The 438,709-nt window shown below is 43.3% G+C and overlaps 1 protein-coding gene across 3 annotated transcripts; it reads left to right on the forward strand.

The window, feature by feature from the left end:
• The first annotated feature begins 41,415 nt into the window (after window positions 1–41,415).
• MAP1B (microtubule associated protein 1B) lies at window positions 41,416–403,205 on the forward strand. 3 transcript variants are annotated; one of them, XM_029574634.1, is made up of 7 exons: window positions 41,416–41,530; window positions 155,172–155,273; window positions 283,904–283,986; window positions 318,553–318,693; window positions 332,094–338,004; window positions 399,068–399,306; window positions 400,508–403,205. In XM_029574634.1, exons 4-7 carry the CDS (start codon window positions 318,562–318,564, stop codon window positions 400,661–400,663), a joined length of 6,438 nt encoding a protein of 2,145 aa, XP_029430494.1. In that variant the 5' UTR covers window positions 41,416–41,530; window positions 155,172–155,273; window positions 283,904–283,986; window positions 318,553–318,561; the 3' UTR covers window positions 400,664–403,205. The 3 variants fall into 3 exon arrangements, with proteins under 3 accessions (XP_029430494.1, XP_029430475.1, XP_029430484.1); XM_029574615.1 differs by lacking the exon at window positions 41,416–41,530 and adding an exon at window positions 52,105–52,366; XM_029574624.1 differs by lacking the exon at window positions 41,416–41,530 and adding an exon at window positions 53,572–53,615.
• Window positions 403,206–438,709: the final 35,504 nt, after the last annotated feature.

The raw sequence follows: 438,709 nt of genomic DNA on the forward strand, positions 1-438,709 counted from the left end.
GGTCGGCCCCGGGACCGCCGCTCACCTCCGCACTGAGCCCGGGCCGGTGCGGAGGTGCGCTCAAGTGAACCTTTACCCCACAAAGGAGCTTTTATGGCTGGCTGAATGGTTGATGAAGGTTAAAGAGACAAGAGGTGACTAGGAAAAATTGTGAGAGATGTGCTTTGCAGTTAAGCGCTAAGGTTTGAGGATTAAGAGATGATATGATGGTTGCAAATGATGGTCATTCAAGGGTGGGACTGTTTCAGGATTTAAGAGTAGATGGATTAGAGGTTAAGGATGTAGTATTGATGTCACAATTTTGTATGTATCTTGTTAGCTGATTAGGGTCTTTTGGACATAAACGGCATATAAGTAAAAATAACATAACATAAATTAATTGATCCTGAGGTATGTGATCAGAAATGGAATACCTTTTCATCTGTCTCTAATCAAGATATAGTGAAGCTATTGGGTAGTTTAGAGGTAAAAGATGTAGTTGTTACGATTGGATCAATTACTTAATTCACAGGCATGGGATCAGTCCTGGATTATTTTTCATCTGTCTCTAATCAAGATATAGTAGTTATTGGCTAAATTAAACCCTTCTTGATTTTTGCTGAATCCAGTTCCAGGCTATCTAATTAAGGCAGCTGGAGAACAATTGCTGACAATTATTGGTGTGCGCACCTCCGTTCGGGCCGTACAGGCCTCCGACGCGGCTCTCCTGCCACGAAGGAGCAGCCGGCGTTCACCCGCGGCTGGCCCCGCCCCCTAGCCGCGCTCGCGCGCTAGGCCCCGAGATTTAAAGGGGCCAGCGCGGGAGAGTTCCCTGGCTCCGCTGAATGACGTCAGACGCGCAGGGGCTATTTAGCCCTGCAGCCAGAGCCGTTCCCTGCCTTGCAACGAGGTTCCTCAGGGCTTCCTGACTTCAAGTTGCTGCGTTCCTGCTTCTGACTGCTTCCTGCTGACCCGGTTTGCTTCCTGACTCCTCTTCTGCCTTATCCTCTGGTTCCGACTCTGTCATCTGCTTCCTGGCTTGACCTGTTTCCGTCCACGACTCCGCGCTTGCCTCTTCCCTGGTTGTGGTTGCCTTCGGTCTCCTGGTTCTGACTTGGCCTGCTTCACGACTCCGCCTTGCCTCTCCCTTGGATTACGACTCGCCTGGACCACGGGACTCTGCCTCGGATCTCCGCTGTTCTTCAGTTCCTGCTTGGCTGGCCCCGAAGACTCTCCTAAGTCCCAGCGGCCGGGCCCCTATGGGCGCCTCCTGGGGGGGCTCCGGCTTCCAGGGCGAATCTCCAAAAGTCCCAGTGGCCGGACTCCTACAAGCCCCTCTCGGGGGAGTACCAGCTTCCAGGGCGAAGATCTCCGAACTACCGGGCCAACGCCGTCATCTCTCCATTCCTCTTCCGAGCCCTTGGTCGCATAGGGCTCCTCCGTGGTTCCTTATCCCACCGTCCACGAGTCCGTTTAGCCGCCTTCCGGTCGGGACACCTGCTGCGACCTGTCACAGCGTTCCATCTTTGGTCCTGACCGGCCCAAGGGTCCACAAAGCTAACAATATGCTCTGCTCCAATAAACATTATATATATTTCCAGAAATGCCCTTTAATAAATCCTGTGGCATGGCAATCATAAATACTATTCTTCCATTTAGTCTTGATTAAACAGCAAATGCAGTAACAGGGCTATGGATATTCTGAGGTCATGCTTAGAAATAATCCACCCAGCCAGCCTGTTTAGAATTTGCATGCCGGTGAACACGAGGTCCTCTCTGCCCTACAGATATCATGGACATTTTGTCAACAACAGCGGGGGAGGTTTCATTCACAAACAAAACAACGTTGGTGTGGTTTAGAGCTTGGAAAATATAACTATGAAGCAGAAATACAATCCTCATCTTTTCCCATCACTGAACTCAATTTATCACTCTGTATTTTTATTTTTTCAGCTTTAATTGGGCAATAGTAATAATATCAATAAATATTCTGCCTTCTACTGTTACCCTTTTGGAACCTATCTTGTGAGCAGGGTATCAGAAATGCATAATACTGGTGAAGTATTAGGATGATTATTAACTCAGTCTCCCTATGTTATAAATTGTGTTGGCTTTACTATAATTTCACTTCACATATAGGCTTATTGCATGTTATTTTCCACTGTAAATCACCACAAATCTTCGGGAACGTCAGACCCATGATTATAATATGTTGGCAAATGATACACGGGATGCTTTCCTCACCTTATATGAGAGCGCTAAAAGTACTTATGAGTATATCTACATTAAGAATAGGCTTTCTTTGCCTTCCTTCTGAAATTGTTTTTGATTGTTTGCCTGTTGATTTTGTTCATATTTTTCTTGTTTTTAACTATAGTATACTAATTTGTATAACACAGGGAAATAAAAAGACAAGCACACAATAAACCCTTCCTTATAAGTTACCATAACATAACCAAGTACAGAGCCTTATCATGTTTCATCTCTAACCATGCAGTATTAGAGCTCCTAGCTGAATCAGGATTTACATAAAGAGCTTGGCAGTGCAGGAAGTAATTACTCTCCTGTATTGATTGAAGGAAGCCAGAACGAGGTTGCTCAGCAGGCTGATAATATACAGCAGAAGAGAGAATTTATTTTCTCATGTGCCACAGAAGAGAAAAACCGAACAGTAACCAATGATGGAGATCGAAAATGCTTTGACTTCTCAGAATCAGATATAGAAGGTAACATTCAAAAAATTCCACGCGGCCCCATATATGCACATATATGGCTACACAGAAATCTACCACAGTATTTTATAACTTGCGTGTATCAGTTTATAAAATACTGTGGTAGATACATGTATGTCTACCCCCTAACATATGTATGTTTCCTTATGTACGAATATCTGCAATGCATTGAAAGTGTATATTTTAAAAACAGACAGTATATTTTGCATACAAAAAAACATTGTCTTCCTCATGTAAAGTCCTGTTAACACATAGAAGTCAACCTCTTTACCAGCATGACACATCTGCCGGATGATGTTCACGTGCATGACACACAATGCACTACATTCTGCAGCTGAATTTTAAAAATTGTAAATTTTTTACTGTTAAAAATGACACATGAGAGAAAATATTTCATTTCAATAACTGCTTGTAATAAAACATTATTAAATTTTAATTTTTCATAAAAGTAATCTTCGTTAGTGAGAAATCTGGAACTGACGTGCTGCATGCAGTTTTTTGATACAGGGTTGAACAGTAGACAAACTTTATCGTGCATCTCATTGTCAAACTCAAGTACTTCTGATTTCTTCTGGAGTTTATTGTGAGCAAAGCTAGGTTGTTTCCCCTTTTAACTTGCCATACCCAAAAAAAAAAAAAAATTATATATATATATATATATCCAAATTCTGGTATCCCCTCAGTAACAACACTTCAAAATCCTCCCCCACCAGACACTTTGTGAAATAATATGAAAACCTGCAAAAAAAGACATTCAGAAGCTATCCAGCAAACCTGCCATACCATTAGACACTAACATCCAGGACTCAAAAGGCAACAACCCTACCTATGAAAATCAACACTGCAAATATAGAACACAATACATTTCCTGTTGGAAAAACAAAATAAGCCAGACTGCTATAACTCCCTGCAGAGAAGCAACATGGTAGTTAGAAGAATCCCCAGCCTCTGTCACACACCAGAGCACAGACAAATCCTTACCTATTACAGAATAAAGGACCATAAACTAAAGACAGAAATATGGCATGCAGACTCTCTGGGGCAACTTTCGAACTGTGTGGGTAGATTTTACCTGCAGGCTTTTCTCCAATTTCCAAATATTTCCTTTTGGAAAATGAGTTGGAAAAACTGCTTGCACAGACTTGCACCTGCTGTTTGTTTGGGTACTTTTTCAGACTGAAAAAACCCCACAGGTACTCCCTGTTCTGCACGCTCCTCGAGCAGCAGGCAATACTGTATGGGGTAGATTTTAAAAGAAGCGCGATCAGCGTACTTTTGCTTGCGCATCAGACTCAAGCAAAAGTACGCTGGATTTTAGTAGATACGCGCGGAGCCGCGCGTATCCACTAAAATCCTGGATCGGCGCGCGCAAGGCTATCGATTTTGTATAGCCTGCGCGCGCCGAGCCGCGCTGCCTCCCCCCGTTCCCTCCAAGGCCGCTCCGAATCGGAGCGGCCTTGGAGGGAACTTTCCTTTGCCCTCCCCCTCACCTTCCCCTCCCTTCCCCTACCTAACCCACCCGCCCGGCCCTGTCTACACCCCCCCCTTACCTTTGTCGGGGGATTTACGCCTCCCGGAGGGAGACGTAAATCCCCGCGCGCCAGCGGGCCTGCTGCGCGCCGGGCCGCGACCTGGGGGCGGGTACGGAGGGCGTGGCCACGCCCCCGGGCCGTGGCCACGCCCCGTACCCGCCCCCAAAACGCTGCCGACACGCCCCCGGAACGCCGCGACGACCGGGCCCGCCCCCCGAGACGCCCCCGACACGCCCCCCTCCGAGAACCCCGGGACTTACGCGAGTCCCGGGGCTCTGCGCGCGCCGGGAGGCCTATGTAAAATAGGCTTCCCGGCGCGCAGGGCCCTGCTCGCCCAAATCCGCCCGGTTTTGGGCGGATTTAGGCGAGCAGGGCTCTGAAAATCTACCCCTATGGCTGTAACAGAAAGCATAAGCTTGCTGTGCAAAATTTTTGGTGACACATCTCCCACCTGTTGGTGACTGTGTCCTAACCAACTAATTGAGAACCGCTGTTATAAAACATGCATGAATAATCGAAATCAACAGTTTGCCAAAACCTTCCACCAGTTCAGCCAGTCTTTCTCCAGGTCATTGAGACCCTCCTAATTATTTACTCTGACCCCCCCCCCCCTCCGGCCCCCAGTTCACCCAGACCTCCCACTCAATCAATGGGAAACAACAGATGAGTCTGATATCAATTGCGTTGGATAACCAGCAGGTGTAAAATTATGTGAATAAGTTGCCAAATGTACATGCACAAGCCTCTTGTAAAATAGCAACTTGCACGAATAGCTCTCACCCCTGCCCTGCACCACGCCTTGACTGCCTCCTTTTTTGTGCATAAATATACACATGAGACCGAAAATACGCGTGTACTTTGGGCTAGATGCATACATTTGCTGGGAAACTATTATTTGGCTTTCTAGCTTTAATGCAGATGCACCTGTCCTGGAAATTTGGCTGCTGTAAGTTGAGAATGGCACCCGATAAGATATCGAGGTGCCCGGAGTAATGTGGGTGCCAAGCACGATTCGCGCTGGCACCCTCAAAAGGGGGAGGATTGGCCACCAGGCGTGAAAGGGGGCCTTCGTGCCCAGCGTGGCAGCCCATTGGCTGATCTCGTCAGGAGAGGTTTGAATCCCAAACCTCGGGGTGAGCCGGGAATCTATTGGTTGCCCAGGGCCTGGGACGTCAGTCGGGGAGGAGCTAGGCTGGGGGTTAGCGTCAGAACAATGGCCAGCAACACTTGCCTGCCGTTGCTCTGAATAGCTGCTCCCCTCCCACCCATCCTCATATTCCTTTGTATGTTTGTATGTTGATTGTTTGGTTATTTTGGGGCAGTGTTGTTGCAACTGAGGGCAGGTTGCCCGAGCCGATCGAGATTTAGCGTGGTGCTGAATGTTGTGATGACCCGACAGGTGTGAGGTCTGAATTATGGGTGGGACAATTGGGTGCAGTTGTCCTGCGTGAGGCTCCTTGCTGGTTGGTGGCAGGGGCTCAGTTTCACAACTCCTTGCTGAGTGGTGGCGGGGTTGTGGGTGCGACTATTGCAAATGTTATCGACATGAGGTTGGCTGGCCTAGATCTGTGCATCTTGCTGGTGGGTGGTAGGTGCATAGTGTGGCCTATGTAACTTACTTGAGCTTGGGCACCTGATTGTTGGGCAATAAAGCTGCAGCCTGTTTGATCCCCAATTACTGTCTGTGTTTTCATTGCTATCGATTGTGAGAAGGTGGGTGCTGGGAGAAGAGTTGGTCCTGGCTACTCATATTAAAATGGTTCAGGAGGGGAGATCACATGATGCAGTGAAGGGAGCAGATGTATCTCTCCCGTCCTGCATCTAGCCCCATCTGCTACTGCCAAGCCATCGAGACATTTCTCCTACCTCCTGTTTTGCTAGTGAATACCCGCAGGTCTGCCGGAGAGGTGAGATGACATCCCGCATGCAAAAAACAGGGATAAAGATAGAGACAAGGCCCGGCCTACTGACCAGCATGCCGACAAAGATGAGCGGGCCCCTGTACCTATGCAGATGGTGGTGCTTGCTGATATCAAAGCAGCGATTCAGGAGACCATTCGGCCCGAGCTCCTTCTCATATACATCTAAGCTGACGGAGCTCTCGGCCTCCATAACGACCTTTGAAACCAGGTTTACAGATATGGAACAACACGTCTCGGACTTACAAGATGGCCACCATGCCATGTTACAAGACATTGCTAATCGCAAAACTTCCCTGGCTAAACAGTCGGAATGGCTCAAAAATCTGGAAAACAGATCTCGCCGCTCAAACCTTCGATTCATGGGGCTGCCCGAATCTATAGGGGAGAGGGAGCTGGCGAGCTTTCGGGAGCCGTGGCTAACTTGTACGCTTGGGCTGGTGCAGACCCTCGGCCCACTACGCATTGAGCGCGCTCATTGTCTCGGCCAAAAAACACTCCCAAGTAGTAATCGCTAAGATTCTTAACTATGCACTTAAGGCGGGCATACTAGCAGTGCTCCATTCTGGCAAAGCGTTGACTTATGAAAACCAGAAGGTTCTGGTTTCCAGGATTTCTCCATGAGCACGGCACAACAGCGTCGAGTCATGGCGCCATTTTGCGCAAAATTGCACTTTTTGGGAGAGAAGGCTGTACTGATCTATCTGGCAGTGATCTCTATGAACCCCTTTGGGATGGGTTTGACTTTGGTAACTGAAGAGTACTGTGGGGAAGGGAGTGGGGGTTGGGGGGTAGGGGTGGGGAAAGGGGTGGTTTTGGGGCAAGTCTCCTATGGTCTATTTCTGGGACACGGTGGTGTTGGGTATTTTTTCTGATATGGAACCTCATCAATCTTCGCTGTAAATCTGGAGTGGAGGCTTTGGGTGGGAGGGCCTTCACACAGCGATTCCTAGTACTCAGTATTTGGTATGAGCAAACTCCTAGGGTTACTACTTGATATCTAATCAAGGATTGCGACTGTTTTCTTGGAATGTGTGTGGTATTAATTCCCTCATCAAAAGAACTAAGATTTTGTCGGTTTTAAAGAAACAGTCTGCCGACTTAGCCTTTTTTACAAGAAACCCATCTTAATGACTTGGAGCATCAGAAACTGAGTCGGACATAGGTGGGGGCAGTTTATTTCACTTCTGCAACCACTCGGTCAGCAGTGGAGTGCGCTTATGCACCATTTTGGTGCATAAGCGCACTCCACTCCAGATTCACAAAGAAATTAAAAACCCTCTAGGGAGGTATGTCTTTCTAGTTGCTGAACTATATCAGAGTCCAGTTATTCTTTGCAACATATATGCTCCCAATAACCCATGTTTAGATTTCTTTCAAAGTTTATATGGTCAGCTTGCCTCTTACATGGATCGCAATATAATTATTGGAGGGGACATTAACTGTATCAGGGACCCTCACTTGCACAGGACGAGTGTTCACAATAGAGATGGTACTGCGGGGAGGGGTATCCATTTTCTGGAGAAATTGCTGCACTTGGTGGACGCTAAGGATTTCACTCACATCTCGTGGGCCCACTCATCTCAATCCAGAATAGATTATATTTTGGTCAGCACTCACATTTTTTCCAAGATTTGTGATGCCGGCATTGAGGATGTGATTGTTTCAGATCATGCTCCTGTTTAGATTGAGATGAACTGGACCACTGGGTCTCCGCAGTGCCGTGCCTGGCGCTATTCCTACTACTTGGCGAAGGATCCACACTTTCAGGATTATTTACTCGCTAAGTGGAACGATTATTTGCAATAGAACAGGGAACATTTAACTGACCCAGTTTTGTTTTGGTATACTGCAAAGGCAGTGCTTAGGGGGGAGATTATATCTTACACAGCGCACCATCGGAAAGTACGTGACAAGCAATTATTGTCCTTGACTACGCAATTAAGGCGTGCCAGGTGCGCTTTTCAGCAGGCTCATACCAACACTAATAGAGACCATTTATTTACCCTCCAAAACACCATTAATACATTGTTACATCAACGGGCTAAGAAAAGTCTGTTTTACTACCAATTTAAACTTTTTCAGTATGGCAATAAATCCGGCAGAATGATGGTGAACTTGAGTCAGTCCAATAGAGTGCCCCGGAAGATATCGGCCTTGTCTGTAGTTGGGAATAAAGTAGCGCATGATACCCCCACTATACTATCTATTCTTCGGGCCTTTTATGCTGGATTGTATTCGACGGAGACTACACACTCGCAGGGTCATGAACGCTTCTGTGCCAGTTTAAAGCTCCCTTAATTAACTCGTGATCAGCAGGCGTGATTAAACGGTCCGGTTACAGAAGAGGAAGTTCGCTTGACGATACAATAGGCTAAATGCTATAAGGCCCCTTGGCCCTGATGGTTATACCGCTGAGTTTTACAAATCCTTGGTTGATGTGGTCTCTGCTCCGTTAACTGGCACCTTTAATTCTCTAATAGAAGCTGGGTCTTTTCTGGTTCATGCGAACTTGGCTCATATTACTTTGATCCCAAATCCTGGGAAGGATCCATTGCTCCCGGAGTCCTATAGGCCGATTTCTCTACTAAATGTAGATCACAAGTTCCTGGCTAAAATTATGGTGGATCAGCTGGTGATCTTGATGCCCTCGCTCATCTAACCAAGCCAGGTGGGCTTCGTGAGAAAGCGCTATGCCCTTATGAATATTAGGAAGGTCCTGGCGGCAATGGCTCTTTGTCAGCAGGTGGGTGAACCCTATCTGTTAGTTTTGACGCTGAAAAAGCGTTCAACCAGGTGGAGTGGGATTATCTATTCTATATTTTACAAGCTATAGGAATAACTGGGGTCTTTTATGATGCGGTTGTTATATCAAGACCCTTTGGCTATTATTGTTGCCAATAACTCCCACTCAGACCTGTTTTCAGTGTGTCACGGTACTAGACAAGGATGACCCTTATCCCTGTTGGTTTTTTTGCAGCTAGAACCCCTTCTCTTAGCAGTACAAGATGCGCGTATGATCAAAGGAGACCGGTTCAGCACAGAAAACTTCAAATATGCCGCCTTCGTGGATGACATTTTAGTTTTCTTGACTAACCCCCGGCACTCCCTACAATCTCTCTTACAACTTTTTTAAGAATTTGGAAGTTTTTCGGGGCTTAAATTGAATAAAGGGAAATCGGAGGCCTTGGCCTTCCCGGAATCTTTATGGGACGCTTGGGGTGAGACATTCCCGTTGTCTTGGATGGAGTCCAAGATTAAATATCTGGGTATATATATATCCCCTCCCAACTAAAGAGGCTCTACAACGTGAATGTGTCCCCCTTGTTGACTGCCTCAGTGACTCGCCCTGGGGGCCTGGAGGTCTCTCCCCCTGTCACTGATGGGCCGAGTTAATTTACATAAGATGATTCTCCTCCCCAAATGGCTATACCTGTTTCAGAATTTTCCCTTAGTGCTAAAACGTCGAGAATTGAAGCTCCTGGAAGGGGTGTTGCAGGCCTTTCTCTGGCAAGGTAGTAAGTCAAGAATTCTGTTTCAACATCATCAGTCATGGTGGGGACAGGGCAGGCTAAACGTCCCAGATTTGAGATTATATAATTTAGCTGGCAATTTACGAATAGTCCGAGATTGGCTTATGGGAGAATCGTCTTATGTTAATATTCAGGCGGAGAAAACGTTAATGGGGACGTTGGATCCACGTTTTGCTTTGCAAGTGGAGGGGGTGAAACTTTTGCTGTCCCCTCTCTTAACCTCTTTCCTGTTTCCAATCCGGAGGGCTTGGCAACTCATCACAAAATTACTTTCGTTACCCCGGCAATGTGCGTACATTTTTCCTATTAGGGGCAATTTAGATTTCCTCCCGGGCTCTCATACTGCCGGATTTCGCACTTGGACATCCAAGGGCATAATTTATTTAGGTCATGTTTTGGATGGAGAGGGACATTTGCTATCCTTTCCCTCTTTGACTGCGGAGTATAACTTGCCTCCAACTCACATATTCTCGTATTTGCAATTGCAGCATTACATAGCCTCGTTGCCCGGTCCCTTTCTGCAACCTTAAAATTTTCTGACTTTAGAAGAGTTCTTTGCATTAGAGAAAGAGCGGAGTCCCATCTGGCTCATTATTATAAAAAACTAACCAGCCATACTAATGACAGTGTTTTCTCTTTGTTGGCAAACCGCTGGAATAAAGAGGCGGCGGAGCTGATAACTATGGAACAAATTAAAATGGGATTTCGTATCATATCAGGGATATCCACCAACATGTATTTTCAGGAAATGCAATTTAAATTTTTATGGCATGCTTATATTCCCCCTAGTATAGCAGTCTACTATGAAATAGTGTTGTCTGGAATGTGTGGGAAGTGTGGAAAGGAGGTAGGGACTCTGCTACACATGTTTTGGGGTTGCCCATCGGTAAGGTGTTATTGGAAGCATATTCTACACTACTTATCCCGCTTACTAGATATTCCTTTACCACTCACCCCACAGGTGGTGCTGTTTGGAATTATCCCCACCTTCATGATCCGTGGGAAAGGACCGCTGTTGTTGCTGCGCAAGGATTTATGCATGGGGGGAAAAGGTAATACTTCTGCAATGGAGGACCCCTGATCCTCCCACATTCTGTGTGTGGTGGAACCACTTGCATCGATTGCTTCAGATGGATAAAGAGCTGGGCCACTCCTCTCCTCAACAGCGTCAGCGATTTTTGCAAATATGGGAATCGTACCAAAACTGTGAAGGATTTGAAAGGGGCGTGGGATAAACACTGTGGATCCATAAAGTCTAGAGGATGTGAATGAAGAGAAGAGGCATGGGGGTGACTTGCAGGAATGACGGCTACTACCTGGAGATTAATATCCTTATTCAATAAACATACACACGGTTAATGCGACTCCAACATTGCTCTATGCTTCAATGGCAAGAGGAAATGTGGGAAAAAAGGATTTGCATCCACAAAAAAGCAGGGGAGTAGCTTGCTTGTTACGGCAGTTACTACCCCAAGCCAAATAAGCCTGATACGTCACTTTCAATGCATATCCAACATAGCTCTCTGCTTCAACGGCAGGGGGAATGAAGAAAAGAGGATTTATATTTAGACAACAACCAACAAGGACTGAATTACATAGTTTGGGTAAACAAATAAGCATGAGTGTAGCTTGCTTGTTACGGTGATTACTACCCCGAATCAAGTCTGATACTTTACTTGGAATACATATCCAGCACAGCTCACTGCTTCAATGGCAGGGGGAATAAAGAAAAGAGGATTTATATTCAGACAACCAAAAGGAATGAATTGCACAGGCTGGGTAAACAAACGTGGGAGTAGCTTGCTTATTACGGCAGTTGCTACCCCTAACCAATTAGCTAGATACTTCACTTAGATGCAGCTCCAGCACTGCTATATACATCGATGCCGGGGGTGGAAGGGAAATAGAACCAAAAAGTTACTTATAAGGGACAAGAGTAACAGATAAGTATGAAAAAAATAAGTGTGAAAGCTTACTGGGCAGTCTGGATGGACCATTTGGTCTTCTTCTGCAGTCATTTCTATGTTTCTATATGTTTCTATGTATATTGCAGACTTACCACGCAGACCTAGGAGTTTAATACTGAAAAATTAGAGATTTTGCGGGAAGAGGTTGATGAACTGCTCACCACAATATTCGTCCGGATTGGATTGGAGCACATGGGAGACTGGGGCCTAATGGGGAGGGGGGAGGGGGGGTTATTGGGGTGGGGATGGAAATGTGAGTGCCTTCTTGGCCACTTTGTGGTACCTCCTTATTTTGATGTTTGTTCAAATACTTGTTAGATATTTGTGATACTATTGTTTGTATCCTTCTTTCTCAAACTCAATAAAAACCGTTTTGAAGTAAAATGGTTCGGGAGGTAACGTGTACAGAGACAGACAGAGAACACTAAGCAAGAAAGAGTTTTGTTCAAATAGGTTGCCACTATGTAGGGATAAAAATCCTTTAGGTTCTGCCTGAGCAATAAACAAACAAACAAACAAACAAACAAATAAATAAATAAATAAATAAATACATGTACTATATTATAAGCATGCCTGCAATAGATATGAGCCAAACACTGATGGTTAATTTTGTTCAAACTCTGCCAGCAAAGCCAACTTATGCATTCATGGGAAACCACCATGCATGACAAACATCAGCTTTAGTCTAGTGTTAAGCCGGATGACTGGATGGCTGAGAGCTTGTACACGATTCATTTGCTGGTCCAGTAGCCTTTATTAAAGTGAAAGGCTGATTTAGAAGAAATGGCCCTAATTTATTGGTGACTGAACCCACACTGAATCAGTGCCAGAAATGAGAGACAAAATTACTTCACTGCTTAATCCAAGCCAGCATTTTATAGAGCTCTTTCGAACGCATACATTTAGTCAATCATTTTAAAAAGCACAATGCACACAAAGAATTAGCAAACATGCCTTTGAATAATTCATGCAGCTCAGCAAACATTGATCAAAGTGTGCAGGATACAGATGTCCATTATTTTTAGACATAGAAAACTGAGATATGCTAGGGGGTCTGGCTCTCAATAAAAGTTAAAGGCTTGAAAACTCACAAATCATCTGCTAATTTCATAGTTATGATACACAGAAATCAAGGTCCATAAACAAAAAAACATAAGATGATACTTTTTAAATTGGATTAACTGAAAACATTTCTTGACTAGCCTTTAGAGGCTACACTCCCTTCATCAGGTTGAAACAAATAAAAATTTTTTATTGTATTTGATTTCTATGCACAGAAGTGGACTAATACAGGAAGCACCCTGCTTTATAGTTTTAATAGAAAGTAGTTAATGCTATTGATGACTTCAGTAAGTAACCATTAGACAGATTCTTAACTTTACATTGCCAGGAGGTTTGCAAAGAAGTCTAGATTTTATAAATCACTCCTGGGAGATTACAGTGCCTTATGTAGGGGTTTTATTTTGTATGCACATCCATAATACTGTGAGGACAATTTTCAATAACCCACATTGTCTGCAAAGCACATGGTCTGTTTTAGCCAACGTACAATGCACCAGTTCTCAAAGGGAAACAACCAGCATTGTTTCCCTTTGAAACTGAGCAGGTGGAAAATACGTGCATCTGCGGACTTTGCACCTGTGATTTGTGCAGGTGGCTGAGCAGGAACAAACCAGGACGCATACTTTTGCGAATCCCATCCCCAGCCTAAAGACGCCTGTTTGAACACTTTCTTTCACTAAGGTTTCTAGTGCATGTGCTATGGAAGCTGCATGTATTTTCAGCCGCATTTAGGAAGGGCAATTTTCACATTTACCTGGTTAAATGCCTTTGAAAGTTGTCCTCTGTGAAATGCAAGATAATTAGCATGCTCATTTCTCTTACAAAACCTCTGATGGGTTAAAGAATGGGGCAGTTAGTCTTCAGAGATCCACACACTGAAGTGACACTGCTTTGAAAAACTGTATAAAAAAAAAAAAATGCATATCAGTTTACGGTAATGATGATAAATCTACTCTGGGAAGCTGGGATAAAAGTCTAAAACAATATCCCCCAGCTGGGCATTGTTGCTAAAATGCCAATTCACTAAAGCTGAAAAATCTCTCACAATATATGAGAAACTGATTCTACCTCAAACCTGCTGTATTTTTTGCAGTATTAAACTAAAATTAAGTATGCAAATTTAAGACACGAAAAAGTGAGTGGCATTATGGCAACTTAATGGATTTCTCATATGTAAAGAAACTCATATCCAAAGAAGATATTTTAAGTCATGCAAGTTCTTGGACATACCTCAGGAAAACAAGTACTGAAAGTTTGTCAGTGCTCTGAGGAGGGAGAGAAAACATCAAAAGAGTTTAGGTTATGTGACAAGGGTCCTAAATCAGGTCCTGGTCATTAGAAATCTGTTTCCTGGACACATGTTCACTGAAGTCACTTAACCTCTACATGCGGGTTATAGTGATGAGTCATAGTTGCCAAGGTTTACTAAGCGGATTCGGGATATTCCTTTTAGGGAGTGTTATGAGGGACAACCACTAGGGGGAGTCTCTTTGGGTCAATATAAAGTGGTGTTCAGAATGAGAAAGCATGTTTTACCTCTTCTTTTGCTCTTTGCCTTGTTCTTTTGGTTGAGGAGTGAGGATCTCTTAACAGGTCTTAGGAGGGCATCTGGTCTACCCAGTTCAGCAAAGCCAAGCCATGGGATGCCAGTGAACCATTACTGGGCTCTTGGGTAGAAGCAACCCAGGAGGGATGTGGACCACCACCAGCCTTGTGAAAAACTTATAGGACTATGACTGAGAAGAATTATGTGAATAGACATGAGTACTGGATCTTTTCTGAAATGAGAAAGAATGGGTGGTATTTTTATGCTATGTTATTCAAGGAAGACTGATTTGTTGTTGTTGCTGTTGCTGCTATTAATGCTGTTTGAAACCCGTGCAACCTGAAAATCTGGTGATTTTTAGGAGTTTTCTCTGCCTGCCAGAAACCCCCAATTCTGGAAACAATATCAGTTTTGGTGAAGATAGCTGTTGAGTGAGGTCATCCTTTATTCCAAGGTATGGGTTTGCAAGAGGCCTCTGTCATCATTGGAAGAAACTGGGGTGCAGGAGGAAGCACAGGTGGAAAAGAAGTGTTTCTGGATCTTTCCCTGTCCAGCATCAAAGGAACAGCCCTTACACTATACCATCTGCTTGACCGGTTAGGGTTTTTGAACCACAGAGAGATTAGTGCTAAGCTCTCAAAAAGCAGCAGACACCACTCTCATTTTATGTGCCCCAACAGGGGATTAGTGCAAATCAATAGAGTTTTGACTAGCTCTTGTATTTTGTATTCTTTCTCTTTATTTTCTGTGCCCATTTCTCCCACTGCCTGCACAGGCTGATGGTGCCACCTGCTACTCTCTTTGTCCTGCCCAGGCCTTCTCCCATTGGCCTGCGCATACTGATGGCATAGTCTCCTATTCCTGTTGGCTGGCACGATCCGATGATGCCACTTCCTGCTTCCTTTGGCACACACAGGCTATGGACGCTACCTCTTCCTGCTATGTGGCCATGACTTCCCTGCGGTTGCCAGTGGCATTGAAAGAGTTGCATTTTCAACTTCAGGGATCTGCATGCATCTTACGAGATGCCAGTTGGCCATTCCAGAATACAACAAACAAAGAAGATGATATTCAGTACCACTTAGCCGGATATGTTCAGACCTCTCTGGCTAAGTGGTACTGTTTCAGTATTCGGCTGCATTCAGCAGCTGCCGATTAGCTGGATTACTATTTATATGGCTAAATGTTAGCTGGCTAAATAGGGAGCTACAGACTCCGTGAAGTTGGTCTCCAGCAGTCATCAAATTCCCTGAGGAAAGGCATTCATGTCTGAAACATGTCGGGACTATCAGCAAGAAGATGGACACACCAACCATAACCGGGGAAGTCTGTTTATATACCCTTTATTGACATCTTTTAGAGTCTCATCTAGTTAATATTTGCAGAACACGCACTTAAAAATATTATATTGCCATGGAAGAATCTTCAGGTTTTCTTTGGGATAACACAAATTTCAACAAAAACTTTTTAAAAAAATTGTTAAAAGAACTCGAGGAGGAGGAGGAAGGTTAATGATTATAAGACCACCTCAACAGTGGTGCGGGGCACCTACACCATGTATGAAACCTTTCTCCGACTCCATTCATTATTTTGGTAAATTAATCCACACACACATTTTTTGATTAAATTCATTCCATTTATTGTGTAGGTATTTACTTTATTAAAACAATACATAAAATACAACATACCATTTAAAAGTTTATTCACTGACAGCGACAGAGCACAGCTCTTGATTGTTTTTGTCTAGTTTAACAGTTCGCTGTACTGTTTGGTGTATTTTTGATATTCTTTTAAATAGGGAGTGGGGCAGGGGTGTTCCAGGAAGGATCTAATTGTCTAGCTAACTTATCTGGATAAGTGTCAATATTTAGCCAGATAAACTTATCAGGATAACTTAACTATAAGATATCTGGGTATATTCAGCAGCAAGGCTGTGTTGCTGAATGTCCTGGCCAAGTTAGCCGGATATGTTTATTTGGCCGACTTGTTCAGCAGCATAATCTTAAAGATTATTCCAGCATAGAAATATCAGAATAGTCTTCTGGAAAAAAAATTCATCATTTTGCTTTTCAGACATTTCTTTTTTCAAGAAAAATTCTAGCAATCATCATAGTCAAGGAAAACCTATTTATCCTCATCAACAATTATGCTCATTTTAGCTAGAAATAGGATAGAAATCTCAAACCCTAAAGAAGTGCTTTTTCTTCTTAACTAATGACGTAAATTCCTTGCCAGATTCAATATAAAAAGAAATGAATAATGTAGGCTTTGCTGCATCCTGGGCTGGTACATGTAACGTTAGCCATTGTTAGCTATGCTCCAAATGGAGTTAGGCATTTTGCATACTTGACATTGTGGTTTTGTTGAAAGAGCCAGTGCCATCTTTGTTAACTCAGTGAAAGTTGTAAAGAAACTATTTTCTTATGTGGAGATAGATGTTCTAGTCTCTGATCTGAAGAGCAGAAGTGAACAAGACTTTAGAGCAGTACCCTATTCTTACCTTGCCTCCATGGCTGAAAATGTACTCCAGCTAAACAATGAAATCTAGCCACCTAGTTTTGTTGAAGAGAGGCTGGTGACTGGCAGGACCTTTAAACCTGAAACGCAAGTGCTCGTATTCTGTGACAGCCAGTCTCCGCAGCTCCTGTTGTCCCTCTCTGCAGACCTTTCTTGTAGGGATGCGCAATCGTTTTTTGATGATTAGGAAATTCATACGATATTTCCTAAATCGTCATGGATCGGGAAACTGATAAAACGATTGCACTTTCCCCAAATTTTCGTAAAAAAATCATTTTTCGGCTTAGTGCGCACTAACGGGAGTTAGCATACACTAACAAAAAAAGTTAGTTTTTGTTAGTTTTTGTTAGTACACGCTAACAGGAGTTAGCATGCACTAAGCCGAAAAACGATTTTTCTCGAGAAAAACAAATGCTGATCCGCGGGAATACGAGATTTTCTCGCAGCCACATGAACCCAAAAGCAGAAACGATTGGGCACCCGATGCACATCTCTACTTTCTTGTTCCACAAACTTCCCTCCCCTCTCCTGCGGACTTTACCTTCTTGAAGCAGGGGCTGATCCAAGGCCTGCTCGAGGCAGTAGCAATGGCAGTAGCGACACATCATCCAAAGCAATACAGTGCACTGCTTAAGCTGTAGTTGGACACATGCTTTCGACACACATCCACAACCCCTTATGCAATAAGGAGATTAGCATGTCCAAAACGTGCGTCCAACACCCCCGTGAAGCTAATAACACTCATCACAAATAAATGCATGTTGATGAGGCTATTAGCTATTACCTCCTGATGCAAAAAAAAAAAAAAAGTGCCCCAAATGCACAGATTTTTACCCTCAGAAATTAACGCCTGCTCGGAGCAGGCATTAAGTTCTGAGGAGCCCCTAAAGTTGACAGTAAAGCAGAAAATACTGCTTTTCTAGAGTTCCTCCAACTTAATATCATGGCGATATTAAGTTGGAGGAACTTAAATAAGGAGTTAAGTAAAACAAAAAAATTTAAAAAAAGTGTGCCAGAGGTCAGCTTAGGAATTTGAGCATCCGTTTTCCTAACCCGCTGACAGCCACCTCTCCTGGGCGCCTGCTGCTGAGGCGCTAGGGGCACACAATTTCCCCTAGTGCCTCCTTTTTACCGTGGCAACTTATTTGCATGTTGCATCGGCCACCCTGGGGAGGCTGATCAGCACGTGTTAGGAGAGCAAGCGCTCAATCGTGAATGCCTGTTTTCTGCATGCCATTATTACATCAGCCTGACTGTGAAGGCACATGGGCTAAGGACTGAGCCAACGCATGCTTCGCTCCAAGAGTTGGCAACTTCATATGTCCACCACACGTTTGATCATACAGGGGACTCTGCTTTCACTTGTTCATATGTATGGCAGGGCCCAGGAAACCTTGAAATTACATCCACCTCCGACACTGGAACATTTGCTGCTTTAAGGTCTATGGTAGGAAAGTGGGTTATCAAATATTAATACATAATAATAATGAAATTAACTATATGCACAGCCCTCAACTTTTTGTGGCAGATTTTTCAAGATTCTGTGGCAAGAGTTAGGAAAATTCTAGGGCAGATTTTTAAAAAATCTGCAGCAATTATGTGTGAAATTTACATAATTTTGCAAGAAATTTAATTTATTTATTTATTTAAAAAAAGATTTATAACCCCACATCCTCCCAAAATTTGGAGCAGGGAACAACCAGCACACAAATCAAAAAAGCTCAAACAAGAACAGCATTTGGATAAAAACACTATGGGCTAGATTTTAAAAGCCCCGTGCGCCTATTTTGCATAGGCCGCCGGCGCGTGCAAAGCCCCGGGACGCGTGTAAGTCCCGGGGCTTCGCAAAAGTGGCGGGAGGGGCGTGTCCGGGGGCAGGTCCGGGGGCGTGGTGATGGTGCGGGGGCGGGCCGGGAGGGCGGACCTGAGTCCCCCGGCACTGCGGCCTGTGCCGGGGGATGCCGAGGCGGCGTGCGCAAGTTACGCCTGCTTCAAGCAGGCTTAATTTGCACAACAAAGGTAGGGGGGGATTTAGGTAGTGCTGGGGGATGGGTTAGATAGGGGAAGGGAGGGGAAGGTGGGGGGACGCAGAAGGAAAGTTCCCTCCGAGGGAACGGAGGCAGGCTGCGCGGCTCGGCATGTGCAGGCTGCCGATTTTGCGCAGCCTTGCAGGCGCCGACCCTGGATTTTACAAGATACACTTTATAAAATCTGGCGTACTTTTGTTCGCGCTGGTTGCGTGAACAGAAGTACACATGCGCGTACTTATTTAAGATGTACCTCAATATATGCAGCAATTCACAAAAAGTGAACATGCGTTACTGGTGAGGTATGAAAAATAATCAGAGAGAGACAGAAATGACAACAATTTTATTTATTTTTATTTATTTATGAACTTTTAATATACCGACATTTGTAGGACACATCATACTGGTTTACAATCAACTCATGTAGAAAGGAAAGAGAAATTACAAATAACAGGGAGGGGGGAAGGGGAGCAGAGAAGGAAGAGGAGAGAGGGGGTAGGGTGAAAGCAAGCACGTGAGGAGCGTGAAGAACATAGGTAGTAGAGATCGAGAGAAAGGAAAAATAAATAGGAATTATAATACTGGAAATAACATAATTATAACATTCCAATAATTACAAGGTCAACATATCATAACATACGTATCATATCATAACCTATCCAATAGTTAGTTACTAATTACTTAGTCGATAATTACATAGGTGATAATTACATAATCAAAATCTCCGTAGGCTACATCAAAGTTGGTGGATAACGGGGCAGGAGGCGGTTGTGAGGGGGTAGAAGGGGGGTTTAGGTTTGATTGGCAGCAGGGTAGACCTTTAAGAAGAGCCAAGTTTTGATGCCTTTTTTGAAGTTGGGTAAAGAGGGTTCAAGGCGGAGATATATGGGGAGTGAGTTCCATAGGGTGGGGCCAGTGATGGTAAATGCTCTTTCTCTGGTGAGAGAGAGATGAGCAGTTTTGAGGGGTGGTGTGTGGAGGGTGCCAGCGAGGGTGGCTCTGGACGGACGATTGGAGTTACAGAAGCGCGGCATTTCCTTGAGCCACGCAGGGTTGTTTTTTTAAAGCACATTATGAAGAACGGTGAGGGTTTTGTATTTTACACGGAAGGAGATGGGAAGCCAGTGCAGATTTTTTAGGACTGGGGAGATGTGTTCTCTTTTCGGGTGTCGGCGATGATTCTTGCCATGGAGTACTGCAGGATTTGTAATGGTTTAATTGTAGAGTAAGGGAGGCCTAGAAGAAGGGAGTTGCAGTAATCTAATTTTGATAGAATGGTAGACTGCAAAACTAGGTGGAAGTCTTGGGCGTGGAGGAGGGGCTTCAGTTTTTTTGAAGATGTGGAGATTATAGAAACCCCCTTTTAGTAGTGATTTGATATGGGGTTTGAAATTAAGGTGTTGATCTAGTACAACACCTAAGTCTCTTACAGATGGCAAGAGGGGGTGGGGAGGTGACGTTGGATGCGACCTGCGATGTGTGTTCAGGATTGTTGGATATGAGGAGGATTTCTGTTTTGGTTGCATTAAGAGCAAGCTGGAGGTTGGCTAGCAGTATGTTGATAGAGGCTAGGCAGGATTCCCAGAAATTCAGAGTTTCCTTGAGGGTTTTTTGAATGGGGATGAGGATCTGAACATCATCCGCATACAGGAAGATGTTAAGACCTAGGTTGGAAAGCAGATAGCATAAAGGGCGAAGATAGATGTTAAAAAGGGTGGAGGATAGGGAGGATCCTTGGGGAACACCTTGCACGAGGGGATGTGCGGGGATTCTGAGTTGTCAATTTTGACTAGGTATTCTCTGTGGGTGAGGTAGGAGGTGAACTATGAGAGCACTGAGTCAGAGATGCCTTTCTCAGATAGCCGGGATAGAAGGATTTGGTGGTTGACTGTGTCGAATGCAGCAGAGATATCTAGGATGGCGAGTAAGTATGAGTTTCCTTGGTCCATGCCTATATGAATGGTGTTAGTGATTGCTAGAAGGAGGTTTTCAGTATTACGACCTTTACAGAAGCCAAATTGAGATGGGTGCAGAATGTCGTAGTCTTCAAGATAGTCAGAGAGTTGTGTATTGACTACCTTTTCAAGGATTTTGGATACAAAAGGCTGGTTGGATATGGGCTGGTAGTTGGAGGGGTCGTTAGTGTCTAAGGTGGGTTTTTTAAGGAGGGGCTTGATGATAGCAAGTTTAAGGGGGTCTGGGACTTTGCCAAATGTAAGTGAGCAGTTGATTAAATCAACTAGGAGTTTGATTATGGAAGTGGGAATGGAGAGGAGGTTTTAGAGGGTATGGTGTCAGCTGTGTGGGATGAAAGTTTCATCTTTTTTAGTATAGTTTCAATCTCAAGGGTAGACATGTTGTCAAAGGATTGAAAAGTGATTCCATTGGCTTTAGTAGGTAGGGGAGAGGTGGGGGAGGCCTTGGTGGGGAGTCGAAGGAGAATATTGTCAATTTTATTCTTGAAATGTTTAGCAAGTTCTACGCATTTCTCATTGGAGTTTTCTTCTTGGTAGTTGGGGAGTGGGGGCGTAGTGAGCTCAGAAACATAAGAGAAAAGAACATTTGAGTTGAATTGGTAGTTGTGGATTTTGGCTGCGTAGAAATCCTTTTTGGCTTGGATGGTGGCTTGTCGGTAATTGTGCAATGTGTGTTTGTATATTGATTTGTGTGTGGGGGAAGGTTGTTTGCGCCAGGTGCACTCTTTTAATCTGAGGTCCTGCTCGATCATTTTGAGTTCATTAGTGTAGCATGGTTTTTTGTCTGTAGTCGATATTGGTATTTTTTTGTGTATTATGGGGCAGATTTCGTCGGCTGTCTTGGTGTTGATGTTGTTCCAAGATTGCAACGCTGTATCTGGACTGGTGAGGTCCAGGTTCTTATCTGCTTTGTCAAAGGCAAGGGTAAGATCCTCTGATGAACAATGTTTACGGAAGGCAATGGTCTTACTGGAGGCATTGGTTTTATTCTGTAGATGTGAGCTTGTGGGTGAGGTGTTGGTAGAGAGGTGTGCATTAATAATGAAATGGTCGGACCAAGGGATAGGGGTGGCAGTGTTGGTGCTGGGTGATGTGATGTGAGCGCTGACGAAGAGGAGGTCGAGGGTGTGCCTGGCTTTATGTGTGGGAGAGGTGATGAGCTGTCTGAAACCTAAAGCCTAGAGGGTGATCAAGAGGGTTTCACAGGCTGGTGTGATAGGGCTGATGTCCACATAGAGGTTGAAACCTCCGAGAATGACTGCAGGGGTGTCAGGTTTAATGTTTTTTGTTTTGTATTCTATGATGGGGGATGGGTCATGTTCGAGTAGACCTGGGGGGGGGGGGGGGGGCGCATAGATGAAGCAGATCTGCAGGGCCTTGGATTTAAACAGCCCAATTTCTAATTTGGGTGGTGGATGTGAGGGATGGAGTTTGAGGTTGAGGTGTTTTTTAGCCGCTAGGAGTAGACCTCCCCTCTTTTCTTGTTTCATGGGATAGAGAAGATATCGTAGGTCTGTAAGGGGAGCTGATTGATGAAGACATGATCTGTATCTTTTAACCATGATTCAGTAATGGCACATATGTCAGGGTTGTCATCTGTGAGTAGATCGTAGATGATGGGAGCTTTTTTGAGGATGACTAAATATATGACTAGAGAGGCTAGGCCTAGAAATTGGGTGAAAGGCGTAATCATGATGGGCACTAGAGATCTGCGGGAGGTAGAGGGGTGCGTGCTAGTAGTGTTGATTTTGGGTCGGGAGGTGCGTGGCAGGATAGGGATGGTCAGATGGCACATTTCAGGAGAGGAAACCCTATCCGTATGTGGGGGGGGGGGGGGGGGGAGTAAGGAGTGAAGCGGGGAGGCTTGCCACAGGGCATGGGAAAGATCAGATTAAGGGGGTGTGGAGACCGAGGGGCAAGGAATTATGGGTATACATGTAGGGGGTTGGACCTGGTAAGCAGCAGTCTAAAGGGTAATGGGCAGAGACTGAGGGGGAGGAATGGCTGGGAGGAGGGCAGGGTGTCAGGGAGGGGGGAGTGTAGGCTTGGATGGGATTGTGGCATGGGGAGGAAAAGGAAGTGTTTTGGGGTAGAGGCACCCTACAAGCCAGGAAGAAGACTGGGGGAGCTATCAGAGCTAGTTAAGGGGAGAAATGGATCTGACTCTTTGGTAGTGAGGTCTGAGGGGGGAGAGGAGGTTCGAGGGGGGGGAGGGCCAGGGTGCGGCGATGGGGCGCAAAGGAGGCAAAGAGGTGTAATGCAGTAATGGGCAATTACAAACCCTTATATTTTCTGCTTTAGAACAAGGAACAAGAAAAACAGGAACAAGAAAAACATTCATCAATATCAAGTTCTTCAAACAACAAGGGCGAAAGAGGAGTTCAGCATAGATACCAGGCATGTAAGTCTAGTCTGCTAAGTCAAAGGCATTTTTTAAGTGAAATGTCTCGAGAGTTTTGCTCAAGTCATAGTACATACCTATGCAGGCAATGAGGTCCAAAACAATGGACCAGCGACTGAAAAGGCCCAGTCACTTGTTTCAATGATGCGCACAAGTTGCACGGAAACCACCTCCAGCAAACCCCTGCTGGAGGATCTTAAGCATTTGAAGGGAGTTTAAATACATTAAATAGAGCCAGTCCAGGGTGTACTAACATTATTCAGCAGTTTGTGTATATGCATAACAAATTTAACTTTCACCTGCCATTGAACAGGAAGCTAGTGTAATGAGCAAAGTACAGGTGTAATGTGATCGCTTACTCTGGCCTCTGCCAGTATGCAGGCAGTTGTATTTTGGACAATTTGAAGGGCTGTCAAGGAGTTTGCAGGAAGGCCAGGGTAAAGTAAATTACAATAGTCTAAAGCAGGAAATATAAGGGTTTGTAAGATAGTATGGAAGACATCTGTATTTAACAGTGGCTTTAATCGATGACGAATTCGTAATTTTGCAAATGCTGAGGTCGGGGCGGATTGCAGGAAAATATCAGCTCAGGGGATATTTTTCAAAACCAGCCCATAGGATATCTGTAACACATTCCTGCACTTTCTGTGCAGCACATGCTTCACCAGCTTCCAAAACCACACCTTCGACCCTTTAGAGGTACATCATGTGACCTGGAGCCTAGCAGATCTAAGACGAAAAATCTCCAACAAATTTCATATTTTTCCTAAACAACTAACTACAGAACATCCTAGACCAGGGGTGAGCAAACTGAACTGCAATTCCCCTTCCATCCATGCAATATTTGGCCCCCCTACAAGTTTGGGCCCCCTAAAAGTTTGGTTACATCTCTCATATATATCCTGGTCTGCTATTAAAGTTGCTTACCAACCAATGAAATGTTGAACCAGTTGCCAATGAGACAGCCACACTGCCAACCAGTGGCTCAAACACACACACAAAGACATTTGCTGTTGTGCTGCTGCTCATGTGCTCACTCAGCAAGTGCCACCCTGCCCCAGCACTGCCTCATTGTTATGTAAAAATTCTTGCTTGTTGCCAGCCTTTCCTCAGCCTGCAACAGCCCCCTCTCTTTCCCCTTCTTACCTCTTCTCAGCAGAGACTCACTGATTCCATAGCCAGCTGCTCCTCTCAAAGCCCAGCCACCTCTGGCAGAATATTCATTAACTCTGCACAGGCACTTCTTTTGGGCTCGCCCCTCTCTTTCTATGATAGTAGTTTGCCTCCACTTCTCAGGGCCCCACCCCAGCACATTCATAGACTGTGTGCCGCACAGAATGCTGCTTTATGGTTCAGTAGGCTCTGCTCTGCCAACCTATTCCAGGGAAGGGGGAATCAGAAGTGATCTAAGCTGCCAACTTCCTCTAGGGCTTAATAAAAAGAAAAGAAAATTAAACCCTGGCCAAGAAATAGGCTGGGAAGAGCCTGGCTCAAAGTAGTACAGCTCCAGATGAAATCTTGCTTTCCCACATGGAGCCAGTGCAGCATGGAGCCAGTGCAGCCAGAGTTAGACTAGTGCAAGGGTATTGGGCAACCTAGGCAAACCTTAACAGTCTTGTATACACACACCCCCAGCCCCAATCTCTCCACATACAGTTAAAAGTTATGCATTTATATTAAGGTTTTACATGAACATGGACAACATATATATTATATTTACATGCACTGCTGTGGCACCAGCCAGAAAACCCTGCAAAAAAGTAAACAAGACAATTGGAACTCATATATTTGGCCTATTGTAATACGTGTTGGGTGTAGGTTTGGCCCTCAGAAAGTCACAAGTTAACTAAATTACAAAATAGTAAACGTCCCATACCAAAACATCACTAACTGCCAGCACTCAAACAGTAACAACCCTACCTATGAAAAGGCAACACTGCAAAAACCCCAAACCCCAATACACCTCCTATTAGGAAAATAGAACAAGCCAGGCTTCTAAAGATCCGTACAGAGAAACTACATGCTAGCAAAATACCTCACCTCAATCACACATGCAGACTCATCAAATGCAGACTAAAGGGACCATAAAGAATAAAAAGAAATATGCAGATAAAAACTAAACTGGAAAATGCAACAAGTTGGATTCTGTATGCAGTGTAACAATACAAAAACAAACATTACTACTGTACATAAAATATCGAACATTAAAAGCTAAGAATATTAAAAGTACATAAAATATCGAACATTAAAAGCTAAAGAACATTAAAAGCTAAGAACATTAAAAGCTAAAGGGCGGATTTTAAAAGGCCCGCGCGCGCCGGCGCACCTATTTTGCATAGGCCGCCAGCGCGCGTAAAGCCCCAGGACGCGCATAAGTCCCGGGGCTTTCGAAAAGGGGAGGGAGGGGGCATGTCCGGGGGTGTTCCCGAAAGGACGCGGCGTTTCGGGGGCGTGCCGCGGCGTTTCGGGGGCGGGCCCGGGGGCGTGGCACCGGCCCGGGGGCGTGGTCGAGGCCTCCGGACCAGCTCCCGGGACCAGAGGACGGAGCGGGGCTGCCGGCCGACGCGCACAAAGTTACGCCTGCTGAAAGCCTGCTGAAAGCGACAAAGCCGACAAAGGTAGGGGGGGTTAGATAGGGACGGGGGGGTGGGTTAGGTAGGGGAAGGGAGGGGAAGGTGGGGGGAGGGTGAAGAAAAGTTCCCTCCGAGGCCGCTCCGAAATCGGAGCGGCCTCGGAGGGAACAGGCAGGCCGCGCTGGGCTCGGTGCACGCAGGTTGCACAAATGTGCACCCCCTTGCGCGCGCCGACCCCGGATTTTATAAGATACGCGCGGCTACACGTGTATCTTATAAAATCCAGCATACTTTTGTTTGCGCCTGGTGCGCAAACAAAAGTACGCGCTCGCGTATTGTTTGAAGATCTACCTCTAAGAACATTAAAAGCTAAGATATTATTTATTTCTGAGTTAGCCATGTCTCTGGCTCTTCCTCCTCCCAATTCATGTGCCCCTGTTTTATTGTAACTTTTGTTCACTTGTTCTCTCTTCGCCTATTGTTCATGTTGATGTTAATGTTTTTTGCACCATTGTTTCTTGTAAACTGATATGATATGATTGGTATCATGAATGTCGGTATAAAAAAGCCCTAAATAAATAAATAAATAAATAAATAAGAAATATAAAACTTAATAGTAAAACCAAATCAATAAATACTAATAAAAAGAACAAATATTTCAAAACAAATTTTAAAATTTTTTTTCCAAACACCAGTAAAATATTTCAAAAGAATAGATACATCAAATAACACCCTATAATTTTTTTTTATCAGAAAAAAAAAATACCCTGCTTTCCATAACTGGGAACTTTTGATTTCCATTCATCCTGAGATTGTCATGCATTAGCAAGGGAAGAATGGTGCAAACACACCAGGCACAAGCTGCCACTCACACACACACACACACAAGCAAGTTGCCTCTCTCACATGGAGCCTCTTATTCTTTGGTCCAGTAAGCCTGGCTTCTGGCAGTGGCCTGCCTGCGTCACTTCACTCTTCGGCTGCTGCCAGTCTGTCCTCCGGTGATGGCCCCAGAATCTCTTTACTTCCCATCTGATTCCATCCTCTCTAGGATTTATTAAGTGTGGGTTCAACAGAGCCCTGGTTAAACCTACTACATAATGCAGAGACCTTATTAGAAAAGAAAGTGGCAAAGTCCTCACACTAAATGGTGGTTAAAATGGTTTTTGACTTATCCATTGCAGATGAAGGATGACAAGAAAAGTGATTTACTGTCCAAAATATCTTACATATATTATTGCCTGAAGAGTGAATCTTAAGGGAATAATATGCATTCTTCACTTTATTTACTATGAACAGATAAGAGTTTAGTGCAGCTTGTTAGGCCTCAAATGAGTGGTGGTTTATTTATTTATTTTTATTTATTTAATTCTTTTTTATACCGACATTCATGACAGGTCATATCACATCAACAGTTAGAAAATTACATTGAACAAGGAGGTAATAACTTGGATGGAACAAGGGTAAAGGCCCTCGTGGAAGCACCTTGGGCTGAACAATCTCAGAAGGAAGGTCCCATGTGAAAACGAGGGAAAAGAGAAACAAGAGTCATAAAACCAAAATTAACTTATATCATAAGAATCAAATGCTGTGGTATCCAGAGTAGGGGTAATGGGGAAGCCAGGTAGGAAGAGGAGGGTGGGGGAGGGTGGGGGAGGGGTACCCAGGAGGAGGAACGATAAATGGGTGGGAAAGTTGAAAGGGTAGTATGAGCTAGCAGCACTGTGAGTTAGTGATAAAGAGTCATCATCTTTTAGGGAAACGCTTGTATAAAAAGCCAAGTCTTAAGTTTTTTCTTGAAGGTCAGCGGGCATTGTTCTTGGTGTAGATCTGGGGGTAAAGCATTCCATTGAGCGGGGCCAGCTATGGAGAAAGCACATTTCCTGATGGATAAGTGGAGGGAGGACTTGGTGGGAGGAACGTGAAGGGTGTCTTTGCACGCTGCTCTGACCGGTCTGGAGGAGGTGTGGAGGCGAAGAGGGAAGACTAGCTTAAGAGGACTTGTACATTGTTGACCTTCCGTGCTTTCACTGTTATTGTATTTCTTATTTCAAGAAACACCAATAAAACATAGTTTCAAAAAAAAAAAAAAAAAGAGAAGACTGCTTGTGGATGGTCTTGTGTATGATGGTAAGGGCTTTGTGAAGGATTCTGAAGTTGATGGGAAGCCAGTGTAGATTCTTTAGAATGGGTGTGACATGGTCTCCTCGGTTGGTATTGGTAAGTATCCTTGCGGCGGCATTCTGGAGCATCTGTAGAGGTCTGGTGGACGTGGCTGGGAGGCCTAGTAGGGGGGAGTTGCAATAGTCGATTTTGGAGAATAGAGTAGCTTGGAGAACTGTGCGGAAGTCATGTAGGTGGAGAAGTGGTCTAAGCTTTTTGAGAACTTGTAGTTTGTAAAAGCATTCTTTAGTTGTATTGTTGACGAACTCCAGCAGTGTTCCAGCCTATGCAAAGACAGCATGTTATAAGAAAATAAGAATTGCCATACTGGGTCAGACCAAGGGTCCATCAAGCCCAGTATTCTGTTTCCAACAGTGGCCAAGCCAGGTCACAAGTCCCTGGCAGGATCCCAAGGGGTAGAGAGATTCCAAGCTACTTATCCCAAGAATAAGCAGTGGATTTCTGCAACTCTACCTTAATATTGGTTAATGGACTTTTCCTCCAGGAACTTGTCCAAACTTTTTTTAAACACAGTTATACTAATAGCTTTCACCACATCCTCTGGCAATGAATACCAGTGCCTAATTATGTGTTGAGTAAAAATATATTTTCTCTTATTAGTTTTAAATGTATTACCTAGTAACTTCATTGTGTGTCCCCTGGTCTTTCTACTTTTCGAAAGAATAAACAACATATTAACATTTACTCGTTCTTTTCCACTCATTATAATATAGACCTCTATCATATCTCCCCTCAGCTGTCTCTTCTCCAAGCTGAAAAGTCCTAAGCTCTTTAGCCTTTCTTCATAGAGGATTGTTCCATCCTCTTTATGATCTTTGTCACTCTTCAATGTACCTTTTCTTATTTTGCTGTCTTTCTTGAGATACAGTGACCAGAACTGCACTCATAACTCAAGATGAGGTCTCGCTATGGAGCAATACAGAGGCATTTTGATATTCTCTGTTTTATTCTCCATTCCTTTCCTAATAATCTCTAGCATGTTATTTGCTTTCTTGGCTGCTGCTGCTCACTGAGCAGAAGATTTCAATGTATTTTCAACAATGATACCTAGATCCTTTTCCTGAGTGGTGATTCCTAATGTGGAACCTAGCATTATGTAGCTATAATTTGGGTTACTCTTCCCTAAGTGCATCTCTTTGCAATTGTCCACGTGAAATTTCATTTGCCATTTGTATGCTCAGTCTCCCATTTTTGCAATGTCCTCTTGCAATTTCTCACAATCCTCTTGTGATTTAACAACTTTGAATAATTTTGTGTCATCTGCAAATTTTTTAAAATTATTTATTTATAATTGTAACATTACTTTCAAAGAATATACTTTGTACAGAAATACATAGAATATAATTATGAAGAAAATCAAGTAAAGAAAAAAAAAAGGAAATAATCATTTAAATGTTGTCCAAAATAAAAAAAACAAGGGGGGCTGAAATAGAGGAGATAAAAAAAAGTCAACACTCTCGTATAAAAGAAGATTGTTCAATATTGTAGACCTTTTGTTCCAAAGAAGAAAATTTCTCCAAGGATTGAGACTGAGAGACACCCTAGGCAGCAATATAAGAATCTATACGAGAAGAGACAAAATCTGCCTTGGAAGAGCACACAGCACAGGCCTGACCGTTAGACACTATTAAGTCCCATAAGGCATCCATGGTGACTACCACCAGTTTAGAAGGGGCCACAAATACTGTAGAAACAACAGGAACCTGTCCAGACTCACCGACAGGAATGACAGCCTCCAGTACAGTTGTAAATGGCTGATTACAACTTTCTCGAGGAGAGAAGCTTTCTTCAGTGGCAGCTTGAAGGATCCCGGAATCTCCCTTCGAAGCAATCAACGATACGGTGTTCTTAACCGACTCCACAGCAACATCCGGGTCCCTAGCATGCGGAGCCGGCGGCAGACGAACGTCAAGAGGGCTGAGGGAAAACTCATCCCCAGCCGGGACAGACTCTCCTCCATCACTAGAGCACCGGAGTCTTTGCCCCCTTCAACACATGCAGCGGCTGCGAAGTCGGAAATCAAGCACTGTCTAGACGGCAAAGAGGACTCCGAAGGGTGAGTCCGAAATTTGCCTTTTCACTTAGGAGGTGTGATACAACAATGAAAAAGTGGAGAGGAAATGTCAAGCTGCACGATCGTGGCAGGTAACGCCGCCATCTTAAGCCCCAATCGTGTCATCTGCAAATTTGATCACTTCACTTGGAAGTAAAATTTAAGACCCGCATGTGTGCGCACAAGTGCGTGTGCGCATTTGCTGGCACATATACATGGATGCACAGATTTTATAACATATGTGCATATATGCGCATATATACAAGTGTGTTTTAAAATTGGCTATCTGCGCGTATATGCGCGCACAATTTTATATTGAGGCACACATGTGCGCGCGAACACTGTCTCGAGCATGAAAGTGGTGGGAATTATACTCAGATATACGCAGTGACGCAATAGGCCTTTTTACCAGTTCACGCCCAGTTCGCCTCAGTAAAGGAGAGTTCTTCCTAAACCCCCTAGCTAACTTGCCTCCCTTTCACCCTATTACCCTCATCCTTAAAACCCTGCTAACTAGCGTATTTTTCTTTTTGTTACATGACTTCACGCCATCCAAAGCAGAAGTAAAGTTATATGGCAGGGCACCCCGGTGCATACTTGTGTGCGTAAATACAGGGTGGCCCATGGAAAAGTAGCCCGCCTCCAATACCAGTGCATTGGAGGCAGGCTACTTTTCCATGGGCCACCCTGTACTTACGTGCTGGATTCATGCTACAGACCCGGCCCACCTCTGTCCAGCCTATTGTCCATCCAGACCACACTACACCTCTTTTGGAGAGAAAATGTTGTATGCGTGTACAGAGAGATACACGTATTCCCACGCTGACTTTGAAATCCGTGCAGTGCGCACCAGGCCAAGTCATGCATGTATCTCCCGGCTTTGGTGCATCTAGGGCTTTTAAAATCAACCAGTTGTTATTCCCATTATCCAAGTTGTTCATAAATATATTAAAAGGCAGTGGTCCCAGAACAGATCCCTGGGGCACTCCACTATTCACCTTTTTTCATTGGGAAAATTTTCCATTCAGCCCTACTCTCTGTTTCTTTCATTTAACCAATTGGCAATCCACAATAAGGCACTGCCCCCTATCTTATGACTTTTTAATTTCCTAAGAAGTCTCTCATGAAGAATTTTGTCAAATGCTTTCAGGAAATCCAGATACACTATATCAATTGGCTCACCTTTATCCACATGTTTATTTACGCCCTCAAAAAAGCGTAGCAAATTTGTGAGACAAGACTTCCCTTAGCTAAATTCATGTTGGCTTTGTCCTATTAAACTATGCTTATCTATAAGTTCCCAAAGAGCTACAGGCTCAAAGAGCTTTAGGGAGCATTAGGCCTTTTTAATCATTGGTCACTGAGAGTTTTTAACAAGTGCTCCCAACGGAAGCTAAACAGTGTTAGAAGATACTTCAACTAATGAAGTTATCATAAAGAAACACCATCACAACTTTTTTGTTTTTTCATTGCAATTAGAATAATCATACAGCAGTGTGAGCAAAATCAAAATTTCAAAAGACTGATCTGCTTATCATGTTAAATGTTGTATTTTCAAAGAATCATCTTGTCCATAATCTTGTCCAATGCCAACTACAACCCCGACACAGGACCGTGTTTCAAGCTCCTCCAGCTCCAGTCATTTCCGGTCCAAAATGCCATCAGTTTCTAAGAATGTCAGCACTGGTCGATGCTTTCATATAAAGGACTAAAGATTTCATAACTAAGTCCCTTGAAGAAGAGCTGGAGGAGCTTGAAACATGGTCCCGTATCGGGGTTGTAGTTGGCATTGGACAAGATAATGAACAAGATAATCAGATCAGTCTTTTGAAATTTTGATTTTGCTCACACTGCTATATGAATATTTTAATTGCAATGAAAAAACAAAAATGCTGTGATGGTTATTAAGAATTTAATTGCACTATTCACTGCACTATTGATCTATGATTATATATAAGGCTGAGCCATGAGTGGTTCACACAAGTCAATGATGCCCAGTAGGATGGACAATTAAAAAACTGTTTTTCTGCATCTGCTCCTATATATGTAATCTATCAGAGGTGAGGAGAAATGTTAGTATTTTTGACTTTTAAACCACACCCATGCCTGAGCTAAACTCTTCACCTTTGCAGTTGCTACTTTCAGTTTTTTCCTAACCATTTTTTTCATTTTATCATAGTCACCTTTTTGAAAGTTAAATGCTGTGCTTTAGGCCTTAGGTAAACCAAGGCCCTTTTTTTCAGATGGCTCAGCAAAACTGGACTTAGGGAAGCCATCTTGTCTGCTCCAGACTGGAGAGTCGAATGCAATGTGCCCATGCCTGTGATTATGTCATCATTAGTAAAAGCAGCGAGAAGGGGCATCAGGTTGTCTCTTAAGTTGGTCAGTCTCAGTATGTTCATGCTTAAACAAATAGTGTGATCAAAATCCTCTGCTTTATGATTAGTTGGTAGCATAACATTAAGGGATAATCACAACAGCTGAAGAGTTGTCAGGAAACAAAATGGGGTTAGAAAGATAATGTGTGATCATGTGTGGGAGCACCAATGATTTCCTCCCAACCCATAGCAAACATTGCATCCAAGAAAATCTCACAGGGGGTTGACATTAGATGGAAATTGACATGCAAATTAAAGTCACCTAATATGATGGTTGAGCTTAAATCAAAATTTACATCAGTTAACAGTTCAATTACGGTAACAAGGGAGAAGAATTGTAACTAAGCAAACCAGGTGGACAATAAGCAAGGCAAATATTAAATGATTAGGGGAAAGTAGTAACATCCCATACAGAGCAGGGATGTCAGACACTATAGGTGATAACTGTAGGTGCCATTTTAAGGCAACCAATAGACCGCCAACCTTTTCAATACTATGAGGCTGAGAGATTATAGAGTATTCCAGTGGACAAATTTGAGTAAGTAATACAGAGTCATTATCCGATAGCCATGTTTTGGTGATGCAAAGACAGTCTGGAGATCTATCGAGTTATAGATCATAGATGGCAGAAAGCTCTTTTGAGACAGATTAATCATTCACCAGAAGAACAGTTAAGGTGGATAAAATGATGGCTTAGGATTCTGGCTGTATAGATACTGAAATTAGATTAGTAAGTACTCGAGCTGATTTATGATTAGACAGGTTTCCATACTTTCCATGGCCAAGGATTACAGAAATCTCAGATGTGATCTCATGTTCGATTTTGCCTTCTGTTGTGCAAGTTCAAATAAGGATTAAAAATGCCAAAAGAGGCCAAAAAGGAGAGCATGGAAGAGTATACAAAGGCATGCATGAATGAGCGCAGGAAGGAGCTCCTTTGCCATGCTCTTTCATGCACACACCCTTGGGTGCATGTGCCTCTGGCATCCTCCTGGGCCCTTTACCGTCACTCCTAGTGGTGTCACCAAGGGCCGAAAGGATGGCAGACCAGCTCCCGGGGGCGTGGCTTGAAAGTTCGGGAAGGGGCTGAAATGGTAAGTGCAGTGATAAAGACAACAGCAGTCCTCCTCATAGTTGTACTGGCTGATGGTTCAGGAACTCTTTCACTGGCGTCCTCCTGGGTCCTTTACCGTCACCTCAAGTGACATCGTCATATCTCGCAATATGGGAAAAAAAATCAAATTTTTTTTCAATTGAATATTTTTCACATTATTTTAAAACAACCTTTAAACTATATACAAATACAACATTTACCATGTACAAAAATCAGCTGCCAAGTAAAGACATACAGAGTTCAATATAAAAAGCCTTTGTGCAAGCAGCTTTTAAAATTATATGCACAAAAGCTGAGTTTTGAAATTTCATGTCTGTCGACTGCATTAACAACTTTTTGAGGGCACAAAATTGTCCGGGCAAAAAGGAGCATCAATGGAGGCATTCTGGGGGCAGGGTTAAAGTTTAGCTGGGGCGTGCACATATTGAGCACTCTCAGAGGTACGCACACAGTTAGCATTGCCATCTTTACCTGGATAAAGCTCAGTGTGTAACTTTATCCGAGTATATTCAGCAGGAAACTTGTGCACATACATCCCACTAAATATTCATGAAAAGTCATGCACATAACTTTCCCTGCATAAATTTGCCACTTTTCTAAATATTGATATCATAAGATACAAACTTTTAGCTGTGAAATGTCCCTTTGGTTTTGGATTGATATGTAGTGCAACGATCCTTACTGAGGATATGAGCTTATGTATGCTGAAGCTGTTCTCAGTGTTAGCAGAGTTTGTCATGCTATTAATTGAAATGAACACCAGCTGGGCCAGCTGTGAGACAGGAGCAGCTGCAGTCTTTCAAAATACATCCAAGTCTTTGCTCACTGGTGTTCAGTTGGCCACATATGCAGGTATGAGAACCTCTGTATAAAGACAAAACTCCTCTGAAGGAGCATCAATCCATTCAGGAATTACATCAAAATCAGCTTTCTCTTGACTTAAAAAAGAGATCTTTGAGGGATCAAAAAAATGACTGCTTGCTCTTTCCATATTAACCTCACCCCAACTGCACCTGTTCCTTTCAGGAAGGGAGAGGGAAACAGGAGAGAAGGGATTGGATTAGGGAGCAGAGTTGCTTACCTCTTGTCTGTTCCAGCCTCAGCCTCACTCCTCCCCTGCAAACTGCATGAGAGAGGAGGAGCTGCAGAACATATTGGGTACATTTTTAAACCCCTGCGCACGTATATCCTGGGGTTTACGCGCCTGGTCGGGCCTTATGTGCACCGGGCAAATGTTCAAACGGGCCCGGCCAGGCGCGTAAACCCTGGTACGCGACTAAGTACCGGGCCCAGAGAAAGGGGCAGTTCGGGGGGCGGGAAGGGGCAGGGCTGGGGGCGGCCAGTACAGCAGCCATTTGCCGCTGTGCCGGGGAAGCGCGCGCCGGCAGTTGGCCAGGCGCACAAGTTGCTTCTGCTCCAACGGAGCAGTAAGCAACATAACAAAAAAAGGGAAAGGTAAGTTAAAAGGGTTTAGGTGGTGGGGAGGTGAGGAGAGGAGAGGAGAGGGAAAGAGGGAGGGAGTATGGGCAGGGGGTTGGGGAAGTTCCCTCCCAGTCCAGGGAACTGGGAGAGGCCCAATCTTGTCGCCATGTGTCGCATGTGCGCATAGCCCCTGAATTTTATAACATGCACACGCCGGCGCTCATGTTATAAAATCGGCGCGTCCATGTGTGCACACCGGGAAGCACACACAAATGGACGCGCATGCGCACCTTTTATAGTCTACCCCTAAGGATATAAGATTTGCCATAATAGATCAGACCAAAGGTTCATTAAGCCCAGTATCCTGTTTCCAACAGTGGCCAATCCAGGTCTCAAGTACCTGTCAGGATCCCAAAAGGTTGATATATTCCATGCAGCTTATCCCAGTGATAAGTAGTGGATATCCCCAAGTCTACTTTAATAACTGTTTATGGACTTTTCTTCCAGGAACTTGTCCAAATGTTTTTAAAACCCAGATATACTAACAGCTTTTACCACATCCTCCGGCAATGAATTCCAGAGTTTAATTATGTGTTGAGTAAAAAAATATTTTCTCCTATTTGTCTTAAATGTATTTCCTAGTAACTTCATTGCATGTCCCTAGTCTTTGTATTTTTTGAAAGAATAAACAACTGATTTGCATTTACCTGTTCCACTCTACTCATTATTTTATAGACCTCTGACATATCTCTCCTCAGCCATCTCTTCTCTAAGTTGAAGAGCCCTAATCTCATCAGCCTTTCCTCATAGGGAGAATAATTCCATTGCCTTTATCTGCTTAATTCTCCATTCCTTTCCTAATAATACCTAGCATTCTATTTGTGTTCTAGGCTGCTGATTCACACTGAGCAGAGGATTTCAACATATTATTCACAATGACACCTAGATCCTTTTCCTGAGTGGTGACTCCCAATATGGAACCTTGCATTGTGTAGCTTTAATTTGAGTTGCTCTTCTCTATGTGCATCACTCTGAACTTGTACATATTAAATGTCATTTGACATTTGGATGCCCAGTTTCCTAGTCATGCAAGGTCCTCTTGCAATTTCTCACAATCCTCTTGTCATTTTACAACTTTGAATAATTTTGTATCAGCAAATTTGATCACCTCACTCGTTGTTCCCATCTCTAGGTCATTTATAAATATGTTAAAAAGCAGCGGGCCTAGTGCAGATCCCTGAACACTCTACTATTCACCTTTGATCAATGAGAAAATTGAACAGTAAAGTGCACCAGGGATGCACTCAGACGACTGCTTTTAAACATATTTATAAATGACCTAGCTAAGGGAACGAATGAAGGAGACTGGGCATCCAAATGGCAGATGAGTATTAAAGTGGAGCATGAAGCTGAGAGATTATCTTCAAGGGGCTGAAACAGATGGCTGTTGAATCAGCCCTGTAGGCAGTGTAGCTTCTTCAGGTAACAATTAATAAGAGAAGGCTTCAAATTTGTTGATTATGCAGCAGCTTGTAAATTCTGGGGCAATAGGCTAGTCATGCAGTTCCTCCCAGGGCTACAGAATCTTGCAAACCTGGGGTACTGACTATATGACACTATTCTCACCTACATATTTTCAGTTCTTTATACTGTACATCATAAGACATGGAGGTAATCCGAGCATATACAAAGGAGTGGACCCATCTGGTTTAAGGAGCATGACTACTTTCAATGACTCTTCCTGCCTCTTTTATAAAGCCTGCTAGGTGAGAAGGAGCACAGGATGCCTTTCTGTGGTGCCACTGCAGTACAAACAATTGTGGTCCCTTTACATAGCTCTACTGTGCCTCCTTTCTTTTACCTGCAGAAAATTACCCATTTGAAAATGCTCCAGACTATCAGTAAGGAAAAGTGCGTGAGCTGGCAACAGTATGCATACTTTTCCCATAGGGGAGATGGGTGGCACTGGGATCGGGGGTCACACCTGCTTTTCCCTGTACGCTTTGCACCTGCAAGCAGGGCCGGTGCAACCCACTGTGCAAGCCGTGACTTACCCTAGCTCACAAAGAGAAGTGGGAGTTGCTGTAACCACTGAGATGAATGTCTACTTTAAGTTATTATCTGATGAGCCATGGATATAGCTAGCTGCTCCGCTCTCTCCCCTCTCATTTTTCAGGGGGAGGAGGGGGAGTAGAGGGGGCAGCACCGCTTTTGGCACTCAGACAGGTGGCCCTAGTTCTTAAAACTGACCCTGCCCACAGGGTTGTAAGCTGCTGGTCGCTGCTGAAAATTGCCCTCTAAAAGCAGAAAATAACAAACTTAGAAGCTGATGCAATAAAGTGCACTCAGCCCAGCGCACGGGTCGACCTGAGGTCGGGAGCACGTTTTGGACACGCTAGATTAGCACCCGATGCAATAAGATTAGTGTGTCCAAAATGCACGCCCAAACAAATGCGTAGCCAATAGCACTCATCACATGTAAATTCCATGTATGAGGCTATTAACTATTACCCCCCCCCCGATGCAGAAAACTGCAAGGTGCCCAATGCATACTTTACCATTGTAAATTTAACTCCGGCCCCGGAGATGGCATAAAGTTAATTCGCAAGTCAAAGTGTCATGAAAAATTAAAAACTACGGTCTTCTGGATGTCTTCCTACTTAGTATCAATGTGACACTTGAATTAACTGCTTGCGGTGTTGAAAAATAAAATGTATATCGGTTTGATTAAAAAAAATATATATTCTTTTGGGCCACACAAGTTAGATGCCTAGAAGCAAGGAGCGCTTAGCTATCAGCATGTTCAGCAACCTCAGCTAAATAAGACAGACATTGGCCTGAAGAGGCGGGATAGAAACAGACACTGGGATTGAGCGCCTGTTGCAATTGTGGATACTTGATGCATTTGAGTGCTAGGGATGCACAATTCATCCCTTTCTTTTGGCACAGCCCCTCATTTAAATACTGCATCGGGCACCCAGGGGATGTGGCTGCGTGCGTGTTAGGAAAATAAGCACTCAACACGAGCGTCCATTTTCAGCATGCGTCTTATTGCATCGGCCCCCTTAAGCTGATACGGAAAGAGTTCCTTCGAGTATATGCACTGCGAAATGGATGTTGTTATTTTGGTGCAAGGCAAATTATGGCAGCAATCTCTGTGACTTGGGTTTTCAAATCTGCTGAGGATGTAAAAGTGACACGGTTTATTTTTTTGTGTGCGAGCGCTATACATTACATTACCTTGGATGTGTTTCGGGACCCGCTGTACGACTGCAGGGTGCCTAACTGTTTTCAGAGATTTCTCTTCCTGGAGAGAGAAATCCAGTGTTCTCCTTTCGCTACTTCTTCTCTGCAAACCTCTTTCTTCTGCAGTCTTCTTCTGGTCCTACTCTTATGCTGCTCATGAGTCTAAATAGAAAACAGAAAGGCCTGGGTTGCAGGCACGGGGGTTTACTGCACTGTTTTAATCAAAGGGCAGAGGTGGCAGGTTCTCAGGGCACTGGTTAGGACTTCAGGCAGCTGAAGCAGTGGGAGTCATTCTATAGAAACCCACAGGGCATTCAGGCCTCAGGAAGGCTGCTCAGCACTGTCTGATGCATCGTCCAGCTGATGGGAAAACTCACTCTCCTGTTTGAATGATGCCAAGGTCATTCTTAGCTTTAAGCTATGATGCCAGTCTAATCCTTCCTCTTTTAGAACACCACAGACACGAATAAGCATCCCAAGAAATGTTCAAACTGCTCGTAATCCTGCATCACTTTCAGTGCAGTAGGGACATTTTAACTAAAGTAGAGCAACACTATACTAGAAGGCTAACATCTGTTTAAAAAAAATCAACTTAAATAATACATTTCTGCTTAAAGAACTGGTTTTCTCCTTTGGTTTTTTTTTTCAATTTTATTTCAAGTACTGTTGCTGCTGTGCAGGTGCCATGACGTAGGACTGATATTGTGATGTTAGTCTAGTCTATAGTCTTAGGGTTACCAGAAACTTAGATACAGGGGCAGTTCCAGAGGGGGACAGGAGGGCGAGATCCACCCCAGACAAGGAGTTCCCCCTCCCAGTGGCACCTCCCCACCAATTCTGACTGGACTATTTTAATTGGTTGGAGAGAAAAGGCAGTTGGGCTTACCCACCCTGAAATTCACTGAGCCCCTCTCTATTTATTTATTTATGTGACCCCCCTCCCCGGTGTGCAGGTCCAGTACGGGAAAGACCATATACTCTTTGGGGCAGGGACCCTGGCTAGCTCTTCCTCCTTTACTTCCCAAGGTGTGGATTCCTTTGACTGGGGGAAGAAAGGAGTCCTCTCAGGTCCCGATGGGACAGGGGTGATTGCTTTACACATTCCTGTACCTTTCCCCTGGGGAGGATGTCTGATCTTTTATATGGGTGCAGCGAGTGCAAAATAAATACGCTGGAGTCGCTTTGGTAGTGTCTAAAATAAAAGTCCTTACCGTTAATAGTGACGATGAATGCCACAAAACTCAAACTGCAGCACCACAGAAATCTCTCTTCAGTTCTTTTAGTCTCTTCCCTCTATCTGTGCAGGACTCACTGCTATATCAGGCCAGGGAAAAAGCCACTCTCTTCGTTTAAAGCAAAGTGGAGATGGGCAGGGTCTTTAGGATGATCAAAACCCCTTCCAAGCTGATAAAAATAGCAAAGTCTATGGCACAGAGAGTTAATGCTCTCTTTCTCTCTCCAGGGTGGTAGACACTGGATGGGGGTCCCCAGTGATGTTGCTTCCTTTACTCACGGTTAGCAGATCTTCAGGATCTCCTTGATCTCCCCCCAGTCTTTTTAGTACTCTCTCTGGATCCTTGATGGAAGGGACACCTCTTTGAAACGATCAGTTCTCTTGCTTCTAGCAGGAAGGAAGGGGCAGCCAAACTTGCTCCTGCATCTTCTAAATCAAAAATTCTTTCCCCCATTCAACTGAATTTAACACCGGAGTTGTTGCTTGCAGTGCGTCACTGTCACCTCATTGAGGATAGGGAGGGCAGGTCCCTTCCCTATCCCTGGGTGTCCCCAATCCCTGGGCCCAAGAAAGGCCCAGGTGTCTCACAAGGCTCCTACATCAAAAATATCCCAACCCACTAGTGAGTAGACTGGTAGGAAAGCCCTCCCGAGCCTGGTCAGGACCCACAGGCTGGGCTAGCCTGCTTCTACTGACTGGGCCTGCAAACCAACAAAAACTAAACTTCTCTACACCTCTGCACTCTTTGAAAAACTAAAGGGTCTGCCACTTGAGCTCACTCAGGAGAGCTCCTAAATGGACTCTTAGGGGGACGGCCATTCCAGACTCCTCAAAGGGAGGAGTTGTATTTGAATGGAACCTCCCTCTATGCTAACCTATTCTCTCCCTCTAACAGGCCGATACAGAGCGCACTGTTAGCCCACGTTTGGACGCGCGTTTTCGACGTGCTAGCTTTACCCCTTATTCAGTAAGGGGTAATAGCGTGTCGAAAACGCAGGTCCAACCCCCCCCGAAACTAATAGTGCCCGCAACATGCAAATGCATGTTAATGGCCCTATTAGTTATTCCCGCGCGATCCAGAAAACAAAATGTGCACCGAAGCCGCACATTTTACTTTAAAAAATCAACGCCTGCCCAAAGGCTGGTGTTAATTTCTGCTGGCGCCGGGGAAGTGTACAGAAAAGCAGAAAAAACTGCTTTTCTGTACACCCTCCGACTTAAGATCATGGCGATATTAAGTTGGAGGCCCAAAAATAAAAAAAAATAATTTTAAATCAGCCCACGACCCGCGGGTCGGAAGACGGACGCTCAATTATGCCGGCGCCCATTTTCCGAACCCGTGGCTGTCAGCGGGTTTGAGAACCGATGCCGGCAAAATTGGGCATCCGCTGTCAAAATTGCTGACAGCTCCTGTCAAAAAAGAGGCGCTAGGACGCTAGTGTCCCTAGTGCCTCTTTTTACCGTGGGCCCTCATTAGCATATTCTTCCCCCCTGAATCGCGCACACAGGAGAGCGGGTGCTCTCCCGCGTTTTTACTGTATCGGCCCGTAAGTAAACAAGGGCTCACCCAAGTCTTACTGGTGACGGGACTGTTGCCAGTTCTATCCCCCACCCCAGCAAAAACTTCTGGAGCTGTGGCTACATGAGTGGAAGATAATTGCAGGGGTTGAAACTTGCTTTTCATCTGTACATTTAGGCTCCACCTACCAAACCAGAGTTTTCGAAACCAAAGAGACTTACTTGCCTATTAATTGGTCTAGATTTGGACGTCTCTGGTTTATCAGGCCCCTCTACGCAGGTTCCACATGTCTGGAAAAACTTATGAATAGGATCACTACAGCACTTCAGCAGCATTTGCTAAGATTTTTCTTCCAGACCTTTTAAAAAATATCTTCTGATGCATTCTCATGTCAAGAAAAACAACGGTAACTGTCCTCTTGAGTTGCCTAGTGGTCGGAGCAGCATGCTAACCTCGGCTGCTTTTCCTTTGAGTGCTGCGTCATCCATGCTGGGAGGAGAGAAGGAGAGGGAGCAGCACAGAGGGAGACAATGTTTTCTCAGTTGCTGGACGTACCCGACGGCTGAGGAATGGCCTGAGGCAGAACATTACAGCTGACAGCAGAGCTGCTCTGCAGGTTAGTCTGGGTGACTCTGTCCTGAAAGCTGTCCCGATGCCTGGGGAGAGACTCCCCTTGCACTGCTTGGCCTTCTGGTTGGGAACTCGGTTAGGGAAGATGTTTCCTTGGGAGTCATCTGAGAAAGAGCTACAAGGTCTGTGAACACTTTGGTAGAATCTGTGTCTCAATGATGCACCTTTGCTAAAGATTGCAGTTTACAAGTTTACAGACCATGAGAAGAGAATTGGTGACATGGACAATGAAGTGACTAGAACTGGTAAATGAGTTTCTGCGCTGCAAGGGGCCAGTTTGGTTCATATCAGGGACAGCTTGGGGAATACAGCTAAAGCCAAGAATTTGCATATCTTGAACTTCCCTAAGACGAGGCTGTTATCCCTTCTAGAGTTATTTAAGAAATATTTGAGGGAAGTACTTCAAATATCAAGTGAGGACTCAATTAGAATATGTAAAATATTATATGAAATGTAATGAAACTATGGAGGAAGGGGTGATGGATACTATTCTTACATCAGATAGCCTGGATGTGCCAGCCTTTCTGGAGTCTTCAGAGGAAGGCATTCCTTCTAGGGTGACCCTATTTGTCCCCTTTTGCTCTGAGATAGACAAAAACTTGGTTCTGCTTTTATATTTTAAATTTTTGTTGTTTTTGTGGCCAGCGAGTGATAATATTGATTCCCAATGTAGCATGTGTTACATAACTCAGGAGGAAGATGTTTCTTGCCCAAGTGTTTGCATTGAGTGGACCTATTTTTTTTTTAAGTTCCCATGCTAATTAATTTTCAAGGGAATTAGTTCAATTTTTGGATTCTTCTCAATTGAAAAGTTCCTTGCAGGAAAAGGTTGCATAATTGTTTTGTTTCTCCTGTCAGCTGAGTGTATGGCTAGGGTAAAGGGTATTTTTAAAGTAATGCACGGCCAATTTAGGTAAATTATACCTTTTTCATATTTATTGTGTTTTCCTCTGTGCCTTGCCCTCTCCTAATTATGTGGACTTGATACACTCCAGTAATACATTCCCTTAAAGAGTTTTCTTTGATGGTTTTCTTTTTCTAGTTTTGTGTTTTCTTAAGGTTTACTTTGAAAATCTTAAATAATGATTAAAGGAAATTTTTTAACAAAATAAACTAAAATCAGTGAGCCCATAGACATCAAAAACTTGGCATTGCTGAAACAGTGATGCTTTGCTACAGAGAGCCTATGCTTTGGGATTGTGCTTAATGTGTTTGTAGACTGGAGCCCTCAGGGACTATGGTACTGAATAATTTCTGTTATTGCTTTTGAGTGCTCTATAACTGTGGCCTTGTATGACATTTGTGATTATTTGATTTGGTTCTGAAAGGAAAGATACACCTTGGAAGCCTAAAGACTGTGTGTCGCCTGATCTTTTTTGCAGAGCAGAGTGATTCCGTACTAATAGGACCTTGTATTTGCTCCCGATGTGCTAGAACCTGGAAGTCCACCCCAAGCCACCTGAGAATACATGGATGCAATGCAGTCAACCCCCACCTTTTCAGCATTCTGGTGAATGAGTAGCATGGACTGCGGCTCCCTTCAGAATCCAGCACAAATGCATCTACTCAATCAGCAGTTAGTTATCACTATCAATGTTCCCTCTCAGGATTGGGTTGCTGCGTGCAAAAATATTTGCTCCTGACCAAAGATTTTTGCTTTCTTTATCCTGCGAGCACTACTTTCTTTGATGCAAAAAGCCTATCAATTTTATGCTCACAGCAACCCAGTTTCCAGAGGGAACATTGGTAGCAGCATGCACACAAACGTTTTCACACACACACACACACACACACACATTAATACATTTGCATATTCACTCTCATACTCTTTCACATGCATTCATGCTCATTCTCACAAACACACACATACACACACACACACACACACACTCATTCCTCTCACTCACTTCCCAGATTCTCACACACATTCAGACTCACTCAATCTGCACCTTTTCCACACACATGCTTATCTCAGTAACTGCAAACCCTTCACTGCCAAATACTTTGAGAAATAACACAAATCCCTGCAAAAAAAAAAGACTCCTAGAACCTTGCCATACCGTATCAGCACTATCTGAGGACTCAAACAGTAGCTGCCTTATCTGTGACAGGCAGATATGCAAATATTATACCATGCCCTAGAATACACCACCTACTGGAGTTAACAGAACAAGCCAGACTGCTACAAAGCCCTACAGAAAAACTACATGCCAGCAGAAATACTGCACCTCAGTTACACATGCAGAACACAGACAGTACCTTACTTAATACAGAGTAAGGGGCTACAAATTAGAAACAGAAACATGCAGACAAAAATAAAATAGAAAGCCTGAGAAACCAGACTGTGAACAGTGGACTATTGAAGAAAGAATAAAATACAAATATGTAATGCACATTCCCAAAGATAAAATATGACAATCACTAAAAATTCAAACTTTTTTTTTTTACCTCTGTTGTCTGATCTTATTTTTCTAATCAGTTGGTTCCAGGGTTTTTTTTGCCCCCACCTTCCCTTTTTTGGGCTTTTCCCAATTCCTTTTACAGGATCTCTTTTTATCCTTTTCTTTTTCTTCTCTCTCCACCTATCTTCTTTCCTTCCTCCCTCAAACATACATTCAGACTTTCATTCTCACATGCTGTCTTTCTCTCTCACACATACACACACACACAAGTTCTCACTCTTTCATGCTCTCTCACAACACAGGCTCCTAATCTCACATGCTCTCACACACCCAGGCTCTCTCTCACACATCCAGGATCTTGTATGTGCTCTCTCTCTCTCTCTCTTACAAGCTCTCTCACACTCATCCACTGGCTCTCTCTCACATGCTGTCTCACTCACCCACACACAGGCTCTCACTCTCACATGCTGTCTCATACACACACAGACTCTCACTCTCATGTGCTCTCTCACAGAAACACACATGCTGTCTCACACACACACACACACATGGCTCTTTCACATGCTGTCTCTTTCTCATACATACACACTGGTTTTCTCTCACATGTTGTCACACTCACATACACACAGCTCTCACTCTCACATGCTGTCTCTCTCGCACACATACACACTCTCTCTCTCTCTCTACAATTCTTTCCCCTTTAGGCCTCCTCTTCTTGGGCTGCTGCAAGATGGGATATACGGTGGCCCTGTCACAAATACTGCTCCTTTTCTGCACGTGGGCCGACATTCTTCCTCCTTTCTGCCCATGGCTCCGGCAAATATTTTCTTCCAGGGCCGCATAGGCAGGAACAAGGAGGAGCACCCAGAGATTTTGGGCCTCTTCTTTTCTTCAGACCATGGTGGGATGGGCTTCACCAAGGCCCTGCCGGTCTTCCTGCACGGGGGGGGGGGGAAGCTGTTTGCGGCTGCAAGAAAAGTTGTGCGTAGCCACGCACGTGCGCAGTTTAGCGAGAACAGTGATCACTATTGCCTGAAATCTTGACTACTACAGCCTCACTGAACCACAGATAGCCTCAACTTTAAGTCATATCTGCCATCAGGCCAATCCTGGGTTCCTTTACAAACATAAAAATGACGGTATTAAAAAAAAAAAAAAAAAAGCTGAACACCTAAATTTAGGCACTGAACTCAGGCCTTAAGTTTTCAACTGAAAATTCACCTGCATTTAACATCCTAAAACTTAGGGCCTAAATTTAGGCCTGCTACTCATTTGCCTAGACTTAGGCTCTTAGGTTAGAGGCTAGTGCTGAAAATTTGTGCTAAACCCCATAACGTTTTCCCTGCCCTAACTCTGCCCCCATAGCCACCCACTTTTTAGGCTCCTAGTGAAACTAAGACTCTAAATTTAAGAACCAAGCACTAGTAAATCTTCAAAAAGGGTCAATTTAGGATCCTAATTACAAAGGCTAGGAGCCTAAACTGTTTGAAAATCAGCTTCAAGGGTTTTTATGACCTGCACAAGGGCAACTTTAGTGTCCAAAAAAAAGGGAAAATGTCTTCCAGGTTGGCTGCCAATTTAAAAACAGACAAGGAAGGAAATGAAAGTTATGCATGGTTTTTTCTAACACTTTTCAACTTTGACTCTTGAAAATTACCCCACCCTAATTGGATCAAGGTCATTTCAATAAAGAAGGTGCCAGGTCAATGCTCCCCCCACAAATTTGGGTCCAGTTGGTGAATTTTTGTAGAAGTTATTGTGCCCCCAGACAGATCGCTGGATTGAATCTCTGTATAGTGCTTTCAGTCCTGGTTGGAAAAAAAGCTGAAGGCAGCTGGGTTTGAAATCTCAGCTACTAGGTTCTTGTGCCCAGCTGCAACTGAACACTTCCTGTTGCTAGCACAAGATGGACCCACCCAGCTTTAAGGAGAGATTTTGAGGGACAACACTTCTGAGGGGTAAAATTAATGTCCAGCTTGTAAGGTTCTCAAATCTGCCTGGAGGCTAGGACCACCCTTGTACAGAGCATGAAAATGATCTTTTATAGCAAACCTCTCCAACTTAGCCCAATTGGATTTTCCCCTGAACATTTTTTTGTGCGTGTGTCTCAACAATGGAAGTTGTGCAGACTTTTCCATCATTGTGTTTAAAACTGCATTTCATGCTGCACTATATTTCCATTTGTTACAATTTTAAAAAGGTTATCAAATATAAAACGTCATTTTGCCCAATCTCGTTAAGTGCCCTAGGCAAACGTTCAGACTTGTGCTGCCTCCCTTTCCCCCCCCCCCCCTTCCAGCCAAACACACATATACAATTAACTTTTGAAAATGAATATTGTGCAAAAAAAAAAAAAAAGTCTTCTCTGATCTAAAAAGGTACAAAATTAAATCTCTCACATATCTCCAAAATTCCTGATCCCACAGACTGCGGTCTAGGATTTTTCCAGGGAAAACGAACTGAAAAGAAACATTCTCCTCCCTCTGACTTTAAACCAAAACATCTACAACTCCTCTGTGGGTCTTTGTCTTATATCGAAACAGAAAACTAGTGCAACAGCCTCACATAGGAGTGCATAGCCTTTCCTCAAGGCCACACCTCCGTAGGGATCACAGTGAGACAATGCACCTATTTACCAACTCTCACTCTCAACTCCTCCCCAGCTCTCCCATTCCCACCCAACACTCACTGCTTCCCACCTTCCATCTCTAATCCCCATCTCACACCCTATTCATACACCCTATCCTATTGCTGAGTCCCTGCTGTTCACTTACCAAAAATACCTTACTTCCTGATCTGCCAGGCTCCCACCCAGTTTCCAAGACCCGATCCCCAAGCTTCTGCTCTCCCTCCCAATCCCTGAGTTTCTACTGTCCCGTCCCCACTCCGTCCGCCAGTCCCCGGTCTCCCCTCCAGTCTCCCTGTCCCTGCTCTTCTTGATCCAATCCCTAAATCCTCATGCTTAACCTCCCCTGACCTAATAGCTGAGTCTTCCCTTCCCCCCTCCCCTCGCCTGATCCAATCCCGGTGTCGCTTTCCACTTCCCGCCACCTAGCCTCAAACCTAGGAGGTGCTGCCTCCTGCCCCTCTCTTTTCAACAACCTCTCTCTCCCCACTCCTCAGCCCAGCAGAAGAGCTGTGCTTACCTGGCTTCTAACCTGCTGCTCCTTCTGCCATCGGTACGTTTCCTCTCCTTCCCCCATGGTTCAGATGAGTGTGGAAGGGTGAGAAGAGGCACTGGAGGCAGACAGAACAGTTCATAAGTGCAAATCATTGTTCTGCTGGACAAGAGGAGAGGGGGTTGCTGCTCATTTCTTGGCCCCAGAGGCAGGAAGCAGCACTCATTGCTGGGACTAGCTTTCTCTGCATCTGGGGCAGATATTCAGAATTAAGCCTTCATCTTCACCTTAGCAGCCATGGCTCTGAAACAGCTCTCCCTCTGCTGGTGGCAATGGCGGCTCCAGCACAGCACACCTCTCTCTCCCTGGCTCCCTGCACCTTGTCCAGCAGCACCCAGGGACCCTCTCTCTGGTTCCCCCTTCCACCGCCCAGTACCACTCAGCCCCCTGTCTCTAGTCCCTTCCCACTGCCCAGCAGCTCCCAACCCCATCTCTCTGGTTCCCCCTCTCTCTGTCCAAGAGCACCCAGCCTCTACTCCCTGGATCCCCCACCCTCTACCCAGTATCACCCAGTTCCCCCTCCCTCTGCCCAGAGGCACCTAGCTACCCCTATCTCGGTTCTCACCCCTTTTCCAATAGCACCCGTTCTCCTCTCCCTCCTTTCCACATCCCTCTGCCCAGCAGCACCCAGCCCCCTCTCTCTGGTTCCCCCTCCCTCTGCCTAAGAGTACCCAGCCCCCTCTCTCTGTCTGGCAGCACCCACTCCCTTCTCAGCCCCTCCCCCCCTCTGCTTAGCAACTCCCAGTCCCTTGTCTCTGGTCTCTCCTCCCCAGTGAGACAGCATCCAGCGCCCTTTCTGGTCTCTCCGCTCCCTGCCCAGCAACATCCAGCCCTTCCTTTCTTACCTCTCTCCATCTCACCCACCTTCCCCTGCTCTATCCCAGGCCCTTGTACATCTTGTTTGAGAACCCAGAGCCGTCAGACTGAAGATCTTCCAGCTGTAGCACCAGAAGATGGAGCTATGACAACCAGCAGCTCTTTATTTCTTTGGTCCATGTAGGAACAAGAGAAGAGAGGGTCAGAAGTGTTAGAGGTTTGGGTTTTTTTTGCTTTTGCTATGCATGGGATCTAGTGGGAGGGAAGGAGAGAGAAGAGGGACACAATGGTAATGGCTGTTTTTTTTTTTTTTAAGCCATGCACAGGAAGAAAGGTAGGATGGGAGGCAGCTGCTGACTATGGGTCAGTGTTGCCCCCAAAATGTTGGTGCTCTGGACAATTGCGCAGTTGCCTAATGGTTAAACTGGCGCTGCGTATACTTTTCCTTCTTCCTGTATGGGTACTAAATCCTTTTCTGTACAACCAACTGGAGCTCTCCTGCTCCAAGTGTAGGATTCACTGCATTCAAGGAGCCAAGTTAAGTCAGTCCAGTTCAGTTCAGTGGGGAATAGAGAAAATGGAACCATGAGATCCTGAAGGAGGGGGAGAGAACAAGGAAATAATGGCAGAAGAAGCAAGAAGAGAAGTCATTAGTTAATGGGAGGGGAAACAAGCACTGAAGTGATGGGGAGGAGTGAGCAGGAAAGCTTAGAGGGGAGTATGGGGTTGTCTGGTGGGGAGCAGGAGCTATAAGGTTGGGGTGTGGCATGGGGGGAAAAGTGGAAGCCATAAGGGCAGGAGAGCAGGGAAATCATAAGGGGGGAGGTCCGCACAGGCAAACCATGGGGAGGGGATGAGAGAGCAGAGAAGCTTTTGGGGAGGAGGATGTAGGAGTGTGCATGGGAGAAGCAAAATCTATGAGGTTAGGGCACAGCATGTGCGGAGAATGGGGCCAGGGGCATGGCATGAGAGTAGGAGACATAAGATCCAGTCCTTTTGGGAAACAATGAAGTCTGAGGGGAGAGGACTTTATTTGTTGGACAACAGCCTTACTAATTTTGGTGGCTGTCGGAATTAATACAAAACATGATCATAAATGATGGAAGGTGTTTAGGAGTTGCATTAAGAATCATCATTCTTGTAAGAATCAAAACTGAAGATGAGAAACATAGAAACACAGAAATGATGGCAGAAGAAGACCAAACGGCCCATCCAGTCTGCCCAGCAAGCTACGCACTTTATCCATTTTTTCCCCTTTTTTTTTCTCTCCCACCTGTTACTATTGGCTTCCAGTACCCTCCAGCCCTAATTCCCCTCCACCCCACCACCAATTTAGAGAGCAGCGCCGTATCTGAGAAGGCTTGAAATGGCCTCCTAGAAAAAGTGGTATGGATTTTGGCCATGTTTGGGATGGCTGTGTGGAGGTAAAAGATTGAGAGGGTAAAGAGGGTAAAGATTGAGAGGTAAAGATTGAGAGGTCATGTAAAAGACAAGATGAGAGAGGCAGCGTTTGGTGTTGGTTTGTGGTAGGGATGTGAATCGTTTTAGGACGATTAAAATTATCGTCCGATAATTTTAATATCGTCTTAAACCGTTATGGAACACAATACAATAGAGATTCTAACGATTTATCGTTATAAATCGTTAGAATCGTGAGCCGGCACACTAAAACCCCCTAAAACCCACCCCCGACCCTTTAAATTAAATCCCCCACCCTCCCGAACCCCCCCAAATGACTTAAATAACCTGCGGGTCCAGCGGCGGTCCGGAACGGCAGCGGTCCGGAACGGGCTCCTGCTCCTGAATCTTGTTGTCTTCAGCCGGCGCCATTTTCCAAAATGGCGCCGAAAAATGGCGGCGGCCATAGACGAACACGATTGGACAGCAGGAGGTCCTTCCGGACCCCCGCTGGACTTTTGGCAAGTCTCGTGGGGGTCAGGAGGCCCCCCACAAGCTGGCCAAAAGTTCCTGGAGGTCCAGCGGGGGTCAGGGAGCGATTTCCCGCCGCGAATCGTTTTCGTACGGAAAATGGCGCCGGCAGGAGATCGACTGCAGGAGGTTGTTCAGCGAGGCGCCGGAACCCTCGCTGAATGACCTCCTGCAGTCGATCTCCTGCCGGCGCCATTTTCCGTACGAAAACGATTCGCGGCGGGAAATCGCTCCCTGACCCCCGCTGGACCTCCAGGAACTTTTGGCCAGCTTGTGGGGGGCCTCCTGACCCCCACGAGACTTGCCAAAAGTCCAGCGGGGGTCCGGAAGGACCTCCTGCCGTCCAATCGTGTTCGTCTATGGCCGCCGCCATTTTTCGGCGCCATTTTGGAAAATGGCGCCGGCTGAAGACAACAAGATTCAGGAGCAGGAGCCCGTTCCGGACCGCTGCCGTTCCGGACCGCCGCTGGACCCGCAGGTTATTTAAGTCATTTGGGGGGGGGTTCGGGAGGGTGGGGGATTTAATTTAAAGGGTCGGGGGTGGGTTTTAGGGGGTTTTAATGTGCCGGTTTTGCGATTTTTAGATTTTTCAGATTTCACGATTTTTCACGATATTTTACCCCCCCAAACGGCAACAATATGATTCCCTCCCCCTCCCAGCCGAAATCGATCGTTAAGACGATCGAGGACACGATTCACATCCCTAGTTTGTGGAGAAACCTGAACTGGAAGGGCCAATTAAATTTGATCTTTTTCTCTGTTTTACTATGCTACAATGTTACTGTGTACAAAGCCAGCCCCCACCTGGATTTATTTTATTTACTCTCCAGCCTTTATCCCATCACTTTTAGAAAGGTTCTGGTACCCTTGTCTGCCCTTCTTCCTCCACACTGGCCAAGCCCAGTCTGTCCCTCCACTACTCTGCCTCACCCCCATTCAATGTGTCCTGCTATTCCTCCATCTCTTTCCTTCTGCTCCCATATGACTTTATCCCCTCTTTCTTCTCCTCAACCTTGGTCTGTCTCATACGATCTTCCCTTTCTTTGTCCTGTAACCTCGAAAGCCTGCTTCCTTCCATTCTGCCAGGGCATGGGGGGGCTGGGAATCAGGGGGAGGGGGGCTGGGATTCGGGGTTGCCAACTCATGAAAATACTTTTTTTTTTACTCACAGTCTGCCAGACTCTTAATGACAACCTAACTTTTTAAGGGGTACTCGGTTTACCATTGCCATTTTGTGCACAGCTGAACTTCCTATGCCAAGATTTGTACCTCTATACAGGCAGACATAGTTCCCAACAACTGAGTAGTGTAGCCTCACAGAGTCTAAGTCCACAGCATCAGAGACAGGCCCCATTGCTCATAACGTGTTTTACTGACATGAGATTAGTTTTATGGACATGTCTTTTCTTTAGTTGGGTTTTTTTTCAGTAGCTACCCTGGTGGCATTCAGAACTCACATTACCAATGTGGGTTGGGTTGAAGGAGAGAAGTGGCTATGAAAATTGGTGGCAGGAGGGGAGGGGCTGGAAGAGGAGCATAGAGATTGAGGAGAAGGGTGGGGAGGGAGATGAGTAGAAAATAAACAGCAGTACCAAGAGAAGCAGCAGCAGCAGGTTAGGGTAGGTCAGGGGGATTGGCAGCAGCACAGGGCAGGATGGTAGAGGGAGAATCGGTGGCACTGGGTGTGGTGGAACAGGAGGAGAAGCAGCAGCGGGGGAAAGAAACGAAAGGAGTGGCAGCCTCAGCAAAATGACTTGGTGCTTGGTTCCAGCCTTCGCTCACTTGCACTCCCTAAGCTGCTGTTGTGCCTGGACTTTGCTATCAGGAACTTCTCTCTACCTGCTAAAAGGTTGCATCTACTTTTCAGACATAAATTGTACATTAGAAGACCTGTTTGAAAACTGGACTATTGAATGCCCCTTTTAAAGCTGCACATTTTCTGGGATAGTCCTCTGAAATCAAGAATTATCCAGGAAAAAAAAAAAGTGGAACAGCTAGTCACTTTAAGTACAGTGCTAAGAATAAAGTGGTCACCATTCCCTTTGACTCTGTATTGTTTGAACAACTCGTTTCTTTTGCTTCCGGTGGTTATGATTTGTTGCATATGACATCAGCTGTGGATGCTGGTAAACTAGACGAGCTGTGTGATGCGTTTCTCCTCCCTAGGTCCCAGCCCTGCATCTCAGTATAAAAGATCTGCAGCCGCCCCTCCCGCTCTCACTCCCTGCCTGCTCTTGGCTGCCTGGCAGATTGGGGAGGGAGGGACGATCCTGCACAGCTGAAGGACACGCAGCAGCTTTAGGATGGCTACCGTGCTGGAACCGGCACCGTTACCGGTGCCGGCCTCGGAGGCAGCTTGTAGCATACCCAACCCATCTTCTACCTCCCCCAGCCTTTCTCACCGCTTCCTTGACAGTAAATTTTACCTGCTGGTGGTGATTGGGGAAATTGTGACTGAAGACCATTTGAGGTGTGCTATTGCAAACATAGAACGAGGTAAGCAAGGACAAAGAATGAGTGGCATATAATCTGCACTGATTGCAAGTTTAGCTTCCTGATGCTGGATTTCTGATGCTGAAGACACTCGATGCCACCAAAACCACAGGTTGGATAGCTTTTTTTTCTGCCCTTCCCTCAATAAACAGGACTTAAAAAATCAAATTGCAGGTGCTAAATATAATCTTCAGGGGGTCTTTTTTTTTATTTCAACAAAAAGCATCCAAATTGGTTACGCTTATTTTCTTTTAATCGCTGAACAATGTCTTTGCTGCAATAAAGAGTATCCTAAAGCTGATGCAACCACTCCCTTTTTCTCCAGGAAAAAAAAAAAAAAATCTGGTCGGCTGCAGACCTACAGTTGGCAGGAGCGCAGAACGCAGTCCAGCCCTTTTGGAGTTGAGCCCATTCAGACAAACCCACAACAAAATATTACTCTTTAAATGCCTGTTCAAATCCAGTGACCACGGCTATTCAAGCTTTTTTTTTTTTAATGCAGCGTGATACCAAATGTTACAAATGTCAGGAAAGGTTTGGATGGAGATAATTATGATCTGTGCTTCGGTCGGATGTGATGTTTCGTATTGTGAAATAAAATCTAATTAGGTGGCGTATATAGAATTTTTGCTTTCATTGCGATTTTATTTTGAACCATCCGTTTTATGCTTAGAGATTGCAAGTATTTAAGTGGGCACGGTAGAATGATTGCTATCTGATCAGTGCTTTAGGACCCAGCAGCAGGAGCAGATGTAGCATTCACTTTATCACACACAAGGAAAAAAAGATGACTAGTGGGGCTGTGCAGTTCTGCTGCTGTCATTATCTGCACCCACACAGTTGGAGACAACAATGGCACGGGGCTGCAGCCTTAGATCTGCTACTTCTGCCTGCGGCTGCTCGTTTGCTGGGATATTGTGCAGCGTGGCTGGTGGTTGCTGTGTTTTCTAGAGATCGGTCTTGCTGTTTTTTGTTTTGCACCATCGCCCCCTTCTTTGATTTGCCCCCTTCTCCTGCTCCTCGAGACTCCGTTTAGGATGCTTGTCTGCCCGGAGATACCGGCATGTGGGCGTGGTGCAGTCCGCACTGCGGTCCCTACGGCAACTCGCAGCAGACAAAGGGCGTTTCCGCAGGCGCGTGTGCATTTCTCCCCCGCCCCACGGTGTATTTAACAAAGGCATCTCGGGAGTTGTAGTTCTACAGCGCAGCCGCTCAGTAGTGCTTATTTGGTTGACCTTCTGGGAATGAGAAGGTGTGTTGGATTTTCTTTGTTCAGAGAGATGTCGGAGAAAGCAAGCATTTATTGTACAAACTGCGCACTATTATAAATGCAGTCAGAGGTGGTATGCTCTGAAGTGGACTCTATGTATTCTTTACTTTTCATGCATTTAGATTATTTAGCAAAAACAAGTAGACATGTTTTTTCAGAATAGTAACATGCAGGAAAATAACATGCGTCTGTTGCTTTTCAAATATTTATGATTTGTATTAGTTTCCCTAGCAAAAATAACATAGTAATAAACGTTCAGATTACATACATACAGGTATGGCTAAAGTGACGAGCTGTCCTACCCTTTAACCACCCCGAATAGTTCTGTTTTGTAGAATTTTGACCTCTTGCACTTTCTGTAGCATTTGTAATGTTTGCTTTTCTTCCTCTTTATGTTAAATCATTTTGTATATTACTTTGGTTACATATGTTAAACTGTCATGCCAATAAGGTAAGCTGAATCTGCAGAGAATTGTCCTGGAACATTTGAGGCTTCCAAATGGATGCCCAGGAGTCTCATTTCTCACCTAGGTGCTGCAATTTACATGATTGAAAAGCAAAGCCTGTCTTGTTAGCGGAGAAAGCAAAGATTCCTGGTGCCTGCTTGCTAAGGGCGGGTCCTGGCACAGCAGTAGCCCAGGGATTAGAGCTGAGCGAGGGCTGCAACCAAGTCACCCTGCTGCTGCTCCTCTTGCCACTCCCCTCCTGCTGCTTCTGCATTCTCCCCTATCTTCCACCACATCTTCCTCCCTCCACCCCGTGTTGCATCTTCTCCTTAGGCCTCCCCATCCCACCCCTGTGTTTTATGGCAGTTCTCTCAAAGTGGGAAAGAAGGAACTGAGAAAGAGAAGGGGGGTAATAGGAGTTAAAGAGGATGATGGAAGGAATCTGCTTTTACAGCTAAGTGGAGAAAAAAGCTGTGAAAGAGGGGTTGCGATTGGCCAGATAGAAGGGGGAAGTCAAACTAGGTGGCATGGTGTGCCATATTGGACAGGGGGAGAGGAAGAAAGATGGAGGGACAGACTAGACTTAGTGAAAGAGTCAGGAAAAGGCACAAAAGAAGGAAGGAGAGGACAGATGGAGGGGAAAAAAATCCCCCAAGAAAGAGGCATATGTGTCTAAGAGCGCTATAGAAACGATTAGTAAGTATAAGCTGAGAGAGTAGATAAATCAAACCAGAGGTACAAAATTACTAGGAAACATTTTAATTTTGGTAAGATTGATTGCTGTTTTTCCTGTACTAATTAATTCCGCTTAGCTGATGTTTTTGGGCGCTAGAGCCAAGTAAGACTCCTCAGCTCGCCAATCAAATATGCTGTCTTCCCTACCTCTAGTGAGGACACAGCAAGGGTGCAGCTCACAGCACTGCAACTGTTCTTCCTTCCTCTTCCTCTGCACTTCTTATACAAATGCACCAGAGAGGATAAGCAACCACCGAGACTGTGCTAGGCAGAGGGGATAGACACTTGGTGGGAAGGGGGTGGGGGGATTGGCAAAAGGGAGTACAGAGATTTGGGGGCTAGACAGGATAGTGGGGCACGTCAGGAGTAGAGGCTTGTGGGAGGGAAGGACAGGAAATAGTGCAGAGAGTGGTGGGACATGGGAGCCCCAGGCAAGGAGCAAAGAGTTGCGTTAGGAGGGCAGGCAGGTGTGATCGGGAGAGGTGGTGAGGTTTTAGTGACAGCAGGGATGGGCTCTTGCCGTTTGGATGGGATGAGTAGCAGTGAAAGGATGTGTTGGGGGGGGGGGGGTGGTGAGGATGCATGGTGAAGGGGGGTTACAGAGACAGTGCTGGATGGGGTGGACTGTGAGGGTGGCCGCTGCCCTGGAGGCTCTTGCTGCTGCTGCTGCTGCTGCTGCTGATTCTGTTTTCAGGCCACCACTTCCTTAACATATATTTTCCCCTTTTTGTTCCCTCCCCCATTTCTTTTTTTCTTATTTTTTCGTGTTGGAGGTTTGGGGTTTTAATCTTGGAAGTTTTCTGTGGGGTTTTTTTCTTTTGGTCTTTTTTTTTTCCCCCCATTAGTGTGTGTTTGTATTGTTTGTGCTTGTAACCATGCTTTGCTCCTGCCCCAAGCTTTTTTTTCCCCCCTCATTAATCCCCTTGGTTACCATCGGCCTCCTGTATCTGACTTAACTGCTGTCTGAAGCTCTGTAAGCCAGCATGGTTCCTTCTCATTTTATTTATACCTCACCAGAGCAAGATATGTTCTTTCCAAGGGTAGACAACATAATTGTTTCAGATACGCGCTCTGGCATCGCCCTTTGACTCCATGCCTGCTGTCGTGGAGGGACCCGCTTGCATGCTGGGCACCCTCTCTCTCCCTTTGGCAGCTTTGCTGCTACTCTTGAGGCCTCTGGGGCTAAGATCCATTTAAAACTGGCATCAGGAGTCAACCGTCACCCCCTCTTCTGTTTCATGGGGGAACCCTCTTAATAATCAAGACAGACCCCCCCCCCCCCCATATCTCCTAAAACAGAAGGACAGGAAGGAGTCAAAAGGGAAAGCTAGAAGGGCAGGAAAGAGATTTGGAGGGATCACAGAAGTATAAACCAACTGGGGGTCCAGGTCACTTATGTTGTCCCATTGCCCCCAACACCACTTCCATGATCTGACTGAGGAATCCCCCCCCCCCTGCTTTTGAGTTGGCCAATGAGGTAGAAAAGGAAGCAGTTAGAGTCTGGGAGGACCCTGGATAGCAGCAGCCCAAAGTAAGGGAAGAATGTGTTGAGTGGAAAGTCCACAAAGGAGAAGCCCTCCAGTGGGAGAGACCACATAGAAGGTGGAGGGATCCCTCTGTGCGTTGCAGGTCAACAGAGGGAAATTCAGAGATAAAACTCTCAGGAGGGAAAATGGATTCTCCTTGGTCTGTAGGGGCTCTGGTGGGACCCCTGCCAGTGGGAGGTCCTGGGGGTGAAAATGCAAATGGGAATTCACTTGCACCATGTGGATCCTGGGAGAGAACCTGACAAAGGGGAATCCTAGCAGGAGGGAAGACCTGACCACGGTGAGAACCCCCATAGTAAAGGAGAGGAGGGGAAGCCATTCAAATCATGTGAATAGAAAGCTGTCATCATGTTGGTCCCAGAAATACTCTTTGTGATGCATCTGAATTATGTGGCTGAGACCGGCCCATCCTTCTAACCCTGCTCATCAGCATTGTCCAGGCTATGGTCAGTGGTATGCAATTCTGGAATGTGGTGTTGGGTAGAAGACAAGTGGTGAAAAGACAACTAAAACAAACTGAGATTGATAACAGTCACTATGATGGGACCCTGAAGCCTCTTCTGGGCCCAGGAGTAGTGGTACCACTACAAACAAATTATCCTATGTGGTGGTGGCTGCTGTGGTGATCAAGGATACACAGCCTAAGCCAGCCCCAAATCAGACAGGATACTGACCTCAGTGGACCCTGAGAGCTAAGTAAGAAGCATGGTATGAGCTGCCCCATGCTTTTGAGGCATATTCAAGATTTTCTCCACTCTGGTGCTTCAAGGGTTTCAGAGCAGCCAGCAATATGGCTGGCAAGGCCATATTGTTTCTAGTTTCACTGGCTGCCGATCATCAGGCTTTAGTAGAAGGGATTGTGGTGAGAGCCATCTTCTACCCAGTGGAGCCCCTTGTCAAGCCAGAGGTGAGGATGGCCCTCTCCACTAGCCCTGCTTCCCAGACACCCAGACAAGGAGTTGAGGCCAAATTTGAATGTCTTAGGGGAGGTAAGATCAGTGATAGCAGTGTTCCCAATGAGGCACCTCAACAGAGAGCTGGGTGTATGGAATCATTTCACTAGCAAATGGCTATTAGTTTGCAGTTGTGCCAACATTAGGTTGAGGACTGCAGGTCAGGAATGGGGCAAGATGTTATCATTGCCAGAGAGGTGGGACACATCTGAAATGAATGCCCCTAGGAGAAAGGGTGCAAGGTGATACTCAGATCTCCCCTTTGGTTATCAAAACACTGCCCCAGACTCTTCAAAAGACCCGCTGCCCAGCCTTGGTGCCTGCTGGGCAAAGCCTGGTCAGTATGGCCTACGAGTCAACTGTGACCGGGAGAAGGACAGCCACTCCTGGAACCAAAAAGGTGGATCAAACCTTCCTCCCCCAGTGGAAGATGTCCACATTGTTCCCATAACATTCAGGCCTGATGACAAACGCCCAAAGTGCCCTCATCAACATCAAGCCTTCCACTGGGGCGACATATAAACCATGCCCACGCATGAATAGGATGAGTCAGTAATATAACCCCTTCCCAAAAAAGCTTGTGGGACTTCATCCCCAATCCTGGTTGTGAGTAAGGGCAAAAAGGCACCAACCCTATTAGGAGATATCCAGGAGATAGCCACCCCTCTCGAACCCTTGTGATCTCAAGGTCAGTTTGGGATGGTGCTCATGTAATCAGAGTAAGAGGATAGATTCTAGAAAGACAGGTGGTCAAGAAACGTAAGCATTTGCCTTGGGAAAGGCAGCCTGTTCCCACCTTGTCCTCTGAAGCACCATCAGTTTGCCTGGCCATCTCCTGAGAATAGCTTAGGTAAGTGGTCACATTGCTGCTTCCAGTGGGGGAGTCATCTAGTGGGGAAGACATAGGGCCTGTCTTCAGACCTCCTGGAGACTTATCTGGTCCTCTACTGTCTCAAGAAGGACCCCCACCAAACACCAGGTTATGGGGGTGCTCCCCTCACCCTCCCACCTCTGGCCAATCTGATGGTCAGCCCACACCAGTGGAAGCCATGAAAGAAGAAGAAACTCCCACAGTGCCATGTGAATGTGGTAAGAGTGATGGGGATCTGGGCATTCCCTTGGGGCTTATCCCTGGGGAACTAGGGAATAAGCTCCAAGGGCGGCTTAGAGGGCACAGGGCAAAGAGAGAATAGATGTGGCACTGCTCATGCGAGTTGTGGTCCGGGGAAGGTAGGATGAAAATCTTGCAGTAGCCCTAGCAGCTCTAGTCAAAATGCTGGAATCTGAGGGGTAGGTAAGGACTGAGATTCCCATGGAGGAAAGCAAGAAGAAGTCCAATCCAGAGGATGAGATATTACCTTGGGAACTAGATAGCCTACTTGGTGTTAGGGTGAAACTGGTAGAATTGCAGGAAGGAACTGAAAGACTAGAACTACAAAACTGAAGTGACAGACTGGAATCAATGTTTTGACACACAAGTCAGGAAAGTCAAGGTATATCTACTCCGATAACAAGAGGGAGAGTCAGTCTTTGTTTTGCTGTGAACAACTTCCTGTTCCTCAGCAAACCTAACATTTGGAGATGTGGTCTTAGGGGTTACTTAAAGCAAACTTTTTCTTTGCTGCTTCCTCTGGCTTCAGGTTCTCAGCTGGTCTGACAATTAGGACTCCTCTTCTGAACCTAGGACTGACCCCAGTTCAAATCCCCACTGATGCTTCACCTATTCCTTGACGTAGGAGGAGCTCATGGCAATAATTTGGGAGTTCTGGGTATAGTAATAGCTTTTGGCTTGCTCCATGTTGCACTGTCATCCTTTTTGTTCCTGTGCAGAATTCTTCCTGTCCATAGCATCACCTCAGGTATTATCCTTGGCAGCTAAGTAGGTGCATATACTATATGTAACATCACCTCTGTTCCCTGTTAGACTGGTATCAAGTCCCAAACCATTCCCAGCAGGCTAGCAGTACCAATAGTTACTCTGCTGTGTCTAGGATATATTTATTTGTTATATGCTGGTCTGACTGAGATCCAGCATTCTTCCATAGATAAGATGCAAGTACACTGACAAATAATGTGCTCACTAATTGCTCCATGTAATACAAGTGTCCTTTCCTGCTCTTCTTACCATCAGAGATTTTTCCTCTTCCTCAATTTCTACATTTCCTTCTCTGAGTCTATCCTGTCTAGTCTGCTAAGATGGCGACTTCATAGCCTCATTAGCTGTTAAGCTGCTTAGCTTTCACCAAGCTACCTAAGAACCTAGGTACAGCATATTCCTCCATCTTGTGTCTCAGTAAAATCTGCTACAAAATGGTGACTAGCATATCAACTATGTTTATTGGAACATATATGAACAAATATCCTGTGCTTAGAGCATTCTCAGGGATTAAGACAAATGTCAGCGTACACAGAGACATTGCGATGCCATCGAACAAGTAAGATACTTTGAAGAAGGTTTTTGGCCTATCGACATAATTTAGCCTGGATTCTGTCTCTGCATTATTTTTGCATTTTTCACTAATAATTCCAGCTAGCCCTTTCAGACTTGCATGGATTCCTACATTCCCAAATTTTTCTTATCTTCTGATCTTATCATGTTATCTTCAAAGACCTTCCTGGATTCTTTGTTATGTGTGACACTGCACCTGCCTTCCTCAGTGATGAAAGTTCACGTCATCATGTGGTAATGTTCTGGACACTCAGACTGAAGGTAGTCTACATCTGGTGAGGCACTACCACCCTATATTGTGTAACCATGAAAGATGGGTTCTCAGGAGTCCATGCATTATCTTCTTTTGATTGTCTTTCTGATGACTATTTGAAGCAGCCCAACATGAAGCAGCAAAGAGCTATTACTACACTAGGTAGACGGGTACTACTTTTGAGGTGGATTCTTTCTCACTGTTAGTGGTGGGACATGGGAAAGATCTATTGCAAATGATTCTGCCAGAACTATACCAGGGGCATTAATAGGGAGCGGAACCGAGAGGTGGAGCAACTAAAGGTACAGGTGCTTCATCTCAAGGCCCACCTCTCTGATGTTGGGTATCAGGAAACTCTGACAAGCAAATAAGTGGAGAAGAAACAGCCCCTCTGGAATATTAAGGAGTGACAAGGCCAGGAGGTGGTTATGATGATGATGGTGCAGATCTGTTTCCTGTAGCTCACAAGCTTGCTTTATGGCCTTAGTGCTTTATAGCTGTAAAACAACATGGAGCAGACCAGTGCCATTTTTAAAGAAGACTCAGTAGGGCAAGAGTGACAGGGTATTGCTCCCTCCCCTTTCATTGGTATTTATAGAAAGAGCAAGGAGATGGGTGACATGTTGGGGGGGGGGGGGGTGTCTGTTTTTTTGTTTTGTTTTTAATTTGCAAATGTATGTTTGCTGAATTGAAAAACCTGAAAATTGTAGTGTTTTTCAGACTAGTTAAGGATTTGTTTAATTTGAAACAAACTGAACTGAAAATTGCTAGTTTTGGTTTGGATTGCAAATAAATTTCAAACACACACATCCCTAGTCATTGACAGCACTCCTGGTTTTTGATCAAGGGATGTCAAGGTTGCCACCTATCTGGTTAACTGTACCTGTTGGCCATTGAGCCAAATTTATACTTACTATGTAGGCAGCAGTCTGATCGCATGCTGCAGGAACCCCACTTGCGGGTTACCTATCAACCTATGCCTATGATGTACTCCTTATAGTCCAGGACCTGCTTGATCTGGCGAGTGTGTAGGCCTGCTAACAAATCTATTCAGATCTAGAGAGGGTGTGGACCTGCCAGTAGGTCTGCTCTTCCACATCCTCTATTAAGATTGTGGGCCAAATGCTCTGGGATTTTGGTAGGGCTGCAGTGGGTGGATGTGCTCCTGAGTGGGTTTGTTAACTATATGTGGAGGAAGACCATGACTTATTTGGGTGTCCACCTATCTGTTACAGAGACCATGGTCTCTTGTCAACTGGGGATAGTTGGAGGAGAACATGGAGGCTAATCTGAGGTCATGGAAGGGTATGCAGAGCTTGATATCCTTTTGGGAAGGGTCTTGGTGGTGAATCAACTGATGTCTGTCTAGCATGCTATGGCACTGGCTGACTGCCCTGAGCCTTGACATCAGAGTTCATTGCCTGGATCTAAGGGAAGTTGCTGGATTTCTGGGCCAGACATAGGTATTGGGTCTCTGCTGGTGTGCTGAGCCTCCAGTTGGGAGAAGGTGTACAAGGACATGTTTCTGAAAAGTCAGGTACACATTTTCCACCCACAGACTCTGCAGAGATTCCTATATGCAGAACCCCTCTGAAATGGTGCATGCTGAAGGCTTTCTTTCTTCTGCTAGGTGTGTGACCTGTGCTACGACAGACATTGTTTGTGATCCATTGGAGAGAGCATATGTGCAGCCACTCAAAACTGCTGGTCTCCTACCAGGACATTTTATAGCTTGGGGCATAGTTTCTTTGTCCAGGGATCTCTAGTTACTCCTGATCTGGGTGTAGAGATGGCAGAGTCCCCTGCTGTGAACAGCTGGCTCATCCTTGCCAGAACTACCAGAGTTGGTGATCTCTTGAACGGTAGTGGAGGACAGTGGCACTAGCAGGATGGGCATGGGAAACTCTACTGTCCCTGGCATATGAGAGATCAAGGGTAAATTTTTGCCTCATCATCCCTATTAGGAGGATCCCGCACCTCTGCTCCTGCACATTTGCTGTAAGCCACACCTCCACACACTTAGCCTCCCCAGTCCAGCAGCCTGGGGGACCCTGACCTGTTTCTGTGTAATGCTGAAGAGGGTCCTTTATTCCCTGCTGGTTCACACTGTGCGCTTTTTGGCCCTCATCTCTTCCCTGGTCAAACCATGAAGGGAGGTGATGAGGAAGATCCCCAGTAGAAATCTTGTTCTGAGTTGGTCCCCAGGTCCACAAGGGATACGTTTTGGAGAGTTCTGCATTGAGCTGTGACCATTCGGAAATACTTTGCCAGTTTCACAGAAACCTCTGCACCATGTCTGTTGTGCAGGAGGGATGGAGACGGCCCTCAGTTTCAAGCAGTATCTCCACTTTACCCCTTTTTACTGCCACCTAAAGACACTGCTCCTGAAGTCTTGTTTATATATTCCCCTTTAACCTATTGGGTTTTTGGGGGGGTTTTTTTGGCATGCCAAGTAGAGATCCCCAGAATTTCGCCAGCAGAACCGCCTAATGTCCTTCCTCCTGACCATGACCAAGGCTGCCATTATGTGGATCAGGAGGGACAAGATGGAAGGCGGCAACCTGCTGGAGTGCGCTTGTGTATTCAGGCAGAACATGCTCATGCAGTGTCCACCGACTCTGTGAAGGAGTTCTTGATCTGGTTGTCACTGAACAACCTGCTCAGCCTGGCACCTATCCCTCCTGAGCTGTTATAGTTTTCTCCTAGTAGGCCTTTTTTGTTTGGGCAGTGGGCTGACGCTTCGGGTCTGCACGGAAACAGTGAGGCATCCCCTCCGTAGTACCTTGAGCCTTGCTGTGGCATCTTGGGCAAGTTAGAGCAACCCCCAGTTCTCCTTTGCCCCATTTGTTTTGTTTGGCCTATCCCTGCCTAAAACGTGCGCATCATTCTTATCCTTTCCCTTATAATAGAATGCATGAAAAGTGTGTGAGATAGTTGCCAGCAGACAAGTCCCCCAAACCTAGATGCTTCTAGTCTGAGTGAGTAGCAGTCACCAAGTAGTTTTATTTATTAAAATTTTATTTTTTTTTGGGGGGGGGGAACCGACCAATTTATTTTTGTGTAGCTACACCATGGGATGCAGGGTGCACAATAGATTTTCTGCAGCAAACGACTGCCCCTAGCAGCCCACACTCATCCCACTTTAAAATAGGGCTAGGTGATGCATTTCTACTAGCCCCAGCATCTTAATATGAAAGAGTGAAAGCCACTCTTCCCGATGTCGCTGCCTGCCTGCTCTTGGCTGCCAGACAGCTGAAGGACACGCAGCAGGTGCTAAATATAATCTTCAGGGGGTATTTTCTTATTTCAACAAAAAGCATCCAAATTGGTTACGCTTATTTTCTTTTAATCAGCTGAACAATGTCTTTTCTGCAATAAAGAGAATCCTAAAGCTGATGAAACCACTCCCTTTTTCTCTAGCAAACAAAAAAAAAAATTTGGTCGGCTGCAGTTGGCAGGAGCGCAGAACGCAGTTGAGCCCATTCAGACAAACCCACAACAAAATATTCCTCTTTAAATGCCTGCATGAATTCAGTGACCACTTCTGTTCAAGCTTTTCTTTATGCAGTGTGAAAACAAATGTCAGGAAAAGGCTGCTTTTGGTTTGGATGGGAGGTAATTATGTTCTGTGCTTTGGTGGGATGTGCTGATCCATAGTTTAGAATAAACTCTACTAACTTTCGTGGTGTACAAGGACCTTAAGTGTGTAGAATTTGCATTATTGTGGTTTTGTTTCCAGCCATCCGCTTTATGCCTAGATGCTGCAAGTATTTAAGTGGGCATAGTTGAATGATGCTACCTGATCAGTAAGGATTTGCGTCTGTTTAAAACAAAACTGGAAATATTAACTATTTCCCATTAAATTTCGCTTCTTTTTTTAAAATAAAATGAAAGAAAATCAAACAATTAGCGTGCACAGCATTTTTAAAATACTGCTGCTCACACACAAAAAAAAAAAACCCCTCCAGGGGTGTTGTCTCCGATATCCTGCCCCTCCCCCCATGCCGTCTTACATTTTTCTTCATAGGCGATCCCCTTCCATTCCTGTGCTGCCGGAGCTCCGCTTCGAAGATGCATAGGCTGGCCCAGGCCAGTGCCATTTTGTATAGAAGAAATTAACAATGGCACCAGCTTCGGGCTGCCAGCACCACGTCTTAGCATACCTCGGGTGGGGCACTGGCTGGGGATGGGCACTGCTCTGAGAAGAAAAATATATGGTAGGAGGATTCTAGGGCGTGGGAAGATTGGAGGGGAGGCCCCGGATGGTTTCTTTTTATTTATTTATTCCCCCCCCCCCCCCCCCCCCCAGGGCTTAACATTGGTTTTCCTTTAATTTTTTCCTTTGTTTTAAAATACTTTTAAATAAATGAAACTAACATACAAACGAAAAAATGTCTCTGCACACCTTTAGTGATCAGCGCTTTATGACCCAGTATAATCAATATTAAAAGGAGCAGAGGCCTGCTCGAATATGCTGATGAGAATAACTGCCTAGATCCATTCCTCCCTCCCTGCCCCAGTAATTTTTATAATTAAGCAGGGCGATTGCCTGAGCTGCCTAATTTTGGGGGGGTGCAGTGCCAGATGTTTCGCTATGCATGATGAGTACACGGCTCTGCTCTGACTCTCTCTTGCACGGTGCCCCCAGTCTCGGACAGCAGAGAACAGCCCTCCCAGGCAATATACAGGGCACACAAGGGGAGGGGTGGGTCTGGCATAGACAGAGCACAGTGCAGAACAAGAGCCACTCTGCTCCCTAATCTAGCCTCTACCCTCCACTTTCCTCCTTCTGCTCTGCCCATCTCACCCCCTGTTTGTAGACAAACAGGGGGTGAGATGGGCAGAGCCAGGTGTGACCTGTGCAAAGGGGCGGGACCAGGGTCACATGTGAACCCTCTCTCACACGCACATACCCAAACACACTCTTCACATGAGCACTGGTAGACAAAGGGTGGATGGGGGTTGGAGATGCAGGATCACTGGGGTAAGGAGGAGAAGGTGGATGGAGAGAATAGGGGTCTCTTTCTCTGATCCTCGGCGTGCCAGAGTTAAAGCCCCTAACTCTAATCCCCTATCCCCGGTGATGCTCGAGCCTCTCCTCCTCTCTTTCCTCGGTCAATAAAGTACAGGTCTCCTCTTCAAGCCAGAATCAGCTGGCTGACCTCTGCTTTAGGGGGCAGAAGCAGACTGGTGTCCACTGTCCTCAGTCTCCTTGGACAGGGGTGTGGAGCAGTGGCGTAGCCAGAAATGAATTTTTGGCTGGGCCCAAGGTTAACATGGGTGGGCACTAAAAGTCTGAGCCATGGAATTCAAATTCTTATTGATAAATACTTTCACACACACACACCTGACAATAGATTTCTAAATAATCTGCTACAGCTGTTATACTTTTAATATTTTAAACTCAATTACTTCAAGCACCTACCAATGCTAAACCTAATATATAGTTATGAAAGCATTTCAATTATACTTAAAGAGATCTCAAGTGGCAGTATCCCATAACTTACAAAGAACCATATACTAGTCTACTATAAAGACAGATATCTCATCATGCATCACAGTATTCTGTGAGATGTTTTAAAACCCTCTGGAATGTTGTACCAAAATATTTCTACTTGAAAAAAGCTCAGAAAGGCAATGTACTTTTAAGATGGAACTAGGTTCAAACTAATTACAAATTCAATGATGAAGGAACCCTCTTTCCTATTTTCTTATCAAACGCAGTAATTCATGACCATCATAATAGGCATCATTGTGTGGTAAAGTATACCTTTGTCACTCTGCCTTATGCTTAATCATAGGTCAGTCCATATTTTTAAGTGTTTTTGTTGCTTAATTCACCCCAGTGATATACTCCAAATTTCTAGCAATAATCTTGTGTTACATCAATTCAAGGTTACTTTTGTTGAAAATTATGAACCAAACTTATCTGGATAATACGATGTTATTACTTCTTCTTAACCACCATCGACTTTGAGCTTGATGCCACGCCAAGATACGCCATGCTGTGGAATATATTACGCCCTTGAAGAAGGACTCGATGCTAGTCCGAAACATTGTGCAATGTCGGGCATAGAACAGCAATATAGTGAATTCTCATATTGCTGACAATTTGAGGGCATCAAGCTCAAAGTCGATGGTGGTTAAGAAGAAGTAATAACATTGTATTATCCAGATAAGTTTGGTTCATCATTTTCAACAAAAGTAACCTTGAATTGATGTAACACAAGATTATTGCTAGAAATTTGGAGTATATCACTGGGGTGAATTAAGCAACAAAAACACTTAAAAATATGGACTGACCTATGATTAAGCATAAGGCAGAGTGACAAAGGTATACTTTACCACACAATGATGCCTATTATGATGGTCATGAATTACTGCGTTTGATAAGTTTAAGAAAATAGGAAAGAGGGTTCCTTCATCATTGAATTTGTACCAAAATATTTACCATAATTGAGCAAATGCCTTATTAATCTGTATCAATAAAACAGATAAATATCTTTGAAGATTTCTTTTCCTATGGCTCAACTATTTAGTTTTAGTCTTCCTCTGATGCTGACATTTGCTGAATCGAGTCCAGGGGCTCCTGACATTCATCCCCATTTCTTTACAAAGGAAGAACAGAAAAAAGACTGTTCTGGATAAAGAGATGTCTTGAAGGTGGTCACACCCTTTGGCTGACAGCTGGGATGTATCCTTAGCAGTATGGAAAGGATAACTGGGTAGACAAGAGAAAAAGGCTATGCAGCCCTGTCATTTACTAAGCTATCATCATGTAAACATACACTCTGCATCCACAAATAAGATTGATACAATTGCCTACATGCTGGTAAAATACCTCACCTCGGGCACACACACAGAACCGACCTTCACCAAAGTACAGAAAGACCACACATTATAAATATGGAGATAGAAACTGGAATGGAAAACCAAAAAAAGCCACTCTGCATGCAGTGCAAACCTGGAGAAATGGAAAGAGAAATATAGCACCTAACAGTCCCAGGATCTGCAATAATGCACACAAACTAAGCCGCACAAAGTTACACCTGCATTATGGAACATATAACAACCCTATCTATGAAAAGGCAACACTACAAATATTAAATCAGGTCCTAAACACTAATACACCTCCTATTAGGAAAACAGAACAAGCCAAGCTGCTATAGAGCCCCACACAGAAATAACTGTAAAACTATATTAATAAATGTTTCAAAACAGCTGATGAACAGAATAACATCCAACAAAACTCATAAAAATTATTAAACATTGTCCAAATATCAATAAAATATTTCAAAACAGCAGACACATCACATAATACTCAATAATTAAAATGGCAGTCAATCAAGAAAAATAAACTTAAAATGCAACTTTTACTTACCATCTCCAGCAACTCTCCTACTCCTTTCCCTTGAAAGCACATACCAGGAGCAGCAGCTCTGTCTCTCACACACACCCCCCAGTCACCTCCCTGCCCAGTCTCTGTCTCACTCACACCCCCCAGTCACCCTTCCTGCCCAGTCTCTGTCTCACTCACACCCCCCAGTCACCCTCCCTGCCCAGTCTCTGTCTCACTCACACCCCCCAGTCACCCTCCCTGCCCAGTCTCTGTCTCACTCACACCCCCCAGTCACCCTCCCTGCCCAGTCTCTGTCTCACTCACACCCCAGTCACCCTCCCTGCCCAGTCTCTGTCTCACACACACCCCAGTCACCCTCCCTGCCCAGTCTCTGTCTCTCACACACACCCCAGTCACCCTCCCTGCCCAGTCTCTGTCTCACACACACACTCCAGTCACCCTCCCTGCCCAGTCTCTGTCTCTCACACACACTCCAGTCACCCTCCCTGCCCAGTCTCTGTCTCTCACACACACTCCAGTCACCCTCCCTGCCCAGTCTCTGTCTCTCACACACACTCCAGTCACCCTCCCTGCCCAGTCTCTGTCTCTCACACACACTCCAGTCACCCTCCCTGCCCAGGCTCTGTCTCTCACACACACTCCAGTCACCCTCCCTGCCCAGGCTCTGTCTCTCACACACACTCCAGTCACCCTCCCTGCCCAGGCTCTGTCTCACACACATCCCAGTCACCCTCCCTGCCCAGGCTCTGTCTCTCACACACATCCCAGTCACCCTCCCTGCCCAGGCTCTGTCTCTCACACACATCCCAGTCACCCTCCCTGCCCAGGCTCTGTCTCTCACACACACCCCAGTCACCCTCCCTGCCCAGGCTCTGTCTCTCACACACACCCCAGTCACCCTCCCTGCCCAGGCTCTGTCTCTCACACACACCCCAGTCACCCTCCCTGCCCAGGCTCTGTCTCTCACACACACCCCAGTCACCCTCCCTGCCCAGGCTCTGTCTCTCACACACACCCCAGTCACCCTCCCTGCCCAGGCTCTGTCTCTCACACACACCCCAGTCACCTCCCTGCCCAGGCTCTGTCTCTCACACACACTCCAGTCACCTCCCTGCCCAGGCTCTGTCTCTCACACACCCCAGTCACCTCCCTGCCCAGGCTCTGTCTCACACACACCCCAGTCACCTCCCTGCCCTGCATTTCCAGCCTGTGGCTTGAACACTGCCACTCCTCCCACCCTGATGACCCCCTTCTTCCTGCCCCACCAGCCAATCAGAGGCTTCCTCCTTCCACTGGCAGGAAGAAGGCTTCCGATTGGCTCGCGGGGGCAGGTAGAAGGGAGGAGGTTTCCCATTGGCCCACGGGGGCAGGAAGAAGGGAGGAGGTTTCCCATTGGCCCACGGGGACAGGAAGAAGATAGGCGGTTTCCCATTGGCCCGTGGGGGCAGGAAGAAGGTAAAGGGAAGTATTACTGGGGCTGTGGGACACCGGGAGCCGCAACACACCAGCTGATTTTATTTTTTTTTCTGCCTTGGATGCCTGCTGATGCTGCCTGCTTTTATTGGCTGCAGTGTCTTGCAAAGAAATTTGGGTGGGCCTGAATGGAAAGTGGGTGGGCCACTGCCCACCCAGGCCCACCCGTAGCTACGCCACTGGTGTGGAGACTGGAAATAAAAAACATGGCCTGCTCTTTGTCTGCTTGGGTGTGGAAGGAAGGGAGCAACACTACATGCTTTCCTCACTCACTTTCTTCTCTCTTCCTTCCTCCCATCACATCCAATCCTATCTCCTCCTCTCCCTCACTCTTCTCTGATTATGTCACTCACAGACTGCCTCCACTTCATTCATCTCACTCTTCTGATCCCCCCATACTCACACATCACAGCATCTTTGATCCTCTGACTCTTTCCCCTTATCCCCTACACAACATGCAGCCTCTCCAATCCCTTCACTCTCTTTTTTTTTTTTTTTTTTCCCTCCCATGTCCATCACTTCACTCACTCCCCCCCCCCCATCCCATCCCATCACTTCATTCACTCTCTTGGCTCTTTCACCCTCACCAGTGTGGACATCAGCAGCAGAGGTGGTAGAGCCTGGGTTGATGATGTGATAAGTAGGAAGCCAACACATCCAGGAGTGGCAGAAGTAGTGACAGGTATTCACCTCCCAGTCTTTTTCTTTTTTTCTTTTTCTTTTTTTTTACCTTGGTTGTCTCAGTCTCCTAAATTGTGCTGGAAAATTGCCCAAAAATCAAAGCCATGTGGCTGCCCTTCTCTCAAGATAAGTCCCTCCAACACTCTTCTCTCTGCTTCTTCCAAGGACTGGGAAGCCATAATCCATGCAAATACTGGGCTCTGTTCTATTTCCTCAGGGGAACCAGAACTGATATACACTGCCAGCTCTGCTCTGCTTTCTCGGGTCCCAGATAAAAGTTGGTAGAACACCGTTCTTGGTGGTTCTGCAAGAAATTAAGCCCTCTGTAATGGACACAAAATAGGGTTGAGTTAGCACAGGTTTGAAAGCTGCGAGCAGCAATTCCATTCATCAAGGCCAGGGTTGAAGCCTTGGCATTTCTGCTCACAAGTTTCAAACTTGTGCTAATTCAAACTCTCTGAGTCTGTTCTTTGCTCTGCGGTGTCTGATCAGTATCACCTCTTCCCCTTCTGTTCCCTGCAATACAGGAGGAGAAGTGGGAATAAGAGAGGAAGGGCTGGATAAGGGAGCAGAGCGGCTGTTCTCATCTCAGTGCTCCAGACTCATCCCCTCGTCTTCTCTTCCCTGCAGGCTGCCTGGAGGGGAGGGGTTGGAGAACACCCCCACTGCTCTGCCTCTTATGCCGGAACTGCATTCCATCCTGCTCCCCCCACAAATTAAGCTCTGTCCCTGTCTCTCCTGTTTCCCCCTCCCTCCTGTCCTACAGGAAACAGTAGGGCAGGAGGCTGAGATTGGAGTTTTCCAAAGTTCAGTTTTTGTCTGTATATTTCTATTTATAATTTATGGTCACTTGTTTTGTATTTGAGGGTTTTCTATGTTCTGTTAATGTGTAGTTTCTCTGTACTCTAGCTTGTTCTGTTTTCCCAACAGGAAGTGTATTACTAATAATTTGGAATTTTTAGCCTGCTTTTACAAATGCTTTAGGTGGCTTACAGCCGTTTTATAATTCATGTATGAGAAGTCTCTGCCTCAAGTGAGTACCTGAGGAAGAAGAGAAAGTGACTTACTAAAGGACAATGGATGTCAATGGGGACAGTGTTTTCTCTTGTTCTCAGCCCAATGCTCTAATCACTAGGCCACTCCTTGTCTCTGTTGGGAAGAACAATAATGCTGTTCTAGGGCACTGGATGGCCGGTGCCATCTTTAAAGTGGTGCGGGCCATCCAGTGCTCCTACCATGTGACAGGGGCCGGCCAATGGCACGGATACCCTGTCACATGGTAAGGGCCATCGGCGCCATTTTGATTAGTGGCAGCCGACTGCCCGGGAGCGGGAGATCGCTCCCGGGACCCCCACTGGACCACCAGGTACCTGTAAAATGTTTTTGGGAGGGTGGGGGAAGCTAAGGGATTAGTTTTAAAGGGTTGGGGTGGGTTTAGGGGTTATTTTTGTGTGCCGTTTTTCCCGCCCTCCCCCAAAACAAGAGAACCCCCCACGAACAATATCGTGGGGTTTTCCTATCGTTTTGGGGGAGCCCCCAATTTCTGACTATTTTGAAAATATTGACGATATTTTCAATCGTCCAAAGCCCGATTCACATCTCTATTATGTAATATTTGTCTTGCTGCCTTTTCATAGGTAGGATTCTTGCTGTTTGAGTTCTGGGAGTTAGGTTTGACATAAGTTCTGAGTAAATTTCTTGCGAAGGCTTTGTTACTTCAAAACATGCCTTATAATGTAGGAGGTTCGTATTCTTTTGTCACCTCAGTAACAGTGATACAAACAATTTTGTATGGTGAGCAGTAAGAAGACCAATCCAAAAAAAGAACCTGTACGTTTCCACATTAATCTGATATTACACACAAAAAGGAAAACATTGCTCAAAAGAAAAGAGTATTACCGCTATTTCTCTCAATAGTTCATAATAGAAAATTGTGTCAAAAAATGTTGTATAATTGTGTTATAGCTGAAGCCACATCAGCAAGCCAGGCGAAGTCCTTCGTGCTCAACAAGGGCTTCCGGTCTATTCAATCATTTGCTTTTTCATGTTGTACTTATGACAACGTTTTAAAAAATGATTTCCAATAAGATTACACTTGCTATATAGACTGTTATTATGTTACTCAAAATAGGCCCGACAACGGCCAGTGTTTTGCATCTATGAATGCTTCTTCAGGAGTCGCAGTGCAAAGCAGATATTGAAAGGAGAAACATTGGATTATTCATCTCCCCTGAAGAAGAAACTTGGACGTTTCGAAACAAGGCCTTGTAGGGAGGACATTGAATAAGCAGGATGCAGCACTAAGTTAAGTATTTGATGGGTAATAGAAGAAAAAAAAGTGAGCGAAGCAGTTGCTGCTGGATTAAAATAAAACTTGAAATTACGGGAGATTTTTAGATTTTTTTTTTGAATAAAGTAAAGTGGATGGTAGGTGGATTGTCGATTACAATACATAAGGTAGACTAACATTAACTCCAATGGGTTTGGAGTTAGTAGATTAAGGTCATGAAATAAGACATTCACCTCCATCTTTAATAATTTTTTAATGGTAACACACACTGTGGTGAGGGAAACAGAATTAAATACAAAAAAAGAAAAAAATCGGGATCTTCGTACAAAGGAATATTGATAAGAAAATACGGGGTTGAGTGAATGGTAGGGTATATCCTGTGGCAGAGGCATTGCATGTACCTAGTGGGGAGGCAGTTCTAGCACAAGCAAAATCAGGAAATGCAACGAGTAAGCATATAAGGAAGATCAAGCTGATCTCTGAGCAGTCAGGAATCGGCTACAGGAGGCAGCAGCAGCGTGGAAAAGGCTGAGAAATCCATCTTTTTTTTTTTTTTTTGGGAGAATGAAGATTTGGTGATTACTAAAGGATTCTGAAAAAATAGATCAAGAAGGAGCAATCGGAGATGGGGTGCGATGGAGATCTTCATAGAGTGCCTTTAAAGGATCTTTTCAGAAAACTATTTCCCTCCAGACTTTGCTATTGGGAAAGCCCATGCCCATCACGCTCCTAGTATTTGCACAAGGAAATGGATCATATACTGTCTTGGTTAAAGTCTAGAACTCGAAATGTACTCAGGCAAGGAAGTCTAAAGAACTAAGTTTAAAGGATCATGAGGTTATGATATTTTCTGGGTGTGGTCCTGAGAGGCAACAATACAGGGAAGCATTCTCATAATATTCAGTGGGCCGTGCTATACCCTGCAAAATCAAGGATTTCCTGGAAAAAGAGAATTTTTTTTTCTCAGCTGTTAGAGGCCCAGATGGCTCTGAAGCTTTTTTTCCAGAGGATCCGCCATTCTCTATTGAGATGTAAGAAAAGGATTTCAATTATAGCAGAAATCCAAGAAGCAGGTTGAATATATTGCAAAAGCAATTGCCTTCTATAGAAAACGGTAATTGATTATCAAAATATGAAAAACTTCAGGTATCTAATTTAAAAAACACGCCATGAGAAATATATAAAGTTAAGAGATGGTATCATATGTGTAGTCAATGCACTGAGTTTGCAGTGCTTTATGTTATATTTATGTACCAAAAGTATCTGTTGCCCTTTATTAAATATTAGCTAAATGCCATAGGAATATTTTTCAAACACATCCCATTTTAAATAAGGAAAAGTATTCAAAGATAACAAACAGGACAATTTAAGTTATTTTTATCTTGATGGTCTGTGTTTTATACTGTAACTTGCAGAGAATGACTTGTGTTGAACTAAGCAGAATAAAAACTATTTTAAATAAATGAAAGACAATTACTGATGTAAGAGTTCTGATACATTCTGGAAGTATATTGCATAGCACTGGACCCGCCACCGAAAACACTCATTCCCAGGCTTCATCTAGATGGATTGCACAGAAAGAACTTCCAGAAGACCAACTTTAGATGACTGAAGTGAGCAAGACGGCATATGGAAGCCCGCGATGACATTAATCCAGGGAAACTTGTGTACCAGTAATAGAACATTATTTTTGATATGCCACCTGATTGGTAGCCAGATTTTAATATCCGCGCAAGCATATGCGGGCGGGTAGGCTCTTCTACGTGCAGGGGGTGGATTCTTGAAATTGCACGTGGCGTCGCGATTTGCCTTTTTCTCAGTTCTCTCCCAGTCCGCTCCAATAAAGGAGTTGACTGGGAGGGAACTTCCCTACACCCCTACCTGGCCTTCCTACCTTTTCCCCTCTAGCATTTCTAAATCTTTTAGTTTTTTACGTACGTGCTCTAAGGAGCAGACGTAAGTTCCGTGTGCAGGCTGGCTGTCGGCGCACACTTCCCCACGGGACAGGGCCTAATGGCCGCTGTCCTGGCCAGCCTCCTCCCCGCCCCTTTTCCCTCGGTCAGCACGGCTGTGCATACTGGGGGATACGTGCGTGGCCGGGCCATTTTAAAAATGCGCTCTGTGTATGCACGGCCCGGCCACGCATGTATCCCCCCTCCCCCCCCCCCCCCCCCCCCCCCCCGTTTTAGCATGCACAGCATTTTGAAAATCTGCTTGATTATGTTTTTCACAATAAGTATATAAACATCTTTAAAAGATACCAGTGAAACAACTGTAAATGGGGGAAAATGTAAGTGAAAAAACATATGCTCATATATAGGGCAACAAATCTATATATATATTTTTTTTTTTAAATCAAAACGTGTTGTTGAGCTATCCCAAGTAACAAAAACAACTTTTTTTTTTTTAAGGAACTTTTATCTATGAAGGGAAAATTAATCTTTATAAGGCATCTATTGCTACTCTGAATTATGGTGCCATGTTTCACCTGAAATGGCTTCATCAAGAAAGATGTGTACCATGATTTCAGCTGGGCTGGGTTTAAAAAGATTCTCTCCTATATCTTATATTCTCTTTGCAAGGGCTTCATCCGCTTCAAACTATTCAAAAGCAATACCAAATATTTAAACACAGTCTCAGCTATGTAAAGTGACTGAAGTGTTCCTTAAAAATCCATTCAGGAAGGCTTATTAGCATAAACTGAAAGAGAAGGCAGCTAAGAGAGTCTGGAACTTTAGCACTCTCTTGAATCTGGTGCTGTCGGTCTTTTTCAACCATTAACAGAAGGTACGCAGACTGTGCAGAAGTCTCTTAGTTCTATTTTGGTTTTTTTTTCCTATCCCCCCCTGCATAAGAGTTAATGCCTGGGCACAATTTACACTCCGCAAACAGGGACTCTAAGCCTGCATATGCATCCAAGTTGGCAAAATTTGACAAGGAAGGGGCAGGAGACAACGCTTCATGATATAAAACAGAGGACAGAATTGCAAGCGGTGGTGTAAAGAACCTCAAGACCTAGATCTGCCGGTAACCAAAGAAGGTGTAGCAGCTCTTGTGGCTGATAAGAGCAAATAATATGGCCGAGCTGCAGTCGGATGTTGAGAGCCTCAAGGATAAAGTAACTCAAAATGAAATGAATGCTAGGGAGTGGAGAGATGCTTCAATCAGCTTCTTTAAATGAAGTAAGCTGAGAGAGGCAAGACGAGCAGTGCAGAGTGAATAGAAGGATACTGGGGATACCTGAAAATGAGAGCAATGAGGATATTAAAAGGTGAATTTTCAGAAGTTGCACACGTGTGAATAGCGCATACTCACGCATATGCTATTTTATAAACCTCAAACATGCATGCATAAGTAAGGGCTCATGAGTAAATTTTTTTTTTTTTTTTAACACATAAAAAGGGGCAAGCCAGAGGCCTTCTGGGACAGGGCCAACATTTATGTGTGTAAGTTGCTATTTTATAAGCAATTTACATATATAAATTTAGCAGCTTACCCGTGCATATTTACACTTGCTCTATATCTGGAGTCGGTGATAGTAATACTAACTGGGTGAGGAGGGAGTCTGGGTGTAATGGGGGAAGTTGAGGCTCAAAAACCAGGAGGGTCTGGACAACCTGCAGATGGATTGGGCACACAGGTAGAATAATTGGTAAAACTGGTAATTTCATTGCCATGTGCATGTTAGAAAATCTCCTGACTTACAAGTGTAAATCCCGACTTACGGGGCATAAATGTGTGTAAATTATGCTGGTTAAATCTCCATGCTTATATTTTTAAAGTTAGACGTAAAAATGTGTGGGTATAACATTTTCTCGCCACGTATCCGGATAAATTCCAATTTATCCGGCTAAGAAGTGGCTTTGGTTCTACTTAGCTGGATAAGTCTTGAAAGCAGCTCTTATCAGACTATCCTACTTAGCCTGAGTACTGCTTTTAATTATTATTATTATTTATAACATTTATATTCTGCTGCATCCACTACGATTGTTCGGGCTGGGTTACAGGCTTGCACATACAAATAAAAGACATGATGACATAAACTGATAACTGATAAAATCACTTAAAAGCTTCCTGGAACAGAAATGTTTTTAGGGATTTCTTAAAAATGTTTTTACATCAGTATCAGTTCTTAATTTAACTGAGAGGTTATTCCATGTATAAGGAGCTGAGAATGACAATGCCCTGTTGCATGTCTGATATAAACAGTAGTCCCTGACTTTGCTGTACCTTCTGATCTCAAGGGTCTGTTATCGCCGCAGCTTTGTTAGAAACATGCATTTATGTTCTAACTGAAGAAACGTATACACTATAACCATTTTGAATTGTGCACGAATTATGGTTGGCAGACAATTGGTGATCTGATCTGATTTTCTGCTATCGGGGATCATCTTAGCTGTCACATGCAGGACTTTATCTAGTAGTCTTACAAGTAGACAATTGCAGTAATCTAAGTGGCTCAAAACAAGTCTGTGCAACAGTTCTAAATAAACCTTAAGGTAACAAAGCTCTCCAGGTTTTACCATTTTATCTGGATAAACACTGCTACTTAGAACATATCTGGGTAAGTACAATACATATTTGCACATTTGTTTTTAATTATTTTTATTTAATCAATTTTATATACCGATGTATGGTGGTTAGCCTTCACAACCGTTTACATGTTCAATAAAATCATTTACATAAACACAAGTATAAATGATAATTAACCATATAAACAAAGTTAAAAGCTATCGTTACCCATATTAAATATAAAGTCAAAATAACGAAATTCTTAAAACTAAACTCAAACAATATAGTAAAAATCAAAATTCAAACAAGTAACAAACATAAGAAGAAAAAGTTACTGGCTATTGTCTGTTCCATATGCTTGATTAAAAAGCCATGTTTTCAATGACTTTTTAAACACTTTCAGGTTTTTCTGGAGTCTTAACTCAACAGGTAAGCTGTTCCATAGTTTTGGCCCAGCTAATGAGACAGCTCTTTCTCTGACTGCTGTAAGTATAGCAGATGCCACCGAGGGAATGGAAAGTAAGCCTTTATTGGCTGAGCACAGGTTGCGTTGAGTATGTATACGCAAGACTGCGTTCAGCCAATCAACATGATCAGCATAAATAGATTTATGGATTAGACACAAGGGTTTATATTTAATTTTGAACTCGACTGGTAACCAGTGAAGGACAATCAAAACAGGAGTTATGTGATTTGTTTTTTTTGTTTGCTCCGGTAAGAATTCTGGCAGCAGAATTCTACAGTATCTGAAGCGGTCTAATGAATGTACGGGGGAGACCAAGAAATAAGGAATTACAGTAGTCTGTTAGTAAATAATAGTGCCTGAAGAACTGTTCTGAATTCAAATTGATTCAAGAGTGGTTTTAGGCATCTGAGTAAAAGCAATTTGTAATACCCTTCTTGAATTTTGGCGGAAATATGTTTAAGACTAAGGGTCTCATTTTAAGTATCGCAGGCCTGCGATACTTTAGAAGATGAGGGGCGGGGGGCCGAAACGAGGGGAGGGCCTGTGCTAGCCAGCAGCGATCGCACCATTGTGGTGCGATCGCTACCGGTTTCGCACCCAATAGTGCCACCATAGGAGGTGTAGCTATTGGGAGCGAAAGCTGCTGTGAAAAGGCACTTACCTTTTCGCTGTCCGCGGCATCGGTGCAGAGTCTGCCCCGGTGACGCCCCGACTCTTCCGGGGCCGACTCCACCCCCATCCTGGTATCGCACGCGATAAGGGACCTTTCACGTGCGAAAGGTCCCTTATCGCGTTCGAGCGGCGTGGAAAATGAGGCCCTGAGTTCTGGATCTAGCTAGAAACCTAGATTGTGCACTTTGGAGCCTTGTGTAATTGTAGAGTTATTTATTTATTTATTTAGAACTTTTCTATACCGACTTTCCAGTAACAGAATTACTGATCAATTCGGTTTACAATTTGAACAATAACAACAGTGACAAGTAAATGTCTTACAAGGAACAGGAAGAAAATAACTTGGAAATAAATATGTGGGTTGATTACATAAAAAGTACTATATACAAATAGTACTATATACAAATACAAGCCGTTAAGCCCGTTAAAACGGGCTACATCCCTCTGTCTCTCACCTCCCCCTCATTCTCTCTCCCCTCCACCCCCTACCTCCCTCCCTCTCACCCACTCAGTCCCTCCCTCCCTCTCACTCTCCCTCAGTCCCACTCCCTCCACCCCCTACCTCCCTCCCTCTCACCCACTCCTCCCACTCAGTCCCTCCCTCCCACTCAGTCTCACTCCCTCCCTCCCCCCTCTCTCCCTCCCTCTCACTCTCCCTCAGTCCCACTCCCTCCCTCCTACTCTCCCTCAGTCCCACTCCCTCCCTCCTTCTCTCAGTCCCACTCACTCTCCCTCAGTCCCACTCCTTCCGTCCCACTCCCTCTCTCTCCTCCCCTCTCACTCAGTCCCTCACTCTCTCTCCTCCCTCGCTGCCACCGCCGTTAAGCCGTTAAAAAGGGCTACATCCCTCTGTCTCTCACCTCCCCCTCATTCTCTCTCCCCTCCACCCCCTACCTCCCACCCACTCCTCCCTCTCCTCTCACTCAGTCCCTCCCTCCCACAGTCTCACTCCCTCCCCCCCTCTCTCCCTCCCACTCCCTCTCTATCTCCCTCCCCCCTCACTCAGTCCCCCCCTCTCCCTCCGTCCCACTCACTCCCTCCCACTCACTCAGTCCCACTCCCTCTCTCCCTCTCACTCAGTCCCACTCCCTCTCTCTCCTCCCCTCTCACTCAGTCCCTCCCTCTCTGTCAGTCCCTCCTTCTCTCTCTCCTCCCTCGCCGCCACCGCCACCCACCGCTGGACGCCGCCGCCACCCAACGCCGCCGCCGCTGCCACTGGACGCCGCCACCCAACGCCGCTGCCGCTGCCACTGGACGCCGCCATTGTTTTTTCTTTTTTTCTGACGCTGGCTCAGAGCGACGTGCTCGCCCGCACATGCGCGGTAGAGCTGGTCTCTACTGCGCATTTGCGGGCCGTCGGTCACAGGCCATTTATAAGGTAGATATACAAAGCCTAAAGGTGGGTAGAGGCACTAAACAATGGCGTTGGACTGTCAAGAGGGTGGGTATTGGGATTTGGACTGCCAAGGAGTTGGAGTTGGTTAGACAAATTCTTTTGGTATTCCTTGTGGTATTTTGGGGGTATTCTTTGGGGTTTCAAAGAAGTTCCAGAGCTGAACTTGAGTTGTCTAAGGTAATAACTTTGACTTGATCAGTGGGCAGCTGCTTGCGTTCCAACAACATACCACTAATATATGCACACATTTTTCTGTGTAACTAATAGAATAACAAACTATGTATGCAGAGGACATTCTCAGCGTACATAAATCATATACTCAGAAAGATAAGGACTTTTTTAAATTATAAAAGTCTAACTTATTTCTTGATAAGTAGTTGACTTTTGTACTTGGTTAATTTTGTGTTTGTATATAGTTTAAATTATTCTTTAAAATATTGAATTTGTTGCATAGTCAAATGTGAATCTGTATGCAAATTTGACACATAATGAAAAATCTCCTGCAGGAAACTGGGGGCTTTAGCTGTTGGATTTTCATAGTCACTGTCTCCATATGGCTTGAATACTTCCTACTCCCACAGTTTCCTTGGATGTGCCATCTGCCATTGTTACAGATCTGTCCTGTACTGCAATGTAATTACTAAGTAATTCATACTGTCCAGTTAAATGACTTGAGGCATCAGAATCTAATGCAAATGACTTAGTTGTCAATTGTCTCTTGATCTACATGGCTTGTTTTACATTTGATGCATATTTCTGCTTTAGGTATCCAATAGTGGTGTTGTCATTAGATGACTCTTTGGCTATTTTTGCTCTCCAACTATTCTTTCTTTGATCCCTTTTATTGTTGAAAAATATTTATTCCTTTTTGTATTATGAGGATTTGTATTTCTCTTGGGTGCAAAATAGCAATCACTTGCAAAATGTCCAAATTATTGCAGTGATGGCATTTTATTTTCTGTCATTTTCTCTATAGTTTGTTCACTACATATACTATTTGCTGATTCAGTGTCCAGAAAATCTTTTTTTTGGCATTGTTTTTCTTATAGAGGGTGCATAAAAGACTTTACCTAAAGTCAGCTCAGACATATTTCACACATCAAAATTTCTGGTTACTTCACTGTATGTTCAAGGAAGTCCTTGAATTGCTAGTGATGTATCTTCTGCCTTTTCAACTGGATCATCTAGGGTTTAAAGGCATTCAACTAATTCCACATGCTGCATATATGTAGTTGCAGATTCTTTTTTCTACCACTTGACAATATTTATCTCACACTTAAGATTCAATTTTTTTTCAAGGATACATCCTCTCTTTGACTGTTCCAAATATTGCTAGATGCCTTTTGTCATAATCTGGTTAATGAAATGCACTAAAAAATTCGCGGAACCTTGTACTGGATTACTCAAAGGATAAAGCGTAAAAAGAAATTAGATTCAACATTTTCCATCTTTATTCATGAGTGGTTGAAGGAAAGTTTCGGTCCCCGATTTGGACTGTTTCGCCACATGGGCTGCTTCGGGAGGGACAGAAGCCCAAGAAATCAACTAGTAACACACCAAAGAAGGGTGAGGAATATAATAAGGATCAAAAAACAAACAGGAACACCAAACTTTCCTTCAACCACTCACGAATAAAGATGGAAATGCTGAATCTAATTTCTTTTTACGCTTTATCCTTTGAGTAATCCAGTACAAGGTTCCGCAAACGTTTTAGTGCTATACCAGTTGTTGTGGTTTATACCAATTGTGTATACCACTTCCCATTGGCTATAATCTGGTTAATAGCATAACTTGTTTTGAGAAGTACTTAATGTGTGGACAATTATATTCATGACATCCTGATTAATTTTTTTATAGGCATTTTTTGCTTCCTGTGCAGTTGTTGTATCAAGTGGATCAGATTCTATGACTGTCCAAAGTCTCTTCGTTTTTAGAAGACTCCTCATCTTAAATCTCCAAGCTATATAATTACTGGAATTCAGCATTTCAAAATGATTTGTAGCATTTTCAGACATTTTAAATTACTTTCTCATTCAGTTTATCCACAGAAAGTCTTTTCTAACAGGCTACTATTTAACAACTTATTTTTGCAATTTTCTTACCCGGCTTTTCTTGCTGATTTTTTTGTTTGTTTTCTTTGGGAGTTTATTGCACTCTGGCCTGACTGTGGGATATTTATTTATTTTTATTTTATTTGAACATTCTTATATTCTGCAGTTTCCCATGCAAAATTTAATGTGGATCACAAAATTATTGTGTTTTTTTTAATGTTAACACACAATTGACACATCAATAAATACATAAAAATCTTTTTATTCTGGCTTTTTCTGTATTGTTTCCATTGCCTGGGCCCATAACCTGCTTTTTTTTTTTTGTTAGATTTGTGGTACAACAGAGTTTGCTTAGATTAGAAGACAGTCTCTTAAGAATAACAAGCCAGGGAGGTTTCCTCTTTACAAGAGTAATAAAACAGCATTGTTTTATTAACCCACATAAAACAGAGCTGTAAGCAGCTAGCAACTCAGCTCATACAGAACAAGAAACAAATAAGTACACATACAGGCACCACTATGAAAGCCCTAGTAGCTCAAAACAGTTCATTCATTACTAGTTAATACAGTCCAGCGCAGCCACAAAAAATGCATGTCCAACAAAATTAAACACACTTTTTGACACGTAGGAGGTCTGTGCTATGATTAGGCAACTTAAACCATATATGTACCCAGGCCCAGTGATCTCCATTAAGAATTTTACAAATTTAAAAAGACCAAATAGGAGACCCACTATGTAGCATGTTCAAGGAAGTAGTGAGTATATTAATTCCCAAGATCCTCAAAAAAGAGATTTGTCCCCAGTAGACATGCTTCTAGTAATGTATGGAGGTTGTGTTTATTCCATCTTGGCTCATTTCCAAATAAAAAGAGGATAGAACTTCATTTCAGAACAATGCTCCTATATCTCTTCTACAAGTAATATTACAAGGAGAAAGCCAAATTATGGAAAAGCTCTCTGTGAGCTAAGTTATACAAATATAAATCTCCTAGTTATCTTTGCTGATCAACAGAATGTCATGGGCACATTTAAACACTTTTAAGTTTAATTTTGGATTAGTGGGTTCTTTTTTTAGATAGCATCAACACTGTGTACTTGAATCCAATGACTTCATTATTTCCAATGGCATTATATTGCACACACTTTCCCTACAGCAGAGGGGGACCAGACATGTCCTCCCTCCTTTGCTGATTGTATTTATTCTTAGCATGGAATCGGGGACAGATTTAGGATTTTGCCACCCCTATATACTTTTGGTGCTTTCACCCCACCTCATGTAAGGGTCTGTTATTAGGGATGTGAATCATTTTTTGACTATTTAAAACAATCATCAGATATATTTTAAATCGTCAAAAATCGTTAGAGCCGTGTATGACATAGTGAGGGCAAAAGTAGCACCGGCGCCATTTTGAATATTGGCAATATTCAAAATGGCGCCAGCGCTACCTTTGCCCTCACTATGTATACAAGGTGCATGAGGATTTGCAGTTGAGTTTATGAATTGCTTGAAGACTATTTTCCTACTTTTGGTGTCTGCTATTGTTGGAAGGATTATTGTGTCTTTTTTTTTTTTTTTTTTTTTTTATCTGTACTACTGGACTTGGATTTGTTTCTAATAAACAATTCTTATATTTTGGGACATAACACTTGGTGTGAACTAGTTTTATGGTGATCCCCTGGGACTCGCAGGGGTGCATTTTGCTGTCCATAGCATGAATTTGCATCCTCAGAATACTGTACTAAGTAACTAACAGCTCAGCGGTCTCTGAAAGCAAACCTCCTTGCAAAGGGTAGAGTTTATACTTATGTGAGGAGCTAGTAAATACTTGATAGGGGACCTTTGCTTTTAAAATGGGGTGAGGTATTCTTGTTGAAAGTCTGGAGTTATCTTCTCAGACTTAGATTCAACAGATCTAGACAGCAGCACAAACTAAAGTGACATAGTGTTGGAAACGAAGAAGTGCTCCTTCGACGAAGGTGGTTATGTTAAGATTGGGTAAAGTGTGTAGGATGAGCAACTTAGCTCTTAAGCATCATAAGTGAAGAAGTTTGAGTTGATATGGGGTTTCTACCTATTATGGAGAGAACACTGGGGGATATTTCCTAAAGCTGAAGACTTATTCGATTATAAAGTATCCTATTCTTAATTGGTTCGGGTGTTGGCTCAAGTGAATACACTGTCAACAGTGCTCATTTACAAATGTAGTGATGCAGTTTCTAGGTCCTATGAGAGTATTTTTGTACTCCAATATCTGTGATTGAGTTGTTATAAGGAGTCAGAATGGGAGGGTGAAGGAGGGTATGGTTGGAAGAGCATATGTTGATGTCTTTATGGAATTTGTGTTAAATTTTTTTCTTATTCAAGTATTCAGTTATGTATCTTATATAAGAAATGCCATACTGGGTCAGATCAAGCCCAGTAACCTGTTTCCAACAGTGACCAATCCAAGTCACATGTACTTGGCAAGTACCCAAATATTAGATCACAAGCTACTATTGCTTATTAATTACCATCATAGCAGTTTATGGATTTAACCTCTAGGAACTTAACCAAACCTTTTTAAACCCAGTAACACTAACTGCTGAAACCCCTGGCAATGAATTCCAGAGTTTAACTACGCGCTGAGTGAAAGAATTTTCTTTGATTTGTTTTAAATGAGCTACTTGCTAACTCCATGGAGTGCCCTCTGGTCCTTCTATTATCTGAGAGAGTAAATGAACAAGTTAATGTAAATCAGTTAAGTCCTTTCATGATTTTGTAGACTTCTATCATAACCTCCCTTAATCTTCTCTTCTCCAAACTGAACAGCCCTAACTTCTTTAGCCTTTCCTCATAGGGCAGCCGTTCAATGCCCCATGTCATTTTGGTCACCCTTCTCTGCACTTTCTCCAGTGCAGTTATAACCTTTATGAGATGCGGTGACCAGAATTGCACATAGTAGTATTCAAGGTGCGGTCTCACCATGGAGCGATACAGAGGCATTATGATATCTTCCGTTTTATTTTCCATTCCCTTCCTAATAATTCCTAACGTTCTGTTTGCTTTTTTGATCCAATAATAGTGTGTTGGTTTCAGAAGGTATAATGTATGCCATTTCCTAATGTTTTCATGCTTTTGAAGATACAAAAGAAATTGTTGATAGAAAAATAAAATGGGGTGAGAATTACAACAAATATTTTGGGGGTGAAAATCCCATAGGATTTATTATGGTTTACACCTAAGGAGGTAAATTTCAATAGTGTACATAACTCAGGTCGCATAAGTATGTGCACCTAAAGTTATGCCTGTATATTATAAATTGTGCAATTTATAAAATACTGCTTATCACTGCCTCGAAAGTACACGCATATGTTTCAGTACACTCATTTTTTTTAATGCAGGGTCCCATATAGATGTTTAAATTATTTTTTATAAACATATGCATATATTTTAGATGTTAAATAATTGTAATATGTGCACATATTAACCCTCGGTTTATGCAAGAAGACAGGTATTTTATAAAATTGTCTGTCTGATGTATGCATGTCCATATTTCACTTGTGAAAATAGTTGTGCGCATACTTCTAAGGATCAGTTCGCTGAGACCTTCACCATTTGTCCCAGATCTTCAACAGTTCACCCACACCCTCCATCACTTGCTCCTGACCCCTCCATACTCAAAAACAGCAGATGAAAGAAGTCAGATTTTTTGATTTCTACAACTGGACTAGCAGGTGTAAACTCCTGCATCCATGTTTGACATATATGCATACTCCATTTACAAAATACATAAATGTGCACATACTTCCAAACCCCTCCCTGAAATTCCAGAGAAAAATTTTGCCCATATTCCTGCTCTTCTGAAAATTTGCTTATCGCGCTTATCCCCTAATTGTCAGGCCACTGATAGAAAAATATCTTTCAAGCTGACAGAATCTTTCCCTATCTCTAACCAGAAGAATTTGTTTGGTCATACTGTGTCTTCTCCCCATATGGATCTATTTATCTGCATTAGGGTAGATTTTCAAAGCAGCGCATGGCTGTCCATGTGTGCGTAGTTCCTGGCGTGTGCACACGGATGCGCCAGTTTTATAACATGCACGCGCCCATGTGTGCATGTTATAAAATTGGATGGCCACGCGCACATGTGTGCCAGATTTTAAAATCCACATGCGCGGGCGGCTCATGCAGGGTAGGGGGGGGGGGGGGGCGAATTTTTGTAAAATATGTGCAGCGACGCAATCGGGCGGGCCTTCCCCAGTTCCCTCCCAGTCCACTCCAATTAAGGAGCGGACTGAGAGGGAACTTCCCTACCTACACTTCCTCCTTCTTCCCCTCTCCTCCCCACCTCCTAAACCTAACCTACCTTTCCCTAAATTTTTTATTTTACGCACGTGGCCGGGCCGATTATAAAATGCGCTGTGCACGCAGGGCCCAGCCATGCACGTAAACCCCAGTTTTTACGCATGTAGGCCTTTCAAAATTTGTCCTATTATGTGCAGTTATGGTTACCGTATCTCAAAGATATAGCAGAATTAGAAAAGGTACAGAGAAGGGTGACCAAAATGATAACGGGGATGGAATGAGTCTCCTATGAGAAAAGGCTAAAGAGGTTAGGATTCTTCAGCTTAGAGAAGAATCAGCTGAGGGGAGATATGGTAAGTATCTATAAAATCATATGAGTAGAGTGGAACAAGAAAACACAAATTGATTTACTTTTTTCAAAAGGTACAAAGACTAGAGGACATGCAATGAAGTTACTAAGTAGTACATTTAAAGCAAACAGGAGAAAATATTTTTTTTTACTCAATGTATAATTAAGCTCTAGAACTCATTGTCAGAGGATGTGGTGAAAGCAATTAGTGTCGCTGGGTTTAAAAAAGATTTGTACAAGTTCCTGGAAGAAAGGTCCATAATAGAAAAATATACAATGTGCCACAAAACATATTTTTCAAAAAATATGAAAATATTTTATTAAATACATAAAGAATAGCAAGAGTTCAAAATATAAACAATATACATGTACAAACATACATATTTAAAAACACATACCCAACTGCAGGCCACAGTTTCACCAGAGCACAAACTGGCACCTTCAGGGTATACAAACAACGCCATTTACAGTTAACATGTACACATACAGTCGCTAACAGATATATAATGATATTGGTTCATTCTAAATGATGTCAGATTATGAAATTGATATCACATGGTTATTGCATTTAAATTCTCTCGGGAGCGGTAAACACATGCATGGCGTTTTCTGGCCGTAGGTTAGTGCCAGGTTTTCCGCACTATTACTCTTTTTGGGATTGGTATTTTTGGTTTATTTGTCTTTTTAAATTTGTTTTTTACTACGTTTTTGTTGGTTGCTCTCTTGCATGTTTGGGATATCTGCAATTGTGAACTCGTGTTTAAGTGTCTTATGGTGAGCAAATTCAGACCCTTGGAGTCTAATATATATTAAATCGCTATAAGTGTGGTGATTTTTTCTGTCTTTTTCTTTTTATAGAGTTGCATTTATCTTCACAAACTGTGTGACCATTTGGTTGCTTTTTTAAAGAAATATTTGGTCCATCCATATATTTGTATAGCCATCCTCCATAAGTTATGAGCCACCACTATTTGAGCTTTATATATAAGCTTTATGTAGCCTGTGCTGGTCCAGGAGGTGAACCCTTGGCCTAGTGCAGGATTGGTAGGCTCCCTGGTCGGACCCAGAGAGCGCCTGAATCAGGAGGCGGAGCACAAGAGGAGACAGAGACTAGCTGGAGCTTCGCCACTAGCAACCCGGGGTCTCCACGGGTTGAGCCCTTGGTTACCTGGGCCCCCTGGTCTTACGTGGGCCTCACAGAATCTCCTAGATAGAAAGTTCAGAGGTTTGCCCACCACGATCAAGGGTGCATGGTCGATATTCAGGCCAGATGGCCGGGATGCCTGAGAAGGCCAAAAGAGTCTCTGAATGTATGGCAAGGATTAAGGCCAGATTCAAGGAAGCGTTGTCAGCCAATGCAAGGGTCAGAGCTAGTAATTAGTCCGTGGATAGTCAGCCAAAGCAGAGGTCAGGTTCCAGGAGACAGTCAGACGTGGTCGAGTTCAGGCAGAGGTCAGTTCCAGGCAGTGTGCAGATGTGGTCGGTTATCAGGCAAAGGTCATTTCCAGGCAGCGTGCAGATGTGGTCGTAGAAACAGGCAGAAGGTCAGGGGCAGGCAGCAATCAAAGAAGTCGAGGTCAATACTGAGAAGATAGTCCGAGAGGTATTACTTGAGGAGACAGGAGGACGCTGGAATACAAACTGGAACGCATAGGCAAACTAGAAATCACGATGTGATCGACCCGATTACCAAGGCAAGGAAGTGAGGGTAGGAGCTTCCTGTTATACTGTGATCAATCAGGGTGCGCTGCGGAGCGGGGATCCACCCCTGGCCCTTTAAGAGGCCGGGCGGTCCGCGTGTGCGCCTAGGGGCAGGGCTGTCACCAAGGAGGACGCCGAGCCCCGCCGTGAGGCCTGGCTGGAGGACGAAGGCCCGGCAACCGCCGCCGTGGGATGCCGAGGCCTAGCTGTGCTTGCGACTGCTGCAGGGGAGGACGACCCGGGACCCTTGAAGGAGCTGGAGAGGTGAGCAGGCCCGGGTACAGGCCGATTGCGGACGGGACACACAACAGCCTGTACTGCATGTGTACATGTGTTAACTGTGTTTTTATTATGTTTTTGTGTCCCCTGAAAAAGCCAGCTTGTGCTCTGGTGAAACTGTGACCTGCAGTTGGGAATGTTTTTTTTAAATATGTATGTTTGTACATGTACACTATTTATATTTTTTAAATCTTGCTATTCTCTATATATTTAATAACATATATTCTTATTTTTGAAAAATGTGTTTTGTAGCACATTGAATATTTTACTATTGTTGTTCAGTGCCTTGTCTTTGTATCTTCTGGTTATTTATACCAGAAAGGTCCATAAACCATTAGGATAAGCAGCATGGAATCTTTCAACCTTTTGGGATCCTGCCAGGAACTTGTAACCTGGATTGGCTACTGCTGGAAACAGGATACTGGGCTTGATGGACTCTTGGTCTGACCTGTTGTGGCTCAAGTTGCAGAGAAAAGTTGTGTGTGTTTTTTTTTTTTTTTTAATAAATGCTATAAAATAATATAAATGTTAGACATTAAATAATAAGGTACCTTTATAGAAAGGCAGATTGCTATGCAAGGCTTCAAAACTCCCTCTCAAATGATTTTACTGATATGCAACTGTAAATTCTATATAATGCTTGGTTATTTTCAACCTCTTAAGCTAGGATACATAATTGTCAAAATTTCTATGATTGGTTTTCTGTTATAATCAAATGGTCTGAATGGACATATGGTAATTTGCTCTCAGCTTCCATGCAAATTTTTCTCGCTTTATATGTAGATTAGGTTATCTGTAGCTTACAGTTTAGATGGAATGTAAACTGGGCTTGTTTCTGTTCAAAAATGTTCTAATCTTGTAGTTCAGTATCATTTATCTAACAGAGAATTTTTGTCTAGGAAAACAAATGCTAGATTATAATGTTAATACTTACAAAACTGCTTATAATCAAAAACTGAGAACTAAAATAATGACTTCATGTGTGATAAGTCAAAAAGTGTTTAACTGTTTCTTCATAGCTTTCCTATCTGTAATTAGGGGCTTGAAAGCCCTACAACAGACTCAGTATGGCAAATCTTTTATGTTCTTACGTTTCTGAAAATACTACCACTAGTAATTTTATAAAAGGATAACCTTCGGATCAATAGATCCTTTTCCCATTTTATTTGGAGGGGAAAGGAGCCTAGGCCGACACCCAGGAAGCTAATTCTGTCAATCTAGGGTGGAGGATTGGCTTTGCCAGATATTAAGAAGTATAATAATATAGTGTGCCTTCTCAGGTTGATGGACACCAACTGCAATTCTGTATGAGATATAAAGAGACAGCTAGCCTTGCAACTACTACATGTGTGACACCATGAGTGGTCTTTGGCTTGCTGGAGGACAGACTCACTTTTGGACTCTAGCTATTCATATGTAGTTTTTATTAATTACAATCAAATTAACAAAAACAAACCTGCTTACCTCAGCAGTGCCGGAAACAGAAATGTGGCAGTTCATACCTAAGTTGGTTCAGCAATGCACTTGCTTTCTTCTGTTCTCTTCTGGGGCCTCCCCTTTCCCTCTGGGCCCTGGTCTCCTCGGGGGGGGGGGGGGGATGCCCAGGATTGCTTTGTGGCTGTTTTGGACTTTTAAGGAGGGTCTAACGTACACTCCTTTTACATACCCTCCCCCTCAACTTGACATTGTGAGGTTGAGCATGTGCCTCTCCATGGGTTAACTCCCAGGAAAGTAATTCACCATTCCTATTTCTCGTTCCCACCCTGAACTGGGACTGACCAATTCTTTTTCTCATAGAAGGTAGGGTCAGTTTGTGGTCCCCTAGGCCGGAGTGTACCCTCTCCTCCAACACACGTATGTACTTCCAGCCCAACTCAAGGGAACTACTTTCGAGTGGGGCCTAAATTTCCCCATGATTAATGTCTGCTCTTGGACTTTTAAGGATTGTATAATGTACACTCCTTTACAACATGCTAAGGCAGTAAAGCAAAGTCTTTTGCTTAGATCAGTACGATGGGCATGGAAGTTGCTGACAGGTTCATTCATCAAAGTGTGTTATGGTGTTAACGCCCACGATAACGCCATGGTTCACTTGATAGTTATCACAGCGCATGGCGTGAATGCAAATTTATTCAAAGGGGCAAGATTGGGGAAGGGTTTGGATGGGATTAATGAAAATGAGGGGCATAATGCACACTAATGTACGCTTTTAATGCCAGAAATAACTACATCTTTTTTCCTGGCATTAAGCTGTGTGATATGCCCAAAATGGCTGTAACGTGATTTGCGATAAATATTGCAAATTCCGTTTCAGGTATTTTTGGGCAGAGGGAGAGGGAAGAGAGAGAGCACCTCTGGGGTGGCACACATAGTAGTCAACTGTTTACACTGCTATAGGAGGGCCAGCTAGTATCTCGAGGTGAGGTTTAGGTGGTGGTGTAGGGTTTTGGGGCTAGTTTTACATGCAGAATGAGACGTATGAACAGCACAGCACATCTCTGAAGATTTGATGTCATTTTGGAGGGAGGAAAGTCACACACAGATGAGATTTCTATAATGTTTTATCTCGCCCTAGCTTGATGGACTCTTTACCAGTGTTACTAGCCAGCTAGGGCGAGAGACTATGGAAGTAATCTCATCTTGGTCTGACTTTCCTCACTCCAAATGACATCAAATCTTCACTTAGGTGTACTGTGCTGTTAGTACATCTCACTCTGCATGTAAAACTGGCCCCAAAACCTCACCTCCAGTTTCTAGCTAGCCCTCCTATAGTGATATAAATAGTTGACTACGATGAAGGCCTTATAAAGAGGTTCTCTCTCTCTCTCTCTCAAAAGTAAGGAAATGCTTGTGTGGGCACTTCACGAGTAGCAAAGTACAAGAATTGCAGCGTGTGAAAACTTTAACACACGTTGCGATAAGCTACCTATGTGAAGTGTGCGGTGCGGTAATTCTAAAATTATTATAGCCATGCCCTCTTTTCTTATCACGGGCATTATCCATGCGAAAATTATAGCATTTTGATGAATCTAGGAATAGGGAAGCTGTTTTCTTATCTATTGGAAGTAACTCAGATTTTATACCTGGTTTGTGGTTTCTAGTTTGAGGTTTTCAGAAAATGGGATCATCAAATGGGTAATTTAATGATGGAGGATAGGCAAACTATTATAAGCTTTCAGCAACTGAAAAACAAAGATTTCTTTGCCTTTCTGCAGCTAAGGTATTTGCAAGATTTTCTACAAAAGTCTTACAGTGCCTTTGCCATTTCTCAGTTTGATCATCACCTTGCCACATCAGCAAATGACAATGTAAAATATCTAATATAATTTAAACGTAATATATAAAAAGAATTACTGGAAAAAACGCCTGTTGATCACATTGAGAATTTCCAGTTGAAATGGCAGTGTGATGGGAGGTTAGGTTTACAAATGGACACTACTGATTGGAGTCACACAAATTTAGAAATTAGTAGAATGTCTCTTTGAAGGAAAGATTATTAAAAATCCTTCACAAAATTTACAGAACCCTAGTTTGGGCACATAAAGCAAATCTAACATGGTCAAGTAATTGTGGTAACTGTGGTGAGGACAGAGGTACACAAAACCCATTATTTCTGATCCTGCAGCAAACTAAGGGGGTCATTTATCAAAATGCGTTAAAGGCTTATCTCATACGAAAAGCCCTGTTAACGCATGTGATCGCACCATATCGTATGGTACGATGCAAATTCAGAAAATAGGAGGAGTTAGGGGTGGAGAGTGGGATGGGTTAGCCTGTCTGCAAAGAGCTATCACACAGCTGTAATGCTGATTTTAACTACATCTCTTTGGATTGTGTGATAAGGTTTCATTGCCATTTGTGATGTCTCCTGTAAGTCCTATTTCAGGTGGAGAGAGAGAGAGAGACTGGCCATGATAATATGGCCTATAGGTAGGTATTTGTATCCCTATGGTAGGCCCACCTAGTAACTCGAGGTGGGGATTAGGTAAGAATGTAGGGGGTTAGGGGCCACTTTGACATTCTACGTGACACCTACGAACAGAACGGTGGTCTCTTGTGAAGATTTGCTGGCCTTCGGAGTGAGGAAACTCACTCCAAGATGAGCTTTGGGCAATGTTCTCTCAACCTAGCTTTGGGCAATGTTCTCTCAACCTAGCCAGCAAATCTTCACAAGAGACCACCGTTCTGTTCATAGGTGTCACGTAGAATGTCAAAGTGGCCCCTAATCCCCACCTCTAGTTACTAGGTGGGCCTACCATAGGGATACAAATACCTACCTATGGGCCATGACATTATGGCCAGTCTCTCTCTCTCTCTCTCTCTCTCTCTCTCTCTCACTGACTATTAACAATAGTCCCCTGGTGGTTGAATGAAGGAAATACAACAGGTCTGGCACTTATCGCAGAATCTGAAAATGGTATTGCAATTAAATGCTATATTAGCATAAAACATGCCCCTTTTGCTATCGCATGCGGTACTTACCGCATTTTGATAAATCCACCCCTAACTGCCTTCTGGGATAGAGTTATGGCACACTTAAGGATGATGGATCAAAAGATTATAAAATGTTTTGAACTATATATATTAGATATGTTTAAGTATTATACAGGGAAATATGTGAGACTATTCACTATTTATTTTTTATTTATTTAAAGCTTTTTATATACTGGCATTCGTAGGACACATCATGTCGGTTTACAGTTAACTGTGAAAGGAAATTACAATGAACGATGATAGCAGGATAGATAGATAACAAATGAAAGTACATTTTTATAGAAGGTCAACGAGCAAAATAAAATTTGAACTAAATGGATTTTTAGGTTATCCATATTAAAATTAAATAAACATATGAACTTATAATCAATATTAGGTAGATATATGAACTTATGTACAAATGATAGCAGGGGGTAAAAGGGGGCTGGGAGGGGGCGGGGAAGGAGAGCTGAGGGGAGGGGGTGCGGGGATGGATGTGGGGCAAGGAGGGCTGGGGTGATTCAGAGGAAAACGTTGCCAGGGGGGGAAGGGGCAAGGTAGGAGGGGAGGTAGTGGGGCGATGGGGCGGGGAAGGGAGCTGAAGTGGTTCGGAAGAGGTCACTGATTAGGATTGAGAGGAGTTGGGGTAGGCCTGTTTAAAAAGCCAAGTTTTTTGATTCCCTTTTTGAATTGGCTCAGGGATGGTTCTAAACGGAGTTCGGCGGGAAGGGAGTTCCAGAGGGTGGGGCCAGCAATGGAGAAGGCTCTTTCTCTGGTGGTCGTGAGGTGAGCAATTTTGAGTGAGGGGGTGTGAAGGGTGCCTGAAAGGGAGCTTCTGGTGGGGCGGTTGGCTTGACGGAGGTGTGGCATATCTTCGAGCCAGGGAGAGTTTTTGTGTAACGTGTTATGAAGGATGGTGAGTGTTTTGTATTGGGAACGGAAGGTAATGGGGAGCCAGTGGAGATCTTGTAATATGGGAGTGATATGATCAGTTTTTCTAGTGTTTGTTAGGATTCTAGCCATAGTATTTTGTAGGATTTGAAGGGGTTTGATAGTGGAGGCCTATGAGGAGGGAGTTGCAGTAGTCGAGTTTTGATAGTATGGTGGTCTTCATAACAGTGCGGAAGTCATGGGTGTGGAGGAGAGGCTTCAGTTTTTTGAGGATTTGGAGTTTGTAGAAACCCCCTTTTAGATTAATTGCTAGGAAAACGTATAGTGCTACAATAGATAGAAACCCTACCTCCTGAACTGACATTATGGAGGATTCCGATGCACAATTTAATGAACATGAAGTTGCTGTTGGCCAAGCAAAAGGATGAGAAAGCTGTAAAGATTTTTCATCAAATCTGGGTCTTCATTACCACAGTGAATGGACATGTGCCTTAACAATGTGAGTTGGCCTGAGAGAGACTGACCTATGGAACAAATTTTTTCTTAAATGATGAATAAGGGTCTCTCTTAGGTTAATATATTATGCTATGAATTCTAAATGGTTATTTGACAACCATAAGGAAGCTATCTTAGTCAGTAGGGTAGGAATGGAGGAAGTGGGGTAGGTAACACTGAAAATGTTTGAAATCTGTTGGTCAGGTATTGCTCCTTGTTTTTGGCTCTAGTTATGAAATGTAAAGCAAGGGACCTGTTACTGTTATTTGAACTGTAATACACTTGTTATGACTTAATAATTTATTTTAAAAAATATCAAGAGCAGTAGGCTGCTTCAGATGATGCACAAAAAAAGATGACCAGTGGGACTGTACAGTTCTGCTTTTGGCATTATCCACACCCACACAGTAGGAGACAACAATGGCAAAGGGCTACAACCTTAGAGCTGCTGCCGCCTCTGAGCATTGCTCCCTGCAACTGTTGATTTGTGAGCATCTCGTAGCATATGGCTGGTGGGGGCTGGGTTTTCTATAGATTGGTCTTACTGTTTTTTTGCACTATTTCTCATTCTCAGACTCATCAAGACTCCACTGCGGATGCTTGTCTGTCTGCAGATGCCAGCATGTGGGCATGGTGCAGTCTGCACTGCAGTCCTACGGTAACTCGCAGTAAAGATAGGGTGTTCCCACAGCTGCGTGTGCTATTTACCCACTGCCCCTGACACTTCCTCCACAGTGCACTGAGCAAAGGCACCTTGGGAGTTGTAGTTCTACAGTGCAGCCAACCAATATTGTGTTAGTTAATTGATCTTCTGGGAATGATAAGGTGTGTTGGATTTTCTTTGTTTAGCAGTTGAAGGAGAAAGTAAGATTTCATTGTACAAACTGTGCACAGCTCTGTAATGCAGTCAGTTGTGGTATGATCTGAAACAGATAATGTGTATATTTTACTTTTCAAATATTTAGGTGGTTTAACAAAAATGTGCATATGAGGTTTTTCTGAATAATGAAATCAGGAAAATTACAGTTTTAAATATTAATTATTTGTATTAGCCTGGCATAAAACAGTAATAAAAATTCAGTAGAGATGTGAATCATGTGCCCGATCGTCTTAACGATCAGGTTCGGATGGTGGGAGGGAAAAATTGGATCGTTAGAGATTGTGAATTGGAATCGTTCCAATTCCAATTCACATTGTTAAATTTTTAGTGAGGCCTGAGCAGATAAACAAAACCCCACCGCCCCCCCCCCCCAAAAAAATGTTAAATTACCTGGTGGTCCAGTGGGGGGGGTCCCCAGCGCGATCTCCCGCTCTCGGGCCATCAGCGCCATTTTGGCTACCACTGATAAAAAGGTGCCGATGGCCTGAAAAAAACCCCCCACCCCGACCCTTTTCAAATTACCCCTTTGCTTCTCCCACCCTCCCGACCCCCCCCCCCCCCCAAAAAAAAAACCTTTTAGATGTACCTGGTGGTCTAGCGGGGGGTCCAGGAGCCATCCCTTCAATCGTGCCGGTGCTGGAGGTTTCAAAATGGTGCCGATCGCCTTTGCCCTTACCTTGCCACAGGGAGCGACCTATGCTAACAAATTTAACTTAGCTAATGTTTGCCAGTAACACATAAATGATGGCAGGAAAGACCCATGTGGTCCATCCAGTCTGCTCAGCAAGTTTTTTTTTTTATTTTATATGATATTTTATTCCATGTTAGTAATTGCAGGTTACCCCAATTAATATAGGTTACCTCTTTCCTTCATCTCTGTCCTTTAGCCACTAGTGATCCCGTGTATTTAGCCCATGTCACTCTCCAATCTTCAGAAAAAGATGATTTCAGAAATAGTAATACAGTCATATCACTGAGATCTCAGAATCTGGAATGCTTGTTCATTTTTGTGAATATATTGGGGCAGATTTTAAAATGTACGCCCGACTTTATAACATGCGCGCGCAGCCGCACGCATGTTATAAAATCAGGGGTTGGCGAGTGCAAGGGGATGCACCTTGCGCGCGCCGAGACCTCGGGGAGACCAGCTGGCTTTCCCCATTCCCTTGGAGGCCGCTCCAAAATGGGAGCGGCCTCGGAGGGAACTTTCCTTCCACCCCCCCCCCCCCAGTACCTTTATCTCAGAAGTTACGCCTGCCAGCAATCCCACAGCACAGCAGCCGTGTAGAGGCCTCTGGCCCCGCCCCTGGACCGCCCCTTTATGCAAGTCCTGGGACTTACGCGCACCGCCGGGCCTTTTGAAAATAGGCCCGGCGTGTGTAACCCTTTGAAAATCTGCCCCATTATGTTTTTATTTTGTATGTTATTCTGTTTGAGTCCTTTATATAAATGTAACCAGAATCAGAGAGGACACTTCCTCCTGTTCTGACTGGGAGGAAAAAAAAGGCAAGATTAAATATCTCAGAAAAGAAGCAAGGGAATTCAGCTGATAATTGTCCTGTGTATTAGAAAAGTGCCAGTAACATCACTCATGGGGGAAGAGCAGAAAAATCATACAACAGAAGAAAGATGTGTATGCGATGTATGTGTTATATTCCTTAGGGGATCCTTTAACTGTAAAATCACAGCAGAGATCTAATTCTGCAGACAATACACGTACAGACTATAGCAAAACCTTCAGACAGAAGGAAGAAATGCAGGCACAGGAGAGATCTTACATGTTCTGAATGTGATCAAGGTTTCAGTAGGAAGAGAGAATTAATAAACACCAGAAAATCAACAGAGGGAAGAGACTGTGTTCAGCTATGGGTAAAGCTTTCTTAAAGCAAATCTCACAAACGATTAGGAAAGCCAAACTGATAAGGCACCATTGTCATGTTCTGATTGTGACCAAAAATTTCAGTTGGAATGTAAATTTCACAAGAAACCAAAAATTCCACCCAGCAGCAAGATCAGTTTCAAGTAGGGAATGTAACAAAAGCTTATGTCACAAAAATATTTATTTATTTAAAATTTTTATATACTGACATTCATCAAAGATATCACATCGGTTCACAGTGAAACGCAAACAGACGCCTGGGGTGGCGCTTTACATCAAACAAATATAACATATTGACAAGAGAACAAGTGAGTAATAGGGGGGGGGGAGATAAAGGGAGTATAGCATTAGTAATACTGATCAAAAAAAAAAATACTGATCAAAATAACAGATCATTCTCTTGTACTAAATTTGGCAAGTGCTTCAACAGGAAGACAGATATCTCCCATGCTATTCTACTCCTCATGCTACACCTCGGGACTTTCTGCCACTCAGCCGTGCTGCCGTTCCTAGACTTTACACTTTGGAGGGATCTTGCTGCCATACTCCAGACTCTTTACCTTGGGGTGTTCTTGTCACTGTGGGTGGCCATCTTTTACCTCCCACAGTGTCCTGGAGTCTATATGCTGCTCCCATTGCCACTTTGTCCCTCTGTCAATGCCTGGGTTTTTTTCTGCCATTTTTTGTTGCCTTGTTCCCCCTTGGCTAGAGCCAAGAAAAACTCTTCAGATTGCCAAACAATATTCTGTCTTCCCTACCTCTAGTGGGGACCTAATGAGAGTGCAGCTCACACAGTACTGCAAATGTTCTTCCTTTACACTTCTTATATAAATAGCAAGTGTATCAGAGGAAACACAACCACTTGTACTATGAAACATATAGGGAAGATATACTTGGTGGGGGCAGGGGGATTGGCAACATGGAGTACAGAGTCTTGGGAGTAGGCTGGGCAGGGTAGTGGAATGAGTCAGTGACTTTTGGGGAAGTAAAGGGACTCAGGATGGAGAGGATGTATGTGACTAGGATAGGCAATAGTACAGAGTAATGGGACATGGGGGTATCAGGCAAGGAGTGCAAAGAGATCCTAAGGATAGGGAGCAAAGATTTGTGATAGGACAGTAAGAAGGGGTGGTAGATAGTGCTAGGAGAGGTAGTGAGGTTTCAGTAGTAGCAGGGATGGTCTCTTGCTGTCTTGGGATGGGCAGCAGTGAAATGTGGTGTCTAGGGTCTATGTGAGATAAGGGGGAGTGAGTGAGTGAAGACAAATTGAGGTGTGAATGATAGGAATAGTGGCAGGGCAGGGTGGGGAGAGTGGAGAGGACTGAGAGGATGGTATGTGGGGGACTGTGTATAGGTTTGATAGTTTGTGGATTTTGCATTGAGCTGAAAGGCAGGGAAGGGCTGTCCATGTGAGAGTGACATGTAGGGTAGAGCTGTCCATGTGGGAGTGACAGATAGGGTGGGTTTTGTGTTGGACTGAGAGGTCAGATATCGTTCTATAATGAGACAAAGTAAGTCAGCCACCGGAGTGTTTTGGGAGGCATATTTTGCCACCTGAAAAGGCCACCTCACTCTCCTAGGCACCAATATGCCCATGAGGTTCACAACTCCCACAGGCCAGAAAAAGCCTCATGGCAGAGCAAGAAAATGACGGGTTCATAAGGATAAATAAAGAGAGAAAAGTCCTCACGGGCTGCCAGCGGAGTTCAACGTGCCGGCCGCAAAGAATGGAAGAACCCAGTGGGCCAGCGATGGCCAAAGATTGGAGAAGGCCAGGTTGGCCACTGGCAGAGCCAAATCCACCAGCAGTGAAAAAGGAACGAACACCAGCGGGCCACCAGTGTAGCCCAACCTGCAAGCAGCTGGCATATGTGGAAACTCTCTGGCTTTAACTTGTAGACTCCAGAATTCCAAAGGAATTTCTGGGTATCTGGGTCAAAACTCTGCATTTGAGTGCTGCTGCTGCTCCAAGTTCCTGCATGGCCCCAGATGAGGAAGTTGGTTGGACCTTCATGAACGGAAAGAAGGTGAAGCTTCAGGCCCATGCCAGAAGGAGCAATGGAAGTGTTGGGTGCGCAAAGGATCAGAGCAACACATTGGTAGGCCCTCACCTGAAGAAGGAGCAGGGGGCATGTCAAGGCACACTGAACTGGAAGTGGCCTCGTGGCAGGAAGACAGAGCAATCCTGTAGGCCATGTGAGAGAGGTGTGTGTTTGTGTGTGTGTGTGTGTTTGGACATATTTGTATGAGGGAGTAGGTGTGTGAATGGGCATGTGTATGTGGAAGTGTTAAGGAGTGAGTTAAGTGGGTTCGTATGTGTGGAAGAGAAGTATGTGTGGGCATGTGCATGAGAGCATGTATATGAGAGAGTGTGTGTGTGTGTGCCCTATCCTCCCCAGTCCCTTTGCCTCCCCCCTCCAATCCACAACAATCTCAGGGTGACTACAAATCAAATGTTTTTAGGTATGCCAGCAGGCTGCCAGCAGAATCCAACCTGCCACTGGCAAAAAATGGAAGTGGCCCAGTGGCTACCTGCAGCAGAAGACAATAAGGCCGCCAGCTGCTCACTGAGCTTATCGAGCCCACAGACAAAAGGTAAAATGTGAGTGAGGTAGAGAGAGAATGTGTGTGTGTGTGTGTATGGTTTTTGTGAGAGAGCATATGTGTATGTGGGTGAGAGCATGTGTGTATGAGAAAGCATTATATGAGAGCATCTGTGTGTAAGAGCATACAGATGTGTGTGTGTGTGTGTGTGTGAAAGTGTAAATAAGTGAAAAAATACTTGCATTCTGTATGCCTGGTTGAAAGAAATCCCAGAAACATTGCAGTAGTTAGGAACAGGGAAAGGCAGGCTGAGAAAGCCAGCCTGTGTCTTTATGTATCCATCCCTGGCTACCTTCTATGGTTCTGAAAGGACAGCAAAAAACCAGGCTTCAGCCATGTCAGAAGTCAGAACAGAAAGTATTCAGCTCCTGCTATTACAGAGGAAGCACGACTCACAGAAAAACAAATAACCACAAAAAGAATGCACTGAGGAAGTTGCATTTGTACCTTTTTGAATCGGTCGGGTCTGCAGGGAAGGGAAAAAGGAAGTGACATATGCACAGATCTCCAGTAATGTAAATCACTCTTAGAAAACCATTACAAATGTATTGAAATCAGTGTCAGCTTAGATGTGAGAAAGCATTGAGCAATCCCTTCATATAATTTTTATTTCAAAATAAAGCTTTAAAAAAGTTTTAGAAGATAAAGTTGGATGGCATTTCACAGGAAGCAGTTGGAGACAATACAAATCTATGGGAGGTCAAGGAGCTGCACCATTCAGCTGGAACCCAAGGTTCCACATGTCAATAGTTCCCCTGTGACAGGCTAAATTTGCATGGATGCTGATGTTAGCTGCAAGAAAGCCTCATGCTTAGTTTTTTGTGTTTTTTTGTAAAAAGGCTGTGGAAGAATCATGGAGCTGTGAGTTCACGGTTTTTCATAAAAGTTTTTACTACTGTGTTTAACAAAAGTTCTAACTGGATGATATTAATCATCAGCCTTCTTCCATCTTAAGGAGGTTGTAAAGGAGTCCAGTAAGAATTTTTTAAGGATATATTAGCACTATGTGAGGAACTATTTTCTATTTTGTGGCCTCATCCAGGGCAGTAATCCTCCTTGTGGGAAAAAAAAAAAGCCACGTGCAGAAAGACTGGTCTTGTGCAGAGCCAAGGGCTTACAGCTGGAGCTCTGCCTTGGAATCAGGGAAAACGCAGAAAACCCTGTTTGTTTGAGAGTGAAATAGTGGGAACAGAGAGAGAAAATCTATCATTGTTAAAGTCCGAGTAAGTCAAAGAGTGGAGGAGATTGTGAAAATAAGAAAATCCACTGTCAAAGTAAGGAAGAAATACAGAAAAAGTTTAAAAAAAAATTAAATGAACAGGAATGCAGAATTTACCTGTTCTATTGAGGAGTGATTTACCAGTTAAAATGTTACTGGGAAAACTGTAAAGTCAAGATTCCAAGCAGAAGGGGAGAATGAAGTGCATGATTGTGGCATAGCTGAGAATCCAGTTAGTCCCAGACTGAAACTTTTCTGCCAGAGGGGACAAAGAGGAAAAAGCTGGACTCAACCAGTGAAGTGACTTTACCCCATTTTGCCTTCTATATACTGACATGTAATTCCACTGAAGAAAAATCAATGTTTTGAGCCAGTGTTACTGTTTGGTGAACAGTCAAAAGACATTAAGCAAGACAATTAAACTGATTTTTTTTGACTAATCCAGGCAAAAAAGCCAGACTTCTAAAGGAGATTCCAAATTCAGACAAAGTCCTCTCTGCAGAAGGAAGGAGTAGGATATTTTGGAAGACTTACTGGAAAAATAATTAAAATAGTTTCTGTTCCCACAGGAAGAGAGGACCAGAGTTTGCTTATCCTTTTATTTTATTAGCTAGAATTTCAGTATGGGCCGGATTTTAAAAGCCCTGCGAGCGGCAGGATTTACATGTGCAGGGCACTCGTGCGCCGGTGCGCGCATAGCCCCGGGACGCGCATAAGTCCCGGGGCTTTGTACAAGGGGTGGGAGGGGGCATGTCAGGGGGCAGTTCGGGGCGGGTCCAGGGGCATGGCCGAGGCCTCTGGACCAGCCCCTGGATTGGGTGATGGCGCGCCAGCAGCCTGCTGGCGCGCACAGATTTACACCTGCCTCGGGTAGGCGTAAATCTGCCGACAAAGGTAGGGGGGGGGGGTTTAGATAGGGCCAGGGGGGTGGGTAAGGGAGGGGAAGGTGAGGGGAGGCGGAAGGAAAGTTCCCTCTGAGGCTGCTCTGATTTCAGAGTGGCCTCTGAGAGAACAGGCAGCACGCGCCGGGCTCGGCGCTCGCAGGTTGCACAAATGTGCACCCCGTTGCGTGCGCCGACCCTGGATTTTATAAGATATGCGCAGCTACGCGCGTATCTTATAAAATCCAGTGTACTTTTGTTCGCGCGTGGTGTGCGAACAAAAGTACACACGCGCACTGTTTTTGAGAATGTACCCCTATATGTAGGTTCCTGTTGCGCGCACACACATTGTTAGATTGCCAGAAGATATATGGTGAGAGGCAGATAGTGTTTTCTTTTTGATTTTCTTAAAGTCAGACCAATAGCTTGTTCCTGCGGTTCCTGGAAGATGACCAGAGTCACAAAACCAGGAGTGCTTTGCTCTCAATCAGTGCCACAAGCACCTATTTGGAGCATCAGAAACAACGCACTCTGTATCCTACAGCTAAGTTTGCACTCTCATAACATAAGAAATTGCCATGCTGGGTCAGACCAAGGGTCCATCAAGCTAGCATCCTGTTTCCAACAGAGGCCAAACCAGCCACAAGAACCTGGCAATCACCCAAATACCAAGAAGATCCCATGCTACTGATGCAATTTAATAGCAGTGGCTATTTCTTAAGTAAGCTTGATTAATAGCCAATAATGGACTTCTCCTCCAATAATTTATCCAAATCTTTTTTGAACCCAGCTACACTAACTGCACTAACCACATCCTCTGGTAACAAATTCCAGAGCTTAATTGTGTGTTGAGTGAAAAAGAACTTTCTCCGATAAGTCTTAAATGTGCTACTTGCTAACTTCATGGAATGCCCCCTAGATCTTCTATTATCCAAAAGTGTAAATAACCGATTCACATCTACTCCTTAAAGACCTCTATCATATCCCGCCTCAGCCTTCTCTTCTCCAAGCTGAACAGCCCTAAAATCTTCAGCCTTTCCTCATAGGGGAGCTATTCCATCCCCTTTATCATTTTGGTTGCCCTTCTCTGTACCTTCTCCATCACAACTATATCTTTTTTGAGATGCGGCGACCAGAATTGTACACAGTATTCAAGGTGCGGGTCTCACCATGGAGCGATTCAGAGGAATTATGACATTTTCCGTTTTATTAACCATTCCCTTCCTAATAATTCCTAACATTCTGTTTGCTTTTTTGATTGTTGTAGCACACAGAGCCAACAATTTTAAAGTATTATCCACTATGATGCCTAGATCTTTTTCCTGGGTAATAGCTCCTAATATGGAACCTAACATCGTGTAACTATAGCAAGGGTTATTTTTCCCTATATGCAACATCTTGCACTTGTCCACATTAAATTTCATCTGCCATTTGAATGCCCAATCTTCCAGTCTTGCAAGATCCTCCTGTAATGTATCACATTCCGCTTGTGATTTAACTACTCTGAATAATTTTGTATCGTCCGCAAATTTGATAACCTCACTCGTCGTATTCCTTTCCAGATCATTTATATATATATCTTGAAAAGCACCGGTCCAAGTACAGATCCCTGAGGCACTCCACTGTTTACCCTTTTCCACTGAGAAAATTGACCATTTAATCCTACTCTCGGTCTCTGTTTCCTGTCTTTTAACCAGTTTGTAATCCACAAAAGGGCATCGCCTCCTATCCCATGACTTTTTTAGTTTTCTTAGAAGCCTCTCATGAGGGACTTTGTCAAACGCCTTCTGAAAACCCAAATTCACTATATCTACCAGTTCACCTTTATCCACATGTGTATTAACCCCTTCAAAAAATGAAGCAGATTTGTTAGGCAAGACTTCCCTTGGGTAAATCCATGTTGACTGTGTTCCATTAAACCATGTCTTTCTATATGCTTTACGATTTTGATCTTTAGAATAGTGTACACTATGTTTCCCGGCACTGAAGTCAGGCTCACTGGTCTATAGTTACCCGGATTGCCCCTGGAGTGTCTGGCCAGACACTAGTGGCATTCACTCATAAACAAAAGAAATACATAACAGATTTACAGGAAGAAAATTATACTTACATAAGAAAAAATGTTCAAAGATACTGCAAGCTAGAGAGTAGTCCAAAGCATCAAGTTCAGAGAATGCAATAGTGTTAAGTAATACAGTATAAAGAACAAGAGTGGACAATACTGTGACTTGCCTGAATAACTGTTTTGAATGCATCTTGCTTTTTTTTTTGAGAGAAACTTAGAAGGAAATGCTAATTACCATAGTGACTTAGTTGGTAAATATTGTTCTGATAACTGTTCTGATATCTCAATTGCAAAAGATTTAAAGTGAATTGCATTTACTGCTGGTACACAATAGCTGTTGGACCTGGTTTTAACATCATTGCCACCTGGTTAAATTTTTTTTTTTTTTTTATTTGCATTTTATAATTGTTACCACAATAAAGCTTTTCTTAATTTTAAACTATTCTTTACAAATAATATTTTTCTTACTCCCTGCTTCTCCTCCCAACGTCTGGGAGCTCCATTGGCTGGATGGGATTTCTCATTTCTTTTAAATTACCCAGTCAGGAACCCCTTTAGTTGCAACTCGACTCCAGTACCATCAGCCTACCCCACCGTCACTTGGAAATATGAACCACAGCAGGGGAAGAGAGTCTCCAGTTCCACCATTTGCAGCTAGGGGGCACTACAAAAGCATCTGTGAGTGAAAGCATGAGAGCATCTGTGTGTGTGTGTGAAAGAGCATATGTGAGAGCATCTGTATATGTAAGAGAGAGAGAATGAATATCTGTATATAAGAGGAGGAAAATCCCCCTCCTTGCCATCCCTCCCCGCACTAATCCAAGGCAATTTCAGGATGACTGGAAATCAAAAGTTCCCAGTTATGGGAAGTGGGGATTTTTAAAATCTTTCTTGGTTTTAATTATTGGGTGTTATTTGCTGTATTTTCAATTTTTAAATATTTTATTGATGTTTGGGAAATTTTGTATAATTTTTGTATGAGTTTTTAATAGCTGTTCTATACATCAGCTGTTTTTTGAAATATTTATTCTTTTTATTAGTACATTTTTACTATTATTATGTTTTATATTCTTTGATTTTTATTATTTTGACAAATAGAATTTCTCTATTTTTCCATTTTTGCACTGCATAGTATTTACCTTGTTGCAATTTCCAGTTCATTTTTTGTTTACATGTTTCTGTTTAAACCTTTTTGGTCTCTTTGTTCTGTATTTGGTAAGGATCTGCCTGTGTTCTGCATGTATGACCGAGATAAGGTATTCTGCTGGCATGTAGTTTCTATGTAGGAATCTATAGTAACCTGGCTTGTTCTGTTTTCCTAATAGGAGGTGTATTGCTATTTAGAGCCTGTTGTGATATTTGCATTGTTGCTTTTTCATATTTAGGGTTTTTACTGTTTGAGAGCTGGCAGTTAGTTCTCTTTTTAGTTACTATATTGTAATTGTAATTCAGTTTACTCTGGGCTTCCTGTGGGCAAAGCCCACATCTGCGTTAAAATAGGCCTAATACCATATGCACTACAAGTGTATTTATTACAGGTTTGTGATATTTTTATCTCAGACTATACTTTCAATGTCCTTTATCTTGTAAAATTTATTTTAAATGAATTTTTTAAATTGTGTGTGGGGAGGGGGATGCGAGCACAAGGCTGCACACTTCACCTATGGTGCCGAATGCCCTTGCAGTGGCTAGGTTGGAGGTTGCCACACAAAGAGCTCCCCCATTCATCCATCTCCCTCTTCGTCAGGGGAGAATGCTGGGGAAAAGGTGGGAGGCAGGTTATAGAGTTCCTGGGAGTGTGGCAGGGTTGCCAGCTTCCTAGAAATATTATCACTTGACACTCTGTCACTCCTCTGGGGACTCTGATCCCTGCTTTCCCCCTTCCACACAATTTGAAATAACTAAAGGGTGCCGTGCCTTGGGGCGGGGGGGTGTGGAGGGGAAGAAGGGGGCGCTATCTCATCCCTTGCCTCAGGCAGCAGATTGCCTTGAGCCTCCCCTGTGAGAGGTAGAAGAGCTATGTATTGGCATGGCAGAGGAGTAAAGGATATCCTTTTTCTCATTCGAATGATCACCTTTTATAAAGCTCTAAAATTTCTAAATGTGCTTAACATTTTGGCTTAACAGAATTTTTATCTTATGTATCTATTGCTAATAGCTTTTGTACACTTCTCATTTTCAGACCATTTAATGAGCATCTGTGAATGCTTGTCTGTCATGTCTTAGCAATACTGCACCTCCTTTTATAATAATTATCTGCTTTGTTGTCTATATAGACCTATTTCATTTAAAAAAAATGTTAGCTGCTATAGTTCTATCACCTTCCTTACTGAGAGAGTTTCACAATTTACTGATGTTTTGCTTTTATATGTTCCAGAATTCAAACCGTGCTGCACCATTTTGTTGCCTAATTTAATTGATGGAGTCGTAGACTGATTTATTTGAATTTTTAATGAGCATATGAATAATTAAGAACATAAGTACCGTGCTGGGTCAGACCAAAGGTCTATTGAGCCCAGCATCCTATCTCTCTGAACATGGGCAATCCCAGTCATTAGGAAGTGTGAGGCAGATCCATTCCTTGTTGCTCACTCCCAGGGATAAGCGATTGGCTTTTCCCCAAGTCCACCTGGCTGGTATTTGTTTAGGGACTTTTCTTCCAGAAGCATGTCCAGCCCTCTTTGAAACCCAGCTATGCAAGATGCCTCCACCATATCCTCCATACAATGGGATCTTTCCTCTGCCCTCAAGACAACTGATACTATCAGTTTCCTGAAGGCAATTCCTTTTAGATTCTTGACCTTCTTGGTAGGTTCCATTATTTATTTATATACAGTAGTACTCCATCACAATGTACAATGGACTTACAGTTTTAGCTCATTGAGGAGCCCTTCTGGGTTTTTTTTTTTTTTTTTTGAGGGGTTGGTTTTTTGTGCTCCCTAAATCTACAGCAGGTGATGCTTGTTAGTGACTGCATGAATTTACACATCAAGTGATCACTGACATTTTTAATTTTCTAGAAAACAGCAAGGTCCATGTTTCTACATTTGGAAGTATATTTCTAGTTTTGGAAGTCAAAATAAGATCCCACGTTTTAAAGAAAATAGCTTTTGGAATCCATTATCTTCTTCCTCTCTTATTCTTGGTGGTTTTATATCACTTTTGCCAATAAAGACCTTTCCAAAAGGTTAATGGAAGCCTGAGTAACTGCTGAAATTGTATGAAGTAATGGCTCTGGCTATGGGTTTTGATGCATTATTTAGGAAAATGCACTGTAACCAAACTTCCTGGTTTGCAATTGCCATCATCTCTCTTTAAATAAAAGTTTTGTGGTTGGGGATTCTTTGGCAGCCTTTCTTGTCTATCTTTTCGTTGCTCTGTAGGGCACTGCTGTGGCATTTGTGGGGACCAGTGCAATGTAAATAAATTCTGAGTAAAAATGTGATTTTCTGCAGATAGTCAAGCCCCTTCATCCCCAAATGAATGTACAGTACAGTCGTATTTCTTTAATTATACCATAATTAACTCCTTATGGGCAGAAAACTGGATCATTCAGAACATTAATTTGACTGTTTCTTGACTTCATTGATTTTTCTTTTGGTATGTGTCTTATGTTTCCTTTCTTTATTTTTGTCATTTCTCATACTTTACATGTTTTGGTAATAAAAGTGGATAACCTTTTTTTTAAAGTTCATTTTGTCCTTTAAGCCTGCTCTTCAGTCAATCATGCTTTCTTATGTATCCATGTGAGGCCAACTTGGTATTCTGATGGGGTCAGCATAGCAGTACTCTGAGCCTTTTAGCTTCAAAATAATTGATGTGCCTGAGAGCTTTCAAAACCCTTAAATGCTAATATGTCCTCAGAAATAAATTGAAAGTTAGAACAACAAAAAGGCATTTTAAAGGTTTGCTTAGTTTTAACTGCTGCTGAGTTTATACAATAAAAAAAAATAAATTCTAGTACTGCTGCTTTCAAGATATTTAAAAGAATTTGTTTTGTGTTAAAATACCCTTAGGAACCGGGTTTCCCTTGAACAAACAATGATAGGATCCATACTGATGGAGGCCCTCATCTGGCAACCCAGGGAATCATGGAAGACAGCGAGGGAGCTTCCCCCGTCATTACACACCACACTTCGTTTATGGACACAGTGGAAACATTTAATAGTAGGCTCAAGAAAATACTTCCACCACGGCCTTTTTATTCCATAATGCCAAGTGTCCCCCCCCCCCGGATGGGATTCTTCCTTCTTTAGGGATTGGAAATCTAGAGGTCTGCTCACACTGGGACAGCTTTGGGGCCCGGATGGGTTAAAATCTTTTGACCAATTTCTAGAATTCTACCAGTTGATGCCATCGGCAATTTATGCCTATCAGCAAATATGCCACTTTATCAGGAAGGAAGGCATTGGGGGAGAGCTTGGACAGGGGAAGTCGCAGTTTGAGGAGTGGTATGACTTAGCAGATTGGATCAAGGGGGACCTTTCCAAAATATACAACACCTTACAGAAGGACTTGCACCAAAGGCCCAAATACATCCACGCATGGGAAAAAGACCTAGGCAAGACATTTTCTGATGAGGAGTGGGAACAAATATTTCAATGTACCAAACGGAGCTCCATTTCTGCTCTGCTCTCGGAAAATGGATACAAAATACTAGAGATGTGAATCGGAACCAGAATCGGTTCGGATTTCAGTTCCGATTCACATCTCTACAAAATATTATTTAGATGGCATTTTACACCACACAGATTCTATAAGGCTCATCTTATCCTCAATGATTTGTGTTGGAAAGGATGTGGTTACCCAGGAACTTTTTTTCATATGTGGTGGGAATGCCCCAAGGTGGAGAGTTTCTGGTCTGAAGTGTCTGATATTGCATAGCAAATTCTAGGGCGACCTATTCCACAAGCTTTATTAAATGTCCCAATTGATGCTCCTCAGGGTGAGAACTTGTTGATTAATCAAGTATGCCTGGGGGCACGGTGCCTATTGGCAGCGGTATGGAAACAAACACAGTTACCCACAATATCCAATTTGTTGGATATTGTGGGTAACTGTGGGTAACTGGCTATGGGCCAGATCTTAAAAAATACGTGCAGGCATAGATTTGTTCGTGCAACTCGGCGCGAACAAATCTACGCCCGATTTTATAACATGCGCGTGCAGCTGCGCGCATGTTATAAAATCCGGGGTCGGCGCGCACAAGGGGGTGCACACTTGTGCACCTTGCGCGCGCCGAGCCCAAGGGGAGCCCCGATGGCTTTCCCCGTTCTCTGCAAGGCCACTCCGAAATCAGAGCGGCCTTGGAGGGAACGTTTGTAATATAAAGAAACATGTAGGGGAAGAGCAGTGGTCTTTCGTTTTTATCAAATAATGTAGCAGTAATGAAGAGGCCCATCAGACAGCTTTCATGGCATGCAGGCAGAGAGAAGGCAAAGAGGGCAAAGAGGGTTTGTCCTCCCGAGCCTCTTCCTTTTATTGTACATTCATACAAAGGCAGATGATGTGTCATTACATGATTGGCTACTTTCCCATAGCAACAGAAGAGTCATTACACCATTGGCTTTGGCTCAGGGGGTGTGCACGGATCATATCATTGGCTGCTGAAATCTATACCTCCTGACTTTGTCCTGCCTCTGACTAGGGAAAACCCAGCCCTTCTTTCAGGCTAACAGGATTAATTATAGGCCAGAGAAATACATGAAGTCAGGTATCCTTTCCTAGGCAGAGACTTAAGCACAAGTGATGCTTTTATTCAGGCAAATGTCAGGGAGAAGGGAAGTTAGTGTTTAAACCCTGAAATGGCTTGCTGGCAAGCGCATATTTCCCACAAATAAAATAACTCACTGTTCTAATAGCATAAAAAGAAAGCCAACTCAATATTTACACAAATCACAATCATGAATAATTGTGATGAAACACTTATAGCAGCTGAAGAGAGAGACTCCATAAGAATTTCATTATGACTTGATCAGTATTAGAAGCAATTATTACAAGAACAAAACTGAAAAAGTGGATCACAAATATCTAAACGACTCAATGTCAGGGAGTCTGGATTGTATAGTATTTAAAATGCAAATACACTTTTGTTCTAATATGGAAAGACACAGTTCACAATTGCCACCTCCTTGAGTCACATTAGGTAGCAATCCAAAACGAACCGTATACGGTCCTTTAAAATATAATGATTTTACCAACAGTGATTTTCTCGCAGGGCTTCTAATCTTTTAGTCTGCAATGCCTCTGGTGTTTATAATGTATTCCTAAATTGTCTGTTTTTCTCATGTAGAGAAGACATGGTCATAATATGGGCCGGATTTTAAAAGGGTTATGCACTTGCTAAGCACCTAACCCTTAAAAAAAAAATAAACCCCTGCGCGCGCCAAGCCTATTTTGCATAGGCTCAGCGGCGCACGCAAGCCCCGGGACGCATGTAAGTCCCGGGGCTTTGTTAGGGGGGCATGTCGGGGGGGGGGGGGGCGGCGCGACATTTGGGGCATTCCGGGGGCGTGGTGCCGGCCCGGGGATGTTCCGGGGGGCATGACCGAGGCCTTCGGACCAGCCCCCGGGTCGGGTGATGGCGTGGCAGCAGGCCATCGGCACGCGCGAGTTACGCCTGCTTAAAGCAGGCGTAACTTGTGCGATAAAGGTGGGGGAGGGGGTTAGGCCCCGGGGCTGGGTTAGGTAGGGGAAGGTGCGGGGGGGGGGGGGGGGGCGGAAGGAAAGTTCAATTTCGGAGCGGCTTTGGAGGGGATGGGCAGCGCGCGCAGAGCTTGGCACGCGCAAGTTGCACAAATGTGCACTGCCTTGCGCGCACTGACCACGGATTTTATGATACGTGCGGCTATGCGCATATCTTATAAAATCCAGTGTACTTTAGTTCACGCCAAGCACGCGGTGTTTTTTAAAATGTACCCCTATATGTATGAATACAGTTAATCAAGTGACGTAAATGATTTTTTTCCAGTGGTGGAATGTTGAAAGTGCTTTAAAGCTAGAGTTTGTGCACAAATAGAGCAGAAAATGATTTAAGAGCAGGTGATAATGCCATGTCCTTAATGTTTCCTCCTGTAGAATACACCATATAAGGGTAATTAACACACATCTGTACCTACCTACAATATATGCCAATATTTAAAAACAAGGTTTTTCACAAAATGTAAAATGCAAGCTGGCCATTCCGCAGATGTTTGTGTGAGGAGCTAGTAAATCATTCAGATTAGAATATAGAGCCCTTTTATAGGCTTTCCAAATACAATAGGATGGATAATCTTTGGCACTGAATCTGTTTGCTGCTCTTAAGACTTTTTTCCTCTAGTCACTGTTATCAGAACATAAGGTGGAAAAATTGACTCAGGGCAGATTTTATTTAAAGACAGTGGCATGACAGCTTTCAAAGTGCAGGTTATTATGTGAAATAGTCTTGCTAAAAATAGGAGTTGAAAATCCTTCCTTCAGTTGTTTTCTTAATAAGGATATCAAAAAATGATGTCTGGGCTACTAGACTGCAGGGAAAAATTAGGTTTTTTTTTATCACAGGAATTTAATGACTGTAAAAACAACTGCAATTCACATTTGGATGCCTGCCTCATCAGATAATATCTCCATAAATCAAATTTATGTGCAAAAAGAAATGTAAAGAGTCATCTCTGTTCAAAGTCACAGATGTGTTCTTTGAAGCAGGACTATAACTTCTTGTAATATACATTATTAGACAATTGTCTATTAATCTCAGCAATATCATTTAAGCATGATATGTCTATTTGCTATTTTTATGTTTTACTACAAAATCACTGCCTTAATCACTATCTCTAGCTAGTGAATTCAAAGCATACTCAGCCATTCAGCTCTTTTTTCACCAACTTGTTCTCAGTTCTGATTGCTGAATCTAAAATTGAGATGGCGCCGGCCATCCATTGCTCCTACCATGTGACAGGGGCCGACCAATGGCACTGGTAGCCCCTGTCACATGGTAAGGGCAAAGGGCCACCAGCGCCATTTTGTTTACTGGCAGCCGATGGCCCGAGAGCGGGAGATCGCTCCCGGGACCACCAGGGACTTTAGGAAAGTTTTGGGGGGTCAGGAGGGTTGAGGGTGTAATTAACTAAATTTGAAGGGTTGGAATGAGGTGTTTTGTTGTTTTTTTTGGCGAAAAAATTGCCAAGGAAAAAAAAACGACCCGTTGGAAAACAAAGTTTTCCACAGGTCACCTGACCCATAGCCCGACTTGTCAGAAAAGAACGATGCACATCCCTAATCAAATATAAAATCATGTGCATATGTTATAAAATTTCTGCATCCATGTGCATGCACCGGCAAACATGCGTACATGTGCGCGCATGCGCAGGTCTTAAAATTTACTTCTAGGATTTTTCCCATAGACACAAAATGGGAAAAACTCTTCAGTGTCAGCCCCAAAGTGACTTGCTCCTGTGTCATCCACAGAGCCAGCAGTAGAGAGAGTTTGAATTGCTATTCTGAGATTCTTCAAACAGAACAATGCTTTGCTATAAGAATACACCTTTCTTTTTTTTTATAAATTTTTTATTGAAAATTAGAAATAACAATGGTGCAAACCAACAGCAACAAGAAGTTATTATATAAAATATATATCAATCCAAAGAAGACAGAGAAAAATTATTAACAGCTTTGAGTCCAGATTTACATACATATCAAAATGCAAGATCTCCCTCTTTGTACAGGTGAGTTACTAAGTGAATTTACAACAGTAATATGAACGTGATATAGTGATCTATAATCCTGCTGTTTTCTGGGCTGTCCTCAGTGACATATGCCAAAGCATAGGTTAAGATTATGAGAGCATGGTCATCAAACAGTCCACTTTGGTTTAAGGTTCCCATATCCTAGGAACATTTGGGTAGAATTCCCACAGTTGGTAGGTAATGTATTCCGTTGTGTATACTTGTCAGAGCAATCATAATCATTCAAGCATAGTAGGAGAGGAATCTTTCATCCAATGGCACAGCACATTATGCCTAGCAGCCACTAATAAATGATTAGTAATACTGATACCCTCTTTCTTAACTGAACAATGCCGCCCCCCCCCCCCCCCCCCCGATGGTAGGATCTAATAAATCAACAAGGGGATCCAAAGGTAATTCAATACCTGTAAGGTATTTAGGGCATGTCCACCAAATGTGGAAGAAAGTTCCATTCCCACCAGCAGTTATTGTGGCTGATAAGAGTCATTTTCGTCAGCCTATCTGGAGTGTAGTACAATGGAACAGAATTTTATACCTGGACTCCTGAGTGGTGACACAAATAGAATAATTGCACTTAAGTGCCAGGGAAAATATTTTTGTCAACTTATCTGTAACTTCTCGATTTGCAGATTTCCCTCATTTCAAGTTTATCATCTTAAGCATATCCTCTTCTTTAGATAGCAGTAAATATATTTTAGAGCTAAGACCTTTGCTTTGGTAAGGCATAAGTGTTGGTTGCTGAAAGCCCATAAATTTCCTGCCACAAGAGTTCTTTATTAATGACTTTGTTAAAAAAAAAAAAAAAAAAAAAAAAAAAATCTCTAAGTTGTAGGTATTGGAAAACTGGGTTATAATCAATGTTTGCCAAATAGTTGTTGAATAGTTAGGCTTTCCCCTTCTGATCCACCCTAATAAATGCCAGTTTCTCCCATTTACAGAAGTTCCAATTTATTAAACTGGTTCAAAACATCAGGATTATCCCATAAAGGGGAAACTGGCAAAAGAAATGATGAGATCTGATTCTTGACTAGCATCCGACTCCAACTGTCTAAAATAGAGCTAATAAAGCAGTGGTGTCTCAAGGTGTTTGCAGTCCCCTTAGAGGTTGCCCAACCCTACTCTTGAACCCCATTCCCTCTCCAGTTTTACACACTGATTACCTTTTGGGCATGTCTGCCAAATGATACTTTTTAGGTGTATTATTTGCTGATAGAAGTGGAAGTCTGGAAGATAAGCCTCCTGAATCCTTAGGGGTTGACATCACCTTTCGGAGAATTCTCAGTTTCTTCTCCCTCCATATAAATTGATATATAATGAAATTTAGTGCAGAGAAAAAAAGTACTAGGAATTTTAATAGATAGCATTTCTAATAGAAACAGTACTCTTGGCAAAAAAATTATTTTAACCATGAAATGGAATAAGGAGACAACATTGTTAGATCCTGTTTAAGTTTTTCAAGTTCAACAAATATAGGCTATCAAAGTTCTGAAAATCTGGACTTCTAAATACCTAATAACTTTCCGTGACCACCTAAATGGATACTTCTGAAGCAATGCCATTTTAGTCTCTCTTCTTACTTTGAATGCCAATATTTCCATCTTAGAAACATTAATTTTATATTCTGAGAAATCCCCCCCCCCCAACTCTCAATAGTATCCATTATGGCCTACATGGAGGAGACTGGATTCTGTACAGACAGTATAATATTGTCTGCAAATAAAGCAATTTTGTGTTCATTGCCAATTTTAGTACGAACCCCTTTAATGTCCTCTTTTTATCATAATTTTAGCCACCAAAAGTTTTAAGAGCTAACTCAAAGAGAATCGGAGAGAGTGGGCACCCTTTTCAGTTACCTCTTTTTAAGCGGAAGGGCTTAGAGTCATGCGCATTAATTTGTATTTGTGCCTCTGAGTAGAAACAGATACATTTAATCCAATTCACAAAATGTTTTCTGACCCCAAGTTTGGTTAATATGTGAAATAAATAACCCCATTTCACCCAGTCAAAGGCTTTCTCTGTGTCCATTGCCAAAAGGACCATTTCCGGCAATTTTAAGAAGATTGATAGTCCTTCTTACATTGGCTGCTCCCTGCCAGTTAGTTATAAATCCTGTTTGATCTTGGTGCATTAAGATGGGTAAGATACCCTTTAGTCAATTTGCCAAAAGACTTTTGCTAAAATATCATTTTTAAGCAGTGAAAAGGGCCAGTAAGAAGCACATAAGTTTAGGTCCTCCTTTGGGAATACTACAATATTGACGAGTCTCAAAGAGTTAGGTAATGGTGTCCCCAGCAATACTTCATTGAATACATCTACAAATCTAGGAGACAAAATGGATGCGCAATTTATAGAAGGACATGCTGAGAATGATCCTCATTAGGACTTTTCCCAAAACTCAATTACTTAATTACTCATGTCACCTCCTGACCAATAATTTTTGCCTCTAGCCTTTCCCTATCTCCCTTGTTCAATGACGCCTTCTGAAAATACATCAGTTATCTCTGAGGTATGTAATTTCTTATAAGAAGCAATAAAGGCATCACATATTTCATGTCTATTCTTTAACATTTGGATCTTCCTTGCCAGAGCTGGAATCTTTTTATAAAAGTAGGCTGAGCGATCTGTTTGCTCCCCCATATGGATCTCAGTGAGATCTACCCTCTTTCAGTTACTTTACATCTTTTTGCAGATTAGAAATGGTCCCTGAGATTTCTGTACACATGAATTAGAGCTGCTAAGCCCCCTTAGTAACTAGACCATCCAAAGTGAGGTCATGCTCTTGGTATTGAAGAGAATCTGGTTTCGCTGGAACTCCAGGCTTTAACTGGTTCTTGCTTTTTGGCTGATTTTTGAATTTAGATAGAGCTGCAGCATAGATGGGCTTTGAATCCATAATGCTCAGCAATATTTACTAAGTCCATCTAATAACAGCGACAAACTCTGATAGGATCCCACAGGTGTAATGAATGTGAACCGTCAAGATGGATTCGTCCATGCAATGGTATATAAAACTGTTTAAATAAAATAAGTACAGTTAAAATAATCTCAAAGATCTTGTCATTCATTAAACCCTGCTGAGGATTAGCCAGATCATCAATACCCAAAAACACAGATTGGAGAGCAATATGGACCCAGAACATATGGATGAGTAGTAAAATGTGCCAAAGCTATTTATCTGCTCAGCTATTTATATTACTGTCTCAAGTCTTCATATAGTCAGCTCTCTCTATCAAGCATGTCAGCTCTTATTATGTGTACAAAGCTATATAAATCAGGCCCTGATACTCTGTACTTAGAGAATCACAGTCCTTAACTACTGAAATTATTAATTTGATGCCACCATATTTCGGGCCTACCTCTATCATTGCTGGCACATACTGTATGTATCATGGGATATAGAGGCTACCTAGCCACTCGATACTGTGCCACCAGGAACAGATTCACCCATCCCCAGTACCATTGGGCCCTCCAGAAGTCTTAACCAGGATGTAAACTAATAAGTGCCTGCACATCTAAATCAATGCTCCCTGAGTATGCTGGCGGTCTTTCCAGTGAGCTCCTGATAGACTCCCCTCCCTGTGTTAAGCCTGTGTCAGTGCTGCCTTGATCTCTGGTCTATCTTGCCCCATATTGTCTAATGTCCAGGTATAGAGATGGCATTTCACCCTCCTGAATAATATGACCAGCACTTTCATCCCATGCAGCAGTGTTTAGGACTGGTATGATTTTGCACTTACCCCATTCATCATATTATATTGGTTTTGACCCTGCAGCATGATAAAGTAGGCCTGTGTATGAATTGCGCTTCATAGATAAAGTCTTTAACAGCTGGCGGGAAGTAGCCCTGTAATTCTTTCACTACAATAGTGTTCCATTAATACTCAAAGCACTAGTTTGTCATTTTTATTAATTAAAAGCCTTAACTAGCCCACACATTTATATTTCTACATGAGGAAGGGGACAGCAGAGGGATTTCAGGACCATTTTCCAGCAGGCATGCTAATGCCTCTAGAATTTACCTTTCAAAGGAAAGACATACTGCTTCATTTGTAACCCTGCAGTGCTTCCCTAGTGTGAAAAGAACAGAGCGTGAAGTTAGTCTAACTAATCCAGAACTGAATACTGTATTAACCAAGCCGCAGTGAAGTCAATAGTAGCATTATAAACAGCTGCAACTGAGGCTTTTCAAATTAAAGTTATTTCACCATATTATTTTTTAAAATCATTTGTTACCTGCCATAATTTGTTTAGCATTCGCTTGTGGATGAATGTGACATCGGCTACCCACGCCAGACATCAGCTGTAGCAGTATCAGGATCACTAACATGGTAAAGACGTGCACGAAAAATGCTCTGCCTCCCCACCCCATGTACTTGTAATGAAACCAAGCAGTTTCTGTATTCTTGCCACTGCAGACTGAGACCTGCTTGCTGTGCAACAACTTTCTTTCCTTATCTTACCATAACTCCCCATTAGATTTTATTGCCCCATTAGATTTTATTGCCTTCAGAATAGAGCACATTCTATAGTTTAGCAATCCCAGCAGAAGAATCTGAGTTTTTTAGGAAAGCCTGGAAATTTTTGCCTGCTCCTTTGGGCTTCTAGCTCAGTTGGAATGGATGGAAAGACTGGATGGATCATACAAACTTTTTCTACCATCATGTTTCTGTGTTACTGGACTACAACTTGATAAGCCTTCATTTGCAACTACCTGGGACTTTCCCCATTTTATAATCCACCTCCCATCTAGCCTAGTCATTGCAGCAACTCTCCTGGGCCAGGGGGATCATAGACTGTGGCTCCTCCCAGAACCTAGAATCTTGTTATTAGTTTAGTTTATTTTCCTTAATATATTGCTTTTCTCAAAAATCAAAGTGGTTAACAATATAAAACCAAATGAAAAATACAACAAAACAAATCCAATAATAATTAATCATAAAAAACCCCCATAAAATTCCAAACTAAAAATAAACAACCAGAACAGAATCATAAAATATCAGACTGACAGCAAAAGATTAAACCAAACAATCATACATTTAGTTGATAGTAGATAGTTAAACCAAATGATCATGACTCCACTGTAGGAACAGAAAATAAATCATTTAAAAGAAGGCCCACTCTGCATGTTAAAGTGGCCCCTAACCCCTAAACCTCACCTCTAGTTAATAGGTGGGCCTCCTATAGTAGCATAAATAGCTAACTACTACAAGGGCTTAGTTTGTAGTAGAGTCTCTCTCTCTCTCTCTCTCTCTCTCTCTCTCTCTCTCTCTCTCTCTCTCTCTCTCCCAGGCTTAACGCTAATGAAAAAGTGTTTTTTTTTTACGTTAAAACTGTGAGATATCGTGCGTTATGGCTTCGCGAAGCCAGCCCACTTTTACAAAATTCTCGCCCCTGACTCTGCCCCAATCCCTCCCCTTTTAAAAATTAGCATCACACCATGCATTATGGTGCTTTTGGCATGCGAAAAAAGCTTTAATGCATGCAAGAACACCATAACGCAAGTTGATAAATGACCCTGTTAGATTGTGAGCCCTCTGAGGGGCAGGGAAATACCTACAGTACCTGAATGTAATCTCATCTGCTTTGAAGTAGCTGCAGGCAGAATATAAATCTAAAATAAAATAAAAGCCTGCTTAAAAAATCATGTTTTAATAGCATTCCATAATTTAAGATAGTTTCAGCCAGAAGATTCAGAGAGAGAGAGAACATTCCATAATAAAGATAAGATAAAGTAGAAAGCCTCATAATTTCCAAATAAATTTCAGCCAGAGAGAGAATATTCAAGAGAGACTGGGGAGCTGTGCCCTATGAAAAGATTTGTTAGGCATAAAATTTTGATAGAAGAGATTTCTTTTCCCCGGGACAGTGAACACTGCTTTCACAGGATCCCCAGCTGCTGCAGGACAGAATCAAATCTAGGTCCTCCACCCGACATTGCGTAAAGGCAGAAAATGTTTAAATGGTTTCACTAGTCATTAGCTGATTGGAATCCCATACTGGATTATGAGAGGGCTGGGAGGAGAAGCTTGCATAGAAAGAATATATTGTATTTACAGCTTGCAAATTGTTTATGCTAGATTCTGTAGAGAAACAAATGTCAGTTGGGATGTGGAGTTCAGCTGCTGGAGTCTGCCTGGCATCCTGCTTGTTGAAAAGAATTTATGGATTTAACCATCCCATATGTGCAGGTAATGTCTAGATGCATCTATCATCCTCCTTCCATTAAGACGATTCTGCTTTGTATTTTGAGTTACTTAATGGGTTGTGTAGATTGTTTTTCCAACAGAGGTGCAGTAAGGTAAATGTAGATAAGACAAACGACTTATTTCTAGACATCAGACATAATTCAAGTTATCCTCAGTCGGAGGGCAATATTCATTGCTGTCTTTTGATCATTATGTTGAATCAATATCCAAGTGCTAAAGGAAGCAACAATTTAATACCTCTGAAACATGGAACTTTTTGACCATCAACTGCTCAAATGTTATTCAGAATCGTGGCTGTAATGTGCCTTCAGATGACTGTAATGTGGGCTTTGCTAAATTGACAGCCAGATGTTGTTATAATGCTGCAGTTTGAAATTTGGCCCTTAGGCTTGCAGTATTTTTGTAAATCATTTTTTTCCATCTGTTAAGTGATCAAAAAGATATCCTTTGAGAATCAGAATACAATTTTATCTTCTCCTTCTAAAAGGTGGAAGAGGAACTAGACAACCTGCAGGAACTAACTGAGACTTTGAATGCATTAGGACACTCTCAACCTATTTTTATTTTGTGGCACTTTTGAATTTGTGACACAGCCAAACCAAATTTTGCACAATCCTCAGTCCCCCTTCTTCCCCCTAGCATGCAGGGCTGGCTTTAATGACAATGGCGCCCTGGGTGTCGGGGTTCCCCAGAGTGCTGCAGCTGGCAGCATTCTCCATAGCAAGAGATGGGGGAGGGAGAGAGGTGGTCCGCTGAGAGTGCAGTGGTTAGCAGCACACTTTTTAAAGCTGTACAGTGTATGCCATAGCAAGTGAAGTCGTTCACCCGCTCTCCCCTGACTGCTATGGCTGGTAGTACAGCAGCAGCCCTGAAGCAATGATGAGTTGTGCGATCACACAGGTCATGTACTCCTAAGGAAAGCCCCACCTGCAGGAGTATAGCAGCATGTTCTACCTGTGAGCACCTCATTCTGAAATCTGAACATGTGGGTCCAGTGATCTTGGGAGATTACAGAGCCCTACACATTCACATATCAGACTGAAGCTGACAGAGGAGGCATGCATAGGTAAGAAGTGATTCTATCCGTCTGATCATAGGAAGGAAAGAAGGTAGATAAGATTACCAGGTTTCTAGTAGGTGAATTTGGGACAGTTGTTCCTAGTCCTCTGTGTTCCAGCTCTGGCCCTCTCAGCCCTCCGTCTCCCCCTTACTGAGTTACTCATGTATCCTGCTGTCTTCCCTCTACAGCCACTAGGGATGTGCAGAGATTTAAAAAAAATTCATTTTCATTTTTTGGTTCATTTTTGGGAGGTTTTTTTCCCCACAAATTTCGGTTCGTGAATTGCTCGATTTGTTTCATTCATGTGAAAAAAAATCAAATCAAGCAATTAGAAAAAAACCCCAAAATGGCCAAAAACCGAAAATGAGCCCTCCCTTCCATCCTCCTGGAAAAATACCTGGGTCAGGATGCCCCTCGGCCCCCACTTATGCATGCTGTCTGGTGAGGGTCTGCCAACTTGGACTAGGCTAAACCCTCTGACTTGCATGGGTCGAGGACACGGTAGATCTCCATGGCCGAGGCCTATGCAAGGCCGTGGCCCAACACAGGAACCTCGGCTGGAGCCCAGACCCAGGCCCGATGCTGCGGCTTGGCCCAGAGGCTGGGTCCTGACACTGGAACCTCAGCTGGACCTAGGCCCAATACCATGACCCGACCCAGAGGCCTGGTCCTAAACTGGTCCTTTGGCCTGAACCCAGGCCCAAGGCCGTGACCCGATCCAGAGGTCGGGTCCCTTCACTGGGGCCTCAGCCTGGACCCAGGCTCGACGCCACAACCCCCGACCCAGAGGCTGGGTCCTGTTGCCTGGGCCCAGGCCATGGCCTAGGTCCCAGCATTGGGACCCAGCCTCCAGGTTGGGTTGTGGCGTCGAGCCTGGGTCCAGGCTGAGGCCCCAGTGAAGGGACCCGACCTCTGGATCGGGTCACGGCATTGGGCCTGGGTTCAGGTCAAAGGACCAGTATTAGGACCATGGTCCTTGCTTTGGACCTCAACCTTTGCCTGAGTTCGATGCTGGTGCCTTGCCTAGGCCTGAAGCTAGGGCCTTTAGGGCATACGCCATGGCCCCTGCTTTGGGCCTCAGCCTACACTGGAGGTGAAGTCCCGGCTACAGGCCTAGACCTAGGCCCGATGCATTTGTTTAAAATGAAACTAACAAACAAGGTTCATTTCATTCCGAGGCCCCCCAATGAAACTATCCTTATTTGTCGCATTTTGTACTTTCGATTTAAACGAATGTACATCCCTAACAGCCACAACATGTTAACCATTTCATTTTACTCACCCTCTTTCATGTTCTTCCATCCCCTCTGGTCTGACTCCCTCACTCCAATTATCTCTTCTCATGCTCTGCAGTCCCTTTCTCTGATTTACCTTTACTCTCAGTCATCCTCTATCTCATTCTTCTTCCCCTTCACCACCTCTGGCTCTCTCATTTACATACACCCATGCCCTCCATCAGCAGCTCTGCCCCACTCCAACACAACATATAGCTTTCTTTTGGACAGATGTCACTACCTCTGGCTTTCTTTCACAAACATCCATCTCCTCCAGCTCTTTCTCTCACCCCGTGGTTCTCTTGTACCTTTCTAACCCCCTCCCAACCAGCTCTCTAGAACCCTTCCCCCATCTCAAGCCTCTACACGTCTCCACTATTCTCTCACACAACTCTCCCTGCCAAAAACACAAAACTCATGCCCCCTGCCTTGGTTTTCTCTCACCCCCTCTATTCCCATCCCTACATCCTAGCCCTAATCCTCTCGCTCCTGCTGCAAAGCATGTGGCAGCCTGGACTTTGGGGAGGAAAAAGTTATCAAACAGACCATGTTTGCATTGATGACTTCAGGAAGACGAAGAGATGACATTCAATCCCCTATTTACCTTTCCCCAGCATTTACAAGCATTCACCACTCCTTACCTCTACAGCATTTACTCCCTCTTGCACTGGCCCCAAGGCATTCATCCTCCACCCCACAGACATTCATTACTCCTCCTTTTTAACTCCACTTCCTCCTCTTGCTCCCCACAAATCACAGCTGTGGCCTGGAGCTATTTCTGCTCCAGCTCTCCTCTTCTGTCCCTGCTGGCTATAGGCAGCCCCTGGGTGAAAGCAGGCAAAAAAGAGCCCCTCTGCTCTCCACTGCAGCCTCTCCCCCGTGGGCTACCTTTTTGAGGAGAGAAGAGGGAGGGGATGGAGCAGGGGCTCCTTGTTTTGCAGTGCACTCCAGATTCACCACCTCCTCTCCTGTCCCTGCAGGTCAGAGGGGGAGAGAGGCTGTAAGAGGAAGCAGAGTAGTTCTGTTCTGGTGGCACCAGGCTCATCTCTTCCTGATTCCTACAGCGGACAGGAGGAGAGAGGAAATGACAGGAGAGGAGGGGGCTGGATTTGGAAGTAGAATAGCTCTGCTTTGCTTTGTGCTCTGCCACTGTAACCTTGCCTCTTCCCCTCCTGTTCTTTGCATGCTGTCTGGGAGTGGAGGGGCTGTGCAGGAAACAAAGCTGTTCTGTGCTGACTGAAATTTGAAGCACTGGTCAATAGGCCCTTGGATACCACCACCAAGGCGGCACACTGGCTGAGAAACACTGCGTTAGGGAGTGTATCTTCCATGTTAAGCACATCATGACTATTCTCAGATTACATTTTTTTCTTCCCAGATTTTCAGAAATGTGCTGGCATGGCATTAAAACATGGTTACTTCACAATAATTTTACACTCAACCTAAAAAAAAAAAATCATCATCATCATAGTAGGCCATTCTATGCCATACCCTATTCCAGACAATATCACTTTTGAGAACCAATCAGTCTAAATTAGAAAAAAGGTACAAGATCTAGGAGTCATATTTGACTCCCTACTTTCTATGAAACCACACATCGCATCAGTAACCCATATCTCATTTGCCAAACTGAAATTGATCAGATATCATAAGCCATTATTAAATTCCACAGATTTTGGAACTATACTACAAGCATTTATTTTTCACCTCTTGGCTATATTAACTGCTTGTACATTGGTCTTCCGCAACTTACACTTTGTTCATTACAGATTATTCAAATTCTGCAGCTAGAATCCTAATGGAGGCAAGTGTCAAGGATCATGTCACATCTGTACTGTTCTCATTACACTGGTTACCAATACAATTGCATATTCAGTATAAAAATTGCCTCAATGATTCATAACCTCCTTCACGATTCAGACTCCCTTGGATTAATTCCACTTTGCAACTTTACACCCTGATTTGTACTCTGTGCTCCTCTGACCAACAACTACTAGATATTTCTTCTCCACAACTTGTGTGTTTGGATGCCACAAGAGAGAGAGCTTTTTTGATAGTTGGTTCGACTCTTTAGAACACACTACCAGTACACCTCCGTGGCATTAACCACCCTAAGGAAGTTTATACAGCACTTAAGACCTTCCTCTTCAATATTGCTTTCAGAGATCTTATTAACCAATTGGTCCAGAGCCTCCTATTGTCAGCTTCTTCCTTGTTGAAATGAGGTCTCTCCCTTGTTAGAAGGTAGCACCATCAGATGTCTTGCTTGATGGAAACTTTATTTTAATGTTTGCATATGGAATGGATATTATGCATATTCTCATGTACCCCGCACCAAACCTTGGAGGGAGCAGGCTAGGTAAATACATAAAGCAACCTTAACTACTGGATATTTTACTTCCAGATCTCTTGATGGGATTAACATCTGCTTAGAAATGATATATTTGCCTCTTGTAAATTCAGTATGTAACAAATTTTGCATTTTTGGTCATAGCATTTCAATTTTAAAAAGTGGTAAATAAACCCATTATACTGTGTGCTGCTTTTATTTTTAAAGGAATGCTTTACACTAAGGTACACTTCTCTAGTATACCTTAGGACACAATGAGCAAAAGAGAGATGATATGCAATTGCTCTGTAATTATTACTTTTTTTTGGAAAGGGCGATGAATTGATAAATCCTAAAATAGTTGATGTTTGTGCTCCACTCCCGAAGCTCTGCTGACATAATTCAATGCTGCAAGAAAAGTTGAGGGCTGCACTCAAGATACACCTCATTTCCAGCAGTTCCTCCAATCAAAGAATCATAAAAGCAACTGGTGCCACTGCACTTTTGTTTTTTCATGACTTAGGTTGCCTTGTTAGGGAGATCCAGATGTTGGAAATATTTTATGATGCTGCAGATGTTCTGTATCCAGTGCATGGTCTACTGGCTATTTTTTTTTTTTTGAGGGATGAGCCTGTTGTGCTGCCACACATTGTATAAGGGATGTGTGACGTAGTAGAATGTAGGAGCACATCTCCAGAACAGAAGAACACGCCAACTAACAGGGACATGCATTTGTTTAAAAACTAATGGTAAGCCGAATTGAAAATGACCATTTTCATTTTGTTTAATGCAAAATAAATCAAATGGCCCCCAAAATGTTTTTATTCTTTTTGGGAAAATAGTGTACATTTTTTGCACTGATTTCCAAAAGAAATAAATTAAACAAGATAAAATCCTTTGAAACCAAATTCAGGTCAAAAACTGCCCAAAAAATAAAAGAAATTAAAATTTCAGCTGTGTACATCCCTACCAATTAGATTGAGTCACTAGCCAGGTGAGTGACTCTGTGTAAAGCTATAATATGACTTTGGCATTTTTAGCACATATTTTTCTTTAAATAAATTTCAATTCATTATTAAATAAGTGTTTTTTATTTCTTGATTGAGGCTACAATGAGACTTCGAGCCTATCAGTAGGTCATAATTTTCATCAATGTAAGGAGCATACAAAAGAATGCTCACTTACTGACATAATAGAAAAGTTAATAGGAAAACTACTAGACAATAAACACTTTAATACAAGAAAACAGAAAATCCAGTGGGAATAGATGATTCTTCATTTCTTTAGGGCCAACTGTGGTTAGATGTTTTGCATGGGTGGCATGGAAGTTGAGACATCTACAAAATCCCCGATTAGTGGGACAAGCAGTGGAAATGCTCTCCTGGGTTCTTAGGCAGGTTTTAGGATCAGTGATGAAATGTGTCTCTTGTTACACTGTGTCAAATGCTTCATTCTATAGGTAACATTACATAATCATAAATTACCTCTACTCAGTGGAATTCAGGAGCCACCCAAATGAGGCAATATAATGTATTTTCTCATCCTAAAATTAAAAAAAAGATATTTGAGATGGTTTGGGAATAGTCAGTTATGTGTTTTTTTGGAAAATTAGTCTTATGTATATATTTTTACCCCCCTTCAAAAATGTATAAAATGATGGCCTACTAGTTCTGATCCGGCTTGGAAAGGCACTGCTGCAGAATTGCGATGCAGCGTTGCACCTGGCAATCTCTGAGCAGTCCTTTGAGACTATGGTCAATGACATCAAAAAGCACTCTTAAGAGTTCCACTCAAGCCAAAGCTGCTAGAAATTCAGACTGGATTTCATTTTCCACGAGATATAGCATTCATTCTTGCTTTTCAGTCGAGAGGAAAGGGGTTTCTACAACTGTTGTGATTTTTCCAATCATGAGTTAAACACTTGATTGCACTTATGTTCAACAAGAAAAAAGGCTTTATATGATGTGCAGCCTTTATGGATTCTCGCTCCATGATTTGTGTATGCACACAAAATAACCTAACACATAATTAACTATAATCTAGTCACATTACTATAAAATGAGCTATTGTTTAGGCAGTAGATCATGCAGAAGGTTTTAGTTGACATGACAGCATCATAAAGCTTCCTTTTTAAGGGGATGTGAATCCCAATCATGCCTTTACTAGCTAAACTGGGCCAAGTATGACACATACCAACCAAAATGGGATCTAAATGGACTCTTTATCAATATGATATTTTGATCTCTAATTGGTAGAAGGAGAGGGAAGTGATGAAAGAATTGAAGCAGGCAGAAGAGGGGTGAAAAAATGCAGCATGCTGACTCAGCACTGTTTCTGTCACGAAGAGTGAGAGACACAAACAACTCCAGTGCAAAAGGGTTAGGACCCCCGCAAGACATTACAAGAGGGATCTCTGTGAGGGGATTACTTGAGCGGGACAGAGAAAAAGTGACTGAAGTTTATTGAAAGACCAGTAGGTAAAAACTAAACCAGAGAAAGTTACTGGTCAGTACTGTTGGAACAGAAATTGAAATTGTGATGTATTTGTTTACCCTTCTTCTCCTTACAGCCAGGGGATCAACAGCTGTGTCCAAAGTGCCGATTTCCTCTGTCTAGTCTAGAGTAGCAAAAGGTATTGGCTAAGCCTAGCAGTGCCTATATGAGAGGAGGCATAAATGGTCTACACAGTGTCAATTCGTGACTTTCTGCCTGCACCATCACTGGAGTGGCTCGCCCTTAGGAAGCAATGACAGCATCTCTGCCCTAATATTTTATTTATTTTATTTAAATATCTAGCTTTTGCTTGGTGTATCCAGAGAACACGGGGTTCTCAGGCATTGGAGTAAAGTGAGCAATGGGGTGCCTCGAAGCTCAGTGCTGTGGCAGGTCCCTTTTAACATCTTCACTGACATCATTGCAGAAGAAAGAAAACTATGCCCATCTTGCAGTTGACAAAGGAACCTGTACTAGAGCAGACATAATGCAAGGGTGAGAAAAAATAATGAAATGTATTGAAAAAACTAGAAGAATGGTTATGGGCTCCCAGAAAGCTTGTGCTTCAATGCAAAAAATATGTAAAAGTATCTCATTTATTTGGAGTGCAAAAGCAAATTACCCACTTATCGGTGAGGAATGGATAGACACCAAACTGAATAGCGGGCTGGGAATAATCTTTCCAAATGGCTTGATAGTTGTATGTCAGTGTGAGAGCCGCAGCAAAATCAACAATGTGTGCATAAGGAAAAGTCTCACCAGAAGCAAAATATTGATAATATTATTCCTGTACAAGTTCCTGGTTAGAACCCCAGCTGTAGGCAGCTGACTTTGCCTCGTAGAGCTGGTGGACACCGCTCTAATTTTGTATTTGCCTCGTTTCCCTGCCGCTGATCCCTGACGTTGGACGTCGGAGGGAGGAGCCACCACAGATGCCTTTAACAGCGGCGTCTGAGCGGAGAGACTTTGCAGCTGACTTTGCCTCGTAGAGCTGGTGGACACCGCTCTAATTTTGTATTTGCCTCGTTTCCCTGCCGCTGATCCCTGACGTTGGACGTCGGAGGGAGGAGCCACCACAGACGCCTTTAACAGCGGCGTCTGAGCGGAGAGACTTTGCAGCTGACTTTGCCTCGTAGAGCTGGTGGACACCGCTCTAATTTTGTATTTGCCTCGTTTCCCTGCCGCTGATCCCTGACGTTGGACGTCGGAGGGAGGAGCCACCACAGACGCCTTTAACAGCGGCGTCTGAGCGGAGAGACTTTGCAGCTGACTTTGCCTCGTAGAGCTGGTGGACACCGCTCTAATTTTGTATTTGCCTCGTTTCCCTGCCGCTGATCCCTGACGTTGGACGTCGGAGGGAGGAGCCACCACAGACGCCTTTAACAGCAGCGTCTTACGGCGCTTGTCGCCGTCGGCTCGTCGCCAAAGCCGCGCGCCTAAGGGGCGCGCGGCTTTGCCCGGCTTAGCCCGGATTACCGAGGATTGGCGAGGAGATTAACTTTTAAGTACAGCTGCCACCGAGAGACTTGGAAAATAGTTTGGACTGTGGGAGACAAGAAGATTTATATTAAGTTTTCTTGAGGTATGTGTTTCATGTTATAATTATCGTGGGGAACAGCGTTTGGTTATGCCTCACACCAAACGGAAAGCTAAAATTAGGGAGACGTCATCTACCCCTACTGTTCCTGGGAACCAACCACGTATTCCAGATCTTTTTGGGAGAACCTTATCTTCGACACCAGGAAGTGAAGTCGCTGGGGTAGTAGGCCAAGAGCAGGGTCTTAGTCCCCTGACTTATGATACATCCTTAAGCCCTGGTGCCCCAAAAACACCTGAGCCACCATCAGGAAAAAGAGGTAGCGAAAGCACCCCTGAAGATTTGCCAACAATTGGATATATCCATTGCTGTCAGATCAGAGAGGGGTAGAGGATAATAAGTCCTCCCCTACTCTGACCAATCCTAGGATTTCAGGAGATCTAAGCGAAAAAATAAAGATACAACATACATATCCTGAAAAGGCTACTACTGAGGAAGAGATGGCAGGTAGTCAAGGGAAAGCACTAGTTGATATACCTTTAATAACTCCCACTAAGTTTACTTTAGAAGAACTAGGGAGCATGATGATTACTATCCAAAAATCTATTAATAATCTGGCTGTGATGATGCAAGAGGCAATTAATAATAATAAAATATTGCAAACTAAAACGGAGAAAATGGAAAGTTTAATAAATACTATGGGAACTAGAATAGATGAGGTAGAGAAAGTTCAATGTAACTTAATTAAATCTGAAAAAAGACACTCTGATAAATTAGAACAATTAGATAATCAAGCTAGGAAAAGTAATTTAAGAGTGTTAAACTTTCCCAAGACACATTTATTATCACCTAAGGAACTGTTTAAAAGTTACCTTTTAAATGTCTTGAAATATGAACAAATAATGATTCCAGTAATTTCCAGAATCTACTATATTTCTCAGTCCTATAGTATGGAAGATACAAAAGATAAAGATAAAGCAGTGGGAGAATATAAAGAAGATTTAAATTTATCAGAACTATTAGAAAAATCTTCTGATATGGATATAAAGGACCGTGCCACTTTAATTGTGCAATTTGCATGTTTGTCTGAGAGAGATTCAGTCTTAAGACTGTATTTCAAAAATCAAAATACTAAATTCCATGGCCAGGTAATCAGAATTTTTCCCGACATCTCCCGAGACACCCAGCTAAGAAGGAAGGATTTCTTGGCTATGAGAGATAAAGTTACTCAGAAGGGAGCAAAATTTTTCCTACGATTTCCGTGTCGTTGTGTAATTATATTTCAAAATATAAGGTACATCTTTAACCAACCAGATCAACTTCGTGCATATCTTGACACCTAATCCTCCTTCTTTCTGTAATGTAATATTGGGGGTAATGAATGTAAAGTATTGAATAAGGTTCAACACAAATAATATTATTATTATTTAATTTCTAATTATATATACTGCTCTTTTCTTGATTTCCAAGCCTCTATTATTTCGTTCAATCGCATTACCGAGGTTTATCACACAATGTATGTAAAAGGTATATATAAGATACTATATTTTCATGTTTATATTGTGGATACAATTGTGTAATATCTTCTTAAAAATTGAAAAGTTCAATAAAAATAAAATTAAAAAAAAAAAAAAAAAAAAAAAAAGAACCCCAGCTGTAGTACTATATTCAGTTTGGAAGGCCGCATCTCTTTAAAGACATTTGGGCCACTACAGTAACGCGCAGCTGCGGTTGCGTAGTTTTTAATCCGCTCTGGATGCACGTTTTGAGCACGTAAGACGGATGCGCGATTCAGTATCGGCTTTTACGCATCCTTAGCGCTTGCTGAAAAAGACGCGTGTCCATTTCTGCCCGCCGCATGTATATGGTATGTTAATGATTGGATTAGCTATTTCCCCGATACAGTAACGTGCGCCCAAATTATCGCTTTTTTAACCATCTTATTTACCGTGTCTTTAACCTCTATATTTACCGCCTGCCCTGACCCTGGCGTTAGTGTGGTGTTCAGTCACCTTCGGACCGGACAGCGTCATGAAGCCCCAACCTTGGACGTCTGGCCAGTCGCTCAAGGCAGCAGCATGAACGTTGGAAGGCAGCGTTCCCATCTGTTTCCAGGCATCCATGCTCGGAGGCCCCGACCTTAACAGACGCCAGGATGTCCTTGCACGTCCATGCTCGGAGGCCCCGACCTTGGACGTCCGGATGAGCACTCAAGGCAGCCATGGACGTTGTAAGGCAGCGGGGCCTCCCCTCTGATCATGGATGCCCGGAAAGAAGCGGGTACATCCATGATCGGAGGCCCCGACCTTGGACGTCCGGTAGGGCGCTCAAGGCAGCGGCCATGGACGTTTTGGAAGGCAGCGTTCCCATCTCTTTCTGGGCGTCCATGCTCGGAGGCCCCGACCTTCACAGACGCCCGGACATCCTTGCATGTCCTTAAGCACCCGGACGTGGAAGTTTGGGGGTAGCCTCCGATCAAGGACGTCCGGATGCTCAGGGCAGCGGCCCCGGTGTCCATGCGGGGTCTGTAGAAAAGAACCATCCACTTACCTGCTGGAATGACATTTGAAATGACAGGTATGGCGCCAGCGTACCTTGGATACTTATAGGCGCTGTAAACTGCTCTATATAGTAAAATGAATTGCGATCGCCTACCACTTCATAGGCATGCTTTTGATGCTCATTTGACGCCGCTTGGATTTGCGTCTAATTTGAATACTGAATCAAGCGGCTTGTGAACGAAAATGTGCGCGCATCAAACGCGCGGGCGCCCGGCACTGCCACACTTTTTTTTACGTGTCCGTACTGTATCGTCCTGAATGATAGGATGGAATTGATTCAAAGGAGAGCTACCAAAATGGTTCAGATCCTGCAATGCAAGTACTACACAAACAGAATTAAATTCAAAACGTACTCTAGAAGAGAGGGGAAGGGAGTATTTAATAGAAATATAACCTCCTGGCTTAGCTGATCCCACAGAGAAATAACATCTTTAATACAGGATTCTTGGCACAGAAGCAAAGGGTAAACTTTGTTGGTACACAGCAATTCTAGTGTTTCAGTTGTCTTGTTCTCCAAATAAAATGCAGCACACTTTTTTTCTGAAGAAAGTCATAGCAATAAAGATACAGCAGACTGTCCAGGTACTATTCTCTGCTCCCACAGAAATAGCACAAGATGAGGTTTCAGCTGAACATCAGGCAGTGCAATTGATTCATGTGAATTTTACTGGCTGAACGGTTGACAGATAAATCAACCTGCTGGCACAATTTATGCCACAATCCTCCATTGCAGGAGACCCTGGATGTTGGAAATAACTTTACTTGTCACTTGACTTCTCCCTGAAAGTCACTCTCTCTTTTCTGGCTTTTAAAGAATTGAATGTATTTAAGAGAAGAAACTATTTTGGTTTAGGACTTGGCTTCTTTAAGTCCAGTCTCGGGTCTCCATTCTCATGGGAATCCCAAGCTCAACTCCTTTCTTACTGTTTTCCCTCAAGAGAACTCTTAAACTGCTTCCTACTTCTTAACATTGACAGCTTCAGACTGAAATTTCTCCTCTGGGGCTGGGGTCCGCAAACATTTCAAAACACGGAGAGGGCTGGCGAGCGGTGTCCCCTTTCAGATTTTGATGAGCCGGGTGGCGGTGGTGGGTTCTCTCTTGGCCCTTTCAGGGATTTGAAATGCTGCTGGGGGAGGTGGCAGGGCTCTTGCAGAGGTCTGGCACAGACGGTGTCAGCAGAAATATTCCTAAGGAGTTGGCACACCTCCAGAAACCCTAGCACCTGTCTCTCCCCTTCTTCAACATCTTCGTCTGTCCTCTGGGAGAGTGAGGGAGGGGTGAATGGCAGAGTGGTGTGTTTGCGGCACACTTGCTCCCACTCACATCCCCATACACTTGTGCTCTCTTGTTCCCTCCACGTTCTCATTCCTCTCACGTCCCCTTCTCTCCTTTCACTCCCTCCCCTTCTTCTCTTCGCCCTCTCCCCCTTCTGAAACACACTCCCCTCTGCCCTCTTTCCCTCCTGACCCTCTCACCTCATGGGACTTTTCTTCTGCTGGTGGGATTGGGAACCCTGCTTGCAGAGGACACTTTTCCCTCTACTGCCTGAAGCTTCTCCTTTGCTGGCGAGGGTTAGGGACCCTGCCAGCACTGGCTGCTTCTCCTGCCATGGAACAGAGTGAAAAAAAAAAAAAGGCAAACCTTGCTCTGCCAGCCGAATTGGCCATAAGAAAATGCCATACTGGGTCAGACCAAGGGTCCATCAAGCCCAGCATCCTGTTTCCAACAGTGGCCAATCCAGGTCATAAGAACCTGGCAAGTACCCAAAAACTAAGTCTATTCCATGTTACTGTTGCTAATGGCAGTGGCTATTCTCTAAGTGAACTTAATAGCAGGTAATGGACTTCTCCTCCAAGAACTTATCCAATCCTTTTTTAAACACAGCTATACTAACTGCACTGACCACATCCCCTGGTAACAAATTCCAGAGTTTAATTGTGCGTTGAGTAAAAAAGAACTTTCTCCGATTAGTTTTAAATGTGCCCCATGCTAACTTCATGGAGTGCCCCCTAGTCTTTCTACTATCCGAAAGAGTAAATAACCGATTCACATCTACCCGTTCTAGACCTCTCATGATTTTAAACACCTCTATCATATCCCCCCTCAGTCGTCTCTTCTCCAAGCTGAAAAGTCCTAACCTCTTTAGTCTTTCCTCGTAGGGAAGCTGTTCCATTCCCCTTATCATTTTGGTAGCCCTTCTCTGTACCTTCTCCATCGCAATTATATCTTTTTTGAGATGCGGCGACCAGAACTGTACACAGTATTCAAGGTGTGGTCTCACCATGGAGCGATACAGAGGCATTATGACATTTTCCGTTTTATTCACCATTCCCTTTCTAATAATTCCCAACATTCTGTTTGCTTTTTTAACTGCCGCAGCACACTGAACTGACGATTTCAATGTGTTATCCACTATGACACCTAGATCTCTTTCTTGGGTTGTAGCACCTAATATGGAACCTAACATGGAACCTCCCATGGGCAGGGAAGTGTTTGTCAGGCTGGATGCAGCCCACACACTGTAGTTCTGGGACATTTCTCTAGGGCCACCTATTTGCAGAATTCACTAACCACACTTGCCACACTGGTACGTTCTCTATTCCAGGGAATATATTATGCTCCTTTCTAAGGCAAGTTGCTTTATAGGAGAGACAAGTGATCCCTACAAAAACATAGAATATAATAGCAGATAAGGACTTTAAGGCCCATCTAGTTTGCTCAGTTTACTTCCTGTTGATGCTGAGTCCATCCCCTGTGAACCTCTTAACATGACCTCCTGGTGTTTAACTTCCTTTCCACTAAACATTACTTACTTATGAATGTCTCTATCATATTTCCTAAATCTCTCTTTTCTCTGGGATATAAATATCCTTATGTCTCATTTCATAAGGCCTTTGGTGCATCTTTTTTGGTAGCTTTCCTTTCTGTTTACCAGGTGTATATCCTGTTGCACATACGTCTCCAGAACTGGACACAATACTCCAGATGAGATTTCACCAATGATTTCTACAAAGAAGTGTATCACTGTTTTGTTTTTCCTGCTGGTTGAACCTTTCCCTGTGCACTCTAGTATGCCTCTCATTTTATGTCTGAGAGAAATTGCATAGCATATCACTCCTTATCCAGTCCGTTTTTGTTCACTTTATGCTCCTATGTATATGAGTTTACAGGATTGCATACATAATCCAACATTCAACCCCCATCTTTTATATGTGAAATGTATTTAGGATTTAATCAGCTTAATTGATTTACTTTAATTGTACTTAGGAAGGAGAGCTCTAGCAGCCATTTTGTTCCTGTAGAAAACTGGAGGTTTTGCAGGCTGCAATACTTTTTATTGGAACAACAAAAAAGAGATGTTATAATATGTAGGTCCCTTCTTCAGAGGCAAGTATTTAATTTAGCAGCATTAGGTTACAGAATAATTTTGAATATTTGTATGTGCAATTACTTTTTACAAAAATACATGGGGTGAATTTTCAAAGGCTTATGTGACCATAGATGAAAGTGGTGAAGAATGATTTCTTTAAGTTTGCATGGTCTGATGCCATTATTGAACAGTGTGATTTTTGAACAGTAGTACAGGCATTCATTTTACTGCTACTTGACTATTGTAATTCAATCTATTATGGGTTGCCAGCCTGTAGAGTGCAAGGCCTTCAGATTCTCCAGAATTCTATGGCTTGATTAATTTCTGTGAACACACATTCAATTCAGTGGTAACTGATACAATTTTATATGCAATACAAATCATGAACATTATGAACAATCTCCAAAACTTTTTTTGTAGGACCTCTAAACTCGATGAGTCTGTCAGTCATTCAAACTCATACCAGGGTGAAATGGTCCAATTACTTTATTAATCAAATATCAATTTTTAGTTTTATCATTTTTTAGACCCAACCGAGGTCATTACTAATAAAATGCTACAGCAGTGCATCCATGAACTGAGAGAAACCGAAGTGAAGAAATGCAAACACTCTACTTTTAGAGACCCTGTTTGCAAATCGGGAATTGTTATTACAATATCAGCAGAGACCTTATAGCCAGGACCTCACGTGCGTCTTTCGTTATTCTTCTCGTAGCAATGACGTAGTGAGGATTGTGAAATCCCATTGGCAAGTACTTGCTCTACATAGTGTCTTTGATTCTACCCCAAGATTTGCGTTTTCTAGAGCATCTAACATTCGGGATCTTGTAGTACATTCTGCGTTTCAATCTGCACGCATGTCCCCCAGTGTAGGGGGGCATCAGACATGTGGACAATGTGACATGTGCACTTTGGCAATGACGGGGACTCAATGGAGTTTGCCCAATTCCAATATTGTGGTACAACAGTCAGTTCTAATGAATTGTGATTCGGAGTGTGTGATTTATGTGATCCAATGTCCCTGTGACAAACTGCATGTTGGTCGCACAAAAAGGAAGATCAGGACAAGGCTCATTGAGCACAGAAGCTGTATAAGGACTGGCAAACTCACTGCACCGCTTGTCCAACATTGCACTCAATTGGGTCATAATTTCATGGATCTACGTTGGTCTATTTTAGAACAGGTACAGAAGGGCACCCGTGGGGGAGACATTGAGATTCATCTCAATCGCCGCAAACATTTCTGGATTTATCGATTGGGCTCTGTTGATCCGCGGGGTCTTAACTAGAAGATAAATTGGTATTCCCTGTTCTGACTTTTGACTCCTATGGACCGCTGTCAACTATCGGTGTTTTTTGGAAGAAACCTTTCTTATATTTATGCCATGTGAGAAGTAGATATATGGATTTATTGATCTTTTGGCATTTAACAATTGTTTCATGAATTCCCTCCCCTGCTTTTCAAAGACAACCTGATGGAGGACTTGCTTTGCCGCACTTGCACTTCCGCCGTGTATATTTAAACTGGAGGATCCGCCATGTTTTTTGTCAAATTGCGGTCAAGAACGCTGACCGCTGAAAAAGAAATCGAATGGAACCGTGAGAGAGTTTGGTTACCGCAGTGGGATTGAAGTTTGTGTGCGGTTGAAGAACCCTTTTGGATGAGCCGTTGCCCCTGAAGCAGGACCCGGTGTGGTCCGAAACACAATCGTGTTGGGACAGTCTTTACAATGGAATTTACTGCTGAATAACTCAGACGAGGGGACATTCTTAGCCATGGAATTTGTTGCTGAACAATTCAGATGAGTATCTTCCCATATTTTCAAGTTTAAGGAGTTTATAAGTCTCGAAGAACAAATTTGATGATTCTCTAAAAGTAGAGTGTTTGCATTTCTTCACTTCGGTTTCTCTCAGTTCATGGATGCACTGCTGTAGCATTTTATTAGTAATGACCTCGGTTGGCTCTAAAAAATGATAAAACTAAAAATTGATATTTGATTAATAAAGTAATTGGATCATTTCACCCAAGTATGAGTTTGAATGACTGACAGACTCATCGAGTTTAGAGGTCCTACAAAAAAATTTTTGGAGATTGTTCATAAGGTTCATGTTTTGTATTGCATGTAAAATTGTACCAGTTACCATTGAACTGAATGTGTGTTCACAGTTTGGAGGTTTCTGGAATAGAGTTCAGGGCTCATTTGGTGTGATTGATTAATTTCTGGACATAGCATGAAAGATCATATAGCTCCAGAGCTGATGCAATTCAACAGCATTTGATATATGGATATGTCATTTTTGCCCTGGGCTAATGCTATGCTGCATGTGCATAATGCTTCAGGATCATTTCATTCTTCTCAGTGAGATCTGCTTGAGGTTCTTTCAGTACACATTGCAAGATTCGCAGAAATTACGGAGAGAGGTTTTGCTGTGGCAGTCCCTGATATTTGGAATTCGTTGCCAGAGAACTTGCTCCTTACTTCATGCATTAACATTTTTAAGCCCCTTTTGAAAACACATATTTAAGCAGGCTTTTGTGTAATGTACAACTGCAGTGGCACTAATGTGAGCCAATTTGTCTTGATTAGATGTTTTCATGTGTTTTTATTTTCTTTGAGATTTGTTTTGATTGTATTTACATTTTTAGGGCATGGGCATATGGCAACTAATAAACACTGAAAATAAATAAATACAATTAGCAAAGATGTGTGTAAGTAGCATCTACTCGCATACATGCCATTTTATAAACCTCAAACATATGCGCATATATATATATATATATATATATATATATATATATATATATATATATATATATACACACTTAAAAAGGGGATATTCTAGGGTGGGGCCAACATTTCCGTGCATAAGTTGCTATTTTAGAAGACACTTGAACATGTAGATTTTCCAATTTACTTGTATAATTTTACATCCGCTAATGATCTTGTATGTTTATTGTTTTCTCTTGGCTGGGTGGGAGGTCTGGGTGAACTGAGGGGAGTTCAGGCTGAAAAAAACAGAAGGGTTTTGATGATCTGGAGAAAGTCTGGATGAAATAGTAAAGTAACTGGTAAAACTAAATTTTGCATGCATGTTATACAATGTATCAGTTTACATGTATAAATCCTGATTTAAATATTAAGGCCCAATCTGTTTTTGTGCATAAAATATATACATGTGTTATGGTTCTGGCCGCAAGCCCCATGACCAGACCCTTACCTCTGTGTTCCTGGACCTGTTCCCGCTTCTGTTGGCCTAGTTCGCGGCCTGTTCGGCGGCGTCCCTGCGAGGGCCGCGCTGCCGGGAAGCCTTCCATGGACGCCCTGCCTCTAGGTGCGTGCGCACGCTACTTGGGCGCTTTTCTAGGCCGTTTCCCGCCAATGCTGACTCCACCTAGTTCCTGACGTCTAGACTCCGCGGCCTTGATAAGCCGGCCGCGGACACTCAGTCTTCACCCCAGCGTGAGCTGCCTTGGAATTCGCTTCATTCCTGCTTGCCAGCTACGGTACCTGCTTGGTTCCAGTACCCGAGTCCTGCCACAGTTCCTGCTTGGTTCTAGTACCCGAGTCCTGCCACAGTTCCTGCTTGGTTCCAGTACCCGAGTCCTGCCACAGTTCCTGCTTGGTTCTAGTACCCGAGTCCTGCCACAGTTCCTGCCTGGTTCCAGTTCCAGAGTCTTGCTACAGTTCCTGTCTACTGTTCTAGTCTGGTTCCAGTTCTCAGTCCTGCTCATCAGCCTGCCCACTCCAGTCTCAAGATCATCAACCCGCCTAAGTCCCAGCGGCCGGGCCCCTATGGGCTCCTCCCGGGGGGGCTTTGGCTTCCAAGGGTGAAGCCTCACCTGGGTCCCAGCGGCTGGGCCCCTACGGGTTCCTCCCGGGGGAGCACCAGCTTCCAGGGTGAAGAGCACCTCTATGTCCTGCCTGAACATCTGCCTCCCGGCCTGCGGTGCACCAGAGACATTGAATACCTTTCCCAGTCTCTTGCAGGTCGGCCCAAGGGTCCACTAAATTGAGATTCCATAACATACATGTATATTTTTAAAATAGGAAAAGTATGCAAATTTAATGCATTGCATGTATCCATGTATGCATACACGCAAATAGTAAAGAATAAAGATACATATGGGTTATAAAATGCAGCCATACACACATGTATATGCCACCGTGCAAAGTTGTTTGAAAGTTATCCTTATAAGGAGAACAATTTTCAAAGCCATTTAATTCAGCTTATTAAATTTCTAAAAGCTGGGGTTTTTTTTGGTTTTTTTACCAGGCTCAGAGCAGCAGAAAAAACTAAAATATTTATATATATTATTTTTATCAACTGCTTCCCTGACTTGAAACGAGTCACTCTAAGTGGTTTACAAGTTAAAATAAACAAAATACAAATAACTATCAAATCCATTTACCATATAAATAAACAGCAGAAAATATACCATTAAACAATGAAAAACAACGAACACTCAACACCTTATGACTATAATCTTCTATCTGTATGCCTACCCCAACAACAGCTCCACTTACTATAAACGAAACATCCTATCCCAAATATCCATCTGCTGTGATAAGTAAAACTCAACTAAAAATAAATCTAATAAGCCAAACAAATATAAATATTAAAATATCATGAATAATAGAACAAGGTACACAAAACATGACTAATACCAATAAAATATAACTTATGCAGTGCACAAATATCACCGATGACAGGTAGAAACTTAAATTGTAAGCTCTTTTTGAAGTTATTTATATATTTATTTATTTAAAATTATTTATAGCCCGCACTCTCCAAAGTTCGGAGTGGGAAACAACATTACACACACAAAATCAATAATATGGTATGGACAAACAAATTAAACAACAAAACAGCTTTAAGTAGATTTCTGCTTGTTACATTTGATGCCTGTGAAAGCAGATGGTCAAAAGGTAAGTCTAAGAGATGGAGACTTTGAGAGAGACAGCTTTGCTTTGAATGTAGATGCACTACCCTAAGGGAGAGACTGGCTGACTGTTATTGCAAGGAATAAGCAACTGTAAATAAGTGCATTTTTAGAGCTTTCTTGAACTCCTTAGTGTCAGTCAAGATACGCAAATGTTGCAGAAGGGAGCTCCAAAGGGTCAGGCCAACGAGGGAGACAGGATTTCCAAAATGGTCTGAGAGGTTGAGCAACGTGCTCTTGTGGAGATGAAGAACTTAAAGGTACTGCTGATCCAAGGAGATGTAATATGGTATAGTAAATTATGTACTAACAGTGCCAATTTGTTTTGAATGTGATGCTGTTTGGGGAGCCAATGGAGGGCTTGGAGTGATGTGCTCATGTCTCAGCAAACCTGTGAATAGTCTTGCTGCAGAATTTTGAATTATTTGCAAGTGCTTAATTGGAATATATGGAATTACAGTAATAGTGATATTATTATTATTAAAGATTATAGTATAGTCCTAAAGTGTTGTGGTTTCAGCAAAGGCTTGATTTGCTGAAGATGTTGAAGTTTATAGAAAGAAGATCGTATAATTGTATGCATGGATAGAGTGTAATTGAGTTGGACACTGAGATTACAAGCCAATGTGACAATGGGAATAGTTTGGCAGTCGAATTGCAGCAAGACTGGCACATCATGTAAAATCAATATTTCAGTTTTACTAAGATTGAGTGATAGTCTATTGTGTGTAAGCTATGCTCTGATAGAGAAAAGACAAAGAGAAACAAACTGGGAAGCAGATGACCAAGATTGGAAAGAAGAACTGGATATCATCTGCATAGATTCAATAAGAAAGACCCAGGGTGGAAAGGAGATGACAAAGAGGTGCAAGGTAAATGCTGAACAGGGTGGCAGATTGTGCCAAACCCTGTGGGATATCAGAAGTGATAGAGAACCAGGATGAAGTAGTATTGGCTATCCTAATTTGCTGCATTCTGTTTGTGAGATAAGATCTAAACCTGGAAAGGACAGTTCCCAAGAGACCAATGTCAGAAAAGCGTGCAAGAAGAATATCGTGATTTAGCGTTTCAAAAGCTGAGCTGATGTCCAGAAAAATCAACAGATAGGGGTTTTGTTTCTGGGTCTTCCTATGAATTATGTTGGTGGTGGAGAGCAAAAGGGTTTCTATTTTATGATGCTTCCTAAAGCCAAATTAGTATTAGTCTAGTATTGAATGATCATTGAGGAATTGAGTGAGTTGTTTGAGAACAATAGACTCAATGATCTTTGAAGTGTCACAAAAGGTGGAATATAAATTTAAAAATAAATAGTTTATTCAAGAAAATGTGTTTTTTACCTGGGTAAATTGGACTGTTCAAAAATTGCCTTCAGCTCAGTTAAAAACATTAACTTTTCACAATGCATGTGCTTTCAGCAATATTACGAAGAGGCATTCCTAGATGCGAGATTAGGTTGGGGAAGGTGGGGAACAACACACAAAATTTTAATTTTCAAAACTACATACATGGTTTTCTCCCTGTTTTGCCATCTCCAGAAAAAGAAAATGCAAACACACATTGGTACTTTATATGCAATTTTCAGAGGGAAACTATGTGGGTAGTTTTTCCTTTGGAAGTCTACTACAGGAGGCACGGGTACATTCTACTTGTATACATTTGCTACCTCATAGGCTATTCAAAATTACCCCCCTAGTTAGCCAGCTGGATTTATTTTCAAAATTGCTCTCCACAGCCTTAAATAAACTATGGTAAAATGCAAAATGTGTGTCACATTTTAAGCTTTATCCTATTACTCATTTTTATATTTTCATTCATTCACCCCCTGTAATTTAGCTGTTTCTTAAGCAACTCTTTTATCCATCATCAGCTCAAGCAGTCCTTCATTTGCTCATGTTTTTCTTCTTATATGTTAAATAGGGATGTGCATTCATTTGAAACAAATGGGTGAAATGCAACAAATATGTCCATTTTTGTCTCGTTCCTGGACCCCTAAAATGAATGGAGAGCACCCAAATTTAGCAAAACTTTTTGTCTTCTTCATTTGTGTTTCCCATTCATGATTATGGCTTATTCAAGTTTATAGCTGTATTGGGCAGACAGGAACTAGATAGTAACTATAGCAACCAACTCTTCTCTGTATGACATGACAGCCTTCTGGGAGCTGAAGCAGGACAAGGAGACCAGACAGAGGACAAATCATGGTGAAGCATCTTTTTAACTAGTCTATAGCTGCCATCTGGATCAAGTAACACTGATGTCCTCCAACTGAAAGGTCTGAGCATGTGCAAATAAACTCTGTATGCTCTCTTTCATTTATCAGAGAAAGCCCTCTTTCTTTTCAGAAGCTGTTTGAGAGTTAAAGAAAATCTTAAAAAAAAAAAAAGGCAGTGGCAAAGGGTATTTTCTGATCTTCTCTTCTGCAGTCAGTAGGCTGTCACTGTGACAGAAAGTAGCAGTGGCACTGCTTTATGTGTTCACTGGTAGCAGGGTAGGCATGGAATGGAGAGTGAAGCAGTGCCAGTGCCAATAAAGACTTATTTTTGTTTAGCTGCAGACAGGCTAAAATGAAGAGAACCACAGCTTTGCCAGCCTTTATGATTCTATTTCTGACTGTTTTTTGTGTGTGTGTGCAAAAGGAGTCAGCAGTGGATACACATACACTGTAAATGTGTCTCCGTATTACTGAGACATTTTTGCACACACTGAGGGATAGCCCTAGCATGCTGCTGCTCCTAAGCTAACCTTGACAAGTTGTCATACACATTCAATCTAGTTCAAGTTCATGTCACTGCTTAGCAAGCACAGAGACAGAGACACTCATTCAGTACTAGAGTGTTCTGTGAATGCTGGTACAGTATCAATAAATTCTATTGTGATATCAAAACCTCCAATTGGCACTTCAAATTCCATCATGCAACTATGAGGAAAGGGCAGATAATTTTTCTGCAAAGCCAGCCCAGCCTGTGAAGTACGAACAATACTAGTAGTTGCAGTGAGAATAAAGGCAGTTCTGCCCTTAAACTTCAAAGAGACTTTTTTTGTAATAGAAAGTCAGCTCAAGTCAAAAGAAATTGAGATTGGGAGAAAATTTGCCACCACTGCCTGTTGCTCTCCCTCTTGTTTTGAAGCAGGGAGAAAAGGCAGGAGAACCATCAGAAGCTGGAATTAGCAGGACAGAGGTAAGGACAGGAGCAGCAGAAGTGCAATACCCAAAGCCAGCAGCACATTCTGTGATTATTACTACGTCTGCAGTAATGAAGGCAGTATTTTTAACAACTGATTCTGAGGAAGAATTTTATCTGGTATCTCCTAAATCAGAAGCTATTGAAGAACTAATAGCTGAAGAAATTTTGGGATGTCTAGTCTTAGCCAACAGTGAGGTGATAGGGGATAGAATGAGATAATGACACTGGCAGTGTTGAGAGCAACCCCCATGAAGAGCAGGCAGTAAAATTAGAGAGTATGAACAATGCCCTGGACCTTTTTCTTCAGTCCACCCTTAACCTTAACTCCATTGCAACATCAGCCCCCAATGATGCATAGAAGAGATCATGCAAGGCAACCCTTATCCGGAATCACTTAAAAGAGAGGAAGGACTCACATTTTGCTCAGTATATACATTGTAGTAAGGACAGTCAAGGGAAGGTACTAGGGCATCTGAAAAATGATGGTATGCAACATCACCTGCAGAAGCAGCACCTGTTAACATTGGTATCAGGAGACGGCAGCAGTACTAGCCTGGGGATCCTCTCCATCACGCAAGCAAGCAAACTCAATAGGGAACAGGTTGAAAAGGGGAAGACCTTTCCCCAAGCTGATGCCATGACTCCTTTCCATCAGGTGGCAGGCCAGCAGCCCTCTGCCATGTGTGTGCAGTGGCAACCTACTATAAAGGAAATGGGGTGGTGTTCTATATCTCTTTCCTGAGGCACAATGCAGACAGCATTGAAAGTAGTAACAAGGTGCATCATGGAAATTATTGCCCTAGTTGACCAGCACTTGCAGATAGTGAAGAACCTGAGCTTTAAGTGTTTGCTGCACCCATTAGCTCTCAATTGCTACGTGCCATCCAGAACTAGTAGGCAGGTTACCTCCACCTTATTTATTTAAACATACTTATATACTGTGCTCTACAAGATTGTTCAAGGTGGTTTACAAAATAAAAACTTACATAATTAAGTTACCATATTTGCATGCAAGCGCAGCTAACTATGGCAGAGGGGAATATGTGAATTTCGCTATCAACATCTGGACCAGCAAGAATGCTAATCATTCTTAACTATCCCTGACAGCACACTGGTGGCAGCTGGCCGTTGACCAAGGCAGGAGCAGGCAGCAGCTCTAGTGAGGTCCGAACACCAGGGTACAGGTGGGCTGTGCTGCACACCAAGGTCATGGATAGCCTTCATACCTTTTGCAATATCTTATCAGCCATAAGAAAAATGCTAGAGGTTTGGCAGCTAGACAGGAGAGGCAGGAATCTTCAGACAAATTTCTTTGTGACAGACAGGGGTGCAAATATGATGAGGGCAATGGAAGGTGGGGAATTTGGGAGATCCATTGCTTTGCACACTTGCTTCACTTGATTCTGAAGGATGTTCTGGGGCTGGGGCCCCAGGACTACAGGATTCCAGTTCTGAAGGACCTGATAGGTGCAGGAAAATAGCAGGGAATTTTCATTGAAGTATTAAGGTTGGACAGCTTCTCCATGAAAAGCAGGAAGAGTTTGGGATGCCTTATTGTTGCGTTCGTGCCTGTTTTCACCCTTGCTCCACCCTCTCTACCTTAGTGGCGACTCTCTTCGGGTTTGACGGACAGATCCTGCCGCAGCTTCTCCTCACTGTTCTTCCTGGAATCCCCGGGCTGACCTGACGTTGCGGATCTGCCATATTCCTGATGATGTAAGGGTGCACACGCGCGCGCGCTCCAGAGTTTGTACCGGCAAGGGCGCGAATCTCAGGGGCGTCCCCCCCCATAGTGACGTCATCCGCTTCCAACTTAAAAGGTCTTTGCTTGCAACTATGAATCGAGTTAGCAAGGGGAATTCTTTCTCCGCTGCTCTGCCTCCACAAACTTACCAAGGGGTACTCGCTTCTCGGGGGCCCCGCTCTCTCTTCTTGATTTCAGATTGCTAAGATAGGATCCGGTACTCGCTCCTCGAGGGCCTACATCCCTGAATGCTCAGAAGACTCCTTACTACTTGGAAGCGATCGCAGATGTGAACACTGTGAGTTCTATTATAGATAGGAACCGGTACTCGCTCCATGAGGGCCTATGTTCCTAATCTCCAAAGACTCCCTTCTGTCTAAGATGTTATCGCAGGTACGGAGATCTTGAGTCATTATTGCAGATAGGAACCGGTACTCGCTCCACGAGGGCCTATGTTCCTAAAACTCTCCAAAGACTCTCTTCTATTCCAGAAGCCATCTCACACACAGATATTGTGAGTACTCATTCCAGACTGCATATAGGAACCAGCACACGCCTATGGCTCCTGTTCCTGAATATACTGAAGACTCTGTTGCATAGAAGCCATTACAGATATCTGCAATTGTGAGTGTATCATCTACTACTGGTTATGTATCCAGCATACCCTATCTACTCACTACCTATAGTCTCTCTCTACAGCTCAGCAACCCAGAGACCGCAATTCAGTATCTGAGGGACTTCAGCCCTGCCGGGCACATCAGCTCACTACTGCCACCTCTGATGGTTCTACTTCCTGTCTAATAAAAAACTATCTGTGTTTGTCTCCATACTCCAGCCTAGCCAGTGGTCCCTCTCAGGACAACCTCCTGGGGGCGCTGTCATCTGCCATTGGCCCAGGGATTCATCAATTTACATTGAGTGTTTATTCCTTACACTACTAGAGCAGTATTATACAGACTGCCACTCTGTGGGAGGCCAACCCACCACAGATCATTAACTCCGCCTACAGAGTACTACAATTGTTAAGCTCCTCTCCTTTGGCGGAGTAATTCATAACTGGTTGCCAACTCTCTAGCGGACATAACAGATTGCCAACTCCTCCTATTGGCGGGGTGATTTATTACAAATCGCTAACTCCTAGCAGCAGATTGATAACAGATGGCTAACTCCTCCCTCTCCTGGAGGAAAGCGATAACAGATTGCTAGCTCCACCCCTCTGGGGAGCAGATTTACAACAGATTGCTAACTCCTCCCTCTCTTGGAGGAGATTTATAACACTTATAAGCATTTGATTCTGTTATTATTTGTGATAATTGTGGGTGGATCCTTGGGCCGGTGGCAGATGACCACGCCCCTGTGGGAAGATCCCAAGAGGGGCCACCGGTCAGGCTCCGAGTTGGGAGACAGACACACACTAAATCTTTTATTAAACTGTATAGTGAACCACCAGAGGTGGCAGTAGTGAGCTGGAAGAGCCCGGCTGGGCTGTAGTCCCTCAGGCACTGGAACAGTGATCCCAGAATGGCTGAGTATAGAGAAACTGAATATAGTGAGTAGGCAGAGTATGCAGAGTTCAGGAACAGAACCTTGATGGTAACACTCACACAATAGTTTCTTGAAGCAGCCCAGAGGCTGGAATGGAGTAGGCCCTTGAGGAGCGAGTACCTGGTTCCAGGGAAAGCTCTGAGAGAGAGATGGTAACTCACTGGTGTTGTAGGTAGTGGTGACTTCCTGGCAGAAGTAGTATTCGGTAGCAGGTCTGGGAACGTGGGCCCTCAAGGAGCGAGTACCGGTTCCAGACTGCGACCTAAAAAGCAAGACAGAGAGCGAGGCCCCCGAGGAGCGGGTACCCCTGGTAAGTACGAGGAGGCAGAGTAGCAAGGTATGCAGAGAGTGAATCCCATCTTCAGCGATACCTGGAAGAATCCCCCATGCTAACTCAAATAGCTAGCGAAAACGAAGACCTTAAGTATCCGATAAGGATGACGTCATCTCAGGGGGACGTCCCTGAGGTTCATGCCACAGCTGGTACTTGAGTCGGGGCCGCGCCACGCGCGCGCCCTTAGGCTTCCGGAGAATATGGCGGAAGGCAGCGTCTAGCCGGTCCAGGAACGCCGGAGGAGGTCGGCAAGATGACGCTGCAGCAGCCAAACTTCCATCAACCAAAGAGGGGGTCGCAAAAGAGGTAAGGTGGGCGGAGTGGAGACGTCGGGCAGCGACGGTCGCAACAGATTCAGGATGTTGGCACCCTCTGGAATTCCACCTACCTGACGATGCAGAGATTAGTGGAACAGCAAACATCTCTTCATGATCTGGCTCTAGAAACATAGATAGCTGTGGATCACCCCTTGTATCATCAAGATTGAATAGTGATGAGGCAGCTGATACAAACCCTGAAACTCTTCAAAGATGCTATGGAGAAACTGTGTTCCAGAAGAACCACCTTGAGTGGGGTCATCCCCTCAGTAAAAATATTCTGGAGGAAAATGTACAGGTTTTCCATGAGTTTATGAACTCCTTGCAACAGCAGGTACAAGTTAGATTGAAACCTCTGACATAAAACAGTACTTTCTGCCACTGTGCCTAGCTGCTATGCCCCAGATGTACCACCCTGGGGATCTTGATGCTTCCGTGTTGTTTGCTGTTTGGATCCCAGTGTAATTCTTCTACACTACTACTTTGCTTAACTATCATGCCCTAGATGTATGACTTCGGGGGTCTTGCTGCCACTCTGCCTAGATGCCATGTCACACATTGTGATCCATGGGTGGAAGGGAGTCTCGCCTTCCAATCGCAGTGTCTCACATGCATGAAAGAGGTACTGGCAACTAGGGTGCATGAAGACGAGTTCCAGAGGCAAAGGTACTGTGGGGATGTAGTGCAGGAAAGAGTGGTCACCTTGGAGAATAGTGCAGGCAAGAGCAGCACTCTGTCAGCTCGCACTTCCTCCCCACCTCAATTCATCAAAGCCACATTGTACCTTGAAATGTCTCTCCTGACACAGGCTATAGCTAAAACAGCTATTAAGAAAGACCTTTGCCCCACCCAAGAAAAGGAGACCCCAGCAGAAATTTTCGTGAAATGCTAACAGAGCCCATCAAGGACATGGACACAGATGTGCTGGATTTATGTGCACATAAGTCCATGGTCTGGCCAGACCTGGTCAAGGTGGCTCAGCATTATCTTTGCTACTCACGAACCAGCATACCTAGTGAACTTGTCTTCTCAATGGCAGGGGGCATTGTGAACCCTCATCATTCAAGGCTGGTGCCAAAGCTGGTCTTTCTGAAAATCAATCTACAGTTGCTCGGCTTTGCAAACTTTTCATGCAAATGACAAGACAACTGAAAGCACCTTGGAGGTCTTGCTGCCACTCTGCCTAGCTGCCATACCCCAGATGTACCACCCTGGGGATCTTGATGTCTCTGTGTTGTTTGCTGTTTGGATCCCAGCCTTGTTCTCCTACCCTACTACTTTGCCTAACTGCCATGCCCTAAATGTATGACTTTGGGGGTCTTGCTACAATTCTGCCTTCATGCCAAGCCCTTGAGTCTACATCTTGGGGGGTGTCTTTATTTATATATATATTTTATTTATTCTTTTTATATACCGACATTCGATCTGAGATATCACATTGGTTTACTTTCAGGTACTGTAGGTATTTCCCTATCCCCAGAGGTCTTACAATCTAAGTTTTGCACCTGAGGCTGTTGCCACTGTGTTTTGTCACCATTCTCCTGATGAACCACCTTTGTGGTCTTTCTGCTATTCAGCCTGGACAACATACCCCATACTTTACACCTTGGGGGTTTTGCTGCCACTCTGCCATACCCAGCTGCTACATTTTGGGATCTTACTGCAATTCTGCCTTGCTGCCATACCCCTGACTCTACACTTTCGGGTGTTCTTGCTATTGTGAGTGACTGCTTTGCACCCCTCATGGTGTCTTGGAGTCTTCATGCTACTCTTTCTGCTGCTTTGTCCTTATATCAATGTCCAGGTTTGTGCTGCTTTGTTCCCCCTTCATAGTGCCTTAGTTTGTTCATAACACTCTAGGTGCATTTTGCCCCTTTCATGCTGCCTTTGGGAGTTCATGTCACTGTTATCGGTGCCTTCTTCACACTCTTGATGCTGTCTTCTTTGGTGCCTTGGAGAACTCCTACCGTTACTGACACCCTTTTGCCCCTTTATAGTACTTTAGACTATTCACAGGCCTGGCGCAACCAGGTGGGCGCATTTGCACGAGGCAGCAGACCTGGGAGGGTGGCAGTGGCAGGAGAAGCCATGGGGCCGCCAGCGGCCAGAAATGAAGAAAGGCTGTGGCAGTTTCCACTTTTAGCTGCGTATGTGCGCACAGCTTTCCAGCTCCTGTGCCCCCCCCCCTTGCTGTGGGGCCAAAAACGGAGTAGCCCAAGGGGTCTTGGTGGAGTTCATCCCACCATGTCCTGAAATTAAGGGAGAAGGAGTCAGGCGGGGCCATGATGGAGCTCATCCCACCATGGCCCAAAATGAAGAGGATAGAGGGGCCCGTAATGGAGCCCATGCCACCATGGCCTGGAGAAAGGAAGCTACGTGTATGTGAGAAATTGTGTGCATGTATCTGTGTGAGAGCTTGAGTGTGTGTCTGTGTCAGAGCTTGTGTGCATGGGTATGTTTTTGTGTCTGTGAGAACTTGAGTGCATATATATGTATTGTTTCTGAATGAGAGCTTGCTTGTATGACAGTGTGCTTGTGTGTGTCTGTGTGAGAGCCTGTGTGTGTAATTTGATGTTTCTACTGTTTTGAAATATTTTATTGTTTTTTTGGGAAATGTTAGAACATATTTTATTTATTGGATTTTTTTATTCATCAGATGTTTTGAAATATTGATTGGGAAATTTTGGATATTCTATTTGTTAACTGGGTTGAAATATTTATTCTTTTTATTATTATGATTTTAGTATTATGAGTGATATTTTATATTTCTTGATTTTATTTTTTAATGTTTTATGAAGAATGGTAATGTTTCTGTTTTACCTTTGTTGCTCTGCTTATATAAGCTTGCTTGTTGTGGGCTCCAGTTCAGTTCTTCTTAGCGTGTTTCTATTTATACTTTCTGGTCTCTTTATTCTGTATTTGGTCAGGATCTGTCTGTGTTCTCTGTTGTGACCGAGGTGAGGTATTTTGCTACCAAATAATTTATCTGCAGTGATCTATAGCAGTTTGATTTGTTGTTTTCCTAATAGGAAGTGTATTGGTGTTCTAGGGCCTGATGTAATATGTGCAATGTTAACTTTTCATAGATAAGATTGTTACTGTTTGAGTGCTGGCAGGATTGTTTTGATATGGGAGGTTTACTATATTGCAATGGTAATTCCGTTTATTCATGGCTGTCTGAGGGCCAAGCCCACACCCAGCACACATTACAAAAAATGTAATTCCATAGGAGTTCCAAGTGTCTTTTTTTTTGCAGGATTTCCTGGTTGGCACCACAGCTGTGCATGTAAATATAATATGCATGTTGTAAGTGATATTTGTGCATTTTATATACCGTCGTTCCAAAATCAGATCACAACTGTTTTCAATATCAGTCTCTGGTTGCTGGGTCAACATTCCCATTTCGTTTCAATGCTCATATTCTAGGTCGATATAACATCATATACGGTACTTTTGAATGTTCTTTTTTCCTGCAAAATCTGTTATAAATGCATAATTGAATTGTGTGTGTGCGTCTGTAGAGGGGGTGTGGGGTGTGTGCAAGACTGTAAGATTTGCTTAGGGTACCTAATACCCTTCCCTTGACCATGGATTCCGTTTAGGGGGGATGTCAGTTTTTAAAAATAAAGATTACTGGAGGGAGCTGGGCTTTTTTGGATGGGTGCTGGACAGAGACTGAATGATGCGGGGGTGGGTGGCACAGCACAGTAATTGTTCTTGCAGGGTAGCAAAAACGCTAGCCCTGGCCCTGGATATTCATACCAGTTTTGTTGCCCCTTTACCACAGTCTTGGTGCCTTGGAGTTCTTCTCCCTTCTGAAACTGTCTACCAACAAGTTTCATTAGAATTCATTAGAAAACCCCAATTTTGAATCTGAAGATAGGCTTCATTGCTTCCCCCATTGACTTTAATAGTAAATGAAGAAACAAAAATTGTTTGGTTTTTTTTTTCATTTGAATCTAATGAAATAAATGGAGGTGACTTACAAGTTGAATAAACAAATGAAAACAAAAATTTGCCTCTGCCCATGCCTAATGTTAGTGCCTTACATTGTCACCAACTTATGGTGTCTTCAGATCTGAGATGAATGAACACATGAGGTGGTATAGTGAAAAAAAGAATTTTATAGCCTTTAGAATGCAAATTTTAATTTTATGATGATTTTAGTGTATATTAATGTAGGTATTCCATTTTAGTCTATTTTATGTAATTTTGTATTAAATTTAAATTTTATCTATACCGTTGATACTTATGATGTTCCGATTTTAGTATTTCAGTATTAATTGTTTAGCTGCATTTAATTATTGTGTTTTACTGTTAAGTTTATTTATTGTTAACCAATATGATGGAACTCCGATATGTTGATACATAAAAATAGTAAAGTATAAACTTTTCTCCTTGTTCCACAATCTCTCAATGTTAGTTATCACTGCTGGGACAAATAGATGGCTGAATTTCAAGGATAATAGAATGGCAGCTTAGTCCTGTGCTACTCGAGATAATGTGGGCCCATGATCACTGGATGGCCTAGCACCCTTCTCACCTGCCCCCCTCTACTGGCCTTGGTGAAAACTGTAATCAGCTGGGGGGACTGGGGGAAGGAGGAGAGGAAAGTTTGTTTGTCTCTGCATTTTCAAACCACACAGCATGAACTGGTTGGCTTGGGAGGGCATGGAAGCATGGGAATGTGGGAGGTCCTGGGAGTATTTATAGAGTATTGTTCTTGGTTATCCTTTCAGTGGTTTTTGTTGTGTTGTAGCTGGGGGGAGGGGTGCGGGGGTACCTGAGCTTGTCGATACATGCGGAATTGTTGGAACTGCATCTGTCAGAGATAGTGTACTATGAGATGGGTGTCTCGATATGACCCCCTCCAATTGTGGGCTCCTTGCTGACTGTGGAGGATGCACAGTGCCTTGTTTGCCTACTGATTGAATGACCTGGGATACAGTATCTTGCTGGGCTGTGGCAGATAAACTACTGGGACAGATATAAGGTGGTGGTTAAATGAACTTGTGCAGCATGTGACTCGGATACTGTGTGGCCTTTGACCTCCAACAGTTTGTCTGTATTTTGTTCTTATTGCATGTACAGTGCATGTGTGAGAGGATGGGTGCAGTGGAAGACACATCATCCAGGGTGCCCTTTATCTATCTATCTACCCATCCATATAAAAAGGCATGTGCTGGTCACACTGTTGTGTCTGTCAATGGCCAATAGGTGGTGCCCTGAACAGTGGCAGGTACACTATGCAAAAACAATATGCTCTGTCTGCAAAGCCCTGTCTCTCAGGCACCCACACAGGCTCTCGCTCTTTTTCTCTCACATACCCACAAACATACACACAGAATACATTAAAAGAATATTTATCTTTTTCACTTTTATTTGGTTTTGAAAATTTACATCATTTGTGAACCAGACAACCCAAGCAACGCTAGGTACTTTTTGCTAATATGATGTCTACAAAAATCTCTCTCAAGCTCCCATACACAGGCATAGGCAAGCACACTCTCAGAGACACACATAGACATACATGCTTCCCACACACACTCAGATACAGACACAAACAGACTCACATACACACATACAGGCTCCCCTAAACATACATGCACACTGGCTCCCGCACACCCATACACACACACAAACTCCCACTCATGCGTGTGCACACACACACACACACACACACACACACACACACAAAAAGGCTCCCACACACACACACACACACACACACACACACAAAAAGGCTCCCACACACACACACACACATACATACACACACAGAAAGGCTCCCACTCTCTCACACACACATACATACACACACAAAAAGGCTCCCACTCACACACACACAGGGTGTCTTTTTTAGGCACTGAGAGACCCCCGTCTTCAGCCACTGTGGGGTGGGGGCCATGGCAGCCCTCTCCTTCTTTGGCGGGATGTGAACTGCGGTGGCCATCCTGCAGGTCTCTTCTTCTGGTGTCAGCCAGCCCTGATTGTGTGAGCTTGAGCCCTAAGTGGGTGGGCCATGTCCCATCCAGGCCTATGGCCTACCCAGGCCTGCCCATAGCTTCACCACTGTTTATTTTATTTATTTAAAGATTTTTATATACTGACATACACTTTGAGTATCACATCGGTTTACATAGAACATGAACTTGGCATCAGGGAGCTTTACAGGGAACTGTTGTGGACTGTGAGCTGGTTAAAAGACAGAAAACAGAGAGTAGGGCTAAGTGGTCAGTTCTCTCAATGGAGGACGGTAAATATTGCAGTATCCCAGGGATTTGTACTGGAACCAGTGTTTTTTAATCTTCTATAACAATCGCTGTTTAGTGCTCTCTAGAGCTGGGTAATAAGAGATGTCTAATATGTGTCAGTGTAGTTTATAGAGAGGTTCCTGAAGTTTGTATGTGCTTGCTGTTAATCACTTAACAAAATAAAACAATATTTATTATTTTCACTTTTTGTTTGGTTTTAAAATTTATAGCTGTTATGAATGAGACAACCCAAGGCACTTTTTGCTAGTATTATATTTTAAATGTTTCCTTTAGCCCATTATTATCTTGAATGCATCTTATTCTCTATTTGTGAGATTTTTAAAGGTTGTACCACTTCCCTTAATGTTTTTTGGAGTTGATAAAATGTATTTGTCAAATACTAGTCCCTGTGGTAACAGATTCTCCTGCTAGTTAATTGTCTGCAGTGGGAATTAGATGTCCTGAACTGAAGGTGAGGGAATCTCACAGAAGTTAAGAGCCAATTATGGCACTTCACATAAATGCTTGGGGTTTTGTTTTTTTTTTTAAAACATTTCTCCAACTGTGAACACAAGCAGGCCTTTATTGTCAAATATCACCCGCTGCATCTTGCAGATAATTAAATGGGAGAAATATTTTTTTTTTTCTAATATTATCAAAATGATATTGAAGCCTCAAAATGTTCAGTGGACATTAGAATTACAGGGGGTTGAGTAAAAGAAACGGAGGGGTGGGGTTGCAGGCTGAGTGTTCGTAATCAACTCTTTTTTTTCTTTTTTCTTGGGTTGTAGCCTTCACTTCTGGGCCTTCTGCCTAAGATCTAAGAGCAGGGTCTCTAAGCCATGCTCTGAAGGCATCCCTTCTTGGCCCTTTTGTTGAGACTGAGAGCCTGCAGAATATGAGGAGGTTGTCCAGTTTTCTGTGGTACTCTGATTCTACTCCTTTGCTGCAGGGGTTTCCCGATTTTCCCTATATGGAAGTCATATTTCAGGTTAGCTAAGCCATTTTGCTTAGTCTCCACAACAGTGTGATATGCATCTGTACATTCTAGGCTGTGTATCATGATTCAAGGTCACTCCAGTGTTGCCACGCAATGAAAAACTCATGAGGGTAGCCCCAATGCTTCTAAGTAAGTGGGTATAGGTCAGACAGAATCTATTTACAAATCTTAATCTCAGAAAATATTACACGGCTTTTCAGCCAAATGTGACTTTTCAAAGTACATAATTATTTGAACTTTATGTATGTTTTCAAGATTAGGAGCAGGTAACAATTGTATGTAGTTCTTTAAAGTTCTGCTTAGTGCTAAAGTGGTTCACTGAATGCTATAGGTGGTGTACCACTGCTGTATATCACGGCATTTCTTGTACATTATCCTCCCCTCCCATTCCCACAGGCCTGGAAAGCACTTTCTTTTTAAATTATTTTTCTAAATGGCACAAATGACAATACGTCAGCCCTAGGTCACTCCCAAATAAGTGCCATAGGGCAAATGTTGTTGTCATTCCAAAACCTGGGGAACAACGTCTGCTGGCAACTAGTTATTGATCAATTGTTCTATAGGGTCCTTGAGTTCCTTATTCTATACAATGGATATCTCCGGAAGTAAAATCATCCTTAGCTAGTTTCTGTAAGAACTTCATTATATGCGATCGTGTTTTCACTTTCTAATTGTTTTTAAAATGATTTTCAGAAGAATTTGAAGACAGTGTGCCAAAAACCATTTACATAGGTAGCCAGAGATTAAGGTATGATTCCTGCCCAAAATACTTGGGAGTGTCTCTAGACAGAACCCTGACCCTCTGGGAACACCAAAAGGGAATAGTAGCAAAGGTCAAATCCTGAAACAATCGGCTAGCCAAGCTTACTGGATCAACATGGGAGCTGTAGTTACAGCTGTTCGAACCTCAGCCCTCAATATGATACTCAGCTGTAGAGTACTATTCACCTGTCTTACACAAATCACAACATACACATCTTGTTGACATCCAGCTGAATGCAATCCCAATAATCACTAGAAGCTATTCCCAAGAAGGGGAAAGGCATCCTTCTAGGTCAGTGTTTCTCAGCCGCTGATCTATGGACTGGCAGCAGTGCCCGGCAGCATTTTTACAGGTCTGTGGCGTGGCATTCGTTGCAAGAGGAAGTAGATCTGCACTGCTACCACCCTCTGCAGCTGCTCAGGTACCGGCTTTCATCTGCCCTAAACCACCAGCTTAAAATGCCCTGGCAAAGGCTTTACTCTAGGCCCCACAGCACTGTCCATTGCTGCTGCTTCTGGGTACGGGGACAGACTTATGGCACTCTCTGGCTCTTCACTGCTTCTTGCAAAAAAAACAGCTGATTGGGCCAGAAGACTAAAGGTGAGCATTGGACTCAGCTGAGCCGCAGACTGCCTTCAATCTGGCCAGGAGCTGAATGATTAAACTGAGCTTCTCCATAGTAACTAAGAGCTCATCGAGCGAGATGTTACTCCCTCAGCTTCCTCCTGCAGACTTTCCATAGAAAACAAAAAACTAGGAACCTCTAGAGGGATTACTCCAAGCACATGAAGGGTTTCTCATGTTTCATCGAGGGCTCGGTGTATTGAGTAAAGGAGTAGACACCCTGTTATAAGGACTGTCCCAAAAACGTGTGAGAGCATCTGGTCACACTGTGACACATGGCTATAAAAGAAATGGATCAGATTTGTTTGATATGACTGTAAAAGCCATGCTTCCTCAGATCCTGCAACCTGCTGGTTTCTTCACTGTCCTTTCCTTGAGGAAAATATTTGTTAATTTTCCCACTTCTGACATCAGACTAAGCAGACTGTAGTCTCCAACCTCTTTCTTAGTACGACTTTTAGGAAGAGGTATGGCATCTGCCTTTCTCCAGTCTTGCAGGATCACTCCAAAGCTACATTACTAATAAGAATGTAGGCCTACAGTTGTTACTCTTTTTTTTTCTGTTCAGTTTGCTAAGAATCTCTACTCTAATGGTGTATTTTCTTTCATAGAGTCTCTGTCCTGTCCAACAGGCCATTTGTGTGGCCTTGATCCCACTGGGCCTCTCTGTAGTTGTTTTTCTTCAATTGCAATCTGTCATTTCATTTTTCATTTCAGGTTTGCGTGCTCCTCCCTTTAGCCCAGGATGACAGCTGGAAGCCATTCAGACCAAATTCATCTCCTTATATGCCATTCTGTCACCAAATCTCACTTCCCCATGTGTCAGATATGTGTCTCAAATTTCACATATAACTCTAGTGTCTCTTTCTCATGCATACAGACACACATTCTGCTTTAATCACTTTCTCTCGCTAAGCCTTTACTGATGTGGGGCCTCCTGCATTCACCTTCAGTTTGACATGTCTGGTTCTACAGGCTTGTCTTCTCTTTGCATCTTCAGCACAATGGTTTTGTCAGTAATTAGAATTTATCATGCCAGTATCCACATACTAACTCATTCATACTCTCACATACTTCTCTGTCACTTGAAATTATACACATTAAATAAATAAGAGCCAGGTCCAAGAATCAAGCAGTACCAAGTACCAAATCATTCATATAGTGAGTGAGAATGTACAAAGGATTTCCAATGCACATAATTCTCTTATTTGTGCAGGAATCACTCAGAAAGTGGGCTGGATATCTCAAATAAACTGCATTTAATAGCTGCTGCATGCTCATTTTATTCTCTTTTTATCTGCAAGCTACAAAACTTGTCAGCAGTGATTTAATAAATGATCAGCTAGATATCAAATTGTATAGTAGCCTGGTTATTGAACATGGTCTAAGTAATACATTCTATAGCTGGTAATTTTATTTGATTTGTACTTTAAAAAATATTCTATGAGATACAAAAGATTCAAGTCACATCAATAACAATATCAGACCAAACAAACTAGAGTGTTTTTATTCCTAAATCCTGTAGATTTGCAAATAATTATGTACAGAAGCTTGGTCGCTGTGGGACAAAGTCATCTATCCCCCAGAGTCAACCTGCATATCAACTTTTGCAGAATGAGAAAAAATTGCTGTAGATTGACTATTTCCAAATAACCAACTATTTACATGGCTTGGGAATTTTGCAAAGTTGAAGCCTACAAGATCTATGATTGAGCAAAAATTGTGTGATGGAGACAATTATCTTTTCATCTAAATAGAATTTTCTCTGACAGAATTCCTCAGGAGATATTACAGGTCAGGTTCACATGCAGTAGTGACAATTTATAAACCATTTGTGGGTTTTTGGAGAATTGAGAAATATTGTGATAAGGAAAGTAAAACTGAAGAATGCCATTGCATTGAGTTACAGTATATACGGAGGTGGACTGTACTTCATTTAGCTTATTTTTTTGTTTCTTTTTTTTTTGTTTGTTTGTTTCTGTTTTAGGTATCCGGTCATGGGACACAAACCTGATCGAATGCAACCTGGATCAAGAGCTTAAGCTTTTTGTATCTCGGCATTCAGCTCGCTTTTCTCCTGAAGTTAGAGGTGAGGCCTTTTACTTTTTTTCTTAAATGCTACATAATAAAAAGTGAAATTTGTATAAAGGATTTTAAGAACTTGTATGGGTTTGTTTGTTTGTTTTTGCATGGGGTTTATACCTCCAAGAATACACTTTTATTCTCAAAGATATACTCTTGTCAATACACTATACTCTGAAGCCAGATAGATGCAGATGTTAGCATTTCATAAACAGGCATGTTAGATTGCAAACTTATAGTTGTGTAACTCCGATGGAGCATCTTTCAAGTCCTAGAGACAAAAAAAACAACAAAAAACCCATAAATTAGTTTTACCCATATCTGAGGAGCAGTTTTCCTACTCCTTCACTCCTGGTTGGTTTTTTTTCACCATACTGGACTGTGTGTGCAACCTGGATGTAATCTGCTTTGAAGTGCCTGAAAAGGGTAATATTAATCAAAGAAATATAAATAAACAGGTACCAAGTGTGAGCACTAGGGATGTGAATCGTTTTAGGACGATTAAAATTATCGTCCGATAATTTTAATATCGTCTTAAACCGTTATGGAACACAATACAATAGAGATTCTAACTATTTATCGTTATAAATCGTTAGAATCGTGAGCCGGCACACTAAAACCCCCTAAAACCCACCCCCGACACTTTAAATTAAATCCCCCACCCTCCCGAACCCCCCCCAAATGAGTTAAATAACCTGCGGGTCCAGCGGCGGTCCGGAACGGCAGCGGTCCGGAACGGGCTCCTGCTCCTCAATCTTGTTGTCTTCAGCCGGCGCCATTTTCCAAAATGGCGGCGAAAAATGGCGGCGGCCATAGACGAACACGATTGGACGGCAGGAGGTCCTTCCGGACCCCCGCTGGACTTTTGGCAAGTCTCGTGGGGGTCAGGAGGCCCCCCACAAGCTGGCCAAAAGTTCCTGGAGGTCCAGCGGGGGTCAGGGAGCGATTTCCCGCCGCGAATCGTTTTCGTACGGAAAATGGCGCCGGCAGGAGATCGACTGCAGGAGGTCGTTCAGCGAGGGTTCCGGCGCCTCGCTGAACGACCTCCTGCAGTCGATCTCCTGCCGGCGCCATTTTCCGTACGAAAACGATTCGCAGCGGGAAATCGCTCCCTGACCCCCGCTGGACCTCCAGGAACTTTTGGCCAGCTTGTGGGGGGCCTCCTGACCCCCACGAGACTTGCCAAAAGTCCAGCGGGGGTCCGGAAGGACCTCCTGCCGTCCAATCGTGTTCGTCTATGGCCGCCGCCATTTTTCGCCGCCATTTTGGAAAATGGCGCCGGAACGGCAGCGGGTCCGGACCGCTGCCGTTCCGGACCGCCGCTGGACCCGCAGGTTATTTAACTCATTTGGGGGGGGTTCGGGAGGGTGGGGGATTTAATTTAAAGTGTCGGGGGTGGGTTTTAGGGGGTTTTAGTGTGCTGGTTTTGCGATTTTTCGATTTTTCGATTTTTCACGATTTTTCACGATATTTTACCCCCCCAAACGGCAACAATACGATTCCCTCCCCCTCCCAGCCGAAATCGATCGTTAAGACGATCGAGGACACGATTCACATCCCTAGTGAGCACACATGGCAGCCAACAAGCACTAAGCGTGACCTACAGAGAGAAGAATTGTATTGGGTGCCACCTGCTGAATAAAAAGAACTTCCAAGTGTACCCGCTATGTCAGTGTTTCCCAACCGGTGTGCCATGGCATATTGGGATACCTGATCAGCTGTGCACGGAAAAGTCACAACTGCCTGATGATCAGATGCAGGCCAGCACCTGGGTTTATGCTCTTGTCTCCTGTTGCTGCAAGGTGCTATCAGCGGTGGGTGCTAAACATGTAGGAGCTCTTTTCTGAGAACACGGGTAGTCATTCATGCCTCCATTTCTTAAGCTACAACTGGAGCCCAGTGTGTGGCAATAAATGGGCAGCTAGACCCCGGTTTCTGCAGCACACACATTGCAAGCAGCACGGCCTCTACTTCCTCCACCTGAGCCTCTTCCTTTGAGTCCTTCCAGCCTCTGGCCTATCCCTCGGCTGAGTGAGACAGGAAGAGGGTGCACTGAGAACTGGATGTGACTTAATTCTGAGCGCTGGGAGCAGCAGTATGGAGGAGCTCTGGCAGCCACAATGCAGCAGCCAAGCTAACTGAGTGAACTGGCTGCCTGCATCACACCCTTACCTTGCACTTGTATATAGAGGAAGCAGATCTATTATGATGGGTCCATGTGTGTCTCTGTCCCCTTCCTTTGTTTTACATTTTGGAAGAGGGATTGGTGGGGCTTTTATTCCCTAACTCTTCTTTTGGCCTTATGAGTCCTTTCTATGTCTGCACGGCCTGCTCCATGGAGGCTGGTGTGTTAAAGTAGGCGTGCCTTCGGCTTGAAAACGTTGGGAAATGTGTCCTATGTTACCTGTAAATATTACACCCTATGATCGCCAGAAGGAAGCTCTCTTTGGCACAATGCAAGTATTAAGAAGAATATTAGCAGCAAATTTGAGAGACTGAGCTCATACCCAGCATTCCTTGGTTTACAAGTGAGGTTCATTACTATCAACACTAACCGATTTGGAGTCACTAACCCAGGACCGTTGCTGGCATTTTTGCTGACTCATTCCTAGTTTCCATCTCTCCCCACAACCCTGATATGGAGAAAATATTTTTTAATTAAAACTAACCCTTTAGTAAAAGGTTAGATTTTACTTCCAGTGCATAATGCTACATATGCAGTATAGCTATAGAATAATACATAAAAAAGATAGTGGTGGTAGCAGTCATAGTACAGGGGTAGCCAACTCCAGACCTAGAGAGCCACAAACAGGCTTGTTTTTCAAGATATCCTCAATGAATATGCATGATAGAGATTTGCATGCACTACCTGTAATAGTAGGTCAAAAGAACACCAAGGTATATTAAAGCCAAGATATATAAAGGCCTTATTGGGAGTAGCTTATATATCCTAAGACAGAATTGAGCATCATTTACTAAGTGCTTCATGATATAATAACAATATAGCAAACCAGGGTGCACCTTCCTCCCTGAGATGAGATACATTCTGTGCCATTGCAGCTACATGGTCTGTGTCAAAGCAAATTACTGTATGAGTTATAAATATAATAAACTCAGCTCTCCTCACACTCAAAATGTATCTCTTAAAAGGGATCAACAGACAGAGAGCTAATGTAGTAACAGGGAAGACTTTACTTAACCTCATTGTGGAAATTGTGGAGAGTTTTATTTACATTACGTGCAAAAAAAAAATTATTTCGAAAAATTATTGTTCTGGTTTAAAACTCGGGGAATAATTTTGACTTCTTAAAAAAACCTGAAGATACAGCTGCAAAAACCCATGGGTTGTGTTAGATCTTCAAAAACTGTATTGTTGAGTGAAATATTAGTTATGGGCTATGGCAGTGCATTATTAGGTACAGTTTGTATTTCCTCATAGCTTTCATTCTTGACCAAGGAGACAGTGCAGTACTGCTCCCTCAGAGAATCACCTTGAGGCTGAAATTCAGCTCACTTAACTGGGATATTCGGCGGTGCAGACGCACCACAGAATATCCCTGGCTATCTTAAAGTTAGCCAGATAAATATATCCGGCTAAGTTTAGGACAGTCCTATGGCACGACCAGAGTTAGGTGCATTGGTTATCGGAGTTAGCCACATATCTTATGCGGTTAACTTTGGCCTGCGCCAAAATGCCTCCCGACCACCCCCGAATTAATCGGCTAGAATTCAGCTGCATACGGCTTTAAATATCACTGGCTAGCCATTTAGACGGATAACTTTTCACTTATCCAAATAAATGGCTTTTGAATATTGACCTTATATCTGACCAATATTATTTTCAGAATGAAAATGTTTATTTTCACTTATATGACACTTTTTAATGGGAACCTCAACCTCTATAGTATACACTGAACATTTGGAATGGGATAATTTGCAAGGCAAGCCTGTCAACAGTCGTGTTTTAAATCCCTCTCCTTGAAGGTTTGCTTTTATAAAACGTATGTTTTCTTGCAAGCCTAGGTAGCACCATTTTGGGCCTGATTTTCAAAAGTATTTCTGCCCATAAATCATGTTTTTTTGCATGTGAATCAGCTGTTGAAAATTGCCTGAGGTTTGTATGAGTAAAATTTAAGGGCAAAAGCGATTTTGCTCATGCTTTTCTGTGTACTGCAAAGAAGCATTCCCAGGGTCGTGGCTACGAGTGGGGAAACCATTTATGTACATATTTTCTACTTCGTTTTTCGAAAGCATGCATGGAAATGCACTTGTGCACATTTACATTGGCATAAATGTGCGTGTATGTGCCACACAGAGGTACCCATGTACTTGCTAATTTTAAAAGCGGACTTACATGCTTTCTACTTTTTACATGCAGGCTTCAGACCTATGTGGGCCATTATAAATTGACCCCTCCCTAGGTCTCAGTAGGTTCCTTCTCTGAATTTTGTGATGTCACTTCATCATTTGAGATTGACTCCTGCTGATAAACTCTAGATCACTAAATAGCTATAAAACAGATGTATACACTTTCCAACAGAACAGAATTCATTTGATATCATAAAACTTGCTAATGTCCATAAAAAAATTAGGTTTCCATTGTAAGATCTTCTGCAGATCTGTTTTAAAGTTGTTTGGCTTTACAGTGAATGGCAGGGAAGCCTGGTGTTGGTGGTGTGATGTCAAGAGAATTCAATGGAAGATCCTGCTTTGACCTACAAAAATTCTATCCAGGCTTGCAAAAACCTGTGAATATAATACACACAAACCAAGAAGGAAAAGGATTCAGACACACGTGCATGATATTCATTAGGGATGTGAATCGGATCCGATATTGGATCCGATTCACATCCGATATCGGATCCGATTCACATCTATAGAGATGTGAATCGGAACCAGAATCGGATCCGATATCGGATCCGATTCACATCCCTAATATTCATCATAAGCTAAAGAGCAAAATGCTTGTGATTACTGTATGCATACAACTTCTCTTTACAGTAAAGGGGCTGAAAGTTAACAAATGTTTTGCTTCCTAGAAGATATATGTGGCAGAATGTATTACTGGGGAGAGCAATTTTCAAAAGCCATTCACCCAGGTAAATAGACTGTCTGGAAACTACCCACCTTGTAAGCAGATACAAGAAGGAAAAATAAAATAGCTGGGCTCAGTGGTGGGGTTAGGTCTGTGTGGGCAACAACAGACGTAGTTTTGCATTTTCAAAACTTTGCAGGTTGGTTTGTTTTTTTTTTTTTCAGGGAGAAAATATCGGCAGAAAAATAGACAGGGCAAATTTATTTTATTTATTATTTTTATATACCGACATTCGATCTCAATCGAGATATCACACCGGTTTACATTCAGGTACTGTAGATATTTCCCTATCCCCAGAGGGCTTACAATCTAAGTTTTGTACCTCCTTTACCCCATGCAGTTTTCAAAAGGAAAGAACATGCGTGCTTTCCTTGTAAGAAATGGTGCAAAGCACTTGAGGAACAGTACCTGCAAGCTTTGCAACAGTGCAGGCACTTTTGGAAATTGCCCCATGATAAATATTGTGCAAGAATTCCTGGAAGGGCTAAGACTTCAGTTTGGTATAATTAGGGGAAGAGGGGTGCAGGTCTTAGGAAGGACCATGCCACATTAGAATGGTGCTGCACATCACAACCAGAGACTTTCAGGAGAGCCTTTTGGATTGGTTATGTTGAAGCACCACCAGAATACTTTCACAGGTAAATGAGGGTAAAAAAAACTTGCTATAGGAAAGTATATAAAATAACTTCTTATAAATCTCTGTACAATGAGAAACCTTAATATAGTGCCATTCCTTATGCTGTGGCATTATAGCATGCTGAAGTAATGTATACAGCTGTAAAAACAGTTGGAGAAATGAAACCATACTGGAGCATATTGTAGCTTGCTTTCACACATCTTGCAAGAAAGAAAATGCATTGCCTGAAAATGACCTCTGGAGAGTATTTCATCATTTCTGAAGTGCCATCTGAAAGAAATTCTGTGCTCAATGAAGCTCAGTTCATGTAGGTGGGTGAACAGCATTGTCAGCAGGATGTGATATTGGCATTACTCTTGTTGAATATTGGATGTCACAGGAAAGAAAGGAGAGAGCGCGTTATTCAGAATCCATTCTCCATTCACAGTACCCAGAAATGAAGAGGTGAAAACGATATTCTGTATAGTCAGTTCAGAAACCAATGAGTTGTACATCAACATTGATGGAACAATCATGGATATAGAAGTTCAGAAGGTCCAGGGATTCTGCCAAACATGTCAGGTGAAAGCTAATGTAATAAAATGTGCCTTTGCCACTAGCGTAGGATGAAATGATGAATTTAGATCAAGGAAGAGTGATCGATGTGATATAAATGGATTTCAACAAAGCTTTTGATACGGTCCCGCATAGGAGGCTTGTGAATAAAATGAGAAGCTTGGGAGTGAGTGACAAGGTGGTAGCATAGATTACAAACTGGATGACAAATAGAAGACAGCATATGATGGTAAATGGAACCTACTCTGAAGAGAAAGCAATGATAAGAGGAGTGCCGCAAGAATCGGTATTGGAACTGGTTCTGTTCAATGTCTTTGTGAGCGACATTGCAGAAAGGATAGAAGGTAAAGTTTGTCTTTTTGCAGATGATACTAAGATCTGCAACAGAGTGGATGTGCCGGAAGGAGTAGATAGAATGAGATGTGATTTAAGGAAGCTTGAACGGTGGTCGAAGATATGGCAGCTGGGATTCAGTGCCAAGAAGTGCAGAGTCATGCATCTGGGGTGTAGTAACCCGAAAGAGCTATATGTGATGGGAGGTGAAGGGCTGTTGTGCATGGAGCAAGAGAGGGACCTTGGGGTGATAATGTCTAGCGATCTGAAGAAGGCAAAGCAATATGACAAGGCAATAGCTAAAGCCAGAAGAATGCTGGGCTGCATAGAGAGAAGAATATCCAGTAAGAAAAAGGAAGTAAGAGTTCCCTTGTACAGATCCTTGGTGAGGCCTCACCTGGAGTATTGTGTTCAGTTCTGGAGACCGTATCTCAAAAGGGACAGAGACAGGATGGAGCAGTCCATCGAAGGGTGACAAAAATGGTGGAGGGTCTCCATCAAATGACGTATGAGGAGAGGTTGAAGGACCTAAATATGTATACCCTGGAGGAGAGGAGGTGCAGGGGAGATATGATACAGACCTTCAGATACCTGACAGTTTTAATGATACACATTCAACAAACCTTTTCTGTTGGAAAGAAATCAGTAGAACTAGAGGTCATGTCATGAAACTCCAGGGAGGACGACTCAGAACCAATGTCAGGAAATATTTCTTCATGGAGAGGGTGGTGAATGCCTGGAAGCCCTTCCGGTGGAGGTGGTGAAGGCAAAAACTGAGAGAGATTTCAAAGGGGCATGGGATAAACACTGTGGATCCCTAAAGGCTAGAGGATGGAAATGAGGAAAAGAGCGCATGATGGTAACTTGCTGGTGTGGCAGTATCTACCCTTAACCATCAAGCCTTCATACTGTTGATACAACTCATTATTGCTCTCTGCTTTAAAGGCAGGGGAAAAGAGGAAAAGGAGAATTAATTTTACACAGCAACCAACAAGGACATGAATTTTACTGTCTGGGAAAACAAATAAGCATGGGGGTAACTTACTGATGTGGCCTTATATTTGTGTTGTAATTCCTACATTGCTTTCTGCTTCAACGGCAAGAGATAAAGGGGAATTGGACTCAGACAAACCAGCAAGGGCCCTGACTTTACAGTTTGGGAAAATAAGTATGGGGGGGGGTAACCTACAAGGCAGATGCCACCCCCTGATGATACCTTTATGGGGGAGACCTGTATGGCACAGCTGGTGCTACCATAAGCTTGCTGGGCAGACTGAATGGACTACTTGGTTTTTTTCTGCCATCATTTCTATGTTGCTATATGTTTCTATGAAAAACAGCTCATTAATACTGATATTGAATGGAAATCAAATAACATTGCTTACAATTCACAAGACAACCTCTAATACTCCCGGATCATCATTTAAAGGGGCTGGCATGGCCTGCAGATTCCCTGCCCCCAGCAGTGTAAAAGTCTCTTGGGGTCTAGTGAGACCCCTAACATCTACTCCCCACCCCCCAAAAGCAGCCAAAGATGTTAAAATTAGAAAGAGAGCATGTCCCATTCTCAAACTTCAAATACCTAATGCAGTTCAAACTGACCTCCCTGGGCCCCTTCCCATGCTAGTCGACCCCACTGGAATCCTCCCAAGCCACTTACTTAACGTTCTCTGGTGGCTAGTAGGCTGCTGGTTCAACCCCTAGGTATCCGGGTCTGGCTGCCCCATTGTCAAATTGGCATTGGCTGGCCTCAGGCAGACGTTTGCCTGTGAATGTAATCTATTTTGAAGTGGCTGACCGGTCACAAAAGGCATAATATAAATCAAAAATCTAGTTACATTATTTGCCATAAATTAATTATTGCTTTGACAATAGTGGGGCTGAACCTGGATACTTAGGGAGGGTTCCGATAACCTAAACATTTCAAAATACATGGAACAATAGTTATTCTTGTATAAGAGTTGATATCACCCGACGAAGATCTCGTTTCACCCGTTGATGCGGGCTTCCTCAGGGACTACCTCTATATCCACGCAGCTCTATCATGTTGAAGTGCCCAAATCAAACTTCTAATATCCCGATTTAATTATCACAAATATTCTTCTTAACAACTTGCTCACAAGCAAAAATTCCACGTCTAGCATAGGGTCCTATAAAACACATAAATCACTTATATTAAACATTTTATAAACCCACTCTTCACTGTAACCTATACTAGAGTCAGCTGAATCAGAAAACATACCTTAATAGCAACATTCCACCTATAATTACAATGTTTCCACTGCTTGTAGCCATCCGCTACAGTCTGTCTTAAATTATTGCTTAATATACATTGTAGTCTTCCAGACTTGTAACAGTTCCAGCTCACCTTCCTTCTTCATCTATAACCAATTAACATAAAACATCACAAATCGGCTTTTAACCCCCTTACTACTTTCTTTTTTAAAAAACATAACTCCCCCCGTATACCTAAAAAACTAAGCACATGATGGCGGCCCAAAACGCCGAAAGACTACCACTTACCCATTGAATATCACATAATGGTGGCTCAAAACGCCGAAAATCTACCACATACCCAAAATATTTCACATCGACTTTTAGCATTTCATATCACCGGATATTGAAACATTGTCAAATAATTCAAGCATTGCCGGGGTTCGAAGAACCCCCAATTTTTGCTATGAGGAGGGGTATTAATATACGATCCCTACTATCCAGGGTGGATACAGTTGAGACACAAGATCAATGGGGCCAACATAAATGCACTGGATGTTCAGTGTGTGAAAATGTACTGGAAATTCAAACTTTTCAGATAGCTCAGCGGAAACAGCCTTTTGTGTTGAGAGGGAACTTTACTTGTGATTCTTCAATGGTAATCTATGGCATTTTATGCCCGTGTGGACTTTTATATATTGGATATACTACACGTAAAATTAGACTAAGGATAATAGAACACAAAAGTAGACTAAGAATGGGTAAAGAAGGGGCCCCCCTGGTGGCACATTGGGCTGAGGCAGGGCATGCTATAGATCAGTTGAGATTTTTTGTTATACAACAATGTCAAATAAATGCACAGGGTGATGTAACACATATTTTGCATAAGATTGAACAGAAATATATTTACCAGTGGAACACAGTACAACCATGGGGTTTAAATGAGCTGTTAGAATGGGAAGCATTCTACTCATGAGAATAATTTTTGAATATTGATTAGTGGTAATGTGTGTATATCATTTATGATGTTATACAGAGAGTTATCAGAATGTGCTTTGAAGTTGGCATGGTTGTGCTTGATCAAGTATGGTATGATTAATTGATAGTGTGATATTCATTGTTTGTATCTCAACCAATCGATTTTGAAATAAAACATTTTTTGTTTGTAGTATTAAGATTAGTTTTGGGGAGATCTGATTGGAGGGCTAAGGTTTTTCAAAGTGACGATAGAAAGCCTTGTGATTTATAGCAATATTATAAATTTTTTAGATGTTGCTAAAATGCGGATGGTGTTTGTGCACGGCAGTAGGTTTATTGGTGATTAATGATTATTGCATTTTTTATGGTTTCAATACCCGGATGTAGTTCGTGTATGGCATAAGGTTTGTAGTGCGAATAAAGTTTGATGATTGCATTACGTAAGTAGTGAGTAACGATCCTGATTGGCAGAGTCTAGGTTTAAAGGGACGTTTTGAAACAGTGAGGGAAGAAGCTCTGCATGGCGTTGTAACATAGAAAGAGATATTTGGATCGTGTTTGCGCGCCGGTGATATGAAATGCTAAAAGTCGATGTGAAATATTTTGGGTATGTGGTAGATTTTCGGCGTTTTGAGCCACCATTATGTGATATTCAATGGGTAAGTGGTAGTCTTTCGGCGTTTTGGGCCGCCATCATGTGCTTAGTTTTTTGGTATATGTTTGGTATATGTTTTTTAAAAAAGAAAGAAGTAAGGGGGTTAATAGCCGATTTGTGATGTTTTATGTTAATTGGTTATAGATGAAGAAGGAAGGTTATAGACTAAGAAGGCTGGCAGAGCTGGAACTGTTACAAGTCTGGAAGACTACAATGTATATTAAGCAATAATTTAAGACAGACTGTAGCGGATGGCTACAAGCAGTGGAAACATTGTAATTATAGGTGGAATGTTGCTATTAAGGTATGTTTTCTGATTGAGCTGACTCTAGTATAGGTTACAGTGAAGAGTGGGTATATAAAATGTTTAATATAAGTGATTTATGTGTTTTATAGGACCCTATGCTAGACGTGGAATTTTTGCTTGTGAGCAAGTTGTTAAGAAGAATATTTGTGATAATTAAATCGGGATATTAGAAGTTTGATTTGGGCACTTCAACATGATAGAGCTGCGTGGATATAGAGGTAGTCCCTGAGGAAGCCCGCATCAACGGGTGAAACGAGATCTTCATCGGGTGATATCAACTCATATACAAGAATAACTATTGTTCCATGTATTTTGAAATGATTGAATAGCCATTGTGAGGTAGTACGCTACACTTTGTAAAAAGATAATATGCATTATATTACTGTATTTAATGATCATGTTGGGTGATTTTATGTGGTGTATGGATGATTTGAGTATGTATGGGTAGTGAGTATGCAGGGTAATGAATGATTGGTTATGTTTTAATGTATATATCGTCTAGGTAGGAGTTCCTATGTATTAGAGGAGGTTGATTATGTGTTAAAATATATTTAATAAATTTTGGATGGAAAGGTATCTGTTATAGGGCCTCTGGTTCTGAGAGGTGGGACAGCATAGCGAGCGGCGCTTTGGTGTGATGACGTAGGCAAACCCGATGAGCGGGGAAGCCCGAGTCGAATCTCTGAAGCAGTGACGTGAGCCGCCCTGAGGAGAGGGGCTGCACACAAGGTATCACAGATAGGGAATCAAGAGACCGCCCCGAGGAGCGGGGAAACCCAGAACAAGTCTCTATGTAGAACATAGGCACTACCCTGAGGAGTGGGGAAGCACAGAGCACAGTCTCTTGTAGAATGCAGGCACTGCCCCAAGGAGCAGGGAAGCACAGTGTGCTGACTCCTAGGCAGGAAGGTGGTCCAAGGGGCAACCCTGAGAAGCAGGGAAGCCGGCAGGCAGGAACTCTGAAAGTGCAGGGCTAACCCGAGGAGCGGGGAAGCCTGGAGACTGAGTCCCCAACTGGAGCGCGAGCAGGTCCCCGAGGAGCGGGTACTCGGGTCAGAGTCCAGAGCAAAGGCAGGTCCGATGCAGGAACCACAATCCGAGGAGACAGGAGCAAACACCAGCAAAGGAACTCGTTGCCAAGTCAGTTAGCAAGGGGCGAAGGAGGTCCTTAAGAATCCCAACCTCGTGAAGGCATCAGTCAGGGATGCCCCTGAGATTCCCGCCATTGGGCCTTTAAAGAGAAGCCTGGTGACTCATGCCTAGGAAGGCCTGGAGTCTGCGTGGGAGGTGGCAGTGTCCCGGCCACCACAAGGAGCATTGTACAGTTAGAGATGTGTGGAAGTGGCGGCTTGCCCTGGCTGCGAGCTGACCCGCAGAGGAGAGCAGACCTACACATGTAGTGAGTTGGATCGGTCGCAGCCGTCTGCGACCAACAGTCATAACAAAGGATACTAATGAAACAGAGTTAGGGCACCCCAACAGAGAGGTTCCAATAAAAGCAAACGTAGTCCATGTGCCTATATGTAAAAAATCACCTGAGCTAAAGATGTCCAAATTATCCCTATCAACTGAAAAGCAGGTTGTTAATACAAACAAAAAACATACTTAGAAATGTCTGTATGCCAATGCCAGACGTCTAAGAAGTAAGGTGGGAGAGTTAAAGTTATAGCAGTAAATGACAAGATTGACATAATTGGTATCACAGAGACCTGGTGAAAGGAGGATAACCAATAGGACAGTGCTATATCAGGGCACAAATTATATCGCAATGACAGGGAGGATCAACTTGGTGGGGGTGTGGCACTTTATGTTTGGGAGGGTTTAGAGTCCAACAGGATAAAGATCATACAAGAGACTAAATGCTCAGTAGAATCTATATGGGTAGAAATCCCATGTGTGTTGGGTAAGAGTATAGTGATAGGAGTATACTACCATCCACCTGGACAAAATGGTCAGACAGATGATGAAATGCTAAGAGAAATCAGGGAAGCTAACCAATTTGGCAGTGCAAAAATAATGGGAGATTTCAATTACCCCAATATTGACTGGTTAAATGTAACATCAGCACAAGTTGCTGCATATGTTCCTGGTTCCTTCTTGCCTAGTCTTCCAGCCCAACTTTGCCTCGTCTTATCCAGCTCTTTGCCTCCTTCCTGCCCTGCAGTGTTAATCCTTCTCTTCGTTCTGTTCATTTTCAAACTGACTTCTGGATCTTGATCCGTGCTTGGACTTCGACCATTCTTACTTGCTGCCTGCCCTGACCCTAGCCTGGACAGGGTCTTGCCTCACAGGCTCTTGCCTAAGTCCTGCCGGCCCTGGGAACACAAAAGCTCAACCCAAGGGGAAAGGGATTGGTTATAGGCGAAGCCCTAGTCCAATCTCTTCCAGTGTAACTCCACCAGCTATTGGTGAGGGCTTACATGGCCTTCCCCAGAGGCTGCACCAAACTCCCCACAGCAGCAAGGGTCCACGAATATTACAGTTTCTATTGCTCTGAGAAACTATTCCTGCTTCAATTACTTAGCAGGATGAGTGAAGATGGAGAAGAGTGCAGTGGAAGAAGAGAGCTCTGGGAAGAATGTGTAAGGCTATAGGGAGGCAGGGCACACTAGGGAAGGATGAGTGAGGCTAGGTGGAGAAAGCACTGGGGATAACAGAGACTGGGGAAGTGAAGAGCACTGGCAAAGGATGAGTGGGGCTGGGAGGAGAGTGCAGTGGGCGAGGATGGGACCCCAGGTGGCACACTTTTTGCAAATTGAATTGAGTGAAAATTGAGTGTCTTTATTTCTCTTGATGGAAGCTGAAAGAGACTGAGTGAAAGAGCACTAGGAGAGGATAACCGAGGCTGAGGTGGAGAATATACTGGGGGAAGATGAGCGAGACTGTGGGGATGGTGCACCAGGGAGGATGAATGTCACTGTGGTGAAAGGAATCATTGAGGGAAGATGAATGAGGCTGGAGAGGGTGAGTGCACTGGAGTAATGTGAGTGAGATGGTGGAGATGAGTGTCATGGAAGTGAGTCCTTAGTGATGTGGTGTGGTTGACACAGCCTCGTGGGTGAACGCACAAGGACCACACCTACAGCTGGAGAACGCACCCCGAAGCGGGACAGACTGGAGCTTTGCCTATTCCAGCCGCCTCCCCTGCAGGTTGAGCCCTTGGGTTCTGGCAGCCAGCAGGACTTAGGTGGGTCCCTAGGGCGGAAGAGAGAACAGGAATCCAAGGGCACGCTGGGGTCAGGATAAGTAGCATACTGAAGATACTGGAAACAGACCAAGATCGGGGCAGGTGGCAAGCAAGTGTGGTCAGGTGCAAGGCAAGCGGTCAGGTCCAGGTGACAGGCAAGTATGGTGAGGTCCAAAGTGAGAGGGTGATACCAGGAGATCAGGTCGGAATGGACAAAGACACAGAAAGTCATTGGATGAGACAAGGAGAAGGGGATGAAGTTGGACGAAACAAGTTGGACATAACAAGGCTGGAGAAGATGTCTGGAAGAGGCAAGACTGGAGAAGACAAGGCAGGAACCAGGAACACACAGGACTAACAGGAACATCAGAAAACCGGGAATGCAGGAGCAACATGTACTGCGATTGCAAGAGACCCTTTGCTGAGGCATCTGCTGCTTATCGAAGGAGCCTTATATAGTGGGAGCAGGTGATGTCATCAGAGGGCGCTGGGCCCAAGTTCTTTGCTGCGGGCCCTTTAAGTATAGTTGCACGGTGAGAGGGAGCCCCAGGAGGAGCAGGAACATGGCAGTGCACAGACACCACGCCAGCATGTGAGGTACAAGGAGCGGCCCCAGCAGTCTGAAGCGGCATTCTGACCACGGGAGGTAAGAGGCAGCTCTCAGGGCCTTCTCATTGTAACATATGGGTGGATGCATCGGGAGAAGACAAGTGAGAATTTGTGCTTGGGAGTAGCACTGTCCACAAGTAAGTAATAATACTGCATCCCCTGACAAGAGAGCTAGCAACAGAATCCTGAGATTTAGCAATTACAGGACTGAACACTACAGTCTTTAATAATAATACTTTGTCAGAAGTGCAAATCTGAAATTAAAAAAGACATTTAAAATAGATCCGACCTCGAGCTACAATGCAAATATGATGGTTTCAGAGCATTGAAGAATGGTTTGGTTACAAGGGGACCTTCCCTTGGATGTTCCTTAGTCTATAATTGGTTGAAAACCACTGGACTATAGTATGAATTCAAGGGTAGGCAACTCCGGTCCTGGACTGCCTTAAATAAGTCTAGTTTTCAGGAAGTCCACCATGAATATACATGAGATATATTTGGATACAGTGGAGGAGGGGCATGCAAATATACCTCATGTATATTCATTGGTAATATCCTAAAAACCAGACCTGGTTGTGCCATTCCAGGACTGGAGATGCCTCTCCCTGATATAATATATTACGTTATTAAAAGATGAATTAACTTAAATGTGCTGCTGCTCCACCGAATCCTGGATCTATATATCACATCCAAATCTATATATCTTTCCAAATAACACTTGGCATACTTGAATATGGATTCAGTTCTAAAAATGTTCCTTAATACTTTTTGCTTCCTCTTCCTCCAGTCTTGGACACAGTAGCCTTCTCTGCTCTGATCAATGATACATGCTATCAATGCTTAATGGAAAGTTGATTCTTTCTGTCATCCCATAGGCAAGAGATTTCTTCATTGGTAAAATGAAAAACAACTAATAGGCTAGGAAGACAGAGCATATTCACAAATTGCATGCTATATTAATTTGCATTATTGGTAATCAACCATCTTGCTCCTGGAATAGATTCCATTTATAACCGGCCAGATTCAATATGCATGCCACTAGCAATAATGTCTAGACATTTTGTTAAAATTCTAATACCATGATTTTAGTCAAGTGATTACATTAGAATTAGATTAGACTTTCACTGAGTGACTTTTAAAATGGCTTAATTAGATAGTACTCTTAATAGGAACGTTGCAGGAATAAAAAGCAAGCCCCTTGGTGCCACAGAGCTAAGGATGAGCTCTGCAGAAATGAAGTGGGATCAGGGGCCGCAAGCCACTTCTTTCAGTAAACAGACTGTAAAAGCTCCACTGGCAGATCATTGGAAAGAATGCATTTTTAGCTTTCCTTCTTTTCGTTTTGGTTTGGTCTAGACCTGCTTAAGTAAATTGTCACTGTGCAGAAATGCAGCTCAGCTCAGCTCGGCTGTATGCATGAGACTGGAATGTAGCACGCTCCCTGCGACCAGCTGTAATGAATGCTTTCCCCCGCTATGGCTGGCTTGAAACAATGAGAGTCCGCCCAGTGATGGCTGGCAGGTGCTACTGGGAGAGGATCAGCTGAGCTAATTAAACCAGGTTGCCCAGGCAACACAAGAACAGCAACTAAAGCACTTCTCTCTTTGATTTCCCACATGCTGGATTCATAAGTTACATCTCTAAGCAGTCTTTCTGAGGCGAGACTCGGACCTAATCTGCGCCCAAAAGACATCTTCTGCCTACAGGGAAAGGCTTGTGAAATACGTTTGTAAGAAATGTGCAGACGTTCTTGGAGAAAAGCTATGCAATATGCATATCTCAGGTTGATAGTTACACTAGAACTGCATGTGGGATTTTGTAATAACACCGTGTTAAAGCTCCCATTTCACCATGGCACTCGGATATCTGCTTTTAAACATTTAGATGCTGTCGTTCAGCATAGCAGATAGGCCCATATTTCCAAAATGAGGGAAGTTCCTGTGACAATGACTATATACTCAGGATCGTGTCAAAATGCCGTGTAGGAGTTTATTTTTACCCCACGCTGTTCAGGTCATTTCGTTTGGACGGGAGTCAGAGGGCAAATCGCCTAAGTTCCATCCTAGAATCCTGAATAAAAAAGGGAGCATTTTTGAAGGCCTTGGCTGCCGTTTGTAGTTTGACCAAGGATCTGTATTTCATGTTCAGGGTCTCTTCAAGGGGGCATATAAGGTGGGATGTTAGATCTTGTGTAGGGGCTTTTTGTTCCAATGAAAAACAGAGCGAACCTCATGGAGTTTTGCTATGGAGAGAGAATAGCAGGAAATCTTTTGGAAAAAGAATGTTATATCCTATGGTGCATCTAAATTAATGGGGATTTGTAAAGTCACTACATGTGTTTTCAGCAAGTCTGGAGCTTGCAACGGGTTTAACCACACCCAATATTTGAGATCCTTTTATGTGTGAAACTACCTGTGTTGCAGTACCAGCCAGTGACAGAGAGCAGTTTGCTCTGTGTGGGGTGGAGGAGGGGGGGAGAAAGGAAGAGGGGATGGTTCCCAGGATTGCCGTTGAATAGAAGTTGACATGGGTTTCTCAGCTCTAACCCATCTCAAATATTTTAGAAACCTGGTAAGGCTAATCATAGCAAGCAGGCCAGTTGATAAAATAAATTAACGAGTTGCAGTAATCGATAGATCCTTTGTAGAACAACAATTTGCTGATCCATACACATGTATTAGAAGCACTTGCATAGCACTGAATGGAGAGAGGGCTGTTGAGTCCAGAGTTAAGCATCTGTTGCATGTGGGGAAAATGTCTATATATCTGCCAGGGGCCCGGAGCTCAGCAGGTACCTGACGAAGAAACTGGGGGCCCTCATGGTGGGTAGGAAGTGAGAGGGAGGAAAATTACCTCATTTGTGCTATTCCTAAAGGATGCACTTTCCCAACTTGTTATGTCACTCATAAGAGCTAAAAAAAAATGCATTTAAAAAAGCATATCAATGTAAATATAAATCAATGACTTAAGAATATAAGAAGTGCCATGCTGAGTCAGAGCACAGGACAATCAAACCCAGCATCTTGTCTCTGACAGTGGCCAGTCCGAGTTGTTAGGAGGCTCCTGACAGATCCCAGAGAGCAGATCCATTCCTTTTTTGCTCACTCCCAGAGAAAAGCAGTGGCTTTAGTACCTTGCCCCAAACTTTGGAGGGAGCGGCCTAGAAATAATTTTAAATAAATACATGAATTACTTTAATTAATAATCCGCCTGGCTAATAATAGTTTATAGGCTTGTTCAAACCCCTTTTTATGCCCAGCTATGCTAGATGCTTTGACCATATGCTGTGGCAATAAACTTTTACATCTTAATTGTACATTGAGTGAAAAAACATTTTCTCTTTTGTTTCAAATCTGTTACCTGCCTAGTCCTAGTACTACTTGAAAAGGTAAACAACAATTTTGTGTTTACTGTGTTCCACCCCACTCATGATTTTATAATCCTCTATCCTATCCCCTCTCAGTTGTCTCTTCTCCAAGCAGAACAGCCCCGACCTCTTTAGCCTTTTTTCATAAGGGAACGATTCCATTCCTTTTATCATTTGCGTTGCCCTTCTCTAGTTCCATTATATCTTTCCTGCGTTCGGATGACCAGAACTGCATGCAGCACTAAAGTGTGGTTGCACCGTAGATCTATACAAAAGCATTATGATATTTTCCCTTTCATTTTCTAATCCTAATATTCTATTTGCTTTTTTGACCGTTACCACACACTGAGCTGACAGTTTCAATGTATTGTCCACAATGACGCCAAGATTCTTTTCCTGGGTGGTGACTCCTGATACAGGATCTAGCCTTGTGTACCTATAGTGAGGATTATTTTTCCCCGTGTACATCATTTTGCACTTGTCCACATTAATTTCATCAGCCATTTAGATGCCCAGTTCCTTCTTCAGTTCCTCAGTCTGCTTGTCTTTAACTTATTTTGAAACTACCAAACTATTGTAAACTGCAATATTACAACCAGTTTATTGGGATGGCATGGTCACATTTCAATGAATCAATGTCTCTCCCTTCTGGACTTATTAAATCACTGGCAAGTACTCCATTTTTTCATCATATAACTCTGTATTCACTTCATGCACTTTCATTGTCTTCCGAAGGCAGATTCTGTTTTAGCCATATCTCCAGCATCTTCCAGAAGAGCTTCCAAAAAGCAAAAAAAAGTAGGAGTGAGTTTCAATACTTGTTTTGAATGTTGTGCTATAACATATATGATGTGAAGCGAGTTCCACCTCAGCCAGTCTTGATAAGGCACTGGCAGTGAGGCTAAAATGGAGCCTGCCTATAGAATACGCTACAGTGTGAGATGTAAATGAACTGCCCAACATTTCAATCATGACAATGGTCATTATACAGTGTATACTAGGGGTGATGCTGCAGGGAGAGTGATAAAAATGAGGAATTTAATGTAAGGACCCTCTAGGTCCCCACTAATTTTTTTCCCTTGTCCCTAGCTTAGGCAGAGGTAGGAGTAGTTTGCAGAGCGGCCCTTGCAGGCACCTCCTCTGAGGCTGCCTGGACTGGTTCCTTCAGCCTGAATAAAAGCAGGCAGAGCATGAGGAGCAGTGTGGCAGTCTTTAGTTGTACTTTGGCATTCTGAGTTAGCTTTTTGGCCTTTCTCCATTTTTGGGCCCCACAGCGTGATACAGGGGATTGAGTCATTATTTCTGTCCAGTGCCCCCTTGGGCTGACAGGGAGTGTTTCTGAGAATGGAATGGAAGAAAAGTTTGAGAGCATGAGCTTTGTGAAGAGTTTCAATGTCTTTTTTTGTGTGGAGCCTGGTCCTACCTCAGGAAGGAGTCTCCCCCCCACCCCCACCCCCCCCCCTTGTCTGCAGGTGGTCAGGAGTAAGGCCTGTGATTCCCTGCCTACAAAACAAGGAGGATCAGCAGTGACTTTATTTAAAATTGTTTCTATACCGCCTTCACAATGACTTGGTCAAAACGGTTTACAAATGTAAAATATAAATATGAAATCTTGCCAGAGAAGAAGAGAGGAATATTTTAGAGATTTTGTTTCTCTTTTGCTGGGAGGAATTTTTTTTTCACTGTTCCTGCCCGTACGAAGGGGGAAAGATTTTGGTTTTGTAATTTTTGGGACTTTCTGACCCAGAGGTCCAGCATAGGAGACAGAGAGTAGGAGATCCTAGTCCAAATAAGAAGTCCACCTTCTATCACTGGGAATGCTGGGTCTTTGCCTGGTGCCTGCCACCTGAAGGGACACTGATTCAGCTGTTTAGGACTGAGACCAGAATTACAATTTTGGAGTTTGTGTGAAGATCAATTGGAGATTTTTTGTTGCTAATTAGATTAAAAACATTTTTGAGTTGTAGTACAATTTTTAATGGAGCAGCCTACCAGTGTGTCCTAAGGTGCACCTTAAACAAGGACATTCCAGTTGTGAGTATATCTGAGAGAGAAAGAGACAGCAGACTGAGTGCTATCTCCACCCCCAAGTTGCCTTGGGCTCTAGAGGTTGAGTCCTCCTCTCTGCTCTGCACCCCAGCACCTGGGGCCAGTGCACTGTGAGAGAAAAGGGAATGAGAGCAGAGGGAGTTTGTGGCCCCGGGACAACAGTGATCCTCTGTATTCAGGACAGCCACCAAAGAGGGGGTTACATTTAGAAAGTTTGAGAAGTGTTAGTGTGCAGGCTACTATTCAATGCAGAGTCATTCATTTGAGGGAGCAAAAACTCTGACGAGCAGTATATGGGGGAAGAGATCTGAGAAGGGGTGTGAGGTACAGATGTCCTCAGAATGGGCTGAACATTGTTTCAAAAGTAAGTGGAACACTAGGATATATAGAGAAGGTTAAGGACCAGCAGAAAATGTTCGTGCTGATAGCTCTGTGCAAATTTCCAATTCTGAAGGTCACATCTCTCCAGAGATGTAGAAAGACTAGAGGCACTGCGGAGAAGAGCTACCAAGATGGTACAAGAGTCTTTCAGATCTAAATATGTATGCCCTGGAGGAGAGAGGAATATTATAGACATATTCTTATACTTTAAGGCAATAAATATTATGTAAGATTTTTCAGAAGAAAAAATGATTCTAGAACAAAATATGATAGTATGAAACTGGAGAAAGGTAGGCTCATAAGTAGAATAAACATCTTCCTAATGGAGATGATGTGGATAATAAAAAATGCATTGGCATTCAGAAAGGAATGGGACAAGCACAAAGCTTGTACTGTTTTATAGATTAGGAATGTTTTTATTTGTCAGCCACTTAGAACTCAGCTCAGGTGGCATATAAATCCTTGAAATTGTTACTAGAAGTTAAAATACAGAAATGAGAAGGTAAAGATTTTTTATTTTATTTATTTTTTTTTTTTTACTGACCTGAGACCTGGGCTCTAAGAAAGCATTGTTGGGATGTGGCATGTTTTTATTCCCAGTTCTCTCATTGAGTATGGTACTGTATTAGAAGCAAAAGCTGTGCAAAAGATGCAATAAAGTTGCAGGAGAACTGACTTCTTGAGTCATCAACCTGGAAGTGAGCTGGAGGAGGTAATTCCTGGATTTACAGAGGTCAGAAGAACTTTTAAAAGTTTATAAAAATGGATCTGAGCAACGAAAAAAATTTAAAATGTCAAATTTTAGGTGGGGAAAGCCTGCCTGAGCTCCCACTTTGCATTTTAAGCCTCAATTGAATTTTGCTAAAATCGATTTTGGGGGGAGGCGGGTCCCAGAGCTCTTTTTAAAGTTAAAATTGTGACAAAATAAGTATTGGGGCCAAGTTAGAGAGGCTTCTCCTGGCAGTCAAAAGTGGTCTGGGGTCTCAGAATGTGTCAAAAATACCTGTTAGAACAGGTACCCAGAGTTGCCTAACACATCCTGTGTTTTTGAAGGTTTTGTGAGGTTTCAGAGGCTATGCTCTGGAGAAAGTTTGAGTGGGAATTTTTAAATATATTATGGTGTTATAGGAAGTAGGTTTTATGGTAAAGAGGGAATCTGAAACACTGGAAAAGGCTGTGAATCACTTCAAAATTCTTTCCAAATTATTTGGAAGAGAAAATTTGGATTCCCAAACAAATTTCCTCAGTGAAAGAGAAAATAAATCAAACTCCATTTTGTCACTGGAATCCTGAGGAAAGTGTCTGCCTATGCAAATGAGCTGGTGACACCATTTTGTGAGCCAGTGTTGAAGGGAAAATTAGGTGGACTAGTGGACTGATACATACATATACGTTTCTCACTGATAAAGAAATTCAGATTCCATCTCAGTCTCAAACTGTCTCAATTCCTAAATTTTCTTTTCTACAACTTCATACAAAAATGGGAGGTTGTCCATAGGTCAAACATATATTAAAACTGGTCCTAAATGCCTCTTAGAACTTTTTTTTTTTTTTTTTGCTGAGGTCAGCACAGGAGCACTGATCTTCCTGGGTGTGTAAGTTGGCGATTTCAGTTAGTCTGGGTTTTGACTAAGTGAGAGAGCAGAAGGCACTTGGCCAGTTCTTTTCAGAGTCTGTTCTGAAATCCCAGAAATACACAACAGTGGAGCACAGAGAGGAAGGCACACATCTCCAGTATGGATGTTTGAAGTATGTGTGACTGTGTTAGTGTGATATTTGTTTAAAAAGAAGGTAAATTCCAGGTAAGGTTCAGGGTAGGCAGTTTAATTGTTAATATTAAATTAACTTGGCTGTATCGCAGTGAATTTTCATCAGCCCCTGATAGCATTAAAAGAGTTGACTGGAAATTTGGCAAATGCAATGTGGATAAAGTGAGTGATTTTCCAATCACTATAGCTACTATTGTGGCTTGCTTTGAAGAAATATATAATAATAAGTGATCTTGGCTTTCTCTAACAAGGAGAGGGCTACAGCTCTCATGATACAGGAAAATACACATATCTTCTAAAGAAATATGTTCTCTCCACTTGAACTGATGTAGGAGAACCAGAGTCTGACTCAGGAGAAGACCTAGTTTTACTGTAGTGGGCTGCTGTAGTGAGAAACAGACTGGATATATGAAACTGTAAATTTGCTTATAGCAAAGCTGATAACAGAGCCCACTGCGAAAGTTGAAAGAAAAGAAAGGGGTGACAAACAGCAGAACTGCTTCTAAGGTGAGAGGAACAGTTTTGTTATTTATCTTAGGTGGAAACAGTCTGCCACTGTACACTGAAGTACAGATAATAGTGCTTTAATATTTATAGCATCCCCAGTGTTAAAATACTTGTGGCACCTTCTCAGATTATGTATATAAATATACATCACTGGTGGTGACTACCTATTCATGAGCACCTGAACCTTTTACTCAGTGCACTGTGGTAATAGTGTGAGAGGAGAGTGAAATAAAGTATGAAAATAATCCTCACCATATATGGAGCAAGCATCTGAATTTAATTCCTCTGTGCTAGCTAGAATAAGGATATTTAATTATATTTTGTTTTCCATAGTCAGCTAGCCCAGTTCCTGTTAGTTTCCACAAAAAAAACACAGAGGGAGCACTCTTAGTATACTCCGGAAGATAAATGCGGTTAGTGTAGTGGAGGAACATGCTATTTTGTTATTTAAAGAGTATAGATAGGTTTCTGACTGCTCCAGAGACAATGTACCCAATACAGCACGAGGATCACAGTCTGGGAACGACTTCTGGGACCCTCTAAAACTCAAGCCACGCCTACGAGCAGCGTAGCAGAAAGCCACGCCCCTATCAGCAGCAGAGGGTACGAAGATTCATCCTAAAAAAAGGCAGTTAAGTGAATACTTGCCACAAAGTCTAGCTAGACTGAAACCTTTTTTTTTTTTTCATATCATAAAGGAGGTACAGAATCACTGCAGCAGCTGTCACAAGTAATTATGCCAGAGACATTAGTGAAGAACACGCAGTACAAAAGCCTTAAAAATTCACAGGGACTGGGGAGTTCGCTGTAAAGAGACAGAGAAAGAAAAAAAGAGTTAAATAGACAAACAGAGCCAAGCAACACAGAAAGGAAACAACACAAAACACTTGTCATCTACTTACCTGCAATTAGAGTGTTGATTTTGTTCTGCTGCACCTGCAAGACAGAATTGGGTCACAAAGATTCACTTTCTTCACAGTAGCATTAATTACTAAATTCTTGATATAGAAAGTATAGCAGTTAATACTCAAACCATACTTATCTGATTGTTTTATGGTTCTCTTCATTTAAAATACTGGTTAACTAGGAATTGAAAGAAAACCAAGTTGTATTAACTGTGGAAAACTTACAGTACTTTTATAATATTTTCATTACTTGTTTCTCACTATTTAAACTTGTTAATAAATCTGAGTCGCAGCTCAGAATCTGTTAAAATTTTATCTGCTTACATTCATGTTTTATTTTCTATTTGGGTTCTGCCTTCTCTCTCTTCCCCTGGGAGACTCGCTGGGTGGGTTCCGGACCCCAATTCTTAATATTGGGAGACCCGGTAAGCAGGAGAATTCCTTTTCTATCCTTTCCCTCTCTGGGCAATTAAAATTGGTGACTTCTCTGATACCACCTGAAACCCCATAGCTGTTCCAATGCTGCTGCTGCTGCCACTGCAGCAAATCCACCCTGGAGAGGTGAGGGGAGGGTTAGAAAATAAATACATAAAATAAAAACAAAAACAAATCAAGGATAAAGAGAGACAACAAACACCTCTAGGTCTATGGTATTGCATGACCTAGGGACACCTGGCAGATGTAGGTGAGCTTGGCATCATTCATATTACTCAGCTAGAGCGGATTGAGAAAGTGACCGGGCTAGCATGCTGCAGAAATAAGTGGCAGCCAGTAGTGAACTGATACTTATACCCAGCATTTGCTCTTGACTCAAAGTTCAGTTCTTGAACTATTAGACCCACATCCTCCCATACAATGCATGAGATGAAATGCAGAGGAGCAAATCAGAGCGTTCACAGGGAATCCCATCAGACAAAACTACACTTTATTCAAGCGAAACCAACTGAGGACAGATGTCAGATTCTCTTATTTGTGCTGCTTTCTTACCAGGAGAGTGTGAATCTGTTCTAGCCAGTGGTTGCTAAGGGAGAGAGAAACTGGAGGCAATGCCTGTGCTGGAAGCAGAGCTGTTGCTGATATTCTCCTTAGGGGCACACTGCTGGCAGCCCTGTGGCTGGCATCATCTCAGCCCTGGAACAATGAAAGGAAGAAATTACCCTAGGAGAAGGGAGGAGTGCAGATAACATAAGTCTTTTAAGTGACCAAGTAATATCATGGCATGCAATAGCAAATGATATATGATTTGATGCTAAAGCATATGCAGCATTGCATGCATAGTAAGTATAGGAAGAGAATAAAAGAATAAAACAATATATACAAACATTCTCCTTTCTTTTGTTGTGCTGTCCGGTTCCCATGAAAAGGCACATGAGTCACAGAGCTAATGGCCCAGTGGTAAAAGGATGTTAAAACCTCCCGTTCTCCAAAATGTTTCACATTCTACATTAGTATTTCTCATACATATTAGGTCGTAACTCCTTTTTTTGCTCTGTAATACTTTCGGCTACTCTTCTCTTCCTCCTCCTACCGCCCCCCCAAAAAAAATCAAATCCCCAAAATTTGGTTTTTTAAAATGTGTAGTACAATGTACTACAATTACAATTATGTCAGTGTTGCCACAACAAACATCTCATGCCCCCTACCTCCCATGATCTATTCAAAGCGTCCCTGAAAGGAGGGGAACAGGAGTTTGAGAACCACTGTGCTATATGATCCGTTTCTGTCTGTAAGTCATGGTGGTACAGGGTAGCACTGATCATTGTTAAGTCCACGTTAGCTAAAGGTAGATGTTTCATTAACTTGAACTGCTGCTTTCAAATATAAATCCTAGCTCTAGTCCATTACAAATGGTGAGGCGATTAAAGTATATTTTATCTGTTGATGATTTTCATGCTATCGTAAATGCTTATGTCACGTCTTCTATCGATTATTATAATTTGCTATATGTTGGACTTCCGAAGTGTCATCTTAAGTCCTGAAGAAGCTGCCAAACGCTGCTGATTTGATTGTTTCTTGTTTCCCTAGGGACCACATTACTCCCATTTTGTGCCCGTTTCACTGGCTGCCGATGATGCAAAGAGTGTGTTTTAAGATTATTACATTTGTTTTTTAAGGTAGTAAGGGGGGATGCCCCTTGTTATTTTTAAGACTTATTATCAAACTGCGTCCCATGTCGGTTATTACGTTCACTGAGAAAATGATGTTAGTTGTGCTATCATTGAGATCCACACACCTCCAAGAAACTCACAAACAGGCGTTCTTGGTGATTGGGCCCATTCTGTGGAATGCTCTTCCTAATGCAATGCATGAAAAATACAGGGTCAGAAAGAAGCTGAAGGCTTTATTATATCAGCAAGCGATTAATTCTGAGTTTTATGATTTATTTTATACTTTGTGTTGTCTTTTGGTTTTTGTGTTATTATGGAAGTGTTACCCCCGTCGGTCGCAGACGGCTGCAACCACTTCTGCTCACCTCTCTCTTCTCTTCAGTGACTCCATTGGGGAAAGTGGCGGGCTCTGCCAGCTACCGCCGACCCAGCTGGCGTTCCCGGGACGGCGTGGGTGCTGCCGACCGCCATCTTGACTCCGGGATCGCATAGGCGCACGCGCTCACAGGTCAGGTTAAGCACTGCTTGGCAGGAACTTCAGGGGCGTCCTCCGCTGATAACGTCTACTCTCCCGGATACTTAAGCCGACCAAACCTGACCACTGATGACTTGGCAACGAGTTCCCTCATTGCTGATTCTGCACCTCACGCTACGGACTTCCATTCCAGCTCTTCTCTGGCAAGACACCCTCTGGGTGCCCGCTCCTCGGGGGCCCTTCCTTGTCTCTGGCTATCCACTCCTCGGAGGGCATCCTGCCTTGGGCTATCGCTCCACCCTGCATCCCAGGACTACTGTTGGAATGCACCTTGCTGTGAGTACTCTGAATCCTTGGATTACTTCCTACCTCCGGTGTACCCTGCACTGCGGGCCACTACTGCATTCACCTTCATAGGACCTCCTATGAGTACCTCCTCCATACCATCATCTGTGGGAATCCTCTGGTGTACCCTGCGCTGCAGGCCACTACCAAGCCATCTCTACGAGAGGTACCTTATTGGTGTACCCCGCTCTGCGGACCATTACCGGATTACTACTAGGAGGTATTCCCTCTGGGTCTACCACATCTCACGAACATTGTGCTTGTCTCTGCACTGCCCGCTTCTCAGGCAGTCCCTCTCTCTCTCTCTCTAATAAAGACTCCACTCCTCAGCTGTGTCTGAAGCCAGCCAAGACCTCGCCTCCCGATGGTGAGACTCTCAGGGCTCTTCCCTGTGGGTGGTACCATCACTCCTGTCTGCCCAGGGGCCCACAAACATACAAAACCCTAACAGGAAGTGTTAATATTATTATTGTAATTCACTTAAGGGTGGCTTTTGTTGAAAGAAGGGTAATATAAGAAATTGTAAGTAAATAAATGTCTACATTATTGTGGCAATGAAAAGCAAGAAGTATTAATATTGATGGCAGATAAAGTCTGCCTGACCCACCTAATTAACCTGTTTTCCCTGCTTACTACAATAAGCTAGGCCCTGCCTGAACTCTAGCTTTACCCTCACTTCCTTACTGCAAAGCATCTTGCTTGTTCTGACTTCATGGATACTGAAAATTTTTATTTTTATTTATTTTTTTTACATGGCCTGCCACCAGCACCTCCATGGGGAGACTGTTTTATGTAGCTACCAGCCTTTCTTTGCAGAAACAGAGTCCAAAGGGTAAATGAAAGAGGAGCAGTACTATTATAAAACTGTCTGGTGCTAATGTGGCATTATTTTTTGTCCTCCCACGATGATAAAATGCTGAAACGTTGCAGACAGTCTACTAAGTGAAATTATTAAACTTCCAAGGGCATGCTAAACAAACTTTATGCAGAGAATTAATGCTCAGTTTTATGTGGTAATCGTTTTCTGTAGTGCAGGCCTCTCGGGGGAAATTTACATGACAGCTGAAACACAGTGATGTATGACAGCCACGAAATAGTGATGTTAAACTGTTTATAGTAATTTCCAGAATTACTGAGGAGAATTATATATTTATATTTATATTTTATATATATATATATATATATATATATATATATATATATATATATATATATATATATATATATCTGGAGGCCTTCCATTATAAGCATGGAAAGGAGAAGGTTGATTGCCTTCCTGCTAAGAACTCACCAGATTTCCTGGCACTTGGTCCCCTCTTCTTACATTTTTTAATTCTTTGCAAGTTGTTGTTCTTCCTTTGGCAGGGCTGTTTTTAGGCTGGAATGGACAGTGCGAACATGCTGGCTGGAGTGCCCCACAGCAGATGCACTACACAGACCTAAAGATAGTCCTACAGTGAGGCTGGCTTTGGATGAAAGAGCCAGCGACAAGAAGAAAAGCAGGTCATGCACAGGGCAGGAGGAAGAGCTACTGGTGCATGGGTTGGCAATTTTGGAGCAGTGCTGAGTTTTTGCCAGCTCACGCCACTGACTCGGAATCTTTTTTAACTATGGTAAACTCACTTTTCAAAATTGTGAAAAATGCATTTGTCACATGTAAAGCATAAGAAATGTAATACTGGGTCAGACCAAAGGTTCATGGGACAGAACCAGAAAGTATGCTGGCCGTTGATGCTGCCCTGCAGGCAAGCCCTCCCCTCATCCCAGCCTTGGTCCAACAGAGTCAGCAGTGTTTTGCACAACTAGAGCATGCCTGTTGCCTGTTGCATCACCAACCCTGTCTGCAAATTAAGCCTATGTGTACAGTTTTTTTTCCCTGTCCTGGAGCCAACACATATATCAAGTACATAGTCACATCCTATCTCTGAGAGCGGCCAATCCAGGTCATAAGTACCCACAATATCACAAAGAATACATCCAGTCCTTTTTACACATATGTGGTGACCCCTAGAGCCCTGTGATAGAAATTATACACCTAGAGGGTGATACCATCATATCAGCACCTCCCTCAAAGGCTGCCTGAGATGGGTGGACTCCTTTCCTAGAAGTGAAGTGTGGCATATTTGGTTGGCATTTGAGGAGTGAAGAGCTCTTAGCATTTTATTTTAACGTGAGGCCTATCCCCTGTTTTTTGGAGACTATTCCTTTCTGTGCACTGCCTGTCTGGATCTGCCTCTGGTTAAGAACAGAGACTTTGTTAAGCATTTTACTATATTTGAGAAGTTACACTGGAGCGGATGCCTGGGTCCTTTGGTGATGGCATTTCCCAGGATCTAGAGGTCAGGACACTGAAGATCTGGTAGATCCCTGTCTAGGAGCAAGACAGATCTGTAGTGACAGTGATTTCCTTCCAGAGGAGATTCTTTGACTATAAAAGAGGTTTTACCAATTTTGAATTTGTGAGGAAGTTTTTGCCTCCCTCCTTGCCTGGGAGCTGGGGCTGAAAAGTGCAGTTCTGAACTTTAATATGAGACCTTTTCTTCTGAGAGGTCATATCCATAAGGAAGAAGGTGAAGAGACTGAGAGACCCTCAACAGGATCTTCATCCAGGGGACCAGGACGCAGGCTGGGAACCAAGACACAGGATTTTTCCATGTTCTATTGGGACCCCATGCAAAGTAGTGCAGGAGGGGTAAGAAGTATCCCAACAAATTGTAGGGAGAAGAGCTGAGTTCCAATCCCACCTGCCTTTATATACGATATATGTACCTACTATTTACCAGCAACTCTCCTGTTCATTTGCTTAGAAAAATTACCCAAACTGAAGAAAAAATCTTTATTTCTAAGTTACACAGGGCCAAGCTTAACACTTCATCAGGAAACACAGAGGCAATTAGGGACACAGACCAAAATAAAAATAGTTACAAAAACATATTTGACATCCAGTGCTTATCAGATTACAATTAATTAATGTCAGCCTAACATCTCTCTAGCAGTGACTTGCATGTATAGAATGCTAATGAGCTCTAATATCCTTTCCCACTGGGAATAAAAGTTACAGTTATTACCACATGGGACCTGCAACTGAACTCTCTCTCTCTCTGAATCTTCAACAGGCTGGTCTCTCCGTGACCAGGAACCCAGAGTCTGAAGTTCCAGGGTCAATCCCCCAGAATAAGAAATCCCAATCTGAGAAGGGCTTCACCTTTTCACTTTCTAGCAGCAAGGTGTGCTCAGCTCCTCTACTCAGGGACACCTGGAAAGGGACTGGTCTTTTCTCTCTTCAGCAGATGCAGGGAGCTCAGCCAGGGTGAAGGCAACAGCACTTGAATGGACCGCCTCCTTCTCTTTGATGGGTAACAATTGGATGATGATGGCAGCCACAAGCGCTTACACCCCTGCTGTTTTTAAGGACTCGCCCATGCATAATTCAGCTGTTGCGATTCCGGGTCGGCCCCGGAATCGCCGCTCACCTCGGGGCAGCCCCGGTTCCTGGCCGCCTTCCCCGCGCCTCCGGGGGCCTCTGCCGCCGCAGGCCCGGTGCGTTTCCATCTCGCCCGGGCCTGCAGGCTCCCCTGCTGTCGCGTCCTCGCTTCGGCGGAGCAGCCGGCGTCTCTCCACGGCTGGCTCCGCCCCCTAGACGCACGCACGCGGCTGAGCTCCCTTCTTAAAGGGGCCAGCGCGGGAGAAGCTGGGGACGGCCTCCGATGACGTCAGACGCTGCAGGGCTATTTAAGCCCTGCAGTAGCTCCTCTTCTCTGCCTTGCAACGAGGTTCTCAGGTCCTGCCTGCTCCCAGTTGCTCCGTTCCCTGTTTCTTCTCTTTGTTTCCTGGTTCCTGACTCGGATCGGCTTCGGTGACTCCCTGGTTCCTGACTCGGCTTTGGCTTTCGACAATCCTCTGCTTCTGACCCCGGACTGGCTTACGGTGAACCTCTGGCTTCTGACCCCGGACCGGCTTCCGTTGACTCTTCGGCTATCGACCTCGGACTGGCTTACGGTGATCCATTGGTTCCTGACTCTGGACTGGCGAGCGACGACCCCTCGGTACTCAACCTTGGACTCCATCAGATTCGACCCCCGCGGGTCCTCCTAAGTCCCAGCGGCCGGGTTCCTACGGGCTCCTCCTGGGGGGACTCCGGCTTCCAGGGTGAATCTCCTAAGTCCCAGCGGCCGAACTCCTACGAGCTCCTCTCGGGGGAGGATCGGCTTCCAGGGCGAAGACCTTCCCGCTACTGGACCAGCTCCGTCGTCTCCACTCTCCTCGCCAAAGCCCTTGGTCGCATAGGGCTTTCTGCAGTTCCATCCGCCAGCCACCCTCGAGTCCGCTTCTGCCGCCTTCCGATCGGCACCAGTGCTGAGTACCGCTCAGCCGCCTTCCATCCTTCAGTTCCGATCGGTCCAAGGGTCCACGAAGTTAACAGATTGCAAGGCCATGGACCCGGCGGACCTTGCTGGACTCAAAGCCATTCCGGGCATAGCCTAGAAGCTACAGCAGCAACAGATGTGCCTCGACACCTTGATGTCGACTGTTCAACGCCTGGCGGATCGCGTGGAGGGGGCTTCCGCAGCCGCCCCTGTGGCATCTTCTTCCCAGGCCAGTATGGGTTCCACCGCGCCTGTACAGATGCCTGCACCCGCCCGGTACTCAGGGGATCCAAAGTCATGCAGAGGATTCCTCAATCAATGCTATATCCGTTTTGACCTGCTGCCCGCGCAATTTCCTACGGATCGAGTCAAGACGACGTACATCATTTCCCTCCTTGATGGAAAACCTTTGGCCTGGGCTTCGTCCCTCTGGGAATGTCAGGACTCCCGACTGAACAACCTAGTGCAGTTCGTCAAGTCTTTTCGGAGAGTCTTTGATGAACCGTCTTGCGCCTCCACAGCCGCCTCTGAACTGCTCCAGCTGAGACAGGGAAACCGGCCTCTGGAAGAATACGCGATGGAGTTCCAGACCCTCGCCTCTGAGCTGGCCTGGGGTGAAGACAGTCTGCATGGAATTTTCCTGGAAGGACTCTCACCACGGCTCCAGGACGAACTTGCGGCCCGGGATCTTCCTGACGATCTTCAAGATCTGATTGAGCTGGCCGGGCGAGTCGATCGACGCATCCAGCGTCGCTTCCGTGTTCGAAGACCCATGCCGGCACAGACCACTTGCAGGATCACTCCGCCTCGTACCCGATCTTCCCCGCTGGCTGCCGCGACCACCTCGGCAGAGGAGCCTATGCAATTGGGCAGAGGCCCCCTGACTTCTGAAGAGCGGAGACGCCGTCGCACCCAAGGACTGTGTCTTTACTGCGGGAGCAAGGGACATTTCCTAGCCCGCTGTACCGAGCGTCCGGGAAACGCCCGAACCTAGAGTCTAGCGGGGAGTTGACTCTAGGCAATGTTTCACCCAACTCCCCATGTACCGTACCGGTACGACTTTGTCTGCCTGAGGGAGGATTTGACACCTTAGCCCTGCTAGACTCTGGGTCCGGGGGGAATTTTATCCTCCAAGAACTGGTGCAACAGCTCCAGCTCGAGGTCCTGCCTCAGGAACCACCCGTGCGAGTTTCTTCTATCCAGGGGGTCCCACTCCCGGGTACCATCACTACTCGCACCACTCCCCTGAAGCTTCAGGTCGGAGCCCTGCATAGGGAAGAGATATCTTTTCTCATTCTTGAAAAATCTATCCACCCAGTTGTCCTGGGCCTACCCTGGCTCAGGGAACACTCGCCAACGATCGATTGGGCCTCGCTTCAGATTACGTCCTGGGGTTCAGCGTGTTTCCATCGCTGCCTTCCCGCTCGTCCTTTGCAGACGCTACCTCTCCTCACGACCCCCTTGACGGTTCCACCACAGTATCACGACTTCCGGGACGTCTTTTCCAAGGAACAAGCCGAATTACTCCCGGAGCACCGACCCTTTGATTGCGCTATCAATCTGCTGCCAGGGACCACTCCACCCCGTGGGAGGGTCTACCCACTGTCCCTGCCTGAGACTCAGGCTATGTCAGCCTATATAAAGGAGAACCTGGAACGGGGTTTCATCAGACCATCCAACTCCCCAGCTGGGGCCAGGTTCTTTTTTGTAGGGAAGAAGGACGGGTCCCTTCGCCCCTGTATCGATTACCGGGGTCTGAACCTAATCACCCGTCGGGATCGTTACCCATTGCCTTTGATTCCGGAGCTCTTGGATCGCCTTCAAGGGGCTCGCATTTTCACCAAGCTCGACCTCCGAGGGGCATATAACCTAGTGCGGATCTGCCCGGGTGACAAGTGGAAGACCGCCTTTAACACCAGGGACGGTCACTACGAATATCTCGTCATGCCATTCGGTCTCTGCAACGCCCCAGCTGTGTTCCAAAACCTTATGAACGAGGTTCTTCGTGAGCTGCTGCACACCACGGTTATCGTGTACTTGGACGATGTCCTAATCTACTCTCGGGACCTTGCCTCTCATCGTCAACATGTCCGCCAAGTACTCCTGAAACTAAGAAAGAACCGGCTATATGCCAAATTGGAAAAATGCCAATTCGAACAAGAGTCGCTGCCTTTTTTGGGATACATTGTCTCCTCAACTGGCTTTCAGATGGACCCGGATAAGGTCGCAGCCATCGAGAACTGGCCTCAGCCACACGGGGTGAAAGCGCTCCAGCGCTTCTTAGGCTTCGCCAACTTCTATCGCCACTTCATCCCGCACTACTCCAGCCTGTTGGCGCCTCTAACGACCCTCACCCGTAAAGGAGCCGATGCCCGTAAGTGGACACCCACCGCAATACAAGCCTTACAGGAACTCAAGAAGGCCTTTCTACGGGATACCTGCCTCCGACACCCTGATCCTTTGCGCCAATTTATTGTAGAAGTGGACGCCTCCGACGTGGCGGTGGGGGCTGTGTTGGCTCAACCCTCCAAGAATGGGAAAACCTGGCCCTGCTCCTATTTCTCTCGTAAATTCTCTCCTGCCGAGAAAAACTATGGTATCGGCGACAAGGAATTACTCGCCGTCAAGTTAGCCTTTGAGGAGTGGCGCCAGTGGCTGGAGGGAGCCCAGCATCCCATCATAGTCTACACCGATCATAAAAATTTGGAATACTTGTGCCGTGCCCAAAGACTCAACCCCCGGCAGGCACGCTGGTCCCTCTTTTTCAGCCGATTCAACTTTACCCTCCATTACCGACCAGCGGCCAAGAACATAAGGGCAGATGCCCTCTCTCGCGCTACTGAGACGGACGATACCCCAGAACCGCTTCGCTACATTCTGGATCCAGCTAAAGTGTGTCTGGCCGCCTCTGACGTCAGTTCCGCAGGGAAGACGGTAGTCCCGGTCTGCTCCAGGAGGAGGGTCTTAGCATGGGCACACGAGTCCCTCACGGCCGGGCACCCAGGGATTGCCCGGACTTTTGAGCTCTTAACAGAGTTCTATTGGTGGCCACGGATGAGGGAGGATGTCCGGCTCTATGTGCAGTCCTGTCCTACGTGCGCCCAACAGAAGCCATTACCAGGTCGACCCTGGGGTCTCCTTCAGCCGCTTCCCATTCCTACGGAACCGTGGACGCACATTTCCACGGATTTCATTGTGGAGTTGCCGCCCTCGGAGGGGAAGACCGTGATTTGGGCCACTATTGACCGATTCTCGAAAATGGCCCACTTTGTGCCACTGGCCAAACTGCCTTCAGCTCCTGAACTGGCCGACCTATTTGTCCATCATATCTTTCAGCTACATGGCTTGCCCCTGCATATTACCTCGGACCGAGGCCCCCAATTCACAGCAAAGTACTGGAGGGCCCTTTGCAGGAAGTTCGGGGTGCAGCTGGATCTAACTACAGCCTTTCATCCGCAGAGTAACAGCCAGGTCGAATGGACAAATCGTACCCTCAAGGCCTTTCTCCGAGCCTTTGTGGGGGATCTCCAAGACAACTGGGTCTCGCTTCTTCCCTGGGCCGAGTTTTCTTATAACCGACACAAACACTCGGCCACCTTACAGTCCCCCTTCCAGCTGGTCTACGGGAAAGTACCCAAGCCTCCTTTGCCCTTATCTGTGACGGTCTCCTCCCCGGCAGCACAGCTGACAGCTGAACAGATCCATCAGCTCTGGCTCTCCACTCAGGAGAGACTTCGCAAGACTGCGGCCCGGTTCAAGGAATATGCAGACCGGTCTCGACGTGCCGCACCAGTTTTCTTACCCGGGACAAAGGTTTGGCTGAGCACTAAACACATCCAGTTGCGGACTCCCTCCATGAGACTAGCGCCTCGCTACATTGGACCCTTCCCGGTAGCCGAACGCATAGGAGCAGTGTCCTACAGGTTACGCCTCCCAGCCACGCTGAAGATTCATGATGTTTTTCATGTTTCCCTTCTCAAGCCTCTGGTACTCTCTCGCTTCCGGATCAGTCCACCCGAGCCCACAGTTGCCTCCACCCCCCAGGGAGACACGTACACGGTGAAGGAGGTCTTGGATGTACGCTGTCGCCGCCATCGGTGGGAATACCTTCTGTCCTGGGAGGGGTATGGTCCAGAAGAGAACTCCTGGGAACCCTCTTCCCATATCCTGGACAAGGACCTTCTTCGCCAATTCCATTCTGAGCACCCGGACAAGCCGCGACTCTCCGGGAGGGGGCGTAGGAGGGGGGGGGGGTACTGTTGCGATTCCGGGTCGGCCCCGGAATCGCCGCTCACCTCGGGGCAGCCCTGGTTCCTGGCCGCCTTCCCCGCGCCTCTGGGGGCCTCTGCCGCCGCAGGCCCGGCGCGTTTCCATCTCGCCCGGGCCTGCAGGCTCCCCTGCCGTCGCGTCCTCGCTTCGGCGGAGCAGCCGGCGTCTCTCCACGGCTGGCTCCGCCCCCTAGACGCGCGCGCGGCTGAGCTCCCTTCTTAAAGGGGCCAGCGCGGGAGAAGCTGGGGACGGCCTCCGATGACGTCAGACGCTGCAGGGCTATTTAAGCCCTGCAGTAGCTCCTCTTCTCTGCCTTGCAACGAGGTTCTCAGGTCCTGCCTGCTCCCAGTTGCTCCGTTCCCTGTTTCTTCTCTTCGTTTCCTGGTTCCTGACTCGGATCGGCTTCGGTGACTCCCTGGTTACTGACTCGGCTTTGGCTTTCGACGATCCTCTGCTTCTGACCCCGGACTGGCTTACGGTGAACCTCTGGCTTCTGACCCCGGACCGGCTTCCGTTGACTCTTCGGCTATCGACCTCGGACTGGCTTACGGTGATCCATTGGTTCCTGACTCTGGACTGGCGAGCGACGACCCCCTCGGTACTCAACCTTGGACTCCATCAGATTCGACCCCCGCGGGTCCTCCTAAGTCCCAGCGGCCGGGTTCCTACGGGCTCCTCCTGGGGGGACTCCGGCTTCCAGGGTGAATCTCCTAAGTCCCAGCGGCCGAACTCCTACGAGCTCCTCTCGGGGGAGGATCGGCTTCCAGGGCGAAGACCTTCCCGCTACTGGACCAGCTCCGTCGTCTCCACTCTCCTCGCCAAAGCCCTTGGTCGCATAGGGCTTTCCGCAGTTCCATCCGCCAGCCACCCTCGAGTCCGCTTCTGCCACCTTCCGATCGGCACCAGTGCTGAGTACCGCTCAGCCGCCTTCCATCCTTCGGTTCCGATCGGTCCAAGGGTCCACGAAGTTAACATCAGCAGCTTCATGCGTAGTCAGATGAATTCATAATTAAGGCTTTAATTAGCTGGTCTTCCCGCACTTTTGCCAGTCCTTTGTCTCATTTCCAGGTTCGTCAAGTGATCAGTTCTGATAACTGCCAGTTGTTCATATCAGACAGGGACTTGCCATAAAAAGAGGCCCCTAATGTTTTTCTGGTACAGATTCACACACAGTATCATTTGTGTTGATGTTTCTTTTGGCCTCTTTTGGTGCCAGCTCAGCTAGTAAAGGGTTCATAAATCTGTCCAACTAATAATCACGTACACAGAACTGCAAAATCTCTGTATTTGGCTGCCCATGGCATAACAGGCAGTGTCCATTTTTATTAACATCAGAGAGTCTAGTTTGGCTGTTTGTCCTGGAATCAAGAATTGGAATATTTCCTACAGAACCTGAGCTCATAAATACTTACACAGAGGAAAATGAATCTTCAGCTGTACAATCCATCCTTTTATTGATGATTGGACATTTATTTACTCTCTTCCAAAATCAGTAAAGTTTATTTGAACACCTAGTTCTGTGTTCAGTGAATTTGTCCCTACAGCATAGCATCACCATAGTCTACATAGAGAAGTACACATAGGGAGAAGTACACCACTATCTGGGCCAAGAAGGACTGCCTTCACCCCCATAGAAAGCACATAGTGGAAGGGGAGAAAATAGCAAAGACAGCCCCTGAAAACCTAAATTCCTTTGTGTGCCCTTTGGGATACAACAAAACCAAGAAAAGAGGGTTACATATTACTAGGATAAGCTGTGGCTCTCTCAAATCCACATGGCTAATAATGGCTGTGAGCATCAGTAATACATTTGCCAAGGGAGGGGGCAACACCATAGAAGGAATAAACCAACCAAATCCCCAGCAAAGGTACAGGAGAAAAGTACATGAAAACAGGTTCACTCACCCGGAAGGGAGGGATACCAGGTTTCCAGCTTATCCTGATACCACGCCTTGAGCTCCTCAAAGCTCTTTGCAGACAGCTCCAAAAATCCCAGGCCCCAACAATACTCATCACCCCAGCTGTGGACAGATACCAAATTGTACACCACACAAAGGTTCAGAGTACCGGTAATTGCATTTAGTTATAGGAAATTAACTTAAAGCAAATAAACAGGTTTAAAATAATTCAGGAATTTTATCAGCAAAAGATCACAGTACGTCTTTTAACCTTAAATAGAATAAGATATGGGGGAAGGTATCTCCACCAAACTTCTAATTTAGTCACATTGGACAAGTAAACATGAGCAACAGTCGCTCTGCTTCTACAGGATTGTTCCTCTTCCCTAGGCAACTAATACTGTCAGTGCATGTGAGTCTTTGAAGAGAAAAAAGAAGGGAGAAAAAACCCACAGTAAAGTTATGCAGCCATGCATGCAGATGAGAGGAAGATGTACAAAAGTTAAGTCTAATTTCCCCAAGTTAACAGGTAGAAAAAGAGGAAAAAGTCCCAAAGTTGTTAAAGTACTCTGCTGACCAGATACCCTCTACTTGAAAAGTACGGCTCCTCTTCAAACTGTGTGAAATCACATTTGTCTGTAGAACATTATCTGGTATCAGTTTTTGCTCTGTCTCACTGGCCTCCTGCTGTGAAGCTCCCAACAACTTCCTTGCTGCATCAGTGAGAAGGTGACTCCTTCCTGGCACAGCTCCAGCAGAAACCTTCCCAACACTTTTGCCTCCTCTATTTCCTTTCTCCTGATATCTAACAGATGATTCTTTGTTGGAGGAGGCTGACTCCTGGGTCTCTCTCTCTCTCTCCCCACTTCTGGTTCTGGCTGTTCCCCAAGAAGCCTGAGCAGCTCTGATCTTTCCTTGGCAGGCTCCTCCTAACTGATCTGTTACTCAGTGGGACAGAACCAGCAAGTACACTGCCTATTGATGCTGCACTGCAGGCAAGCCATCCATTGGTCCAACAGATAGCAGTGTTTTGCCCAAACTGGAGCATGCCTGCAGCCTGTTGTCTTGCTTCATCAATCCTGTGTACAAGTTAACCCTGTTAGTGCTGGGGTTTTTTTTCCCCCAGTCCTGGAGCCAAACATATTTCAAGTACACAGACACGGTTTGCTCAAATCTAGCATCTGCATGTAGTTAGGCAGATTGTGCTAGACGTATCCAAGGGTCTTACATCCTAAATCCTGGTAAGAATTCTCAGTCCTTTAAAGCACATATTCCTTTCTTCCCAGTTCATAAAAGAACACTTGTAAGGGGTTTTAGATCACAAAGGAAATGGTTAAAGTCCTTTGAGGTTAAGTAAAGCTTAGAATTTACACCCCTTTCACAATGGTTTATGGATTTCCTCCAGGAACTTGTCTATGTCCTTTTAAAACCCAGCTACACTAAATGCTTTCACTACATCCTCCGGCAACAAATTCCACAGTTTAATCATGCGAAAAGTAAAAAAAAAAAAAAAGTTTTTTCCAGTTTATTTTAAATGTGCTTCTTATTAGCTTCATGGAGTGTCCCCTATTCCTAGTAGAGATGTGAATCGTTTTTCAATGATTAAAATTATCTTCCGATAATTGTAAAATCGTCATAAATCGTTAAAGAACGCGATACAATAGGAATTCTAACGATTTATCGTTAAAAAATCGTTAATCGGGTTAGTGCGCACTAACCGGGAGTTAGTGCGCACTAACAGAAAATGATACAAATTGACACTTTTCAGGTCCGTTAGGAATGAATATGTATTCCTATTGGCTGGCTACCCTCTTATTTATTGATGTTACCAAGGTTCCCACTGAGGTGATGGTGGGGGGATGGGAAATGGAAACGGTTGGTAGCTTGACAAAAAAAGTAATGTGATCAGTCAATGTGACTAGAACTTGTGCCCTATCCCTGATACCGGGGGTGTTGTGATCTTCCTGCACACAGTGCCCTAACCCTGATACCGGGGGTGTTGTGATCTTCCTGCACTGAGCAGGGATACGGCACTGCGTGCAGGAAGATCACAACACTCCCGGTATCAGGGATAGGGCACTGTGTGCAGGAAGATCACAACACTCCCGGTATCAGGGATAGGGCACTGTGTGCAGGAAGATCACAACACTCCCGGTATCAGGGATACGGCACTGCGTGCAGGAATATCACAACACTCCCGGTATCAGGGTTAGGGCACTGAGTGCAGGAAGATCACAACACTCCCGGTATCAGGGATAGGGCACTGAGTGCAGGAAGATCACAACACTCCCGGTATCAGGGTTAGGGCACTGAGTGCAGGAAGATCACAACACTCCCGGTATCAGGGATAGGGCACTGTGTGCAGGAAGATCACAACACTCCCGGTATCAGGGATACGGCACTGTGTGCAGGAAGATCACAACACTCCCGGTATCAGGGTTAGGGCACTGCATGCAGGAAGATCACAACACTCCCGGTATCAGGGATAGGGCACAAGTTCTAATCACATTGATTGATCACATTACTTTTTTTGTCAAGCTACCAACTGTTTCCATTTCCCATCCCCCATATATTGTCAGTGGGAACCTTGGTAACATGAATAAATAAGAGGGCAGCCAATAGGAATACATATTCATTCCTAAACTGGCCTTAACTGACCTGAAAAGTGTCAAATTGTATCATTTTCTGTTAGTGCACACTAACAATGGTTAGTGCACGCTAACTTCCTGTTAGCGCGCACTAACTCCCGTTAGTGCGCACTAATCGGAAAAACCGATTTTTAAACTAAAAAATCGTGCCAAACACGATTTTCTTCTCCTGCCAGACGATTTCGATCGTTAATACGATCGGGCACACGATTCACATCCCTAATTCCTAGTATCATTTGAAACAGTAAATAACTGTTCTTAGTTTACCCATTTCACCCAATTCATGATTTTATAGACTGCTGTCTCTTCTCCAATATGAAGAGCTCTAACTATTTCCTCATGGGGGAATCGTTCCATCCCCTTTTATCATTTTGGTCACCATTCTCTGTACCTTTTCAATTTCCACTATATCATTTTTGAGATGGGGCAACCAGAACTGCACACGATACTCGAGGTGTGGTTGCACCATGGATTGATATAGAGGCATTATGAAATCATCTTTTATTTTCCATTTCTTTCCTAATAATACCTAACATTTAATTTGCTTTTTTTGACCACTGTCACGCCCTAGGCTGAGGGTTTCAAATGGTTGTTCATAATGATTCCAAGACCTTGTATAACTATAGTTTGGATTATTTTTTCCTGTATGTATCACTTTGTACTTATCCACGTTAAACTTCATCTGCCATTTAAACTCCTAATCCCCCTACTCTCACAAGATCATCATGCAGTTTCTCAAAATCAGCTTTGAATAATTTTGTCACCTGTCATCACCTCATTCTCCTCTTTCTTCTCCAGATCATTTATAAATGTATTAAAAAGAAACAGTCCCAGTACTAGGGATGTGAATCGGATCCGATATCGGATCCGATTCTGGTTCCGATTCACATCTCTATAGATGTGAATCGGATCCGATATCGGATGTGAATCGGATCCAATATCGGATCCGATTCACATCCCTACCCAGTACAGATGCCTGGGGTACATCACTAGTTACCTTTCTCCATTAAGAAGATTGTCCATTCAGTCCTATTCTCTTTCCTATCCTTTAGCCAGTTACCAATCCACAAAAGGACATTGCCAACTATTGCATGACTTTTTAATTTCTGTCTCTCATGAGGGATTTTGTCAAACACCTTCTGAAAATCCAAATACACTATATCAACCAATTTATCCTTGTCAATATGTTTTTGTTAACCCTTTCAAAGATTTATAAGGCAAAACTTCATTTGCTAAATCCATGTTGGCTCTGCCCCATTAGCCTGTGTATATCCAGATGCCCAGTAATTTTGTTAAAGGCTCAGGACACTTAGCAGAAATCTCCAATTGCTGCACATTTCTAAGGTTCTGTGAAAATTTTCAAAACTTAAAGGCCAGCATTTCCTGGCTGCTGATCTCGTATATTGCAAGATCAGCAGATGGCAGGCACTTATTATATAAGCCACTGACATACATAAACCCAATTTTTTGTACATGTAAATGGCCTTGGGAACATTCTTCTTGTGCTGCAGTTCTGGAAGCCTCAGCATGATCCTCCTCCCTGGGCTCGTGCTGGATTTTGCTGGATAAAGCCCCAAATCTCTTGGTGCTGTTTCAGCCCTGCCCTCCTATCCCCACATCAACCAGGAAGCACCGAGGAAGAAGTCCACAGGGCAGCAGTGAATGTCAGAGAAGAGCCTGTGCTCCCTGCTCCAGCCCCTCCCCTCCTGTCTACTCCCCACATTCACATTCACTGCCCCAGATCTTAGATGTCTATGCTGCAGGGATTTGGGACCGAGGATGACAGAATAGGAAGTCACCCAGAGATCCAGCCAGGGGAGAATGATTTGTAGGAAGGGAAAGGGTGGGGAGTGAATGCTGAAAGGTGGTGAGGGGAGTTGAATGCTTGGGGGGGAGAGTACACAGGATGCTAACACAGTATTATGCACTGCCGCTCCTGCTGTGGGGAAGGGGGAAGGGGAGGATTGGAAGGACAAGCTGGGCCAAACCAGAAGAGGAGTGAAGGAATAGGAGGAGGGAAGGAGGATCCGGTATGAAACAGAAGGGGAAAAATCATGAGGGGACAAGAGAAGGAAGAGAAGACCAGGGACTAAGGAAAAGAAGAAGGGAGAAAGGACCCGGGCTAAGGACCAGGATGATGGGGAGGGAAAGAAGACCTAGGACAGAGAGAGGTACTGGGAAGATAGAAATGGAGAAATACTCAGGAATAGGGAGAAAAAGGGGATGAGAAAGAGGGCCCTGGATTTGGGGGTTGGTGAATTTTGGGAGATATTAGAGAAAGGGAATGAGTAATGGAGGAGGGAGATGAGGAGGAGAAAGAATGAGGAAAGGAGAGCATCAAGGGAAGAGAAAATATTACAATATCCACTCAAGGAAAGAGGCAAAGAAGAAGCAGGAAATAAGACACCAGAGAGAGAGAGGGAAACAAAAAAAAGAAAGAGAAGACCTGAGAATGAGAAAAAAGACACCATCAGCCAGAAAAGCAAGCCAGGGACATCAAAGGTTGGAAACTTGTATTGTCTGATAATATTCTCTATCAAAGTTTCTGACCTGGATGTGTCTCCCACATGGAATTTACCTGTTGGGAAGAGTCAAATTTTGTTGCTTAATTTTGACTTTCTGGTGCATAATTAATTCTCTTGTACGCAGGACACACTTATCAGCACAGAGGCTTTTGTAATGGGCCCACAAATATTTTGTGGTAACAAAACTTAAAGAATGTGCTTATAGGCATATTCTGAGAGCAGAAGTCCACCAGACTATCTTCCTTCACAGCAAAATGAACTGGCCCTCACTACCCGCACTACAGGAAAGAAGTGTCACAGATTCACCCACCAGAACTGGGTAATCTTTCCCGCTGGAAGAAGAACGCCACTTCCTGCCTGTGTGCACCAACTCTGCCAGCTTCAGTCTGATGTCTGAGTATGTGGGGCCCTGTAATCTCATAAAATAAGCTGGTTCTGCTTGCTCAGATGTCAGAATGAGGCGCACACAGGCAAAAAGTGCTACTCGTTTCCTGCTGGTGGGGAAGAGTGGGGAAAGTGAGAATTGTGCAGAATTTGGTTTGGTGCGTCATAAGGATTGAGAAAACTTGAAAGCATGCCACAAAATTAAAAAAACAAAAACAAAAAAGGCTGAGAAGCACTGCACTACACCACATGCTTGACCTCATTCAAAGAACCCCTGGTAACCAGGGATGAGTATGCCACCCTCTGCCAGTTACCATTACATCTGTAAAAGAAGAGGCTTGAAAAATGGGACAAAAATCCTGCTAATCAGTGACCTTAACAGCCATTGACTTTCCTTGATTCCTGCCTCAGCTTCAGTGTGTGCAGTAAACACTGAGGGTATTTTACCAAGCAGTATTTAAAAAAAACAAAACAAAATAAATTTTGATAATACAAAACAAGTGAATTCAAGGCATTAAATTATTGAAAAAAGACTGAATCAGGTTTTTAAGCATTTCTTTGGTGCCATGTCACTCCATGGCTGTTAAGTACTCTATCCTGGAGGATTGTCAAAATCAATATATACTGAATTTCATAAAAACATCTTTGGAAATGCAAATTCTACAGAGTAGGGACTGGCTCTTTTGTGTATCTGAATAGCTCTGCATATGCCTAGTAACACTATATAAATAATAAGAAGTAGTAGTAGGAAATAATGATTTGCATTCAGGCAATTATTAATAGTTAATAATTAGGTAAGTTGAAGGACAGTGAAAGAAAGTGATTTGATTGAAGTAACATAGTGGTGTGGCAGGAAGTGATCCTGTAGCTAAGACATTTTCCATGTGATGCTTTAGCCTTTCACGCCAAGGATGTGTCTCCAGGGTTCCGTGACCAGGAGGGAAGGGTTAGGATGGCAGTTGTAGTTGGTGATTCGATTATTAAGACTGTAGATAGCTGGGTGGCTAGTGGGTATGAGGAATGCTTGGCAACTTGCCTGCCTGATGTGAAGGTAGCGGAATTCACGTGCCACCTAGATTGCTGGGGAGAAGCCAGCTATCTTGGTACATATGGGTACCAACAGGGGCAGCTCAAGGTAATATGCCACCAGATGTGGGACCACATGCCGCCCCCACCCCAAGACTCATGAAAACCCCTGATAGTCCAATGGGGGGCTCGGGAGCCATCTGCTCCCGGGCTGTCAGCTGCCAATAAGCAAAATGGCACTGGTGGCCTTTAGCCCCTACCATGTGATAGGGGCTACCGATGCCATTGGCCGGACCCTGTCACATGGTAGGGACAATTTTAAAATTTAAAAAAATGGTGCAGGCCATCCATTGCCTCTACTATGTGACAGGGGCTGGCCAATGGCACCGGTAGCCCCTGTCACATGGTAGGGGATAAAGGCCATCGCACCATTTTGGTTAGTGGTAGCCAAAGGCCCGGGAGCAGCAGATCACTCCCGGGCCCCCCGCTGGACCACCAGGGGTTTTTTGTGAGTCTTGGGGGAGTTGGGAGGGTGGTGCGACAAGAGGCAGAGTGAGGCAGGGGCTGGGCAGAATTTTGAAGGGGCACTTTTTGCTGCTTCAAAGTTTTGCCGCCTGAAGCAGCCACCTCACCCCACCACATTATAGAATCTCCCCTGGGTACCAATGACATAGGAAGGCGCAGGATGAGGTCCTGGTGGCTAAATTTAGGCCCTTAGATAGGATGCTGAATCCAGAACTACCAGTGTTGCATTTTCAACACTGGTGGTTCCATGCATTTCCATGCGCAGGTCTCCAGAGACAGGCTGACCTCCAGAGTGTAGATGCATGGATGAGACAATGGTGCAGAGAAGAGAGTTTTACATTTGCTACGAACTGAGAAAATTCTGAGAGTACGCCGTCGGGATTCCCTTCATGGCAGGAGGGGTTGTCGCTCTCCATTTTTGCGGCCTAGCCACTGCCGGGATCCGCTTCTGCGCGGCATTGTGTGTTATTTGTGATAACTGTGGGTGGATCCTTGGACTGGTGGCAGATGACCACGCCCATGGGGGAAGATCCCGAGAGGGGCCACAGGTCAGGCTCAGAGTTGGGAGACAGACACACACTAGATCTTTTATTAAACTGTATATTGAACCACCAGAAGTGGCAGTAGTGAGCTGGAAGAGCCCAGCTGGGCTGTAGTCCCTCAGGTATTGGAACAGCGATCCCAGGATGGCTGAGCTGTAGAGAAACTGAATATAGTGAGTAGGCAGAGTATGCAGAGTTCAGGAACAGAACCTTGATGGTAACACTCACACAATAGTCTCTTGAAGCAGCCCAGAGGCTGGAATGAAGTAGGCCCTCGAGGAGCGAGTACCTGGTTCCAGGGAAAGCTCTGAGAGAGAGATGGTAACTCACTGGTGTTGTAGGCAGCGGTGACTTCCTGGCAGAAGTTGTATTCGGTAGCAGGTCCGGGAACTTAGGCCCTCGAGGAGCGAGTACCGGTTCCAGACTGCGACCTGAAAAGCAAGAGAGAGAGCGAGGCTCCCGAGGAGCGGGTACCCCAGGTAAAGTCCAAGGAGGCAGAGTAGCAAGGTATGCAGAGAAACAAATCCCATCCGCAGCAAATACGAAGACCTTAAGTATCCGGTGAGGATGACGTCATCTCAGGGGGACGCCCCTGAGGTTCGTGCCACAGCTGGTACTTGAGTCGGGGTTGCGCGCGCACCCTTAGGCCTCAGGAAAACATGTCGGAAGGCAGCGTCTAGCCAGTCCGGGGACGCCGGAGGAGGTTGGGAAGATGACGCCGTGGCAGCCAAACATCCATCAACCAAAGAGGGAGTCGCAAAAGAGGTAAGGTGGGCGGAGTGGAGATGTCGGGCAGCGACGGTCGCAACATTGTGCTGCTGACGCCCCTGGATTCTTGCTGCGGCAGGAAGCTGCCGCTGCCTCCATCTGAGCGGCTGTGCGCTGCAACCGGGATCTCCTTTCCGGCATGAAGCCACTGTCCTGTTCTCTTCGCAGCCCTGCCGTGGCCGCCGACTTTCTCCATCCTCCTGGCCTTCTCTAGGCGCGAGTGAGCACCTCTTCTTTATATTTAAAGGAATAGTAGCGGGAAAAGCCCGCAGCCCCAACAGATGATGCCATCATCCTCAACCTGGATCAGCCCTATAAAAGGGCTCTGCTTCATTCCTTCAGTGCCTTCGGATCTGGTCTGCATAGTGTCTGTGGTCTTCCTTCCGATCCAGGTCTTCCATAGTCTTCCTATACCTTGATGGATCTTCGTTCCATGTTCTTCGTGTTCCTGATTTTCTTCATCTTGATGTTTCTGGTCTCGTCCCTTGTCGGAGCTCCTTTGTCACTTGTTCCTTGTTCCTGATGTCCTGCTGTCCAGTTGTCCTGATATTCCATGTCCTGATGTCCGATGTTCCAGTTCTGAATACCTTTTCCTTGTCTCCAGCTCTTTGTCCAGTTCCCAGGTCCCTCGTCTGTTCACCTTTCCTGATGTGCCACCGTAGTGGTCTGTGACCATGGGGGGCACAAGGCCTACCTTCTCGTCTGCAGCGCAAGCTTCCGGAAGACTCCTGTTTTTAATGCCTAGCTTCTGAATCCTGAGTCTTGAATCCTGAGTCTTGAATCCTGTCCTGGTCTTCAGAGTTCCTTGTGCCTGCTTCCGTCCATGCCTAAGACTCTGCCAGAACCTGCTCTGCTTCAGTGTGGTCTGTTACCAGCCACTGGCGGCTGTGTAGGGCATGCCCCAGTGCAGGACTCTCCTGAATCTTCATCACGTCCTGGTTTCAAAGTTCCACTGCTTCATCTGGAGTCTGCTTCGCCTTCGGAGTGGTCCGTGTCCAGCCATGGGCAGCTGTTTAGGGCGCACCGTGATGTAGCACTCACCCAGTACTTTCTCCTGAATCCTGAACCCTTGCCTGAAACCTCCAAGCAACCTGAATCCTTGTCCGAGTCCTTCGAGTAATCTGAATCTACATCTGAGTCTTCTGAATATCCTGAGTCTTTGTCAGAGTCTTCTTGTTCCTGCCCTCAGCCTCCGGCTGGCCTCATGCACTCGTCGTTCCCAAGTGGCGGGTCTGGAAGGGCTATCGAGTGGCCGGAGGGCTACTCTCGAGACCAGCATTGCGTTGCTGGGTCTCATTGGTGCGTGTAGGTCCAGTGGAGGGCTAAGCCTGCCTTGCTCCTGTTCCAGTTGTTCCTTTCCTTGTCTTCAGTCCAGCCTTGTTCCTGCTCTGCCCGTGCTGGTACTCTCTCACCACCCACAGTGTGCGTCTTGGAGCTCCTCCCTGAGCCATCCCGTGCTCCAAGGGCTCACAATCCCCCTCGAGAAAAGACTGTGCTTCTGCAACTCGCAACAATAATAGGCAGGTTGTGGGTACATAAGGCATCTGGGAGACCTAGTGGAAGGAGGATAGTCAATGGGACACTGATACCCAGGTAAAAATTATATTGACATGACAGGGCAAACAAAACTGGTGGAGGGGTGGCACTATATTTTAAGGATGGCCTAGAGTCAAGCAGGATAAAGTTTTGCAGGAAACAAGCTGCACTCTGGAATCCTTATGGATAGAAATTCCAAGGTAAAAGGGAGGAGCATAGTAATGAGGATATATTACATCCCACCTGGTCAGGATGAGGAAACAGTCTGCAAAATATTAACAAAGATTAGACTGGCTAGTAAAATGGTGGGAGATTTCAATTACCCACGTATTGAATGTGTGAATGTTAATATCAGGACATGAAAGGGAGGTAAAGTTTCTAGATTTCATCAATGACTGCTTCATGCAAAAGTTGGTAATGAAACAACCGAGAGGGGGAACTATATTAGATCTAGTTCTCAGTAGAATGCAGAACCGGTTACAAGAGAGAAAAATGGTGGATCCTATTTGCTACAGTAATCATAATGTAATAAAAGTTGTAATATTAAGGAAAACTACTGTGGTAGCATTTAACTATAAAAAGGGAGATTATGATAAAATGAGGAAATTTGTTAGATAAAAACTGAAAGGAGCAATTCACAAGGTTAAAAACTTGCAGGAGGCATGGACATTGTTTAAAATGACTATCCTTGAGGCCAAATAAAATGTATTCTGTGCATTAAAAAGTTCAAAAGAAAATCAAATGACTACCAGCGTGGCTTAATAGTGAGGTGAAAAGGCAATTAAAGCTAAAAGGGCATCATTCAAAAAATGTTAAGCAGACCCAAATAAGGAAAATAGGGAAGGGTATAAGCCCTGGCAAGTTAGATGTAAAAAATTAATTAAGCAGGCTAAGAGAATTTGAAAATAATCCTGCCATTGAGGTAACAACATGTAATAAAAACTTTTTCAAGTACATTCAAAGAACAAATCATGTGAGGGAATCAATTGGGCTGCTAGATGATCAAGGTGTAAAAGGGGTGGTCAAGGAGGACAAGAAAATAACAGGATCGAGGGGTTAAAGGGGCAATTAGAGAAGATAAGGCCATCGCGGAAAGATTAAATGATTTTTTTGCTTCGGCGTTTACTGAAGAGGATGTTGAGAAGGTTTTCATGGGTAATGATTCAGATGGACTGAACCAAATCATGGTGAACCTAGAAGATGTGGTAGGCCTGATTGACAAACTGAAGAGTAGTAAATCACCTGGACTGGATGGTATACACCCCAGGGTTCTGAAGGAACTATAAATTGAAATTTCAGACCTATTAGTAAAGATTTGTAACCTATCATTAAAATCATCCATTCTACCTGAAGACTGGAGGGTGGCTAATGTATCCCCAATATTTAAAAAGGGCTCCAGGGGTGATCTGGGAAACTACAGACCAGTTAGCCTGACTTCAGTGCCAGGAAAAATAGTGGGACGTGTTCTAAATATCAAAATCACAGAACATATAGAAAGACATGGTTTAATGGAACAAAGTCAGCATAGCTTTACCCAAGGCAAGTCTTGCCTCACAAATCTGCTTCACTTTTTTGAAGGAGTTAATAAACATGTAGATAAAAGTGAACAAGTAGATGTGGTATATTTGGATTTTCAGAAGGCGTTTGACAAAGTTCCTCATGAGAGGCTTCTAGGAAAAATAAAGAGTCATGGGATAGGTGGCGATGTCCTTTTGTGGATTACAAACTGGCTAAAAGACAGGAAACAGAGAGTAGGATTAAATGGACAATTTTCTCAGTGGAAGGGAGTGGACAGTGGAGTGCCTCAGGGATCTGTATTGGGACCCTTACTTTTCAATATATTTATAAATGATCTGGAAAGAAATACGATGAGTGAGGTAATCAAATTTGCAGATGATACAAAATTGTTCAGAGTAGTTAAATCACAAGCAGATTGTGATAAATTGCAGGAAGACCTTGTGAGACTGGAAAATTGGGCATCAAAATGGCAGATGACATTTAATGTGGATAAGTGCAAGGTGATGCATATAGGGAAAAATAACCCATGCTATAGTTACACAATGTTGAGTTCCATATTAGGAGGTACCACCCAAGAAAGAGATCTGGGCATCATAGTGGATAACACATTGAAATCATCGGTTCAGTGTGTTGCAGCAGTCAAGAAAGCAAACAGAATGTTGGGAATTATTAGAAAGAGAATGGTGAATAAAACGGAAAATGTCATAATGCCTCTGTATCGCTCCATGGTGAGACTGCACCTTGAATACTGTGTGCAATTCTGGTCACCGCATCTCAAAAATGATATAATTGCGATGGAGAAGGTGCGGAGAAGGGCGACCAAAATGGTGAAGGGCATGGAGCAGCTGCCCTATGGGCAAAAGCTAAAGATGTTAGGGCTGTTCAGCTTGGAGAAGAGACGACTGAGGGGGGATATGATAGAGGTCTACAAAATTATGAATGGACTTGAATGGGTAAATGTGAAATGGTTATTTATTTACCCTTTTGGACAATACAAGGACTAGGGGGCACTTCTTGTCATCAGCAAGTAACACATTTAAAACAAATCTGAGAAATTTCCGTCAACGCACAGTTAAACTCTGAAATTCATTGCCAGAGTATGTGGTTAAGGTAGTTAGTGTACCCGGGTTTAAAAAAGGTTTGGATACTTTCCTGGAGGAGAAGTTCATAAACTGCTATTAATCAATAGGAAATAGACACTGCTTGTTGCAGGCATTTGTAGAATCTAATCTATTTAATGTTTGGGTACTTGCCAGGTGCTTGTCACTTAGATTGTCCACTGTTGGAGACAGGATACTGGGCTTGATGGGCCCTTGGTCTGACCCAGTATGGCATATCTTATGATTTTATATTCTTTTGTACTAGATTTTTTTGCAAATGTAAATAAACAAAGGTGAACTGATTAATATAGTATATTTGGATTTTTAGAAGGAATTTGACCAGGACCGGTGCAAGAGTATTTGACACCCTAGGCAAATTTTCAGTCATGCACCCCTCCCCCAACGTAACTCTATCACAGCGCTCCCTCCTACTGTCAGCTGTCGCTCCACAAAAATGTTCCCTATTTTTGCCAATATTATCTCTGGCATAGAACCCCTCTGAGTCTCATGCTGGCTGGATTTTGCTGCCCACAAAACTTTGGTGCTCTAGGCAACCGACTAATTTGCCTGGAAGCACCGACCCTGGCTTTGACAAAATCCCTCATGAGAGACTCCTCAGGAAATTGGGAGGTCAGGGTATCAGAGGCAGTGTCCTGTTGTGGATTGGTAACTGGATAAAGACAGAAAACAGAGGGTAAGACTAAATGGCCAATTTTCTGAATGATGAAAGTATGTTAGTGGAGTGCACTAGTGGTCTGTATTGGAACCTGTGCTATTTTAGAAAATTCAGAAATGATCTGGAGAAAGGAACAACAAGTGAGGTGACCAAATTTACAGATGATACAAAATAGTTTCAAATCATTGACATGGCAGTGGATTATGAAGAACTGCAGAAGGAGCTTGTAGACTAGGAGACTGAACTTCTATATGGCAGTTGCAATTTAATGTGGACAAGTGTAAAGTAATGCATGTAAGGAAAAATGCTGGGTTCCGTGTTAGGAGTCACCACACTGGAAAAAGACCTTGTGGATAATATCACGTAATCTTCAGCTCAGTGTGCGGCAGCGGGGAAAAAATGGCAAATAGAGAGTTAGAAATTATTTGGAAAGGAATAGAAAACAAAACTGAGATAATTATAATGCCCTTGTATAGATCCATGGTGTGGCCGCACCTTCATCATTGTGTGCATTTCTGGATGCCCCATCTCAAAAAAGGCATAGTGAGCATAGAAAAGGTACAGAGAAGGGCAAAAAAAAAAAAATGATAAAGAAGATGGAAAAGATCTGTTATGGAGAAAGGCTAAACAGATTAGTACTCTTTTTAGCTTGGAAACGAGACGACTGAGGGAGTGAGGGGGATATGATTGAAATTTATAAAATCATGAGTGGGGTGGAACAGGTATATAGGGGACGGTTATTTACCCTTTCAAACAACACTAGAATTAGGGGCACAGACAAGTTATAAAAACTGTTGCCAGAGAACGTAGTCAAGGCAACTAATGTAGTGAGATTCATCTTCTTGACTGAAAAATCTGTAAACAATTATTAGCCAGGTAGATTTGGGAAATCCAGCACTTAACCCTGGGAGTGAGATACAAGAAAGAGATCAACTATTGGGGATCTGATGGGTTCTTATGACCCAGAATGGCTATTGTCAGAGACAGGATGCTGGGATTGATGGACCTTGGTCTGACCCAGCATGGCACTTCTTATATTCTTATGTTCTTATGAAGTCAAATGGAGAGAAAGTAGCAGAAATTGATTTACAAGCCATGAATCTAAGAAAATCTCCTTGTACTGTAACAAAATGACCATGCCTTCTTAACTATCCACTAGCTAGTAAACTTTCAAAGGAGTTTTGTCTGTAAAAGTAACATATACATTCATAAGCAGCATGTACTCGCCTATATGCTATTTTATAAACATTGAGAGTACGTGCATATTTTCCATTTGAGTATATATTTTACAGCGGGAAAAAAGGGACGTCCTAGGAGCATTCCAGGGCAGGGTACAATATAAAATATATTCAATATACATGCATAAATTACCAAACTTATTCATATACTTTTACACCTGCTCATTGACTTGTGCAAGTGGAATCTGATATCTGTTGTCCCCACAGGTTTTGGATGGGAGGTCTGGGTGAATAGGCAGGTCTTTAGGCTAAGGTGCTAGATGGTCTACATGTATAAGTTCACTTTGAAAATTGCTGTGATGGGTGCAGAGCAGCCTGCATATTTGTGGCCTGTTATAAAATTACCCCCTGAAGAGTATAGCTCTCAAAAGCTAGTCAGAAATGCCAGTAGGCTAGCATTGGGAGGAGAGTTCTCAAAGAATTTCTGCAGTTAAAAATCATTTTGTCTGCATTAATCACCTGTCTAAAAACTGCCCACCTCATGTGTGGGTAAAAGTACATTGTAGTGGAGATGTTTCTGGGGAAGGGTTAGGTCAGGGAAGAAAACTACATGCATACTTTAGATTTGCAAAACTGTGCATGTAGTTTTGGTCAGGAAAAGTATTCACAGGAAAAAAAAGCAGGTCCAAATCTCTGCAGGTACTATTTCCCTCAGCAATTTTCAAAGTAAAAGTATGTGCATAGTTTTCCTTTGAAAGCTGGGGCAATGAGTATGGTTAAGAAGGACCTGCAAAATTTGCAGCAGTGTGGGCACTTTCAAAATTGTCTCCATGACGTCTAACCCCTAGCTGGTGCTATGCCTGCCAGGTTAAACCCTAGATGACTGGCACCGCAACGCGCACCGCTGCTTTTAAAGATCAACTCCAGGGCGTACAGATATTTCTAAAGTGTGTATGTTGGGCTGGCTCTGCGGTTCAGACACTGTGATGTGTATAGAGGCATAGGAGACTCTCTGGTGAGATTTCTGCGCAAAGCAACTTTTGGGACATGGTCACATTACAGAGGTTCTTCGGGTTAATTCTAAATTTAATCAATCACTTTGCTTTTTTAAAATCCATGTCCAACGGTACTTTTCTGAGCCCTTAAGGCCTCAATCATTTCATCACTTGTGAATGCCACTCTACTTAAAGGGCAACTTCCCAAGGTGCTTAAAAAAGTAGCAGTTCAGCCATTATTGAAAAAACCTAATCTTGATCCCACATTTCTTGCTAATTATCGGCCTGTTTCTATGTTACTATTTCTCGCAAAAATTGTGTTAAAATGACTAACTGAATTTTCAGATACTCATTCTATTTTAGATTGTCAGCTCAGCAATATGGTTTTAGAAAGAATTTTAACATAGAAGCACTGCTCTTATCCAGTCTAGACACTATGCAACGTGGTTTTGATTCTGGAACGTGTTATATTCTAGTCTTATTAGATCTCTCTGCCTTATTTAATACTGTCAACCACAGCACTTTGATTTCATGACTGCTGGAGGCGGGAACAGGTAGCACAGTACTATGTTTGTTTCCTTTCTTAGCTATCACTCACAACAAATAAGACTGGGAGACAATCTTTTGTCATGGCAATGAATAGAGATATGTAATACAGGTTTCAGTATTGTCAGCTGCACTTTTTAATATCTGTTTAACTGCATTCTGCAAGCTTTTAGCAACTCTAGGTGTCTCATATAAGATGTATGCAGATTATATCCAATTCTTTTTTCCAGTTGCATCTTCTTGATCTTTAACTTTTCAATTTTTAGCACTTTGTTTATCTTCCATAAAAAAAAAAAAAGTGGCTTTCCTACAACAGGCTGGTCCTAAATGTTGAAAAAATGGAGTTGGTTCATCGGTTCAGACATACCGTCTGAATGTATGTGTGGCCATGGAGTGAGATATTTGCCCTATGTTATCCAGCGGAAATAAGGCACAAACACTGAGAGAAATTGGAAAAAGAATATATGTGAGCTTTTATTCCTACACAAGAACTAGCAGTAATATCTCACAATAAACACTTCCCCAAAAATTATAGGCAATTAAATTAGTAATATAGCAGCAAAGCATGCAATATCTTAGCCTAGCAGATAACTAAATATATAAAAGCAATACCATCTAAAAGAGCTCATATATAAGACCATATAAGAGAATGATCTAAAAGAGTATTTACAGTAGGCACATCCCTGAGTGATGACACCCTCATTTCATTCTAAGCAGTATCTATGAAGAAGGATCTCAGTGAGAGAGGTGGCAGTACACTGGGCACTGTGGTTGTCACAGGCAGATATAGGGTCGATTGCCCACTCAGTACAAAGAACTGCTGCCAGTCCTCCCTCTTATATACACCTAAATGCAGAATTAGCACAGGCTACCATCCAGAATGGGATGACAGCCAGGTCTGGATTAACAGTCTAGGGCTTTCTCTGACTGTGTGAACATAGTTTGGTTCTCTGGCCATCATGCTATAGAGGGTCCCATGCTATCACTCTATGTGGGGCCCACAAGTTGTATGTGCATGTGCATGTGGATGCCTCATCTCTCACTGAAAGGTACTTCCTCATTACTAAGCTGTTGAGATACTGCAGTATCTTTCTATGCAGTATCTTTCTCCTCTTATTGTCACTGCAGTATCTTCTTAATAGCTCTTCTAAATGTAAGGGAAATATTCCAGTATCTTCTTCATGTTAGGGAAATGTTTCTCTTTTGTTAAACACTTGAAAGAAATGTATTTAAAGAATAAAGTCTGATCTGATAATAGTTTGTCTTTTAACTGAACATATTATAAGGCTGTATATGGAAATGTCCTCTTTTATGCAGGCTTAGCTGTTCTGGGCATTCAGCCAGGGATGATCTACTTCCCTAATCTGGATATTTACTTCCTCAATCCTTAGCAGCTCTGGGCTGCAGTCCAGATCTGGGCGTACAACTAAAGATGATCTACTTCCTTAATCTAAAGTAACAGTTGTATCTTCCTTAGACTGACTTCTTTTCTTACAGAAGCAGATGCAATACTGTAAGCTTGGTACCTTCTAAGCATCACATAGTTATCTTCTTCTAATACCAAAGTATCTATTTTAAGAGTTCTGAGATGGTAGCAGAGATAATGACAGATTTGTCTTTTCTTCAGGAGAAAGTGCCTATATAATATCTAAAATCACAAAATGCAGTTTCATATAGCTAACATTAACTATAATGTATCTAAATATACTATCTCTTAATTCTAATGCAAGCAGTGTTTCTTACTGCAATCTTGCTGTTTCTTACTAAATAAAATAAATAGCAATAGCATTTTATTGTATATAAGAAAGCAGTATATATGTGTGTGGTCCTTGGTAATGACTCATTGTGATCCATTTTACGTAGGGGCAACCTGAGCCTCTGTATCCATTTTTCCCTTATTCCTAACTTCACAGAGTTGGTCATTCAGTACCTATTGCGTTCCAGATCAGATACTTAGGATTAATAGTGGATGCTTCTTTTTCAATGTGCCTTCACATTAAAAGCCTGGTATCATCAGCATTCCTGAAATTAAGGATGCTATGCAGGCTGAAACCAGATTTTTGTTCTGTGTTCCAAGCACTAATTTTTCCACCCATCGATTACTGTAACTCCCTTTTTCTAGGCTTGCCCACTAATGCTTTGTAACTGCTTCAGGTTGTACAGAATGCAGCCGCCCATGTTGTTTCTGGAACTTCTAGATTTGAACACATTACTCTGATTTTAGCTGCCCTACATTGGCTACCAATAACATGGAGAATTACATTTAAAGTACTGTCCTTAGTGCATAAGATAGTTAACAATTCTGAGATTCCTTGGTTCAATGTAGTTTTAGGAATTTATAAGCCATCTTGCTCTCTCCACTCTGCCAATAAAGATTTATTGGACATATCCTCACCTGAGCTGGTTTCCTTAACTGAGACAAGGGATCAGGCCTTCGCTCTGGTATGCCCATCCCTATGGAATTCACTTCCATAAGACCTTAGATAACTTACTGATACTAAACAGTTTTAAAAAAAGAGTTGAAGATGCTGTTTTTCTGTGAAGCTTTCACAGAAAAATGTAACCTGGCATTTGTCTTTCTAATTGTTTTGCTTTCCTGCTCCAGGTTACTTTTGTTTTTGTTCACTTTTTCTGCTTTGTATGATTGTCATGCCAATCGATTGTTATTATTTATTCCAGTTCTATGGATGTTTTAACTTGCAACCCTCCTTGATCCTTGGGAGAGTGTGGGAAATACATTTGGCTAAATAAATAAATGTGATGTGATGATTTCGGCTTTGAAGATAGAAAAAATGTGGCTACCACTATTGCAGTGGCTCATGATGGGAGAAGAACAGTGCTAAACGTTTTAGTCTTGAAGGAAACTTTGGCCAATGAAGGAACTTAAGTCACCTGGAAGAAAAGTGGGATGGGGAAGAGAGAAAAGAATATATGTGCTTTTCGGTTTATGAAAAGTAATTTTTAACTGATCAGAAAATATCTTTTCTAAAATTACACATATCAAACTCTCAAATTACAGTTTATGGAGATTGTAAAATGATGGTAAGAAAGATCATGTTTCATTTTGCGTGTAATTTGGACTTCACATTTGTACTAAGCTATTATTGTAATAGTGTCACAGTGGTTCATCTGCATATGTTAATTTTCATTTTTTGATGGAAAATTAACAAACGTTTAACACAAAAAATTCATGCCAATTGCCCTCTGCAGAGCTCAGTCTGTGACAGGGCATTAAATTTAATGGAATTCAATACTTTTCAATGTCCAATCAATATTTCATGCATCTGCTTATGATCTAAAATGCTTCATATGTCTAAAATTCATATCTACATAGGCTTAATTTTATTATAGCCACAATTTCCCAGATTTTGCATTTCCATTCATTATTAAAATGCCCATCAATCATTTATCGCACTTTACAATGACCCATAGGGTCAGATGAAAATAGAATGTATCTGTGATGTCTTGAGGAAATGTAGAAGCCCTTAAGCAAAATCAGGAGAAAGGCCATGTATTATTCATGGGTCCTTTAAAATGCATAGCTACATCCCTATGATTTCTGGCTTGGAGGCTCAAAATTCAATTTGATCCCACAGTTTAATAAATAGTGGGTGTTTGCATCCTTTGTGTTCCTAGAGAGCTTCTGCTGCTAATTTGCTTCTGAAAACCCCCCCCCCCCAAATGTTCAAGTTCTAAAATACATCATAATCTACAATTTATCTCAAGTTTGGAAAAAAGCGTTCTCAGACATATATTGGCCAAATGATATCACATGCAGAGAAATGGTTAATTTAATGCAAATTTGAAACATGTGATGGGAGTACTGGGAGGGGAAGAGGGTAGGTCAGTTGGAAATGGGGAAGGGAGAAGCATGTTTAAGAAGCAAGAAAATAGTTTTGTTGAGCATGACTAAAAATGCAAAATATAGGATGAAATTCAAACCCAGCACAATCTCTATCCTCAATTCTGAGCAAGTTAATGTCATTGTATAGAAACATGATGTCAGGAGAAGGCCATATGGCCTATCTAGTAAAGATGTGCATTCATTTTTGCCGAACTGGAAAATTTCAACGAAATTGTCCAAGTCGGCATGTTTTGGGAAGCCCAAAAAATGATCTGGATTTTCCCATTTTTTCACGAAAATTTGTTTTTCGGATTAGTGCGCACTAAAGTAACAAAATCTAATGGTTTTTGTTAGTGCACGCTAACTCCCCGTTAGCGTGCACTAACTCAAAAAATGATTTTTCACAAAAAAAAACCCGAACCGCAAAAAAATGACATTTCCTGTGGCAGATGAAAAACGAAGAACAACATGAACACAAAAAACGATTCACATCTCTACTATCTAATGTGCCCATCCACACCAACTACATGTCTCTGTAATCCCTACAACTCCCTCAGAGATTCCCTGTATTTGTCCTATGCTTTCCTTTTTTCTTTTCAAATTTATAAACCACTCTTCCCATTGAGGCTACAAAAGGATGTGAAAAAATACCGAAATACAATTTGAAACAACAATTTAAACATATAGGGGCAGATTTTTAAAAAATACGCGAGCGCGTACTTTTGTTCGCTGGATTTTATAAGAGACGCGCGTAGCCGCGCGTCTCTTATAAAATTCGGGGTCGGCGCGCGCAAGGGGATGCACATTTGTGCAACCTGCACGCGCCGAGCCCTGCGCGAGCTGCATGTTCCCTCCGAGGCCGCTCCAATTTCAGAGCGGCCTTGGAGGGAACTTTTCTTCGCCCTCCCCCCACCTTCCCCTCCCTTCCCCTACCTAACCCACCCCCCCTGGCCCTATCTAACCCCCGCAGGCGTAACTTTGCGCATGTTGCCGGCAGCCCCGCTCCGTCCTCCAGTCCCGGGGGCTGGTCCGGAGGCCTCGACCACGCCCCCGAGCCGGCGGCACGCCCCCGAAACGCCACGTCGTTTCGGGAACGCCCCCGGACACGCCCCCTCCCTCCCCTTTTCGAAAGCCCCGGGACTTACGCGTGTCCCGGGGCTTTACGCGTGCCAGCGGCCTATGCAAAATAGGCGCACCGGCGTGCGCGGGCCTTTTAAAATCCGCCCCTTAACATACACACCACCTCCACTGGAAGGCTGTTCCGTGCAACCAACATTTCCTTAGATTTCTCCTGAGTCTATCCCCTTTCACCCTCATCCCATCATCCCTCATTCCAGAACCTCCTTTCCATTGAAAGAAGCTCACTTCCTGTGCATTGATTAGTATGGGATTATCATCAGGCAAGAGCTCTTACCAGCCTTTTACTGTCTTTGATTTAATTCACCTTTTAGGCAGCACTTTCTTTTGTTATCTAAACTACTTTTGGTATATAATTGTAGCCTGTACATAATAGCATACCTTTTTACAGATTTTTTTTAGCCTACTTTCTGAAGAAAAAAAAGGCTTATAAGATTAGATTATGTCTTTGTATCCCCCCTAATAATTTTTGGTTTGGTGTCCTACCTACTCCAGCTTTTCAGGACATGTCAGGGGGGATATGAAGACTTTGGCAGGTATGGTTATTAGGGATGTGAATCGTGTCCTCGATCGTCTTAACGATCGATTTCGGCTGGGAGGGGGAGGGAATCGTATTGTTGCCGTTTGGGGGGGTAAAATATCGTGAAAAATCGTTAAAAATCGTTAAAAATCGAAAAATCGAAAAATCGAAAAACCGGCACATTAAAACCCCCTAAAACCCACCCCCGACCCTTTAAATTAAATCCCCCACCCTCCCGAACCCCCCCCCAAATAACTTAAATAACCTGCGGGTCCAGCGGCGGTCCGGAACGGCAGCGGTCCGGAACGGGCTCCTGCTCTGAATCTTGTCGTCTTCAGCCGGCGCCATTTTCCAAAATGGCACCGAAAAATGGCGGCGGCCATAGACGATAAAGATTGGACGGCAGGAGGTCCTTCCGGACCCCCGCTGGACTTTTGGCAAGTCTCGTGGGGGTCAGGAGGCCCCCCACAAGCTGGCCAAAAGTTCCTGGAGGTCCAGCGGGGGTCAGGGAGCGATTTCCCGCCGCAAATCGTTTTCGTACGGAAAATGGCGCCGGCAGGAGATCGACTGCAGGAGGTCGTTCAGCGAGGCGCCGGAACCCTCGCTGAACGACCTCCTGCAGTCGATCTCCTGCCGGCGCCATTTTCCGTACGAAAACGATTCGCGGCGGGAAATCGCTCCCTGACCCCCGCTGGACCTCCAGGAACTTTTGGCCAGCTTGTGGGGGGCCTCCTGACCCCCACGAGACTTGCCAAAAGTCCAGCGGGGGTCCGGAAGGACCTCCTGCCGTCCAATCTTTTTTGTCTATGGCCGCCGCCATTTTTCGGCGCCATTTTGGAAAATGGCGCCGGCTGAAGACGACAAGATTCAGAGCAGGAGCCCGTTCCGGACCGCTGCCGTTCCGGACCGCCGCTGGACCCGCAGGTTATTTAAGTTATTTGGGGGGGGGGTTCGGGAGGGTGGGAGATTTAATTTAAAGGGTCGGGGGTGGGTTTTAGGGGGTTTTAGTGTGCCGGCTCACGATTCTAACGATTTATAACGATAAATCGTTAGAATCTGTATTGTATTGTGTTCCATAACGGTTTAAGACGATATTAAAATAATCGGACGATAATTTTAATCGTCCTAAAACGATTCACATCCCTAATGGTTATTTTTTCTGATCCATATATACATGTGAATTGTGAATGCATACATCCTAGAGAGTAGGTTCCTTTATTTCTGGATGGAGTTGCTTGTTAGATTCTCTTCTGTTTTCCATAAAATGCTTTGGATTCACTGTTGATTACAACTCTCAAACCTCAGTTCTTTCATGCACACTGATTATTTAAAATAATGCAGAGCCCTGTGGAAATCCATGAGTGCACAATCTGCTTGAGTCTAAAACTAATTCAGTAATTGTGGGTGTGGGACTACTTTCATCCAGTTGTATTAATATTATTTACCCACGTTGAAAGTTGTACATTGATTTCCCCATCAGAATATTGAAATTAGGTTTAGTTTTGAGGAGTACTGACTTTTATAGTATTCCTAGGGACCCTCTTTTCATTTCCTTTCAAGGAAATAGAGGTATCAGCAAGAGCAATGCTTTCATACGTAGGGGAAAACTACTTTTGTATAGTATGCTATGTTTCAAGAATGCATTTTGAACTAAATTTAGATGGACCGATCTGTCTAGCAGGACTCACTTAATCACTGAAATTAATGCAATTTCAGTCACTAGCATTATAACTCTACATTTGCAAGCACTTCAAAGTAGAGCCTTATTTGTCATGAATAAAACATATAATTCGAGCAGAAAAACATAAAGTGATTATTTGACGTTTTCACCCTGCAACATTCATTATTCCACTGCATAAGTGCAAACTCTCCTACAATTCTAGTCATGTCTTTGATCTTATTTATTTATTTAGTGTTTTTCTATACCGGCATTAGAGATAAGAATCACATCATGCTGGTTTACATTTAACAGGGGGTGTAAAATGAAAATAAACTAAAAACTGTAATAAGTGAAGAGAAACTCTGAAGTTACAATAAAACAAGGATATTCAAAATTAGGTGGAGGAAAGTCTAAAGGAGTTTAACAGAAAGAGCAATTATTTACAATGTTCTAAGAATGTCTGACTGTGGTTGTCATTGCATTGAAGATGTCGTTGCATCTTCCCAACTAGATCTGCTTACCCTTCCTTCGCCTATTGCTATTAGGCTTGAGACAACGTGCCCATTCTCATTTTCTTCTATGGTGTTAGTTTTATGGAATAAATTACCTATTTAGTTAAGACAGGAAGCACATTCTCCCAGATTTTGAAAAGATTATGGCATGATTTTTTACACAAGCTTTTAATTTTTAGGGATTGTTTTGTATGTCTTTCTACATCTTCTGCTCTTGTTTGTTATATTAAATCAGTATTTTATAAATTTTGCTTTTGTTAATTATTTGGCCTTTGTTTTATTTACTTGAACTTATTTATCACTTAACTGCCAAGGCTCCAAATGATTTACACTTTCAATATCCATAATCAGATAAAACACATACAAAACCATTACACTTTATTACACTTGAGTTAAAAGAAGTCAATAAAACACAGACAAAACCATAACTCTTCACACATTGGCATTGACACCCAATAAAAATACAAGTAAATAAAAATATTTAAAACAATCATATTATAACCTATTAAAACTGAATTTGTGGTTGTATTAGTTTTATTGAAACTGATTTTATTGTAGTTATGTTATTTATTGTACTTTAGTTTATATTTAACTTGTATTTATTGATTTATGTATTTTAAATTGTACACTGCTTTGATATATGATTAAGGACTTGCAGTACATCAAATTAATAAACAAAACTGATATAGTCCTTGCCAGTTCATGGGAATAAAATGCTTGTTTCTCCCAATGCTTTCTATATTTATTTTGCTTATACATGATTAAATATTCTGTCCTCCTGTTTTTCATGTATCTTATCTTTTGCATAAATCTTTGTGGGACATCTGTCAAAGGCATAAAACCTGTGCAAATCTCAGTAGGGGAGAAAAGGAAGCATTGAAAGAGTTCTGCTTGCATCAGAGAGTGGACATCTCTTCACTCCACCTCAGAGAAAGCTTTGTTCTGTATGTAAAATGTGACCTTAAAAGGTAGATAGACACCAACATGCTTCCTATTCAAATCAATACTGCAGTGAAATGCAAGATAATGGTGCTGTGACAGTGAAACAGAATAGTAGGGTTAATCCTTGGCTAGTGAGCTAGTGTAATACCAGCTAAACACACATACAAAAGATAGAGACTGATAAGAACATCCTGTTTGGCTGTAATCCCTGAAAACATGAAAATGTAATAGAATGCTTGCTCAGTGATTGTATGCATTTACAGACAAAGATTATTTTTCCTTAGATGTTCCTTGGGCATGCTTTTGCACAGCTAAAATGTACTCATTTGCTTGGTTGCATCTTTGTTGTTTCATTTTAAGTCATTTTGTTTTAGTGTGTGCTAAATCTAATTAGCACATGCCAAATTGATTTGGTGCACACTAATTTGATTTAGTGGACAATATTTTCATTTAATGTTTACTAAAAATTTTGCACACACTAATAAAATTAGAATTCACTAAGCAAAATAAAACAAAGAGCACCACATTCCTAATTAGCACAGGTGCAATATTTAATCCTTCCAAAGAGTCAGACACAGTATAATATATGTAGAGACCTCTTCAATTCCCCATTAGTGTATGTGTCCTATTTATAAAGGACTGTTTTTGGAAGTAAGGAATATATACTAAGTTCCATTTTTAAGAGTATCCCTTTTTGGGGTTGCCAATAATGGGATGTTTTTGTAAGGAGATAAATAGAACCCCAGTGATTTCAAAGAGATCAGTGTGATACACTGTGTGACGAGAGCAGCTACAGATTCAGAGGCAAGAGAATCTGATTACTCTTGGGGGAATTCTGTGCAGAATTTTTTTTCTCACAGAATTTGGGAGAAAGGACTAGTTGACTGCGAGCAGAACTGATCCCGCTTGCAGCGAAGATCTGCAAGCAGAGCCCAGGGCACTCATGGCGAAGATTGGCAGGCCGAGCAGCCATCAGCTGGCCGTGAGAAAAGCCCATCCCACTCGTGGTGAAGATCAGCAGGCCGTGAATAGAGCCCAGGCTGCTCACCTTGAAGATTGACTGACAGCCATCAGGTGGCCACAAGTGGAGCCTATCCCACTCATGGTGAAGATCAGTGGGCCTAGCATGCGAGGAAGAATGTTTGTTAGCCTGTGTGAGAGAAAGTGGGTGCATGTGTGTGTATAATGAGAGAGAGAGAGAGGGAGCTTTTGTGAGGGAGTGTGTATGTGAGTGAAAGATTGGGAGCTTGTATGTGTCAGTGAGACTGTGTGTGTGTGAGGGTGGGTTCGTGTTTGGTGTGAGAGAGGGAGCCTGTGTGAAGGAGTTTGTTTTTATGTATGCATGCAAGTGAGAGAGGGATCTTGGGTGCAAGGGTGTGTGTGTGTGTGTGAGAGAGAAAGAGGTAACCTGTGTGAGATACAGAAAGAGAGAGAATGATAGCTTATTTGTGTGTGCCAGAGAGAGTGTGTGCCAGAGAGAGTGAACCTGTGTGAGAGGGTATATGTGTGACAGAGGGAGCATGTATGACGGGGATGTGTGCCAGAGTGAGAGTGAGCCTGAGTGAGGTGGGTGTATGTGTATGTAAGAGAGAGAGGGAGCCTGTGTACAAGGGTATGTGTGAGACAGAGAGAGAGGTAGCCTATTTGAGACTGTGTGTGCCAAAGAGAAGGAGCCTGTGTGAGGTTGTGTATGTGTATGCAAGAGTGAAAGGAAGCTTGGGTGAGAGTGTGTGTGTGAGAAAGAGGGAGCCTGTTTGGGGGGGGGGGGAGAGAGAGGGACAGAGGGAGCTTGTGTGAAAGGCTGTTTGAGAGAGGGGTCAAACTCAGGGAGTGGATGGCTGGGAGTGGAAAATAAATAGAGTGGAAGAGGAGATATAATAGAGAATGGAGATTTTGGGGCCTGAGAAGGCAGAGTGAAAGAAGTCTGGCCAGAGGAGTAGGGAAAGAGTATGGAAGCGACACTAACAGTGTACTAGGGAAATTCTACTCAAATTATTTAAAATTCTGCATTTTTGAGTAATAACTTTACTGTATTACATTTTACATTAATAACTCAAATACTGTAATATATATTGTATTTTTTGACCAAGATAAAGTATGCAGAATTTTCAATTTTTGTGTTCAGAATTCCCCCAGGGGAGACATGGAGGGAAAGCAAAGCAGAAGCTTTCCATCTCAGTAATAGTTCATATTTTCATAGTGTCCTAAGGTCAAGGACAAGAGGAGCAGGAGTTTCCCAAGCAATGGAAGAAAGTTCTTACTCCAGTACAATTCATGGAATGCAATTTTTTTTTTTTTTTTTTTTTTTGAAAGAAGAACATTCCAGTTGGGTTGTCCAGAAGGGATCTGGAAGCCACACAATGGTTTGCTGTGATCTTAAGGGAAAAAGGAGAATACTGATTTGTTCAGTCAGAGCAAACAGGTGCTAGTATGGTGCTATACATTGGGAAGAAAAGAGCTATGCCTACAAGCTACTTAAAGGAAAGACAAGGAGTCTTTGCTGCAGAGGAGTAGTATAACAAGATGTTGAGGTACAAGAGTATCCTAAAAGGTGAAGTAGTTTCCTTAGCAGAGTCAGTAGGAGAATCTGCCACAGAGGAAATCAGGAGATCCTGATTGAGTGAGTTTTTTGATTGAGTGAATAGAAACAACAAATGCTTTACTATGTAAATGCACTATACATGAAACCATTTCTATTGAAGTTTTATTACAATAAAGGCCTGATTTTAAAAAGGGACACGTGCATACATTTCGGGGGTTATGTGCATGGCCGGGCCTTGCAGATGCCACGTGCATTTTACAAAGGGCCCGGCCATGCACGTAACCCTGTTATGCACCGAAGTGCTAGGCCTGCTGAAAGGGGCAGCAGGGAGGCGGGTTGGGGGGCAGGCCAGGACAGCGCCATTAACCGCTGTCCCAGGGAAGTGCGCGTTGGCAACCGGCTGCCACTCAGAAGATGCTCCTGCTCCAGAGGAGCAGTAAGTATTAAAATAAAAATTTAGAGGCTAGGTAGGGTTAGGTTAGGAGTCGGGGAGGAGAGGGGAAAAGGTAGGAAGGGTAGGGTTAGGGAACTGGGGAAGGCCTACTCACGCAGCCGCATGAACTTTATAAAATTCCCCCCCATCCCACGTGCGTGAGTTGCGGTCTGCCCACACATGTGCACACGGATGTTAAAAGCCGGCACACATGTGCACGCGGATATCGTATTTTATAACATGCAAGCGGCAACGTCTCTCTGACTCTCAACTTCTTAATCCCAAACATGGGGAGCTCCTTGCTGAACTCATTGGCGGTCAGGTATAACTCTATTTTTTTTGTCTATATTGATAAAGCCCTACTAGGTGAAGTACAACAATTATAACATCCTGCCTGCTACATAGACTCCTCCCCAGTAGAGGCTCTGGCTGTCTCCTTGCTGATCATGTGATGCAGAAATTCCTGACCTGTGTAGCCCAGCCTCTCCAGGCACTCCTTGCCTCCTTTTTATTTTGAAATTCTACTTTTCACAGTACTTCAAAGCAGATTACATTCAGGTACTGTAGGTATTTCCCTATCCCCAGAGGGCCTACAATCTAAGCTTGTACCTGAGGCAATGGAGAGTAAAGTGACTTGCCCAAGGTTATAAGGAGCAACACTAGTACTTGAACACTGGTCTCGTGGGTTATAGCCTGCTGTCTAACCACTAGGCTACTCCTCCACTCCTTTACCTGCCGATCTTTGCTTTCTTGTCCTGCCTTACTAAATGGCCTTCCCAGCCTTCCTGACTTGTTCTGTGGCTTTTCAGGCCTTCTTGCCTGGCTCTCTGACCTTCCTGGCCTTCTACGCCTACCTGCGATACTCAGTGGCTTCTTGGGCCTTCCTGTTTCATTTGTGGTCTTTAGGCCTTCTAGGCTCACCTAACCCAGCCTTGTGCCCTGTTTGGGCCTTCTTGTTTATTGTTTGCTTGTTCTAGTCCTGTACTTGTCCAGTCCTTGTCTAGTCTTGTCTTGTCTTGTCCAGTCTAGTCCTGGCCTGCCCAGTCCAGTCAAGCCCTTGTTTGCATGACCTTCAGTTCCAGCCCATGTCTCCAGCCCTGCCTTTATCCAGCCTTGCTGGCTTCCAAGACCCACCTTGGCTCCTGTGCCAGGCCTTGTCTCCAGCCCTAGCCTGGTTCTTGGTTTCAGCTCATGTTTCTAGCCTTGCTTGTACCCAGCTCTTGCCTGCCTCCACTACCGGCCTTGTCTCCAGCCCAAGCCTTACCTTGGTTCCAGCTAAGGTCTGCCGACCACCAGAACCCAAGGGCTTAACCTGTGGGGGAGGTGGCTGGTCCAGGCAGAAGATCATCTCCAATCCTGTCCTGCAGTCCTGTCCTGCTCCTGCAGTGATGATATCTGATCCCAGCCTGCCTAATCATGTTAAACTGTAGGACAAATTCGCATTAGGGCCATTTCTTCTGTATAGTGAAACCTCCCCAAGAACATATCCACACTGTCTTTTTCTTCTCGCTGCACACTGGAAGCCAAGATCTTTCTCATCTCCTGGATTCTTGACTCCTTCCTCCTAGTAAGGCCTGGCCAGCCCCTTTCCTGGGTTGCAGCCATCTTCCCTGGTTCCCCTTTGGAACCTTCCCTGTGGAGGGATAAGGCCCACTGGCTCTACTCTGTGAAGAGATGGCCACCCCAGAAGAACTCCAATTCTTGGAATCCTGTTTCCTTACACAGTACTGCATCACATAAGTGCAATACCTTTTATTTAGACTCACAACTCCTCCCACTGGGAAGTGGCAGACCTCCTTAAATACTCCTACTACTATAACATCACCACTGAAGCAGGGTCTGGTTGGGACCTCTGATACATACAGATAGCACTCGGACCAACTGAGGGCATATTAGAAAAGGGTAAACTATTAGTGAAGGACAGAATTTGACACTCCCTTACTATATATTTTACATTGTGAAATGATGAAAACAAAACTCTGCAGACATGTATATATATAATTAATATAAACATTTTATATCAAAAGCATATCACCTTGCATTCATTTCTTTCCCTTTCCAGGTTGAAGAGCAGGTTTTCACTGACGTTCATTTTTGTGGTTTTGTGGCAGATCTCTAAATTGGGATCTTATACTTCTGAAAGCTAGAAAAATATTCTCTCCTAGAACCCCCTTCTTATTGTACACCACACCAGTAAGAAGAGTCAGGGGGACCTAGTGAGGTTGTCTTTTTTATTAGTTGTAGGGTGCACTCGGGTCCTGAGAGAGACCTCACTGTGCCAAAGGTGAGGTGAGCTATAGTCAGTTCTGATTGTGAAACCTGCTACTCTACATATCGTAGATGGAGCTGGTATCAGTTGGAAAAGAGAAACTATCTCTACCATTGACAGAGCTAACTTTTGATAACAATCTTCTGGGAAGATATTTGATTGTTTGTTTTTTCCTCAGAGATGGAAAAGAATCATAATCCAAAACACCTCCTCAGACTTTTGATAGTATATATACTACAAGTAGAAAGAATGTGGATAGCCCTGTTGGAAGGCTGAGAATCTTGGAGAGAGCAGGGAAAAGATCTAAGCTGAGGTCTTTTGAGCTCTAGAAGATGATAGGAGTACAGAGGGATCAGTTTCATGTACAAGCCTGGATGTAGGCACAGGCAACCTAAGCAACTGCCTGTGCTTCCAAAGTTTCAAGGTGCCAAATGCCCAGACTGAACAGAACAGAACACTGCCCTCCGCTTGCTTTAGGACCATATGCTGACACCACTTCTGATCTTCAGAGAAGAGGAGTTCTCCTGCTCTCTAGTCCTGCCTATGGGTGTTACAACCTTCAATTCAGCCCTTACTATGTCTAGTGACTCATGTGCCCCTAAAACCAATCTGCGGTTGGAACTGACTCATATCATGAATCATTCCAACTCAGGATCCATGCCAATACGTCATATAGGCAAATGTATTCCTGAAGAACCAGAGTTCATTTGGATGTTATAAGGAAGTAATGACTGTGACCCCAGAGATTTCCTTTGCTGGCAGGGGGAAATGATATTAGCAGAGATCTCTCAGTGGACAGGACAGAACTGGAGATTTTTCTAGCAAGAAGGAGCAACATTTTTTTTTGTGCCTAACAAGCCTGCTGTTGGGACAGTCTATTTGCCAACAGGGTAACCAATGTACTGTTTATCCTTTTGGCTGAAACTGTATTAAGTTAGTATGGTAAACCTTGTAACTCCTGGATGGGATTAGAACCGGATAGTGAAACCAGAAGCACACAAACAAAAGATTTGAGTCTTTTGCAGTTCTCCAGGATAGCTTAACTTCTGAGAGGTCCAGGGCTCCCTGTGAGGGGAAGCTGTTTTTCTGTGGGTATTCGGAAAGCACCTTCAGACAGCTTTATGATCTAAAAGACAAATTTATTGATAGCAATACAAAGACAATATAGAAAGAGGAACAAGGAAAGAGGAAGTCGTTGTTTCTCTGGAGACGCAGGTCAGTGGCAATTGGCGTTCAGCTTGCTTCTCAAAGCGCAGAGCCCTCTGGCTGGAGTTTATAAACTTTTTGCATTGTCCAATAGAAATACATTGATGCGCATCCTGGGTGTATTATCTTCTTCTAATATCCAATTACGAACGTTACTTTATTGTCCAATCAGGTATCGTCTCTGGGGTGTTGGCTTCTTCCGGTACTGAGCTTGCCAAAGCACATGGTTGCGAAATATGTTGCCAGCAGAGTCAGGAAATACATAGCTCAGGCCTAAGGCCTATCTACAAAGCATAGCTTCAAGGCCCTTTTGCATTTGATAAAATACACAGCCCTTGTTTTCCAGTAAACAGCACTGATAATCTCCACAGTCTATAGCAGCAATAATCACACTGAGAAGTAATGTGGTTTTCAACTTCTTTTCTAATAGTTGATTAAATGGATGAAAAACATTGTTTACAGCTCTTTTGATGTCAACTCCAATTAATTTTACAAGTTGAAAGAAAATAAATTTGAGACCTTGCTTTTCCAGTAAAAGTCTGAATTTGAATAACCCAGTTCCTTTATAATTTATCTCCTTTTCTTTTTAGTTACTCACATTGAAGAAAATATAGTCTTTCTTCCCACTCCCAATTTATCTTAATCTTCTCCCCACTGTAGAATCATTAGAATTTAGTCCCAAATACTTATCAGAATACAAGTACCAATTCTCATCTCTCTCCTACAGTCTTCTTAAATTTCTTAGATCTCCATCTGGATGCACTAAATGGGCAGTCTCTTCCCAAATGTAAGACACTTGGGTCAGCAGAAAAAATACTCTTGAATAATGCCTTCATCTCCTCCTCTCAAGTTATGGATGGGAACGACACAGCTACTCTTCAGGCTCTTTCTGGATGAAAGACAACACTCCCACAGATGCACAATATTACTGAGACCCAGGGTCCTTGAATTCTCAGACAACAAAGACTCGGACAAAAATATTACACGAAAAAGGGAAACAATATGAGAGGAAAGGTGGAAAAACTTCCTTCTCGCTAACTAAAGTCGCCAAGAAAAATGTGTACCAAACATAAGGATAAGGCACTGTGCTCCAACTCCCTTTACCCGGGCTTCAGTGAAGAATACCTTCAGCGTCCTCCTTATTCCCTGGAAAATAATCAAAGGTGGGACTGCACGAGCAGGGCTGACCCCATAGCAGGGCAACTCATGGAAAATCGAATTAAGAAGCCACAGCTAAAATCCATGCCCTAAGATGGTGGCAGTGGGTTATAAAGGCTCAAGCACATACCATCTCTTTCTCCCACATGGGGGGAGCTCAGACCCCAATCTCTATTCACTAATCTGTTTCCCCTTTAGAACATGGTTCACTCTGCTTGGAAAGGAAAACAAGGGTTCCTTGCAAATTGTACTTTCTATAATGTCTTTGGGCTTTATTTTCTAAGGCTATCGCACGCCTGCGCTACCTACAGCGGGGCGGAGTCGGTCCCGGAAGAGGAGGAGTTGGGGCGTCACCAGGGCCGACTCTGCGAGGATGGCGCGGACAGCGAAAAGGTAAGGAGCCTTTTCGCTGCCTATTTCGCGCCCAATAACTTCGCAGGCCTGCGATACTTTAGAAAATGAGGCCCTTTGTTGCAAGCACCCCTTTTTTCTATTGTTGTTGCAGGCTACTTTGCTTCTATTATGGATGCAAACTGCTACCTCAGAAGAATAAAATAACAACCCCATAGAAATAGCACTTAAGTGTGGACAGAGTGTTTTATTTTAACCATATAAGTGTAGGTGGTTTCCCTCCGGAGGTCCTTTTTGTTATAGTCTCTGGGATAGATCAAACATTTATGGCAGAATATTAGGGCTTGAACCCAGCTTTAGAAAAACTGCTACAGTAACAGTTTGATATTATGCAGACCTGTAACAAAAGAGGGTGGAAATGAAGCAAGGAAGAACCAAGAGAGCGGCAGGGGAAGAAAATGCAGATGGGTAGTAGGGGGCTATGGAGTTGAGAGATCTGCACTGTGTCAACAAAATTCAGATTTGCCTTCACTACAAAAAGTCCTTAAATTGACCTTTATACTGCTTTATGTATGCAGGACAGAAAATAATCGAAAACGCTGGAGACTAGCTGACCAGTTGTTCCATATTTAGAAGATACAACCTGCTATGATTGTTTTTTCTCTCTCTGCTGTTTTTCATTTATCCAAGGAAAACTAGAGGTTATTTTATTCCAGAATTTGAGGCACTTGAAAACCTAGTGCTTTGTCTTACCTCAATAAAAATGAGGTTGATATTCAAAAGCCAACTGAAAAGTTATCCCTCTAAATGGCTAACCAGCAATATTAAAAGCCGCATGTGACTACATTCTAGAATTTAGCCACATAAGTCGGGGGCGTTCCGAGGATGGGTAGGAGGCATTTTGGGGAGGAGCAGAGTTAGCCACATAAACCCTATGCAGCTAACTTCAAGATAACTGTATAGTCATGCCGCTGAGCATAACCTGCTAGTTAGCCAAATATGTTTATCTGGCTAACTAGCCAGGCCACTCTGTGGCTGAATATGGCCTCAAAGTTTAAAAATCGCCATTTATTTTGCTTTTTCCTTCCAAAAATATCAACCGCTGCCATTCATTTCAATGGGACTTTATGACATACTCCTAATTACCAATTTAGCCATCCCAAAATGGCATAAGAAAGTGGACCACCTTAACTAGAAGTCATATATTCTAGCACTCTTTCAGGCTAATTTTAAAACGAACGCACGTGCACCCATACACGTGCATATCAGTATGCGAGCAAAGATACGCTGGAATTTTAAATCGTGCATGCACTTACATGCATATGTTTTAAAATATGCCAACTGTGCATATATATGCTCCTAATTTTAAGAGGTTACTTGAACACGGCTAGTGTGCGTGACTACCATAGGACTTTGTTGGCTTTAACACATATGCTCATGTGAAGGACAATCTCAGTTTTTCCAGTTAGTCCACCAGTTTGCCCAGTTAATATCAAGGTCTTCCATACCCCTCTGGTTCTTTATCCCTCACACAATCCCAGTTAACACAGATCCCTCACCCTGTACTGTAAGCCCTAAAACTCAAGATCTACAGACTTAGTCCTCATCTAGAGCAGTAGTAAAGTTATGAGGATAACAAGCTGATGCACGACGCAATCTCCGGTTTTAAAATACAGAGTTATGCGTGTCACTGTTGGCCCCACCCAGGAACGCCCATGCTCTGCCCATTCCCCGCCCCTTTCCTGCCCTCTTATTTTTGACACATGCACCAGTATATACACGCAATCTTCATAGCTTTTAAAAGTCTTTGTTGCTCATGCGCGGCCCACATATGCATATATGTTGACTTGAACGAGCAATGCTTTTAAAATCTACCTGTATGGGTTCTTTTCTGCAATGTGGATTACTGGAATGAGTTCTAGCATATGTTGTTCCATACTTCCCTATCTCTCTTCCCCCAGACCCTGCAGTAGAGGAATCTGATATCTGTAGGTGGAGGATGGAAAGATAATTGGGGGGTGTTGGTACTTGATAACAGTGCCAGTCAAGCCTTAGAAGGCATGAGTCCAGCACCTGACTGACCTGACTCAACATCCTGCAAACAGCGAGTCGAGGGAATGGAGCCAGAACTACTACCCCCATCTGCGTCAGTCCTGCCAGGTCGCTTGCCTCATTTTTCCAGTTGCAACTTGGGTCCCCCATTGGGTTACCAACTGGCTTCAGATTTTCAGGACAGGTTGATTCAATCCTGGTTTTACCCCTCTGCATTCATGGACTTGTAGTCTTGCTTTTCTTAAGAGAAAGCAGAACTACAAGTCCCTGCATGAAATGTATTAGGTAAATGTCTTCTGCTTGTGTGACAAAGGAGAAGGATTCTGCTGTTCATAGTTTGTGATCTGACTTGTTCTATCTTCCTCTTGTGGTGTTCTAGGGACTGGTGCAATATTTACAGTGCTGCCTTTTCATAGGTGGGGATTTTACTGTCTGAATCCTGGCAGTTAGTGCTATTATGGCTTATTCGTTTTGCTATATGACTTCTGAGTGTCTCTTTGGCAGGGTTTTGTGTCTGACAGTGGATAGATGTTGTGTTGGGGTTACTGAGGTGACAACAGAATTTGAATATATATTTTTGTATGGTGAATTCTAAGGGGAAATACCCTAGCTTTGTTGCTTTGCACCCGTTGTTGGCAGTGTTTGTTGGCGTTGTTGGCAGTGTTTGTATAAACCCTGTACCTGGAGGTACAGGGTTTATACTGAGATTTTGTCCCATCCTGCATGGACTCTAGACTTCATTCTAATAGAGAAGAATGGGTTAAATGATGCCATCAAATTATTTAAATGGTAGCTTTTACAGGGTGGTTGAAACAGGTCTTGAGGTTTGGTTTTTTTTCTGTAGTGTTACTTTGACTTGCCACCCTCCATACATTTCTTGCCTCCCTAATGCCTGCCTACGGAGTAGGCAGGGAAGGAGCCCCCAAGGCCATTAGCAGCGTTGCGGCGCCTTTTAAAAACAGCATTGGTCAGGGAGTGCAGAGACTGGGGAGGGTACAGAAAGGGGGGGCCCCGCCAGCAGGGAAGCTCTGAAAAACACTGCTCCTTTCGTTGCCTGCCTGCCTGCATTTAAAGCTAGTCTCAGAGCCGCAGACGTGTGAAGCTGCTCTTTGGACCACACTGGCCTGCAGTTTCACTTCGCCCCTTGTGGCTCATTGGGTGACTTGCAGTGGGAGGTGGCGTGAGGCTGCAGGCTGTGGCGTGCTCAGTAGAACTGCTTCATGCTTTTTTGCAGCTCTGACGCAGGTAGGAAGGAAAAGAATGAAGCAGCACTTTTTGATGTCACTAACTTAGGCTGCCCGGCTGAGAGAGACCCTTTCATCGATCTCCCGCCAGTCTCTGCACCACCTGACTGATGTTTTTAAGGGCATGTGACAGCATGGCCATAAGGCTCCAGGCTGTTTTAAAGGACCCAGGACTGAGGGTGGGGGTGGGGGGGTTAGTGGAGAATTGAGGGGAGGGGGGGAGAGTGGGGAGCTGGGGATTGAGGGGATAATAGAAGAAAAATGGGAGATGAAGGAGTGTAAGGACTTGGAAATGGGGGGCAGGAAGAGTAGAAACAGGGTGTGGGGGGAGAATGTGGGAAAGTAGGAGCGTAAAGACTGAGTGAGGACTGGGGGGACAGTAGGAAGCGGGTGATTTGGTGGGAGTGTGTTAGTTGGGCTAGGAGAGAGGGGCTTGAAAGGTAGGGAAAGTCAAGAGGGGGTACTGAGGGGGGTCAAGTAAAGAAGTGGGAAGGATGGGTAGCTAAGCCTGCATCCCAGTGGCTTCTGTATCTTCAGTTTAATTATGAAAATCTGGGGGGTGGGGGAGTGGGCAACGTGTAGAACCTGTGAGCCTGTGCCCCAGATCTTTTAGGTTCCTAGCAATGCCCCTGCATGGAACACTTTCTAATGGTCTGAAAGGAGCCATACAATCACATTTTTTTTTGCCTTGCCTACCTTTACCTGATAAGAGTTAATTTTGAAGGAACACAGACATTTTGGGAACAGATATGTCCATATTCAATCTTCCAGAGGTGCAATCTAGTTTTCTGGCTTTCTAAACTGAATATTCATAAAGTGTACTTGTTCCAAGCACTAGGTTAATTTACATATTTTTTCATTCTGCTTGTGATCCTTGAGTTGACTTTTCCTGCTCTGTAAGAAGCGATACAGAATATTACCACAAAGTTACATTTATTTGACTGCCAATGATTAGTAAAACAAATATTCCTGCCTATCACTAAAATGATCTGGAACATGCATGCAGTCCCCCTTCTTGGTACGCCTATAATACTAGGGGACATGCCTGATACCAAGGCTTAGATTCGATGCAAACCTTAGCCTGGATCCTCCGATGGGGGAAGGATTGCCTTCAGGGTTCAAGGTATTTCGATGGTATAGCACTAAGGAGATAAGGTCTGGTGTTCCAAAATAAAAAGTCTTTACTAAAACAGTTCAAATTTAGAAAGTTGGAATTTGTACAGTCTTCAGGCAGGGAGATCCTCCAGCAGGTACAAGGTTGAACAAGGTTGCTAATCCTTGCTGTTATATACACCTAGGATCCTCTCATTCCTTTTTTTTTTTTTTGGGGGGGGGGTGGGGGGTGGGGGGTTAAGGCTCCCTTGGAAGAATACTGGGTTCTCTGACTCCCAAGGACCCTTTTTAGTACCTGATTCTTCAGTTGCTTAAATCTTTATCCTCCAGATTCCTAATTCACTGGATCAGAACACCAAATGGGCAGCTCTCCTTCTGTCTTTTCCACACTTCTGGTTACCTCTGGACAGGCACCTGACAAAAATGTCTTGCTTCTCCTGCATGGATCTGGACTCAGATCAGGGTCCTCTTTCTCCTATAGAAAGTCAGACCCACGTTGAGAAGTTTACTCCCTCAGGCTAGGGCTGCTCCCCACCCTACTGCTGGATCCCTCCAGAACAGCTACTTATTGGAAAGTATCAGAAGCATTATCACAAGGTCTTTACTGTTTTACCCTGTATACTTACTACAGGACTCTGGGAACAGAAGACAGGATTTCCCTTTCCCCAAGCTCCAAACCCCTGCAGAGAGACAGGAGATACTAGAACTTTCTCTCACATCTCCAAACCCTCTGACCAGACTATTCTCAGGCATCTATGATCAACACCCTGGGTTACATTGTGGCTACTTCTAGAGGGGAGCACCATAGCAAACAGTTCAGTCCACTTACTACTCTAAAAACCTCAATGAGGCCAGTATTCAGAAAATCAGCAAATACTTCTTTTATCCTTCCAACTTTAGCTGGATAAGTTATCAAGAATATTCAATGTTCTTAATACACATTAATAAAGTTTTCCGGGTAATATTTCCCAGATAACTTTTAAACCTAACGGCTATGTTTGAATATAGCTGGTTAGGTATAAAGTTATCTGGGAAAGTGTACCCAGATAACTTTACCTTAAACAGCTATATTCAAATTATATATCCAGTTAAGTTTGTGGGCCTGCAGGCCCAATACCCTACCCCATTAAGTGCATTAAATTCATCTTGAGCATTGCACCCGATACCCCCAAGCCAAAATAAGATTTTAATACATTTTCAGGCCTATTGGCCCATGGATCAGCTCCAGCCCTCCCTCCTGCAACATGATTTTTTAAAACATATCATTCTCCAGGCCCCCACCTCAATCCCATTCTCTCCCCTTTTCTCACAACAACTCCATCCAGCACTCCCAAAATCCCCAGCATCCACTCCAAAGAAATGCTGTCATTGATAGCCAGTCATGGATTTGCTAAATCTGGAGGCTTTGAAGGCACATAAGAAAAAGATGGACCCAGAAGGGTGAAAGCATTGGGTTGCAATAGGAAAAGGCTGTGGAACTTCCTTGTACAGATAAAAGGGATCGATTGATTCCCCTATGAGGAAAGGCTAAATTGGTTAGGACTCTTTAGCCTGCACAAGAGATGGCTCAGGGGAGATAATATAGAAATCTTTAAAATAATGAATGGCGTGGAAAGAGTAAATGTTAATTGGTTGTTTATTCTTTCAAATAATTCAAAGGCTAGGGGACACACAATGAAGTTACTAGGTAATACATGTAAAACTAATATGGGAAAATGCAACACATAAACTCTGGAATTCATTGCCAGAGGATGTGGTGAAAGCTATTAGTGAGCTGCATTTAAAAAAGATTTGGACAAGTTCCTGGAGGAAAAATCCATAAGCATAGCTCAAACAGTTTACTGGTATATAATTCAACAACTTCAAAATAGCCACATTCAATACATAAATGTGTGTAGTATATTATTTATGTAGGATCCACACTTCTCGAGTTTGTGTGTCAATCAAACTCAAAATTAGTAATAGGTCTCTTTGCTTTATTTTCATCAATTTTTTTGTATTTTTTGTATTTGATAAATTCTCTAAATTTTTCTAAAATTTCTAAAAAAATTTCTAAAAATCATCTCTATGCATCTATCAATACTATGATAGCTGCATAGAGATGAGTATTTACCGTTTTGAAATCAGCATCTATTTTGGAGTTCGTCAGAATATGGAGAAATTAATTTTAGAAAAATTTAGAGACTTTATCAGATACAAAAAATTGATGAAAATAAAGCAAAGAGACCTATTTCTAATTTTGAGTTTGATTGACATACAAACTCGTGGCTATTTTGAAGTTGTTGAATTGTATACCAGTAAACTGTTTGAGCTGCTCACGGGCTCGTAAAGTACTCTTAGTTTCACTTTCACTTTAAAAAAATAATGATGAAATCAATCCATGAAGCTGTGAGCTGAGATAGGCTGATTGAAAAAATGCTGAAACATGATGCGTCCTGCTCCTTCCTTCTCTCATTTTCAACCAACTCTTGTCTGGTTATGTTTCCCCTCTTGACTTTAGTGGGACTGAACCATAAAGGATTCAGATTTATTGGCAGACTTTGCCCATTCAGTTAGGATGACCTAAACCAAACGGAAAAGTGACTCATCCGCATTATCCAAATGCTTTTCCCTAGTAAATAGGCAGACAGTTATAAAAACGAAATATCTTTAGCAGCAGAACAATACCCCTAGTACAAGACATTCATTTCTGGAAACATCAGACAATTCACTTAGTTCAGAGGGTGAGATAAATGATGAGATTTCCCAATGGCAGGATGTTGTCTTGGTTTGTCCCCAATGTTTCCTTCCAGGGGCTTATTCCAAAAAGAACCCAGGTCTAAGGAATAGGGGTGGAATATTGGATTTACTCCCTCAATAAAGGAAAGGATGTATTTACTGGTATCTTCAAGCAATAATTCACAACTCAGAACTGAGATGAAGTAGAGTCAATGGTCTGAAAGAAAAGACACACACTCATTGCAAGACTCATACTTTATGCCACTAGATATCACTACTGACATCATCAAGGCTTAAAGGTATAAATCCATAATACACAATCTAATGATGAAAGAAATATAGCCTATTGATCTCTATGGGTTAGGGTTGAGTAAGATTTAGTTAGAGATTAAACATGGATCATTTGGGACCAGTTCACATATATATTATAAAAGTTTGCCCTAAAAATACAAGTCAGACTGTGTTAAATTAATATACAAATGTAGGGTTTGTTTTTTTTACTGGATTACAAAACATTCAAATAGACAATATTCTATATACATTAGACAATTTATTTCTAATTAGGTATTACAAAAATGTGAACATTTTATATAGAGCACAGATTAACCGGGTCTGACAAAGTTTGGGTAATGTACAATTTGTTTGTAAGATCATTTTGTTTGAACATCCCAGGACACCAAAAGAAGGGTAAGGGGTACCAAGAGTGGCATAAACAGTCCAAGCCATTATAAGAGGGACAAAATGGCACAAATAGTAGCATAAGCATCACAAAGCACCAAATAGGGGGAAAACAGCACAAACAGTAGAATAAACACTGAAAGGTACCAAAAGGGTTGCAAAGGAGACCAACAGTAGAATGAATACTCCAATGCATACAATATGAGGTAAGACATGGAACACAGTGGCGTGAAGACCCCAAGGCATAGAGTGAGGGGTATGGCAGCAAGCACAGTGGTATGAAGACCTCAATGCATAACTGAGGGGTATGGCAGGAGGAAAAGATATGAGTGGCTTCATGCTGCCCACTGCTGTGAAGAAATAAGTAAACAGTGGGTGTTTGCTCGTCAGCTCTATTCCTATATGTGTAGCATGATTGAGTAGGTGGAGATGGTGTTTGTCTTTTTCCTGGATGGTCAGTGAGCTAGAGGACCTTGGGTTCCACGTGTGTTGTTGCTTCTTCACAGTTGGACATTATCTTGCATTGTTCAAGTAACCCCTCCCCCCCTTCACCCCCTCACGCCTTTCCTCCCAACATCCCTCCCCCTTTACCCCATCACTCCCTCACCCCCTGACCCCCTTCCTCCCAACATCCCTCCCCTTTACCCCTCACTCCCTTCCTCCAAACATCCCTCCCCCTTCACCCCCTCACCCCCTCACTCCCTCACCCCCTTCCTCCCAACATCTCTCCCCCTTCACCCCCTTTACCCCCTCACCCCCTTCCTCCCAACATCCCTCCCCTTTTACCCCTTCACCCACTTCCTCCCAACATCCCACCCCCTTCACCCCCTCACCCCTTCCTCCCAACACCAGGCCCTCTTTTCCAATGAACTCACAGGTATGGTAAGATATTAATGTTTTACTCCAAGAAATGTTAAAACTATATACAAATATACAAAATAAAAAGGGATGGGATGGGAAGAACTAGGGAGAAAAACTATTTATAGAAAACAAAAACCCCGGGAAGTTAGGGAGGCAGGGACCAGAGAGGATAATCAGGACCGCCGGAGCTGATCCCCCAGGACTCTCACAGCTGCGCCAAGCAGCTGTAGAGCCCGGAGGATCTGCCCATTGGTCCTGTTTATCCTCTCTGCGTAGGAAGAGATGGCGCCCAGTGCCCCACGCACCCCCCTCACATAAACCTGGAATTCACCTCTGTTGGTGATGTGAGGGGGGCTGTCGAGGCACAAGAGGGCCCTCCGTACCTACCTGGGCCAGAAAAGGCTGGCCCCTGGGTGCCTCCGTGTTCCTATCTCCCCGGGCAAAACAGGGAGGAGACCCTACGGGGGGGGGGGGGGGGCTAGGGGGCGGGCTGGGCTGCGCCTCATGGCGGGGAGGTGGCCTCTGCCTCCGCTGCCTCCTCGCAGTGTGGGGGGAAGAATCTGCCCTCCCCCCCCCCCCCCCCCCTGGAGCGGCTGCTGCTGCTCTCGGCGCTGGAGCTGGTCCTGGCCTCTCTTCTTCAGGTCCTGTAAAGCAAACCAACAGATAAGACTAACCTGTACATGAATATGCAAACTCATGAGCAAACATTTCTTTATGGCAGGATCTTCAATGGGTGATGCTTGGCTGGGTGATTGTGAAAAGGGGATGAGATGCACCTATCTCCCCGCCCCATGAAAAAGGAGTGGGGACTGGGTTGTGCAGGGGCCAGATAAAGCTGAAAGGGTCCTTCCAGGGCACCCACTTGCTGCTGTGGCAGGGATCGCATGCTCACTGGGAGCCTGCAGACACAACAGGTATTAACAATTGTTTGTGGGATTACGTTAGGGCTGGGGAGGGGGCCAGGGAGTAATGGGAAGGGGAGGAGGGGGGGTTGTAAAGGGCCCTTCCAGGCCACTCAGATTCCCCAGCTGCCTGGGGGGAACAGGGACGGCAGTGTGCCTGCGCACACAGTAGGTGCACTATGTCCTACCTCCTTGCTTGTCCCTACCCCACCATTTCATAACATGCACATGCATGTTATGAAATGGTCTGTCCCATATCTAACAAATGTAGCCCTTATCATGGAGGGATTACTCACCACCAGCCCCAGCGCGCTCACCCCGCAGCCGCTCTAGCCACCTCCTCTTCTTCAGGCGCAGCCAACGCGCCTTCTTCTTCAAATCCTCTATCTATGACAACAAATGGAGAGACAAACATGAGTGTTCTGTGATGATGCTGGCTTCTGCAATGTGGCAATGACTGTTCAACATACATTTGGCAACCATGAAGAGCTATGACAATCATGCAGCTAATTACCTATTATCTTTTCACATTTCAGCCTCATTCCAAATGCCTATACTATAACCCTCTGTTTATCACTTTTTTCCCTCCTCCCAGCCCTAACCCCATATTGACAGTCCCACAGTGCAGTAGTACACACTGTACACTTACCTCCCACGTGGGAGGGCCTCCCACATGGATGGGAGGCCCTCTCATTGTACCGTGCCTGCAGCTGCCTCCAGGCCCTCCTCAGACGTGGGAAGTTAGTCCTCCTCCCTCTGATGGGGAACAGGAGTTGTTCCTTGGCTACCACCAGGGACGCCAGCAGTTCGACGTCCCTGGTGGTGAAGTTGGGCTGCCTGTGCCCCCTGGCCTCCATGTTGTGCAACAACTCTCTGTACGTGTGGACCCGCCCTCGCGCGCACGCATGCACTCACGCACACAAATGCACTGACCCTCGCGCGTAAGTTCAGTTGCGCGCACAAGGGCATTTGCGTGCGCCAACCAGCACGCACAATATCCAGACGATCTATTCCCGTATTTTGCATAGTGCGCGCATGTCTGTGCGGCACTATACAAAATACATGCTACCTCCTATGCGCACTACTGCGCGCGCCCTTAGCCAACGGCGCGCGCAGGTTTGAAAATCTGCCCCAAAGAGTATTTGCAAAATAATTTGCATAATTTGGTCTATGAGCCAGGTAAATTTGTGTATTTTTGTTGTACTAAGAAGCAGACCTATCTATATGCAACCCTCTGAAGAACTCAATCACATGCCCTTGCACAAAAGACTACAAAATAGAACAAAAGGCTAATTGGAGTCTTTACCAGTGGACAAAATGGGCACAGTCCATCAGTCACCTGTCTTACTCAGCTCTGCTTTTAAAGTATTATAAAGCCTATTGAACCAGGCAGTAAATCCTGGGAATGTCAGTAGAGGAGACACCGTTATATAGCAAAAACAATCTTGTGCTGGAATCTGCATTCATTGAGACAAATATTTGGAGAAAGTATGATAGGGCTAAAATGGTACCTGATAGCAGTGGAGTGCATGAGGAGGGAGAGCACAGAAAAGGAAGAAAGAAAAAGGGGAACAAGCAAAAATGCATGCTTGTGTTAATTCCACTAGCCACAGCACTCCTTCTCAGCACAAGAGGAGTTTCATTGGCTTCTCTGCTCAATTCTACTTCTTATACACTGGAGTGTGTCATATCTGGCAATATTATTGTCTATAATATAGCTTGTATATCGTGCTGAACCTGAACGTGCCTTTGAACAGTGATACTAGGCTTTTGTGCAAACATGAATTAGCAAATCTGGAACACGGCCAATGAAAAAGGTCTAGAAATGGGCCATGACTCACTCATGTTTATTGCTTTCTTCATTTTTTTCTTAATTTGTGAAGTGTTGCTTAATGTGAGAAAGCCAAAAGATTCTGTGGAGTAAAAATATTAAAACTGTGTGCTATGAGAGCAACCTAATCAGTGTGGCTATCTTTCCCAGCCATTTGCAGTGTGATTCAAATCTATGTTTAAAAACATAAGCCACCAAGTATCTGACCAATTTTAATCCAATTAGAGTTTAATATTGGGACAGGACGATTGTATGTTTGCTGCATTTACTGTCAGATAAAACAATGTATTGTCAGTTAAAATATTTGTGGTCTCATACATTAATAGCTTGATCATACTGTATCTTCTGCAGTGCCCCCTGGTCATGCTAGCAGATTTCCGCTGGAACCAGAGGTGCTGGGGGTGCGGCAGCACTCACCGAGGATCCAGGCTTCTATTATGTGCAGGTTCCACGTTCTTTTAGATGCACGGAGAGGAGACATTCCTGGGGGCATGGATTGAAAAATGGTGTGTATAGACTTGAAAATACAATTTACATGTGTTATTTTCCAGTGAAATTCTGCAAAAATCAGTGCAAATGACTGCACCCACAGCAGGTTTTAAAGTGAAAGTTCATGATTATGTTCTTTTCGAAACCTGGTGCAACGCTCACGGATAAAGGGGCAGATTTTAAAACCTGCACGCGGGCGCAGATTTGTTCATGCAACCCGGCGCGAACAAATCTACGCTCGATTTTATAACATGCGCATGCAGCCGCGCGCATGTTATAAAATCCAGGGTCGGCACGCGAAAGGGGGTGCACAATTGCGCAACTTGCATGCGCCGAGCCACACAGCCTGCCTCGGAGGGAACTTTCCTTCCGCCCCCTGCACCTTCCCCTCCCTTTCCCTACCTAACCCGCCCCCCAGCCCTACCTAGAACCCCCTCCTTACCTTTGTTGAAGAAGTTACGCCTGCCTCCCGGCAGGCGTAACTTCCGCACGCCAGCCAATGGCCGGCCCGCGATCCCAGGCCACGCCCCACCCCGGACCGTCCCGGACCGCCCACGCCCTGCCCCTTTTTGCAAGCCCCGGGACATACACACATCCCGGGGCTTGCGCGCGCCGCCGAGCCTATGCAAAATAGGCTCGGCACGCGCAGGGTTTTTTTTTTAAGGGTTACGCGCGTAACTCTTTTAAAATCTGCCCCAACATGTTCCTGTGGACTTTGTCCCAAGGTTTAAAGTTTAAAAACTGACCCCAATATTTCTATGGAAATAACATGCTTAGATTTTTGAATGCAATCTGCGTGGGTTATTTTCCACTCCTGCCCAAAGCATGAATGTCTCCTCTCAATCCAGCTAAACATATACGCATTAGGGAACCCTGTGCATACTTTTAGCCAGTCTGAGTGAGAGCAATTTTTCGAGAACCAGTTTACTCAGGTAAATCACTATTTGCCCATGTAAATGGCTTAGAATATTGCACTTGGAGAGAGCACCACTTTCTTTTCATGGGACTCTCCATGAAATTCTATTGACAATTGGAATGTTGTCTAGGGATGTGCATTTGTTTGAATTTAATGTGAAAAACAGGACAAATGAGGCCATTTTCACTTTGTTCCAAATGGAACAAACCAAAAATAGCCTTTCACAAAACTACTCAAATGATTGTGGATATTTTTCTTTTCATAGGGGAGGAAGGAAAATAAAAGTTTTTTTTCTGGAAGCCCTCTGATTCCCCCTTCACAATAACTCGGGGCCCAGACTGTGTCCATCCAAGGCCTTTCCAGGCTGCTTGAGCCTCTTTCCACCAGCAAAATACCTAGGGAACCAAGTCTATCTGGTTGGGTTTAGCCAGGCATCTTCAGCCCTCTTCTCACCCGCCTACAGAAATGTTTGTGGCTGTGGCTAGAGACTTCACTGGCCCTCAGAGGTTTGCTCTGTGTGGCTGTGTGCATCTTCCCACATGATCTAGTGCCTTCGAACCCCTCAGTCTGTAACACAGCAAAAAAACCATCTGTGATGGATGCCGAAGAGGGCTGTCCAGGGAGGCGGGCGGGTCCGCAAAGCTATTTCATCAAATTATCTACGGAAACACCGTTTACAGTAAGCAAACTTGATTTTTCCCATTGATAGCACGGCTGAATTAGCCATGCTGTCTGGTAGTCCCCGGCCATCGGGTAGCATCTCGCACACTGATGGCCCTTTGCCCCTCTCCTTTGTCTTACCGGGACAGCCATGGAGAGTCTTCACTGCGTGGAGTTTTCCAAAACTGTTGCACCTGAGGACGTCTGCTGTCCAGGCAGTAATGCGATGTGAAGGTATGCAGTGAAGACTATGTGGCAGCTTTGCAAATGTCTAATAAACTGCATAGGTGAGCAATTGAGATAGCTACTGCTCGGACTTGATGTGCCTTCACCTTGCTAGGAAGCGATGTTGAGCACTTTGAATAGCAGAACTGGATGCATTGAGAAATCCAATTTGAGATGGTTCTCTTTGCCATGGAAGTCCAGGTGCATTGGGATCAAAAGAGACAAAAAAGCTGCGACGTTCTTTATTCAGTATGCGTTCTCTGTTTGTAGTATGCTAACTCTCTTTTGCAGAACAGGGTATGCAAAAGGCGCTCTCTACCGTTTTTGTGTGGTTTTGGAAAAAATGTTGGCAGAGTGATAGTCTGGTTGAGGTGGAATGCTGAAACCACTTTGGGCAAGAAGGAAGGGTGGGTTTGAAGGGTCACCTTGTCATGGTGGAACTGCAGATAAGGTGGGGTAGCGCACTAATTCCTGCATTTCACTAACTCCTGGCTGAAGTCACAGCAACCAGAAATACCACCTTCCAGATTAAATATTTCACGTGACAACTGTCCAGTGGTTCGAATGGTGGCAGCATGAGTTCTTCTAACACCAGATTCAGATCCCAGGGCACTGGAGATTTGATCACTGGGGATCTGAGGTGTAAGATTCCTTTCATGAAGCGAGAGACCAGCGGGTGGTTCGACACTGGGAGGCCGTTGTGCGGCTGGTGATAAACTGCTATCGTACTGGCATGCACCCGTACTGAAGCCATTGCTAACCCCAACTGTTAAAGCATGTGAAGGTAATCAAGCAGGCTTTCTGGCAAACAGGAGAATGGATCTACTCGATGGAACTGGCACCAGGTGGAATAGTGCTGCCACTTGAGCTGATAATTCTTCCTGGTGGAACCCTTAAGTAAGGATATCAAGACATTTTGGACCTCAGTTGACACCCTGAGCTTACTTAGTATTGTCCTTGCAATCTCCGGGTTGTAAGATGAAGCAAGGATTGCATGGGGTGTAGCAGCAAACCCCCATCCTGTGACAGAAGATCCGCCATTCCTCCAAGTGGAATGGGAGGAGCTATTGACAGATGGATTAAATATGCGTAACAAGGTTGACTTGGCCATGCTGGGGCAATTAGAATTAAGTCTGTGACATCCTCTATGCACATCTGAATGGTGCGAGACAGGAGCAGGATTGGCAGATAAGCATAGAGAAGGCCCCCTTGTCCATGGGATGAGAAAGGCATTCTGTGCAGATCACTTTGGACTCAGAAACATGGAGCAGAATTTGCACACCTTCCTGTTGTCCACTGTCGCAATCAGGTCCATGCTCAAGGTACCCCATTGGGCAAAAATGGCGTCTTCCACCCTCATCTGGATGAAATATCCTGCCGAGTTGGTTCGCTTTTGAGTTTGCTACCCCAGGAAGATAAATGACCTGCATCAAGATGGAATGTCTGACCGTATATTCCAGGATGCGAATCACCTCCTTGCACAGTGCCCATGAGCCAGACACCCCTTCCTTGTTTATGTAGAACATGGCCACTTGGTTGTCTGTGTGAACCATGATGTTCTTGCCTCAAACCTGGTCGATACAGATAAGAAAGTAATTTCAAATCGCTCACAGTTCTAGGAGGTTTATCTTTGTGCATGCTCCACTGCCAAGCATAAACCCTGCATCTGAAGATGGGCAAGGGGGGGGGGGTTCCCCATCCTTTATGTGATGCATCTGTGGTAAGGATTAGCTTGTGCATATGTTTCTGGAATAGGGTGCCTCTCGTGAACATTTGCAGGTGCAGCCACCAGGCTATATCCCTCCGCATGGCCTGGGTGAGGCGTACTGTGTCCAACAAGGGCTGATGGAACTGTGTCCACTAAGACTTAAGGCCCCACTGCAGACAACACATGTGCAACCTGGTCTGAGGCACCACAAAAATCGCTGCTGCCATGTGTCCCAGGATGGTGAGGACCTGATGGGCCAAAGGCCATGTAGAGGCTTGTAATTGTCTGGCCAGTGTGCAGAGGGTCTCTGCCCTGTCCTTTTGGCAAGAATGTTTTCTTCTTCACCGTGTTGATCCTTGTTCCAATAAATTGAAGGATTTGAGTCGACTGGAGGCTGGACTTCTTGTAGTTGATTATGATTCCTAGTGTTTGTAAGCAATCAATCATGTCTCTCAGTTGGACCCTGAGGGTAAGTTTATTTGATGCTACCAGCAACCAATCATCCAGGTATGGAAATAGTTCAACCTCCTTTCGTCAGAGGTGGGCCACCACAACTGCAATGCATTTGGTGAATATTCTGGGAGCAGAGGATAGTCCAAAGGAGAGCACTTTGTACTGGTAGTGCTGCCCATTGGACTGGAAGCACAGGTACCGCCATCAGAAGTGATGCATGGGAATGTGGGCGTAGGCAACCTTGAGGTCCAGTGAGCATATCCAATCATAGGGCTGTAGGAAAGGAAGGATAGACTTTAAGGATGTCATCTCGAATTTCTCCTTGAGTAGAAATTTGTTGAGCTCCCTTAGATCCAAGATTGGGCGGATGCCACCCACCTTTTTGGGAATGAGGAAGTATGGGGAATAGAATCCCCTGTTCCATTGGCATGGTGGCACTACTTGAATGACCTGTTGAGCAAGCAGTGCAGTTAACTCTGTTCGCAGGAGTTGCATCGATGATGGAGCCCAGTGAAAATCAGCTAGACAGGTAAGAGCAGGAATCCACTTGAAATTGAGTTGGTAACCCCTACGAATACTGTCCAGCACTCAACGGTCGGATGTTATCACAGACCAGAAACTGAAAAACTGTGCTTTTCACCCCCTACCAGGGTTGATGGGGTGGCCCTGCCTATCTTAAAAACTTTGTGGTGGTTTTGAGGTGGGGGTTGATGGTTGCCGCTGCTGACATTGGCCCTGCCCCTTTATTTCCTTTGTTGAGGCTGTTGGCGAGGCTGTTGGAATGCCGGGGCCCTGTATGGTGGGTAGGGGTGGTACGGGCACCACTGGAAGGTGGGTTTACAATAGGTCAGGTAATACCTCCTTGTGCTGGTAGACTGGTCCGCTGGAGAGGCTAGGGACAAAACAGCCACGTTCTGTTCCTTTAGCTGTGAGACGGTTTCTCATAGTTTGTCGCCAAAGAGGTTATCCCCTTTGCAGGGTAGGTCCGCCAGTTTCTCATACACATCCTTCCTGATGGTGCTGGCCCTCATCCAGGCCAGTCGATGGGCCGCTATGGCCGATGCTGGGGCCTGGATTATGTCTCGAATGATTCGCAGATGGTACGGAGGCGATGACATAACCCTTCTTCTATGTCAAATATCTGTTGTAGCAGACCTGTGCTCGAAGAACTCTCCCCAAATAGAGGTTTGATGGACAGGAGGCATTCGTAAAGATACTGCGTTATATAGAACTGGTGTTGTTGTATCTTTGCCCCTAACATGGCAGATTGGAAGGATTGTTTCCCAAATTCATCCAGGTAACGATTGTCCTTACCTGGAGGCATGTTCGAGTGGAGTCTTGCCTTTTTAACCTTCTTCATGGCAGATTCCACCACGATGGAGACATGCGGGAGCTGTAGAGTGGTGTAGTATGGGGATCTCCTAATCCTGAACTTTAAATCCGTTTTCCTGGAGGATGCCAGGATCGAGAAAGGGGACTCCCAAGTCTTTTCCAAGACTGCATCCAATACACTGTTGGAGGGCAGAGCCATCTGTTCGGCCAGCACCTCAAAGATCTTTAATATGGCCAGGACTTCTACACTTAGGTCTTGGACCTTCCTGGTTTTGATGTTGAGCCTCGCTTTCACCTTCTCAATGAACTTTGAATAGGAAAGATCCTCTGGTGGGGAGGAGGGCTTCAGTGGTTCCTCTGGTGGGCCTGATGGTAACCCGGTGGATAAACCCGGAGAACTGGTAGGTGATGCCTCCGAGTGTGAGCTAGGCTTAGGAGAGAATTGTGGTTGTGGTGATCTCCCTGCCTGCTGAACCTTTTCCAATTGACACTGCACATGGGGTTCTTCCTCTGGAGGGCCTTCTTCAAGATGGACTAGCTGGCTGATTGATGTTCCTGTCCACTTAACTCCAGGGATGCAAGGAGCCCAGTGACATTGCCTGTTCCGCCAGGAGCTAGCAAAGCTGGAGACTTCAACTGTTTTTCCTCCAACCTAGGGTGTGTGTGTATGCCCAGATGATGCACGGGGAATGGCAGTGAGCAGTATATCTGAGTCGGGCCCCCAGGGTCAGTGGTCGCAAGGGACCCCATCTTGTGGAATCTTGGTGCACTTTTGGAGCAGTTCCTCCAACTGTGGGGATCTCCTCTTTCACCTGGAGACTGAGGAGATGTCCGAGTAGACACCTCTGAATCTGGATAGTCTGAAAGTGAAGCGACGTCTGAGAATCAAATCTCACTCAACTCCTCCAGGGTGAAGATCCTTTGAGGATTCAGTACTTGACCTTGCGCTTCCTACCCCTTGGGTTGCTAGTGTTTGTGCCCAGACTCTGATCTTTTCTTCTTTTGTGCTTCTTTAGCGACGCTGAACTCCTCTGTGTCAATTGTGTTGAGGACTTAGGCTTTGAATGCGTCTGCCCGTGCTGACATGCATTGATGCGTGAGGCTTGGGCTGGGAGCTCTTGGATACACCATGTTCCGACGCACTGATTTGTGCCCTCTTCCACTTCTCAGGTCAATCCAGATACGGCCCTGGTGTGGAGTGGGAGGAGAGTCACTCTGACTGTGGTGCAAAAGAGCTGTCACTTCCTTCCCTGAGCTTCGTGATCTTCTGGGCCCATTGTCACTGGGTCTGCAGGGACATACGACCGCAGTCGTGACACGCTGACTGGTCATGGTCCTGACCCAGACAGACGTAACAATAATTGTGGCCATCGGTGATCGACATCACCTTTCCGCACTGGGAGTACTTGAAACCAGATGGTTTCGGCTCCATGTTAGCACTGAAAAGTGCTGGGGAGGGGGGGGGGGGGGGGTTTCAGAACGAAGAAGAACTCTGAGGGGAGTCAGGAAAAAATTGCTCCACGTGCTTCAGGCAGTGTGGAAGAAACAGCCTGGGGGGGGAATGAAGGCATTAGATCGCGTGGGAAGATACACGCCACCGCACAGAGCAAAGCTCTGTAACTGCTAGGAGAAGCTCTGCCTCGAGGCCACCAGGGGATATCCCAGACAGCATGGTTAATTCAGCCCTGCCATCAATGGAAAATATGACATTTTCATTATCCTTTTTATAGTTGGGCTTAGTGACTGCTGTAACCTTCAAATCCTGGGAAGGCAAGATGAGAATGATTAGCTTTTGCTTTTGTCACCTCTCTCTCTCATGCCTACTTCCCACTCAGCAAGGTATCTTACCTCATGGCTCAGAGTTAAGCACATTTAAGCTCAACCTATCATGATGCATGATTTAAATTCTTTCTGTATGAATTGTGAGCTGATGGAAGTTATTAGTATTCAGGCAGTGTTTCAATGCACATTTTTCAAGTGGTATAACTGCAACGGATTTTCACACTCTGACAGATCAACTGTGCCCGCCAGGCTTGACCTACATAAGCATCCTAGCACAGATTAATTAGGCACAGAGAGATGGCCATCTTTCTAACCAATATGCCAATAAGAAGAATCAATATTTACTGCCACCTTTCTGTGAACCAAATTTTTATTCAGAGAGAAATAACTTCTCTCTTTTTTTCCATGAGCAGGTAGCTTTGAGTATCAGAACCATTTAAAAACAATGATATGATATTCGCTGTGAAATGGAACATGTTAGGGAAATCTCCTTTCATGAACCAGGCAGCCATTTTCGTTCACTTTAATTTGTTAATTCGTTCCAAAGTTTTAATTTTAAGCTGGCTTCAGAATTACAGTACTTGCTGTTAGCCCACTGTTAGAATTTGTAAAGTAGCCAGTAACAGAATTATTAAGTGGAAAAGGTGTCCAACTGAAAAAGTTATTATTTCTGGAAAGCAGTTGTTTTCTGGAGTGTTAAAGCAGTTTAGGTCATAGTTACATAATCTATATCTAATATTGGATTTGTATTCTTGAGTGAAAATGAAATGGATCAGGCAATATGCTAGCATGGACAATTCTTTTTAGTTTGTGGAGGTAAAGGGAGGAAGGGACATTGGCATTCATAATTGGCATGACACATAATATTCAGTCATTGTTAGTCACTGCAACAGTAATAGCATAAAATAATGACGTTATTGCTGTGCAGCAGTCATTACTCTAAATTTATGGGACCACTTCAAAAAGGCTCCTGTCTTTAGATGAGATAAATGTCTCACGTGCTCCCAAGGTCATATTGATAGCATGCAGTACATGAAAAACTATTTAATTGTGTGCAAGAATATTTGGCACTCAAGGCAAATCTTCGGGCATGCACCTCTCGCCCCCATCTTATCTCCAGCACAGCGCGCCCTCCTACCAGCAACAGTGGCTCCAGCACTGCACTCTCTTCTTGGGTAGTATTGGCTCTGGCACAGCACCCCTTGCGCATCATGCTGGCAGGGTTTTGTCACCCCCAAAATTTTGGTACTCTAGGCACCCATCTATTTTTCCTAATTGAAACCCTTGCTCTGACAACCATTGAGATGATCTCTAATGAGAACCCAGTGAGATCAATATTTAGCAAGCCAGTGAGTGGCAAAACCATATGGGAATAGTTACATGTGTAACTTGTCCCAGATATTCAGTAGTGTTTACACCCACAAGTCTCCCACCGAATATACTCGGATAAAGTGAGGACAGCCCTTTTTCCAAACAGACTTTGTTGCACACAACTTTTGCTGAAGAGCACTCAATATTGTGCGCAAACCAGCTAAGATTTAGCCCCGCCCCCAGTGAAGCTTGGATAAATTATGTGCCCACAAAATGTATGCAGTCAGTTGGGGGGGGAAATAATTTAAACTCCAAAGTTACACACACAAAAGTTTTAGAATATGAACCTCAGAGATTCTAGGAGCTAATTAAATCTATAGATCAGTCAACCTCCATAAATTCCTGGGAAACAGTACTTGAAATGATATAAAAATGATAGCTTCATTTAAAAATAAATAAGTAACAGAAAGGTAGCACAATAAAACAGATTTTTATGTGTAACCCTCCTTCAGTAGTCGCCCTGAATACAGGGGTAGGGTTGACCCGGGGATACAATTCCCATTTTCTCCCTCTCCTCACAGTCCACAGGCCCCAAGTGCCAGGGTTCTGTCTGGCGGGGAGAAGGATTCAACCTCCGGGTCCAAGGCTAACAGGGGGGGAACACGTAGTCTCACCTTCTTTTTCTGTCTCAAGGGTTCTCATAATTGGGATGTCCCTGCTTTAGGGCTGCCTCTGGTTGTCATAAGAGACATGGGGGCAGGCTGGTGGGGTGCTCCAAGAAACAGTTTACTGCAACCAAAAATATCTTCAATCCAATTAGCAACAAAAATCTCCAATTGATCTTCACAGACTTCAAAATTGCATTTCTGGACTCAGTCCTGTACAGATGAGTCAATGTCCCTTCAGGTGGCAAGCACTAGGCAAAGACGCAACACTCTTAGTGATAGAATGTGGGCTTCTAGAAGGGACTGGGATCTCCTGCTCTCTTTCTCTGATGTTATTCTGGTCCCCCTTAGAAAGTCCCAAAATTTGCAAAAATCAACTTTTTTTTCTCCTTCTTATGGACTGGAACTGGTGGCAAAAATTCTTCCCAACAAAACAGGAACCAAATCTCAAAAATTCATCTTCCCTGCTAGCAAGCCACTGCTCTCCTTCCTTGTTTTGCAGGCAAGGAGTCACAATTCTTAATCCTGACTTCCTCCAGGCAGAGGGAACGTTCCTTCCTGAGGCATTACCAGGCTTTTCACAAACAAAAAGCTCTTCACAAAAAAATCTGACTAGAGATGTGCATTCATTTAAAACAAAGTGCAAAATGTGATGAATAAGGCTAATTTGTATCATTTGGGGGCCCTGAACTGAATCAGGGTCCCCTCAATGAAACAAACCTTATTTGTTTTGTTTTAAACCAATGCATCAGGCCTCGGTCTAGGCCTCGGCCCAAAACAGGGGCCATGGCCTTTGCCCGAGCGCGACGCCAAGGCCTCAGCATAGGTCTGAAGCTGGGGCCTCACCTAGGGCACGGCAATTTATGAACTTTTCCTTCAGGAACTTATCCAAACCTTTTTTAAACCCAGCTACATTACCTTCCATAACCACATCCTTTGGCAATGAGTTCCAGAGCTTAATTGTGCATTGAGTGAAAAAGAATTTTCTGTGATTCATTTTAATTGTGCTACTTGTTAACTTCATGGAGTACCCTCTAGTCCTTGTATTATCTGAAAGAGTAAATAACCGATTCACATTTACCCATTCAAGTTCTTTGATGATTTTGTAGACCTCCATCATATCCCCCCTCAGCCATCTCTATTCCAAGCTGAACAGCCCTAACCTCTTCAGCCTTTCCTCATAGGGGAGCCGTTCTGTGCCCTTCTCTGTACTTTCTCCGGTGCAACAATATCTTTTTTGAGATGTGGTGACCAGAATTGTACACAATATTCAAATTGTTGGACTAAGTATTGAGCGATACAGAGGCACTATGACATCCTCTGTTTTATTTGCCATTCTCTTCCTAATAATTTGTAACATTTTTTGACCGCCATAGCACACTGAGCCAACGATTTCAATGTAATATCAACTATGATGCCCAGATCTTTTTCCTTGGTGGTAACTTCTAAAATGGAATCTAACATAGTGTAGATACAGCATGGGTTATTTTTCCCTATATGCATCACCTTGCATTTGTCCACGTTATATTTCATCTGCTATATGGCCGCCCAGTCTTCTAGTCTTGCAAGCTCCTTCTGCAATTTATCTTAATCCACTTGTGATTTAACTACTCTGAATAATTTTGTGTCATCTGCAGATTTGATCACCTCACTCATCTTGCCTCTTTCCAGATCATTTATAAATGAATTAAAAAGCACCGGTCCAAGTACAGATCCCTGAGGCATTCCACTGTTTACCTTTTTCCACTGTGAAAAAAGACCATTTAATCCTACTTTCTTTTTTCTATCTTCTAATCAGTTTGCAGTCCACTAAACGACATCGCCTCCTATCCCATGACTCTAGTTTTCTTAGAAACCTCACATAAGGGTCTTTGTCAAACACCTTCTGAAAATCCAAATATACTACATTGGCCAGTTCACCTTTATCCACCTTTAACTATGTCAAACCCCATCCTATTAGGCTGGTCATCGTTGGCTGATGACATCATTTATTTATTTATTTATTTATTTATTTAACATTTCTTTTATACCGATATCCGTTCGCACATCGTATCGGTTCACAGTGAACAAAAAACCATTGGGCAGTGCCCGTACATATAACATATAACAGATAACATAATATAATATGATGAATTGATGACCAGAGAATTGAATGCTGGCTCACACAGCAGAAAAACACCCTTGCAGCAGAAGGGAAAAAATTTGGAGGGATGGATTAATGACTATGACATGAGTGCTCGAATACACATAGCATTCATGTTTTTTATTTTTGCATTGCTTATATTGTTTTTTTGATATTTGTAATGAACTTAGCATAACTGGTTCGCTATAAGCAGGATATAAATGTTTTTAAATAAATAAATAAGCAAACAAACAAAAAATAAATCTACTGGTGGTCAGCCCCACACATTTATCACTAAAGGACGGCTTCTACTAATTCTGCATCTTTGACATATCTAATTATTCACCAACATATTTGTACTATATGAAATCTATGCCATACACATGTTTGTGTACTAATGGCTTCTTTACTGTTCAAGATATGACTTACAATAGGAAAAGGGAACCAAATTTTGTCAAAAACTCACTAGATGAACTTCATAGATTCTTACTAAGGATAATGATTCTTGAGCAAAATATAGAATTTTTAATATGACTTAGCTGGTACCACTGCTTTGAATTAAAAGAAAAATCAAATCATCATCCTTTGCACTTCAGACAAGGAAAGTGAAAAGATTGCTGTAGATAATCATCCCTACACTGAATTGTTAAAAAAGGAAAAACGTGGGCAGAAGGCTCTGTTCATGCTGTCATTTTGTGAGCAGGGCTGCATAGTCATGTGTTAAGTGCAGCTGAGACAACATTATCTAATTTGCTTTTCCTATCAACTATATGGTCAGACTAAAGTATAAGTGGAAACCTTGAGAGACAGGTAGTGCAGCTAATGACTGAAATGTCAAGTCCTGTGGTAATCCTGCTTGAAAATCAGATAATGCATTTCCCTTGTCTCACAAGCCTAGCAGGAACCTGCCTTACTATTTTTCTATACATCAGCAGTACATACAAATACAAACACAAACACACATGCACACACACACACACATACAAGTATTTTATGTGTTCCATAACTTAGTAAATACCATTTATTGGTAAATTTGTTCTCTCTGTTAAATTCCTATCGCCTTTTCACTGCTCCCAGTTGTGTAATTCCCTGTTTTATTATAACTGCAACCTTTCATTCCGCACCTGTTAATGTTCTTATTGTATCTTCCTTTTCACCCCTTTGTTAATTGTAAACCGGCATGATGCGATTCCTATCGTGAATGCCGGTATAGAAAAACACTAAATAAATAAATAAATAAATAAATAAATAAATTTTAAATATTTAGTTTTAAGAAAGTATCCAAACATACTGAAGATAGCTCTCAAACAAATGTGTGCAGTGGCATATATGCACATATATGGTCATGAGGAGATCTGCACAAGTATTTTATAACCCACACATTTGATATACATGTGTTTTATAAAATCCATGTATCTCTACCCCACAGTACAAGTGCATATTGTGAGGTAGATCTTCAAATGATACGCGAGCGCATACTTTTGTTCGCGTAGCCACGCGTATCTTATAAAATCCGGGGTAGGCGCGCGCAAGGGGGTGCACATTTGTGCAACCTGCGCGCGCCGAGCCCAGCGCGACCTGCCTGTTCCCTCCGAGGCCGCTCCGATTTCAGAGCGGCCTCGGAGGGAACTTTTCTTCCCCCCCCCCTTCCCCTACCTAACCCACCCCCCCCCCCCCACCTTTGTCGGCAAAGTTACGCCTGCTGAAAGCCGGCGTTGGCCGGCAGCCCCGCTCCGTCCTCCGGTCCCGGGGGCTGGTCCGGAGGCCTCGACCACGCCCCCGGGCCGGTGCCACGCCCCCGGGCCTACCCCAGAAACGCCGCGGCACGCCGAGTCATTTTGGGAACGCCCCGGTCACGCCCCCTCCCTCCCTTTTTCGAAAGCCTCGGGACTTACGCGCGTCCCGGGGCTTTACGCGCGCCGGCGGCCTATGCAAAATAGGCCGCCGGCGCGCGAGGGCCCTGCGGGCCTTTTAAAATCCGCCCCTGTATGCTTACGCACAAATACATGCAATATATTGAAACCATGTATATCAATGCATTGAATGCACATAACTTTTCCTACCTTTTTTCAAAAAATACACTTGTATATTTTACACGTGACAGTAAAGTAGGACTCTCTTAAGTCAGCCAATTTTAAAATATGTGCACATTTACCAATTAGTCTACCAGTTCGCCTAGTCTTTCTCCAGGTCATCAAGACCTGAACACACTCCAGTTCACCCAGACCTCCCACCCAGTCAGTACTACACAATAAACACGTTTAAAATATCTTATTCCAGATGGTTAGCAGGTGTAAAAATGTGCAAGTAAGTTCACGTATGTATCCATTTAAGTGTTTTTTAAAATAGCAACTTGCGCACCTGAGAATACCCATAGAATTCCCCTTTTTTATGTGCATATACGTGCACGTGAAAATTCATGTATATTTTTTACTTTTATAAAATATAGAATAAGTAAGAAGAGGCTACTTACTTGCATATATGTTAATTTTTCTGTGCGTAATGTTTTTGAAAATTCACCCCATTGTGTTTTCTGATATTATCTGTTCTTACTTTAGATGTTGACAACTGCACTTTACATCAATACTAGAACCTTTTTGAGCAAGATCTTTCAATGCTGTGTCAATTTTGAGCTGATCTGGAAGCAGGGTGGTGCGTGTATGTGATTTTTGCTTTAGAAAATCCTACCAATGTCAGTCTGACATTCAGCACTCGTATTGGAACAGCTAGAAATCTTTGAACCTCACACTTCAACTATAATGTTTGTTTAGGGAAGCTGCCAGATTGCTTTTTTTCATGCATTTTAGGAGACATAATTCACCATAATTGAATTGTCAAAAACAGTTTTTAATGTCTTAGCCAGTTTCTGCGAACTTAAAAGTCAACTGGGGACTAAGTATGAATATTTATATATACCCTGTGAAATGAATGCATGGTTTACAGCTTACAATACCAGGCTAAAGATGGTTTTAGTGCACAAATAGTGCTATGGATTAGCAATAATGTACTTTAAATAAAAATATAACATACTGCATATTTTAATATTTCCTTTGTGCAGGGTGGGGAGTAACTGGAGAAACATGAATGGTATTCTATTGCTCTCCACTAGCTAGAACCATCAAAGCAGAAGTGGAAAAGTATAGCGTGCATTTTTTATGTTTTTACATTGCATTTTCTATCAATTTTATTCTGAACTTATAAGGACATGCATTAGCACCATACAGTTTTAAAATACAGTTCCTGTACACCGAACACATTGGGGGTAATTGTGAAAGCCATTTAGGTGCATAAAACATAGGTTTATATAGATAAATAGCTTGTTATAAACTTATAAAATCTGCACATAACCTGATTTCACACATACTTTTATGCACATACAAAATTGGTGGGGGGGGGGGGGTGAATTGGGTTTATGCGCATACAGTACCTATATGTAATCCTCTTTGAAGTAGCTGATCAGTCATGGAAAGCAGAATACAAATCAAAAATTTAAATTAATTTTAAAAGCGTGCACGTAAATTACATCTACTGCAAAAGAGTGGGCACGCCTGAAGGAGTAGAGAGAATGAAAAGTGATTTAAAGAAAGCTTGAAGAGTGGGCGAAGACTTGCAAGCTGGGATTCAGTGCCAAGAAGTGCAGAGTCATGTATCTGGGGTGCGGTAACCCAAAAGAACTGAATGTGATGGGAGGTGAAAGACTGATATGCACAGATTGGGAGAGGGACCTTGGGGTGATAGTGTCTGGAGATCTGAAGGCGGCAAAGAATTGTGATAAGGCGATAGCTAAAGCTAGAAGAATGCTGGGCTGCATAGAAAGAGGAATAACCAGCAGGAAAAAGGAGTTGGTGATGCCCTTGTACAGGTCCTTGGTGAGGCCTCACCTGGAGTACTGCGTTCAGTACTGGAGCCTGTATCTCAAAAAGGATAAAGACAGGATAGAGGAGGTCCAAAGAAGAGCATCAAAATGGTGAGGGGTCAGCATTGGAAGACTTATGAGGAGAGGCTGAAGGATCTGAATATGTATACCCTGGAAGAGAGGAGATATGATACAGACCTTCAGATACCTGAAAGGTTTTAATGATGCACAAACTTTGAACATTTTCTGTTGGAAAGGAAACAGTAGAACTAGTGGGTCACAAAATGAAACTCCATGGGGGAAGACTCAGAACCAACATAAGGAAACTTTTTTTCATGGAGAGGGTGGTGGATGCCTGGAATGCCCTTTTGGAAGAGATGGTGAAGATGAAAACAGTAAATGAATTCAAAAGAGCATGGGATAAACACTGTGGATCTCTGAAGACTTGTAGATGATAATGAAGATAAGAGTGCATGGGGGTAACTTGCATAGAGCGGCAGTTAGTACCCTTAACAGAAGGCACGGGGATTACTACCCTTAACCAATTAGCCTTGATGCTTTTGATGCAACTGCAACATTGCTGTCCGCTTTGACAGTGGAGAGGGAGGGGGCGAGAAAGGGGTATTGGATTCTGAAGGCAGCCAAAGCTGGGATACAGAAACGCTGATGTTAGAGATACGGCATAGGACTGCTTCTACCGCCATGTCCTTCAAGCAGCATTGTCTGAATTATCAGGAAGACTGCAGTGCTCACCATGTAAAAATGTTGCTAGCAGTAATTTTGTTATGGGTTAGACAGTTGCATGGTTTTGACTCTAAGTATTAGTATCCTTAACATAAGGCATGGGATAACCTGCACGGAACGGCAGTTACTACCCTTAACAGACACGAGGGGATAACCTGCATGGAGTGGCAGTTACTACCATAAGAAACTTGCTGGGCAGACTGGATGGACCATTTGGTCTTTTTCTGGCAACAATACTATGTTACTGTGTTAAGTTTCACACCGCAAAGAGCAAGTCTACTTTTGGGTGCGTTCTTAGGCATAGTTTTCAAAGTGAATCTATGCACATAAGTTTGCTTTGAAAACTGGTGTAACTTCTGTGCAAGGGCAACATGTAACTTGCATGGGTTGCTATGAAATTACCCCCCCCCCTTTGTGCTAAGGTAGACCATTTCATTAAGTGGAATGTTCTGGAAACAGGCAGAGGGCTCCTGCCATTCTGACAGCTCTGGAAAGAAAAAACATACCCTCATCTGATAGGTCCAGAACAGGCAGCAATTAAAGCACCTCCAATTGGAATGAGAAGATTATGTTAGTTTTTAAGGGGTTTCAACGGGAATGCCCTGCCAAATTTTAACGCAGCCCTTAAACTTTACTGTCCTACTTGACCTTTAAGGTCTGCTTCGCAATATTTATTAGATGCTCCATCCTTCAAAGAGGTACGGTTAGATGAAACACGGAAGCGTGTGTTTTCCATTCAGGGACCTGGGCAATGGAATGCACTATGTACAGAGCTGAAGAATGAGGTCTCTCTTATGAAATGTATTAAAATATTGAAGGCTTTTTTTAAATTTAAGCAGGCTTTTAACCTCTGAGAATAAAAGTGGGTCGTGTGAAGATGAAGATGCAGCTGGAGACGGTACCTAATAGGAGGTGTACCAATTTTGATTATAGTGTACACTTAGGTTTCTATTGCTTTTTATGAATTGACTAAGGCATTGCAGTGCTATTATGCTTTTTTTGCTATTTGTGTTTGAAGCAAATGAGTATGAGTTGGAATACAGTAACTATGTCAATTGCAGGCTGATTGTTTACTTTCTGTTTTATTGTGCTTTAATGTGTGACTATAATTTGTCAGTGTTGCCTTTTATGATGTTTATGACCTTAATTTTAATTGCTTATTGTTGGATTATGAACATTACTCTGGAAACCACCTAGAAAAGTTGATAGGCGGTAAATAAATTTAAAATAAATAAATAAGAGAACTGAAGTTTCCAGCCACATTCGTTTCTTCATTTGATTTCTGAGATGACTACTCAAGGTTCCAGCTAGTATTCGAGTTTTGATGGATGCTGCGAGTAGGATCTGCATAGAAACAACAGAGCTAAATTGAACTGAGAGAACTTGCTTCTTTTATTTTTTTTAGACTTTTTGTGCATTTCCTTCAATTTATGCGTGCATGCTGTTACGCTCGTCGCCCGTGCCAGCTCCGCAGTGCAGCCCTCTCACCTCTCTACACAAGCTTCAGGCTCCAGCTCCTCATCGCTGGTGTCGGTGGGCCTCCAGTCCCAACCTCGGACTTCCACCAGCACCTCCGGCCAGGGGCGGATTGGCCTATCGGGGAATCGGGTAGCCCCTGGTGGGCCGGTCGCGCTAGTCACGTGGTCTGCTGAGCGTGGCCGTGACAGAGCCGCGCTCGGCAGACCATGTGGTATCTTCTGGGCCGACCTGGGCGGCGAATCCCCGGGCCGGTCTTCATCGGGAATCCGCTGCTGCCTCCGGTCCTGCTCCACTTCCCTGGACTTCCAGCCAGGATGCCTCCATCCGTCGAGCTTCTCCTTTAAAGGGCTTCTCCTTTATAGGGCTGCGGCAGGAACCTGCCGCAGACCCGGATGCTGACGTCAGTTCCCTCAGCACTTAAATGCTCAGGCCTCGCACTGAAGCATTGCCTTTGCAACAGGTCTCCTTGGTCTCTTGTTCCAGGTTTCCTCGTACTTGTTGCTTCTCCATGAGCCTTGCTTCGTGTTTCTGTTTCTCCAAGTTCCTTGTTCTGTTCCGTGTTCGTCTCGTCTGTGTGCTGATTGACTTTCTGGTTCTGACCATCGCTAACGCCTGACCTTGCCTGCCTTCTCCAAGCCTGACCACTGCTACACCTGACCTTGCCTGCCTTCTCCAAGCCTGACCACTGCTACGCCTGACCTCACGTGCCTTCTCCGTGCCTTGACCATTGCTACATCTGACCACACCTGCCTTCTCCGTGCCTTGACCATTGCTGTGTCTGACCACGCCTGCCTTCTCCGTGCCTTGACCATTGCTACATCTGACCACGCCTGCCTTCTCCGTGCCTTGACCATTGCTATGAATGACTTCGCCTCAGACTTTCTTGAGTCCAAAGTTCCACGTTGCTTGCTACATCTTCCAAGTGCCGCCAGCCTCCATTCAAGCTCGACAGTGACGCCTCTGTCCTTATCACTATTAAAGCTCCAGCATTCCTCTGCTCAGCACCTTCAGTCTCTCCTTGGTGCTTGAGTTCCTGTTCCACATCCCGTCCAGGATAGGACCACGCCATCTGCTGGCTGCAGTCTCTGGGCTAAACCATCTACTACCAGTACTTAGCCTTGAGGCCTGCCTAAGTCCTGCCGGCCCGGCACCCGAAGGCTCAACCGAGGGGAATGTGGGCTGGTATAGGTGAAGCTCCAGTGGCCTCCAGCTTCAGCCCACTCCGTCTGCTGGCAGTGGGGACCTGTAGGCCCCCGCCTAAGGGTTGCACCAACCCCACCTCAGCCCAAGGATCCACCTCCTACGCAACACATGCACTTTGTGTCATGCAAAACTTGTGGCCTCTCATTTTAGGTTGTCATTTCTTTGGTATCGTTTCTTTTCATTGTCTTTGTTTATGTTGGAAACATCTGGAAGAGGAGTTTGCGGTACATGAGATGAGTTCACAGCTTTTCTTCTTTAGGCAAGAGGCTTTAAAGCATTTGTCCAAAATGGGCACCACATTTCCATGTTCTCAGTCTCCATCATTAAAGTTCTTTACACTGAAGCATTTCAGTGGGAGATTAAGGCTGCATTGTCCTCATTATTCCTACAAATCTCCCTTATAAGACCTTTCGAGTGTTGGCATTTGTGGTTGAGAAAACAGATCAGTAAAAGGGAGCAGTGATGAGGACCATATTCAGACACAGTCCAGCTAGTAAAGTTAGTCAGATAAACTTATCTGGCTAACTTTGGAGGTGTATTCAATAGTGAACCTGAACTATTGAATATAGCTGGCTATCTTAATGTTAGGAGGCTAACTACTATAGCCACCTAACTAGTTGTCTAGTCAGGACTAGAATTAGACAACTAGGTCATCCGGCTAACTCTGAATATTGGAGTTAGTCGGTTAACTTAGCTAGCTAACTCAACTCCTCCCAGTTACACCCCTGGAACGCCCCTAACTTAACCAGCTAAACTTTAGCCTCCTAACTTATTAGAATTTAGCCAGATAATATGCCCAAATATTAATTTAACTGGCTGTCTTCTGAGTTAGCCAGCTAAATGCTTTTGAATATGAATCTCGTAGTCTTTGCCATTTAAAAGTATCATTTTGACTCCTTATATGACCAAGATTTGCACAACTTACCAACACTGCTGTGACCATCCACTGCCGCATTTTTTTAAACTTAGTATGTGATGAACAAAGGCTTTGTCTTGAAAGTTTTGTACAGAACTCTGCTTCTGAGACATTAAACTAGGGTTGTCAGTTGCTCCAGATGTTCAGGACAGGCTCATCTAGTCCTGGTTTTATCCCACTGCCTGTATTGTCTTGCGTTTCCTAGGGCAATCAATAAAGACACATGAACTACAAGTCCACGCAGGCAGTAAGGTAAAACCAGGTCTGGATCAGCTTGTCTTGAAAATCTGGAGCCAGTTGGCAAACCTACATTTAACTTCAACCAAAGGGTCTGCAGATGTGCAAAGCATATACACAAATTACAAAGTGGTGGTAACTATGTTTAAGAGATATTAAAGGGTATTATTCATATAACTACTCAATAAACTGAGTGAAAATCTAGAACACTCATCACATCCACGGCACATATATATGCAGTTGTAGAGTGATGTCTCTGAAAGCGAATTGAGGCCAGAGGAACGTACTGTGCCATTTGCCATCCAGTTGCATCAGGTAAGTGATTGCGATATACACCTTATAAAAGTCACATAAATGTTTCCTCTGACGAAGCCACTCTTGCAGTGAAACAATTGTCCCCTTGTTGGGAATATTTTTTTATATTAGGCAAATGATTTAGGCAGAGATATGCACTGGACACTTAAGGAATACATTTGATGTGATGTTAATGATTTGGGTAAAGATATACATTATGAGTTAATGGGAATTACAAATTCAGTCATGTTTTTTGGCTTTGTGATACTGGAATTTGGTAGGGGGTTGATCATTGCAGATATAAACCAGTGCCGGTGGAAGGGTGTCCAGCCACCCTAGGCGATGATGTTGTGACATGACGCCCATCACATGAACTCTCTCTCATCGCACATGACAAATGACTCCAGCTCCTCAATGAAATACATACCTAAAAACGGAAAACGCCCTCCAGCTCTGTTCCTCACCTGCGCCACTTCTCATCTCATCCGTCCTTTCAAAACTGCCACCCTCACCAGCTACTGTGCCACCCTGCCCACTTCCGGCAACCTAGGCCACCGCCTATTGCTTCCGCCGGCCTGATAATAACTGAGTGCTTTTTCCAGAACATGATAATGAGCTAAAGGCTACTCTTTCGTTGAGTGATTCCTTTCTGCTTGTATATGTGCTGTGTATGTGATGAGGGTTCTGGTTTTGCACTCAGTTTGTTGAGTAGTTATGTTTGTGAATAGAATCCTTTGATATATTTTAAACATAGTTAACACCACTTTGTAATTTGTAGCATTCAGGTATTTGTGGTGATCTTGCACCCTATCTGGTGTTTTAACAAACATATATATATATATATATATATCCCAGAATTCAATCCTCAATACAAATTAAGAATCTTTAAAAACAGATTATGTCTTACAGCCTTTGAAAGGACACTGCCTGCAGGAGCTCATTTACTACAAAATTATCAGAAGCTGGAATAGTAATGAGCTCATGAATGCAGAAATGTGCTCATTGTTATTCATTTTTGCCACTGGAAGAAGATTACAGCTAATATGGGTTTAATGTATTTGGGAGTTCTTTGAAATAATCAAATCAAACAATTTATATTAAAAAAAAGACCTTATTCAAAAAGGACTTTGTTTCACACTAATATGTCTTGGATAAAACCCAGCGTGTGTTGTTATATCAGAACATTTTGGGGTAAGGCTGTAATATGAGATGAAAATAGAGCACCATGCTGCCATTCTTAACTGGGGGAGGATGGAGAGAAGGATGGTTTAGGAGAACGTCAGGAAAGATACGAAGAGGAAGAAATGACTTTGCGTGTGCATTGATAGTCCCAAAACTAGGAAGAGGAACTGTCTGTACTCCTGACTCAGTCAGAATGTTCCAGAACCTGTTGTTTATAGTATGGGCTGCCATACCTCAGCAGCCTCAAGTCTGTCTCCCTTTTAGGTATCCACATCTTGATAGCTTATTGCTGTATTTTACATGCTGTAACATTTTGTTTCTATTAGGTTTTTTTTTCTCAGATGGTACATTAGACCTTCATTTCTTATTTATATATGCACCTTCATTTGTCTGCACTTAAAATATGCATATCAGCAAAATCCAGATCACCTGCTGCAGATATGAAACAGAGAAAAAAATACCATGAGAGTCGGAGGGATGCATAATCCATGTGGAATACAAAGAAAGTCAAAGTGCTTTTAGGATACAGGTGGGAGGCAGGAGAGCTCACAAAGCTTCAGGAAAGTGGCTGGAAGCTGTATTAAGGCTAGATCGATAAAAAGAAACACTAAAGCAGAGACAATGACAGCTGTCCTTGGTTTCATCAGATGTAAGCATCTGCTAATGGTTTTGGTTAGTTCATCCCCCAGAGTCATCACTAACAGCACCACATTGGAACAGCATGACCCCCCAACCCCCATCACAATAAATTTAGCTGTTCAAAATGTAAGGATTTTATTGTGCTATATAAATTACTTTACCTGTATATTATTTACTTAAATTAACATATAACATTGCTACTAGAAGGACAATATCGGCCATTATAAATGCATGACTCATACACTTCTATTGCACTGGTCACCCACTATTTTAATCATTGGCCCAAAATGTCCAATTTTTTTAAATGTCCATTTTTAATGGATTTTTAACAGTATTTTTGCAATTACAAACACTTATCTTTCATGTGTAAGCTACCTGGACTCTGAACATTGGCTAGATAGCTGGAAAACATTCACAAATGTGTTCCCTGGAAAACTGTAAATGTTTGTCATTGAAAAAAACTTCCACCTCACTCCCAACAAAGTCCGTGTTGGGAGTGAGTCTGCATCAGGGGAAACATTTGTCCTTCATGTATTCCCAGAAGAGCACCATGCTTCTACTTTCCTAAGCCAGTAGCATCCACTTTATCTTTTTCAATCATGCATCATGTTTCAGATTCTTACTGCAAAGAGGAGGTACACACAGTCAGTTTTTTAGATTATCACCATCATAAAGTACATCACCTTAACACATGAGTATTGTCATGCATAAATTGAGCAATAATAATTTCTTGGGGATATGGTATACTGTATCCAGTGACATCTCCAAGTTGTCTCAAGTTGCGTTTGATATTAGGAGTACACGTACTTGTAGTATGTGACATCCTTATAAACTCTGATGTGGAAGGAGGTTCTTTACTCTTTTTTATGTTTTGAATGGTATTGTGTATTTGGATATATTGTTGAAAAATCCATTAAAGATGATGATGACAAAAAATAAAAAATACAAATATTCTCTTCACTACTTTCGGAAACTATAATAGAGAATAACATTCCAACTCTTCATTCAAACCTTTTGGACTCACAGTATCCAATCTATATATCCAATATTGTTCATGGAAGTTGAGTCAGCCAACATCTGCTTATCTGCTTAATAACTTCCATTAGAATGCGTGACCCATTTTAGTACAATGTGACTGTGGTAACATGGGCGACAGCAGCTTGGAAACAGCCAGAGAAATAAAGAGGCAGATTCTGGCTGTTCCTTAGGTGCAGTTTATTTACAGTGGAAAAAGCAAAATCAAAACAATCAGTGAGGCTCAGCTTAACCTCTTTAAACGTACCAGGTCTTGGCATACAGTAGGTCTTGCCTGCTCCCTGGGGCCTCCTAAACCCTTCTAGGGCCTGAGTTCTTATAATCTGGTGAAGGTCTCCTCCCTTCACCAGGATTTCCTGTAGGTCTGGATCTTAAGGAGCACTGGGCAGGACAGCTATGCCCAGTCCCTTAAGTAGTCTTTGAGAGTTTCCTATAGATTCCCTCACAATGACACTATTGGAGCTTGTAACTATAGGAGATTGTAACAATGTTCTATAAATCGTTTTAAAGGCTTGCTTTGTCTGACTTACATATAATAAATTACAAGGACATATGATTAAATATATGCCATGTGTACTTGTTCATGTGAATTATCTCTTCTCTTATATTCTTGATTGGTATATGGATGAATTCAAGATACACCTTCAAGTGATTGACAACAGAAAGAACACTGTCCGCAGGCAATATGCCCACAAAGTACTCACTGATCATCCTTTAATGGAGGTAATGCCGATTGTACCATCATATCTTTAATATTTCTTCCCTGAGAAAATGCAGTATGGGGAGGTTTCACGAATATATAATGTAAAGCTAATACATGCTATTATTTCCTGATTATACCTGATATGCATACCAGGGAACTCACAGGATTTCACCCTGAGATTCAGGGAATTTGCATCAGATGCAGGATCTCAGGGAAAACACTAGAAATCTCAGGTCCTCCCTGTATACAGCTCAGCCGCTCCCCTTCCTCAGTAAGCCTGCAGAGAACAGGAGAAGTAGGGTGAACCTGGAGCAGACCCTGCAAGCAGCAAGTGAGGAGAAACTGGAGAGGGGCTGCAACACACACAAAACTCAGTCTTCAGCTGTGATTCCAGGACTCGGGACTCACTCCGCTAAGGGTAGAGTGAGGATGCATAAGTCATGGAGCTGTAACTTAGGGGTGGGAGCAAAGAGGGTGCTGGGGTCAGGGAGAGAGGAAGGGGGAAGTATGCTGGGATCATCTCTGGAGAGGGGACAGGTGATGGTGGTGGGTGGAAGAAAGAGAGAAAATGTAGGGGTGGGAGGGATGGAAGAGAGAAAGCTGTGGTGGGGAGAGGGGAAGAGAGAAAGCTGATACATATTATTCCATTTCTTCCCCCCTCCCCTCCATCTGCTAATCAACAGCAATCTCAGGGTGACCACAACTCAAAATTTCCCAGGTATGTCCATCACTAAATTAGAGCATTGCAACCCTCAATCACTTAAAGGTGTATCTTGGATCCATCCATACACCAGTCAAGAGTATAAAACAAGAAATAATACTACATGCACATCAGACATAGCATCTGATGTCCTTCCCAAACCTATCAAAGGATTTTTTTTGAAATTTGCAGGCCTATTGTGCATCCCTCCCCACCCCCCATTAATTCTGAGATTTTATTTGGCCTCTGGGCCCTATACTAACACTCCCCCTCCCTCCTCCTACCAGCAGCTCCAAATAGATCCCTCTCTCTCTCTCTCTCTCTCCACCCAGCACCCTTGAAAATCCCCATGTGCTAGGAGAGCAGCTGAGTCATATTGCTTCCCATGGTGTCCAGCATTGCTGTCAGTGAATGCCACCAGGAGCTCTACAATCATACTGCTCGCCTAGCACATGGGGGTTTTGAGGGATGCCAGGTAGGAAGAGAGGGTTCCCTTTGGGGTTGCAGATGGGAGGGTGGAGATTAGGAGGAGGCCTGGAGACCGAATAAAATTTCAGAATATGGGTCAGGGGAAGGCTTCTTGTACCAATAAACACCTTTAAAAATCTTTTTAGGGGCTTGCGGGGAGGGCACTATGCCCAACAAAAGTTTGAGTATTTTAGCAGGGTGGGGATCAGGCCTGCATTTTTTTTTAATTGTTATTTTTCCCTCTACTTAACTGGTTATGTTTTAATATAGCCAGTTGTGGCAAAAGATTTTGGAAAGGCAAGTAGTCACTCAAAAAATATGGGTAATTTTTAAGGCTATAAAGGGTCAACACTATGTTTTTGTAATATATTTGTGTTTATCTTGAATGAAGAATGACTTTTGTTGGTGTGGTCCACAAACACTCCTAAGGCAGATAAACTCATTTCTAGAAGTGCAAAAGAATAGCTCAGTATTATTTATTTATTAAAAACATTTATATACCGACATTCATTTGCATATCACATTGGTTTACATATAACAGGATTAATAAAAAACATAATGTAGAAAGTGAAAAATAAAGTTACATGTAACAGGGAGGTGAAGGAACAAGATGGGAACGTAGTGGAAGTATAAAGGGTCTAGAGGACTTGATAGATTAAAAATAAAATAACTATTTACAAGATTCTATTAGGGCCATCTTTAAGCTTGAGTGGGATCTGGTGCGGTAATGAAATACAGCACTTTTCATAGACCCTGTGCTTACTGACATCTTGTGGTCTCCCTGCTTTCCCAGTAGCCAGGCTCTGAATGGATCCACTACCTTGTCCTGCTTTGGGACAGAGCTGGAACTGGAAATTAGAGGGGACTCAGTTGCCTTCTGCTACTACAGGGCTGTCTTTAGTCCTGTGCAGTGTGACAGCTGCAGTAGCCCTCCAACCATGGGGCCTGGGGAAGTCTTATTGTCTCCACCAGCCTAAAGATGGCCCTGCTTAGCACCTGTAGATGTTACTAGTGGAGTTAAAGATCCAGAGTTTGTTCTTTATGCTTTATAGTTTTGGATGTAGAGATAATAGTAATTAAGTTATTTCTACATCTTTCAGATAATAAAATTCTAATTCTGAGGTAGGAGCATGTCTTCATTTGACCTGGAAGGAATGGTTTGTTCTGGAAATTTCTTGTCTTTATTTATTTGGGTTTGTAGAGATCTTTTCAAGCCAACCTGTCTTCAACCCATCTTGATACACTGGTTTGACTGCTTCTAAGTTTGTCAAACTGATCATCTGGGCATTCTCTTCAATAGTACTTTCTCTATCAGGACTGAATGCTCATCTTCCCTGGCTTTGATGGCCCTAGTAGTCATTGAGACTCAGAAGAGTCTTTTAAATATTATTGTTTGGCAGATAAATCTATTTGTTCAGATTTTAAAACGGGCATTCTAATATTACAGCTATAATACATAACACAAAAAAAGAAGCATCAGATTTATGTTACAAAGCTGAAACATAACTATAGAATAGCAAATCGCGGTTGCCTTCAAACTAGCAGGTTTTGTAATCTAATTTGAAATTAAACTAAGAAAAAGAAACTCAGCAGCTTTATAATTGCAGTAAAACCTTCAGAAATAAATCTGTCCAAGATGATGACCTTGGCCTTAGTACATGATTTAACATCAGCATCAATAATCTATATTTACCTTAAAGATTGCTCTGTGTGCTGTTTTTTGAACTTTGGCAAAAAAGCATTAAAAATAAGTACATAAATAAAAACATAAGGTTCTGAAAAATAACAGAAGATTACATTGGGGCTTTCATTCCAGAAAGCTTAAGAACATTAGAAAATAAGAAATTCCATGCTGGATCAGACCAAAGGTCCTTCAAGTCCAGCATCTTGACTTCAACAATGGCCAATCCAAGTCACAAGTAGCCAGCAGGATCCCAAAGAATAGATTCAATTCTTTTTACTCATAACCAAGGATAAACAGTAGATTTTCAAAGTCTGGATGACTTAAAATGGTTTATGGACTTTTCCCTCAGGAAACACTAACTGCTTTCACCACATCCTCTGGTAACAGATTCCACAGCTAATTGTTGTGTGCTTTTAAATGGGCTACCTGTTATCTTCATGGATTGTCTCCTAGTTCTAGTACTGTTTGAAAGATAAATAACTGTTCCCTGTTTAACTGTTCCTGCCAACTCAAGATTTTATAGATTTCTATCATAATCTCCTCTCTGCCATCTCTTCTCTAGGCTGAAACTCCCTAACCTGTTTAGCGTCACCTCACAGGAGCGCCATTTGAACCCCTTTATCATTTTGGTCACCCTTCTCTGTACCTTTTGTAGTTCCGCTATCTCTTTATTGAGAGGTGGTAACTAGAACTGCAAAAACAATACTCAAGATGTAGTTGTACTGTGGAGTGATACAGAGGCGTTATGACATTCTCTGTTTTATTTTCCATTCTTTTCCTAATAATACCTAACATTCTGTTTGCTTTATTGACCACTGGGCTAAGGATTTCAAAGTATTGTCGACCGTGATTTCAAGATCTTTTTCCTGGATGGTGACGCCTAACATGGAACCCAGCATCTTGCACCTATAATTTGGATTATTCTTCCCTACATGCATCACTTTGCACGTATTCACATTAAATCTCATCTGCCATTTGGACGCCGAATCCAAGTTTGGAAAGGTTCTTCTTGCAGTTCCTCACAATCAGCTAGTAATCTGACAAATTTTGTGAAAACTGTGACTTTGATCACCTCACTCATCACGCCCTTTTCCAGATCATTTATAACTATAAATATCCTGGTTTTTAATGAGCTCTCCATAAAGGTATCTTTCAGAGGGACCGAGGTATATAATTCTGCTTGAAAACCCCCTAGTTTGACAAGATGATTCTGTCTTTCCTTATTCCAGTTGCCCAACAAACCCTCCCCAGGGCTTCATAGCATTCAGATCTTATGAAATACCCAAGTATGAATGCAGTTTTAAATAGTAAAGCTGCCAATATTCACTGAGTCACAGGCTGATGCAGAAAGGTGCATTCTAGCCAACGCACTGCTTTGACCCCATTTAAATGCTCAATTTATGAGCGTAAAATTTACTGCCAATGCAGCAAGGAGTTTTACGCTCACAAAATGAGTGTTCTAAAGTGGGTGCCCTACTTACTGCCCTCGTATGGAAATCCTATGCAAATGAGGGCATTAAGCATTCTTCCCCGATGCAGAGAGGTGCATTGGCCAGGCTGCCATTTTCTTAGCGCTAGAAACTTAACTCCAGACTGAGATGGATTTAAGTTTCCAGCACTACTGCGCTGGCACTTAAAACCAGTAAAAGAAAAAAAAAAGAGTAGAAAATTAAAAAAAGGCAAAAACACTTTGCATATAATCCAGCTAAGTAGCGGCAAACCTCGCCAGATAGCCAGATAAGGCAGTACATATCCAGCTAATTAGTGGTAGCTGCCGCTGTATGGTCTGCCTGTCAAGGACACCCTCCCTCCCTTTCTGAGTTAAAATATCCATTCAGCCTGTGCCAAACACACATTTATATGCAGCCTGCTTTTTTTAAATTCCCGCTGTATTAGCATACCATTATCTTACTGCATTGGGAGTTAAAAAAAAAAGTTAGCCTGTGCATTAGGAAACTGTGCAACGAATTGCTGCGCACTTGTTTTTAACGCTCAGGTTTCTTCAGCAGGGTAACTTGCAAGCAGGAAGGACTCTCCCCAGATTAACTGAAAACCAGCACAGCACTCTGAATTCATAGCCACTGTTCCAAATGAATCCCAAGGATGGGTTTGTAGCTTGAGTGTAGTGAGCAGGCTGAAGAAGAACAATTGCAAGGGTAGAGATTGATCACCTGCACCGTGGCTGACTGACTGTATTGCATTGCCTTAGCCCCCCTCAACCCCCCACCTCCCCCAAGAAAATGCAGGCAAGTATAATCCTATTTCATTCAGAAACCTGCAATTTCTATGCCAGCATTTCCAGCTACTGGCAAATGTCAGCCTCTCAATATTACTATCCTTTGGGGAAAGTGGTGACATTTAACCCATAAATAAACACATGGAAGAGATCCGTGCATCATTATTGTTATACTCTTATTCAGTGCTACTGAGATTTTTTTACAGCACATCTGGTAGAATTACACTTTATAGTTTTTGGTCCAAGGATTTTATAACCTTTTGACTGTTCAATATTTCAAAAATAGTCATCCTCCAAAACAAAAAAATAGAATTATTGCAAAAATGAATGAAATGGGTATCTACTATATGACATTAATAAAGCCAGACTAAAATGTGAATTTATGTATTAATATGAAGGACGTTTCTCATCCTAATTTTCACTGGTTGGTATACTGGGACAAGAACAGTTAACACCAGAATCTTTGTGCCCCCTTTGATACTTGTTTCTCTCTGCTGAGGTTGTGTTATTGTTTGTAAGGTTTTGGGTGGACCCTTGGACACTGTGGCAGATGACCACGCCCACGGGGGGGGAAGTCCCGTGAGGGGCCACAGGTCAGGCACAGCTATAGGACACACAACACAGAATTATCTTTTATTAAACAAAGTTGAGAAGCCACCAGAGGTGGCAGTAGTGAGTAAAGATGAAGCCCAGCTGGGCTTGTAGTCCCTCAGGACACTGGACAGCGATCCCTCAATAGCTGTGCTGCAGTGGAAAGAAACTAGGGATGTGCAGCCCGAAAGTTTATGTTCATAAGTCCATAAGTCGAATGGGGGGCTCATTTGCGGTCAATATGGACATATGGAGAATTCCATAAGTTGAGTCTATGTCCATATGTGCAAATAAAAATTTAAATAAAAATTTAAACCCCTCACTCTCCTTAATCCCCCCCAAAACTTACCAAAATTCCCTGGTGGTCCAGCGGGGAGTCAGGAAGCCATTCCTCCCAGTGGTTTTGCGAGGAGCACGTGACATCCGCGTCACGTCGATGACGCGGCCGTCACGTGGTCCACCGGGGTTCCGCTCCCGGAGCCCTCGTTTTGAACAAACTGAACTTTTGGCCAGCTTGGGGGGGTCAGGAGGCCCCCCCAAGCTGGCCAAAAGTGCCTTTTGGGCCCAACGAGGGTTCCGGGAGCGGACCCGAGGGGAATCACGTGACGTCGGCGTCACTCCGTCGTGACGCCGACGTCACGTGGTCCATCGCGGTTCCACTCCCGGACCCCTCGTTGGGCCCAAAAGGCACTTTTGGCCAGCTTGGGGGGGCCTCCTGACCCCTCCAAGCTGGCCAAAAGTGCCTTTTGGGCCCAACGAGGGGTCCGGGAGCGGACCCGAGGGGAATCACGTGACGTCGGCGTCACTCCGTCGTGACGCCGATGTCACGTGGTCCCTCGCGGTTCCGCTCCTGGACCCCTTGTTGGGCCCAAAAGGAACTTTTGGCCAGCTTGGGGGGGTCAGGAGGCCCCCCCAAGCTGGCCAAAAGTTCAGTTTGTTCAAAACGAGGGCTCCGGGAGCGAAATCCCGGTGGACCACGTGACGGCCGCGTCACGTCGATGACGCGGCCGTCACGTGGTCCACCGGGATTTCGCTCCCGGAGCCCTCGTTTTGAACAAACTGAACTTTTGGCCAGCTTGGGGGGGTCAGGAGGCCCCCCCAAGCTGGCCAAAAGTTCCTTTTGGGTCCAACGAGGGTTCCGGGAGCGGAACCACGATGGACCACGTGACGTCGGCGTCACGACGGAGTGACGCCGACGTCACGTGATTCCCCTCGGGTCCGCTCCCGGGACCCTCACGGAACTTTTGGCCAGCTTGGGGAGTTTTGGTAAGTCTTGGGGGGGGGATTAAGGAGGGTGAGGGGTTTAAATTTTTATTTAGATCAACAATCGCGATTTCCAACGTATTCAACATAGCTATGTTGAATAAGTTGGAAATCCGATCGTTTAAGCCTCATCTTTTTTTTAAGTTAAAAAAAAAAAATAAGTTGCGTTTTCCATTTAAGTTCAAAACGAATGCACACCCCTAAAAGAAACTGAGATAGTGCGTGCAGTGGAGCATACACAGGGTTCTGGTATAGAGCTTCGTTGGACTGATTACTCACACAGTGGTTTCTCCCGGAAGGTAACACAGAAGCTGGAATAGAGGCAGGCCCTCGAGGAGCGAGTACCTGGTTCCAGGGAACATCTCTCAGAAATTATAGATGGTAACTCACTGATGGTGTAGGCAGCGGTTTCTTCCAAGCAGAAGTGAGCTCAGGCAGCGAGACCGGGAACATGGGCCCTCGAGGAGCGAGTACCGATTCGAGACAGCGACCTGAAAGAAAAGAGAGAGGCCCCCAAGGAACGGGTACCCCGATAGAGTAAGTCCAATAATGGAGAGGCAGAGTAGCTAGGTACAGAGAGCGAATCCCATCCTTAAGGAGTCCCTTGCTAACTCGATTAGCTAGCAAACAGAGTAGGCTTTTGTATCCGGGATGCGTGACATCATCACAGGGGGACGCCCCTGAGGCTCACGCCAAAGAAGGAATAAGAAGCAGGGCCGCGCGGCCCGCGTGCCCTATGGTAGCTGAACAACATAGCGGGATGCAGTGCCCAAGCTGGACCGGGGACGCCGGAGATGACGGCAGGCAGACGCCGCGGCAGCCAGACGTCCATCAACCGCGAGAGGAGTCGCCAAAGAGGTAAGGAGGGCGGAGTGGCGACGTCGGGCAGCGACGGTCGTAACAGGTTGCCACCTGAGCTGGATCGTTCAGTATCAAGACACCCTGAACTTTCCATGTGCAGAAATCTTCCATGTGTACTTGCTGATCTGTTTCTAAATGCTGCTAGCATGGCCCTTTCTTTTCATTCTGTCCTCCTTTTGTGAAGGTCACCTTCCCCTTGGGCTGAATCCTCAGGTGCTGGTGACTGGCAGGACTTGGGCAGGAGCAACAGGAAACACAAGGCACACACTGACAATGTAGAATCAAAACTTGGAGAGACAACGGCGCCCACAGAAGCAGGGCAGTACCACTGCAGGAGGACTGGATACATGAAGCAATCTAGGAATAGACAGGAACATGAAACATAACATCATGAATAGGACCAAACATAGGAGACTGGAATGCAGGGTCCTCTGAGAACCAGGCGGATTTAGCAAGGAGGAATCTCTTTGCCAAGTCATCGATAAGCAGAGCCAGCTGGTTTAAATGTCCTGGAAGGATGATGTCATCCGGAGGGGACGCCCCCGAGGTTCCCGCCGTGACGTGCTTAAGACTGGCCCGTGCCTACGCACTCCTAAGGGAAAGGATTCCGATGGAAAGATGGCGGCCAGCGGTGTCCGTGCCACCCCGGGAGGCCTGGGAGCAGTAGGCAGGCCGTCGGCAGCTGGCGGAGGCTGTCAGTCTACCCCATGGAGTCAGGGAAGTGAAGAAAGAGGTGAGCAACAGCAGTCGCAGCCATCTGCGACCGAGGGGCCTAACAGATGGTTTGCAAAAATGTTTTTTTTAATGTATATGTGGCACCTCCTTATGTAATACAGATAATCTTCCACCAAGGGAGGGGGTAATGCTGGGACAGAAGCAAGAACCCCACCCATTCCCGTGTTAGAAGGGAAACAGGATGGGGGTTGCAGGTTACCAAATAGCAACAGGGATAGAAGAGTCCTACCCACCCACCCCCACCCCCCCACACACACACCTTTTACAGCCCCCCCCCCCCCCCCCGCACCAAACAGACAGGTTTATCACATTCATTTCCTTAGTAAGTGAGGTACCATAAACAATCACCACACAGAGGATTTTTATTGGGGAAAAAAGCAATTAAAACTAGGTATTATGTAGGGGAAGAAAGATAATAATAAAGCTCAAAATAGAAAAAAACAACAATGGAGCATACACTGGAACAACATGTACACTCTTTGATTTCAGTGCAGATAATATTCTCTGACAGGTAGGACATAAAATTAGACAAGAGTGAGAACAGTTAATTGATCCTCAGATGTAGCTTAACCACTGGGAGCCCAGGGATTTAGTGCACCCCAATGCCCCCAGTCACTGTACATGTGCACACCCTCAAAAAAAGAAGGATGGGGGTCCTTGCTGCCTTACATAAAGGCACATGGCAGGCAAAGCAAAGAGTGCTCTGGACATGCGAGATGGCGCTGTCCCTGGTGAGCCCAAATCCTCTCTACCATCCTTAGTCAGTGTCCCTCTCCTACAAGGAAGCAGGCCTGAATCCACTTCCCACTGAAGATCCCTTATCACATGGGCCTGCCTCGGACAGTCAGTAGTGCTTTTGGCAGGCTGTAAGCACAAGAGTCCAAATTTCCTCTGAGCTGTGCTTCTACAGCGATAGGGGTGAGTGAAAACCTCTCCTAAAATACGTCTCTGGAAGCCATGTTTCACATAACTCAGTACCTCCTAGTGGGAGATGCAGCAAAAGAGCTCCTGGCTTCAGATGTCCCTGGATGCCTCCGAGTCTGTGCACAGGGGTCTCTGTCTCCTCCTAGCCTGTTCCATGCTGCTTTTCTCCCAGTCCTTGAAAGCACCCATCTCTCTCCTTCCTCAAAAACCCCAGGAAATTCCAAGAGGCAAAAATCCCAGGGAATTCCAAGAAGCAAAAGTCTGCTCTCTTTCTCCCTCCTGTTTTGTCTCCCAGGGTCAGACTGCTTCCTCTGCTCCATTCAGGTCACCTTACAGCATTAGACTCTCAACTTATCAACCCTGCAGCTGCTGGTTCTGTAGAGACATATGCTCCAGGCAAATAAAAAAAAAATAATTTTTAACTCACAAACAACTTCTTCTGCCCCTCTGTCTGTGCAGCAGGTTTAAGCGTTCAGTCTCTTGCAGGTGCCCAGTGCATGTTCCCAGCATTACGTAAAGCTCAGGGGGAAGGGGGGGGGGGGGGGGCAGAGACTCGATTTGGGAACCATGCCACATAAAGTTCATATATCTCTAGTACTCTTTTGTAATCCATAATAGCAGTCATATTTTAACTGTTAAGGATTATCCTTTATGAAAAATGACTAACAATTTTCAATGTGTTAAGCATGGGTACCTAGGGGTACTATCTTTTGTAAACATGTTTAGTGTAAATAGGGGAAATGTATGTCATTAAGCAAAATCAGAACGTGTTAGAAGTGCAACAGCCTGTGATCACTTAGGTTCTGATGTACCAATGCGCATGAATTTTGATCCTATCCCTCGAACGTCTTAGAACTATCACACAAACAAAATCTGATGATGATGATGATACCATGCTAAGCTAATGATATATGGAAATACTGCGCAGTATCATAACTCTGTCTTGCATGGAAGACATTATAATGGTGCAGTATTTGGGGCAAGGTCCACCAAATTTCACTAGAAATGCCAGCTGTCTGGGAAACGGATAAAAGCGAAGCCTTCACAGCCACTCACTGTAAGTGCTGCAAGAAGACTATTGGGACCCAAGCATGGAGGACAGGTTGGTGTTTGGAGAGGAGTGGAAAGATTTATAATTAAAGTGTCTAATCTTTTGCTGGTTCCCTTCCTTTATACCCTCTGGTGTGCAGGAAAGTCTCTGTTGGTTTGTCTCTGTCTTGTCTAATTCTGCAGCAGTGTGTGTGTGTGCATGTGTGTGTGTGTGTGTGTGTGTGTGTGCGTGTGTGTGTGCGTGCGTGTGTGTGTGTGTATGTTTGTGTGTGTGTACACATGGGTGGTAAGAAGATGCAGCATGAAAGGGGGTGAGCCCCTGTGTGTGAGGGTGGGCATGAAAGGGATGTGAGCAGGAAGGTGGAAGAGAGCATCAGGAAAGGAAAGGAGGAGAGAAAAAGGAAGAAAGGAGGAAGAGTCCGGAGGGTCAGGATCTATTCGGCAGTCTCTTGCTACCAATTCCCCCCACACTTTTGTTTGGATGCCCCTCAGCACCACCTCCAAAACCCCAATCAGCTGTCTCCCAGCCCCTTCAGGAGCATGAGATCCTTACGGGACAGACCCAGATGAGTGCAGTCAGGAGTAGGCTAAGAAGAGTGGAAAAAATAAATCAAGCACTGAGGTGAGCATCATCCTCGCCCAAATGTCTGCTGTGCTCTGCTGTTTGCTGAGGCCTCTCATCCTGCCTTCCTTACTGTTCCTGGATTCCTCTCCCCTCTTTTTCTCTCCTTCCTGCCCTCCTCCCCCACACCCTATACCTCTGCTGCTGAAGCCAGATTCCAGCAAAAGGCTCCAGGTTTAGTGAAACAAGTTGCCCTGACAGATTCTATTTATTGATTTTTACTTATTTAGATTTATTTCAGCCATTTTGAATATAAAATTCATCCACAGCTTCTGGTACATTAGAATAGCAGCATAAGAGCTAAGGTCATTTGTTGCTTTAAAAATAGAAAGCATGTAACAAATTTGAAGAGAAGTGAAATCACATTTCAACTTGGCAATAAAAATATGTAGCTGAGGATTAAACTTTAGATCAATGAATACTGACTAAGCCCTACAAACACACAGTAGAAATACTAGTGATTCACCCAGAAAAGGAATAAAACTGCAGCGCAACATTTGTAGCAGCACGTCTAAGGCATTCGGTGCCAGGTAGTGTCCTGTAATCACTTAGATGAGGTCCTTTCTCCTTCATGCATTCTGCGCTTAATGCTACTGAGCAGGTGGTGACTTTTTTCTGTCTTAAATTTCATGCCATAAATATCACACCATTTATCTAGATTAGTATATATTGGGCTGAATACCTAAGCAGCTCATTATTCTTTATTAGCCTGCCCTTTACCATATTTACATAGGTAACCATGATAACACATTAGATCGTTTATGGTATCTTACCAGATGTGATTTATGGTTAGTACATAGGGTGAAGTGTTAATCAGGTTGTAAACAGGTTATCACACTTTAACATACAGGCTCTTTAGATCTTTTCAATGGCAGTCTATAAACCTCTGCAAGAAGTTAATTAGTGAAACTGACCTTCCTAAGTGACAGATCAAACAATGAAACTACAAACTCAAATATCTCAAGTCTTTGCTATAGAGGGAGGAGGAGAATGTCTCCAAGCCTTCTGAAGAAGCAGGTTCCCTGTTCAAGCAGTTTTCTGTCACTTTCTTTTCATCTCACCTGTTTTACTGTGCTCTTTTATACCTCTCCTATCTCCTTCATTTCAATCTGTAAATCTGGCGTTTAGGAAAATTCAGACATTTATTTATTTATTTATTTAGTGATTTTTTTTTTTTTATATACCGCGGCACGTTAATAACATCACCTCGGTCTACAATAAACAATAACATTAGCAACATGCTTTACAGACAATATGAAATAGTGCGAACGTATTATATATCAATTAAGAACAATCATAGTAACAGAACGATAAAACTAATGATAATAATATTCCAATGTTCATTTATTTATTTATTTTTAGATTTTTATATACCGGTGTTCCTATATGAAATAAAGATCACATCGGTTTACATTGAAACAGAACATGAAAATTGCCAAAAGGCATTACATAGAACAAGGTTATGAAACTTGGAACAGTGTACATAAGTTCAAAATTTAACAATAACGTTCATGGAATATAAATAATAAATATAATTATTATATATATTATATTATTATATGGAATATAAATAATAAATAATATTATTATTTAGCAATGCTCAGAGCCTGCCTGAGACTCAAAGCTGCCTTTCTGTACTTTCTTCTGCCGAGAGTGTGTTTCAAGGTTTAGTTTTCAAATGGTAAGTAGGTAATGAAAAGGATTCAAAAGGAAGATCAATAAATGGAAGGCAGTATTGAGCCCTCCGTTGGGTTTCTAAGCATGATCAAATAATCCCCAGTTTCCCAAAACCCTACCTATATATTTTTTTTAATCTTTTCCCTCCCCCACCTCAATTTCCAGTTCACTTACATACTTCTAAAATGAAACAAAAATCTTTCTTTAACACATGAACATTTTGTATTCTGCTATTCCTCTTTCATTATGCATTTGTTATACAATTTAAGGTCATATAGTGATTTACTATAATATTGCAAACATATTTCACTAAGTCCACTACTGTAAGCTGGGGGAAAAGGTTTAGTCCCTAGCATGGTAGGGAGATGACAAATACATGCATAAATCGCACCAATTTTCAAAGCAAATTCACAGGTGAAAGTTCGCTTTGAAAATTATCCCACCAAAATTACTCATATACAATTGCACCTGCTGTTTATGTACATGGAAATTTTACTGAACATTTTACATACATACTTTTTAAAATCCAAAAATATCATGCAAATCCAAACCCTGTCCCCCAGAAATACCTTCGCTCAGTCCTGGTAAATGTACGCACATAATAGACATAACTTTGTAAGTTTATCTGCATGTAAAGCAGGCAATTCTAAAACAGCTGAGTTCTATGGGCAAAGGAGCAATGCAGAGGCATTATGACATTCTCTGTTTGATTTTCCATTCCTTTCCTAATAATTCCTAACATTCTGTTTGCTTTTTTGATTGCCACTGCACACTAAGCTGAGGATTTCAAAGTATTTTCCATTCTGATAATCAGATACTTTTCCTGAGTGGTAATTAATTACTAATATGGACCCTAACATCATGTAACTGCAGTCTGTGTTACTTTTCCCTATGTGCATCATTTTGCACTTGTCCACATTAAATCTCATCTGCTATTTAAATGTCCAGTCTTCCAGTCTTGTAAGGTCCTTCTGCAGTTTTCACAATCTGGTTATGGTTTAACAACTTGGAATAATTTTGTGTCATCTATAAATTTGATCATGTCACTCACTGTTTCATTTATAAATACAAATTTTTTATAATTAGCAAGTGGCACTGGGTGAAATCTACTTAAAGCAGGTAGCATCTATAAACTAAACTAAATAAAGTAGGTGTCTTTTCAACCATCAATTGCATCTTTAAATCTCATTCCAGTCTAAGGCAGCCAGAATAATTATTCAAATAGTAATAAATGTTTCATTGCAAAGGTTTTCTACATCAGTGCTGGGAGAACGTATGTAAATTCTCTAGGGCTTTTCCGAGATGGAAAGATACAAATGGCTGTGCACCCAAGATCATTTCCGTAGAGGACTCACTGTTAGGCCTCCAGCTGCTGACAATTCACTTTCTGTGCGGTGCTGTGTCAAAGGTTGATCAGGAGTCCTGCTGACTGCAGTCTGCATCTCCGAGGCTCCACATAGCAAAATCATTGCAGAGAATGTGTTATTCTAGCCTATGAAACCAAAGACAAAAATGGACTTGCATGGGCACTACTTCACAGTTATAAATCAAGAGGAATCACAGCAGCATTCAGCTTACCACCACTGCCTCCTCCATCTCACACATCATCCCATTTGTTTCTCTTGAAACCCCCTTTCTTCAGAAAAATCCTCATAAGCATATACTATTTCCAGCTCTGCAGTGTAGATAGCAACCATAGACAGTGAAAGAGCAATGCTATTTGCTTCAGCTTCTCACAGCCATGCAAAATTTAAGCCCCTCCAACACACACTAGTGAAGCACTCCCTTCTTTATTGAAAAAGAGAAAACATCTTTATTATACATCTTAAAATCACCTTCCATGATAAACACTACTGAAGTGCAGTAATTTACTGCAGGTAACCTAACAAAATTACTGCATGTAGTAAGTTGGCCAGTTTCACCCTATGTAGTAAACTTATGAATGCCGGACATTCCACTACCTCCTGGTAAAAAAGGGGAAGTTTCCCCCAGTTTGCCAGAAAGCCCCCAGGATGGGTTGGATTTGGAAGAGGTTAGTGAAATATTAAATGGGAAAGAAGTATTGGAAGGGGGGACTCTTCCTTCAATAATTGAAACTAAAGAGAGTAAATTAGAAATGAATGTAAAATCTGCTAAAGAGGGGCCAAAACATATGAAGGGGAAAGCAAAATCTCAAGAAATAATAGTAAGACCTACATCAATAAGTATGGATACTTTGTGGAATGTTTTAGTGAAGTTAGACTCTTCTATTAAGGATTTATCTAAAGTTGTTAATGAAACAAATGAAACAGTTAAGAGTAATTCATCAGCCTTGATTAATTTGCAAAAGCAGAATAATATTTTTGATCAATGCCTCTTGAAGGTGGAAAAGATTCAAGTTCAACAAATTAAGGCTGAGTTTGAAATGCAGAGGAAAATTGAAAATATTGAGAATTATGCACGTGTCTTGAATCTCAGAATTGTCAATTTTCCTTTTATAAATAAGATCTCTCCTATAGAATTGTTTAGGATGTATATTGAGAAAATTTTGAATATAACTGGTCAGAGTATGCCCACTGTTGTAAGGGCATTTTATATAAGTAATACAGTTAAAGCAAAGGATCAGGTTCGACACAAGATAATGCTGTAAAAGATCGTAGAGAAAATGCTGAATCCACTATAGATTTGCCTGATCTCCTAGAAAAATCTCAAGATGAAATTGTGGTTGAAAGGACAGGTACTATGTTGGTAACTTTTGCATTTATTTCAGACAGGGATACTATCTTAAAAAAAGTTTTCCGCAATAGGTTAAAAACCTTTTACGGGAATAAAATATGGATTTATCCGGATTTAGTAAAAACCACACAAGCTAGAAGGAAGCAGTTTTTCGAATTAAGAGCTAAAGTAAATGAGAAGGGTGGTCATTTTATTCTCCGCTACCCATGTAAATGTGCAATAAAATTGAAAGGAAAGAATTATCAATTCACTGACCCTGAGCATCTCAGATCCCTTCTGGGAGATTGAAGGAATGTCAGTCAGTATAAATGAAGGGGGTTAGGAACCTATATTATTTTTATACTTATTGCTTAAATAATTGCTCATAATGTTTAAATGCTTCTCTAAATATTTCTTTAAAATCTCAGATGGATGTATGAAAAGTGATTCTTTTGAAATATGTAGTATGGATTTGAAAATATGTATAGAGTACTCCACCTGTAAAAGTCATTATAGCAAGTAATGTATTGTATTTACATGTTAAAATCATAAATAAACAATTTAAAAAACAACTTATGAATGCCAGCTGCAATGTTTTTCTGCGCAGGACTTACCATGACTGAGGTAAAATAATTATCATGGTAGAACCTAGCTTGATGGACTCTCTACCTAGGTAACATCAAGCTAGGTTGAGAGAACCTTGCCCAAATCTCATCTTGGAGTGAGTTTCCTCACTCCGAAGGTCAGCAAATCTTCACAAGAGACCACTGTTCTGTTCGTAGGTGTCACGTAGAATGTCAAAGTGGCCCCTAACCCCCTACACTCTTACCTAATCCCCACCTCGAGTTACTAGGTGGGCCTACCATAGGGATACAAATACCTACCTATGGGCCATGATATTATGGCCAGGTGCTCTCTCTCTCTCTCTCTCTCTCTCTCTCTCTCTCTCTCTCTCTCTCTCTCTCACACACACACACGTGTCTGGGACCATTACAAATGGTCCCCCAGGATCTGGCACTTATTGCAGAATCTGAAATGGTATTAGCTCTTCACACAGGTAATTAGTGATAAATGCTATATTAGCATAAAATACACCCCTTTTGCTATCGCATGCAGTACTTACCGCATTTTGATAAATCCACCCCTAAGTTTCTACATGAGACAAAGGAGGGTAAAGTGACTTACCCAAGGTCACAAAGAGTAGCAGTGGGATTTGAATGCTGTTTCCTCCTGTTCTAACTATTAGGCTGTTAGGCTAATCCTGCACTATAGCTTAAATTGATTAAGCTATAGTGGCCACATACAGTATAAAAGTCTGGCCATGGCATCGCAGATCACCTGCATGTTGAGGGAGTAGAATCAGTTGCAGAAGGTGACATCACTGTCTGTAGGTGATATTATAGGGATGTGTGTGCAATTGATAGCCCCCAGAACAGAGGGGAAACATGCAGTTTGGTAGAAATCAATCATAATTTGTTGTTGCTGTCTGCTCTGAGGGAAAGATATATATATATATATATAGTGATGTCTTTTCCTCAAAAATGAAGCTAGAAACTGATCAATGTATTCTAGCCATGATCTATAGAGGTGTCTGGATGGTACCAGTGGCCAAAATGGACATGGCTGTAGAGACCTTAGGGGCGGATTTTAAAAGGAGCGCGAATAGCCTACTTTTGTTTGCGCTCCAGGCGCAAACAAAAGTACGCTGGATTTTAGTAGATACGCGCGGAGCCGCGCGTATCTGCTAAAAACCTGGATAGGCGCGCGCAAGGCTATGGATTTTGTATAGCCGGCGCGCGCCGAGCCGCGCAGCCTACCCCCATTCCCTCCAAGGCCGCTCCGAAATCGGAGCGGCCTCGGAGGGAACTTTCCTTTGCCCTCACCTCACCTTCCCCTCCCTTCCCCTACCTAACCCACCCGCCCGGCCCTGTCTAAACCCCCCCTTACCTTTGTCGGGGGATTTACGCCTCCCAGAGGGAGGCGTAAATCCCCGCGCATCAGCGGGCCTCCTGCGCGCCGGGACACGACCTGGGGGCAGGTCCGGAGGGCGCGGCCACGCCCCCGGGCCGCCCCGGGGCGTAGCCACGCCCCCAGGCCCGCCCCCGGAACGCTCCCGACACGCCCCGAAAACGCCGCGCGGTTCGGGCCCGCCCCCTCCGAAAACCCCGGGACTTACGCGAGTCCCGGGGCTCTGCGCGCGCCGGTAGGCCTATGTAAAATAGGCTTACCGGCGCGCAGGGCCCTGCTCGCGTAAATCCGCCCGGTTTTGGGCGGATTTATGCGAGCAGGGCTCTGAAATCCGCCCCTTAGTGTATTAGCAAGGCATAGCCTCTCTGAATGGAAAGGTACAGGTCCTCCTCTAACTGATGGTATAAGTAAAGTATGATTTCCTTATTGAACTTGAACCTGTGCAAGACTAGTTCCTCAGACAGATTCAAAACTGTGCCCTGATTCTGTATACTCTCTCTAGGGGTACCTCCTCCTCCGCTATTCTCTCTCCCTCCTCAAATGTTGTGTCCTGAGTATCCAGACGTTTGTAATACTCATGTCAAACGTCACTTCACCATCACTCACACACATCCCCAGTTAGCCCCAGTCAAGCCCAGTGACAAACACCCCCCTCCCTAGTAAGCTCCAACCAAGCCCAGTGACTCACACACATACCTAGTAAGCCTCAGTGAGCCCCAGTCATGCATGTACACCCCCCCCCCCCCCCCCCCCCCCCCCCCACTAGTTAGCTCTAGTCAGCTTCGGTGATACACACACACTCAGCCCCAATCAGGCCCGGTGACATACTCCCCCCCCCCCCCCCCCCCAAAAAAAAAAAAAAAAAAGTTGTGCCATCCACTGAAAGGTTTTCCCAAAGAATGGGAGTAAACCTTGGATGAGACAGAAAAAAGTGACAAAAGACACCAAATAAACTGATGGTCAAGTACCAGGATTTCCCAGTTAGCCCTCCACACCCCCGCCTCTACTTCTAGCAAACTGCCCTTTCCACTCACTGGGTGAAGCCAGCATACAAATCGCCAGGTCAAAAAAACACAAAGTTTGAATTCAGTGCATTAAATAGCAAGTATAAAAGCATTTTGTGCATTCTTGATGACATTTGTGCATGTGTTCATTATAAAATAGCACAGTATTTGCTGAGAGCCAAACCACGCCCCAGACATGTCCACTTTGTTCACACTCTTTCCCATGCAAACACATACATACTTGGCCTGTTTTGAAAATTGCCTATATGCACGTACTTCGAACATATGTGTGTATAAGGCAATTTAACACATACAATCACTTTGAAAATTTACTCAGTAGTATTTTGCAAATGTCATATCTAAGTGACCAAGATTAGGATTAGATCTGAACTAGTAGGGCTTCATTCTGCGGGGGTGAACTGAAACCCCTGTTCTTCCCCCTGAGTTTGGGAAATGGTGGATTTCTGTGTTTGTTCATTCAGTCCTCTCTAGCAAGAATTAAAAGACTGATTTCATATATGATGTGACATTTTATTGATATTTTATTCTATTTTTATATACTGTGATTTTATTGTATTTTCTGTTTATTGTATTTTTGTACACTGCTCTGCAGACTCGCAAGAAGGGAGCAATTTCTAAATTTGATAAATAAATAAATAGTTTAGTATGAGAATGACTGTCTATAAGTAGTTCGCATTAATCATAGCTTCTTTTGTGAATAAATTGGTTAATTCATTCCTTAGCAGTAATAGTATTCAGTATGCTTGACCTACTCTATAAAGCATTTTTATATACAGCTTTCTTATTATAGCTCTCAGTTGAAAGCTGATAGATAAAAAAGTAGGTGATACAATAATCTTCTCAATTATCTCCTGATCCTTCACATTCATCTCTCTTCATTTTGCCTTCCACCCCAGTCACTTCCACTTACCCTTCTCCCCTCTGTTTTCCCTTGGTTCCCCTCTCTCTGCCATTGTCTCATTGTTGGCTTTCAAAGTGGTCCCTCCTTTTTATCTCTCCCACAAGCAGCTGTTTTGGCATTCCCCTTAGCCATGCTGAGCAGTTTCAGAAACTTGCCGGTGGTGGCTCTACTCTGCCCCCTCATAGCCTCTCTGACATCTTCCTGCTTTGCTGAAACTAATGAAAACAGTGCAAGCTGAACTCTAATCTAAGTGACTCCCAGCCTCCCCTCAGATCTAGCTCCCAGCAGATTTGACTGCAACTCTGCTCAGTCCCCTCCTGGGGAGTGTTTCCATCACTGTGCTCTTCTGCTGACTTGAACCCCAGAACAACTGCAGTAGAAGCAGGTCCTCTCTCTCTCTCTCTCCCTCGCTGGCGTTGCGCTTTGCCTCCACAGGTTTGGTGGAGCAGTTTGAATAATTCACACCAAAGGGTTCCTCATAGGCAATGATTTTATATTGGCCAACTTCTCTAAACATAATTTAGTGCAGTTTGACTCAAGTGAGTGTTTCTTTGTTATGCACCACAGGAGAAAGACATGAGAGAGAGAGAGAGAGAAACCTCTTGGGTTGTGCAGAGCCTATGTCATGTGAAAAGAAGGCAAAAAAGGAACTTTTTTTGGTGCAGTCCCACCATGTCACCTTCACGCCTGAGGCCACTGATAACTCTGAATTATAATTTTATTTGCTATAACACCTCACTGTAATACTCAAATATTTTTGCTGTTATGAAGAGAGCTGAGTGTATCTAAAGGTAGATTTTAAAAGGGCCATTTTATAACTTGCATGTGTAGATATATATATATGAGAGAGAGAGAGAGAGAGAGACAGACCGACCTCTTTATAGGGCTCACTCTGATACTCTATATATGGACCATTGTAAGGGGCACTTTGATTCGGGGTGAGTTTTCGGGAGGTGGGTTGGGGTTAGGGAGGTGGTATTACAGACATATTCAGAGGTAGCAATTGAAAAATTGGCATCATTAAAGAATTTTAGACCTTATAAGTGATGGAAATTCTAACAAGAGGAGTTGATTTGTACACTGCAGTCTCTGCTAGCTGCAGTGTACAAATCAACTCCTTTTCATCCGTTATAAGGTCTAAAATGCTTTAATGATGGCAATTTTACAATGAATACCTCTGAATGTTTCTGTAAAACCACCCCCAACCCACCTCCCGAAATCTCACCCCGAATCAAAGTGCCCCCTTACCATGGTGCATATATAGGGGCGGATTTTAAAGCCCTGCTCACGTAAATCCGGCCGGATTTACGCGAGCAGGGCCTTGCGCGCAGGCGCGCCTATTTTCCATAGGCCCGCCGGCGCGCGCAGAGCCCCAGGACTCGCGTAAGTCCCGGGGTTTTTCGAGGGGGGCGTGTCGGGGGCGGGGTCGATCGGCACGGCATTTTGGGGGCGGGCCCGGGGGCGTGGTTTCGGCCCGGGGCGGTCTGGGGGGCGATGCCGCACCCTCCGGAACCGCCCCCAGGTCGCATCTCGGCGCGCTAGCGGCCCGCTGGCGCGCTGGGATTTACTTCTCCCTCCGGGAGGCGTAAATCCCCGGACAAAGGTAGGGGGGGGGGTTTAGATAGGGCCGGGGGGGTGGGTTAGATAGAGGAAGGGAGGGGAAGGTGAGGGGAGGGCGAAAGCGAGTTCCCTCCGAGGCCGCTCCGAAATCGGAGCGGCCTCGGAGGGAACGGAGGCAGGCTGCGCGGCTCGGTGCGCGCTGGCTGCACAAAATCGACAGCCTTGCGCGCGCCGATCCTGGATTTTAGCAGATACGCGCCAACAAAAGTACGCGAACGCGCATTTTTTGTAAATCTACCCCAGAGAGTATCAGACTAAGCTCCATAAAGAGTCTCTCTCTCTCTCTCTCTCTCCCCCCCATGGTATACATAACATACATGTGCCAGCTGAGGAAAATTTGGAGTTACATGCACCAGTGCTGGCCCTGCTTCTTTTTCTGGGCACAGGTACCTCAATGTACATGCACCCTTCCCAGCTTTTTAAAATTCACGTAGCTTCCACGCAGCCCACTTACACGCATATGTGGCCATTTTTGCACATGCAAGGCTTTTAAAATCTAAATTTAAGTGTTCATTCTGGAATAGTAAGAATTCGATAGAATTTCAGCATGACATATTCTTCCTAATGAGGCTTTTAATTAATTCCACTATACTCCTCTGTAAGATAAGCAAATTACCAAGAGAAAGAACATGTTTCTGTATGTATTCTGGAATCAGAGGAAAGTATTTTTCAGGACTGAGACAATGCAGCTTCGAGTCAGGAAGCAGATGTAGCACATTGACACATCTGTCTGCTAATGATGTAGCGCATCGTGTATTTGCTGATACTTAATTATTAACATTGATTATAGTTTCTGTACACAATCTAAAGAGAAGAATAATCAAGTAATAAGGCGAGCTGGCACAGCTCACACAAGATTGCAACAAAGAGATATCTCAAGCAACACTTGCCAAGAGGAAAAAATGTATTGAATGATTACTGTTATTTTTTTTAATTATATACAAGAAAGACAAAAGACACATATGGTTATGGTTCTTTTATTTATATTCCGCCTATGTACAAGGACCCTGGGTGGCTAACAATAAAACATATATACTAAAATAATGGATAAAAGAAGCACGAGGCTACAATAGTTCTCGACATCATTGGTAAGCCTGGTCAAACAATAAGATTTTCATCTGCTTTTTGAAAAATTTTGTGCATTGTAATGGTCTTGTCTCATTAGGTAATTGATTCCAGAAATTAGGAGTGGCTCCTGAGAAAGTACATTTACAAATCTCAGATAGCAAACCTGATAAAGAGAGGGACCATCTAGTAAAGCCATCTGCAAACAGCACAGTGTTCTAATAGGGCAGTACATACATTAATAATAATAAATCATGGTAAGCGAACACATAGAATTGAATTTTGAATAAGCTAAGATATAATTATTTGGGTAATACAGGGGTCAATAAAGAAAGCCATATTCGTGGGTAAAACACAGTTTTACCCGCGGAAACAGGTTGTTTGATTATTGCCAACCGTTTATACAGGTAAAAGTATGCACATATGTTGACAGCACTCTTAATTTTAATCATGTATTTTTTTTAGATGTTCCCAGGGCAGGATTAGGTCAGGAAAGGCTTAGCTTTATTTTGATTATTATGGTAAACCCTGTGGATAAAATCTACTTTTAAGGTTTGCCAGTCCACGGGTCCTTTACTATCTCTGCTATGTCATTCAGACTCTTCCTTCAGATTGCCTGGAAGCTTCATTAAAACTTGGTGGATCTATTGTTAACAGTGCAGAGTTCTAGTAGATCCTGAAGAAAACACGGTTCTGTGCAAGTACCTTTTCCAGGGCCAGCACAAGAATTATCCCAAACTACTTTTGCCCATGAGCTTTCAAGGGCACACTAACGTGACTAAAGAAGAGACTCGCATGGTCTTGAAAGCTCAAGTAGAACATCTTTTTCTGGTTAATTCTCAAAATCAGTCTAATTTACTAAATGTATTTTCTTATAGATATAAACTGGGAATAGAAAAGCATGTCCTGTGAACTTTATGAGCTGTTCTTTAGCTGTGTATAGACTGAGCCAATAAATAAAGAAGCAATTAATGGATTTAAAATGCTTTGCAGATTTGTTGGGTTTTATGAAATGTGGGCCCTTGAAAATATGTACAATTAATTTGATTTATATTCCACTTTTCAGGCACTTCAAAGTGGATTGCATTCAGCTACGTTAGGTATTTCCCTGTCCCTAGAGGGCTCACAATCTAAGTTTGTACCTGAAGCAATGGAGGGTGAAGTGGCTTGTCCAAGGTCACAAGGAATGGCAGTGGGATTTGAAACCTGGCTTCCTTGGTTTGCAGCCCACTGCTCTGACCACATTTCACACTAATATAGCAAAGATGGTTTAAAAAGCTTCATGTATACTGTGGGAATCTTTGGCCATGGCCAATTTCTGAGGGCAACCAGCATGCAGTTCCATCTAAAACAAACGAGTCGCCCATGGGACTCTGAAGCAGCGATGGCACAATCTATGTGCGCTGAGCAAAAGTCTTTCCAGGATCACAGGCCATCCCTTTTAGCCTGTACTTCAGGTCGGAGATTCTACTTTTTTCTCTCTCTCTGAAAAACTTTTTGTATACATGGCCTTGGGTACCACTGAAGAAATTATGTCTGACAAACAAGGGGGTTTCAAATGTAGTCTGAAACTACTTGTTTTATGTTGATTTGCTTTTGTACCTTGTGAAATTGCAGGCAAAAGCTGACCTGTTGTTGCTTTGTATTGGCAGGTCAAAAAATCCTTCATCATAGAAGTGATGTCCTAGAGACTGTAGTCTTGATCAACCCTTCAGATGAAGCAGTTAGCACCGAGGTAAGCTAGAAAGAAGTTACTTCCTATTGGATTGAACATGCCATATCACATTTAGCATGATTGGGGATTTGAGACTGGGGCTAAGTGATCCTCCAAATATCAGGAAATTATTCTGGCTCTGATTTTTAAACTATGTTTGTTTAACCTTTTGTCCCAAGTTATACTAGAATTCATAGGGGTCAACATTCAAAGCCATTTAGACAGATATCTTGTGAGTTATTTGTTTAAATGGCTAGTTTTTAATATTCTCCTTGTTGGGAGTGTTCCAGGGAGTGGCAGAGTTAGACAAATAACTTAACTGGGTGTCTCCGATATTAGGAGTTAGCCGGATAAGTTATCTGCCTAAATACAGATATGCCTAAGAGTAGGTCTAAAGTTATCCGGGAACATGTTTCCAGATAATTTTAGTCTTAACCAGCTATATTCAAAAAGAATATAGCTTATTAAGAGAAGTAGTAAGACTTAAAAAAAAAAAAAAAAAAGATCATAGGCCTACTGGCCCCAATGTCCCCCATCTGAGATCCAATGCTCGGCCCTACTCGGCTGAACCTGCAGCACACACTTGCAAAATATCCCTTCCTTTTGTTAAAACTATATGCTGCAGCTGGCCCTAGTCTCACCCCTTCACCCTTCCCCTCCTCCGCTTCCATGCCCTGTCAAATGGTTTAAAAAAATGATACTTTCCATAACCTCCCACTCTCCCATTACCTTATTATACTTTATTTTTCTGCCCAGGTCACAGTAGCGGCCTACCATGACCCGGGACCGGGGCTTCTGCCGTTGCTTAGCAGCTATGCTGGAAGCACATTGGTGCCAGGCAAAATGGTAGAAGCTAGTCTTAAAAACAAAATCACTGGCCATATAGTTAGACATGGCTTAATGGGGAAGAGTCAACATGATTTTAGTAAAGGGAAGTCTTGCCTTACCATTCTTTTATATTGTTTTGAAAGTATAAATAAACACATAGATAAAGGTTATCGGGTTGATATAGTGTATTTGGATTTTCAGAAGGCTTTTGACAAAGTCCCCCATGAGAGACTGCTCAGGAAATTACAGCTATGGGACAGGAAGCACTGTCCTACCGAGGGATGGGAACTGTTTAGAAGACAGGAAACCGAGGTCAGGACTAAATGGTCAATTTTCCAAATTGAGAAAGGTCATGAGTGGAAATCCACAGGAATTGATACTGGGTCCTGTGCTAGTTAACATATTCATACATGATCTGGAAAAGGGAACAACAAGTGAGGTAATCAGATTTATAGATGATACAAAGTTATTCAAAATTGTTACAACAACAGTGGATTGTGAGGAACTGCAGAGGACCATATGAGTCTAGAAGACTGGGCATCTGAATGGCAGATGAAATTTAATGTGAAAAAGTGCAAAATGATACCCACAGGGAAAAATAAACACAACTGCAGGTACACATTGCTGGGTTCTGTATTGGGAGTCACCACCCAGGAAAAGAATCTGGGAGTTCTTGTGGACACAATACACAGAAATCCTCAGCTCTGTGTGCAGTGGCCATCAAAAAAGCAAATAGAATGTTAGGAATGATCCAAAAAGGAAAGGAGAATAAAATGGAAAAAAATCCAAATTGCGTCTATATCGATCCATGGTGTGACCATAAAAGTTACACTGTACAGTCATACTTTACACAGTTTTGAAATTAAGGAACTCAGAAGTGAGTCTGATCCCCTTAGGAGCAAAATTCCAAAGCACTGGAGCAAAAAAATGAGAAAACCTGCTTCCTCATCTCACTATACCTTACCTAAAGCAGAGAAGGAATACTCAGTAAAATACTCACTCCAAGGAATGCAGTGCCCTAATTGGTGAATAAATATTCAATTTTTGCCTCTCATACTCTAGACCCCCTTGAAAAAGGTCCTAAAAGACAAAGCAAGGGTTTTAAAGAGAACTTTGGAGGGAATCAGGAGTCAATGTAAGCTATGCAGGACTGGAGTGATGCGATTGTACAATTTTAAGCTCAATAAAATTCTCGCAGCAGTATTTTGGGCACATTGAAGTCTACACATTTGTTTCTTCGGAAGTCCCATATGTAAAATGTTGCATTAATCAATACAGTCCATTACCAGAGCATGAAGCACTGTTGCTAAATTGTCCCTCATCTGGTAAGGTTTTAACTTATAAAGCAGCCGTAGCTAGAAAAATGATTTCTTGACCATTTTGAAAATCTGCATATCAAAAGTTAGCTTAGTGTCAAAGGTAAGTCCAAAGATTTTAACTGCTGGATTAATTTCTAGCAACTCGTTACCCAAATATTGTTTCGGGGATGGCTAAATCAAAGAAGGCTTCTTCACCCACAATGCTTCCATTTTTTGAGGATTTAGGAACAATCTATTTTTAATAACCAATCCTGTGCTGACTTTAATCCTGCTGGAAGTTGCATCAACTTGATTGTTTCCCATGAACATATATTACATATTGAATATCAAGAGCATATATTACATAATTCAAACCTGAATGTTTTACCAAACTTACCAAGGAGGCAGATATGCAAATTAAGCAAAAGTGGTGAGAGGTTTGACCACTCTGGAACCTGGCAAATCAGTTTCTGTAGTCCAAAAATGTCCGTCCAAATTTTAACTCGCTGAGCACGATATACCAAGAATGAATGAAACTTTTTTTTTTTTACAGTGCACTTGACACAGGTATTCTCCAGTCAATCTAACAAAATAATATGGTACACACTACAGAATGGTGCAGACTAGGGACGTGCAGGGAAAAAAATTTTGTTTTCATTTTTCGATTTGTTTTCCGGAAGGTTTTTTCCCACAAATTTCAGTTCATGGATTGCTTGATTTGCTTCATTCGTGTGAAAAAAAACGAATCAAGAAATTAAAAAAAAGGGCCAAAAAATGAAAATGAGCCCTCTCTCCCACCCTCCCAGCAAAACACCGGGGCCAGGACCCCCCCCCCCCCCCCCCCCCCCCCGGCCCTGTGGGGATCCATCGTCTTGGACTAGGCTGAAGGCTTCAGCATAACACTAGGCCCAACGCCTAGGCTGGTGCATGGACCCAGACCTGATGCCACAGCCCGGCCTGGAGGCAGGGTCCCATCTCCAGGGCCTCAACCCAGACAAGACCTGATGCCTCTAGCACAACCCCAGCATCATTTGACTTGCAAGTTAGGTTGTGGCGTCGGGACTGGGTCCGGGCTGAGGCCCTGGCGTTGGGATCTGGCCACCAGGTTGGGTTGCAGCATTGGGCCTCTGGGCCCCAGCCTAGGCCAAGGCTCCAGTATTGTGACCTGGCCTCTGGGTCAGGTCGCAGCATCGGGCCTGGGTCGAGGGCCCGGCATCACTACCTGACATCCGAGTCAGGTCACGGGCTCAGGCCTGGATCTGGGCCCTAGCTGAGGCCCTGGCATCAGGACCTGGCCTCCAGCCTATGTCCAGACTCCAGCCTATGCCGAGGTTCCCCAATTCAGGACTCAGCCTTTGTCGGATACCCAACGGATCAGGAAAGTTTTTGGGTTTTTTAGTTTAATTTTCGGGGGGGGTCTCAGCTGAGGCTCTGGCCTTCACCGAGACCCCAGTGTCACACTCAGGCCTACACCGTGGTCCCTGTTTTAGACCTCAGCCTATGCCTTAGGTGAGACCTTGGCTTCAGGCCTCGGCCTCGACACCGGCATCCCACAGGTGTAGGCTGCGTCTCCTGCTTTGCGCTTAGGGCTATGCCCTAGGTGAGGACCCAGCTTCATGCTTAGACCTAAACCCGAATCATTAGTTTAATACAAAATGAATGAATAAAGTTCATTTCATTTAGGGGGGGGGGGGGGGGCATGATTCATTTCCAGTCCCCCTGAATGAACTGAATTTGCTTTTTTCATCACATTTTACAGTTTCGTTTTAAAGGACTGCACATCCCTACTGCAGACAGGATGAACAATATCAATAGAGTCCTCATCTACATTTCTATGAAGATCATCTAGAAGAGTCACAAGTGCAGTCTCTGTGCTGTGACCCTGTCAAAATCCAGCCTGATTCAGGTCTAATATCTTTTTTTTTTCTCCAGGAAAAGACCTATCTGTGTAGCAACAGCACATTCAATCATCTTGCCTAAAAATGGCAATTTTGAAACTGGTCTAGAATCTGTAACCACTGCAGGATCTAATGTAGCTTTCTTTATCATTGGGAAGACCCAGCTATCTTAAAAGTTAGCCAGATATCTAGCTAACTTTATTCTTGCCTGCTGCATGGCCAGAATTAGCCGGTTAAGTTCACCAACTAACTCCACTCCTCCTCAGAACGCCTACTGCCTGGTTTATCTGGCTAGAATTTAGCCGGGTATACAGGGGACAGGAATGTCCCCTGTATACCCGGCTAAATTCTAGCCAGATAACTCTTTATCTGGCTAGAATTTAGACGGATAAGTCACAAAATATCATAGACAGGCTATTTAGATGGATAACTTTTCAGTTAGCTGTCTAAACGGCTTTTGAAAATCTACCTCTAAAAATCAAATGCACAATAAAAATAACAAGTTATTATTTAATAACCAAAGCAAAAAAAACAGATTAGAATCTAACAGTTCAGTGAAAGGCCTGAATGAAAAAGTAGGTTTATTCTTGTTTACAAAATTCATGTAAGAGCTCTGCAAGTGCAACTCAGTGAAAAGAGAACTCCATAGTATTGGAGCAGCCACTGAAAAAGCCCTAGCCCTAACCTCAGGCAATCATAACAACGTAAAAGATAGACCAGTTAAAATATGTGTTCCAGTTGATCCTAAAGAATGGGCAGGAGTATAAATGGACAATACAAAATGTAAGTGAACTGGGGCATCAGTACAGAGAGCTGTAAAAGCGAGAAACAGTATTTTAAATCAAATTTTCCAAGAGACAAGCAACTAATATGTGTTCAAATTAGGAATAATATGATTGCTGCATGATTTCCCCGTTATCAAACATGCAGCACCATTTTGAATCAGCTGAAATACCTGTAATAGTGAGGATAGAAGACCTATATAAAGAGCATGATAATCATCTACCTAGACTATTGAAATCACTAATAGAAAAAAATAATTTTGCACATTGCACTAACCTTAATTATAGAATGCTGATTTAGCAACTGTTTTAATTTGAGATTTTATTTTAATTGAAAATAGATAAACACACCTAAATACCAGACTTCTGGAATAGCAATGGTAAAATCATCAAATTTCAAACTAGTCAAATTGGAAGGTGGTGGGGACCAGCTGATGCGTAATGATTCAGTTTTATTAAAATTAAGCATCATTTTATTATCAACCATCCAGCCAGCCATTTCTTGCAAACATAAGAGATGGGATAGTAAAATCTATAGGATCAATGGTGAAAAGAAGTTGAATATCATCAGCTGCCTATAGATGATAATGTATCCCATAAGTGGCTAGAAACTTAGCAAGTGGTAGCACATAGCAATTAAAAAGAGTTGCAGATAAAGCAGACTGTTGTGGTAGACAAGAAGTCAGTGGTTTCTAGCTAGAACAGGAAGGGCCAAATCTGACTTGTAAACACCCAATCAAAAACATAACAGAGAAACATAGAAATGACGGCAGAAAAGGGCCAAATGGTCCATTCAGTCTGCCCAGTAAGCTTATGGTAGTATCTGCTGTGCCATGTAGGTTACCCCGTGCTTATCTGTTTCCCAGGCCATAAAAGTCAGGGCCCTCATTGGTTACTGTTTGAATCCAATTTCCCGTAATGCCTTGCTGTTGAAGCAGAGAGCAGTGTTTGAGTTGCATCAGTCTTATTGGTTAAGGGTAGTAACCGCCGCATTAGCAAGTTACCCCCATATTTGTTTCCCCAGACGGTAAAAGTCGGGGCCCTCGGTTGCTGAATGAATCCAATTCCCCTTTTTCTCCTGTTGTTGAAGCAGAGAGCAATGATGGAGTTGCATCAACAGTATTAAGGATTATTGGTTAAAGGTAATAACCACCACACCATCAAGTTATTCCATGCCTCTTTTCTTCATTTCCATCCTTTAGCCTTTAGAGATCCAAAATATTTATCCCATGTCCTTTTGAATTCTTTCACTGTTTTGGTTTTCACCACCTCCTCCTGAAGGGCATTCCAGGCATCCACCATCCTCTCCATGAAGAAATATTTTCTGATGTTGGTTCTGAGGCATCCTCCTTGGAGTTTAATTTTGTGACCCCTAGTTCTACTGATTTCTTTCCAATGGAAAAGGTTTAACATTTGCACATCATCAAAACCTTGTAGGTATCTGAAGGTCTGTATCAGGGGTGATACTGACCCCACACCATTTTGGTAGCCCTTCTCTGGACCGCCTCCACCTCTGTCTCTATCCCTTTTGAGATAAGGGCTCCAGAACTGAACACAATACTCCAGGTGAGGCCTCACCAAGGACTTGTACAAGGGCATCACACCTCCATTTTCTTACTGGTTACTCCTCTCTCTAATAGAGATGTGATTCGGCTGAACCTGTTGGTTCGGCCTTCATTAACGGTCTGCTGCAGGAAATTTCATTTTCCTATAGTTCGGGCCGATGTTTTTTCAGCTGCCCCGAAACGAAAATCCCAAACCCATCCCATCCCTTCAAATTTAATAAATTACAACTCCCCACCCTCCCGACCCCCCCCCCCCCCCCCCCCCCCAAAACTTGCCGAAAGTCCCTGGTGGTCCAGCGGGGGTCCCAGGAGTGATCTCCCATTCTTGGGCCATCGGCTGTCAGTAATCAAAATGGCACCGATAGCCCTTTGCCCTTACCATGTGACAGGGGCTATCGGTGCCATTGGTCGACCCCTGTCATATGGTAGGAGCAATAGATGGCCCACACCATTTTTTAGTGTGTTGGTGTGTTGCCTTTGTAATAGCTCCTTTTAATTTAGCCCACTGTTGTTCCACCTCACCCATTTTCCCAGTCTTCTAATTCTTCCTCCAGGTACATTCCTATTTTGTCTAAGTCCGTATATTTGAAATTCAAAACTCGGATCTTCGTGTGACTTCCTTGGATATTATTCACAGTATCAAACCATACTGTCTGATGATCACTTGTACTCAGGTGGGCACCTGTCCAGACATTATAGACATCAACCCCATTTGTGAGCACTAGGTCCAGGATTACACCGTTCCTCGTGGGATCAAGTACCATTTGTTTGAGTATAGCCCCTTGGAGGGCATCCACTATTTCTCTACTTCTCGTAGATTCCTCAGAAGAGATATACCAGTCTACATCCGGCAGATAAAAATTTCCAATGAGCAACACTTCTCCCTTCTTTCCCATCTTTTCAATGTCTTCGATCAGATCTCTGTCCAGCTCTTCTGTCTGAATTGGAGGCCTATAGACCACACTGATGTAAATGGAAGCATCATCATCTTTTTTTAGGCTAGCCATAATGCTTCTTTCCTACCCCATGTCGCTTGCATTTCAATTGCTTGGATATTGCTTCTGACATAAAGTGCCACTCCTCGAACTCTCTGTCCTTCCTTAATAAGTTATAGCCTGGGATGACCATGTCCCAGTCATGTGACTCTGTAAACCATGTTTCTTTAACAGCAATGATGTCCAGATCTGCTTCCACCATTAGAGCCTGCAGGTCTAGGATTTTATTACCCAGACTACAAGCGTTTGTGTTCATAGCTTTCCAGCTTCTCTCCTTCAGGTTACTGATCTTCTTGGCCTTCTTTTGTGTCTTATTCAGCTGATATATGTTATCCTCTTCACCCATTTCTTTGAGATTTGGGGGGGGGGGGGTGACATTCTAATTTCCTTCTGCCACCCCCATCCTCTAGTTTAAATGCCTTATGGCATAGGATTTGAATTTATCACTTAGGAGTTTTTTTCCTGTCATAGACAGATATAAGCCATCTTTGACATAGAGCCTTTTACTAGTCCATACATGGACCCAGACCCCAATATATCCAAAACTTTCTTCCTTACACCAAGTTTTGAGCCATGCATTGAAGTTATCTATATTGCTTAGCCTCTCTTTCCCCTTTCCATGAACAGGTAACACTTCTGAAAAACAATATTCTTCACCATGTGACTAATCTGCTTTGCCAGAGTCTGGAAATCCCTCTGTGCAACTTGGTTGTTGTTTCTAGCAAGGTTGTTGGTTCCCAGATGGATGATAATATCAACTACAGAGTCCTTACTTTCTTCTTTGATTGCACTGACTATCTGAATAGCATTTCTAAACCAGTTGTGGACTGGCAGTCCAATTCTGGGTTCTGCCAATCGGCTAAACAAAGTAGAGAAATCAACCATATCAAAAGTGCTATGTTTGGCAGTCCATGGGATAGCCCTGCAAACCTCGTCGTTCACCTCCAACGCTACCTGCACTTGGCCACGGCAGAAACGCTGCCAGCACCTGACTGCAGCATGGACACCATTCCTTACCGCCCTGTAGGAGCGCACATACTCAACCAACTCCTCCCTTCTTAAAGAGTCCACGACGGGAGGCTAGCCACTAGGGATGTGAATCGTTTTAGGACGATTAAAATTATCGTCCGATAATTTTAATATCGTCTTAAACCGTTATGGAACACAATACAATACAGATTCTAACGATTTATCGTTATAAATCGTTAGAATCGTGAGCCGGCACACTAAAACCCCCTAAAACCCACCCCCGACCCTTTAAATTAAATCCCCCACCCTCCCGAACCCCCCCCCCCCAAATAACTTAAATAACCTGCGGGTCCAGCGGCGGTCCGGAACGGCAGCGGTCCGGAACGGGCTCCTGCTCTGAATCTTGTCGTCTTCAGCCGGCGCCATTTTCCAAAATGGCGCCGAAAATGGCGGCGGCCATAGACGAAAAAGATTGGACGGCAGGAGGTCCTTCCGGACCCCCGCTGGACTTTTGGCAAGTCTCGTGGGGGTCAGGAGGCCCCCCACAAGCTGGCCAAAAGTTCCTGGAGGTCCAGCGGGGGTCAGGGAGCGATTTCCCGCCGCGAATCGTTTTCGTACGGAAAATGGCGCCGGCAGGAGATCGACTGCAGGAGGTCGTTCAGCGAGGGTTCCGGCGCCTCGCTGAACGACCTCCTGCAGTCGATCTCCTGCCGGCGCCATTTTCCGTACGAAAACGATTCGCGGCGGGAAATCGCTCCCTGACCCCCGCTGGACCTCCAGGAACTTTTGGCCAGCTTGTGGGGGGCCTCCTGACCCCCACGAGACTTGCCAAAAGTCCAGCGGGGGTCCGGAAGGACCTCCTGCCGTCCAATCTTTTTCGTCTATGGCCGCCGCCATTTTCGGCGCCATTTTGGAAAATGGCGCCGGCTGAAGACGACAAGATTCAGAGCAGGAGCCCGTTCCGGACCGCTGCCGTTCCGGACCGCCGCTGGACCCGCAGGTTATTTAAGTTATTTGGTGGGGGATTTAATTTAAAGGGTCGGGGGTGGGTTTTAGGGGGTTTTAATGTGCCGGTTTTTCGATTTTTCGATTTTTAACGATTTTTAACGATTTTTCATGATATTTTACCCCCCCCAAACGGCAACAATACGATTCCCTCCCCCTCCCAGCCGAAATCGATCGTTAAGACGATCGAGGACACGATTCACATCCCGCCACAGCACTCCCGGATGATGTCACTGCACTCACTACATAAGGCTCCCCCAGTGAGGCATCAGATGCCTCAGCAACAGGTCTCCTGATGTGTCTGTTTTGTGCCTCTGTGCATGCTGCCTTCGTTCTTGTGTTCCTGTTCTTGTCCTTGTTCCTGTGTTCCAGTACTCCTGTCTTGCCTTCCTGCCTTGCTCCTGAGTTCTGGTCCGCTTTGCCTTGCCCTGCTCTTGTTCGCCTTACTCATCCGTGCCTCTGCCATTGACACAGTCCTCATCCTTGTCTTGTCTCTCCTTGTCTTCCCTTGGGTTGACTCCTTGGATTCTGACCTTTGCTCGGGCCTTGACCATTCCATGATTGCCACCTGGACCTGATCTTTTGCCTTGGATTTGACTACGCCTTGTCTGCTGCCCGCCCCGACCTCTGGCTTGTCTTCGATGTCTTCTGTCTGCCGCCAGCCTCGACCTCTGCCTGTCATTGGACTCCCATCTGCCTACTGCCCCAGGGACCCACCTAAGTCCTGATGACCATCAGAACCCAAGGGCTCAACCTGCAGGGGAGGCAGCTGGTATAGGTGAAGCTCCAGTCTGTCCCGCTGTAGGGAACATTCACCAGCTGTCTGTGTGGGCAAGCCCGCTAGGCTGCGCCAACCATGCCATATGCCAAGGACCCTCCGATACCAAGGTAGCTACAAAAAGCAGCTGTGATACCAAGAGATACCATCGAAAAAACGTTTGCATCATCTAAACCCAGACGTGGTTCAGTTTCATGAGCTTTAAAAACCATACTGGCAGGAGTCCAGAATTGAAAATCATCCAAAAAATCTTGCAACTGGTTTAAAACTATTTTTTCAAGTAATTTTATGACAAATGGCAGGTTAGAAATAATTGCTTGATTGTGATGAATCTAGGGTAGGCATTTTAATATTTTGATAAACAAATTGCTTTTTTAAGTGCAGAAGGAACTAATCCCATTTTCAATGAGGATGAAACAATCTGTGCAAGAGATGAATTCCCATTATGTTTGTTTACCTACCCTTGATATCCCACTTTTAAAAGAGTTTAACAAAGTGGTTTACATAAATAAAAACAAAAAACAGCATAAACAAATTTATTTATTTATTTATTTTTATTTTTTTCTATACCGATGTTCCTGTATACAATACATATCGCACCGGTTTACATGGAACTGAACTGTTGCCTCAGGGCGTAATACATTATAACAAGTTGACATATAACTTAAAGGAGAACATTCATGAACAAGGTAAACTGAAGCAGGGAACAAAAACTATGTACATTCAGGGTATGCATAGGTGATACTGGGTACACAATTAGAAAGGGTATGTAAAGTGATAAAGATGACGTCTGACTCTTAATTAAGTTTTAGCTCTCCGGGTATGTTACGTGATATAGATAAGGACTGTCTTTTCATCAGGTTTTAGCTCTCGGGTATGAACAGGTGATACAGGGTACACAATCTGAAAGGGTATGAAAGTGGTGGAAGTGGTGTGGGAACAGTCTGTCTCTTCCTCCAGTTTTAGCTCTCTGGGAAGGCTTGGGTGAATAGCCAAGTTCACTGAACTTTTTTCATTCAGGCCTTTCACTGAACTTTTTGAAAGTTGCTATGCATGGTTCTTGGCGGAGGTCTGGCGGAAGCTTGTTCCAAAGGAGCAGACCTGCCGTGGACAGGGCTCGTTTCCTGAGTGAAGTTGTGGTCGGGTGGGTGCGCAGAATGTTTTGGTATGCACTTCTGATCGGTCTCTTTGAGGTGTGCTGTTGTAGTTGAAAAGATAGTTTGAGGGGAGAGATGTTGTGAAGGGCCTTGTGAATCATCATGAGTGCTTTAAAGAGTATCCTGAATTTTATAGGCAGCCAGTGAAGGTTCTGAAGGATAGGGGTAATGTGTTCTCTCTTTTTGGTGTTGGTGAGGATTCTAGCCGTCGCATTCTGGGCCATCTGAAGTGGTTTGATGGTGTTGGCGGGCAGGCCCAGGAGGAGAGAGTTGCAGTAATCTAGTTTAGGGAGGATGATAGATTGTAGGACCAGTTGGAAATCTCGGAAGTGTAGGAGTGGTTTTAATTTTTTTAATACCTGTAATTTGAAGAAGCATTCTCTGGTGGTGGTGTTTACAAACTTGCTGAAGTTGAGTCGGTTGTCTATGAGCACCCCGAGGTCTCTTACTTGCGGCGTGTGGTCAATCGGTGTGCAGGAGAGTTGGGAAGAGGTTGGCTGGTTGACCAGGGTGCCATTATCTGGAGCTATTATGAGGATTTCTGTTTTGCTGGTGTTTAGTACAAGGTTGAGGCTACAGAGCAAGTTGTTGATTTCTGTGAGGCAGCTGTTCCAGTAAGACCATGTTTTATGGAGTGATTCAACTATCGGGATGAGGATCTGTATGTCATCCGCATATAGGAAATGAGTTAGCTTGAGGCTGGATAGTAGATGGCATAGAGGGAGGAGATAAATGTTGAATAGTGTCGGTGAAAGGCATGATCCTTGTGGTACTCCGTGCTTTGATCTGATAGGGTGTGATTCTTTGTTGTTAATCTTAACCTTGTAGTGCCTGTTTTCAAGGAAGGATATGAACCAGTTGAGCGCCACTCCTGTTATGCCGATGTCTGCAAGGCGCTGGATGAGACACGAATGGTTGACAGTATCAAACGCTGAGGAAAGGTCTAGTAGTGCGAGAAGGAAAGGTTGACCTTTTTCCTGATTAATGAGGATGGAGTCGGAGAGGGAAGTTAGTAGTGATTCTGTATTCAGTGATTTTCGGAAACCAAATTGGTTTGAGGTGAGAATGTTGTTTTCTTCCAAGAAGTCAGATAGTTGTCTGTTTACAACCTTCTCCATGATTTTAGCGATCATTGGAAGGTTAGCAATGGGTCTAAAATTGGCTGGGTTAGTGGGTGGTAGGTTGGGTTTTTTAAGGAGGGGTTTGAGAATTGCCAGTTTAAATTGGTCTGGGACTTGGCCTTGAGATAGTGAGCAGTTTATGATGTCCGCAATGGGTTTGGCGATGGTGCTAGGAATGGAGAACAGCAGATTGGAAGGGATGTGATCAGATGGGTGAGAAGAGGGCTTCATCTTCTTGAGAATGTTTTCTATTTCTAGTGCAGACGTCAACTCGAGGGTGGCAAGTGACGCTGGGTTTGTGTTACATTGCTGAGAGGTTGTGTGTGAGTGTTGTGGGCCGGTGGTGGATGAGGAGTTTAGTTGAGGAGGGGAAGGCCCCTTGAGTGGTGCGATGAGGGTGTCGATTTTGTTCTCAAAGTAGATCGCCAGTTCATTGGCGTTGTTTGAAGCTTGTGTGTCTGGTATTAGGGCTGTAATAGGTTTTGTGAGGGCTGTTATTTAAGAAAACAGAGCTCTGGAATCAAAGATAAAGTGATGGATCTTTTTTGAGAAGAATTCTTACTTGGTTCTATTGATGCAGTTTCTGTATGCATTGAGGCAGGATTTATAGGACTAGAGAGTAGCTGTGGACGGGTTTTTACTCCACCTGTGTTCCTTGCATCTGAGGTCTTGTTTGAGTGACTTCAACTCGGGGGTAAACCAGGGTTTCCTGTTGTCTTTGTCCGGACAGAGCATTTTTGTAGTCGTGGGGCATAGTTGGTCTGCCACCCTGTTTGTAATGTTACTCCAAGAAGTCGTGGCAGAGTTAATATCCGAAAGATCCAGTTGCAATAATTCCTTGGATAGATGAGAGCTGAGAAGTTCGCCGGAGCAGGGTTTCCTGGTGGAGACTGATATCACGTGTGTATCTAGAGGAGGGTGTTCCCTGATTTCTAGTGTCGTGGAGATGATTCTGTGGTCTGTCCAAGGGACGGGTAGGCATATTGGGTTGGTGATGGGTGAAATTCCTTCGTTGATGAAGATGAGGTCCAATGTGTGACCTGCCTTGTGGGTGGGATCGTTAACGATCTGTCTAAAACCCATGTGGCTGAGAGAGGAGAGCATGGTTTCGCAATTGGAGGAGCGAGGTTGGATGTCCACGTGAAGGTTGAAGTCTCCCAAAATTATTGCTGGTTTTCCCGTATTAAGATGTTTGGCGACGAGTTCTATTATGGGGGAAGGGTATGCTTCGAGTATTCCAGGGGGGGCATAAATTAATCCGATTAGTAGGTGTTTAGATTTAAAGAGGGCAAATTCCAGGTTAGATGATGTAGTAGAGGCCTGTAGGGTCAGTCCTAAACCTTTTTTGGCTGCAAGGAGCAGACCTCCTCCCCTTTTTTTGATCCTTGGAATAGAAAGGTCGTAGGCTTGGGTGGGGAGCTGATTTAAGACGACTGTGTCTGTGGTTTTTAACCAGGTTTCTGTGATAGCACAGATGTCCGGTTTAGTTTCGGTGAGGAGGTCGTTGAGGATGTGCGATTTTTTGGTGATGGATTGTGCATTGAATAGAGTGAGTGAGAAAAGTGCCAGGCCCAGTGTTTGTGTGAGGGGCGATATTGAAATGGGGATAGTCCTCTGTTGGCGATTGTGTGAGTGCATGAGGGGTTTAGGTAGTCTCTTCAAGTGGTTAAAGATGATGGGAATGTTGAAGGAACGCATGGTTGATAGGTGTGAGGGCAAGGCAGGAACGGGTCTTACGAGTGAAGCAGGTGCTGAGGGTGCCTGATAAAACATAAAAGACCTTAACACATGAAAAATAAATAATGCATATCAGACATAGCAAAATAAAACATTAAATGACTTCAATAAAATGCATAAATTTGAGTTTTTCCTAATATTCCTCAACTCCCTTTAGGGACAATGGATCAAATATTTCTTCTGGCCTAACACTCAGTTCACCTAAGTTAAGGCTCCAGACTCCATGATCTAATTCCAGTTTGTAGACCTATAATTTATTTTCGAAGTGGTGTGCAAATTCAGCTGCATTTTTATCCCATTCCTTTCTTTACAGACAATAGATTTCACTTGAGTCTAAAAACCCCTTACAATCTGAAAGAGAACTTTAGGATGGCTTTTCCCTTGTGCAGTATTCTTGTCTGGCTCCATAGCCTTGGCTGCTTTCTGTTTGCCTACTTCTATGCAAGTCTTATACTCAGCGGTATCGTCCTGTTTATTAAATGTACTTATAACACATTGTCCTTCAACCCTTTTTTTTCAGTGAACACAGAACATATATTTATTCCATATTTCTTCTTTTTTTTCACATTATCCTGCACACAATCATATATTCCTCTTTTTCACCTCTAAGGGACCTATATACTAATAGGTGTTAGTCCTGATGCTCAGGTAAAGTGCTCATTAACGCGTGTCAAAGAGTGTGTTAGCTAACACCCATGCATGAAGTGCATTAATGTTTGCTATGTGCATGTGCATTAGAGTTACAGCTGGTTCCCCAATGGAAATAGTAAGGCACATGTAGCTGCCCCCAAAAAATCATGACGTTAAAGGAATCAGGTATTCAAGCTGGACTGTATCATCCAGCATTACAGTAACTGAGTTAATGCATGCCACTTAAGGCAGGAAAGTTATCTACACCTTAGACCTCCACCACCACCACCACCAAACAAAAGCATGAGTCTTCACAATCCTTCACATCTCTTTCCCATTTTACCCTTACCCCCGTCTCCTCTGCTTCCCCCCTCCACCTTTTCCCTTGGAAAAACAACAGGCCTCTAACATAACAATGCATGTTAGATTCATACATTGGACTTTAAAGCCTGATGTACTGCCAGTGTTAAAATCAGCAGGGAGCTTTCATTACCATGGCAATTTAATACTGGTTATTTTTAATACATAGACCCTCTTAGTCTGTATTTTCTCCTTTCTCAATATGATCATTTTTTTTGGCACAGAGGAAGACAGCATATTTGAAGGTTAGACCTAATTTTAAGATGCATGATCTAACACCTCTTATCCAGCTGCTGTTTTGAAATTCTCCAAGGAGAGTCCGGCTCTGCAAGCAACAGCCACATTAATCCTGCAAACACACTCAGCAGTGTCACTGCAGAATCTATTGGAAAGAAACCAACACATTAATTAAGCAGTGCTTTACGTCACCTGAAGTTCCTTCCACAAACAGCAGGTCAGATAAAAAGCCTTCACAGGTCAGAGAGCTAATGCTTATTGCATTACATTTACAAACACAAATGTTCCAAAAACAAAAGAAAAATCATGAGGTATTCACCCTTTACTATTACAATAACACATTTCTTCATTCGTCCATTAAAAAGAAAACTTTATTTTTGTTCAATAAACAATTAATAAAAAAACAAAAACTTAGAAAAGTCACATGTTAGAAAGTGCTTGCCCACATGCATTGTGCAGAAGTGTGTTTCATAGAAATGAAATGAAACATAGAAACATAGAAATGACGGCAGAAGAAGACCAAACGGCCCATCCGGTCTGCCCAGCAAGCTATGCACATTTTTTTTTCTCATACTTATCTGTTACTCTTGGCTCTTAGTAACCTTTTGGTTCTATTTCCCTTCCACCCCCACCATTAATGCAGAGAGCAGTGTTGGAACTGCATCTATGTGAGATATTTAGCTTAATTAGTTAGGGGTAGTAACTGCTGCAATAAGCAAGCTACACCCATGCTTATTTGTTTTCCCAGACTATATAATTCAGTCCTTTTTGGTTGTTGTCTGTATATAGATCCTCTTTTCTTCATTCCTCCTGCCATTGAAGCAGAGAGTTATGCTGGACATGAATTGAAAGTGAAGCATCAGACTTTCTCCCTTGCCGTTAAAGCAGAGAGCTATGGTGGATATGCGTAAAGTATCAGTCTTTCTCCACTGCCGTTAAAGCAGAGAGCTATGCTGGATATGCGTAAAGTATCAGTCTTTCTCCCCTGCCATTGAAGCAGAGAGCTATGCTGGATGTGTGTGAAGTATCAGTCTTTCTCCCCTGCCATTGAAGCAGAGAGCTATGCTGGATGTGTGTGAAGTATCAGTCTTTCTCCCTTGCCGTTGAAGCAGAGAGCTATGCTGGATATGCATTGAAAGTGAAGTATCAGGCTTATTTGGTTTGGGGTAGTAACCGCCGTAACAAGCAAGCTACTCCCTGCTTTTTTGTGAATGCAAATCCTTTTTTCCACATTCATTCACGTCCTCTAGGCTTTTATGGATCGACAGTGTTTATCCCACGCCCCTTTGAAGTCCTTCACAGTTCTGGTCTTCACCACTTCCTCCGGAAGGGCATTCCAAGCATCCACCACCCTCTCTGTGAAGAAATACTTCCTGACATTGGATCTGAGTCTTCCTCCGTGGAGCTTCAAATCGTGACCCCTGGTTCTGCTGATTTTTTCCCGACGGAAAAGGTTTGTCATTGTCTTTGGATCATTAAAACCTTTCAAGTATCTGAAAGTCTGTATCATATCACCTCTGCTCCTCCTTTCCTCCAGGGTGTACATATTTAGATTCTTCAATCTCTCCTCATAAGTCATTCGATGAAGACCTTCTACCTTTTTGGTCACCCTTCTCTGGACCACCCCCATCTTGTCTCTGTCTTTTCGGAGATACGGTCTCCAGAACTGAACACAGTTCTCCAGGTGAGGCCTCACCAAGGACCTGTACAAGGGGATAATCACTTCCCTTTTCCTACTCGATATTCCTCTCTCTATGCAGCCCAGCATTCTTCTGGCTTTAGCTATCGCCTTGTCAGAATGTTTTGCCGACTTCAGATCGTTAGACATTATCACCCCAAGGTCTCTCTCCTGCTCCGTGCACATCAGCCTTTCTCCCCATCGAATTCAGTTCATTCGGATTTCCACTCCCCATATGCATGACTCTGCACCTTTTGGCATTGAATCTCAACTGCCATATCTTCGACCACTCTTCCAGCTTCTTTAAATCCCGTCTCATTCTCTCCACTCCTTCCGGCGTGTCCACTCTGTTGCAAAAAGACAAACCTTACCTTCTATCCCGTCCGCAATGTCGCTTACAAAGATATTGAACAGGACCGGTCCCAATATCAATCCTTGTGGTACCCCGCTTAACACCGCTCTCTCTTCAGAGAGAGTTCTATTTACCAACACACATTGTTTTCTGTACTTCAACCAGTTTGCAATCCAGGCCACCACCTCAACACTCACTCCTAAGCTTCTCATTTTATTCACCAGTCTCCTGTGCGGGACCGTATCAAAAGCTTTGCTGAAATCCAAGTAGATGACATCGAGTGCCCTTCCTTGATCCAATTCCTTGGTTACCCAGTCAAAAAAGTCAATCAGATTTGTCTGACAGGATCTTCCCCTGGTGAATCCATGCTGCCTCTGGTCCAGCAATTCTCCCGACTGTAGATAGTTCACTATTCTCTCTTTCAACAGTGACTCCATTACTTTTCCCACCACCAAAGTGAGGCTAACCGGTCTGTAGTTACCAACATCTTCTCTGTTCCCACTCTTGTGAAGCGGGACCACCATCGCTCTTCTCCAATCACTCGGCACCACTCCCGTTTCTAGAGATCTATTGAACAGGTCACACAGCGGACCCGCCAGCACATCTCTGAGCTCTCTCAGTATTCTGGGATGAACTTCATCAGGCCCCATGGCTTTGTCCACTTTCAATTTCTCCAGCTCTTCCCATACATTTTCTACTGTAAATGGAGTTACATCTACTCCACTCCCCTCCAGTTTCTTGTTAACTAGCGACGGCCCTTCTCCAGGGTCCTCTTTAGTGAACACAGAACTGAAGTATTTGTTTAATATTTCTGCCATTTCTTCATCTCTCTCCACACATTGATCCTTTCCACCTTTCAATTTCACTATACCACTATGAACTTTTCTCTTTTCACTGATATATCTGAAAAATGTTTTGTCACCCCACTTTACCTCCTTGGCAATCCTCTCTTCCGCTTGACTTTTTGCCGTCTTGATTAATTTCTTCGTCTCCCTCAGTTCTACAAGATATTCTTGTTTGTGCTCCTCCCTTTGCGATCTTTTTCCCAAAGGGAGTTGGGAAACTAGTTTCCTTTCATTCACCTCTCCCGTGAGCCACCCTCCCGACATCAGCAGGCATTTCCAGCAGCAGCAGCACTGGCTCCTGTTGCTCTTTCCACAGGAGCCTGTTTCACCTCCTCTCCAGCAGCAGCTGCAGCAAGGGCAGAGATTGCAGCTGCTCCTACACATTTCCCTGACTCTTCCTTTGATTGGCATGCATGCATGGCTTTCTGGCCATCATAGTGGATAATACTTTAAAATCGTCAGCTCAGTGTGCTGCAGCAATCAAAAAAGCAAATAGAATGTTAGGAATTATTAGGAAGGGAATGGTTAATAAAACAGAAAATGTCATAATGCCTCTATATCGCTCCATGGTGAGACCACACCTTGAATACTGTGTACAATTCTGGTCGCTGCATCTCAAAAAAGATATAGTTGCGATGGAGAAGGTACAGAGAAGGGCAACCAAAATGATAAAGGGGATGGAACAGCTCCCCTATGAGGAAAGGCTGAAGAGATTAGGGCTATTTAGCTTGGAGAAGAGACTGCTGAGGGGGGATATGATAGAAGTCTTTAAGATCATGAGAGGTTTTGAATGAGTAGATGCGACTCGGTTATTTTCACTTTCGAATAATAGAAGGACTAGGGGGCATTCCATGAAGTTAGCAAGTAGCACATTTAAGACTAATCGGAGAAAATTCTTTTTCACTCAACGCACAATAAAGCTCTGGAATTTGTTGCCAGAGGATGTGGTTAGTGCAGTTAGTGTAGCTGGGTTCAAAAAAGGTTTGGATAAGTTCTTGGAGGAGAAGTCCATTAATGGCTATTAATCAATTTTACTTAGGGAATAGCCACTGCTATTAATTGCATCAGTAGCATGGGATCTTCTTAGTGTTTGGGTAATTGCCAAGTTCTTGTGGCCTGGTTTTGGCCTCTGTTGGAAACAGGATGCTGGGCTTGATGGACCCTTGGTCTGACCCAGCATGGCAATTTCTTATGTTCTTATGTTCTTATACATATCCATATACATTCAGACAGATGTATCCACTCTCTCCAATAGCAGTCTCGCGATAGCAAAATGTGCCTAAGTAAACAGTCAGTCGATGCACCATGCTGGTCTTTAATGTCTGTGGGGACGATGCAAAAAAAAAAAAGTGCAGAAAGTGGGCGCTGAAAAGTCAGCGCCTGCTTTCTTGACGCGCGCATGGCGCCCACAAGGTTGCCAGCAGTCTGCCGGTTATGAACACCAATGCCGATAAACTCAGCATTGGTTTTCATAACTGCAGTCCACGAGTTATGAAAACCGATGCTGAGTTTATCAGTGTCTGTTATCATAACGCAGCTGGCCGGTTATGAAAACCGACGCCATGCATATCAATGCACTCAGCTATTAATGCCTGAGACGCACATTTATTTTTTTGCATTTGGAGTGAATGAGTAATAGCCTCATTCACATGCATTTGCATGTGATGAGTGTTATTGCATTCACTCCACGTCGGATGTTGTTGCAGTTGGACACTGCTGGCGAGATAGTGGACCCTTGGGCCGGCCTACCTAGGGTGACAGGGTAGGCTGGGGGGGCGGAGCCACAGGCAGGAGGTGTTCACCCGGGAACCAGGAGCCCCCCGGAAGGAGCCCATAGGGCACTGGGACTTGGCAGTACAGGCAGAAAGTCCAGGGACTGAGATATGCTAGACCGGGACCAGAGCAAACAGGGGGAAAGGAAGTCCAAAGGTACCCGGGAAGCAGGGTACCGGCTGTACAGGGCCGAGGGCCGGCTGAAGACAGGGCAGCGGGCGGCAGCGGAGTCTGTAGTAAACCGGAAGCTGAAGCAGGCTGTAGGCTGAAGCGGAGTCGGCAGCAAACCGGAGGCTGAAGCAGGCTGTAGGCTGAAGCAGGGTCGGTAGTAAACCGGAGGCTGAAGCAGAGTTGGTAGCAAACCGGAGGCTGAAGCAGGCTGTAGGCTGAAGCAGAAGCAGGCCGGGGTCGGAGGCTGGCTGCGGGCTGAAGCGGAGTCAGAGGCAGGCAGCTGGCTGAAGCGGAGTCAGAGGCAGGCAGCAGGCTGAAGCGGAGTCAGAGGCAAACCTGAGTCAGAGGCAGGCAGCAGGCTGAAGCGGAGTCGGAAGCAGACTGGAGTCAAAAGCAGGAAACGTGGGAATCACCAGGAATGCAACTAAGAACAACTATGGAGTTGTGAACCTCGTTGCAAGGCGGTGAGAGAGAGTTTGAGCGCCGATTATATCGGGGCTTGGGCGTGACATCAGCAGCACGGGCGGGGCCAGGCTTCCGGGAGTTGAGCGCTCAAGACGGGCGTCCTCGCGCACGCGCGAGATGGATGAGAAGCAGGCACGTAATGGCGGCCGCCACGTGGAGTGAGAGAATCCCCCGGGGTCCAGAGCGGGCGGAATGCGGAGATTCCTAAGGCGGAGGTAGGCGGGTTTGAGCCCTAAGCGGAGGGAAGCGGTGGAGACTGCAACAGATGTACGTTAAATAGGCGCTAATCCTTTTATTGCATTAGGGGGTGGATTAGCTCCTATTTAACCCGCGTCCGACTGAGGGTTATACAGTGCACTCAGCTGAGCGCACTGTATCGCATCGGTCCCTATATGTTTATTCTTTTTTTGATGACCAAGCAGTTTTCTTTTACATCTTTTGGGCTTTTAACTTAATTGGAATTGGTCTCCTCTTCTAGTCCAACCACTGAAGTGTAACCCTGTTTTGGGTAGCAGTTAGTTACAAACAGGGCCATAAAAAATGTATAGTTCTTGGGACTGGATCTACTTATACTAGCTCGCTTACAAGTCTCTTTCTCCAGGTCTTAAGTTCTTTACTGGTGGGGGAAGGAATTTCTCCTTCAAGACTCTGAGTGGTAGGGGCAATACTGTAGCTCTTTTCCTTGAGAGAGGAATAAATCCTTTACTGTGAGTGCTTTGGTGCAAATAACAAGCAGCAAACTCGGATTTGAGTGTCCAAAAATAAACTTTGCTGAAGGTGAATCAGATAAGTAAATGGCACAGTTTAAACAGTTCTTAGCACTACAGATTGATCTTTGCTGTTCACAGTCATTCCTCTGTCATTGCAAGAGTCTCTTACTACCAGGACAGGTGTAACACGCTCCCTTCAGGCAGGGCTGGTGCAAGGGTGTTAGGTGCCCTAGGTGAACCTTCTGCCTTGCGCCCGTCCCCCTCCCTCCCTCATCCTCGGTCCTGACCTCATTCACTGAGACACCGCTCGTGGCCTGCCAGTGTATGCTTTTCTTGGTGGTGAGCAGGATGGGCACTGCTCACAGCCAGCCAATTCTGTGCTTCTCTGGGCCACGAGCAGGATGGGCTCCACTCGCAGCCCCACATGGCTGCTCTTTGCCACCCCTAATGGTTGGCGCCCTAGGCAACTGCCTAGTTCACCTAATGAGACACACCGGCCTTGCTCACACACCAATAAAATATTTCAAAACAGCAGATACATCACATAATACCCAATAATTAAAATGGCAGTCAATCAAGAAAAATAAACTTAAAAAACCATCATTACTTACTCTCTCCTGCAACTCTCTACTCCTTTTCCTTGCAGGCCAATAGCACACACCAAAAGCAGTAGTGGATGCTGAAGCTCTGTCTTCACATAGGTCTTCCTTAGGCCTACAATCATTTTCTCACACACACACACACACACACACACACACACACACACCAATTACACCCCACAACCAGTCTCTATCTCTCACACACCAAATACATTCCTAACCAGTCTCTTTTTCTCTCTCACACACACCAGTAACCTCCCTGACCAGTTTCTCCCTCTCCCTCACCCATAGTCACCACCCTAACCAGTCTCTCTTCCTCACACACATACCAGTCACCTCCCTGATCAATCTCCCTCATACAAATACCAATCACCTCCCTGATCAGTCTCTGACTCCCTCACACACATCATTCACCTCCTTGCCCACTCTCTCTCCCTTACACACACCAGTCATCTCCTTGACCTGTTTCTCTCTCAGTCACACACATGCTCTAAATCACACGCATGATCTTTCTCTCTTAGGCACATACTGTCAATCACACTTGCACAAACATGCTGTCTCTTATATATATATACATACTATTAATCACACACATCCTCTCTCTCCCTCTTGCTTGCTTTCACTCATGAACCCCCCCCCCCCCCCCCATCAGCACAAATGACAGCTAGTAGCTGCAGTAGCCTCCTCCTCCAGTCCCCATGGCCTGAGAATGAAGAATCTCATCAGTTATGGGGGTTAACTCTGCTCTTTCTCCCATCGCTCATCATCGGCTGTGCTTCATTTTGGTTCGGGCCCGCACTTCTGCTGCTACTTTATGCAGCATGGTCTTCTCTTCTTCCCGCGCACTCCACTGTACATCGCTTCCTGTTCCGGGGCATGGGGGCATGAAGAAGAAAGGGCCATGCTGCTGATGTTTACAAGCTTCCACTGACACTGCTGCCGTTCCTGCCCAGAAGGAATGGCAGCAGTTTTAGTGGAAGGATTTGTGTGCCTCGCTGTGATGGAGAGAGAGGAAAGTGCAACAGGGGCAGTGGGGCACTGAGAAGCCACAACACACCTGCCGGTCCTTGGCGACACACTGGTTTGTGTTGACCCCACCAGTTGAGAATCGTTGCAATGAAGCATCGCTGCAGTATGAGCAAGGCTTTGAAAGCCTTGCATCCACAGCATCGCTACATTGTTGTAGCATGATCCTATGGAGCATTTGGTAAATGAAATTCAGTGGACGAGGGTGTGGTCACCCCTGGAGATTGAGAATATATTAGTAATTGATATAATTGAATATATGTTAGTAATTGTTTAATGATCAAATTTTTGTATGCAATTGACCTATGCTGTGGCCATACTCATCCAATAAAGATCTTCTTTTTGAGTAATGGTATGACAGAGTTGTCTCTTACAAATACGACAGGAAATTTGGGACAGGGGTGGGGGGAGGGAGGATTAATTATAGGTAGGTAAGAGGAGGCAGTCACACCTGAGACAGTGGTGTGCTCTTTGAAATATCAGCAGAAAATTGTGCTAAAGTAAAAGAATCCTACGGCATCACTGGTATGGCTGCTCCTGGCAGTGGGAGATGGTGGTAGTAGGAGGCAGTAACTGCCTGAGTCACTTCCACTGAACCATAAATCTTTATCTCAGAGGAGAAATGAGTCTTAGATAAAGGTGACTGAGTGTTACATAATGAACAGTTGATTTAGATTGTGTTTAGGAAGCATAGAGGAAAGAGAATAGATGAAAAATATATGTCAGCCTTACAGTCAAGCACTGACTCACCTAATATCTAATGAATTGGATTCTTTCCAAGGTGTGATAAATTCTATTAGACCAACCTATAAATTGTCCAGAAACGAAGGGTATGAATTTTGAAGGCCAAATAAGTCCTGTGTTCAGGTGAGTGAAGAGACCTATATGGTCTTGAAATCTGAAGTATATCACAGTAATATAGTGAATGATGGCAGACAAAAAAAAAAAATTGGCCCATTCAATCTCCCAGTTATTAGGGGTGTGCAGGACAAAAATGTTCATTTTGATTTGTTTTTTCATTTCAGGGTTTTATTTTATTCATTTTTAATTTGATTTAAATATTGTTTTCAGTTCGGTTCGTATCCCGAACAAAAAACCCAAAACATTAATAAAACAAAAAAAAACTAAACAAAACGGGCTTCTCTCAGGTACTCCATCCCTCCTCCTATCCTTTCAAAGATATTTCATGGAGCTGGAGCCCTTGGAGCTGGGCCAAGCCAGGCCCCTCCGACACCTTTTCTGTCTTGCAAAGATGACTGCGGGGTGTGGACCTATATGATTGGGCTGCACCAGGCATAGCTGTGGCTCCCCTGCTGTGGCTCCCCTGCCCTCCCAAAAATTGCCAGGGTCAGGGACTTTCCCAGCTCCCATTTACCCTTTCCGTGGGAGTTCCAGTGGTGCAAAGGGCAAGAGCAACGCCCACTCACTCCTGACCTGACTCTTTGGTACTTTAAAAATGGCACTGGCGGCCCTGAAGCAGGTGGCAAAGTGAGATATATTCATGCAAGGCCATTTTTGGTTCATTCCGAATTGGCCAAATGGAATGAACCAATAATCACCTTTTTTGGTTTGAATATGCAGTTCGATAAGATGAATGCACATCCCTACCAATTATAATGCTTCCATTTTGGGTAGATGAGCACACAGATTACTATACTCATGCAACACTAGTTCCTCACACTCCATGTCATTTCAAAACTTTAAAAACTTTTCCTATCACTACATTCTATATCCATTCCAAGTATATCAAGAATCTGCCAAAGTACTAGCCTCTACCACCTCTACTGGAAGGCCATTTTAGGCCTAGTCATCTTGCTCTATGATTCCTACAAAACCAACACTAAATCCATCACCCAGCTCCTCTATCATGTCTTATTGCCAAACTTTCTAATAATCCACACAAAACCATTATGCAGAACCTCTAGCATCCCCATGCTCACTGAAAGTTGGGTTTTAATCATAGACGCTCCATGCAGGTTACCCAACCATACCACTTCTGTTAGAGTTCTAACCACCACTCCATGCAGGTTACCCAGAATGCCTTCTTAAAAGTATAGGCTGATAAAATAATATCCGCCACTCCGTATAGATTACCACAATGCCTTCTTGAGCAGTCACATCACTACTGTTAGGATCATCACTGCCACTATGTGCAGGTAACTTGTGGTGCCACTATATCATGCTTCCACTATCTGTTCACTTTTTGCAAGTAAGGATCCTCTGTGTTCATCCCATAACTATGAAGTCCATTGCTCTTTTTGGTTCCACCACCCGTTCTGGGCAGGCATTCTAGGCATCCACCACTCTTTTCATGATGTTGTTCCTGAATCTATGCCCTTTGAGCTTCATATGACGACCCTTATTTCTACAACTTCTTTTCCATTGAATAAGGTTTATCTCCTGCACATTATCAAAACCTTTCAGATATTTAAATGTCTCTGTCATATCCCTCTTTTCTCTCCTCTCTTGTAGAGCATAAATTAAGGGGTCTAAGTCTCATCTCAAGATTTTTGGTGCAAATCCCACTTAATTTTGTTTGACTTTCACTGTATTATCTCTAGCTTATCTATAGACAATACAGAAAGAGGTGAATACAATACAGAGAGAGGTAAACAGGCTCGGCACCAGGAGAGAAGATTTCAGAACCTAATGTATTCCCTAGAGGAGAGAGAGAAGGTGGAATATTATAGAAATATTTAAATATGTTAAAGTCATTAATAACGCACAAGAAGTAAATAATTTTCAAAGGAAAAGAAGTTGTGGAATTAGGGGTCGTAATATGAAGCTTCAGCAATAATGTAAGGAAATATATTTTTCATAGAAAGTGTGATGGATGCCTGAAATGCCTTCAAAGAACAGATAGACAATTCTTCTGTTTGTCCAACTAAAGATGTCACACTAGGCAAAGAATCCAGCTTTCTTAGATAGTGATTTAATTTCTTAAAAATAGAGGAAATTGCCCAGTGTGGGCTTTATTTGGGGTAAATGTATAATTGTGCTTGGTGATTTTTATTTCTTTGAGCTAATTAGATTAGTATAATTTTGTGACTGCTTAATTATTGTGACTTGATTCACTTCATTTTGTGGAATGGAATTGAATTTATATGTGAACTGTTTTCTTTCTTTTCTTTTTTCTGTTATTTCTAAGGAAATATGTTGTGCTAATTTTCAATCTTCATTTTTTTTATTGTAATTTTAAAATTAAAAAAAAAAAATCTGATTTCTCCCAAATCAGTAAAGTTACTAGAATATGACACTTCAATGTGTGGAGAATAGTGACAAAAAGAATCAGAATCACAAATAAAGGAATCCGAATCAACAAATAAAGGCCTAGATTCATCATTTTGCTATAAATATAGCAAAAATAGTACCTGCAATAAAAAAGGGGCGTGATTAGGATTCTTTTCCAGAGAGAGAGAGAGAGTGAGACTCTGTAGAGGTTCACAAAAAAAAGTTAACTATTTATACCACTGTAAGAGGGGCCACTAGTAACTAGGAATGAGGTTTTAGGGGGTGGAGTGGATTCTTTGGGGACAGTTTACCATCAGTGAAGATTTAATGTGATTTGGAGGTATGAAAGGTAAAAAAAAAAGAGTAGATTTGTACCCTTTACCCTCTACCTACCTTGATTGCAGTTAGGTAGAGAGAATATGGTACAAATCGCCACCCTTTGACTCTTCAACCTGCACTCTCCCGGGTTTACCCAGACCCCTCACCCAGTCAGTTTTTGGCTATAAAGAGTTTTATTCTGACTTGCGTCTGAAAAAGAGCAGAAGTAAATATGCGCACTGTGCATTGTGTTCACTGGTTTTAAAATCGGGATTTATGTGCATAAATGTTGGCCCCTCCCTGGAACTCCCCTGCCCTGCTCCAAATCCGCCCCTTTTTTCGCTCATTCTGTTGCGTGCACACAAGCATATACACTCGTAATTTGCCGGTTTTAAAATAAGAGTTCCTCGCGCTTGACCTATGTACTTGCATATATGGGCCTTTTAACATTAGCAATTCTTTTAAAATTCACCCTTTAAAGTGCACGTATGTGAGTAAATCCTGAGGAAAATTCAATGGCATATATTGTAGCAATTTTCAAAAGCCCACTTATACAAGTAAAGTGCATTTTCATGTGTAAAACCGAGTTTTAACCATGTAAATGCTTTTGAAAATCAGACTCAGTGTGTTACAGTTACATGCATAACGCCTTTGAAAATTACTTCCTATATTTATATTATATTACAAAAGCATAAAGAGATAAGATCAAGAAAAAGAACATTCTACAGTAAGAATCTTGAAGTGGAGGAGTAGCCTAGTGGTTAGAGCAGTGGGCTACAAGCCAGGAGACCAACATTTGAGTCCCACTGTCACTTCTTGTGACTTTGGGCAAGTCACTTTACCCTCCATTGCCTCAGGTACAAACGCCGCGGACAGCGAAAAGGTAAGGGCCTTTTCGCTGCCTATTTCGCGCCCAATAACTACACTTTCCTGGCGTGTAGCCAGATGGACTCAGTACGAATGCTGAGTCCATCTGTCTACACTAAGGAAAAGAAGATTACCAGGTAAGTAATCTAAACAATTTTGCCACCTGCTATATTGATACTGGACGTGTGCATGATTAACTACTAGAGATATGTTTAGTTTTTGGTTGGCTTTCGGGAGGTTTTTTTCACCATGAATTTCGATTTGTTTAATGTTTGATTTGTTTCTTTCGTTTAAAAAACAAATCAAACATTAAAGCTGGGGCCTGACCTGGATGTTGGACCCAATGCCTGGGTCTCGGCCTGGGCGAGTGCCTGGGTCCAGACCCAATGCTGCAGCCTGGCCCAGAGGCCAGGTCCCGACGCCAGGGCCTTGACCTGGACCCAGGCCCGTGTCTTGAATCCTGGCCCTAGCCTAGGTCAGGGCCCAAGTCCAAGCCTGATGCTGCAGCCCAGCTCGGAGGCAGGGTCCCGACACCAGGGCCTTGACCTGGACCCAGGCCCGTGTCTTGAATCCTGGCCCTAGCCTAGGTCAGGGCCCAAGCCCAAGCCTGATGCTGCAGCCCAGCTCGGAGGCAGGGTCCCGACACCAGGGCCTTGGCTCTGACCCAGACCTGACACCAGGGCCTATTCTGGAAGCCAGGTCCTGGTGCTTGGGCTTCAGCCTAGGGTCAGGCCCAGGCCCAAAGCCCAGGCCTCAAAGGTTCTGTTCTTAAGTCTTCTCCCTTCTTTCTTCTAATGTCACCATCCACTGGGGTTGCACAGGAGTAAAAAACTGCCATACAGCAAAATGGCACCCTCTGCTGAGGAAGTTGTGCTGGAGTTAATTTATTCCAGCACAACCCCAGTGGATAGTGTCATTAGAAGCAAAAAGAGAGAAAAACCTAAGCAGAGGACCTTTGAGACCTGAGCTCCAGGTCAGGGCCTGATCATAGGCTGAGGCCCAGGCATCGGGACCTGGCCTCTGAACCAGGCTCCAACATCGAGCCTGGTTCTCAGCCAAGGTCCCAGCATTGGGACCTGGCCTCCAGGCTACAGAGTCGAGCCTGGGCCTGGGACCTGGCCTAGGCTGATGTCCCAGCATTAGGACCTGGCCTCCGGACTGGGCTGTAGCATTGGGCCTGGGCCCTGGCCTTGGCCTAGGCCCAGGCGTCAGGACCCAGCTGAGCTGTGATTTGGATACCTGACAGATCAGGTAAGTAATTTTTCGGGGAGTTCTGGGCCTTTTCTCAGGTCTCGGCCAAGGCTCAGGCATCAGGACCTAGCTTTGGGCATCGACCTATACCCTAGGTGAGACCCTGGCTTAGGGCCTAGGCCAAGGTGCTGACATCTTGTTTGGGTGTAGGCTGTGGCATCTGCTTTGGGCCTTAGCCAATACCCTAGTGAGACCCCAGCCTCGGTCCTAGGCCTAGACATAACCGGCCATTTTAAACTAATTAAACAAATAAGATTTATTTAATTTAAGGGGACCCTCAATTTATTTCATGGCCTTCAAATGAAACAAATTGCCCCTTATTTGCTGCATTTTGCAAATTTGTTTTTAAAAAATGCACATCCCTATTAACTACACATACCCAGTGTTCTGGATCAGGCAGACATCCGAACTTGCCATCCAGGCAGCTAAACTTTTCTTCAATCAGTCCTCAAGACAAAGATTCTTTAAGTTTGAAATTATTTATTGTACAGGTAAATTCTACTTACAATTGTTGCATCTCAAACGTAAGCGCCAAGGCAAAGATCTTTGGTAACTGGAGACAGGGTAGCAGGAGAGAGAAGGGAGTCTTTTATGTTGCAGGAGTTGGTTTATGGTAGAGGTAGGAAGCATGAGGGATATGAGGCTGATTTAGTCTTCAGAAGAAGGCAGTAAAAGAAAAGGTAAAAACCCGATCGTTTCACAGGGTTTTACAGAGCGCTGCTGGCTCAGAAGAAAGCATGGGCAAGACTGAGCTCTCGTCGAGAGCTGCTAGAGGAAATGCTTCCACAAGCTGGGGGCAGGGGGGCAAGGTCCAATGGCAGCGAGCCTAAGAACCATGTGACACAGAGGGAGCATGAAGGGCAGTCCCTTGAGCCTATAAGGCACCTAGGAAGACTCAAGTTAGATTGAGGGGCATTCAAGCTCTTCTGATAGTGAGAAAAAGTGGAGGGGGGAGGGAGCTTCTCTTAAGGGCAAAGGCTCCTCTTAAAGGCAAAGGCTCACAGACTTTTATCATGGATTACAAAAAGGTGTTTCAACATCAAGAATCCTCAGAAGGGAGGACTGCACTAAACACAGATAAACTACAATATGTACAGATACAAACATGTACCCTCTGCTGGGGACAGAACACCCAGGCTCACTTCACCCAGCTCAGTGTGTGGCTAATTGTATTTGTCACTTTGTAATGTGTTACTTTGGAGGGCAGGAGGGACCATACTAATATTCATCATTACATATCCTTTTTGTGTTGGGATATTTTGTTTCCTAAATGAATAAAACCCAAGAAAGCATAGATCCCACTTTCAATGCAAATTATTTTTTAATTACTCAAGCTCTCCATTCCATTTACTTCTTTCTAAGTTGCAGGCAGTTTTGGGGGGTAATTTTGTAACAGCTTGATAAGAAAGTCAGCAAATATCGGCATAAGTTACACCAGTTTCAAAACAAATTACACGCATCTGTTCTCTTTCAAAATTATCCCACCAAAATTACTAATTTGTGCATGGGAAATTTTTGAGGAAACGTATGCATATACTTCTAAAAATCCTAACTTCTTCCCCAATTCCACTCTCGGGAACACCTCTACTCAGTCCAGATAAACTTGCCTGCCTACAGGACATCCACATGCAAGTTTACCCGAGTACCAAGCAGGCCATTATTTTATGACAAATAATTTCTGCAGGCAGGGCATTCTTTTACCCCTGGAAAGGCCTTTGTAATTTACCCTTCCTGTAACTAACTTATGGGCCCAGAGTGCCTCATAGGAGGGCATAATGTAATGAAAGCTGCAAATATTGATTTATATCTCTCTCTGTTGGGGCTCTTTAGCTTCAGAGAAGCTCTTCAGCCATCAATTAGCAAATGAGGCTGGGGCAAAATGTGATGGTGGTCTCATATGGGTGACTTGACAGTCGGGAAGTAATTTAATACTACAATAAAAAAAAAGGATGTTTTCAATGTAAACTGGCAGACTCCTGGGAACATCTGCTGCCAAAGCGAGAAAGGGCTGCCGGTTCTTTCATGAATTTAATGCAATGGACGAAGTTTGAGGGGGCCAGCGTCAGACAACCGATGGCACTTACCAGTGTTTTCCTTGACAAAAAAAGCAACGAAGGAGCCTGACTCATCGAGGGATATTGTTGCAGATGTAATGTCCAGCACTATTACTGAGAATCTAGAATAAGGTCTGCTTTTAATTAGAGGGAGTTTCTGAGGTCTGCAGCCCAAGGCAATTTCCTTTTGTGTAATCTAAATCTAATCTGAAGATTACAGTATGCACTGCCTTTATTTATGATTTGTAAGATTTATACCCTGCTAAAGTCCACAGCTCAAAGCGGCATACAGAAATAAAACATTCATAAAAAAAAGTAAAAGATACAGCATAAATGAAAATGTAAAAATGACAGCAGCATAGATTCAGAGACATTATCAGCCGTAACCATTAACCTGAATAAACTCAATTTATATTAAGAAGCCAGACCTGTCTTTGCAATTGCTCGTTGAAATAAAAACAAAAAAAAAGTCTTCAGCATTTTCCGAAATGTCTTACTACAAGTAACCAAACTGAGTCTTTTGGGCAAAGAGTTCCAAAGGGGTAACCTGATCACCGAAATCCAGCACACCTCGATGAGTATGTGTGTTAGATTATGAATGCGCAGTATTCAGTTCATCCAAGGAAACCACTCCTCACTTAGCATTTTATATACTAGCATGGTAACCTTATATTTAATTTGCTGTTTTATTGGAAGTCAATGCAAATTGCACAGAATTGGAGTGATGTGTGCTCTTAAGCCTTTCTAGTTTACAACAATATGCAATACATAATCAAAACTGAAATCTGCATAATAAATAATACAAGAAAAATGAAAAGCTAAAAAGGACATGCCAAGTGAGATTTGCTGCTTGGAATAGACTGAGGAGCAGGAACATGGCCTGATCATGCAAGCAGTGATAAATTCTGCCTGGCACAGAGAATGCTAATGTGAAATATTTGACTGCTGAAACAGTCTGCATGCCATGGATGTAGAGCACGGTTAACCGGGTTGGGGAGATTTCTTTGGAGATCCTACCATTTCTTGCACTACAGTACATGCAGGGCTGAGACTTAGAAACTGGCATGCCGCTGCTTCGTTGGCTTTGTGTAAAAGTCATTATCAGCCAAGACAGAAATGATAGCTTCATGGGAAGGGAGTGCCCTAGTGCTGGGGAAGCCAACTCCAGTCCTCGAGAGCCACAAACAGGCCAGGTTCTCAGGATATCCACAATGAATATGTATGAGATAGAGTTGCATAAATTGCTTCCACTATATGCAAAACTATCTCATTCAGATTCATTGTGGATCCTAAAACCAGGCCTCTGTGTGGCCCTTGAGGACCAGAGTTGATCACCCTGCCTTAGGGGTAGAACATTGAGCCAGGTTCCAGGGGACCTGCATTAAAGTTCTATTTCTGCCACTTATCATTTGCATGGTTCACTTTGAGGTCGAGATGCGAAGACTGGCTAACTTTTGGAGTTATCTGCACAAAAGCCAAGGGTTGAATATTTCCCCTACTGAGCGTTGTGTTCTTAAAATTTATCAGGAAAAAAGAGGCAGATTGGTGACATCCCTGGGGCATGGTTAAACTTTATACACTCAGCGCTGATATTCAGCGCTGGCCAAATAAAGTTATGTGCGTAAGTCTGCATAGAAAAATAGTTGTCCTAAAGTTAAGCAGGCAAAGTGCGCATAACTTTATCCATAACCGTAAGTCCTGCTGAACATTCAGATAACTTATGTGACTGACCTTCCTGTTTACAGCCTACTGAATATTCACCTTTTCATTTCCAGACACTATATAGAGAAGGGATTCATGTTACCTATCTATAAAACTCCTAGAACATGCTGATAGCTTAATTCTTCGGCAAGCATTAGAAAATTCGGCAACAGTTCTGTGCCATTTTTCTATATGATTTAACGTTACCTAATAAACACTAAATCAATTTGTGTATTGGAAAGGTTTTAATGAAATGTTTTAGTTGTAAAAATGAAATATTTTTCAAGCTTTGTGTTTCATTTATAGGGTTTTTTTTTATTTGCATCCTATAATTTTGTTCTTCCTCATTTTTATTAATTTTCCTCTTTTTATTCTCTCATTACTAGAATCTTCCTCGCTTCCCAAATGTGCCTTTTTGTTTCTCACATCCTTCCCAGTCTCTCTTTCCCTTCCACTGCTTTTCTCTCTCCCTCCCAACACTCTTCCTCATACCTCCATCTCATTCACTTTCTTCACTCCCTCCCTCCCATATTCTATTCTTCCCGCCCACTCTCCTCCCTCCTGCCAATGTCTTCCTCCTCTGCATCTGCTCTTTCATCTCTCTCCCTGTTTGCCATCGATTCTTTTCCCTACAGCCTCCCTTCCTCCCATCCATTCTGTCTTTGCCATCCATTCTTTTCTCTCCTTCCCTCTTTTCCCTCCAGTCCCTTTCCTCCTCTGTTCCTCAGATTCGTGGTCTTTCTGCTCATTCAAACCCCCATTCTCTTTCTCCCCTCTCCCTCCATGATCGTGCTGGCAGTGCTCAGCTATGTTTTGTGTGTGAGCAGTGCAGTGCTAGTAAGTAACTGAGTTTTCACTTTTTACCACAAGTTCACAACGGCTTTGCTTGCACCAGAAATGATGAGTTGGCTGCCAGACGGGTGGCAGTGGAATCTGGTCAGCAGTATCAGTGAGAGAGGACAAAGTTGCAGGAGGCGAAGGTGGCAGGAAATTGCTTGGCCTGTGTCCTACAGTTCCGCGGCAAGACCCAGACTGCGCAGCAAGGGGCTTATTCTATCACACTTAAGCAGGGAACTGTCAGAAAGTGGGAACCCTATCATATAGATGATGAGAAAGTTAACTTGCTTCAATTAATAAGCTTTTAACGCAAGAGCATCTTTGCACGTGTTAAAGGAGCTCCTGAGGCTATCCGGTTCCATTTTGGAACAGGGTGGCAAAGGGGCAGAAGCGAGTGGGGGGGTTGCTCTAGGACCCAGAAGACAACCCCTTTATTTGGGTAAAGCTTTTGAGGGTATGGAGAGGAGAGGGGGAAGCAAACCAAAATTGGGATTTTGATTGATTTTGGGGGACAAGGAAACAGGGCTTCTAAAAGAGGTTAGGACCCACAAAGAGCTTGGGGTTATGGTGTGATGGGGACCTTAGACCACCAGGTAATATCCCACGCACCTGGGGGAACAGAAAGGGCACTTCCCATAGGCTGCAAGGGCCCTTCAAATCCCTCTGGTGGTTCATGTGAATGGCCGGTTCCCAATAACCTCATCTCACTGAGCTGAAGGGGTTTTTTTGTTTCTGTTTTTTTTATTTTGCAAAAATGGGCCCGCAAAGCCTTTTTCACATGCTCATTTTTACACAATTCCCAGGCAGTGAGCTGCTTTGCATGTTTTTACATCACAGCATCTGAATACTGGGCATTTGTAAGTAAACCTTTGTGGGTAGTGGACTACAAGTGAACGTTTAATGATGCAAAGCACACATTTGCCGAATTTTTTCACAAAAGGGGTTTTGTGAAAATTTTCACACAAAATGATCACAATTTCATTTTTTTGCATATACTTGGGTGTTTTTTGAAATTTTTCATGCCAAAAACTCTTTTGCAAAAACATTTTGCAATTCAGTATATTAGTTTCTTCGTTAAAGTGATGATATGAGATCAAGAACTATTATTCAATTTACACCACTGTATTCTACAATAAACTATTAGCCTGTAGTCATCTGAAGTATTTTCTGATTTTCTTTGAGATGAGCAAAGTGCATTCTATTAAGTTACAGAATGTATTTTGTTTCGGCAAACTGATATCTGTCTTGGACAAACTGATATGTGTCGTGTTGCAATCTTGCCCTCATTAAGAGAAGGTTGAATCTTAATTGTGGTTTCCATTTATCATTTATGGTTTTTTTTATTCTAGGTACGCCTGATGATTACAGATGCTGCAAGACACAAGCTCCTAGTACTGACCGGCCAGTGCTTTGAAAACACAGGAGAACTGATTCTTCAGTCAGGATCTTTCTCATTCCAGAACTTCATTGAGATCTTCACTGATCAGGAGGTTTGTGCCTTCATGTAAAATCATAAGCCCTTACAAAGCAAATATAGCCTTTACAAGAGATGGAAGAAGATTTAATAAATGGAAATGCATCAAGTAATAGGCAAGGTGTTATTTTGAAGGCTCTACCTAATATTGCTGCTTTAAAACTAATATTTGCTTCTTTTCGCCTAATGGAAACTGGTCCTATAGGCAATGTGTTCCAGGCTTGCTAGAATACTTCTCAGTGCATCTCATGAGACCAGTTCTTATTAAATGGATTCTTACATTTGTCTAGGTGGTATTATCTTGGCAGGTTATTATTCTAAATTCCCTGTGTGTTTTTAAGAGAAATACAATGTTGTACTGACCAGAATTCAGTGTGTAATCAGTTGCACAGCAAGGGGTATTGAACCAAGGAAATACTAAAATCTAAGTAGAGCTAGAAATCAAAAGAGAGGATGGCCTACATTTGTCTGTGACAGGAAAGAGGATGTTAAGTGAGAAATTCAGATCATACATTTATCAGGCATTTAAGCTAGAGAGCGGGGGTGGCAGGAGGGGGCCAGTGAAATTGACAGGTCACCCTCAAGTAATACAGGAAGTGGGAAGAGAAAGTAAGAAAATCAATTAGTTAAAAAAATCAGAAAAGGTGACTAGGAAAGCAGCAAACCAAGGGAGAAAAGTTGGAAAGTTATGAGCACAAATGCTCAGTCTGGGCAATAAAATCCCAGCCCTGCAGGCCGCAGGCGGACTTGGTCATTGTTAGGGTTAGGGTTAGACATGATTCACTGAGTCTCATGACTGAGATACAGCCATCCCAGGCTATAAAGGTAGGACTGAGAGGACAGAAGGAGCAGCTCTTTATGTCAAAAACAATATCCAAGTAACTGAATTGCAAGGGATGTGGGGTAAAGAAGCAGCATTATGGACCATCCTTAGAAAAGAATATGTTGCTTCCGTTTTTACTGGTGTGATCTACAGGACTCCATCTCAAAACAGGAGAAATGGACAGATTTGATAGAAAACATCCAAAAGGTGAGAAAGAAGTGCTGCTCGTTGGAGAATTTAATCTGCCGGATGTGGATTGCAGTATCCCTTCTGCGGAATCTACAAGAAGTAGAGAGATAGTGGACGTCCTTCAAAGCACTCTGCTCAAACAAATGGTAATGGAAAGCACGAGGGAGGGTGTGATACTCGACCGAGTGCTCACTAATAGGGATAACATCTCTAATGTCCGGGTAGGTGCCCACCTGAGCACCACTGATCATCAGATGGTATGGTTTGATATCACAAACAGGATACAGAGAAGTTGCATGAAGACCCGAGTTTTGAATTGCACAACTACGGACACTGTCAAATGGGGATGTACCTGAAAAAAGAACTGGAAACTAGGAGAAAATGGGCAAAGTGGAACAAATTGAAAGAAGCTATTACAAAAGCAAGAAATCTATATGTTAGAAAAGTAAACACAGGTAAGAAGAAAAAGAAACCGATCTGGTTCTCAAAGGAGGTGGCTGAAAAAATAAAGGCAAAAAGAACAGCTTTCAGGAAGTATAAAGGATCCCAAAAAGAGGAATACAGGAAAGAATATCTGATTAAGGTGAGGGAGGCAAAGGAAGAAATCAGGAAAGTGAAAGATCAAGTGGAAAAAAGGATTGCCAAAGAGGTAAAGCAAGGTGCCAAAACATTTTTCCTATATATCAGAGAATGAAGGAAGGCTCAAAGTAGTATAGTGAATTTGAAAGGTGAGAAAGAGCACTGTGTATAGAGAGATGAAGAAATGGCAGAAATATTAAACAAATACTTCCGTTTGGTCTTCACTAAATAATACCATGGAGAAGGACCATTGCTGGTTGACAAAACAGCAGATGGGGATGGGATAGACAAAACTCCGTTTACAGATCAGAATGTATGGGACGAGCTAAGTAAACTGAAAGTAGACAAGGCCATGAAGCAGAATACCGAAGGAGCTCAGAAATATACTGGTAGGTCCGCTGAAAGACCTGTTCAATAGATCCCTGGAAATGGGAGTGTTGCTGTGAGATTGGAGACATGTAATTGAGGTTCCTCTTCATAAGGATGGTAAAAAAAAAGAGGAGGCTGGAAAGTACAGGCCGGTTAGACTTAGCTCAAGGTGAGAAAATTATTGGAGACTTTGCTGAAGGAAAGGATAGTGAGCTATCTACAATCAGGTGGCTTGCTGGGCCCAAAGCAGCATGGATTCACTAGGGGAAGGTCCTGTCAGACCAATCTTAGATTTTTTTGATTGGGTGACAAAAAAATTGGATCAAGGAAGAGCACTCAATGTGATCTACTTGGATTTCAGCAAAGCTTTTGATACGTGTTATGGCTCCAGCCGCTGTGCCTCCCCTCTACCAGAGGACCTGTTATTGACCTGTTGCAAGGAGTTAGCAATCTGTTGTTATTTAGGAGAGATGTGGGTGGATCCTTGGACCGGTGGCAGATGACTATGCCCCCCGGGGAGGGAGGGGGGGGGAAGATCCCGAGAGGGACCACCAGTCAGGCTCAGAGTATGGAGACAGACACAAACTAGTTCTTTTATTAGACAGTATACTGAACCACCAGAGGTGGCAGTAGGGAGCTGGAATGCCCGGCTGGGCTGCAGTCCCTCAGATACTGGAACAGCGATCCCTGGAGGCTGAGCTGTAGAGAAACTGAACCAGATGGTAACACTCACACAATGTCTCAATGAAGCCCAGGAGCTGGAAAGTATAGGCCCTCGAGGAGCGAGTACCTGGGTCCAGGGAAAGCTCTGAGAGAGAGATGTAACTCTCTGAAGTAGTTGGCAGTAATGACTTCCAGGCAGAAGAGAGTATCGAGTAAGTCTGGGGCCCTCGAGGAGTGAGTACCAGTTCCAGACTGTCACCTGAAAAACAAAAGAGAGAGCGAGGCCCCCCGAGAAGCGGGTACCCCTAGTAAGTCCGAGGAGGCAGAGTAGCTTAGGTAGAGAAAACCAACCCTTGCTTACTCGATCTGTTAGCAAATTCCAAGACCTTATATATCCGTCGCGGGTGATGTCATCTTCAGGGGACACCCCCCGAGGTTCGCGCCATCGCTGGTACTTCAATCGGGGCGGCGCCGCGCGTGCGCCCCTAGGCCTCCAGGAAACATGGCGGTTTACAGCATCTAGCCGGTCCGGGGACGCCGGAGGACTTCGGCAGAAGAACGCCACGGCAGCCAATCTTCCCGCAGACGGAGGCGCCAAAGAGGTAAGGAGGGCGGAGAGAGGGCGTCGGGAACCGACTATCACAACAGGACCCCAGTGAGTCCAGCTCCCAACTACTAACACGTCCTTGATCCCTGGCCTCTGCCTGTCCTACAGCCTTCATGCCACCAGAGGACCTCCATGCGCTCTTGACCTTGGCTTGCCAAGCCCTTCTCGCCTTCCTGCACCACACTCAGATTTCTGCCCTACTTATTTCTGCCTCTCCCATGCCTCAGTGCTTCAGCATTGAGTTCCCTTGGGCTTCTTGCTCTTGCCACCCATGCCCCCTTGCCTGTCATAAGATCATAAGAAATTGCCATGCTGGTCAGACCAAGGGTCCACCAAGCCCAGCATTCTGTTTCCAACAGAGGCCAAACCAGGCCACAAGAACCTGGCAATTACCCAAACACTAGGAAGATCCCATGCTACTGATGCAATTAATAGCAGTCATCCTGAGAATGTCATGGAATGCCCCCTAGTCCTTCTATTATTCGAAAGTGTAAAAAACCGAGTCACATCTACTCGTTCAAGACCTCTCATGATCTTAAAGACCTCTATCATATCTCCCCTCAGCCGTCTCTTCTCCAAGCTGAACAGCCCTAACCTCTTCAGCCTTTCCTCATAGGAGAGCTGTTCCATCCCCTTTATCATTTTGGTTGCCCTTCTCTGTACCTTCTCCATCACAACTATATCTTTTTTGAGATGCGGCGACCAGAATTGTACACAGTATCAAGGTGCGGTCTCACCATGGAGCGTTATAGAGGCATTATGACATTTTCCGATTTATTAACCATTCCCTTCCTAATAATTCTTAACATTCTGTTTGCTTTTTTGACTGCTGCAGCACACTGAGCTGACGGTTTTAAAGTATTATCCACTAGCCTCTTTCACCTCACCATTTAACCATGACGGTAATCGTTTTGCCTTCTTTCCACCTTTCTTAATATGTGGAATACATATGGACTGCACCTCTAGGATTGTATTTTTAAACAATGTTCAAGCCTGTTGAACACTTTTAACCTTTACAGCTGCACCTTTCAGTTTTTTTCTAACTATTTTCCTCATTTTATCAAAGTTTCCCTTTTGAAAGTTTAGTGTTAGAGCTGCAGATTTACTTATTGTCCCCCTTCCAGTTATTAGTTTAAATTTGATCATGTAATGATCACTGTTGCCAAGTGTCCCCACCACTGTTACCTCTCTCACCAAATCCTACATTCCACTAAGAATTAAATCTAAAATAGCTCCCTCTCTTGTTGGTTCCTGAACCAATTGCTTCATGAAGCAGTCGTTTATTACATCCAGGAAGTTTATGTCTCTAGCAAGTCCTGATGTTACATTTACCCAGTCAATATTGGGGTAATTGAAATCTCCCATTATTTTTGCACTGCCAAATTGGTTTGCTTCCCTGATTTCTCTTAGCATTTCATCATCTGTCTGACCATTTTGTCCAGGTGGACGGTAGTATATTCCTATTACTATACTCTTACCCAACACACATGGGATTTCTACCCATATAGATTCTACTGAGCATTTAGTCTCTTGTATGATCTTTATTCTGTTAGACTCTATACCCTCCTGGACATAAAGTGCCACACCCCCACCAAGTTGATCCTCCCTATCATTGTGATATAATTTGTACCCTGATATAGCACTGTCCCGTTGGTTATCCTCCTTCCACCAAGTCTCTGTGATGCCAATTATGTCAATCTCATCATTTGCTGCTATACACTCTAACTCTCCCATCTTACTTCTTAGACTTCTGGCATTTGCATACAGTCATTAAGGGTGTGCATTCGGTCCCTATATATTGGCAATCTGCAACAGATGTTGCCATTTTCATTGTATTCGTGGGGAAGTGAAACGTATCACGATTCCCCACGAATACATGAATCTTCGCCGAATTATTTGGCTGCCTAAATAAATCAGTTTAAACAAACCCCCCACCCTCCTGACCCCCCAAGACTTACCAAACTCTCTGGTGGTCCAGCAGGGGGTCCGAGAGCCATCCCCTGCACTCTCACACCCTTGGTGCCGGTTTCATCATGGCGCAGATAACCTTTGACCTACTATGTGACAGGGGCTACCGGTGCCATTGGTCAGCCCCTGTCACATGGCCATCGGTGCCATCTTGTGCTCCTACCATGTGACGGGGCTGACCAATGGCACCGGTAGCCCCTGTGACATAGTATGGGCAAAGGCTATCGGCGCCATTTTGATTACTTGCACCGATGGCCCGAGGGCAGGAGATCACTCCGGGACCCCCGTTGGACCCCCAGAGACTTTTGGCCAGCTTGGGGGGGCCTCCTGACCCCTCACAAGACTTGTCAAAAGTCCAGCGGGGGTCCAGGAGCAACCTCCTCCACTCCGGCCGTCGGATGCCAGTACTCAAAATGGCGCCGATAGCCTTTGTCCTTACTATGTCACAGGGGCTACCGGTGCCATTGGTCGGCCCCTGTCACATGGTAGGAGCACAAGATAGCGCTGGCCGTCCATTGCTCCTATCGTGACAGGGGCCGACCAATGGCACCGGTAGCCCCTGTAACATAGTGAGGGCAAGGCTATCGGCGCCATTTTGAATACCGGCAGCCGACAGCCCGAGTGCAGGAGATCGCGCCAGGACCCCCGCTGGACCACCAGGGACTTTTGGTAAGTCTTGGAGGGGTCAGGAGGGTGGGGGGTTGTAGTTAATTAAATTTAAAGGGTTGGGATGGGGGTTTTTTGGGAAACGAATACATACATAACTAATGAACGGATCGGGGTCCCCCGAGAATGGATACAACGGATTTGGCTCCCCACAAATATGAATACCGAATGGGACGAATCCGTCCCTGGTGCACATCCCTACAAATCACCAACTATGATGGCCGGCCTAACCCTTCCCTCCTAGGCTGTAGCCCTGGGAGACTTGTCCTCAGTGTGAGAGGACAATACATCACCTGGAGAGCAGGTCCTTGCTACAGGATCACTTCCTGCTACACCAGCGTGATGTTCTCCTACTGGGAGACCTTTCTGATCCAAGGCAGCACTGGGGCTGCCAGACTAGATTATGGACTTGGCTACTATGTCCCTGAAGGTCTCATCAATGTACCTCTCTGTCTCCCTCAGCTCCTCCAAGTCTGCTACTCTAGCCTCCAGAGATCGGACTCGTTCCTGAGAGCCTTTGGCTTTCACCTCACGGATAGGAGCAATGCTATGTGGTGCTGTTCTCTGAGCAGGCTAAACAGTATAGCCCTTTTCCCAACTTGCTAATACTGTGAGTGCTGGATGCTGGTTCTTGCAGAACATTTGTCATTCACAGGAGAGCACACAGGGGTTTTTGATGTATTTTTATATTTCTTTGCCTTGGCTATAGTGACTTACAGTCTCTGCAGGACTGAAAACCCCTTTTTGACAGGTCCAAAACACATCACTCAGAATCAGATACAGCTTGGTCCACGTTGAAAGTCTTCAATACATGATAAGCTTGTGGGGGCAGGAACCTGGTTTATAGTAGCTTGCTACACTTGTAAGGGGCAGAGACATTTTCCTAGAGGCAGAAAATGACACCCCCTATACACAACATTTTAAAAGGACACACTAGGGGGTTGGTAAAATGTGAACGACTTGCATCTTTCCAACTCTGATGCAGCAGCAAATTTATACAAATTGACTCAGCAAAGAACTTGTCTGCTGTGTGGGATGGGTCACATATCTTTGCTGTTGCACCAGAGAGGATATTGAACATGATATGGATGTTTCAAGCTGTTTTGTAAAATTGTATGTTCCCTTTCTCTTGGAATGTTCACAGAAATTAAAATTTGAATTCAAAGCTTTTACAGAATTTGGATAATTTTAACAAGCTCTTCTACGTTTGTCTAATTCCTCAGTGTAACCAAAGGAAATTATAAAATAGAATTAGCCAGTCCTGCTCAGCCACTTTTACAACTGCAGGCAAATTTCAGTCTTTGCTCTGAGCTAGGTAAGAATACCAATCAACATATAGTGACATATATAATGTTACAATCTTTATTAATATCAAAGAGAGAAATTTCCAAAGGACTTTACATTCAAAATTTCACAACATTACCCCAAGGAATACCCAACTAAAAATCCCAATCCATAATCACACACCATTCAAACCTACTTACACACACATATTCTCCATAATACCTCCCAAACATTAAAATTGCTCAAATTTTGCTCTTATTCTCAGAATGAATTTTTTTACATGTAAATAGAGATTCTCATTACAATACAGATCTTCAAAATAATTCTGTTCACAAGCAGAGAAAAATTCTATTTCTCAGATATTCTCTTATTCTCAAAACGAGAGAATATCTGAGAAATATCTGAGAGAGGATGAAGAGGAATCTTTCAATTCCTCTTCATCCTCTCAACATATTTCGCCTTTTCACAGGCTTCTTCAGGAGAACTTTAAAGAATTTTCTGCTGCTTATACATCTTCAGCATGTTCATTAATGTAATATTCCCGTGCAGGTTTCATCTACAACAATTAACATTTTTTTAAGTGAAACAAACTCTATACACAAAAAGTTATTCTTTCAACAGCATTTTCGCATATTTTACCTGTACGTCCAAGAAACAATTGACGTACAAACAGACGTCAATTGACGTACAAACAGATGTCAATTGAACCGTCCCCGAACCGTCACCATGCCCCCGGACCCGCCCCAGACCGCCCCCTACCCCAGTCACGCCCCCGGACCCGCCCCTTATACGAAGCCCCGGGACTTACACGCGTCCCGGGGCTTTGCGCGTGCCGGCAGCCTATGCAAAATAGGCGCACTGGCGTGCGAGTGCCCTGCGCGCATAAATCCGGCAGGATTTACGCGCGCAGGGCTTTTAAAATCTAGCCCAGTGTTTCTTTACATAAATAAATTATTTGCCAGGGAGAGTCAATAAATAAGGTAAGAGAGGCCACATCACCGAAACCCTAGCTGAATTACACTGGTTACTCATTGAGCAAAGAATACAGTACAAAACTCTATGCACCATACATAAATTAATACATAACGAAAAAGCAGAATGGCTGAACACAGCCCTTTGCGTACACGTCCCTCACAGAAACCTGAGATCAGCCAACAAAGGAGAAAATTCTTTTTCACTCAACGTACAATAAAGCTCTGGAATTTGTTGCCAGAGGATGTGGTTAGTGCAATTAGTGTAGCTGGGTTTAAAAAAGGTTTGGATAAGTTCTTGGAGGAGAAGTCCATTAACTGCTATTAATCACTGATGCAATTAATAGCCACTGCTATTAATTGCATCAGTAGCATAGGATCTTCTTAGTGTTTGGGTAATTGCCAGGTTCTTGTGGCCTGGTTTGGCCTCTGTTGGAAACAGGATGCTGGGATTGATGGTCTGACCCAGCATGGCAATTTCTTATGTTCTTATGTTCTAAAGCACTCCTAACCATTCCTTCAGTCAAAACAGCAAGACTAACCCAAGTGAGAGAAAGGGCGCTATCCTTAGCAGGACGCATATTTTGGAACACCATGCCTTTAGAAATCAGATTACAAAGAGACATCAAAACCTTTAGAAAAAGTTTAAAAACATGGCTCTTTAAACAGGCTTATCACAAAGAGAATGGAGAATAGAATCCAGGAAAGTACAGGGAGCGGACACTAGAACACCCACATACATCTCCTTAATCAATATGTGTGTGTTTATTTTTATGTTTTCTCTCTCCACTAAAGGATAAGATTCAATTATTAAGCTATGCTTGTATTCAAAAAGGATACAGATAGTTTTGGACATGATTTATCACATTTACCAAATTATAATTATTATAAAACTATGTTACCGAACCTTTATGGCACCTGTTTAATGGATACAATTTGATATATTTAGTAACATTAATTTATGTGCCTTATTGTAAACCGTTGTGACGGTTTATTTAAAAAAGATTTTAAATAAATAAATAAATTTCAGTGTGGCATCAAAAGTTTAAATTCACCTTATTTATTGACTCCTCCTTGTATTTTCAGAACCCTGAGATATAGGGGTCCAAAGGTTAAAGAACCCACCCTATGGAACCTGCTAGCGAATGGATCAAGAAATTTCATATTTCAAAGCATGCTGTATTTTATGTGAACATTTTCCAAACTGTGACAGCTGTTCTTTTCTATAGTCCCATAAGATAATTCTGTCTCCTAACACGAACATTAAATTATTATTACAATGGAATTACCAGGCAAGAAGTTTGTCACCCGCTGGATTATCCATAAACAAAACAACTTACGCCGTGAAATGTTTCAGCATGCAGAGCATATCCATTAGCACCCTGACATTGTGGAGTCTATTCCTCTTTCTCAAACATGGAGTCTGAAAACAAGCCCCACTCTATCTAGTGAACCAAATCACTGTACCCCTGAGCATTTTGAAAGGCATTGCATGAAGTGAGTCATTTTACTTCAGGATGAACCTTGCTGTGTGCTTGTTAGTTTATATGAAATCAGTGTGAGAGTCTACATCCCCACATAATCCATCAAGCATATCTTTTACCAGTTATCTTTACTGCTACAGATATATACAGGCTTATTCATCTGAGCTCCTGAAAACAATCACCTCCACAACAAAAATTTGCAGATGTGTACCATTATTACCACATTAAAAATGGAGATGACAAAATCTCCTTAAGCACTGTCTCTGGATGGTTATTAATGGAGAAAAAAGCCCAAGTTTTATTTGACGATATGTAGACAATTTAAGACTGGGTGCATGAAGTGGCAATGCTGTTTGGATTCTGAGAGGATATGCTAATGTCAGTTACATGTAGGTTAGTGATTTTCAGATTCAGTCCTTATGGTCCTCAAATATGTCTAGTTTTCAGTATAACCAGTACATGCAAATTAATTTTGTTCTTAGCTATATCTCACTGTGGTTATTCTGGAAAGAAAATTTGTTTGAGTGCCATCAAAACTGGAGCTGAGAAACATTGATAGAAGTATGCCCTGAATTTTAGCATTCAATCCTATCCATGGGTCACATGCATTCCATTTGAAATGCTTTTGTATTTTTACTCTCCTGACTCTGCTCCCTAGCCATCATGTCGCTCCATTTCTCCAGATATATAGTATCTGAACTCTCAGGTCATTACATAGTGGGGCTATACCCTTCATGGCATGCTGGTGGTTACTACACATCTTTCAAAAATGTCATTGAACTAAGTGTGAGATTGATAGTATGAGATAAGTGTAAATAATTTTAATTAATCTCAAATTCAAATGAAAATGCAAATTGTCAAACTCTTAAAACTGATGCTATTGGACTGATCTGATAGTTGAGTGGCAGTACTGTGCATTGCAATGCAGGAGACGGAATTCAGTTCCTGAGCCTGGCTTCTGCTACATGAGCTGGCCAAGCCTGAAGAAGCTATGGAGAAAGTGTTCACATCTCCCTGCAGGCAGAGCGTCTCAATATTTGCACCATGATAATAGCCAAAGACGAGATTCAGGCTATACTATATATGTTCTGGAAGGGTGGCCAGTGACACTGTCTGTGATGACTGGGCTAAAGAAGGGGTTGTAAAACTGGGATAAAATCCCCCCTGAGTAATCACAAATAAAGACACATGGGATGAGTTTTCAAAACATTCACGTGCATAAAATTAGCATATTCAGTACTTGTGTAAGTAGCTTGTACTCGCGTACACACTATTTTATAAAAATCAAAAGTATGGACGTAATTTCAATCTGATATGCACATTTATGCATGGAAAAAGGTGTTCTGGGGTGGGGCCAAGAGCTACGTGTGCAAGTTGCTATATTATAAGAGACTTACACATTATACATTTGTCAACTTATTCTCATAATATTACACTTGCTAATTATCTTACGCAATTGATATTAGACTCATCTATTGTTTACTATTGGTTGGGTGGGAGGTCTGGGTGAACAGGGGGGGGGTGTGGAATTCAGAGTGAAGAACTAGGAGGATCTCCATAAACTGAAGGATTGGGTGAACTGGTGGAGGTTTCAGCAAACTGATGATTTCAATTACGCACACGTTTTAAAATAGGTAGGAAAAGTACATGCTTTGAATACATTGCAGACAGTGGTGTGTAAAGAAACCTATACGTGTATGTTAAGGGGTAGACATATGCATATTTTGTAATCTGTGCTTATCTGATATGCGCAGGTTATAAAACACTGTAGTAGATCTCTGTGTGGCCATATACACGAGTATATGGGGCCACTCAAAGTTTTTGAAAGCTATCCTCACATAGTCTAGTGGAAAAAGGTTCCAACTGACCTGGAAAGCCAACAGAGTAGGAGGAATCTACCAGAAGAAACAAAAGATAAAAATCTATCAAAACAAAAACTGATATCATAAAGCAAATAGCAATATTTACTCTAATGCAGGCTGGAGTGATGCTGCAGTTTTCCAGAGCTGTTGAATTATTCATGAAGTCATTGACATTTTAATTTGAAATGGTTTCTAAACATTAATTGGAGCTATGCTTTATGTATCTGAATAGTTTGTGTACTGTAAAATAGATCACATTTGAAGTACCCTATAACATGGTAAAATGGTGCAACACAGAGTTGAAAGAAAGAATATGCCACACCAGCCTTCTGGGAGCTTATTCTTTCTAATGACTTTAGCCGCAATCAGAAGACATCCCTGCCAAGTGCTGGCTATCAGATCCCAAATGAATTTCCAAACAGATTCTTTGCCTCTCTTGTTTCTCTGAATCAATCACTTGAAAAGTCTTGAAAAGAAGTGAAAAACACACGCAAGGGTTTGAAGAATACGACAAGGTGCCAGTATTCGGTGGAAGTGGAAGCTAGGTGTTGAAAGTCCAGAAATAGAAAGTACAGCTTCATGCATGCTATGAAGCTTGCTGATTAATTTCTCTTATCACATTAACCTGATGATGTTTGATAACTGATAAATCCATCCTTATGCAGTTCTGCTACGCAATTGATTTATCCTGCAAGGACCAGCAAAGTTTTGTATAGAATTTTCACAAAAGGTTTAAGGCAGGGCTTCTCAAGCCCATCCCTGTGACTCCACAGGCAGTTGGGTTTTCAGGATATCCACAATAAATATACATACGATAAATTTGCATATATTGGAGGCCCGATATGTGCAAAATTGGCCTCATACATATTGATGGTGGTGGGGTCATCAGGACAGGTTCGAGAAGCCCTGGTTTAAGGCATTAGGTATTTTAAGTAAGGCTTCCAAATGCAGTGCAATTCTAAATTTCATTTCTAAAAGTTAGCTGTGTAAAGGGAACTGACAGTAAGGCTTCTTAAGGTCTTCCATATAGTGCATATGCACTTCTAAATATATAGGCCAGTATTAAAAAAAAAGGCAGAGTTTCCAAATGTAATCACCTAAATTAGGTGCCTATTTTCAGCTATGAAGTCACATAAATTTAGGCTCCTAAAACTTAGGCTCCTAAATTTAGGGATGTTTTTCATTTGCCTAGATTTAGGCTCCTAAGGGTCTCATTTACTAAGCATTTTTCTCATAGACCAGAATGGGAGAAAAGACTTAGTAAATCAGACCCTAAGTTAAGTGCCTAGTGTGGAAAATCAGTGCTAAGCGCCTAACTTTGTTTCTCTGCTCTAACTCTGCCTCCCTAATCTCCCACTTTTTAGGGCCCGAAATTAGAAGCCTAAATTTAGGAATTCAGAACTAGTATATTTTCAAAAAACTTCAATTTAGGAGCCTACTATCAAAGTTAGGAGCCTGAATCCTTTGACAATCAGCTTCATAGTCTTATTTATGCAAAACCATTGTATACTCTTCATAGTCTGCTTTGAGCTGTGTTATCACAGGTTGTTGTGGTGAATCCCAGCAACTCTATACAATATGTTCCCTGGGAGACCGCTGCCTGTTATCCTGACTCCCAACCTTCAATATCATTACTGGGGGGCAGGGTTCTCACCACAGTGCAGAATCTATAACCTTGTTTTTCATATTATATATAGATCTCCAGAGCCCCTACATTTTTAGAGGAGAGTGAAAGACTGTCGGCTTACTTTAGAATACTGGGATTAATGGCACAAACTGTAGAGAAATTTACAAATATGATAGATACAGCAATACTGAAGGAAACTGCAGGGCCAAGCTGAAAAGCATCATGTAAATCTCAATATATGAGGGCATTTTTAGATTCTTTCTAACTTTAAAATGGATTCACTTTAACATGAAGTTTTTTGTTCGTTTTGTATTTTTATATTAGATTGGTGAATTGCTGAGCACTACGCACCCTGCCAACAAAGCCAGCCTAACATTATTTTGTCCTGAGGAAGGAGACTGGAAAAATTCAAACTTAGAGAGACATAACCTTCAAGACTTCATCAACATTAAACTTAACTCAACCTCTATATTACCTGAAATGGAAGGACTTTCAGAATTCACAGAGTATCTGTCAGAATCAGTAGAGGTACCTTCACCATTTGATATTTTGGAGCCACCAATGTCAGGTGGTTTTTTGAAACTCTCAAAGCCCTGTTGTTATATTTTTCCAGGGGGCAGAGGGGACTCTGCATTGTTTGCAGTAAATGGCTTCAATATGCTTATTAATGGTGGATCTGAAAGGAAATCTTGCTTCTGGAAACTTATCCGACATCTAGATCGAGTAGATTCAATTTTGCTCACCCATATTGGGGATGATAACTTGCCTGGAATTAATAGCATGTTACAGCGGAAAATGGCTGAGCTGGAAGAGGAACAATCTCAAGGCTCTACTACTAACAGTGACTGGATGAAAAATCTTATCTCCCCAGATTTAGGAGTTGTATTCCTTAATGTACCTGAGAATCTGAAAAACCCTGAACCTAATTTTAGGGTGAGGAGAAGCATAGAAGAAGCTTGCTTCACACTTCAGTATTTAAATAAATTGTCTATGAAACCAGAACCTCTTATTAGAAGTGGAGGGAATGCCATTGATCCTATTATTCTGTTTCAAAAAATGGGAGTAGGAAAACTTGAGATGTATGTGCTTACACCAATCAAAGGTAGCAAGGAAATGCAATACTTTATGCAACAGTGGTCAGGTACCAGTAAAGACAAAACTGACATGGTACTACCTAGCGGTCAAGAACTAGATATTCCAATTAATTATTTTACCTCAGTCTCATCCTTGATTGTATGGCATCCAGCAAACCCTGCAGACAAAATTATTAGAGTTTTGTTTCCAGGAAATACTACCCAATACAACATACTAGAAGGGCTAGAAAAACTCAAACATTTAGATTTCCTTAAGCAACCAATAGTAACACAGAAGGACCTAACCGATAATGTATTTAGTCAGCCAGTGAAACAAACCAAGATGAAGCAGAGAACAGACAGCAAGGAAAGTCTCAAAACTTCCATTAAAACAACTTTGAGCAAGACCGTCAAGAAAGACTCTAGAGAAGAGAAACTGGAAGTAGCAAAGTCTATCACACCAGATAAGGCCCAAAAGGTAGAGATCAAAGAAAAGATTAGTGTCAAAAAAGAAACACCTACAAAAACTGAAAAAGAGCCAACAAGTAAAGAAGAGCCATCACCGAAATCCGAAACTGCTGAAAAACAAAAATCAGACATCAAACCTAAGGTTGGAAAAGTTAAGCCTTTAAAAAATGAAGTAAAAGTAAAGTCTGAAGAAAAGAAACAGGAGAAAGAAAAACCAAAGAAAGAGATTTCCAAAAAAGAAGACAAAACATCAAGCAAGAAAGAAGAAAAACCTAAGAAAGAAGTGAAAAGGGAAATGAAAAAAGAAGATAAAAAGGAAGCTAAGAAAGAAGTAAAGAAAGATGCACCTCAAAAGGAAATTAAAAAAGAAGAAAAGGAGCCCAAAAGAGAGGCGAAGAAACTTCCAAAAGAAACAAAGAAAGCATCTGCTCCACCAACTGAAGCCCGAAAGCCTATGGTAAAACCTAAAGCACAGAAGGAGGAACCTGTAAAAAAAGAAAGTGGAGCTTCAGGAAAGCCAAAGGAAAAAGGAAAAATTAAAGTTACAAAGAAAGGCAGCAAAGTCAATGAAAGGAAAGCTGCTGTGACTGCAGTAGGAGCTGCTGCTGTGACAGCAGCAGTAGCAACAGCAGCAGCAGTTACAACAACTGCTGCTGGAAAAGCAGCAAATCTTGAAGCAGAGAGATCTCTCATGTCTTCACCTGAAGATTTAACAAAAGATTTTGAAGATCTAAAAGCAGAAGTATTAGTGGCAAACAAAACTCAGCCTCAATTAGAGATAACAGAAAATAAGGAAAAACAAGAAGTAACATTACCAAATGAAGTACATGTAGTCAACAAAGAAGCACTAGATATTGAAGAACATGATGAATCTCCTGATGAAGGAATTACTACCACTGAGGCTGAAGGTGAATGTGAACAAACTCCTGAAGAACTAGAATCTGTAGAAAAGCACAAGGCAGATGAAAATGAAAGGTTTGAAGATGAAGGGACTGGTTTTGAAGAATCATCTGAAGTGGGAGACTATGAAGAAAAGGCAGAAACAGAGGAGGTTGATGAGCAAATTGAGGACATAGAAGAAAGGGCATCACTAAATGTGACAGAACAACATGATCTGGAGTATTCCACGGAAGTGGGTGAAACTGAAGAGGAAGCAGAGACTGAAACAGATGAACATGTAAAACATAGAGATGAGAAGAATATAGAAAGGGAAGAACCTGACATAGGTGATGAGCAAGCCGAAGAAGATATGGATGATATTGTTGAAAAGGGAGAAGCTGAAGAGACTGAAGAAGAGATTGATGAAGATAAAAATGAAGATGTCATGGAAGAAGAAGAGGAAACAGAAAAATTAGAAAAGGCAGAAGAAGATTATGAGATTGATAGGGAAGGAAAAGCAGCATTAATTGATGAATCTGCAAACAAATATGGCTTATTTATCACCACATCAGCAAAACGGTCTGAACCCCATTCTCCAGTTGTTGAGCCAGGTTCTTTAATTCATGATGAGACTTTACCTGGTGGGTCTGAAAGTGAAGCAACTGTTTCAGATGAGGAAAACCGAGATGACCAACATGAGGAATTCACAGCTACATCAGGTTTTACCCACTCTACCATTGAAATCTCAAGTGAACCAACTCCGATGGATGAAATGTCAACTCCTCGGGATGTGATGAGTGATGAAACTAATAATGAGGAAAGTGAATCTCCTTCTCAGGAATATGTAAGCACTATTAAGTATGAGACATCTTTGTATTCTCAGGAATATGACAGAACTAGACTTTCTCCACTTCCTGATGCCTTCAGTGTATCATCTGATGAGTCTAAGACTGATGCAACAGAAGGTAAAGATTATAATGCTTCCGCTTCTACAATTTCACCACCCTCTTCATTAGAAGAAGACAAATTTAACAAATCTTCCTTACAAGAAATATGCACGCAAAGCGATGCTGAAATAAGAACTACTACTAAATTAGATATACAGGATACATTTTCAGATGATCTTGGAGAAAAAGACAGTCCAAATAAAAGCCCAGCTCCTCCATCACCAATTGCTAAAACACCATTGAGTGAACGCAGTGTAAACTTTGACTTGACTCCTAATGAGATTAAAACGTCACCAGATCTAGGAGTTCTTCCTGCACTACCAGATATACATCAAGAAGTTGTGGAACATGGTACGAGTCCTGATGATAAAACATTAGAAGTACTATCTCCTTCACAGTCAACTGCAGGTAGTGCTGGTCATACACCTTATCATCAATCGCCAACTAATGAACAGTTTAGTCACCTAGAATCTCAACAAATAAATAATAAGGCCTCAGTTCCAGTTACTTTTGAGTTTTCTGATACCAAAGATAAACAAGATAGTCCCAAAATAAGCCCAATGGATGAGCCAGTGCCAGACTCTGAATCACCTATTGAAAAAGTTCTGTCTCCTTTACGTAGTCCACCATTGATTGGTTCAGAGCCATCATATGAAATGTTTTTAACTGCATCTCAAATAAATACAATAAAATCTTCTACAGGAGCTGCTGAAAAGTCTTTCAACAAAAACACTGAAGAAGGAACTTCTGAAATAATTTCTGTCGGTCTTTCTCATGAAGGAAAAGATGAAAAAGACTTAGAGCTTATGACAGCTAAAGGGAGCTTTAGTCTAAAAACAAAAGTAGAGGATCTTGAAGCTACCAGCTGTCAATATTTGAGTGGATTGGATGAAAAGAAATCAACAGGAGAAATGTCCCCTACACAAATTGACTATAGTCAATTTGGATCCTTTAAAGAGGACACTAAGATGTCTATTTCTGAAGGTACAGCCTCTGATAAGTCTGCTACTCCTGTTGATGAAGTTGTAGCGGAGGACACATATTCTCACATAGAAGGTGTTGCCTCAGTTTCTACAGCATCTGTTGCTACTAGCTCAGTCCTAGAGCCAACTACTGATGATGTATCTCCTTCCTTACATGCTGAAGTTGGGTCTCCTCATTCAACAGAAGTTGATGATTCCCTATCAGTGTCTGTTGTACAAACACCAACAACTTTCCAGGAAACAGAAATGTCTCCATCTAAAGAAGAATGTCCTAGACCCATGTCTATTTCTCCCCCAGATTTCTCCCCCAAAGCATCAAAACCTAGAACCCCAGTTCAAGAGCATAGATCTCCGGAACAGTCAACTATGTCTGTAGAATTTAGTCAAGAATCCCCAGAGAATTCATTGGCAATGGACTTTAGTAGACAATCTCCAGAACACCATACAGTAGGCTCTAGTATGCACCACATAGCTGAAAATGGACCAACTGAAGTAGATTACAGTCCATCTGACATGCAGGAGCCTGCTTTTGCACATCAAATAGCAGCAGTAGAGAAGGCATTTTATAGTGAAAACAAAGATCTTACACAATTTATTTCAGGATCTCAAGTAGATATTTCCCCCTCTACTTCATCTGCACATACACCATCACAGGCAACTTCTCCTCTGAATGAGGAACATCTAGAAGATGTTGTTCAGCATACAGATATTTCACTATATTCTTCACAAAATGCTGAAAAGATGCAGAGCCTAGAAGAAAAACTTTCTCCAGAACCTGACCTATCTCCTTTAACTCCAAGAGAATCCACTCCTTTACATTCTCCCAGTTTGTCAGGTACACCTTCTGTGATCAAAGAAGCAGCTGCTGTTTGCCGCTCACCATCACCATCTCTGCATGTTTCTTCAGAAGAATCATTTAGTTTTCACAGTTCAGCACTGCATGACCCATTTCAAGAATTCTCCTCAATGCATAATCAAAAATCTTCAGAAATACTAGACAAAGGAGATAGTGAAAAACCAGTTAGTATGTCTGATGTTCTCGGTTACTCTAGTGGGACAACAGATAGAAATTTTGCAACTGAAAAATCATATTTAGCAGAAGCTCGTCAAGATGTTGATTTATGCCTTGTATCTTCTTGTGAATATAAGCATCCTAAAACAGAACTTTCACCTTCCTTTATTAACCCTAATCCCTTGGAATGGTTTGCAAATGACGATCATTCCCAGGAACAAGAAAAGCCAATAGTTCAACTTGGTGGGACACAGCCTCCTTCTGGAGGAAAGCAGCAAGCACGGCAGTGTGATGAAACTCCTCCAACCTCAGTAAGTGAATCTGTTCCATCTCAGACTGATTCTGATGTTCCTCCTGAGACTGAAGAATGTCCTTCTATCACTGCAGATGCCAACATTGACTCAGAAGATGAATCTGAAACCATTCCAACTGATAAAACAGTTACATACAAGAGTATGGACCCTCCCCCAGTTCCAATGCAAGATCCTAGTCCTCCTCCTAGGCATCCTGATGTATCAATGATAGATCCAGAAGCAATGCCTGTTGACCAGAACTTAGGAAAACCAATGAAGAAGGATATCCGAGAAAAGACAAAAATTAAAAAGCAAGGTACTAAGGTCAAATCATCTTCACCTGCCAGAAAAAGTGAAAGTAAGTCAAAGTCGGGTGCTTCACCTAAAGCAGGTGGATTAAAGGAATCAGTAGAAAAAAGCTCCAAAACAGTTTCACCCAAAAAGAAGGATCCAGTGGAGAAAGCACCCAAGAGCAGTTTCAGTTCAGAAGCAAAATCTTCACGGGCTGAGGAGAATGATAAAGAGCTGAAGAATGCAACAAATTCCACTGCATCAAAATCTGCAAAGACAGCAACTACAGGTAAGGAAGCTTTAAACTGTCAACAAAGGTAAGACATTTGTAAAACATTACATTATAGCATATTGTAGGTTTTCCTCCTCCTCCTGTCAAGATATAGTGTCAGGCAGACAACAAGCTGTAATTTAGTTAATGCTATATCATGAAAAAGAAAACAATTTTGTTGTGGCATCATAAAGTCCCTAATATTCCCATGCGTACCTGCAAACCCTTTTCTCTTAAGAGGGAATTTTCAAAGTGTTACACGGTGGTCACATGTGTCTATGAAACCAGAACCTCTCATGTGATTATGAAACCAGAACCTCTCATGTAAATGGGGAAACAAAGGGGGCGGTCTAGAGGTGTTCTAGGGTGGGGTTCACAAGTGTGTGCACAAGTTGCTATTTTGTAAAAGATATATATGCACACATTGCTGAATTAGCCTTAACACTTTTTTTACTTGCTAATGGACTTGTGCAATTGAAATCACACTTGTCTGTAGTTTTTCAGAGGGAAGTCTGGGTGAATTGATAGGGGTTCAGGGTGAAGTACTAGAGGGTGTAGGTAAACTGGTGGAGGTATTGGCAAACTGGTGATTCCAAATATGTGCACAACTAAGTATTTTCAGAACATTGGACACGCTTATTTTAAACTGTTCCCGTCTCTGTGTTTAATTCTGTGTTATTACACAAAAATTATTACAATTATTTCATATGTAAAATATATGCATATTTTTTTTAAATGGATAGAGAAAGTATATGTGTTCCTTATTACAAATATACTACAACATACACATGTACTTTTGGGACTAAAATATGTGGTATTTTATAAACTGTGCATCCCGTCAATAACATGCTAACATAGGGGGTAATGTTCAAAAGGATTTACATATGTAAAAGTAACTACTATTGTAGCAATTTTCAAAAGCCTTTATACACGGCTAAAATACATATACATATGTAAAACCCATTTTTAAGCATGTAAATGCTTTTGAAAATCAGGCTCATAAATTTTTGCACATCTGCTGATATGTGCAAAGGTGTATTGCAGACTGTTTTGAAAGTCAGGCTCTTAATTAGGAGCCCTTATTTTCATGTCACCAAGAAGTCCAAATGAATTAATTTTCTTTCTTATTATCATAGAAGCATACACAAAAAAGATTTGAATTAGCACAAGCTTGAAACTTGTGAGCGGTAGTGCCAATTGTCAAGGCTTCAACTCTGGTTACTGTGCGTTCATGCATCTTTCACTTACATTCATAAATAAATCTTCTTAAAACCTTGTTTTTTTAAAGTGAAGAATATATCTCTTTTTCACTTACCACATGCTTGGATCTGAAATAGTGGAATGAAACTTATAAGATCATTTTCCAACTCGCATTATGGCATTTTCACATGCGTTAAGGCATTTTCTCAATGTTCTGTTGATGTTACCCAGGTAGAGAGTCCATCAAGTTAGGTTGAAAGAACATTGTACAAATCTCATCGTTGTGTGAGTTTCCTCATTCCGAAAGACATCAAATCTTCACAAGACTGCACTGTGCTGTTCGTACGTCTTACTCTGCATGTCAAAGTGGCCCCTAACCCCTACATTACTATCTAAATCTCACCTTGAGTTACTAGGTGGGCCTCCTATAGTAGCATAAATAGCTAACTACTACAAGGGCCTTATAGATAGTCTCTGTCTCTGTCTCTGACTCTTGTTGCAGGTGTCAATATCTTGATGAATCTAGCCCTGGGAGAGAAGTACTTTTTTTTTTTTTTTACTTAGTTGGTATGCAATCCTGAGGAATGAAGCTAAAATCACAAAAAAATATAGCAAGAATCATATATTGCCACTGATCCTGCCACAATCTTTATCCTCTTACTGTACACATTTTAGAGCTTGTTTAATTCTTTTTTGGCTTTTAGGCTATCCAATTTAATTAAAAGTTCTTCTGGTGTATTCATAGCCAAGTGACTATCTCAGCCATGCATGGCATCCATTTCCTTAGATCTGTTAAAAGATTATCCTTGGTACATATACAAATTCTGCTTAAATGTAATTAGACAGGAAAGGAGATGAACATATATTGGACTCATGATAGCAAACACAAAAATGGGTTGAATTAACACAGGTTTGAAACTTGTGAGCAGTAGAGCTAGTCACCAAGGCTTCAGCCCTGGCTGTTGTCCATTGTCGGAGTCTAGCTTAGATACAACAGTTATGACTTTTCAGTGGTGTTTAACAAAGAAATCAAAAGTGCAAGCATAGCATAGGATTCCTGACTTACAAACTGCAGCAACAAACAAAATAGTCCAATAATGTGAATACCTCTTACCTGAGCATCAAGGGAAGAGATCCAGCACAGTTCAATTTGTTCACTGCTGGCTAGCCTTTACAAACAGTTGTGAGGCAGGGTGGATCGACCTGGTAGCCACTACCTCTAATCGACATAGCTCCATACATCATACCTGAAAACTAGCATTTCTAGCTACTTTCTCCATTCCCACAAGCCAGGTAACTCTCTGCCAGAGCTCCAGTTTCATACCTCCAGAGTCAAGGCTTCAAAACGGCTCCCATGGACCTTAAATCCATTCACACATCTTTTACATACATTCAGTCATCTTAAAAACGTGTTTGGTTTTTTTTAATCTAAAACGGAGAGTTTACCTCATACTCTACCTTGTGCTTGGAAATGAAATGGCTGAATAGCATTTAGACTCCAACTCTTAGGGAATTATCTTGGAAATTTAAATCTTAATAGGTGAACAGTTGATAGGTGGATGTAAATGTCGAATAAAGGGGCAAAATCAGGCTGGGATGAGGATGAGAATTGTAGCAGGAGCAATGGCAGTATAAGAGAGCAATATTCAGTTTAGTGGAAAGGTTATCTGACTAAAGTAAGCTGGATAACTTGTTCCAGATATTCAGCAGGTTAAGCATCCTGCTGAATATACTTAGCTAAAGTTATCTGGCTATGTATAGCTGCATAACTAAATATAATCAGTTAGGTTTTTAGTTATCTGGCCCTGTGTGGCCGGATAACTTGCTACTTCAAAAGATATCCAATTAAGGGTCTGTCCAAAACAAAACACAGTCATGGGCCTCCTGGATGATTCCTACCCTCCACCACAAGTGTCTGAACCCCCACAACCCCTTGAAATGTTAAAATAAATCAGATTTCAGCTCCATCCTGGCCCAACCCTCCAGCACTCCCCTTTTCCCTCCCTGATAAATACACCCTCCCACCCACCCAGTACCTGAGGGAGGGCCTCCTTTTTTTCCCCAAGATTGCGATACTTAGCAATCCTGGGTGCTCCCAGCATTTCTGTAGTAATAGTGCTGGAAGCATATGCTAGCAGTGTAAATGATCAGTGCTGGGCTGAACATTTGCGCTGGAAGCATACCCTAGTAAATGTAGAAAAAGTATTTTATTTTCAGTTTAGTGATTGGAATATGCAAGGCAGTGATCTAGCAGATGTGTGACTTCTGGAGTAAACTGGATTCTCTGCCTGCTGTGATGGTTTTTATCAGCCCAGTATAAGTATTATTGAAAAATAAAATGTATTTATTTTTCTTCACTTATATTCTGCAGTTCTATAAATATTCACTGCAGATTACAATCAACATACTTAAAAATATACATAAAAACATAAAACAATTTAATTTAACAATTTTAAAAACAAAATAACATAACAGACTAAACAGTTAAATCAACAGAATGGATAAATACTAAATATCAATTCAAATTACTCCCAAAAGCATTCGTAAAAAGAACACTTTTAGTTTCTTCTGAAATTACAGATAATCTGATTTACTATACACTTCTTTAGGGTAGAATATTCCAAAGGCTAGGACCTAATATGCAAAACGTTTGAGCTCTCGTTTTACTTAAATGATAAGCAGAAACACCATAAAATTTTGTACATAAAATAAAAAGAGAGGATATCTAGAGTTTAAGACTAAAATATGGAAACAACAGAGGCAAAAAAACACAAACTTGCACTGCCACTTTAATTGAGGGCACAAGTAGGTCTATTTTCAGCTGCTGTGCAGATTGGCTAGTTAGCTGGAAAAACATATCCAGCTAACTAGCAGAGTGTATTCAGTGGTGTGGACATGCTACTGAATATACCCGGCTATCTTAAAGTTAACTTTAGGACAGCCCTCCGACCTGACCATCCAGCTAAAGAATTAATTTAGTCTTTCTGCTATGGCTTTGTCATCCCTAAGTGCCCCTTTTACCCTTTGATCATCTAATGGTCCAGCAGACTCCCTTGCAGGCTTTCTAATTTGAATGTACCTGAAAAAGATTTGATTATGAGATTTTGCATCCATGGCAAGCTTCTTTTCAAATTCTCTTTTTGCTTTCCTTATCAGTGCTTTGCATTTAACTTGCCAGTTTAACTATCTATTTTGAAAACTACATCAACGTATTCTTGTATGGAACTTGCTATGGCACAAATACTTCTTTGTACACAGCAGCCATTCCATCTTGACACTTCCATACCCAATAGGGGTGTGCATTCGTTTACGACGTATTGGCAATCCGCAACGTATATGTCCCTATTTGTTATATTCGTGGGGAAGCGAAAAGTATCGCGACTACCCACGAATATAACTTATCATCCGTTTCATCCGTTGCATGGTGCACGGCGCGTGCATGCACTTTTCTTCGCCACCATTTGCAATTGGAGGACGCCATTTCGGTGTATCCAGAACCAAAAACCAGCCCTTTCCTGTGAGTCATCAGTGACTCACAGGAAAGGATCAGACAGGTTGGCACGGATACCGGAATGCAGCATATCAGTGATAACATTTTTTGAAATGCACTGAATACAGCCAATCGTGCTGTCATTCAGTGCTCGGTGACAATTTTCCTGATGACCCAGCACTATATATACTTAAGCACGCGGCTTGCCACGCACTTTCTTTTCAGGGGTGGTGTGGGGGAGGTGGTCTCTGTGGAAGCAGGCTGCACTCAGAGCCAGTCTGAGTTCAGAAATCTCTACTGAATTACTAGCTAAGCTAGTTAGTAGGGGAAAAAAGCTATTTATTCTTTATTTGGCTGCAGTGCCTGTGCCAGCTAGCCCTGTTTGTTTTTTAAGCAGTTTATTTAGGTGATCTGAGATGGTCTCTCTGTGCCAGGGAGAGAAGCTGCTAGCAGTGCCATTTTGTTTCATTCACCCTCTGGGCTAGGCTGCAAGCAAGCACCATTTGGGTGTTGTGGCTGGGAGAGATATATTCAATTTTGCTAGAATTTCCATTGGAAAATATATTTCATTGATTTTCCTGCTGTGCCAACAATTCCAGCTTTTTTAAACTGAATTTGTTTAATTCAACTCACTCAGTCTCTCTAGGCACTGGGTTTCAGTGGGCTGGCAATTTAGCAGACTGAACTTTATTATTGGGACAGTCGGTGCAGTGAAATCCCCAGTCTGCCTCTTTTGTGCTTACAAGCAAGCTGTGTGTGTGTGTGCACACCACACACGTTACATTAGTGCATAGCAAGGCACTGTGACAGTGGGCAGTGGGTAGTTTAACAGACTGAACTTTATTATTGTGTCTGACCATCCAGGCCTTATGTCCCTTGGTGGGATTCACCTCTGTCCTCGACTGCTGTGCCTGTCCGTCCAGGCCTTATGTCTCTAGGTGGGATTGACTCTGTCCTGTATTGCTGTGCCTGTCCGTCCAGGACTTGCATCCCTAGAAGGGTTTGACCTCGATTGCTGTGCCTGTCCGTCCAGGCCTTATGTCCCTAGGTGGGATTGACTCTGTCCTGTATTGCTGTGCCTGTCCGTCCAGGCCTTATGTCCCTAGGTGGGATTGACTCTGTCCACGATTGCTGTGCCTGTCCATCCAGGCCTTATGTCCCTGCAAGGGTTTGACTTAGATTAAAAGCCCTCTGGGGATAGGGAAATACCTAGGGATGTGAATCGTTTTTTGACGATTTAAAATATCGTCCGATATATTTTAAATCGTCAAAAATCGTTAGGGCCACGATACAATACCAATTCCCCTGATTTATCGTTAAAAAATTGTAAATCGGGGGAAGGGGGAGGGCAGGAAAACCGGCACACTAAAACCCCCTAAAACCCACCCCCGACCCTTTAAATTAAATCCCCCACCCTCCCGAACCCCCCCCCAAATGCTTTAAATAACCTGGGGATCCAGCGGTGGTCCAGAACGGCGGCGGTCCGGAACGGCCCCCTCAATTGAATCCTGTTGTCTTCAGCCGGCGCCATTTTGCAAAATGGCTGCCGCAAAATGGCAGCGGCCATAGACAAAAACGATTCGACACAGGAGGTCGTTCCGGACCCCCGCTGGACTTTTGGCAAGTCTTTTGCGGCGGCCATTTTGCAAAATGGCGCCGGCTGAAGACAACAGGATTCAATTGAGGGGGCCGTTCTGGACCGCCGCCGTTCTGGACCACCACTGGATCCCCAGGTTATTTAAAGCATTTGGGGGGGGTTCAGGAGGGTGGGGGATTTAATTTAAAGGGTCGGGGGTGGGTTTTAGGGGGTTTTAGTGTGTCGGCTCACGATTTTAACGATTTTCACGATAGTTTACACACCCAAACGGCAACAATACGATTCCCTCCCCCTCCCAGCCGAAATTGATCGTTAAGACGATCGAGGACACGATTCACATCTCTAGAAATACCTACAGTACCTGAGTGAAATCCACTATGAAGTGCATGAAAAGCGGAATATAAATAAATTAAAAAAAATTGCTGTGCCTGTCCGTCCAGGCCTTATGTCCCTATAAGGGTTTGACCTCTGTCCTCGACTGCTGTGCCTGTCCGTCCAGGCCTTATGTCCCTAGGTGGGATTCACCTCTGTTCTCGATTGCTGTGCCTGTCCGTCCAGGCCTTATGTCCCTAGGTGAGATTGACTCTGTCCTGTATTGCTGTGCCTGACCATCCAGGCCTTATGTCCCTAGGTGGGATTCATCTCTGTCCTCGACTGCTGTGCCTGTCCGTCCAGGCCTTATGTCCCTAGGTGGGATTGACTCTGTCCTGTATTGCTGAGCCTGTCCATCCAGGCCTTATGTCCCTATGTGGGATTCACCTCTGCCCTCGAATGCTGTGCCTTATGTCCCTTCAAGGGTTTGACTTAGATTGTAAGCCCTCTGGGGATAGGGAAATACCTACAGTACCTGAGTGTAATCCACTATGAAGTGCTTGAAAAGCATGAAAAGCGGAATATAAATAAATTTAAAAAAATTGCTGTGCCTGTCCGTCCAGGCCTTATGTCCCTATAAGGGTTTGACCTCTGTCCTCGACTGCTGTGCCTGTCCGTCCAGGCCTTATGTCCCTAGGTGGGATTCACCTCTGTTCTCGATTGCTGTGCCTGTCCGTCCAGGCCTTATGTCCCTACAAGTGTTGGACCTTGACTGCTGTGCCTGTTCGTCCAGGCCTTATGTCCCTACGTGGAATTGACCTCTGTCCTCGAATACTGGGCCTGTCCATCCAGGCCTTATGTTCAGTCCTAATGGCTGAACCCTCATTGCAAAGGGAAACCTCAGTCTCTGGCAATTCAAATTAGTAATCCTTCACAGCATGGATCCTTAAATAAAACAAACAGTTTTCTTTAGTTTCAGGGCAGAGAAGAGAACTTCCTCTGTCTTGCTTATGAAGTCATGATCTGTTTGCAAATGCTTAAATCCTAACAATTTGTACCATTATACACTCTATGGGCCAACCCATTCCTGCTCAAAGGAACGGAAACTCTCCCCGTTGTTGCAGCCTATCTCTTACCACCTGTTGACCCAAGTTCAGAAAAAGAAAAGATCTCCAAGGTACTTAGACTGTGGCAAACACAACACAGTGAGACCATGCTCACAGTGAGACCCTGCTCTAGGTCGCCATGCTATGAAGGCTCATGCTTCACTCTAGGGGCCAACCCATTCCAGGGAGCCCTTCCCGGCTGAAAGGAAAGGGAACTCTCCCCGGGTGTAGCCAGCCTGTATCTACCCTCTGACCCATATTGAACCACTGTTTACATGGTAATCTCCTCCGCCTCGGCCTTGAAAATTCTCATTTCTATATCTGCTAACTCTACCAGATTTTAAAAGACCAGCGAGAGCTCACACCAATGGAAACACCCCACTCTAGGAGCGAACCCATTCTAGGGAGCCCTTTCCTGCACAAAGGAAAGGGAACTCTCCCCGGGTGTAGCCAGCCTGTATCTACCCTCTGCCTCTGAGCCTTGTTGCCATATGACTTACTCAACTCCTTGTGGTGTTCTGGCCACTATCATGGTTGCTCAGTGTGTTGGTGCTAGTCTTTCTACTTGCTATGTTCCTCCTTCATTGTGCTGTAGGATGTCGATGCCACTGCTGGCACTTTAAAATAATTTTTTTTTTCAATCTTTCCTTCCTTCGACTAAATATCACCATGATATTAAGTCGGAAGATGTACAGAAAAGCAGTATTTTCTGCTTTTCTGTACATCTTGTTGGGGTGCTCAGAAATGTGTATATTGGATGCATATTTTTGTTTTTGCATTGGGAGTGAATAACTAATAGCCTCATTCACATGCATTTGCGTGTGATGAGCGCTATTAGTTTCCTGGTGTGTTGGATGCACGTTGTAAAGGCACTGATCCCCTTATAGCATAAGGGGCTGTGTATGCGCCTACACAACCCATGACCAACTGCATCTTCCCCACCCCCCACCCCCCCGGTTGCAGTAACAATTAGACTGCCAGTGCTTTCATCAAGCAAGAAAAACAAATAATCTATTATATTTCGGAATGTTGACACACATTATAATTTGGCTAATAGCTAGTTGTCAAAAAATTACCATTACAGACTTGTTAATATGTCTGTGACCAAATGCTGGCAGCTTGTGTACATAATGGACAACAGCTTTAATGACACTATTGCAAATCAGCTGAGAGAATCTGATACAATAGTTGAATTGATTTACTATTAACAGATACCTAACTCACTTTTATTTACTCATTAGAGCAATTACATGACAAAATAAATGTTTTCTGTACCAGCTGCAAAAGATATGGTTATGCAAATAATGTGATCTAGGGATGTATGCACAAAATATTATCAGTTCAGTTCATCCATTCATTTCCTTCTCTTTTTTTGGTGCATTTTGTAAATTTTGTTTTAATAGTTTATGTAAGTAAATACCATTTACATGCATAAAATTAAAATTTCAACCTACATGTTGTACTTATGTACATAAAATCAAATTTTATGACCGTAAAAAATTTATGCACATAAAGTACAGAAACAAATGCAAACGAATGCACATCCCTAATTGTTCTTTTTAGGCTCAATTCATGCAAAATGTTAGCTTCTAGAGGGTGAATAAAACCAAAACCCCCAAATGCCAGTTGTTATAAAAGCAGATATTCAGGACATAGTTGGCATAAAAAGGAAGCATGGAGTTAGTATGGATTGGATACCCCATTAATGCCATCCATTCAGCCACAGACATAGCCTATAGCCATAAATAGTCATTCATCCCTATAATTGCAACCTTCTATTTACCTAAGGTAACCTTTAGACCTGAATATATTTGGGAGTGGTTTTGACATTTTACAAACTTTTTTTGTTATGATATAAATAGGAACGAGAAGTGAAACAAACCCTCTTCTTTTGCTCTATCAAACAACCTTAGAACAACCTTTTACAACTCTCCCCTAATTTTAAACATTTGTAACTTCCAGGCTAATCATCCTGGACACCTCAAATACAGTCTTAAATGTCCTGGTCTTCCTATGTTGTTAATGTTATGTGAGTGTTCAAGATACCCTGGCTGGTGGGAAGATTATTCTTCTATGCTCTATGCATTGCTTTAAGTAAAATTCTACTTTACAGTTCATTGTATACAGCACTGATGTTTTCTTAGTTGTAAAGAGCAGCAATAATCACATGAGAATTTAAGAAGTTGCAATACGGGGTCCAAATGAGGGTTCATCAAGCCAGGCATCCTGTTTCCAACAGTGGCCAATACAGGATATAAGTATCTGGCAAGAACAAAAACATTAAACAGATCCCAAGCTACTATTTAGTATTGATTAATAGCAGTTTATGGACTTCTCCTCCAGGAACTTGTCCAAACCTTTTTTAAACCCAACTAAGGTAATTGCCTTAACAACATCTTCTGGCAGCGAATTCCAAAACTTAATTGTGTGTTGAGGAAAAAGAATTTTCTCTGATTTCTTTTAAATGTGCTACTTCCTAACGTCATTTTATTTATTTATCTGATTTTTATATTCAAAGCAAATTAATTCAGGTATTATAGGTAACTCCAGGGAGTGCCTCCTATCCTTCTAATATCTTGAAGAGTAAAAAAACTGATTCACATTTACCAGTTCTAGTACTTTCATAATTTTGTAGCCCTCCATCATATCCCCCTTAGCTGTCTCTTCTCCAAGCTGAACAGCCGTAACCTCTTTAGTCTTTCCTTGAGTACCTCAAGGAGTCATTAGCTGAATGGGAAAATCTTGGGGAAGTAGAAAGGCAGTGGGTAAAACTAAAAGAACATACTGTATCATAAGGTATATAGTTGAGACCTTTAGGGACATAGGAGCCAAGTCCCTACGTCAGACTGGCAGCCTTGGTGCCGCCTTGAAGGAAGAAGGTCTCATAGAAACATAGAAACATAGAAATGACGGCAGAAGAAGACCGAATGGCCCATCCAGTCTGCCCAGCAAGCCTCACACATTTTTTCTCTCATTCTTATCTGTTACTCTTAGCTCCTTGTTCTATTCCCCTTCCACCCCCACCATTAATGTAGAGAGCAGTGATGGAGCTGCATGCAAGTGAAATATCTAGCTTGATTAGTTAGGGGTAGTAGGGGCAGTAACCGCCGCGATAAGCAAGCTACACCCATGCTTATTTGTTTTACCTAGACTATGTTGTACAGCTCTTGTTGGTTTTTTTTTTTTTTCTTCTCCCCTGCTGTAGAAGCAGAGAGCCATGCTGGATATGCATTGAAAGTGAAGTATCATGATCAGAGAGCATCAACCTGGTGCAGCAGGAAAGGATCCTGTAGCAAGGACCTGCTCTCCAGGTGGTGCATTGTCCTCTCGCATCGAGGATGTGACTACCAGGGCTACTGCCCAGGAGGGAAGGGTTAGGTCAGCTGTCATAGTTGGTGATTTGATTATTAGGAATGTAGACAGGTGGGTGGCTGGTGGGCGTGAGGATCGCATGGTAAGGTGGCAGTCCTCAGGCATCACCTAGATAGGATAGACAGTGCTGGGGAGGAGCCGGCTGTCGTGGTACATGTGGGCACCAATGACATAGGAAAATGTGGGAGGGATGTTCTAGAAGCCAAATTTCGGCTCTTAGGTAGAAAGCTGAAATTCAGAACCTCCAGGGTAGCATTCTCTGAAATGCTCCTTGTTTCACGCGCAGGTCTCCAGAGGCAGGCAGAGCTCCGGAGTCTAAATGAGTGGATGAGACGATGGTGCAAGGAAGAGGGATTCAGTTTTGTAAGGAACTGGGGAACCTTTTGGGGAAGGGGGAGTCTTTTTAGAAGGGATGGGCTCCACCTTAACCAGGGTGGAACCAGGCTGCTGGTGCTAACCTTTAAAAAGGAGATAAAGCAGTTTTTAAACTAGAGCAAAGGGGAAAGCTGACGTCTCTCAGCAGCACATGGTTCAGAGGGAGGTATCTTCAAAGGATACTAATGATACATTAGAATTAGGGCATCCCAACAGTGAGTTTTCAATAATAAGAAAAGTAGTCCAAGTACCTGTAATTAAAAACTCACCTGAGCTAAAAGATTCCAATTTATCTCTATCAATTAAAAAGCAGAATGAAAATACAAACAAAAAACACACTTTGAAATGTTTGTATGTTAATGCCAGAAGTCTAAGTAAGATGGGAGAATTAGAATGTATAGCAGTAAATGATGACAGACTTAATTGGCATCTCAGAGACATGGTGGAAGGAGGATAACCAAGGGGACAGTGCTATACCGGGGTACAAATTATATTGCAATGACAGAGAGGAGCATCTGGGAGGCGGGGTGGCACTTTATGTCCGGGATGGCATAGAGTCCAACAGGATAAAAATTCTGCATGAGACTAAATGCACAATCAAATCTTTATGGGTAGAAATCCCTTGTGTGTTGGGGAAGAGTATAGTGATAGGAGTATACTACCGTTCTCCTGGCCAACATGGTGAGATGGACAGTGAAATGCTAAGAGAAATTAGGGAATCTAACCAAATTGGTAATGTAGTAATAAAGGGAGATTTCAATTACCCCAATATTGACTGGGTAAATGTAAATCAGGACATGCTAGAGAGATAAAGTTCCTTGATGGAATAAATGATAGTTTTATGGAGCAATTGGTTCAGGAACCGACAAGAGAGGGAGCAATTTTAGATCAAATTCTCAGTGGAGCACAGAATTTGGTGAGAAAGGTATCGGTGGTGGGCCGCTTGGCAATAGTGATCATAATATGTTCAAATTTGAATTAATGACAGGAAGGGGGACAGTAAGTAAATCCATGGCTCTAGCCCTAAATTTTCAAAAGGGAAACTTTGAAAACACGAGAAAAAAGTTAGAAAAAACCTAAAAGGTGCAGTTTTATACCCCTGTTTTTTGTAACTGCTTCCCCCTTGCACCAGTTTAGTTCTACTGTTTGATGCACCCCTTGTTTCTATGTAAACCAGCATGATGTGACCTGGTCATGAATGCCGTTATATAAAAAAATCTAAATAAATAAATTAAAAAAAATAAGGTAAAACGTATGCAAAGACATAGACATTGTTAAAAAATATCATCCTAGAAGCACAGTCCAGATGTATTCCACACATTAAGAAAGGTGAAAAGAAAGCAAAACAATTACCAGCATGGTTAAAAGGTGAGGTGAAAGAGGCTATTTTAGCCAAAAGGTCTTCATTCAAAAATTGGAATAAGGATCCAACAGAAGAAAATAGGGTAAAGTGTAAGCGTTGGCAAGTTAAATGTAAGACATTGGTAAGACAGGCTAAGAGAGAATTTGAAAAGAAGTTGGTTGTAGAGGCAAAAGCTCACAGTAAAAACTTTTTAAAATATATCTGACGCAGGAAGCCTGCGAGGGAGTCAGTTGGACTGTTAGATGTTCGAGGGGTTAAAGAGGCAGAGAAGATAAGGCCATTGCAGAAATATTAAATGATTTCTTTGCTTCGGTGTTTACTGAAGAGGATGTTGGGGAGATATCCAGTCTGGAGAAGAATTTAATGGGTAATGATTCAGATGAATTGAACCAAATCATAGTGAACCTAGAAGATGTGGTAGGCCTGATTGACAAACTGAAGAATAGTAAATCACCTGGACTAGATGGTATACACCCCAGGGTTCTGAAGGAACTCAAAAATGAAATTTCAGATCTGTTAGTTAAAATTTGTAGCCTGTCATTAAAATCATCCATTGTACCTGAAGACTGGAGGGTAGCAAATATAACCCCAATATTTAAAAAGGACTCCAGGGGCGATCCGGGTAACTATAGACCAGTTAGCCTGACTTCAGAGCCAGGAAAAATAGTGGAAAGTATTCTAACGATCAGAATCACAAAACATATAGAAAGACATGGTTTCATGGAACAAAGTCAGCATGGCTTTTCCAAAGGCAAGTCTTGCCTCACAAATCTGCTTCACTTTTTTGAAGGGGTTAATAAACATGTAGATAAAGGTGAACTAGTAGATGTTAGTGTATTTGGATTTTCAGAAGGCATTTGACAGAGCTCCTCATGAGAGGCTTCTAAGAAAAGTAAAAAGTCATGGGATAGATGGCGATGTCCTTTTGTGGATTACAAACTGGTTAAAAGACAGGAAACAGAGTGTTGGATTAAATGGACAATTTTCTTAGTGGAAATGGGTAAACAGTTGAGTGCCTCGAGGATCTGTATTAGGACCCGTGCTTTTCAATATATTTATAAATGATCTGGAAAGGAATATGATGAGTGAGGTAATCAGATTTGCAGATGATACAAAATTATTCAGAGTAGTTAAATCACAAGCAGATTGTGATAAATTGCAGGAGGGCCTTGTGAGACTGGAAAATTGGGCATCCAAATGGCAGATGAAATTTAATGTGGATAAATGCAAGGTGATGCATATAGGGAAAAATAACCCATGCTATAGTTACACGATGTTAGGTTCCATATTAGGAGCTTCTTCGCAGGAAAGAGATCTAGGTGTCATAGTGGATAATGCATTTAAATCGTCGGCTTAGTGTGCTGTGGCAGTCCAAAAAGCAAACAGAATGTTAGGAATTATTAGGAAGGGAATGGTGAATAAAACAGAAAATGTCATAAGCCTATGTATTGCTCCATTTCGAGAGATACCTTGAATACTGTGTACAATTCTGGTCACCGCATCTCAATAAAGATATATTTGTGATGGGGAAGTACAGAGAAGGGTGACCAAAATGTTAAAGGGGATGGAATAGCTCCCTTATGAGGAAAGACTAAAGAGGTTAGGGCTGTTCAACTTGGAGAAGAGATGGCTGAGGGGGGATATGATAGAGGTCTTTAAAATCATGAGAGGTCTAGAACGGGTAAATGTGAATCCGTTATTTACTCTTTTGGATAATAGAAGGACTAGGGGGCACTCCATAAAGTTAGCATGTAGGAAATTTAAAACTAATCAGAGAAAATTCTTTTTCAGTCAACGCACAATTAAACTCTGGAATTTGTTGCCAGAGGATGTGGTTAGTGCAGTTAGTGTAGCTGGATTTAAAAAAGGATTGGATAATTTCTTGGAGGAGAAGCCCATTACCTGTTATTAATCAAGTTGACTTAGAAAATAGCCACTGCTATTACTAACATCAGTAGCATGGGATAATCTTAGTTTTTGGGTATTTGCCAGGTACTTGTAGCCTGCATTGGCCACAGTTGGAAACAGGATGCTGGGCTTGATGGACCTTTGGTCTGATCCAGTATGGCAATTTCTTATGTTCTTATGCTAATTTTTTTGTTAGGAAAGTAAATAAAAGGAAGAGTAAAAAGAGGCAGTTACGGTTTTCTAAAGAATTAGCTGTAAAGGTAAGGGAGAAATGGTTAGCATTCATAGCTACAAGAGATCACAGAAAGAAGAAGACAGGAGACAATATCTGGAAAAATTAAGAGAATCTGGGAAAATAGTCAGGAATGCAAAACTTCAAATAGAATAAAAAATAGCAAATAAGGTAAAATGGGGGGAAAAGACTTTTTTTTTAGATATGCTGTGATAGACGGAAGTGCAAAAGAGGCATTGTGAGACTCAAAGGTGAAAGGGAGGAATATGTAGAGGCTGATGAGGAAAAAGCAAAATTGCTTAACAAATATTTCTGTTTGATATTCACTGAGTAAGGACTAAATAAAACAAACACAAATAAGATTGGAAGTGAGGTAAACCTCAGTATTGGAGGTGAAATTCCTCTAAGGAAGAGTAGGTTATGGGGATAATTGTTATCTGATGATCTTAAGGTGGCCAAACAGGTGGATAAAACAATGGTAAAAGCCAGAAAGATGCTTAGGGCTGCATAGGAAGAGGAATGGTCAGCAGAAAAAGGGAGATGATATTGCTTCTGGTCCTTGGTGACACCCCATTTGGAATACTGTGTACAATTCTGGAGATTTACTAAGCTGGAGATTTACTAAGCTGGAGATTTACTAAGGATATAAACAGGATGGAGTTGGTTCAGAGGGTGGCTACTGAAATGGTCAGTGGTTTTCCTGCTAAATCATATGGGGATAAACTTAAAGTTCTAAACATGTATGCCCAAGAGGAAAGGAGACAATGGGAGATATGATAGAGGCATTCAAATCTCAAAGATTTCCATGTACAGGAGGTGAGCCTTTTTCAACAGAAAGGGGGTTCTAGAACAAAGGGTCATGCAACTAGGTTGAAAGGGGGTAGACTCAAGAGTAATCTTAGGAAATATTTCTTTACAGAGAGGGTGGTGGATGTGTGGAACAGCCTCCCAGACAAAGTGGTGGACACAAAACCAGTATCTGAATTCAAGAAAGCATTGGATAAATACAGGGGATCTCTAAGGAAGTGATGAGAATTATAATGCTAAATTAATTGGACAGTCTTTTTCTGCCATCATGTTTCTATGTTTCCTCATAGGGGAGCCATTCCAACCCCTTTATTATTTTGGTCGCCCTTCCGGGGATTGAACCTAAGCCACGTGGCCTACATCAGATTCCCAGACCTTACTCCTTATCATGTGATAGGGGCAAGGTTGGGTTGGAACCATTTTGAACAATGGTGCCCACTGGGCTTGGGGCTAGGGAGCATTCCAGGTTCCTGGCAAGCTACTGAAGACCCTTTTTCAAGATACTGGGGGTTAGGGGGAGAGATGGGAGTCCACTGGCCCACCCCAGACCACCAGGATTCTACTTTTTGGGGTGGGGGTTGGGGACACTAGTCACCAGGGGTAGCAATAAGCCAGGGGTGGAGGGGTAGATGGGTCGTGGGAAATCCTTTGTCCATGGGGATTTTTGCCATTGAAGGGGAGGGGGTGGGGAAGGAAAAGAGCCGTTGCTGTGCATATGCCATTTCATATATTTACTTTTCAGAGGGGCCAGTGCCACCTCCTTAAGTGGTGGAGAGGGGGTGGGCAAAGGTTAACATTGATCCCCAAGTAATTTTTTATGCTCTTGGAGGAGCACCATTTTTCGGGCCACTGGCCCTTTAAGCAATGGTGGCGCCAGCAGAGGTGGGTCACCATTGAGCAGGAAGAGATGGTACCACCCCACCATGAAAATTGTCCTCGCCCATGATAAACTATCACAGCTTAGTAAATCTCCCTTTTAGTTATTCTCCTGTCAAATCAGGTGATAAGGGCAACTCCCTCTCATCTGATGAAAATATCTTTTTAGTCAATTTGGTGAATGCCAGGAAAAATATCCTCATTTTTCCTACCTCTCTTGTAATTAATTTTTCTCTCCTGTCATCCATCCTACATATGATACCTGAAGGCTACCTGTATTACTCCTCTTCTTCCATTATCGCTTCAAGATGACAGAGAACCTTAGATTGGATCCATGAAGACTCCTCACCCATTTCGCTCACTCTCCCCATGGATAACTCCTATTTCATCCCTCCTGGAAAATACTGATAATCCTATGGGCCTCTCTCAGAGAAAGGCACCCTTCCTCTTGTTGTATGGGGGATGGGTGGGAGACATTTCCAGGAGGAGCAGAGTTAGCCGCTTAACTTATGTGGCTAACTCTGGTCGTGTCCTAGGGCTGTCTTATAGTTACCCAGATATACTTATCTGGCTAATTTTAGGATAGCCGGATATATTCAGCTGAATATCCCGGTTAAATTAGCTGGATAGGTCACTCTGCAGCTGAATATCGGCCCCAACATTTTTATTTTTGAAAATCTTTTTTGAGATTTTAAAATCAATGTGATTCAAAAAAAGACATCTCAAAGTATCCCATATGTAGAGCAGGAAAAAGTCTTCTTATTAATCAAACTTAAACAAATGCTAGAATAACAAAGACACTTCTGATGTGGCCCATGATTTGCATCGTCAATGCAACCTTCACAATGACCAAACAGGTCTTTGTCACGTTTGTAACATAAGACGTTTTTATTTGCCAGGAACTCACCATATGCAGTTCCCATCCCTCTCATAAATACTAATTCTGTACTCCTCCAAACCCGCCCCCCCCCCCCCCCCCCCCCCCCCGCTCCCCATTTTGGGCTACATAATGACTGAAAATACTGAAACACATGAAACGTAAGATAACCCCATTTTATTCTATGTATAATCATCGCAATAGGCTGTACACCTGGTATAGGTATTAGTACGCATGGGCATTCTCCTTCATCCTAGGTAATAAAAATACCTTTAAGATCTGTTGCTCCTTGAACTTGTAGACCTCTCAGCTCCCAAGTCTACTTCCTTAATCTCACTGAGGAATTACCATCATTGGAATACCTTCCATCTATATGACAGTGCACACCTCAAAACCTCCTGTCCTATGCCAACCACTCCCCAAAGAGGTTTCTTGGAACCGGTAGGGATTTGTTTCATTTGAAAAAACAACTGAAAATGGCCATTTTTTATTCAGATTCTTTATTTGTTTGTAACAAATGTACATCTCTAGTAGTTTATGAAAGAAATGTTCCTGCTTGATAGGCAGTGCTCTTTATATGATAGTGAGAGCAAGGTGAAATATGCCGTGTGCAGAAGATCATATTTTCTTCTTTTTTTTTCCTCAGAGTTTACTATAAATGTGATAGGCACCTAAATTCTCTGTAGCATCCTTTATTACTTCCTTCTAAATATGAGTTTTTCTGCAAGAAATGTTACATTTATATTCTTTCTGTCATTGACCCTTAGGGAGTAGAGCTCATGTACTTGCTTTTGACCATATTTAAATGAGGCAGTGTGGTAAACAGAGAGCAGTTTGGGAGATTAGCATTAAAATGTGGTCATGATCTGGTAACATGGGTAGAACAAAGAGGAAAGCTGAACACAGAGAGAACTGGCAAACTTCATGTTGAAGATATTACTCGAGTATTTGAATTGAAAGTGGAGTGAAGGAGTAGCCTAGTGATTAGAGCAACGGACATACACGCACACATACACACCCTACAGGCCCTCAGCCTCTCTCTCACCTCTGGGCCTCCTCTTCACGGGTCGCTCCGGGCTTCTTCCTCTTCTCGGGCCGCTGCGACTTGGGATTCGCGGTGGCCCGCATCGGCTGCTCCTCTTCTGCACGCGCTGATGCTTCTGCTCCTTCCTGCCCGCGCGGCTCTGGCAACGTTTTCTTCTGGGGTCGCGCAGGCAGGAAGGAGGAGGAGCACCTGCAGGCTTGAACGCGACCTTTTTCTTCGGGCCATGGTGACGTGAGCTCCACCACGGCCCTGCTGATCTGCGTGTGTGCTATGTGTTGCTGCTCAGCCGCCAGTGGAATGAGGTCCACTGGCAGCCAAATGAGCCTCCCTGCACCCGGGGGCATTGGCTCCCCTCGGGATACCACTGCTCGCGGCGCCCCCTAATACTCGGTGCCCTAGGCCCAGGCCTAGTTCGCCTAGTGCTTCCACTGGCTCTGACCTCTTGAATAGAACTTGTTTATACCTTCTTTGTAGTGATGAGTACTGATGCGAAGAAGTCAAGACTGCAGAGTTGTATTCTGGTTCTTTATTGCCTCTACTGTCTCTTTCACCTTATCTCCAATCAAGTTTTCATTTATACATGATGTATCCGTTATTTTTTCTATGACATCATCTCTAAGGCCTGAAGCTCTTAGCCAAGCTAACCTTCTTGCTGCTATAACTGTGGCAGATACTCTTGTGGCAGTATCAAAGAAGTGGTAAATTGATCATGTCATGTTTTGCACAGCCCTTTGTGTCTGCCATGATTTAATTGAAGGATTGCTCTTCTTCAGGTAATTTTCTGGAATCGTCTTGAAGATATTGAATCATCTATATCTGGTGCGCAGCAATTCTTGCTTGCAGGGTAACTCCCTGGTGTACTCTTTCCCACTGTATCAATAAGTCTTAGGTCGATTCCTGGAGGTAAATTTGAATAGGATTTTTTCATCACGGACTCTACAATTAAGGAGTCATGATGGATTTGTATTTTCTCATGTCCTGGGAATTTTTTGCATCCTACATTTCACATCAATGTATTTTGCTACTGGTGGTCCAGTGAAAGGTGTTTTCCAGATTTTTGTTTGAACTTTCTTTAGAGTTTCAAGCATTAGAAGTGCTTTATATTGTTTCAGTGGTTGGATGAACCTTAGGACTCCTTGTAAGTCACTAGTTTCTTCAGCATCCTCTTCTAGGCTGAATGTTAGTGATTCTGAAATTTTCTGTAGAAAATTAGGGTATATTGAGTTCCGATGGGGTTAAACTCCTGGGTTGTTTAGCTGTATAGTCCTATGGTGACTCCAATGATGGTGCATCTAATTCTATTGGCAGATATGGGCTCTATAAATTAAGTTGTGTCTGACTTTTTTTTTCTCAGTTTTCTTCTCCTCTCTTTTCCCAATAATTGAAGGTAGAAATTTCACTTGAAGATGTTCTCACAATTTTTCTACTATTAGTTGTTTGATAGACTTTTCAGTTTTAGTGTTTCCTTCATATCTTTAGAAAGTTTGCCCATAATTTTTGCACAAAGACATGACATTACTATATTGGTTGTTGTGCTAGGATGCCCAGACGTAAGAGTTTTGCTGACTGTTTAAGGCTCCAATAGAGGAGATGTAGACATGTTACTTGCTGATTTTGTGTGTTTCCTTTTCCTTGTATGTTTTCTTCCTGTTTCAATCACATTTGAAGCCAAGCATAATGGCAATGAGCTTACTCGCAGCATCTCAGAATGTTGGTACTGAGCTGATGATGATAAAACTCAGCACAGATGTTTCAGCGCTGATGGTTCATCTTTGTGTTTCTTCAGTGCTAGCGATTCTCAGCATTGATTCTTCAGTGCCCATGACTGAGCACCGTGCCTTCTTGGTTCTGATAGCTCTCAGGTCTTACTTTTAGAGCTCAACAGTTCAGTGTTGTGCATCTTCAATGCAGTCTAGTCTCAGCTCTGATGTTTTGATGCTGATGGTTCCTCTATGTATTCTTTCGGCTCTGGCGACTGTTGACATCGAAGTTTTTTTCATGATCTTGCAAAATCAATTTTTGGGTTTTTTCATCTTACTCCAATCAGTTGAATTTGGCTGCTCATGTTTCAGGCAAAGTTCTCTGTAAGTCAGTGCGTTTAGGAAAATTAATCCTCAAGGGCCACATTTAGTTATATCATGGTGCGGCCCAAAGTATTTCAGGCAAAGTGAATATAAATCCAAAATTGACATTATGTGCCTACATGGCTTACATTTTTTTAATGGGCTTATGGCAGCTTGAGTGGTAAATGGCTTGATAATAGTCAGAGGAAACCACGAGTTGACTCTGGCTGGAGCTTTAGTGCACTTTATTTACAGAGGAATTGGTTCAAGCAAATCTGGCAGTATGCCTTACCTTCAGGAGTTACAAAGAAAACAATATAGCTCACCTTACTTCAGATATGGCACAACCTTTACTCTTGGGAGGTCCTTGTAATTCTCTCTCTGCTTCTCGGGGCCTCCCCAAGCTCTCTCTGCCCTGCCATTTTAACCCCTGGCTAAAGGGAACTCCCCTTGACCAGAATCCCTTGCGGTATTGATCCTTAAGGAGGACCGGACCATATACCTGTGGCTGGTCCTTTAAGGTAGTTTGAGGGAGTTTCTTATGAATTCCCTCACAGGGCTTTTCCCTTTACTTTCAGATGATGTTTTTTCTGTCCACATCTTTAAGTCTGATGCAATGACGTTGTGAGAGAAGTTTTTCCCAACCATTCACTGAGTGGATGAAAATAGACTGAGGCAGAATCATGAGTGGGGATGCTAATGCAGGAAGTCCTGTGCATGCTTAGAAGCCAAAGACAAACATTCTGAGCCATGAGAGAAAAAGGATCTGACTCTGTGCCATCAAATGCCATCATGCAACTTTTTTTTTTTTTTTAATTTTTTATTTCTCATTTTAATATACATGCAAGTCAATACTTGTTTGAAAATTATAAAATACAAATGGAAACACAATGATCATCACATCATATGAAACAACATACTAATTTGTATTTTAAAGAAATAAAGGAAATACGGAGACGCCTCATATAAGGAGCGATTCTGAGGTAATCTATTACAACATGAAAAATAACAGCCTGAGAGAACTCTTGCCTATTTCAATTTCCACTTTATAGTGAGACTTCTTAGGAGCGAGAAGCCAAGAAATCCCTAAGCTCGGAGGGTTCTAGGAAAATATATTTCTGTTCCCGGTAAACAATATGACATTTGCACGGGAAATGCAGTTTAAATTGAGCCCCTTTTTGAATCGCTTCGGCTCGCATATCAATAAAAGGTTTACGCCTAGTTTGAGTCGCTTTAACAATATCGGGAAAACACCACAATTTATGACCGAAAAAGTTTTCTTGACTATTTCTAAAGAAATATTTAGAAACATTATTTTTATCCATAAGAAACGCAAAAGAAATCAATAAAGTTCTCCTCTGGGTCACAATCATCTCTTGTGAAGATTCAAGTAAAGTGGTAACATCAGGTAATAAATTTTCATCTATATTTCCACGATTAGAATCTGCTGTTGATAGATAATATGCTTTAGTCACTATGGGTTTCACCTCTTCAGGCATTTTCAGAATTTGAGTTATGTAAAGTCTGAACAAATCAAGTGGAGAGATATTTTTCAAAACCGGGAAATTCAAGAATCTCAGGTTGTGGGATCTCAGGGAATTTTCTATATTCTCAAGCCTCTTATTAGCAAGTGATTCACTCTGAATTAAATTTAGTTGTGTTTTTTCCACTTCCTTTATACGTCCATCCATTGTTTGTATTCTCACTTCTTGTTGTGTAAGTTCAATTGCATTTTTTGTTACTTGATTTTTAACTTCCCGAATTTCTTTAGTGAGACCCACAACTGCCTTTTCCAGTGCTTGCAAAGCATTCCAGATCATTATTAAAGAAATTTCTGTTGCAGGGATTATAACACTCTCAGTCTTAGGTGAATCTTTCCTCTCGTCTCCTCCACCCACTATATCCCCGGCACCAATATCCAGGCTTGGATTACTCAGCCTAACGGCACTTTCCAGTCCCAGGACGCCATTACCCCTCTGGGGCTGTACCTTTGCCGTTTGCTCTTGATTTCCATGACCTTCCGGTGGTATCTCTCGTCCAGCTGTTTCTTCCCTCTCCTGGGGGGCTACAGCTTCCTTCATTCCTCTCTCATCCACGAGTCCTGGTGGTGCTGGTTTACGCGGAGACCCGGGGCTAAGAGATATTTCAGAAGTCAGGGAGAGCAGATCACGCTCCGTATCTGCTCCCACAGTGACTTGCTCTCCGGGTGTTCCAGGCAAGACCGCCGCAAAAAAGCTCCCGATGTGGGGTTGACTTGACTCCAACGGGGTAGATGTCATCTCTATCCCCCGTACCCTCGCTTTTCTTTTAGTATGGGGCATAACGTTCCTCAAGAAAACCAATTGAAGGTAAAACTTCGGGAGCTTCCTACAGACGCGACTGCTCAGGCGGCCATCTTGTGGGCGTCTCTCCCATCATGCAACTTTTATTTTAAAAATGTTGTATACCGCCTATACAAACAAAGTTAGATCTAGGCGGTTTACGGGATAAAAGCATTCATAATTTGTAAAGAGACATCAAAACATTCAGAAAAAGTTTAAAAACATGGCTATTTAAACAAGCTTACCACAAAGAGAACGGAGAGTAGAATCCAGGGAAATGTAGGATGCGGTCAGCAGAACTCCCACACACACACACACCAGCTTACTCGAATTGTGTGTATTTTATTCTTATTAGATTTCAACAACATAGAACGAGATTTAAGTGTTAACTTATCTTATAGCTGATATAGTTAGAAGTAGACATGACTTATCACAACCACTAAGTAATATTTAATATGAAACTATGTTACAGTATTTTTTTGGCACTTATTTAGTTAACATAATCTAAAGCAAACATGCTATTATGTGCCTTATTGTGAACCGTTGTGATGGCAGCTTGCTTAACGACGGTATAGAAAAGATTTTAAATAAATAAATAAATAAATAAAAAAAAAAAACCACAATATTAATCAAATTTAAAAAGCAAAAAAACAAATAAGACAATAGTCCTGAGAGAGAATATAACAAATTAGTCTGAGTAGAGAGAGGTTAAGAGGGAGGATCTGGGAAAACTAATGAAAAAAGGATTGTTTTGATCGCTTTTTTTAGAGTCGTGTTTGGTGGTGACTTGTCAAACGGCATTAGGTAAGGAATTTCAGAGTCTAGGACTTACAACAGAGAAAGCACTTTAGTTTGGCTTGTCCATGGAGAAATATAGTAACATAGCATCTGTTACCATTTCTGGAGGTACCTTGAACATTGGACACTTTCCTCCTCGATAGCTAATGAGAGTGAGCTATGTATAATGTAGTACCTCAGAAACAGCAATGGGGACTGTCACTATAAGAATAACATCAACGCATGTAACTTTAAAATAAAAAGCATCTAATAATGTATTTTTGAGTTCTACCTATTGGGGTGAGTATTACATAAGAACATAAGAACTGCCATACTAGGTCAGACCAAGAGTCGATCGAGAACAGTATCCTGTTTCCAACAGTGGCCAATCCAGGGCACAATTACTTGCCAGGATCCCAGATAGATAGATTCCATGTTACTTATTCCCATGGATAAACAGTGTTTTTCCTCTAATCTACCAGGTTAATAATGATTTATGGACTTTCCTTCAGAAACTTGTCCAAACCTTCAAACCTAGCTACTTTGATTGCCTTTACCACATCCTCCAGCAATGAATTCCAGAGCTTAATTGGGTATTGAGTGAAAAAAGCAAGTTCTATGATTTGTTTTAAATGTGCTACTTAGTAACTTCATGGAGTGACCCCATAGTCTTATTTTTTGAAAGAGTAAACAACTGATTCATATATATCCATTCCTCACCACTCATGATTTTTTAAACTTCTAGCATAGCCATCTCTTCTTCAAGTTGAAAAGCCTTAGGGGTAGATTTTCAAAGCAGCGTGCAGCTGTCCATGTACACGTGGTTCCAGGCGCACGTACATGGACATACCGATTTTATAACATGTGCACACCGTTGCGCACATGTTATAAAATAGGATGGCCGTGCGCACATGTGCACTGGATTTTAAAATCCGCGAGTGCTTGGGCAGACAGCGCTCACGGGGCTGACAAATATTCAAAAAATATGCGCGGCGACACAATCGGGCCTTTCCTAGTTCCCACCCAATCTTCCCCAATTAAGGAGCGGACTGGGAGGGAAATTCCCTACCCCCCTACTTATACTTCCTCCCTCTTTCCTTCTCCTCCATGCCCCTGAACCTAATCTACCTTGCCCTAAATTTTTTATTTTATTACTTACTGCTCCTCCAGAGCAGAAGCAAGTTTTGTCTGCCAGCTGGCTGCCAGTGCACACTTCTCCAGAACAGCAGCTAATGGCTGCTGTCCCAGCCAGCCTCTGCCCTGCCCCTCCCGACCCAGACCACACCCCCAGCTCACCCCTTTTTCAGGGCCCAGCACTTGTGCGCATATCAGGACTTACACGTTGCACAGGGCCCAGTCACGCGCATAAGTCCCGATTTTTACACGCACGGCCCTTTGAAAATGTGCCTGTTAATCTCTTTGGCCTTTCCTCATAGGGAAACCGTTCCATTCCCTATACCATTTTGGTCACCCTTCTTTGAACATTTATTTATTTTATTAAAAGATCACTCCACACACATCACCCCCATACTAAAAGAACTCCACTGGCTCCCCATCACACACAGAATTCAATACAAAACCCTCACTCTCATACACAAGTCCATCCACAGCGAAAAGACAGACTGGCTAAAAGACACCCTGCACCCCTACACCTCTCAGAGACACCTACGCTCCAGCAACACAGGACTACTCGCCATCCCCTCCAACAAAAAGTCCCACCTCGTTTCAACCAGAGAACGAGCAATCTCAATAGCCGGTCCAACACTATGGAACAAACTACCAGAACCTCTCAGAACAGATCCCTCACCACAGAACTTCAAGAAATCACTAAAAACATGGCTTTTCAAAAAAGCATTCCCAGCCGACACCTAATACCTCGACGCCTGCACCTTTCCTATCTCAAAACCTAACCCTAGCCCACCCTCCTCACCACTCCAAAAGCAACAGACCATCCAAACGAAACTACACAGCCAATAGCCTAGTTTCTCTCTACGCTGCTTTTATTTAAATGTTACACCATGGAATTTGTTTTGTCTAGCCTTACTTTCTATAACTATTTTGTTACTATCTATGAACATACATTAATATACCACTATGTTTTTTATATGCATGTATATTAGGGATGTGAATCGTTTTTTGACGATTTAAAATATCGTCCGATATATTTTAAATCGTCAAAAATCTTAGAGGCGATATATAATAGGAATTCCCCCGATTTATCGTCAAAAATCGTAAATCGGGGGAAGGGGGAGGGCGGGAAAACCGGCACACTAAAACAACCCTAAAACCCACCCGACCCTTTAAAATAAATCCCCCACCCTCCCGACCCCCCCCCCAAATGTCTTAAATTACCTGGGGTCCAGTGGGGGGGTCCCGGTGTGATGTTCCACTCTCGGGCCACGGGTGCGTTGATAGAAATGGCGCCGGCGCTACCTTTGCCTGACAGGGCAAAGGTAGCGCCGGCGCCATTTTGGTTCCTGTCCCCCGACGTCATGAGTGTAGGAGATCGCTCCCGGACCCCCGCTGGACCCCCAGGGACTTTTGGCCAGCTTGGGGGGGGGCCTCCTGACCCCCACAAGACTTGCCAAAAGTCCAGCGGGGGTCCGGGAACGACCTCCTGCACTCGAATCATGTTGCCGTAATGCAAAATGGCGCCGGCCATATGGCCGGCGCCATTTTGCAGTACAGCAATATGGCCATACGGCTGGCGCCATTTTGCAACGAGTATTGCAAAATGGCGCCGGCCGTATGGCCATTTTGCATTACGGCAACATGATTCGAGTGCAGGAGGTCGTTCCCGGACCCCCGCTGGACTTTTGGCAAGTCTTGTGGGGGTCAGGAGGCCCCCCCAAGCTGGCCAAAAGTCCCTGGGGGTCCAGCGGGGGTCCGGGAGCGATCTCCTACGCTCGTGATGTCGGGGGACAGGAACCAAAATGGCGCCGGCGCTACCTTTGCCCTGTCATATGACAGGGCAAAGGTAGCGCCGGCACCATTTCTATCAACGCACCCGTGGTCCGAGAGTGGAACATCACACCGGGACCTCCCCCCCACTGGACCCCAGGTAATTTAAGACATTTTGGGGGGGTTCGGGAAGATGGGGGATTTATTTTAAAGGGTCGGGGTGGGTTTTAGGGTTGTTTTAGTGTGGCAGTTTTCCCGCCCTCCCCCGATTTACATGATATTTAAAAAAACAAAACCGCGACGATCCGATTCCCTCCCCCCCCCAGCCAAAATCGATCGTTAATACGATCGATCACATGATTCACATCTCTAATGTATATACAATGATCATGTAACAGACTAATGCCTAATTAACAATACATCATGTAAACCGATGTGATACCCTGAGTGAATGTCGGTATATAAAAACAAACAAATAAATAAATAAATAAATCTTATATTCCGCGTATTGATTACAAGATCATCAAACCAGTTTACACCATCAATATCTACAATTTGTAACTCAACAAATATAAAAACCCAACATGAGAAAATGCGCCTGCTTATTTGTTTTAACATAAAACAACTACATCCCATCAACCTTGCTCTCATCACCACAAATTCCTCCTAATCTTACAAATCTCCATTACTATGGAACAGCCAGCTCTTTATTTTTTTATGATAGGTCAGATAATCTGATTCCTGTCAAATCTCCAATAGTAAATTATTCCACATCATAGGTGACGTTATGGAGAATGCTCTTGTTCTCATCCAAGCTCCTTGTACCATCCAGTAAAAAACTCTGACTTGATTTCAAATTCCTTTTTAATTGGTACCACTCTAACTTCTCTCTCTATTATTATTTATTATTATTTAAGGTTTTTATATACCGGCATTGATGAAATGATCACATCATGCTGGTTTACAAATAAACAGGGGTGCAATAAATACATCAAAAACAGAAATAACGTGTCGAAGAAAGCAGTTACAATTAACAAGGACTATTGAACTGGGATCAGAGGAAATAAAGATAGTTTAGCAGAGACTAAATTATATACAAGGAGAAGAGGTACAGCTGCTGTGTTGGATATGTTGATGGCGAGGTGCATTAATTTAAGTCCGGGAAAGCTTGCATAAACAGCCAAGTCTTGAGTCTTTTTCTAAAGGTTAGGAGGCAAGGCTCCTGTCTGAGATCGGGAGGGATGGAGTTCCATAACAGTGGGCCAGCTGTGGAGAGGGCTCGATCTCTTAAGGTAATGTGACTAGTGGTTTTAGTAGGGGGTACATGGAGGGATCCTCTGTATGCGTCTCTGGTAGGTCTTGTGGAGTTGTGTAAGCAGAGAGGAAATTGTAGGTCAATTGTGGTGTGTTGATGGATGATTTTGTATATCAAGGATATGGATTTGTAGATGATTCTGAAGTGAATTGGTAACCAATGAAGGTCTTTTAGAATTGGGGAAATATGGTCTCTTTTCCTGGTGTTTGTTAGTAAACGGGCTGCTGTGTTTTGTACCATTTGGAGCGGTTTGGTGTAGGAGGAAGGGAGACCAAGTAGGATAGCGTTACAGTAATCTAACTTTGAGAAAATAATTGCTTGGAGGATCGTTCTAAAATCTTGGGCGTGGAAGAGAGGTCTTATCCTTTTTAAAACTTGGAGTTTGTGGAAGCAATCTTTGGTCGTTCTGTTGATGGAGGCTTTGAAGTTCAGCCTGTTGTCAATTATCACTCCTAAATCTCTCACTTGTGTGGTTGGTGGGTTGGTTGGATGAGAAGCGGTGAGATTGCTGTTCTCTGGAGATATGAGTTTAGTACTAGATTTAGGCTATTGAGGAAACGTTTGATTTCTTGGTGGCAGGATTCCCATTAGTCGAGGGTTTTCGAGTATGAGCCTTTGATGGAGATCAGGATCTGGAAATCTCTCTAGTATTGAGGGGTGCTTTCTTTCATCACTCTAAATACCAAAGATAGCATTTTAAACTGCACTTTGGTCACAATAGAAAGCCAATGAATATTCAGTGGCGGCAGAGCATAAAGATTTAGCTGGTTAACTCTGGTTAACTTTGTCCAGCTATTTAGCTGCACAACTGGTTTTGTGTGTGGCTGAATATCTGGTTATATCTGATTAGATTTAGGATAGCCATTTGTGTGGATGGAGTTGTCGGCACAAATTTAGCTAACTGGATAAATTAGGGCATCTTGACCTGGTCTCTTTTTTTCTCTGGCTAAATCTGTGCAAATAGCCATTTTGTTTGATATTTTGATGTAGATTTGTATTTTTATTTTAATGTATGATTGAACTATTTGTTATGTATTTTGTTTTAATTTTATTGTAAACTGCCAAATTTGAGTCTCAGATTGATAGTATATAAATAAATAAATAAAAACAATAATTTAGCATGGACAGAATTTAGCCAGAGGGCAGGAAGAATATTTAACAAATTTGAAGTAATTGCTTTAGTAGCACAGATGTGTAGGAAAGCCAAAACTAAGTAAAACTTAGTCCAGAGAAAGTACTGTCTGCTGAACTTTCATCTGCTGGTAGTAATTTGGACTTACTGGAAAGAAGGCTTAAAATCTTAAAAGAAAAATTCTTAAAGGGCTAAACTGTTACTGGCTGTGAATATTGTGTGTTAGTTTTTAAGGCTAGTATATGTTTGTAAGTGTAAAGAATTGTGTGCACTTACTTATTGTGTGCAATAGAGTTTGGATTTATTTTGTGAGCTAATATAGCTTAGTATTTGCAAGTGTAAAAAAATTGTGTGTATTTAAGGAAAATAGACTGATTAATTTGGGAGTTTGCAAAGTTACTTACTTGATCTGAAAAAGTGAGAGTACTGGTTTCTGGGCAACTAGTCACTAGTTTGATCCCCCCAGTCACTTGTTTTGTAATATAGATAACCCCTTCCTCCCACTCCAGGAAGGAAGGTTGTCTTCCTTCCTGGAGTGGGAATAAGCGTCATACATACAATTAACCGTGATTTTAGTGACTATTTTTAATCTTGTTGCTAATCATTCACAAACTTAAATAAGTTACCTAATTATCAATTTAAAAACCTAAGAGTTAAAACACACCAAATAAATAATTTAAAAACCTTAAAATGAGATCCATATCTACTCCTTAATCAGCTTTTAAAACTTTAGCAACTCAATAAAATTAAGATGCAGACAGATTTTGAGTAGCAAATTTGGGGCTATCCAGTCTTTTGCACCAAGTGCCACATGCATGATTATCTACCTGTCGGTAAGAGATTGTTTGTGTGCACCCGGTATAAAGAGCTCCTGGCTCTCAGAGAATGAGCCCGATCTCTGGAGATCAGAGTGATAGACCTGAAGAAGCTGAGGCAGACAAAGAGGTAAGATAGAGGAGACCTTCAGAGACATAGTAGAGCAGTTCCACAAAAACAAGAGTGGCCCAAACACCACAATAATAAAGACCAAAAAGAATGGGGAGAGTGGTGTACATACAAAAGAGTAAAAAGAACCAATGATGGTAAAAACATACAAACTAAAAATATATAACAAATACAAATATAATATAAACATTTAAAAAAGAGATAGGCAAGTCACGTCATCCTCCATTGTCTCAAGTACTTAGATTGTGATTCCTCTGGGGACAGAGAAATACCTGCAGTACCTGAAAGTAATCCAATTTGAAGTGGCTGAAAAGCAGAGTAGAAACTAAAAATAAATTTCACTAAATGGGTTCTTTCAGGCATTATTTTGGTAACTATGGATATAGAGTCTCTGTGTACAAACATCGCACAGGATGAGAACATACAGATTAATAGAAATACACAATAAGAGACAAAATAATAAAAGAGTTCCTATGGAATTCATTTGTGCATTGACGGAGTTAGCAGTTATCAAAAATTATTTTGCTTCAGAACAGTTTTTATCAACAGATCAAGGGCACTGCAGTGGAGGCTGCCATGGACTCTGATTTTACAAATTTATATATAGCAAATTTTGAAGGTGAATTCTTTTAGTTCAAATTGTATTGAAGTTTTTAGCAACTGGTATGAGGGGAAGAACAACAGAAAGGAAAGAAAAGATGAAGGGTGGAGGAGCTTCCACATAATGGGTGGGGGTACAATAATGCAATATAAATCAAATACAGCCATTGTCTAAGCAGAATCATGCTGACCAAACAATAAGAAACTTACTAACAATGTATAATAAAAGTATAAAGCAGCAGTGCTAAGTTCAGTCAGAGTGGTGGAGAGTAGGGATGTGAATCGTTTTTTAACGATTTAAATTATCGTCCGATAATTTTAAAATCGTCATTAATCGGTAAGGGACTCGATACAACAGGAATTCCCTCGATTTATCGTGAAAAATCGTTAAATCGAGTATGGGAATTATTTGGGGGGAGGGCGGGAAAACCGGCACACCAAAACAACCCCTAAACCCACCCCGACCCTTTAAAACCAATCCTTTACCATCCCCCACCCTCCCGAACCCCCCCAAAATGTTAAATTACCTGGTGGTCCAATGGGGGGGGGGGGGGGGGGGCCCCGGCATGATCTCCCGCTCTCGGGCCATCGGCGCCATTTTGGCTACCACTGATAAAAATGGCGCCAATGGCCCGATAAAAAAAAAAACCCACCCCGACCCTTTACAAATTACCCCTTTGCTTCTCCCACCCTCCCGACCCCCCCAAAAACCTTTTACATGTACCTGGTGGTCTAGCGGGGGGTCTGGGAGCCATCCCTTCAATCATACCCTCTGTGCCGGTGCTGGTGCTGGACTGGTTTCAAAATGGCGCCGATCGCCTTTGCCCTCACTATGTCACAGGGAGCGATTGTCGCTCCCTGTGACATAGTGAGGGCAAAGGCGATCGGTGCCATTTTGAAACCAGTCCGGCACCGAGGGTATGATTGAAGGGATGGCTCCCAGACCCCCCGCTAGACCACCAGGTACATGTAAAAGGTTTTTTGGGGGGTCGGGAGGGTGGGAGAAGCAAAGGGGTAATTTGTAAAGGGTCGGGGTGGGGTTTTTTTTTTTATCGGGCCATTGGTGCCATTTTTATCAGTGGTAGCCAAAATGGCGCCGATGGCCCGAGAGCGGGAGATCGCGCCGGGACCCCCCCCCCCTACACACACACTGGACCACCAGGTAATTTAACATTTTGGGGGGGGGGTTTGGGAGGGTGGGAGAGCAAAGGGGTCATTTGTAAAGGGTCGGGGTGGGGTTTTCTTTATCTGCTCAGGCCTCACTAAAAAATTAACGATGTGAATTGGAATCGGAACCGATTCCAATTCACATCTCTAACGATCTGATTTTTTTTCTCCCTCCATCCGAACCTGATCGTTAAAACGATCGGGCACACGATTCACATCTCTAGTGGAGAGTAACAGCATTACTTATCACTGTCTGGTTTTGTAAAGAAACGGTCTACCATCCTCCACACAGCCACCCAGCTTCATATTCGCTGGTATCACCTAGCCGCTTCCTTCTCATAACGATAGTATAAACACACTGGATGCCACGCATCATCGAGACCAATCAGAACCAGCTACTTAGGCACCTTATATACACCTCCAGCCAAGTCATCGCTCAAGAAATGTGCATTCTCGACTGCCAGCCCTTTTCACTGGAATGCCCTCCCCACGGACCTTCGTCTAGAAACTTGTAGTCGGACGTTCAAAAAGAAACTCCAAACTTGGCTTTCCGCAAAAGCCTTCACTTAAAGGTCTCTCCCCCTAAATATTATTTGGAAATTTCCTCTACTATCGCTATATTTTCCTGGGTCTCCCATTTACTTATAATATGGGAACTATTTGCTTTTTGGGAAATGTATTACTTGAGAATGGTGTATTTGTTTTTTCCCTATTTACTTGTAAAAGTTTCAATGTTTTGAAATATTTGAAAAATTCAATAAATAAAAAAAAAAAGGTCTCTCCCTCAGGGACAGTTTCATACATTTAATAATCCAATATGCGAGATGTCCGACGCCCTCACCATTTAATCTGATAAGTTAATCTCATTATTTCCACGTTTGATGTATGCTATAATGCACTCATGCTTATCAAGTCTGCTGTAAATCCAAGTTGTTGACTATATTTATATTTATATTCTTATTTTATTTTATTTTTATTTATATTTATAATAATTTAACTTTTAATTCTAAGTCATTCACTGCTTATCTATAAGTTCTTACGAAGTTAGTCATGTTATCTGTACCCACCTGTTTGATGTAATTTCCAACTTTGGTTCTATGTAAACCGACGTGATATGTACTAGTACATGAACATCGGTATATAAAAGCCTTTAAATAAATAAATAAATAAATAAATAAATAAATAGTAATATTTAAATTTGTTGGTTTTTTTCCAATTAATTACCACCATTTTAAGAGCAATAGATAGCAAAAAATCTAATAATTTCCAATGAGGAGGGGTTAGAGGTTTGAGAATTATAATATTGTAAGACAAGGGGCATGTTATATTCATCATATGGGAGATCATATGCCAAACATCATGCCAAAAAAGATTAGTAGCTAGACAATGATAGAGAAGATGAGATAAGGAAGCTTTGGGAGTTCTACAGGCCCAGCAATTACGCATAGCAGAAATGCCAGCTGTATTCATAGTCCAAGATTTCCAGACAGAACAGTGAGCCAAAAACAACCTTGATTGATAGTCAGGCAGTGAATAAACAAGTTAGACTGTTTGCATTTTTAAATAGTCAGTCAATAAGGTAGCAGTAGGTAGGCAGTGAATACACAAGTTAGACTGTTTGTATTTTTAGTCAGTCAATAAGGTAGCAGTAGGTAGTGTGTTTATTTTTTAAAAGCCTGCCTGACTATTAAAGTGTCCTCCAGACTTTTAAAGAGCTAAGTGTTTTATTTAATAATAACTGAGTGCATTGTATTGAAAAACAAAACAAAAAAAAAACAAAAAAAAAAAAAACCCCCACAAAAAAGTAGCCAGAAGCTAGAAATAAGCTAGGAGCAGTATATACCAAAGTAAAAAAGTTGAATAGTTCAGCTCAGTTACTCACCTTGGAAAGGTGTTGAGGTAGTGTGATTAGGTTTGAATAGGGAACAACATTTGTTAATCAAGGGAGCTGTGAGTCACTCAGGCTGACTAACTAAAGTTAGACTGTTTGTAATTCCCAACCCTCCCACCCCTCGCCCACCCACCCCAAACTCCTCCCTTAATTTATAGGCAGGTACCACTTGCCTTTAGCAGGAAAGGATCCTGTAGCAAGGACCTGCTCTCTAGGTGATGCATTGTCCTTTCGCACTGAGGATATCTCCCCAAGGCCTACTGCCCAGGAGGGAAGGGTTAGGTCGGCCGTCATAGTTGGTGATTCGATTATTAGGAATGTAGATAGCTGGGTGGCGGGTGGGCGTGAGGATCGCCTGGTAACATGCCTACCTGGTGCGAAGGTGGCGGACCTCACGCGTCACCTAGATAGGATTTTAGACAGTGCTGGGGAGGAGCCGGCTGTCGTGGTACATGTGGGCACCAACAACATAGGAAAATGTGGGAGGGAGGTTCTGGAAGCCAAATTTAGGCTCTTAGGTAGAAAGATTAAATCCAGAACCTCCAGGGTAGCATTCTCTGAAATGCTCCCTGTTCCACGCGCAGGTCACCAGAGGCAGGCAGAGCTCCGGAGTCTCAATGCGTGGATGAGACGATGGTGCAAGGAAGAGGGATTCAGTTTTGTTAGGAACTGGGGAACCTTTTGGGGAAGGGGGAATCTCTTCCGAAGGGATGGGCTCCACCTTAACCAGGGTGGAACCAGACTGCTGGCGCTAACCTTTAAAAAGGAGATAGAGCAGCTTTTAAACTAGAACAAAGGGGAAAGCAGACAGTCGCTCAGCAGCACATGGTTCGGAGAGATGTATCTTTAAAGGATACTAATGATGCATTAGAATTAGGGCATCCCGACAGTGAGGTTCCAATAATTAGAAAAGTAGTCCAAGTGCCTGTAACTAAAAACTCACCTGAGCTAAAAGATTCTAACTTATCCCTATCAATTAAAAAGCAGAATAAAAATACAAACAAAAAACAAACTTTGAAAGGTTTGTATGCTAATGCCAGAAGTCTAAGAAGTAAGATGGGAGAATTAGAATGTATAGCAGTAAATGATGACATAGACTTAATTGGCATCTCAGAGACATGGTGGAAAGAGGATAACCAATGGGACAGTGCTATACCGGGGTACAAATTATATCGCAATGACAGAGAGGAGCAGTCGGGAGGAGGTGTGGCGCTTTATGTCCGGGATGGCATAGAGTCCAACAGGATAAACATCCTGCATGAGACTAAATACAAAATTGAATCTTTATGGGTAGAAATCCCTTGTGTATCAGGGAAGACTACAGTGATAGGGGTATACTACCGTCCACCTGGTCAAGATGGTGAGATGGACAGTGAAATGCTAAGAGAAATTAGGGAAGCTAACCAAATTGGTAGTGCAGTAATAATGGGAGACTTCAATTACCCCAATATAGATTGGGTAAATGTATCATCGGGTCACGCTAGAGAGATAATGTTCCTGGATGGAATAAATGATAGCTTTATGGAGCAATTGGTTCAGGAACCGACGAGAGAGGGAGCAATTTTAGATCTAATTCTCAGTGGAGCACAGGACTTGGTGAGAGAGGTAACGGTGGTGGGGCCGCTTGGCAATAGTGATCATAATATGATCAAATTTGATTTAATGACTGGAAAAGGAACAGTGTGCAAATCCAAGGCTCTCGTGCTAAACTTTCAAAAGGGAAACTTTGATAAAATGAGAAAAATTGTTAGAAAAAAACTGAAAGGAGCAGCTACAAAAGTAAAAAATGTCCAAGAGGCGTGGTCATTGTTAAAAAATACCATTCTAGAAGCACAGTCCAGATGTATTCCACACATTAAGAAAGGTGGAAAGAAGGCAAAACGATTACCGGCATGGTTAAAAGGGGAGGTGAAAGAAGCTATTTTAGCCAAAAGATCTTCATTCAAAAATTGGAAGAAGGATCCAACAGAAGAAAATAGGATAAAGCATAAACATTGGCAAGTTAAATGTAAGACATTGATAAGACAGGCTAAGAGAGAATTTGAAAAGAAGTTGGCTGTAGAGGCAAAAACTCACAGTAAAAACTTTTTTAAATATATCCGAAGCAGAAAGCCTGTGAGGGAGTCAGTTGGACCGTTAGATGATAGAGGGGTTAAAGGGGCACTTAGAGAAGATAAGGCCATCGCGGAAAGATTAAATGATTTCTTTGCTTCGGTGTTTACTGAAGAGGATGTTGGGGAGGTACCCGTAATGGAGAAGGTTTTCATGGGTAATGATTCAGATGGACTGAATCAAATCACGGTGAACCTAGAAGATGTGGTAGGCCTGATTGACAAACTGAAGAGTAGTAAATCACCTGGACCGGATGGTATACACCCCAGAGTTCTGAAGGAACTAAAAAGATTTTATAATCTACATTGAGAAGTGAAATTGGTCTGTAGTAGAGATGTGAATCGTGTGATCGATTGTCTTAACGATCGATTTTGGCTGGGGTGGGGGAGGGAATTGGATCGTCGTGGTTTTGTTTTTTTTTAAATCGTGTAAATCGTAAATCGGGGGAGGGCAGGAAAACCGGCACACTAAAACAACCCTAAAACCCACCCCGACCCTTTAAAATAAATCCCCCACCATCCCGAACCCCCATTTTGTATTGCAAAATGGCGCCGGCCGTATGGCCATATTGCCATATTGCAAAATGGCGCCAGCCATATGGCCATACGGCCGACGCCATTTTACAATACGGCAATACGATTCGAGTGCAGGAGGTCGCTTCCGGACCCTCACAGGGACTTTTGGAAAGTCTTGTGGGGGTCAGGAGGCCCCCCCAAGCTGGCCAAAAGTCCCTGGGGGTCCAGCGGGGGTCCGGGAGCGATCTCCTGCGCTCGTGACGTTGGGGGAACCATTTCTATTAACGCACCCGTGGCCCGAGAGTGGAAGATCACACCGGGACCCTCCCCCCACTGAACCCCAGGTAATTTAAGACATTTTGGGGGGGTTCGGGAGGGTGGGGGATTTATTTTAAAGGGTCGGGGTGCGTTTTAGGGTTGTTTTAGTGTGCCGGTTTTCCCGCCCTCCCCCTTCCCCTCCCCCTTCCCCTCCCCCTTCCCCCGATTTTTGACGATAAATCGGGGGAATTCCTATTGTATATCGCCTCTAACGATTTTTGACAATTTAAAATATATCGGACGATATTTTAAATCGTCAAAAAACGATTCACATCCCTAGTCTGTAGTTGACATCTAGTAATGGGTCTCTGGTTTAGGGAAAACCACAATTTTTGCTTCATTAAAGCAGGTAGCTGCAATATCTGTGTCCTTCATGGCACAGTATAGAGACTCCAAGTGAGGCAATGGCTTTGTAGAATTCAATCAAAAGTCCATCTAGGCTGGGTGATTTCCTTGACTGGAGGGAAGATAAGGCACATGATATTTCAGCTGGGTAATCGGTTTATCAAGCCTTTCTCTTTCCTTTTATGTTAGAGAAGAGTAATGTAAGGAAGATAGGAAGTAAGATATGAGTGAGGAGTCATTATGGGATTCAGAAGCATATAGGGAAAAATAGTAATTCCTAAATTCCTGAAGAATTTCAGCTTGTTTGGAGAGAATGGTACCCATTTTAGATTTGAGGGCTGCAATCCTTTGGCAATCTTTGCAGCTCCGGAGATAGTTAGCCAACAGTCTGCTAGATTTGTTCTGCTCTGAATAGTATCTGTACTTCTGACGAAATAAAGCTTTACCAGCTTTAATGCTGAGCAATTTATTGTATTGATATTTTAGTTTATAAAGATCCTAAAAGAGGGAATTATCTAGGGCAGTGGTTCTCAACCTTTTTTCGGCCGGGACACACCTGATAGATGGTTCTCACATGCGTGACACACTGAACATGTGACCATCACGGGACAAAATGTAAATATACATTCTGCATCCTCAGGAACCACGTCGACCCCCAAAAATGGGTGCAGAGCAGAACTAGGGCATTACCCGTACGGCTCACCATACAAAAAAAAGATATTCTGGATCTGATGACATCTCAGTAAAACCAAAGCAAACTCTCTTTACTGGCAAGCACAATACCCCTCCTTATGAAAAGACAGTAATTAACCAGGCCCTAAACAGTAATACACCTCCTATTGGGAAAACAGAGCAAGCCAAGCTGCTATAGATACCCACTTAGAAATAATTGTAAAACTATACTAATAAATGTTACAAAACAGCTGATGAACAGAATAACATCCAACAATTAAAAACTCATAAAAATTATTCAAAATTGTCTAAACATCAAAATATTTCAAAACAGCAGACACATCACATAACACCCAATAATTAAAATGGCAATCAATCAAGAAAAATAAACTTAAAAAGCTGCCTTTACTTACCCTCTCCAGCAACTCTCCTACTCATTTCCCTTGCAGACCAATAGCACTCACCAGAAGCAGCAGTGGCTGCTGAAGCTCTGTCCTCACAGTCCTCATCCTTAGGGCCCACAACCAGTCACAACCAGTCTCTGTCTCACACAGACCAGTAACTTCCATAACTAGTATCTCTTCCTCACACACACACACCAGTCACCTCCCTGACCAGTCTCTCTCAATCACACACATGCTGTCACTTACATACAAGCACACACATACTCTGTCACTTACAACCACACACACTGCCACTTATGCACCCATTGTACCACACACACAAGCTCTCACTCATGCACCCAAGCACCCATTCTACCACATACACACACACACTGCCACTCATGGAACCAGGCATGCATTCTAACACACACACACACAAAGCTGCCACTCACGCACCCAGGCATGCATTCCAACACACACATGCATAAAGCTGCCACTCACGCACCCAGGCATGCATTCTACCACAGGCACACAAGCTCTCACTCATGCACCCAGGCACCCATTCTAACACACACACACACACACAAGCTCTTACTCATGCACCCAGGGACCCATTCTACCACACACAATCACACAAGCTCTCACTCATGCACCCATTCTACAACAGGCACACAAGCTGTCACTCACACCCAGGCACCCATTCTACCACAGGCACACAAGCTCTCACTCATGCACCCAGGCACCCATTCTAACACACACACACACACACACACACACACACAAGCTCTTACTGATGCACCCAGGCACCCATTCTAACACACACACACACACACACCCACAAGCTCTCACTCATGCACCCAGACACCCATTCTACCACACACACACACACACACCCACAAGCTCTCACTCATGCACCCAGGCACCCATTCTACCACACACACGCACACAAGCTCTTACTCATGCACCCAGGCACCCATTCTACCACACACACACATGCACACAAGCTCTCACTCATGCACCCAGGCACCCATTCTACCACACACACACACAAGCTCTCACTCATGCACCCAGGCACCCATTCTACCACACACACACATGCACACAAGCTCTCACTCATGCACTCAGGCACCCATTCTACCACACACACACAAGCTCTCACTCATGCTCCCAGGCACCCATTCTACCACACGCACACAAGCTCTCACTCATGCACCCATTCTACCACACACACACAAGCTCTCACTCATGCACCCATTCTACCACACACACACACAAGCTCTCACTCATGCACCCAGGCACCCATTCTACCACACACACACATGCACACAAGCTCTCACTCATGCACTCAGGCACCCATTCTACCACACACACACAAGCTCTCACTCATGCTCCCAGGCACCCATTCTACCACACGCACACAAGCTCTCACTCATGCACCCATTCTACCACACACACACAAGCTCTCACTCATGCACCCATTCTACCACACACACACACAAGCTCTCACTCATGCACCCAGGCACCCATTCTACCACACACACACACACAAGCTCTCACTCATGCACCCATTCTACCACACACACACACAAGCTCTCACTCATGCACCCATTCTACCACACACACACGCACACAAGCTCTCACTCATGCACCCAGGCACCCATTCTACCACAAGCTCACATGGAGCCTCTTCTCATTGTTTGGCCTCCACTTCTCAGCCACCTCTGGCCTGACCTCCCGCGGTACGCAACGTCTCTCCAGCCGCCTCCCGCAGTGTGCAGGGTCTCTCCGCTCTTCAGCCGCCGGCAGCGGCGCACAGTGTCTCTTCGTTCTTCGGCCCCGCCGCCGGCAACGTGCAGGTCTCTGCGCTCTTCAGCCACCGGCAGCGGCGCGCAGCGTCTCTTTGTTCTTCGGCCCCGCCGCTGGTGACGCACAGGTCTCTCTGCTCTTCAGCTGCCGGCGGCGCGCAGCGTCTCTTCGTTCTTCGGCCCCGCTGACGTCGGCGCGCAGGTCTTTTCGTTCTTCGGCCCCGCTGGCGTTGGCGCGCAGCGTCTCTTCGTTCTTTGGCCCCGCTGACGTTGGCGCGCAGCGTCTCTTCGTTCTTCGGCCCCGCTGGCGTTGGCGCGCAGCGTCTCTTCGTTCTTCGGCCCTGCTGACGTCAGCGCACAGGTCTCTTCGTTCTTCGGCCCCGCTGGCGTTGGCGCGCAGCGTCTCTTCATTCTTCGGCCCCGCCCCTAGGGAGAAGGGAAGCACAAGCGGGGCAGAGGAACACCGGGAGCCGCAACACACCTGCCGGAGCTTGGCGACACACCGGTTGAGAACCACTGATCTAGGGAACTAATATGAGCATGCTCCAAAAAGGAGATCTGATGTTCCAAATCAGTGATTTGTGCCTTTAAGACCCTACAAGCGTGTACAGATAATTTTGCCTCATAATGTGGCTTTAAAGGTTTCCCATACAGTTCTCTATGGCATATCTGAACTATTATTATGGGTAAAAAAAAACTCTTCAATGAAAGCTGAAATTCAAGATTGAAAGAGTCTTCTAACTGTTAGGATTCTGTTAGGGTATTTGGTAAATGGGCCCTGGGCCAAAGTGAGAGGTAGAACAGCACACAGGGAGGAGCCCCGAGAGCCTCACTGTCGGGAGGCAAGGTCTCAGCTGACGTCAGACACAGAGGCAGGTTAGAGTCTTTATTAAAGGGATAGAGACACTACCCGTGGAGTGGGGGGTGCCAGAGAGGGAATACCTCTGCAGGGTTAGTAAAGGTCCACAGAGCAAGTACACCAGCGAGGTCTTCAGTAGGGGTGGTAGTGGTCTGCAGCACGGAGTACACCGGAGAAGTCTCTAGTAGAGATGGTAGTGGCCCACGGAGCGGGGTACACCAGAGAATGTCCTTTGTAGAGCCAATAGTGGTGTGCAGAACAGGGTACGCTGGGAAAGTCCTTGAGAGAGATGATAGTGGCCCGCAGAGCGGGGTACACAGATAAGGTCCTGGTAGAGATGGTGGTGGCCTGTGGAGCGGGGTATGCTGGTGAAGGTGCTTGGTAGAGATGGTAGCAGACCACAAGGCGGGGTGCGCCAGTGAAGTCCTCAGTGAGTAAGTGAGGGCTTGTAGAGCGGGTATATTTCAAGGAGTCCTCCGTAAGAATGGCAATGGTCCGCAGAGCGGGGTACACCAGGGAGGGCCTTGATAGATCAGAAGAGGGTCCGCAGAGTGGAGTACTCACGAAGAGCTGTTTAGGTTCCAGGAAAGCCCCAGAGAATGGGGTAGGCTGGGTCAGACCAAGGGTCCATCAAGCCCAGCATCCTGTTTCCAACAGAAGCCAAACCAGGCCACAAGAACCTGCAATTACCCAAACACTAAGAAGATCCAATGCTACTGATGCAATTAATAGCAGTGGCTATTCCCTAAGTAAACTTGATTAATAGCCGTTAATGGACTTCTCCTCCAAGAACTTATCCAAACCTTTTTTGAACCCAGCTACACTAATTGCACTAACCACATCCTCTGGCAACAAATTCCAGAGCTTTATTGTGCGTTGAGTGAAAAAGAATTTTCTCCGATTAGTCTTAAATGTGCCACTTGCTAACTTCATGGAATGCCCCCTAGTCCTTCTGTTGTTCAGAATTATTAGAAAGGGAATGCCAGTATTCAAAATGGTACCGATAGCCTTTGCCCTTACTATGTCACAGGAGCTACCGGTACCATTGGTCGGACCCTGTCACATGGTAGAAGCAATGGACGGCCGGCGCCATCTTGTGCTCCTACCATGTGACCGGGGCTGACCAATGGCACCAGTAGCCCCTGTGACATAGTAAGGGCAAAGGCTATTGGTGCCATTTTGAATACTGGCAGTCGACAGCCCGAATGCAGGAGATCGCTCCAGGACCCCCGCTGGAACACCAGGGACTTTTGGCTGGTAACTACAGCAAGGGTTATTTTTCTCTATATGCAACACCTTGCACTTATGGTCCAGCAGGGGTCTAGGGGTCCTGGAGCCAGATGGTGCCCCATTGCTCCTACCATCCGGATTTATGAAAGGTTGCCTCATCACAATTATCTGAGAAAGGGTAGAATACTGGATCCCTCCCTTCCTTTCATCACTCCTAGAATGTGAATGTTGTTGGATTGATTGCAACTGGACAGATCTTCAAAATCCCATTGGAGGAAAGCCAATCTCAATGCTGTGGCCTTAAGTTCAGCGACTGCCATTTCACAAGTGTCCATCCTGCATTCCAGAGAATCTAAGCAGAGTAGAAGTGCAGCCATACTGGCAGCTGGGTCAGATAGCTCAGGTTTAATGGTGCAGATTGTTTCTGTATTGAGGTGCAACATGTCCTTGAATTGTTGCAGTTCAGGTCTGAATCTGATGGCATTTTCACCATCCCTTCTGGTGATGGGGGGGGGGGGGGGGTCATGCTTGGTTCTTTTGGTCCCTGATGCAATAGCGAATTCAATCTTTCCAGATTTCGTCACAGACATTCTGTCTCACAGTCCAAAAGCTTGCAGGGGTGCAGCAGAGTTAAACAGCAATGTTGTATTGGATTTTTTTTTTGTTTGAAATATATTTATTAGATTAACAAGAAAAGGATTACATATTCTATCACACATACATCAAAATAAATCTGAAACATTAAATACAGCATAGATGGGGCAGTACGATTCATGAGTAACCCTATCCCTCCCTCCCTCCTCCTCCCCCCGTCGATCTCTGTTACCATCCAGGCAAAAAATGTCAAACACAGATTGCAACTAGTGAATTTCAATATACATCTGCTAGCCTGGATTAAGCCACCACGATGGATGAATGTACAGAGAAAAGCATGGAAACAAAGTATGTACGACATCGTTGCTACTCAGAAAACTAGAGGGTCACAGAGTCTTACTCTCCTTGTGGAGAGAAAGATAATTAGTGAGTGGGCACCAAATTTGCTGAATGCAAGCTTGTGTCTTCACTGGTTCCTCCCAAACTAAAGCGGTCTCTAACAGATAAACAGCCATGAATGATAATTTCCACATCTTCAGCCAGTAACACAAAATCAAACGCAGAGCAACTAAACAACCTTTAATGAGCAGCAAAGTATGGCATCTGTGCAAGTCAGAAGCAACAATAAGCAGACCCAAAAGGGAAAAGGATGGAGCCCAAGGGTACATAGAAACCTGCATGCTATCAAAAAAGAATTTGACAGATTCCCAAAATGTATGTACAATAGTACACTCCACATTTCAAACAGCAACTAGAACAGGATGTGTGTGCTGCATAAGCTTTGCTAGGCCAAAAAATCATCCTATGGAATACTTTGAAGTGAGTTTCCCAAAGAACCACACCATATTAAAAAAATCACTGCCCACCAAGTCCTCCGCCTTTAGGGAGATTTCTAAATCTTGTGCCCACTTTGATGCTAATGAACTATAAATAGTGTACATGCTAATATTATGCAGAAATGTATAGAGCTGTGATTTAGATACTGGAGGCTTAGATAATAAACATAAAAAACACTGAAATGGGCCGTTTGTAATTCTCGCTAAACCCTCTGACAAAATCTGCCCTACATATAATTACGAATTTGCAAATATGTTAGGAAGTCTTTCTGTGTAAAATGCAAATGTTCTATACAATAATTAAAGGAGTGAAAAGACCCCGACTACAAATCAATGAAAGGAGAAATCATAGTCACCCCGTGGTTGTATAGAGAAAGAAATAATCAACTTCCCAAACCTGATGAGAAGTTCGGGTTCCCATCCAAAGGCAGTTAAGGTGATAGCTGCCAGTTTAAACCTAGATGTGTTCTGACTTTCTTCCATGCCCACCTCATAGCTTGATTTAGCAACGATTGTGTCATAAAAGTCGGAAGTTCTTCTGACCGTGCATGAAGAACATATTTTAAACTAAAAGGATAAACAAATTCCCTTTCCAAGTCTGTAATTAATCCAGGTATTAGATTACACAATCAGTCACTAAGTACTAGTAGTAGAGAAGCAAGATTATATTTGCGTACATCTGCAAACCCTAACTCATCATTGCCCTTGGGTGTAATTAACTTTGAAAATTTCAAGCATGCTCGATAGCCCTGCCAAACAAGTGGGTGAAAATTTGCTGCAGTAAATTAATATCTTTACTTGTAAGTATGAAGGAAACCATTTGCAATCTGTATAAAACTTTCGGTAGTAACACCATTTTTACAAGAACCAAATGACCCACTAAAGACAAAGGAAATTTCAACCAACTAGTCAATTTTTGTTTAAATTCACAAATTAGAGGTTGAAAGTTAGCTGAATACCATTGCTTAGGGAATCTATGAACCTTAATATCCAGGTATTTAACACTGTCAGAAGCCCAGCTTAAAGGAAAACTTGGCCAGTTTAATGCTAAATTCCCTAGAATGTCCATAGCTTCAGATTTCTGAAGATTTAACTTTAAGCCAGAAAAGCTACCAAAAGTCTTTATAAAGTCTAACACTTTGAGAAGTGTGAACTTTGCGTTTGTTAATACCATTAGCATATTATCTGCAAAGAGCATCAATTTCAGTTCAGTGGACTGAACCTCCACACCAGTAATAGTACTATCGTATTTCAGTGTATGAATTAAGGGTTCTAATGATAAAATATAAAGCAAAGGAGAAAGAGGGCATCCTTGCCTCATGACTCTTTGCAATGAAACATAGAAACATAGAAACATAGAAATGATGGCAGAAGAAGACCGAATGGCCCATCCAGTCTGCCCAGCAAGCTTCACACATTTTTTCTCTCATACTTATCTGTTTCTCTTAGCTCTTTGTTCTATTCCCCTTCCACCCCCACCATTAATGTAGAGAGCAGTGATGGAGCTGCATCCAAGTGAAATATCTAGCTTGATTAATGAGTTATTAAAACAAATGTACTCTTTTGGATGTTTATATAAGAGTCGAATCGCCCTTAAAATTGATCCTTCAAATCCAAACATTTCCAACACTGTCAAGAGATACGACCACTCCACCCTGTTGAAAGCTTTCTCTGCATCAAAGCTAATTAATAGTGGGCCATTTGGATGGTTTTTATGACAAGACTCCAGAGCCAAAAGCAATCGTCTAATATTTGTATTAGGCTTATGGCCCATTACAAACCAAGGCTTGGATTTATCAAAATGCGATAAGTATCACATGCGATAGCAAAAGGGGCATGTTTTATGCTAATAGACAGTTTATCACAATTTGCACTAATACGTATGCGAAGAGCTAAGTTAATGCAAATTGCAATAACATTTTCACACTTTGCGATAAGGAGAGAGAGCGAGAGAGAAAGAGAGAGAGAGCACTTAGCCATAATGCCCTCTCCCTAGATAGGTATTTATATCCCTATTGGAGGCCCACCTAGTAGCTTGACGTGAGGTTTAGGTATTAGTGTAGGGGGTTAAGGGCCACTTTGACATTCAAAGTGAGACATACGAACAGAACAGTGGTCTCTTGTGAAGATTTGATGATCTTCAGAGTGAGAAAACTCACTCAAAGATGAGATTTGTGCAATGTTCTCTCCACTTAGCTTGATGTTACCCAGGTAGAGAATCCATCAAGCTAGGTTGAGAGAACATTGCACAAATCTCATCTCTGAGTGAGTTTCTTTACTCCGAAGGTCATCAAATCTTCACAAGAGAGCACTGTTCTGTTTGTACGTCTCACTTTGAATGTCAAAGTGGCCCCTTACCCAAATCTGGATCTGGGACACAATTAAGATCACATCCCAAAATCACAACTCCACCCCCTAACTTGGAATATCCCGTCATGATATTTGTAAAAAAGGAGTGATCATATTGATTGGGTGCATACGTGGAAATCAGAATCACCTCCCTTCCGAAAAGAATTCTCTTCACTATAATAATTCTCCCCTCCACATCATTCCAAGAATCCAGGAATAAAAAAAGAGACCTGAGTATGTATTAAGATTGCTATCCCCTTTTTCTTGGTAGCTCCAGATGAATAAAAAACTTGGGAATAGCATCCCATACGCATCTCCCATTTAGACCTCCATCTATGGAAGAGAACCTTTTCACATTTAATTGGGGACCCCAAACCAGCTACATTCCAACCCATATAGCGGATTTACTTAGCCATGAGTTCTCATAAATGCTAAATTGCAAATAGAAGCACTCACATAATAAAATGGGTAATAATACTCTATGGAAACCCCAGCCAATAATAACAGTACATTAGAAAAGTTGTGAAAGTTATCACCACTTAGCACTGAAACAGATGATGATGGAAACCAAACATGAATGAAAACTTCACCTACCACTCTTCCTACCACCCGACCCTCCCTTCCCAACCATCTCCCAATTGTCATTCAGATAGCCCTGCTACTCCTCAGTAGAAGAGCCAGGATCACTAACATGTGACGTGCCCCAGGAGGAAGGTCAAACTCAACAACTGTCCCAGTTAATAAACACAGTCCTTCACCACTGCAAAATGAAAGGGTCACAAACCCAGGATTCTGTAGCAGCTGTGTCAAAAGTCCACCTTGCTGCATTGAATGCAGAAAGGCGAGTAGTACGCTACAATGTCTGCCGATCAGAAATTCAAAAATGGCGGCCTGAGCACAGCAGCACTGGGCATTTACCGCTGCTCTCAAGGCAATTTGGGGGACAAAAAAGAAAAGATAACAAGGGGACAGCCGCCCCAAAGAATAGAATACAACTAGTCTGTTCAATCATACTGAAATACCAGATTGTAGCCAACATGCCCTGTCTTGTTATCTTGCTTTTAAGTAGCAACTGAGAGCTCATCATAAAAATCTCACACACCAGCGACATCCATACAAAAGTGATTCTCAGGTAGACACCAGTTGCTCCACAAATTGTTTCACTTTGGTGGGGGAATCAATCACATATATTTTGCCGGTATGCCAGACCTGGAGTTTCCCTGGGTATTGTAGTGCAAATCATACTTGTTTAGCCGCCAGTTGGAAGCACACAGGGTGAATTCTTTTCTTTTAGAAGCCACTTTGGTGGAAAGATCTTGAAAGAATTTAATAGGAGAATTATGATAGTACAGTTGGGATATCTGACAAGAAGCAGACCAAATTCTCTGTTTATGATCGAAGTTCAGGAAACGAGCTATTACGACTCTCGGGTGAGAATCGCCATTTTTTCTAGCCCCCAACCTGTGTGCACACTCCACCACTAAAGCAGGAAGGAGTGACAGTAGGTTTAGCAGCTCTGGCAACCAAGTTGTTAAAACCAAACCTAGCTCGCTATCATCTACATCCTCAGGAAACCCCACAAAGCCTAAGTTATTGCGCCATGATCTGTTTTCCAGATCATTGATTTTCTCTTCTTGCGTTGCTACTAATTTCTTTAAATGTTCTTGCTGTTTCACATTGGCCATGGTATCATTCTTCATCGAGGACACGCAACATTCTAGCAACTCCATCCTAGGGTGAATTTCAGATAAGGAATTTGTCAGTTCAGATAATTGTTCCGATATAGATTCCAGCTTTACATTAAGGGCCGGATTTTAAAAGGGTTACGCGCATAAGGTACGCGTAGGCTCGACGGCGAGCGCAAGCCCCGGGACGCGCGTAAGTCCCGGGGCTTGCCTGGGGGGGGGCGTGTCTGGAGTGACGCAGCATTTTTGGGGCGTGTCCAGGGGTGTGTTTCCGGTTCGGGGGCGTGGCCGAGTGCCCGACATAGCGGCCTTTGTCAGGGCCTGCCGCGCCGGTGCACATAAGTTACTACTGCTCAGAGGCAGTAGTAACTTTTAAGATAAAGGTAGGGAGGGGGTTTAGATAGGGCCGGGGGGGGGGGGTTAGGTAGGGGAAGGGAGGGGAAGGTGCGGGGGGTTGAATGGAAAGTTCCCTCCGAGGCCGCTCCGAAATCGAAGTGGCCTCAGAGGGAACGGGCAGCGCGCGCAGGGCTCGGCGTGCACAAATGTGCACCCTCCTTGTGCGCCAACCCCGGATTTTATAAGATATGCACAGCTACGCGCGTATCTTATAAAATCCCGCATACTTTTGTTCGCGCCTGGTGTGCGAACAAAAGTACGCATGCGCGTAGATTTGTAAAATCTACCCCTAAGTGCTGCAGTGACCACTTGTGTGATTGCACTAACCACCGATTCATCTCGGAAACCCTGCTAGGCCTTGTCTGCCACCGCAGCCATTTTTGAGTCCCCAAGTTTTGCCTTTTCTTTGTCCCACCAGCATACCCGTTGGAGATTTCGACATATATGTGTCGATGCTCATGTGCTCTACAAGATATTATGTTTGCCAAAGCTTTTAAAAATAGATGTCGGCTAAGATGCTGCAGATTGGGGCAGGGACACCCGGAGCCTGCAAGGAATGCATCCTCACTGGAACATCACATCATTGGACCCCCTCTGTATTGGATTTTAGTAAGGAGATCTGAGAAGCTGAAGAACTAGGCAGCCATCTTCCTTGGTGCTGACCAGCGCCCCCCTTGAGGCTGAATTCTTGACAAAACAAATTTCAAAATAACATGCTTTTCTGGAAGAGAAATGTAGATGGTATTTTAATATTATGGAATAGCCACAAGAATGACCTTAGTGAATTTCATTATTTGCTAAATGAGAGAGAGATGGCAACCAGAAATTCCAGATGACATAGAGTAGTCCAAGCTCTACTAAATCATCCCTGGCGCTGCTTTGGAGGAACAAGGTTACCTGACAGGAGTCCATCACCTTACTGTGGCAGGAATTGATCCTGTAGCTGCCCTCCAGGTGATGCTTCAACCTCTTGCACAGAGGATGTGTCTCCAGGGCCATGTGCCCAGGAGGGAAGGGTTAGGACAGCTGTTATAGTGAGTGATTTGATAACTGGGTGGTTAGTGGGCCTGAGTATTGCTTGGTAACTTGCTTATCTGGTGTGAAGGTAGCAGATTTCATGCACCATCTAGATAAGATTTTAGAGCGTACTGAGGAGGAACTGACTATTATGGTACATTTGGGCATGAAGTATACAGGAAGGTGCAGGAGAGAGGTTCTGAGACAAAATTTAAGCTCTTAGGTAGGAAACAAATCCAGAACCTCCAGGACTGCATTCTCAGAAATGCTTTCTGTTCCATATACAGTACCCCAGAGTCAGGATGAGCTCCAGACTCTGAATGCCTGAATGAGACAATGGTGTTTGGAAGAGAGTTTTATATTTAAGAACTGGGGAACATTCTGGGGAAGGGGGGGGGGTGCTATGCTGACTTGATAGGATCCACCTTAATCAAGGTGGGACTATACTGCTGATGCTAACATATAAAAAGGAGATAGAGCAGCTTCTAAACTAGACTAGATACAGGCCGATACAGTACAGTGCGCTCTGGCGGAGTGCACTGTTAACCCACGATTGGATGCGCGTTTTCGACACGCTAGCTTTACCCCTTATTCAGTAAGGGGTAATAGCACGTCGAAAACGCACGTCCAAAGCCCCCGAACCTAATAGCGCACGCAACATGCAAATGCATGTTGATGGCCCTTTTAGGTATTCCCGCGCAATACAGTAAGTAAAATGTGCAGCCAAGCCGCACATTTTACTTTAAGAAATTAGTGCCTACCCAAAGATAGGCGTTAATTTCTGCCGGAGCCGGGGAAGTGCACAGAAAAGCAGTAAAAACTGCTTTTCTGTGTACCCTCTGACTTAATATCATGGCGATATTAAGCCGGAGGCCCCAAAAGTTAAACAAAAAGTAAAAATGAAAAAGAAAAAAAATTTTAAATGGGCCCGCAACTCGCGGGTTGAAAACCGGATGCTCAATTTTGCCGGCGTCTGGTTTCCGAACCCGTGGCTGTCAGCGGGTTTGAGAACTGACGCCTGCAAAATTGAGCGTCGGCTGTCAAACTCGCTGACAGCCGCTGCTCTTTTTGCCGCGGACCCTAATTTAAATAAATTAATTTACTGTATCGCGCGCACAGGAGAGTGCTCGTCTGCTCTCCTGCGATTTTTACTGTATCGGCCCGCATGAGAGAAAGCAGACAATTGTCAGAAGCACATGGTTCAAAGGGATGTATCTTCAAAGATATTTGCAAAACAGGGAAGTTAGAATTTCCTAGTAAAGAGGATATATTTAAGGCTGAAGTAGCCCAGACAGATGTAGACAGAGAACACTCATATGTAAATGATTCATACTGCCTTTATCATTTGTTAACAAGCAGATTGTGAATACAAAGAGACATAAAAAACATACTTTAAAATGTTTGTATGCGAATGTCAGAAGTCTGAGTAGTAAGACTGGTGAGTTAGAATGTATTGCATTATACCAGAATACAGACATTATAGGTATTTATTTATTTATTTATTTAGGGCTTTTTTATACTGACACTCATGATACCAATCATATCGTATCGGTTTACAATAAATAGTGGTGCAATAACATTAACATCAACATGAACAATAGGCGAAGAGAGAAAAAGTGAATGAAAGTTACAATAAAACAGGGGCACTTGAACTGGGAGGAGGAAAAGCCAGAGTCATGGCTAACATAGAAACAAATAATATTTAGTCTCAGAAATAAATAATATCTAGATATATACTTAGGACTATAATAATCACTTGTACTCAGGACTGAATATTATCAAATATATACATGATATCCTATACTTAGGGCTGTAGAATATCAAATGTTCCTGGCTAAATAGTATTAGTTCATAAAACTCAGGATTGATTAATAGGGATGTGAATCATGTCCTCGATCGTCTTAACGATCGATTTCGGCTGGGAGGGGGAGCGAATCGTATTGTTGCCGTTTGGGGGGGTAAAATATCGTGAAAAATTGTGAAAAATCGTGAAAAATCGAAAAATCGCAAAACCGGCACATTAAAACCCCCTAAAACCCACCCCGACCCTTTAAATTAAATCCCCCACCCTCCCGAACCCCCCCCAAATGACTTAAATAACCTGCGGGTCCAGCGGCGGTCCGGAACGGCAGCGGTCCGGAACGGGCTCCTGCTCCTGAATCTTGTTGTCTTCAGCCGGCGCCATTTTCCAAAATGGCGCTGAAAAATGGCGGCGGCCATAGACGAACACGATTGGATGGCAGGAGGTCCTTCCGGACCCCCGCTGGACTTTTGGCAAGTCTCGTGGGGGTCAGGAGGCCCCCCACAAGCTGGCCAAAAGTTCCTGGAGGTCCAGCGGGGGTCAGGGAGCGATTTCCCGCCGCGAATCGTTTCCGTACGGAAAATGGCGCCGGCAGGAGATCGACTGCAGGAGGTCGTTCAGCGAGGGTTCCGGCGCCTCGCTGAACAACCTTCTGCAGTCGATCTCCTGCCGGCGCCATTTTCCGTACGAAAACGATTCGCGGCGGGAAATCGCTCCCTGACCCCCGCTGGACCTCCAGGAACTTTTGGCCAGCTTGTGGGGGGCCTCCTGACCCCCACGAGACTTGCCAAAAGTCCAGCGGGGGTCCGGAAGGACCTCCTGCCGTCCAATCGTGTTCGTCTATGGCCGCCGCCATTTTTCGGCGCCATTTTGGAAAATGGCGCCGGCTGAAGACAACAAGATTCAGGAGCAGGAGCCCGTTCCGGACCGCTGCCGTTCCGGACCGCCGCTGGACCCGCAGGTTATTTAAGTCATTTGGGGGGGGGGGGTTCGGGAGGGTGGGGGATTTAATTTAAAGGGTCGGGGGTGGGTTTTAGGGGGTTTTAGTGTGCCGGCTCACGATTCTAACGATTTATAACGATAAATCATTAGAATCTCTATTGTATTGTGTTCCATAACGGTTTAAGACGATATTAAAATTATCGGACGATAATTTTAATCGTCCTAAAACGATTCACATCCCTACTGATTAATATAACGTCAGAAGCCATGTCAGGGATGGGGAAAGTCGACTGGCGGACCAAGGCGAGTTGTAGCAGTTGGGGAGGTCATAGATCAGGGAAGGCTTGTAGAAATAGCCAAGTCTTGAGTTTCTTTCTGAATGTCTGCGTGCAAGGTTCTTGTCTAAGGTCTGGGGGCATGTTATTCCAGATGGTTGGCGCTGCTGTCGAGAAGGCTCGATCTTTGGTGGATGAGAGGTGTGTGAATTTGGCTGGGGGGGGTGTGTAGTGTACCTTTGTATGCTTCTCTGATGGGTCTGGAAGAGAAGTGTAGTGTGAGTGGGTAGTGTAAATCGATGGGTGTTCTGTTGTAGATAGCTTTATGGATGATGGTGAGACACTTGTGTAGAATTCTGAAGTTTACTGGGAGCCAATGTAGGTTTTTCAGGATAGGTGTGATGTGGTCTCTTCTATTGGAGTTTGTTAAAATTCTGGCAGCCGAATTTTGTAGCGGGAAGGCCTAGCAGAATGGAATTGCAGTAATCTAATTTGGAGAATATAATGGCCTGGAGTACCGATCTGAAGTCTTGAAAATACAGTAGCGGTTTTAGTCTTTTTAGTACCTGAAGTTTGAAGAAGCAGTCTTTGGTTGTGTTGGTGATGAACTTTCTTAGATTTAGCTGGTTATCAATTATAACTCCGAGGTCTCTTGCTTGGTTGACCAGGGTGTTGGTGTGACTTGTGTGTAGGCTATCTTTGTGGTTGAGAGATATAAGGAGCATTTCTGTCTTGGACGTGTTGAGCACAAGGTTTAAGGTAGTAAGGAGGTCATTGATTACTTGGAGGCAGTTGTCCCAGAATTTCAGTGTTTTTGTGAGGGATTCGGTTATAGGGATCAGGATTTGGACATCGTCGGCGTAAAGATAGTGTTTGAGTTTAAGATTCGTAAGCAGCTGGCAAAGGGGGAGAAGGTATAGGTTGAATAGTGTAGGAGACAGAGAGGAGCCCTGTGGAACACCTCTTGTAGTGTTGATGAGCGGAGATTCCTTGTTGTTGATCTTTACTTTGTAGCCTCTGTTCATGAGAAAGGAGTCGAACCATTTGAAAGCTGTACCTGTTATCCCGATGTCCGAAAGTCATTTAAGGAGAGTGGAATGATTCACCGTGTCGAATGCTGCCGAGATGTTGAGGAGTATTAGCAGGAAGGAGTGCCCGGAGTCCATACCCATAATGAGATGGTCTGTGAGGGAGATGAGGAGGGATTCAGTGCTTAGAGCTTTGCGAAATCCATATTGCGATGAATGGAGAATGTTGTGATCTTCCAGGTATTCTGATAATTGGGTGTTGACTTTTTTTTCTATGATCTTTGCTAGAAAAGGTAGATTGGAAATAGGTCGGAAGTTGTTGGGTTCTCTAGGATCTAGATTTGCTTTCTTAAGAAGAGGTTTGAGGGTGGCAATTTTTAGGACGTCCTCCTTCCATCACATCACAGAGATGTGATGGAAGGAGGATAACCAATGGGACACTAATTGATTGGGTAAATGTAACATCAGGGCATGCTAGAGACATCAAATTCCTGGATGCAATAAACGACTGCTTCATGGAGCAATTGGTTCAGGAACCAACGAGAAAGGGAGCTATTTTAGATTTAATTCTTAGTGGAATGCAAGATTTGGTGAGAGAAGTAATGGTGGTGGGGCCACTTGGCAATAGTGATCATAGCATGATCAAATTTGAACTAATGACTGCAAGGGGGGGGGACAATATGTAAATCTATAGCTCTAAAACTAAATTTTCAAAAGGGAAACTGATAAAATGAGGAAAATAATTAGAAAAAAACCTGAAAGGTGCAGCTGCAAAAGTTAAAAGTGTACAACAGGCGTGGACATTCTTTAAAAATACAGTCTTAAAAGCGCAGTCCAGTTGTATTCCATGAATTAAGAAAAGTGGGAAGAAGGCAAAACAATCACCAGCATGGTTAAAAGGTAAGGTGAAAGGCTATTTTAGTGAAAAAAAATCCTTCAAAAGTTGAAAGGATCCATCTGAAGAAAATAGGAAAAAGCATAAGCATTGTCAAGTTAGGTGTAAAACATTGATAAGACAGGCGAAGAGAGAATTTGAAATGATGTTGGCCGTGGAGGCAAAAACTCATAATAAAAACTTTTTAAAATATATCCAAAGCAAGAAACCTTTGAGAGAGTTGGTTGGAACCTTACATGACCGAGGGATTAAAGGGCTCTTAGGAAAGATAAGGCCATTGCAGAAAGACTAAATTAATTCTTTCCTTCTGTGTTTACTAATGAGGATGTTCGGGAGATACCAGTTCTGGAGATGGTTTTCAAGGGTGATGTGTCAGACAAACTGAACCAAATCACTGTGAACCTGGAAGATGTAGTAGGCCAGATTGACAAGCTAAAGAGTAGCAAATGTCGCTGGAGGTGGATCCTTGGCCTGGTGCAGGATTGGTACGGCCCTCTGGTCGGACCCAGAGAGTGCCTGCCACCAGGAGGAGGAGCACACGAGGAGACAGAAGCTAACTGAAACTTCACCAATAATAGTCCGGGATTTCCGCAGGATAAGCCCTTGGGTATCCGGACCGCCTGGACTTAGGTGGGCCTCTGGTGGTCTCCCAGAGAGATAGCGGAGGGGTGTGCCCACCACGAACAAGGGTGCGCGGCTGATGCAGAATGAATGGACTAGACCTGAACTGGAAGCTCTGGAAACTTCAGGGAGGTAGCAGTACAGGGAGATTCTCCAGGCGAGACAGGCAGCGCCTGTGGGTCTAGTCAAGTGGAAGCCGCAGTGAGTTTCCAAGCAGGTTGGTCTAGTAGTCACAGTAGGCCAGAAGAGAGTGTCCGAGTGAAGTGCAAGGGTCAGAGCCAGAGTATCAGTCCAGGAATAGTCAGCCAAAGCAAGGGTCAATACCAGGGTCAGTTCCAGATGGCAGATGGGAGAATGGTCAGGCAGGCAGTGGTCAGTTCCAGGCGGCAGACAGAAGAATGGCCATTTAAAGGTCCAAGCATGGAAAACCGGGAGTTCCGTGCGCACGCACGCTTAGGGGCAAACCCGACACCATCGTGGATGCTGAGCCTCGGCATGAGGAGCCGGGAGAGGTAGTGGACCTTGAAGGTCCAGGAGAAGCTGCAGGACGCTGTGGATGCTGGGAGCTGGTGGCGGCAGTGAGGCCGGTGTTCGTGGAGGGCCGCGCAAGGTGAGCAGCAGAGGGCACAACAGCATATCACCTGGACTGGATGGTATGCACCCCAGGGTTCTGAAGGAACTGAAAAATGAAATTTCAGATCTATTAGTCAAAATTTGTAACCTATCATTAAAATCATCCATTGTACAGAAGATTGCAGGCTGGCCAATGTAACCCCAATATTTAAAAAGGACTCCAGGAGCGATCCAGAAAACTATATAGTGAGCCTGACTTCAGTGCTGGGAAAAATAGTGGAAACTATTGTAAAGATCAAATTCACTGAGCATATAGAAAGACATCATTTAATAGAACACAGTCAGCATGGATTTACCCAAGGCAAGTCTTGCCTCACAAATCTGCTTCATTTTTTTTTGAAGGTGTTAATAAATATGTGGATAAAGGTGAGCCAGTAGATGTAGTGTATTTGGATTTTCAGAAGGCATTTGACAAAGTCCCTCATGAGATGCTTCTAAGGAAACTAAAAAGTCATGGGATAGGAGGCAATGTCCTTTTGTGGATTACAAATTGGTTGAAAGAAAGGAAACGGAAAGTAGGATTAAATGGTCAATTTTCTCAGTGGAAAAGGGTAAACAGTGGAGTGCCTCAGGGATCTGTACTTTGACCTGTGCTATTCAATATATTTATAAATGATCTGGTAATCAAATTTGCATATGATACAAAATTATTTAGAGTAGTTAAATCACAAGTGGATTGTGATAAATTGCAGGAGGACCTTGCGAGACTAGAAGACTGGGCATCCAAATGGCAGATGAAATTTAATGTGGACAAGTGCAAGGTGATGCATATAGGGAAAAATAATCCATGCTGTAGTTATATGATGTTGGGCTCTATATTAGGAACTACAAACCAGGAAAAAGATCTAGTGGGTAATACATTGAAATTGTTAACTCAGTGTGCTGCAGCATTTAAAAAAAGCAATCAGAATGTTAGGAATTATTAGGAAGGGAATGGTGAATAAAAAGGAATATGTCATAATGCCTCTGCATTGCTCCATGGTGAGACCGCACCTGGAGTACTGTGTACAATTCTGGTCACCACATCTCAAAAAAGATATAGTTGCGATGGAGAAGGTACAGAGAAGGGCAACCAAAATGATAAAGTGGATGGAAGAGCTCCCCTATGAAGAAAAGCTAAAGAGGTTAGGGCTGTTTAGCTTGGAGAAGAGACGGCTGAGAGGGGATATGCTAGAGGTCTTTAAAATCATGAGAGGTCTAGAAGGGGTAAATGTGAATCGGTTATTTACTCTTTTGGATAATAGAAGTACGAGGAGGTACTCTATGAAGTTAGCAAGTAGCACATTTAATCGGAGAAAATTCTTTTTCAGTCAACGCATAATTAAGCTTCTGAATTTGTTGCTAGAGGATGTTCTGAAGGAACTAAAAAATGAAATTTCAGACCTGTTAGTAAAAATTTGTAACCTATCATTAAAATCATCCATTGTACCTGAAGACTGGAGGGTGGCTAATGTAACCAATATTTTAAAAGGGCTCCAGGGGAGATCCGGGAAACTACAGACCGGTTAGCCTGACTTCAGTGCCAGGAAAAATAGTGGAAAATGTTCTAAACATCAAAATCACAGAACATATAGAAAGACATGGTTTAATGGAACAAAGTCAGCATGGCTTTACCCAAGGCAAGGCTTGCCTCACAAATCTGCTTCACTTTTTTGAAGAAGTTAAAAACATGTGGATAAAGGTGTTGCGTTCATGCTTCTCGCCCCTCGCTCCACTCTCTCTACCTTGGGAGTGACTCCTTTCGGCTCTGACGGACAGATGCAGCCGCGGCTTCTCCCTGCCTCTTAGTCCCGGTGTCCCTGGGCTGGCTTGACGCTACGGATCCGCCATGTTCCTGATGATGTAAGGGCGCACGCTCCAGACTTTGTACTAGCAAGGACGCGAACCTCAGGTGCGTCCCCCCCATAGTGACGTCATCCATTTCCACTTTAAAAGGTCTTTGTTTGCTAACCTCTAACGAATTAGCAAGGGACTCCAACAGGACTTGCTTCGGCAGTCCACGATACTTGCAACAACGATCCGAGTCAGCCAGGGGAATCCTTCTCCACTGGTCGGCCTTTTCAAACTTACCAAGAGTACCCGCTCCATGGGGACTCTGCTCTCTCTTCTTGATTTCAGATTGCCGGAATACTCAGAAGACTCCTCATTGCCTGGAAGCGATCGCGGACGTGAACACAGTGAGTTCTGTTGTAGATAGGAATCGGTACTCGCTCCACGAAGGCCTACATTCCTATAGCTCTGAAGACTCCCTTCCGTCCAAGATGCTAACGCAGGTATGGAGAGCGAGAGTTACATTGGCAAGATTGCCCATGTTCCTCGAATCCTTTACACTCTCTTCTACGCTTCTATTCTAGAAGCCATTTCATACACAGCTATTGTCAGTTCTTATTACAGACTGTTTATGGGAACCAGTGCTCGCCTACGGCGCCTGTTCCTGAATGTACTGAAGACTCTCTGTGGCATAGAGACCCCTTCAAAATGTAGGGGTCCCAAACTTAGGAATTCAAAACTTAAGCACACAACCCTGTGCTTGATGAGCGCCCAAAAATTGAGCGCCCTCAATGCAGCCCAAATTGTGCATACACTTTTTGGATGCACAATCTGGACATACAGCCGGACGCACTTGCACAAAATGACGGTCCTAAAGAGGGCAGCCTAATGCGCAGAAAAACAACGCCATGGCCTACTATGCAGCACACAGAGAAAAGCCTAAGAGCGGGGCTTTGCCCAAATGTGCTGCTCAACCCGCCAGGCTGCCCATGTCCCTTGACATCCCTCGGGGACAGGAACACACGTTGTATCAGCGTGCCAAGAATGGAAACTGAACGAAAGAAGAAGCCCTTCAAAAAACCCTCCTTCTCTGTTCTCTGCTTCTTTTTTTTTTTTTTTTTTTAAAGCTTTACCTGAGCTCAGCCCAACCCGGCTGAGTACAGAGATGGTCTCCGGCTTCGGGGGAAGAGGGTATTTGCCGTCACTGCTGTGCTTGGTGTCCTGCACCCGCTGAGGGACAATGGAAATCACCTCAGGAATTCTCAACTGGGGGAGGGACCATTTGGTATCACTGCAGGAGAGCGGGGCAAATTAAATTTCCTTCTTTCTTTCTCCTTCTAAAACTTGAAGCAATCCCCAGTAAGGAGATGCATGTCCACATCTACCGGAAACAGAGAATACTGGCAGGCTGATGTCACTGCAGGAGAATATATACTGTGATGTGGCTTTGCTCTGTCTCCATCTGCTGATAGAGGTGCATAACCCACTGGTTCTGAATTAAACTGTCTGGACGCTAAGAAAAGAACAGTTATTTACCCTTTCAAATAATACTAAAATGAGAAGGCACTTATTTATTTATTTATTTGAAACTTTTATATACCGGCATTAGTATGCAAACATCATACCGGTTCACATTGTAACTAATAGGCTGAAAGTACAATCAACAGGGAGGGGAAACTGGGAGGAGTATACATAGAGCAGAAGGCATTGAGAATTAAAGCGTTAAAAACTGTAACAGGCTATTTACAAGGTCTATATATAAAGGCTTAAGTGTAACAGGCTAATTACAAGAGACTATATACATATGGGTTCAATTTAGGAGGGGGCTGTTAAAGGAGAGGAGGGGGGAAAATTAATCTGGGTAGGCTTGTCGGAAGAGCCACGTTTTGAGTTTTTTTCTGAACTTGGAGTAGCATGGCTCAAGTCTGAGTGTGGTGGGGAGGGCGTTCCATTGTTTGGGGCCTGCAATGGAGAGAGCGCGGTCCCTTGTAGTGGAGAGGTGGGCTTTTTTTAAAGGGGGAATAGAGAGGGTGCCTTTGTTGACGGATCGAATGGGTCGTTCAGAGCGTATGGGACAAAAGGGTTCATCAAGCCAGTTTGAGTTGTAGGAGTGGATGGATTTGTGTACTATGGTTAAGATTAACAACCAGTAGCTTCAAAATAGATCATAGAAAGTACTTTTCACTTACAGGTGAATTTTAAAAGGTCGGCACATGCCAAAATTAGGAGATACACATACAGGTAGGGCCAACACAGACCGAGTAGATTCTAAAAGCCATCTGTGTACGTGCGTACCTCCCGCCATATGCATAAATTAAAAGTTCCGAAAAAGGGGTGTGGCATGGGTGTGATCTAGGTGGTGCATGGGCGTTCCTGGATGTCACCTTGAAATTTGCCTATAAATACTTATGCACACAGGCGCGCACTGCGGTCCCCTGCTGTGTAACTTTACTTCTGCTATGGGTGGCGTGAAAGTCATAAAACAAAAAAACTAAACACATTAGCGAGGTTTTAAGGGTAGGGGCTAAGAGGGTAGAAGGGAGGCTATTAAACTAGGGGGGTTTGGAAGTCCTATTCCTTACTTGGGAGAACTGGAAATGAACTAGTAAAACTGGTAATGGTGTTAGCATTGTCTTTTAAAATCCCACTTACGCGATAGAAGTGGCATTTGCACACATAGGCGCACATCCACTTAAAATTGCATGCACACGTGTGCATTCAGGTTATTTTATACCATGAGTGCATATATGTGCATATGTTATACAATGGCCATTTCCTTGGGTGTGGGCCGACGAACACATGCACCTGTTTACAATTTACAGTCTTAGTGCACTATCAAGTTGTAGAATCTGTTGCCAGAGGACATGGTCAAGGTGAATAGCATAGTGGGGTTTGAAAGAGGTCTGGACATGTTCCTGGAGGAAAAGTCCATAACACATTATTAGCCAGGTAGACTAAAGAAGGCTATTGCTATCCCTGGGAGTGAGAAAAAGGAAATAGATCTACTTTATGGGATCTGCCAGATACTTGCCACTTGTCTTGGCCACTATCAGAGATGGGATGCTGGGCTTGATGAACCTTGGTTTGACCCAGCATGGCAATTCTTATATTCACTTAGATCTATACAATTAAAATGAACACATTACCCCAGTTTTATTCAACTTGCACTAGCTTCCCATTTAATGGTGCATTCAATACAAACTAGCTTCAATTATTCATACTTTATTACACCATCACATTTCCCCTTATATAAACACAACTAACTCTTAAAACATACATACTCAGCCGTTCCCTCCATTCATCCAGCCAGCAGCTACTGGAGATTCCATCCCATAGATTAGCTAGACTTGACTCAACAAGAAAGAGCATTTTCTATCTCCGGCCCCTCGCTATGGAACTCACTTCCTTTTGTAGCTATGAATACTTTCCTATTTAATACTGCATTTAAATATCTGATACAGGAACAGGCCTCTTAACAAAATCTTCCACCAAAATGTATCCAGCATACCAATATTATTAGATTCTGTTTTTGTCAATTACTTTGTTTTATTGTTGGGTTTTTTTTACCTTTTTTATTATGTATGTACTATTGTAACCCACCCTGAAATGGGGAGGGAGTGGGCTATAAGCAATTTTAAATAAATAAAATCCTATTTTAACCACATTAATTTAAGAATATGACCCCCTTTTCTTTTCTTTCTTCAAAAATACTTTTGAAGTAAGATAAACCTGTGATGAGAAAAGATATATGAATATGCTAATTCTACGGTCTGTCTTATTGTAAAGAATATAATCCAGGGTCATTAATGCTTATGTAATTATTCCTGGATATTTTTTTGCCTGTTAGAAAACTTGATGAATTCAACCTAACCTATGGGTGATGAATGGTGAGCAGAAAGGGCTTCACTTCATTAACACTATTATACAGTATTCACCAATATTGTAAAACTTTATTAAACTGAACAAACTTGATTCAAACCTTCTAGGACATGAGGAAGAAATGAATTTGGTGTTAAAGACTGAATCAGTCAATCAGATTGTGCAATTCTGCCTTTTCTAGTAAATTAAGTTCCCCCACACAGCTGATATGCAGGTATACACACAATTTGCATCAGATCCTAGGTTTTAGTTTTGTTTTTTTTTAACATGACAATTTGGATAATATGAGGCTTTTGTTGGTCATTAATCACTTTTATTCTGAAGCACTCAATAAAATGCAATATTACCATCCTGATTACATCCCCCTGGCCTTACAGTTGTAGTTATAATGATTTGTTTGTAGCTCTAAGAAAATGGATTTGGCTAATATGCTCATTTTTCTTCCAAAGGAACCGGAGCTAGTAAACCAGCAAAATCGACAGCTGTGCCTCCAGGACCTCCTGTGTATTTGGACCTGGTATACATTCCCAATCACAGTAACTGCAAGAACGTTGATATTGAGTTTTTTAAGAGGGTGAGGTCATCTTACTACGTGGTGAGTGGGAATGATGCGGCTGCTAATGAACCAAGCAGGGCGGTCCTGGACTCCCTATTAGAAGGAAAGGCTCAGTGGGGAAGCAATATGCAGGTATGCTATGGGACTCCTTTTCATTTCATGACACAATAAAATGCAGGTTTAAGGAAAAGTTGAAAGAACCAAGAGTTCTTATTCAAATGTAAATTACAATGTAACATGGCACAGGGACTCCAGTAGCTTGACTAATGTTGAAAGCCTCTGTAAACTATTTTAGATTTTAGACTTCTCTTGATTTCCAGTCACCGCCAAACCATGTTCTATTAGATACTAAGCATATGGACCGAAGAGAAACAGTTTTTTTCAGAAACAAAAATTTAGATTGTAGTGGGAATAATCCTCATTTAGGTTTGATACAGCTGATGATTTTCAGGAAGTAGCATGAGGCAACATCTTTCCTTCGTACAGCAGGATTTAACACTCACATTTTGGAAGTAAATAAATTACATGTATCTAGATTTTGAAGGATTCTTTTCTTTATAGAAGTTGCATTAATAAGATCCTAGTATGTAAGGAAAAAAGCACACATTTTAGAAGTTAATTTAAATTAGCCTCATTACTGCTAGCGGTTTTCTTTTGGACACTGATATGACACAGTTTTTTTTAGAAAACCTCCAATTCATCAGAGAGAAAAACTAAAGCTGGTTTTGCACATTCATTTAAAACATTAAACCTTAAGAATAATTGTTTAGCAGTATACATAATTTTTTATTTAGATTTGATGTTGTTCATGGATCCTGTCAAATTGATTTCAATTCAAATTCAATTGGAGAAGACAAATATGCAAAAATTAGACTATGGGTTTTGGTGCTTTACAGTCGGGGTGATGGATTCAAATGCATGTTCTTATTCTTAGCATATTTGAGGCTTGTGACGTGATATTAAAATAAATCTCATGCAAGAAAAATATATGTAAAAAAATGCTACATAGTATTACCTCATCGTCTCTAGAGGCTACTGAATTTCACATTATGTAGCCTGGATCTACTTTGATTCCTTTCTCAAGCTACTTTTCAAGAGACCCCCAATTAATGGGAAAAGATGGCTTTGATGACTAAAGGTGTTTCAACAATTTTTCATATAGTTTTCCAAAATTTCAAAACAGAGATACACATGAACATGCAAAATGGATTGGAATTTCATCTGTGCATAGTTTTTTTATTCTTCTTCCTTTGGTGAAAGCTTTCCAAACTTTTATTAGTATTTCAGCAGTTTCTAGGCTGACATCTTTTCTTTTTGTTGTGTCATGTTACAGGTGACACTCATTCCAACCCATGACTCAGAAGTGATGAGGGACTGGTACCAAGAGACTCATGAGAAACAGCAGGACCTCAACATCATGGTGTTAGCCAGCAGCAGCACGGTCGTTATGCAAGATGAATCTTTCCCTGCATGCAAGATTGAACTGTAAAATCAGGACCATATACCCACAACATCAAACTTTTGTTTCCAAAACTTCTTCAGTTTGAAAATGCCTTTTCTAAAAATGAAGTCTAATTCAACTGCTGAAATACCTGCCAAATGCTCTACTGTTTCATGGTGATGCAAGTCACTTGTACCTGTTTCAGTCTCTGCTCATTGCTAAGGCAAATAACAGTATTCTCATAAGGTTCTTCACATTACTGCAACATTACAGATTAGAGATCCAGCTTCATTTTAGTTGGATGTTTGGAAACCATGCACTAAAAAATCCAACTGACTTTGGCCAGCATTTTGCCCTTGACAGAAGAGAGCGAGAGAGAGAGGGGAAAGGAAAGACATCTAAAAGATCATTAGACTTGCAGCAATAGATGTGCTGTTTAATTATGCTGTTACATACATAGCAAGCCAATTTTTTTTTTAATTAGTCTGAATTAGTTTAGTGGAGCTTTCATTTAATAAAGTGGACCTTAGATTTTAAGATATTAAGCATTAACCATCGTGCATAATGGCATAACCTGCAGTAGTAATTAAAAACTGAACATGCAAAATGGTTTAAAAGCCATTTAGAAACCTAAAACATTCTAATGTGCAAACAAATGTTGGACTGAGGCATGTTCCCAGTAAAAATCCATTCTGTGTTCTCAAAACTAACAAGTCCTGCATGCTTAAACATCCAAATTGCGATACAATTTACTGAAGCAAGATACCAAAGCAGTCGGGACGGAGTACATACGGTGAACAATTTGCCTTAGAAAGTGACTTGAATGTACAAAGATACTCAATGCACTTATTTTTTAGTGTGAGACAGCTAATGTATGAAGTAACTGTATAGGAATATACACTACAGTAAGGGAATGTATGTGTCCCCATGTGTGGTAATGGCAGCTTATCTGATTGGTCCAATGGTCTCCTGCTACAAAACAGCTTGATTGGATACTCCATCAGCCAGTGCACCTGAATAGCTTAAATTATGACAGCAATGCTTGAAAGCTTCTTTTGCACCAGCATGAGCAAGAATGAAGTGCTGTTAAGTTATGAGAAATGAAAAACTTAATGGAAAGTACTGTATGTTGGAAAGGTTTTCAGTGATTCTGTGTTTACCCTTGTGTGTGTCATATTTTGTTTTACTCATTGAGTTAGGAGTGAAAATGTACAGGAGATTTTTTTTTTTAATCTATAAGTGAACTTTTACTAGGTACTTTTGAGCAAATGGTTTTGTTTACAGGGGACAGCAAAGTTTCCATTTTGAATAATGATAATTTTTTTTTAGTAGTTTTATAATACATGTATTATGAATGACATAATACTTCTTGAAGATCTGAATAGAACGATGTGCAGCACTATGGTAGTGCATTTATTTGTAATATTTAAAGTCTCATTTGCTAAGGGCTGGCTTCAACCCTTGTTGCACAGTCATATGCAAGGGATAAATGCACTGGACCAGCCCCCATCAGAATGGCTGAGGCAGGCTTTCCTGCTGTGCAAACCATAGATAAATGGTTGCTGATTGGCTGCAGAACAAATATGAATTAAGCTGAAAAGGTTTTACCCCATTCTGTGCATGGGGAGAAAAACTTTGGTGTGTATGATTCAGCAAGAGATGTTTCACTAGGCATAGAATGGGAGAATCCCCCTGATGAATCAGAACATAACTGAAAGATATCTTAGCTGCCAAGAATCTTGGAAGAGGGCTTAATTTTGTTCAGTTTTTGGAAGCAATGAAAATTAATTGACTAGTCTTGGTTATACCTAGGCTTCAAATGTCTCCCTAGTTCTTCCAAATATGTGAGTAAAACTTAAGACAAATAGTTCTATTTGTATTAAAACATAAACAGCAGCAGCATCTATTTACATGTTAAACATCAAAGACATCCTTGCAAATTGCAGAGCACCCCCATTGTTTAAGACCCTTAAGGCTGTATGTGTTGGATTTTAATCTTAATCTTGGGAACTGATAAGAGACCATCACTACAGTACAGTTAAATTTACAAAAAGATTACAATTTTCTATTGCAAGTTTAAGCACTGGCAAAAATATGTGGGTGGGGTTTATTAGATCCCCTTATGAGGTTGCATCAGAACAATCCAAAAAAGACAGGGTAAGAATAATAATAGGTCATCTTGATATGCTTTCTGATTGTGTTCCACTAAACCCTGTCCAGCAGGATAACAGGTGGACTACAAGGTTGCAATTAAGAATCAGCCTTTTCACATTCCTGTAGTTTTGAACAAATTGAATCTTGTGGTATTCTGTACTAATTAAATTGTAGTTTCCGCTAGAAATAGAGAATAGTGCTCTCATTTCATTTTAAATATTTTAAATTGATTGTCAGATCATTTTACTTTTGAGTTCCTGATTATTTGCACTAACTATAATGTGCATTTTTGTACTGCCCTTTAAAGTATGGACTTGGTCCATTTAATACTGTGAATTATCAACATTGTGAAATATTTAGACTTTTTTTTTTAAATGTTATTTTATTTTTGTTAGACACATTTAGCTATGATATTTATTGCTTCACTTACCTAAGTTGGCATAGCATTCAACCGCTGGATTCACAAATCAAGGTTACACACAATTTTGTCTTACTGGTTACACTAACTTGACTCATTTACATAGCTTTACAAATGCTGTTTCTGCATCAGTTGATTTTTTTTTACTGTTGTGGCAGCATGTAGGTACGATTCAAGACTATTCTGAAAGGAGAAAAAGTTTCTCATCATTCTTTCACGAAGCAGCGGTCACTTAACACTTCAGTTTCATAGAAAGTACTAAATGTAATCTCTTTACCTGACATGCCACTTTCTCTTTTTTGCAGACACATTTTCAGGTCAAATAAGCATTGCAGTTCTAAAATGTTTGCTTGCCAGAAAACAGAAACAGAATGCATGCACTTATCCTTTCAGATGACCTGATTTTATTATTATTTTTTTTAATATGGGGAAGTCTGATACCAGTCAGGCTCCAGAATTTAGGCAATGTATCAGGATGCCCTGTTCTAAGTGTCTCATTGCTTTCCACACCGGAATTCAGTCAAACCACTTGCGCTTTGGAAATAGAAAATAGTTTCTGCCTCACATATTCTTTGTCATGCCTTGTGTGCTAGAACTGGTTAAAGGAGGGAGTGGAGGGGGTGGGGGGGGGGGAGGATAACTTTTAGAGTGACCTTAAGCATGAGCAACACAAAGAAACTTCTTGGAATCAATCACACAATGATATTCTAAAAGTGAGAAGATACACCCCAGCAATAGCATGATCTTTCACCTGTCAGCGCTCTCCATTATAACAACCCAAAATAAGTGTCACATAGAGGTTTAACATCACAAGCAGCTTAACTTGCATTTAATGCCTTTTCTGCTTGTTGCTGATTATCTTACACATGACTTTCAGTTACAAACAGCGGCTTTTATTCACTGGCGGTAGACGGAAAAGATTTGGGCTGCCATGCGGGAGACCCAAGTGTGATTCTTGAGACTGACCTCAGTCCTTGGACTGACTGGAGCTGGGAGTACTGTGGAGGCAGTAGTCACCACATCGGGGTTAAGGCCAATGCATGATGATGTCACCTATTGACCAGGCTCGGAATGCCACTGTTCCAGGTGCCAGAGAAATCTGCAGTCTGTGACCCTTGACTTAGGACTGTCGCTAAAATGGCTGGACTAGTTAGGAGAATGCGAGATTATGAAATGGGATATCATTTTTTTTGTAGTTATGATTTTGCGAATGACAGCTCATAGCCCAGTAGAAGTCATCTGCCTGAGCTGGAAGCCAAGAGGAGCAGAAACAAACTACTAGGGGCTCCTCCTCCAAAAAATAAAATTGTTGATTGGGACCCAAAATTAGTTCATTATAGTCAGACAGATATGAGTCTTCAGCATACACTATATATACATGCATGGAGCTGCACAGATTTCTAGCAAACAATTTGATAGTGATTATGCTGCTGACTGATGATGAGTATAGAGAGCCCAGTTTAAATATAGGACATGAACTAATGGTTATAGCCTTTTTGACTGCAACTTTTATGGTAGTGCTCCTGAAGAGAAAAACACTGATGAACATGTTAGAAACCTAGGAGTGGGTACAACTGAATTGACATTGTGAATTTTTAATGCCCAGAGATCACGAATAATACCTGACAGGAAATTACATTGCCCGTTCTCAAAGGAGAAAAACAGAGTTGTTTTCACAGGGTGGTATTCTTTCCTAGAGGAAGTATACTTATCAGTTATGGGATGAAAGGCACAGGGTGTGCTTTCTTCAGTATACCATTCTGAAAAAAAACAAACAAAAAAACAAAACAAAACCTCATGCGGATAAAGGAAGAGTAAGCCCATCATTGTACTGGTGATTTCCTGTGTTAGAAGATAGTAGTCAATTTTATGATGCCATGTGATCATATCTGAATAAGTAGGAAGTGCTGGTACAAATTAATGATGTACGGCAGCATACATATTATAGTTACTTAAAGAGGTTTATGGGCTTGTTGACACTGAATCATAGTTTGGGATTTTTTTTAACTCCCTGTGCACTGACTTATTTGGCTGTGCTTAAGGCTTGAAATTATTGTCATAAAATATACAACCTTGCTCCCTTCACCCTGAATTTTAGCTCTAACTGAGCGATCATTTTGGAATTGCTGTCATTACATTTTTCTGTATTTGTTTGTCACAGAAAGTACTGTGAGATGACTTGTAAAGAAAAGAGATGTTTGATTCGTTTGTCTGAATTTATTAGCTAACAAAAAATAAGTCATGTTTGATTCGTGAAGAAATGGGGAAAAAAAAATATCCACATTTCATTAAATAGATGAACAAAACAGGAAGATGCAACTAAGATCATGCATGTCTGGACTCAGCTGGTAGTGTTTGCTGCAACTCTATGTTTGTACTTAGAAAAACCTAAAAGACAGAACAAATATTTTTGGGGAACGAACATGACAAAGCAAGCTTCTCTGCACTAAATAGCTTCAGATTCCAGTAGCCACTGCCGTTCACATGAAACAATAGAAGAACGCTAACAGCAGCAACAATGCCGTATGCTTTTTTAACGCAGTTTGCAATGCATGCAGCAGCCCTTGCAGGCTCTGGAAAGAAGCTTTCTTGTCGCCGGCCGAGAAGCCCCTCACTCCTCTCTCTTGTTCTGAATGGTGTTTGTGTCAGTCTGCAGCTGTGTATGGTATTATGTCTTATAATCCTGCATCACCTCTGTTCTATCAAATCATATCTAATGTAGAAAACTACGTAGTTTCCAGTGAAAGTAATATGTAGTGCTTTTATGATATTTGTGTGCAATACCTCTCTTCCACTGAGGATATTTGATGTAAAGGAAACAAATCCAGTTCCACAATAAAATAGAAAAGTAAAATGGTCTAAACATTTTCATATTGTGTACGTGTGTGTTTAGCTTACTGAATTGGTGCTCTCCTCCATTGTAACACTCTGCATGTTTGCACTGTCTCTCTAGTTCAGACGCTTCCCATGCCAGCATCTGTCTCATAGAAAGGGGCTCTATGTGCCAGCAGTGTCTTGAGTTGGTAAAGCTGGTTAGGCAGTTTTAGGAAGGCTTTTCAGTGGAAGTATATGGCTTAGTAAAACGTCTTAAGTGCCACAATACCATGCAGATTTAATTATTAAAACAGATGGCCTAATGAACTACAAAGCAGAAAAATAACACTTCTCACCCTCTGTTTATCTGGTGCCCAGTTAATTTACTGATGCCTCATTTGACCAAATCCCCAACCCTATTATTTTAGTTATTTTATTTATTTATTTATTTATTCAGGTTTTTATATACCGTTGTACAGAAACCAGTTCCATCTCTACGGTTTACAATGACTCATATAATCAAAACATGATAAAAGGAATACAAATGAAACAATACAATATCAGTTAAGATCAAATTTAAAATAGAAATTAAATTAATATTAAAAGATAAGAACAGATTAAGAACAATAAGATACTCATTCAAGAGACCCAAATTAAACATCACTGTCCATTTCAAAAGTTTGCCTAAAAAGCCATGTTTTCAGATCTTTCCTAAACCTCTTCAGATTTTCTTGCAGCCGTATTTCTGAGGGCAATAGTTAATTTATAGTGTTCTTTTAATTAAGGAGGTAATTTTCAAAGAGGTACATGTTTAAATGTAACATACTATCATAGCAAATTTCCAAAGTGCCTTACCTAGGTAAAGTGCATTTACACATGTAAAATCTAATTTTATGCATGTAAATCCTTTTGAAAATTACCTTCAGTGGTACTAACTACAAGGAGCAGGGATGGTCCTCGAGAGCCACAAACAAGCCAGATTTTCAGGATATCCATAATGAATATGTAGAAACAGAGAAACATAATGGCAGAAAAAAAATCATATGACCCATCCAGTCTGCCCATCCATCCAATTAATTTAGCATTATAATTCCCATCACTTCCTCAGAGATCCCCTGTATTTATCCTATGCTTTCTTGAATTCAGATACTGTTTTTGACTCCACCACTTCCACTGGGAGGATGTTCCATGCATCCACCACCTTCTCTGTAAAGAAATATTTCCCAAGATTACTCCTGAGTCTACCCCCTTTCAACCTTATTGAATGACCCCTAGTTCTAGAGTCTACTACCCATTGAAAAAGGCTCACCTCCTGTGCATGGAAAACTTTGAGATATTTAAATGTCTCTATCATATCTCTCCTATCTCACCTTTGCTCCAAGGTGTACATGTTTATATTTCTAAGTCTATAACCATAGGGGCGGATTTTAAGAGCCCTGCTCGCCTAAATCCGCCTAATTCCAGGCGGATTTAGGCGAGCAGGGCCCTGCGCGCCGGTGCGCCTATTTTACATAGGCCTACCGGCGCGCGCAGAGCCCCGGGACTCGCGTAAGTCCTGGGGTTTTCAGAGGGGGGCGGGCCCGATCTGCGCGGCGTTTTCGGGGCGTGTCGGGAGCGTTTCGGGGGCGGGCCCGGGGGCGTGGTTACGGCCCGGGGCGGTCTGTGGGCGTGGCCGCGCTCTCCGGACCCGCCCCCAGGTCACGTCCCGGCGCTCTAGCAGTCCGCTGGCGCGCGGGGATTTACGTCTCCCTCCGGGAGGCGTAAATCCCCCGACAAAGGTAAGGGGGGGGGGTTTAGACAGGGCCGGGCGGGTGGGTTAGGTAGAGGAAGGGAACGGAGGTAGGCTGCGCGGCTCGGCGCGCACCGGCTATACAGAATCGATAGCCTTGCGCGCGCCGATCCAGGATTTTAGCGGCTACGCGCGTATCTACTAAAATCCAGCGTACTTTTGTTGGCGCCTGATGCGCCAACAAAAGTACGCCAAATCGCGCTTTCTGAAAATCTACCCCATATGTTTTAGAACGAAGCCATGGACCATTTTAGTAGCCACCCTCCAGACAGACTTCATCCTATTTATATCCTTTTGAAAGTGCAGTCTCCAGAATTGTACACACTATTCCAAGTGAGGTCTCCACAGGGGCAATATCACCTCCCTTTTCCTGTTGGCCATTCATCTCCCTCTGCAGCCAAGCATTTTTCTGGCAGTGCATGCAGATCTATTTCATGCATATTCATTGTGGATATCCTGAAAACCAGACCTGATTGTGGCTCTCAAGGACCACAGTTGGCCACCCCTGGTATAGAACAATAACTTAACATCATAGGCTTATCCACTGATCCGTAATCGTCTGCATAGCTGGAAATTCTCCAGTTTTAAGCTAGAGTTTGGAGGCTCATACCCCAAACTCCTGGTGCTCTGGAACATTGCCAGCTTCTGTCTTAAACAGATAGTTCCTTCTCCACAGAGCTTACAACCTCATGTATATTTGTACAGTGCTGCATAGCACTAGTAGAGCTATCAAAATTAATGGTAGTAGTAAAAGGAGCACAAAGTGGCCACAGCTGTCTGCCCTCAGTGGAAGTAATATTTCAGCACGTGCATGCAAGCCAGAGGGAATTAGTATTCTTTTGTGCACCTAAACCCCTTTCAAACTGTGAGGAGAGTTTATAGCACTGCTGCGTGCCCAGAGAGGCTAAATAGTTCCAGATATGGCAGCTGGGGCAGAGGTAAGCTTCTTGGGCTGCAGCTTCTTTTCATTTTTTATGTATTTATATAGTTCCATTTTATTATACAGTCAACTACCAGTGCGAGCAGGGCCGGCACGTCCATTAGGCGAACTTCGGCGGTCGCCTAGGGCGCCGAGCCATAGGGGGCGTCGAAGAGTAGCTACGTAGTGCCGCAAGCGGGACCTATTCCACTCGCGGCAGACAGAAATAGAGGCTGCTCGTGGCCCTGAGAAGCCCACAGTGTCGCACCCCGCCCCCTACCCTCACCTGTTTTGGCGCTGTTTCTATTTCTCTTTGCCGCGAGCGGGATAGGCCCCGCTTGCGGCACCATGTAGCTGCTCTTTGATGCCCCCTATGGCTTGATGCCCTGAGAAGCACAGTTGGCACCGAAACAGGTGGGGGGGGAGCAGCAGCGCAAGGGTCACCTAGGACGCTCAATAACCTTGCACCGGCCCTGAGTGTGAGTTACAAATTCAAACCAGCCAAAGACTGGGAATGCGCAACAACAAGTACAAGCATAAACAGGCAAACATTAAAAGCAAGTCAAACCATCCTCTCTCACTCCCAAATGCAACACTTCCCACTAACAGAAAGTCTTAAACAATTCCATCCCTAAAAAAATCATCAGTCATCCTAGTAGACACTTATTAGACTTTGCTGACAACCCCCTTAAACTGCAACACACCCACTAAAAAAAAATAAATCTCTATTTTTTTCTGAAAGGTCAAATAATTAATTCCACTCATAGTTCCACTGACAGCATATTCCAAAGGCAGGGTGCAAAGCAGCTGAATGCACATTTTCTAGTGGTGGCAAGCTTTACTTCCTTAAGATCAGATATTGACAATAAAGCTTATTATAATGAGTGAAGCAATCTAAGTGGAATATAGTCAGACAGCAATTTTGTTAAAGCTTCATGCCTTGCACACAAGGAAGAACCTCAAAAAACCCTCCCCTGCCTACTCAGAAACGTAAGTTCAGTTTTCTCAGGATTCGACTTAAGTTAATTAAACTCCAGTCAGCTTGCGACTACAACTAAATAGTTACTCAGATTAGTAAACACATGGGTCTGAGATCCATCTACGGTGACCCATAGCTGCACATCAGCTGCAAAGCGGTGACAACCAACACTGAACCCGTTGACAACAGAAATAATAGGACTGAGATATACATTTTCAGAAGTGGTGAGAGGACAAAGCCCTATGGCACACCCCATGTCATAGGTCTCAAACTGGCCTGTTCCTCTCCCTAGCACACTGATAAGGTTCTCTCAGACAATACCATTCCAACAACTCTCCGTGATCTACAGTATTGAATGCCACTCATAGGTTCAGGTAAACCAATATAGTCTCTGTCCCCATTCACGGCCATCTAAAGTCCCTTTTCTTTTTTTTTTTTATAGATAAGAACACCAATTTGGTCCTTAGCCCCCACTGAAATCTGGATTGAAGTAGGTACTCCTATGTTCTCAAACTATCCCAAATAACTATGTATAACCAATTTTTCAATCATCTTGCCCACCAAAGTCAAATTAAATTCTGGGTGATAATTTGACATGGGTCTAGGTTAGATTTTTTTTTTTTTAAACATCAGTCTTGCCACTGCTTGTTTAAGGACTGCAGGGACACAGGCGATCTGGAAAGGAATTAGCAATAGAAGCCAACACTGCACAAAAGATTTCATTCAGCAATCACAAATTTTGATTGTATTGGACACAACAGACATCACCCCGCTTTCATCCCTTTCAATATTCTAACTACAATATTTGAGAGAACATAGGAAAAAATCCTCATCTGATAAAAAATTCTTCGGCTCTTCACCAGAAACAGTCAAGGTATTGGACAAAGATGGCTGAATAATTGAGTCATACCCTAAGGAGGTAAGAATATCAACCTTTTTTTTTTTTTTTTTTTTTTTTAAACAAAACAATGACTAAAAGTTATCTGAATTTATTAATGGACAAATCACAGTTGACTTGAAAGGCCCTTAAATAACTGAGCCCTCTAAACTAGCATATTTCAGAGGGCTATTATGAGACTATAGCTGTCTGATACAAAATACAGTAGCATGAGCTGATAGCGGTCTCAATCTTGGAGAGCATGTATCTCCTATGCTAAAACAGTTCCACTGGTTACTTATGGAAGCCTGTTACAAATTTGTGTTTGAAATATGTTTATTATAGTTTTACAGAAAGGTAATAGTTAAACAAGTATCATACCATAATAAAAGAAATGAGCAACACATTCCTCCCATCCTCCTCACCTCTCACCCTCTACCATGCAACTCATTACATTAAAGACATTACAAATATTCAGCATCACAGAACAAACTATAGAAATAAGATTATAGCAGTCAAATAGGGTCATTCATCAAAATGTGTTATGGCATGTGTTAACACCATAACACATACGATAATTGTGTTATCGCACGGTGCGAATGCAAATTTTTTTAAGGTGTGGGATTAATTAAAATGAGGGGCAGTATCGCACGGTTTTAACGTTGGAAATAACTACACCTTTTTTCCTGGCATTAAGCTGTGCAATATGCCTGAAACGGCCATAATGCAATTTGTGTTAAAGATTGTAAATTGCATTTTGGCCACTGAGAGAGAGAGAGCAAGAAAGCCAGAGAGCCTCTAGGAAGGCCTTCACAGTATTCAACTATTTATATCACTATAGGAGGGCCAGCTAATAGTTCGAGGTGAAGTGAGGTGATGATAGTGGTTTAGGAGCCAGTTTTACATGCAGAGTGTGATATACAAACAGCACAGTACACCTCAGTGCAGATTTGACGACATTTGAAGTAAGGAAAAACTCACTGTTGCATCAGAGGTGGACCCTTGGGCTGAGGTGGGGGTTGATGCAACCCATAGGCGAGGACCTTCGGGTCCCCACCGTCAGCAGGTGGAGTGGGCTGAAGCTATAGGCCGCTGGAGCTTCACCTATACCAGCCCTCGTTCCCCTCAGGTTGAGCCTTTGGGTGCCGGGGCCTGGCAGGACTTAGGTGGACCTCGAGGTTAATTAGAGATGAGGAGTGATTCAGCCCAGAGACAGCAGCCGGTAGGTGGCGTAGTTCTACCCTGGACTGGTTTCGGTACTGGAACTCAGGTGCCAAAGGAACAATGAATAGCTGGAGGTGCTCAAGCAAAGCCTTGTAAGTCCACGTCCAGAGGATAGGCGAGAGGAGGAGCCACTGATAGGCTAGGATCAGAACCAGTGGCAAGTGGAAGTTGTGTCAAGCAACTTAGGACTCTAGACACATAAGAGTCTGTAGCGTAGTCGATCAAAGCAAGGATCAAGGCATGGAGAAGGCAGGCGTGGTCAATCAAGGCAATGGTCAGGGCACGGAGAAGGCAGACGTAGTCAGGCGTAGCGGAGGTCCGGGGCTGGAGAGAAGCTGAAGAGTAGTCAGGCATAGAGGAGGTCCAGGGCTGGAGAGAAGCTGAAGAGTAGTCAGGCATAGTGGTGGTCAAATCCAAAGAGTCAGTCCAACATATAGACGAAACAGGAACAAGGAGAACAGGAACCAGGAGCTGTCGGTGAACAGGCGAGCTAGACCAGAACAGAGAGTACCGGAGACCACGGGAACAAGGCAGGAATGGAAGGTCCTCTGGGTAGGATAGGCAGCGCCTAGTGGTCCAGCTCGAAGAAGGCCACAGGCGGTATCAAAGCAGGCAGACCTGGTGGTCATGGGAGAAGCAAAGATAGTGTCCGAATGGAACGCAAGGGTCAAAGCCAGGGTATCCATCCGAGGATGGTCAGCCAAAGCGAAGGTCGGTTCCAGGTAACAGTCCGAGCATAGTGAAAGGCAAGCAGAGGTCAGTTCCAGGTATCAGTCCTTCACCATAATAACTCTCCCCTCATCATCACTCCAGGATTTCTGCTGAAGAAATGACACTTGCTTATGAATCAAAATGGCCACTCCTTTGTTTCTGGTGGATCCAGAAGAAAAAAACACCTGAGAGAGCCAATTTTGCTTAAGTTTCCCATGCTCAACATCAGACATGTGTCTCTTGGAGAAAAATCTCTCCTTTAGATCTAGGGATATGTGATAAGACCTTTTCGCTCTTTATTGGGGACCCCCATGCCCGCTACATTCCAACTCAAATATTTTAAATGCTTAGCCATGTATTATTGCCTATTACAGCTGCACTAGTTGCAAGACTATAAACCGGAGCCACTAGAGATCACAGTAGCTCAGTCTGCTGCAAAGTAAACAATATAAATATCGCCATCTCAGTAGTTGCAGTCATCCTAAGCATCCCTTGCATATTCCCCCTCCCCCCCTCCCCAAAGTATCATACAGCTAACAACTCCGCTCTTCAGGAGAAGAGCCTGAGCCATTTAAGTGTGATCGGGTGCCATCCCCAAAAAACATGATATCAGTGGCATCTCAGAAAGAGATTCCAAATCTCATCTTCACATACGTGAAGGTTTAATCCTCAAAATGTGAAACGTATAAGATTAACCATCATATAGACAAATCAAACCAAATTGTAAAGCATGTCCAATTGCTCCACTTCCTCTCATTAAACTGCAGGTAGTGCCGGGATCTCACATATTCAGTGGCAATCTCTTACCTCAAATGTGCAGTAAGAACGTAGCAATTCTACCAGACACTATAGCCAATGGACTGTGTTGATATATAGGGGCAGATTTTAAAACCTGTGCGCGGGCGTACATTTGTTTGCGCGAACAAATCTACACCCGATTTTATACAATCCAGGGTTGGTGCGTGCGCTGAGCCGCGCAGCCTGCCTCTGTTCCCTCCGAGGCCGCTCCAATGGCTGGCTCACGAACCCAGGCACAGCGACGCTCAGGCCACGCCACGCCCCCGGACCGCCCACACCCCGCCCCTTTTTGTAAGCCCCGGGACATACGCACGTCCTGGGGCTTGCTCGGCGCGTGCAGGGGCAGCTTTTCGGGGGTTACACGCGTAACCCTTTGAAAATCTGCCCCATAACTTCTTCACACGCCAGAAAAGTCACATGGGCACACAGGCCAAGGCATTCGCCCAGATCACGCCACTCTGAACTATGGCCATCGCACTTGGAATCAAAACCCAGCAGTTCCACACATCCAAGAAGCAAATAACTTCCTCATAAAGAAAGGAAAGTTTAAGTTTAAAAGTGAACATCCAACATAAAAATAATCAAATTCACAACCTCAAGGTGGGCAATAATTGTAATAGTTCGGGCAGCAGGTAGCTGTTCCACAAATTGTTTTGCTTCAAGGAAGGAATCAAACATTTGCCCCGATCTGTTGTGCCCCTCGCAGCTTCACCGGAAATTGCAATGCAAATCTGACTTGTTTGGCCATTAGTAGGGAGTACAATGAAATGAATTCTTTTCTTTTAATTGCCATTTTGTTGGAAAAATCTTGAAATACTTTTATCAGTAAGCCTTGGTATGTTAAAGGACCCACCCCACCAACCACACAAGTGAGAGATTTAGGAGTGATAATTGACAACAGGCTGAATTTCAAAGCCTCCAAAGACTGCTTCCACAAACTTCAAGATTTCAGAACGATCCTCCAAGCAATTATTTTCTCAAAGTTAGATTACTGTAACGCTATCCTACTTGGTCTCCCCTCCTCCTACACCAAACCGCTCCAAACGGTACAAAACACAGCAGCCCGTTTACTAACAAACACCAGGAAAAGAGACCATATTTCCCCAATTCTAAAAGACCTTCATTGGTTACCAATTCACTTCAGAATCATCTACAAATCCATATCCTTGATATACAAAATCATCCATCAACACACCACAATTGACCTACAATTTCCTCTCTGCTTACACAACTCCACAAGACCTACCAGAGACGCATACAGAGGATCCCTCCATGTACCCCCTACTAAAACCACTAGTCACATTACCTTAAGAGATCGAGCCCTCTCCACAGCTGGCCCACTGTTATGGAACTCCATCCCTCCCAATCTCAGACAGGAGTTTTGCCTCCTAACCTTTAGAAAAAGACTCAAGACTTGGCTGTTTATGCAAGCTTTCCCGGACTTAAATTAATGCACCTCGCCATCAACATATCCAACACAACAGCTGTACCTCTTCTCCTTGTATATAATTTAGTCTCTGCTAAACTATCTTTATTTCCTCTGATCCCAGTTCAATAGTCCTTGTTAATTGTAAATGCTTTCTTCGACACGTTATTTCTGTTTTTGATGTATTTATTGCACCCCTGTTTATTTGTAAACCAGCATGATGTGATCATTTCATGAATGCCGGTATATAAAAACCTTAAATAAATAAATAAATAAATTTTGCGTGAGGCTCTCTATATAAATTGTTTATGAGCATAATTTAATATGCATGCAATTAACACTCTTGGTCAGGAGGCACCATCTTCCCTAATCCCCAGTCTGTGCGCCCGTTCTATAGCCAGAGCCATTTTGAGATTCTGTAAATTCAAGGCTTCTGGCAGTCAAGTGGTTAGCTCTTCTCCCAATTTACCGTCTTCCAAATTCTCTGGTAAGTCCACAAACCACAAGTTGTTGCGGTGAGATCTATTATCTAGTTAGTCGATTTTCTCTTCCTGTTCTGCAACAACTTTTTAAAGGCCTTCCAGCTGCTGCATGTCAGCCAGGATGTTGTCCTCTACTGAGGAAATGCATCCTTCCAGTAATTCCACTCTGGGGCCAGATTCACGAAGGGAGTTTCTGAGTTCAGTAATTTGCTCAGATATGATGTCCATAAGAACATAAGAACAGGCCATACTGGGTCAGACCAAAGGTCCATCAAGCCCAGCATCCTGTTTCCAACAGTGGCCACTACAGGCCTTAAGAACCTGGCAAGTACCCAAAAACTAAGTCTATTCCATGCTACTGCTGCTAAATAGCAGTGGCTATTTTCTAAGTCATCTTAATTAATAGCAGGTAATGGATTTCTCCTCCAAGAACTTATCCAATCCTTTTTTAAACACAGCTACACTAACTGCACTAACCTCATCCTCTGGCAACATATTTCAGAGTTTAATTGTGCATAGAGTGAAAAAGAACTTTCTCCGATTAGTTTTAAATGTGCTACATGCTAACTTCAAGGAGTGCCTCCTAGTCTTTCTATTATCTGAAAGAGTAAATAACTGATTCACATTAACCCGTTCTAGACCTCTCATGATTTTAAACACCTCTATCATATCCCCCCTCAGCCGTCTCTTCTCCAAGTGGAAAAGTCCTAACCTCTTTAGTCTTTCCTCATAGGGGAGCTGTTCCATTATCATTTTGGTCGCCCTTCTCTGTACCTTCTCCATCGCAACTATATCTTTTTTGAGATGCGGCAACCAGAATTGTACACAGTATTCAAGGTGCAGTCTCACCATGGAGTGATATAGAAGCATTATGACATTTTCCGTTTTATTCACCATTCCCATTCTAATAATTCCCAACATTCTGTTGGCTTTTTTGACTGCTACAGCACACTGAACCGATGATTTCAATGTGTTATCCACTATGACGCCTAGATCTTTTTCTTAGGTGGTAGCACCTAACGTGGAACCTAACATTGTGTAACTATAGCATGGGTTATTTTTCCCTATATGCATCACCTTGCACTTATCCACATTAAATTTCATCAGCCATTTGGATGCCCAATTTTCCAGTCTCAGAAGGTCTTCCTGCAATTTATCACAATCTGCTTGTGATTTAACTACTCTGAACAATTTGGTATCATCTGCAAATTTGATTACCTCACTCGTCATATTTCTTTCCAGATCATTTATAAATATACAAGCCGTAAAGCCCGTTAAAACGGGCTACATCCCTCTGTCTCTCACCTCCCCCTCATTCTCTCTCCCCTCACTCTTCACCACCCCCCTCCCCCACCCACTCCTCTCCACCCTCCCTCTCCTCTCACTCAGTCCCCCCTCTCCCTCCCTCCCTCCCTCCCACTCACTCAGTCCCCCTCTCCCTCCCTTCACCCACCTCCATTTCCTCCCGGCGCCGTAAGCGCGACTTCCCGCAACCCTCACCCGGCTCCATTAACTCCTCCCGCTCCTGCCGGCAGATCTCGGGGGGGGTCACTCCCGCGCGCGCGGCAGTGACCCCCCCGAGATCTGCCGGCAGATCTGGGGAGGAGAAGTAGCGGCACCGCGCGCGCGCGGTGCCGCTACTTCTCCTCCCGCTCCTGCCGGCAGATCTCGGGGGGGGGGGGCGCGGGAGTGACACCCCCCCCGAGATCTGCCGGCAGATCTCGGTGGGGGGGGCGCGGGAGTGACACCCCCCGAGATCTGCCGGCAGATCTCGGTGGGGGGGGCGCGGGAGTGACACCCCCCCCCCCCCCCGAGATCTGCCGGCAGATCTGGGGAGGAGAAGCAGCGGCACCGCGCGCGCGCGCGGCGCCGCTGCTTCTCCTCCCGCTCCTGCGGCCCCACCGCCATTTTTTTTTTCTGATCGACATCCTTGCCCGCACATGCGCAGTAGAGCTGCGCTCTACTGCGCATTTGCGGGCCGTCGGTCACAGGCCATTTATAAGGTAGATTGAAAAGAAAGGGTCCCAATACAGATCCCTGAGGCACTCCACTGGCCACTCCCTTCCACTGAGAACTTGCCCTTCCACTGAGAACTTGCCGTTTATTGCAGCTGTATAACAGGTTGGGTCAGCGCATTTACCGCCGCTTCATCAAATGAGCTAAGTTGGATTTTGTCAGCCACCACGCCATTTTGGGATCACCCAATTTCATTTTTTCTTTGTCTTTTTTTCCGGGTTATAATGGGATACCGATCGGCAATTTAGACATATACTTGTCGATGTTCATGTGCTCTGTAAAATCTCGATATGGGCTGATCATTGAGTTAAGAAAATTAGCTAGATTTTCTTGTATCAGGGGATGCACCCGGAGCCTGTGGAGAACACATCTTTTCAGGATCATCACGTCACATGGCTCCCTGCCTGTGTTCTGCATGTTTATTTTCCAACAAAGTGCTTATATTCCTCACAGTGGGGCCAAACTAGTAAGACAAGTTAAAGTTGGTGCTGGTTTTTACTCCTGTTTTAACGTGCATTTTTCTGTAGTAAATTAATCTGGCATTTAATAGGGTTGTTAACTCCTAAAAAATGCATACTAAACCAGGAGTAAAAACCAGCACTAAAATTAGCACAGATTCATGCAAATCTAATGTAAAAGAATGCATTAGTTATTCCCCAATAATGCAAAGAAATACGTTAAAGGGCAAAAAGCTTAAAGCATACTTTTTTAATGCTGGAAATTTAACTCCTGGGTCAGAGCAGAAAACTTAACTCACATTTTTAGTGGCCATGTTATACCATTGCTGTGCCCAGCATGGTAGTGTTACTGTCTAGCTGCTTCTACCAGACTGGGCACAGCTATAGAATACCTTTACTAAGTAACCTACCTTGACCATTATATAAACATTGGAATCTTCTCCCAATTGGGATACAATATGTAAATCCACTAACACTCTTTTTCACACTTTTCAGAAACATATGTGCTCTCATATGAGAACATCTACTCTGCATAAGGAACCTAGAGGTCCTTCTAGATAATGTTGCAATTAGTACCACTCTGTTCAGAAGTGAGCTTACAAAAACAGGAAAGCATAGTACTATACTATTTGATTCATGCTTTTTCAAAGACCCAAGCCTGTAGCCTAAACTGATAACAGATTTTAGCCATAAAAATTTGTTCTATTTAGTATCCTCTCTTTTGAAGAAACGTGGAAGTTAGCAAAGTCAATTCTAAAAAAGATAGATGTACATAGATTTCCTGAATTACTTCTCAAATGTAAGACTTCCAGTGGAGAAGAGTCCTACCGATCAAATGCTGTACTGTTTTCCATGTGGGCTGTTTTCGGAAGAAAGAACAAAGCAATATAATATGCTCACAAAAAGTGAAGGGTATTCACTCAAATGTGAAAAAATAGCTTAAGCTATATAATAAACTTCCTGTGCACAAAAAGAGGATAGAACATAAAACTTGCTACTGCCAGTGAAAGAAATTAAAGCCAACACTGTCAAATGAATATGGAATTGACAGTGAGGTTAAAAAACAAACAAAAGAAGAAGTACAAAGATGGAAAGAAATATTAAGGGCTTTTTAAAATTTATAGACTGCCTTTTGTGACTGGTCAGCTACTTCAAATCAGAACACATTCAGGTACCTTATGTATTTCCCTTTCCCTAGAGGGTTTACAGTCTAAGGGGGTCATTTAGTAAAGGTTTCTACATATAGCGGTAGATTTTACAAAATTACGCACACACATACTTTTGTTCACACACCAGGCGCAAACAAAAGTACGCAGGATTTTAATAGATACGCGCGTAGCCGTTAAAATCCGGGATTGGCGCCTGCAAGGTTGAGCAAAATCGGCAGTCTGCGCGCACCGAGCCGCACAACCGGCCTCCGTTCCCTCCGAGGCCACTCTGAAACCAGAGCGGCCTCAGAGGGAACTTTCCTTCCGCCTCCCCCCACCTTCCCCTCCCTTACCCACCCCCCAGCCCTATCTAAACCTCCCCCTACCTTTATTCCAGAAGTTACGCCTGCTCGAGGCAGGTGCACACGGGCCGACTGCCAGTGCACCATGTTCCGGTCCGGGGGTTGGTCCGGAGGCCGCGGCCACGCCCCCGGAACACCCCCGGGCTGGAACCACGCACACGGTTCTGCCCCCAGAACGCCCCCAGATGGCGCGCCACCGCGTCACGCCCCCAACACGCCCCCGCCCCCAGGAAAGCCCCAGGACTTACGCGCGTCCCGGGGATTGTGCGCGCCGCTGAGCCTATTCAAGATAGGCTCGGCGTGTGCAGGGGGGGTTTGGGGTAGGTTTTCGGGGATATGCGCGTAACCCTTTGAAAATCTACCCCTTTGTGTTTATGGGAAAAATGCTTAGGGCCTTAAGTTTGTAGCTGAGGCAACAGAGGATGAAGTGACTTGCCCAAGGTCACAAGAAATGACAGCAGGATTTGAACGCTGGTTTCCCTGATTCACAATCTGATGCTCTAACCACTAAGCTACTCTTCCACTCATTGTTGGATGTTATCTTATATTTTGTTTCAAGAAGTTTAGGATTCAAAGGACATAATAACTAGATAGGTAAACTACACAATGGGAACTTTCTTGGAGCTCTCAAGTAAATTTTCACAGCATCACTCAGAACCATTTGGCCAAAGTAAAACAGAAGTAAGCAAAGAGCAAAATGATGAAAGGACAGGCGGAATGAGTTGGAATGAGTTTACTGAAATATGTGGTAAGAGTATGCAAAGGCCATCCTTGCAAAGAGAAAAAAGCTATCCTAAAATATGTGATGTCTCTCACCAAGAATATTATATTTATTTATTATTTTTATAACCTGCCTATCAATAATCCTGGATGAGGAATATTGATAGGCGGGTTATAAATACTGTAAATCAAAATCTCAACATACAGTATGTGGACATTCTGATTTGTAGTTCAGAAAGATACTGGTACAGTTAACAATAAAGAAAGGTTTCTTTAGTTTATCAACTTTGATAAATGGGAGAACAGATAGCTGAAATGCTAAGGGCTTGCTTGAAATGTCATATTCTCCACTTGATGACTGTAGAGGTCAAGGATTTGATTATAGCACTAATATATCAGGGAAAATAAAAGGTCTTCAGGCTTGCATTATGTCCATAAATGAACTACAATACCTGAATGTAATCTGCTTTGAAGGGCTGAAAAGCAGAATATTAAATAAATAAATAGATAGCTTGCTGCGTATTATTATGCTTTCTATTCATTAACCTTTTCAGGAGTTAATGCTGCAGTAGTATGTACTGAAACATTCACATTTTTTGGATTTGTGCGGCAACCTTTTGTGTTTTCCAGTGATGGCCCTGTGGAGTGTAAAATTATAAGATGCACTGCTAACACCACTGTCAGTCAAATGTATGCTGAAGTACATGTGCTAATGCTGTCTGACCATTCCCAAAGTTTTTTTCAGGTATTCTGGAAGCACTTGAATGCGTTCTTAAACTTTGACATACATTTTCATGCCTTTTGTTGATTAGCTTCCGGTAGAAGGTTCTTTTGGGTAATGATTACAGAAACAGAATTTCAGAGGCAACTCTTTGCTGAATTATAAGAAGTGGAAAAGATTTCATGATGACACAGTTGAGGAATCATGTTCTACTGTCTCTAAAAATAATCCAGATTCTTAACTCAGAAGGAATGTTAAACTTTTCAATGCAACTTTGGACTTTTTCTTATCTCTGAATTAAAGTGCAGATTCAAAGCAACCAATAACATTTGTTTTACATTCCATTCAGTCCTATAATATGTGACATTAGAACCTTCTAAATGTCTACTTAAAATCCACTTTTGGAGAAGAGTATAAACCATCCCAACATATCATATTTAATGAGATTTGCAAAAAAAAACAAAACAAAAAAAAAACCCCTGCAACTAATTTTCGGTGAAGTTTGCATACTCCTACAGAATTTTGGCTCACTGCCATGTACTGTGGCAGAAGCTGAAAGAAATATCAGCAAGCAAACACTCATCAAAAACTGCAGGCATTCTATTATGGGACAAGGACAGTTAAACCACCTTGATATTTTGTCTATCAAACCTGAAAAATTGACTTTAGAGAGCAAACTCTGGATTTCACAATGAAAAAAGCCAGAAAAATAAAAAACTCTGTAGAGAATTGCTTTGTTTATAAAATGTTTGCAGCCATCTTGATCCTTGAGTAAAAAAAAAAAAAAATCAGATCATCAACTGTATAATTCCATTATTAGGACCAACAACCAAAAAAGTTACAGAATAGCAATATAGAAAGGATTCTAAAAAATAAAAATATGATTTTTTTTCATGATTCATGGGATTTTATGTATGTGGGGTGGTTTATATGTGGGAAGGAGTCTGGCGTACTGGGCTCAAGGACACGATGAATAAACAGCACTTTTAATTTTGTCTTGGGGCCCTCTAACGTGAAAATAAGAATCTGCATAGGACACATGGGTAACCTGGAACAATTAATCATACCTATCACTGTCACCATTAAATTTAGAACATACATGCATTGCTTTCCATCACAACTGTTTTCTTCTGCAAGAATGTACTGGAACAATGTTTTGGCTGATCAGGAAATAAGTACCTAAATAATATGGGCTGGATTTTCAAAAGGTTACACACGCCGGGCCTATTTTAAAAAGGGCCGGCGGTGCGCGTAAAGCCCCGAGATGCGTGTAAGTCCCGGGGCTTTAAAAAAGGGGCGGGGCATGGGCAGTCCGGGGACGGGGACAGAGGCCTGCAACGTGCCTGCCCCAAGGCAGGTGCAAAAAGTAGGATAAAACTTTTTTGGGGGGGGTTACAGTAGGGCTGGGGGGTGAAGGTTTAGGGGAAGGGGTGGGAAGATCAGGCTAGGGGGAAGGGAAGTTCCCTCACAGGCCGCTCCGATTTCGGAGTGGCCTGGGAGGGAATGGAGGAAGGCAGTGCGGCTCGGCACGTGCAAGGTACACAATTGTGCACCCCCTTGCGTGCGCCCACCCTGGATTTTATAATATGCGCGCGCCTGCGCGCATGTTATAAAATTGGCCGTACATGTGCGTGCGCTGGGTAGCACGCGCATGTTATAAAATCTACCCCTATATGTCCTGACTCAGCACCTTCATGCTATTATCTCAGTTCAACATACATTTGTGGGCATCTAACAGCACTATCTTGTCTCATGCTTAAACTGTGTGAAGGACCTGGCTCTAACAGATCATCTAGATAGGGAAAGAGAAATATTTCTTAAATTCTGGGCAGTAAGTACCTCTAAGACATTTGTGATAACTTCTGTAGCCAACCCTAAAGAAAATGTTCTGCATTGGAAATGGGCACCTCTTATCATGAAATGTAGATATTTATGATAGGCCTCAGCAATTGAGACATGCCGTAATGGGCTCTTTAAGTTGAATAAATAAAGACAAGCTGGTAGGGAGATATTTGATCTAAAATGCTTCATTATCATGAATGTATTCTGAATCTTTTGGTCCACATTGTCCAGAAACTTTCAGATCATTTAATAATAGCCAAATAGTGTGTACACCTTTGAATCTGTCCATTTCTGGTGCTCTTGAATTTGCTTTGATCTGAAGACGATGGGAGATGGTCTGACAGTTGTTTGTCCAAGTTCCTTAGCACCAGGGATACAATACTGAACTGAGCAAGGGAAACTAAAACTAAGTATTAGCCTTGGATTTTGCACCCTGTTCAGCTCAATCAGCAGAGGAGGGGTCAGACAGTCAGGAATTCGTTTGCTGTCCTGTTTGCCAGCTAAGACAATGCTCTGTTTCTTAACTTTTTGCTTGAAAAAGACCATGATCAAGATACAGCGACTTGTTGAATCTGCTTAAAGGCTATTCCCTCTGAAAGATCTGTGAAACTGATATTTGTGGACATCCTGGCTAGGTCTCTGATGGTCCTGAGGTTAAAATGTTTTCTTGTTGTCCGACAGTTACTTGACTATCTTTTGAAGGTTTGAATTAAACAAGAGACAATTAAAAAAAAAAAAAAATCAGAACTTTGTGTGTGTGTGTTCATGTGTTTCTATTGACTTCCCAATAATTTTTATATACAATTTCCATTTAGTGAACATAAATAATTTGTTTGTGAGGATATGACTACTATATTGTACAACAAAGTTTTATTACAACACTTGGGATACATAATGATCCACAGTTCTAGGCATAGTATTGTTGGGGCAGGAGCAACCAGGGATCACTGCTCCTCCATGAATCAAGAAAAATATGTTAACAGGGTTCGATGAGGAGAGAGAAGGGGGATCAGTGGGGAGGGAGGCTTTTTGGAGGCAATATATAAAAAAAGAATGAAAACTTGAAATTTAGTTCAGTTTGCTTTCATTTTATTTTAAAAACAAATTAAATTTTGCTAAAATTTCTCATTTCGTTTCAATTGAATGAATACCTTTGCTTCTAACCATTGTTGTCTAGCACCTGATTCACCCCTGCACCCCCAGAACGCCAGGTGTTGCCTTCAGTACAATGAAGTCCTTGCTAATGATCCATCCCACAGCATCCCATGCTACTTTTGTTCACTCAACTTGTGCAGACTCAATGTGGGTGTCTGCTGTTAGCAAATGGATACCTAAGATCCAGTCTCTGCCTTGGTAATAGTCTTATGGTTCCGAGCACAGACACAAAGTGGCAAGCAAACTATTTTATTTGCCTTTCCTGCTAGCCCTGTTCAGCATTACCAGACTCATGGGGATCAGGGTGGGATGTGGAGGCATTGGTATACAGTGTTGCTGTCAGTTTCATCATGGCACTTGCATCAATGATAAACTACTCTGGATGTGACAGAGATGGGGGTGGGGGAGAGGAGGGGGATGGGGCGTGAGCAGCTGCTGCCAGAGGGAATGCCTTGGCTGTACTAGAACCTGCTTAAAGGAAACAATACAACATTTAGGAAAGCAGTGATTTCTCTGTACTGCTTACATATCATTTGCTTTTAGTCTTTTATTGGAGTCACAATTTATTTTGCTATATCTTGTTATGTGTTATATTTTGTGTGTTAAAGTCGTTTATATTTATTTGTTTCTTTATGCTGTTTGCTAATTTTAGCAATGTAAGCTACTTTGTTAAATTCTTTTAAAAGCAGGATATCAAAGATAATAAACAAGGGGGCAGATTTTATAAAAATGCGCACATGCGTACTTTTGTTCGCACACCAGGCGCAAACAAAAGTACGCCGGATTTCAATAGATACGCGCGTAGCCGCGCGTATCTGTTACAATCCGGGGTCGGCGCACGCAAGGCTGCCCAAAATCAGCAGCCTGCGCGCGCCGAGCCGCGCAGCCTGCCTCCGTTCCCTCCGAGGCTGCTCCAAAATCGGAGCAGCCTCAGAGGGAACTTTCCTTCCACCCCCCTGCACCTTCCCCTCCCTTCCCCTACCTAACCCCCCCCCCCCCCCCCGGCCCTATCTAAACCCCCCTACCTTTAATCCAAATGTTACGCCTGCCCGGCTGCCGGCGCACCATGTTCTGGTCCGGAGGCCTCGGCCACGCCCATGGTCCAGAACCACGCCCGTGGCCCCACCCCTGATGACATGCCGGCCGCGACACGCTCCCCCCCCCAGGAAAGCCCCGTGGCTTAAGCACATCCTGGGGCTTTGCGCGCGCCGGCAGCCTATGCAAGATAGGCTCGGCGTGCGCAGGGGGGGGGGGTTGGGGTAGGTTTTCGGGGGTTTGGCGCATAACCCATTGAAAATCTACCCCAAGGAGTACAGTGATGGAGCTGTTGGGGCCACCAAATGAGGCAAATGGGCATAGACCCCGTTTGGCCTAAACATTCCTGCTTCTTTTTTTCAGCAAAAACAACAGATTCTCAGTCTCCATGTCCTGCAATATCCTGTTGATGGTCGTTTGAGCTGAAGTATTTTCAGTCCTGTGCACATGGCATACTAGAGATATATTGCTGCCTGGAAAATTGCTCAGTCTAAACTCTAAACAATTTTGGGTGTTATATATCAAGTCCCTAGCCAACCCTACTTCCCATTGCTCTTCTCCTTGAGAATCTGTAAACAGCATTAGAAGCAGCTGGCTAGAGAATCTTTTATCCGCTAACTTATTGCTAAATTGCACATCTCAATATTGCACTCCTAACCTTCATTTCTACTCTGCTCATTTCATCCCCTCTCCTCTTGCCCACAAAGGACCCCTCAAGCTGCTGAAGGAGGGGTTTGCACTCATGGTGGCAGATTTTATAACCTGCGTGCGCAGGGTACATTTATGCACGCTTTCCGGCACGAACAAATGTTCACCGATTTTATAACATGTGCGCACAGTGACGCGCATGTTATAAAATCCGGGGTCGGCGTGCGCAAGGGGGTGCAAATTTGTGCACCTTGCACATGCCGAGCCCTAGGGGAGCCCCAATGACTTTCCCTGTTCCCTCCAAGGCCGCTCCGAAATCGGAGCAGCTTCGGAGGGAACTTTCCTTCTGCTCCCTCCCACCTTCCCCTCCCTTCCCCTATCTAACCCAACCCCCAGCCCTACCTAAATCCCCCCTACCTTTATTTCATTAGTTACGCCTGCCTCTGGCAGGTGTAACTTGCGCGTGTCTGCCGGCGTGCCATCTCCTGGCACGGTCGCTGTGCCGGAGGCCTCAGTTCTGCCCCTGGACCAGCACCATGCCCACAGCCCCACCCCTTCCAGCCCCTTTTTCAAAGCCCCGGGACATACGCGCATCCCGGGGATTGCGCACGTCGCCGAGCCTATGCAAAATAGGCTTGGTGCACGCAGGAGCAGGTTTTCGAAGTTACGAATGTAACCCTTTGAAAATCTGCCCCATGTTATGGACCATTAAACTTCTGATTAAAGGAACACAGTAATGAATATGTGATGCTAAACACTATGGGCCAGATTTTAAAACATGCGCGCGGGCGTAGATTTGTTTGCGCAACTCGGCTCGAACAAATCTGCGCATGTTTATTTATTTATTTATATGTTTATTTATTTATTTAAAACATTTTCTATACCGACTTTCACAGACAAAGTCTGACCAAGACGGGTCACAACTTCAAATATAGAAAAGGATAAAAAGAAGAGAAACTAAACAAAACAACTACGCAAATAAAACAAAACCAATAAAACATAAGTAAACAAAATAAAGTAATAGATGGGAAAAAAAATACAATATATATTTATAATCCCTAATTCTTTAACATAACTATACTAATTTTAAAAACAAGTAAAAGTCGGAAAAATTAATTAGAGAAAACCAAAAAACCCAAGGTTTTCACATGGTTAGCTGCAGCAAGAGCAAGATAGTGGAACTGTTATGTGTGTTAAATATCCACTAATAGTATAAAGATCTTTTAAGGGTATGGGTTTGTTTCATCAAGTCCTGCAAAGGCCATCTTAAATAGGTAGGTTTTTAATATCTTCTTGAATTCATTATGATTAGTAATTAATCTTAATGTATTTGGAAGCGAGTTCCAAAGTAAAGGTCCTGCCACCGAAAACGCTCTCTCTCTAGTTATATTCAATCTGGCCAGCCTAACTGTAGGAACATCAAGTAGATACTTGGTGGTGGATCTGAGATTTCTGGTTGGTTTATATAACCGTAATGAGGTACAAAGCCAAGTTGAGTCCGGATCATGTATTAATGAATGGATTAGCGACAATATTTTGAATTTCACCCGGAATTTAATAGGAAGCCAGTGCAAACTAAATAGAATGGGGAAATATGATGTCTCATGGGCGATCCTGTCAGTAATCGAGCAGCAGAATTCTGAATCTGCTGCAAAGGTCTTAAAGTAGAGTCTGTAGAGCATGTTATAAAATCCAGGGTCGGCGCGTACAAGGGGGGGTGCACAACTGTGCAACTTGCGTGTGCCGAGCCGAGCAGCCTTCCTCCATTTTCTTCGAGGCCGCTCCGAAATCAGAGCGGCCTCGGAGGGAACTTTCCTTCCGCCCCTCCCTTCCCCTATCTAACCCCCCCTCCTGACCTTTGTTGGAGAAGTTACGCCTGCCTCCGGGCAGGTGTAACTAGCGAGCGCCGGCTCTCCATCCCCCGGCTCGGTGGCTGTTCCGGAGGCCTCGGTCCTGCCCCTGGAACAGCCCCAGGCCGGGGCCCCGCCCCCGGAACGCCCATGTTTTCAAGCCCCGGGGCTTACGGGCATCCCGGGGCTTGTAGTTTACACACACAGTTTCGAGCTAAGAGCTAATCTAAATTTTAAATCTGACACAAATCATGTTGGCTGCTAATTAAATTATTTCAATACATCTTAATTACGGGGTGTGCCAATAGTCCCAGTACACCTAACCTATTGCCTGAAAAGCTCAACAATGACCCTTCATTACTAAAATTCAGGAAGATGCTAAAGGGATTTCTATTTCATTTAGCATTTGATACTTAATTTTCAGTTATGCTTACAGTTGTTTACCATGCATAATGGGACTGGCATTTTTAAATGTATGACAATTTTAAGCATGCAGAAGTAGCTATTTAGTTTAGTTTTAATGGGGCATTTAGTTTTTAGTTTAAATTTTTATGATCTTATTTTTTTTGTTTTTAGTTTTTAAGGTGTTTGTCTGTATTACTTACTTTGCACTTTATTTATTTATTTTTTAACTTATTTTTAAAGCTTGATTTTTGATGTACATTTGTTAATTGTTATATGTTAGTTAAGAATGTCAATACTTGTAAACCACTTAGAAACTATGAATGGCAGTATAAAAACCCCCCAAAATAAATAAACAAACACACATATGTATGTACTAGGACTTTTGAGACACCTTTTTGCTCCACTTCGGGATCTTAGGTTAGAGAGGGAAGACCACCTTCTTCCCTTTAGCTGTCTGCGGGCAAACACTAATCAACAATGCTACAAAAGGGAGGGGCTGCTGTAGCCTATTTTCCACACCATGGAAGTCTTCTGGATCCTGGAGGCAGAAGTCAAAAGACTGAACTAGGAGAAAGAGAAGCCAAGTGCAACCAAGGAGAGGAGAATAAGGAAGAGGAATGTGTCAGCAGCTGTCCTGCATTCCTTTGATCAATGGGCCAGAAGGTGATGACTGTAGGATCAACTCAGCTTACCAACACAACATTCCAGCTACCTCAGGCCAGCATGATTTCTTTTTTTTTTTGCTTTGCTTCTTATACCTTCAATGTGCTTCCTCTTCTTGATGCTAACCCTCCTCAATTTTATTCCCTACTGCCGCCCACCTAGCTGAGCCAAGGAGTGGAAACTACATTAACAGTAGGCTCAAAAGTCGGCTGACAGACTACTTATCCTGTAAGTGTTACCTACCTCCACAGATAAACAAAGGAAGCAAAAGGATCCGAGTGTAGAGATGAAACTCTTTTGTCTTTGTTTTGATGTGCATGGCTGCCACTGTTCTCCTCTGCAGCATCACAGTTCCTCATGCACTTCTGGAAGGTAAGGATCTACTTGTGGGTCTTAGACAAGGCTGCCTCTCCTCAACGTCACTCAGTCTCTGTGTCTTGGAGACCTCCGTGGATTCATCCAGGCTTAATCTTATTTCAAAGGCAAATTCATCACTTAGAAAGCATATGGCAGAAGAATAAAACCCATTCTCAGTTCCATATGTGTACAAGTAATATTGCTAGTCGTAAGAATGTGGACAAGGCTGCTAAAAAGGATTATTTTACAAATCGGTTAACGAAGGCTGAGAACCACCCCAGGTAGCTCTTAATAATTATATCTAACTTTTCTATAAGAAGAACAGCCAAATGGACAATGATATGTAAGGCCTAAAAGCAGATGTCTTTGCAGATCACTTTGACAAGAAAATGTCAGTCATTCAAAATGAATTTTCAGCTGCCTTATCCCATGACAATTACATAGAGCTGAACAACCCCTTTTCATCTCTATTTGTAAGTCATTTTTCTTCATTCAATACATTTTCTGAGTTAGGCCTACGCAAAACTTTGCAGATGGTCGGTCTGACCACGTCTCCCACTAGACCCATTTCACTCAAAACTGATTAAGAGACAAGAGTTGGTCTTGCTCCCTATCTCTGTGCCATGAATACTAATTTGGCGCAGGGCCTAGTGCCATTTTCCCTAAAATTAAGGGGTAAATTTAAAAAATATACGCTGGCGGGCGCATGTTATAAAATCCGGGGCAGCGCGCACAAGGGGGGGGTGTGTGTGTTGAAAAATGCAATTTATGCGCGCCGACGAGATCGGGCCTCCCCCAGTTCCCTCCCAGTCTTATACCCAACCCTATCTACCCTCTCCTCTCCTCCTCAACTCCTTAAAATGTCCTACCTTTTTATTTTCCTTTGTTTTTGAACTTATGCCACTTCCTGAGTTGGTGTGTGTGCTGGCTCAGCAACAAAGGCCGCTGTACCGGCCCCCTCCAGCTCCGCCCTGCCCTCTGGACCGCCCCTCTCCACCCCCCGGACTGCCCCTTTTCTTCGGCTCAGCTCTTGTGCGCATAACAAGGGTCATGTGCACGGCCGGGCCCCCCTTCTAAAATGTGTGCGGCACGTGCAAGGCCCGGCCATGCACGTAAACCCCTGTATTTTACGCACGAGGGGAATAAAAATTCGGCCTTAAATTTTTTTTTTTAATTTACATTTATTTCTAAAATATTAGAAGTAGTTGTGTATTAGCAAATTCTGAACTATTTGGAGAAAACTAACGCATTTCACCTGAGACAATCAGGTTTCTGCCAAGGACATAGACAGAATCCATCTTACTTGCAATGGTTAATGAGATCAGAGTTAAAGCTAATGGAAGAAAATACATCTTCATTATATTTTTGGATATAAGTGTGGCCTTTCACTCTCTTGATACTGTAATTAATCAGATATTTACGTGAGCTACGACTGGACAGTACAGTTTTGGAGTGGTTCAGGTCCTTCCTGACAAATCGAGCAAACCAAGTTAATTGGGTTCTACCGTGTCAACAGTGAGACCATTATTCTATAGAGTCCCCTGGGATTCAGTCCTAGCTCCAATACTTTTTAATCTATACCATGAACCCTTGATAGCCTTAATTCAAAGTCATGAAATTAGCTGCTTCTTCTTTTCAGATGACATTCAGTTAGTGGCCTATCTTGACTCTACTCATCTAGACAAGCTGGAAAATGTCAATAACTGTCATGTCTGTTTCCTCCTGGCTTGTTGAGCATAAGATAAAATGAAACCCACAAAAATCAGAGGAATTCGGTCTTTGAAAAGTCTCCCTTCAATTTTGGAGTTTAATGTTTGTTCCAAAGATGTAGCCTCCAGTCTAGGTATAAAACGTGACTCTAAACTTACAGTGCATAGTCAAATATCATCTGCTGTTCATACTACAGTTTTACCTTTGTTGTATTCGTTGACATTTTTAGATAAGAAAGAGCTTGGAGTAACTGCTCTCTCCGTGATTTCAAATTGCCTCGATTACTGTAATGCTTTATATTAAGCTGTTCAGTTGTTTCCTTAAAGCATCTTCAATTACTCTAAAGCTCTGCAGCAAAACTTTTTTTCGGGGCAAAAAAATACAATCGTATCACTCTCTTGCTGGCTGAGCTTCTTTGGCTCCCTGTTGCATATAGACTAAAATTTATAATTCTAACTATTGTGTTTAGATGTGTGCATAGGGGCTGCCCTATAAACCCGTACAAGCTCTTTGCTCTTCTTATCTGGATTTACTCTATTCCAACACCTACAGCAATAAGTCTTGAAAGTACCTATTGTTCAGTTTTTAGCTATCTAACACTTTCACCGTGGAATACTCTGCCATTAGATCTCAAAAGTGAAAATAACTAACTAAACTTCAGGAAAAGAATGAAAGCCTGTTTTTTTTTATGCACACTTTCAGTTGTTAATAGGCTTACACTCCCTATTGCTTTTATATTTGACTCTTATCCTGGAAGCATGACAAGTTTCTATACTTTGAACTCATGATTTTTGTTCTATTTATGTAATTATTTTATTTATTGGTTAAAGATTCACTGTATTTTAAACTGTTGATTATTGGTTAAAATGTTTTTGATTTAATCTTTTGCTTATGGTTGATGTGTGTATGAGAGGGGTGAGAAGGCTGCACCTTCTCCCCTCCTACACATGCCCTCCCTTCTCCTTCCTTCACTCTCAACACTTCTCCCTTCCCTTTTTCTCACCTTATTCCCTTCCCTCTCATCCTACATCTTCCCCTCCATTCTCTCGCCTCCTTTCTCTGCCCTCTCCTAGCACCCTCCTTCACTCACCCTTCTCTCATCCTACTCTCTCCCCTCCTTTCACTCACAACACACTCCTCCATTTCCTGTCATCCCCTTCCCTCTTCCACTCTTCTCCCCTCACTCACTCACCCAATGTCCTTAGCCTTGCCTCTCCAACAGTGCATCGTTCATCAGGTGGGGTCCAGATTATCTATTGGCACTGGTGGGTCCTGGCCTCCCTATCAGCAACATCATTCATCAGGGTGGATCCTGGATACCTTTCTCCCTGCTAGCATTTCTGCTGCCATTAAGTGGGAAAAAAATTCCTCTGCGGGCTGAATCTGGCCATGCAAAGAAAAAGCATGGCAAGCTGGCCAAAAGAGCTTGGTAGGCCTTGTCCAGCCCACGAGCTGTAGTTTGGGGACCCTGTTATATTACAACTAGCTGAGACTAGAGCTAGAACTTTTGCTGTTGCTTCTCTGGTGCTCTGGAATTCATCGACTTCTGACTTGCATTTTCAAAGATGTTATTTAATCTTTTGAAAAAAGGCAAAAGCCCCTTTTATTTTTTTGTAAGAGGTTTTCTCTAGTTCTGTAGTTGAGGACCTGCTGAAGCAGTAATTCAATTTTTTTCTTTTCCACACAGGGTTATTTATTTTTTAAATTCGTGTATGTTTTATTGATTGCATTTTATTTGATTATTGGACATTATTTATTTATTTATAATTTTTTATATACCGCCGCTCATCAAAGATATCACGTCGGTGTACATTATGGGGGTTGTACATGATGGGGGTGGGGAAAAAAGCATTTGAGGAGAAACAAAGGAAAGAAATAGAGAAACAGGATGCACGGTGAAAGAAAAATACAGAGGAAGCTGCAACTCATCTGCATACTTCTCTCAGTTGCCTCAGCTATGGACACCTAAGGACATCACAACTCACTGGGGCTTGGGCTCTACCATTTTGCATTCCTTTAAACAGCAGGCCAGAAGGTGATTGTCATAGGACCAACTCAACTTACCAATAGGACATTCTGGCTACCTCTGGTTCTCACCATTTCTTTTTTTGTTGTTGTTTCTTATAGCTCCAATATGTTACTTATTCCTGATGCTAGCTCTTCCCAATCATATTTCTCACTGGAAACCATTCTAAACATCTAGTCCACTGTCTCCCTTTTCTAAATTCTCCACTGCCCCAGCCACTCTTTTTTTTTTGTCTTATCTACTGCTTGCAAGGTTCAATTTTTTTTTATTCTCATCTAGTCATCACCGCTGTCCCTAAGGGCAACTTATCCTCAGCATTGTTGTTCCAGCTCCTCTGCCTTTCAGGTGCAGATTTCAATCTCAATCTGACCCTATTCCCTCTCAGTTTATTAGTTTTATTTTTCTTGTAGTCACCCCCTTCATCTGTCACAGCCTCAGTTTATCACTTTCCACTACAATGATTCTTAAGAACATAAGAACATAAGATGGCCATCTACTTCCAGAGTAAAATCGCCAACCTCCTCTCCAGATTTCCGCTCTCCAATCTCTGTGCCCCCACCACCCTTACTCCTATCCCCGCCTCATCCCAACCCACAATGGCCACTCTTGACTTCACTTCCTCTAAGGAAATCATTAGCCTCCTTCGTAAACTTAAGCCAGCTTCTCACCCTAGCGACACCATCCCCACCAAAGCGCTAATAGCCATCCCAAACAGCATAGCTAGAGCCATAGCAGACATTATCAACTGCTCCCTCACCCATGGGATGGTCCCAGACTCACTTAAGCACGCTGTCGTCAAACCCCTTCTTAAAAAACCCTCCCTAGACCCTAAAGACCCCTCCAATTTCCGCCCCATCTCCAACCTCCCTCTTATTTCCAAGCTAATGGAAAAAGTTGTTAATTCGCAACTGATGGATTACCTTGAAGATCACGCTATCCTCCATGTTTCCCAATTTGGCTTCAGAAAACATTTTAATACCGAATCCCTACTCCTCTCCCTAGCCGACTACCTCCTCAGAGGTCTGGGCCAAGGCCACAGCTACCTCCTTGCCCTCCTTGACATTTCGGCGGCTTTTGATACCATCAGCCACCACCGCCTCCTGACACGGCTAGAAAGCATCGGCATCTCAGGAATAGCTCTCGCCTGGTTCAAATCCTATCTTTCAAACAGAAAGTTCTCTGTCAAAATTGGAAACAACCTCTCTGCTTCACACCCTTTACAACAAGGAGTCCCGCAAGGCTCATCTCTTTCCTCAACCCTCTTCAATATTTATATCACCCCCCTCTGCCAGCTCCTCACTGACCTTAAACTCAAATTCTATCTCTATGCTGATGATGTTCAGATCATCATTCCCATTCATAGCTCTATATCTGACACCCTGGAGCACTGGGAAAATTGCCTTGCAGCCATCAACTCCCTCCTCACCAACCTTCAGCTTGCCCTCAACGCAAACAAAACGGAACTCCTCCACATCTCCTCGCAACCGCCTGACCTCATACCTAATGACCCTAAACTTAACCTCCTCTCAGGTCAACCAGCTGTTAGGGACCTCGGAGTTCTCCTTGATCCCAACCTTAGCATGAAACCACAAATCAAATCTATCCTCAAAGCAGGCTTCTTCAAACTCAACGTTCTTAAGAAACTCCGACCCCTGCTGTACACCCAAGATCTCCGCACAGTGATCCAAGCCACCCTTACCTCCAAACTGGACTATTGTAATGCCCTCCTCCTAGGGCTCCCCTTATCTTCAATAAAACCCCTTCAACTTTTGCAAAACGCCACTGCAAGGCTCATTACCAACACACGCATACACGAACATATTACCCCTGTCCTCAAGGATCTACATTGGCTTCCCATCCTTTTCCGTATACACTACAAGACCCTGACCATAGTACACAAATCTATCCACACACACAACTCCAACTGGCTTGACCTCCCTTTCACTGCGCCCCTGTCCTCCCGAGCTACCAGATCTGCCAACAAAGGTAATCTACATGTACCGTCCTTGAAGGCAGCTCATCTCTCCTCCACCCGTGACCGCTCCATATCCATTGCCGGCCCCGCCCTCTGGAACTCCCTACCCGTCCACTTGCGCCTTGAACCCTGCGCCATCAAATTCAAAAAGAAACTAAAAACATTCCTGTTCAACCAAGCCTACACAGAATAGATCCTCCCTTCCCTCTATTGCTCATACCCCCTAGGTGACCGCCCTTTTCCTTATATTAAGGAATTTAATCACAATGTACATTGTTGTCTTCTTGTTATGACCTCTTGTTGATTTCTTGTTGTTTAATCTATTTTTCCCTACTGCTCTAGGTTAACCCCCTGCCCAGTTCGCCTCCCCTGTTGAAATGTACTTCTAAATCTTTTGTTAATATGTGAACCGGTATGATGTCCCCACTAATACCGGTATATAAAAGTTTCTAAATAAATAAATAAATAAATAACATAAGAAATTGCATGCTGGGTCAGACCAAGGGTCCATCAAGCCCAGCATCCTGTTTCCAACAGAGGCCAAAACCAGGCCACAAGAACCTGGCAATTACCCAAACACTAAGAAGAACTCATGCTACTGATGCAATTAATAGCAGTGGCTATTTCCTAAGTATAATTGATTAATAGCCATTAATGGACTTCTCCTCCAAGAACTTATCCAAACCTTTTTTGAACGCAGCTACACTAACTGCACTAACCACCTCCTCTGGCAACAAATTCCAGAGCTTTATTGTGCGTTGAGTGAAAAAGAATTTTCTCCGATTAGTCTTAAATGTGTTACTTGCTAACTTCATGGAATGCCCCCTAGTCCTTCTATTATTCGAAAGTGTAAATAACCGAGTCACATCTACTCGTTCAAGACCTCTCATGATCTTAAAGACCTCTATCATATCCCCCCTCAGCCGTCTCTTCTCCAAGCTGAACAGCCCCTAACCTCTTCAGCCTTTCCTCATAGGGGAGCTGTTCCATCCCCTTTATCATTTTGGTTGCCCTTCTCTGTACCTTCTCCATCGCAACTACGGTATATCTTTTTTGAGATGAGGCGACCAGAATTGTACACAGTATTCAAGGTGCGGTCTCACCATGGAGCGATACGGAGGCATTATGACATTTTCCGTTCTATTAACCATTCCCTTCCTAATAATTCCTAACATTCTATTTGCTTTTTTGACTGCTGCAGCACACTGAGCCGACGATTTTAAAGTATTATCCACTATGATGCCTAGATCTTTTTCCTGGGAGGTAGCTCCTAATATGGAACCTAACATTGTGTAACTACAGCAAGGGTTATTTTTACCTATATGCAACACCTTGCACTTGTCCACATTAAATTTCATCTGCCATTTGGATGCCCAATCTTCCAGTCTTGCAATGTCCTCCTGTAATGTATCACAATCCGCTTGTGATTTAACTACTCTGAATAATTTTGTATCATCCGCAAATTTGATAACCTCACTCATCGTATTCCTTTCCAGATCATTTATATATATATATATATATATATATATATATTGAAAAGCACCGGTCCAAGTACAGATCCCTGAGGCACTCCACTGTTTATCCTTTTCCACTGAGAAAATTGACCATTTAATCCTATTCTCTGTTTCCTGTCTTTTAACCAGTTTGTAATCCACGAAAGGACATCGCCTCCTAGCCCATGACCTTTTAGTTTTCGTAGAAGCCTCTCATGAGGGACTTTGTCAAACGCCTTCTGAAAATCCAAATACACTACATCTACCGGTTCACCTTTATCCACATGTTTATTAACCCCTTCAAAAAAATGAAGCAGATTTGTTAGGCAAGACTTCCCTTGGGTAAATCCATGTTGACTGTGTCCCATTAAATCATGTCTTTCTATATGCTCTACGATTTTGATCTTGAGAATAGTTTCCACTATTTTTCCTGGCACTGAAGTCAGGCTCATTGGTCTATAGTTACCCGGATTGCCCCTGGAGCCTTTTTTAAATATTGGGGTTACATTGGCCACCCTCCAGTCTTCAGGTACAATGGATGATTTTAATGATAGGTTACAAATTTTAACTAATAGATCAGAAATTTCATTTTTGAGTTCCTTCAGAACCCTAGGATGCATACCATCAGGTCCAGGTGATTTGCTACTCTTTAGTTTGTCAATCTGGCCTACTATGTCTTCTAGGTTCACAGTGATTTCGTTCAGTTCGTCTGAGTCATCACCCTTGAAAACCATCTCTGGAACTGGTATCTCCCCAACATCCTCATTAGTAAACACGGAGGCAAAGAATTCATTTAGTCTTTCTGCAATGGCCTTATCTTCCCTAAGAGCCCCTTTAACCCCTGTCATCTAATGGTCCAACCGACTCCCTCACAGGTTTCTTGCTTTGGATATATTTAAAAAAGTTTTTATTATGAGTTTTTGCCTCTATGGCCAACTATGGGGGGGGGGGGGGGGGCGGAAAAAAGATCCGAGGCCGCTCCGATTTCGGAGCGGCCTTGGAGGGAACAGAGGCAGGGAACGGAGGCAGGCTACTCGGCTCGGCGCGCGCAGGTTGCACAATTGTGCACCCCCCCTGCACACACCAACCCTGGATTTTATACATTTGCGCGAAAAAATCTACACCGGCGCATAACTATAAAAATCTACCTCATATGGTTCATAGCAGCAGTCAGGCCAGATGACAGAGGAGGAGGAGGATGTGGTCTGAGCCCCTGCCAATGATCAGCGTTGGGGGTAGGGGGGCAGGGGAAGAAAGGAAGAGAAAGAGGGGGTGGGGCAGGGGACGAGAAAGGGAGAGATTATGCAGAAAAGCTTCTAGAAGCTTTTGGCATGCTTAACTGATCATGTGCAACGTGACTGCATCATCATGTTTATGCAGAGCCCCTTCAGTTCATCCAATCAACTCCAAGGGGACATGGGTGCATTCCATGAGGACTTGCATCTCCCTGTCCTTGCAGAATACCTATCACAGGTAAGCAACTTTGCTTTCTCTGAGGACAATCAGGATGCTAAGTCCTTAAAATTGAGAAATCCCTATTTAAAGACTGCTCCAAACACACAAAAGGGAAAAAACAACCAGAAAACACTGCCAACGGGCAAACTTTTTTGGTTGGCAACAGCTATTTTCTTATTTTTTCCTTTTTTTTTTCTATAGGGACAGCCTGGAAAATAAGATAATAGAGCCTAATGGGGATGAAGTTGAGTTTGACACTTCAAAGGACGCCGCAGAACAGACTGGCCAAATCTACTATTGCATTAGGAGTGCTTGTTGAAATAATAGTGAGATGTGAAAGTGCAGAGAGAACGCCATGTTGCAGCCTTGCACACCTCCTCCACGAAGGCCAATCTTTGGTGGGTTACCGACACCACCACAGCCTTGACACTATGAATCTTCACATGCTCTATCAGATTCAGGTCTGCCTGGGCTTAACAAAAGGAGATGCAATCTGCTAGAAAATAAGAAAGGGTAACCTAGGGTCGATTGGCTGGACTTAATGCTCTAGTAGAACTTCTTTATCAGCTCTATTTGGGAACGTCCTCTAGGGGTCATGTTACCACACATAAAGCATCCTGAAACATTTTGGTTCTCCTCAGGCAAAGCACAAAGCTATCATGGAAGTCCATGATAGACATGATGCATTTGCACCAGGAGCACTTGTTGAAGCTGCTGGGTTTCTTAACCATTTGGGACACTGGCTGAAAAACTAGCAAGGTGCAATCAAATGGTTCATTTATAACAAAACCCTGACATACTGTTCAATGCACCAATGTCGATGTACCCAGCAGCTGACGAAAAACAAAGAAAACTTGGAAATAAGCATCAAAACCTACCTAGTCAGACTAAGAGGGAATCAACTGAGAGAACAGTGAAGCTATACACAAAAACGGTGTTTAAGCACTTTTGGGACCTTTTACCCCAATCAAGGGGCTCTGCAGAAAACAAAGACTGAAGAGGGCCTGTGCGATGTGGATTGGGCTGTACATCCTCAGCAGAGCTGCCAAAAGCTTCTGGAAGCTTTTATGGAAAAGCTCCGCACTGGGCTTCATCAGATGACATCCTCAGTTTGTGAAGACTTGGCATTCTGCTTACCCTTGGAGAAAAGAGCAGGGAAAGAGTGCCGAGTCATATAGCCACACCCTGTTTTCCAATAAAGTTCTCTCCTTGCCTCAAGGAAGAGAGAGGAAATCAGAGATGCTGCCCAAACCACCAAGTAAGAGAAAACTTTATTTGATAAGAGGGATTTTTTTTTTCTTGGGGTTTATTTGTCCTTCCCTTATTGAAGTACCTTGAACAAACCCTGGCTGGGCACTCTCTTTTTTCAGGCAGCAGCAGTTTCTGTGAAACTTACAGTAAAAAGCTATTTCAGTTTGGTTAACCGCCAACTGCTGTTTTGTTTAAAGCTCAGGGATTTCTTCT

The sequence above is a fragment of the Rhinatrema bivittatum genome, chromosome 1 (assembly GCF_901001135.1).
Source record: "Rhinatrema bivittatum chromosome 1, aRhiBiv1.1, whole genome shotgun sequence".
NCBI lineage: Eukaryota > Metazoa > Chordata > Amphibia > Gymnophiona > Rhinatrematidae > Rhinatrema > Rhinatrema bivittatum.

Bases quoted from the DNA above. Each gene is read 5' to 3' on its own strand.
- MAP1B (XM_029574615.1), top strand. From the start codon at position 52,174: ATGGCTACCGTGCTGGAACCGGCACCGTTACCGGTGCCGGCCTCGGAG. The intron at 155,274-283,903 runs GTGAGGCCTTTT...TTGTATTGGCAG, and splicing joins CTTTTCTCCTGAAGTTAGAG to GTCAAAAAATCCTTCATCAT. The intron at 399,307-400,507 runs GTATGCTATGGG...GTCATGTTACAG, and splicing joins AGTGGGGAAGCAATATGCAG to GTGACACTCATTCCAACCCA.